Source organism: Bos mutus, chromosome 27, assembly GCF_027580195.1.
Source record: "Bos mutus isolate GX-2022 chromosome 27, NWIPB_WYAK_1.1, whole genome shotgun sequence".
Taxonomy (NCBI): domain Eukaryota; kingdom Metazoa; phylum Chordata; class Mammalia; order Artiodactyla; family Bovidae; genus Bos; species Bos mutus.
The window spans coordinates 22554580-23131295 of record NC_091643.1 but is presented as its reverse complement, the minus strand read 5'-3'; the positions used below and the strand labels follow the sequence as shown (position 1 = coordinate 23131295).

The 576716-nt window shown below is 36.7% G+C and overlaps 1 protein-coding gene across 2 annotated transcripts; it reads left to right on the top strand.

Moving 5' to 3' along the window:
• Positions 1-155621: 155621 nt before the first annotated feature.
• Positions 155622-559036, top strand: SGCZ (sarcoglycan zeta). Of its 2 annotated transcripts, XM_005890955.2 has the most exons (7): positions 155622-155816; positions 381772-381873; positions 448160-448247; positions 502483-502605; positions 535055-535127; positions 550382-550505; positions 558688-559036. In XM_005890955.2, exons 1-7 carry the CDS (start codon positions 155622-155624, stop codon positions 558883-558885), a joined length of 903 nt encoding a protein of 300 aa, XP_005891017.1. In that variant the 3' UTR covers positions 558886-559036. The 2 variants fall into 2 exon arrangements, with proteins under 2 accessions (XP_005891017.1, XP_070220222.1); XM_070364121.1 differs by lacking the exon at positions 502483-502605.
• Positions 559037-576716: the final 17680 nt, after the last annotated feature.

Genomic DNA, 576716 nt, shown 5'->3' with positions numbered 1-576716 from the left:
GTGTAGATTCAAAGGTTCATGGCAGCAGTTGCTATGGAGCTTGGTCAGTTCCAGAGATTTTTATCCTGTGACCTTTGTATCAGTTCAGTCACTAAGTCGTGTCTGACTCCTTGCGACCCCATGAATCGCAGTAAGCCAGGCCTCCCTGTCCATCGCCAACTCCTGGAGTTCACTCAAACTCATGTCCATCGAATCGATGATGCCATCCAGCCATCTCATCCTCTGTCGTGCCCTTCTCCTCCTGCCCGCAATCCCTCCCAGCATCAGAGTCTTTTCCAGTGAGTCAACTCTTCGCATGAGGTGGCCAAAGGATTGGAGTTTCAGCTTCAGCATCAGTCCTTCCAATGAATATTCAGGACTGATTTCCTTTAGGATGGACTGGTTGGACCTCCTTGCAGTCCAAGGGACTCTCAAGACTCTTCTCCAACACCATAGTTCAAAAGCATCAATTCTTTGGTGCTCAGCTTTCTTTATAGTCCAACTCTCACATCCATACGTGACTACTGGTAAAACCATAGCTTTAACTAGACGGACCTTTGTTGGCAAAGTAATGTCTCTGCTTTTTAATATGCTGTCTAGGTTGGTCATAACTTTTCTTCCAAGGAGTAAGTGTCTTTTAATTTCATGGCTGCAATCACCATCTGCAGTGATTTTGGAGCCCCCCAAAATAAAGTCAGCCACTGTTTCCACTGTTTCCCCGTCTATTTGTCATGAAATGATGGGACTGGATGCTATGATCTTAGTTTTCTGAATGTTGAGTTTTAAGCCAACTTTTTCACTCTCCTCTTTCATCAAGAGGCTCTTTAGTTCTTCACTTTCTGCCATAAGGGTGGTATCATCTGTATTGATATTTCTCCCAGGAATCTTGATTCCAGATTTTACTTCATCCAGCCCAGCTTTTCTCATGATGTATTCTGCATATATTCAATAAACAGGGTGACAATATACAGCATTGACATACTCCTTTTCCTATTTGGAGTCAGTTTGTTGTTCCATGTCCAGTTCTAACTGTTGCTTCCTTACCTGCATACAGATTTCTCAAGAGGCAGGTCAGGTGGTCTGATATTCCCATCTCTTTAAGAATTTTCTAGAGTTTGTTGTGATCCACGCAGAGGCTTTGGCATAATCAGTAAAGCAGAAAGAGATGTTTTCTGCAACTCTCTTGCTTTTTCAATAATCCAGTGGATGTTGTCAATTTGATCTCTGGTTCCTCTGCATTTCTTAATCCAGCTTGCACATCTGTAAGTTTACATTTCACGTACTGTTGAAGCTGGCTTGGAGAATGTTGAGCATTACTTTGCTAGCGTATGAGATGAATGCAGTTGTGTGGTAGTTTGAGCATTCTTTGGCATTGCCATTCTTAGGAATTGAAATGAAAACTGACCATTTCCAGTCCTGTGGCCACTGCTGAGTTTTCCAAATTTGCTGGCATATTGAGTGCAGCACTTTCACAGCATCATCTTTTAGGATTTAGAATAGCTCAACTGGAATTCCATCACCTTTGCTAGCTTTGTTTGTAGCGATGCTTGTTCCTAAGGCCCACTTAACTTTGCATTCCAGCATGTCTGGCTTTAGGTGAGTGATCATACCACTGTGATTATCTGGGTCATGAAGATGTTTTTTATATAGTTCTTCTGTGTATTCTTGCCACCTCTTCTTAATATCTTCTGCTTCTGTTAGGTCCAATACCAAAAAGATTGTCATGTAAATTATCTGGAATAAGACCAGCCTTGCAAAGAAAGGAGCAAATGCAAATGCCCTAAGGTGACATTGTGCCTGCTGTTTTCAAGGACAATAGGAGGCTATGTGGCCAAGGAGAGTGAACAAAGGGATGAATGGTAGCAGGTTAGATAGAGCCAGATTCACACAGTGCCTTGGAGATCAAAGTAGGTATCTTGAATTCCTTTCTGATTGTGATGAGAAACTGGAATGTTCTGATTAGAATATAACATAATCAGATTTATTGTTAAAGAGATACATTGGTTGTCCTGAAAATAGTTACTGAAGTCAGGTTATAAGGCTATTGCATCAGCCCAGGGAAAAATGACAGGAGCTTACTCCAAGGTGGGAAAAGGATTGAACAGTAAGGGCATAAATAAAGTCTTCAGCCAGCAAAATTTACTGATATATATGAAGTGGTGTTTGCAAGAAAGTCATTAGTGATTCCAAGGTGTTAATACTGCTGTCCTTTATTAAGATACATAACACTGAAGGGAGATTTGTTGAGGTGGGGTGATCAGTAATTCTGTATTTAGACAGATGTCTGAGTTGCCTTTTAGTTATTCACGTGGAAATGTCATGTAGGAATCTGGATATAGCAATTTGGAGAGCAGAAGTGGTGCAGAGCTGAGACTTGAGAGGTATGTTTTGTAAATATCAGTATAAAGAATCTATAAACTATACTGTAGCAGACATTTAGAAAGGCTAGATTGAATCATTTAAGGCAGATATATTGATAGGAGGCTGAACCCTTGAGTATTCTGACATCAAATGCCAGGAAAACGAAGAAGTAGTGGCAAAGGAAAGATACAAAGAGAAGAAGCAGACATTAATGTGGGAGGAAAATCAAGAGATATTTCCAAGTGGAACCATGAAAACCAAGTCAGGATATTAATTCAGCAGAGAGGAAGTGATCAATTATGTCCTTGCTTCCAAGTGATTGAGTATTATGAAGGCTGAGAATTCATCACTGTATTTGACAAAGTGAAAGTGATTGGTGAACTTGTCAAGAACAGTTTGGTTGAGTGGGGAGAGCCTGATGGGAGAACCTTAAAAGGGACTACAGACGGTACAAGACAGTGACTCTAAGAACTTTAAAGAACTGTAGCCAGTAATAGGAGCACACAATTAGGACACAGCTAGAGGCAAATGTTGGAGAAGGCAATGGCACCCCACTCCAGTACTCTTGCCTGGAAAATTCCATGGATGGAGGAGCCTGGAAGGCTGCAGTCCATGGAGTCACTAAGAGTCGGACATGACTGAACGACTTCACTTTCACTTTTCACTTTCATGCATTGGAGAAGGAAATGGTAACTCCAGTGTTCTTGCCTGGAGAATTCCAGGGACAGGGGAGCCTGATGGGCTGCTGTCTATGGGGTCGCGCAGATTTGGACACGACTGAAGTGACTTAGCAGCAGCAGCAGAGGCGAATGTAGATCACGAAAATTTGTCAGTTTTAAACAGGAGAGATATTTTTGAGACAAGAAGCAGATGACACTCCACCCACACCTGCCGCCCAGAGTAAAGCAATTGGCGATTAATTCTCTATTGCCTGAAACTCCAAGGCAATAGCAGGGCAATTAAGGCAGGAGGCTGGACCCTGCAAAGACCACATATTTCTCATTCCCAAAGTCAGGAGACCTCCTTGACCACATATGCACAGAAGAGGCTCCTTGGAGGCCAATGAGAAATCATGTCAAGGAATGTTCTACCCAGATGCCTTTTTGGTTGGATCCATCTTGGCTAAGAGATGCGCATACAAACATGGAAGGATCCTGAGATATACCACATGTGGACTATGAACCAGGCAAATCAGAATGACTGGCCAAAGGAAACCCAGAAGAATTACCCCATAAAAGTAATTCAAACTACCATGAAGGTGCAACTCAGAAACTCTCCCTCAGAATCTGCCTGAGTGTATATTCTCATGTACTGTACTCTTTTCCTCCTAGTAAATACTTGCTTCACTACTTTCTGTCTTTGTGGAAATTCTTTGCTGCAACACTGAAGGGCCAGGGCCCTTGTCACTGACCACTGCTCTAGTGGCTAGGATCTGGTGCTTTCACCACTCAACCCAGCCTCAATCTCTGTTTTGGAACCCAAGCTCCATTCCAACCTGTTGCAGGCCGAGGTCACCAGAGATCATATCCACAAATGTGAAGTTACTGAGAATGACCAAGTACAGAGAAATAAAAAGCTGATACTGAAAGAGAGATAGAGATTTATTGAGGAGCTGTGTTGGATGAGCAGATGAGAAGGATGGAATCCAGTGCACCATAGAGGGAGCTCATTTTAGTCAGGGGCAGCAGGAGGACACGCTATCAATGATAATGAGGTGGGATATAGAGCAAGGAGGCCAATAGGGAGGTAAGTCTGGTGGTGGTGAAAGAATTACTCTTAGGGCTGCCTCTGCTTCCTGGAAGGAGCAAGAGAGCAAACTGACCACGAGAAATGAAGAAGTTGTTAAGACTGAGGAGAATGTGTGGGTTAGTTATCTTGGAGAAGGAGAGAGGTCACTAACAAAAGGTCTGTCATGAGGCAGCATGGAAAACCCTAGAATTTGTGATACTAAGTTTAATGTGATGAAACCAGGAAGCCTCACTTGTTTTCTTCTATAATTGTTTGTGGCAGAGTAGGTGCTGTGGAGAACAGAACTGGGTTGAAACAGATCTGTGGCTTTATTATAGATGAATACAGAAAGGGAAAAGAAAGTTGTGAGGGGAGTGTGTTGTATTTGGTGGCCATAATATTTTCACCATCTAAAGGAGAATTACTCTTGTCAAGAGAAGTATTGTTTATTTCTACAATACTTGGGAAAGTTCTCCCCATATAGTTTGCATGACAGAAAAAAAAAAGAGTTTAAAGTCTGACAGGGTCCTGCATAAGAAGAACATTTAAGCAATTGTGTGTTGTAGTTACCTTTAATGAAATATATTTGTTCTAACTTTTAACTCAGTGTGATTTTTTCTTTGCAACAAGACCCATATAAGGAATTTTTTTGCATATTGTGTGCCTCTGTCTTGTCCTTTTACATAATTTCAGTTCTTTTCTGTCACTAAAATTTAATAACCCAATTAAGTTAAAATATTTAAGTAAATGAATTGACTTCATGCTTGTGTGAACCTCTTCACATGTCTTCCTTTTATATACTCTTCCCCCATTCCTTTTTCTTGCTAATTATTTTAAAAGTTTACCCATATTCCTCCTGTTACTGATAAGCCTTTTCTTTCACGACCTTCCTTTTGTGGTAGGAATTAGCCTTTTATTAAAAAGAAGTACTAGTTGTTTAAGAATTAGCTTTTTCTCATGCACTTTATCATATTCTCAAAATATTGGAATTCAAAATGTGCTAAGTATTCTGTGGTAGCTTGAAGAAGAGATTTCCTTAACATTATTCATGTTCCTAATCCTATATAAATATTCTAAAACTGAGAGGTTGATAATTCTCATCATGTTTCTTTTCAAGGAATGGAATTTCATTTATGAAATGACATTGCCAAATTCAGTAACAACTTCTGCTTATTTGATCACCAGGCTTCCCTAATGGCTCAGATGGTGAAGAATCCACCTGTAATGCAGGAGTCTTGGGTTTAATCCCTGAGTTGGGAAGATCCCCTGGAGAAGGAAATGGTAACACACTCCAGTAACTTGCCTGGAGAATTCCATGGACAGAGGAGTCTGGCAGGCTACAGTCCAGGGGATTGTGAAAAATTGGACACGACTGAGGGACTAACACTCACTCAAGCACTCACTATCTATAAGGCATCATATATTTAATTTACATATATATATTCTATGCATAATATAGTACTTATGTTATACTATATATAATGATATATTTATGTATTATGTAAATAACATTTGTATTATACACATGCATATACACACACTTTCTTGACTTTGAGAGAGTATACTGTAAGATCTGGATTCTAAACCATCAACGTACTTCTTTCATGTCATACTGGTCTGTGCCAGTATCAATTCAATTCAGTGGCTCAGTCGTGTCTGACTCTTTGCAACCCCATGAATCAGAGCATGCCAGGCCTCCCTGTCCATCTCCAACTCCTGGAGTTCGCCCAGACTAACGTCCATCGAGTCAGTGATGCCATCCAGCCATCTCGTCCTCTGTCATCCCCTTCTCCTCCTGTCTCCAATCCCTCCCAGCATCAGAGTCTTTTCCAATGAGTCAACTCTTCACATGAGGTGGCCAAAGTACTGGAGTTTCAGGTTTAGCATCATTCCTTCCAAAGAAATCCCAGGGCTGATCTCCTTCAGAATGGACTGGTTGGATCTCCTTGCAGTCCAGGGGACTCTCAAGAGTCTTCAACACCACAGTTCAAAAGCATCAATTCTTCGGCTCTCAGCCTTCTTCACAGTCCAACTCTCACATCCATACATGACCACAGGAAAAACCATAGCCTTGACTAAATGGACCTTTGTTGGCAAAGTAATGTCTCTGCTTTTGAATATGCTATCTAGGTATGGTCTCTGATATATAATTATGCAAAAATGTGAATGATACATTTATATTTGAAATGAGGAAATGTAAAACATAGTTGAGAAATTTACAAATATCTAATTGCCGGAGTCTAGCTCTAGCAGCCAGGGAATCAGCCTGAAGGGGTGAGCGGTGTCGGCGGATGATGATGTAACCTCTGACTCAAAGTACGAAACTACATGTTTATTTCAAGCTTCAGGTTTTCTTTTATACTTTGACAAAAGCATTAGGTCAGAGGTTTGACATTTTTAGTTTTCCCCACCCAGATTTATGGTCTCCAGAAATCACTGTTGTCCTACAGAGTTCCTGCTTCAGCGATTCTCTCAGAATCGGCTTTACTATCTATTATCTACTTTTTCTTAGGTGTCCTATACTTAACTTGTGATTACATTGTAACTCATCCCACATTCCTCAGTTTATTTTCTTATCTTTCTAAATCCTGTTTGCTCCTAGCATCTTAAGATCACTATCTCCTAAAAAGGCTTCTAGCTATTCTTAATTATTCCTAAACCCTAAACTCAGCAAACTTCTTTTGCCATAAACATTCCCCTCAGAAACAGGTTTCAGATAATAATCCTTCCCATGGCCTCAAGCTGTGGCCTACATACTCATCCTGAAACATTCTTTGTAAAGATCCTTGAACAAATGTCAATGGTTATTTTATAGATTATTTTCTGGGCACAACTGCAGAAGGCTTTGTGCTTTCTCATGCTTCTCTCAAACACCTTAACATTCTTTCCAGCCAACTCAACCAAAGAAAGGAAAGAACATGTCAGAATCACAAGGCCTAACTCCTTCATCCCGAGACTGTGCCTGCGAGATGAGGAGAGGGGGTTGGGGCTGTGCCTCCATTTTGTCAGTAATGCCTAATGTGGCTCCCAACATCTAGTAGTATTAATTCCTAGTCAAAATAATAAAAAGTAATAAAAATAGATATTTCTTATATTTATTTTGTTGCTTTTAACAATCTTTTAGGGTCATGTATTCAAAGCTGAGAGGGAAATTGTCACCTCTATTTGTATTTGTACAAATTAAAGCTCAAAGTGCTTGAGTGATTATCATAACATTGGTTCATTATTCTTAATTTAATTTCCTAGTTTTTGTCATATTTGTTTTCCATATTTTATTTCATTTCCTTTTATGTACTTATGACTACAGGCTCTGTTCTGATTGAGAATCCCCACACCTTCAAGGTTTTCAGGGTTACCTTGATATCTGATCTGCCCTGGTTTACCTTTCTAGCCAATAATGGGTAAGGATGAGAACACATGTGTTTGTGTTAGTCACACTCTTCTCATTTCTGGAAGCCTAAGTCACTCTGTACCTCATTGTATGTTATTTGCTTCTCTGGGTGACCTAGTGAGTGTCCACTGGCTCAGCCTTAATGCAGAACACTCTGCCCTAACTGGGAAAAGCAGGTTTCTGCAGCTGAGGGTCATTCGCCTTGATTTAGAGATTAGAATGTAAAATGTCACGTAGTAAACAATTATCTATATATGCACATATATGTGTGTACATATGTATATGATTTATATAGATAAATATGTATATATACTGAATGCAGAAAATATGCAATTTGTTAGTAACAAGTTAGCTCAGTATTTAGCTGCTTTTCTAAAAAATATGTCTAGTGCAAAATTTCTATAATTATAGGGTTTGGGTTATAATTAGAAATTATGCTTCTAAATTTTATGGTTTTAATGAAATGAAATAACCCTTAATAAAATTCATAACCTATATTTTACCATTATTCCTTCACTCTTGATATAATATTATAATTAGTAAAATTCATAAATTTAATTTAAACTACAGCAACACTAGGTACCAGAAAATTCTTTGTCCAACAATATGCAGTGTATATTTCAAATTCCTAAGACTGGTGGTTAATGAGATCAGTATGTTAGGGACTATGGCGTACTTTTTGAAGGTATATAATTTCACTTAGGAACACATTTTATTAGGTTATTGATGCTAAAACAGGTCGTATAATATCTCATTTTTGTAGGAAAAAAGCATGTCTATATTTCATTTGATATCTGGAAACATGATTATTGGAATGATGCATGTGTATTAAGTCACTTCAGTTGTGTTCGACTCTTTGTGACCCTATGGACGTAGCCCACCAGGCTCCTCTGTCCATGGAATTCTCCAGGCAAGAATACTGGAGTGGGTTGTCTTTTCCTCCTTTAGGGGATCTTCCCAACCCAGGAATCAAACCCATGTTTCTTTCTATCTCGCATTGGTAGGAGGGTTCTTTACCACTAGCATCACCTGGTTAAGTAGTTATTAAATAAGAAGGGATACTGTTAGTCTTTAAAACTTTAAATGGCTAAATCTGAAATGTTGTCCTTTTAAAGTGAAGATAATACTCAGAAGCTGACTATGGGCTCTAATATACAGGTAGGGAAGATCGGCACTGAAGGAAGAGAGAAAACAAGCAATAAAGAATTTCTAAGGCAGTGATGAAAAGAGATTTTGAGAAGTAAAGGAATAAGATGGCTGGAGGACTGTTGTTTTTAATAGGAAATAAGATTTTAGAGTTGTGGTATTGAAGGTAGAACTATTGAAAATTTATAAGATCCAATGGATTTTTAGTGAATGTCTGTGGAAGATGGAGATAATTGGCACTGAGGAGGCAATGAGATTCTCAAGCACATTTTAGAAGAGTTAATTGGTGGATTTATTAAATTTATTAAATGTTATACATTGGGCTTCCTTGGTGGCTCAAATGGTAAAGAGTTTGCCTGCAGTGCGGGAGACCCAGGTTGGATTCCTGGGTTGGGAAGATCCCCTGGAGAAAGAAATGACAACCCACTCCAGTATCCTTGACAGGAAATTCCTATGGATGGAGGTGCCTGGCAGGCTATAGTCCATGGGGTCGCAAAGAGTCAGAGCAACTTCACTTTCACTTCACTTTCATGCATAGGAAAACATGAAAAGAAAAACATGAGCTAATTGTTGAATTCATTGATTATATAACCAGCAGGACAGGATACAGATGTCTTACCTGCAAGAATTGCACCTACGTATGTCAGAATTTAGCTTGGAGAATAATATTCAAAAAAGTTTTGTGAATTGAAGAATTAACATATTTTTAAGATAAGTAAGAGGGCTTCCCTGGTGGCTCAACGGTAAAGAATCCACCTGCAATGCAGGAGATGCAGAAGACGCAGGTTCAGTCCCTGGATGAGGAAGATCCCCTGCAGAAGGAAATGACAATCCACTTCAGTATTCTTGCAGGGAAAATCTCATGGGCAGAGGAGTCTGCTGGGCTACAGTCCATGGGGTCACAAAATGAGTTGGAAATGACTAAGTGACCAAGCATGAGCACAAAGATAAGTCATATATTTAAAGAGTATTATTATGTGCCTGATCACTGGAGATGGTGACTGCTGCCATGAATTAAAAGATGCTTGCTCCTTGGAAGAAAAGCTATGACAAACCTAGACAGCATATTAAAAAGCCGAGACATTACTGACAAAGGTCTGTATAGTCAAAACTATGGTATTTCCAGTAGTCATGTATGGATATAAGAGTTGGACCATAAAGAAAGCTGAGTGCTGAAGAATTGATGCTTTTGAACTGTGTTGTTGGAGAAGACTCTTGAGAGTCCCTTGAACAGCAAGAAGATCAAACCAGTCCATCATAAAGGAAATCAGTTCTGAATATTCTTTGGAAGAATCGATACTGAAACTGAACCTCCAATACTTTGGCCACCAGATGCAAAGAACTGACTCATTGGAAAAGACCCTGATATGGAGAAGATTGAAGGCATGAAGAGAAGGGGACAACAGAAGATGAGATGATTGGATGGTATCAGCAAACTGATGGACATAAGTTTGAGCAATCTCCAGGAGTTGGTGACGGACAGGGAAGCCTGGTGTGCTGCAGTTCATGGGGTTACAAAGAGTCGGACATGACTCAGTGACTGAACAGAACTGTTTATGTACCTGGCACCATGCTGACTGCTTTACCAAAATAGTCTCGGTCCTCTCAACAACCCAATGAGTTAGGTGTGATTATTTTTGCCACTGTGCAGATAGGGAAACTGAGGCTTAGAAAGATTTTTCAACAGTCATTTCTAGTGGTTAGTAAAGACAGAATTTGAATCCAAGTGATCTGAATCCAGGTCTTTTCTCCTAAGCAATATTCTGGCCACTTTAAAAGCTGAATGAAATGAATCCATATCTATTATTTTACCCTCAGTATATAGTACTTTGTTATACCACAGAAATGGAGTGGGTGATGTTGTTCTGGATTTTAGTCTCTAGTACTGGTTATAGGGGGCTTCCCAGGTGGCACTAGTGGTAAAGCACCTGTCTGCCAATTCAGGAGACAGAAGAGACACAGGATCGATCCCTGGGTCAGGAAGATCCCCTAGAGGCGAGCATGGCAACCCATTCTAGTATTCTTGCAGAAGAATCCCATGGAGAAACCTGGCAAGCTATGGCCCATAGGGTCACAAAGAGTTGGACACAACTGAAGTGACTTACTACACACTGGTTATAGAACACTGGACAATTCTCTTAAATTCTGTAGGTTGATTTCCTCGTGTCTAATGTGTCAACTTAAAAAAAAAATACACAATGTGAGAGTTGCAAGTTAAGTTTTATTTGGGGCAAAATGAAGGCTATAGCCCTGGAGACAGCATTTCAGCTAGCTCTGAGAAACTGCTCCAAAGAGGCAGGAGGGAAAGTCAGTATATATGTGATATTAGTGAAGGGGGAGTACATGCAATCAGGCACATATTTTTTGCAAAAGGTTTCTGCTAGTTATGAGGAACAGTTGTCACCATGAAGGATTTTAGTGCTTTTCTAGATATGAGGAGATATAAGAATTGGGCTCATAAAATCGGGTCCTGAAAGTATCTAACTATCTGAAGACCTTTCCTGCCAGTTTTCCTGGAACACAGAGTTCCTCATTTCTTCTTTCCGCCCTGAACTCCCTTTAGCGGGTATTGAAAATTAGCAGCTGTAGCAGCATATGATCTAATCCTTGACGGCAAGTGCCAATGTGTAGTAAACAAATGTAAGACTACCGAAACTCAATTCTAGCTAATGTTCTAAGATTTTGTTTTTTCCACTGTGTTAATACTAAATTTCCAAATTATTATCTATTATAACAATCTGCGGAAAGCATATCTTTTTGATCTTCTGGACTTTAACATTGTGTTCTAGGATTATGTCCAAAATATATCAATGAATTCCATGTATCACTTGTGTTAGTCCCACTATGTAATATGCAAGATAAGATGGGACAATTCGACAACTCAAAAAAGCAAATTCACAATGCAGAAAAGTTAAGGCAAATGAGTCGGAGAGAGATTGAATAAAGAGAGTGTCATAGTAATACATCTGAAAAATAAAACCATCAAAAAAGAAACCTGGAAATGAGTATTTTTAGAACTAATTTTGAATGTAACATGTAATTTTTTTCCTCTTATTACAAATGCGAAGCAGCATTCTTTTTGCTCTGTAATTATTTTTCCATGCATGTGTGAGAAGAGGCTTTGACATTCTTTAAGCTCAGGGAGGCTAATGCTTTAATGAACAGCTTGTTATCAGCTGGCTCTCGCTTTGCCTTGCTTGCAATTCCCAGCCTCGTTCAGTCTGGGGAGAGTCTGCGTTAAGTGTAAACATCTTTCATTCTGATACAGCCTCAATGTGTTAGTCCCTATAGTTCTCATATTTGGTATTTAATTATCTGTTAATTAAATCACACAGTTAAGAGGGGTTTTAGATTAAAGGAATATTAAATGTCTGATTCACTTTTACAAATGTGATACAGTGTCAACACTTATACAATGAAGGCACTAATGGAAAATACATTTTAGAAAAATACAATATCCTATAACCTGAGAAAAGCAACCAGAATACAACTGCTTTTATCAACTATTTCTATCAAACTGCTATTAATTGTCACATTAATTCTCTGGAGACATAAGGTGAAACAAGTAAGGAAACTGATCCCTTAAAAATCTCCTCTGCTATAGTATTGCTGTAGCAGACAAACTGGGTTTAGCTTTTAATATTTATGTTTTCATCTTGGCTGCACAGATTTGAAGTACTCACGCTTCTCAGTTTATTAACTATTTTCTTTATTGGTAATGCTTTCGTCTCATTCTATTATATGTCCCCATCATTTCTAGGACTCCTCCCATTCCCATCATCTTTGTAGGTAACCATATCTATATGAATCTATGTCCTTAGATATGCCTCCATCTTTGAAAACTATATAGTATTGGTTGTGTATGTATGTGTCTGATGTGCATAAATTATATTGCATTATGTAGATTTCAGGCTATTTCTTATTTTTATCCTTAAAATCAAAATATCTACCCATGATGTTGTATGTAAGTTAAGATCATTAAATCTGCTTGGTACAGAGGATGCCATCTAACCATGTATCATATTCTACTTACTTAATCTTTGGGTTGGAGAAGGAAATGGCAATCCACTCCAGTATTCTTGCCTGGAGAATCCAATGGACAGGGGACCTGGTGGGCTACAGTCTATGGGGTCACAAAGAGCTGGACATGACTAAGTGACTAACACACAGTCTTTGGGTGATGAGACCCAAGCTGTATCCTATTCCATGCAGCCCCGGGAAATGTCATGGTATGCGTCATCTTACGTCCTGTTTTTAACATGAGGTAAATTCTCTGACTCAATGGACGTGAGTCTGAGTGAACTCCGGGAGTTGGTGATGGACAGGGAGGCCTGGTGTGCTGCGATTCATGGGGTTGCAAAGAGTTGGACACAACTGAGCGACTGAACTGAACTGAACTGAAATTCTCTGTAATATTGCTGGTGATGCTTGTTTCATGTATATTTACTCATTTTTTTCTACTGTTTTACATAGTCGTGATAAATTGTGTATTCCTTTAAGAGTTCATTTTCTAGCTTTCTTTATTGCTGTTGGTATTGCTTTGTGAAAAAAAGCTCTTCACAAGGTAGTTGTACATACTCTGTAATGGCAACATATCATTAATATCATCACTACCACCATAAAAAAAAATCTGTGACATTTGCTAACACCTTATTTTTATGCCAAAATCAGCTCTGATTGACAGTTGTCTTTCTTGAAACATCTCTGGACATCAATTTTCCTTGGCTATTAGCAACTTTGGTTTTTTTAGGCAAGACAAGTCATTTATTTTCCAAAGCACTTAAAGTTGCTTCTTTTTAAATCCTTGCCCCGGTTCATGTTGTGTTTGCTAAGTCCCTCCTGTAAGGTAACATTTTTGAAATATTCTTTGTTTCTTTTCTCTTTACAGTAAATATTACATTTTGAATCTAAATTTGGAATGAATTTTGGAAAGGCAAACTAATTTTTTTTTTTTCTGGAAGATGTGAACAAATACTCAGCTAACCTAGCGATCTTCTTAAATGTGACTTATAGATGCAAAAATAATAATTTATAAGAATCACCTTAGATTTTTAATTTAGGTAAGCATACCTCTGTAAGAAATTCTATATTAAAATGGCAGTGAAGTTTATTCAACTAAAATGTATTGACTTGACACTCTGCTAAATGCTGGGGTGTGTATTGAACAGGTCAATCGCAGTCCTGTCCCCATGGAAATTAGAACCTATCAGGGCAGACTGGAGGTAGCAAGTCTTCAACTAGTTCATTGAGTTCTAGAACCAGATTTTTCATTCTGAAGACACAAATATCTATACTTATTAGGATTAAAAAGTGATCAAGTCCTAAGGGACTGATTCATGACAATCATAATAAACAAAGACTGAAGTAAACTCTAGAATGCTAATTAATTAATTTGTTTTTTACATTAATTGTAAGGAGAATATGGATTTGTGAGATACCAAGATCAATAGATTTTCTCCATGTATTAAAGGACAGCCAACATTTTAAAGAGTATTTTTGGAATTATAAAGAAAAGAAAGCTTATACAGTTTTTTAAGTTTCTTGGTTAAAATATGTCTATTAAGATAGCCTTGCCCTTGGAATCAAAGTAATCAGTATTGGCCAAAGTTCTCATTTTCCCTCACTGTGCTGAATATGTACTAAGGGTTATATCTACCATTTGCCTGTTGTCTTTTTTTTTTTTTCTGTGTATCATATTTCCTCAGTTTTATGACACTTTTCCCAAATATTAGTATCTGTGGCTTTTTGTCATAATCTTATAATTGCTGTCAGCCAGGCAGCAGTCACAATATAGTCATCATTGCCTACAAAAGTGCAAATTTGGTCATAACTGTTCAATTGCATGATGTGTGCTAATGGTACAATGTGATTAGAAATTAATTGCTATTTAACATACGAAGACTCAAAAAGATGAATACTGTGATTTTACATTAAAGCAAACAGAATATTGTGTACACAAAAAGGGGGAAAAAATAGAGCTGCATTATAAGATAAAAATCCATCTAAATTTTCCTTAAATAGCCTTTTTAACAAGTAGAAGATAAAGATTCAAAGCAGTAAGAATACACTGTGTCAGAGATCAACTGACTGCATTTTTGCTTTCTTGAGGAGACATAATGTCATGTGTTGCAATCAATACTGGCTGAGATTGGATGTAAACCTCAGAGCTTAACATGTTGTGCAATCAGGATTTTTGCTTACAATAGGTATTTGAACTGATTCATTAGGGAAGGATTTCTTGTAACTTCTGAAAGTGAGAGTAAAACTTTGCATATACATATGCGCATACATCCTGTGAGGAGATAGGTGGGTCAGAGGTTTCATAAGATGCTCAAAGTTAAGAACTTCAGACTTAACCACATGCTGACTACTGTCATGGACAACTTTCTTAAGTCTGTTGTTTACAGGTTATTATTAGGGTGGTGTTTAGTGTTTCGGCTCATCTCCTCAGTTGATAATCACGTCTCACCTCCTACAAGCGTTTAGTCTGAAACATACTTTGTATACCCCTATATGCTGGTGGTATATATCTTCAAAATACTAAGATATTGAATTAATCTTTGTTCTTGTGATGAAAGTGTAAGTTTTACAGAATAAAATTATTGTAGACATTGTAACATGTTAGAATATTCAGTCATTAGCTGTTTCAATTGTTTTGCCAGTTAGCATTCAAAGAATATTTTACATAGAAAATATGGAAATCACAATTGTCCCAGGTTAGGTAACCTTTACCACAATACCTGTATCTGTTTAATTGTTTATAATCCATTTGACTGTGCTTGAATTGTATAAATAGAAAAAATCAGTTTTTGAACCACAATTGCAACTTAAGTGCCCTGTTTTAAAGTTTTATAGATAGTTCTGGGGATATTTTAAATATCACTCCACAGTCACTCCTGGGTGAAAACTAATCATAGCAAATTTTCTTTCCATCAGGGTTGGGAATTTTTATTTGTTTCTCTATCTGAGACCTCACATCCAGTGAGATCAGAAAATTGAAGACTTCCTGTACCAGGTGATATTCCTTTAGGGAATGAAACATTTGCCACAATTTATCAACTTTAAACTCTGAAAGAAGGAATTTAGGTAATTTTTTTTCAAGAGAAGTATAAAATGATAATTTAGGCATAGTTTTAAAATAGTTTTAAAACAAGCTTTGTTCAGTTTGTCTTAAGTGATAATAAATCAAAGTTCAAATTCTCTGTATTAGATAGTAATGTATATTTTTCCAAAGGCAATTAGTTTATTCATATGTGCTATAAAGATACTTGGTAAAGATAAGATGAAAATATGCCTGAAAAATGATTTAATATTAAAAAATAAGTTAAAATGATCTTTCCATATAGCTACTGTTGATGTGTATGTGAAGTGTGTACATAAAATACATTTCCCTGACAATAGCTGTAGTCATATCAAAGGGACTATCTTAGCAAATATGTTAATTATAAATGCCAATTTTTCATAGATGCTTCATAAGTAATACCTATAATTCTGCTTTCCTCCCAGCTTATTTGATCATTTCCCATCCATGGTTTTATTTGAAGGTATGTCATTAATCTTAATGATTTAAGTTTTTGAAATTCATAAAAATTAATCATTCTGCTATGACATCAACTTAAGTATATAATTTAAGTATCATAAAAAAATCATTAGAGGCAGGCAGGATTCATTGTTCTTAATTGTACATTTTTATAAGAAATTCCTAAGTAAGAATTATAAGATGCATTGCTGATATTCTTAGGATATTTATAAATAAGATTGGAAATTAAGTTTTCAGCAAATTGGTAAAATAATGAGTAAACATCTTTTTATTATTTTATATATATTTTATGGAAATGTAATTAACAAAATATTTGACAAAACACAAGAGCATATGTGTAGAAACTAAATTAATGGTTTATTTTCTCACAAAATAATTTTAAAGGCCTATCTTTGGATAACATTTTTATTTTGTTTTCTTATGTTAATTTGAACTTCTAGTTTTACTTCCTTTATAATTATAATTGCAATAAAAACTATTCACAGCCACATTTCGATTTGTCCACTATTACTATTTAGTTCTATCTGTAGGCATGATTTTTAAGAATGCTGTTTCATTTGACCAACATAAACCGTATGCTCTTTTATAGATTAAATTTTATTGGAGTATAGTTGATTTACAATGTTGTGTTAGTATCTGCTGTATAGCAAAGCGAATCAGTTATACATATGTCTACTCTTTTCTAAATTCTTTTACCGTATGTGCTAGTCGCTCAGGTGTGTCCGACTCTTTGCGGCCCCATGGACTGTAGTCTGCCAGCCTCCTCTGTCCATGGGATTTCCCAGGCAAGAATACAGGAGGTGGTTGCCATCTCCTTCTCCAATGCATATATCTACTCTTTTTAAAATTCTTTTACCATTTACATCATTACAGAGTATTGAGTAGAGTTTCCTGTGCTACACAGTAGGTCCTTGATAGTTATCGATTTTATATATAGTATTGTGTATGTATAAATCCTAAGCTCCCAAATGATAGAACTGTTTTCCCTGTGGGAGTCAAGTATTCCCCTTTTAAGTGATATTATTCATACCTGTGATATTTACATTTAGCTCACCCTTTCCAAGAGGCACTTGTGCTTATCAATGTATAAATATTTTGGTTCTGTTTGGAATTGCTACCTTCTGCAATCATGCAAATTGGATCACTAAGCATAGGAATTAAGCAACTCTCCCAGTTTTCCAAATGGAATCATGTTCCTGTGTTTACTTTCTGTTTTGTGTTATTTGCAACTCATTTGGCCATTTATTAACTGACATATTTTATAGATTCTCTGCCACGTACATATATTCATGAAAACTTTTAGCTGTTTTTAAACTAAGATAAATATTGCAACATTCTATTTAAAATACACACAACCACGTGAGTGTTTGTTTTTTCTGTATTTTTCAGATGAAGATCATTCAGTCAGTCAGCAAATACCGAGTATCTCAACCAGTATCGTATATTCATTTACATAGGGTTTAGGCATCACTGAAGAAAAAGACATTCTATTAGGCAGGAGCTTAAGTTTCGGTGATGAGATAGACAATAAAAATAATGGATAGGTAAATGTATAGTATATTGAAAGTGATACATATAACATTATCTTCTTGATTCTTTTGCATATTTCTCATAAAATGTAGGAATTCCAAGCTTGTGTTTGCCTGACCATATTGTCCATAATGCCTTCATAATCTGAAATACTTTGAGTTTAGAGTTTATATCATGTACATGACTGTAAACCTTGCAAAACAAAGTCTGGACTGTAAAATGCATATGATCATAAATGCACAGATCCATATTCCGTGAATAATTGCCTGAAGGGACTTTTGAAATCATAGAACTATTCAAACATGGAGGAGAAATTACTTCAAGATAAGATGCATGAATACTTTTCAGACCACAACATAATCCTTCCTCTTATAACATTTAAGACACTCACTACAGTATCTTCCACACACATTAGGTGGTCAAAAATAACCTTTGTGGAAACTCATAGACTTAGAAATGTGTGGGGGGTGTTTCCAGACTGCTTTTCTATTCTAAAATCTTCCTTTAAAAGTAAGTGAGTTCACGACTGCTGGTTTATGAAACTTTTTCTCTAACTTCATTCTTTGATCACTGAGCCTTCTTGGGTAACTACTTCGGTTTCCTGTGTAGGAGGTAGGTGATCCTGCCATAAACATCCAGTCTGCTCCCGTTCTTCTCTTTGGTGCCTTCTGCACCCACGTCACTCACTGTTTAACAAAGCTAGAATAATACAGCAGGTGGGGGTTCTCTTTAATTGTGCTTCTGTTGTATTAATGGTTATCTTCTGCCTAGATCTGAAAAAAACTGACAGTGATGACACAGTTTCATGCTACAAATATGAGCAGGTGCAGCTGTAAATAGTCCCTGATTAATAATTTCATTTAAATATTATAATAGATTTCAGTAGGGCAGATTACTCCCAGTGGTAAGGAGGTGTACTTTTGTATATAATTTACTAAATCTAGAGTTTAATTATGTTAGCAATAACAAAGCCCTGAGTGTGCTAAAAAATTTCCAAATGTGTTGGCTCTTCTATCAAAATAACTACCACAGAACAAATGAATTATCATTTGAAATGTTCCTTATGGAGTAAAATTATAAATCATCTTCATAATCCTGTTTCTTGGGGGCCATGTGTATTGGTTAGTGTTAATATTGTAAGAATAAAAATAATTCTTTTAATCTGAGTATGTAATTTGTATTTTTAATATTACCTTTAATTAAACATACTAAAGCTTCTAAATGAACTAAACATTTGAAGATTTTGAGAAATGTCACATTTAAGAGCTTTCAGTATCTGTTAGCAGAATATGTTAAGATCTAAAAAAGCAGTATTCATGTTCTAAATTTGTTGGATTGTAGATTAAAAATAAATTTGTAATTAAGTAAAAATGGTTTTCACTTTACAAGATATGATTACTAACTTTGCAGATTCACAATTTATTCTTAGAATTGCAGACTATAGAAAAAAAGATTTGATTTTTCTTTTCTTTCTTTAGTTATCTTGTTTGTTTGTATATTGTGGCCTCTTTACTACTGCTGCAAATTTAAGTTTTCAAAAAATTTTCATCCTTTTAGAAACAGCCTTGTGAATTGTTTTTTTTTTTTTTGGCATGCCACATTGCTTATAGGACCTTAGTACCCCGACCCATCAAACCATTGTCCCTTGCAGTGGAAGTTCAGAGTCCTAACCACTGGCTAGCCAGGAAATTCCCTGTGGATATTTAAATAAAACAAGCTAGTAGCAGAACGAATAGATAACAATTTTCTTTTTTAGTATTAATTTCAAAATTGCTCTTAAAAATTACCAATTATCTCCCTAGCAGTAATCAAATGTCATTTTATTATGTTAGCATTAAAATAAACTATTGCAATAGCTTCAACAAATGCAACAAAGAAATGGACTCTGCTTGCTTTTTTTAAAAAAAATTGATAAAATAGATTTTTCTATTTAAATAGAAAAAAGTCTTAGGAAAAAATGCTCAGTATTTCAACTCTTAGTCTTATAATCAAAGTTTGGTTAAGATTTTAAAATTATATTCATAACCATTTCCAAATAAAGTAAAATGTACAAATCTTGGAAGTAGACCTATTTTTTAAAAGTAGAGAATGCTGGGTGTGGAGTTACTATGTTTGTAATTGTGACTATATAAAGTATCATATATATAATTGTGACTGTATCAAAAGTAATGACTGAATATCTTGTGAGGTACATTATGAAACAACTGCAATTCATGGACTTGGTTTGAAATGTTAATAATGGTATGCTGCCTTCTCCTTTCTGTTAGTGGTGCAACCGCACGGCAGTATCGTCTCATTCTCTTTTGCTCAGTCTTCTTGTTGGGCATCAGACACTGTTCATCTGTTTGCATTCAGCAGTGTTTATAATAACCAAACCCATGCATTAAAACATATATTGCTATTCCAGACTTCTTTCTTGTTCTAGTCTACACTACCATACACATGATCTCAGGCACCACAACATACCTAAATCTCAACTTTCTATAGCAGCCCAGATCTTCTTTGTCTTCCAGGGGTATCTTCTCCGAGTTAATAGTCCAGGACTTTCAGAAACTGAAAATCTGATGCCATCTCATCTCCCTGCACCTGACTCCTCCCGTAATATGACTTACTGACTACATCTATTCATGACCAGATTTTCTCAATTCTACTTCAATAACACCTTTCCTATCAGGTCTCTTTTCTCTCACCCTAATGCTCCTGGTTTAGTTTTGGATTTTATTTTGGTTTATTTATCTTGTGTGTGTATGTGTATTTAAAAATACATTTTATTCTTGAAGCAGGGAGCAAATGACCTCTGAAGAAAAATGAAATCACACTTAATAAGAAATGGGTACTTAACTAGATTTGTAAAATTTATTGATAATCACTAGTTATCCTTCTAGTAATATACAGGATTCACTTCTACAGAACCAAAACTGCCTTGGTGAAAGTGTCATCTGGGACTTTAGGTTGTAGTAAAAGTTTATGATTTTGTATCAGGGCTTATGAGATGCATTTGAGATCGATTCAGTATTGATTCAGAATAACTGGCCTCTATAGCTGGATACAAATGGAATGTGTCTTACCTGGATTACAGCAGTACTCTCCGAGTTTCTGATTTATTATCTCTCAACTGAATTTTTGATATAACCGTCTAATTGTTCTCTTTGTTTTTAGAGCCCTATAGCTTCTGCCTGTTCCTTGTAAACATTTCTTTACTGCTCCAAGCAGAGTTGATTTTCCTTTTATTTGTTGATCTGTTATATGTTGTATATATCTCTATCATAGTGCTTGTAACCTAATACAGTAAATATTTATTACTTTATCCTTCCTATAGCCTTAAAGCAGGAGTGAATTTGAAACTGCTTAATCAGTTCTAAATATATAATATAAAATAATACTCAATAAAATATCTGGAGGATAAGAATTATTTTCTGTATCAATTGCCCAGGTGAGTTTTTGTACAGAGCTGCTAGGTCAGAGAAATGAAAGAATGAAAGTTCAGCATCACAGTTAAAGTTTTGGTTGAGAAGAAATATCTAGTTTACAAGAAGTAATTCATAGAATTAGTAATATAGGCTTCCGTAATTTCTCTTTTAGACTACCATAGTGAGATTGAACATCTACGAGATTAACTAGTGTAACAGCTAAACCCAAGGCATGCTGCCATAAATTCTAGCACAGTGATTTTGGGAGGTTAACTAGGTAAATGCTTTTTGCTTTAATGAATGCTCTGATAATGAATATTTTAATTCATTTATTTATAATTATATATAATTAATTCATTCATATAATTATTTATAATTATATATAATTAATTCATTCATTTAATTCATAATATTTGTTAGTATCACTTTGTTAACTCGCCAGCTTCTTTTACTATTTTTATTGAAGGAGAGTTGATTTACAGTGTTGTGTTAATTTCTGCCATACAGCAAAAAGACTTACACACACATGTATGCATTCTTTTTTTATATGCTTTTCCCTTATGATTTATTCCAGGATGTTGACTAGCGTTCCCTGTGCTCTACAGTAGGAGCTTGTTGTCTACCCATTCTCTATGTAATAGTATCTACTAATCCCAAACACCCAGTCGCTCCCTCCCCCTCCCCCTGGCAACCACAAGTCTGTTCTCTGTGCTCTGATGTGAGTCTGTTTCTGTATTGCAGAGACGTTCATTTGTGCCATATTTTAGATTCTACGTATAAATGACATCATATGGTATTTGTCTTTCTCTTTCTGACTTACGTCACTTAATATGATAATCTCTAGTTGCATCCATGTTGCTGAAAACGGCATTATTTCTTTCTTTGTTTTATGGCTAAAAAATATTCCATTGTATATAGATACCACATCTATTTTACCCATTCATCTGTCAATGGATGTTTTAAGTTGTTTCCATGTCTTGGCAATTGTGAATAATGCTGCTGTGAACATAAGAACGCGTGTATCTTTTAGAATTATAGTTTTCACCGGATAAATGCCCAGGAGTGGCATTGCTGGATCACATGTCAACTCTTATTTTTAGCTTTCTGAGGAACCCGGATACTGTTTTGCACAGTAGCTACACCAACTTACATTCCCAGAAACAATCTAAGAGGGTTCCCATTTCTCCACATCCTCTCCAGGATTTGTTATCTGTAGACTTTTCAATGATGGATGATGGCCATTCTTACTGGTGTGAGGTAGTACCTTATTGGAGCTTTCATATGCGTTTCTCTGGTAATTGGCGATGTTGAGCATCTTTTCATGTGCCTGTTGTCTGTCTGTGTCTTCTTTGGAGAAATGTCTGTTTAGGTCTTCTGCCCATTGTATTAGTGGGTTGTTTCTTTTGTTTGTTTGTCTTTGTTGTTATTGAGTTCTTTGACCTGATTACATCTTTTGGAAATGAAGCCTTTGTCAGGTGCATAGTTTACAAATATTTTCTCTCATTCCATAGATTGTCTTTTAGTTTTGTTTATAGTTTCCTGTGCTGTGCAAAAGCTTCTGAGTTTGATTAGGTCCCATTTGTTTATTTTTGTTTTTATTTCTCTTGATTTGGGAGATTGACCTAAGAAAACATTGGTATGATTTATGTCAGAGAAGGTTTTGTCTTTTCTAGGAGTTTTACACCGTCATATCTTATGTTTAAGTCTTTAATCTATTTTGAGTATTTTTGTGCATAGTGTGAGGGTGTGTTCTAACTTCATTGATTTACATGCCACTGTCCAACTTTCCCAGCACCACTTGCTGAACAGTTGCCAGTCTTTAGAAAATACCTGTCTGCTAATCTGTAATATTCAAATAGATTTGGTAAACTAATTAGTCTTAATGTATATAATACACTCATACATGTAATAGATACCCATATTGACATAAATATAAATATAGATAGAAGTGATATTCAAAATATTCAACAACTCATTTGATGCAGGAAGTGATTAATTGAAATAATGCCTTTTTCCATTAGATAATGTCATTATGGGTGGTGGCCTGACTGAAGCATTACAGTGATTAGCATTTCTGTTCAATACAGGTATCAGTTCAGTCACTCAAGCATGTCCAACTCTTTCTGACCCCATGAATTGCAGCACTCCAGGCCTCCCTGTCCATCACCAGCTCCCGGAGTTCACTCAAACTCACGTCCATCGAGTCAGTGATGCCATCCAGCCATCTCATCCTCTGTCGTCCCCTTTTCCTCCTGCCCCCAATCCCTCCCAGCATCAGAGTCTTTTCCAATGAGTCAACTCTTTGCATCAGGTGGCCAAAGTACTGGAGTTTCAGCTTTAGCATCATTCCTTCCAAAAAACACCCAGGACTGATCTCCTTTAGAATGGACTGGTTGGATCTCCTTGCAGTCCAAGGGACTCTCAAGAGTCTTCTCCATCCAACACCACAGTTCAAAAGCATCAACTCTTCGGCACTCAGCTTTCTTCACAGTCCAACTCTCACATCCATACATGACTACTGGAAAAACCATAGCCTTAACTAGACGGACCTTTGTTGGCAAAGTAAAGTCTCTGCTTTTGAATATGCTATCTAGGTTGGTCATAACTTTCCTTCTAAGGAGTAAGTATATTTTAATTTCATGGCTGCAGTCACCATCTGCAGTGATTTTGGAGCCCCCAAAAATAAAGTCTGACACTGTTTCCCCCTCTATTTCTCATGAAGTGATGGGACCGGATGCCATGATCTTTGTTTTCTGAATGTTGAGCTTTAAGCCAACGTTTTCACTCTCCTCTTTCACTTTCATCAAGAGACTTTTTAGTTCCTCTTCACTTTCTGCCATAAGGGTGGTGTCATCTGCATATCTGAGGTTATTGATATTTCTCCCGGCAATCTGGATTCCAGCTTGTGCTCCTTCCAGCCCAGCGTTGCTCATGATGTTCTCTGCACATAAGTTAAATAAGCAGGGTGACAATATACAGCCTTGACGTACTCCTTTTCCAATTTGGAACGAGTCTGTTGTTCCATGTCCAGTTCTAACTTGCTTCCTGACCTGCATATAGGTTTCTCAAGAGGCAGGTCAGGTGGTCTGATATTCCCATCTCTTTCAGAATTTTCCACAGTTTATTGTGATCCACACAGTCAAAGGCTTTGGCATAGTCAATAAAACAGAAATAGATGTTGGGTTTACCCAAAGTATGTTCTAAGTTCAGGGTTTCCCTGATAGCTCTGTTAATTAGTAAAGAATCCACCTGCAATGCAGGAGACCCTGGGTTGATTTCTGGGTTGGGAAGATCTGCTGAAGAAGGGATAGGCTACCCACTCCAGTATTCTTGGGCTTCCCTTGTGATTCAGCTCATAAAGAATCCACCTGCAATGCAGGAGAGAGACCTGGGTTTGATCCCTCAGTTGGGAAGACCCAATACAAGAATAAAAAGTCTACTCACTCCAGTCTTCTGGCCTGGAGAATTCCATGGGCTCTATATGTCACAAAGAGTGACACAAAGAGTCAGGCACGACTGAGTGACTTTCACTGTCACTCACTTTTTATATAGCAGAGTTCTGCCCATAAGCTGTGAAACTGAAAAGATGAAAAGTTGTTAAAAAATTAACTGTCTTTTCATTTTTAGTTGTACTTTAAACATGCCTTAATAGCACAAGCTGAACTTTCAACTGTGTCTAATTCTCAATAGTATTTAAGTAATATTTTATTATCCTTCTTACTATATCATCAGAAATGTCCTCCCCAAACACCAGATAACAATTAGAAACTTTCCTTTATTTCATATACATTTATGAATTTTTCTAGGTACAAATAACTGTTTTTTCAGAGAATATCAATATAGCCCAGTATATTTCAAGCTTTAACTTTTCTTCTCTCACAGTAGCAATTTTATAATATTTAAACTTAATTTCAATTAACACAATTCAAACAGTTTCTAAAATAAATGAATCTCATGGTACAGTCAGGATGCTAAAGACTTGCCCCACAGATTTCAAATTAATGACTTTTAACAATTATAAATCATAATTCATTATGCATGCCAATACTTAGACAAAGTTTGGATGTACAATTAGAAATTTAATTACATTGGAAATGCCACTGCATGTTTAAACAGATGACCAGCCATTATAGCCTGCACAGATGACAGAATACTTTCCTCCACACACATGTTTCATTGAACACTGCTGTCTGTTGAAATGACAAGGACCACCTGCCAACAGAGTATGAAGAGTTATTGGATTATGTTTAAAGAGAATACTTCTTTACATAGCTTCATACATGATGTCATTTGTTAGCTTGATTTTTTTAAAAAACACAGTGCGAGAAAAAATTGCAACCCGGACCCCATTGTCAATCAATTGATTAAGCCCATGAAGACAATGGGTTAATTTTGATATCAACCGCATTTTTGTTGCTTAGGAACTGTATCTGTAGATTCCACATTTACAGTGATAACCATGAAAATTCATTATAACCTAAAATTAGATTTCATTAAAGAGGAAATTTTTACAATTGTGATTGACCACCAAAATAAAGTTAAAGACTCATCACATGGGTTTTGCAAGCAGTTTAACAGCAACAGCAAATAAATTGCCTCATGTATTTCTTGGAAGACTTAACCAAGTTACCACAGAAATATCCCCATGCTTGCAGAATGTATGCTCTGAGAATCTTGGGTAGTAAACCTCCAGCAGTGCCAAGAGCATCAGCCGGTTACCAGGTCCCAAAGCTCATTTAGCCATCATCAGTGAGGGATACTGCCAAAATGTTTGTTAAATTATTTTAAGTTGATGATATGTGATTTAACAAACCTGAATCTCTCTGTATGTAACTGTGTTACGCTGACTTATTTAAAGACTTTATTTTTCAGAGCAGTTTTAAGTTTAAAAAAAAAAAAAGGAGTTACAGAGATTTCCCATAAAGCATTTGCCTCCTCAATGTGTTGCTTTCCCTATCCTCAACATTAGTCACTAGAATGGAACATTTTTATGAAGAGTGAACCTACACTGGCATATAATTATCACTCAAAGGCAATAATTTTCCTTGTTTAATTCTTGGTGTTGTTCATTCTATGAGTTTGATAAACATTTAATGATATATATCCATCATTATAATATCATATAATAATATCAAAGTATTTTCACTGCCCTAAAAACCCCCTCTGCCTGTTCATCTCTCCCCCACTGCCATTCCTGGCAACAATTGGTATTTTTAGTGAATCTGTCAGTTCAGTTCAGTTGCTCAGTCCTGTCTGACTCTTTGAGACGCCATGAACAACAGCACGCCAGGCTTCCCTGTCCATCACCAACTCCCGGAGCTGGCTCAACTCAAATCCATCAAGTCGGTGATGCCATCCAACCATCTCATCCTCTGTCATCCCTTTCTCCTCCTGTCTCCAATCTTTCCCAGCATCAAGGTTTTTTCCAGTAAGTCAATTCTTCACATCAAGTGCCCAAAGTATTGGAGTTTCAGCTTCAGCATCAGTCCGACTAATGAATATTCAGGACTGATTTCCTTTAGGATAGACTGGTTGTCTCCTTGCAGTCCAAAGGACCCTGAAGAATCTTTTCCAACACCACAGTTGAAAAGCATCAGTTCTTTGGTGCTCGGCTTTCTTTATGGCTCAACTTTCACACCTATACATGACTACTGGAGAAACCATAGCTTTGACTAGATGGACTTGCCATGAAGTGATGGGACTAAATGCCATGATCTTCGTTTTTTGAATGTTGAGTTTTAAGCCAGCTTTTTCACTCTCTTCTTTTACTTTCATCAAGAGGCTCTTTAGTTTTTCTTTGCTTTTGCCATAAGGATGGTGTCATCTGCATATCTGAGGTTATTGATATTTCTTCCAGCAATCTTGATTCCAGCTTGTGCTTCACCCAGCCCAGCATTTCACATATGTACTCTGCATATAAGTTAAGTAAGTATATAAGTATCCCTATAATTTTGCCTTTTTTAGAATGCTGTACATTTGGAATTATACAGCCTCTTCATGTCATCTTATTTCACTTGGAAATACACACTTAGGTTTCCCCCCTGTCTTTTCATGACTTTGTAGCTTATTTCATTTTAAGGCTGAACAATATTTCGTTGTCTGGATATAGCAGGATTAATTCATTCACCTACTGAAGGACATCCTGGTAGCTTTCAGGTTTTGACAATTATGAATACAGGTGTTTTCTGTGGGTTTTTGTGTGAACGTAAGTTTTCAGCTTCTTTAAGTTAATACCAAGGACCATGAGTATGTGCTAAGTTGCTTCAGTTGTGTCTGACTCTGCAGCCCTATGGACCAGCCTTGCCAGGCTCCTCTCTCTGTTCATGGGATTCTCCAGGCAAGAATACTGGAGTGCATTGCCATTCCCTTCACCACAAGGACCATGATCTCTTAGTAACATGGAAAGAATAGGTTTAGTTTTGTAAGTAACTGCCAAACTATCTTCTAAAGTGGCTGCACCATTTTGCCTTCCCACCAGCAGTGTATGAGAGTTCCTGCCTCTCCTCTTCATCTCCACAGTGTGAGGTCAGTGTTCCAGACTTTGGTCATTCTAATAGATGTGGAATGTTATCTCCTTGTTTTTAATTTGCATTTCCCCGATGACATGTGATGTGGAACGTTTCTTCATTTGTCATGTGTATATCTTCTTTGGTGAGGTTTTTGGTAATATCTTTAACCTATGTTTTAATCAGGTTGATTTCTTGATGTTAAGTTTTAAGAGTTCTTTGTATGTTTGGCATGACTGTTCTTTATCAGATGTATCTTTGCAAATATTTACTGCCAGTGGCTTGTCTTCTAATTCCTTTGATGATGTCTTTCACAGAACAGAGTTTTTTAAATTTTAATGAAGTCCAGGATGTCAACTATTTATATTTTTGCATTTTACATTTAGGTCTATAATGCATTTTGTGTTACTTTTTGTGAGAGATGTAAGGTCTGTGTTTAGATTCCTTTTTGTTCTATGCAGATGTACAGTTGTTTCAGCACCATTTATTGAAGGGATTATTTTTCCTCCATTGTATTGCTCTTCTTTGTCAAATGCCAGTTGACTTATGTTAGAGAAGAGTAAGATGAGTTAAATTTTAACATTACAGTAAGGACAGAGACTGACAGTTTTCCAACCCTACCACCATTTCTCTTGGAAGCAGAGATATGTCAGCTATGTAAAATTATGTTCAAACAGCTAAAATGAAAAATCCTTAAGGGGAGATAAAATAGTTGCTTGTATTCCCACATCCCAGTACAGAGCCTACAATGGTGCAGATGCTCAGAAAATGGGTGCTAAGTTGTTGACAACAAGATGACTGTAGAACTCAACCAGTCATTTATATTGCACAACATCTTTTCTTTTCTGTGGAAAACAACACGTGGAGGAACCCCTGGAGCATTCCTTAAATTGAAGTACAGTTGATGTATATAATAATGTGTTCATTTCAGATGTACAGCAAAGTGATTCAAATATACATATTTTTTCTTTTTCAGATTCTCTTCCAATATAGGTGATCATGAGATAGTTGATTGTATTAATGAGCCTGTCTCTGGGCTCTCTATTTTACTCCATTGACCTATTTTTTCTATTCTTTAGCCAATAACACAGTGTCTTGATTACTGTCGCTTTATATGAGTCTTGACGTCCTCCAACTTTGCTCTTCAGTATTGTGTTGGATATTCTGGGATTTCTGCTTCTCCATGAAAGCTTTCAAATCACTTTGCAAATAGCCATAAAGTAACTTACTAGGCTTTTTATTGGAATTGAATTGACTCTAAAGATCAAGTTTTAAAGAACTGACATCTTCACAATACTGAATCTTCCTCTCCATGAACTATCTCTCCATTTATTTAGATTTTTTTTTCATTCATCAGGATTTTATAGTTTTTCTAATTAGATCTCGTAAATATTTTGTTAGATTTACACCTCAGTATTTCATTTTGTTGTTAAATTACTAAGTCATGTCTGACTCTGCGACCCAATGAACTGCAGCATGCCAGGCTTCCCTGTCCTTCACTGTCTCTCAGAGTTTGCTCAAACTCATGTCCATGGAGTCAGTGATGCCATCCAACCATCTCATCCTCTGCCACCCCCTTCTTTTGCCCTCAATCTTTCCCAACATCAGGGTCTTTTCCCATGAGTCAGTGCTCTGCATCAGGTGGCAAAACTATTGAAGCTTCAGCACCAGACCATCCAAAGAATATTCAGGGTTAATTTCCTTTAGGATTGACTGGTTGGATCTCCTTGCTGTCCAAGGGACTCTCAAGAGTCTTCTCTAGCAGACAGTTCAAAGACATCAATTCTTCAGGGTCCAGCCTTCTTTATGGTCCAACTCTCACGTCCATACATGACTTCTGGAAAAACCATAGCTTTGACTCTATGGACCTTTGTCAGCAAAATGATATCTCTGCTTTTTAATACACTGTCTAGGTTTGGCATAGCTATTCTTCCATGGAGCGTCTTTTAATTTTATGGCTACATGTTTTAATTTCAAATTTATCTTGTTTGTTGTTGATATAAAAAGAAACATTTGATTCCACATATTAATTTTGTATCCTGCAAACTTGCTCTAATTATTTCTGTGAGATTTTTTGCTGAACTTTTTGAATTTTCTCCATGGACAATCATGATATCTGAGAACAAAGACAACTTCATTTTTTCCTTTCCAATCTGTATAACTTTTGTTTCCTTTCTTTTCCTCATTGCATTGACAAGAGCTTCCAGTACAGTGTTGAAAAGGACTGTTGAGAGGACTGTCCTTTGTGTTTTATCTTAATGGGTAAAATTTTAATTTCTTCTGATTAAGTATGATGGTATCAATAGAATTTTTTGTGGATTCTTTATCAAGTTGAAGAAGTTCTCCCCTATTCCTAGTTTACTGAGGTTTTAATCATAGATGGATATTGGATTTAGGCAAAAACTTTTTTCTGCGTCTATTAATATTATGTGATAGATCTTATTTAAGTGGTGGATATGATAGTTTAGGGCTTCCCAAGCGGCACTAGTGGTAAAGAACCTGCCTGCCAGTGCAGGAGATGTAAGAGACCTGGGTTTGAGCCATGGGTCAGGAAAATCCCCTGGAGGAGGGCATGGAAACCCACTCCAGTACTCTTGCCTTAAGAATCCCATGGACACAGGAGCCTGGTGGGCTACAGCCTATAGGGTCACAAAGAGTCGGACACAACTGAAGTGACTTAGCACACACACATGCATAGTAGATTACATTATTATTATTAACATTTCTAATGTTGAACAAGCCTTGAATAGCTGGGAGAAATCCCACTTGGTTGTGGTATAAATTTTTTTCTACATTTTTGGTTTTATTTTCTAATATTTTGTTGAGAATTTTTGCATTATGAGAAATATCGGTTGGTACTTTTCATTTCTTATAGTATTTTTGTCTGTTTTGGTTGTTAGTATGGTTGTTGTTGTTGTTCAGACACCCAGTTGTGTCCGACACTTTGTTAGTCCATGGGCTGCAGCGTGCCAGGCCTCCCTGTCCCTCACCAGCTCCCGGAGTTTGCCCAAGTTGATGTTCATTGGTGATGCTGTCCAGCCAGCTCATCCTCTGACGCCCTCTTCTCCTTCTGTCCTTCATCTTTCCCAGCATCAGGGACTTTTCCAATGAGTTGTCTGTGCACATCAGATTATCAAAATACTGGGGCTTCAGCTTCAGCATCAGTCCTTCCAGTGAGTATTCAGTTAATATGGTAACTGGCCTCATAAATTGAATTTGGAAGTATTCCTTCTGCTGCTGTATACTGAAAGAGACTCTAGAAAAAATCAGTATTATTTCTTCTTTAAATGTTTGGTAGAAATGACCAGTGAACCCTCTGGGCCAGGGGCTTTCTGTTTGGGAAGTTTAATAATTGTCATTTAATTTCCTTAATAGACAAAAACCTGTTCAGGTTGACTATTTCTCCATGTGTGAGTTTTGGCACCTAGTTTTTTTAAAAGGAATTTGTCCATTTCATCTAAGTTATCAAATTCATGAGAATTGTTCTTACCATGTCTTGACTATTTGTTTAAAGTCCATAGAATCTGAAGTGATGATGCCTGTTTCACTTCTGGTATTAGTAATTTGTGTCTTCTCTCTTTTTTCCTAATTAGTCTGGCTACAGTCTTATCAGTTTTATTGATTTTTTTGAAAAAAACAGCTTTTAGTTATCTTGATGTTCTCTGTTAATTCCTGCTTTCAGCTTCACTGATTTCTGCCTTATTATTTTTTTTTCTTCTGCTTACTTTGGGTTTAATTTTCTTTTTCTACATTCCTAAGGTAAAAGCTTATCTTATTATTTTAGATATATCATTTTTTCCAATATATGCATCACTTCTATAAATTTCCATCTAATCATTACTTTCTCTACCTTTCATAAATTTTGATGAATTGTTTTATCATTCATTTAGTTATAAACACTTAAAATTTTTCTTGTCTATTAGGTCTGCTTGGTCTAAAGTATAGTTCAAGTCTAATATTTTCTTTGTGGTTTCCGGTCTGGGTGATCTTTCCATTGTAGAAAGTAGGGTATTGAATTTTTCTTCTATTTCTTCATTTTTATTATTATTTTACTAATATACTAGTATATTCATATACTAGTATACATTAGTATATGTACCCAAAGTTGGGTACATATATACTTACAGCTATTATTTCTAATTGCAGGTTTGACTTCTCTGTCATTATATAAGGATTTTCTTTGTCTTTATTTAAGTTCTATTTACTGTGATATTATTATAGCTGCATGCTGCTGTACTCAGTTGCTTTAGTCGTGTCTGACTCTTTGAGAACGTACTGACCATAGCTTGCCAGGCTCTTCTGTTCATGGGATTCTCCAGGCAAGAATACTGGAGGGGTTTGCCTTGCCCTCTTCCAGGGAATCTTCCTGACCCAGGGATTGAACCCACATCTCTTATGTCTCCTAGCTACCTCTTCTCTTTTTTGGTTTCCATTTGCATGGAATATCTTTTTCCAGCTCTTAATTTGGAGCCTTTATGTATCCTAAAAGCTGAAATTAATCTTCTGTAGGCAGCATGCAGTTGACTCTTCTTTTTAAATTCATTCATCCCTTCTATACTTTCTGATTAGAGAGTTTAATTCATTTATGTTAACATAATTATTGCTAGGGCTTCCCTAGTAGTTCAGATGGTAAACAATCTGCCTGCAATGCAGGAGACCTGGGTTTGATCCCTGGGTCAGGAAGATCCCCTAGAGAAGGAAATGGCAACCCACTCCAGTACTCTTGCCTGGAGAATTCCATGGACGGAGGAGCCTGGTGGGCTGCAGTCCATGGGATCGCAAAGAGTCGGACATGACTAGAGAAGTACTAACTATCAAGTACTAAGTATTGACAGAAGTACTAATGCCATCTCACTGTTTTCTTGTTGTTTTAGAGTTTTCTTCTTTCTTCCTTTTTTCCCTTTCTTTATTTGTGAATTGATGATTTTATTTAGGTATATGCTTTGATTCTCTTTATCTTTTATGAATCTACTACAGGTTTTTGCTTTGTCTTACCATGAGGCTTACATAAAATATCTTAAAAATATAACAGTCTGGTTACAACGTAACTTTGACTACATACAAATATCCTACCCTTGTACACCTCACATATTTTATGTTTTTGATGTCACAATTTATCTCTTTTTATTTTATATTATATATTCTGGAGAAGTCAATGGCACCCCACTCCAGTACTCTTGCCTGGAAACTCCCACAGACAGAGGAGCCTGGTAGGCTGCAGTCCATGGGGTCGCTAAGAGTGGGACATGACTGAGCGACTTCTCTTTCACTTTTCACTTTCATGCACTGGAGAAGGAAGTGGCAACCCACTCCGGTGTTCTTGCCTGGAGGATCCTGGATGGGGGAGCCTAGTGGGCTGCTGTCTATGGGGTCGCACAGAGTCAAACACGACTGAATTGAGTTAGCAGCAGCTGCAGCATATTATATATTCAGTAACAAAACATTGTAGCTGTAGTTATTTTTAATACATTGGCCCTTTAACTTTTATACTCGAGTTTTGATTAATATACCACCATATTACAGGCAGCAAGAGTCAGCCTGGTGCTGGGCAGGCTAGCACTGGGGTCTGCAATAAATTTGGGTATTCATTTCACTCACCTTCTCCAAGAGGGAAGGTGTCTCTTTCAATGCTGGGCTGCCTATGGTTTGAGGAGTGATCATGCAGGTAATGTGAATCTATCTTTCCTACTCTCATCATTGCATTCTTATTTATGTGCTTCACTGAGGTACTGAAATTCCTCATCTGGAATCTTTAGCTCTTGTGAAAGTACTTTTGTATATGAATATTTCTTCAAATTTCTGGGAGGGGACAGGTGCTAGAAATTCCTGTACTACCATTTTACTGACATTACACTATATGGTTTCTATTCTTTTAAATTTGTTATGGTTTTTTACATGGCCCAGGAATCATTCTTTAATAGAGTAGCTCTTCACTGATAATGGTTGAATACATACATGGATGAATTAAAAAAAAAAATTAGCCACCAGCTTGTGATTCAATGCCTTATGAAGATTCTTGCAAGTTTATTCTTTAAATAATGCAGCTGAACAATCAACAGTTTGAAGCCAGTTGATCAAGTATAGGGTATAGAGTGTTGGATGTTTAGAAGTTGCACATTGCTAATAACCTACCCCCTAAAAAGTTTAACTGTCTCATATGTTAAGTAGTTTAATGAAATAGCTTATAAAATGAGTTTATAATTAATGATAAATAAATGGTATAGTTAGCGCAATACTTGTTCATGGAATTTAGAACACACAGAAAACTCCTGGGGCCTTCTAAAATTCCTACAACATTTCCTGTTTTCAGAGCTATTCTATTTTCAAAAGAAAAAGAGTCAAAGTAACTTCTGGGTCTGTATGTAAACTTTGTAATATTGATACCCAAACTGGAAAAGAGTCTTTGTTTTCAATGCAACCATAGTTGCAGCTTTTAGAAATATTGTCTTATGAAATTACTAAGAACAACTGGCAAAAGATTCTAAGATAATTAACTATTCATTACATTAGTATATTTATACTGGGGAAAAACCTCTTCTAGGATTTGGTTGTATGGGATAAATGGCTTCCATTGTAATTAAGAGAAAAATAAAGCATTTATTTTAAGAAATTTATTTTTTCTCTCATCTGTTGTTTTTGAAATTATTCATTTTATTATCCCTATCATCTCATGTGAAGAGTGGACTCATTGGAAAAGACCCTGATGCTGGGAGGGATTGGGGGCAGGAGGAGAAGGGGACAACAGAGGATGAGATGGCTGGATGGCATCACCGACTCGATGTACTTGAGTTTGAGTGAACTCCGGGAGTTGGTGATGGACAGGGAGGCCTGGTGTGCTGCGATTCATGGGGTCGCAAAGAGTCGGGCACGACTGAGTGACTGAACTGAATTGAACTGTTACCTACAAATATTTATCAGTAGTAATGTGGCTTAGACGTGAAAATGAAGGGTCTGCGTATTAAGATATAAACTACTCATGCTTAATTTATGAGTTTTCTTTTTTTACTTTCTTAATCATATTCTTTCTAATCCTTGCCCTTATCTCAGCTGGACACTCTGACGTGAATTTTGTAATGGAAAGTTACACAATAAGTCCTTCTTGAGGAAATTTAATTGTGTTTGTGCTAGTCTATAATTATGCCTTTACAAAGAATTGCAAGACTATCAGTAAAAATAGGTGGCACCGAATGTATAAAACCTTCAAAGTTGGCTTTTTCCCTTCCTGAGTAAAAATTAAAATCAAGTGATGTCATCCCTTCTGTTAAGAAAAGGAATTTTTTTTTTAACACATGATAAGGAGCTTTTATTAAGTCAGTTAGGTCCCCAAAGTTGAAGTCCAATTACGCAAAGCCAGAGCAGAGAACATGCAAGATACCATGTCATGATACACCATTGTCAGATACCCTCACCTACACATTTTCAAATATTTTGAGAAGTCACAGAAAAAAGTTAGCTCTGTAGATGGATGACTCAGTCCTTCATGTCTCTGAATCTGCAGTGCAGAGGACCTATCACTTGTATAAACCCAAGGGAATTAAGAAGAGATAAAGGAATGCACACTGAACTCCTGCCAGGCATTGAGGAAACCTAAGGGCTAGAAAAAGGGCTTCTTTACACACATACAGACCAGCCAGTTGTTTCTCTTCAGCAGGTCTCTTTGCCTGTAACCTGTGCACTATTATTAGCTCTTTAGTGAAGCAGATTAAGAGCAGGAACTCTGCAATCAGGTTGCTTGGATTTGAATATCAGCTTTGCCACTTACTAGTTGTGTAAATGAGCAAGTTCCCTCTTCTTTAAAATGAGGGACAAGAAGATCACCCTGTGCATGGCTATTTAAGGAGTAAATACCTCAAAATATGCAAAAAAATTAGAATTGGGCTTGGAACCTTCATAATTTTTTTGTTATTGTTGCTCTTATTATAGTGTATGTCCCAATTCATATATTTGTTGGATCATTTTCCTCAGGTATGAACAATTTTAGTAGTTTATATCCATTGATATTTTGTTAATGTCAAATTCATCTAATTGATCATTTGTATCCTCATTGGAGATACTTGGCACATTAAAAGACTAAAAGATAGATGAAAATTAACTCTGTTATTGCACATTATCATTTACTTTACCAGGCTCACTGAAAGATACCAATTTGAGGAACTAGTGATAAGCTGATGATAATAGCATGCATACAACAAAGGAAGTTTAGATACAAATTGAAGTACAGATTATTTGTTCTGATTGGGGGGATTATCAATAATTATATATTCTACAAATTAATATATTCAAATCACCAAACACAATGGGTGCCCTCTAACTGCTATAGAAAACTTCACATTTGCAGTATATTTGGCAACACAGCCTCTCATATATCCTAGTCTCAAACTTGGATTATGGGTAGGCTGGAGCAATTCTAATGGAATTCCAGTTGAGCTATTTCAACTCCTGAAAGATGATGCTGTGAAAGTGCTGCACTCAGTATGCCAGCAAATTTGGAAAACTCAGCAGTGGCCACAGGACTGGAAATGGTCAGTTTTCATTCCAATCCCAAAGAAAGGCAATGCCAAAGAATGCTCAAACTACCACACAATTGCACTCATCTCACACGCTAGTAAAGTAATGCTCAAAATTCTCCAAGCCAGGTTTCAGCAGTACAGGAACTGTGAACGTCGAGGTGTTCAAGCTGGTTTTAGAAAAGGCAGAGGAACCAGAGATCAAATTGACAACATCCGCTGGATCATAGAAAAAGCAAGAGAGTTCCAGAAAAACATCTATTTCTGCTTTATTGACTACGCCAAAGCCTTTGCCTCTGTGGATCACAATAAACTGTGGGAAATTCTGCAAGAGATGGGAATACCAGACCACCTGACCTGCCTCTTGAGAAACCTATATGCAGGTCAGGAAGCAACTGTTAGAACTGGACAAGGAACAATGGACTGCTTCCAAATAGGAAAAGGAATACGTCAAGGCTGTATATATGGTCACCCCGCTTATTTGACTTCTATGCAGAGTACCTCATGAGAAATGCTGGGCTGGAAGAAGCACAAGCTGAAATCCAGACTGCAGGGAGAAATATCAATAAACTCAGATATGCAGATGACACCACCCTTATGGCAGAAAGTGAAGAGGAACTAAAAAGCCTCTTGATGAAGGTGAAAGAGGAGAGTGAAAAAGTTGGCTTAATGCTCAACATTCAGAAAACTAATATCATTCTTTGCAGCCAAAGATGGAGAAGCTCTGTACAGTCAGCAAAAACAACTCCAGGAGCTGACTGTGGTTCAAATCATGAGCTCCTTATTGCCAATTTCAGACTTAAATTGAAGAAAGTAGGGAAAACCACTAGACCATTCAGGTATGACCTAAATCAAATCCCTTATGATTATACAGTGGAAGTGAGAAATAGATTTAAGGGACTAGATCTTATTGATAGAGTGCATGATGAACTATGGACTGAGGTTCGTGACATTGTACGGGAGACAGGGATCAAGATCATCCCCATGGAAAAGAAATGCAAAAAAGCAAAACGGCTGTCTGGGGAGGCCTTAAACAGCTGTGAAAAGAAGAGAAGCAAAAAGCAAAGGAGAAAAGGAAATATATAAGCATCTGAATGCAGAGTTCCAAAGAATAGCAAGGAGAGATAAGAAAGCCTTCCTCAGCAATCAATGCAAAGAAATAGAGGAAAACAACAGAATGGGAAAGACTAGAGATCTCTTCAAGAAAATTCAAGATACCAAGGGGACATTTCATGCAAAGATGAGCTCGATAAAGGACAGAAATGGTATGGACCTAACAGAAGCAGAAGATATTAAGAGGTGGCAAGAATACACAGAAGAACTGTATGAAAAAAGATTTTCAGGACCCAGATAATCACGATGGTATGATCACTCACCTAGAGCCAGACATCCTGGAATGTGAAGTAAAATGGGCCTTAGAAAGCATCACTACGAACAAAGCTAGTGGAGGTGATGGAATTCCAGTATTTCAAATCCTGAAAGATGATGCTGTGAAAGTGCTGCACTCAGTATGCCAGCAAATTTGGAAAACTCAGCAGTGGCCACAGGACTGGAAAAGGTCAGTTTTCATTCCAATCCCAAAGAAAGGCAATGCCAAAGAATGCTCAAACTACCACACAATTGCATTCATCTCACACGCTAGTAAAGTAATGCTCAAAATTCTCCAAGCCAGGCTTCAGCAGTATGGGAACTTTGACTTCAAGGTGTTCAAGCTGGTTTTAGAAAAGGCAGAGAAACCAGAGATCAAATTGCCAACATCTGCTGGATCATGGAAAAAGCAAGAGAGTTCCAGAAAAATATCTATTTCTGCTTTATTGACTATGCCAAAGCCTTTGACTGTGTGGATCACGATAAACTGTGGGAAATTCTGAAAGAGATGGGAATACCAGACCACCTGACCTGCCTCTTGAGAAACCTATATGCAGGTCAGGAAGCAACAGTTAGAACTGGACATGGAACAACAGACTGGTTCCAAATAGGAAAAGGAGTACATCAAGGCTGTATATTGTCACCCTGCTTATTTAACTTATATGCAGAGTACCTCATGAGAAATGCTGGGCTGGAGGAAGCACAAGCTGGAATCAAGATTGCCGGAAGAAGTATCAATAACCTCAGATATGCAGATGACACCACCCTTATGGCAGAAAGTGAAGAGGAACTAAAAAGCCTCTTGATGAAGGTGAACGTGGAGAGTGAAAAAGTTGGCTTAAAGCTCAACATTCAGAAAATGAAGATCATAGCATCTGGTCCCATCATTTCATGGGAAATAGATGGGGAAACAGTGGAAAGAAACAGTGTCAGACTTTATTTTTTGGGGCTCCAGAATCACTGCAGATGGTGACTGCAGCCATGAAATTAAAAGACGCTTACTCCTTGGAAGGAAAGTTATGACCAACCTAGATAGCATATTCAAAAGCAGAGACATTACTTTGCCAACAAAGGTCCGTCTAGTCAAGGCTGTGGTTTTTCCAGTGGTCATGTATGGATGTAAGAGTTGGACTGTGACAAAAGCTGAGCGCCGAAGAATTGATGCTTTTGATTTGTGGTGTTTGAGAAGACTCTTGCGAATCCCTTGGACTGCAAGGAGATCCAACCAGTCTATTCTGAAGGAGATAAGCCCTGGTATTCCTTTGGAAGGAATGATGCTAAAGCTGAAACTCCAGTATTTGGCCACCTCATGTGAAGAGTTGACTCATTGGAAAAGACTCATATGCTGGGAGAGATTGGGGGCAGGAGGAAAAGGGGATGACAGAGGATGAGATGGCTCGATGGCATCACCGACTCGATCGACGCGAGTTTGAGTGAACTCCAGGAGATGGTGATGGACAGGGAGGTCTGGTGTGCTGTGATTCATGGGGTCACAAAGAGTCGGACACACCTGAACGACTGAACTGAACTGAAGATCATGGCATTTGGTCCCATCACTTTATGGGAAATAGATGGGGAAACAGTGTCAGAATTTATTTTGCTGGGCTCCAAAATCACTGCAGATGGTGATTGCAGCCATGAAATTAAAAGACACTTACTCCTTGGAAGGAAAGTTATGGCCAACCTAGATAGCATATTGAAAAGCAGAGACTTTACTTTGCCAACAAAGGTTCGTCTAGTTAAGGCTATGATTTTTCCAGTAGTCATGTATGGATGTGAGAGTTGGACTGTGAAGAAAGCTGAGGGCTGAAGAATTGATGCTTTTGAACTGTGGTGTTGGAGATGACTCTTGAGAGTCCCTTGGATTGCAAGGAGATCCAACCAGTCCATTCTGAAGGAGATTAGTCCTGGGTGTTCTTTGGAAGGAATGATGCTAAAGCTGAAACTCCAGTACTTTGGCCACCTCATGCGAAGAGTTGACTCATTGGAGAAGACTGTGATGCTGGGAAGGATTGGGGTCAGGAGGAAAAGGGGACAACGGAGGATGAGATGGCTGGATGGCATCACAGACTTGATGGACATGAGTTTGAGTGAATTCCGGGAGTTGGTGATGCACAGGGAGGCCTGGCATGCTGCAATTCATGGGTCACAAAGAGTCGGACATGACTGAGCTACTGAACTGAACTGGAGCAGTCTTACAGGTGTAAGAATATATTTTTATTACTTTAACACAACAGCGGAAGGCAAATGACTTTTACAATTCCTTCTTGAGTGGATGAACTAATAATTTGTTTTGACAAACTATTTTAGCTAAGAAAACCTAAACTTTGTTATTGCTTCAAAATATCGTAGGAAACTAATATGTGTTCTTTAATGAATAACAAGGGGAAGAATCTATCCCCATACCTGGATCTTCTAGTCTTTATTGACTTGGTTTCTATGTGGGTTGGAAAGAATGCAATGATAATGAGGCTACATAATGCTGGCATTTTCACTCACGTCATTATATAAATCCCTCTACACTAGCTTCTTTGCTGTTCTGTGACAAAATAGTGCATCTGTATTTCCTTACAATTTCAGCTTTGGGTCATATCAGAATTTATTGCTTTTGGACAAAGACTATTTTTGAGGAAAGAGTAGTCAGAATTTAGATTTTAAAATAACTTATGCAGTTTAAAATAGAGCTAAGAGTAAATTCCTGATTATAAATGTGTGTAGAATTTGGGGTTTTAAATTTTATCTAGGCAGTCCATAACTCAGTTTATCATGTCCTCCCCCCCGCCTTTTTTTAATGCCAGAGACTGAAACAACCTGAGGTCTTATTTTTAAAGTAACTAAACCAAGTACAGTTTAAGGTCAGGGGTGTGAATAAGCATTAAAAAATTTTTATGTTTAAGTGCTGGATATGATCATAACAAAGATTTCTGCCTCTGAGCATGAACTGAATTTATCTGAAAATGAATCCATGCTGTTTAGTGGATCACAGTTCAGATTTCCATGAAGAGGTATATGCAGACTCTGTTTTTAGGTACCCTATGAGAATTGAGCTCCTTATATGTAGGAAAACATTTTAACAATAATTTCTTCACTATTTTTAAAATCTTTTTTTATGACCTGTCTCAGTTACTAGTGCTTTGATTCAAGAGGCTATGTTTTATTTATTCTGAAATAACAATAAAATACTCCAAGCATAATGAAAATCAACAAATGTTCAATAATAGCATTAATTCAAAATGCTGAATTAGCTGAAACTCCAATACTTTGGCCACCTGATGTGAAGAACTGACTCATTGGGAGAGACCCTGATACTGGGAAAGATCAAAGGCGGGAGGAGAAGGAGACAACAGAGGATGAGATAGTTGGATGGCATCACCAACTCAATGGACATGAGTTTGAACAAGCTCTGGGAGTTGGTGATGAACACGGAAGCCTGGCATGCTGCAGTTCATGGGGTCGCAAAGAGTCAGACATGACTTAACAACTGAACTGAATTCAAAATATTATGATTTTACAATTCTGTCATAGATTTCTGTATATTTGTGTTGTTCTGAACTGCATGTAAATGCACAGTATGCAATGCAGTGTCAGTAAAAGGAGAGTTACTAAATTCTGCTAGTGTTCAATACCAAACAAGGTGTGTTGTTACTGCTTAGTCACTAAGTCATGTCCATTTCTTTTGCAACCCCATGGACTGCAGCCCATCAGGCTCCTCTGTCCGTGGGATTACCCAGGCAAAAATATTGGAGTGGACTGCTATTTCCTTCTCCGGGGGATCTTCCCTACCCAGGGATTGAATCTGCATTTCCTGTGGCTCCTGCATTGGTGCACAGATACTTTACCACATAAGCCACTAATACTTCCAACCCCTTCATGGATCACAGACTTGTCTTGGCAAAGGGGCTTCTGTAACTCAGGGAAGCCATGCCATGCATGGCCACCCAGGACACCCAGGTCATACTGAAGATTTCTGACAAAATATGGTCCACTGAAGGAGGGAACGGCAAACCACTCCAATTCTTGCCATGAGACCCCATGAATGTATTAAAAGGTAAAACGATATGACACCGGAAGGGTAAGCCTTCCAGGTCAGAAGGTGTTCAGTATGCTACCGGGGAAGAGTGGAGGGCAATTACCAAGACCTCTAGAATGAATGAAGTGGCTGAGCCAAAATGGAAAGGATGCTCAGCTGTGGATGTGTCTGGTGGTGAAAGTAAAGTTTGATGCTATAAAGAATAAAATCGCATAAGAACATGAAATGTTAGGTCCATGAATCAAGGTAAATTGGGCATGGTCAAGCAGGAGATGGCAAGAGTGAGCATCGACATCTTAGGAATCAGTGAACTAAAATGGACAGAAATGGGTGCATTTAACTCAGATGACCATTATGTCTACTACTGTGAATAGGAATTATTTATAAGAAATGGAGTAGTCCTCAGAGTTAAGAAAAGAGACTGAAATGCAGTACTTTGGTGCAAACTCAAAAATGACAGAATGATTTTGATTCATTTCCAAGGCAAACCGTTTAACATCACAGTGATACAAGTCTATGTCCCAACCACTAATATCCGGGAAGTTGAAGGTGAATGGTTTTATGAAGACCTACAAGATATTCTTGAATATACACCAGAAAAGGATATCCTTTTCATCAGAGGGGATTGGAATGCAAAAGTAGGAAGTCAAGAGATACCTGGAGTAACAGGCAGGTTTGGCCTTGGAGTACAGAATGAAGCAGGGCAAAGTTCTGCATTGAGTTCTGTCAAAAGAACACACTGATCAAAGCAAACAGCCTCTTCCAACAACACAAGAGATGACTCTACACATTGACATCACCAAATGGTCAAAACCAAAATTACATTGATTATGTTCTTTGCAGTCGAAGATGGAGAAGCTCTATAGAGTCAGGATAAACAAGACCTGGAGCTGACTGTGGCTCAAAATCATCAGCTCCTTATTGCAAAATTCAGACTTAACTGAAGAAAGTAGAGAAAACCACTAGGTCATTCAGGTATGACCTAAATCAAATCCCTTATGATTATTATTCAGTGGAGATGATGAATAGATTCAAAGGATTAGATCTGGTAGACAGAGTAGCTGAAGAACTATGAATGGAGGTACATAACATTGTACAGGAGAAAGTGACCAAAACCATCCCAAAGAAAAAAGAAATACAGGAAGGCCAAGTAGTTGACTGAGGAGGCTTTAAATCAGCTAAGGAAAGAAGAAAAGCAAAAAGTAAAGGAGGAAGGGGTAGATATACCCAACCAAATTCAGAGAGAATAGCAAGGAGAGATAAGAAAGTCTTCTAAATGAACAATGCAAAGAAATAGAGGAAAACAATAAAATGGGAAAGACTAGAGATCTCTTCAAGAAAATAGAAGATAGCAAGGGAGAATTTCATATACCGATGGGCACAATACAGGACAGAAAAATCTAAGGACCTAAAAGAAGCAGAAGAGATTAAGACACAAGTGGCAAGAATAAACAGAACTGTGCAAAAATTATCTTAATGACTTCAATAACTGCAATGGTGTGTCACTTAGCTAGAGCCGGACATCCTGGAGTATGAAGTCAAGTGGGCCTTATGAAACATTACTACAAACAAAGCTAGTGAATGTGATGGAATTCCAGCTGAGCTATTTAAAATACCAAAATATGATGCTGTTAAAGTGCTGTACTCAATATGTCAGTAAATTTGAAAAACTCAGCAGTGGCTGTATGTTGTTGCCCTGCTTATTTAGCTTCTATGCAGTGTACACCATGCAAAATGCCGGTCTAGATGAATCACAAGCTGAAATCAAGATTTCTGGGGAAAATATCAACAACCTGAGATTGCAGATGATACCACTCTAATGGCATAAAAAGAGAGAAATGAAAAAAGCCTCTTGATGAGGGTGAAAGAGGAGAGTGGAAAAGCTGGTTTCAAACTCACCGTTTAAAAAACTAAGATCATGGCATCTGGTCCCATCACTTTATGGCAAATGAAGGGGAAACAGTGACAGATCTTCTTTTCTTGGTCCCCAAAATCACTGCAGATGGTGAATATAGCCATGAAAGCTTTGGAAGGAAAGCTTTAACAAATCTAGATAGCTTATTAAAAAGCACAGACATCACTTTGCTAACAAAGGTCCGTATAGTCAAATCTATAGTTTTTCCATTAGTCATGTACAGATGTGAGATTTGGCCAAAAAATTGATGCTCTTGAACTGTGGTGTTGTAGAAGACTCTTAAGAGTCCCTTGGACTGTGAGGAGATCAAACCAGTCAATCATAAGGAAATCAACCATTAATATTCATTGCAAGGACTGATGCTAAAGTTGAAGCTCCAATATTTTGGCCACCTAATGTGAAGAGCTGACTCTTTGGAACAGACCATGATGCTGAGAAAGACTGAAGGAAAAGTGAGACGGGGATGAGAGGATGAGATAGATAGCATCACTGACTCAATGCACATGAATTTGAGCAGACTCTGGGAGGTAATGAAGCATAGGGGAGACTGGCGTGCTGCAGTCTGCTGCTGCTGCTGCTGCTAAGTCGCTTCAGTCGTGTCCGACTCTGTGCGACCCCATAGACGGCAGCCCACCAGGCTCCCCTGTCCCTGGGATTCTCCAGGCAAGAACACTGGAGTGGGTTGCCATTTCCTTCAATGCATGAAAGTGAAGTCGCTCAGTCGTGTCCGACTCTTCGAGACCCCATGGACTGCAGCCCACCAGGCTCCTCTGTCCATGGGATTTTCCAGGAAAAAGTATTGGAGTGGGGTGCCATTGCCTTCTCCGGTGCTGCAGTCTATGGGATCACAAAGAGTCGGACACGATTTAGTGCTTGAACAAATACTTCAAAATAGAATAAGACTAGTTTATTAATATCTGTTTTTAAAATAACAACCCAAATATATTTCTCTGAACATTTCTCTGGTCTGGTTGAAAGAACTTTTATGACAAAATAAGCCCAGGTACCATAGGGGCTGTGATCTCTCACATTGTTCACTCTTGGTTCCTAACATGTCACATGATGCATCATGAAATGATGCATTGAAAAGTGTATTCTATAAATACATTACAACTGCAGTTTGTAAATCCACATTTCTACTGTTCAAAATTAAACACACCAGAGGGATCATATGAGGTTGGTTTAGGAACTAGTGTCCTCCATTTAGATTACTCTCAGTTCTTCTTCTACTTTTACCATTTTAAAATGATTTAAAAATAATGTTGGAAACTTTCAAGTTTTCATTTATATCATACTGCTTTTAGGCAAATTGAGTATTAAAGGTAATACTGTAACATCTATTAATATCTGTCTGATTATCCATCCATTTATTGTCTATATTTGTAGAATTTGTTCTTATAAAATATCTTAGTATTTTACTTAGATGGAAATACAAATAGCTCTGTTTTTTTAACTTTTAATTTGTATTGGAGTATATCCAATTAACAATGTTGTGACAGTTTCAAGTGAACACTGAAGGGACTCAGCCATACATTTACATGCATCCATTCTCCCCCAGTCGGAGAAGGCAATGGCACCCCTCTCCAGTACTCCTGCCTGGAAAATCCCATGGACGGAGGAGCCTGGTAGGCTGCAGTCCATGGGGTCGCTAGGAGTCGGTCACGACTGAGCGACTTGACTTTAACTTTTCACTTTCCTGCATTGGAGAAGGAAATGGCAACCCACTCCAGTGTTCTTGCCTGGAGAATCCCAGGGACGGGGAAGCCTGGTGGGCTGCCATCTATGGGGTTGCACAGAGTCGGACACGACTGAAGTGACTTAGCAGCATTCTCCCCTGACTCTCCTTCCATCCAGGTTGTCACATAATATTGAGCATAGTTCCATGTGAAAAGCTCTGTTTTTTAATAAGGCTGAAGAGTTACTATCCCACCATCAACAAACCATAGATGCAGGCGCAGGTGTTATTTCTCTCAATGAGATAAAAAAACAAACAAACAAAAAAACGATTAAATGTACCCAAGTTTTATCTTTTTTCTTAGAAACATATTTCAGTTCTTTTTTGCAGGTCTTAGACAGTAAATATATGTCCTTGTCTCTCTATCAGGATATTGAGAAAATAACTTGTGCTATCTTTCTCAGTTCCAAACTCTGATAAATCTGTTTTGGTTAATCTATGGAAAAAGTCAAGCAAAATACTTGTGCATTTATCTGTGTGCTTATAGGATATAATTGACATATTTCTGATTTGCTTTTATAGCCTTCACCTGCTGTTTGTTAAGCAGACAAAAGATTGTTAGGTTGAAAGGACACTAACATTTTTCTGAATCACTGCAACTGGTTACCAATTATGAGCATAAAATGAAATATATTAATTCACTTGCAAGACCTCTTTTTAAAGACCTTACATGAGAGTTCTGTCATCCTATAAGCCCCTGATGGTGAGTAACTGATGAAAACGTCACTGTGAAAATTACCTACAACAGAGAGGGCATTCAGTACTTCACATGCTGCCAGTATTTCTTTTATGCCCTACAAACATTTCAGTAATGAGATGCTTCATGGGATTTGGATGCAATGGAAGTATTTGTTAGGACATTTCAAAGACAGGTGGATACTTGGCAGAAACATCAGAAGTCATGTGGTTACTGTAGACAAACAGAGATGTTATTTAAAAGCTGAGTGGGAACAAATTGTGCATTAGCCAGAATCTGTTTCTTGTCCAAGCTTATGACCCAGGGACTACTGCTGCAAGTGTCACATGCTGCCCAGGAGGTGGGGCTGCTCTCCACCTCTTCTTCTCAAGGCACTTTGTGCAGAATTATTTACATTTGTGAAGCTTACATTCGCTAAAAATGGAAAGGTTAACTTTTTCAATTCAAATAATCTATACACATGACTTCATAAATGAATTCCTTTCAATTAATTTCAGAATTAACCTAAGATTTTCATCATCTTTCAGTGGCAGTTGGTAAAGATATGTACATTGGGATTAGGACAACGGAAGAAGGAAATACATTATCTTTTCCTTGGTTGATTGCATTAATACGATAAAGATGAGTAATGAGATTTGGAAATTGATTTGATATGATATGAGTAAAACTACAAGGAAAACATTGCTATTTTGAAAACAGTAATACGATAACTTTAATTTTTATCAAATGACAGATAAAGTTCTGTGACTTTGGAGATGTTTTAGGAGGGAGATAAGAGCTTTAAAGGCCAACTCTCCTTTATCTCCCTCCTAAAAACATCAATGGATTTTTACAGATAAGTTGGCTGAGATCACATAATGACAGAGAGTTTGGATGCACAACTAGGTGACCTGGTGCTACGTCCAGCTTCCTTAATCACAATCCATACCTTAGAGCTTTGAAACAATGTAAGATAATGAGCAGCAAATGCTCTTTACTTTTCTTTTAGTAGGTTTCTTAGAAGATGTTTGTATTTTATGTACATAGAATCCAACTTATTAATTGAAATGATACAACAGTTGATATAAAATTTTTAAAGTCAGCAATTTAATAAGGTAAATCATGGGCTTTGCTGGTGGTTCAGATGGTAAAGAATTCGCAGGCAAAGCAGGATACCTGGGTTCGATGCCTGGGTTGAGAAAATCCACTGCAGGAGGGCATGGCAACCCACTCCAGTATTCTTGCCTGGAGAATCCCCATGAAGAGAGGAGCCTGGCATGTTACAGTCCATGGGGTCACGAACTGTACAAAAAAGATCTTCATGACTCAGATAATCATGATGAGGTGATCACTCACCTAGAGCCAGACATCTTGGAATGTGAAGTCAAGAGGGTCTTAGGAAGCATCACTACCAATAAAGCTAGTGGAGGTGATGAAATTCCAGTTGAGCTATTTCAAATCCTAAAAGATGGTGCTGTGAAAGTGCTGCACTCAGTAGGCCAGCAAATTTGGAAAACTCAGCAGTGGCCACAGAACTGGAAATGGTCAGTTTTCATTCTAATCCCAAAGAAAGGTAATGTCAAAAAATGCTCAAACTACTGCAGAATTGCACTCATCTCACACGCTAGTAAAATAATACTCAAAATTCTCCAAGGCAGGCTTCAACAGTACGTGAACCATAAAATTGCAGATGTTCAAGCCAGATTTAGAAAAGACAGAGGATCTAGAGATCACATTGCTAACATCTGCTGGATATTGAAAAAGCAAGAGAATTTCAGAAAAACATCTACTTCTGGTTTATTGACTATGCCAAAGCCTTTGATTGTGTGGATCACAATAAACTGTGGAAAATTCTGAAAGAGATGGGAATCCCAGACCACCTAACCTGCCTCTTGAGAAATCTGCATGCAGGTCAGGAAGCAACAGTTAGAACTGGACATGGAATAATAGGCTGTTTCCAATTAGGGAAAGGAGTATGTCAAGGGTGTATATTGTCACCCTGCTTATTTAACTTGAATGCAGAGTACGTCATGAGAAACGCTGGGCTGGAAGAAGCACCAGCTGGAATCAAGATCACCGGGAGAAATGTCAATAACCTCAGATATGTAGATAACACCACCCTTATGGCAGAGAGCAAAGAACTAAAGAGCCTCTTGATAAAAGTGAAAGAGGAGGGGAAAATTGGCTTAAAACACAACATTCAGAAAACTAAGATGCTGGCATCCAGTCCCATCACTTCATGGCAAACAGATGGGGAAACAGTGGAAACAGTGGCAGACTTTATTTTTGGGGGCTCCAAAGTCACTGCAGATGGTGATTGCAGCCATGAAATTAAAAGAAGCTTACTCCTTGGAATAAAAGTTATGAACAACCTATACAGTATATTAAAAAGCAGAGACATTACTTTTTCAACAAAGGTCCGTCTAGTCAAGGCTATGGTTTTTCCAGTAGTCATGTATGGATGTAAGAGTTGGACTATAAAGAAAGCTGAGTGCCAAAGAACTGATGCTTTTGAACTGTGGTGTTGGAGAAGACTCTTGAGAGTCCCTTGGACTGAAAGGAGGTCCAACCAGTCCATCCTAAAGGAGATAAGTCCTGGGTGGTCATTGGAAAGACTGATAGTAAAGCTGAAACTCCACCTGAAACTCCATCAGGTGGCCAAAATCCTTTGGCCACCTGATGTGAAGACCTGATCCATTTGAAAAGACCCTAATGCTGGGAAAGATTGAGGCAGGTGGAGAAGGGGACGACAGAGGATGAGATGTGTGACTCAATGGACATGAGTTTGCATAGGCTCCAGGAGTTGGTGATATACAGGGAGGCCTGGCGTGCTATAGTTCATGGGGTCGCAAAGAGTCAGACACAATTGTGCAACTGAACTGAACTGAACATAGGGATGCATATATTTCAGAATTAGGGTTTGTGTGTGTGTGTGTGTGTGTGTGTGTATAAATATCCTGAATTGGAATTGCTAAATTGTATGGTAATTTTTTTTTTTTAATTTTAAGGAATACCCATACTGTTTTCTGCAGTAAGTATAACATTACACTAGAGTTCCCTTTTCTTCACATCCTAGCCAATACTTGTTATTTACTTATATATATATATTTGCTAAACCATTTTGACAGGTATGGGGTGATATTTCATTCTCATTTATTTGCATTTCCCTGAGGATTAGAGATGGGGAGAATCTTTTCATGTACCTGTTTGCTGTCTGTATATCTTCTTTGGAGAAATGTCTATTCAGATCATCTGCTCATTTTTAGTCAATTTTTTTCTTTTAATGCTGAGATATATGATTTCTTTGTATATATTGCCTATTAACCCTTTGTTGGATATATCATTTTGTTGTTGTTCAGCCACTCAGTTGTGTCCAACTTTTTGCTACCCAGTGGACTGCAGCACATGGGGCTTCCCTGTCCTTCATCATCTCCCAGAGTTTGCTCAAACTCATGTCCATTGAGTCAACGATGCCATCCAACCATCTCATCCTCTATCATCCTCTTCTCCTCCAGCATCAGGGTCTTTTCAAATGAGCCAGTTCTTCGCATCAGGTGGCCAAAGTTTTGGAGTTTCAGCATCAGTCCTTTCTATGAGTATGCAGAGTTGGTTTCCTTTACGTTTGACTAGTTTGATCTCCTTGCTGCCAAGGGACTCTCAAGAGTATTCTCCAACACCACAGTTCAAAGGCATCAATTCTTCAGGGCTCAGATTTCTTTATGGTCTAACTCTCACATCCATACATGGCTGTGGAAAAATTATAGCTTTGATTGGACAGACCTTTGTCGACAAAGTAATGTCTCTGCTTTTTAATATGCTATTAGGTTTGTCATAGATTTCCTTCCAAAGAGCAAGCGTATTTTAATTTCATGGCTGCAGTCACCATCTGCAGTGATTTTGGAGCCCAAGAAAAGACAAGCTTTCACTGTTTCCACTGTTTCTCCATCTATTTGCCATGAAGTGATGGAACCAGATAACATGATCTTCATTTTTTGAATGTTGAGTTTTAAGTGAGCTTTTTCACTCTCCTTTCAGTTTCACCAAGAGGCTTTTTAATTCCTCTTCAATTTCTGCCACTGAAACTGGGTGGTGTCATCTACATATCTGAGGTTATTGTTCTCCCAGCAATCTTGATTCCAGCTTGTGCTTCATCCAACCCAGCATTTTGCATGATGTACTCTGCATATAATTTATATAAACAGGGTAACAGTATACAGCCTTGACATGCTCCTCTTCCAGTTTTGAACCAGTCTGTTGTCCCGTGTCTGGTTCTAACTGCTGCTTCTTTACGTGCATACAGGTTTCACAGGAGGCAGGTAGGATAGATATATCATTTACAAATATCTTTTCCCATTCATTAGGTTGCCTTGCATTTTGTTAGTGGTTTCCTTCCCTGTGCTTTTTAGTTTGTTTGCTTTGCTTTGGTTGCCTTGTCTAAGGAGATGGATCCAAGAAATATTTCTAATATCACAGAATGTACTGCCTATCATCTTTTTCAAGAAGTTTTATGATTTTAGGTCTTACATTTAAGTCTTTAATCCATTTTGAGTTTATTTTTTCATGTAATGTAAGAAAATGGTTCAATTTCATTATTTTACATGTAGCTAAATTTCACTTATATATGTGAAATCTAAAAACAAAACAAAACAAAATAACAACAGAGAGATATAGAAAGCATACTGGTGTTTGTCAGAGAGGTAGGGAATGGGTGGTTGGGCAAAAGAGATAAAACTGATTAAGAGGTACAAACTTCCAGTTATAAAATAAATGTTACAGGAATATAATATGTATATGAAATGTAGTTAATATAACTTTTAATTTTGTATGATGACACTCGAATTATTGTAGTCACAATATTTAAATGTTGAATCACTGTGTTTTACATCTAAAATTAACATTCTATTATGTAGTACTTGAAGAACTGAGGCTTAAACACTTTAAAGGTTAGTATTTCTCATGTCCAATAATTCTGGAGGCATATCATCCAAAGTTTGGTGCTATTGCTCAAGGATGATATCTTGCATATAAATTCCTTTCATCTACATTTAGCATGTTCCTTTTGTCTTCAGAGTCACACAAGGCTGTTGCAGCTCCAGTCGTTGAGTCTTCATTCCAGACTGGAAGAATTAATAATCAATAAATGGTGTTGGGAAAACTGGATATCCACACGGAGAAAAATGATACCGGACCCTTGTCTTACAACCATACACGAAAATCAATGTAAAATAGTGTAAGTACTTAAATGTAAGACCTGAACCCTTAAAAGTCCTAGAAGAAAACACAGGGGAAGGCTCCTTGACATTGGTCTTGGCAATTATTTTTTGTTATGACACCATATCACAGGCAGCAAAAACATAGTTAAGAAACGAGTTGCCAGTCCAGGTTCGATACACGATACTGGATGCTTGGGGCTAGTGCACTGGGACGACCCAGAGGGATGGTATGGGGAGGGAGGAGGGAGGAGGGTTCAGGATGGGGAACACATGTATACCTGTGGCGGATTCATTTTGATATTTGGCAAAACTAATACAATTATGTAAAGTTTAAAAATAAAATAAAATTAAAAATAAAAATAAAAATAAAAAAAAAAAAAATCTGCACCGCAAAAGAGACAATCAACAAAATAAAAGATAAAAGACAATCTACATATTGGGAGAAAATATTTTCTAAACATATATCTGATAAAATTATCTGAGTTGAATCTATATTTTCTTTATCTGGAGACGTACGTATGTGTGTGTGTGCATATACATATATATGTGTATATGTATATATGCACAGAGAAAGACTGAATTTTCTATACATGCACATCACATAATTACATTTCATATAGGCATAGAGATTGATTGGCAACTGGTCATAGCATTAACCCAGGTCTCTGAATAAAATTAATCCAGGTCTCAATTAAAGCAATAAACTTGTTCATCTTTATATCTCATTTGTACCTTTTTATATTACATGTATGTCCTTTTATGTAGTATAATAGTGCCTATTTCCTTTTTAAAATTTTGATATCAGTAAAACAATGATGAAATTAAAAGATGCTTGCTCATGGGAAGGAAAGTTATGACAAACCTAGATAGCATATTAAAAAGCAGAGATACCACTTTACTGACAAAAGTTCATATAGTCAAAGCTATGGTTTTTCCAGTAGTCTGGACTATAGTCCCCCAGGCTCCTCTGTCCACGGGATTCTCCAAGCAAGAATACTGGAGTGGATTGCCATTCCCTTCTCCAGGGGATCTTCCTGACCCAGGAATCGAACCCACGTATCTTATGTCTCCTTCATTAGCAGTCATGGTCTTTACCACTAGTGCTGCCTGGGAAGCCCAATAAGTGTTTTGGATTGAAGAATGGATGGATATTGGATAAATTAATACTCAATACATGAATGAATAAAATAGTATTTTAATACATGATTTTTAAATATGTAAATTTTGTTTCCAAAGAGTAACTTTTAGACAAAATATGTCTGTTTTTTAACAACAGTTTAGAGAGTTTAGTAAACTATGTATGATATGTCACTTTAATTTGTGCAGGATTCAGAGATTCTGAATTTCCAGTTTTGTTCATTTTTATGTAATAAAATTATGTGTACGAAGATAACAGTTGGAAGAAAGCAAGATAATTGCAAGAAGTACTTTATTGAACATCTCAGTTTAGTTAAGACAAAGCTTCCTTAATGCAGAGAAAATGAAATTTGTTTTAAATGTCTAAATTTTCCTGTATTTTCAATCATTATATCAGTTAATCAACATGTATTATTTGTGGACCTACTGCAGAGAAGTTCACAGTATTGAAATTAAAGAAGATTGTGTATATGTGTGTATGTGTGTGTGTTGAGGAGGGGGGGAAGTAGGACATAAGAAGGTAATTGGAACACCTGGCAAGGCCAGACCCAAAGCAGGGATCGTTTTTGATCTGATACTACTTAGCAAAACTTAGAAAATATCAAGAATGTATTTTTATCTGTTACTCATAACAGATCCAAACATATATAATCAATAATAATTTTGTAAATGATCCTATAGAAATATGCACATAATTTCAATCAAAACTCCATACAAGTATAAATGAAAATTTTGTCTCTAGTTATATTCTAAATTACAAAGAAATTCATTATAATTTCTAAAGCATAGATATTTTTCACAATTAGAAAAATTGTGAAAACTTAAACAACTTATGACTATTTTAGAAACATTTTTCACAGCCAAAAACTTTGTATATAAATTAAAAAATCATTTAGGGTACTTTTTTAAATTTGGTAGTTCATGTGGGAGAAAGCGAGGGTGGGATGATTTGAGAGAATAGCACTGAAACATGTATATTATCATATGTGAAACAGATCACCAGTCCAGTTTCAATGCATGAGACAGGGTGCTCAGGGCTGGTGCACTGGGATGACCCAGAGGGATGGGATGGGGAGGGAGGTGGGAGTGGGGTTCAGGATGGGGAACACATGTACACCCATGGCTGATCCATGTCAATGTATTGCAAAAACCACTACAATATTGTAAAGTAATTAGCCTCCAACTAAAATAAATAAATTTTAAAAAATAAATAAATAAACTGCAATTTCAACAGCATTTAATACCTAAAAAATCAGTGGTTTTAAAACTTTAAGTAGCATAAGAATGCCCTGCGATGCTTGACAAAGGTATAAATTTCTAAGTTCCTCCCACAAGATTTGATTTAGTAAGGTTCAGGTACCAAGGACCTGCCTTTTAATAGACACTTCTGGCAACTCTGATATGGATACTGTGTCTGGGCTGTAGGCCGTGGTCTATGAAATACTGTGTCGATGTTTTCCTTTTACTTATGCAACCATGCAGTGACTTTACACATGTGTCATGATGTTGGCATCTAAATCAACGGGGAAGAGGTGACTGGTCTTGATCATCAGTTATTTGACTAATTTCTTCCTTATATAAATCAAGCAGCTATTCAAATAAATCAGCACATTCACTAAAGAAGTAAAACTAGTCTTGTTATCTACCTAAGAAGCAAATTTTGATCTTGAATTTACCCTAATACCTGAAGATTTGCCTTGATTTTTGACTAATCCACTAGGATTTATGAAGCATAGAGGAATAGACTAAGTGTCCAATTAGGGCATCGTTTGAGGTAAGAGTTCAAGAACCATAGCCTCCCTGAACCAATGCTCCTTGATTTGCTAACTACTGTGGGTCACAATAAACTGTGGAAAATTCTTCAAGAGATGGGAATACCAGACCACCTGATCTGCCTCTTGAGAAATTTGTATGCAGGTCAGGAAGCAACAGTTAGAACTGGACACGAAACAACAGACTGGTTCCAAATAGGAAAGGGAGTACATCAAGGCTGTATATTTTCACCCTTCTTATTTAACTTATATGCAGAGTACATCATGAGAAATGCTGGGCTAGATGAAGCATAAGCTGGAATCAAGATTGCCGGGAGAAATATCAATAACCTCAGATATGCAGATGACACCACCCTTATGGCAGAAAGTGAAGAGGAACTCAAAAGCCTCTTGATGAAAGTGAAAGAGAAGATTGAAAAAGTTGGCTTAAAGCTCAACATGCAGAAAACGAAGATCATGGCATCTGGTCCCATAATTTCATGGGAAATAGATGGGGAAACAGTGGAAACAGTGTCAGACTTTATTTTCTGGGCTCCAAAATCACTGCAGATGGTGATTGCAGCCATGAAATTAAAAGACGCTTACTCCTTGGAAGGAAAGTTATGACCAACCTAGATAGCATATTCAAAAGCAGAGACATTACTTTGCTAACAAAGGTTCGTCTAGTCAAGGCTATGGTTTTTCCAGTGGTCATGTATGGATGTGAGAGTTGGACTGTGAAGAAGGCTGAGCTCCGAAGAATTGATGCCTTTGAACTGTGGTGTTGGAGAAGACTCTTGAGAGTCGCTTGGACTGCAAGGAGATCCAACCAGTCCATTCTGAAGGAGATCAGCCCTGGGATTTCTTTGGAAGGAATGATGCTAAAGCTGAAACTCCAGTACTTTGGCCACCTCATGCGAAGAGTTGACTCATTGGAAAAGACCCTGATGCTGGGAGGGATTGGGGGCAGGAGGGGAAGGGGATGACAGAGGATGAGATGGTTGAATGGCATCACTGACTCGATGGATGTGAGTCTGAGTGAACTCTGGGTGTTGGTGATGGACAGGGAGGCCTGGCGTGCTGTGATTGATGGGGTTGCAAAGAGTCAGACACGACTGAGCGACTGATCTGATCTGATCTGAATATATTATATAAATACACTGGATATAATAAAAGGCTACATGTAGCATGGAATATGGAGAAGGCAATGGCACCCCACTCCAGTACTCTTGCCTGGAAAATCCCATGGATGGAGGAGCCTGGTAGGCTGCAGACCATGGGGTTGCGAAGAGTCAGACATGACTGAGCGACTTCACTTTCACTTTTCCCTTTCATGAATTGGAGAAGGAAATGGCAACCCTCTCCAGTGTTCTTGCCTGGAGAATCCCAGGGACGGGGGAGCCTGGTAGGCCGCCGTCTATGGGGTCGCACAGAGTCGGACACGACTGAAGCGACTTAGCAGCAGCAGCAGCATGGAATATATAATAAACTGTATAATAATAGTAGGATAGAAAGGTAGGGAGACAGAGAGGAGACAGAGAAGTCAGTGAACTGGCTCACATATTTGTGAACATGGCATATCTGGAAACACAGGTAAAAGTTGATGACGCAGTCTGAGACTGAATTCTGCCAGGCAGCAGCTTTTTCTGTTGCAGTCTTGATGCAACATTTCTTTATCTTTGGGAAACTCCAGTCTTTGCTCTTAAGGTTTTCGACTGATTGGATAAGTTGCTTTACTCACAGTCAGCGAATTTAAATGTTAAATCTTATCTAAAACACAAAAGCTTTCACAGCAACATCCAGACTATTATTGTTTGACCAAACAGTTGAGTGCCATAGCCTAGCCAAATTGACAGGTGGCATTAGCCATCCCAGTAACAAAGACAATGATGCTGTGTGTTAGTATTAGTATTAATAATACTAATATACAGTATTAGTAATACTCCTAAAATGGATTTTTAATTTTATTTCAACTTATCTTTGCTAGATCTTATATGTACAAACTACTAGCTATCAGATTTATTTTTAAGGATTGTAAAAGTATTGATTTTGGGGCCATGATGCTGACTTCTAATAATTTTTTGTTAAACTGCTTTTTTAAATTTTAGCTGTCAGTTACTTACAACTGTATCCCAATTTATCTGTTGGGTTCTGCTCTTAATAGCAGATTTCTGAGGCTCATGATAGAGGCAACCTTCAGTTTCAGGATATGACTGGTTTGAAGGAAATCAAATGAAAGCTCAATATATTATGCAAGACAGCCTTATCTTGTCTTTCAGTTATTTCCATGCTTTGATTGTTCAATGTCTTCAAATGATTCTGTCATCAACACATAATAATACTGTTCCTGTTAAATATAATTTATCTATCAGTATTCTTCATGGGCAAAAAAGTTGGGGGCAGAGTCATTTTCACACAATTGCTGTCTTGCAGTGGATTAAGCTGCTCTTTTTTTTTTTTTTTTTTCAAATAATATTTTCATCTATCTCTCTGCTCTTTCCTGTTTCCCATCTGCTCACTTTATATGATTTATATTTATAAATCTCTACTACATCTAATTGTCTCAGCCGCTAAATCTCTTTTACTCAGTCTTAAATTTGCAATAATTTACTGTACTTTGTTGAGATATGCCCTACTTAACATTTGTATTGTAAAATAATTGTGTGTGTGTGTGTGTGTCTGACTCCTTGTGATCCCATGGACTCTATCTAGCCCATCAGGATCCTCCATCCATGGAATTTTCCAGGCAAGAATACTGGAGAGGGTTGCCATTTCATACTTTGGGAGATATTCTCAAGGCAGGGATCAAACCCACATCTCTTGTGTCTCCTGCATTGGCAGATTCTTTATCACTGCTCCATGTTTTATATTACATTGCATTTGACTACTCTTTCAGTGCTTGTATCTGCATCATAAATTCCAGTATTCCTAATGTAACTGTTATTTGTTGAGAAAGTGAGAGTGCATGCTCCTGTAAACAAGAGTAAAAACTATATGACATCATAGAAACTTATTCTAAAGAGAGAATTAGATTTAAAGAGAGACTACTGCAGTAACCATCTATGTGATTGAGGGAACCACAGATCTCTCTACTATTGTTTCCCCGTGTGTGTGTGTGTGTGTGTGTGTGTGTGTGTGTGTAAGAGAGAGAAAAAGGGGAAAGAGATTGCATGAATTTTTATTAAATAGTCCTTCCATTGCATATGTACCCTTTTTTCAACTATGATGTGGTTAAGCCTGTAGTACCTCCTCAAATCATGCACCTTTCAGACCACCTAGTTCTGAGACAGTTCTGCCATTCTTGATGCTCCTTTGAAAGCAGAGAGCCAGTTGTGCTTCAGAGACAAAGCAGGGGTTAAAATGCCTCTCCCCTATGCACAATAATTTTGGAGTATAGAGCTGGTTATAGGGAATTTTTGAATGTTCATGATTCCCTCTCTCCCTTTGCGCTTTTCTATTTCCTGGAGCGCTTCCCACAATCTCAAAATCCAACTTAACTCAGATTGCCTTGTATTCTTCTGACTGACTTTCTAACCAGGGTGTTCTGAAATCACCCATAATTTTCTTGGAAGAAAGCCTTTATCTACTTGGTTGGAATGATTGCAAATAAATTTTAAGTGCCAAGTAATCTAATTAAGCTTCTTTATTAATTATCCCTTAGCCTTCTGAGCTACTTGCATTTATGGTAGACATTCATGAATTGAAATAAATTTCTATTAGACAACATTTCAGGTAGAGTATCACAGTAAAAACTAATTATGTAATTTGATTAAAATTGAGCAAGAATCACCACCTCTGACATCAGACTGCCTAAGCTCTTTTTTTTACTAATAGGGAACAGTTTTCTTACTTTACTTTTTCTCTTAGTATGTTTTGCTACTAATTTTCTGTTTAAATTTATTCTTTTTGAAGAATAATGTAGAAGAAAAAGAGAAGAAAGAGCCCCAAGTAAAAACATATCAATTTAACAAATATTGAGCACCTCCTATGTGCAGGTCACTTTTTCAGGGGCTTGAGATACATCATTGGTGAAACAGAAATCTCTACCTATTTAGGCTTACATTCAGCTGCTGCTACTGCTGTTCAGCAGCTAAGTCACGTCTGACTCTTTGCAATGCCATGGACTATAGCTCACCAGGCTCATCTTGCCATGGGATTCTCTAGGCAGGAATACTGGAGAGGGTTGCCATTTCCTCCTCGAGGGTATCTTCCTGACCCAAGGATCAAACCCCATCTCCTGCGTAGCAGGTAGATTCTTTACCACTGAACCTTCAGGGAAGCCCAAGCTTACATTCTAGTATATATTAAATAATTGTATGCCAAAGAAATTTATTGTTCTAGATTTTACAAGACAGTAGAAATCCTCCTTTGCTTTATTGAAATATGTGGTGTTTTTCTTAGCTACATTGTTTATATTTTCTTATCATTCATAAAGTTTTAAACTTCTTAAATTTTCTGGCTAAGAAATTAACAATCTACATAAAAAATAACCAGTTCTCCAATGTCTAAATTGGTGTTAAATAGTAATAGCATTGGAAATAAGAAAGAAGCTATTGGTGAATATAAACATAGTAAATGGAAGAAAAATATTTGCTGCATAGGGATACAGGTCACAAATAGAACTTTCATCTGGTTGAGATTTATATCAAAGTATTAGATAAAGCACATAGGTGACATAGCTAGTAAATTTCCATGATACTTTCTTACTTTGAAACAGAATCTTCCTAATTATCAAGGAAAGTGCTATGTAATAGATAATAAAAATGAGTATGATTTTACATTTCACATCCCTTGAAAGGTAAGAGGAAGTAAACTTATTCTGATTTATCAAATATACAATATACTTTCTTTATATTTGGATACTAGTTATATAAATACAACTAATAGAAATAAGAGAGATGCTATTGCAATTATTTTATCCACTTTGTAAATGATTTTATCTCTTATAAGTTTTCAATACATTCCCATACAAACAGAGAGCAAGGAAATATTCATATTCACTTTTTCATTGGCCATGACTCAGATGTTTAATTGGCTGAAAGGGCATACTCTGAGACTCCTGGTGCTTTTCCATTATTAAAATACTTCCAAGTGAGTTGGACAAACTATAATGGTGATTATTATTTTTTACTTTGCAAGTACTCATGAACCATTGATAAATGGATTTACAATATGGCAGTAAGATTTTCCAAGGTCCTTTATCCCTGGAGAGATAAATCATTAGGAAGTACGTAGCTTTTGTTTCAGCATAACTCTGCCAGTCATTATCACTTTAGTTCATATAGCTTGCTTATTTTCACTACCAACAATTGCAAACAGTAGAATTATACTAAAACTGTTTCTTATGTGATAACTATTATAGGAATGGGAAAAGAACTCAAGATTTTCCCTAGACCATAGTCCAAAAAGTGCATTTGCAGTTATTTAAAATTTAGCAATAATTTCCACATCCTTCAAGAATGAATAGGAAACAATGTATTTTTTAAAAGAGTTATATTGTATTTTGAACACTGGGATTAAATAATTCCTGGGTACTGTTTAGGTATTACCTCAGGTACAGTGCATTGTTTCTGTCTGTGTCTCTGAACAAAGGACAAAGCAAAATGAAAACCTGCTGACTTGGAAACTCTAATATTGCTTTAAACATAAGGTTAGCCTTTAGGAAACATATAGGTTCTAGAATTGCTTCTAAGGAATTACTGTCAGTTATTTCAAGCTATTTGCTATATTTTGCTATTTCAGATTGTTAGTTTTCTTTACAAGAAAATGTTAAAACACTTTAAAAATGTGATCTATATGAAGGGCAACTTAAATAATAAAGCCATTTAAAAATTTTATTTAGACATTATATGTGGTGTATACACACATTTGTACATATGTTTTGAAGATTTGTTACTGTTAACTGATTTGAAGTAATGCTGTAAAAGTGTAAGCCTGGAGCCAAAACATAATTGACAGCATGGTTGCCACCACAACTAAACCAAATTTGATACAAGTTGGGGAGAGGGACTTGAGAAGTCACCATGGATTCCTACCTATGGTTTTAAAGTTTCAGTCCAGTTTGAACTATGTCAGAAGATAGGGCCAGATTATGCTTGCCTGCTTATAATTTCATAAAGAACTTCTCAGATTTATACTGCCTAGAGCAAGTTTTCATACCAGTATTACCATTTATCAGGAATGAGGATCATATTTTAATGAATATTTGCCACGTCTCCAGATTTTATCCTAGATATGGCATAGGTCCCAGCTGGTTGGTACTCTTTAGTCCACCACACCCACAGGATGCAAAAGTTGCAGAGTCTCTAATTAATAGTAGAGATGAGACATGCCTGCTTCTCTGGGCAGAGGATGAGCTGTTCCAGGACTTTTCGTATTAGAACTGGCTTTGATCTTCAAGAAATGCTATAAGTAAATGTTAAAACTTAAGTGTAAAGCAATTTTCACTGCTTTTACTATTCTGCCCAATTTCCTGTTTCTTAATATCTTGATTTAAATCTAATCTTCCATTCAAGTTAGGTAGCAAATGTAGGCTGCAAGTACTTAAGTTATATCACTATTTAAATAAGAGCTTTTTTAAAGATTTTTGATGTAATACATGAATGTGTGTGGTTTATTCTCAATGTGAATAAAGACTTGAGTAGGCCTAGGGAATTTATCTTTTTCCTCCAAGTTAGGTATCCCCTGTCATTTTTGAGAGTATCTGAATTTCTCATGTTAGAGCTCTAAGGAAAATAGCGTACCTAGTCGAGTCTAATAAAATCACATAAATCATATGAATTCACTTTTCTTAAAATTCCCTATATACTAAGAAGTAAAATAGCCTTTTGCATGAAGATAATTTATCTCATTATAAAATTCTTATCTGTATTAATATGATATATTTCTAGATATTTTGTTAAAAAAATAGTGTTCAGGATAGTTTTCATACTTTTGAATTCAACAGTGGACAAAGAGTAATTAAACATAGTTTACATAATATAATATTAAAACATGTAAAAATAGTGTATAGGTGAATCTATTCATAAGCAGGCCTTCAATATTATCCAATACTACTTTAACTAATAATACTGCTGAGTCATTAGCTTTCTGTGTTACATTTTGAAATCTACTAATTTTCCTGAAAAAAATACAGTAAGAGTGATTTGATTTATCCCCTCATCAAATAAAAGATGAGGTGATTCCTATTATCTTTAGGAAGTCAGCGGTTCCCTTTTTAAAGAATATGGCCCTGAAAAGCTTTTGCTCTTTGTCTTTATGAGCTCATTACTACTGGAAGAAGTTTGAAGAAAAGCCATTTTTAATGACAGTTCTAAGATGAGGAAGGATATATTCAGGGTAAACTGTAATACAAGTGGAACCGCAATACAGGTGGATTGCTGTCTCACTTTACACAGAATTCTGGCTACTGTCGTTTGTTTTCTACAGTGGGAGAATCGGTCCCACTGTTTTGAGGTAAGATTTACAGAGATGCTTTATATGTATTCTATATCATTGTCTTACTTTTGGTGTATTATTGTTGGTGCAAGTGCATTATGAGATTTTTACAGGTGATATATTTATTCTTTCACTAGAGCAAAATATGTGGAGTGCTTCACATGACTTTGTGACTTTTCTAAATGTGGAAGATAAAATAGTTTTTTTAAATATTTGCATAAAATTCACAACATACTTGTGAGTGATCACCATTAACTATCCACTAAAATCCCTAGAAACATGAAAGAGGCAATGCTCACCCCTCTGGGGTAAGTAGAGAGCTGGGATAAGTTTTAGTGGAGATAACAATTTAGTGAGTCTGAGGAGAAATAGGAGTTCAACAGAGTAAGAGGAGAAGAGGTTGTCCAAGCTGGTAATGCTAAAAACACACTTAAAAATTTAAATTTGTATTGCAGGAAGAAAGAAATATTGATTAGCTTTAAGAGCATAATTGAACCCATTAAATATACACTTAAAAATTTAAATTTGTATTGCAGGAAGAAAAAAATATTGATTAGCTTTAAGAATGTAATTGAACCCATTAAATTAAATTTACAAACTTTATACCAAATAACTTTTGGTAAATAAAAATTACTTTGGAATCAATTGAGCTTCCCTGATAGCTCAGTTGGTAAAGAATTCACCTGCAATGCAGGAGACCTGGGTTTGATTCCTTGGTCAGGAACATTTGCAGGAGAAGAGCTAGGCTACCCACTTCAGTATTCTTGGGCTTCCCTTGTGGCTTAGCTGGTAAAGAATCCATCTGCAATGCAGGAGACCTGCGTTCAATCTCTGGGTTGGGAAGATTCCCCTGGAGAAGGGAAAGGCTACTACTACAGTATTCTGGCCTGGAGAATTCGATGGACTGTATAGTCCTTGAGGTCACAAAGAGTTGAACACGACTGATCAAGCTTCACTTTCACTTTGGACTCAATTTAAAGGCTGAGTTGGAGGAAGCAAAATTATTTATATTGGGGATTTATTGAGAATGCATTCCAATATATAAGAAAAAATTAATAAGGAACACAAAATCAAGGGCAGAGGGATGAGAAATCATTCATTAAAAAAATCATCTTTGGACACCTACTGTGGACCCAGCACTGTGATAATTGATGAGACAATGTAGTAGACTTAAAGACATGTGACATAGTAGGATAATCAGGATTTCCTTGCCAACTGAATAAGAGAAGGGGGAGAAAGTGAGGAGTTTAGGCTATGCCTCAGGATTATACTTGATTAACTTGGCTAGGTAAGCAGAAATTATATTAGTGAAAATAAATAGAAAAGAGAGGGCAGTTTGGAGGGAATAATAAACTGAAAAGCTAGTGTTTAGTTGAGAGGTTTAGTAGGCAGTTAGGTAGACAGGTCTACCTCAAAAGAGAGTTTTAGAGTAGAGGATGTGAAATTTAGAATTATCCACATATAGGTGAAACACACATTCAGAGAAGTGAGAAATGCTTCAAGAATAAGAGCAAAACATGGTAAGTGGAGAATATAAAAGAGAGAAGCCTGAGGATATATAGACAAATAAGTAGGAGTCTGCAAGGAAGCCAAGAAAGAAAACTAAAATAAAAATATTGTTTTGGAAGCCAGAAAATGAAACTATCTAAAATGTTAAATTCTACAGTATGTGAGATATATCTGGGTTTAAAAGGATGCAGTGGATTTAGTAATAAATTATTTCCATAGGTCTTTTAATCTTCTGAGTTTTCATTAGGACATTGTTTTTGTTCTAAGGTTTTGCTTTTTTGTTCTTTGATAAGTAAAGCTATTTATACTATATCAGCTGGAGCTATTCTTAGAATTTATAGTCATCCATTCTTTCAATCATTCACTCAGTCTCATGGTTTAAGTTACTTTCCATGGGATAGTGATGCTCACACTTGTTTCCAGGTATGCTTTCTCTTCTGAGCTACTGTTACCTGACCCAGCTGTCAAGTAGACATTCTCAGAGGGGTGTCTAAATCACAACTGAGAGTCACAATACCCAAAATTGACCTGTCATCCACCATCCCCTACATAAAACTCTGCATGCTGAAATTCCATTTGTCAGACAAGAAATCGAGCATCAGTATAAATTGTCCTGTCCCTCTTCCATTCACATCCACTTTATAACATTATCTTGAAATTATTCTCTTCTTTCTCATGATCACTGGTCAATATCATTTGCTCTTAGAGTTCAGTAAACTTCTACCTGGTTTTCCTTTTTCCTGTTTGGAATTTCTTGATTCTGTTACTTATTCTGTAGTTAAAGTAATCTTTCTAAAGTGAAAATTGAATCATATCATTTTCCTACTTAAAACTCTTCACGATACCCTAGTTGTTCTTGAGAAACAGTTCATTCTCTCTTTTTTTTAACTTTTTATTTTATATTGGGTTATAGCCAATTAACTATAGAAAATGTGGTAGTTTCAGGTAAACAGCCAAGTGAGGCGCCCATATATATATATAGTTCATTCTTAAGATCACAAGTGGGTTCTCTGTAATTCAGTTCAGTTCAGTCGCTCAGTCGTGTCCGACTCCTTGCGACCCCATGAATCACAGCATTCCAGGCCTCCCTGTCCATCACCAACTCCCAGAGTTCACTCAGACTCACATCCATCGAGTCAGTGATGCCATCCAGCCATCTCATCCTCTGTCGTCCCCTTCTCCTCCTGCCCCTGATCCCTCCCAGCATCAGAGTCTTTTCCAATGAGTCAACTCTTCACATGAGGTGGCCAAAGTATTGGAATTTCAGCTTTAGCATCATTCCTTCCAAAGAAATCCCAGGGCTGAATGCCTTCAGAATGGACTGTTTGGATCTCCTTGCAGTCCAAGGCACTCTCAAGAGTCTTCTCCAACACCACAGTTCAAAAGCATCTATTCTTCGGCGCTCAGCCTTCTTCACAGTCCAACTCTCACATCCATACATGACCACAGGAAAAACCATAGCCTTGACTAGACGGACCTTTGTTGGCAAAGTAATGTCTCTGCTTTTGAATATGCTATCTAGGTTGGTCATATCTGTAATTAGGTTCTACTAATGTCCCACCTTTGCTGTTGTTCAGTCGCTCAGTCATGTCCAACTCTTTGAGACCCCATGGACTGCAGCATACCAGGCCTCACTGTCATTCAACATTTCCTGTAACTTGTTCAAACTCATGTCCATTGAGTTGGTGATGCCATCCAACCATATCCTCCTCTGCTGTCCCTTCTCCTGCCTTCAATCTTTCCCAGTATCAGGGACTTTTTCAGTGAAACAGGTCTTTGCATCAGGTGCCCAAAATAATGAAGCTTCAGCTTCAGCATCAGTTCTTCCAATGAATATTCAGCATTGATTTCCTTTAAGATTGACTGGATTGAACTCCTTGAGGTCCAAGGGACTCTCAAGAGTCTTCTCCGACACCACAGTTCAAAAGCATCAATACTTCAGTGCTCAGGCTTCATCATTCAGCTTTCACATCCATGAGTGACTACTGGAAAAACCATAGCTTTGGTTAAATGGACCATTGTCAGCAAAGTAATGTCTCTACTTTTTAATACACTGTCCAGGTTTGTCATAGCTTTTCTTCCAAGGAGCAAATGTCTTTTAATTCCATGGCTATAGGCACTGACACAGTGATTTTGGAGCCTAAGAAAATAAAGTCTGTCACTGTTTCTATTGTTTCCCCATCTATTTGCCATGAAGTGGTGGGAATGATTGCCGTGATCTTCTATTTTTAAATGTTGAGTTTTAAGACAGCTTTTTAACTCTCTTCTTTCACCTTCATCAAGAGGCTCTTTAGACCTCCTTGTTTTCTGCCATAAAAGGTGATGTCATCTGCATATCTGAGGTTATTGATGTTTCTCCCAGCAATCTTGTTTCCAGCTTCTATGTCATCCAGCCCAGCATTTTGCATGATGTACTCCGCATATGAGTTAAATAACCAGGTTGACGATATACAGTGTTGACATACTCCTTTCCCAATTTTGAACGAGTCCATTGTTCCATGTCTGGTTCTAATTGTTGTTTCTTGACCTGAATACAGGTTTTTCAGAATGCAGGTAGGCGCTCTGGTATTCCCTTCTCTTTAAGAATTTTCCACAATTTGTTGTGATCTTCACAATCAAAGGCTCTAGCAGAGTCAATGAAGCAGAAGTAGATTTTTTCTGGAATTCTCTTGCTTTTTATGTAATCCAACAGATGTCGGCAATTTGATATCTAGTTCCTCTGGATTTTCTAAATCTGGCTTGTATTTCTGAAAGTATCAGTTCACATACTATTGAAGATTAGCTTGGAGGATTTTGAGCATGACCTTGCTAGCATGTGAAATGAGTATAATTTTGCTATAGTTTGAGCATTCTTTGGCATTGCCCTTCTTTGGGATTGGAATGAAAACTGACCTTTTCTAGTCCTGTGGCTACTGCAGAGTTTTCCAAATTTACTGGCATATTGAGTGCAGCACTTTAACAGCATCACCTTTTAGGATATGAAATAGCTTAGCTGGACTTCCATCACCACCTCTAGCTTTGTTCCTAGTGATGCTTCCTAAAGCCCACTTGACTTTACCCACGAGGATGTCTGGCTCTAGGTGAGTGATCACACCATCGTGGTTATCCAGGTGATTAAGATCATTTTTGGATAGTTCTTTTGTATATCCTTGCTACCTCTTCTTAATATCTTCTGCTTCTATTAGGTAGGTACCATTTCTGTCCTTTTCTGTGCTCATCTTTGTATGAAATGTTCCTTTGGTATCTCTAATTTTCTTGAAAAGATCTCTAGTCTTTCCCATTCTATTGTTTTCCTCTATTTCTTTGCATTGTTCACTTAGGAACTTTTTTTTTCCTCCTTGCTATTCTTCAGAACTCTTCATTCAGATGGGTAAATCTTTCCTTTTTTCCTTTGCCTTTCACTTCTCTTCTTTTCTCAGGTATTTGTAAGCCCTCCTCAGACAACCATTTTACCTTTTTGCTTTTCTTTTTCCTGGGGATAGTTTTGATCACTGCCTCCTGTACAGTGTTACAGACCTCTGTGTATAGTTCTTCAGGCACTCTGTCTATCAGATGTAATCCCTTGAATCTATTTGTCACTTCCACTGTATAATCGTCAGGGTTTTGATTTAGGTCATAGCTGAATGGTCTAGTGGTTTTCCCTACTTCAATTTAAGTCTGAATTTTTAAATAAGGTGTTCACGATCTTAACCACAGTCAGCTCCTGGTCTTGTTTTTCCTGACTCTAAAAAGCCTCTCCACCTTTGGCTGCAAAGAATATAATCAATCTGATTTTGGTATTGACCATCTAGTGATATCCGTGTGTAGAGTCTTCTCTTGTGTTTCTTGAAAAGGGTGTTTGCTATGACCAGTGTGTTCTCTTGGCAAAACTCTGCTAGCCTTTTTCCTTTCTTCATTTTGTACTCCAAGGCCAAACTTGCCTGTTATTCCAGATATCTCTTAACTTACTACTTTTGCATTCCAGTCCCCTGTGATGAAAAGGACATCTTTTTTTGGTGTTAGTTCCAGAAGGTCTTGCAAGCCTTCCTCAACTTCAGCTTCTTCAGCATTAGAGCTTGGGGCTTAGACTTTGATTACTATGATTTTGAATGGTTTGCCTTGGAAATGAACCAAGATCATTCTGTTCTTTATGAGATTGCATCCAAGTACTGCATTTTGGTCTCTTTTGTTGATTATGAGGGCTACTCCATTTCTTCTAAGCAATTCTTGCCCATGGTAGTAGATATAATGGTCATCTGAATTAAATTCTCCCATTCTGGTCCATTTGAGTTCACCGATTCCTAAAATGTCAGTGTTTACTTTTGCCATTTCCTGTTTGACCACTTCCTGTTTACCTTGATTCATGGACCTAATATTCCATGTTCTATGCAATATTGTCCTTTACAGCATCAGAATTTACTTGCACCACCAGACACTTCCACAACTGGGCATTGTTTCCACTTTGGCTCAGCCTTTTCATTCCTTCTGGTGCTATTTCTCCACTCTCTCCAATAGCATATTGGGCACCTACTGACCTGGAGAGTTCATTTTTTAGAATATCTTTTTGCCTTTTCATATTGTTCATGGGGTTCTCAAGGCAAGAAGGCTGAAGTAGTTTGCATTCCCTTCTCCAGTGGACCACTTTTTGTCAGAATTCTCCACCATGACTCATTTGTCTCGGGTGGCCCTACACGGCATGGCTCATATTTTCATAGAGTTAGACAAGGCTGTGATCCATGTGATCAGCTTGATTAGTTTCCTTTGATTGTGGTTTTCATTCTGTCCGCCCTCTAATGGATTAGGATAAGACACTGGGAAGCTTCCTGATGGGAGGTGCTGTCTGTGGGGGAAACTGGGTCTTGCTCTGGTGGGCAAGTCCATGCTCAGTAAATCTTTAATCCAATTTTCTGCTGATGCGTGGGGCTGTGTTTCCTTGCAGTTTTACCTGTCAGGATATTTCCTTTCACATTTACTTTACAACCATGCAGAACTTATTTCCTGTCCTCAAACATCTCGACCTTTTATTCACCTCTTCTTGTTGTTTAAAGGGTAAGTCATATCTGACTCTTTGCAACCCCATGGACTGCAGCATTCCAAGACTCTCTGTCCTTCACTGTCTCCCAGAGTTTGCTCAGACTCATGTCCACTGAGTTGGTATTGGTATCCAAACATTTCATCCTATTCCACCCCCTTCTCTTCCTGTCCTCAATCTTTTCCAGCATCCGGGTCTTTTCCAGTAGTCAGCTCTTTGCAGTATTGGAGTGGCCAAAGTATTGGAGTTTCATAATCCTTCCAATGAATATTCTGAGTTGATTTCCTTTAGGGTTGACTAGTTTGATCTTCTTGCAGTCCAAGAGGCTCTCGAGAGTCTTCTCCAACACAGTTCAAATGCATCAGTTCTTCAATGCTCAGCCTTCTTTATGATCCAACGATCACATCCATACATGACTACTGGAAAAACCATAACTTTGACTATACAGACTTTTGTCAGCAAAGTAATGTCCCTGCTTTTTAATATGCTGTCTAAGTCTGTCATAGTTTTCCTTCCAAGGATCAAGTGTTTTCTTTTTTGTTTGTTTTGTTTTGCTTTTAATTTCTTGGTTGCAGTCACTGTCCACAGTGATTTGGAGCTCCCGAAAATAAAATCTGTCACTGTTTCCACTTTTCCCTTTCTATTTGCCACGAAGTGATGGGACTGGATACCATGATCTAATTTTTTTTTAATGTTGTTGAGTTTTAAGCCAGCTTTTGCATTTTCCTCTTTCACTCTCATCTGTTTAGTTCCTCTTCAATTTCTACCATTAGAGTGGTATAATCTGTAAATCTGAGGTTGTTATTTCTCAAAGCAATCTTGATTCCAGCTTGTGAATTATCCAGCCTGGCATTTTGCATGATGTATTCTGCATAGAATTAAAGTAAGCAGGGTGACCATATACAGCCTTGTCGTACTCCTCTCCCAATTTTGAACCAATCTGTTGTTTCATGTTTGGTTCTAACTGGTGCTTCTTGTCCTGCATACAAGTTTCTCATGTGACAGATAGGATGGTCTGGTGTTCCCATCTCAGAATTTTCCACAGTTTGTTGTGATCCTTACAGTCAAAGGCTTTAGCATAGTCAATGAAGCAGAAATAGAAATTTTTCTGGAATTCCCTTGCTTTCTCCGTGATTTAGCAAATACTGGCCATTTCAGTATTAATTAATATTTATAATTCAAATACTTAATATTCCAGTCTTCTCACTTGATTGCTTATGTCTCAGTCTTCATGCCTAGTTTGGGCATCTTTTCTTCTGCAAGCCTTCATTGCCTAACCAAGTCTTTGTTGGGTGTCATTTATCAGCATTTAATTTATTTCTAAACTATCAAATTTAGCAATTCTTTCTTGATTTTGACATGGGCATTAGTTTCTTATTCTTAATAATGCCAGGAATGGTGTTTAGGATTTTATTTTTTTCAGCATTTATCTGAGAGTCATTCATTCCTGTCAGGTTTCCGTTAATATCCATGGGGTATTTCAGTGAAATTGAAAACCTCGGTGGCTTAATTCCTTCAAGACATCTCTTTTTCACAGACTTTTCTCTTATAAATTACCTGTTTCTGCTCTACTAAGTAAGGGTTCAATCTGACTTATTCAAAAGACTTTCAATAACATCTTAAAAGACGGACTTTTTCTAAGTATTTTTTGCAATAATTGTTCACTATAGATTTATGAAATTTCAAATTTTATTTGTAACTGGCTTAATATTTTAAATGTATGACATTGAGTCTGGGTGGTTTAAAAAATCTAAAACAAATAAACAGAGAAATGAGATAGATATCCCTTTAATATTGACTATCAATTTTTGTTCTCTTAAATAAACAACAGATAATGTATTTCTCCTTCAACTCATAATTTCATTCGGTAAAGACACAAATATATTCATTACAACTCATAAAATATCAGTATGTCAACCTGACAGAAATTAGAGGTGGGGATTAAAAATTTATTTAAGGCTTTCAAAAAACTTGCTGAAATGAAAACAAATCTCAGAATGGCTGTTTTTCTTTATTAAAAAAAAAAGTCAAACTACCTGTCATCTTGATTTACTTAGATTCTGTCCTTTTTGTCAAAATTTCTATAAAATTTATTAGAATTAGTTATGCTGATATTCTTGGATCTCAGTCAAAAGCAAAAGGACTGTTAGCACTCACTTCTGCACTCACTTCTCCACAATTGATCCTTATATCTAAAACCTAAGAGATTTTTTTGTTTAATGTAAAATAAACAGAAAGGAAAGCATTGGCAAATTGTCTGTGGGGCTAAAATAATGTTAATAAAACTGGCTATGTGAATTTAGCTTTCAGATTTAACTTTTAGCTTCAGAATTTTTTGAAAAATACAAAGGTGTATCTTTATGCAATCTCTGCTTTCCCTAGGGCTAAACTTTTTGCTGACGCCAAAAAAGTAAAACAGAGTTAACCAGAAATTAGAAGTAAATGAGCAAGACATAAGATTTGGAATGATTGCCCTAAGTAGATAAAACAGCTGTGTATTGTGGGTAATGCATTTTCCTGAACCCACAAAGATGTACACAACATACTTCCTATAATCATTTGCCAATATTTTTCTAGTTATGAAATTAAAAATAATGATAAATAATACATTTGTTCTTAAGAATGTATTTTGTTGTAATAAATTTTCTTTCATGTTTGATAAATGTTAAGTAGTATTTTATTTTGTCAAAACATCTTGTGAGTTATTATATCTGTCTTAGCTGAGAGAAAACTGTAAAGCCTGGAAGGGTAGCAGGTAACTTGCCTGAGGTCACAGAGCTAATAGAGAGAGAGCCAGAATCTCATCTTCATTGTTTCTCATTCCAAAAGTTATTAATTTCTTATCTAGTAAACAATACATAGAAAAAAGGAGAGCAAGATAAATAGGATGTTGTCAGATGATAAATACAGATCATAAATGTTAAAGGATGTGGTTATTCATGACATTAATGCAATTTGAGTTAAACATTATTGTGTTGTAAATGTTTTGTAAATATTGTTAGGAAGGTTACAAGACAGGTCAGATGAGGGAACCATGCCATCTGACACCTTTTGCCCTTTTTTGGACCTAATTCTTTTAACAAAATTTCTTATTAAATAGTATTATATATAAAGATCTTAATGACAACATAAAGCAAATGCAAGAAAATATTTTCTTATAGTCTCAACAGTTTTGCTTCCTATTGAATTACTGTTTGCTTTCATATTAGTCATTTTTATATAATTTAAAGTACTTTATTGATGTATTTTATTTACCTTTATTCATCATATTTCTATTTCCTCTTTGCAAAGTGCTGTAATTGTTGTAAAGCTTTTCTTCACAACTTACTCCAGTACAACCTCATCCTAACATAACTAACTACATCTACTATGATCCTGTTTTCAAATATGTTCACATTCTAAGGGGGTTAGTACTTCAACTGATGAATTGAGGGGAAGGGGACAAATACAACTCATAATAGCTGGGAACAAATATTAAATCTAAGTCCATAGTTATCTAAAGCTATGGGCAAGAGGAGAATATTTTATGAGGAACTTTGTGAATTTTAGGGGATGTGTGGAAGAGAAAGAGAAAGTAAAGAAGTAATACTCCTGAATTAAGTTAATCATTGACATTTTGGAGACTTACATTTAGCCTTTTAGAATATAAGCCAATATTTTTCAAAAACCTACTATAGCAATAGTGTGCTACTACCCCTTTTTTTTGTTGTAAATGGACTTTAGCCTTAGATAAAATTTTGCTGGTAACTTCATTTCTTGAGGACCTCAGGATCTTTTTCTAAGTAGTTCAGAATGTTGTGAATTCTTATTTGACCTTTCAAGGTGATGATAATTCTGCAGCTTTTAATGTCATGTTCAAATATAATGAACCAACTAGGGTTTCATCTATATCATTGATGTGGAGGCTATATATTATGATCCCCACAACTGAAACTCAGGGGACTATTTGCCTTCCAGTAAAGGTCAGTTATTGATAGTTGAAGTATATTCTGGGAATAAGCCCCAGCTAGACTTGTGCCCCATTGGAGAAGGAAATGGCAACCCACTCCAGTGTTCTTGCCTGGAGAATCCCAGGGAAGGGGGAGACTGGTGGGCTGCCGTCTCTGGCGTCACACAGAGTCGGACACGACTGAAGTGACGCAGCAGCAGCAGCAGACTTGTGCCCACATGTAGTCTGCCTATATCATGCTCAGACGATGAAAAAAAAAAAAAAAAACTATGCGGTAAAAACAAGAATAGCATCATACTACACGTATTCTTCATGCATGATCATGAGTTTCAGAAAAGCAGAGGTTGTCTGCTTTCTTTCTGAGAAGCCTGTCCTCTGCACCAAGTGCCCATGCATCAAGGAGAAGCTGCTCCAGTTAATGTCACTGGATGATCCATGAAGAGAAAACAGTGATCAATTATAAAGCCCTCAAAATATGCAACTTAATCAAGACATATTGTAGTATGTTAAAAACACACTTCAATTCTACTGAAAGAACAATAACTTACCTTTAAATTATGGAGCACTTAACAAAGTGAACAGATTTAAATAGAAATGCATAAAAACTGCAACAACAATATTAGTTTAATGTCAGATAAGGTGACAAAAGGTCCAATTTTCATGTTTCTTAAATGATAGTATAAGGCAAATTGTTTACACATTTAAAAAATTGACTGATAGGTAGAAGACACATGTATGCTAAATGAAAACACCTAAGGAAAAAGTTTACATATAAACGAAGGATGCATTCCCTTTATGGACTCTCATTTTTTGAAGAATTGATGTTAGGAACTTGATTGCTGCTTCCTTACAATTATTTTTCTTTTATCATAGACCTGCATAGGAAACAGTACTGGCTTTATTTTTCTGTTTTCTGTAAACATTATTATTAACTCCTCTATTATTAATATTATTTGCAGTCTACTGCTCTTATTTTCTATACTGCCAAATAATTGTGGCTAATTTGGCACAACAGATACTAGAACCATAAAAAAGTCACTTTTTTGGCTTTAAAAACATTTGTCATTAGGAAATTTCTAAGGCTTCAACAGAAGTGAGCATTCAGTTAACTTTTACTTACTTCCCTAGTGAAATCTGATAATGTGAGCTATTTAAGAAAATATATTTTTATATATTTATATAAAATATATTTTATAGTGTGCACCTTCATTGGCCTTTTTAGAAATTAAATATGCATATGTAAAGTTGTTCACAAGTTTGAGGACTCAGAGAGGCGCACAGTAACCTGCCATGTAGTAAATATTTATTGAATATATAGGGGGAAAAAAAAGAACACAGTATACTTTATGTGCTAGAAACTGTACTAGGGACTTCTCTGAAAATTGGTTAGGGTGCATGCCAAATTACAACAGCAAAAGAACCCCAAATGCAATGGCCAAATATAACATTTATTTTTTACTCATAGTAAAGTCCAGATGTGGGTGTTATATGCTGTCCACGGTGGGGAAATGGTTCTGTTCCTAAGACCATTCGGAACTCAGGTTCTTGTCTTCTTGTATTGCCATTCTTTAAATCATTGACATATTCAGCATGAAATCTGTCTGTGAACAAGATGACCACATCCCAATCCCAGCAGAGAAAGAGCAAAGGGCAGTCCACCTCTTTATGGAAATGGGCTGAAAATTGTAAACATCATTTTCATTCATAACCTCATTGCCACATGAAGGTGCGAAGAAGTTGGCCAAAAGTGGAATCTCTAGCTGAGATTCTATAAAAAGGAAAGAGGAGCATATATTTTGGGTAAAATTTTGAAATCTCTGTCTAAAGACACACATGGTAATTTTTTTTTCCTTCTATGGTCCTCATGAGGTGTAATCATTGTTCCTATTGTCTTGAGAGAGACAGAGGTCAAAGGTATCTGTCACCTTGGCTTGTTACACGCTCCACAGTGGGATGGCCGCCTACTTCTTGGGATGTTTTACCTCATGCAAAGTAAAGATGTTCCTTTTAATTACAACAATATTCAAATACTCATTCTGTACTTTCTCTTTATTAATTGTGGTTGGTGCAGACTAATGTGGTCTGAATGTTGCTTCCCAACAACTTAATTCACTTCTCAAGCTTGATTTGACTTTCTTTTTTCTTTACATCAGTGTTATATTCTTTGTGGTGAGTTCGTTGGTTATTTTGCTTTCTTGTGTCTGCATTTTTTAAATTAAAATAACACTTTATGATAAGACATTGCTAAGTTCAAATCAACTAAATTGAGTTCTAATAAGGAAGGCCCACGGAGGTGGTTTGTGTTTTGGTGTGACCCCAGAGAGAACTTTGTCCTCCGAGGTATCAGAAAATCAGGGCCTTTGCAGCGTAGGAATAATCTTTCCTCCCTGCTACTGGGAAGATCAAGTAGATGCATGGGATTTGCCTGAACACAGGAGAAGGTTGAAGCATTACCTGCTTTTATTTTAGTAATCCACTTAGATAGCCAATGTAAACAATAAAATATTTTATTAATTAACTCTTCAGATTTTTAAAAAATAATTGAAGTCAGTAATAGGATAAGTAAGTGTAAGTGATTCCAGTGTATCACTGGCCCCATTGGTCTTCTGGTATCCTGATGTACATCTTTTACACTCTTTTCACATAACAATGTGCCTTCCTTAGGGTCACCCGAGGAACTTGCCAACTTTGGACAGTCCCTTTAATTATTTCCCCATCACGTTCCCTCTGGCTTTTAGTCTGTTTTTTTTTTTTTTTTTTTAAGACAGAACCATAAACAGAAACACATGTTCATGCAATGCCTGTTTATTGTTTCTAACTCTGTAAAATTTGTGTGGTCTCTATATTAGGATAGCACTTTATGTAGACAATCAGATTTTGTGATGGAAAGAATAAAGCACGTGGGCTTTTCTAAGCTCTCTGCTAGATTATAGGGCAAAGAAATATTAATACATAAGAACATAGTCCGGTCCTCAAGAAACTGATGGGAGAGTGTCATGGTGTGAAGTCCAATGGTCAGTTGTCAGTAGGCATCAGCTGCGTTTGATGGTGATCTCTGCCTTTCCTTGGTACATTTTCTGTTTTTCTTGTCAGGACCACACGTGCAGTGCTTTTTTTTTTCCTCCCAAATTCACCTTTTAATCCATTTCAGTCACTTTTGCTAGTTTGTCTTCTTACAAATCTCTTCTCTTTAATGGGTTGAGAGTCCCCAGGTTTCACTTCTCTTTCTATACAAACTCCTTCAATGACCTCATCTACTCTTAGATCTCTAAACACCATGTGTGTGATGATTTGGTAGCTCAGAATTCGTATCTAGAGACCATATTGTACTGTTGAACTCCAGATTCTTATATCCACATGGACATCTAAGAGACTAATGGGATTTGTATTATTTTCCACAAAATATGTTCTGACCCAATCTTCTCCATTTCCGTTTATCCCTACTCCATTATTTGATATTTCCGGGCCAAATGTTGAAATTATCCTTGACTCGTCTCTTTTCCTCATCATCCCCATTCAATTGGTTAAGACATCCTTTGGGTATATCTTAAAAATACGGTGTATCACAATCTGTCCACTTCTCATGACTTCTATGGTTATTATCCTGGGTGAACCTGCATCATCTTTTGTCTGAATTACTTCCTAAGCTTCTTAACGTAATGGGTCTTCCTGTCAGATCATGCTCCTCCTCCCCTTTCCAAGTTCTGCAATAGTTCCACTTTTTACTGAGTAAAAGATATTTTTAATGACTAGAAATCACTTCACGAGCTGCTTGCCCCATCCCTGCCCTTGTTACCCTTCCTCGTTGTTGTATTTTAGTCACTAAGTTGTGTCCGGCTACGTGCGGCCACATGCACTGTAGACTGTCAGGCTCTTCTGTCCACGGGATTACCCAGCAATGGGCTGCCATTTCCTTCTCCAGAGGACCTTTCTGACCCAGGGGTGGAACTGACATCTCCCGCATTGACAGGCAGATTCTTCACTGCTGAGCCATCAGTGTTAACCTTCGGTCTCCTCCTAATATCATCTATCCTTGCTTCCACCATAGCCACTTTGCCCTTCTTGTTTTCCTTTGAATATGCCAGGAGAATTCATAATTTAGGGCCTCTGCACTGGCCCTTCTCCCTGCTGGAAGTATCTTCCTTCAGATATATGAATGGGCTCCTCTCAGTAAAGAGGTTACTCTGACGAACCTATTTAAAAATGCAGTGACCTATTCAAACTGTCTTTCAAACTGATGCCCTATTCCTGCTCCATTTCTTCCCTCTGAAGAATTTACATAATGCATCATACAATTTACTTTTTATTATACTTTTTATCTGTCTTTCATAATAAAAATGTAGGCTTTGCAAGGATAGATATTTAATCTGCTTTACTATAAAATTATTTGAAGTACCCAGAACAGTGCCTACCATGTAGTAGCTACTCCGTAAATATTTGTTGGGTATATGAAATGATATGAAGTTAAAATTATTCCCATTTTACTGAAAAACCAGTGAAGTCTCAAAGAGGTCTTCTGTTTTTTTATTTGTTACAGAGAAGCTATATTTTTTATTGGAGTATAATTGCTCTACAATGTTGTCTTCATTTCTGCTATGTACATAGTGAATCAGATAGAAGTAAACATCTATCCCCTCCCACTTGAACCTCCTCCCCATCCCACCTCCCCCCATGCCACCCCTCTAGGTCATCAAAGCACACAGGCTGAGCTCCCTGTGCTCTACAGCTGCTTCCCATGAGCTGGTTCACACGTGGTGGTGCATATATGTTAGTGATACTCTCCCAATTCGTCCCCATCCTTCTCCACCTGCCCTTGTGTGTCCACAAGTCTCTTCTTTATGTCTCTATTCCTGTCCTGCAAATAAGTTCATCTGTAGCATTTTTCTGGATTCTGTATAAATATATTAATGTATGATATTTTTTCTCTTTCTGACTTACCTCACTCTGCATGACATACTCAAGGTCATTCAATCACTACAAATGAACCAGTTTCCTTTCTTTTTATGCATGAGTAATATTCCACTGTATATATGTACCACAACTTCTTTATCCATTCATCTGTTGATGGACATTTAGGTTGCTTCCATGTCCTGACATCATTCAAAAGGATGCAGGTAACCTCAAAGGGAAGTTCAGTTCAGTCACTCAGTCATGTCTGACTCTTTGAGACCCCATGTACTGCAGCACGCCAGGCCTCCCTGTCCATCACCAACTCCCGGAGTTCACTCAAACTTATGTCCATCAAGTCAGTGATGCCATCCAGCCATCTCATCCTCTGTTGTTCCCGTCTCCTCCCGATTCAATCTTTCCCCGCATCAGGGTATTTTCAAATGAGTCAGCACTTCACATCAGGTGGCCAAAGTATTGGAGTCTCAGCTTCAACCTCAGTCCTTCCAATGAACACTCAGGACTGATCTTCTTTAGGATGGACTGGTTGGATCTCCTTGCAGTCCAAGGGACTCTCAAGAGTCTTCTCCAATGCCACAGTTCAAAAGCATCAATTCTTTGGCGCTCAGCTTTCTTCATAGTTCAACTCTCACATCCATATATGACTACTGGAAAAACCATAGCTTTGACTAGATGGACCTTTGTTGGCAAAGTAATGTCTCTGCTTTTGAATATGCTATCTAGGTTGGTCATAACTTTCCTTCCAAGGAGTAAGCATCTTTTAATTGCATGGCTACAGTCACCTTCTGCAGTGATTTTGGAGCCCCAAAAAATAAAGTCAGCCACTGTTTCCACTGTTTCCCCATCTATTTCCCATGAAGTGATGGGACCAGATGCCATGATCTTAGTTTTCTGAATGTTGAGCTTTAAGCCAACTTTTTCACTCTCCACTTTCACTTTCATCAAGAGGCTTTGTAGTTCCTCTTCACTTTCTGCCATAAGGGTGGTGTCATCTGCATATCTGAGGTTATTGATATTTCTCCTGGCAATCTTGATTCCAGCTTATGCTTCATCCATCCCCGCATTTCTCATGATGTACTCTGCATATAAGTTAAACAAGCAGGGTGACAATATACAGCCTTGATGTACTCCTTTTCCAATTTGGAACCCGTCTGTTGTTCCATGTCCAGTTCTAACTGTTGCTTCCTGACCTGCATACAGATTTCTCAAGAGGCAGGTCAGGTGGTCTGGTATTCCCATCTCTTTCAGAATTTTCCACAGTTTATTGTGGTCCACACAGCCAAAGGCTTTGGCATAGTCAATAAAGCAGAAATAGATGTTTTTCTGGAACTCTCTTGCTTTTTCGATGATCCAGCAGATGTTGGCAATTTGATCCCTGGTTCCTCTGCCTTTTCTAAATCCAGCTTGAACATCTGGGAGTTCACGATTCATGTACTGTTGAAGCCTGGCTTGGAGAATTTTGAGCATTACTTTACTAGCATGTGAGGTGAGTGCAATTGTGCAGTAGTTTGAGCATTCTTTGGCATTGCCTTTCTTTGGGATTGGAACGAAAACTGACCTTTTCCAGTCCTGTGGCCACTGCTGAGTTTTCCAAATTTGCTGGCATATTGAGTGCAGCACTTTCACAGCATCATCTTTCAGGATTTGAAATAGCTTAACTGGAATTCCATCATCTCTACTAGCTTTGTTCGTAGTGATGCTTTCTAAGGCCCACTTGACTTCACATTCCAGGATGTCTGGCTCTAGGTGAGTGATCACACCATCGTGATTATCTGGGTCATGAAGATATTTTTTGTATAGTTCTTCTGTGTATTCTTACCACCTATTCTTAATATCTTCTGCTTCTGTTAGGGAAGTTATATATATTTTACTTACTATCTAAGGTTTTCTGATGGCAAAGTTTTATATTTTGAAAGTCTCCACACAGGAAAATGAATTACACAAACTTCCTGTCTCACGTTTTCCAACATGAACTCCTTTTTCCAATCAGGAAGAGGCTTACACTATTTTGTTTCTGCTTACATTCTTCTATCTCTGTATCTTCTTTCTTGCCTTTATGGCCCTTTGCTTTTCAGCCTAGCTAAATACTACTTTTTCTTGAAGGCTCAGTGAAAGCCATTTCTCTAACTGGAAGTCTTCCCTGAATAATCTACTTCATATTTATTCTTCTGCTCTCTAAAACTTCAACTACATAATAGGATTGACTGTAAAGCTTAAAAAAGAAGCATCCCTGGCATTTTGCCAAAATACATTTCTGGAAACTACATCATAAAGCTCATAATTTGAAAACTTAACATTCTAAAGATAGAATTCTCAGATCAGGATATGGCTTATATAAGTCAGAGCTATGACTGAGAGACATAATAAAAGTCTAGATAAAAGAGACATGAGAATTTAGAACAGTAAAATGATGCTCTAAATATTATTTGATGGTGAAAAATGTGTCATATTGATTTCCCCAAGATCTCTAATGTTCTTTAGAATTACAAATAACAACTTTATTGAATTATAAATCTGGTAAAAACAAATGTGACCAATATGAACACAACATTTAAAGATATAATTAATACGTTTTACTTTGTATTCAGAAAGGCTTTGGGGAATTAAAAAATGTCTATCAAAGGAAGTTAAAATTGATACCTTCTTTTCTTCCCTATTTTCTACCAACCTAAATTACTCTGTAATTTTTAGAACTGTGCTCCAGTTTTGAATCCTTTCTTTCCATAAATATATGCATTGCTCCTTTCTTCTTGCTAAAAAGCATGAGAGTACATGAGAGTCTATTAAAGGCATGTGAAAAGTGGTGGAAAAAGAGAAAGATTGCTGGTTAAAGTAGAAGAGATATTAAAGGAAAAAAAAACTAAATGTATTGTTCTGTGCCTCTCATTAAATTTGTAAGTTCTTGAGGATGGAGCTGAAGCCATTTCTTTGATTTAATTTATATTATCTCTGCCTACTTCTCAGTGTTCCATGCTTCATATAGTGTGGGGCATGTGGTAATTCTGCTTGTTACTTATTGAATGATTATATAATAACTTTTCATTGTCGGTATAAAAATAAACCGTTTTGATGCTCATTACTTACCAGTAGGAGAAATAATATTTAAAATAATACATTACATTGCAACTTCCCATTGTCACATAGTTTAAGTAAAATTTAAATATCTGCTCAATATTAATACCCAAATCCTAAGGGCTAAGTATAGGGATGCTATTGTTGCAGAACAGCTCCAGCTAAAACCCATGTCAGCAAAGTTAGGTGGAACTCTGAGTGGAAGGAGGCTAGAGGCCTGTGTGTGGTGGGAGTGGAGATGAAGATATCTGCAATGGAATCATAGGAACAAAGGTTACCCAGCTGAGAGAATTAACACATGGGTAGTATTCTTGCCTGGAGAATCCCAGGGACAGAGGAGCCTAGTGGGCTGCCATCTGTGGGGTTCAGTAGAGTCAGACACGACTGAAGTGACATAGCAGCAGCATGGAATAATACAGTGAAGTGAAGTAAAAGTTGGTCAGTCCTGTCCAACTCTTTGTGACCCCATGCACTGTAACCTACCAGGTTCCTCTGTCCATGGGATTTCACAGGCAAGACCACTGGAGTAGGTTGCCATTTCCTTCTCCAGGGGATCTTCCTAACTCAGGGGTCAAACCCAGGTCTCCTGCATTGCAGGCAGATTCTTTACCATGTGAGCCACCAAGGAAGCCCATGGAATAATAAAGACAATGAGTAAAACCATGATCACCCAAACTCTCACCTAATAACTATGGAAAAGGCTTATGTGGTCAAAGGGAGCAGAACAACTTCCTTTTTTGTCAATTATGTAGAATAACAGAATCTGCTGGGGTTTTATTTGATAGAGAGAAAAGAGAGGGCTCAGTTTTTCACCATCTCAAGACCCAACAATATTCCAAGAGCCCAGTCTTCACCCTGAAAGGAAAAGATTAAAATATTTTAATAAGTGTCTGTGAAGGACAATGTGTAAATAAAGAGAATTATAGAGTTGGATGAATGTGAGAATTAATAAAATACCCCTTTCTTATTAAAATCTATCCTACCATGGTCTTTGTAAAATCTTTAAAACTTTTGCATTTTAAACCTGCAGACAATACCATTTGAGTTTTACTCTTGTTGGACTTTAACAGCAGTGTCATTGATCAGTTCTCACCAAAGTTTCTAAATTAAGATATGGTTATATTTAGAGTAAATTGAAGTTATCCTGCAAAACAATCAGTTGCTTTAAGTAGTAGTCGATTACCTGTTACTTAGGTTATTAAGAGGCTGGACCCCATTTTGAAAGAAAGAATATTTTACACATTCTCATAAATTTAAGTTTTGCCTTAGATGATTTCTGTGTCTTGGATAGGGCTTCGCTGTTGGTTCAGTGATAAAGAACCCCCCTGCCTGTGAAGGAGATATGGGTTTGGTCTCTGGGTCAGGTTGATGCCTTGGAGAAGGAAATGACAACCCACTCCAGTATTCTTGCCTGGAAAATCCCATGGACAGAGGAAGCTGACAGGCTGCAATCCATGGAATTGCAAAAGATCCCAACATGATTTAGCAACTAAACAGTAACATCTTGTATAACACTAAGTTTATATGATTTTTCAGACTAAAAATAAATATTAGTTCACTATCCAAACCTACTTGGTAATTTATAATAATAGACTGATGAAGCATGCATATGGTAAGATTAGTTTTTAGAGAACTAGAGCAGAGATAATGTTGTCCTGTGATTTTTTTTTTTAATCTCTATGGTTATTGTGATCAATTTGCTTTCATTTAAGTGTTTTTGACACTGCAGATCAGATCAGATCAGTTGCTCAGTCGTGTCTGACTCTTTGTGACCCCATGAATCGCAGCATGCCAGGCCTCCCTGTCCATCACCAAACTCCCGGAGTTCACTCAGACTCACGTCCATCGAGTCAGTGATGCCATCCAGCCATCTCATCCTCTATCATCCCCTTCTCCTCTTGCCCCCAATCCCTCCCAGCATCAGATTCTTTTCCAATGAGTCAACTCTTCGCATGAGGTGGCCAAAGTACTGGAGTTTCAGCTTTAGCATCATTCCTTCCAAAGAAATCCCAGGGCTGATCTCCTTCAGAATGGACTGGTTGGATCTCCTTGCAGTCCAAGGGACTCTCAAGAGTCTTCTCCAACACCACAGTTCAAAAGCATCAATTCTTCAGCGCTCAGCTTTCTTCACAGTCCAACTCTCACATCCATACATGACCACAGGAAAAACCATAGCCTTGACTAGATGAACCTTTGTTGGCAAAGTAATGTCTCTGCTTTTGAATATGCTATCTAGGTTGGTCATAACTTTCCTTCCAAGGAGTAAGCATCTTTTAATTTCATGGCTGCAGTCACCATCTGCAGTGATTTTGGAGCCCAGGAAAATAAAGTCTTGACATTGTTTCCACTGTTTCCCCATCTATTTCCCATGAAGTGGTGGGACCAGATGCCATGATCTTAGTTTTCTGAATGTTGAGCTTTAAGCCAACTTTTTCACTCTCCACTTTCACTTTCATCAAGAGGCTTTTGAGTTCCTCTTCACTTTCTGCCATAAGGGTGGTATCATCTGCATATCTGAGGTTATTGATATTTCTCTTGGCAGTCTTGATTCCAGCTTGTGTTTCTTCCAGTCCAGCGTTTCTCATGATGTACTCTGCATGTAAGTTAAATAAGCAGGGTGACAATATACAGCCTTGACAAACTCCTTTTCCTATTTGGAAACAGTCTGTTGTTCCATGTCCAGTTCTAACTGTTGCTTCCTGACCTGCATACAGATTTCTCAAGAGGCAGATCAGGTGGTCTGGTATTCCCATCTCTTTCAGAATTTTCCACAGTTTATTGTCATTCACACAGTCAAAGGCTTTCGCATAGTCAATAAAGCAGAAATAGATGTTTTTCTGGAACTCTCTTGCTTTTTCCATAATCCAGCAGATGTTGGCAATTTGATCTCTGTTTCCTCTGCCTTTTCTAAAACAGCTTGAACATCAGGAAGCTCACGGTTCACATATTGCTGAAGCCTGGCTTGGAGAATTTTGAGCATTACTTTACTAGCATGTGAGGTGAGTGCAATTGTGCAGTAGTTTGAGCATTCTTTGGCATTGCCTTTCTTTGGGATTGGAATGAAAACTGACCTTTTCCAGTCCTGTGGCCACTGCTGAGTTTTCCAAATTTGCTGGCATATTGAGTGCAGCACTTTCACAGCATCAGCTTTCAGGATTTGAAATAGCTCAACTGGAATTCCATCATCTCTACTAGCTTTGTTCGTAGTGATGCTTTCTAAGGCCCACTTGACTTCACATTCCAGGATGTCTGGCTCTAGGTGAGTGATCACACCATCTTGATTATCTGGGTAGTGAAGATCTTTTTTGTACAGTTCTTCTGTGTATTCTTGCCTCTCTTCTTAATATCTTCTGCTTCTGTTAGGTCTATACCATTTCTGTCCTTTATCAAGACCATCTTTGCATGAAATGTTCCTTTGGTATCTCTGATTTTCTTGAAGAGATCCTGCACTGCACTGCAGTCCTGATCAATTAGAGTCATGTAATCGTTTTAACGGGTTGTTTCTAGAAATTATTTCAAACAAAATGAAATGAAGTAGAACAGATAAGATAGAATAGAATAAGATAGAATGGGGGGGAGTTGAGTGGAACAGAGAGAAATGTAATGGAGCAGACACTTGCAGAAGCAGTGGTTTTAACTGCATATGTACATGTGTAATACATGTTCACACGTCCCGATGTAAAATGCATTGCTTACTGCAAGTAGTGAAAAAATATTTGAAACTTTCACCTCGGTTGGAGTAATTGTTGTTTTATTTAGGAACAAGTTCCCCAAATCTGATGTATTAAATTTTCTGTTTGGAAAAGATCCAGGTAGCAGAGTTTTTACAGTTCTCTTCAAAAGTGATGTTGAAATCATGTTAGAATCCATTATTTATTAAAGAAAAAAGATTTTCATTGTATTCTTCTTACTATTTTCTTCATTCTATCCTTAGGAAAAAGTGCCCAAATATGTGTATCGGCACAATTCTTGTCCTCTATTGTCATAATGATATATATTTCAAATGACTTTTTATATTATGTTAACTATAATTTTTGCTAAATTTAATTGCTTTATTAAAATTTTATGATAAGCATTCCTTATGCATATGAAATGATAAAACGTTTGATTCAGTCTTGTAACATTGTAATGATGAACAACAGTAGATACAATTAATATGGTTTATATTTCTTCATATATCTTACTTTTCATTTTCTATTCCTTTATTAGATGTTATAGATTTCAAATGTGTCCCAACTCCATATTTTTTCAACTCTCTTGTAAAATACTTAATAGCCTCTTCTTCTTTTATACCTATATGCTGTCTTTCTACAGTAAAGTATTTCTTTTCTTCAAGCATTTTCTAACTACAAACCCCTCAAAAGTGAAATAGAATAAAAAATATTTGAAGTAAGTTTGGAAGCTGAATTTTGTTGAGTCAAGCTGCCATTCAAACACATACACACACACACACAAGATATATCAAATATCCCTTATTAATACATATTGAAAGACAAAAGCCACAGATGTCTTTTTGAATAAATTGACCAGTTCAGTTCAGTCACTCAGTCCGACTCTGTGACCCCACGAACTGCAGCACTCTAGGCTAACACCAACTCTGGGAGTTGGTAATGGACAGGGAGGCCTGGCGTGCTGCAATTCATGGGGTTGCAAAGAGTTGGACATGACTAAGTGACTGAACTGAACTGAATACATGCTATAAAACTTCCCTGATGGCTCAGACGGTAAAGCGTCTGCCTACAATGCAGGAGGCTTGGGTTCGATCCCTGGGTTGGGAAGATTCCTTGGAGAAGGAAATGGCAACCCGCTCCAGTATCCTTGCCTGGAAAGTCCCATGGACAGAGGAGCCTGGTAGGCTACAGTGCATGTGGTCGCAAAGAGTCGGACATGACTGAGCAACTTCACTTTCATACATGTTATAAATTTTAGTTTACATTCTTTGCATGTTTTTCCTTGTGTGTTCATTGAAGAGGGGTGAGAATTATAAATTCTGTGAGAAAGTGAATACAGAGAATATATTATTTTCAATATTCCAATTATACAGAAAAGTATGTGCTTTTCTATTTTCTATTTTTCATCTTTTGCTACCTAAATATGCATTAGTTTTTCAAGGTTGTTTGAGGACATTTAATATTTTAAATTCATTAGGTAGCTATAACTTATATGCTACTTCTCCTTTCACTTGGATATCTGCTGTATAATTGAGGCATTTTCTTGAATTCTTCTGTGTCTGTGTTCTCTTGTTTTCTCCTGAAGAATAACAGGAATCTCCATCTATAGATTCATTCATCACCTATTTGTTCTTTATTTTAACACATGCTTGCTGTATTCCAAGTCTGTGCAAAATCTTTTACAGGGCTTTTGGGAGAGAGGCAAGGAATTGTGGAAGAATTGGGGGATGACCAAAGGTAATATATTTATTATGCCCTAAAAATACTTGAAATATAATTAAAACATTTAATAATTAGCATTGAGAGAGAACTTTATTGAAACAAAGCATAGATATTGAAATTCTTTTTAAAGACTCCATGTATTTCACTGGGTAGTCCACCTTACATTGCATTTTGACATTTACTCTTCTCAGTTAGTTTACCGGACATTGACCACGAAACGTTGGATCTGCTTCAAGGACTTCTTTGTGTAATAGCATGATAGAGTCTGAGTTTGCTAAAGCATATTAAGAAACTTCACTAAAGAGAGAAATTCCACCATAGAAACGCTTGTCTCTAAGCTGATTACCGGTCTCCAAGTGCATCTCGCCGTTTCACACTTTTATATGCCTTTGCTTCACTCTGGATGGTCCTTTTGTCCTTTTGAACTTCTTCAAGACTCACTTTACAGGTGACCTCATTTGTGAAGTCTTCATTCAAGCAAAAGGGCAAGTTCTCGCACGCCCCTCTTTGTTCTTTCTACTTGCCTCTGCTGTGAAACATTTTTGTTTCTGATTATTTGCCTCTCTGTCTTTTCTCATATACAATGAGGTCCTTAAAAGCAGGAATTTTGCCACCATCACCCAGCCTGGCAGAGTGTCAGACATGTGTCCAGTGTTCCAAAAATCTTTGTTCACTAGATGGACAGTCTTTTTCTAGATTGTCCATATCTCTGCCTGATTGCATCACTGACCATCCTCATGAGCCATTTCTCCACCCAAAATAAACAGGTTATTTTTACCAATTTCTCAACATTACATTTAATCTAGATGCAATGTTAGGAAGTTGTACTTGACATAATTTGCTGTACTTTAATTGAAAGATCAAGCCTATTACTAGTAACAGAACTCACTGTATGTTTTCACATGAGGTTCAGTGAAGGACCTGTACTCACTGAAGGCAGTAGGTGAACTGACATAGTTTAAACTATCAATGATTTTAGCTTGAAGATATCAAGCTGTTAATATCGTCAACAAATCAGTTGTTTGGTGGCAAAAGAGCATTGCTTGATTCTGTCTTTTGCTTTCCACTTCTTTTGATAGCATCAATTGTTACCATGGGAATAATGTGAATTGGTTGCCATTTTGATTTAGATTTTTCTCCCTATCTATGGATGGCCAAGTTCACCAGATCCTCATATCTTACCCATGCCCCTTCTAAAGCATAAGCCCCCAAATCTTGGTAAATTGCAAAATGTTTCAAGCAGACTTTATCTTCAATACCTGATACCTAGTCTTTTTCACAGCCAATTGCACAGTAAAAGATTGTACTCTCATCTTCCTAATCTCTCTGTACTTGCCCTTTTTGTAGGATGCTGACTCTTTATATGTATTTGCTAGCTGGTTTAATATTAGGTCTTTTATTCCTTTATGTTAAGGGTAGTGGATACTTTAGTTTTTCCCTAAGCCAAGTTTCATAATTAGAATTAGGTTTTAAATGTGTGATTTAAAAGTTTATTAAAGCTGTTGCTTTCTTACGTGTTTAATTACTGTGACCCATTCAAACTTTATCTTTGCCTTGGAAGGTAATTATTTGAAGTGTGGTGTGCATATTATTTATAAAAACTAATGGAGTATACTGTTGCTAACTCTGCATGCACCGTGATTTATGAGGATATGTTTTAATGATTGGGGTTAGTAAGAAACTACTCACGAGCTCCTGTTACACAAGTGACAAGCCAAATACTGTTTACAGAAGCAAATTCAATACATTTCAGCTTAAACTACCTAAACTTCATGGTCCCAAAAGAGCAGGCTTTATAAACTTTATCCAAAGAGACTCTAACATGCTATTTCAACATTTCTTCTGTCAATGATCCATTTAAATATGGTTCCAATCCAAACTTATAAGCTTATTACTTTTATGCAATTCAGTAAAATAGAAATGACATATTGTTATAAACAAATCTCTAGAGCAGGGGTCCCTGACGTCCGAGCCATGGACCAGCACCTCCTGTGCGATCAGTGGTGGCGTTAGATTAGAAATAAAGTGCACAATAACTGTCACATACTGAATCATCCCCAGTCCGTCCCTACTTACTGGTCTGTGGAAAATTGTCTTGCTTGAAACTAGTCCTGGTGCCAAAAAGGTTGGGGACCACTGCTCTAGAGGCAACTAAATATACATTAAATTCTATATTTACATTGTAGTTAAAGTATATTAAAAACTCCCCTGCTACCTCTCAATAAGTAATCTCTCTGCTGAGAGCATCCACTCAGAGGGCACCGTGGCAGCAGAGTCACTCTGGGTACCAGAAAGGAGAGTGTGTAGACACTTTCTGCTTGACCTGTGAACCTACATCCTATGAACAGATTCCTCTCCCCAGATCAAAAAGCCTTTTAAAAAAGAAAATCTTCCACCTGTCATCACAGAATTGCCGTCATAAAAATACAACAACAACAAATGCTGAACTTTGCCAATTATATGGCCATTGGAAAAAATTTCTAGATTCTGCCTAATCCAAACTTGATGGCTATAAATCACAAATTTCCGTAATCTACCACAGGAAATTGAAAGACTTGCTCTTACATGTGAAAACATAAATTTTCATGACTATTAGTCTCAGAAATCCTAATTTGGAGAAAAAGCTTAACGCTATTTTTTCTTTTTGTTTTAATGACTTATTCATTTTCTCCCTTGAAGAAATGATGATTTGATGTAGAGCAGAATGAATTACCAATTGTTGTATTAAAAAATCCCAATGACTTTGATGTATACATGCTAACACATCATAGTTACATATATCTTACTTAATGTATATACAATTGCTATTTATCACATTGGCTCATGAGTGACATAATTGTGCATCATCTATTGTGTTGAGTTGCCATATTTTATTAAACCATTCACTGAACATTGATTAGGACTTCTTCCAATCTTTTGGTAACACAAGTCATATTAGAGCATTAGTTACATTTGAAATGCTTCTTGTGAATGATATTGCACTAATGAGTTTCACTGCCATTTTTTGGATTGGAGGTTCTACTGAGAAAAAAAAAAAGTGTTCTCATTAACATTTGAAGGAGTTTTATGCTGAAGATATTTTTCAGCAAAGAACAAAATAAATCAACCTGAATCAATGCATGATTATTCATTAATTCCTGAAATTTCATTAATTTATGACATTACAATTTGTATAAATTTTGACATAGAGACCAATGAAAATTCAAAAAATTCAATAAAAACTAATAAAACATTTCTGGAATATTTTATATTTCCAAAAATAATTTTTTAAATGTACTATTTAAAAAAAAAAATTTCCAGATTTTCCCAGTCCATCTTATGCTTGCAAATAAACAGAGATGCATACACATTCCTTTAACCTATTCCCCTGAGGAGGTGAAAATTCCTTCTCAAAGTTAAAAATGATGGGCTTCTTAATGGTAAAGAATCAGCATGTAGATATTTCATAGTAAGTATCACTTTTGAGCCAGAGTCTTAAAAATGAAACATTATTAAAGAAGCCAAATAAACATTTTAGGTGATTTTAATCCCTGGATCACTGTCAAGCTGATGATCATTATTTGACTATTTTGAAACAGAAGATCCCTTCCCTGAATTTGCCTATATTTTTAATTATTAAATATACATTTAAGTCTTATATTGTTGAGAATATCTAACAAATCAGTAAATTTAATTTTAAAAGAAAGAAATAATTTGACTTTTAAGTGTATATTGAAAGAACTACTGGCTTTCACTCCATTAACGTTATCTGAATATTTGATTATGATTATCTTATGTTCTCTTATTGAGCTTGAAGGTTCAGTTTCTGAAGACATTATCTATATGTTCATGTGTATATACTTGTGAGCGCTTAACTCTCCTGTGAATTCCTACACATTTGAGTCTTTACTCCCTTGTAGTAGTGTTTTTATTATGAGATCTCATAACAGATATATCTGATCTTCTTTCTTTATTGAAGCATGTTTTCTGCCTTATATCATGGTCATCTCTTTGCATCCTCTACTTCCACTTAAAAGACTCGCCTCTACCCTGCAGTGAGAAACTTGTCTTATTCCTTTTGGATATCCAATGAGATCTAAGTCAGTGTTTATAACTAGTAGATCTTCAAAATAAATCAATTAAATAAAAAATTGTAGCAATTGAAATCCTCACTAAGAGCAGACTTATAGACACCAATACATCCTCATTTCAATATTTTATTATTTAACTTGAGTTTATTTGCTGACTCATTAAAAAAAAAATCAGGGTAGTAAAAGCTGTCATACTCATTCCTTTTCATATAAAGGAAGAAGAAGGAGAAATTTCTGCCTTCTTAGTTCCTCCTGATTAGTTCTTTTCTTGTACTACTTAGAGGTGAAAAATATATATTAATCAATGGTTTTTGAGAAAGCAGACATTACTTACCCCCCAAAAAAACAAATTTAGCCCAGGCTTCAGTTCTGGGTACCAGATTTGAAACTGATGTATTAAGAATGCTGGTTTCTAAAGTGCTGAATAACATGGCACCTATTTTATTTCTAAACCTTATATAGCCTTTGAATGGATAAAATTTACCTCAGTGTATTCAATTAAACTTTACTTTTTTGTGTGTAGTACTTCAGATTATGCCAGAACACCTAATTAAGAATTTTCAAAGAAAATTATCATATTATTTACCTAACCTCTTCCTTCCAGTGATCTCAAAGTGACTTATAGACATCTGGTGGTAGATATTACCTCTTGGAAGCTTCTGTTCATGGAATTTGGTACTGTTCCAAAGTAATTTTCAACCTAGAAATGAATTCATTGTATTATAATCCCAGCACTGACATTGTATAATATTAAAATAAGAGAATACATAAGTAAATAAATAAAATAAGTATCACTACAGGCAAAAATCCTGTTTACTCTTAAATATTAATGATCTCATTTCCATATCATTATAATCTCAAATAGAATCTATATTTAACTACAAGAAGTCATTGTGCTCTTCAAATTATCTTTCCTAAAAGTAAAACAATACATAATTAATGTAAAGGTTTAAAAATAGTTCATAATAGAAACACACATCTGATCACTTTATTATACAAAAAAAATGAAACAGAATCAGTAAAAAACCCTGCATCTTCATAAAGAAGCTTAAATATGAAATTGTTCATTCTAATGTTTTTCCTCCTATTTAATTACTTGAGTTTATTTTCATTTAAGTTGTCCAAAGAATTCTGTTAGTAACATGGAGTACTAATGATCTTGGGGGAGGTTGGATCTTCATTTTGTCCTATTTTTTTAAAGTCCAAAACTTTAAAATGGTGTGTTTGCATTTAGGATGCCTTCTAAAAGAAGCCTCAGATAAAGCTCTAATTTCAACTCTAAGTTGAAATCAATTTCTAAAAAACTGTATTTGTGGGTTATTGTCATTACAGCTTGAGGGGAATTTTGACACTTCATTTTTAAAAAAGCAGTTCTTTAGAGGGTTTTTTTTTTGTATCGTAATTATCTTTCTCTTGTGCTCACAGTAATCAAGAGATAAAAGAGGAGGACAGGCTTTTCTTTCTGACGACAATCGATCACGCTGCAGTCTTGGTCCTCATTCTTGGGATCATATCCTATCCTATCATCTATTGGAAACTTTCGGAAAGCTTTTGTCTCTTACAGCATGAACATATATGCAAGTAGCCCAATCATATTTTTTACTGCAACTCTAAAGACGTTTTGGAATAATATTCTGAAATCTTTGTGCTAATATTGTGGAAATATACTCTACACGAGGCACACTTGTGTAGTTTCTGTATGTGCTTCTATCTGTCAGTGTTAACAGAAAGATTGAGATAAGCCTAAAAAGCCTATTCTTTTGGACACTTTCCATTTTCCATTTCTCTTTCTTCACTGAGTAGGCCTCACAAGTGGAGATCAATAATCCTTTCTAGCTATTTGATAATTGTCACTTTATTTCTGTGCATTTTTCTGGGACTCACAGTTTGGATAGTTAATTGAAACTGTTGTCAATTTGGGCAGCATTCAAAAGTGCATGTGTCTCATAACTGCTGCCAAATTTTCTTACATAAATGTTATGAAGAATCAATGTACCACAGTGTGAAGAAGATGATGTCTGTTTGAAAATGGATTATTTTAAATCAGGACATAAACTATTATTGAATTATCAAATTGAATGAATTCATAGTATAGCAGGTGAAGTTTATCATAGACTTTGAAAGAAAATGAGATTTCATAAAAGTTACAGTTAAGCAATAATTATCATGTTGCAGAGGTGAAAAATATCAATGCTGGAAATTTGCAGTCTGAAGGACAATTAACACTTTGGCAAACAAAAGACATCAAATGTGTGCTGATGATCATTGGAAAAGAAATGAGACAAATTTTATTCAATTTAGTTATTATATGCTTGTTACTTTATATGTAGATGTATATTTATTATTTTGGTCAATATCCAAAAAAGGTCCATTAGGTTGAGGTTATTATGCCCAATTTACAGACAAGAAACTGAAGAGTAGACAGCCAGAACATAGAGGTTTAGACCAATAATTTTCCCATTTTAGTAAGCTCCCTGAATACACAATGAATATGAAAACAGTATCAGGTACCATTAGAAACAATGATACTGGCATTAGACACTGAATTATATTCTAGTTTCTCTACTTCTTTGGTAATTTGCCTGATAAATAGTCTCAACTGTAAAAAATACAAATAAGCCAACAGCCTATCACTATCAGTAATGATAGTCACATCACCATCAACAACAGTAACCACAAAAATTCCATATTAGATAATTCTTTTTTATTCATTCTTCCCACAAATATGTATCTAGCACTTATATGTGAGGCATTTTGCTAGGTACTGCATCTTTCTTAATGAATAAAATATTCTACACCCTTCCAATCAGAAGTGTAGTGGAGTAAGGAAAATATTAAGCAAAACAACACATTTTAATTGCAGTTGCTGGAAGAACTCTGACCCATTTAACAGACTTCTATGAGAAAGAATGGGGGTTACTTAGTTGATGTGGTCATAAAACACAGCAAAGATAAGTTGATACCTGATGACCTACAAGGATAAGCAGGAACCAGAATGCTGAGAGGTCAGGGCCAGAACATAATAGCTAGTGAATAATACAAACTAAATCCTCCAGGACAAAAGCTTTTTGTGGTGTAGAGGAACTGCAAGACTTCTTTGCAACTAGAACTTGTAGAGAAATGAGGGTGGTATTGGTTAAGAATTTGTAAACCAAATAAGGGATCAATAAGAAGAGCACTGGTAGATATGAGGCAATAACTTGAAATAATCAAATATAAATGTTGAAAGCAAGTTAAATTGGTAGATAAAAAATGGATTGGAGTTGATGAGGCCACATGTACAAATGGCGACTAAGAAACGGGGTATTTTAGTGCTTTCAGTTCAGTCACTCAGTCCTGTGCGACTCTTTGCAACCAATGGACCACAGTACTCCAGGCCTCTCTGTCCATCAGCAATTCCCAGAGTTTACTCAAACTCATGTCCATCGAGTCAGTGATACCATCCAACCATCTCATCCTCTGTCATCCCCTTCTTTTCTCGCCTTCAGTCTTTCGAAGCATCAGGATCTTTTCAAATGAGTCAGCTCTTCGCATCAGGTGGCCAAAGTATTGGAGTTTCAGCTTCAACCTCAGTCCTTCCAATGAACACCCAGGACTGATCTCCTTTAGGATGGACTGGTTGGATCTCCTTGCAGTTCAAGGGACTCTCAAGAGTCTTCCCCAATACCATGGTTCAAAAGCATCAATTCTTTGGTGCTCAGCTTTCTTCATAGTCCAACTCTCACATCCATACATGACCACAGGAAAAACCACAGCGTTTACTAGAGGGACGTTTGTTAGCAAGGTAATGTCTCTGCTTTTTAATAAGCTGTCTAGGTTTGTCATAAATTTTCTTCCAAAGAATAAGCATCTGTTCAAGGCTGCAGTCACCATCTGCAGTAATTTTGGAGCCCCAAAAATAAAGCCTGCCACTGTTTCCACTGTTCTCTATTTGCCATGCAGTGATGGGACCAGAGGTCATGACCTTTGTTTTCTGAATGTTGAGCTTTAAGCCAACTTTTACACTTTCCTTTTTCACTTTCATCCTTAGGCTCTTTAGTTCTTCTTCACTTTCTGCCATAAGGGTGGTATAATCTGCATATCTGAGGTTATTGATACTTCTCCCGCCAATCTTGATTCCAGCTTATGCTTCATCCAGCCCAGCGTTTCTCATGATGTACTCTACATAGAAGTTAAATAAGCAGGGTGACAATACACAGCCTTGATGTAATCCTTTTCCTATTTGGAACCAGTCTGTTGTTCCATGTCCAGTTCTAACTATTGCTTCCTGATCTGCGTACAGGTTTCTCAAGAGGCAGATCAGGTGGTCTGGTATTCCCATCTCTTTCAGAATTTTCCACAAGTTTCTTGTGATCCACACAGTCAAAGGCTTTGGCATAGTCAATAAAGCAGAAATAGACGATTTTCTGAAACTCTCTTGCTTTTCTGATGATCCAGTGGATGTTGGCAATTTGATCTCTGGTTCCTCTGCCTTTTCTAAAACCAGCTTGAACACCTGGAAATTATTGCTGAAACCTGGTTTGGAGAATTTTGAGCATTACTTTACCAGCATGTGAGATGAGTGAAATTGTGTGGTAGTTTGAGCATTCTTTGGCATTTCCTTTCTTTGAGATTGGAATGAAAGCTGAACTTTTCCAGTCCTGTGGCTACTGCTGAGTTTTCCAAATTTGCTGGCATATTGAGTGCAGCACTTTCACAGCATTATCTTTCAGGATTTGAAATACCTCAACTGAACTTCTGTCACCTCCACTAGCTTTGTTCCTAGTGATGCTTCCTAAGGCCTGCTTGACTTCACATTTCAGGATGTCTGGCTCTAGGTGAGTGATTACACCATCGTGGTTAACTGAGTCATGAAGATATTTTTTGTATAGTTCTTCTGTGTATTCTTACCACCTCTTCTTAGTATCTTCTGCTTCTGATAGGTCCTTACCATTTCTGTCCTTTATTGAGCCCATCTTTGCATGAAATGTTCCCTTGGTATCTCTAATTTTCTGGAAGAGATATCTAGACTTTTCCATTCTATTGCTTTCCTCCATTTCTTTGTGCTTATCACTGAGGAAGGCTTTCTTATCTCTCCTTGCTATTCTTTGGAACTCTGCATTCAAATGGGTATATCTTTCCTTTTCTCCTTTGCTTTAGGCTTCTCTTGTTTTCACAGCTATTTGTAAGGCCTCCTCAGACAGCCATTTTGCTTTGTTGCATTTCTTTTTCTTGGGGATGGTCTTGATTCCTGTTTCCTGTACAATGTCACAAATGTCCATCCATAGTTCATCAAGCACTCTGTCTATCAGATCTCGTCCCTTAAATCTATTGCTCACTTCTACTGTATAATCGTAAGTGATGTGATCTAGGTCATACCTGAAAGGTCTAGTGGTTTTTCCCTACTTTCTTCAATATGTCATCTTAAGATATGCAGATGACACCACCCTTAAGGCAGAAAGTGAAGAAAAACTAAAGAGCCTCTTGATGAAAGTGAAAGAGGAGAGTGAAAAAGTTGGCTTAAAGCTCAACATTCAGAAAACTAAGATCATGGCATCTGGTCCCATCACTTTATGTCAAATAGATGGGGAAACAGTGGAAACAGTGTCCAACTTTATCTTTTTGGGCACCAAAATCACTGCAGATCATGACTGCAGCCATGAAATTAAAAGATGCTTGCTCCTTGGAGGGAAAGTTATGACCAACCTAGATAGCGTATTCAAAAGCAGAGACGTTACTTTGCCAACAAAGGTCCGTCCAGTCAAGGCTGTGGTTTTTCCAGTGATCATGTATGGATGTGAGAGTTGAACTATGAAGAAAGCTGAGCGCCGAAGATTTGATGCTTTTGAACTGTGGTGCTGGAGAAGACTCTTGAGAGTCCCTTGGACTTCAAGGAGATCCAACCAGTCCATCTTAAAGGAGATCAGTTCTGAGTGTTCATTGGAAGGACTGAGGTTGAAGCTGAAACTCCAATACTTTGGCCACTTGATGAGAAGAGCTGACTCATTTAAAAAGACCCTGATGCTGGGAAAGATTGAAGGTGGGAGAAGAAGGGGAAGACAGAGGATGAAATGGTTGGATGACATCACCAACTCAATCGACATGAGTTTGGATAAACTCCTGGAGTTGGTGATGGATGGGGATGCCTGACGTGCTGCAGTCCATGGGGTCACAAAGAGTAAGACATGACTGAACAACTGAACTGAACTGAGGGCTTGATGTTATTTTGCATCTTGGCAGAAATAGGAAAGTTAGAGAAAAATAAATTTATTAATGATATATTTTAAATGTGCAGTTGGCCAGAGTTGCTGATAAATTAGATGTGATGCTTATGCAGAGGGAGGTTAAATAATGAATGTGTTTTCTGACATATTATAAGAATTTACATAGAAATTGTAATTATTTCATTATGTATAAGTAAAATAAACCAGAATTAGGAAGGAGCATTTTCTTCATTGCCTCATTTCAGCATACTGTCTCGTTTCATTTATTGATTCTTTTCTAATCCTTACGTGAAATTTCAGTATATTTTTAATTTGAGGGTGTTAGTCTTGCCTTACTCTTCCTCAAAATGATCATATTACAGAATCGCAGAGAAAAATTGCCAATATATTCAAATTAGAAATTAAGCATATTACCTCTATAATTGTTTCTTTTGATACCAAACTTGAATGAGTGAAATTCCAGAAGTTACCTAAATATTTTTGTACCCAATGGAGATACCATTTACTGTTACTTATGGATTGTTGCATTTCAGGGAAGCATTTTTACAGGTAAGGGAATGAGTATTCATCTGAATCCTCTTAGGATGTTATTGTAGCAAGAGTTTGAACCAAAATCAGGAGATTGAAAACAAGCACATGGAAAGACAGAAAAAGGAATAGAAATCAGATAACTGAAATTAGTTTCAAATCACAGATCAAGATTGGGGATAAAAGAGATAGTAAATAGTAATACTCACATTAATTAATATCCTTTTGGGACAAAGAGAGAACTTTGACATTTATTACTGCTTAATTTGATCCCTAAAGTCATTGCTACCAAGTGGTCTGTTTTTGCAGGTCAAAGCCAGATCTTCTTGTTCTGAAATAAAGGGACAGTAGAAGGCTGTGGAGTTAAATAATTACCTCTCTGGATTTCTTTCTTTCTTTTTTTTTCCTTTTTTAGTATCAGTAGACATATCTGAATACATTTAAGTAAAAGTTACAAATATTCTTCCTGCAATTTTAAAAATTTATCTGGAAAAGTAATATAACAGTCTATCCTTAGAAAGGAAGTAATAGTATGAACTGTGACATTCTATTACTCTGACAATAGTACCCTGGAAGAATGATGATCCTTTTAGAGGTCTATTATCACTTCATTGAAACATGTAGTAAACAAGGCTTCTAAAAGTCAGTGTACATTCTTAGAGTTTATTGTTCCTGTCTTGACATTCATCTGGCAAGAATATGCCTATCTCTTAATAATTAAAATGACTACATATTTCAAGCTTTAGTGCACAGATAAGAAAGTTCATGGCTTATATATTGTCATCCACTCTCTCGTATGCCCATGGCAGACATCAATAATTGATCTTGGCATGCTTTCTTGCTGAACCTACACTAGGTTTCACAATTCCTCTCGAAAAAGAACACTCCAGGCAGCCACTGACAATTGATTCAGGTTGGCAAGGGAATGTCGGTGATTTGTCATTCCTCTTTTCTGGGAGTCCATGTGTACCTTGCTTAATATAGAAAGTGAATTTGTAACATTACATTAACATTTTTGATATATGTTTCATAGGTTAAAATAAAAGTAATAGATGAGAGTAGGATATTTTAAATAAATGATAGTAGTTAGACAGTTGCTCACAGAATAAGCAGTGTGATTTCTGAGCTCTAGTTGGGCTGCATTGTTAAAGAAATTGAATCATTTTTAGGAGATATATATACATATATATAACTATGGTTAAATATAATATATTTAACCATAAATATAACCATATTTAACCATAGTAACAATGTGAGATTCATTACTATGCAATCTTACACTGACAAGATCAGCACGTCATGTACAATGAAATCATTTCATCATATAGTTTTTTGAATGCTTAAAATGCAGTCAAAAATTGCTCTGTATTCTGAGAAGCTCTAAATAAAGATAGGTCTGGGGTCCTGACCTCAAGGAACTTAATCACCAAATAGAGTGGAAATTCTCATGAGAAAGCAGCAACTTCACTTTATTTCAAAACCTGAAAACCTGTGACAAACAAAAACCTGCTATCAGGGAAATAAGGTAAATTTGTACCTTACAGGTAACAAAACTCAAGTTTATGTCAGTGGCAATAAAAAATATTCAATCGTATCTAAATTCCATTTGTGGATCTTTCTGTCTCACAATATTAAACTTAAATGAGGATTTAAATTTTACCTGAAAAAAAAAAAACCCTAAAATCTTTATGATGACCTTGTTTAATAAATACAATTAATATTAAAATATTGTTCACTTCAAGCTCTTTGAAATAAGCCATTACTTTTATATTTTTGTTGCATAACCTTCCTTACTAGTATTTTTATTTAAGTTAAAAGTTGTTTTTGAATGGGCATAACTAAAATATTTACATAGATGAAAGACTTTCTTTGTCATTTTAATTTAATGTGTAACCATACTCAAGTAATACAACTTATCACGTGCTCAGTATTTCTGGCTATAAAATGTATGGAGACTATATTCATTGGAAGCACTGATTCTGAAGCTGAAACCCCAATACTTTGGCCACCTGATGTGAAGAACTGGCTCATTGGTAAAGACCCTGATCCTGGGAAAGATTGAAGGCGGGAGGAGAAGGGGACGACAGAAGATGAGATGGTTGGATGGCATCACCGGCTCAATGGACATGAGTTTGAGCAAGCTCTGGGAGTTGGTGATGGATGGGGAAGCCTGGTGTACTGCAGTCCATGGAGTCACAAAGAGTCGGACACGACTGAGCAACTGAACTGACTGACTGACTGACTGCATGAGTAGAAAATGATACTGTAGAAACAGAAGAAGAAAAATCTCAGAGTGTATATGGAGACTATCTTCTAAAAGAATTGGAATTTGTTTGGACACTTAAAACATAGCTATGATTTTAATATGCAAAACCTGCATTAATCATTTGTGTATTATTAATTAAACCAAATTTTTTAAGATGTCATCCATATAAGTCAACTTCATGCCATGTTATGAGATAAATTTGAGTTAGAATCCATTTTTTTTCCCCCATTTGTTAGCTATGTAACTTGGGGACAATTATTTCTTCATGGCAGAAAAATTGGTATATATTAACATTCTGCAGTTTTAATGATTAATTTTAAAAGTATTATATAAATCTTCCAGCATAGGACTTGGAACATAAAGAAAGGCTATTTTCCCCACATTCTTGTCTAATGCAGTACTACAGTTTATCTTTGTAGATTTTTTCAGATGTATCATTTTGAAACAAAATTCTGCAGTCAATGAGAAAAGTTATTCCCAGGAAAGGTCAGAAACAGCTTTCCTAAACAGTCAAATAGCAGGCACCACTCAGTATGTTCCACATATGGGACTGGATTTAGGGAAGAATAATAGCTTTTGCGTTCATGCATAAAAGGCATATGAATTGTCCAAAAAGTCACCTGTACAGACCTTCTTTTAACTATTTATTTTCATCTGTTTGACAAAACAGAGACAAATTCAAGAAACTAAATGCTTAATTCTACATATTTAATTTTAATAATATTTGAAATGATGGTTCTTTAAGTTACACTCTTTACGGAAAAATCTTAGAGAAAACCTCAAACGTGCACAAAGAAGGATGGACTGGAATGTTTAATCGATTATTTTTCATAATAAATAAAAATAATCTACATGCTCATCAAAAGACTATTGAATATATACATTGTGATATAATCATAAATAGGATTCACAATGAAATAAATAAAATATAGCCACACATAAAGCATGAATGAATCTTACACATAATGTTAGCAGATAATTTTTTAGAGAAATACAGTATTTTATACTTATAAAAATATAAGTTAATTTATATAAGTATGCTACTGCTAAGTCACTTCGGTTGTGTCCGACTCTGTGTGACCCCATAGATGGCAGCCCACCAGGCTCCCCCGTCCCTGGGATTCTCCAGGCAAAAACACTGGAGTGGGTTGCCATCTCCTTCTCCAATGCATCAAAGTGAAAAGTTAAAGTGAAGTTGCTCAGTCGTGTCTGACCCTCAGCGACCCCATGGACTGCAGCCTTCCAGGCTCCTCCGTCCATGGGATTTTCCAGGCAAGAGTACTGGAGTGGGGTGCCATTGCCTTCTCCATATATAAGTATAAATACATACATTTTATTTATCCTAAAGACATATGTAGTCAAAGTATGAAGAGTTCATTGAAAAGTTCATATTCAGTTCATAGTCTCAATTACTTTGAAGTTAAACTCATTTGTAAAACGTCACCATAAGGCTTGACTCTATTTTAAAGTTTTGCTTCCTAAGTAAGTTGTTGAGTTATTGTTGTCCAACCCTAAACTGTGTCTGACTCATTGCAACTGTAAGGACTGCAGCATCCCAGGCTCCTCTGTCCTCCATTGTCTTTTGGAGTGTACTCAAGTTCATGTCCATTGAGTCGGAGATGCTACCTAATCACCTCATCTTCTGCTGCCCTCTTCCTTTGCTTTCAATCTTTCCCAGCATCAGAATCTTTTCCAGTGAGTCAGTTCTGTGCATCCAGTGGCCAAAGCATTGGAGCTTCAGCAACAGTCCCTCGAATGAAAATTCAGGGTTTAGGATTGACTGATTTCATCTCCTTGAAGTCTGAGGGACTCTCAAGAGTTTTCTCCAACACCACAGTTCAAAAGCATCAATTTTTCCGTGCTCAGCTTTCTTTATGGTCCAACTCTCACATCCATACATGACTACTGGAGAAGCTGTGGCTTTGACTGTACAGACCTTTGTTGGCAAAGTGATATCTCTGCTTTTTAATATGCTATCTAACTTTGTCATAGCTTTCCTTCCAAAGAGCAAGCGTCTTTTAATTTCATGGCTGCAGTCACCTTCTGTGGGGGTTTTTGAGCCCAAGAAAATAAAATCTGTCATTATTTCTACTTTTTCCCCTTCTATTTGCCATGAAGTGATGGAACCAGATGCCATGATCATAGTTTTTTGAATGATGAGTTTCAGGGCAGCTGTTTCACTCTATTCTTTCACCCTTATCAAGGAGACCCCTGGGAGCTCAACTGGTAAAGAATCCACCTGCAATGCAGGAGACCCCGGTTCAATTCCTGGGTTGGGTAGATCCACTGGAGAAGGGAATGGCTACCCATTCCAGTCTTCTGGACTGGAGAATTCCAAGGGCAAAAAAAACCTGGCAGGCTACACAGTGCATGGGGTTGCAGAGAATTGGAATCCACTGAGCGACTTTCACTTTCAATTAGTTTCTCTTCACTTTTTGCCATTAGAGTGGTATCATCTGTGTATCTGAGGTTGTAGATATTTCTTCCAGCAATCTTGTTTCCATCTTACGATTCATCTAGCCCAGCATTTCACATGATGTACTCTGTATAGAAGCTAAACAATTAGGGTGACAATATACAGCCTTGACATGCTCCTTCCCAATTTGGAACCAGTCTGTTGTTCCATGTTTGGTTCTAACTGTCTCTTTTTGACCCGCATACAAGTTTCTCAGGAGACAAATGATCTGGTATTCCCATTTCTTTCAGAATTTTCCACACTTTGTTGTGATTCACAAAGTCAAATGCTTTAATGTAGTCAACAAAGCAGATGTTTTCTGGAATCCCCTTGCTTTCTGTATAATCCAGTGGATGTTGGCAATTTGATCTCTGGTTCCTCTGCCTTTTCTAAACCCAGCTTGTACATCTAAGTGTTCTTTTTTTTTTTTTTTAGGTTTTTATTTTTTTATTTTTAAACTTTACATAATTGTATTAGTTTTGCCAAATATGGAAATGAATCCACCACAGGTATACATGTGTTCCCCTTCCTGAACCCTCCTCCTCCTCCTCCCCCTCCCCATCCCCTCTGGGTCGTCCCAGTGCACTAGCCCCAAGCATCCAGTATCATGCATCGAACCTGGACTGGCAACTCGTTTCATACATGATATTATACATGTTTCAATGCCATTCTCCCAAATCTTCCCACCCTCTCCCTCTCCCACAGAGTCCATAAGACTGTTCTATACATCAGTGTCTCTTTTGCTGTCTCATACACAGGGTTATTGTTACCATCTTTCTAAATTCCATATATATGCGTTAGTATACTGTATTGGTGTTTTTCTTTCTGGCTTACTTCACTCTGTATAATAGGCTCCAGTTTCATCCACCTCATTAGAACTAATTCAAATGTATTCTTTTTAATGGCTGAGTAATACTCCATTGTGTATATGTACCAAAGCTTTCTTATCCATTCATCTGCTGATGGGCATCTAGGTTGCTTCCATGTCCTGGGTATTATAAACAGTGCTGCGATGAACATTGGGGTACACATGTCTCTTTCCCTTCTGGTTTCCTCAGTGTGTATGCCCAGCAGTGGGATTGCTGGATCATAAGGCAGTTCTATTTCCAGTTTTTTAAGGAATCTCCACACTGTTCTCCATAGTGGCTGTACTAGTTTGCATTCCCACCAACAGTGTAAGAGGGGTTCCCTTTTCTCCACACCCTCTCTACCATTTATTGCTTGTAGACTTTTGGATCGCAGCCATTCTGACTGGCATGAAATGGTACCTCATAGTGGTCTTGATTTGCATTTCTCTGGTAATGAGTGATGTTGAGCATCTTTTCATGTGTTTGTTAGCCATCTGTATGTCTTCTTTGGAGAAATGTCTATTTAGTTCTTTGGCCCATTTTTTTGATTGGGTCATTTATTTTTCTGGAGTTGAGCTGTAGGAGTTGCTTGTATATTTTTGAGATTAGTTGTTTGTCAGTTGCTTCATTTGCTATTATTTTCTCCCATTCTGAAGGCTGCCTTTTCACCTTGCTAATAGTTTCTTTTGATGTGCAGAAGCTTTTAAGCTTAATTAGATCCCATTTGTGTATTTTTGCTTTTATTTCCAATATTCTGGGAGGTGGGTCATAGAGGATCCTGCTGTGATGTATGTCGGACAGTGTTTTGCCTATGTCCTCCTCTAGGAGTTTTATAGTTTCTGGTCTTACATTGAGATCTTTAATCCATTTTGAGTTTATTTTTGTGTATGGTGTTAGAAAGTGTTCTAGTTTCATTCTTTTACAAGTGGTTGACCAGATTTCCCAGCACCACTTGTTAAAGAGATTGTCTTTAATCCATTGTATATTCTTGCCTCCTTTATCAAAGATAAGGTATGTGCATGGATTTATCTCTGGGCTTTCTATTTTGTTCCATTGATCTATATTTCTGTCTTTGTGCCAGTACCATACTGTCTTGATAACTGTGGCTTTGTAGTAGAGCCTGAAGTCAGGTAGGTTGATTCCTCCAGTTCCATTCTTCTTTCTCAAGATAGCTTTGGCTATTCGAGGTTTTTTGTATTTCCATACAAATTGTGAAATTATTTGTTCTAGCTCTGTGAAGAATACCATTGGTAGCTTGATAGGGATTGCGTTGAATCTATAAATTACTTTGGGTAGTATACTCATTTTCACTATATTGATTCTTCCAATCCATGAACATGGTATATTTCTCCATCTATTAGTGTCCTCTTTGATTTCTTTCACCAGTGTTTTATAGTTTTTTATATATATAGGTCTTTGGTTTCTTTAGGTAGATATATTCCAAAGTATTTTATTCTTTCCGTTGCAATGGTGAATGGAATTGTTTCCTTAATTTCTCTTTCTGTTTTCTCATTGTTAGTATATAGGAATGCAAGGGATTTCTGTGTGTTGATTTTATATCCTGCAACTTTACTATAGTCATTGATTAGTTCTAGTAATTTTCCAGTAGAGTCTTTAGGGTTTTCTATGTAGAGGATCATGTCATCTGCAAACAGTGAGAGTTTTACTTCTTCTTTTCCAATTTGGATTCCTTTTATTTCTTTTTCTGCTCTGATTGCTGTGGCCAAAACTTCCAAAACTATGTTGAATAGTAATGGTGAAAGTGGGCACCCTTGTCTTGTTCCTGACTTTAGAGGAAATGCTTTCAATTTTTCATCATTGAGGATAATGTTTGCTGTGGGTTTGTCATATATAGCTTTTATTATGTTGAGGTATGTTCCTTCTATTCCTGCTTTCTGGAGAGTTTTTATCATAAATGGATGTTGAATTTTGTCAAAGGCTTTCTCTACATCTATTGAGATAATCATATGGTTTTTATTTTTCAATTTGTTAATGTGGTGTATTACATTGATTGATTTGTGTATATTGAAGAATCCTTGCATCCCTGGGATAAAGCCCACTTGGTCATGGTGTAAGATCTTTTTAATGTGTTGTTGGATTCTGATTGCTAGAATTTTGTTAAGGATTTTTGCATCTATGTTCATCAGTGATATTGGCCTGTAGTTTTCTTTTTTTGTGGGATCTTTGTCAGGTTTTGGTATTAGGGTGATGGTGGCCTCATAGAATAAGTTTGGAAGTTTACCTTCCTCTGCAATTTTCTGGAAGAGTTTGAGCATGATAGGTGTTAGCTCGTCTCTCAATTTTTGGTAAAATTCAGCTGTGAAGCTGTCTGGACCTGGGCTTTTGTTTGCTGGAAGATTTTTGATTACAGTTTCAATTTCCGTGCTTGTGATGGGTCTGTTAAGATTTTCTATTTCTTCCTGGTCCAGTTTTGGAAAGTTGTACTTTTCTAAGAATTTGTCCATTTCTTCCATGTTGTCCATTTTATTGGCATATAATTGTTGATAGTAGTCTCTTATGATCCTTTGTATTTCTGTGTTGTCTGTTGTGATCTCTCCATTTTCATTTCTAATTTTATTGATTTGATTTTTCTCCCTTTGTTTCTTGATGAGTCTGGCTAACGGTTTGTCAATTTTATTTATCCTTTCAAAGAACCAGCTTTTGGCTTTGTTGATTTTTGCTACAGTCTCTTTTGTTTCTTTTGCATTTATTTCTGCCCTAATTTTTAAGATTTCTTTCTTCTACTAACCCTGGGGTCCTTCATTTCTTCCTTTTCTAGTTGCTTTAGGTGTAGAGTTAGGTTATTTATTTGACTTTTTTCTTGTTTCTTGAGGTATGCCTGTATTGCTATGAACTTTCCCCTTAGGACTGCTTTTACAGTGTCCCACAGGTTTTGGGTTGTTGTGTTTTCATTTTCATTCGTTTCTATGCAAATTTTGATTTCTTTTTTGATTTCTTCTGTGATTTGTTGGTTATTCAGCAGCATGTTGTTCAGCCTCCATATGTTGAAACTTTTAATAGTTTTTCTCCTGTAATTGAGATCTAATCTTACTGCATTGTGGTCAGAAAAGATGCTTTGAATGATTTCTATTTTTTTGAATTTACCAAGGCTAGATTTATGGCCCAGGATGTGATCTATCCTGGAGAAGGTTCCATGTGCGCTTGAGAAAAAGGTGAAATTCATTGTTTGGGGATGAAATGTCCTATAGATATCAATTAGGTCTACCTGGTTTATTGTATCATTTAAAGTTTGTGTTTCCTTGTTAATTTTCTGTTTAGTTGGTCTATCCATAGGTGTGAGTGGGATATTAACATCTCCCACTATTATTGTGTTATTGTTCATTTCTCCTTTCATACTTGTTAGCATTTGTCTTACATATTGCGGTGCTCCTGTGTTGGGTGCATATATATTTATAATTGTTATATCTTCTTCTTGGATTGATCCTTTGATCATTATGTAGTGACCTTCTTTGTCTCTTTTCACAGCCTTTGTTTTAAAGTCTATTTTATCTGATATGAGTATTGCTACTCCTGCTTTCTTTTGGTCCCTATTTGCATGGAAAATCTTTTTCCAGCCCTTCACTTTCAGTCTGTACGTGTTCCCTGTTTTGAGGTGGGTCTCTTGTAGACAACATATGTAGGGGTCTTGTTTTTGTATGCATTCAGCCAGTGTTTGTCTTTTGGTTGGGGCATTCAACCCATTTATGTTTAAGGTAATTACTGATAAGTATGATCCCGTTGCCATTTACTTTATTGTTTTGGGTTCGAATTTATACACCGTTTTTGCATTTCCTGTCTAGAGAATATCCTTTAGTATTTGTTGGAGAGCTGGTTTGGTGGTGCAGAATTCTCTCAGCTTTTGCTTGTCTGAAAAGCTTTTGATTTCTCCTTCATATTTGAATGAGATCCCTGCTGGGTACAATAATCTGGGCTGTAGGTTATTTTCTTTCATCATTTTAGTATGTCTTGCCATTCCCTCCTGGCTTGAAGAGTTTCTATTGAAAGATCAGCTGTTATCCTTATTGGAATTCCCTTGTGTGTTATTTGTTGTTTTTCCCTTGCTGCTTTTAATATTTGTTCTTTGTGTTTGATCTTTGTTAATTTGATTAATATGTGTCTTGGGGTGTTTCGCCTTGGGTTTATCCTGTTTGGGACTCTCTGGGTTTTTTGGACTTGGGTGATTATTTCCTTCCCCATTTTAGGGAAGTTTTCAACTATTATCTCCTCAAATATTTTCTCATGGTCTTTCTTTTTGTCTTCTTCTTCTGGGACCCTATGATTCAATGTTTGTAGCATTTAATATTGTCCTGGAGGTCTCTGAGATTGTCCTCATTTCTTTTAATTCATTTTTCTTTTATCCTCTCTGATTCATTTATTTCTACCATTCTATCTTCTAATTCACTAATCCTATCTTCTGCCTCTGTTATTCTACTATTTGTTGCCTCCAGAGTTTTTTAATTTCATTTATTGCATTATTCATTATATATTGACTCTTTTTTTATTTCTTCTAGGTCCTTGTTAAACCTTTCTTGCATCTTCTCAATCCTTGTCTCCAGGCTATTTATCTGTGATTCCATTTTGATTTCAAGATTTTGGATCAATTTCACTATCATTATTCGAATTCTTTATCAGGTAGATTCCCTATCTCTTCCTCTTTTGTTTGGTTTGGTGGGCATTTATCCTGTTCCTTTACCTGCTGGGTATTCCTCTGTCTCTTCATCTTGTTTAAATTGCTGATTTTGGGGTGTCCTTTCTGTATTCTGGCAGTTTGTGGAGTTCTCTTTATTGTGGCGTTTCCTTGCTGTGTGTGGGTTTGTACAGGTGGCTTGTCAAGGTTTCCTGGTTAGGGAAGCTTGTGTCAGTGTTCTGGTGGGTGGAGCTGTATTTCTTCTCTCTGGAGTGCAATGAAGTGTCCAGTAATGAGTTATGAGATGTCTATGGTTTTGGGGTGACTTTGGGCAGCCTGTATCTTGGAGCTCAGGGCTGTGTTCCGTTGTTGCTGGAGAATTTGCTTGGTATGTCTTGCCCTCGAACTTGTTGGCCCTTGTGTGGTGCTTGGTTTCAGTGTAGGTATGGAGGCATTTGAAGAGCTCCTGTCAATTAATGTTCCTTGGAGTCAGGAGTTCCCTGGAGTCAGGGTTTGGACTTAAGCCTCCTGCTTCCAGTTATTGGTCTTATTTTTACAGTAGTTTCAAAACTTCTCCTTCTATACAGCACCATTGATAAAACATCTACGTTAAAGATGAAAAGTTTCTCTACCGTGAGGGTCACCCAGAGAGGTTCACAGCGTTACATGGAGAAGAGGGAGGAGGGAGTTAGAGGTGACCCAAATAAGATGAGGTGGAATCAATAGAGGAGAGAGTGGGCTAGCCAGTAATCACTTCCTTATGTGCACTCCACAACTGGACCGCTCAGGGATGTTCACGGAATTATACAGAGAAGAGAAAAAGGAGGAAGGAGACAGAGGTGACCAGGAGGATAAAAGGGGGGAATGAAAAGGAGGGAGATAGATCCAGCCAGTAATCAGTTCCCTAAGTGTTCTCCACCATCTGGAACACACAGAAATTCACAGAGTTGGGTAGAGTCAAGAGGGGATAGGGAGGAGACACAGGCGACCTGGTGGAGAAAAAGGAGAGTCCAAAGGGAGAGAGAGCAGTCAAGCCAGTAATCTCGCTCCCTAGTGAAAAATGGGTACTGAAGATTGGGTTCTTAAAGGTACAAAATTGGTAACAAATGCATAGAAGCAAAAATTAAAAATCTAGAGTAGAGTTTGGAATTTCAAAAATACGATGTTAAAGAAAAGAAGAAGGAAAAGAAAGAGAGAAAAAATGAACAACCAAAAATAAACAAGGTCGCAAAAATTATAAAGAAAATATAGGTACAAAATTCATAACTAATACCAAAAAGCAAAAGTTAAAAATCTAGAGTTTGGAATTTCAAAATACAATGTTAAGAAAAGAAGAGGAAAAAAAAAAGAGAAAAAACAAACAAACAAAAACAAAGTTGCAAAATTATAAAGAAAATACAGGTTCAAAATTGATATTAAATACCAAAAAGCATAAATAAAAATCTAGAGTAGAGTTTGGAATTTCAGATATACAATGTTATATAAAAGAAGAAGAGAAAGAAACAGAAAAAAAAAAAAAGTCACAGAATTTATAAAAAAACTATAGGTACAGAATTGATAACAAATACCAAAAAGCTAAAATTAAAAATCTAGAGTAGAGTTTGGAATTTCAAAAATACAATGTTAAAGAAAAGAAGAAGAAAAAAAAAAAAAAACAAGGTCAAAAAATTATTAAAAAATATATATGACGTTTGCTGTAAAAAAAAAAATGGGTCTTTTTTTTTTTTTTGCAAAATAGGTTATAAAAGTGAAAATTAAAGGAATAACAGAGGACTTAAATTTTTTAAAAAAAAAAAAAAAAAAAGATCGTAAAAATAGTAAAAATATATCTAGGACTTTCTCTGGTTTTGTTGTGAGTATTGTGGGTTCAGTTCATTTTTGGCTAGTTCCTTGGTCCGACTTATATTTCTCAAGATCTATAGGCCCCTTCCTATGTAGTCGGTAGTAACCACAGGGTTTTAATCTATTGCCTGTAGCTTCCAAGGCGGTTCCCTCTGTTATAGCTTCTTCTGTTTGCTGGACTCTTCAGTGTCTGGTTTCTACCCTGACACAAAGGGGACGGTGGAGGACACTTTTTTTTTTTTTTTAGGCTCACTTGTTCAGTTGCGCTGTGGGGAGGGAGGGAGGGATGCTGCAAATAACACTGGTGTGTGCTCGCAGTGCCTCAGCCACACTGGGTCTGCCCCCGTTCATGGCGCGTGTAGCCTCCCTGCCCACACTGCTCAGGCTCTAGGTTGCTCCACTGGGAACCATCCGTGGCTGGCCCTGGGCTGCCTGCACCTCCCAGGTCCAAGCCGCTCAGGTTCAGGCACTCGGGTAGTCCTCAGAGGCTCTGTTGGGCCTGCATTTTGTGCCCTTCCCAGGTCCAAGCAGCTCAGGTGATGAGGTGTTTGGTGAGCGTGATTGCTGCGACTTATCGCCTCCCCGCCGCTCGGTTATCTAGGTGTACAACCAGCGCACCTTCTCAGGCAGATGTTGACCGTCCAGACCCCCAAGAAGTTTTAGTTAGCAAAGAAGCCTGCTTACAGTTTTATAGATAATGTCTCTCTGGGCTGTGATTGCCCTCTTCCGGTTCTGGCTGCCTGTCACCAGAGGGGGAAGGTCTGCAGCCGGCTATCTCTGTTCAGTTCTTTGTTCCCTGCGCGGGCCTGGCGGTGTCTTAGGTTAGGGCTGGCTCTTCACATGGTAGATATCCCACAGTCTGGTTTGCTAGCCCAAATTATTTCGCTCAGATAGTGCTCAGGCTTTTCAGGCCAGGTCCTTACTCTAAGCGATGCAGCCCGTGTCTCGCCTCCCTGCCCAGCCCCCGCTTGCTAATGGCCTGTGCAGGAGTCTGCGCTGCTTCTCTGCTGGGGGAGTTACCATAGGGCTCGCAATCTGCGGGTTTTAATTGTTTATTTATTTTTCCTCCCTGTTATGTTGCCCTCTGTGCTTCCAAAGCTCGGCACAGATTCGGCAGTGAGAAGGTTTCCTGGTGTTTGGAAACCTCTCTTTTTAAGACTCCCTTCCTGGAATGGAACTCCGTCCCTCCCTCTTTTGTCTCTTTTTTTGTCTTTTATATTTTTTCCTACCTCCTTTCGAAGAGTTGGGTTGCTTTTCTGGGTGCCTGATGTCCTCTGCCAGCATTCAGAAGTTGTTTTGTGGAATTTACTCAGTTCTCAGTTAAATGTTCTTTTGATGAATTTGTGGGGGAGAAAGTGTTCTCCCCGTCCTACTTCTCCGCCATCTTGGCTCCTCCCCCCTAAGTGTTCTTGATTCATATACTGCTGAAGGCTAGCTTGAAGGATATTGAGCATAACCTAGCATGTGAAATGAGCATGATTGTGTGGTAGTTTGAACATTCTTTGGCATTGCCCTTCTTTGGGACGGGAATGAAAACTCAACTTTTTCAGTCCTGTGACCACTGCTGAGTTTTCCAAATTTGCTGACATATTGAATGCAGCACTTTAACAGCATCAGCTTTAAGGATTTTTAAATAGCACAGCTGTAATTCCATCACTTCAAATTTCTATGCAATACTGTTCTTTATAGCGTCAGACTTTACTTTCACCACCAGATACATTCACAACTGAGCTTTGTTTCTGCTTTGGCCCCGCTGAATCATTCTTTCTAGAGCTATTAGTAACTACCCTCTGCTCTTCCCTGGTAGCATATTGGACATCTTCCAACCTGGAGGACTCATATCTTTTTGCCTTTTCATACTGTTTATGAGGTTTTCTTGGCAGGAATACTGGAGTGGGTTGCCATTTTCCCCTCTAGTGGGTCACATTTTATCAGAGCTCTTCAATATGACCTGTCTGTCTTAGGTTGCCCTATGAGACATGGCCCATAGCTTCATTGAGTTATGCAAGCCCCTTCGCCACAACAAGACTGTGATCAGTGAAGGGGTGCTGAGTTATATTACTCTCTTATTTTGTACATGTTTGATCTAATTTATACTTAAATAAAATTATGGAATTAATTTGACTCTTAAAAAGACTTTATACTTAATATAGTGTAAAACTGTCTATAAAAAGATATATACACATATGTTGTTGCTGTTGTTATTTAGTGGCTAAGTCGTGTCTACCTCTTTGCAACCCAAGAACTGTAGCTTGTCAGGCTCTTCTGTCTGTGGGATTTCCCAGGCAAGTTGTTGCCTGTGAAAGTATGGATGGCTGTTTCCTTCTCCATGTGATTTCCCAATCCAAGGATCAAACCCATGTCTACTGCACTGGCAGTTGGATTCTTTACCCTGAGCACCTGAAAAGTCCTTACTAAAAAAAACTTTTCAAATAGAAATACATTTATGTAGTTAAATTCATGACATAGTTATCGCATCTTTATTCCAGAGTGGAGTAGGTGCTATGGTTGCCTTGCCGTGATACTTTTTACTAACTGATTTACCATCTGCCAGGTGTAGATGTTGACTGCTACTGAATTATACTTGCACCTTCCTTTGGAAACGTGCACTTGGCTGACTTGCACCTGCCTATCAGGAAATGCCTGAGAACTTTGAGTACCTCACGTTGGGAAGGCCGCCATAATGACTGACAGTCATCATAGGCTATACGATTCCAACCTTTCTCATTTCCAGACAGAACAATCTCTGTGGGGATAGATCCCGATGAAGATATTAAGTAGGCAATTTATCCCAGTGAAGATTATAGATTCCAGATTCCAAAGGAATATATGGAGATTTCTATTTCTGAGTCACTAGTACATATAGATGTGATTAGCAAATAGATGGAGAAACAAACGAGCCTGACTCCTCAGGCACTCAACAAATTGTCGGCGGGGTGAATTCAGAAAATCCAACAACAAATACTGACAAGATGAAGCAGGGAGCAGAGTGAGAACCAACAAAGAATAGTGCTCATGCTACCACTATAGGTGTAGGGTGAAAAGGCAATCTTGCAATCAATCACTGGTGACTGAATAGCATTTTTCCACTAGTGAGGAAAATCCTCTATGGATGAGGTTTTGAAGAAAATGTGAAGATGACATCATTAAAAATATCAAGAATTACTACGGAGTAGGGGTGGAGACAGACAGAGAATGTGAGCATGATGCTTAAATCTTTGTCATAGTTGGGTGTGAGGTAGGAGGTGTAGCCTGGAATTCCCTGGGTGATTGCAACAAGGGGAATCAGAGACCTACCAAATCTCTTTCAAGATACATAAATGAAGTGATAATAGATTGGAAAAGACACAAGCAATTAGGAAAATGCTTGAAACAACTGTGACAAAACCTTGATATACTTTGTGTATAGATGGCATATACAAAATAGCAAGAAAACTTTCAATTCAGTTAGTAAGATTGCCAGATTTAAACAAGTCATTCAAAGAAGGAATACAAATTGCTAATAAACATATGAGAAAAATACTTCATCTGAAATCACATACAATAAACTATATTATAAAACTAAACACTTAAAACGATAATTATCATTTCCAAGTCCAATGAAATGGTCGTCATTATCTGAGACGGGCCATTTTTGAAAGTCAATTTCATAGCAAAATCTTGAATCTCTTCTTAACTTTTCTCCTTTCTCCAATAATATCTCTTTAAAAATCAGTGATTCAGACAAAAAACTATGTACATACATATTTTTCAAAAGATTACTTGAAATAGGAATAATTAAAAATAATGTAAATACTCAGAGATGGTTTTGCCAGAAGGAATTCTTGTTCTGCGTATATGCTCTTTAGGCCACTTAAGTTAGAGAAAGCAAAATGTGATTCTGTACAGTTTTACTGTTATGCACCACACTGCTCCTAGTTGAATCAACCCTGGAGGGAAAAAAATGAAATGATAAAAAATGTAAATCACATTTTCCTAGTCCATTTTCCTGTGAAGAGATTGTATCTTTGTAATCTATTGATTCAGTTATTCATATCTGTCATACTGTAGAAAGCACTGAATATTAGCTTAATGATCTTCCTCTCCCAAACTCACTTTAAAATCCTTGAACTTCTTTTATGTCATCCATGGGCCTATAGGACCCTGTACCAAAGGTTCCTTAAGCAATGCTTACTGAATGCCTTGCGTGGAGAAATCAAGCAGCAACCCTCTCATAAAGCCTGATATTGTTAGGGGAGTTCAATTTAAAATCTTTTAACACATTCTAAAAATAGTTGAAACTGTCTAAGAATATGTGTAAGCAGTTCATAGCTGCTTACAGTTTAACTTTTGAAAATGCTGTAATATTGGAAAATACGATGCTACCTCAAGTATTTAAAGGCAACCATGAGTTGTTTTGAATTCTCTAATCTATTGCTGTGACTTAGGTTTCAGCATTTCCAAAAGGTTGATGACAGTTTTTTTTTGAGGCTGTTAATTTTTAACTGAAGTGTATAAAGATATTCTAGACCTATCACTTAATGTTACTGAAGTTGTTGCTGTTACTGCAGTCTCATGAAATTTTGGTTCAATTTTCAAAGAAAAAAAAAAGGAGGTATTTTTATTATCAAGCACTTTCCATAACCGTTATTATTTAAGCCATATAGAAATATCTACTTATTAATAATTAAAATTAAATGTACATTTGTATATCACATGCAAATGACCCTAGTTAAAAGTTTGAATTATTTGTTTATTATACAATTATCTTTCACCAGATATGCTTAGATGCAGGTGAATTTATCCCTTCTTTCACATTCATTCTGAAACATTCTCTATGGTAGTGTTATACCACATGCCAGGTAAAAGGTGGTTAATGCAAAACTTTCCCCTTCTGCCAAAAGTTCATGGTCTAATTGGAGAGGTTCTGAAAAATATTCTGCTGGAAGCTAGTCATAACGGGTCGCATCTGGGGCTATCAATCCATTAAGATGAAAGGCTTCCAAACACTGTAGAGTATATTTTCACCTATCATTATGACAGATACTAAATGAGATAAAGACCACAGCCTGTCTCGAGGATTCAAAGTCCATCTGTCTGAAGGTGACAGGTTTTATCTCTCTCATTATTTAACACTGTAAACTGATTAGCTGGAGGGCCCAGAGCTGCCTGTTTCTATGGTGTCTTCTTGAACATGCATTTGCCATTCATTTTGAGGAGATTTGTTATTTTTCCTACCTACTAGACAACCTAAAATGTTTTCTCCCATCAAATTGTTACAGAGTTCAGGACATCTGCTACCTCAACATGGCAGAGTTGCATTTTTGAAAATGGGAACATTATAAGAACAATTTAATTTTCTGCTCATTGAGGCTTCACTTCTGCTTTCTCCATAAGGTATTATAGAAAGGATTTTTTGCTTTATTAATTTTCTCCTGAAGGCATTCTACCAAGGCCAAATCACTGAGTATTCAAGGTAGAAGCGTTTTAGAAGTCGAGAGTTGGGATACCCTCGTTGTTATGGAAAAGAAATGAAGCTGCAAACAGACTGAGATTTCCTCGAGGCCAGCCAGCTACTTACTGATGGAGCTCTGTAGGACCCTAGAGCAGCCACCAGACTTCCAGCCCACAGTTCTGTGTGTCAGACATGCTGTGTCCTTATAGTTCTACCTGTGCATCAATTCCTTTTCCCTTTCTAGCTGCCTATCAGTTGATGGTGTGTGTGTGTGTGTGTGTGTGTGCACACATGATATATATTTATATTTATAAATTTATATTTATATTTACAAATATAAATGTGTGTATGAGTACACACATACATACACATTTTCACAGATACTTCTGTACTTGTTTTGATAGCTTCCAGGTATAGATGTACCTTGACTTTGAGAAAATATTTAGTATATTTTCCAAAAAAAAAAAAAAATCACTGTTATTTTGACATGACTTGTATTTAATCTTGCCTGAAGGGCTTTAAATAAAGGGTAATGAATGACAGAGGTTCTCCAGGAGAGAATGGCCTAGTGGGACACAAGAAAGCATGGAAAGAATCCCAGTTTCATTCATCATAATTATCAATGTTAATACAATTTCCAGGTGATAATAAATTAAGAAGCAAAGCATACATAAAGCCACTTATATGATGTGAAACACTAACATTAGATTAGGTATTATATTATAATTTAGTACAGAAAAATTCTAAAATAAGAAAACAAATGTTTTACTAACTAGATACATGAATATCTCCTTTTCTCCATGCCAAGTATCTACTGAGTTTTCAATAATGAACTGTAACAATACAGATATAATGATGGTTCTATAATAGTAGGCACAAAAATAATTTTAAGAACGTGAAAGAAAGTGAAGTCGTGTCCGACTCTTTGTGACCCCATAGACTGTAGCCTACCAGGCTCCTCCGTCCATGGGATTTTCCAGGCAAGAGTACTGGAATGGATTGCCATTTCCTTCTCCAGAGGATCTTCCCAACCCAGGGATAGAACCCGGGTCTCCCACATTGTAGGCAGACACTTTACTGTCTGACCCACCAGGGAAGCCTTTTAAAATAATTTTTAAAAAGGCTTAAATCAGAAATTTAAGTGTCTGATTCTCAAATTAGGAAACAATGAATTATAGAGTTCACATAATCATTGTTCTGGCATGGAGAATATAGAACCTATAGTCCATGGGGTTGCCAAGAGTTGGACATGACTGAGCAAATTTCACTTCACAATCATTGTAATACCCCTTACCCACATCCATATGCACAATATACATTCATACATATTTTCTTTTTAATCTGAAAAGTAACCAAATTACATACAGAGAGTATGGAAGATAGCAAGTAAATACTTACTATGCCCTTTCACAGAAAGTTATGAAGAATATTAAATAATATTACCATTGGCATAAACTCCTGCCTTTTATTAATTACAGGCATTGTGTTTTTATAACTTTAAATTTTTGTTAATTTTATAAATAATCATTGTTTGATCATCCTAGCAGAACTGTAAGATTGTTTGAGCAGAAAGGATGCTGAAAGTCACTGGAGTTAAGGGATTAGATAGCTGAAAAGTGGCAAATACATGAACCCAGGTTTCTGTTTCATGTTTTTTCCACCATATTAATGGTTCTTAAGGTCTGGTCTTAGACCAGCAGAATCAATATCCTCAAAAACCATTAAAATGCAAATTCTTAGACTCTCACCACAAACTCTGAGGTTGGGATCCAACCATCTGTGTCTTAGCAAGCTCTCCAGTTGATCCTGGCAAACTCAAGTCTGAAAACTGCTGTCTCATCAAATAATTAACCCTGGATCCAAATTCAGCCTATTCCCTTGAAGGAGCAGGTGTGATTCTGGGCATGAAATCCAACCCAGTATAAGATGTTCCAGTGTGCAGTAAGTTTCAATATATGATCATTTTTCAGAAACAGTATGACTAATTTTTCATCATTTGTCTTTCGTCGGTTTTCTTAAGTTTATGTAAATGTCTTCTTAATACTTGAAAACACTTATCCTTTCACTGCTGTGTCCATGCTTTCCTTAGAAATAAATTCATATAAATGTGAGATAAAAGAAAGCACTTCATTTGGCAGTTTCTTGAAAAGTGAGTGTATTAGTTTCCAATTGCTACTGCAACAAATTAATACAACTTTAGTGGCTTAAACAACTCAGCTTTATTCTCTTCCCATCCTGGGAGTTCAATGTCTAAAATCAAGATGCTCATAATACTGTATTCCTACTGGATGGATGAGGAGGGAATCCCTTTCCTTGTCTTTTTCAGCTTCTAAATTCTGTGTATATTTCTTGGCTAGCATGTATTTTTCCCCTGTGTATATTTCTTTCCCTGAAATCACTTCAATCACTCATTTCTGTTATCGTATAACAGCATACATCCTACTGCTAACCGATCCCTCTGCTTCCCTTTTTGAATATAAAGAGTTTTGTGATAATCCAGAATAATCTCCCCATCTCAGGACCCCTACTTTAATCCCCTCTGCTAAGTCTCTTTACCACATAAGGTGATAAATTCGTAGATTTGAGGGACTGGGATATGGACATCTTTGGGAAGAAGGGTCATTATTCAATCTGACTTACCCAGGGCAGATGTAGTTGCTATTATTTATTTGACAAAGATCATTCAGTACTTATCTGAAGGCACTATGCCAAAGGCAACAGAAACAAACAAGCAAAAAAATGCAGTGAATTTGCACATTATAGAATTCATGCTTGAGTTAAATATATCATTGGAATGCTTAATGATAAACGGTTTTGTATCACTGGGCAAGGGAGCCCAGAAAGACACTTACTACACTATACTGTCATTATTTTTCTACTGGACTATCTGTCTTGCTAAACTTGAAGCACATTTAAGAAAAAACTCCATTTCCCAAGGAGATCAGTCCTGGGTGTTCGTTGGAAGGACTGATGTTGAAGCTGAAACTCCAATACTTTGGCCACCTGATGCGAAGAGCTAACTCATTTGAAAAGACCCTGATGCTGGGAAAGATTGAGGGCAGGAGGACAAGGAGATGACAGAGGATGAGATGGTTGGATGGCATCACTGACTCGATGGACATGAGTTTGGGTAAACTCCAGGAGTTGGTGATGGACAGGGATGCCTGGTGTGCTGCAGTTCATGGAGTCACAGAATCAGACACGACTGAGCGACTGAACTGAACTGAACTGAGCCCATGTCAGTGCCTGTCATATGGTAAGCACTCAGTAAAATTTAGTTGAATACCATCGTAACATAAAATAAAATTTTTCCAGTAAATAGTCTTGAAATTTTGGGGTAAGAGAAATTTCATAACTATTCATCTTTATTTGTTTGAAAGCAATATTTATTTTTTTAAACTTTGTTGCTTTTATAATAAGGAAACTAGTGATATATTCCAGGTTTTTAAGACTCAATAATGTTCATGAATAAGTTCCCTGTTGGCTCAGACAGTAAAACATCCACCTGCAATGCAGCAGATCTGAGTATGATCCTTGGTTCGGGAAGATCCCCTGGAGAAGGAAATGGCAATTCACTCCAGTACTGTTGCCTGGAGAATTCCATGGACAGAGGAGCCTAGCAGGCAACAGTCCATGGGGTCACAAAGAATCAAACACAACTGAGCAACTATCACACACAATGTGCATGAGATATGTTGTACCAAGGCAGATGGCAGAAAATAGAGCATAAAACTCAGAAGAGATAGACCTTGTATAATTAAGAAAGGCATCAATTAGTATGCCACTTAGAAGCAGAATTCTGAATATGAATCCTAGCATATACAGTTTAAAGCTATGGTGGTAACAAAGAATACTGGACTGTATCAGGATAAGATGTAAACTTCAGTTATGAAATTGGTATTGTTATGAGCAAATAGCAGTCTAAGGCAGAGGACTATTTCATTACTCTTTATTTTTACACATTTACCTGAAGGCATTTCAGACATCCATAAACCTCAGATTTCACACTCGGAATCTAAGGCCTTGGAGATAATATGCGATCTGAATTATGTCTAAGTGAATAAATGAGAAACTACTGATTTGTAGTAACCTTTACAAATCAACTAATGGTGAAAGCAAAATTTCTGTCGTGTTAACATTTTTAAGCTCGGTGATCTTTTGTCAGATGATATAATGACATAACAATATTTAAGACAGCAGCTTTTATTGTCCCTTTGCAGACCATTGCTCCAGTAACTGTTTAGTAGTGCCGGTATCATAGGAAGAAAATTGTATACCTCAGCTGCTGTCCTCCCTGTGGCTGTAATGAAGTCCCTGTAGTAATCTAATTGTATCGACTTAGCAGGAAAGTGGAATTATAATTGACAATATAAAGCCAGGCAAATTGCACTATCAGAACAGACATGCTGACTTAAGCCCCACTGACATGAATGTCAAAAGTACTTTTTTTAATGGCTAAATTTTCCTTTTTCTAAATTATTCAGTTTTCAAACATTAAAATTATGCTGGAAACTTAATGCTTTGAGTTAAAACTTCGAATTTTATTCCTCACTGCTGTACTCCCAGAGTGAAATGATTTAGAAACAATGTTGATGGATGTTATCAACATTCATTTATGCTAACATCTTATAATATATGAATTGCAAGATATGAATTCAAGGATAAACAATAATTGTTGAAATACTTGCATTGCAGATTCTGATCCTTTTTGTGTATCATTTATCTTTGAAGGATAACAAATTTTTCTATACTCTAAATCATCAATATATTTTCTATATATGTGTATTCATTGCATTTTTGAGTTCATGCTTCTGTGTGCAGTCACTTCAGTCGTGCTGACTCTTCATAATTCCATGGACTGTAGCCCACCAGGCTCCTCTGTCCACGGGATTCTCCAGGCAAGAATACTGGGGTGGGTTGTCATGGCTTCATCCAGGGGATCTTCCCAATCCAGGGATCAAACCTGCATCTCCTGCACTGCAGGTAAATTCTTTACAGCTGAGACACTGTGGAAGTTCTTTTAAGATTATATACCTCAATTAATAGCTAGGCTGGAATACACAAAAGCATTGTGAATCAGCATTATGATATTAAACATGAGAATAATAATAAATCAAGTGGTCTACTTAAAGGGGATCTGGATTACTAAATTGAGTAATCTTAGTAAAACAAAGTTTAATTTGTAAAGAAACTTGGTTTGATGAATTAGAGAAACAGTCGAGCTCTTAAAAAAAAAAAAAGCATAGAGCTCCAATTTGGTTGGGAATTTATTTTATATTATTAAAATAATTATACTATTTTGAATTATTTGGCCATTATTTATGATGGGAGATAATCTAATGCATTGAATACTGAGTGAGATTTATCAGGTGATTGGGCCTGTGGTTTCTTTCTCACATATACTATAGCACAAATTTGAACAAATCTCTTGGAATTTCACTTGGTTCAGAAATAATGATATCAAAATATTTGTGAAAAGTAAAGTAATGTTAAATAAAGCACTCTGTGTGTGTGTACTTATCTATAAAGACAGAGAACACACAACTCAGTAGAAGGGGTCGGTAGTTTTGCCATGTGTTCCATTTTTATAAAATAAGCTTTAAACCAAAATCTGAGCCACTAATTAAATTATGAAAATAATATAAAATAAAGAGTAAAATATAAATAATTAGGATCTAATATTAATATGATGTATCTGATTGAAATAATTTATTGTTATTAATCATTCTTCATAATGTACAGTACAATGTTCATATAATGGGACACAGAAAATAAAAATTTTGACCAATTAAAATTTATTCTCTACATATTTTAGGAAATACTTGCTGATTTTCCAAAATAGTAGTGACTTCTCCCTCTCTTTAACACCTTTATCATTTTTTAAAATCGCCTATTTATATTTTAAGTGAAGTAGAAGTCCCTAGTTTGTGTCTGACTCTTTGGACTCCCTGGAGTATAGCCCAACAGGCTCCTCTGTCCATTGGGATTTTCCAGGCAAGAACACTGAAGTGGGTTGCCATGCCCTTCTCCAGGGCACCTTCCCAATCCAGGAATCGAATGGGGGTCTCCTGCTTTGGAGGCGGATTCTTTACCATCTGAACCACCAGGGAAGCCAAAGAATACCGGCGTGGGTAGCCTATCCCTTCTCCAGGGGATCTTCCCAACCCAGGAATCAAGCGGAGTCTCCCACATTGCCCGCAGATTCTTTACCAGTTGAGATACCAGGGAAGCCCCTTATATTTTAAGGACATTGTTAATCCGCACTCTTTATTATTCTTTTTACTTATTAATCTTCTTGGTCATACTAGATAGTAATTTAATACTAGTTCTTGTATTCAAGGTATGATAAAATTCATATTGAATAAAATAAAAACACACAACTCCTCGATTTTTGTTGAGTGGCAGTGCATTTTTACCAAAGTACTTGCTTCATATACTTGGGAAGACAGTTCTTCCTACAGTACACACAAGATTTAGTGAGGCAAGGGTGAATCAGTTGAATAACTTCAATGATGAATACTCACCACTGTACCCACCAGACTGGTCTTACATTTGGGTGAACGCAATTCCATGCTTCAGGAAAGACTATCAGAGTAGAACATTGGTGTCAAATTCTAACAGAACCAAATCCGATTGGGCAAACTGTGGAAGATTTCTTCTTGGCCTCAGTTTCCATATATGTAAAAAGAAATTGGATAATATAGTTCAAAATTTTATCCATTCATATTTCTAGTTGAGTGGACTGTGCTATGAAGTTTGTCTTTCCCTCTAATCTTACTAATATTTAGTTATACTGTATTAAGTATACTTTATTGGTTTCTCTTGTGGCTCAGACAGTAAAGAATCTGCCCATAATGCAGGAGACCCAGGTTCGATCCCTGGGTCAGGAAATCCCCTGGAGAAGGGAATGGCAATCCACTCCAGCATTCTTGCCATGGACAGAGGAGTCTAGCAGGCTACAGTTCATAGGGACACAGAGTCAGACACACCTGAAGCAGCTGAGCACACACGCATATAGGTAACCTAAATCCTATATATAAATACACAGTATTATCACCCACTTTTCTAAAAATCTCTGTTTAAAATCAGAAGCCACTAAGAAAGATGTGGTCCATGAACTAGTCTACAAAATTGACAAGGGAACAGTGGATACCATTTTGAGTCTCTTACAAACTTAGTCAATAAATCTATTTGTAAGAGAGCTCCTTTATTAAATCCAAAACAGCAAATCTACTCGCTGGATTATTTTTAATATTTGTTATTTGGGGCAGGTAAAAAATAATTTTTTTTCTTGATTCAATTTTTTTTAATTTATGTACTACATTTATAATTCAGCAGCATTTAAAAATCAGTGACATAAGACATAACCAAATTGATAAATAGAGATGAAGTATAAGAACTGCTTCCCATTGGATTGGGTGCATCTATTATATTGATGTCTGCAAAATCTAAGATACACTGTTATAAGATTTTTACTCTGTTAAAAATTTAGTGGAAATTTTTGAACACGTTGCAGGCTTATCTTAAGATGGAGTTGTCACAATGCCAAGTAACTAATAGACCTACTCTTATGGTGATTGTCAAAGTGTAACTGATGGATTGCCTGTTTGATGGTTTGAAGGTTTTACCTTGAAGGATTTATAAACAGAACATGGATCACTTTGGCTCCCTCCTTACTGTTTGTTTTTGCTTTTTTAACTCCAATGCAAGTATGTGAAAGTCACTCAGTGTTGTCAGAAACTACAACCCCATGGACTGTTCTCCAAGCAAGAATACTGGAGTGGGTAACCGTTCCATTCTCCAGGGGATCTTCCCAAACCAGGGATCGAATCCAGGTCTCCCACATTGCAGGTGGATTCTTTACCATCTGAGCCACTAGGGAAGCAAATATAGGTATTTTATCATATCCAGTCATGTATTTTTTAATGTTTTCTGTTGTTTTTCTTATGGTGAAGTTTTACTTTTTAAAGGCCATGAGATTTCAAAGAAAATCTTGCTATACTCTCTGCCAAAAATTTTTGTGAACTCAATTATCATTTAGAAATTTTGTGAATCTCATTATGAAATGAGAAAATTTTAAATGACACAAAATGAAATGTTTATTACAGATTGTATATATTGTCTTTAATGCTTATGCCTAACTTTAAAAATTATTTTCTCAAATTTAACATAAAATGAGTAATAAAAATCAAAGTTTATCTCATTTCATTTAAGAACTAGGTAGGAATAATTTGCAAATATTTGATATTCTAAATTATGTATTTTAATTTGTTCTACAGGGTATAAAAACATGACTTTGTATAATCTGTACTTTAAGCAGATGATTATCATCCTCAAACAACATTTTTCTGTCTCATCTAAATTTTGCCTTTTCTGTTATCTTCTACCTTGATAGCATTTGAAGGAATTAGATTTCCAAGGAAATTTGAAAATAAATAATTTAGAAGTAATATTATGCACAATATTTAAAATGTAGATATTCAAAAAGAGCTTTCAATGATAAACTGTTTTTCTAATACAACTGTAGTCATCCCTGGATATGCTTTATTGATCACAATAATTAGACTTTCTGAGATATTTCAGAGTCACTTTGGTTTGCTTAATGACATCTTACTTTGCATTTATGAGGACTTATTTGGATTTTGTTCTTTGTCTAAGCAATTTGAAATGAAAGTAATCATGTGGTTAGTTTCACTATCGCATGGTTAGCCAAGGGTGATTCTTATAATACTCATGGTTTGCCAGTATACAGAATTGACAATCACATGAAACCCTTGCTTTATTTTTAATTAATCCTCTTATCCATTTCTGACAGTAAGCATTTAATTAATCTCTGTGTATCAAATATATCAAGAATGTGTAAGCATTTCTTTGTTAAGTATTGAACTAGTCTTGTATCACTAATTTCAGTGGTAATTATATTTTCAAGGAATGCACCATATATTTTTTTTATAAATGAATGATCTTTGTAGGGTGAGAGTAACATTTACAGGTTACTAAAAGACTCTGAAAAGTTTCTTTTTTTTTTTTTCTCTGAAAGGTTTCTTTTGGCCCTGGATTCGTGTCAACTCTCTTAACAATTACAGATATTAAAAGCTTTGGGAGAATACAATCTGCATAATATGAAAGTCATAATTATTACAATAGTTGAGTCAGTTCAGTCACTCAGTCATGTCGGACTCTTTGTGACCCCATGGACTGCAGCACACCAGGCTTCTCTGTCTATAACCAACTCCTGGGGCTTACTTAAACTCATGACCATAGAGTTGGTGAATCTGGTATATTGAATGCAGCACTTGCACAGCATCATCTTTTAGGATTTGAAATAGCTCAACTGGAATTCTATGGCCTCCACTAATTTTGTTCGTAGTGATACTTCCTAAGTAAGGCTCACCTGACTTCGCATTCCAGGATGTCTGGCTCTAGGTGAGTGATCACACCATCGTGGTTATCTAGGTCATGAAAATCTTTTTTGTATAGTTCTTCTGTGGATTCTTGCCACCTCTTCTTAATATCTTCTGCTTCTCTTAGGTCCATACCATTTCTGTCCTTTATTGAGCCCATCTTTGCCTGAAATGTTCCCTTGGTATCTCTGATTTTCTTGAAGAGATCTCTAGTCTTTCCCATTCTATTGTTTTCCTCTATTTTTTGCATTGATCACTGAGGAAGGCTTTCTTATCTCTCCTTGCTGTTCTTTGGAACTCTACACTCAAATGGGTATATCTTTCCTTTTCTCCTTTGCCTTTTGCTTCTCTTCCTTTCTCAGCTATTTGTAAGGCCTCCTCAGAAAACCATTTTGCCTTTTTGCATTTCTTTTTCTTGGGGATGGTCTTGATCATTGCCTCCTGTACAATGTCACAAATCTCTGTCCATAGTTCTTCAGGCAACCTGTCTATCAGATCTAATCCCTTGAATCTGTTTGTCACTTAAACTGTATAATCATAAGGGATATTTGATTTACGTCATACCTGAATGGTCTAGTGGTTTTCCCTACTTTTCTTCAATTTAAGTCTGACTTTTGCAATAAGGAGTTCATGATCTGAGCCACAGTCAGCTCCCGGTCTTGTTTTTACTGACTATAAACAGCTTCTCCATCTTTGGCTGCAAAGAACATAATCAATCTGACTTCTGAATTGACCATATGGTGATGTCCATGTGTAGTCTTCTCTTGTGTTGTTGGAAGAGGGTGTTTGCTATGGCCAGTGCATTCTCTTGGGAAAACTCTATTAGACTTTGCCTGCTTCATTCTGAACTTTAAGGCCAAATTTGCTTGTTACTCCTGGTATCTCTTGACTTCCCACTTTTGCATTATAGTCCCTGATGATGACAAGGACATCTTATTTTGGTGTTAGTTCCAGAAGATCTTGTAGGTATTCATAGAACTGTTCAACTTCAGCTTCTTCAGCATTACTGGTTGGGGCATTGACTTGGATTATTGTGATATTGAATGATTTGTCTTGGAAACTAACAGAGATCATTCTGAGATTGTATCCAAGTACTGCATTTTGGACTGTTTTGTTGACTATGATGACTACTCCATTTCTTCTAAAGGATTCTTGCCCACAGTAATAGATATAATGGTCATCTGAGTTAAATTCACCCTTTTCGGTCCATTTTAGTTCACTGATTCCTAAAATGTTGAAGTTCACACTTGCCATTTCCTGTTTGACCACTTCTAATTTACCTTGATTCGGGGATCTAACATTTCAGATTCCTATGCAATATTTTTCTTTATAGCATTGGACTTTACTTCCATCACCAGTCACATTCACAACTGGGTGCTGTTATTGCTCTGGCTCCATCCCTTCATTCTTTCTGGAGTTATCTCTCCACTGTTCTCCAGGAGCATATTGGGCACCTACCGACCTGGGGAGTTCATCTTTCACTGTCCTATTTTTGCCTTTTCATACTGTTCATGGGGTTCTCAAGGGAAGAATACTGAAGTGGTTGGCCATTGCCTTCTCCAGTGAACCATAGTTTGTCAGAACTCTCCACCCCCGTCTGTCTTCAGTGGCCCTACACAGCATGGCTCATAGTTCCATTGAGTTAGACAAGACTGTGGTCCATGTTATCAGTTTGATTAGTTTTCTGTGGTTGTGGTTTTCATTCTGTCTGTCCTCTGAGGGATAAGGATGAGAGGCTTATGGAAGCTTCCTGATGGGAGAGACTGACTGAAGGGGAAACTGGGTCTTGTTCTGATGGGTAGGGCCAAGCTCAGATCAGATCAGATCAGATCAGTCGTTCAGTCCATCACCAACTCCCGGAGTTTACTCAGACTCAAGTCCATCGAGTCAGTGATGCCATCCAGCCATCTCATCCTCTGCTGTCCCCTTCTCCTCCTGCCCCCAATCCCTCCCAGCATCAGTCTTTTCCAATGAGTCAACTCTTCGCATGAGGTGGCCAAAGTACTGGACTTTCAGCTTCAGCATCATTCCTTCCAAAGAAATCCCAGGGCTCATCTCCTTCAGAATGAACTGGTTGGATCTCCTTGCAGTCCAAGCGACTCTCAAGAGTCTTCTCCAACACCACAGTTCAAAAGCATCAATTCTTCAGCGCTCAGCCTTCTTCACAGTCCAACTCTCACATCCATACATGACCACAGGAAAAACCATAGCCTTGACTAGATGAACCTTTGTTGGCAAAGTAATGTCTCTACTTTTGAATATGCTATCTAGGTTGGTCATAACTTTCCTTCCAAGGAGTAAGCGTCTTTTAATTTCATGGCTGCAGTCACCATCTGCAGTGATTTTGGAGCCCCCAAAAATAAAGTCTGACACTGTTTCCACTGTTTCCCCATCTATTTCCCATGAAGTGGTGGGATCAGATGCCATGATCTTTGTTTTCTGAATGTTGAGCTTTAAGCCAACTTTTTCACTCTCCACTTTCACTTTCATCAAGAGGCTTTTGAGTTCCTCTTCACTTTCTGCCATAAGGGTGGTGTCATCTGCATATCTGAGGTTATTGATATTTCTCCAGGCAATCTTGATTCCAGCTTGTGTTTCTTCCAGTCCAGCGTTTCTCATGATGTACTCTGCATATAAGTTAAATAAGCAGGGTGACAATATACAGCCTTGACGAACTCCTTTTCCTATTTGGAACCAGTCTGTTGTTCCATGTCCAGTTCTAACTGTTGCTTCCTAACCTGCATACAAATTTCTCAAGAGACAGATCAGGTGGTCAGGTATTCCCATCTCTTTCAGAATTTTCCACAGTTTATTGTAATCCACACAGTCAAAGGCTTTGGCATAGTCAATAAAGCAGAAATAGATGTTTTTCTGGGACTCTCTTGCTTTTTCCATGATCCAGCAGATGTTAGCAATTTGATCTCTGGTTCCTCTGCCTTTTCTAAAACCAGTTTGAACATCAGGAAGCTCACGGTTCACATATTGCTGAAGCCTGGCTTGGAGAATTTTGAGCATTACTTTACTAGTGTGTGAGATGAATGAATGGGGCTGTGTTCCCTCTCTGTTGTTTGACCTGAGGCCAAACTGTGGTGGAGGTAATGGAGATAATGGTGACCTCCTTCAAAAGGTCCAGTGCAAGCACTGCTGCACTCAGTGTCCCAGACCCCATAGCAGGCCACTGCTGACACACGCCTCTGCCAGAAACTCCTGGACACCCATGCACGAGTCTGGGTCAGTCTCTTGAGGGGTCACTGCTCCTTTTTCCTGCATCCTGATGCACACAAAGTTTTGTTTGTGCCCTCCAAGAGTCTGTTTCCCCAGTCCTGTGTAAGTTCTGGCAGCTCTATGGTGGGGTTAATGGTGACCTCCTCCAAGAAGGCTATGCCATACCCAGGTCTACTGCATCCAGAGTCCATGCCCCTGCAGCAAGCCATGGCTGACCTGTACCTCCACAGGAGACACTCAGACACTCAACAGCAGGTCTGGCTCAGTCTCTGTGTTATCCTGGTGTGCACAGGGTTTTGTTTGAGCTTTCTGAGCATCTCTGGCCACTATGGAGTTTAATTGTAAATGCAGTTTTGCCCCCTCTTCCATCGTGGTGGGACTTCTTCTTTATCCTTGGACGTGGGATATCTTTTTTTGTGTGTGGAATCCAACATTTCATGTTGATGGTTGTTCAGCAGCAAGTTATAATTTTGGAGCTCTTGCAGGAGAAGATAAGCACATGTCCTACTACTCTGCCATTATGACCTCATCATAAACTCAAATAGTTGAGTAGCTCTAATAATAACATGAAAACATACCAAAGAGTCTAGGAATATTAACTCATCATTGTCAGGACTAAAAAGATAGAAAAACAGATATTATAAAATGTCATTCATTCAAAGTTTTTGTTAAATATTTGTGTAGCTACAGTTGAGGCTTCAAGATAAATAACACAAACATGCAAACACTCCTTGAGATTTTTGTATTTGAGTGGGGAAACTTAAAAACTAATGCTTATTAGCAGAGATTATTTAAATTCAAGAGGATGCTTAAATATTGACCTTTTCAGGATACTTTCATATTTATTTCATGACCTTTAAGCATCCTTACCTTATAACTCAAGTAATTTAGAATTTTTCTTAGTTTCCTATAGCTCAATGAAGAGTATCTGGGCTCAAGATTTATGCAACCTTTTCAGTTTTTAATTTAAGACATAATTTACCTGTTAAGTGATTCTGAATATGCTTTCTAATAACCTCATTTAGTCTGTCCTTTTAAGTGAAAATGGGCATCATAGAAATTATCTTCTAGGTTATTATAACCATATAGTGAATATTGAATGTGAAATTACCTAGCCCAGTGGTTACACAGAACATGTATTTAATAACTGTTTTTCTTTCTGCCATTTTCTTGTCCTTTTTTATATATTGGAATTCTGCTACATTCTAGACATTGTTCTCAGTATTGTGAATAAAATTGAATTTAGCCTGTCTTTGGCCCTAAACAAACCATAACTCTTCTGATTTCACTTTTAATCTTCTTTGCTTGAAATCAGTGTACAAAATAACCTGATATTTTATAATAATCTTGTTTTCCTATATGGCCATTTCTCACCAATCTTTCATTTCCTTTCCTTTTGTTAATATCCACAACACACTAATTACATCTATCTATTCACTAGCCCAAATTCTTCCAGTGTTCTTCACTACATATATTATTTATTTTTATCATAAAATTTAATTTTTTTGCCTAAAAATATAAGCCTTCCATGATCTAACCCAAGTCCATATTGTAAAGATGATTGTCAACCTGCTTCCCTTACAACTGTTACCTGCATGGTCCAGCTTGCATCACTTTCTCATGTTGTCTGGGCTTTTGCCCTCTGGTGAATCACACCTTTTCTCCTGACAATCTATTCAGATTCCACTTATTTTTCAGTGCCCATTTTAAATCATCCCTTTCTCCTAGTCTAACACCTAATAATCATTCTTATTTCTGCCTCGTAAATACATGCATCATGTAGGCCTCATTGTGTGCTTAAATCTACACCTATATTAACATTTGAATGTACAAGTAGATTCTAAATGAGAAAAAGGATAAGATCTTAGAGTCTTGCATCCCTATTGGCTTCAGAAAAAACAAGTAAGTTATTTAATACCCTATCTTGTTACAGAAATAATATAGAAAATCTTACATAGATATATACCTCAAAAAGGGAACATAAAAGATTTTAAAAGAATTAAAATGTGGGGTGGGAAGGGGACGGAGGCTCAAGAGAGATGAGATATATGTCTAATTATGGCTTGTATTGTTGTACATCAGAAACCAACACGACATTGTAAACCAGTTTTCCTCCAATTAAAAAATAAATTTAAAAATAAATATTTTAAAAAGAAAGAAAATGCCTATGTAAATTAAGAGCTAAATCATTTATTAAGATAAATTATGATTCATATTTTATAAGTATTTTAATATAAATTACATAATCATTTTGCATATATATTATTTTAGAAAGAAAGCTAGAGAAATTGGGAAATGATAATTGAATATAGATGATATGCATGGTTATTGATGAATAATTGAAATTTTCTTCTCTGAAAAATATTAAAGACAAATTAATTGCAGAAGATTTCTCATCTTTCTGGAATTATTAAAGATTATGGAGATTTCAGGAGAGTTTAATCTGAATAATGGACTCCAAAATATATGATTATATTATTATACATGTATATGTGTCTATGTGCATATTTGCATATATATGCACACTTTTATAAAAATATTTATGAAAAGCATTCAGACTAATTAAAGGTTCTTCAGTAGCATACTCTCACTTTGCTTTTGTTCACTAGTTTCTCTTAATTTGTTACCTTTATCTTAATATTCTCAACTCTTTTCACAGAGTTGAGTTATCTTGGCATAACTGATAGTTTAGAAAGTTGTAGGAAGTGCTTTGTTTTTTGTCTTAATGAAGAATAGCAACTCTTGGGGATGCTGTCCAGACTCTGAAGCTACATTATACAAAACATGAGTGATGCTGTTTTGTCTCTGGAAAAGCTAGTGTAGTTCACTCTCTCTCTTCCCCTGAATCTGTTGCCTCATTCTGTGAGCTTTGGAAGTTCATTATGGACTTGAACTCTAATATATTCCATCAATAACATACACTGAGCACTGTGAAAACTATAGTAACAAATGTATGAGACAACTCATTTCCTAGCCTTGGAATCTTATTATTTTAGGAAAACATCTCATGGTTATGTGTGTCTATGTGATACAGTGGATATAAATCTCAAAAAATGCATTTACTTTTGAAATTCCTTCTTCTTTGAAGAAAAGAAAGGATAGTATATATGAGCAAATGTGCTGCACCAAGCTAGCGTACCATTGTAAATCAATCATTGCACTGCTTTCCCCAGAGTCTGGGAGAAACACTCTCCATCCATCTCTCCAAGCAGCTACTATAGATAAATCAGAATGGGCATACATGCTATAACCAATTTGCCATCCCTATGTTAAATATCTCCTACAGATTGTTTAAACCATTTTTTTTTGGTTGTGTGAACCATAAAGATAATTATTTACTAAGAATTTTTTTCAAATTTTTTAAACTTCTATTTTTTTCTAATCTGTGTGTGTGTGCTTAGTCACTCAGTCGTGGCCAACTGTTTGCAACCCCATGGACTGTCGCCTGCCAGGCACCTCTGTCCACATAATTTTCCAGGCATGAGTATTGGAGTGAGTTGCCATTTCCTAGTCCAGGGGATCTTCCCAACCCAGGGATCAAACCTCTGTCTCCTGTGTCTCTTGCATTGGCAGGAAGATTGTTTACCACTGCGCCACCTGGAAATTCCATTTATTGATAAAATGAAGCTTTGATTTCTAAGAAATCAGTTTGTGCCATTTAATTTCTCAATATGTTCTCTGTAACAATACACTTCATTTCTATTACTATTTACTGCTTTGTCTGTTTAATTATTTGCACTACCATTATCCTCCATATATGCTTATTAAATTTTTCTTCAGATAAGTATTATAATAATAATTATAATACACTGAATAGGCTTATAATCCCTTATTTATAGATTAACTTTTAGTGTTTTTGAAGGTTTCTGTTATATTGGCTAAAGTGGCTTAGTCGTGTCTGACTCTGTGACCCCATGAACTACACAGTCTGTGGAATTCTCCAGGCCAGAATACTGGAGAAAGTAGACTTTCCCTTCTCCAAGAACCCAGGGATCAAACCCAGGTCTCCCAAAGGGATTCTGTCATATTAGAGTATTAATATTTTTTTAAACTTCCAAAACTGTTTTCTTTATATTTGTTCCTATGAGTAAAAATCATAATTGAAATTAGCCCTTAATTATATGACACATTTTAGTACTGATATTCTGAAGTATTTTGATGGATGGGATGATAGTTTTATTTTTGAAAACTTATTTTTAATGTTGTGGCCCTGGGCATTCTTCTTCTAATACTTGCCCACTTTGGAGTTTGGCTGCTCTTGCCTTTCCCTTCCACAGCTTATGGAGTGTTCTGTATTTGTGATTTTTTTTTTTTTTTGGCTGTATCCTGCTCCAGGACTTTTTCTTCACACTGTCTTTGTGTTGGGTAGCAGTAAAACGGGCTATGCATGAGTAAGTCATCAGCCCAACAGACCTGCAGTACTTTAGAGCTACTCATGTTTAACTGCACCTTAAATCACTGCAGTAGACAAGCACTGTGTCAGTGGAACAAAAGCACTCATCTTAAACCATATCACTCTCTGACATATATAGCATCTGCTTAGACTCAGGGGAACTTTCGTGGGTTTTTTAGTCTATTTGTCTACTAGATGCAGAATTGTATTTAAACTAGATATACAAAAGAAAATCAAGAGAAAAAAATAAGCATGCATATACACAGAAAGGGCTTCCCAGGTGGCGTTAGTGGCAAAGAATCCATCTGCCAATGCAGGAGACTCAAGAGACGCAGGTTCAATATCTGGGTCCAGAAGATCCCCTGGAGTAGCAAATGGCAACCTGCTCCAATTGTCTTGCCTGGAAAATTCCATGGACAAAAGAGTCTGGTGGGCTACAGTTCATGGGGCTGCAAAGAGTGAGACACGACTGAGCACTTAAGCATAAAAATCTATATATTTTTTTATTTTTCCATGTGCCACTCCCTAACTCCACTGATTTCCTTTGTTCAGAATCCTCGTTAATTATGTGTTTGTGTGTATGCTAAGTTGCCCAGTTGTGTCTGACTCTGCGGACTCCATGGATTGTAGCCCACCAGGCTCCTCTGTTAAATGGAAATCTTTACCACTGCACCACCTGCAGATTCTTTACCACATCACCAACCTGAGAAGCCCCTCATCAATTACACTGCCTCCAAAACAGAGCAGATTGGGACAGTTTAACACAACTGAATATATAGGATATAAAGGTTGCAAATAAGTGATTGCTAGAAATCCAGAGTTCTGAAGAAATTGGGTCTTCTCGTCTTGCCATACTTGATACAAGATCTCAAATGTTTAACTAATCTTAATGATGTAAAGAATCAGTGGATTAATTCAGTATATACTCAGTGCAGGATCTTTATACTACATCATTTGATTAAAAAAAAAAAAAATTGCAAGGCCTAGCATAGTGCCTGATAGAAAGTGTTAAGGGCAGAGAGACTGTATGATTGGCTCACAATGGGGTAGGGAGGGAAGACTGAGAACTCATACTTCTTATTAGGGTCTCTGTTTATACATTTGTTCATTTACAGTACCATTTTAGTTTTTATTTTCTAAAAGCTTAACCATACTTAACACATTCCCTCCTTCACACTTGAGATACTTTGGTAACATTGGTTGTTGACATTTTAGCTAATAGTGTATAAATAAAAAATGACGAGTTGGCCTAAGTTTGAAATACTTTCCTTGCTCTTTCTGTTGCTGGAGAGCAAACAGAAATTAATTATTTAAACATTTTCTGTGTGCTTGCTATGTGCAAATAATGATATTGCTAGAGGTAGAGATGATGGCAAAATGTGTGTAATTGTGAATATTAAAAACCTAGATAACTTTTTCAAAATATGGAGTATGTATCTTTTTTAGACCCTAAAATAAACAATAAGGTTAAAAATGATCCATTAAAAAACACAAATTTTCAACAATAAAATTAATTATTAAACTGATAAATTCACAAGTGAGATATTATTTAGTAAGAATTAAGTTTTGCATATTTTATTTGCATTCACAGAGAGAAAATCTTAATAAATATGCCAAACCCTTTTAGAATAGGATTTTTCTTTTACTGGCTAATGAATCCAAATTTTATTCCTTTATTCATGAATCATTTTGAAGAAATTTGCTAAAATTGGAAGTTACTTGTCTCTTCATTCATTGCTGAATTTACTAAAGTGGGCCTCACTGTGTCTCCTAGAATTTATCAAACATTTAAACACTTATGCTTATTGATTTTAACTCTTAATTCAATTCTATTCACTTTTTCTAAATCTCCCAGAGAGGAGTGATGATACTGATATATCATCTTTGTTGCAGTGAAATTCTGCAAAAGTACTTCTGATTCCTTATTTAGTAACATAGGCAGAAAAAATGTGATTACCTTTAGCCAGTGACCAAACGGCACCCCACTCCAGTACTCTTGCCTGGAAAATCCCGTGGATGGAGGAGCCTGGTAGGCTGTAGTCCATGGGGTCGCTAAGAGTCGGACACGACTGAGCGACTTCCCTTTCACTTTTCGCTTTCATGCATTGGAGAAGGAAATGGCAACCCACTCCAGTGTTCTTGCCTGGAGAATCCCAGGGACCGGGGAGCCTGGTGGGCTTCCGTCTATGGGGTCGCACAGAGTCGGACACGACTGAAGCAACTTAGCAGCAGCAGCAAACCCAAGAGGTCACTGGAAAAAGGTGAGGCAGAGGAGAGACCATCTCTGGAGCTGCCTGGTCTGCTAAAAATGTGTGTGTGTGAAATACCCTCTTCCTTCCTGGGAGAGGCTGTGGAGGCAAAGTTGTGAGCTGGGAAAGGGTGCACACAGGTAGGGTCGAGGGAAAACTTGACACCCGTGTGAGTCACCTGAACGTGAAAAAGTGAGTCACTGAGTCGTGTCTGACTCTGTGTGACCCCATGGACTGTAGCCCACCAGGCTCCTCTTTCCATGGAATTCTCCAGGCAAGAATACTGGAGTGGGTAGCCGTTCCCTTCTCCAGGGGATATTGCCTGCCCAGAGATCGAACCCAGGTCTCCTACATTTCATGCGGGTTCTTAAGCATCTTAGACACCAGGGAAGCCCGTGAGTCATCTGGTAATAATAAGTGAGTTCTATGTGTCATCAGCCCTTTGTCTTCTGTCACCAAAACTGCATGTATATTTCCAAAATTCCCCAAATTCCACACAAATGTAACTAAATAGATTTCAGAATTCAAAGTGGAGTATAGGTAAGGAAAGGTGTACAAGGACTGTGAAAGTCTCTTGTAATTTCCCAGGCCCTTTGAATACTGTACAGTGTACTGCATTGCACTGCATATCAAGCTCATTATGCTTAAAATAGAAACAGAAGAGTAAAAATTACTCAATTTTAAAAGCAGAAAGGGCAAAAGCTGTTGCCAGGAACTGAAGGTAGGAGAAATACAGAGTGGCTGGTTAAAGTCTCGGAAATTTTCAGCTGTAAGATGAATTAACTCTGAGGAGCTCATGCAAAGATGGTGGGTATCAATTGATCCCATTATATTGTATAGTGAAATGTACAAGAGAAAAGTCTTAAATATTATCACACACAAAAGACAATTATATGAAGTGACAGATATGTTAATTAACTAGACAGTAGGCAATTGTTTCACAATGTGCAGATAGATCACTAGGACAAACACTAAATATCTTACAATTTTGCATCAGTTACATATCAGTAAAATGGAAATTTTAAAAAATCACCATTCTTTTCCACAATTTTTTAGTGACTATTTATTGTTTTAATGGGTCAGGCGTGGCTCAGTCTGGTAATAAATAAGTAAAGAGCATATGTTCAATTCATATAACATGGCCTATTAACTACAAAGGACACATAACATTTTACCCAATTTATGAAATTCAGATAAAATGTGGACATACTTTATTATTGTGAGCAAATCAAAAGGTTGAATGTTGAAAATCATTCTAATTTAGTATTCAGAATGTTTTATTTCATTTCTTTCTTGTTCAAAAGTACACAAAATAATTAGTTGTAAAGTATATTTGATGACATTGAAGATAAGTAGAATCGATTAAAATTGTAATATCTAAGATATTTCTATAGAATATGAAAAAATAGTGATAAGTTGTTTTAGTGTATTTTTATTGTGCTCATATATCGTTCAATAGATTTATTTGTTCAATTAATGACTATTTCTCAAATGCACTTAGCATAGTTTATAGGCTTTTAGTATTAATTTAGTAATCCAGCCCTCATTTAAATATCTCTGGGAAATTAGAAATCGTATTCAATAAATAAATGCACCATTTAGATTTGAAACTATTTTTTGCAGCATTAAAGATTTTTAATATACAAAATCTAAAGTTTGTTAGGTTAGAGCTCTTGATGACAGTGAAAGAGGAGAGTGAAAAAGTTGGCTTAAAATTCAACATTCAGAAACAAGGATCATGGCATCCTGTCCCATCATTTCATGGCAAATAGATGGGGAAACAATGGAAACAGTGATAGACTTTATTTTCTTGGGCTCCAAAGTCACTGCAGATAGTGATGGCAACCATGAAATTAAAAGACATTTGCTCCTCGGAAGTAAAGCTATGACCAACCTAGACAGCATATTAAAAAACAGAGGCATTACTTTGCTGACAAAGGTCCATCTAGTCAAAGCTATGGTTTTTCCAGTGGTCATGTATGGATGGGAGAGTTGGACCTTAAAGAAAGCTGAGTGCCAAAGAATTGATGCTTTTGAACTATGGTGTTGGAGAAGACTCTTGAGAGTCCCTTGAGCTGCAAGGAGTTCCAACCAGTCCATAAGGAGATCAGTCCTGGGTGTTCACTGGAAGGACTGATGCTAAAGCTGAAACTCCAGTACTTTGGCCACCTGATGCAAAGAAGTGACTCATTTGAAAAGACCTTAATGCTGGGAAAGACTGAAGGCAGGAAGAGAAGGGGATGACAGAGGATGAGATGGTTGGAAGACATTACCAACTCAATGGACATGAGTTTGAGCAGGCGCTGGGAGCTGGTGATGGACAGGGAAGCCTGGGGTGCTGCAGTCCATGGGGTCACAGAGAGTTGGACACTACTGAGTGACTGAACTGATCTCAAAGTATGTTAAACCTTATTGGTGTCATGGAGTGCTTCTGGGTGATGACATTTAAAAAAAAATTTAATTGAAGGATAATTGCTTTACAGAATTTTGTATTTTTCTGTCATACATCAGAATCAGCCATAGGTACACCCATGTCCCCTCCCTCCCAGGCCTCCCTCCCATCTCCATCTCAACCCTATCCTTCAGTCTGCCGCAGAGCCCATTTGAGTTCCCTGAGTCACACAGCAAATTCCCCTTGGCTCTCTATTTTACACATGGTATGGTAAATTTCTGTTACTGTCTCCATGCTGCTGCTGCTGCTGCTAAGTCGCTTCAGTCATGTCCGACTCTGTGCAACCCCGTAGACGGCAGCCATCAGGCTCCCCCGTCCCTGGGATTCTCCAGGCAAGAACACTGGAGTGGGTTGCCATTTCCTTCTCCAGTGCATGAAAGAGAAAAGTGAAAGTGAAGTCGCTCAGTCGTGTACGGACTCTTAGTGACCCCATGGACTGCAGCCCACCAGGCTCCTCTGTCCATGGATTTTCCAGGCAAGAGTACTGGAGTGGGGTGCCGTTGCCTTCTGCTTACTGTCTCCATACATCTCCCCTTCTCCCCACTCTCCTCAACAGTGTCCACATGTCTGTTCTGTATGTCTCTTCTTCCACTGTTGCCCTGAAAAGAAGTTCATTAGTGCTATCTCTTCAGATTCCATATATATGTGTCAGTATACGACATTTATATTTCTCTTGCTGACTGACTTCACTCTGTATAATAGGCTCTAGTTTCATCCACCTCATTACAACAGATTCAAATGCATTCCTTTTTATGACTGAGTAGTATTCCATTGTATATATGTACCACAGCCTCTTTATCCATTCATCTGTCAGTGGACATTCCTTTCTATGACTGAGTAGTATTCCATTGTATATATGTACCACAGCCTCTTTATCCATTCATCTGTCACGGACATAGCTTCCGTGTTCTAGCTATTATAAATAGTGCTGTAGTGACCATTGGGGTACATGTGTCTTTTTCAGTTTTGATTTCCTCAGGGTATATGCCTAGGAGTGGGATTGCTGGGTCATATGATGGTTTTATTCCTAGCTTTTTATTAACACTCTGGTGGGCAATCAAATGAATATGAATGACGCATCATTTTCCACCTTTCACATCCGACTTTACATTAAGAGAGTTGCAATGCTCTTTCATTTGTATCATTAAAGTGAAATTTGGGGAATGATGGATTAACTAGAGTACTACCATACTCTTGATGTGTCTTTGCCCATATTGTGTTTAGAGCAGGAAACTTCTTCCACTGAAGTTGGATTCTATCCTGGTAATGCACTAATCTGTAGCCTATTGCTTTCTAATCTGTTACATACAAAAAATTGTAAGGAACAGCTGCATGAGAGAATGCCTGTGGCTTTCAACAAGTCACCTCAGGTCACTGCTTCCAGGAGACTATCTGATGGAATCCATCTCAGAGGCACAAAATAAGCTCTTAGAATTTGATTTGAGCTCAGTGTGGCCATTTTTCTTATGTATGGATGAATAATAAATGTTCCCTTCCTAAGAATTACCTTAACCACCTTATAGTTAACTCTCAAACAAGGCAATAGCTACCTACTCCAGTATTCTTGCCTGGAGAATGCCATGGGCAGAAGCCTGGCCAGCTACAGTCCATGGAGTTGCAAAGAGTAGGACATGACTGAGCGACTAACATCTCTACTATATATTCCCTCTTTCCAGTACACTATACAGCTCCACTTGTTAGGCAGTAGATAGGTCCTCTCTTGCCTTGATTACAAAATTCAGGGTTTGTTTTTGTTTTTTTTTTCCCCTTTAGGAAGCTCAGCCCAGGACAGACTTTCTTCTTGGAGCAATAGTAAACACATTTGAGCCCTAACCATTTTTTTTTCCTCATCCTGTTCCATTTTAGATTTGTCTATATATTTTCAGTATATACTTAAACACTAGACAGATTTATCACTCTCATTTTGCAGGAAATTTACATAGAGCACAAATATGTACAAGTTCACATGTGGAGAGAAGGGAGCTAGTAATTGTCCTGAAACATCTATGTTTATGGATTATGCATATGGGCATAACTGTATGTGTAAACACATATGTGATTATATTGATATTGTTTGTTTTTGTCATTGAACATTGTATTAGTTGCCATCTATGAATGTTAGTACATATAGAACTAGTTCAGTTGATTTTTGAAATCATAGCTTGGTCAGTTAAGAATCTGTCTACAATGGAGACCCGGGTTTGATTCCTGGGTTGGGAAGATACCCTGGAGATGGGAATGGCAACCCATTCCAGTATTCTTTCCTGGAGAATCCAATGGACAGAGGAGCCTGGCAAGGTACAGTCCATGGGGTTGCAAGAGTCGGACAATACTTAGTGACTAAACCACCACCATCATAATTCGTTTTAACTCACTGGTGTTTTTCCACTCTTTATATCATATATATATATATATATTTCTCTTTTCAGTTCAGTTCAGTCACTCAGTCGTTTCCGACTCTTTGTGACCCAATGAATTGCAGCACGCCAGGCCTCCCTGTCCATCACCAACTCCCGAGGTTCACTCAAACTCACGTCCATCGAGTCGGTGATGCCATCCAGCCATCTCATCCTCTGTCATCCCCTTTTCCTCCTGCCCCCAATCCCTCCCAGCATCAGAGTCTTTTCGAATGGGTCAACTCTTTGCATGAGGTGGCCAAAGTACTGGAGTTTCAGCTTTAGCATCATTCCTTCCAAAGAACACCCAGGACTGATCTATTTAGAGTGGACTGGTTGGATCTCTTTGCAGTCCATGGGACTCTCAAGTCTTCTCCAACACCACAGTTCAAAAGCATCAATATTTCCGCACTCAGCTTTCATCACAGTCCAACTCTCACATCCATACATGACATTTAAATATGTTATATGCTTAGTCGCTCAGTCATGTCTGACTCTGCAACCCCGTGGACTGTAGCCTGCCAGGCTCCTTTGTCCAAGGGGATTCTCCAGGCAAGAAGACTGGAGTGGGTTTTCATGTCTTCCTCCAGGGGATTTTGCCAAACCCAGGTCTCTTGCATTGCAAGCATATTCTTTACTGTCTAAGCCACCAGGGAGGCTTCTGTTTAAATATGTTATTTAGTCAGTCAGTTGTATCCCACTCTGTGACCACATGAATAGTAGCCCACCAGGCCTCCTCTGTCCCTGGGATTCTCCAGGCAAGAATACTGGAGTGGGTTGCCATTTCTTTCTCCAGGAGTATATATGTGTGTGTATACACACACACACACACACGTATATTAATGAACATTTATATGATTTTTCCCCAATATTCCAGCATTGCAAAACATCTTTTGCACATGTTTTAAAAGTTTGGGACTTTCTATTGTATATATAAGGAAATTCTGGGGTATAGGGCATGCACAATTGCAACTTAACGGTTCAGTTCAGTTCAGGTCAGTTCGCTCAGTCATCTCCGACTCTTTGCAACCCCATGGACTGCAGCACGCCAGGCCTCCCTGTCCATTGCCAACTCCTGGAGTTTACTCAAACTCATGTCCATTGAGTCGGTGATGCCATCCAGCCATCTTATCCCCTGTCATCTCCTTCTCCTCCTGCCTTCAATCTTAGCTTAACAGGTATTTTCTTAATCTCTTTCCAAAATAAATTTCCAGGGCTTTTTCCCACTAGCAGTTTTTAAGAATTCCTGTTTCTTCATATTTTTCCAACATTTGATATTCCCCAAAACTTCATATTAACCATTTATGTATGTCTATTTCTGAAACTTCTGTTATGTTCCAGCAATACACTTTTCCATCCTTGAATCAGCTCCACCTGGTTGAATATAGCTTTATAATAATTGTTTTGATATCTGGTAAGGTAAACACTGTGCTTACTCTTTCAAAAATTTTATTCTTTACCCTTCACTCATTAATATGAATTAATTTCCATTTAGAAGCAGAAATCATTTATCATCATTCAATATTTTAGGGTGCAATAGTATTCTGATGAAACAAAATTAATTTCTATAAATATGACTGCAAACCATCCTCTTGTTTTTAAATAATCATATCTATTTCCATTTCTTTTCATGTTTTTGATAGGTTGATTCTCAAGAAGTTACTTTTATATTTTCTACACAGTCTGAGTTTCTTCAAATATAATTTAACAGTTTTGCATCCCTATTCTCTTGCTTTTTCTTTGCCCAAAATGCCACCACCCTGGCTTATTCTTAATTTATTTAAATCTTTAAAGGTTATATGGGGCTTCTTTGGTGGCTCAGATGTTCAAGCATCTGCCTGCAATTTGGGAGACTGGGTTCGATTCCTGGGTTGGGAAGATCTTCTGGAGAAGGGAATGGCTACCCACTCCAGTATTCTTGTCTGGAGAATTCCATAGACAGAGGAGCCTGGCAGGTTATAGTCCATGGGGCCTCAGAGTCAGACATTACAGAGCGACTAGCATTTTCACTTTACTTTCTAAAAGTTATATGAAACCTACTTCTCCAAAGCCACCTTGTATCCTATCCAGAGAGTGATTCTTCCACCCATCAAATTCCTAGGCACTTACTACTCTCATGGAGCTTATCAGAAGTGCTTGGACTGCTGCTGTAGGAACCATAGCTCCCTGGAGCTTCGAGACCAAAGCACCTTTCTAGTCCTCCCGCGGTGTAGCCTGGGGAGCACTGTGTAAATGTCCTTACAGGCATCCAGTGTCTACCCAGTTTCTGCATTTCTGGGGAGCCACCTTCTCACAGTTAGTCCATTCAATTTTCAGCCTGGTGAGAAAACCTTTTTCTTATTTGTGATGTTTTCCAAACATTAGTCACTTTCTACAAATGTCATGGCTTTCCACATATTTATATAACACATATACTTCTATGTAAATAAAGCTATTTTAAAGGAAATTTCAGACCAATATAGTAAATTGGAAACCCATCGCACCTGCCAAAAGACAGTATACTAAAAGATAAATACAACAAAAACAAAGCAAGGTTATTATATCTTACCTACAGACATATTGTTTGACTTAAAACTCCTCTAAAGCTCTTTCTCTGAGGGGAAAGGCTAGAAATTAGTTAATGTGCTTACTAGCATAAGAAGGACTTGCCACGTGATATGTTGAGAAAGTTTGGAAGCAAAGGTAAAAGAGAATAGATTTCTCTTTATGTGAATCAAAGATGTTTAACGTTATACTTATTAAAAAGGTGATATAACAGCTAGCTTCTCGTTCTGAGTGGTGGTTAGAATTAAATGAGTAACACTTGGATCTTAGTGTCTAGTGTATGATCATTTGCTATTATTTTGGTTAGTTCCCTTTCTTTCCCTTGAATGAAGAATCAATAGTGTTAAACTGTGCAGTTCTTTTTTCACTGAAAAGGATTGTTTTTCATTTTTAATAGAAAATATTTTGGGCAAGTACTAGGAAAATAAGCTAATTCATTTAGCTTTATTTTCAGATTAAGTAGAAACAGTTAGCTTTCTAGTTTAGGAATATGATCAAACACAAGCTGGGCATAAATACATCTAATAGGGAGCACTGAAGTACTGTTAAAATGCAAATTCTGCAGATGGCCCTGGACCACACATTAGTGTAATTTCACCTTAATACTGTTGTTATTGTTGTCAGTCACCAAGTCAGTCATGTCTGACTCTTCGTGACCCCATGGACTGCAGCAAGCCAGGTCTCCCTATCACTCAACATCTCCTGGAGTTTGCCCAGCATGTCCATTGAATTGGTGATGCCATCCAACCATCTCATCCTCTGTTGCCCTCTTCTCCTTCTACTTCAGTCTTTCCCAGCATCAAGGTCTTTTCCAATGAGTCAGTGCTTCACATCAGGTGGCCAAAGTATTGAAGCTTCATCTTCAGCATCAGTCCTTCCAAAGAGTTTTCAGGGTCAGTTTCCTTAAGGATTGATTTGTTTGATCTTCTTGCTGTCCATTTAATACCATATCATGGAAATAATGTGGTGAATGAGTACTTTGTAATTCATCCTTAAACTCATATAATGATTCAAATGAATTAAAATATGTGAATTTTTGATCTTTTAAATTTAAATTTTTGAGTATTTTAAACAGGTGACTTTATTACTGTTTCTTTTCCTATTCATTCCAACCTACTTTTTCCAAATTACTATGTGCAATAAGTAAGTAATACAAATGTATTATAAATGTAAGTGTATTTATATAGAGATGTAAATTATATATACATGTACATGAATGTATATTTATATGTATCAGTGTTCACCCTGGATACTGATATTTTCAGTCATTCCTAGAACCAGCAGTTGACATGCTTCTAAACATTTCTTTTTATTCTTCTAGTCAAACTTTCAATCTGTGCAGTTTCTTGATGGTAAGATGGGTACTTTTAAACTAGTTAAAAGCAATTTACAAAGGTCACCAATTTATAATACAGCCATGGCCTTTTCAGATCATCAGGTTAGAAGCCTAAATTAAGTTTTGTGGCCTAAAATACAGCTCTCCACATCTCTGGAGAAAATACAATTATAAAATTTGAAAAAAATAACATATAAAATGCAATCAGAAAACAAGTGGGAGAATATGGAGGTCAGTCTCTATGCAAGCTTTGGAGAAAGCACTTTGGTCACCACACAGAGAAAGCACAGAGGAGGTCAGATGGGAATACAAACCACCAGCTGTGTGCAACCAGCTGGTGTCCTGTCCTGTGGCCAAGTTTTCATAGTGTAAGGGAGTAAAAATAGTTTTCTGTCTACACGTCTGAGTTCTTGGCTGGGACCCTAGTAATGAAGGACCGATTAGCAAGAGAAAACCAAGCAGATTATTAACATGTATCCCTCATGCATGGGACTTCCCTGGTGACTCAGTGGTAAAGAATCCACCAGGCAAGCAGGATTTGATCCCTGGGTTGGGAAGATCACCCGGAGAAGGAAATGGCAGCTCACTCCAGATACATATAAATATAACACTGATACATATACGCTTATGTACATGTATATATAATTTACATCTCTATATAAATACACCTATATTTATAATACATTTGTATTATTTGCCTGGAGAATCCAGTGGACAGAGGAGCCTGGTGGGCTACCATGTGGTCAGGAAGAGTTGGATACGATTTAGCAAGTAAACAACAACATTCCCAAGCATAGCTGGGAGATATCAGAGAAAAACAAATAACCCAAAGACGTGGCTTAGAATTTAGGCTTAAATACCATCTTAATAGGGAAAGGGCAGTGGGTTGTAGACCTTTTAGGGGCGAGTAAATGTTTTAGGGAAGATGAGTGAGCCTTAGAAGAATGAATGGAAAGTGTGATGGTTTTGACAGTGTGTCTCGGTGTGGTGTATACTTCTAGTCTCCTCTCCAGTAACAAGCATCAATCTTCCCAGGTTGATGAAATTCCTGGGGAGGGGATATGTGACAAAAGAGTTGTTGCTTGTCCTCTTCATTGCTGCATCTCTAGCCTTCCTGAAAGATGCCTTGTGAGTAGAATGTGCTAGACTCACTTTTACTTAATATATGAATAAACATGATGACATTTATGCCCTGGGAATACATCTTGAGACTGAGCAATAGGGGCAAGAAATAAGTCAGAAGTTGAAAACCTTTAACATAATCTTGCTATGATAAATCCTAAAATAGAATGCTGACGATGTGGACTGATACAGATATATGTGGAAAATATGAAAAATAAAGAGACATAGACCTGCATGCTCCCCATTCCAAAAAAGAAATATAAAATCTAAGTATCAATAAAATTCTTCATTTTTTAAGTACAATGACTTGAAATATTGTATTATCAATAGAATCAACTGAATAACTCAATTTTATCTAATATATTAATTTGATTCAGAAGATTCCTAATTTAGAGTGCTATGGATTCAGAACCAGTGCTTACATTTGAAGTTCAAATATGAGATGCATTTTTTTAGGATCATTGTCACAAGAAGCCCCCACTACCATCCCTGACATATCATCTGATCCATTAAAGACATGAAAAAGCTGCATACAGCTTTTCCAGTTTACAAATGGAAAAATATGTCCATAATTGTATTATTTTGAATCACATACATTCCATTCACTCTCACTATGCTCCCTAAATATGTTTTCAATTGTGTGAATTATATGCTTTCTAAATATATTTATCTATCCGTAGAGTAAACAAATATTTATTGAGTTATATAATGATGCTGGTGAATGTAACAGTAATATACTAAATGGCACTATTATGATTCCTAAAGTGCCCCCTTTTCTGAGTTAATATAAAAATCAATTCGATTTCAGCTGAATCAACAATAAAGCTACCAGCAGAATGCCTAGCATGGAGCAGGTATTGAGTAAAAGTGGGTATTAATCTCAATTTATCATTTATAGCATATCTGATTCTGTTTGGTGCTTGGATGAATATAAAAGAATTCTAAGCTAAGGGATTTATTATCTTATTGTGAGTGTAAAGGAGGAAAAATAATTTCTCCTCTACCCTTATGCATTCTTGGCTGAGAATCTTATAATAAAAAAACAGATTAACAAGAGAAAAAAACAAACAGAATTTTATTAAAATGTATCCCTCATATACCTAAGAGATGCCTAGGGAAAAGTGAGTAATTCAAAGAGGTGGCTTAAAATTCAAGTTTAAACATCATCTTAATAGAGAAATAAGAGGGGATTGTAGGTTTCTTAGAGGAGAGTAAATGACATTTAGGAAAGACAAATGGGTCCTTAGAAGAATAGATGGGAGGTGTGAATAGTTTGTGACAAAGTGGGTCTGGGTGTAATGTCATTTCTAGTCTCCTCTCCTGTGACATGAGTCAGTTTTCCCTGGTTGATGCAACTCCTGGGGAGGGGATTTATGACAACTGAGTTCCTTTTGCTAAATCCATCTATAGGCAGAGACTGGGAGTTCAGAGAAGTTATCTCCATGTATTTGCTCTTTTTCACGTGCCGACAGCTCAAAATAATCAGCGTGCCAAAGTGGCATGTTTCATTGTGGCATATTCTGCTACTCTTCATCAGCTAAGACAAGAAACAACCATAAAACAAAGGACTGGCAAAGGACTACAACACATACACCTTCACCTAAGCTCCTCAGCTGAGAAGAATAACCAGTTAATCTTATTTAGATTTCTAATACCAGCACTGAAAAAGCCTGATTTCTGGAATAAAAACCAAAATTAAAGTGTCACCAGTCCTTTTATCTTCCCATTTTTCACCTCTGGGGGAAAGACAGGTTATACTCATGATCTAGGCATGCCTGGCCAAGGTTAGTATGAGTAATGATGGATGAAGTATTTGTCTCTTCTCCTGGTCCATGTTCTCCTGTGTGGCCCCTCCTGAGGCACAACAGAGAGACAGCCAGAGGAGCGGGTCCAGGCCTCCAGGGGCATCTTTCTAGCACTGATGGAGAGATCTGTCCACACTGGCCTCACTTCATGATGGCTAATCAGGCTTCTTTCTGTACCTTCCTTCATGCCATCAAGTGCTGAACTGGCATGCATTTCCTTTCTGCCACTAACTTGTTACATGAAAAGGGGACCTTACCGTTTCCCCCACTTATAACAAACCAAGAGATCTGAAATCTAATTATTGGCCCAGTGGCTTTACCTTCATCCAGATTGTTGTTCAGTTGCTCAGTCATGTCCACCTCTTTGAAACCCTATGGAGAGGAGCATGCCAGGCTTCCTTGTCCTTCACCATCTCCCAGAGTTTGCTCAAACTCATGTCCTTTGAGTAGGTGATGCCATCCAACCATCTCATCTTCTGTCAACCCTTTCTCCTCCTGCCCTCAGTCTTTCACATCAGGGTCTTTATCAAGGAGTCACCTCTTTGCATCAGATGAACAAAATTTTGGAGTTTCAGCTTCAGCACCAGTCCTTCCAATGAATATCCAGGGTGATTTCCTTTAGGATTGACAAGTGTGATCTCCTTGCCGTCCAAGGGACTCTCAAGAGTCTTCTCCAGCACCTTGAAATGTGTTTGCAAGGTTTTTCCTAAACAGCGGTGCTTTCCAATTAATCATCAGGGCTATGGAAGCCATGTTCTATCTTTCTTGTTCTTCGGAATTTTTTCTGCTTGCTGTTAGAACAGAAGCCCATGAGACTTACTTTTCCCCCTATTCTTTTTCTTACATGTTTTCCTGTTGATCCTTATTGCTTTAAGTAGTATGGGCTTTCCACTTTCCCAGTTAAGCTCTCCAGCTGTGTTTCTGGCAAATTTGTTTTCCCTTAAAGATTTTTTCGCTTTTCTCCTGCTGTGTGTGTGTAACAGTACTTGCCAACCAGCTTCTCATGCTTGCAATCTTAGGGTAAATGCTGCTCACAGCCACCCATGTTGTTTCATCTCTCAATGACGACACAAGTATGAGTAGGCAAAAGACTTTCAGCTCCTTCAAAATCGCTTTCATGGCTAAGTTTTTCTGTTAATAGCACATGAGGGGGTCTGAGAATTGAGTGACTTCAATATTAGGAGCCTAAATCCACATCTGTGACTAAATAAATGCCAAAAACTGTGATGGGAAGTTTTCATCCAATTAACTACTGAAAAAGTATTTTCTACATAAAAGTTCTTCCTTTTAGAGTGCATGAAGTATGTAAAATAAGCTCAGAACAACGACTGGGTCATTCTCTGTAAATGTCCACATTTTTCTAAAATTTTTATCCATCTGAGAATATGTTGCTCTTTTAATGTCTATTTGGGTTTCTTTTTCACTGTCAGCCTTGGCTAGAGTCCTCTTCTATTTCCTATCTCAAGAGGCAGCACCATTTGACTGAGATATCTTTCATCATTCATGAAATTCAGTTGCTAGGCTGCTTCTTTTCCAGGCTATAAAACCTGACTACAGCATTTTCCATAAACTAACTGGAAAAAAAGGACATTTTCTTAAATACAAATTTTGACTGTCATTGTGTTGAAATGTGCCTTTGAGAATTAAGTATCACAGATAGGGAGAATTTCTGATTGCCATGGCAAGTGGACTTTACGGTATTGTTTTCACTCTCTCTCAACATCAGTAGCTGTTTAGAGACTCATTCTCTGGGAACAGAATACAAAACGCCTTTCTACTGTGTAAAGTTTACACCATACATTTGGACACTTCAAGCATCTTGTTTTATTAATGATATTTCCAGCATGTCTTTTAAAATGAATTCAATATAAATACTTAATACAGCACTGAAGGAGGGGATCGTTAGCTATGAGGTAGAATATCAGTTTTTTTTTAAACGAGTCTTTTTACCATTTAAAAGGAAAGGAGAACTTTAGCATCCTACTTTTCTACTCCCACATTGTTCTTATGTAAGTCAATGTAATATTCATTTGAGAGCTGAGGAAACTGGGGCAGAGGAAGGCTGAGTGACTTGCCCTAGGATGCACAGAATAGAATGGCCAGACTGGGATTACAACCTGGCACAGAACTCTGAGACTGCGCTTGACTTGCTGTGCCCATTCCTCATCTGAACAAGTAACAGACAATTGTAGTGTTAAATCTAGCATGATCAACAGTTAATGAGCAGTGACATCAACATGATTTACCATTTCTCCTGGAATCTAAGCTACTCCCAGTGAGGAAGTAAAGGGGTTTTGGAACTGAGATTCAATTTTTATGGTCACAAAGATGTTGCATATTGCTTCGTGAATGTGCCAAGTGCTAGCTCTGTAATCAGAAATTAAAAGCAATTTCCCAAATTATCTAGCTTATTTTCTGGAAGACACATGCTTGTCTTTTATATTCATATTTCCCATAACAGAAACACAGGGAGCAAGTCTGAGCAAAAAAGAGATTCTTAATTTATATTTTAATTTTAAGGAATGAAATAGTGAGTTAAAAAAATAATTTGCTCTTTCTTTCCAGTCTTTGTGCTTTTTCTTTCTAGATGTGCTATATACATCTCTGTGTTATAGCCAGTACTGATGTGTGTAGTATTATAAAAGTGTTTTATTAATAATATTATAAAGCATTATATTAGTAGTATTATAAAATGTGGTATTTTAAAAACAATTAACAATTATATGACTTGAAATATAAAATTAGGTTCTCTTTACAACTTTATCATCCGATTGACAATTTAGTGATATAATCTAGACTGGAGAAAATAGGTTCTCAATACTTGGACTTGAACTAATTTTCTACTGACTTCAAGCTTTTGGGTAAAATCTTAGAGTGCCTTTTCTTGATGAAATTCAAATTTTAAAAAGTGATGATTTACAATCCACTTTCATACTTCTCAGTTCTTACTGCCATTTTCAACTTGTTCAAACCCTCTCAATATTAGGGTCATGAGGATACAAACATATGGCAGGGTCACTCGATCATCCTTTCAGACAATATTTCTTCCCTAAAACAGACCATTTCATTTATAGCTTTTATTTTTACCCTTAATTTAGTCAATCACAATTTCAAACATTTATCTCAGGCATTGTAATCTCCCTCAGTCTCTTCTCTTCTTTCTCTCTTTTAACAAATATTAAGACATGTCAAATAATTTTTAGCTTTTCCTGTATATTCAGGGAGATGCCATATCTAATTTTATTCAAAAATGCCCTCGTTTCTCCACTCCCAATTTTAGAAAGTAAATAATAAAACCTTACTGAAAGTGAGGAAAGACTATGGGGTTGGGAAGGAGAAGATGGTACTTACACCTATACGCTGAAATTCAAGTAAAGCAAGTCTGTGGTGACAGAGGCTCAGAGCAAGAGGGAATCTCAAAGCAAACTTTAACCACAGCATAGCTAATTTCAGATTTCTATACGCCGATGTGAGTCAGAATACTAGTACATAACTAAGACGAAGAATTATTCTTGTTGAATTATGATCATTATAACCTGTCTATGTTTCACACACACACACAGCCTTTATGGATCACAGTCTTGTCTTATTGTGAAAAAGATGTTTGCCTTAATCAATCTGTGAGCCATGCCATGCAGGGCCACCCAAAACAGACAGACCATACAGATATTTCCAACAGAACACGGTCTACTGGAGAAGAGAATGGCAACCTACTAGATATTCTTGCATAGAGAACCCCATGGACAGTATGAAAAGGCAAAAAGATACGACATGGGAATATGAGCCCCCCTGTTCAGAAGCTGTCCAATATGTCCTGGGCAAGAGTGAAGGGCAATGACTAATAGCTCAAGAAAGAATGATGTGACTGGGTCAAAGCAGAGACAGTGCTTAGCTGTGGATGTGTCTGGTGGTGAAAGTAAAATTTGATGCTGGAAAGATTAATATTGCATAGGAACCTGGAATGTTAGGTCCATGAATCAAGGTAAATTGGACATGGTCAAGCAGGAGATGGCAAGATTAAACCATAGATATCTTAGGAATAAGTGAACTAAAAGGGATGGGAATGGGCAAATTTAATTCAGGTAACCATCATATCTAGTACTGTGGGCAAGAATCCCTTAGAAGAAATGGAGTTGCCCTCATAGTCAACAAAAGAGTCTGAAATAGAGTACCAGGGTATAATCTCAAAACTGAGATGCCTTGGTTCCTTTCCAAGGCAAGCCATTCAACATCACAGTAATCCAAGTCTATGCACCATTCACTGATGCTAAAGAAGCTGACAAGTTTTATGAAGACCTACGACACCATCTAGAACTATCACCAAAAAAGATACCCTTTTCATCATAAGGGATTGGAATGCAAAAGTAGAAGTCAAGGGATATCTGGAGTAATAGGAAGGTTTGGCCTTGGAGTATAGAATGAAACAGGGCAAAGGCTAACAGAGTTTTGTCTAGAAAACACACCGGTCTTAGAAAATGCCCTCTTCCAACAACACAAGAGATGATTCTACACATGGACATCACCAAGTGGTCAATACGGAAATCAAATTGACTCTGTTCTTAGCAGCCAAAGATGGAGAAGCCCTATACAATCAGCAGAAAAAGACCTGGAGCTGACCGTGGTTTCAGTCATGAGCTCCTTCTGCAAAATTCAGGCTCAAATTGAAGAAAGTAGGGAAAAGCACTAGGCCATTCAGGTATGCCCTAAATCAAAGCCCTTATGGATATACACTGGAGGTGATGGATAAATTCAAGGGATTACATCTGGTAGACAGAGTGCCTGAAGAGCTAAGGACAGAAATTAGTAACAATGTACAGGAGGCAGTGACCAAAACCATCCCAAAGAAAAAGAAATGCAAGAAGGCAAAGTGGTTATCTGAGGAGGCTTTACAAATAGCTGAGGAAAGAAGAAAAGTGAAAGGCAAGAGAGAAAGGGAAATATATACCCAACTGAATGCAGAGTTCCAGGAATAGCAGAGATAAAGACTTCCTTAAATGAACAATACAAAGACAGAGGATAACAACAGAATGGAGAGAGTCGAGATCTCATCAAGAAAATTGGAGATCTCAAGGGAGTATTTCATGCAAGGATGGGTGCAGTAAAGGACAGCAACTGTAAGGACCTAGCAGAAGCAGAAGAGATTAAGAAGAGGTGGCAAGAGTATACAAAAGAGCTACACGAAAAAGGTCTAATGACTCAGACAACCAAGATGGTGTGGTCGTTGACCAAGAGCAGACATCCTAGAGTGTAAAGTCAAGTAGATCTTAGGAAGCATTACTACAAATAAAGCTAGTGGGTGTAATGGAATTCTAGCTGAGCTATTTAAGATCCTTAAAGATGATGTTGTTAAAGTGCTGCACTCAATATGTCAGCAAATTTGGAAAACTCAGCAGTGGCCACAGAACTGGAAAATGCTAGTTTTCATTGCAACCTCAAAGAAGGACAATGCCAAAAAGAATGTTAAAACTACCTTCTAGTTACACTCATTTCACATGCTAGTAAGGTTTTGCCCTAAAACCTTCAAGCTAGGCTTCAGCAGTATGTGAAAACCAAGAACTTCCAGATGTACAAGCTGGGTTTCAAAGAGGCAGAGGAACCAGAGATCAAATTGCCAACTTTCACTGGATCATGGAGAAAGCAAGAGAGTTCCAGAAAAACATCTCTTTCTCCTTCATTGACTGTGCTTAAGTCCTTGACTATGTGGATCACGACGAACTGTGGGAAATTCTATGAGATGGGAGTTCCAGTCCACCTTATCTGTCTCCTTAGAAATCTATATGCAGATCAAGAAGCAACATTTAGAACTGAACATGGAAAAACTGACTGCTTCAAAATTGGGAAAAGAGTGTGACAAGGTTGTATATTGTCATTCTGCTTATTTAATTGCATGCAGAGTACATCTCTACATAGAAATGCTGGGCTGGAATCAAGATTGCCGGGAGAAATATCACAACCTCAGATATGCAGATGATACCATTCTAAATGGCAGAAAGTGAAGATGAACTAAAGAGCCTCTTAATGAGGGTGAAAGAGGAGAGTGAAAAAGTTGGCTTGAAACCCAACATAAAAAAATCTAAGATCATGGTATCTAGTCCCATCACTTCATGGCACATAGAAGGGGAGAACGTGGAAGCAGTGACAGTTTTTCTTCTCTTGGGCTCCCAAATCACTAAGGACAGTGACTGAAGCCATGAAATTAAAAGAGACTTGCAAAGCAGTGATGTACAGATGTGAGAGTTGGACCGTAGAGAAAGCTGAGCACCAAAGAAGTGAAGATTTCAAACTGTGGTGATGGAGAAAACTCTTGAGAGTCCCTTGGACAGCAAGAGTATCAAACCAGTCAGTCTTAAAGGAAATCAACCCTGAATATTCATTGGAAGGACTAATGTTGAAGCTGAAGCTCCAATACTTTGGCCATCTGATGTGAGGAGCTCACTCATTGGAAAAGACCCTGATGCTGGGAAAGATTGAGGGCAAGAAGAGAAGGGACAGACAGAGGGTGAGATGTTTGGATGGTATCATCAACTCGATGGACATGAGTTTGAGCAAACTCCAAGAGATAGTAAAGGACAGAAAAGCCTGGCGTGCTTCTGTGAGTGGGGTCACAGAGTCAGACATGACTTAGCAACTAAACAACAACAAATATATCCCCACCTTGTTGCTCCCAGTTGCCTGAAAGTGAAAATGAAAGTCGCTCAGTCATGTCCAACTATTTTCGACCCCATGGACTATACGGTCCATGGAATTTTCCAGGCCAGAATATTGGAGTGGGTAGCCTTTCCCTTCTCCAGGGGATCTTTCTGGTCCCTGATTTAATACTCTGACAACAGACTTCATATTCTCATCTGAAATCCCATTCTTTTGTTCTTCTCTACTCCTCAAAAAATGTCTGTACTCTCCACTTCTTCATTTTTTTCTTTTTATTTTCTATTTAGCCCATTCTAGTTAGGGCTTCAAATAGATCATCAAAGATCTTTTGAAATTTTCTTCATAGAAGATATCCATCATTTTAATTTCATCTTACTGTTACATCCTTTGTGAGGCATTCTCCTGCTACTACTTTTAAACTAATTCCTCTCCTGTCCATTATAACACCATGCATATTATCTTCATAGCATCTATCACTAACTAATATTTCATTACTTGTATAATGAATCCATTATACTGTTGTATTTTTCATCTTCAGAGAACATTGATACTTGATGTGCTATTTTATATATTTATATGTTATTTGTTTATTGTATTTTCCCTAACTATCTGAAATTCATGAGTGCTGCAAACTTGAACTCTACCTGCACATATTTGTCACTAAAAAAGTATTTTATCAAATAAAGGCCCACTTCTGCCTGGAGTCTCAAATTCTGTGCCCTGATCTGAGTATATACAAAACAACTAAATAATGAGTCATGTAGATTAGAATATTTATAACATTCCCTTGGACTTAGTATTTTGGACGGTTGTCCCCTTCTGTGAGGCAGGGGAATAATAGCTAATGGACTCTGATACTCTGATTTCTCTCCCATTCCATCCAGCTTAAGAAGATTTTTACCAGAATTCTCAAGAGGTCAGTTATTAGTGATGAACTATGTTTAAGTAATTAGTGATTAATGATTAATTCATTCTCTTCTAGTCTTTATACATTAAGTTATTAAAAATTCTAAACAAAATAACCCTTTCTGAAAACCATATTTTCCATGCCTTTGGAGAAAAAGCATGGAATTGAAAAATTCACAAGGTCTAGTTCTATTGCGGAGAAGGAAATGGCAACCCACTCCAGTATTCTTGCCTAGAGAATCCCATGGACAGAGGAGCCTGGTGGGGTGCTGTCGATGGGGTCGCAGAGTCAGCCACGGCTGAAGCTCCTAAGCAGCAGCAGCAACTGATTCTATTGACCCATGTGTCTTTCATCTAACCTCATAACATCTTGCTGGAAATTGTACTCACGTTTTGAAAACATATTTCTTTGTAAAAGCGAGTGCAAAGTCCAGATTTAAATTATCCCTTCCCTGACCTGAGCTTTCCTGGTGGCTCAGATGGTAAAGAATCTGCCTGCAGTGCAGGAGACCCAGGTTGATCCTGGGTTGGGAAGATTCCCTGGAGAAGGCAATGGCAACCCATTCCAGTATTCTTACCTGGAGAATCCCTGTGGACAGATGAGCCTGACGGGCTATAGTCCATGGGGTCGCAAGAGTCAGACACAACTAAGCGACTAACACTTTCACTTTCTTTCCCTGGAATTAAAGGAAGGTGAAAATCGCTCAGTCAAGTTGGACTCTTTGCAAACCCGTGGACTATACAGTCCATGGAATTCACCAGGCCAGAATACTGGAGTGGTTAACCTTGCCCTCCTCCAGGAGATCTTCCCAACCCAGGGATTGAACCCAGGTATCCTGCATTGCAGGAGGATTCTTTACCATCTGAGCCACAAAGGAAGCCCTAAATTAAAGGCGACAGAAGTAAATGCATTTATCCTAATGTGAACACTGATAAACATCTAAATCCAAGAACGCTGAAGACTTCCTTGATATTAACTAAGACCTGGTTATTTGATTCTAATGAATGCTATTAGACATAAAATCTGGTATGAAATGTAAAACTGTGATACTTTCTTAAGTTAGAATTTCTTGAATTGATAAAAGTGTTAATTAACACATTTTTCATTTTCTTGACAACCTTTACTCTTGGCCTTTTGTATGCTATTTGCTTTTTCAAATTGTTAGAGACTTTTGATATATTTACTGAATTTCTGTTGTTTTGCCAAAAAATCAATTTTGTTACTGAAGGACTGTTTTCTTTGTAATGTGTATTTGTTTTATTTCAGAGATTTATCAAGTTCTCATTTCTTTTATAAGGAATGGTATTCTCACCTTCATGTCTAAATGGAATTTGTAGGAATAGAATATTCTAAAAAGGCAGTCTGCTGCATTGTGAGATTAAAGGCAATGGCTGGTCTGAATAGTCATATCATTTTACTGTGACTTCAGAGACCAGCTTCACGGGGGACGGTCTCTTCCTTGTCAGCTGGACACGATCAGGCTTCTGGACTCTTCTGCTCCCCTCTCATGTCCATACTCCCTCTTTCCAACAACAAGGCTCTTCCTTGTTCTTCCCTTTAACTGTGGCTGTCCCTAGTGTTCCCTTTATCCTCTTCCTATTAATACGTTTTCTACTCTGTAATCATAACCATTATCAGAACTATCAAAGCTCCACCGAAATCTTTAGGCAAAGTGGATTCCTGTGGTATGCTGTCACCTGTTATGTCACTTCACATTTCATAGCATTCCGTAAGTTAGACTCACCCCTCTAACTGCAATTAGGGACTAAAGCTTTTTGGTACTTTCAAGGAAATGTTAAAGATTAACTCAAATAATAATAATGACAGTAAAAAGGGTAATTTTTTATATTATGAAAGAGTGTTCTTAATCATTTAGTCATATTAGGTCTTCTAATACACTTAAAATGATAATTTAATATAAGAAGCCATTTTTATTATATTACTCAGGAGTGGAACAGTGGTAAAGAATCTGCCTGCAATCCAGGAGGGCTGGGTTTGATCCCTGGGTTGGGAAAATCCCCTGGAGGAGGAAATGGCAACCCACTCCAGTATTCTTGCCTGAAGAATCCCATGGATGGAGGAGCCTGGCAGGCTACAGTCCATGGGGTCACAAAGAGTTGGACATGACCAAAGTGATTTAGCAGCACCAGCCTAATATATATCACTCATAAAAAATTGGAAAGATAATACGTAACAGTGCATTAATGCAATTTGAAATTATAGCTCTAAAATAAAAAGAAAATGGGAAAAAGCCATATAACTTGAGGTTTTTGCATTTCTCAATATACAGTTCAACATTTTATTTAGTATAAGATTGGTTCAATAAATATCATAAATTAATAATTTCACATTATATTTTGGGACTAAACCAATAATTTTGATTATTAATGTGGTTTTTAATTGTTGTATGATTTATTCAGCAGTATTTCTGTTGATGTAGTCATTATTTATTGCATGCACAAGAAATCTGAGAAAAACCTAAAAAAGAAAAAAAAAAAAGCTGAACAACTATTGTCCTATAGAAAATCACATTTTATAAAAATTAAAGTTTCCATCCTCCAGGTGATGAACACATTATTATGAAAACTGTATACCCAGTACATATGCATTAACATTTCTTATCCATTTCTTTATGTTGTATCAGACAGTAAATAATGTATTTGCTCTTTGAAAAAATTCATTTAACACCTAAATTTGTATACCACCAAAGAATACATATCCCATTTTCCAGAACGGACTTTTCCTGATATCAGCGTGTTATGTTACAGGATAATGAATATGCAGTTTGTTCTTTCAGAGATCAATTTTATACTGATAACTCATCAAAATGCAACCAAAATAAATAATCAACAAAGTTCTAAAAATATGTTTTAATTACATAGTTGCTTTCCAAATGGCATTATTGGTAAAGAATCCACCTGCCAATGCAGGAGATATAAGAGAGGTGGGTTTGATCTTCCCAGGGAAGATCTCCTGGAGGAAGAGTTGGCATTCCATTCCAATATTCTTGCCTGGAGAATCCCATGGACAAATGAGCCTGGTGGGCTACAGACCATAGGTTAACAAAGAGTTAGACACAACTGAGCATCTGAGCACTGAGCACATCTATATAATTCTAAATAATAGTGATTTTCTCTCCATAGGTTTTTCCAAACACACTGACTTTTTATTAAAGCACATACACTGAGCTAATTATATCCTGTGTTTTTAGATAAAGTCCAAAAAATGCATTGTGATACAGTTGGCCTCCGTCTACTCTAGAAATGGTGAAACTTATTCCAAGAGTAGCACAGCTGAACATAAAGTTGCTGGGTTTTAGGCAAATGGAAGTAGAGCTGAGAATCTCCACAGACTCCTGAGAGACAAGCTAGTGTTAAGATTGGGCAAATCCCACTGAAAATACTGTATCTTAGAGATATAGTATCTAAGAATGTTAAAAATCTTAGAATTTTGTATTTTAGAGATATAACAGGTAGTTAAATAACTCCAAAAATCAAAACTGATGATAAGAATTTGAAGGGTTTGCAACCTTGTAGTGTTAACCAAATTAATTAATTTTCATTACTCACAGAGGACCCACTGCCCATTATTCTTAGATATCTTGTGCCTTTTGATTAAAAAGTCATTGACTTTATCTTGGAATGCTTCTTTTCTTTTTTTCTCAGATGACACGAGAACAATACATACTAGCAACACAACACAATAACCTGCCAAGGGCTGAGAATGCACAACTTTACCCGGTGGGAATTTATGGATGGCGAAAGAGGTGCTTGTACTTCTTTGTCCTTCTGCTGTTGGTTACCATGATAGTTAACTTAGCCATGACCATTTGGATTTTGAAAGTGATGAACTTCACTGTGGTAAGTACCGCCATGATTTAATACCCATTGCTTTGGTTCAAGGAAGATACAGCTTTATTAGTTGTTAATTGAAAGTTATTCATCTTAATCTTTACAAGTTTGTCTTGGAATTTTGAAGACTGTCATATATTTGATGACTGCATTCAATATGTAATTATAATACACATATATTACTACCTGCCATTTGAGTGTGGAGGGTGTAGAGCATGAGACAGCATAGTATATTGATTTATTAGGACATTAGAAAACTTTTAATTGACCAGCATGAATTGCTTGCTAAACCTGGGAATCTAAGAAATCAGTCTGCTTTTAGAAAAAATATTTCACATTAAAACTAATATTGTAAATCATAAGTTCCTTGGAAATACTTTATATACCACTCTGTATTTGCTTTTTAGATAAGATACTGCATGGTCAAATCTAAATCTTGGAATTTTCCTCGGCTTCATGGAACAATGTCTATAATTATCATCAGATGGGAATCTTACCTTATCAGATAGCATGGTATCTTATTTTATCAGATACCATCTTTTATGGTAAATAAAAGATAAACTAGGAATTAAATTGCTATCTTATGAAAATTAATAATTAGCCAAACCATTGTATAATCCACAGATGAATTTTGCCTGAGTCTTGACTGTGAACAGTAAACCTCTGAGGATGTCTTATCTGTTTCGCAGATAAGGCAAAATTAGCTGTTTCTACAAAGTCTAGTTTAGCCCATTTCATGTTTACTGGCTAAATTCTTAAATTTCTCTACTCTGCCTTTAAACCATTCTGCCTTTGCTTAGAGACTTCAGATATCTTCACATCCAAGCAGGTATCTTTCTTTGCTGACCAAATTGCTATTATTCTTTAGAACTCTGCATCCTCAGGGGTGCAGGTAAAGCTGGCTATTTAACTTCACTGATCTTCCTATGTGGGGCTGCCTTAAAAAAAATAAAAACTCTGCTGTGTATTGATTTAGCAAGAGTAGTTTCTTTCTGACTTCACTAATACCTAATTCTAACTAGAAATAGAATCTCAAAAGAGAAAATGAGTTCAGCATCTGTCCACAGTGTAGGGCACTGCGGCTGTGTGCAGTAGGAGCCTGGGGGCAGGTGGCCTAAGCTTCCAAAGAGGAAATAGTAGAACTGTGCAAATCATGATAAAACAGCATATGCTCATGAAGTAAAAAGAGCTGAGCAAAGGTTTCCATTTTTTTCCAATACAGTGCACATTTTGAAAGGTGTGCCTCCAAGAAAAGAAATGAAAGACAAAGAGATGGGCAGGATTCAATGTGTTTTAGCACTGGAGAAAATAACTGCTTATTAGACGTGGATGCAAGTTCAATGTTGCTGATCAAGGCCTGTGAGCCTGTGGGTGGGCTAGAAGTGGAGTTGGAGGCTACTAGCAGAATGACAGCTTTATGAGGCTCTGGTAACACATTTGAACTATTATTTTGCCTCAGGAGCTGGCTCATCTCCATACCCACCCTCCTCCTCCAGGAAAAAAAAAACCTTATGAGTATTTGACACTCACCAGCTCTACCTGTAGTCTTTTTGTTCTTCTGAGCTCTTCTCCTACATTTACTTAATCATGTCTGGGCTTCATTTACAATTCATATATCACACAGTAGGGACAATGTATACACCCTGCAGATTTTTTTATGCTCTCTCTCTTTTTTTTTTTTTAGTTTATTTTTTTATTGAAGGATGATTGCTTTACAGAATTTTGTTGTTTTCTGTCAAACCTCAACATGAATCAGCCATAGGTATACATATATCTCCTCCCTTTTGAAACTCCCTCCCATCTCCCTCCATCCCACCCCTCTAGATTGACACAGAGCCCTTGTTTGAGTTTCCTGGGCCATACGGCAAATTCCCCATTGGCTATCTATTTTACATATGGTAATGTAAGTTTCAATATTACTCTTTCCATACATCTCACTCTCTCCTCCCAGTTGCTGATGGCAACTTCAACATCATTATTCTTTAAAAACTGTTTATTTTTCTTAAAGAGAGGAAGAGTAGAATTTTCTTCAAGTCTTACAGTTTTAAGCATTCTTTTTCTCCATTAAAAGACATCTTTTAAAAGTTCATGAAAAATAGGATCAACTTTCTCACCTTAGGGAGTGTTGATTCTATGCAGTGACCAAGCTACAGGAATTTTGAGATGTACATTCCTGAAGCATGTTTAAATTAATTAAGGAAATAGGCTTAAATGAGTAATTACATGGCTTCATGCATCAGCCTCCTAATACCTTGCCACATGCTGAGGCCAAGGCTGGTAAGCCATTCAAGGAAAATAATTGAAACAGTCATCTCTATCCTCAGGATCCACACAGGCCGTCTCTGTTACCTATGGAGCTATTTAATTTGAACCCCAGCTGGCCAAAATGTAAATGTCAACATATTCCTTAGGATAATGAAAAGGAGTTTATTTCTATAGGAGTCTTGGCTTTTATTTTATACATGTCTTTCTCTTCTTGTTTCTTAAATCATATTTTATTTTTAATAATCTAAACAGAAGGCCATCCTTCCTTTAGCTATGTAAGCTATTTATGTATATCTGAAATAAATGGAAATATAAGGTTGTAATTCTTGTATCAAGATAATTTTTGTAAAGTAACATACTCTATCCATACAGTGACTCATAATGGTTTAGAAAAAATCCAAATTACTAAAGTAATTGCAGATTTTAGCAGTCCTGAATACTATACATTAGATTAAGTTATATGTACTTGAAAAGTGAAATAATTTATAATCATCTTGCATTAGATCGGTAAAACAAAATCAATTTAATGTTTTCACTAATACATTAGGACTATATCTATTTCTAGCATGAATACCAAAAACCACTTGCCTTACTATAGTAAGAAGTAGTAAATGGTGAGTAAGTTGTTTGGGGAGTGTTATTGATCTGCACAAAATGTATTTCACTTTCATTTTAACTGTTGCCATCCAATACATGAAAATATGTGGCTGTTAACATCTTTTATTTGAGCAAACTGGGCATGCTATTGCTATCAAAATATTGTGTTTTCAGCACAGCAAGTGTAGCTGCCAACCTGTTTTATGATGCATCTTGGAGTCCATCATTATGGCCAGTGTTACACATGATCTCTATGGTTGATATGACCTTATTCTGTTTCTCATTTTGTGGAAAATAATATCACTTTGCTATTGAGATACCCAGCTGCAGAGAATCAAGACAAAGGAAATGACTTTATACTACAGGGTGAGAAACTGAGGAGAGATATAAACCATAATTTCCTGGCTATGAGAGTTGATAAGTGTAGGCATGAGTTGAAGGGAGAGATTTTAAAACATCATTTTCTGAAGATCAGTATTAACCCAATTATATGCTTTTGTTGTTGCTGTTTGGTTGCTTTTTATTGTCTTTGTGATTCAATATAATGGACTAATCCAGCAGACCTATCAAACCAGGCATTCTGCCCAGGCAATAGTCTTTTCTTGGTTTAAGTGTTCACAGTAAGTGAATTAGCTCTATATTTGAAAGTTGAAAATGAATATAATAATGAAGTATCCTTTTTAGTCATGAGAGTACTGAGTAAAAGTTGGTGGCATCCAACTGCAACTTAATTTGATTAGACACATTAACTAGCCAGCAAAAGGAAGCATGGAAACGTTAAGTGCCATTTACGGGGTGAAGATGAAGAGGAAAGTCATGAATGTTGTGACTGAAAAGTCAAGAGTACCCAGATGTGGAGAATAATGGAAACAATCAGTTAGTTGAATAAATTAGGAAAAAAAAATTCTTAGGGACTTGTATGATGAGTGGGATGAATGTTGGATGAAAGAAAATCCCAGAAAAGGACCTGGAACATTTTTAGTTCAACCACCCATATGTTTCTAGCGTTCTCTCTACACCATTCCCTCCATCTGGTCACTCAGTATCTGCTCAAACCCTCCTTTGGATGATAAGCAAACCATCCCATTAAATGACTGGATAGTTTTGTTGTTATTTGATATCTTGATATCTTGTTGTAATCTCCCTGTCTATAACTCTAATCACAGGATCCTAATTCCTTTTTTTGGATCTGACACTAATTTATCAATTAATTTATCAAGACCACAGTAAGTTCTAGTACACACACACACGCATAAATACACAAATAGACACACGCACACATATATACATGAATACATGTATACTTACACATATATACACTTATTCACATAGAGAGGGAAATGTCAACCCACTCCAGTATTCTTGCCTGGGAAATCCCATGGACAGAGGAGCCTGATGGCTACAGTCCATGGGGTTGCAGTGAGTCAAACATGACTGAGCATGTAGTCACATACACATATAAACATCAAGGATAGATAGATCCTGGATCATATTGTATTTTAATGTCTAAAAATGCAAATATGTGAGAGACATTCTTATGCAATCCCTTTGGTTTCTTCAGTTGCCACATACTTTTTTTTCATTTTAAATATTTTATTTATTATCTATTTAAAAGTATATATTTAGAAGATGATCGACCTTTTTATATCTTTCTGTTTATGGCTGTTGGCTGTGGAGTCACTATCTTTTATCATACATTCTTTTCTTTTATTGTACCTTTCTATAGTTGATATTGCATACAATGCTATATTTAAATTTCCACTTACTGACTTTTTAAAGCTAAATTTCTTTAAGGTCAATTTTGGGGAAATATGAAATACTGTATTTTTTCTGAGTCTTAAATCCTGTGCTCCTTCTAATATTTTAGTAAATGACACAGCACATAACCCCATCTCACCCTTGTGACTATTCATACTTTATCTTCCTCATTAACCAAGTGATATTTTATCCACAGCCATTTGCCGTCTACCTGAGATGGCTAAAGTATGTTGCAACATGCCATCATTTGTTAGTGTGTCCATCTAAAAACTTGCTCCTCCCACAGTTTTCTTCATTTCACTTTCTAACAGAACCGTTACTTTGGGATGAACTTTTTCATCTCCATGTATCCAGCCAGTTCTTAAGTTGTGTCCTCATCCTAAATGCATTTTGTTTCCTAGCCAGAACCTATGGATAGACTTACATGAAGCCTGGGCTTCCCAGGTGGCACTAGTGGTAAAGATTCTACCTGCCAGTGTAGGAGGCGTAAGAGACATGGGTTCCATAGCTGGGCTGGGAAGATCCCCTGAAGGAGGGCATGGCAACCCAGTGGGTTGCTGCAGTCCACAGAGTCTCAAAGAATCAAACACGACTGAAGTGACTTAGCACACATGCACATGTGAAACTTCAATGTGAAATAGCCACATTTCATTCATTCTTAACTGCTTGTTTATCCTCACACTGGTGTGTTTATTACAAAATGGTTTCTTTTTATATGACCTTGTTTATTGTCTGTTACCCTCTCCACGGATGGAATGTAAGTTCCATGAGGCCTAGGGTTTTGATGCTTTTTTCCACTACTGTATTCCCAAGGCAGAGGATGATGCCTTCCAGATGATTAGCCCTTCATAAGTGTTTGTGGGTAAATATCCATCTTTAATGTTACCTGCACTGAAAGGCTACTAGCTCTTCATTTCACTAAGGTTTGTGCCTTTCCATAGGCCCACCTTGACATGGGAAAGATTGAGATAAAACCACCAATTACCCCTGTTGCTTCAGGTCTCATAAGCACAGGGAACGCTTCATAGTCTATGCAGTGGTTTTTATTTACTTCTACATTGAAAAAGCAGTTTTGTATTCCGAATACCAAGTTTAACGATGCCCGGTAGCACCTGCACTTAAGATCTAACATATTCCAGGAAAGCAGGCCCAAACTTGATTACCTACATCAGTAGTACAGACAGCTGCCATTATTAACACTTTTATTTATTTAATGTAAAATATATTCTTACCCCCAAAATATATACACTGTGTATATAAGGCACAAATGGTAATATTGATAACAATAATAAATGTTGAAATGAACACCTGTGCCACATCCCTTAGCTGGAAAAATAAACTTTACCAATATCTCCTAACTCTATCTATATAGGACCACAAGTTTTTTTTTCTTACTTTATTTAGTTCATGTGAGTGCATGTATGTGTGTAAACCTCCAACACTATTGTTTTTAAGTCAACAATCTATTTGTGAGGTTTATTCCTGTTAATGTTTATTCCTACAATTTATTTATTATTTATTTCATTATTAATAGAACTGACTTATTTACCAATTTTCCTTCTGAGTTGTTTCCTAAGTATTTTTGTTGTTTAATTTGCTCTCACAAACAGTGATGCTCAGAACATTTTTGTATATTTATAAGTGTGATTGCACGTGTACAAGAGTTTCTCTAGGTTCTAGAGTTTCGAGTGGATGTCTAGAAATATTGGCTTTTAATGTCAAATTTTATCCCTAAAGTTATGGGATCAGTTGATACCACCACTGGAAACCTATAAGGGTTTCTTTTGTTCTCCTTTTTTAAATTTTTTAACACCAATTTTGTATTGGGGTATAGCCGATTAACAATGTCGTGGTTCTCTTGTTCTCCTTAACAATAACAGAGAGCTGCCAGCTAAGCTAAACTGCTGCCTCGTAAGCCAGAAATCTGACAGCCAGCTGTCTTATGTAGATCCTGTTTATTAGTTGGTTTGTTTATTAATTTAGGTATCCCTTTCTGGCAGATTTATCCATACGTGTGTTTTTAGTCATATATCTTATCTCTGTAGTGTTGTTTTCATTATATAATTATGGTTCATCTAAATAGGTACTGTCTCCTCCACTGGCTTTCCCAAAGTCCCATAATGTGGGAATCCCTCAAGGAGCAGAATCAGGTCTTACTATCTCATTTATCCTCTTATCTTCTCCAGGCACACAGTAGGTAATACATTTTGGTTGACCACTTATAATTTTTAAAGGTCTAGATTCACTTTCAGTAGAGGGAGCCTCAAATTTAACATCTTGATTTTTCCACTAGTTCTTTCTGTAAAACTGCATCAGATGCTGCTGAATGTCGATTTTCATGTGCGGGTCTTTTTTGTTTTCCGCTGAAATTTCACCCTCACTTAGTACCAGAATGGCATTGCTCAAGTCCTTTCACGTCATTCAGTCAAGCTGATCAGCCTCTCCTGATAAGAAGACAAGCAGAGCACATTTTCTCCCAGAGTCCCAAAGCACTTAGGTAAGATAGTTTTTCAGTGAAACGATAGTCCTTTGAAGTTCCAATTACTAGCTCTTACTGACTCCATCAGTAATAACTACAGTAAAATCTCAGTCTTTTTTTTCTTTTCATGAAGAAGAAAAAAAAAAAGCTTGGATTTTTTTATGTAAAATGCTCAGTTCTGCCCTATCCTACTTCATCTTTCTTGAGGCCAGGTCTATTGGTAATTAAGGCTGGCAAGTACTTGTAATTTACCACCAAACCGCAGACCCTCTGTGCCATCACTTATTACAATCCCTCTAGAAAAAGTAATTGGAACCTCATGTGTGAGAAAAAGAGAACTGTGTTTCCTGACTTCCAGCCTCTCTTGGGAAGGTACCTCCTACTATGAAGCCTCAGCCTGCCCACCACAATCAACACACCTTCCTTAAAAGTCTCTTCATTTAACAGTTGAAATCAAGGGCATATGGAGATTTTTCTAGAGAAATCTGTTGACCCAACGTGGTCTCATATTTAGGATATTAGTGATTTCCTGAATTTACTTTTATTTAAAAAATACAAGATACAGCACACAAAATAAGCCCCCAGTGATTATAAACTAGTCTCCAGTTACTGAAAAAAGATGAAAGGGATGAATAACAGGAGAAAGTAGAAAAGGGGAGGAATTTTATTCAAATGGTCCACAGGGCAAAAGCAGGGATGTGGGTTTTTATTTGCATTTCTCACAGAGTAGTTATAAAAAATAGACTCAGAATCAGACTTTAAAAACTTCTGAAGCTCATGCTCTTTATAGCCAAGCTTTATTCCTTTCAAAACCTACAGATATATCACCATCTGCTTTGTGTATGCAACAATTTAAGAACATAACATGAGTTCATTTCTATAATCACAATTATTATATAACCAGGGAAATAGCTTGAGTCTCTACCACACGTTGGTAAGATATTTTCCCATAGAAAACTGGTGTCAATAGCAAAGTACCTCAGATTGCTGGTATTTCCAAAAACACCTCTCATCATCCATCAAGCAATGAACTTGGGACCAGACCTTTGCATCCAAATTCTGATTTTGCTGCTGATTAGCTATATTAGAGTCAATAAATTATTTAAATGCTATTTTTATTAGATTGTTGTAAACATCAAAACAATGAAAATAATGGAAGTTCTTCAGAAGTGCCTGTCATATCGTAACAGCTAAGACTTCACCATTATTATAATTATTACTCATATTTCTGCTATGCTTACTTCAGTTATCCCATACATTATCTGAGTTAATGATTCTATTAACATTGAGCATAACACAGTACTAGAAGCATAAAAGGATCCAAAAACACAGGTATTAAAAATAAATAGTGTTTATAATCTTCTTTTTACTAATGATATGCATAAAGGTTAAGAGCATGAGCTTTGAGACAGCCTGATTCCCATTCTAACTCCAGTACTACTGCTTAGAAGGGTGGTCTTGTGTGAGTCACTTAACTTCTCTAACTCGTTTCTTCATCTGCAAAATGGTCAATTAGTGTTAACCCACAGAGATATTAGAAGTAGTGAGTGAACTCATACAAAACTGTTTACCATAGAGCCTCAGAGTAACTACTCAGTGCCAGCTATGTGCAATGACAAACATTATTTCCATGCCTTATTAGTTATTCATAATGAGCTATTTTATAGTATACATTTTGTCAGAGAAATGTTTTATTTCCTTGGCATGATGGAAGGATAATAAAGACTTCTTTTGAAATTCTAATTTCATGCTGTTATATAAAAACTTTACCCAAAACTTTTAAGAGAAACAGTTCAGCTGTTAACCATTATCATGATTTGGATGACACCAAGATGTTTAGTTTGAAAACTAGCATTACCTGAAAGAAACCCTACTGTCCTGTCTGAATGAAGTGTTAGTCTCTCAGTCATGTCCAACTCTTTGTGACCCCATGAACTATAGCCCACCAGGCTCGTTTCTCCATGGAATTTTCCAGCCAAGAATACTGGAGTGGGTAGCCATTCCCTTCTCCAGGGGATCTTCTTGACCCAGGGACAGAATCTGGGTCTCCTGCATTGCAGGCAGATTCTTTACTGTCTGGGCCACCAGGGAAGCCATGTCTGAATGAGGGAGCTCATTTTCCAGAGTGAGCTAATTTCATTTTGAACTATTTGGACAAATATAACACTTAAAAACTGACTGGATGATAGAGTGAGATTTCTGTTCTTTATCCTAAATGCTCTGAGTTTCTTTAATGTTCAGAGTTTTAAATGATTACCTGATTGATACTGCATTCTGAATTATTTTTGTAACACCCTTAATTATAACCCTTAGGCTATAATCTTTAGATCTGAGAGTGATGTTGGAGATGCCCTGCAGCTTGTATTTATTTAGCATCTGATTTGTATTCACCCAGATTATATGCTTTATAGACCAGACCTTACTGAATTTCACAACACTGCAAAGTAAATATTATATCCCCTTTGGCAGTTGAAGACCCATAGGTAAGGGAAATTAGATAAATTTCCCAAGGCCACACTGATGAGCAAGGTTAGAAGCTGGGTTCTACAGTTTTAAAGTTCATGCTCTTTCTGCCACTGTTCATTGCATTAATGTTAACAAAATTCAGTTAAAATTAAATTAATTCCAAATTATTCATTTAATAATTTACTTTCCTGTCTACTTTAGTGCATTCACACAATACCAATAGATGTATAAGTAAGACATCATTGCTTTTTAAGTACATTTGAAATTTGTTAGGCAAAAGATACTCAATCACCAGAACTATTTTAATTTAAGGGGGAAATGTACCTAATCTCTTATAGTCAGTAATAAGAACAGTGAAAACCCCTCTGTAAGTTCCAGACATGACTATACTTTTGAGTTTGGCAAAGGAAGTGTTTGTTTTAATTTCTGGATAGAGTGATGATGCTTATTAATGGCACTTTTATAAAAGGGACAATGATATTCATAAAGGTTATTTTATCCCTGTGACTCCAACCTAGTCTTTGCTCTCATTAAACTATATTTTGCTGAGTAACTAATTGCTCATGATGAAAGACCATTCTGAAGGTGATTTAGGATCATAGCTTTGGTCCACTTTTCTGAGCTGCCATTTCCATTTTCCCAATTAATTCCTCCATATGTGAATCAAGGCGCCCACTCCAAGCCAAGGAGAAGGGGGGTGCATAATTTCTGTGGCATGACGACCACTCCATGGGGGAGTGCCAGCAGTGGGAGCCTGCCTGCTGGAAGACCATCCGGTCTGTTCCACCCCTCAATGTGGTGTGTGTGGATTTATTACAGAATTTATGAGAGTGAATGGTACAGTTAATGTTGCAGGACTGCTTCCATTATAACCCTCTGTTTGTACCTCCTCATAATTTTCTGACAAATTGTCCCTCTCAGATGAAGTCTTTCATGCTTAGTCTTATCCTAGTGGTACATTTTCTTTCCTTGCCTTTATAAAGAAAAATGTAGCCTTTTTTTTTTTTTTTTTTTCAATCCAAGTTCAAACAAGTACCAAGCAGCCATTCCTTTTAGTGAATTAAAGTACAAAAACAGAGACATAAGGCAAACCATGAGCTTTGCATAGCATGTGCTAACTTAAATACAGTTACATTAGAACGCCAGGCACTGTGCAGGAGAAAAGAAAGAATTGAGAAAACGAGTCATTGAATAAAAAGTTATAGAAAGTATGGACTTGTTAGTTCATATGTTTATTAGAGTGTATGTGAAGTGAAGTGAATTGAAGTCACTCAGTCGTGTCCGACTCTTTGAGATCCCATGGACTGTAGTCTACCAGGCTTCTCTGTCCACGGGATTTTCCAGGCAAGAGTATGGGAGTGGGGTGCCATTTCCTTCTCCAGGGGATCTTCCTGACCCAGGGATTGAACCCGGGTCTCCTGCATTGGAGGCGGACGCTTTACCGTCTGAGCCACCAGGGAAGCTCACTAGAGTGTATAACAGCATATAAAGATGGAAAGAACTTTCATTCACTGCCTCTTTTACACTGAGAAGCTGGAAGTTCAGAAAGATAAAAGCACTTGCCCATGTGGGTCACTTGCAGCCAGACTCTGAAATATGTTAGACCACACTGAACTTGAGGTAATAAGTGCATGTGTGCTTGTTTTCACAAACAGTAGCATATAGTATGATCTACGTAAGTTGACTAATTTAGTAGGAGATTCAGGGGGAAATTTAAGTTTTAAAATGAAACAGTGCTAATTATCTTAAGGGTTAATATTTTTCTATTTTGTAAGAAGAAAAGCAACCATTTGATTTTCAAAAGCATAATTGTAATGTCATATTTCTTATTTCCAAGCAAACATATTGTTTAAATAAAAGTCATCTTTTGGGCAGGAATTCATATGAATTTATTAATAATTTCACTATTGACCTTCTTGTTAGTTTGTAAACTCATTCTCAGATCAAAAAATGTTACCACTGTGTAATAAATTAATACTACTGATACAATATACTAGTACAATTTATTATAAGCAACTTAGTTTGCTAAGTAATTTGATATTTAGTTTTAAATATTTCCAGATATTCACCATTAAAGCACCTTTGCAAATAATTACACTGTTTCAGAAGCTGTTTGTATCTGCTGATGGCTGTCATCTTTGGGCTAGCTGACTTCTTCCTTCACAAAGTATACATGATGGTTCATAAGTACAGCTTCAACAGTGTTCAACTCTATTTCAACTTGTCTTATAAGTTCTACTGAATAATGTCATTGGAGAATTACTGTATATATCTGTTCTCTTGCAAATCACATATTTCTGCTATTTTAAATTTTGTGTATTTCTGAGTTTAAGAAACTTTAAAACAGGCTAAGCCTCTGTTATTTCTCATATCCCCTTTTTTCGTCTTGATCTAGGGGTTAACTTAAACTAATCTAAAAAAGCACTGGACATGTGTTAAAAGTCTTCATATAAACTGACCAAGATTATCTCTTGATAATATTTTTAGGTTTAGTTGGAGGAGGGAAGTGTAAAACCTAAATATCAGCGTGACCCACATATTGTATGTGTATGTGCACTCATTATAAAGAAGTGTTTATTTTCAATGTTCATTAATGTCCAAAATGTGTGATTACTAGGAGCAATGCAAATTGCTTAAATGATGTCTGAAACCTCTGTATATCTCCACTATAATATGCATTTTAATCTCACTTCTGGCGAGTTGCATTTATATGAATTGAATTCTGTTTTTCTGTTTTTTCTGATATGCCTCAGTCCTGATTGATGACTTAAAAGTGATATTAACACTTTATATTTCTCTAAGAGATCTGGTTAGTGAGCTGCAAAAACCTCAAAATATTCATATTTGCACCAGAAAAACTTATAAATTTATTCAAAATATGTAAATACATAGGTACTTCAGTTCAGTGGCTCATCAGGTTCAACTCTTTGCAACCCCATGCACTGCAGCAACTAGGCTTTCCTGTCCATCTCCAGCTTCCAAAGCTTGCTCAAACTTATGTCCATCAATTCAGTGATGCCATCCAACCATCTCACGCTCTGTCGTCCCCTTCTCCTCCTGCCTTCAATCTTTCCCAGCATCGGAGTCTTTTCTAATGAGTCAGTTCTTCGCATCAATGGCCAAAGTATTGGAGTTTCAGCTTCAGCATCAGTCCTTCCAATGAATATTCAGGACTGATTTCTTTTAGGATCGACTGGTTTGATCTCCTTGCAGTCCAAGGAACTCTCAAGAGTCTTCTCCAACACCACAGTTCAAAAGCATCAATTATTTGGCATTCAGCTTTCTTTATAGTCCAACACTCACATCCATACATGACTACTGAAAAGGCATAGCTTTGACTAGATGGACCTTTGTTGACAAAGTAATGTCTCCGCTTTTCAATATGCTGTCTAGGTACTTAAAGAAACAGAAATTGGTGTTACTAAAGAAGGAAAGTATTCATGCCACAGTTTGTTAGGGTGCTTTGGTTTATCTTACATAATATGACACTCCTATGAGATTCGTATTATTATCTCTACTTTAAAATAAAAAACTTTCCCCAAATTCACATAATTAAAAAGTGACAGAGTAATATTTTAATGTTTGCTTATCTAACTCAGCAAGCCAAATTTGCTCTACCTACTTATGAATCATTCTACTGTCAATGTTATTGACACATCAGTTTCAGTTCAGTTGCTCAGTCGTGTCTGACTCTTTGTGACCCCGTGCACTGCAGCACACCAGGCCTACCTGTCCATCACCAACTCCCTGAGCTCACTCAAACTCATGTCCATTGAGTCAGTGATGCGATCCAACCATCTCATCCTCTGTTGTCTCCATCTCCTCCCTCCTTCAATCTTTCCCAGCATCTGGGTCTTTTCAAATGAGTCAGCTCTTTGCATCAGGTGGCCAAAGTATTGGAGTTTCAGCTTCAGCATCAGTCCTTCCAGTGAATATTCAGGACTGATTTCCTTTAGGACTGACTGGTTGGATCTCCTTGCAGTCTAAGGGACTATCAAGAGTCTTTTCCAACATCACAGTTCAAAAGCATCAATTCTTCAGCCCTCAGCTTTCTTTATAGTCCAACTCTCACATCCATACATGACTACAGGAAAAATCATAGCCTTGACTAGATGGACCTTTGTTGGCAAAGTAATGTCTCTGCTTTTTAACATGCTGTCTAGGCTGGTCATAACTTTTCTTCCAAGGAGTAAATGTCTTTTAATTTCATGTCTGCAGTTCATCATCTGCAGTGATTTTGGAGCCCCAAAAAATAAAGTCAGCCACGGTTTCCACTGTTTCCCCATCTATTTGCCATGAAGTGATGGGACCAGATGCCATGATCTTAGTTTTCTGAATGTTGAGCTTTAAGCAAAAATTTTCACTCTCCTCTTTCACTTTCATCAAGAGGCTCTTTAGTTCTTCACTTTCTGCCATAAGGGTGTTGTCATCTGCATATCTGAGGTTATTGATATTTCTCCCGGCAATCTTGATTCCAGCTTGTGCGTCATCCAGCCCAGCACTTCTCATGATGTATTCTGCATATATGTTAAATAAGTATGGTGACAATATACAGCCTTGATGTACTCCTTTTCCTATTTGGAACCAATCTGTTGTTCCATGTCCAGTTCTAACTGTTGTCAGTGTAACCAAAATACAATTTTTCTATGTAAGCAATATTCTATTATTTGACAATAATTTTATAAGTTCATATCTTCCCAACCTAGCAATCGAATCTGCATCTCCTGTGTTTTCTGAATTGGTAGACAGATTTTTTTACCTGCTGAGCCACCTGGGAAGCCCCTGTATCTATATATATCCTTATGGGGCAAGAAATTGAATATTTTCTACTTAATTTGGAATGGGTGAGGTTTCTATTTAATATCTGATAATATTGGTTTATCTTTCATTGCTACATTTTTAATTCACTATCATATTCATAACATTTAATAGTAGTGAACTATAGAGTAATGATACTTGCTGTAACTTTTCTGTTCCATTTGTACAAATAAAAAATGTGAGCACTGTTTGAATTATAAGCGTGCTCACCTCTTTATATACTAATAGGCATTTTAAACAGTCAATGCATTAGTGATCTATTGCCACAAGAATGTTATGTAGTGACACAAATCCCAGAAGTTTGAAATAATCAATATTAATTTAACTCAGAAATCTGTGGATTAACCAGACAATTCCATCATCTAATGTTGGTATGGCTTCCTCATGGGTCTGCAGTCAACTATCCTAGTCAGCTTGTAGTTTGGATGGTTTAGGTTAACTCATCCCCTACTTGACAGTCATTTTACTTGGATCACATATCTTTTTTTCTCCGATAAACTAGCCATTTTTAGATAGGTTAGAAGTTTTGAGGAAGAGCGTAGACATAATCAAGACCTCTAGATGTCTAAGACCCAAACTCATTGACCATCATCACTCTGGTCTGAGCCTTCTATTAGAAAGTCACATGTGCATCAAGATTCATATGATGCATGGGCTCCACTTCACTGCTATATTAAGAAATGCAATTAAAACAACAGCTAAACATCTGTTTTTAGAATTTCAAATAGGCTTGGTTTTTTAGACTACTTTTAGGTTCATAGCAAGTACAGAGTTACCACATGCCCTCTGACCCCACACATATACACCATCAACATCACCACAGAGAGGCACATGTGTTAAAATTAGTGAACCTACCTTGACACACTGTGCGTGCATTCTAAGTTGCTTATCATGTCTGACTCTTTGCGACACTATGGACTGTAGCCCACCAATCTCTTCTATCCATGGGATTCTCCAGGCCAGAATACTGGAGTTGGTTGCAGTGCCCTTCTCCAGGGGATCTTCCCGGCCCAGGGATCAAACCCTCATCTTTTACATCTCCTGCATTGATAGGTGAGTTCTTTACCACTAGTGCCACCTGATACATCATTATCACCCAAAATCCATCGTTTATAGTAGGGTTCACTCTTGATGTTATACATTCTGGGGGTCTGGATAATTATATAATGACATTTATTCAACATTATTGTATCATACAGAGCAGTTTCACTGCTATAAAAATCCTCTGTGCTCCACCTATTCACTCATCTCCCCTCCACCACAAGGCCCATAGTCTCCAAACCTGGCAACCCTCCATAGTGTTATCTTCTCTAGAATGTCATGTAGTTGAAATTATACAACACGTAGCCTTTTCAGCTTCTTTAACTTGGTTAAATGCATGTAAGTTTTCTCCATGTGTGTCATAGCTTGATAACTTATTTATTTTTAGTGCTAAATAACTAACTTGTACCACAGTTTATTTATACATTCACCTACTGAAGGACAACTGGCTTGCTTCAAGATTTTGGCAATCATGAATAAAGCTCCTGTAAACATCCACATGCAGATTTTGGTGTGAACATAAGCTTTCAACACTTTAGGTTAAATATCAAAAGGCATGATTGCATTATCACATGGAAAGAATGTTTCATTTGTGAGAAATGCCAAATAGTTATATGAAGTGGATGTACCATTTTGCATTTCCTCCAGCAATGAATGGGCTTTTCTGTTGCTCCATGACTTCAAAAGCATTTGGTGTTGTCAGTGTTTTAACTACCAGTTTCAAACTTGTCAAATTAGCATATGTTTATATTTTCTGTTAGTACTAGTGTAATTATAGAAATATTACATATTCAGCATATATATATTAAATATGTGTGTGTGTATATATATAATATGCATGTGCATATGTATATTTAGATACAAATACACGACACACTTGGGCTTCCCTGATGGCTTGGATGGTAAAGAATCTGCCTGCAAATGCAGGACACCCAAGATTGATCCCTGGGTCAGGAAGATCCCCTGAAAAAGGTAATGGCAACCCACTCTAGTACTCTTGCCTGGAGAATTCCATCAACAGGAAAGCCTGGTGGGCTACAGTTCATGGGATCACAAAGAGTTGGACATGACTGAGTAACTAACACATTCACTTTCACTTTCATTAAAGTAATGACAATATAAAATTATTGAATAACCATACTTGACAAGAAAAATAGATTTTTTCTTTCCTTTATAAAAAAATAATAATTTGAAATTTATATCATTTTTTTTTTTAGAATTCCAGGTCTTTAGAGTTATATAACATCAGGTATGTAAGAGGGTGCCCTCTTACACTGTTGGTGGGAATGCAAACTAGTTCAGCCACTATGGAGAACAGTGTGGAGATTCCTTAAAAAAATGGAAATAAAACTGCCATACAACCCAGCAATCCCACTGCTGGGCATACACACGGAGGAAACCAGAATTGAAAGAGACACGTGTACCCCAATGTTCATCGCAGCACTGTTTATAATAGCCAGGACATGGAAGCAACCTAGATGTCCATCAGCAGATGAATGGATAAGAAAGCTGTGGTACATATACACAATGGAGTATTACTCAGCCATTAAAAAGAATACATTTGATCAGTTCTAATGAGGTGGATGAAACTGGAGCCTATTATACAGAGTGAAGTAAGCCATAAAAAAGTGAAGTAAGTAAGAAAAACACCAATACAGTATACTAACACATATATATGGAATTTAGAAAGATGGTAATGATAACCCTGTATGAGAGACAGCAAAAGAGACACAGATGTATAGAACAGTCTTTGGACTCTGTGGGAGAGGGAGAGGGTGGGATGATTTGGGAGAATGGCATTGAAACATGTATAATATCATATAAGAAACAAATCGCCAGTCCAGGTTCGATGCATAATACAGTGTGCTTGGGGCTGGTGCACTGGGATGACCCAGAGGGATGGTACGGGGAGGGAGGTAGGAGGGGGGTTCAGGATGGGGAACATGTGTACACTCGTGGTGGATTCATGTTGATGTATGGCAAAACCAATACAATATTGTAAAGTAATTAGCCTCCAATTAAAATAAATAATTTTAAATTAAAGAAAAACTATAAATTAATTTGCATTTTAAAATGTATTTAAAAAATCAGGTACGTAGACTAAAAAAATAAAAGTGTAGAGAAAAATTTATGTCCAAATAGGAGCTCCTTCTGTATGTAAAAATGCAGAATAAAGATTTAAACAAGAGAGAAAGTTAAGGTTATAGTAATGAATTTATATGTGCAAAGTTGTTGTTCAATCACTAAGTGTTGTCCAACACTTTGTAACTGCATGGACTGTAGCCCGCCAGGCTCCTCTGTCTTCCACTATCTGCTCAAATTCATGTCCATTGAGTCGGTGGTGCTCTCTAACCACATCAAATCATATCAGTGATTTTGAAAAAAATTGTATGCTACAGCATCAAGTGAAAAAGACATTTAAACTAACAAATGCAACACTGGTTCTGCCTTAGTTGCTCAGTTGTGTCCAACTCTTGCAACCCCATGGACTGCAGCCCTCAGGCTCCTCCGTGCATAGGACTTCCCAGGCAAGAATACTAGAGTGGATTGTCATTTCCTTCTCCAGGGTATCTTCTTGACCCAGGGATTGAACCTGGATCTCATGCATTGCAGGCAGATTCTTTACCAAATGAGCCAATATGCAATATCATATCATATCTAAAAAGAACTGCAAAGAAGCATATATTAAGTAAAAAACAAAGTATTAGATGTCAGTTATCTTTTAGTGGTGCTCTTGTAAGTTTCTTTTACCAGTTTTCTTTTTGCACTTTTCAGTAAACATTATTTAGTGCCTATATATCTTATGATCAGAAGAAATTTATGTGAATCATAGTGAATTTACTATTCTCAATATTGAATGGCTTATTTTCTTTTCTGAAATAAAATCCATCAATATGGGTTATTAATGAAAATCTAAATATTTTAAGACCTTGTGAAATAATTCTTAATGGGAACTTAAAAATAGTACTACATCAATTGTCTTCTTTTACTTAAGCAAATACAGAAATAAGTATTCAATTTTCAGAGACAACAAGCTATTTTTTAGGATGAAATTAGACTTTCAAACCTGCCAAGATGGACCCAATCCATATTTTACCAGATACACCTGATCCCAGATCAGTAAATTGTTTTGATGTCTGTCTTCTAAAAATAATATCAAGTGCATCAGAAAAATCTTATTGACCTGGAAACCTATTTAGAAATCTAATCTTTAGTTATGAGCCATTGAATATTAGATCAAGAAATATTTTAATTTTCCTCATCAATGGTTTTTCATGAAAGTGAATTTAGTCCCTAGGAAACCAGGTTAAGCTGTGTAACTAACCTTTTGACCTCATTTTTCCTACCTGAGGGGAAGAAGACTAACCTGACTGCCCCAGTTATGTTTCCTTAATGATGAAAGTACTTGAATCTTCCTATCACTGCCCAGGTCTGATTTCTATACCTACAGTGTAAAATGTGCATATTTTAAAACAAGACATTGCTTTCTCAATTGGTAGCTTCACTCAGTTGACTTAATAATTTTGCTATATTCTTTTTTTTTTTATTTTTATTTTATTTTTAAACTTTACAGTATTGTATTGGTTTTGCCAAATATCAAAATGAATCCGCCACAGGTATACCTGTGTTCCCCATCCTGAACCCTCCTCCCTCCTCCCTCCCCATATCCTCCCTCTGGGTCGTCCCAGTGCACCAGCCCCAAGCATCCAGTATCGTGCATCAAACCTGGACTGGCGACTCATTTCATACATGATATTATACATGTTTCAATGCCATTCTCCCAAATCTCCCCACCCTCTCCCTCTCCCACAGAGTCCATAAGACTGATCTATACATCAGTGTCTCTTTTGCTGTCTCATACAGGGTTATTGTAACATTATCCTCAATGGTGAAAAATTGAAAGCATTTCCTCTAAAGTCAGGAACAAGACAAGGGTGCCCACTTTCACCATTACTATTCAACATAGTTTTGGAAGTTTTGGCCACAGCAATCAGAGCAGAAAAAGAAATAAAAGGAATCCAAATTGGAAAAGAAGTAAAACTCTCACTGTTTGCAGATGACTTGATCCTCTACATAGAAAACCCTAAAGACTCCACCAGAAAATTACCAGAACTAATCAATGATTATAGTAAAGTTGCAGGATATAAAATCAACACACAGAAATCCCTTGCATTCCTATACACTAATAATGAGAAAACAGAAAGAGAAATTAAGGAAACAATTCCATTCACCATTGCAATGGAAAGAATAAAATACTTAGGAATATATCTACCTAAAGAAACTAAAGACCTATATATAAAAAACTATAAAACACTGGTGAAAGAAATCAAAGAGGACACTAATAGATGGAGAAATATACCATGTTCATGGATTGGAAGAATCAATATAGTGAAAATGAGTATACTACCCAAAGCAATTTATAGATTCAATGCAATCCCTATCAAGCTACCAACGGTATTCTTCACAGAGCTAGAACAAATAATTTCACAATTTGTATGGAAATACAAAAAACCTCGAATAGCCAAAGCTATCTTGAGAAAGAAGAATGGAACTGGAGGAATCAACCTACCTGACTTCAGGCTCTATTACAAAGCCACAGTTATCAAGACAGTATGGTACTGGCACAAAGACAGAAATATTGATCAATGGAACAAAATAGAAAGCCCAGAGATAAATCCACGCATATATGGACACCTTATCTTTGACAAAGGAGGCAAGGATATAAATATTCTTTACTTTTGTTTAAATGCAAAGTGGCTTCCCTTGTGACTCAGCTGGTAAAAAATCTGCCTGCAATGCAGGAGACCTGGGTTTAATCCCTGGGTTGGAAAGATTCCTCTGGAGATGGGAACAGCTACACAGTCCAGTATTCTGGCCTGGGGAAGTCTGTGGACTGTATGGTTGATGGGGTGCAAAGAGTCGAACATGATAGCGACTTTCACTTTCATTTTCAAATTCAAAAAACTTGTAAGTCTTCTAAAATAGCAAATTTCATGTAGTTCTACCACAAACACTGTGTGCACTACCTCCTTCATTTATTTTTCTGATATATTCTATCCAATCCAAGCTGGAATCAAGATTGCCAGGAGAAATATCAATAACCTCATATATACAGAAGACACCACCCTTATGGCAGAAAGTGAAGAACTAAAGAGCTTCTTGATGAAAGTGAAAGTGGAGACTGAAAAAGTTGGCTTAAAAATCAGCATTCAGAAAACTAAGATCATGGCATCTGGTCCCATCACTTCATGGCAAATAGATGGGGAAACAATGGAAACAGTGAGAGACTAGTTTTGGGGGTTCCAAAATCACTGCAGATGGTGACTGCAGCCATGAAATTAAAAGATGCTTGCTCTTTGGAAGAAAAGCTATGGCCAACCTAGACAGCATATTAAAAAGCAGAGACATTAATTTGCCAAAAAGGTCCGCCTAGTCAAAGCTATCATTTTCCAGTAGTCATGTATGGATATGAGAGTTGGACCTTAAAGAAAGCTGGGGGCCAAAGAATTGATGCTTTTGAACTGTGTTGTTGGAGAAAACTCTTGAAGGTCCCTTGGACTGCAAGGAGATCCAACCAGTCCATCCTAAAGGAAATCAGTCCTGAATAATCATTGGAAGGACTGATGCTGAAGCTGAAACTCCAATATTTTGGCCACTTGATAGGAAGAACTGACTCATTGGAAAAGACCCTGATTGAAGGCACAGGAGAAGGGGATGACAAAGGATGAGATGGTTGGGTGACATCGCTGACTCAATGGACATGAGTTTGAGTAAACTCTGGGAGTTGGTGATGGACAGGGAAGCCTGGTGTGCTGCAGTCCATGGGGTTGCAGAGAGTCAAACATGACTGAGTGACTGAACTAAACTGATCCAATCCAAACTCCTATTTAGAATTCAATCTATATTGTGTATGAAAAGCTGTCTTCATGAGGCCAATAAACAATATATATTAATCAATGAATATATATATTCATTAAAAACACATTTTAAATTAAAAATATAGAAATATGTATTCATCAATTCATCAATCTGACCTTCCTAAAAATCATGTTTAAAGTACAATGCAATGTGCTAGTACTCTGAAGTAATTTTCCAATAGTAATCTTATTTTATATAAATTGGTTTAAGATAACAAATTATTAAGTAAACACTTTTATTTGTACTTTATCCCTTCCAAAAAGTAAATAGCAGTGGTCTGTTTTATTAAGATTGTGGATATGAATTCTCTTTGGGAATCATTTCTCTCTAGCTCTATGCAATTTCCTATTATTAATTTTCCTAATACTTCAGTAATTTTATAACTCATTTGGCCTAAGTATTTTAACTATCTCCCAAATGGAGGAATACTGAGATTAGAGACAGACAAAAATTGCCAATGCCTTATATAATTTCACCAATCAAAGAAATCAAGCAACTATAGAGTTTGGTTAATAATGTGTTAACAGAGGCTCATCGGTTGTGATAAATGTACCACTCTGGTTGGAAAGTTGATAATAGGGGCAGTGGTATATGAAAATCTCTGTACCTTTCATTACATTTTACTGTGAACCTAAAATTGCCATAAAAAAGAAAATAGATTTATGTTCTATATACAATATAAATGTGTATACATTTAAAAAATCAAACAAAACCATATTCTTTTTCTTATGAGAGCTCTGGTGTTCTAGTGCAGAATGCCTTGTGTAGTCATATCTAGAGTAAAGAATAAATATATTCCCTTGATTTCTTCACTAAATTATGAATTTTGAGTTCTTCCAGGAGCATTATACTGTTCAGGTCGATTCAATACAACTATTTGTATTATTCCTTGTAGACAACATAGACTGTAATTGGCTGATTTCTATATTTTTAATTTAAAATGTGTTTTTAATGTTTTCAGTGACCTGTTGATACTTTGTATTTTGGTATGTAGATTATGGAAAAGTTAGAAATGTCTTTGTTCCCATTCTCCATATTGAATGTTGTCCCTGAAATTCTTCTCTAGTCCTTTAATCCAAGTCTTTGTGATTCAAGTCTATAACTGTACAGATTTATTTTGAGATATGATAAGCTATAATTATACAACCCTAATTTTTCAAATTGTATGACTGTTGAAAGAAATTAACCTGTGATTCATATTAGTTCTCATCTTTTCCTCCTGTAACAAGTATGGAGATGCTCAATTTGCTTTTTTATTTTGGAAAAATATAACTGCTATCATAGCATCTTTCTACCAAAGACGACTGACACTCTCAGTGTCAGCTGTAGTTCCTTACTTGCACAAGGCTTTGACATTTCTGATCAATTGTGTACCTACATTCTCAAAGAAATCCTGTAATTCAGTTAGCTGTCCAAGAAAAACTTTGATGAAAGTCATTTTACCATAATAGTTTGTTTCATAAACTTGTGTTTATGAATTTTGTTTCATAAAGCTTCTGTTTTAGAAAATGTTATTTATAAGAAAATATAGAAATTATCAGTATAAAATTTAATCCATGGCTCTGCATCACTTTGGTAGGGTATTGGTGATTAATTACTAAACATTACTTTCCATAGTGCTTATAATTTGATATTTGTTTAGCAAGATTGTAATTGCAAATCACCTGTCCTTGAAGTCCAACATAATTCTGGCAGCCTCTTTTTAAAAAAATGTTATTGGACCATAGTTGCTTTACAATGTTCTGTTACTTTCTGCTGTACAGCAAAGTGAATCAGCTATACGTGTACATATATCTCCTCTTTCTTGGATTTCCCTCCCATTTAGATCACCATAGAGCACTGAGTAGTGCTATACAGTAGGTTCTTATTAGTTATCTATTTTATACACAGTATGAGCAGTGTATAGTAGTGGGCACACTGGGCAAACTCCAGGAGATAGTGAGGGGCAGTGAGGCCTGCTGTGCTACAGTCCATGGGCTACATGGTCACAGAGCTGGACATGACTTGGCACCTGACCGACGACTTTCCTTAGTATGTGTATGATGGACAGCCTCTTGGCAGTACACAATCAGTGCACGCTCACAGTCACATTTTTGTACATAAACCAACACAAAAAGCAGAAAATAAAAACCTTCATTTTGAATCATTACAAAATTAAGTATTTCAAGCAACCCCACTATATTCCAAATAATAAGCTGACTCTAAATTACTGAAACTCCACGCTGAATGTAACAGTGTCAATGGTACAAACCTCTCCTGACCTTTTGTTCTTTGGCTTCTCAAATAAAGCCCAGGAACTAATTGGCCAGTGTTTGTGCCTGAGAGGAAGGAAGGAAAAGAGCAGCATATAATGTGGATATTCTAAACTCCAGGTGCCTTAAGTCTTCCTTGAGTTTTATTGCTTTTTCTGCTTATTCTTTGTAGATCAGAACCAGAATAGAAATTAGCCTTCAGATAAAGCTGAGTGTGTTAATAAAATTAGGTCAGGTAAGTTTTTAATGTAAATTCAATAATTTACATTCCAGTAATTAGCAGAATTGGGAATGGGAATTAGAGATGGTTGTTTTGGATTTATGTTTAATACTTTAAGGTGTTTACTTTCTCTGGCCTCTAGCTAGTATAACATGCACTACTTACAAATACAAAGAATTAGACTTTTATAATCCTGATTGTTGAAGGATTAATTTCTCAGTCATGTCCTACTCTTTGCCATCCCATGGACTGTACAGTCCATGGAATTCTCCAGGCCAGAATACTGGAGTGGGTAACCTTTCCCTTCTCCAGGGGATATTCCCAACCCACCCAGAGATTGAACCGAGGTCTCCTGCATTGCAGGCAGATTCTTTACCGTCAGAACCACCAGGGAAGCCTAATTGTTGAAAGATTTATTTCTCCAGAAGTCTAAGAGATATGTCTTGTTTGAGTTTTTTAGTAAAGTTAATAATGACTATAGCAAATTTGGAATTAAATATATGTAAAAATGGACCGTTGCCATTAGCCATGAAAAGAAATCGTTTGCCAACTAAGCATAGACTGAAACATTCCCTGTTAATATGAATATATCCTTTAAAAAGAACAGTGAGCATTAATAGTTAAATCCGTTTGCTTTCAAGGAAACTTTTACTTTTTATAATGGTAGTTTTAGTTACTCTGTTTTTATTTAATCACATAGTATCATAGATGGTCAAGATCATAGAATCCCAACCTTAGTAAGTGATAGGGATTATGTTTTTCTTTGTTTTTTTTCAAGTGCTCAGTATAGTCTTCAATTTGGTGAATAACTATAATGAATAAATTAGCTCATTTCAGTTATTGAGGAAACTATATTAAATAACAAAATGGGTAAAAATAAAATTATAAACAATAATTGTGCTAAGTCACTTCAGTCATGTCTGACTCTTTGAGACACTATGGACTGTAGCTCACATGGCTCCTCTGTCCATGAAATTCTCCAGGCAAGAATACTGGAGTGAGTTGCCATGCTCTCCTCCAGGGAATCTTCCTGACCCAAGGATCAAACCACTACCCATATGTGTCCTGTATTTGCAGTAGGATTCTTTACCACTAGCACCACCTGGGAAGCTTCTCTGGTGACTCAGCTCGTAAAGAATCTGCCTGCAATGTGGGGGACCCAGGTTCAATCCCTGGGTTGGGAAGATCCCCTGCAGAAGGGAATGGCAACCCACTACATATTCTTGCCTGGAGAATCCCATAGACAGATGAGTCTGGTGGGCTACAGTCCATGGGTTCCCAAAGAGCTGGACACAACTGAGCAAATAAATCATAATAGCTATGTATTATTCACATATTAACTCATTTCTCTATAGCAGAAGATACTATTTTTATCCTCACAGGTTAAATTAACTTGTCCAAAACATGTGGCTAGTAAGCAGTGGAGCCAGAATTTTAACTCATTTCTAAAATGTTGTACTAAGGTTATAGTTGTTCTTCAGTCACTCAGTGCTGTCTAACAGTCTGACCGCAGGAACTGTAGCACGCCAAGCTCCTCTGTCCTTGACTATCTCCTGGAGTTTGCTGAAATACATGCCCATTGAGTCAGTGAAGTCATTTAACCATCTCATCCTCTGCCACCCCCTTCTTGTGCCTTCAGTCTTTCTAGCATCAAGGTCTCTTCTAATGAGTCAGCTCTTTGCATCAGGTTGCCAAAGTATTGGAGCCTCAGCATCAGTCCTTCCAATAATCTTCAGGGCTGATTTCTTTTAGAACGGAGTGGTTTGGTCTTCTTGTTGTCCAAGGGATTCTCAAGAGTCTTCTCCAGCACCACAGTTCAAAAGCATCAATTCTTCAGTGCTCAACTTTCTTTGTGGTATGGCTTTCACATCTGTATTTGACTAATGGAAAAACAATAGCTTTGATTATATAGGCCTTTGGTGGCAAAGTGATGTCTCTGCTTTTGAATAAGCTGTCTAGGTTCATCATAGCTTTCCTTCTGAGGAGCAAGCCTGTTTTAATTTCATGCCTGCAATCATGGTTTACAGTGATTTTGGAGCCCCCCCAAAAAATATCTGTCACTGCTTCCACTTTTCCCCCTTATTTGCCATGAAGTGATGGAACTGGGTGCCATGCTCTTAGTTTACTGAATATTGCGTTTCAAGCCAGCTGTTTCACTCTTCTCTTTCACTCTCATCAAGAGACTCTTTAGTTCCTCTTCACTCTCTGCCATTAGATATCATCTGCATATCTGAAGTCATTCATATTTCTCCCCACAGTTTTCATTCCAGCTTGTGATTCATCCAGACTGCTTTCTACATGATGAAAGCTGCATGTAAGCTAGGTAAGCATGGTGACAATATGTAGCCTTGACATAGTCCTTTCCCAGTTTGGAACCAGTCTGTTGTTCTATGTCCGGTTCTAACTGTTGCTTCTTGACCTGCATACAGGTTTCTCAGGAGACAGGTAAAGTGGTCTTATACTCTCATCTCTTTAAGAATTTTCCACAATTTGTTGTGATCCACACAGTCAAAGACTTTAGCTTAGTGAATAAAGCAGAAGTAGATGATTTCTAGAATTCCCTTGTATTCTCTATGATTCAATTGATGTTGGCAATTTGATCTCTGGTTCCTCTGCCTTTTCTAAATCTAGCTTGTACAACTGGAAATTCTTAGTTCAGGTACTCCTGAGGCCTAGCTTGAGGATTTTGAGCATTATCTTTCTAGCATGTGAAATGAGCACTGTGGTACAGTAGTTTCAGAGAAGGCAATGGCACCCCACTCCAGTACTCTTGCCTGGAAAATCCCATGGAAGGAGGAGCCTGGTAGGCTGCAGTCCATGAGGTCGCTAAGAGTCGGACACGACTGAGCGACTTCACTTTCACTTTTCACTTTCATGCATTGGAGAAGGAAATGGCAACACACTCCAGTATTCTTGCCTGGAGAATCCCAGGGATGGGGGAGCCTGGTGGGTTGCAGTCTATGGGGTCACACAGAGTCGGACACGACTGAAGCGACATAGCAGCAGTAGCAGCAGCAGTCCAGTAGTTTGAACATTCTTTGATATTGTTTTTCTATGATGAAAATTGACCTTTTTCAGTTGTGTGGACTTTGTTGAGTTTTCCAAATTTGCTGACATATTGAGTACAGCAATTTAACAGCATCATCTTTTAGGATTAAAAAAAAAAAAAAAAACAACTTCTGGAATTCCACACCTCAATTAGCTTTGTTCATAGTAATGCTTTCTAAGGCCCACTTGACTTCACACTCCAGGATATCTGGCTCTAGGTCAGAGACCACACCATCATTGTCCTCTGGTTCATTAAAACCTTTCTGTATAGTTATTCTGTATATTCATACCACCTCTTCTTTATCCCTTCTGATTCTGTTAGGTCCTTACCATTTCTGTCCTTTGTTATTACCTTCCTGGCATGGCATGTTCCATTGATATCTCGAATTTTCTTGATGTGATCTCTATTCTTTCCAATTCTATTGTTTTCCTCTATTTCTTTGCATTGTTTATTTAAAAAGGCCTTCTTACTTCTTATCTCTCCTTGCTATTCTCTGAAACTCTGCATTCAGTTGGATATATCATTCCCTTGCTCCCTTGCTTTTCAACTCTCTTCTTTCCTCAGTTATTTGTAAAGCCTCATCAGACAACCACTTTGCCTTTTTACATTTCTTTTTCTTCAAGATGGTTTTGGCCACTGCCTCCTCTACCATGTTATTTTTTTTTTTTTTTGACATGAAATTTTTGACTTGGTCTATTTTAACCACAACATTGCAATTTCACAACTTTGAAAGAAAAACTTTTAATTTAGTAGAAATTCTTTTTTTTTTTTATAGTTTATCTCTGTCTTCATTTTTTTTTTTTTTTTTTTTACCATGAGGTACTTTAGTTATTTTCAGTATTCATCCCACTTGCATAATATCTAAGACAGAACTATGTCATACCATATTCTTTTTTTTTCTTTTCTGAAAATTTCACAATATAATGTTGATAGTTTACCATGAAGAAATTAAGAAAAGAGAATAGTTTCTAATGTTTATCCATGTATTGACTGTTCGTAGTGCTCTTTACTCCTTCCTGTATTTCCCAGTTTTGTTTTGATATTATCATCATTCATAAAGGACTTTATCATTTTTTATAGCTCGTGCATGCTTCCTTAGCTTTCATTTCTCTGAAGGTGTTTTCACTCCCATTTCAAAAGATACTTTCAATGAATATCTATTACAGAATTGACAGCTTTAATTTTTCAGCACTTTATTTATTTTTTATTTGATAAATTTAATGCCTTTTATTGCCATACCTCATTTTACTGTGCTTTGCTTTAGTGAGCTTTATAGATACATGTTTTTGTTTTTTTTTTTTTTCCTTGTTAATTTTCTGTTTAGTTGATCTATCCATAAGTGTGAGTGGGGTATTAAAGTCTCCCACTATTATTGTGTTATTGTTAATTTCTCCTTTCATACTTGTTAGGATTTGTCTTACATACTGCGGTGCTCCCATGTTGGGTGGATATATATTTATAATTGTTATATCTTCTTCTTGGATTGATCCTTTGATCATTATGTAGTGACCTTCTTTGTCTCTTTTCACAGCCTTTGTTTTAAAGTCTAATTTATCTGATACGAGTATTGTGACTCCTGCTTTCTTTTGGTCCCAATGTGCATGGAAAATCTTTTTCCAGCCCTTCACTTTCAGTCTGTATGTGTCCCCTGATTTGAGGTGGGTCTCTTGTAGACAACATATGTAAGGGTCTTGTTTTTGTATCCATTCAGCCAGTCTTTGTCTTTTGGTTGGGGCATTCAACCCATTTACGTTTAAGGTAATTACTAATAAGTATGATCCCGTTGCCATTTACTTTATTGTTTTGGGTTCGAGTTTATACACCATTTTTGTGTTTCCTGTCTAGAGAATATCCTTTAGTATTTGTTGGAGAGCTGGTTTGGTGGTGCAGAATTCTCTCAGCTTTTGCTTGTCTGAAAAGCTTTTGATTTCTCCTTCATACTTGAATGAGATCCTTGCTGGGTACAATAATCTGGGCTGTAGGTTATTTTCTTTCATCATTTTAAGTATGTCTTGCCATTCCCTCCTGGCTTGAAGAGTTTCTATTGAAAGATCAGCTGTTATCCTTATGGGAATCCCCTTGTGTGTTATTTGTTGTTTTTCCCTTGCTGCTTTTAATATTTGTTCTTTGTGTTTGATCTTTGTTAATTTGATTAATATGTGTCTTGGGGTGTTTCTCCTTGGGTGTATCCTGTTTGGGACTCTCTGGGTTTCTTGGACTTGGGGTGATTATTTCCTTCCCCATTTTAGGGAAGTTTTCAACTATTATCTCCTCAAGTATTTTCTCATGGTCTTTCTTTTTGTCTTCTTCTTCTGGAACCCCTATGATTCGAATGTTGTAGCGTTTAATATTGTCCTGGAGGTCTCTGAGATTGTCCTCATTTCTTTTAATTCGTTTTTCTTTTTTATCCTCTCTGATTCATTTATTTCTACCATTCTATCTTCTAATTCACTAATCCTATCTTCTGCCTCTGTTATTCTACTATTTGTTGGCTCCAGAGTGTTTTTAATTTCATTTATTGCATTATTCATTGTATATTGACTCTTTTTTATTTCTTCTAGGTCCTTGTTAAACCTTTCTTGCATCTTCTCAATCCTTGTCTCCAGGCTATTTATCTGTGATTCCATTTTAATTTCAAGATTTTGGATCAATTTCACTATCATTATTTGGAATTCTTTATCAGGTAGATTCCCTATCTCTTCCTCTTTTGTTTGGTTTGGTGGGCATTTATCCTGTTCCTTTATCTGCTGGGTATTCCTCTGTCTCTTCATCTTGTTTAAATTGCTGAGTTTGGGAGTCCTTTCTGTATTCTGGCAGTTTGTGGAGTTCTCTTTACTGTATGCGTTTCCTCGCTGTGTGTGGGTATGTAGAGGTGGCTTGTCAAGGTTTCCTGGTTAGGGAAGCTTGTGTCGGTGTTCTGGTGGGTGGAGCTGTATTTCTTCTCTTTGTTCAGTCGCTATGGGAGGGAGGGAGGGATGCTACAAACAAATGACACTGGCGTCGGCGCCAGTGCCTCAGCCACACTGGGTCTGCCCCCGCTCACGGCGCGTGTAGCCTCCCTGCCCACACTGCTCAGGCTCTAGGTTGTTCCGCCGGGAACAATCCGAGGCTGGCCCTGGGTTGCATGCACCTCCCAGGTCCGAGCCGCTCAGGTTCAGGCACTCAGGTAGTCCTCAGAGGCGCAGACTCAGTTGGGGCTGCGTTTTGTGCTCTTCCCAGGTCCGAGCAGCTCAGGTGATGAGGTGTTTGGCGAGCGCCAATGCTGCGACTTATCGCCTCCCCGCCACTTGGTTATCTGGGTGTAAAACCGGCGCACCTTCTCAGGCAGATGTTGACCGTCCAGACCCCCAATAAGTTTTAGTTAGCAAAGAAGCCAGTTTTATAGATAATGTCTCTCTGGGGCTGAGATTGCCCCCTTCTGGCTCTGGCTGCCTGTCACCGGAGGGGGAAGGTTTGCAGCCGGCTACCTCTGTTTAGTCCTTTGTTCCGTGCGCGGGCTGGCGGTGTCTTAGGTTAGGGCTGGCTTTTCGCATGGTAGATATCCCACAGTCTGGTTTGCTAGCCCAAATTATTTCGCTCAGATAGCGCTCAGGGTATTCGGGCCAGATTCTTACTCTCAGTGATGCAGCCCACGCCGCGCCTCCCTGCCCAGCCCCCGCTTGCTAATGGCGGATGCAGGCGTCTGCGCTGCTTCTCCGCTGGAGGAGTTACCGTAGGGCTCGCAATCTGCGAGTTTTAATTGTTTATTTATTTTTTCTCCCTGTTATGTTGTCCTCTGTGCTTCCAAAGCTCGGCACGGATTCAGCAGTGAGAAGGTTTCCTGGTGTTTGGAAACTTCTCTCTTTTTAAGACTCCCTTCCCGGGACGGAACTCCGTCCCTCCCTCTTTTGTCTCTTTTATTGTCTTTAATATTTTTTCCTACCTCCTTTCGAGGAGTTGGGTTGCTTTTCTGGGTGCCTGATGTCCTCTGCCGGCATTCAGAAGTTGTTTTGTGGAATTTACTCGACGTTTAAATGCTCTTTTGATGAATTTGTGGGGGAGAAAGTGTTTTCCCCGTCCTACTCCTCCGCCATCTTGGCGCCTTCCCCTCTACCATGTTATTAACCTCTGTCCTTAGTTCTTCAGGCACTCTGTCTACCAGATCTAATCCCTTGAATCTACTTATCAACTCCACTGTATAATAATAAGGGATTTGATTTAAGTCATACCTGAATGGTCTAGTGGTTTTCTCTACTTGCTTCAATTTAAGCCTGAGTTTTGCAATACGGAGCTCATGATCTGAGCCACAGTCAGCTTCAGGTCTTGTTTTTGCTGACTGTATAGATTTTATCTAGTTTTGGCTACAAAGAAAGTAATCAATCTCATTTCCATATTGACCATCTGGTGATGTCCATGTGTAGAGCCTTCTCTTGTGTTGTTGGAAAAGCGTGTTTGCTATGACTAGCATGTTCTCTCAACAAAACTCTGTTAGCCTTTGCCCTTGGAGCCCTTCTACTCCAAAGTCAAACTTGTGTCTTCCCAGATACCTCTTGACTTCCAACTTTTGCATTCCAGTCTGCTATGATGAAAAGGACATCTGTTTTTGGTGTTAGTTCTAGAAGTTGTTGAAGATCTTCATAGAACCAGTTCACCTCAACTTCTTCGGCATCAGTTGTTGGGGCATTGACTTGGATTACTGTGATGTTGAATGGTTTGCTTTGGAAATAAACCGAGATCATTCTGTTATTTTTGAGGGTGCACCCAGGTACTGCATCTCAGACTCTTTTGTTGGATTTTGATGGCTACTCCATTGCTTTTAAGGGATCTTGCCCACAGCAGTAGATATATGGATAAACCATTTTAGTTCACTGATTCCTTAGATGTTGATGTTCAATCTTGCCATCTCCTATTTGACCAAAAACAATTTACCTTGATTCATGGACCTTAAATTCCAGATTTCTAAGCAATATTGTTCTTTATAGCATCAGACTTAATTTTCACCACGAGACATGTCCACAAATGAGCATAATTTCCATTTTGGCCCAGCTGCTTCACTTTCTGAAGCTAATAGTAATCGCCCTTTGCTCTTCATCAGTAGCATGAAGACACTTTCTGACCCAGGAAGATCATCTTCTGGTGTCAAATCTTTTTGTCTTCTCATACTGTCCCCAGGGTTCTCACAGCAAGAATACTGGAGTAGGTTGCCGTTTCCTCCTCCACTGGACCATGTTTTGTCAGAAGTTTCCACTGTGACCTGTCCATCTTGGGTGGCCCCACACACCATGAATCTGGCTTCATTGAGTTATGTAAGCCCCTTCTCCTTGACAAGGCTGTGCTCCATGAAGAGGTGTACTGTTGTAACCCTCAAGAATACTGGGGTCTGCCATTTCCTTCTCCAGGGGATCCTCCCAACCCAGTGATTGAAACCTCGTCTCCTGGTTGACAGGAGATTCTTTTCCACTGAGCCACCAGGGAAGCCCTGTACTACTGAGGTTTTTGTTTGTTATTTACTAGATATATCCAAGATTATGTATTTATTTTTATATGGGTAATAATTTTAAAAGGGCTGCCCCACCGGTGCTATATCTCCAGTATAGTAATGGTTCAGAGTTCTTAAAGAAAATAATCTTAATTTTTTTCCCAAAAAGTTACCTTTTATAATGTATCAGGGTTTCCCTGATAGTTCAGCTGGTAAAGAATCAGTCTGCAATGCAGGAGACCCTAGTTTGATTCCTCGGTCAGGAAGATCCACTGGAAAACGGATAGGCTACTTAGCCACTCCAGTATTCTTGGGCTTCCCTTGTGGCTCAACTGGTAAAGAATCTGTCTGCAATGTGGGAGACCTTGGTTTAATCCCTAGGTTGGAAAGATTCCCTGGAGAAGGGAAAGGCTACCCACTCCAGTATTCTGGCCTGGAGAATTCCATGGACTGTATAGTCTATGGGATTCCAAAGAGTCAGACAGGACTGAACAACTTTCACTTTCACTTTCATAATGTATCTGGATTAAGATCATGTAGGGAACTGATTTTAAGAAATGTTTATAGGTTCTCAATGGACATTTGAAACCAGTTAAAATTAACAGTTGAAAAGACTAAGTGTACCTAGTGACAAATGAACAACAATCAGACCACCAATGACAACAGAATTCTGACCCACAACCTCTGTAGTGATTATCCTAGAGGGGACAGGACTTAATCAATGACTGCCTGCTTCCTTATCTTTTCTTTTCTATTTTATTTTTCAGTTTCCTTAAGTTTGAACTCGAAACTTGAAAATCAAAGAGAAAATCAAAACAATAACATAAAATTTCTCATCTAGTTAATCCACATTCAGTTTCCCGAAGTCAACAGCATTAATTGAGAGCATATTGAAGCCTTTTCTGTTTTCACTCCTAATACTTCTCACTTTGCTGTATGACTTTGAGAAGGTGAAAGTGTTAGTTGCTCAGTCGTGTCCAACTCTTTGAGACCCCGTGGACTGTAGCCCACCAGGCTCTCTGCCCATTTTTGAGGCAAGAATGATGGAGTTGGTAGTCATTCTCTTCTCTAGGGGATCTTCCTGAGCCAGGAATTGAACTAGGGTCTCCCACATTGCAGGCAGATTCTCTACTGTTTGAGCCACCAGGAAAGCCCCTGTATGACTTTGAGGCTCCACCACACATACGTGATAGTGACTGATTCCTTTTTTATTGCAAAATCTAAATGAATAACCTCTATTTGCTCTCAGGGAAGTGACCTTCCTTTATTTCTGCATAGTGCTCATGGTTTTGATTTTCTGCTTTTTGTATACTTCCTACACTTTCCCCATCACCTTTAAATTTTTCGAATTCAATTTTTAAAGTAAAATCAGTCTTAGCTGATTTTTTAAAAAACATATAATATAAAAGAACTCAAAGCTTATGCAATCAATCATATCTATAAATCCTCTTTCCTTAAATTTAAGTGCTGGCAGCTTTGTGATTAGATGTACAGTGGTTGCTATGTGTATTTAAGTCATACTTCCCTTAAGCTATATCAACCCTGAAAGTTTATAGCTTTAACTGATTGATTACTATGGCACGTTGCAGCCTTTATTTATTTATTTTTAACAGGGAAATGATTTTTTGTTCAATGCTTCATCTACACCAACCTAAGATTTTGGTGTTTGTTTTTGTTTTGTTTTTGTTTTAAACATATGGGATTCTTGGCCAAGGATGCAACCCACATTTCCTCCAGTGGAAGTGTGGAGTCTTAATCGCTGGACTGCCAAGAAAATACACATCATCCTAACTTTAAATGGACAGCCCTTGCTTTGACAATTCTGCATTTCCCTATGGTCCCTGGTTTAACAAAATGTGTATAACAAGAAGCTTTGCAGAATAAGCAAAGCCACTTCTCAGACATGGGCTAAAAAGGAGGGAATTGAAATACACAACAACATAAAAACAGGACAGACTTTTTGGCCAGTGGTTTTGGAAAAGATCATATATTACTCAAAAAGGTGTGTTGGGAGGAGAGAACAAGATGGCGGAGGAGTAGGTGGCCATGGAGTACATCTGTCTCCATGGATACATCAGGAATACACCTTCAGACACAGAAGTGCATACAGAACACCAGCTGAGAGCAGAAAGGAGTATCTGACCAATGGAAAAGAATATATAGAACCATACAAAACTTGGTAGGACATAAGAATGAGGGGGAAAAACAGGAGTGTCAGTAGGACTGGACCTGCCCTCGGCAAGTGGGGGAACTGAAGTAGGGGTCCAATCCCCACATTGGGGCAGTTGTCTGAGTCTGAGGAGAAACATTTAAGGCTGAGAGTGAAACAGCTGATCTGTGGCAGCCTAAATGGAATGAGAATCATACAGTCCTTGCTGCAACCATATATACCCTGGACAGGGACTCAGGTCCTTTAGAAGGTGCAGCAGCTGTGAGCTGGAGTTTAAGGATTGTGGAATAATACCAGAGTAAGAACTGCTGTTGACTGTGGAGAGATGGATCAAAGGGATGTGAGGGAGGAGATTATGGTGGGAAATGCCTGTGGAGGAAAGCCAGGCAGCCATGGAAGCAAGATGAAACTGCTGAGTCATGCTCTCTCCCCACATGCCAGCATTGACAGCTGAAAATAGAGAGTCTGGCCCATCAAACACCTGATGCACTGAACTACAGAGTAGGACCCCACCCAGGGTGACCCTCTAAGTGACTGATGCACCTATCTACAGAGAAGGACCCCAGGCAAAGGAGCCTTCTAAGTGCCTGAATGGGCAGAGCTATGGAGAAAGACTGGCCAAAGAGGCCTTCTGATCGCCAGCTACCAGAAGCTCAAAAAAAGACTCTGATAGGGCCATAACTCCTGCAGCAGCAGAGGCAGTTCATGTCCCTGCACACTTGGCACCGCCAGGGTCCCTGCAAGCCAAGCAACTGCACCAACTTCATGCTCAACCATCACTGGAACAGAGCTGCCACAGGTTAAAAAAAAAAAAAAAAAAAAAAAGTCTTGCATCTACTCACACAGGGTTGCTTTGGTCATGTCCAACACTTTGTGACCCTGTGGACTGTGGCCTGCCAGGCTTTTCTGTCAGGGAGTTTCTCCAGGCAAGAATACTGGAGCGTATTGGCCAATACTGGTTGCCGTACCCTTCTAGAGCACTATATTTCCTACTGCCCTAGCCACCAAGTCCTCTGACTACCTGCTGCTGCCAGAACCTCTGTGTCCAAAGCAGCTGCACCACCCCCACACCTGGCCCTCACTGGGACAGACCCAAGTCTCCCAGGGCAACCTCAGGAGCAAACCCCAGTGGATGACTCACATGTGGAAATAAAACCACAATTATGATCCAGGGACAGTGTGGCTAAGGAAGAAGACCCAAATCCTTCCCACCAGCTATACAAGCTGCAGATTAAATCTACACCATCAACTAGGCAGGCTCTGTGTCTATGGAATATATAAAAGGACAGCGAGAGCTCTCACAAAAGAAAGTGCACTAGTTCTGATAGCTGTGGACATTGGAGGCAAGAACACACAGAAGTAGGACAAGATTAGTATCCCTGGTGGCTCAGACAGTAAAGTATCTGTCTACAATGTGGGAGACCCAGGTTCGACCCTGGGTTGGGAAGATCCCCTGGAGAAGGAAATGGCAATCCACTCCAGTACTATTGCCTGGAAAATCCCATGGACAGAGGAGCCTGGTAGACTACAGTCCACGGGGTCACAAAGAGTCAGACACGACTGAGCGACTTCACTTTCACTTTGCCCCCGCATCACGTCCAGAGACCAGTACAGTGTTGGAGGGCATGCTAGGGAGCTGAGGTGGACTATGACTCCCAGCGAGGGAAAGGACTCTGACAGCAGTGACTCAAGAAAAGCATTTATTATTCTTATATTTTGACTTGTTCTGTAGATTCTTTTGGATTTTTTTTTCTTTTCTTCTTTTCTCCCCCCATCTGTTGTAGTTGTCAATTTTATTGGCACTATGAAATCTAATTAGTGTTTGCTCTTTTTTTTTTTTTTTTTTCAGTCACGTTTTTATTGTTGTCATAAATCTGTGGCTCTACATTGGGCTTTTGCAGTTCTGTGGAGTTTTCTTTTCTCTCTCTCTTTTTAATTTTAATTTTTTAAACCTATTATTTTTTCTACATTTATTCCTTTGCTTTTCCTACTGCTTTTTTCCCCGTGCAGTTAATCTTTCATGTATATAAATCTTCTTTATCTACCTCTATTTAACTTTGCATATCTATTCTTTCTTTCTTTCCTTTCCTCTCAACATATTTGTTAGTTTTATTTTCATTGCTTTATTCCCCACTTGGCACCTTGCTTTAGTTTTGTTTTCCATTTTGTGCTTTAGTTAGTTTTGTTCTTAAATAGTAAATCTAATTTTTGATTTCCTTTGTTAGCTGGGTCACTTTACTGTACTTTATTTTTCTTGGACTGTTTAGATTTTGCTTATGGGTGTCTATATGCATATCCCATTATTTTAATTACTATTTGCCTGATTGTGTAACTCCTGTTTGTCTGGGGTTCATCTTTGGTTTCTCGTTTTTGAGTATTTGTTTTAATCTCACTTAATGCCGTAACAAACCACTTTATTCCAGGAATCTTTATTCCTGACCAGAGATCAAGCAGAACTAACCCTAAAGTGAAGTGAAGTGAAGTGAAGTCTCTCAGTTGTGTCCGACTCTTTGCGACCCCATGGACTGTAGCCCTCCAGGCTCCTCTATCTATGGAATTTTCTAGGCAAGAGTACTGGAGTGGGTTGCCATTTCCTTCTCCAGGGGATCTTCCCAACCCAGGGATCAAACCCAGGTCTCCCACATTGAGGGCAGACACTTTACCATCTGAGCCACCAGGGAATCCCTACACTAACTAACCCTGCTGCTGCTGCTGCTGCTAAGTTGTTTCAGTCGTGTCCAACTCTGTGCGACCCCATAGACAGCAGACCACTAGGCTCCCCCGTCCCTGGGATTCTCCAGCCAAGAACACTGGAGTGGGTTGCCATTGCCTTCTCCAATGCATGGAAGTGAAAAGTGAAAGGGAAGTCGCTCAGTCGTGTCCGACTCTTCATGATCCCATGGACTGCAGCCTACCAGGCTCCTCCACCCATGGGATTTTCCAGGCAAGAGTACTGGAGTGGCGTGCCATTGCCTTCTCCCTAGGGAGTATCAAAAAGTGAGAATTCACACAAAGGAAACCACTTGAATGCAAGACCTGGCATCCCCCAACCACCAGTAGCACCCTGTGCAGGATGCCTCATCTAAACAACAAACAAAACAAAAATGCAAACCCAATTATCAGCAGACAGGATGACCACCTCACTCAGCCTTGCCTATCAGAAGCAAAACAAATCAACAAACAAAATCTAGCACAAATCTCACTCTATAAGAAGCTTACACAAACCACTGGACCAACCTTAGGAGGGCAGCAACCAGAAGGAAGAAAGAATTCAACCTTGAAGCCTGGGAAAAGGAGACCTCAAACACAATAAGTTAAAAAAATAATAAATAAAAGTCAGAAAAATACTGCACAAATGAAGGAACAGACTAGAAACACTAGAAGTTCAAATAAATGAAGAGGAAAAGGGCAAACTACCTGAAAAAAAATTCAGAGTAATGACAGTAAAGATGATCAAAAACCTTGAAAACAAAATGGAGAAAATGCAAGAATCAATCAACAAAGACCTAGAAGAATTAAAAAATAAACATTCAGAGACAAGCAACACAATTACTGAAATTAAAAATACTCTAGAAGGAATCAATAGCAAAATATCTGAAGCAGAAGAATGAATCAGTGAGCTGGAAGATAAAATGGTGGAAATAACTTCTGAAGAGCAGAATAAAGTAAAAGAAATGAAAAGAACTGAGGATAGTATCAGACACTTCTGGGACAATATTAAACACCCCCTATTTGAATTATAGGGGTCCCAGAAGAAGAAGAGAAAAAGAAAGGGTATGAGAAAAATTTTGAAGAGATTATAGTTGAAAGTTTCCCCAACATGGAAAAGGAAATAATCAGTCAAGTTCAAGAGGTGCAAAGAGTCCCATACAGGATAAACCCAAGGAGAATCATGCCAAGACACGTACTAATCAAACTAACAAAGACTAAACACAAAGAAATAATATTAAAAGCAGCAAGGGAAAAGCAACAAGTAACATACAAGGGAAACCCCATATGTTTAACAGCTGACCTTTCAACAGAAACTCTGCAGGCCAGAAGGGTATGACAAGATATATTTAAAGAACTGAAATGGAAAAATCTACAACCAAGATTACTGTACCCGGCAAGGATCTCATTCAAAATGGGTGGAGAAATAAAAAGCTTTTCAGACAAGCAAAAGTTGAGAGAATTCAATACCACCAAACCAGCTTTACAATAAATGTTAAAGGGACTTATATAGTCAAGAAATATAAGAGAAGAAAAATAGCTACAAAATCAACCCCAAACAATTAAGAAAATGGCAATAGGAACATATATGTCAATAATTACTTTAAATGTAAACAGATTAAATGCTCCAACCAAAAGACACAGACTGGCTGAATGGATACAAAAACAAGACCCATATATATGCTGTCTACAAGAAACCCACCTCAGACCTAAAGACACATATAGAGTGAAAGTGAGAGGATGAAAAAACATATTCCATGCAAATGGGAAGCAAAATAAAGCTGGAATAGCAATCCTCATATCAGACTAAATAGACCTCTAATATAAAGAAGATTGAAAGAGATAAGGAAGGACACTACATAATGATCAAGGGATCAATCCAAGAGGAAGACATAACAATTGTAAATATCTATGCACCCAACATAGGAGCACCTCAATACATAAGACAAACACTAACAGACATAAAAGGAGAAATTGACAGTAACATAATAATAGTAGGAGACTTTAACAACCCTACTCACACCAATGGACAGATCGTCAAAACAGAAAATTAGCAAGGGAATACAAGTCTTAAAGGATACATTAGATAAGATGAATCTCATTGATATCTTCAGGACATTCCATCCAAATGCAAAATACACCTTTTTCTCAAGTGCAGATGGAACAATTTCCAGGATAGACTACATCTTGTGTCACAAATCAAACTTCAGTAAATTTAAGAAAGTTGAAATTGTATCAAGCATCTTCTCCAACCACAATGCTATGAGACTAAATATCAGTTATACGAAAAAAAAAAAAAAAAACTATAAAACACAAACATATGGGATTAAACAATACATTTCTAAATAACCAACAGGTTACTGAAGAAATCAAAAGGGAAATCAAAAAATTTCGAGAAACAAATGATGATGAAAACACAACAACTCAAAACCTATGGGATACAGCAAAAGCAGTTCTAAGAGGGAAGTTTATAGCAATGCAATCCTACCTCAAGAAACAAGAAAAACATCGAATAGATAACCTCACTTTACACCTAAAGCAACTGGGAAAAAAAAAAAGAACAAAAAAAATTACAAAATTAGTAGAAGGAAAGAAATCATGAAGATTTGAGCAGCATAAAGATCAACCTAGAGGGGTGGAATGGGAAGGGAGATGGGAGGGAGGTTCAAAAGGGAGGGGATATATGTATACCTATGGCTGATTCAGGTTGAGGTTTGACAGAAAACAACAAAATTCTGTAAAGCAATTATCCTTCAATTAAAAATAAATTTATTTTAAAAAGTGTGTCAGGAAATATTATGAAATGAAGAATTTGAAGAAACATTAAGAATATGAACAAGGATCAATCACAGGAAAGATAAATTGATATGTAGTTTTTAAGTAGTATTTTCTAGGATAAATTGGAAAAATTACTTATTAGAGGGATATTTGCCATATTTGTATTTTTATCTGAATTATTATAGACTTTGCATGATAGCTGTATATATTTTTAGCTAAAATGGTTAAGTATGTGTTGTGATTTCTCACTTTTGGGCAATGACTATCTGCTGTTATCAAACCTAGTACCATCAAGGTCAAGAAGATAAGTCAATTTTGTCTCATTACACAATACTTTTCATGCTACTGTGACTTGTATGTAAACTGTATATTTTAAATTATGTATCCAGGGTAATAACCTACACTCTATTTTTTACAGCTGTCTTTGAGTAATTCTTTTAATGAAGGGCAAAGTAGGTGTTAAGAATTCAGCAGAGACACAGAGAATACTAAGAATGTCCAAAGTGCAATTATTCTGTATCACAATTTTCATAGTCAAAAAATAATAGAATAGTTGAACAAGTTTCTTGGAATTTTAATATAACAAGTCTTAACATAAATCTATCTAACCAAAGTGAGTATAGGATTGGGAGCAAGAAATTAAGGCTTTCTGAAATACTAATATAATTTTAGTTTTGATTATATATAGAATGATTATGGTATGTTTATACATATGAGAACTTCCCTGGTAGCTCAGCTCTTAAAGAATCTGCCTGTAAAGCGGGAGACCCCAATTTGATTCCCAGGTCAGGAAGATCCCTAGAAGAAGGGATAGGCTACCTTTTACAGTATTCTTGGGCCTCCCTGGTGGCTCAAATGGCAAAGAATCTGCCTGAAATGAGGGAGACCTGGGTTTGATTCCTGAGTTGGGAAGGTCCCCTGGAAAAGAGCATGGCAACCCACTCCAGTATTCTTGCCTGGAAAATCCCCATGGACAGAGGAGTCTGGCAGGCTATACTCCATGTGTATACTCCACAAAGAGTCATATACTTCTGAGCGACAAAGCACACATATACATATGAAATGCAAATATTTTAATATAAAATCTACAAGCAAAATGAACATGTTAAAGGAAAATCATTCAATATAATAAAATGTGTAAGACCTCAGCGTTTGGACTTAAATCTGTATTCAATCTCTGGCTTTTCCTCTTTCTAGTTAAATGAATTTGAACAAGTATATGGGTCAGTCTCATTATTTTTGTTTTTAAAATAATGGTATTAATAGCTAGTTTATTGGACATTTTGATGATTAAATTAGAAAATATAGCTTTAACAGAGATTTAAGAATGACTGCTGTTCAAATTTTCAAAAAATTACTCATAAAACATACCAAAGAAATAATCCATAATATTGCAAATGAAAACATGTAAACCAAATACTTCAGATATTTATTTAATTGTCCTAATTAATGGAGAGATATGATGAAATAGCTTTTATAATTGTATGCTAGGAACACCAACTAGATTTAATAGAATCTGCAATCTGCTTCCTAAATTGCCCTAACTCAGAAACGTGAAAAAGAACTTGTCCATAAAGAGACACAGTGCTCTCAGTGACAATCTAGACAACTCTCCTTTGTACTTTGAAGGCCAAATATTAGTGCAGGGTATAGAATTTTGGCTAAAGTATCTCTATAAAATTTTCATTGGTTTCTATGACATTATATCCTAAAAATACATCAGTGCATAAAAGGGTTTTCATCTTTTTCCTTGTTGAAGACTACTGAATTTTCCAAAAGTGTGCTATACCCTTCCATGAGGACCAAATGAAAGAGACAAATCTATCCCTGCATTACATGAGATGTATACATGGGGGTTATAGAACTGGATAGCATCTCTTAAGTATCTAGCAGAGAACACTATTATTTACTTTTTGATATTACTGTGGACAGATGGAGTTAATAGCACCTAAACAATCCCTTATAGATTCTCAGTTGGTAAAGAATCCGCCAGGAGACCCTGGTTCAATTCCTGGGTCAGGAAGATCCCCTGGAGAAGAGATAGTCTACCCACTCCAGTGTTATTGGGCTTCCCTTGTGGCTCAGCTGGTAAAGAATCCGCCGGCAATGTGGGAGACCTGGGTTTGATCCCTGGGTTGGGAAGATCCCCTGGAGAAGGGAAAGGCTACCCACTCCAGTATTCTGGCCTGGAGAATTCCAGGGACTAGATAGTCCATGGGGTCACAAAGAGTCGGACATGACTGAGAAACTTTCACTTTCAAACAATCATAAATGGCAGCCAAGACTAGCCCAGGCATCTATGTAGATACCTCTATTCATGGATGAGAAAAATCCCAAAGCACAACATACGGAAGATAAAAACTTTATTTTAAAAGAGAAGAGCATTTTCCTACCTATTTGGATAGAATGTTTTTTCAAGAGATAATACAATTAGGAAACAGAAGAATGTCTCACTATTGCTATTATTAATTTAAAAAAATGAAAAGTAATTTTCTAGTAAATGAATGATCACCAAGATCAGAATGTTGTAAAATTAAACAATATAACTAATTAAACAGAAACTGAAAATGTAGTCTTATTGAACATGACAAAAATTGCATATTCTTATAGAAAAATACAGTCAGTGAGACAGAGGACAAATCATGGAAACAATCCCCCAGATACGGGGAAAAAATAGAAGAGGTATATAAAGATAGTAAAGAGAAATGTAATATAGACATAATAAAATAGACACTTGGTGCATAAATAATGAATTTTTCAAGTTAGAAATAAAGAGATCAAAGACAGATGAAAGTGTGTAGTAGGAAGATAATATTCAGCCACAAACAAAAAGTTCTCATAAAAGACACTAATGCTCATGTAATGAAAAGAGATTCAACTCAAGATAGAAAATTTTAAAGAGAAAGATAGTAAATTGTGAAAACATAAGCAGAGAGAAAATCAGGAATTTTTTCCTAGAATAAAAAAGCATATCAGTCACACAAAATTCTCCTACTTGTGAATAAATCACAGGAGTGATTTCCCGGCTGAAGAGTCCCACTGATCTGCCTGCAGAATCGTCTCTCAGTCTCAGAGTCGTCTGGTTTCCTTGAAGACCTTTACAATTGTCTGTCCTGTCCCACCTTTTGTTGGAGTCTCCAGAGAAACAGAATTTATTGGAGGTTTATAGAGGTAAAGAGAAAGAGGGAGAAGTTTAGTTTAAGGAATTGGCTCACACAATGTGGAGGCTGGGCAAATACAAAATCTGCAGGACAGCCCAGCAGTTTGCAGACCCTGGGAAGAGTTGATGTTGTGATTCATGTCCAAAGACTGTTGGCTGGCAGATCCTCTTTCCCAGGAGAGGTCAATCTACTTTTCTTTGAAGACTTTTAAATGATTTGATGAGGCCTTGGAGAAGGAAACAGCAACTATTACAGTATTTTTGCCTGGAAAATCCCAAGGACAAAGGAGCTGACTAAGACTTGGTGCAGCCAAATAAATAAATTTTTAGAAATCACCTCAATTAAACATGGAAATCAGATAGAAGAAACATGGCTTTAAACAAGTAAAGATACCAAAAACAAATGTGGAATGGAGGAAAAGCTGATATATTTAAATAATTAAACTTTGTAACAAAAGAAAATGCTTATTTAAAAAGATATAGAAGATGGACCATCTTGACATACTTTTTAATTATATTCTGTCAGAGTGAAAGACATCTAGTTGGTCTAACCACTTTTTAGGAGTATCTCTCATGAACCATTTATAATGGAGAGGAGTACAGGAGTCAGATTGATGACTCACCTCATAACCTCTATGATAAAAAAATAAAAACAATTGTGCTTGTTAATAGAGGTCTTTCTCTATTTTAATCTGCTCAATTTTATACTCCCTTTTTATCCTGATAAGGAAATATAGCTTAGCCGCCCATATTATCCTCCTCCATAGCAACTATAACAGCTTTTTAGAGTTCACAAACACTTTTTCTGGTGTTATTATTTTCAGTCTGCAAGTCCCAGATGAATGAGGACATTCAATGACACAACTGAATATTTAGGTTCATATCAACATGTTTATTTTCTCATATTTTGAAGTAACTGCTCTATATTGTCCCCAGTTTGCTGGTTCTTTCAATAATAAGGCATAGTAAGAGAGAGGAGCATAGTGAGGGACAGGAAGAAGAAGATTAAAAAGTTTTACCGGTTCGTGAACTATTGAAAAAGTGAAAGAAGTTACCTGGAGGAAGTCAGATGCTAGGGCTCTTAAGCTTTTTATTTTTAAAATATATCTTTCTTTCTCAAACTCTGAGCTTTATTTTGTCAAGTTCTGACCATCTTTGTACTGAGGAGTGATTTCATCTGCATCACGTAACAAGGTCAGTGACCATTAGGCCACTGTCCATCACAGGGGCAGTGTTACCTCCTCTCACCATGCCTTATTACCCAAAGGACCAGTAACCTGGGGACAACATGCAGCAGTTACTTCAAAGAGGAAACCGCACACATCCTAAGAATCACTAAGAAATTACTATTTCAAAGGCTGTGCAAGTACAGAATAATGAAAACCTTCCAATTTAGTCTAAAGGATATCTGTCTATATTAAATTGGAAGTTAATAGGTAAAAATCATTGGTCTACCTCAAGCAGCTACTTTTAATCCATTAAAATAATAGACAATATGACTTAAAGTTTAAAACCCCCAGAAGTCCATATTCTTTTAAGGTCTTCCTCTTCATTAGATGGTCTTCTCACCTTCCTATGCAAACATACATGACAATTTGCACCAACTCTTACTAGCCCAGGAAAATCCCCTTGCATTTTCTTTCACTTACACTTAAACTATTAAGCAGTAAGTAGGTAAGATTTAGAACTTACACTCACAAAAGAAAAGTGTTTTCTTTCCAGATCCTCACTTGGAGGAAGAAAAAGGACAGACTATTGAAGCACCATCTAAATTAACAAAATAGTTGACCACCAATTATATCTTGCCACTTCTTTGAGTTGGTGGGAGCCTTACAGAGAGCCCTCACATTAATATGTGTTGTTAAAGCATCATGGAAATGTATTTGACATGTTTAGGCAGATAGATAGATAGATACCGTCTTAAATCCCACTCAACAACCATGTGATGCTGAAGAAATCTAGGAGTTATTGTAGGCTTCCAAGGGAATGGATATTAGTATGTTAAGAGAACATATGACTTCCATTAGAATTCTGATGCCCTGAATGAGGTAATTCTAATATAGGGTAGACATTTTTAGCCAGGAGGTAGATCATGAATATGTATGGGGAGTCAAAAAGTCTGTGAGAGCCATTATAGGCTTATGCCAACAGCAAAAGTAATTGCACTGCCTTAATTTTGCCAAAATCATGACTCACACAATTCACCAAGAGTGAAATATGGTCTGATGGCAGTAGAATGTCCAGAAACAAGGCAAGGCAATGGCCATAATTGTTATGAGCCAGAAAGGATTCTAAAACATAAGAAAAAGATCCACATGTGCGTGACAAGCCCCCATACCCAACTTGATATAACCACTTAAGCTTCCTTTAAGCTCACCGATCATCACAAGAAATGACTCTGATATAAAGCTGGACTATGAATTGGTTGACTATTGTCCTGATCACTTATGAAACTATTGACACTGAAAACTGAAGTAACTTTAATTGAAAAGTATAGATTACCCTTCCTCACTCTTCTACCCTCAACCTCACCGACAGAAATTGACACACATAAAGAAGTTTGTTATGTAAAGTACAGAAAACCAGAATATTTATTTTTCATACTTTGTTTTGTCCTTACTGTACTATTTTTTTTTATCCTCACACTTTTAAAAAATGCTTTGGAATGTGATTCAGGTAAGTTAAAGTTGAAATTTTGAGTTAAGTACTCCCTCTCTTATTGCATATCCAGAATATTTGAACCACTAAACTTCAAATGAGATTATAATCTACAAACTTTCAAATTCTTTCTTTTCTTTTATTGTGTAATGCTTGGCTTTTTATCTAATATCCTATTCTTTAACAAAGCATCTTTTTCAAACCGTCTTTTTTTCCTTTGTTTTTTAAACACATTCCATTTACCATTTATCCATTGTTTTCATTCCATTCAATCATCTTAATGCTTACTTAAATACATGTTCATAATTTGCATTTGCAGAAATGTATTTGTATAAGCTGGTCTGTGTCTACCACTTCAGATAGCTGTTTGTTGTAAAGGTAATTTTTAGAAAACAAAGGAATGGGCCAATCCCCAGACCCTGCTGTGCTCCTTTTCATTTTTTCCAACTTACACACTAATGCTCACAGCACATACTTTGTGTGGAATGCCAGTGTAGAAAAATGGCTGTTTCTGAAATTCAAAGACCAAAGAAAAAAAAACAAAAGAGCAAGAAAAGTTTAGAGTTTTGTGATAGTTCTTCACATAAAGTTGCATTTAATGAACCACTTACATTTCACTTAACAAACTGGCATGTGAAATTCTGACTAATTAATCAACTAAGTTGGAAAAGTTTGAGTGAAGTGTGATTACATTGTTGTGAGAAAAAGAGGTACTAGTACATTTTTCTGAATCATTATTAAGAAATAAAAAGACACAAAATGGACTCTTTGGAAGCACAGGAAGAGTACCACCATGCCTACATATCCATGTCTGTAGAAAAGGTTGGTGACTGTAGAACAGTTCTGCTTAGCCACTGTACACTCAGAACTATTCCGTGTCTAAGGTTTTTGACGTTATTTACCACTAGGACCCAGGCTTCTCAGGTGGTGCTAGTGGTAAAGAACCCGCCAGCCAATGCAAGAGACATAAGAGAGGTGGATTCAATCCCTGGGTTGGGAAGATCCCGTGCAGGAGGGCACAGTAATCCACTCCAGTATTCTTGCCTGGAGAATCCCGTGAGCAGAAGAGCCTGGTGGGCTACAGTCTATGGGGTCGAAGAGTCAAACATGACCGAGTGACTAAGCACACAGGGCCTCGTGTGCATAGGAGGGAAAAGATATTCATTTCAAAATGTTGATGGAAAACATATACAGCTTCAAATTAGATAATTGGAAAAGTTACTCAGTGTTTAACACTGCAGATTCTACAATTCTTTTTTAGATATATCCCCTTTCATAAACTGAACTTTCAATATCTTCATATTCAAAAACATTTTGCTAGGTTTATAAGCTTTACAGGTATAAAAAGCCACAGAGTTTATTCAGAAACATAAATCTAAGAAATATCAAATATGCAAATGGTCCGAATTTGATGCACGACCAATAAAATTAATGAAGTGCCACACAATCAAAACCTCTCAATGTGGAAAACAGGAGCTGAACGTCTGAAGAAGAACAGAGTAGCAGAGTAGGGAGGTAATTGGGAAGTAATTAGTAACGATTATATTTAACTGGATAGGCAATTTATATGTATAACTTTTCTCATTATAACATACTTTAGTGCTTAATAGTAAATGGAATTAGAAATAGAAAGATTCACAAAAAATGCTCTAAAATTATGAAGATGACTGCTAAATGTTTCTGCTTTTTAAGGTAATTTAAATGGATCATATTAAACTTGAATTGAGAGAATTCTTTATTCTTTCTTTGGTAGGAAAATCAATTCTACAGACCCTAAATATAATGCTCAGTGATTAATAACTTCTAAATAATCAGCTGAGAGTGATAATCTTTCAGCTGCTTAGTGATAATAGTAATAATAAATTATTGTAATTGCTTTCTTGTGTGCCTTATTGTCAAATTGTATGGACATATAAACACAATAGCATTATATTTAAATCACTTTTAACCAAGTAATATGATTTTTTCAGATAAGATTAGAAGCTATTCATATATATTTATATTTAATGTTAAGATCATGAATTTAGAGGATTTGAAAAAGCATTTATATCATTAGTAGCAACAGTATGCCTTTTGTTATCTGGACATTGCTTACAAAATACATGTTTGATTATTAGCATTGATTATAAACCTAGATATTGAGACAGTATGCTTTGTGGATTACTACTGTGGAAAAGTTACATGAAAAATATAGCCAGGATTTCTTATATCCTTTGTAACATTGATACTGTAGAGTGTGTGTATGTATATACAGCTTGTGCGTGTGCTGCATTTGCCTAGGGTGAATAAATGATATGAAATAGTATTTATTATTTCACGAATTTATCTCAGTTTACATTATAGCATTCAGGTTCACAAGCTTGGAAAACTGACTATATTATCACACCTAGAGGTTGTCCATTACTCAATATTAAACTCACATTCACTATCTTATAACCCTGATGCTTATACTCAGAAGGCAAACTTATCAATAAAAATATAACTGTCTTGGATACCAGAAGACTCAGTGTTTACTGCTATTTCTCCTAGTGGGCAGATATGGAAATCATACTCCAAAATTTCTATTATAGCCATAAGAACAGAAGTAGAGTAAAATGAATTCACTCCGTAGGGTCAACAGAATGAAAATGCCAGAAATAGTCACTGACCAAGGCTAATGCTCCTCTGTATGAGATGGTCCTGTCAGTTTACTTCTGGGCTTTCTTTTCTCTGAGTTTCCATACATAACAGGGCATGATACTTTCTGACTGATCCAGTCGTTTAGATGAGTTAATTTGTTCAGTCTCTAAATCCTGGAAATTTCTGTCATCTGGTTAACAGAATGAGCCCTGAAGTCAGATGTTCTGAATTCATTACTGGCCTTGACATTTTTAAGATATTTGGCATGATACTAAAACTTTCTGAACCTTGGTTTCCTTTCATATAAGCTGGCTGCAGTATTAAGTGGCTAGAGGCAAATATATACTGAAGCAGTAAAAGAAGGAATTTATCAAAGGACTTAAATGCAATAAGAGAATTTGGGGTCAGTAAATTGCTATCCACTTCTTTACCCAAAGAAAATAAAGTACCACTAATATTCTATGATTCTAAAGCAGAACTGCAAGAAAAATAGAACTTTGTTAATAAGCCTGTTCTGAAAAACTGTTACTCCTTTCAAAAGCCACTTAACTATTATTACATATAGGGTTTAGCAATTGAACATGTTTCAAATATAGAGCTCTTTGATAATAAACTCAACTATTTTGCCTTTAAAAAAATCTGAGTTTTTGTGAACCTGTGCAGCCACTTTATTGATATTTCTTCTTGAAGGGTATGGAAAATAAATTTTCTTGCTGAAAACTAATTATTTAAAATTTATGCATGTCTGCTATTTTTCCTTTTGGTATAGGTTATATCAATACCACCATAGCCAGAAAAGAAATGACATTTCCTGAGGATTGCTTTTATGCTTCCCAAGAATGAACATAAACACTGATGTTCATATATATGTATAAAATGAATATCTAGACACTATTACATATTATATGGAGGATCAATACTTATTTATAACTATAATTTTTAAATAATGCTGCATCTTGGATTAAAATTTTCATAATTCACAAAAGATAGAGATATTTTGACATTTATATCAGTAAACATTTCTACCCACTATCTAATTCTCAGTAATTACAGAAGTCATAATTTATAAATGTGATATTGCTCGTATACATCACTACAGGGGAAAATATCCATAAAGACCAATAAAGTATTGATATATAATATAATATTAAATATGTACCTTAAAATATATAAAACTTTATAGATTGATACATTTGGCATAAAGTTTTTCATTAAATATCCTTGGTTTTTGCATATTAAGCTAGGTTAAAATTCACACAAATGCACCAGTCTCAAAACAGCCCATCAATAGATGTCATTTTTAAAAGTCTGAGGTACAGGCTCAATAGCAATAACTTCTGAAATATATCTAATCCTCCAGTGTGTAATGAATTAGATCTCACATGTTCTGTGATGAGATTTTTCTTTTTCTTAAATATCCAATGCAAGTTCAGTCAAGGTGAGGTCAAAAGATTATCAAAGTGAATATGACTAGTTCTGACACCAAGGAGGTTTTGAGAGCACATCGATGATCAGAAGTAATTTCAGGACTTGGTGAGACCAAAACTAAAGTCACCCAAGACTGCTAAAGATTTTTGTGATATTTTCTGTCTGCCTAGTTTATCTGGTACTTGTGTGCTAAGTCGCTCCAGTCATGGCCAACTCTTTGCAACCCTACTGACCATGGCCTGCCAGGCTCCTCTGTCCAAGAGATTCTGCAAGAAAGAATACTAGAGTGGGTTGCCATGCCCTCCTCTAGGGAATCTTCCCAACCCAGGGATCGAACCCAAGTCTCTTATATCTCCTGCACTAGCAAGCAGATTCTTTACCACTAGCACCACCTGGGAAGCCAAGTTTTTTGCATTACACTGCGCTATGTCTTATAGACCGAAGCTAATGTTAGCTTCGGTCTATAAGACACAATGCAGCCTAACGCTGCTGCTGCTGCTAAGTCACTTCATTCGTGTCTGACTCTGTGCGACCCCATAGACGGCAGCCCACCAGGTTCCCTGTCCCTGGGATTCTCCAGGCAAGAACACTGGAGTGGGTTGCCATTTCCTTCTCCAATGCATGAAAGTGAAAAGTGAAAGTGAAGTCACTCAGTCGTGCCCGACTCTTAGCGACCCCATGGACTGCAGCCCATCAGGCTCCTCCATCCATGGGATTTTCCAGGCAAGAGTACTGGAGTGGGGTGCCATTGCCTTCTCCGAGCATAATGCAATGCCTGGCAAAAAGTCATTACTCCATTAAAAGATAACATCCTTAGTGCAGGATATGAGTTCAGATTCAACAAACAGTGGTTTAGCTCTGTGTTAATATTTTCTAATTCTTATGTAAATTTTATTCCAGATCTTGGAACTAGCACTCCTGAAATATACAATTGGGCCAATTACTTAGTATTTTGGCCTAGAGAATTTCATGGATTGTATAGTCCATGGGGTCACGAAGAGTAGGACACGACTGAGCAACTTTCACTTAGTTAATATTTGTCAGGGTTGTCAGATACTCCAGGTTTTTATTGTTCTTGCTGTTTTTTGAATGCTGCACCTACATGTTCTGGGCATAATCTGGGACATTGGAAAATACTTTAATATACTTTTTAAAATGTATGTCTATTTTTTCCTACTACCTTATGAAGGGATTTTACAATTAAATCTTTCTTGGCCACTGAAACTTTTCCTAGGATTATGACATTGGGCAAATATGTATGGGCTGTGCCCCATTTCTTATGAGTTACTATATAATTGTAATAGATTTGGTTTCTTTGGGGCTTCTCTGATGGCTCAACTGGTGAAGAATCCACCTGCAATGTGGGAGACACGGGTTCGATTCCTGGGTTTGGAAGATCTCCTGGAGAAGGGAATGGCTACCCACTCCAGTATTCTGGTCTGGAGAATTCCATGGACTGTATAGTCCATGGGGTTGCGAAGAGTCAGACACGACTGAATGACTTTCACTTTCACTTGGTTTCTTTGACCACTCAGTTTCACTGTGCATTTGGAATAAAATAAATTTTCATCATTATGTCTATTAATTGACAAGCTATTATCAGCTATACTGCCCGAGTTACCAATAATACCCCTAAAAGTGATTTATCCAAATATATGTATTCATTATATTCTTATAATTATCTCATTCATAATTTCAGAAAATAGCAACACAATAAAATTATATTTACTGACATTCAGTTCAGTTAGTCACTCAGTCGTTTCCGACTCTTTGCGACCCCATGAACTGCAGCACACCAGGCCTCCCTGTCCATTACCAACTCCCGGAGTTCACCCACACCCATGTCCACTGAGTCGATGATGCTATCCAACCATCTCATCCTCTGTCGTCCCCTTCTCCTAACGCCCTCAATCTTTCCCAGCATCAGGTCTTTTCAATTGAGTCAGCTCTTCGCATCAGGTGGCCAAAGTATTGGAGTTTCAGCTTCAGCATCAGTCCTTCCAATGAATATTCAGGATGATTTCCTTTAGGATGGACTGGTTGGATATCCTTTCAGGCCAAGGGACTCTCAAGAGTCTTCTCCAACACCACAGTTCAAAAGCATCAATTCTTTGGCGCTCAGCTTTCTTTATAGTCCACTCTCATAGCCATACATGACCACTGGAAAAACCATAGCCTTGACTAGATGGACCTTTGTTGGCAAAGTAATATCTCTGCTTTTCAATATGCTATCTAGGTTGGTCATAACTTTTCTTCCAAGGAGTAAGCGTCTTTTAATTTCATGGCTGCAATCAACATCTGCAGTGATTTTGCAGCCCAGAAAAATAAACTCAGCCACTGTTTCCACTGTTTCCCCATCTATTTGCCATGAAGTGATGGGACCAGATGCCATGATCTTTGTTTTCTGAATGTTGAGTTTTAAGCCAACTTTTTCACACTGTCTTCTTTCACTTTCATCAAGAGGCTCTTTAGTTCTTCTTCACTTTCTGCCATAAGGGTGGTGTCATCTGCATATCTGAGGTTATTGATATTTCTCTCAGCAATCTTGATTCCAGCTTGTGCTTCTTCCAGCCCAGGTTTTCTCATGATGTTCTGCATATAAGTTAAATAAGCAGGGTGACAATATACAACCTTGACACACTCCTTTACCTATTTGGATCCAGTCTGTTGTCCCATGTCCAGTTCTAACTGTTGCTTCCTGACCTGCATACAGGTTTCTCAAGAGGCAGATCAGGTGGTCTGGTATTCCCATCTCTTTCAGAATTTCCCACAGTTTGTTGTGATCCACACAGTTAAAGGCTTTGGCATAGTCAATAAAGCAGAAATAGATGTTTTTCTGGAACTCTCTTGCTTTTTCCATGATCCAACAGATGTTAGCAATGTGATCTCTGGTTCCTCTGCCTTTTCTAAAACCAGCCTGAACATCAGGAAGTTCATGGTTTATGTATTGCTGAAGCCAGGCTTGGAGAATTTTAAACATTACTTTACTAGCGTGTGAGATAAATGCAATTGTGAGGCAGTTTGAGCATTCTTTGGCATTGCCTTTCTTTGGTATTGGAATGAAATCCCAAAGAGTGCTGAGTTTTCCAAATTTGCTGGCATATTGAGTACAGCACTTTCACAGCATCATCTTTTAGGATTTGAAATAGCTCAACTGGAATTCCATCACCTCCACTAGCTTGGTTTGTAGTGATGCTTCCTAAAGCCCATTTGACTTCACATTCCAGGATGTCTGGCTCAAGGTGAGTGATAACACCATCATGATTATCCAGGTTGTGAAGTTCTTTTTTGTACAGTTCTGTGTATTCTTGCCACCTCTTCTTAGTATCTTCTGCTTCTGATAGGTTCCTACCATTTATGTCCTTTATTGAGCCCATATTTGCATAAAATGTTCCCTTGGTATCTCTAATTTTCTTTCAGAGATCTCTAGTCTTTCCCGTTCTATTGTTTTCCTCTATTTCTTTGCTTTGGTAGCTGAGGAAAGCTTTCTTATCTCTCCTTGCTGTTCTTTGGAACTCTGCATTCAAATGGATATATCTTTCCTTTTCTCCTTTGCTTTTTGCTTCTTTCTTTTTCACAGCTATTTGTAAGGCCTCCTCAGACAGCCATTTTGCTTTTTTGCATTTCCTTTTCTCGGGGATGGTCTTAATCCCTGTCTCCTGTACAATGTTACGTACCTCCATCTATAGTTCATCAGGCACTCTGTCTATCAGATCTAGTCCCTTAAATCTATTTCTCATTTCCGCTGTATAGTCATAAGGGATTTGATTTAGGTCATACCTGAATGGTCTAGTGGTTTTCTCCACTTTCTTCAATTTAAGTCTGAATTTGGCAATAAGGACTTCATGACCAGAGCCACAGTCCGTTCCCAGTCTTGTTTTTGCTGACTGTATAGAGCTTCTCCATCTTTGGCTGCAAAGAATATAATCAATCTGATTTTGGTGTTGACCATCTGGTGATGTCATGTGTAGAGTCTTCTCTTGTGTTGTTGGAAGAGGGTGTTTGCTATGACCAGTGCGTTCTCTTGGCAGAACTCTATTAGCCTTTGCCCTGCTTCATTCTATACTCCAAAGCCAAATTTGCCTGTTACTACAGGTGTTTCTTGACTTCCTACTTTTGCATTCCAGTCCCCTATCATGAAAAGGACATCTTTTTTGGGTGTTAGTTCTAGAAGGTCTTGTAGGTCTTCATAGAACCATTCAACTTCAGATTCTTCAGCATCACTGGTCAGGGCATAGACTTGGATTGCTGTGATATTGAATGGTTTGCCTTGGAAATGAACAGAGATCATTCTGTCATTTCTGAGATTATATCCAAGTACTGCATTTCAGGCTCTTTTGTTGACCATGATGGCTTCACCATTTCTTCTAAGGGATTCCTGCCCAGAGTAGTAGATATAATGGTCATCTGAGTTAAATTCACCCATTCTGGTCCATTTTAGTTTGTTGATTCCCAGAATGTCGATGTTCACTCTTGCCATCTCCTGTTTGACCACTTCCAATTTGCCTTGATTCATGGACCTAACATTCCAGGTTCCTATACAATATTGCTCTTTATAAAATTAAACCTTTCTTCTATCACCATTCCATCCACAACTGGGTTTTGTTTTTACTTTGGCTTCATTGCCGTATATTTACAGAACATTTACTGGCATAATGTTCTTAAATTTAGAGTCTTATGGAAATCTATAATCAAGCTAGAGTTACTATGAGGGTGAAAAGTCAAAATGAAAGTGGTTCAGTCGTGTCTGATTCTTTGCGACCCCATGGGCTGTCTATGGAATTCTCCAGGCCAGAATACTGGAGTGGGTAGCTTTTCCCTTCTCCAAGGGATCTTCCCAATGCAGGGATCAAACCCAAGTCTCCCACATTGCAGGTGGATTCTTTACCTGCTGCTGCTGCTGCTGCTAAGTCACTTCAGTCGCTCCAACTCTTGGTGACCCCATGTACAGCAGCTCACCAGGCTCTCCCGTCCCTGGGATTCTCCAGGCAAGAACACTGGAGTGGGTTGCCATTTCCTTCTCCAATGCATGAAAGTGAAAAGTGAAAGGGAAGTCGCTCAGTCATGTCCAACTTTGCAACCCCATGGACTGTAGCCTACCAGGCTCCTCCGTCCATGGGATTTTCCAGGCAAGAGTACTGGAGTGGGGTGCCATTGCCTTCTCCACTTTACCAGCTGAGCCACAAGGAAAGAGTTATTATATTTTTAATTTAATCAACATTAACACATTCTGGTTTTAAACTGACTACTGATTAAATCAGATACTTAGCGATTCACAAATCAAATAAAGACTATATAAAATGAATATTAAAGTCTTATGATATATTCATTACTTGTTACTTTGGAATCAAGAATATTGATAAAGTTTATATTGATTTTCATACTTCTTTTTTTTTTTACAGTTTTTTTTTTTTTAAACTTTACATAATTGTATTAGTTTTGCCAAATATCAAAATGAATCCACCACAAAATACTTCTTATAATTTGATTGGACCATCCAAGGGCATATCAGGGAGGGAAAATCTTGATGGCAAATTATCAACATTACTCTGAAAAAATAGCCTAAAAGTCAATTAAAACAATATATATAGTATTGATACTACATATAAAATAGATAACTAATGAGAACCTTCGGTATAGCACAGGGATCTCTACTCAGTGCTCTGTGGTGAGTTCAGTGGGAAGGAAATCCAAAAAAGAGGGATTATATGTATAGCCAACTCACTTTACTGTACAGAAACTAATACAACATTGTAAAGCAAGTGTACTCCAATAAAAGTTAAGAAAGACAATCAGCAAAAAGATACATATTATTATCTTAGTAAACTAATTTACAATTAGTAAAAAACAGCTAGGAGTTTTCAGCCCTTGAATTATATACAGATCATTTCAAAAATATTTTATATGCCATCATACATATTTATGGAGATAGGAGTGTTCTTTTGTGGGTGTTGCATATCATTTTATTCCATAATTATATAGGTTTTGTTCCTTGTTAAGTATAAATAAATATTCTGTTCTTGGCAGAATGTATGAAATGAAGGATACTTGTGTTTAATAATCAGTGAGAGTGGATTCCAGTTTCTGTGGCCTAAATTTAATTTAGACTGATGGTAGTAGAATCTTGAACAGTCTCCTGCTCATATTCTCTTAGTTATTCATTCACTTATTTGCTTTCTTTAGATGAGTGTCTTTTATCCAATTCTAATGAGCATGTAAGCAATGATTAAAGCCTCCGGGTACAGTTTTTTGTTGCAAAATGGGATATTGAAAAAGAAAGCCAGTAACCAAAGCCCAAAGAAGACAGAGCCTTAAAGTTAACGACTGGCAGACAAAGAGTCTTCCTTACAACCTTTGAGCTGAAATTGTTCATGCTCATCACCATATAAATTCTCATCATGTTTAGAGGATAAAAATGAGTACTTATAGTTCTTCTGATGTAATAGTTTGGCCTGGATATCTTTTTGAAGACAGTCTTTACTTCAAAATGCTTTGGCAGGTAGTTACTTTAGAGTCTGGGCCTAGAAGAAACAGACCTGATTTCAAATTTTGTTTTGACAACAAATGACAAGTGCGACCATAAGCAGATTAGTTCACCTCTGTAAGTCTCAGTTGTCTCTTTTGTTAAATGTTAGTGATAATAACTAATAGAATTGTTGTGAATATTGCATGAATGCTAAATAAAATATTGCTCGAAAGAGTTTCTTCCAGTGCTTGGCAAACAGCAGATACAGAGTAAGTTTAATTAAGGTTCAGTTAGTGATACTTAAGGAAATGTAGTATTCTTGCCTGGAGAATTCCATGGACAGAGGAGCCTGATGAGTTATAATGCATGGGGTCACAAAGAGTCAGACATGATTGAGGGACTAACTCTTTCACTTCTTACCTTCACCTAAGGAACTGATATGCATTATAACTAATAATTTCCCCCGCAAAAAATGCTTCTATTGTTTAGGAAGGTTACTGTCTATTTTTACAGTTCAAAAGTGTTGTTCTGAATTTCCTTTTATTGAATTTTGGCTTATGACCTACATAATAATTTTTATAGCTTCCTATATTATAAGTGAAATGCTGTGTAAGTGTCAGTCCTCTGCTGGGCAGTGAAAACCAAGGGACAGTAAAAAGCATTGCTCCTGTTTTCTTGCAGCACTTGTATCTTGTCATTAACTGATGAGTTTGAGCCTGAATGGGAGAAGTATTGAAAGTCCTTGATTTGTTAAAATGTGCATTATGATCTTCTGTACACACACACACACACACACACAATATTTTGGGCATAGACAAAGATCAAAGACATGTTATTTAAATGCTTCCATTTCGTATAATAATGATTTACTCAAATAAAAAAATCAATTCAAATTCTTCAGAAAGCTTCCACATCTGATATTATGGAAATGATTTTTCTAAAATTCCATTCACTTTTAAATTGAAACACTTTATTGATGCCTACACGCCAGGGAACCAGTTGTGTTCAGTAGAAGCCATGAAGAATTAGATGTAGATCTTGTCTTCAAATACCAGATCCTTACTTTGAGATCATGTTAATGCTTTATTATGCTGTATGCTTACATTATGAACTAAAACTCTTCATAAAATCAATATTTTCAGGTCACTTTTTCTGATTTTATAGCAATTTCAAGCATAACAGCAATTGTTTTACACTTAGTGCATGGGCATATTCATTAATACAGATGATGGAGTGGTGCTTATTTCTATGATTGACTTGATGCTGGGTCTTTGGGTAGAAATGTACCTTTCAATTAAAGTACAGTTTTAAAAAGAGAAATATGATCTACTCATACATACTATACTTTTCAGAAAAATACTATAGATGAAATACAGAACTAGTAGAATATTTTGATGATTTGTTATTTTATGACATTGAAAGTCAACACTGAGATTTAACATATTTCACCAGTTTTAGGGTTTTTTTAACTGATATTTATCAAAATTATTCCCTGCCTTGTAACTTCACTGTATAATTATTTTATTTTTTTGTGATAATTTAAGACTATAAAAATATGTAAAAGAAGTACAGAATCCCCATGTACCCTTCACACAGATTCACCCCGTGATAATATTTTACATAAATACTACTGCTTAATCTCAGTTCATGAATTTTTCTCTCCCTTAGATTATTATCTAATTCATTTCTAATTCATTACTTTAAAATTCTTAATATCCCTCGAGCCAATCTAATGCATTATTTTAAGATTATTAAGATCCCTAGACCATTCCCTAAAATGTCTCCAGAGGTATCTTGACATTTCAATGTCACTGTAAACTCATCTTAAAAAAATCTGGAGCAATCCTGAATGCATTGAACAACCTGATAATAGTTATAAATGAAAAAAAAAGTAATAAATGAAGTGAGTTATATAATTCTAATAGATTACATTTTTCTTTTCAGAAAATTTGATCATTAAGTAGTATTACAAAACAAATTTATTCAGGATGTCTGTGCCTCCTGAACCAGAAGGGTGAACACCTCAAAAATAAAATAGCTTCTTATTTATCTTCCCATGCCTACAAAGTGACTCTCATTATTAGATGATCAATAAGTACTTCGTTACTGGATGAATGACGGAAGAAAAGCAAATAATGCAAATGACAATTTTAAAAATTAAAGTGTGGTTGTCTCCCCTTGAAACCTTTAAGTATGAGGGGAAAATAATCACTTGTCTCATTTCAAATATTGAAAAACCAGGAGTGCTTAGGCAGTCAGGAATGAAGTGACTCCACTGTCTTTTTCATGAACCTCTAGTTATCCCAGCTTCTCTCTGTGTACCAGCTCCACTCTCTCTACCAACAGACTTAGCTGCTCCCTCGTAGTGTCTCCTGCATCCAACCTCCACTTCATCTGACACGTCCAGATTTCTCTGGTCTCAACATTCCAACCACAGTTCCCTCCACTCAGTCGTCAGGTTCTCTTGGCTTACACGTAGGTCTGTTGAGCTTAGCTCCCGTGTCTTCCCATGTTATTCAGTGTGCTGTGGTGCCCTTAGACTAACTGCCTGCTCGTGCTGAACACCTGCCTCTGGCCGCCAGCCTTGTTCACATGGCCCAGGGCCTCTTACTTCTTAGCAGCCTTCTCCCCTTTGTACTTGCTCTCATTTTTGTTTTCAAGAGCTCTGCTAACACATTGTTCTTTTGGTGGCATTCAGTCACCTGGAGAACTTGAAAATCTAGGTTCAGGTAGCCATATCTCACACAGAAAGACTTCTGGAACATTTCTGAATGCTATTCAAATTAATTCAATAATGATTCTTATTCATAAAGAAGATGCATTTTTTATTAATGTGGTTAAAACTAATCAGTGGCTATGAATTCAAAGCTATAATGTAAGAAGAGAAAAAATATATTGATCAATAAAACAGTACACTTAGATTCCTAAAATGAATCAGACTGATACCTTGATTGGGGTCTTCTCCACACACTGCATTCCTTTAATTTTTGCGTTTAGAGATTCAAAATTATATCATCATGAATTTCTTTGAAGCAATCACTTATTTCATATTTCTAAATTACTTCACATTACTTAGTAGCATAAAATTAAAAAAAAAACTTTATTGGTCAGCTTGATTCAGTAATAAACAGTAAGCTTCTGTATTATTAAAAAATTCTTTTAAAATATAAATTAATTAAATTATGCATTTAAATATTTTAATTAATCCAGAATAGGTGTGATTTATTTTTTAGTGTGGTTATTATAAATATATGGGCTTCCCTTGTGGCTCAGCAGTAAAGAATCCATGGATTTAATGCAGGAAGTTTCAATTCCTGGGTTGGGAAGATCCCCTGGAGAAGGAAATGGTAATCCAGTCCAGTATTCTTGCCTGGGAAATTCCATGGACAGAGGAGCCTGACAGGCTATATAGTCCATGGGGTTACAGAGTTAGACAAACTAAGTGACTAACTCTTCATTTTCCACTTAAATTTCTACTGAAGAGCTCTAATACTCCATTTAGATTTAACTGAAGGTTTCAAGCTTCTGCTCCTTGAGAGTAGATATACTCTTGCAATGGAAATTTATTTTTTTCAGATTCTGGCACACACATAATTTTATTCTCCATGATCTAAATACCTCTGTGATTTTTAGTGCTTTGCCTTGGATACACAGAAATATCTGGGCCTCCAAGGTCCTTTTATAATATTATCCAGGTATTTCACAATATTTTCTTTTTTTTGTCTTTTAACCAAAACAATTACCTGGCAAGATTTGTAACATATACTGTTTGCTAAAAGGAAAAGATTTTCTATTGAAATCATTGAAATAATTGCTTCTATATATTTTTATGTGATAAAAATCTGCTCTTTTAAATCAAGTTTTGTACTTGGGATTTTAATTAAGACATTTATTCAGTTAAAGCTGATTTCACAGAGTCTGTTAAGTTCTTCCTTAGAGATCAAAATATCTTTTAATATTATTTAACTTTTAGTTTCTTCTAATATGATGTTAGCTGCATTAATGAAACTACAATCTAGTAGCTATAAGTTATGCTGCTTAGAAGTTTGGATATGATTAGAGTTTAAGTTGGTAAGGAAATAAATTAGTAGGAAAAGAGACAAAATTCGGGATCGGAAAGCAAAAGAAGGGAGGATCTATTAACTGACATGTAGCCAACTACATGTTTGCCAGTTAGACTGCCAGCTACCACGAACACTTAGGTCTCATCTATATACATATAGTAGAAGCTCACTTATCCTTTATGGTCAAGATTATTCATTTTCCACGTAAGTTAATTTTCTTCATATTGTTGTCACTACTCAGTACTATTAAAATCATGCTTTATAAAAATATTTAAACTATATATAGTTTCAAAGTAGTTTAACTACTTCTGATGACTAATTTTCATTGCTAAATATTCCATAGTGACCCCTACATTATTACAGGGGTATGCCGACCTCATTGCCCCTTCAAGAAATCACAAGAGTACTTCTGTACTTCATACATTTAAATGTTATCTGCTAAATGCCAGACATTCAAGAATGATCTCAAACGTGAATGTGAAAACAAACGCTATCTACAATAGCCAGGACATGGAGGAAACCAGATATCCATCGGAAGATGAATGGCTAAAGAAGTGTGGTACATATATATGATGAAATATTTTGTTGTTGTACAATTACTGAGTTGTGTCTGACTCTTTGCAAGCCCTTGGAATGCAACACTCCAGGCTTCCCTGTCATTCACTATCTCCCAGAGTTTGCTCAAAACCATGCCCACTGTGTCAGTGATGCTACTGTACCATCTTATCCTCTGCCGCCCTCTTCTCCTTTTGCCTTCTGTCTTTCATAGCATCAGGGTCTTTTCAAATGAGTCGCTCTTCGCATCAGATGATCAAAGTATTGGAGCTTCAGCTCAGCATCAGTCCTTCCATGAATATTCAGAGTTGATTTCCTTTAGGATTGACTGATTTGATCTCCTTGCAGTCCAAGGGACTCACAAGAGTCTTCTCCAACACCACAGCACCAATTCTTCAGGGCTCAGCTTTCTTTATGGTTCAACTGTCACATCTGTCCATGACTTCTGGAAAAACCGTAGTTTTGACTATATGGACCTTTGTTGGCAAGGTGATGTCTTTGCTTCTTAATATGCTGTCTAAGTTTGTCACAGCTTTCCTTCCAAGGAAAGCTTGGAACTTCATGGCAGCAGTCACTGTTTGCAGTGATTTTGGAGACCAACAAAAGAAAATCTTTCACTGCTTCCACTTTTTCCCCTTCTATTTGCCATGAAGTGATATGACTGAATGCTATGATCTTAGTTTTTTGAAAGTTAGGTTTTAAGCCAGATTTTTCACTCTTCTCTTTCACCCTCATCGAGAGGCTCTTTAGTTCCTCTACCACTTTCTGCCATTTGAGTGCTTTCATCCACATATCTGAAGTTGTTGATATTTCTACCAGCAATCTTGATTTCAGCTTGTGATTCAGCCTGGCATTTCTCACGATGTACTCTGCATATAGGTTAAGTAAACAGGTGACAATATACAGCCTTGTCATACTTCTTTTCCAATTTTGAACCAGTCCATTTCTTATAAGGTTATAACTGTTGCTCTTGCCCTGTATACAGGTTTCTCAGGAGACACAGGTCTCTCAGGAGACAGGTAAGGTGGTCTGATATTCCCATCTCTTTAAAATTTTCCAGTTTGTTTTTATCCATACAATCAAAGGCTTTAGTGTAGTCAATGAAGCAGAAGTAGATGTTTTTCTGGAATTTTCTTTCTCTATGATTCAACAAATGTTGGCAATTTTATCTCTGGTTTCTCTGACTTTTCTAAACCCAGCTTATACATCTGGAAGTTATTATTCATATACTGCTGAAGCCTATCTTAAAGAATTTTGAGCATAACCTTGCTAGCATGTGAAATGAGTACAGTTGTCTGGTAGTTTGACCATTTTTTGGCACTGCCTTTCTTTGGGACTGGAACTTGGCTTTTCCAGTCCTGTGGCCACTGCTGAGTTCCAAATTTGCTGACATATCAAGTGCAGCAAGATTCCCTGGTAGCTCAGCTGGTAAAGAATCTTCTTGCAATTCAGGAGACCCTGGTTCAACTCCTGGGTTGGGAAGATCTGCTGAAGAAAGGATAGGCTACCCATTCCAGTATTCTTGTGCTTCCCTAGTGGCTCAGCTGATAAAGAATCTGCCTGCAGTACAGGAGACCTGGGTTTGATCCCTGGGTTGGGAAGATCCTCTGGAGAAGGGAAGGGCTACCCACTCCAGTATTCTGACCTGGAAAATCTCATGCCACTGTATGTCCATGGGGTCACAAAGAGTCAAACACATTGAGCAACTTTCTCTTTCTTTCACTGAGTGTAGCACTTTAACAGCATCATCTTTTAGGATTTTATATAGCTCAGCTGGAATTCCACCACCTACACTAGCTTTGTTTACCGTGATGCTTCCTAAGGCCCACTTGACTTCACACTCCAGGATGTCAGGCTCTAGGTGAGTGGCTACACCATCATGGTTATCCTGGTCATTAAGACCTTTTTTTTTAATATATAATTCTTCTGTGTATTCTTACCACCCTCATTAATCTCTTTTGCCTCCATTAGGTCCTTCCTGTTTCTGTCCTTTATTGTGCCCATTCTTATATGAAATGTTCCATTGCTTTCTCCAATTTTCTTCAGGAAATCTCTAGTCTTTCTCACTCTAGTTCTTTGCATTGTTCATTGGAGAAGGCCTTCTTATCTCTCCTTGCTGTTCTCTGAATCTCTATATTCAGTTGGGTATATCTTTCCCTTTCTCCTTTGCTTTTCACTTCTCTTCTTTCCTCAGCTATATGTAAAGACTCCTCAGACAAACACTTTGCCTTCTTGCATTTCCTTTTCTTTGGGATGATTTTGGTCACAGCCTCCTGTACAGTGTTACCAACCTCTGTCCATAGTTGTTCAGACATTTTGTCTACCACATCAAATCCCTTGAATTATTTGTCACTTCCATTGTAAAATCATAAGGGATTTGATTTAGGTCATACCATAAAGACGCTTACTCCTTGGAAGGAAAGTTATGACCAACCTAGATAGCATATTGAAAAGCAGAGACATTACTTTGCCAACAAAGGTCCATCTAGTCAAGGCTACGGTTTTTCCTGTGGTCATGTATGGATGTGAGAGTTGGTCTGTGAAGAAAGGTGAGCGCCAAAGAATTGATGCTTTTGAACTGTGGTGTTGGACAAGACTCTTGAGAGTCCCTTGGACTGCAAGGAGATCCAACCAGTCCATTCTGAAGGAGATCAGCCCTGGGATTTCTTTGGAAGGAATGATGCTAAAGCTGAAACTCCAGTACTTTGGCCACCTCATGCGAAGAGTTGACTCATTGGAAAAGACTCTGATGCTGGGAGGGATTGGGGGCAGGAGGAGAAGGGGATGACAGAGGATGAGATGGATGAATGGCATCACTGACTTGATGGATGTGAGTCTGGGTGAACTCCGGGAGTTGGTGGTGGACAGGGAGGCCTGGTGTGCTGCAATTCATGGGGTCACAAAGAGTCGGACACAATTGAGCAACTGAACTGAACTGAACTAAATGGCCTAGATTGTTTTCCCTACTTTCTTCAATTTAAGCCTGAGTTTTGCAATGAGGAATGAAATATTACTCAGTCATTAAAGGAACATATTTGAGTCAGTTCTATTGAGGTGGATGAACCTAGAGCCAGTTATACAGAGTGAAGTAAGTCAAAAAGAGAAAAACAAATATCACATATTAACACATATATATGAAATCTAGAAAAATCGTACTGATGAACCTATTTGCAGGGCAGGAATAGAGACTGAGGCATAGAGAACAGACTTGTGGACATAGCAAGGGAAGGAGAGGATGAGACAAATTGAGAAAGTAGCATTGAAATATGTCTATTACAATGTGTAAAATAGATAGCTAATGTGAAGTTGCCGTATAGAGCAGGGACCTCAGCCTGCTGCCCTGTGATAACCTGCCGAGGTGGGGTAGAGAGGAAGGTGAGCGGGAGGTTCAAGAGGGAAGGGATGTATGTATCCCTGTGGCTCATTCATGTTGATGTATGGCAGAAGCCAACACAACATTGTGAAGCAATTATCCTCCAATTAAAATAAATTTAAAAAATAAAATGCTTAGAAAATATTTGGTCAATTTTACATAAGTTGTTAATAAATAAAAACATGATCAGAGTCAGATGATTTTCTTATCAAAAAAAGAAAAAAATACCTTTGAATTGAAAATAATAGTGTTCATTGATTGAATCATCTGTGAGAAGATAATAAATTATAAACAAAAAATACATTTTATATTACTGTATTTTGGGCCAGATTGTAAGAAGAAAAGACATTACCATGTTTTAGGTTAATAAAATACATTTTCCTTTATCTCCACAATGTTTTTCCTTAGATATCTTAAGAACAGGCATATAATTTTTATGAGCATTCAAATGATTATCTATAATAGTGTAATATGCAAATAAGTGTTTTGTATACTGGGAAAAGTGGAGATATTTATCTTTTGGATTAACTATTTGACAGATTAAGAATGTTTAAACTTTAATATATTTATGTGTGAAAACCCTAAAATTAGCCAATGCCTATTATGAAGCTCTTGTGCATTCCTAATTTATGAAATAATTTTCCTTTATTTACTATTCCTGATAGGAATCTCAAATAAAACCAATTTCACAATGCATTACAAATCTCAGAAATGTGTTTCTGCAAAGGGGCACTAATACATTTTAATTTTACTTTTGTTTACAATGAAGAGGAGATTAAGGGAATGCTTGAGGCATTAAAGTCAAAAGTGTTTATCAAAGCCTTCAGTGAAGCAGTTCAAGAAAGACAAACATACAATAGTTGCAAAAAAGTGTGCTGTTTGTCCCAGGACAAATACTTAACATTAAGATCTCATTAAACACATAACAATATTTGCAGCATTTAAGGGATTTCTCTTTTGGTAATATAGACACATTAGCATTAAACCTCTCTGTTTCCTTCATAGGCGAAGGTATGTCATGTAAAGAGCAATTCTGGATGAAGGCTAACGCTTCTTAGTAGAGTTCGCTATGGAGCTGATTGAAGCTGACAGCCCTGCGCTGTTTGCAAAGAAAACTTCATGGGGAGTTAGGAACAGATGCTAAACAATATGGCACATTTGATTTCATGCTGCTCACGCATGCCAGCCCCTGGCAGTCTTTATGAGGTCAGAGGATTAGTAAAATTGCAGTCAGCAGGAACACAGGGCATATAGGTAGAAAGAACCAAGCAGGTGTGCTGAAATGAGTTAGAAGTGGGCTTTCCCCAGGTGTGTCTTACTTGCCCTTCAGCATATGGCTGCAGGATCATAAGGGAAAAAACTAATGCTCCAATAATTCGATCCAAATAATGCAAACAGTTAGAACATTATAGATATTAAATATAAAATACACATATATGCTGGACTAAACATCTGCTGAACTGACTGTTGTTTCTCTAAAAATCTAAATGATAATGATCATTCATAAAAAGTACATCAGTATAAAACAGAAATATGTTGATGGCAAAGAATTCAATTAAGATTATAAGCCATTTTTGGTTTAGATGGTTCTGACTTTCTTGGTTTTAATTTATTCATCCATAAAATTAGGATATTAGGCTGGGTGGTATCTGAGTCCCTTTCCATGTGTGAAAACCCAATGTCCATTTATATATATCAGAATTTCAGAGTTTTATCTTTGTTATTTTTGTTTGTTTGTTTGTTGTTGCTCTTTTGGTTTTGTTACATAAGACTGGGAGCCATTAATCCAGTGTTTATCAACTTGGGGGAAGAAGGGAACAGAAAATGAATACAGGCCAGGAAAGGAGGTCATTCTCAGCTTCTTTCCAGTACAAATATCTGTTTTCTCATCTAAGTTCTTAATGGAAGTCTAGTCTGAAGTTTTTTGTTTGTGTTGAAGCAAGGGGTCAGTGGCATAAAGCTGATAATCACTGAGAGAGTTTGTTTGAAAGGAAATTAAGGCCCTGAGTGACTAATAGTCCCAAAGCTGGATAAAGACAAAGTTAGCATGTATGATGTTTATTTGATATGTGTGGCTCTATACCACCCTACCTCATAATCTATATGAGATCCTGAACTAAGAGAAAGAAGTGGCTTGAAGAGGAGTCCACACACACATACACACGCGCATATTAACTATAATCCTACGTAATATTGTTACTAAAATCCTGTACTGTCTGCTTTCTCTGACTCTAAGACAGCAACCTCTGAGAATAAAGGCAATAAGTGCAGATGGTGTAGTTCATTTACAAATTCATTGTCAAAAATCATTACTTTTGTCTAAGACTTGAGAAAGTCATGGGTCTACAGTGATTCATTTGGTATGTGTTCACAAGTGTGGTATCAATCAATCTCCTCTTACTATTCTCCATAAAACATTCAAAAATATGTCCACAGAGTGGGCTTGGAAGATGAATATCATGTATATGAACAACATAAGCTCTAGGTTTGGATCTGTTTTGTCAAACTGAGAAATTCGATTTATTTATAAGATAAGAGCTTCCCTGGTAGCTCCACTGGTAAAGAATCTGCAAAGAATGCAGGAGACACAGGTTCGATTCCTGGGTGGGGAAGATTCCCTGAAGAAGGGATAACTTACCCACTCCAGTATTTTGGGGCTTCCCTGGTGGCTCAGATGGTAAAGAATCTGCCTGCAATGCCGGAGACCTGGGTTCAATCCCTGGGTTGGGAAGATTCCCCTGCAGGTGGGCATGGCAACCCACTCTAGTATTCTTCCCTGGAGAATCCCCATGGACAGAGGAGCCTGGCTGGCTACAGTCCATGGGGTCACAAAGAGATGGACATGACTGTGTGACTAAGCACACATGAGATAAGTGAGGAGTCACCTCTCAGCTACATTTATAGTTATTTTTGAAACATTTAAGTTGACATGTGATAAATAGTCATACAAGTACTGCTGCTTTCAGTGTATTGTGAATGTTATCTCTCTTTTATTTTTTGCTATTTTATTAATTTGTAGAATTTTTATGAATTTCAACAACGATCTTTTCAGCAGCATAAATGTAGCATGTTAATAACCTAAAAATGCTGTAGATACAGGCTGTCCAAAAGAACTTGGTAAAATGAAGGAAATGCTCCATTGTGCTCTGTTCACTAGTATGCATGTCTATTGAGCACTTGAAATACAGCCAACATGATGGAGATACTGAATTTTAATTTTTTTCATTTTAACTTTAATTAAGCTTTTAAGATAAAGTAACCATGGCCTCCCAGATGTGCTAGAATCCACCTGCCAATGCAAGAGACATAAGAGACACTGGTTCAATCCCTGGGTTGGGAAGATTCCCTGGAGGAGGGCATGGCAACCCACTCCAGTATTCTTGCCTGGAGAATCCCATGGATAAAGGAGCCTGGTGGGCTACAATCCATAGAGTCACAAAGAGTCAGACACAACTGAAGTGACTTAGCACATGCACACAACCTTGAATAAATTGTGGTTACTATTTTCAATAGCTCAGTGATAGATAGTGACATATCATTATCAAGAATTATTGAAATTAAAGTAGATGTGTAAACACTCACAACTGAAATTATTCATCATACACCCAAAAATATCTATAAACAATTCCATATTTACCAAATTCCTGCTTCATACTTACACTGACTTTTCTAATCCAGCATTACATAGTCTATGAAAAGAAGAGCTCATTGATTATATTGGAAAAGTCTGCTGAGAATTTTCATAACGTTTTGTTTTACATGAAATTTATGCACATGGTACTGACTACAAATGAATCCTTTCATTTTAGGAAGGTGCAATGGCACCCCACTCCAGTACTCTTGCCTGGAAAATCCCATGGATGGAGGAGCCTGTTAGGCTGCAGTCCATGAGGTCACTAAGAGTCAGACAGGACTGAGCAACTTCACTTTCACTTTTCACTTTCATGCATTGGAGAAGGAAATGGCAACCCACTCCAGTATTCTTTCCTGGAGAATCCCAGGGACAGGGGAGCCTGGTGGGCTGCCGTCTATGGGGTCGCACAGAGTCAGACATGACTAAAGTGACTTAGCAGCAGCAGCAATGATGAAATACCTTAGAATTTTGAAAATAATAAGACAGAGTTCAGAAATATTCATGAGTGCAAGTGGGCTCTGTCTCATACATAATTGGCCAATGATCTTTACAAAAGTTTCTGCAACCACAAACTTCTTTCAAGATGAGCACAGAGTAGAAGTTGCTGGAAGCTCAGTTTTTGTGTATGTGGTATACATCTGTCGGAGAAGTTTTCCTGTTTCAGTGTGGGAGAGAGGATAGAAACCTCTTGAAAAGAAAGAGTTTACATATGAGGAACTGGTGCAATATGCCTTTCACACCCTCAGAACAATGAAACTGCTGGGAACAGTTAGCAGCTGTACTGAATATCCCGTGGGAAACCAAAGGACCCCAGGAGATCAAGAAATGCACTAACCAGTTTGAGAATTAGATATGCATGTTTTTCTCAAAAGAAAATAATTTCTTATCAACTATGTGGAACTATAATCAGAGAAAAATCACGCAAATACTGTAATTCAAAGATAACACACTGGAGTAAATGGTATTTTTAAATGTAGGTTTATAGTTTTTCTATGTAGTTGAACTCTTTGTGCAGAAGTTTCTTTATTAGTTTCTTTAATCTAGTTCTGAAAATGAGACACCTTTCCTCAAAGAGAAAACAATTATAGCTATTCTTACCTCAACTACTAAAATTATTTTGCCACGTAGTAACATATCTAGTTGCTCAGTCATGTCCTGCTCTTTGTGACCCCATGGACTGTAGCCCACCAGGCTCCTCTGTCCATGATTTCCCAGGAAAGAACACTGGAGTGGGGAGTCATTCACTTCTCAAGAGGATCGTCCCAACTCAGTGATTGGACCTGAGTCTTCTGCATTGGAGACAGATTCTTTACCATCTGAACCACCTGGGAAGCCCCATTTTAGCAACTTAACAACAACAGCAGCTCTAGAAATAAAGAAGAGGCAGAACACATCAAGTTTATGTGAAAAAAATTAAGATTTCTGTAAAGTCACTGCTCAATATTAATGGTATGCATTTATGTGAGATTAATTGCAGGCATGAGAAATTAGGCTAGGCAGGTGACAAAACAACAAATGAACGTAAGCTAGACAGCATAAAACGCACTGTTGTGTTGTACACTCCTGTCAAAGTTTCTCTGTCAAATATCAAGATACTAGTTCAAATATGGTCAGAAAGAACATCTTAAAATCTTCAAATGAAACATTACAAAAACTTAATATCAATGCTTTATGATTTGTTTTGGTAACCGTACACTTTTTTGTGGCCTTCTCTAACTTAGGCATATTTCTGTTAAAGGTATTAATAGTTAGAGTTTGTCAAAAACACTCCGCACCCTATTTTCCTCCAATGCAAAATAATATCTTAAAACTAGATGTATACGATTTCTGGAGTCTCACATATTGTTTCACATTTTGTAAATGGCACCCCACTCCAGTACTCTTGCCTAGAGAATCCCAGGGACCGGGGAGCCTGGTAGGCTGCAGTCCATGGGGTCGCACAGAGTCGGACACGACTGAAGCGACTTAACAGCAGCAGCAGCAACTGTGTGTACAACTTACTACCTCTCTTAGAGTTAATCGTTATTCAACAGTGATTGAGCTATTTAACATTAACACTTAGCTAGATATTTTTTCTTACAAAGGTCCAATTATTGGTGTTAAATTTTCTTTTTAATTTGTTGGTGTTTTTTTCTTTATGTTGCGACCAGTTAACCATATACAGAAACATATAAATGGAGGTATTTGCAAATCAAATTACAAGTAAGGGATCTGAAACAATTTAAAGACATACATAATCTTTTTCATAAGATACAGTAATTGCTTTTACATGTAAATGGTATTACTTTTATACTACTCAATTAGTAGTTATATATTAAGAGTGTGCTAGGAAGATGAAAGCTAAGTACAAAACAGGAAATACAATTTTTTAAGAAAACATTTTGATTTATCTCAGAAATTTTAGAATCAGTTACAAGCAAGACAGAATAAGACATTATTATTATTTTTTTAATGTATCTCATGAACACAAAATAACCCTAATATCTGCCTCAAGAAGCACAGGGCAAAGACAAGCATAGGACTGAATTTGCAGGTTTCACCTGGCAAAAAATGAAGTTATTCTGTCATTTGCTAATAGGAAGTTATGTTGTGCTACTATCTACCTATCCATATAATTGAGAAAAAATGATAAAAATAAATAAATTTTTTAAAAAAGCTATAGGAAAACATTACTATGAAAGTATTAATGCTTTCTTCCAGAGATCAGACACAAGACAATGGTGTTCCCACTCATCACTCATTTAGACTAGTGCTGGAACTCCAGCCAGTGCAGTAAGGCAAGAAAGACATTCAGATAGCAAAGCAAGAGAGAAAACAGTCCTCGTTTTCAGATGACGTGAATTTTCTATGAAGCAAATCCTAAGGAATTTTGAAAAGAATTCCTATATCTGATGAATCCAGTAAAATTGCTGGATACAAGATAAACATTACAGATTGTTAGTGTTTCTATATTAGTGGTGAACTTGCTTCTAATAATATAATGGCTTTTTTTAAATTGAGTAAAATAATTATATTGACTCAAAAACCAGACACTTAGGTGAAAATGTTTTTTTTTTAAATGTACAGCATTTTCTATTGAAAAAGAGTGCTGCTGAAAAAATAAAATAAGATATCAGATCAGTTCAATCGATCAGTCATGTCCGACTCTTTGCGACCCCATGAATCGAAGCACGCCAAGCCTCCCTGTCCATCACCAACTCCTGGAGTTCACCCAGACTCACGTCCATCGAGTCAGTGATGCCATCCAGCCATCTCATCCTCTGTCGTCCCCTTCTCCTCTTGCCCCCAATCCCTCCCAGCATCAGAGTCTTTTCCAATGAATCAACTCTTTGCATGAGGTGGCCAAAGTACTGGAGTTTCAGCTTTAGCATCATTCCTTCCAAAGAAATCCCAGGGCTGATCGCCTTCAGAATGGACTGGTTGGATCTCCTTGCAGTCCAAGCAACTCTCAAGAGTCTTCTCCAACACCACGGTTTAAAAGCGTCAATTCTTCGGCGCTCAGCCTTCTTCATAGTCCAACTCTCACATCCATTCATGGCCACAGGAAAAACCATAGCCTTGACTAGACGGACCTTTGTTGGCAAAGTAATGTCTCTGCTTTTGAATATGCTATCTAGGTTGGTCATAACTTCCCTTCCAAGGAGTAAGCATCTTTTAATTTCATGGCTGCAGTCACCATCTGCAGTGATTTTGGAGCCCAGAAAAATAAAGTCTGACACTGTTTCCACTGTTTCCCCATCTATTTCCCATGAAGTGATGGGACCGGATGCCATGATCTTTGTTTTCTGAATGTTGAGCTTTAAGCCAACTTTTTCAGTCTCCACTTACACTTTCATCAAGAGGCTTTTTACTTCCTCTTCACTTTCTGCCATAAGGGTGGTGTCATCCGCATGTCTGAGGTTTTTGATATTTCTCCCGGCAATCTTGATTCCAGCTTGTGTTTCTTCCAGTCCAGCATTTCTCATGATGTACTCTGCATATAGGGTAAATAAACAGTGTGACAATATACAGCCTTGACGAACTCCTTTTCCTATTTGGAACCAGTCTGTTATTCCCTGTCCAGCTCTAACCGTTGCTTCCTGACCTGCATACAAATTTCTCAAGAGGCAGATCAGGTGGTCTGGTATTCCCATCTCTTTCAGAATTTTCCACAGTTTCTTGTGATCCACACAGTCAAAGGCTTTGGCATAGTCAATAAAACAGAAATAGATGCTTTTCTGGAACTGTCTTGCTTTTTCGATAATCCAGTGGATGTTGGCAATTTGATCTCTGGTTCCTCTGCTCTTCCTAAAACCAGCTTGAACATCAGGAAGTTCACGGTTCACATATTGCTGAAGCCTGGCGTGGAGAATTTTGAGCATTACTTTACTAGCATGTGAGATGAGTGCAATTGTGCAGTAGTTTGAACATTCTTTGGTGTTGCCTTTCTTTGGGATTGGAATGAAAACTGACCTTTTCCGGTCCTGTGGCCACTGCTGAGTTTTCCAAATTTGCTGGCATATTGAGTGCAGCACTTTCACAGCATCATCTTTCAGGATATGGAATAGCTCAACTGGAATTCCATCACCTCCACTAGCTTTGTTCGTAGTGATGCTTTCTCAGGCCCACTTGACTTCACATTCCAGGATCTGGCTCTAGGTGAGTGATCACACCATCTTGATTATCTGGGTCGTGAAGATCTTTTTTGTACAGTTCTTCTGTGTATTCTTGCCATCTCTTCTTAATATCTTCTGCTAGTCAATAGAGGATAGATACCATTTTCAACAAATAGCACTGGAGTAATTGAGCATTCATACACATAAACAAACAAAAAACCAACCTTGACTTAGGCTTCAAGCACTCAAAAATGAACTAAAATTGATCACAGTCTAAGGATAAGATTTAGCCATGTAAAACTTTTAGAAAAATACAGGGAAAAACGTTTAGGAATTGCTGCTGCTGCTAAGTCGCTTCAGTCGTGTCCGACTCTGTGCGACCCCATAGACGGCAGCCCACCAGGCTCCCCCGTCCCTGGGATTCTCCAGGCAAGAACACTGGAGTGGGTTGCCATTTCCTTCTCCAGTGCATGAAAGTGTAAAGTGAAAGTGAAGTCGCTCAGTCGTGTCCAATTCTTAGCGATCTCATGGACTGCAGCCTACCAGGCTCCTCCGTCCATGGGATTTTCCAGGCGAGAGTACTGGAGTGGGTTGCTATTGCCTTAGGGCTAGGCAATTTTTGGCTTGCCATCAAATCATGATCTTTAAAAGGAAATATTATAAGCTGAATTCATCAAAATGAAAAACTTTTGCTCTGCAAAAGAACATTAAATGAATCAAAAGAGAAGCTACTGACAGAAGGAAGATGTTTCACAACACTTACCTGAGAAAAGTGTAGTATTTGAAATATACAGATTTTTGTCAAAACTGACCACTAAACACGCACACACACACACACACACACACACACACAGTAGAAAATGGACAAAAGACATGAAAAAACATTTTGATGGAGGAAATATATGGAGGGAAAATTGGCACATGGAAAGAAGTTAAATGTTATTAGATGTAGAGAAATGCAAGTTAAAAACCACAAGTATATCATTGCATACCTTCCAGAATGGCTAATATTAAAAAAAATAATAATGTCATTAGCAAATGCTGGCAAGAATATAGAGAAACTGGATTACTCATACATTGTTGGTTGAAATGTAAAATAGTAAGAAATATCTGGAAATTCATTTGCCAGGTTTTTTTAAATAAATGTGCAAAACTAAGCATTTAATTACCAAAGTAATTGCACTCATGGGCACTTATCCTAGAGAAATGAAGATTTATGTTCATAGAAAACCTGTACATAAATGTTTATAGTAGTTTTGTTTGCAGCAGTCGGCATTTAGAAATGGCCCAAGTGTTTTTCAGTAGATTGATGGTAAACAAACTTGGACACACCCACACTATCGAATACTACTCCATGATAAAAAGAAATTATTGATACATACAAAATCCTGGATGAATCTCCAGAAAATAATGCTCAGTGTAAAAACCATCCCCCCTAAGTCGAAGTTTGTGTGATTCCATCTGTGTAACATTCTTAAAATGACAGTTATAGTAATGGAAAATAAATTAGTGTTTGCAGGGATTAGGAAGGAATGGAGTCAGGAGAGAAGCACGTGGTCATAACAGACAATATGAGGGATCCTTCTGGGAATGGAAACGTTCTGTATCTTTTCTGCTCAATATCAATATCCTGGTTGTGACTTTTTAGTAGTTTTATAAGGTGGATGTTATTGATGGGGAAGTTGAATAGAGAATAGAGTGTTCACAGGAACTTTCGGTATTATTTTTTACAAGCTGCTTGTAAATCTATAATTACTTCAAGATAAAATTTAATTAAATTGCCTGTATACTAGAGAAAATATCTTCTTGAATTTATGTTTTGCTATTGCTAAAGTTAGTTGTTACGTTTATAGCAAATGCAAACATGCTTAATCTACAATAATAATTTTTAGAAAAGTAGAACCTGAAAATGTATGCTATTATTACAGGGAAAGAAATAGAGTTTTCCAAATTAACATTTTCAAACACAATAATAAAAGGTCAAAATTGGCACAAAATTCCTTTTGAGTGCTAGACTGAGAATAGTTCATTTTAATATATATTTTGCTTGCTTTCAGTTTTTTAGCACTTGTCTTTCATTGTCACCTAGGAACATAATATGTCTTCATTCCTGCTTCATTCATTTTGTTAAGTGACTGTTATATTACCCGTTTTGGTTCAGTACTATTGCATCTAGGGAGAAAATTGATGTGTTTTATATTGTTTTCCTTGTTTGATTGTTCTTCCTGATTAAGCATTCACTTATTAACATACTTGGATGTTTCATATGTGCCAGCAGTGTGCCAAGAGATCTATCTAAAACACTTGTGTCTGGTACCTGTGTCCAAATTAAATTTTAATGTTATTAGCAATTTCAATTGCCATTGATTACAACATTCTCAAGTTTCACTGGGCTGACATGAGCTACAACAACTGTGACTAGTAATAGCTACTTTCATGAACAGAAGATCCCTGTAGGGAAGCTGTCATTAGAAACCATATGACTGCCAGAGAGCACTTCAATATGTCAATTCCCCAATGTTCTGTAGTCATCAAGACAAAAATCAAACTTTGTTTTCATAGTTTAAATGCACTATTAAATAACAAGAACCAAATTCCAACTTACTAATATCCTTTGAAGGATTTCACAGGTTGTGCTACAAACTACTTTGTGTACAACGTCATTGTGGAATGATTGTTATTCAAATATTTGTTGTGACAAATTCTTTCTCATAATGAATTTATCATCGTGGTTTTATTCTAAAGTTGCTTAAAGAAGAACTCACTCAGTGTTTTCACAACCAGTACTTCTTGAGGAAATGCAATATTTTAAACACTGTGATTTATGTTGGTAAGACATGACTGCTTTACAAAAAGCTAAAGTTGAAGAGTGTAATAAAGCATATTCATATGCAGACATAAGTATATATATAACATAGTACATATAAGCACAATGGTGAATATACATATACACACACATGTATGTGGTATTATTTTAAGGCATTTGTAAACATAGATAATGAAATAACTGATTATTTCAATGATATAAGAGTCAACAATAAAAGAGAGTCAACAATAAAATCAATGTATTCTAAGTCAAGACTAATGAGTAGAAGACCCCAAAGGAGAGATGCTTGCAAACACAGGGACAGCAAATACTGAATTTTCAAGACATGACAGTGTGTGAGGAAAAGTAGAGGAAGCTATGAGGTGTTCTGTTTTTTATGGATTCCTAACATCTAACGTTCTTTAATATCACAGATAATTTGTAATAGAATATTAATATATTTTAAAATATAATATGTTTCCCAACATGAAAATTGAAATACATTGAAAACTAATAAATAATGTAATAAAATATTCTCAAAATCATCCATCTTCAAAGCAAATCTTACCAAAGCACTTATTTAACTGCAAAAGAACAACATTTTTTAATAAGTGATAGTGGCTAAGGTGCTGGAAAACTGTCTAGCTCATATACCATTATTGGAAATTTAAATTAATGTGTCCACCTTTAATTTCAATGGACAATACCTCTCACTATTTGAAAGCAAGATGCATACCAAAAAATTTGCTTCTCACGTATAAACTCACTAATAGATGCAAAGACATTTATATAGCAATGTGTATTGCATAATGGTTTATAATACAATTAATTAGAGATACACTAAATGTGCATTACCAAGGCTAGAGACATCTCTTTTGATAAATCCTTAAAATGAATATTTATATAGAAATGAGGCGCCTTTACATTTGGAAATATGTATAGGTTTATTGAATATTTGTTCATGACAAATTGCTAATTGAAAACAAATATACAAAACGAGGGCACAAAATCTTATGCAGGAAATATAATACTCTTGATATCCTTTTTGCTATTGAAACTTCCTAATAATGCTAAATATTTTAAAATAGTTTTACTAAAACTTTTATAACATAGGAAGTTGTTTGAAAACCTCTGAGGCCGGAATACAGAAGCACAAACTTAACAAAGCCAGTGAGTGCTGAAACCATCAGTTTGTCCTGAATACATCTATCATTCCCAGTGGCCTAGAAATTCAGGTTTCATGGGGGAGGAATAAGGATGCATGAAGCAGTCTCAGGCTATTGGCATATAGAACCCAGCAGAGAGTTGGGACCAATAATTGGATGGAGGCTTATTTACCCTAGAGATAAGCTGACCTTTTCACATTTGTCATGTTTATGGTTGTGTGACACATAAAAACACATTTCTTGTAGTCTAGTTTCTGTTTTCGGGAAACAAGGAAATTTTAATACCTGAGTCGTGTGCTGTTTATTTGAAATATTCCATAAGTCATTTCCCTAGGGTATAATATAATAGAGAAAACAAATCGAACAGAAGTTATATTTTGGTAATTTCTGTCTGTGAGCATGTATATAGCAAAAGTACTATTTTTAATAAATGTTAGATCAACATATTTTCTCTATCTCTCTATATATGTAAACATATATGTAAATATTAATATATGTGTGTATATATTTACTCACATAGATAAATCTACCTAAATTTTATGCATATACTTATAAAATAAAGAAATATAAATTTATTATATAAATATATGTTTCATTTATATATTTTAAATAATATATATGTGTGTGTGTGTATATATATAGAAAGATACATAAATATACACACCAGTATAGAAACTGTATATGAAACTCCAGTATTTTGATCATCTAATGTGAACAGCTGACTCATTGGAAAAGTCCCTGATGCTAGGAAAGATTGAGGGCAGGAGGAGAAGAGAGTGTCAGAGGATGATATGGCTGGATGGTATCACCGATGCAACGGGCATGAACTTGGGCAAACCTCGGTAGATGGTGAGGGTCTGAGAGGCCTGACGTGCTGCAGTCCACAGGATCACAAAGAGTCGGACACAGCTGGCTGACTGAACAACAACAACATATATATATATATATGCTTACAAGCCTTGGCAAAATCCTACACTGATGATAAAAGTAAAGCAGAAAATTGACTTCATACCAGCTCCTAGTTATCAAATTTTTACCATAGTCTTGAAAGTATACATATTCTTTTCATTTTAGCTTTTATAAGGCTAGGTATCATTGCTATCCTACAGGTGAAGAATTGAAAGAGAAATTAAGTAATTTTTCATCTAAGGAATAGGTAGCAGAAACAGACTTCAAAAATAGGTCCTTTTACATCTCAAGTCTTTTTCACAGCGCCAGCTTGGCTCTTTATTTGATGACATCTCTGATACTATTGTGGCTTCCCTGGTGGCTCAGACGATAAAGCGTCTGCCTGCAATGCAGGAGACCTGGGTTCGATCCCTGGGTCGGGAAGATCCTCTGTAGAAGGAAATGGTGACCCACTCCAGCACTCTTTCCTGGAAAATCCCGTGGACAGAAGAGCCTGGTAGGCTACAGTCCATGGGGTCGCAAAGAGTAGGACACGACTGAGTGACTTCTCTCTCTCTCTCTGATACTGTTAGCATCAGGTGATCGCCTATAATGGTGTATTTCTAAAGGAAGCTAATTTGTACTATAATTGAGTACTAGTGGCGCCATTATAATATTTTCAGTTCAGCATATCATTGTTATTAAGTAAAACATCACTCTTAGCCATCTGGATTTTCTGACTAAAAATAACCCTCTGAGAGAAATGCATGGGCTTCTCTCACATCAGCACCACTCCTAAAATGCTGTTATCATTGTCCATCAAATCCAAAACACTTGAGCTGTAAACTCCTAAAATATTGAAAATATGTCCCAGGTGGCACCTTGTCAACAGCTTCTCAACAAACAATTTTGTTTCTTGAGAGACCACTAAGAGAATAATGAATCTTATCCATTTCTCTACTCCCTAAAAATACATTGGGAGGGTGTGAAAATCGTTTAGGCCATTGACTTTTTCTCAGGGGAAGATTATTTATAATATAGCAAAGTTACTGCATATTTTAATTGAAGTGTTCTGGCAGACCACCTATATCCAAGGGCATCTTTCTAAGGCATTTTTGAAGGAGACTGGTTTTATTTGTTTTCTGTTAAATCACTGACACAATCTTAATTGGACAGGTCTTTAAATGGCATGCATCAAGTATACATCTAAAAGACTAGATTCTATTCCTGGCTATCACCTAGATTGAAAAAAAAGAAAACTGTAGACCAACTTTCAGATTTATAGAGCTGTTTTATGATGTGTATTATAGATTATCTTAAAGAGGGCCATATTTAGGAATTAATTAGTCTAAAATAAACTGTAGTATAATGGTTTAAAACCAAACACTATGGACTTATGAGGTTTCATATTTTTGCTTTAGTCTTTGAAAATGAATTTCCTCCAACACAACTGCTTGTTGAAATAATTTTTCATGTTGGAATTGCTAGTAGTGCTCATGTTCTTTAAGGTTATTATTACTATTTGGATTTTGATTATACAAGCAGATTTGTGTATCAGTGAGAAAACTTAAGAGTGTGGGAATGTGAAAATCTCACCAGATCTCAACTCAGGAGATCTGGGTTCTACTCTTTACTATGAAACTTACTATGTACCCTTGGGTAGGCCACTGTGTACAAAGGGAAATTTGAACTCAATAAACTTTCCCTTATATGCCCCTGATGGTAAGACTTACCGAGGATACTTATTAACAATATAAATACCCAGGACTCATTCCTCACTCACAGAAACATAATCTTCAAGGAAGGGAGCATTTGAAGATCTGTGTTTGACAAGCACATAGAGGAGTCGTTAATGAAATTTGAGAAGCATGAGGTTAGACAATCTCTAAAGTTTCTTAAAGTTCTTAATTTCTTACATTGTAAATATTATATTTTGAGAATCAGCTATGATTTACATATTTACAAGAAGCTATAAAAAAGCAGGGAACACACCAAAAGAAAAAATAGATAGATAGATAGATAGATAGGTAGATGTATTGGCAGGCGAAAAGGAATTTTTGATTTAGTTAGACAGTTTTACATAGGTAACTAACTGATTAACCTGCTTGATGTAGAAACCACTTTTTTATATTTGAACAATTAATCATTCAACTTCTTTCTGTTTCCAGTGTCTCCTATTCAAGGCCAGCTCTCTGCTTCCTGAGAATCTATTTACTCAAATAATTAGGGATCCAGCCTATTTCCAAACAGTGTGGGAAATACCTAAATATCTTGAAAAATTCATTAACATGCCTAAATTTTAGTTGTAATTATTAATGACAACTGAATTAATATGTCAATTTATTAATATGTCAATGAATGCATATAGCCTAAAATGTATCACATGCCAGGAGTGTTTCTGACTGAAATCTGAGGTTCACAACTTATTTTATTCATCCTCAAGAGTTCAGCTATTGTTTTCAACTTTTATCATACAAAATTTAAAAGGCCTTTCAAAATTTTTAGATTATTATTAATAATCTATATACTATGCTGATATTCTAAGATATAATCAAGGAGTACCCTGTCCTTTGAGAGTGAAAGGAAATGGACCTATTTGAGCATTTCTCCTAAAATCCCATTACTATTGGTGGGGAATTATGTTATCTTTGACTCCAACATCTTTTTTAAGAACTTGGATTAAGTTAAATATAGTATTTTTAATGTCCTTTTCATCTGTGAGTTTTTCATATTACATTGTAGCTCAATTTTTTTCACTCCCAACATAGAATTGTGCAGGCCTGTTTTTATTCCAATATATAAGATTTAGCACAAAATCTGAAGAGTTTGAAGATTTAGGGCAAAATAATAAGCAACTTAAAATTTAATTAGAATATTCCTATTTTATTTTATGGGTATCCCAGGTGGTGCTATTGGTGAAAAATCCACCTGCAATGCAGGAGATGCAAGGGATGCGGGTTCAGTCCCTGGGTAGGAAGATCCCCTGGAGAAGGAAATGGCAACCCACTCCAGTATTCTTGCCTGGAGAAACCCATGGACAAAGGAGCCTGGCGGGCTACAGTCCATGGGGTCGCAAGAGTCAGACACAACTGAGTGACTAACACTTTCTCTAAAAAACTTGCTCTCAGCTTTTCTTTGGCTCTTAGGAAGGACTGAGTCTATTCCTCTTTGTTATGCAGTCTCTTTAGAATGTGACCTTTGGGCCTATTGTGGAAATACAGTTGACAACAAAATAAGCAAACAAGCAAAAACCTCTCCACAAAGTAGAAGAGAAATTTAACAGTTTTATTGCTGAATAAACATTACATTAGAATGTGATGTGTATCATCGGGAATCCACTAAAAGAATCGCAAGGACAGAGGAACATCACATCCTCTTACATAATCAAGCAGGTAGAACCCATCCCTATATTTTCTCAAGGTAAGCAATAACTAGTCCTCAAGGAAGAAGACAGCATCATTCATTATACATAGGTCCTTCTAAATTCACCTGGTAATTTGGGCAGCCATCTGTGTTTGTTAATTGTCTTTATCCAAAAGAAAAATAAATTTTTCATATATTTGTAACAGGAAGTAGTTTGCAGTTTAGTGTTAAGAACTAGCTGACTCCCACCTTCCCACAGAAACTGAATCATAAGGTACTGTCTTCCTTTTTGTTTACAAGAGGTGGTTCCAGAAATGTTTCAGAGTTCCAAGAGATGGTTTCAGGTCCCTAAGAAAGACATTCCTGGCTAGTAAAGCTGGAGAAAATTTCATTTAGGTTTTGCAAAGATTTACATACATCTTAAGAAAGCAGAGAAGAATTCATAACTTGTGTTCACTTTTTTATTTATAGTTTTCTAAAGTTAAATTCTAAATTTCCTAAATACTCTAAGAAAAAAGAACGAGAATTGCTTTCCCTTTTTTGAACCTGAGAAGATTGAATATTTGTTTTTCTTATTTTAAATATATATTTGCTCCACAGGCTTCACCCGTCAAAGTGGTTTGTCATTGTGTTTTAATAACCAAAAGAACATCATGGCATAACAATAGGAGGTAAAAGTGACTAGCTGCTAAGTCACTTCAGTCTTGTCTGACTCTGTGTGACCCCATAGAGGGCAGCCCACCCGGCTCCCCCGTCCCCGGGATTCTCCAGGCAAGAACACCAGAGTGGGTTGCCATTTCCTTCTCCAGTGCATGAAAGTGAAAGTGAAGTCGCTCAGTTGTGTCCAACTCTTAGCGACCCCATGGACTACAGCCCACCAGGCTCCTCCGTCCATGGGATTTTCCAGGCAAGAGTATTGGAGTGGGGTGCCATTGCCTAGAGACAGTAGTAATTTAAGTTTAATTTTTTTTCTGTTAGTAGATTACAAGCCAATTATTTAGGTTAAATATGCAAAACATCTGCTGTTATAAAGTAGAAAGTTTTTTTAGTGTATTGTCCAAGTGCAAAGATCAGTTTTATATTAATATTTTTTGAAATTAGAAAATCTTCACATATCAACAAAGCCAATAGCTTTCATTTTTCTAGTGTGAAATAGTCATTAACAGAACTTTAACTACAACTTAACTGTTTTAATTAGAATTTTTTATTACTACACCATTGTCCCTCTTATTTTACTTTTGTAAAAATATGGTTTTATGTAAGGGAGAATATATATAATGGTAAGCCCAAAACTTATTAGGTATTTGTAAGTATAAAATTATATTTTCTAAATGATCCAAAAGGAATTTCTACATCTTAAGGTCTTTGCTTTGTATTCTTATCTGCATTGGAAACTATTTTACTAGGTAAATGAAGTAGAAATAGTAAATTACTTACAGTTATTAAAATGTCCTCTGATATCTTAAAAAGTTGCAAAGATTTTCTAATTATTAAGAAAAATGTGTCATTTTTCAGTACTAGTGGCTGGAAGTACAGATTGCACCTAGTTAATATGTCTTACATCTTCTAAGCAAGTAAATACCATTTTAAATTTAAAGTTATTATCCATAATTATCCCTTAGTTTTATTTTTTAGTTGTTAATTTGGCTGATCTTACATTGTCTAAATTTTGGTAAAACATGGAAAGCATCAGTTTTGAGAATTAGATAATATTGACATGCCTCTTTTATTTTGGCACTGTCCTTACGTTAAACTCTGTGCAGTTGTTGCGTTTTACCTTTATGATATAATACATATAAAATTCTAATCCTGTATCACTCCATGTTTTAATCTCTCTCCACTAGATTAAAGTTGCCCCATTCATCATCTTCTGAATGCAACAAAATTTCACTTACCTAAAAACGAATCATTGATTTCACCAACCTGTAGAGCATTTAAACACTCTTGAAGCCAACTGTCCTTTTTGGGTATAATTTTCTTTCTCTGTATTTAATTTTGATTGCCAACAAAAGGGAAGGGATTAGAATTTTATTTTGCATATTGATATTTGTCTCTTTTTTTTGGAATACAGTTGTTTTGGGTTTCCCTGGTTGGTCAGCAGTAAAGAATCCACCTGCCATGCAGGAGCAATGCAGGAACAATGCAGTGATAGTGTACAAAGGTTTTGAATGTGCTCTATTGACAATAGAAAACCTAGTATTTGGATTTAAGTGTGTTTCTTTTGTTTTCAATTAATAATACACATTTTATTTGAAGTTTATGCAATAATAAGACAAATTAAAATATCTAATTGTCTCTTTACTCTGTGGGTCAGCCCTAATTCTGTTTAAGCATACAAAAATGCATTTATTCAAATAGTGTAGTGAACCCATTTTCATTTTATCTTAAATCAGAGTATATGAAGAATATTGTTCAAATAAATACTTCTAGAAGAGTAAAATCTACTAAAATAATTTAGTCTGAAACTTCACAATCAACTTGGCAGGCATTGCAATGTAATCTGTTTTAACTAGAAAGGTGCTTTCCTTGAAGTCATGCTCCTCGAACAGATATTGGATAGAATTCCACTGAGGAGATAAGTTATAAGCCCACAATGGCATATCCCTGGAATTTAAATTTTCCCAAAAGATTTGGAGAAATTAATTCATAGCTCTTGTAAAAATGAATATTCATAGTTCAAGTGGTGGAATGGAAAATAAGATTAACGTGCTGAAGACTCCATGAGTTTCATCTCTAGGGTTTTAGTTGTAGCAAGCAGAAGTTTCTTCTTCTCTGTCTTTAAATATACTTCTGTTAAAAACACAGTGTTCAATGCCTTTAGTCACTCATTACTTGTTTTAAGTTTCTGGTAAGTTTTCTGTTTCATTCATTCACTCACTTAACAGATATCTTTTGGGGTCCTAGTGTATGCCAAGCAATGTTCTACATGATGGAAATAAAGCAGTGAGTAAAAGAGCTGGATATCCTTGGTCTCAAGGAACTTATGTTCTAGTGATGGAGAGAAATAATAAAAAATAAATACATTCTATAGTATGCTAGATAGTGATATGTTCTTAGGAAAATTAAGATGAGAATGGGTTGCATTTTGAAGGACAGGTATCACTGAGAAAGCAAAGTATAAATTAAGACCTAAAAGAGTTGAGAGAGTGAGCCATGTGAAAAAATTAGGGAATTGCATTCCGTCAGAAGGAGCATTAGCAAAGGACCAGAGACAGCAATATCTCTACTAAATTATAAGTACAAGGGAACGAATGTGAACTTAAAAATACAACAGAGTAGCCATGAGCTCATTTTATTCAGAGTCTTACTGAAGACTATAGCCTGGGAGAAAGCCTTTAAGTAAGGTCTAAGGAACTCCTCTAAAGAGGTAGGGGAGGAGCCAGTTTGTATGTGATTGTTTTGACTAGAAAATCCATATATTCAACATACAATAGTGGAGTACACCTTTTTTGAATTGCAAATTCAACAAGATAGGCCATATTTTTATCATAAAGAGCAAAGATTTTTAAAGTATAACAAGAAACTAACAGAGAGGTTGGAAGGAAAAGGATGAAAAAAAGCACACTACATAAACATCAATCAAGAAAATCCATACATTTACAATAAAATTGAAATGTTAACTTCAGAGATTAGATACAGTAGCACAAATAGTCAGAATTCATTACAGTAAAGGGGTCTGTCCACCAAAAGTATATTCTAAGTCTAAATGAATGCCCCAAGACATAAATTTTGTATGTATGCTATATTTACATCCAAATATTTATTAAATTAAAAAGTAAACAAAAAAGAAAATTAAATTCCAAAAGGAACACAACATGAGAATCCATTTCAGCAAATGATAGCAATATGAAGTTATCAGACATATGATAGATTTATAGGAGACGCCCACCAGGCTCCTCTGTCCATGAGATTTTCTAGCCAAGGATACTGGAGTGGGTTGCCATTTCCTTCTCCAGGGGATCTTCCCAACCCAGGGATCGAACCCAGGTCTCCTGCACTGCAGGCAGATTCTTTACTGACTGAGCTACAAGGGAAGCCCAGACAAAATAAATATAGTTGTAATTCAAGTCACCAACACCAAAAACTAATAGTAAAATCATTAGAAAAATGAGGCCCCAAATCCCAAAATACTGTCAGCAATCTGACATATTCCAGTGTCTACAAATAAAATGAGATATATATTTATACTACATGCTTAGAAAATAAGAGTCATAGGTGATATTATTGGATGGGGATATGAGGATAAACCACAGTTATGTACAGTGGATGAGAAATTAAATGGTTATAGACATTTGGAGAATTATTTAGGACTGTTTTAAAAATATGTATAGGTATCTTGTGACCTAAATATTGCATTCTCAGTATACATTCAAATTGTGACACTTGGTCAAAAAGATGTTTTTATAGGGATACCATTCTTGTACCATTGATCTTTTGGTAACAGGGTATTGGTATCAGTTCTCCAGGGTTGGATAAGTGAAATGTAGTGGATTCATTTCATTTGAAACTGTGTAGCAATTAGAGACGGAGAAGGCAATGGCACCCCACTCCAGTACTCTTGCCTGGAAAATCCCATGGATGGAGGAGCCTGGTGGGCTGCAGTCCATGGGGTCGCTAAGAGTCGGACACGACTGAGCGACTTCCCTTTTACTTTTCACTTTCATGCATTGGAGAAGGAAATGGCAACCCACTCCAGTGTTCTTGCCTGGAGAATCCCAGGGACGGGGGAGCCTGGTGGGCTGCCATCTATGGAGTCGCACAGAGTCGGACACGACTGAAGCGACTTAGCAGCAGCAGCAGCAATTAGAGAGCAAGGAAAAATGAACCCAAAAGAATCTAAAGCAATGTGGTAACATATTAAGAACACTATGCTGTGTGAAAAAATAAAGTTAGAAATGGAATTAGGTTTATGTTATTGTTGTATAGTCACCCAGTCATTTATAACTTTGTGACCCCATGGACTGTAACCCACCAGGTTCCTCTGTCCATGATATTTCCCAGTAAGAATACTGGAGTGGGTTGCCATTTCTTTCCCCAGGGGATCTTCATGACCCAGGGATCGAACCTGCTTTTTCTGCATTGGCAGGCAGATTCTTTACCACAGAGTCACAAGGGAAGCCCCCAATTAGGTTTATAGCACAATACTATTTATGAAAGGATATGTACATTCAGGCTTATACACATGACATGCTGGGAAAACAGCTTTTCATATTTTGCAAGAATTCTTACAGGTTCATGGGCTGATATCAATAATATTAGGATATAAGCAATACTAATGTCCCTGCCTATAGCACAGGAATACAGAATAAATGGAAAGAAATAAATAAGTAAAACTAGAAAGAAACTTGCAGAAAACTATGATCATATCACCTGAACTAAGGAGTATGATTAATTCAGTTCTTTGCAACTGTGATAGAAAAGAGTTATACTTACATTTCAAGTAAATCCTTCTGGATATAGCACAAAAACTGATTTAGCTAAAGAACAGAATAAATGCAGAGAGAGCAGTTGAGAAGTTATCACAGTAGCCCAGGTGAGAGATGGTGGACTTGAATCCAATAATGATGATGAAGATAGAAAGAGAAAAACAGAATCAAGAAGTACAGGTGACATCTGACAAAACTTGATAATCAAAAACTAGAATGTGAGGGAGAAAGAAATGTTAGTGATGGTTTCTTGATGATTGATGTAGCTAGAAGTTGGTTTCATTCCCTGAAAAAAAAAAAAAAAATAAGGAACATGGGAAGAATATCAGCTTTTTAGAGATAGAGGCATCTGGGATCTGGCTGGTTAAAATATCATGCAATCAAATTTTTCCAAATCCATTCAAGAGAACCAGGAGAGTTGAACCTTGAGACAGAACAGATGTGATGGTGGCAATGTGGCTCGGAAGTGTGCTTGTCTCTGGGAAGGTTAGTTTTATTTGATGCAAAGGGTGGAACACTTGAATGGAAAGAGCTTTCTTTCCTTCCCATCATCTTATTCTATTTGAAGGATTAAATGTGTGAGCTTTATTCATGGCTGCAAACTTGGATAAGCTATAACATAGATGTTGTTATTGTTGCTTAGTCACTAAGTCACGTCCTCTTTTGTGACACCATGGACTGTAGCCTGCCAGGCTCCACTGTCCGTGGAATTTCCTTCTCTAGGGATTCTTCCTGACCCAGGGATTGAACCCACATGTCATGAACTGGCAGGCAGATTCATTACCACTGAGCCACCAGGGAAGCCCATAAAATAGGTAGAAACAGTTCAAAATGAATGCAACTCACTTAAGTTACCTCCACACAACTGAATTCACTAAAGAGTTGTTGAATTCCTTTTAAGTTTGAGTAATATGATACTCATTTTCTAGTAATCACTTTATGGAACTTCTTCTCAAAAAGTATTTGCATTAGTAAAAAGGAAGTATAATTTTGTAATGTGTTATTGTTCAGCTAATGACAATCCTTATTCATTGACCCAATGTATTACCTCAGATTGTTTCAGTGATATTACATTTTGAAATTAGCAACATTTTTTAAAAGTTATGATAATATAACTGTTTATGTAGCACATAAAACTTATTTAATTCATGTTGTTCAGCCCAGTTTTATCTGAATAGATAAAACTTTATTTGCATCTATAGAACAAACATTTTACACATATCTTGTTATTAATTTATTTTAAGAAAAATGTATTTACCTCTAGCTAGCTCTATCAAATTAAGATCATGTCTAGATTTTATTCTCAACCAAAAATGATTGTACTAATTTTTACAAACATCAATGATGAATTGTACTGATCATTTATGCCCAAACTGTCTTAGATTTATTGGACAATTCCTAAGCAACTAATGGCAAGAGTTTTATTATTCTACAATGAAAAAGGATTTATAGTGTCTAGGCTTCTGACATATTTTTGAAAATTCATTTCTATATGGGTCAAAATTTAAATGTCAGTGATACACGATCCAAATATATTCTCTAAGATGAGCTATTAAAATGAAATACCAATGAAGTTCCCCAAGACACCAATTTATAAGCTGTATGTACAGCAGCAGGTTAGTAGACCGAAAGCTCAGGGTAAAGATGAATGCTTTATATCTTGACTTCTTTTCCTTAAGATGTTTCTCATTTCCAGTAACCTCAAAAATGTGTATTTCAAGAAAAGGAAAATGTACAAAAATATATATAAATTTAGAATATATTGATATCAGTTTTACTTTATTATTAAAGCATATAATAAAATTACATTTTCAAGATTTTATAACTCCTTTTTCATTGGAAACTGCACAAATTCTTGAAAGACCCAAGGGCACTGTTTAGTGTATTACTAAAATATTGTCCTGCTGCTAGTAAGAAAGCTTAGCTCTCAAATAACCTCAGAAATCTCTGTATACTCACCTCAGATGAATACTACAAACAGTTCACAGGAGCATGTAATGCACTGAGATCATTTATGTATGATGTTGCTAAGTCGCTTCAGTCATATCCGACTCTGTGCGACCCCATAGGCGGCAGCCCACCAGGCTCCCCCGTCCCTGGGATTCTCCAGGCAAGAACACTGGAGTGGGTTGCCATTTCCTTCTCCAATGCATGAAAGTGAAAAGTGAAAGTGAATTCGCTCAGTCGTGTCCGACTCTTAGCGACCCCATGGACTGCAGCCTACCAGGCTCCTCTGTCCATAGGATTTTCCAGGCAAGAGTACTGGGGTGGGGTGCCGTTGCCTTCTCCAATATATGATGTATTGTCCCTTAAATGATTTTATCTTTCCATCCAGTGGTGTGTACATGTATGCAGGTGTCTACGTGTCTCCACGTGGCTGTGTGTATGTGCTTGTGTTGTGCTGTGTGTTCATCAAAGAGTGGCCATTAGGGATTTGGAGGAGAAAGGATCATGACCTTGTAAACCTACCTACATGATCACTGTAGGAAGTGTACCAAAAGTGGTCAAAAGTAGTTCAACGAAGTCAACACACTAGACATTAAATGATTTTCCTCCTGAATCAGAAAGAAGTCTTCAGGATCAAGAAAGATGAAGAAATATAACCAAAGGCATGAGTTAGATCTTAAAAATTGATGAGTGGAGTGAATCAGAAATTCTTTTAAAGTTTTTTAATATCTGATGAATGTGAGCATATTAAACTAGCAATAATAAGGTTGTCAATTAATTAAGAACAGTACTTAAGTTCTCAGCTAATAGAACAGACTTATATAATTTTCTACTTTCATTATTCTGTCTCAGAAATGACTTGCTAAAATTAGGGTTTTTTCTTTCTTTTTTTATTCTCTTTTCAAATAATCTTAACAGAGCTTTATTTAAAACAATGAAATATGTTATGTACATGAATGTAAAAAAAAACATTGCTTTCCTGAGTTATTTGAAACACAGCCTGGTCTATAATAGTCATTCAATAAATGGTTGATGAATGATCAAATCAACAGATTGATTCCATGAATTTTATCTTCATATGAAAACTACTGAGTTCTTATGCTCATCAGAGAGGGATGCGGGAGAAGAGGTGGGAAGAGGAAGAGATGAAGAGGAAGGAAGAAGTGGAGAGGAGGGGACTGACTGAGACTAAGAGAAGAGAATCAGCAGCTTCACTTTGCAGCATATTTCCTACTCTGTCATTGAGGCCACTCCTGGACCAAGTGAAACCTGTACTCTGAAGCACTTAGCATCGTGCTCAAACAATATTTTTATTTCCAACACAGAATATGGAAGGTCAAAGATATTCTATATTTTCATGCTACAGTGAATAGTGATACGATACACAGAAGGCATATGGACTGGAAAGCTGTTTCATTTATGTAAAATATGGGTGAATTCATGTAAGCAAGATGTTAGACAGGGTCAATAATCAATCTGTGAAATGTAATCAAATGTATTCTGTGTACACTAAAGCCTCATAAAATGCCAATTACAAGTATTTTCAATAGTTTTTACATCATTGTTTCTTAGTATGTATGCTTTGTGTATAATAAAAATGCAACTAATTTAAGCCTTCTTCTTACCTTCCATTTCTACACGTCACTGCCATTTATACACACACATCCACACACTGACCAAAATTCATTCAGATGGAAAAACAGAGTCTTTAGGGCAAACAGTTTATTTAGATTAGTAAAAGTGTCATGCAAGTTAGATTATATTTGTAATTCTTTTAATAAGAAAGATCTTGATTAATTTTTATTTATATTTTGGGCTCCACTGGGACTTTGTTGCTGCATGTGGGCTTTCTCTAGCTGCGGCAAGCAGGGGCTACACTTCATTGTGGTGCATGGGTCTCTCTTGTTGCAGAGCATGGGCCCTAGGCAAGCAGGTTTTAGTAGTTGTGGTGTGGGCTTAGTTGCTCCAAGGCACGTGTGATCTTCCTGGACCAGGGATGGAACCTGTGTCCCCTGCATTTGCAGGTAGATTCTTAAACACTGGACTACCAGGGAAGTCCTTGCTTAATTCTTTGAGGAGATTATTCTGTATCCATTTCATAAGTTTTGTGGCCTCTGAAACAGATTGTCCAGCCATAGGCACAGTGATGAAGCTAAGTAATAATTTAAAATGAAATTTTTCAGATCATTGTTCTCATTTCAATTTTTAATACAACCATAGCCTCTTACAAAATGGCATTGTTAACCCTAATTTACTGATAATGAACTTTTAAATAAAATGAGAATTCTCCAAGTAGTTCTACTAATTTTTCATATTTAATAAAATTAAGAGCCTGAAATAATGGACATGTTCTATACAATTGAATTCTATCAGTATTTGAATTGAATTTACTATATTATGGACCAAATTCCCTCTCTCTATATATATTCTCCATGACTTATTTTATAGCTGATAGTATGGACAGCTTAACCCCCTTCACCTGTTTTGTTGCTTCTATCTGGCTTCCCTGGTAGCTCAGCAGGTAAAGAATCCACCTGCAGTGCAGGAGACCCCAGTTCAATTCCTGGGTCAGGAAGATCCCACTAGAGAAGGGATAGGCTACCCACTCCAATATTATTGGACTTCCCTGGTGGCTCAGTTGGTAAAGAATCTGCCTGAAATGCAGAAGATCCACTGGAGAAGGGAACAGTTACCCACTCCAATATTCTGGCCTGGCGAATTCCATGGACAATATAGTCCATGGGATCCCAAAGGGTCGGACATGACTGAGCGACTTTCACTCACTCACTCATCCTTCTCCTCTCTGGCAGCAAAACAAAACAGAAACAGACTCAAAGATAGAGGAAAAAAGTCTTATACTCATGTTTCCTGGTGGTGTTAGTGATAAAGAATCCCACTGCCAATGCAGAAGATACAAGAGATGCGGGTTCAATCCCTAGATTAGGAAGATACCCTGGAGTAGGGAATGGCAACCCACTCCAGTGTTCTTGCCTGGAAGACTCCATGGGCAGAGGAGCCTGATGAGCTATAGTCTATGGAGTTGCAAAGAGTCAGATGCGACTGAGTGTCTGAGCACTTCTACTTAACTGAGGTAGTAGGGACTATGATCTTAGAAAAGACCAGAGGAAGTCAGGTGAGTCTAGCATTCATACATCTTTTCAAGTTGAGGTGTTCAACCTTCTGGACAAAGCAGCTGAAAAACTAAGCTGTGAATTCAGGAGACTTGGGAATTAAGGGGGAGAAAAAGTGTTTTTTTATGAGATGTCAAGAGTGGGGACCCAACCAGATGGTCTTGGAATCCAAAGGACTGTGTCCTAGGAAAAAGCTTTGCCTTTTCCAGATGTTGTAATAGGTGAAATCATGTACTATTTTCAGATTGGCCTTTTTTTTTCCCCACCATACAAGTTCCTCCAAGTTTTTTTCCATAACTTGATAGCTCATTGATTTTCAGTGCTGAATAAAATTCCATTGTCTGGATGTACCACTGTTCGTTCACCTACCGAAGGGCATCTTGTTTGCTTTCAAGTGTTGCCAATTATAAATAAAGCTGGTAGAAGCATCTGTCTACAGATTATTTTGTGAACACACTGTTTCAACTCTGTGAGTACATACCAAGGAGCACAGTTGTTAGATCCTATGATAAGAGTATATTTAGTTTTGTAAGACAACTGCTAAACTGTCTTCCAGAGCAGCTGGACCATTTTCCATTCCCACTGGCAATGGATTAGTTTCTGTTGTTCCACATTCTCACTAGCATCTGATGTTGTCTGCCTTTCATTTTCAAGGTTTCATCTACATTGTTTTCTTAATACATTCAATTTCTAAAATAAATGTTTTCAACTCATCCCCTACCTCCTTTTATGGACAGTATTGAGTTCCTTGAAATCTTCAAAAAACAAAAACAGCTCCAGGAAAAACAATACATAAAGCAAAAAAAAAAAAAAAAATCGTTACGTCGCTCAGTCATGTCCGACTCTTTGCAACACCTTTGGAATTCTCCAGGCCAATATTCTGGAGCGGTAGCCTTACCGTTCTCCAGGGGATCTTCCCAACCCAGGATTGAACCCAGGTCTCCCGCATTGCAGGGGGACTCTTTACCAGCTGAGCCGCAAGGAAAGCCCTAACCACATACAGAGAGCAAGAGACTGCAGAATAAAGCAGTGAAACTGAATTTATGATTATGGAAACCTCATTAGCTGAATATATTCCAATAGCTGCAGAGGAGGTATGGCATTTTATCATGTTTCCTTCTTTTTTACATTTTTGAAAATAAGATAGTCTGGAGTGTTGTGTGTTGTGCTGAAAAATCAGAACTCTTCAAAAAGTTGTTTATCATGTTTAGAAATGTAGGAAATTCAGACCTAATATTTTCATGATTATGAAACCACAGTATATTCAGGCAAGTAGAACCATTCATTAGTCTGTTGTACATATTGTCTTAGGTTTAGTAGTTGATGAACTATGGGAAGAAAACAAAACAGTGTAAAACTACTATGAGGAAGTATCTAATAAAAATAAGATAATTGTGTCATTTCTACAACCAAACTCAATTTAGAATACTAATAGGATATAAAAATTACTAGCATGTAAAACAACTCACAGTGCTAAGAGGCACAAAAATACAGGTAGTAAATTTCAATGAAGAATATTAACATTCATTAATGAACTCATAAAATCAAATGCTTGAAACCAAAGTAGTTCAGTATCCCAAAGTTTATTTTCAAGATTTTTGCCAGCAGGTTGGACATTTTCTTATTAATGAAATAGTAGCATGCCAGTGGGAATTCACACAAGTTATTTTATGGAGAGATACTTTTAGAGTTAAAAATTAATCATTATTTACAGAAGCAAAAAGAAACAAAGAATTTAAAAGGTAAGAAATATTATATAAAGTAGAATAAATTGAATATACCCAAATTATAAATTAGAGAAAGAAGCACTTGCCACCAGAGCAGTTCTTCAGAAATTTCCCAAAGATGACCAAGTATTGTTTTCTGTATTCTTGCTGCTGCTGCTGCTAAGTCACTTCAGTCATGTCCGACTCTGTGCGACCCCATAGACGGCAGCCCACCAGGCTTCCCCGTCCCTGGGATTCTCCAGGCAAGAACACTGGAGTTGGTTGCCATTTCCTTCTCCAATGCAGGAAAGTGAAAAGTGAAAGCGAAGTCCCTCAGTCAAGTCTGATTCCTAGCGACACCATGCAGGGTATTTAGGAAAGGACACTTAGGGAAATGTATCAGTTTGTTAACCAATAGATGAGTTTCTGCCTCTTCTTGGAAATGCATGGATAAGTTTGGGAACTGTTTCTCCAAGACAGGGTGACACAGGTAAAAATGCATGAAGGTAGAAATCAAACAGGACTGGGTTTTAGTTCTTGTTTGACTATTTAACTGTGTAAGACTGGCAAATAGCTTAACTTGTAACAGCTCCATCAGGTCATCTGAAAGTAGGGATAATAATAACTACTTGACCAAGTTATTATAGAAATCTGCATTAACATTTAAAATGGTACTTGTTAAAGGTTTGCAATGTAGAAAGTACTTGATAATTGGAAGTATATTATTCTTATTAAATTTTGATTAGCTATAGAGTTTGGTATCAAGTGGGTTTTGCTTTAATTATTACTCTAAGAGAATAAGTTTTTTAAATTGTGTATCATTTTCATAAGTTAGACATATACACGTATATCCAATATTGAACCATTTAAACTAATGTATTTGTTGTGTGTATGTCACCCATATGGAATTATCCATATTCTTCCTTAAATTTGAATTATTTCTGATGATTTTATCCTCTCGATTTAAGCCTGATTATAAGATCATGGAAAATTGAAATAGGAATTTTGGTTTTAGTGTAATTCCAACAAATTCTAGAATGTAACTTACTTATAAATGGAAACCAACAAATGAAAATTTAATTTTAGTACATTTCAACCCAGTGTATTTTCTTCTGTTTTAGTACCAATCGCTGTTATTAAAATGGACCATTCACAAATATATCAGTTGTTTAAATGACAACAGAAGGAAATTTCTATTTAGAATTCTCAAGTTAATGATCTTGCTGCTTTATCTTTTACTTTATTTTTTAGTTTTATTACACTTGAAATAATTGTATTCTGGCACTAATTCCACAATTCTTTTATTATGAGTTAGAAACTATGCCATCTATATATGAGGACAACTCTTAGAAAATTGATATATACATGAAATAAAAAAAAAAACTATATATATATATATATATATTTGTTAATAGTATAGTAAAATCTTTTTCTTTTGTTATTTAATACTACAAAATTAAATATAAATCTGTTCAGTTTGTAATGTAAGATTCAGAGCTTTACCACAATGTCTTTATATGATTTCAAATAGTTTATTTTATAAGATAGCAATATAATAACACATTGAACAAGTCTACATTATGATGTCAGATTGCTGAAGAAAGACTATAAACCTGAATATTTAAACTTCTTGGTATTCAGCCTAGATTTTTGGTGACTTCAATTGTGAAGAAGTCCAAAGAATGGCTTGCATTATAGCATTATAGCAAATTTGACCTTTCAAATTTATCTCACATATTTTGGAATGATGCACTTGCAGATTAAAGCTGTCTCTGGCTTAATTTTTTTTTCAATTTCTTTTCAGTGGCTAAAATCATTTGGAAATAATAAAAGGCTTTGTCAAGGGCAAGTAATTGATTTTTCAGTGTGAATCAAAATCTAATAGTAAATTTTAGTATTTTAGCTTCTGAATAGTTTCAAAGTTCTTTGGAGCAGAATGTCTACAATATATCATTTACAAAAGTATTTTTTTCTTTCTAATGGACAGATATATTTTAATTTTGTGTGAAGGGCTACCTTGTATGATTTATCTTTTCCATTCTTGAAATTAATTCCAAGAGCTCTGTATAGAGTAAAAATCTGCCTAAAAATTGAGAAAGAATTATGATGACTCTTACTGCAAAATGTATTTCGAATATTAATCAAACAGGCTTAAGAACTAATGTTTAGCATTTCATTCTACATGAACACATGAGCTTACATGTGTATTCATGTATATATGTGCCTGTGTGTTTAGTCACTTAGTCGTGTCCAATTCTTTGCGACCCCATGGACTGTAGCCCTCCAGTTTCCTCTGTCCATGGTGTTCTCCAGATTGGAATACTGGAGTGGGTATTCCCTTCTCCAGAGAATCTTCCCAACCCAGGGACTGAACCTGCGTCTCCTATGTCTTCTGCATTGGCAGACACGTTCTTTACGGTCTAAGCTACCAAGGAAGCCTATAAACTGAGATGCACAGAGGCAAAAAAAGCATCTGAACCACACACCCTAAATATGCAAGACTTGAAAAATAATTTAGAAGTGTGAGTATTTGCATGCTTAGGAAACAGATTAGATTTTATAATAATCCAAATTGAAAAGGATATGATTATCTAATTCATGTTTTATTGGGATTTTTTAGATGTATTTATTTATTTTTGTCTGTGCTGGGTCTTTGTTGCTGTGTGAGGGCTTTGTTTAGTTGTAGCACATGGGCTTCTCATTGCACTGGCATCTCTTGTGACTCCCTGGCTCCAGAGTGCAGGCTTAGCTGCTGTGGCTCACGGGCTTAGTCTCCACTGAGACCACGGATCCAATCTCTTTCCCCTGCATTGGCAAGCAGATTCTTAACCACTAGACCACCAGGGAAGCCCTAATTAATGTATTGTTACACAAATTGCATAAATTTTTAATGCTTCAGTTTGGGGTACAGAATAAGCTTTTTGGAGAATGTTAAATGAGGTTGTTATAAATCACTCTTCCCAGTGGTGAACGCCCTTCATCAATGGAAAGTTTCCTATCCCTTTCAATTAGGAATTTATTTCCTCTGTACATTTTCTCCCCACACAATGACTTACTCAAATTTGTCAATGAATACTACTACAAATGAGGAAATTGTTTAAAGTTGTTATTTTTCATAGAAGCTATTTTTACTTTTGTTGAAAAATAGTAATAAAAGTTAATTCTATTTATTTATGAATTTTCATCAAATGTTTTCACTAACTCCTGTAGAATTAAAATTATTGATGGAAATTAACATTATTTTGGTAGAAATATTTACTTTCATGCGTGCACGCTCAGTCACTTAGTTGTGTCCGACTCTTTGCAACCTCATGGACTATAGCCCACCAGGCTCCTCTGTCTGTGGAATTTTCCAGGGAAGAATGTTGAAGTGGGTTGCCATTTCCTTCTTCAGGGGGGTCTTCCCAACCCAGGTATCGAGTCTGTGTCTCCTGTGTTTCCTACACTGGCAGGTGATTCTTTACCACTGAGTCACCTGGGAAGACCCTAGAAATAGTGGCTTATTTGGCCACCTCATGTGAAGAGCTGACTCATTGGAAAAGACTCTGATGCTAAGAGGGATTGGGGGCAGGAGGAGAAGGGGACGACAGAGGATGAGATGGCTGGATGGCATCACCGACTCGATGGACATGAGTCTGAGTGAACTCCAGGAGTTGGTGATGGACAGGGAGGCCTGGCCTGCTGCAGTTCATGGGGTTGCAAAGAGTCGGACCAGACTGAGCAACTGAACTGACTGAACTGAATGAAATTATGTTCATGTAGTATATACTTTCTTGCCTAATATGTATTCCAGGGTTGAGGATAAGAAATCAGCAATGTTTTTAATGAGATTATCCCATATGCATATGGTGATAATGAAATTAAAGAGTTTTGATGTATAGCAATAGCAGATGTAGAAGAAAGTTTTTTCATTCTTAATTATATTATACATAAAAATGTAATTGGAAAATAGTTATAATTTTAAGCTATTATCTCATAGAAATCGAGCTTTATTTCTGTAATAAGACATAAAGAGAGTACTTCACAAACCATTGTAATACATTTTAATATATATGGGAGCAGGTGTGAATTTTATTACACATTTCAGTTCATTCTAAAATTGTCATTTAATGTTCAGTGACCCATTTAGTTATTTACTTTAATTTCTCTTAGATATCATTCAGACTTAGCAAAACCTATGAAATGTAAATGCTATTTATTTTTTATAAAGACATTGATTATCCTCTTCGCCAACAGTAAACACAAACTGGGCCTTGTGGTTCTTGAAAAACCATAAAAAGGTGGGTTACTTTTGTGGTTTAGAGAGAGAGAATTTGGCTGAATTTACATTAGAGATTGTTGCTATCGTATTTTTTTTTGTATTTACACTGAAAACCAGAAATTGTTAGTGTTAAATTATTTATAGAAACAATGTTAGTTTTTAACTGACAAAATACACACATGCACACATACATATTTATCTAAGGAGAATATTTTTACTTGTATAGAAGAACATTTACATATCGATATATTCCTTCTCCTCCTCCTAGTTCAATAGGAATTATACTGTGCCTTGTGAGATCAACATAAGAGAGGAGAATCCTTTTAATATGGAGAAATATGTATTGCCATGTTCTGATACATCATCACTGAGTTTCTTATAATTTAAGATAGCCCAGCAGGTGGAAGAAATACGTATCATGGAACGGTTTGGGTTATACTATGTGCCACTTAAAACTTTGACAGTGTGATCATACAGTGGATATGCGAAAGTCACATCTTGAGTTCATCAACTCATCAACAAGAGTAATTCTGCAGGTTGAAGACAGTGATACTGTAGGAATGATGATTGAGCAAATATCTTGATTTGGCTTTTAATCCAATTAAAATCATGAACAAGCAGATTTATTAAATTAAGACATTAATGGAGATTCATCATTTTTCCTAGTATATCAAAAAGTTTAATTGAAATTGTATCCACAATAAAGCTGCACAAACCAACTTGTACCCACAATAAAGCTGTACAACAACCAAATTGTACACATAATAAAGCTTCACAAACCAACACAAATACTTAAAAGACAATATCTTTGCTTGTAGTTGGACCCATTTAAAATTACTTATGATCACACACTAAAAAAATGAATACTGAAAACTGAGAAAGCAAATTTCTTATGATTTGAGAAATGTAGTTTGATGGGAAAAGCCTTTCAAAAACAGGAGAAAATAATAAAGTGGACCTTCAGTTCAGTTGCTCAGTATTGTCCAACTCCTTGCAAGCTCATGGACTGCAGCACCCCAAGCTTCCCTGTCCATCACTAACTCCTGGAGCTTGCTCAAACTCATGTCCATCAAGTTGGTGATGCCATCCAACCACCGCCTTCAATCTTTCTCAGCATCAGGGTGTTTTCCAATGAGTCAGTTCTTCGTATCAGGTGGCCAAAGTATTGGAGTTTCAGCTTCAGCATCAGCCCTTCCAGTGAATATTCAGAGTTGATATCCTTTAGGTTTGACTAATTTGATCTCTTTGCTGTCCCAGGGACTCTCAAGAGGAAGAGATCACGACCACTTTTTAATGTTTGGGTTTTTTTATTTATTTTTTTTTTTGCCACACCACATGGCATGTGGGCTCTTAGCTCCCTGACCAGGGATCAAACCTGCCCCCTGCTCCCTTGCATTAGATGCACAGAGTTTTAACCACTGGACCACCAAAAAACTCCCCAACTCTTTTTATAAAACTGGTTATATTAGCTTACTTTTAGGTGGTATGAAAACGGTAGTGATTTTGTGACCCAAACTGTTACATACAAATCACAAAAGCGTCATCATGAACACTGATTGGTGTTTTCCACCCAGAGTGTAATTTTTTAAAATTTGTTTATTAATTACTTTATTTTTGTCTGTGCTGGGTGTTTGCTGCTGCCCAGGCTTTTCTCTTGTTGCTGTGAGTGGGGGCTACTTCCTAGTTGCAGTGTACGGGCTTCTCATTGCAGCGGCTTCTCTTGTTCCTGAGCACGGGCTCTAGGGTGCTCCATCTTCAGTAGCTGCCACACGTGGGCTCAGTAGGTTGTGGCTCCTGGGCTCCAGAGCACAAACTCGTGGCAAGGGGCTTAGTTTCTCTGCGGCATGTGGGATCTTCCTGGATCAAGGATCGAATTCAGTGTTCCTTGCATTGCAAGGTGGATTATTTATGACTGAGTCACCAGGGAAGCCTTCCAGAGTGCAATTTTAAATTAATATTACAGAGAAGGCATAGTATTATTTTAACACTGACACAGTGATCTGATATATATTTTGAATTTTTAAGTATATTTTTATTTGTGTTTATATTAATAAAACCAAAATATTTTAATTCAAATTGTGTTAACATAAATAACTGTTCATCAGGAAAGTATTCTTCAGAGTAAATTCCAATAAGGAAATAATTTTGGTATTATTTTTTACAATGCCCAGTCATTTAAAATGGTTATTATTAGCATTTTTTTTATTCTTTTTTTTTTTTAACATTACAATATTGTATTGGTTTTGCCATATATCAACATGAATCCGCCACAGGTTACACATGTTCCCCATCCTGAACCCTGGATTAATGCCTGTATATGAATATTTTGCAATGACATTTTCTCATTGATGTTTTTGTTCTCATCAAAATTTCTTGTTACTATTATGAATTATTATTTCTGTCTTTTTCTGCTATAGTCATCACTTATATCAAAACTTGATATAAGTCATCTGCTAAAAAACAATATGTTAATATTGTACATTTATATTTTATCATTTTTTATAACAATTTTCAGGTAACAAGAAATCTTACATTTACTGTGCAGTTTTTACTCTCACCTTGATAATATTCATCAGTGTTTATGATTAAAAACTTGTAATATATGTGTATTTGTGAGATAATACATGAGAAATTTGTAAATACTTCTGTAATGAAGATGTAGATGTTATAGTTTTGATTCTCAGATCCTATAGAATCAACACATCCTTATTATCTTATTATGATATATAATTATTAAATGCTTAACATGGGTCTTTTTTACTACTTTTACTTCAAATTTGTTATAGTAAATACTTTTTAGTCATAAGAATTTATTTTTTTAGTTTGGGGCTAAACAGAGCTTTAATGAACATATATTTTTCAAGAAGCTTATCAATATTTTCTTTAAATCTTATACAAGAATAAATCATTTTAATGTTTTTAATCTGGTGGAGTTAAAGGAACACAATTGTAGTTACTCATAAACAATAAGGTCAAGCATATAATGGGAAGCAGAAGATACTTAGAATTATAGATTGAGTGATGTAAAATATTCAACATATAATACATGTAAAACCAAACATAAACTATCATACTGTATTTTTGTTATGACACATGTATGTACAGCACTAGCCTTTCCAGGTGGCTCAGTGGTAATGAATCCACCTGCCAACGCAGGAGATGTGGATTCCATCCCCAGATTAGGAAGAGCCCCTGGCAGCGGAAATGGCAACCCACTCCAGTATTCTCTGAAAAATCCCATGGACAGAGGAGTTTGGTGAGCTGCAGTCCATGGAGTCTTAGACACAACTGAGCGACTGAGCATACACACACATACAGAGTACTCCCAAAGCTATTAATTTGGTTTGTTAAGAGATGTGATAATTCTTCTCAAAAAGCTTACGTTTAGAAATTTGATTTTTAAGTATTTTAAATTAAAATCATTATTTTTGGTAAAAATTATTACTTGAAATATGTGAATTTAAGGTTTGTCCAGTATCCAGGGGACCCTCCTTCCATCTTGTTTCTGTACTGCTATAAAAGATAATTGGAGAAGGAAATGACAGCCCACTCCAGTACCCTTGTCTGGAAAATCCCATGGACAGAAGAGCCTGGTAGGCTACAGTCCATGGGGTTGCAAAGAGTAGACATGACTGAGCGACTTCAGTCACTCAAATAATTGATCATAAATAATCTCTTTCCTTAGTTCACCCTGAATATTTCAGGCCCCAAATTGCACATTTTAAATAATAAACAATTGATCTGTATTATTGGCAGTTTTGTGAATTTGCCTGCAAAAATTGTGTGTAACTTCGAGATCAATATTCCCAGTACTTTGGGAATTCAGGAACATTTAAATCACCTGAGGTGCACATTCCTAGCTGAGGAGGAACTTGGGGACTGTGCTTTGGTGTGGAAACTCTCATACTCTACCATCAGTGTTCCTAAGCTTACAAGAAAATGCATGTGTCTTACGTAAGTTTCCTTCCAGAATGAGTTACAGTGCTGCTGCTCACAAGTTGAATGTCAGTGAATCAAAAATACATATTAGATATGATGTGTTAAATTGAGAAACAAGCATAAAACAGTTATGCATTGAAAGATTGACAAAAATGTTGTAAACAGAAGCTTGCAGAAACTTAACCCTGAGGTTACCCCAGGAGCAATGGATCTGTATATACATAAATTGTGTTCACAGTGTTTTTATTACATAACTACTGTGAGATGTGAAAGCTATAATCAAATTCAGGATAAGATTCTGTAAAGACTGTATACATTTAACTTACTGTGACTAATCCATTCTTGATACAAATAAGTCCCTGATATATTAGAAGAAATAAGAATATTGATATTTTGTAATAGTATCATAGATAAATAAATCACCACATTTGGAGATTTTGTTTACATTTGGAAAAGCTAATGGGCATTTCTAGTTATTTTAGACACTGATGTACTTATTTAGAAAGATTTCTTTGATGTGGATATGATATTTATTGAACCTTTTATAAATCTACTTACCAATAAATTAAAATTATTCATTATTTTGAATCATTATAATAGAATTTCTTGATAGGTCTTTATTTTATATTTAAATTATATGCGAAAAATATATTCAATTCAACACTGTTAAACAGGAACTAATAAAGTTATTTATATTAATTTAATAGCTAATTTATATTATTTTATAAATATTGAATTGGCTTTAAAATTTAGGTTACTAATGTGACATATGTGATAAATTACTTTTCAACTGAGTTGGTAATAATTAGAGGATATACTGAATAATTTATTAGCCAAAGGGAGCTTTATTTGAGACAATTTTTATGGGAAGAATAACCTCCATTGAGATACTCAATTGAGAGATTAAGTCCTCGTTGAATATGCCATCAAAATAACTGAAGATTGTATCATATGTTTAGTATTAGATTGGGCTGATATATATAGTTACTGACAGAAAATAGTATACATCTCATGAGTTTTAATCAGCATCTTTAATAATATAGTCCCTTTATAAAAAGTACCATTAGTGAACTTATGCTAATTACTGTATTTATCAGCACTGTAAATCATTGACTCTTCTGTCATACCAAGTACACTACATGAGTAGAGGATAATGACTTCTACATGACATAGATAGTCTACATTTCAAAGTATTTAAGCATTTTGGGAAACACTAATTTGCTATGCTTTACATTTTGAAGAAAACACAAGTTCTAAAAGCCTTTTAGAGTTATTAAGGGTAATAAATATTCCATTAAAATAGGATGTAGGTTTTGCTTACAGCAGGTTTAGAAAAAACTTAAAATCTATATACATCTGTATGGCTGAGATGATAGCATTTTTTTTTCCAAAGCATTAAAAAATATAAAAGCAGGTTTTTTGAAGGTTCTGCATCAGACAAGGTAGAAAATCTAATCCTCATACTAGAACGGTGAAGTAATCATTGTACCCATGGCTAGATCATTAAAGATCTAATCAGTTCAGTTCAGTACAGTCGCTCGGTTGTGTCCAACTCTTTGTGACCCATGAATCACAGCACGCCAGGCCTCCCTGTCCATCACCAACTCCCGGATTCCACTCAAACTCACATCCATCAAGTCACTGATGCCTGCAGCCATCTCATCCCCTGTAGTCCCCTTCTCCTCCTGCCCCCAATCCCTCCCAGCATCAGAGTCTTTTCCAATGAGTCAACTCTTTGCATGAGGTGGCCAAAGTACTGGAGTTTCAGCTTCAGCATCAGTCCTTCCAATGAACACCCAGGACCAATCTCCTTTAGGATGGACTGGTTGGATCTCCTTGCAGTCCAAGGGACTTGCAAGAGTCTTCTACAACACCACGGTTCAAAAGCATCAATTCTTCGGCACTGGGCTTTCTTCACAGTCCAACTTTCACATCCATACATTACTACAGGAAAAACCACAGCCTTGACTAGAGGGAGTTTTGTTGGCAAAGTAGTATCTCTGCTTTTCAATATGCTATCAGGTTTGGTCATAACTTTTCTTCCAAGGAGTAAGCGTCTTTTAATTTCATGGCTGCAGTCACCATCTGCAGTGAATTTGGAGCCCCCCAAAAATAGTCAGTCACTCTTTCCACTGTTTCCCCATCTATTTGCCATGAAGTGATGGGACCAGAGGCCATGATCTTCGTTTTCTGAATGTTGAGCTTTAAGCCAACTTTTTCACTCTCCACTTTCATTTTCATCAAGAGGCTCTTTAGTTCCTCTTCACTTTCTGCCATAAGGGCGGTGTCATCTGCATATCTGAGGTTATTGTTATTTCTCCCGGCAATCTTGATTCCAGCTTGTGCTTCCTCCAGCCCAGCATTTCTCACGATGTACTCTGCATAGAAGTTAAATAAGCAGGGTGACAATATACAGCCTTGACGAACTCCTTTTCCTATTTGGAACCAGTCTGTTTTTCCATGTCCAGTTCTAACTGTTGCTTCCTCACGTGCATACAGGTTATTCAAGAGGCAGGTCAAGTGGTCAGGTATTCCCATCTCTTTCAGAATTTTCTACAGTTTATTGTGTGTGATCCACACAGTCAAAGGCTTTGACATAGTCAATAAAGCAGAAATAGATGTTTTTCTGGAACTCTCTTGCTTTTTCGATGATCCATCAGATGTTGGCAATTTGATCTCTGATTCCTCTGCCTTTTCTAAAACCAGCTTGAACATCTGGAAGTTCACGGTTCATGTACTGCTGAAGCCTGGCTTGGAAAATTTTGAGCATTACTTTACTAGCGTGTGAGATGAGTGCAATTGTGCTGTAGTTTGAGCATTCTTTAGGATTTCCTTTCTTTGGGATTGGAATGAAACCTGACCTTTTCCAGTCCTGTGCCCACTGCTGAGTTTTCCAAATTTGCTGGGCATATTGAGTGCAGCACTTTCACAGCATCATCTTTCAGGATTTGAAATAGCTCACCTGGGATTCCATCACCTCCACTAGCTTTGTTCATAGTGATGCTTTCTAAGGCCCACTTGACTTCACATTCCAGGATGTCTAGCTCTAGGTGAGTGATCACACCATCGTGATTATCTGGGTCGTGAAGCTCTTTTTTGTACATTTCTTCTGTGTATTCTTGCCACTTATTCTTAATATCTTCTGCTTCTGTTAGGTCCATACCATTTCTGTCCTTTATTGAACCCATCTTTGCATGAAATATGTCCTTGATATCTCTAATTGTCTTGAAGAGATCTCTAGTCTTTCCTATTCTGTTGCTTTCCTCTGTTTCTTTGAACTGATCGCTGAGGAAGGCTTTATTATCTCTCCTTGCTATTCTTTGGAACTCTGCATCAGATGCTTATATCTTTCCTTTTCTCTTTTGCTTTTCACTTCTATTCTTTTCAACTATTTGTAAGGCCTCCTCAGACAGCCATTTTGCTTTTTTAAGCAAGTGGAATTCTTAAAAAACACTTTTTAAGGCAGCTGTCTAAATACACCAGAGGACCTGCTTTGTTGGTATCAATGAGTGCTTTGGCAAACCAGTCTTTTCTTAGCATTTTGCCCCAAATGATTTTCTCTTGCACTCTTTCAAGGAGGAATATTGTATCCCTGGAACTTGTCATCCGCACCTTTCTGTGCTCCTCTCTTCAGTATCAGAATGGTGTAGTTTGATTATTTATTTTCTCCAACCATCATATATTTGCTCCTCATTATATGCTCAGAAATACACTGAGAAAGAAAATAATGAGAATAAGTAGATGAGAAGTGATTTTCTAGAAGTGATTTTCTAAAAGTGATTTTCCAAGAATACTGAGACAAAGATTAGTGTTGGTGCTGGAATTAAATGACTATTGCTTGCTCTGGAATTTTTTAGATGTGACTCTTGACAAGTTTTCATAACTTATAAAAAGTCTATTCACAAAATATCCTTAAAAAGAAAAATCTTACAGGATGTATTTCAGCTATGTTTATTAGAACTTTACATTGAATATTTTGCAGGTCTAAAGCCTATATGTATTAGGTCATGGGAGAGTTCTGAAGCAAGCTGTCACTCAAAAATTCCTCAGGGACTGGCGTGAACTGGCCTTTAACATGGCACTGAAACTGCCCCACTGACCGCTTATATCAGGGCATCTTTAATGACAAATGAATCACCTGTGAATCTTGTTAAAGTATGGTTCCTGATTCAGTAGTTCTAGGTAGGGCCCAAGATTCTGCATTTCTAAAAGGCTCTGCAGACTACAGTGTGAGTAGCAAGACCTGGCTATGCAAGGAATTAGACAAATGTAAGCTGGTAAGATTTATTGAGGATATCACAAATGCTGCTGAGAATGAGAGCTGGAGAAAGCTATATTCTTTCTAGAAAGGGCAAAATGCTAAAACTCAGAATGGCTCTGAATGGAAGTCATTAGAATTGAAGAAGATACATCCTATGGGTCTAGCTGTTGACAGTACTGCCAGCAGACAAGTTATCAGCATGAGAGAATCATCTACAAGAAATACAAGAGGTGCTGTGAATGGGAGTTGGCAGTGAATCTCACAGTCGGCGTGCCTATTGAAAGGACCTTATTGTGTAAAAATAACATTCTGATCCACCAACCAGTATGAGTCCCTTTTCACACCTGTGTTAATGTTTCCATATGCTAAGTAATGAATACAGAGAGTAACATTTTTGTATTAGGAAATTGAGATGAATCGAAGGTTAGGGTGGATATCTGATTTTAACAAAACGATATGGACCAAGTAAAAGTGTTGATTATCACTTTGCTAATATATTTAATGACCTTTAAATTAATTGACAGTGCTATTTTGAAACCATTATCTAAATTGAATAAGAATCTGGCAATCTGAACTTTAACTAGCCTCCAGGGTTAAGCAAGATATCAACACTCAGTTCTATACCTTTTCACAGTTTTATCTTTCCTAATGTAATAAACAAGGCTGAGGGTGACAAAATCTACTTCTTCATACTTAGAAGGCCTTTCTGGTTTCCTTTCAGTGTTTCTCAATGAGTGAATATCCTCTTGCTCTTTGGAAATGTCAGCTGTTATTGTGCAAAACTTTGATACAAACTGCAGAGCTTTAAGTACAACCTCCTCCACTAAGGACATCCTCCACCACATGGTACCTTTATTACTACAGGTGAACCTACACTGACTCATATTATCCCCCAAAGTCCAGGGTTTACATTTGGGGCTACTTTTGCTGTACATTTTCTAGTTTTTGACAAATGTGTAATGGTACACAGCTACTGTTGTAGTATCACACAGGGTAGTGCCACTGCCCGGAAAATGCCCTGTGTTCCACCTGTTCATCCTCCCTTCCCTCGTCGCTTGGAAACCAATGTTTCTCTATTTATTGTCTCCATAGTTTCGCCTTTTCCAGAATGTCATATAGTTAGCATCATAGTAAGTAGCATTTTCAGATTGGCTTCTTTCACTTAGTGTTTCCTCCATGTCTTTCCATGAATTTATAGTTCATTTTCTTTTTAACACTGATTATATTCCACTGTCTGGACATACTCCAGTTTATTTATCCATTCACCTACTGAAGGACATCGTGGTTGCTTCCAAGTTTGGGTAATTATGAATAAAGTTGCTGTAGACTGCTGTTTGCAGGTTTCTCTGTAGGCATTAGTTTTCATTTCATTTGGGTAAATAACAGGGAACATGAAAGCTGGATTGTATTGCTAGAATATGTTTCATTTTGTAAGGCACTGCCAAACTACCTTCAATGCAATGAATGAAACTTCCTGCTATCCCACATCCTTCCCAGCATATCAAGTGGTCAGTGTTTTGGATTTTGGTTATTTTAATAGGTGTGTAGTAGTATCTCATCATTGTTTTAATTTGTAATTCTCTAGTGATATAATGCTGAGTATCTTTTCTATGCTTACTTGTTATCTGCATGTCTTCTTTGGTGAGGTACCCGCTTCTTTTCCAAATTCTGTGTAGATTCTTCATGTACTTATTGTCGAAAATTGAGTTCTTTGTATATTTTAGATAACAGTCCTATATGAGATATGTCTTTTACATCTACTCCCAGTCTGTGCTTGCCTTCTCATTCTGTTAAACCTGTGTCTTTTTAACTAAACTTTAAGTCATTATTTTTTACATCATAATCAGTTCAGTTCAGTCGCTCAGTCATGTCCAACTCTTGGCGACCCGATGAACTGCAGAACACGAGGCCTCCCTGTCCAATACCAAATCCTGTACCCCACCCAAACTCATGTCCATTAAGTCGGTGATGCCATCCAACCATATCATTCTCTGTCGTCCCCTTCACCTCCAGCCCTCAATCTTTCCCAGCATCAGGGTCTTTTCAAATGAGTCAGCTCTTCGCGTTAGGTGGCCAAAGTATTGGAGTTTCAGCTTTAGCATCATTCCTTCCAAAGAAATCACAGGGCTGATCTCCTTCAGAATGGACTGGTTGGATCTTCTTGCAGTCCAAGGGACTCTCAAGTCTTCTCCAGCACCACAGTTCAAAAGCACCAATTCTTCGGTGCTCAGATTTCTTCACAGTCCAACTCTCACATCCATACATGACCACTGCAAAAACCATAGCCTTGACTAGATGGACCTTTGTTGGCAAAGTAATGTCTCTGTTTTTCAATATGCTGTCTAGGTTGATCATAACTTTCCATCCAAGGAGTAAGCGTCTTTTAATTTCATGGCTGCAATCACCATCTGCAGTGACTTTGGAGCCCCCCAAAAATAAAGTCACTCTTTCCACTGTTTCCCCATCTATTTGCCATGAGGTGACGGGACCAGAGGCCATGATCTTTGTTTTCTGAATGTTGAGCTTTAAGCCAACTTTTTCACTCTCCTCCTTCACTTTCATCAAGAGGCTCTTTAGTTCCTCTTCACTTTCTGCACTAAGGGTGGTATCATCTGCATATCTGAGGTTATTGATATTTCTCCCAGGAATCTTGATTCCAGCTTGTGCTTCCTCTAGCCCAGCGTTTCTCATGATGTACTCTGCATAGAAGTTAAATAAGCAGGGTTATTTATACAATATACAGCCTTGACGTACTCCTTTTCCTATTTGGAACCAGTCTGTTGTTCCATGTTTAGTTCTAACTGTTGCTTCCTGACCTGCATACAGGTTTTTCAAGAGGCAGGTCAGGTGGTCAAGTATTCCCATATCTTTCAGAATTTTCCACAGTTTATTGTGATCCACACAGTCAAAGGCTTTGGCATAGTCAATAAAGCAGAAATAGATGTTTTTCTGGAACTCTCTTGCTTTTTCGATGATCCATCAGATGTTGGCAATTTGATCTCTGATTCCTCTGCCTTTTCTAAAACCAGCTTGAACATCTAGAAGTTCACGATTCATGTATTGCTGAAGCCTGGCTTGGAGAATTTTGAGCATTACTTTACTAGCGTGTGAGATGAGTACAATTGTGCTGTAGTTTGAGCATTCTTTGGCATTTCCTTTCTTTGGTATTGGAATGAAAACTGACCTTTTCCAGTCCTGTGGCCACTGCTGAGTTTTCCAAATTTGCTGGCATATTGAGTGCAGCACTTTCATAGCATCATCTTTTAGGATTTGAAGTAGCTCAACTGGGATTCCATCACCTCCACTAGCTTTGTTCGTAGTGATGCTTCCTAAGGCCCACTTGACTTCACGTTCCAGGATGTCTGGCTCTAGGTGAATGATCACACCATTGTGATTATCTGGGTCGTGAAGCCCTTTTTTGTACAATTCTTCTGTGTATTCTTGCCACCTCTTCTTAGTATCTTCTGCTTCTGTTAGGTCTATACCATTTCGGTCCTTTATTGAACCCATCTTTGCATGAAATGTTCCCTCTGTATCTCTAATTTTCTTGAAGATATCTCTAGTCTTTCCCATTCTATTTTTTTCCTCTTTCTTTTCATTGATTGCTGAGAAAGGCTTTCTTATCTCTCCTTGCTATTCTTTGGAACTTTACATTCAAATGGATGTAACTTTCCTTTTCTCCTTTGCTTTTTGCTTCTCTTCTTTTCACAGCTATTTGTAGGGCCTCCTCAGACAGCCATTTTGCCTTTTTGCATTTCTTTTTCCTGGGGTTGGTTTTGATCCCTGTCTCCTGTACAATGTTACAAACCTCTTTCCATAGTTCATCAGGCACTCTATCTATCAGATCTAGTCCCTTAAGTCTATTTGTCACTTCCACTGTATAATTATAAGGGGTTTGATTTAGGTCATACCTGAATGGTCTAGTGGTTTTCCCTACTTTCTTCAATTTTAGTCTGAATTTGGCAATAAGGAGTTCATGATCTGAGCCACAATCTGCTCCCCGTCTTGTTTTTGCTGACTGTATAGAGCTTCTCCATCTTTGGCTGCAAAATATAATCAATCTGATTTCTGTGTTGGCCATTTGGTGATGTCCATGTGTAGAGTCTTCTCTTGTTCTGTTGAAAGAGGGTGTTTGCTATGACCAGTGCCTTCCTTTGGCAAAACTCTATTAGCCTTTGCCCTGGTTCATTCTGTACTTCAAGGCCGAATTTGCCTGTTACTCCAGGTGTTTCCTGACTTCCTACTTTTGCATTCCAGTCCCCTATAATAAAGGTGAAAAAGTAACTTTCTCAAATATAAGCAGAAGTTTAAACTATAATATAAGGGAAAGCATCCGTTTCTTTGTTTAATGATATATATCTGCTTGGTTATGCTGTGTCCTGACATAATTGGATTTCTGTTAACAATGGACTCCTAACAGATTACATATTTTCTAGTTTAAAATCATTGAACCTGTCATCATATAAATATTCCTCAAAAATAAATATAGGACAGAAAAAAAAGTGAAGACATGAAAGGAGCTAAATTTCCTATGGAGTCTATTTTTGTTTTTATCAATCTTCAAAAAGTTCATTTTTAGTAGCAAAGAGAGAAGTCAGTTTATAGATCCCTGAATGCTTTAGAAGAGACTCTGCTTTTAACGTGAATAGTGAGACAGATAATTTTCTAACTATGAAATTGCTAACTAGTTTTTGACCTTGGGGACCACTTAAAACAAGTACCCTCTGCTCTCCTGGTGGGCTTGGAGCAAAGGCAGCTGTATTTTGCACAGCACACTGAATCGTAATGGGCCATGTGCTGCTATGAATATTCATAAAGCTACCATATTCTGCCTGCCCCAAGATGATTCCAGTGGATGCTGCTGGAGGGATTTGAAATATCACTTTTGTAGTATCCTTGAAAAGAATACGCACACCAGGAAAAATAGAACTGGAGCCCAGGTAATTCTGTCCTTAGTGTGCACTTCAGAGCTCTCCTCCGAACGATTTTGCCCTGTAGCAATGGCACAGAAATCTATTGTAATGACAGAGATGAGAGGTTTAAACTTTCTGAGAATCTTAAAACAGGTTAAATTAAAATCTAAGTGGTCACCGTGGCATGCTACTGACTGACGCACTTCCTCATATGTGAAAAGAACTGGTCTGATTCTGTATGACAGCAGCGGTCACTGGAGGTTGTGATTTCCTGATGATACATTTAACTAAAATTATAGCTGCTTTCAAATTACAACCAAAGATACCAGGACACTCTTGATAAGGCAGATGATTATGTTTCAACACAGACATTTTCACCTATGCTTTCAAGTTAATTCAGTACTTCTCATTACACTCCCGACCCTTTACGTTAGGCTATGCTGACTATAAAGCTTATTTCTATACCTCTTCCTACACTTCATTTTTTATTCCACAGTGGAAATTGAAATCAAACAAGCATAGCCCACATCGGTTCAGTTCAGTTCAGTCCGCTCAGTCATGTCACATACTTACATGCTGGAGCATCCTCGAGATGCCTTTGTAGAGAGGATCTTGGTGCTTGTGCATTCATCTGCTGTTGTTGATGGAGCATTAGGTTGTTGGTGTAGAACCTTGTCCCGGGTCGAGCTCTGTATCTCTGCTTCAGCACATAACCGTAGTCTCGCCACACATTCACAGCCGCACCTTTGTCCACAATGATTGGCAGATTCTCATTTCCTTTCTGCTTCAGTGGTGCACATTTTGAATAGTTTATTTTTCACATTTTCCTTTGATTTTCTCTTTGCTCTAAAGGAGTTCTGGATTATATTGTTACTATTTTATTATATGTGTTGTATATATGCTATTGTATAATATGTGACATTACTCCCATTATGTTGTTCACATTATTATGTTCCCTTTGTACACAATATTGTTGAGTGTTGCTCTGTTTACTATGGTAAGGGAGAGGACTTTGGGGTGAATTTAGTAATATTCCACCTCAAATTCAGAATCTTACTCGAATTGTTAAATGCACATCAAAATTACTTTCTGAGTCTCTGCAGGAGGAATTGAGTTCTGGGGAATTTCCCTAGCTGTTCAAACTCATAAGAGTCGGATACACTAAGGATAATAGAAGTTTCTTAATTTAATATTTGAGAGTCTGTCTGGCATTCAGTAAATTATTCATGGAATCATTTTTTCTACATGGCACATATTTTGTTAGTTTTCTAATGAAGGTGCTCTAACAAAAACCCACAAAGCGATTGAAACAACAGAGATGTGTTGTCTCCCAGTAGCTTTGGAGGTTAGAAGTCTGAATCAGGTTGTCAGCAGGGTTGGTTCTTTCTGAGGCAGAATCTGTTCCATGCCTCTTCCTAGCTTCCAGAGTTTTCTTTGTCTTCATGCCATCTTCCATCTCCATGTATCTATCTCTGTGTCCAGATTCTCCCTTTTCTAAGTATTCCTGTCGTATTGGATTAGAGACAACTCTAATGATCTCATCAGACTTGATCATGTGCAAAGACCCTATTTTCAAATAAGGTCACAGTTACAGGTACTGGTGGTTAGGACTTCAACGTCTGTTTTGGAAGGTTACAATGTAACCTGTAACAATTAGTCTATCATCTGATGATGAAAACTGCTGTAATTCTATAACCCCCTTGGGTCATTATAAGACTGATTTTTTATATCCCTTTGGAAGCTGATATTTGGATGAGGGCCTCTAACTTATTTTACCCTTAGCTAGAAATAACACCAAATAATAGTAAAGTCTTTCTAGTGTAAAAATATTATTTCACTCATGTAATAGAAGTGTTAGAATATTAAAAGTTGAATTAGTTATAGAAATAACAGTGACTCTGGCAGCAACAAATAATTCTTGAATATATAGAAGAGGCCAGATGTTGTGCCAAGTATTTCATTGACATTGACATTGACATTGTGCCAAGTATTTCATTGACATTGATAAAATTATTTAACAAAATAAAGCCTGTGAGATATTAATAGCTACTGTCTCCCTTTTAGAAATTTGAAAAATAAGACTCCAAAATGAAACAAACAAACAAAAAAAAGTATTCAAGGTAACAGCCTTCGTAATTGGCAAACCTGAAATGCAAATTAAACTTTTCCTAGCTTGGCATTTCTTTTTTTTTTAATAGATTGCATTTTATTTTCCTTAGGGTAATGAACAGACTTGTGATATAATGAAAAAAATTTGGTTTTGCAGTTGAACTCTGTTTTAATACAAATCACTGGAAAAACCAAATTCAGAACATTTTAACTTTTTTTTTTAATTTAAATGTATTTATTTTAATTGGAGTCTAATTACTTTACAATATTGTATTGGTTTTGCCATACATCAACATGAATCCGCCACGGGTGTACACATGTTCCCCATCCTGAACCCCCTCCCTCATCTCTCCCCATACCATCCCTCTGGGTCATCCCAGTGCACCAGCCTCAAGCATCCTATATCCTGCATCGAACCTGGACTGGCGATTCATTTCTTATATGATATTATACATGTTTCAATGCCATTCTCCCAAATCATCCCACCCTCTCCCTCTCTCACAGAGTCCAAAAGACTGTTCTATACATCTGTATTTCTTGAACCTCACACTACATCAGCACCTTCTTTCCAAAGCTATCTGAGTTTAAGCCCAGTCTTAAACTCACTTACTTTCATGCTGGTTGATTTTTCATCTGGTCAACTGCCAAAAAGGGAGAACAAATCTTTCATGAGTGAGAAGTAGCTTCCTCTGAAAACTGAAGCTGGTTCTATTTGTAGGGCTATTGACAAGCTTTATATGACGATGCTTCCTATGGTGGAGGGTGAGGGAGGTGGAGAGACACGAGCACAAGATCTGACCTAGAGGGAGAGCCTTAGTATGTCATCTAGGAAGCGTGGTTCTGAGGCCCAGGTGGTCACATGAATACGTAACTGACTATGCAGTGGTGGGGAGTAGTAGCAGTAAGAATTAAAAAATGTTTCTTCACACACACACAAAAATAGCTACAAAATATTGGGACACAAACCTTTTGAATTTAGAAAAGATATGTTTCAGGGCCACTGTGTCTATTGTACAACACTATCGAGATAGAAGTCTATGGCCATACTATCCTGCACTCTCCCAATCTTGTCTGATCTTGGGAGCTAAGCAGAGTCAGTCCTGGTTAATACTTGGCTGGGAGACCATTCAGATAGTATTCTCTGAGAATAAAGTGGGTAAGAAAATAGTACTGAAGTGGAAAACCTTGTTCAGGGCTGCATGTGGATCCAATGTACTGTTTAGAAAGAGAACAAGGAAGTTCATGACTGTGGCCTAACTTGGAATTTGCTTAAAGGTCTTAAGCAGACCCTTGAGGGCTGCTTAACATGTACAGTTGCTCAGACCATTGTGTAACACTCTTCCTCCCCTGCAGCCTCCTTGCTCTGATGGATTGCAGGGACCAGCTAGCAGGAACTTATTTTCCACCCTATGGAAAGCTAACAAGACATCAGGAAATATGTCCACTCACTGTATCTATTAATCTGGGATATGATATACTTGTTTGCATTGCACATATAATCAACTGTGAATGAAAGCCAAGTGGTCATTGGCATTAATCTTTGAACTCAGATTAACCTTTTTATTCCCACCTAGTGTAAAGGGGAAGATCAATACATATCAGGCTTAGCTTTGTCAAATTAGATCTCAAGTGCATATATAGAGATATAGGGAAGAAGCAAAGGCCAAACACACACGTAGGGCGGTGATAGAATAATAGAGGAGACTGTGGTGTCTGCCATCGCCTCAGCCAGGATCATGGAGTCATATCCAAGGCTGTGTGTGATAAGTCCCTTCAGTAGTGTCCAACTCTTTGCAACCCTATGGACTGTAGCCCACCAGTCTCCTCTGTCCACGGGGATTCTCCAGGCAAGAATACTGCAGTGGGTTGCCATGCCCTCCTCCAGGGGATTTTCCTGACCCAGGGATCAAACCCAGGTCTCCTGTGTCTAACGTGCTTTGGCAGACCAGTTCTTTACCACTAGCATCACCTGGGAAGCCCATATCCGAGGCTGCTGCTGCTGCTGCTGCTAAGTCTCTGCAGTCGTGTCCGACTCTGTGCAACCCCTGCAGCCCACCAGGCTCCCCCATCCCTGGGATTCTCCATCCGAGGCTAGAGGAAACCAAAATCCTTACCTGGCCAATGCAGAGGCTGATGGCAAGGCAGTAAGAGCAGTGGTAGTGGATAAGCAAAGCAGCATCCAAAAAGGTCCTAAGAAAGATACTAAAAATCTGTGATGCTGTTTCTGACCCCCAAAGACACAAAGAAGAAAATTCTAAGAACACTGATGAGCTGAGAAAATTCAAATCACTGTTGTCCTTATTATTATTTCATTCACATAAATAGCCTCTGTGCCTGGACCCAATCATGGACTTAGGTTTTCAAAAAAAAAACATTTTGGTCCTTTTTAGTTATTGTACTCAACAATCGCCATAAGCCAAAGTAATATCACTATTTTATGAATATTTGTAGTGTTTCTCCTCTCAGTTCTGCAATGCCTAGAGTCTTGGTTCAGTCTTTTTAGGTAGATTATATGCAGGAATTAAAAGATGGCTCAAATTCACTGACTGATGTATGAGGCCCAGTGTTACAGTTTTACATCAGAGGAAGTTGGCATCATGTAGAGAATTAGAGTTAAATTGGTCTCCTGGTATCAGGGAAGTATCTGCCATGTGGTCCTTTTTGATGTTTTCTTAATCTGGATCTTCACTGTAGCCAGTGCCAGTGGCCATATACAAAATGTACTTGGCAGCACAGTACTGCAGATGGTGATCCCTGAATCTGCTTTTTAGTAACAAGAGCATCTGGAGTCTTAGGCTTTCCTTACTGACATCTTCTTAGCATTTGTATACCATCTTTGGCCAATCTACCGTTTAACTGTTACTAGTTCCTTGGAAATTCTTTTATTTGTGATGTAGTTTATTGTTATTTGTGGGCTCTCCCCTTCTTTTTAATTTTTTTCACCCCATTTGCAACTATTCTAATATCAAAAAGAAAATTCACTTCTATGACCATATGTGTACTTTGGAGCTGAAGATGATACAAAGAGGTACATTTTCTATATATATCAAGTAAGCTGACTTATCTTTTCTAACATGAGCTTTTATGATGGGCCTTGTCAATTATGATTCCCAAAGAGATGATTGTCAGTGATTAAGAAATAGTAAAAAGGCTTTCTTTACATATGCTTCAGAATGTTGCCAAGATAAACCGTGATGAGGTTTTTAACTCCACTGGCTATCTTTTTTTCTTGTTGATGCAGTATCAAGGATAGTCTTTCTTTAATTAATCCCTCTGGTTATTCTAACTCATCTTTCATTATGGGTTATGTGAGAGAATAAAAGAATGAATGAATGCATTTAGGTTATGATACATTTAATAGCATATATCAATTACTCACACTTGTTGCTATCAGAAAAATCGACTCATTTCATTAGGAATTTTATCTTTCTGAAAATAATGAAAAAATATATCATTTTCTCTTAAATATTTAACTGTATATTTTAATAAACTACTATATACTGGATTTTAGTAGATGTTTAAAAATATTAAATTCCACTTTACCCAAGAGACATGTTAAAATGATTCAAAATTTATGTTTCATTGAATCCTGTCAGGCTCCTCTGTCCATGTGATTCTCCAGGGAAGAATACTGGAGTGGGTTGCCATTTCCTCTTCCAGGGGATCTTCCTGACCCAGGGATCAAAGCTGTGTCTCTTGTGTCTCCCGCATTGGCAGGGGGATTCTTTACAAATAGTGCCACCTGGGAAGCTGGTTTTACCTAATAAACCCCAAACAAATATTCATTAAGCCTCATAGAAAGCCCAATAATTTTAGTAACAGAATCTTGGCTTGACTGATGGCTTCTTCAACTATTAGCTGATAAACTAATAGAGGTGGAGATGATGGAATTCCAACTGAGCTACTTCAAGTCCTAAAAAATGATGCTGCTAAAGTCCTTTACTCCATGTGCCAGCAAATCAGGAAAACTCAGCAGTGGCCATTGGACTGGAAAAGGTCAGTTTTCATTCCAATTCCAAAGAAGGTCAATGCCAAAGAATGTTCAAACTACCACACAATTGCACTCATTTTACATGCTATAAAGGTTATGCTCAAAATCCTCCAAGCTAGGCTTCAACTGTATTTGAAAAAAGAACTTCCAGATGTTCAAGCTGGTTTTAGAAAAGGCAGAGGAACCAGAGATCAAATTGCCAACATCCGTTGGGTCATAGAAAAAGCAGGAGAGTTCCAGAAAAACATCTACTTCTGCTTCACTGACTACACTAAAGCCTTTGACTGTAGGATCACAACAAACTGTGGAAAATTCTTAAAGAGATAGGAATACCAGACCACCTTACCTGCCTCCTGTGAAACCTGTATGCAGGTCAAGAAGCAACAGTTAAAACTGGACATGGAACAACAGACTGGTTCCAAATAGGAAAAGGATTACATCAAGGCTGTATATTGTCACCCTCCTTATTTAACTTATATGCAGAGTACATCATGCAAAATGCTGTGCTGGATTAAGCACAAGCTGGAATCAAGATTGCTCAAGAAATATCAACAACCTCACTTCATGGCAAATAGATGGAGAAACAATGGAAACAGTGACAGACTTTATTTTCTTGGGCTCCAAAATTGCTTCAGGGGGTGACTGCCACCATGAAATTAAAAGATGCTTGCTCCTTGGAAGAAAAATTATGACAAACCTAGGCAGTGTATTCAAAAGCAGAGACTTACTTTCCCAACAAATGTCCATCTAGTCAAAACTATGGTTTTTCTAGTAGTCATGTACAGATGTGAGTTGGACCATAAGAAAGCTGAGTGCCAAAAAATTGATGCTTCTTAACTGTGTGTTGGAGAAGACTCTTGAGAAGACTACCTTGGACTGCAAGGAGATCAAACTAGTCAATCTTAAAGGAAATCAACCCTGAATATTCATTGTCAGGACTCATGTTGAAACTGAAGGTCCAATAGTTTGGCCACTTGATGTGAAGAGCCAACTCGTTAGAAAAGACCCTGATACTGGGAAAGTTTGACGGCGAAAGGAGAAGGGGACAACAGAGGATGAGATGGTTGGATGGCATCACTGACTCGATGGACACAAATTTGAGCAAGCCCTAGGAGATGAGAAAGGAAAGGAAAGCCTGGCATGCTGCTGCATGGGGTTGCAAAGAGTCGTACACAACTGAATGATTGAACAACAACAACAAAACTAAGTCACTTAAATATCTTCATCTCAAGTTTTGCTTTCACGAGGCTTCATAGGTCTAAGGCCTTTCATCATGTTTGACCTATTGTGTAAGATTAAATTCTAATATCCTAAAGAGAGTTCATTTTTTGTAAGTATATATTTTCTAGAAAATGTAGACTATTTCTTGGAAAACTGCTGCAATGAATTATGTATCTTTCCTATTATTATCTTCAATTCCATTACTTTGAAAGGTCTAAAACTTTTGCATAAAAATTACTTTATATTTTGGCTACAAACTGCTTTGAAACTAATATTAAACTGTATTTCACTTAGGGTAATAAATATGAATATTGATTTGTTCTAATCTTCTTGTTATATTTTCAAATATATTTCTTTTTTGCTTTTGGGAAAATAATAGCATCATGTCCATATTTGTGTTCGTTTTCACAGTAAATTTGTCTGAGCCCTTAATTTATACGAATGTGTAGGCTGACTCAAAGACAGCCTCATCAGCAAAATGCAAGTGAAAAAACAAAAATAGAGCCTTTCATTTCTTCATACACTCATGCTGTGCTGTGCTGTGCTAAGTTGCTCAGTAGTGTCTGACTCTTTGTGACCCCATAGACTATAGCCCGCTGGGCTCCTCTGCCTATGGGATTCTCCAGGCAAGAATACTGGAGTCAGTTTCCATGCCCTCCTCCAGGGGATCTTCCCAACTCAGGGATGGATCCAAGTCTCCTGCATTGTAGGAGGATTATTTACCAACTGAGACATACTATCATATCTAATATAAATTTTATACAAAATAAAGGATCCTTAAATTTTTATAAATTAATAATAGATTCATATATAAAGTGGGCAGAGAAGAAAAATTGAACACTTTTTAGCACATTGAAATGCATTTCTGAATTGGTTTTGTATTGTTATGGAAAACATAGTTCCTGAAAATTGTATCAGAATTTATCAATGCTAAGAGTGCACAAGAGTTCCCTTTTCTTCATATTCTTGTGAACACCTTTTTTGTTGTCTTTTTGATGATAGCCATTCTGATAGGTCTGAGATGATGACTCATTGTGGTTTTGATTTGCATTTCTCTCATGAATAGTTGTATTAAGCATTTTTTTCATGTACCTGTTCACCATTTGGATATGAATTTGGGTGAGCTCCGGGAGTTGGTGATAGACAGTGAGGCCTGGCGTGCTGTAATTCATGGGGTTGCAAAGAGTCGGACACGACTGAGCGACTGAACTGAACTGAACTGATACCATTTTTATTTCAGATTTCACATATATGCATTAATATACAATATTTGCTTTCCTCTTTCTGACTTATTTCACTCCATATGACCATCTCTATGTCCACCCACCTCTCTACAAATGACCCAGGTTCATTCCTTTTTATGCCTGAGTAATATTCCATTACGTGTATGTACCACATCTTCTTCATCCATCCCTCTATTGACAGGCATTTAGGTTGTCTAGTGTCCTACCTGTTGTAAATACTGTTGCTGTGAACACTGGGGTGCATATGTCTCTTTGAATTGTGGTTTTCTCAGGGTATATGCCCAGGAATGTGATTGCTGGGTCATAGGTAGTTCTAGATTTAGCTTTTAAGGAACTTCCATACTATTCTCCATAGCGGCTGTATCAATTCACATTCCCCTCAACAGTGTAAGAGGGGTCCCTTTTCTCCACACAAGGTCTCCAGCATTTATTGTTTCATAAATTTTTGATGATGGCCATTCTGACAGGAGTTTGGTGATACCTCATTGTACTTTCGATCTGCATTTCTCTAATAATTAGTAAGGCAGAGCATATTTTCATGAGTTTGTTGGCCTTCTGTATATATTCTTTGGAGAGATGTCTATTTAGGTTTTCTGTCCATTTTTTGATTGAGTTGCTTATATATTTTTTTTGTTTTTTTAATTTTATTTTATTTTTAAACTTTACAATATTGTATGTTTTGCCAAATATCAAAATGAATCTGCCACAGGTATACCCGTGAGTTGCTTATATTTTTGATTGAGTTGTTTGTGTTTTTGATAATGAGCACCATGAGCTATTTGTATGTTTTGGAGATTAATCCTTTGTCAGTTGCTTCATTTGCAAATATTTTCTCCCATTCTGAAGGTTGTCTTTTGTCTTATGTATGGTTTCCTTTGCTGTGCAGAAGCTTTTAAGTTTAATTAGGTCCCAGTTGCTTATTTTTGTTTTTATTCTCACTACTATAGGAGGTGGGTCAAAAAAGATCTTGATGTGATTTATGTCAAAGAGTATTCTGCCTATATTTTCCTCTAAGAGTTTTATACTGTCTGGCCTTACATTTAAGTTTTTAGTCTATTCTGAGTATTTTATGGTCTATAGTGTTTAATTCTTTCATGTGTAGCTGTCCTGTTTTTCCAGCACTATTATTGAAGAGGCTGTCTTTGCTTCATCGTATATTCTACCCTCCTTTGTCATAGATTAGGTGACTGTAGGTGCATGGGTTTATCTCTGTACATTCTATGTTATATAAATCAAGCTTCAAAATTTTTTATAATGGAAGACTGTAACAAATGATGAATTACTTTGGTAGTTTTGTTGGGGTAAATATGTTGCTTATTAGAATCATTTAGCGTTAATACAATGAAATTAGTGCTGAAGCTTTTTAAACTTAAAATTCTATTTTAAAATAATTGTACATTCTTGTGCAGTTTTAAGAAATAATCTTAGAGACAATCCTTGTATCCTCTACCCATTCCTTCCAAAGGCAGCATTTTTCAAATCTGTAAAATCTCAGCAGGATATTAATGTTGACACAATCATGATGCAAATGTTTTCATTAAAAAAGGCATTAGTCATACTGCACTTTTATAGCTGCACCTGTTTCTATTATTCACACACCCCCTCCTTGATGCATGAGCTTTTCTGTATTTCAATAATTTTATCACCTCAAAAATGTTATATAAATAGAAGCATATAATAGGTAATCTTTGGAATTGACATTTTTTTATTCAACATTATCCTCTGGAGCTTCATCCAGGTTTTTGTGTGTATTGATAATTTTTTCTTTCTTAATGATGAATGACATTTGGTGGCATAAATACATCATATCACAGCTTGTTTAACTAGTTAGCAGCTGATGGTTATCTGAGATGTTTCCAGTTTTCACTATTATAACCATAGATGTCATAAAGCATTACTGTTCAGATTTGTATGTGAAGGTAAATTTTCATTTCTCTGGAATAAATACTTGCAATTACTTAATTATATGACAATTGCATACTGAGTTTTATAAGAAACTGCCAAACTGTTTTGCAGCGTGCTTTACCATTTTATATTCCCAACTTTAATGTATGAGAACTTATTTCTTCCCTATTCTTACCAGCATTTCCTTTCACTATTCTGTATATGGACTTTCTAAATAGGTATAATGTGGTATTTCATTGCTGTTTTATCTTGCATTATAGGCAATGATGTTGACCATCTTTCATGTATTCACATGCTATGGGCATATCCTAGTCAATGAAATGTCTTTTCGTATGTTTTGCACATATTCTAACTGGATTGTTTATTTCTATATTGGATATAATTGAATTGGTTATTTCTATATAGGACATTTGCATAGAAGGCGATGGCACCTTACTCCAGTACTCTTGCCTGGAAAACCCCATGGACGGAGGAGCCTCGTAGGCTGCAGTCCATGGCGTCGCGAAGAGTCGGACACGACTGAGCGACTTCACTTTCACTTTTCACGCATTGGAGAAGGAAATGGCAACCCACTCCAGTGTTCTTGCCTGGAGAATCCCAGGGACAGGAGAGCATCGTGGGCTGCAGTCTATGGGGTCGCATAGAGTCGGACACAACTGAAGCGACTTAGTAGCAGCAGCAGCATATTGGACATTTGGGGGTATTATGTTATGAGACTATGGATATTATTTAAACTTTCTCTTTAGCTAGCTTCCTTTCACACTATCCAGTCAAAGGGCAGGGAATCCTCACCCTGTTGGATGAGACGGAGGTCAAGGATCCCCACGTAGTCTCTCCAGAATCTCTGTGTAGCGGGAGAAAGAACGGGGAGGCAGGGACTCCTTCATGCCTGGGGTGAGCCCTGGCTAGTTTTGTCCTTCTCCAGTAACCCCCAGCCCAGAGTGGAGGATCAGTATTTGTCATTGCAGTCTGGTTAGAGTGAAGGTCTGGGCTCCTGCCTTTGTCTTTGCTGCCCTGGCTGACAGTACCACCACAATGCTTTATTTTATTTTTCTTGAGATTTTGAGTGGAGTAGAGAAATGGATGCCTAAATCCTTCTCTCTTGCTAGGCTGTTCCTTTCTCAGTCCTTTTGGTATAGAAAGAAAGCTTTTGTGGGAGCTTTTTTTGTCTGCAGCAGTTACATATATATATATATATATATATATATATATATATGAACGGAGAAGGCAATGGCACCCCACTCCAGTACTCTTGCCTGGAGAATCCCACGGACAGAGGAGCTTGGTAGGCTGCAGTCCATGGGGTCGCACAGAGTCGGACATGACTGAAGCGACTTAGCAGCAGCAGCAGCATATATATATGAAACATAAAGTAATATTGAAATACTATTCTTTAAGGAAGTAGAAATTAAAGGAACACTGAGGTAAGATAGTGTTCATGGCAGTGATATTTGAAAGTATTGCATTTTATATTAAAGTAATGTCTTAGATTTTAAAATGAAGAGCTTTGAAAGAACAGATCAGTGAGAGAGTACAGTGGTCACCTTGCAGTGTTAAAGGTCAGCTTCATCTCTTTGAGTGTTGCTCTTACAAAATGTTATTATAAGATTTGAAGCAGCATTTACAGTTTTCAGCAATTTTTCCTGAGAGCTGGTTCTAACAATTTGCCTTGAATAATCCTGAACAGCACTGAGCAGATGTCAACACCATGTATTGCATGACTGTTTTTCAGTACCTAATCAATACTCCATATTTAGAGGGCTTTTCCTTTTTAAAATCTTTGAATTCAGAATACTTCTTGATTTGCATTGCAATTTTGATCATACTAATGAGACTTAAAACTCCTAAACCTAATCTCTTAAACAAAAGTAAATCAATTTTTCTAAAAATTATAATGTAACACAAATTGACTATATCCTTATATATTTAAGTATATATAATACTTAAACCAGGGGTTTAAGCAATCATATCGGCAATTGATTAAGCAATCATATCAGGCTGGGAAATTCCTATAAAATTTATTTAAAACCTTAAATAAGTATTTTTAAAACACAATTTCTCAATAAATAAAATATCATTCATTCCTTATAACAAATGTATAATGGTTAGAGATAGAACCCATGGTGGGGGATGGGGGTGGGGATTTGAATCCCTTCAATCTTGGTGTGATGAAATACCTCACCGTGCCACTAGGCAGGGTTAATCCTTGGCATCTATAAAACTCTGCAGAGGACCTCTTGTAAAAGGTCCTCCATCTTAATTATCTCTGGTCCTCTGAGTTACAAAAATTCTTTTTGGATTATAAAGGTATTATAAAAAGGAAATAAAATATCTCTTCTCAAAGTCACTGTATTCACTGTAATACCACTGTAGTCATAAAAAATGGATTTTTTCTAACAAATAATAGACTGAGAGTTTTGTGATAGAGCATGTATGTTGATATAATTACAATAATGATTTTCTAATTATGAGAAACACTGGGCTGGAAGAAGCACAAGCTGGAATCAAGATTGCCGGGAGAAATATCAATAACCTCAGATATGCAGATGACACCAACCTTATGGCAGGAAGTGAAGAGGAACTAAAAAGCCTCTTGATGAAAGTGAAAGAGGAGAGTGAAAAAGTTGGCTTAAAGCTCAACATTCAGAAAACTAAGATCATGGCATCTGGTCCCATCACTTCATGGGAAATAGATGGGGAAACAGTGGAAACAGTGTCAGACTTTATTTTGGGGGCCTCCAAAATCACTGTAGATGGTGACTGCAGCCATGAAATTAAAAGACGCTTACTCCTGCAAGAAAAGTTATGACCAACCTAGATAGCATATTCAAAAGCAGAGACACTACTTTGCCAACAAAGGTCCATCTAGTCAAGGCTATGGTTTTTGCAGTGGTCATGTATGGAGGTGAGAGTTGGACTGTGAAGAAGGCTGAGCGCCGAAGAATTGATGCTTTTGAACTGTGGTGCTGGAGAAGACTCTTGAGAGTCCCTTGGACTGCAAGGAGATCCAACCAGTCCATTCTGAAGGAGACCAGCCCTGGGATTTCTTTGGAAGGAATGATGCTGAAGCTGAAACTCCAGTACTTTGGCCACCTCATGTGAAGAGTTGACTCATTGGAAAAGACTCTGATGCTGGGAGGGATTGGGGTCAGGAGGAGAAGGGGACGACAGAGGATGAGATGGCTGGATGGCATCACCAACTCGATGGACATGAGTTTGAGTGAACTCCGGGAGTTGGTGATGGCCAGGGAGGCCTGGCGTGCTGCAGTTCACGAGCTCGCAAAGAGTCGGACATGACTGAGCGACTAAACAGAACTGAACTGAACTGAATCATTAATTATTTTAGTATTATAGTAACCATGTTATACATTGTACCCAGAAATGTATATCATATTTTCTTCCTCTGATTTATTTCACCTAGTATATTGCTTCCTCCCTTGTATGTATCAAAAGTATTACAAATGGAAGGATTTCCTTCTTTTTATTGCTGAATAGCATTCCATTATATATAATGGAATTATATATATGTATATATATATGTATATATATATGGCTTATTCTCAATTTTTTTGTATTTTTGATTTTTTGGGGTCTTTCCCAATGCATGGGCTTCCCTTGTGGCTTCAATCCCTGGGTTGGGAAGATCCCCTGGAGAAGGGAAAGGCTACCCACTCCAGTATTCTGGCCTGGAGAATGCCATGGACTGTGTAGTCAATGGGGTCGCAAAGAGTCAGATACAACTGAGTGACTTTCACTTTCACTTTCCCAGTGCATAAAAAATTATGTTTACACTGTAGTATATTAAATGTGTCATAGCATTATGTCTCTAAAACTATGTATATACCTTATTTTAAAAATACTTTATTGCTAAAAACAAATGCTAACCATCATCTGAGCCTTCAGAGAGTTGTACTGGTAACATCAAAGATCACTGATCACAGATCACCAGAACTAATATATTGCAAATGTAATATTGTGTTTTTGTGATTGTTCAGTGACTCAGACATGTCCGACTCTTTGCAGCTTCATGGACTGCAGCAACTCCTGTCCATCACCAACTCCCAGAGCTTGCTCAAATGCATGTCCATTCAGTTGCTGATGCCATCCAACCATCTCATTCCCTGTTGTCCCCTTCTCTCCTGCCCTCAATCTTTCCCAGCATCAGGGTCTTTTCCAGTGAGTCAGCTCTTTGCATCAGGTTTCCAAAGTACTGTGAGAATTATGAAAATACGACACAAGCATGAAGTGAGCAAATGTTATTGGAAAAATGGCACCAATACAGTTGTTCAATGAAAGGTTGCCACAAACCTTCAATGTGCAATATCCACAAAGCATTAGAAAAAGAAGCACAATAAAATGAAGCATTCCTCTATTTGGGCTTCCCAGGTGGCACTAGCGGTAAAGAACCCATCTGCCAGCACGGGAGACAGAGAGACGTGTGTTCGATCCCTGAGTCAGGAAGATCCTCTGGAGGAGGGCATGGCAACTCACTCTAGTATTCTTGCCTGGAGAATCCCAGGGATGGTGGAGCCTGGGGGGCTACAGTCCATAAGGTTGCAAAGAGTCAGACAACTGAAGTGACTTAGGATGCATGAACAAACACACATGCCTATATTTACAACACATACCTGTAAATTCATGTATGTTTACTTCTGTGACTTTTGAGATATAACTTTATACAACTGCTGCTGCTAAGTCCAAAAGGTACAAATCTTATGTTGAAATTGTGTTTTCATTTTCATATAATGTACAAAGTGTAGAATCATCCTGTTGTTTTTAACCAAATGACAGTAAACGTTTTAATACCATCTTATACACAGACATAACATTTGTTTAGCAATTCTAAACATGGTCTCAAGCTTCTTTTTATATTTTAACATGTTATTGAGAAAACTGAAGAGCTTTTGTTTATGGGATGTTAACACATCTTGATACTGATTAGAAATTAAAACTGAGGAAAATGTATTAATTTATTAGTACATTTAAAAGTAACCATAAAAAAACAGTAACTCAAACAACCTTTTTATGTAAAAATAAGTTGAATTTTCAAAAACATTGACTGAAAAGAGAGTCATTGCTTTTCAGTTTGCAAATCTTAATGTTTGGTTTAATAGATGATACGTCTGCTTTTGTTATAATATGTTTTTGTTGAAGTAAATGAAGAAATTTTGAAGGAGTAGTTTTCAGATAATTGGGAGTATACTTAGAGACTACAGCAAAATATGACAAGTGGTAATTTTTTAAAAGTTGTTTTCAGCCTTCAGAATGGGAGAAAATAATAGCAAATGAAGCAACTGACAAACAACTAATCTCAAAAATATACAAGCAACTCCTACAGCTCAACTCCAGAAAAATAAATGACCCAATCAAAAAATGGGCCAAAGAACTAAATAGACATTTCTCCAAAGAAGACATACAGAGGCTAACAAACACATGAAAAGATGCTCAACATCACTCATTATTAGAGAAATGCAAATCAAAACCACTATGAGGTACCATTTCACGCCAGTCAGAATGGCTGCGATCCAAAAGTCTACAAGCAATAAATGCTGGAGAGGGTGTGGAGAAAAGGGAACCCTCTTACACTGTTGGTGGGAATGCAAACTAGTACAGCCACTATGGAGAACAGTGTGGAGATTCCTTAAAAAACTGGAAATAGAACTGCCTTATGATCCAGCAATCCCACTGCTGGGCATACACACTGAGGAAACCAGAGGGAAAGAGACACGTGTACCTAATGTTCATTGCAGCACTGTTTATAATAGCCAGGACATGGAAGCAACCTAGATGCCCATGAGCAGATGAATGGATAAGAAAGCAGTGGTACATATACACAATGGAGTATTACTCAGCCATTAAAAAGAATACATTTGAATCAGTTCTAATGAGGTGGATGAAACTGGAACCTATTATACAGGGTGAAGTAAGCCAGAAAGAAAAACACCAATACAGTATACTAACACATATATATGGAATTTAGAAAGATGGTAACAATAACCCGGTTATACGAGACAGCAAAAGAGACACTGATGTATAGATCAGTCTTATGGACTCTGTGGGAGAGGGAGAGTGTGGGGAGATTTGGGAGAATAGCATTGAAACATGTATAATAACATGTATGAAACGAGTCGCCAGTCCAGGTTCGATGTACGGTACTGGATGCTTGGGGCTGGTGCACTGGGACGACCCAGAGGGAGGTATGGGGGAGGGAGGAGGAGGAGGGTTCAGGATGGGGAACTCAGGGTATACCTGTGGCGGATTCATTTCGATATTTGGCAAAACTAATACAATATTGTAAAGTTTAAAAATAAAATAAAATTTTTAAAAAAAGTTGCTTTCAATGTGGTATACGAAAATCATATCAATAAAATTTTGTAATCAGTTTCATTAACATCCATTCTTCTATCTTGTTCTTCAGACAGACCTTTTGCGCACAATTGATTATGTAACTTCATATATTTTCATTTTGAAAATATCAGCTTATTAAGTTAAACACAACTTTCAAATGTTGACAGTTTCCATCATGTGATGGCAAAAACATCACATGCTAATATCACCTCCAAATCTCAGTAAAAATGTCTTTATTGCTGCTGCTGCTGCTAAGTCACCTCAGTCGTGTCCAACTCTGTGCGACCCAATAGACGGCAGCCCACCAGGCTCCCCCGTCCCTGGGATTCTCCAGGCAAGAACACTGGAGTGGGTTGCCATTTCCTTCTCCAATGCATGAAAGTGAAAAGTGAAAGTGAAGTTGCTCAGTCGTGTCCGACTCTTAGCGACCCCATGGAATGTCTTTACTAGGTGGCTGTTAAGGTCCTGTACATAAGGACCTGTGTCTGTTGCTCAGTCCTGTCAGACTCTTTACAACCCCATGGGCTGTAACCTGTCAGGCTCCTCTGTCCCTGGGGATTCTCCAGGCAAGAAAACTGGAGTGGGTTGCGATGCTGTCTTCCAAGGGATCTCCCCAACTGAGGGATCGAACCCAGGTGTCTTGCATTGTGGGCAGATCCTTTACCATCTGAGACACCAGGAAAGCCTGATTAAGGTCCTAGTAATGGATAAATAATTTTCAAAATTCTCATTTTTTGCTTGAAATCTTGAATGTTCATAGATAATCACTGTCAGTTGTTTTCTTTGAAATAACAGGCTAACTTCATTCTTTTCATGAGAAAATATCTCATTAGTTCCCAAGTCTGAATAACTATTTGATCAGATTTTCTTTAAAATAAGTTTTTTCCCCATCAAAGAATGACAAGTTGAACTCACAGCTCAGTCAAACAAGTGCTTTTCCCTTAGACAGCCAGTACACCTTAACTGCAGCAGAAGTTCTCATTATAGACTTCCTATGTCATTGAAAACATATGAATAAGAGAGAACGAAATTTAAAGAAATTAATAAATTCACTGGTTCATGAAGGACATTCTAAAGGGAATTCCCTCTTTAGATGCAAGATGATAATAGTGAAAAAGTCAGTTGCTACTGGTACAGTTTGATACCTCTGCCTTGATTCACTGAAAGCATTACCACCACTGAGTTTGTACTATTAGTGCAAATATCCACACAATTAAAACGCACATAGGATCTTACTGTCTTTATACAACTAGTTTTGACTTCATAGAACCCTGGAATGTGTGTTAGATCCCAGGAATCCATGCACAGGCTCTGAGTACCACTGGGTAGGTTATCCTAAACGTGTGATCATTTGCAGAAGACTTCCCTGGGGGCTCAGACGGTAAAGCATATGCCTATAATGCAGGGAAGCCAGGTTCAATCCCGGGGTCAGGAAGATCTCCTGGAGATTGAAATGGCAACCCACTCAAGTATTCTTGCCTGGAAAATTCCATGGACGGAGGAACCTGGTAAGCTATAGTCCATGGGGTTGCAAAGAAACCATGTCCATGGACACGACTGAGTGACTTCATTTTCACTTTGACTTTGCAGAAGACTGGTGATTCAAAAACAGTGTATAGGAAGAAGAAAGAAATTCTTGTATATTTGAAGAAAACTAGGCTTATAAAAGTTAATTAAAGTGGACACGTTCACATTGTTATATGGTAGAACAAAGTCTTTTCTTAAAAAGACACTATTGATTGGATTTAAAGCTTATTTTTATACCTAATAGTTTGTACGTCTTACTCCCCTATCCCTAAATTGCTCCTCTCCCCACTGGTAACTACTAGTTTATTCTCCATCTCTGTGAATCTGCATCATTTTTATTATATTCACGAGTTTGTTTTATTTTTTAGGTTCCACATGTAAGTGATATCATACAGTATTTGTCTTTGACTTATTTCTTTTAGCATTAGCATAATGTCCTCCAAGTACATCCATGTTGTTGCAATGGCAAAAAATGGTATTTTATGGCTAAGTAATATTCCATCGTATGTATATATGTATATGTGTGTGTATACTATTTTATCATTATACACTATAGGTTTTCTGTTTTGCATTTACTACAGTTTAATAATTCAGGAATTACCTCAATATGAATATATCTGGTGTTTAGCAGGGAGGGAGGGAGAAAGGAGAGAAAAGAAGAAGGAAAGGAGGAGGGCAGTAGGCAGGGAAGAAGAGGAAGAAAATCAAAATAGAATATTAATTGTAGCAGTGTTTTAGTTGAAAATGTTATTTTTTAATTAACGGCATCTTTTGAAAATTTAGGATAGAATTTGTAGTCAGAAAAATTGCGGAACACATGATACTGCCAAGAAAGTGTTTAAATATGGGCACTGGTGATTACTAAATCAAAGTTAGCAGTGTTAATAACTAGGAAAGATCTAGAGTAACAAAAGCAATTGTTGGGTGCTTCTGAGTTTCTCTAGTCTGGTCCTGAAAACTACACTAGCTCATCTGCGTTTCCCCACAGGCCGTCCTTATTCAGCAAATCTAGTAAGTCTATACTCTCTTTTTTTAAAGAAAAAAAAATTCTTTTTTATATATAAGATATCTTTTACATTATGCAAAAAATAACTCAAGATAAATGTGAGTTTTCTTTATAGTTTCCAATTACAGTATTTCACTTTGCTTTGCACCAATCAGTGCCTAAGGCATCTGTGACATACTTGAAACTGGAATTCAAAATGAGATTTTCATTGTTTAAATTAAGTAGTCTGAAATTGCCTGCAAGACAATTTCCATCAGGGAAAGTAACATAGTGTAGTGAAGTCTTGCCTATTAAATCAACTGAATATAAATTTTATGTAATATATATATGTATATGTATTATATATATATGTAATATATATATATAGCATGTGCTTAGTTGCTCAGTCATGTCTGATTCTTTGCGACCCCGTGGACTGTAGCCTACTAGGCTCCTCTGTCCATGGAATTCTCCAGGCAAGAGTACTAGAGTGTGTTTCCATGCCCTCCTCCAGACAATCTTCCCAATCCAGGGTTTTAACCCAGGTTCCCCTCTTTGCAGGCAGATTCTTTACCATCTGAGCCACTAGGGGGCTATATATTTATATATCAGTTCAGGTCAGTTCAGTTCAGTCGCTCAGTCATGTCCAACTCTTTGCGACCCCATGAATGGCAGCATGCCAGGCCTCCCTGCCCATCACCAGCTCCCGGAGTTCACTCAAACTCATGTCCATCAAGTCAGTGATGCCTTCCAGCCATCTCATCCTCTGTCATCCCCTTTTCCTCCTGCCCCCAATCCCTCCCAGCATCAGAGTCTCTTCCAGTAAGTCAACTCTTCACATGAGGTGGCCAAAGTACTGGAGTTTCAGCTTCAGCATCATTCCTTCCAAAGAATACCCAGGGCTGATCTCCTTCAGAATAGACTGGTTGGATCTCCTTGCAGTCCAAGGGACTCTCAAGAGTCTTTTCCAACACCGCAGTTCAAAAGCATCAGTTCTTCGGTGCTCAGCTTTCTTCACAGTCCAACTCTCACATCCATACATGACCACTGGAAAAACCATAGCCTTGACTATGTGGACCTTTGTTGGCAAAGTTATATCTCTGCTTTTGAATATGCTATCTAGGTTGGTCATAACTTTCCTTCCAAGGAGTAAGCGTCTTTTAATTTCATGGCTGCAGTCACCATCTGCAGTGATTTTGGAGCCCAAACAAATAAAGTCTGACACTGTTTCCACTGTTTCCCCATCTATTTCACATGAAGTGATGGGACCAGATGCCATGATCTTAGTTTTCTGAATGTTGAGCTTTAAGCCAACTTTTTCACTCTCCTCTTTCACTTTCATACACACAGTTATATATAGGTACCTTTTGATTCAGCACATAAAATCATCATAAAAATAGTCTAACAGATCCAAATTATCAAAAACAAAAACGGATCTTTATACTAGAGATTAAACACTGATTCCATGAACATTTTATTTAATTTAGTATCTCTGGATGAAGCATAAATCTCATACAGTTTCCTCTGTTTTGGAAAATGTTCTAATTTTGTTCAGTGACTGTTTTGTCCAACTCTTTGCAGCCCTATGGACTGCAGCATGCCAGGCTTTCCTGTCCTTCACTATCTTTCGGAGTTTGCTCAAACTCTTGTCCATTAAGTCGGTGATGCCATCCAACCATCTCAGACTCCATCACCCCCTTCTCCTCCTGCCTTCAGTCTTTCTCAGCATCAAGCTCTTTTCCAATGAGTCAGCTCTTCACATCAGCTTGCTAAAGTATTGAAGCTTCAGCTTCAGCATCAGTCCTTCCAGTAAATATTCAGGGTTGATTTCCTTTAGGATTGCCTGTTTTGATCTCTTTGCAGTCCAAGGGACTCTCAACAGTTTTCTCCAGCCACAGTTCAAAAGCATCAATTCTTCGGCAATTAGCCATCTTTATTGTCCAACTCTCACATCCATATGTGACTACTGGAAAAACTATATGTTTGACTATGTGGATCTTTGTCAGCAGTCAAGTCTGCTTTTTAAAATGCTATCTAGTTTTGTCACTGATTTTCTTCTAAGGAGCAAGCATCTTTTAATTTCGTGGCTGCAGTCACCATCCACAGTGATTTTGGAGCTCAGATCTTCCTAATGGTAGACTTCAAATGGAATTGTGTTTTCTCATTTTTGAAATTTTGAATTAACTAATTATTAAGGGCATGTAGCTTTTAAGCCTTTGCAATTGAATGCATATCCAGCAAGTATGAGTAATTAAAAATATGTATGGTTTGCATAATTAGGAGACCTTATTAAAACAAGGCTGAAGTCCTCTTGGTTATAAAAAGTCTTAGTTTATACATTTCCAAACAAAATTCTTAAAATATTTCATTAAAGAAGTATAAGTTCTAAATAAACTTTCTGCTTTGTGTAACCTACATTTCCATTAGCTTTTTAAATTTAAGAGACATTTTGTTAACTGCTTTTTATGTATCAAGCTCTACTCTGGGCTCCTGGATATGTGATGGCAAAAGATAGACAATAATCCCTATCCTTAGGGTTTATTCTTACATTCTAATTTCTATGAGTCTCTATATTTAAAAAAATTATTTTACATTTATTGAAGCATGATAGACATGAAATTTTGAGATATAAACGTGTGTGTAATGGTGATTTGATATATGTCTACATTCTGAAAGCATTTCCCATCTAGTTAATTAGCACATCTATTGTCTCACATATTTTTGTTTTTCTTTCTTTTTTTTTCTAATTTTATTTTTAAACTTTACATAATTGTATTAGTTTTGCCAAATATCAAAATGAATCCGCCGCAGGTATACATGTGTTCCCCATCCTGAACCCTCCTCCCTCCTCCCTCCCCATACCATCCCTCTGGGTTGTCCCAGTGCACTAGCCCCAAGCATCCAGTATCGTGCATCGAACCTGGACTGGAAACTCGTTTCTTACATGATATTTTACATGTTTCAATGCCAGTCTCCCAAATCTTCCCACCCTCTCCCTCTCCCACAGAGTCCATAAGACTGTTCTATACATCAGTGTCTCTTTTGCTGTCTCGCATACACGGGTTATTGTTACCATCTTTCTAAATTCCATATATATGCATTAGTATACTGTATTTATGTTTTTCCTTCTGGCTTACTTCACTCTGTATAATAGGCTCCAGTTTCATCCACCTCATTAGAACTGATTCAAATGTATTCTTTTTTAATGGCTGAGTAATACTCCATTGTGTATATGTACCACAGCTTTCTTATACATTCATCTGCTGATGGACATCTAGGTTGCTTCCATGTCCTGGCTATTATAAACAGTGCTGCAATGAACATTGGGGTACACGTGTCTCTTTCCCTTCTGGTTTCCTCAGTGTGTATGCCCAGCAGTGGGATTGCTGGATCATAAGGCAGTTCTATTTCCAGTTTTTTAAGGAATCTTCACACTGTTCTCCATAGTGGCTGTACTAGTTTGCATTCCCACCAACAGTGTAAGAGGGTTCCCTTTTCTCCACACCCTCTCCAGCATTTATTATTTGTAGACTTTTGGATCGCAGCCATTCTGACTGGTGTGAAATGGTACCTCATAGTGGTTTTGATTTGCATTTCTCTGATAATGAGTGATGTTGAGCATCTTTTCATGTGTTTGTTAGCCATCTGTATGTCTTCTTTGGAGAAATGTCTATTTAGTTCTTTGTTTTTCTTTCTATTTTATTTTAATGAGAGCGTGTAAGCCTACTCTCTTAACAAAGTTCAATTATACCATACACTGCTATCAACCGTAGTCACCATGTTGTTGTTTACTCACTATGTCCAACTCTTTGCAACCCCATGGACTGTAGCCCACCAGGCTCCTCTGTCCATGGGATTTCCTGGGCAAGAATACTGGAGTGGGTTGCCATTGCCTTCTCCAAGCAATCTTCCCAACCCAGGAATTGAACTCGTGTCTCCTGCATTGGCAGGCAGATTGTTTACCACTGAGCCACAAAAGAAGACTTGTTTAACGTTCAGTCTTCAGATTTTACTACTTTTACAGCTGGAAGCTTGCACATTTTACCAAACTCTCCCTATTTCCCCTACCCATAGCCCCTGCAACAAATTCTGTAGTCTGTTTCAACTTAAGTTTTCTTTTTTTTTCTTTTTTAGGCTCACCTAAAATGACTCCATGTAGTATTTTTCATTTTCTGTCTCTGCCTGGCTTATCTCATTTAGTATAATGCCCTCAAGTTCCACTCACGTCATTGCAAATAGCCTGACTACCTTCCTTCTCATCGCTGAATGATATTCACATAAATATATGTATGGGCTTCCCTGGTGGTTCAGCAGTAAGAATCCACCTGCAGTGCAGGAGATGCAGATTCCATCCCTGAGTTCGGAAGATCCCCTGGAAGAGGAAATGGCAACCCACTCCAGTGTTCTTGCCAGGAAATTTCCATGGACAGAGGAGCTCAGTGGATACAGTCCATAGGGTTGCAAAACCACTGGGCAACTGAACACACACACAAATATATTTTGTCTATTATAATAATGATGCAATACACATGGAAGTCATATCTTTTTGATATCCTGATTTCATTTTCTTTGGACCTATACTCAGAAGTGGGATTGGAGGATTATATGGTATTTTTTTTTTAATTCTTGAGAAACCTCCATACTGTTTTCCATAGTGACTACTCCAACTTGTACTCCCACCAAGAGTGCACAAGAGTTCCCTTTTCTTCATATTCTTGTGAACACCTTTTTTGTTGTCTTTTTGATGATAGCCATTCTGATAGGTCTGAGATGATGACTCATTGTGGTTTTGATTTGCATTTCTCTCATGAATAGTTGTATTAAGCATTTTTTTCATGTACCTGTTCACCATTTGTATGCCTTCATTAGAAAAATGTCTATTCTGTTCTTCTGCCAATTTTTAAATAGAACGTTTTGATTTTCCATTATTGAGTTCTTTACTCTTTATTGAGTTCTTGACATTAACACCTTATCAGCCATGTAGTGTACAAATATATTCTCCCATTCTGTACATTGTCTTTTCACTTTGTTTATGGTTTCCTTTGCTGTGCAAAAGGTTTTTACTTTGGTACATGTATCACTTTTGTTTTGTTTTGTTTTGTTTCATTGCCTTTGCTTTTTGTGTCAAATCCAAAACAAAGAATCCTCACCAAGAGCAATGTCAAGTAGCTTACCACCTACCTTTTCATCTAAAAGTTTTATGGTTTCATGTCTTATTTTCAAGTCTAATCTCTTTTGACTTGGTTTTTCAGTTTATGGTGTAAGATAGGAGTTCAATTTCATTCTTTTGCACATGGCCATTTGGTATTACCAACTTCATTTATTGAAGAGATTATTCTTCCTTGAACTGAGTGGCAGCTGCTGCAAAAGCCAGGGCTCCAAATGTCTTCTTCCAGGGAGACACTGGAAACCTGAAGCAGGGCACAGGGAGAGTGTGAATACAATGCCCACTCACCTCTCCATTCTTAGGCGACAGGCACAGGCATCCACACAGGTGTGCAAAATTAGAAGCCTAACCTCCGGGTATTAGTTTTTGGAGTATATTCTTTCAAGGAAAAACATGGAGCTATGCATTTCTATTTGCACCCTTTTTGCTGAGCCATGGGGTACTAGCCAGAGCTGATCCTTGTGAGCCCATTAAAAACTCTTTCTTTGTTTGCTATAGTCACATGGATTTCATGGGCATAAACCCTGGTGGCTTTCAGAGCTAGGTGTTCATTCTTAAGATAGAAGTCTTAAAAGTTAGGATAGTAAATGTTGGACTCAAACCCTTCTCTCCTCAGGGAGGAACTGGAAGTTTCCTCTCAACTGAGAGTTTCCTCTCCACTGAGAGTTTCCTCTCCACTGTGTATTTCTGTGCCACGGGTGAAATGTGTGGTGAGAGTTTATCTCAGCCTTTCCTATTTCATTGTGAGTATTTTCTTGTCTACCTGACATATAAGCATTGCTCAGGTAGTTTCTGGATTTTTTTCAAAGGCATTTGGCCCTTGTTGGTTGTAGATTCAATGTGTCTATTAAAGGAGCTGAATTTAGGTGCCTCCTGTGTTGCCTCTGAACCTGCAGAAAGGTATCTCGAGGGACTCTGAGGAACTCCAGTTCTTTATGTCTCAGTGCAGAAAGAATTCTGTAAGAGGCAAAATGACACTGATAGTAAGAAGTGATTTATCAGATTAGAATGCCTGTGAGGCTTACAGGAAGGTGGGCAAGAGGGTGACCTGCCCCAAGAATTTAGTGGGCTACAGTTTTATAATCAAGGAAAAGTGGGGAGAGGAAGAATATCACCTTCTTCCTCATTCTTATGTAGACATCAAGCTTCCATCATCAGCTGCTCCACATCAGACGAGGGAGATTTCTTGTCCCTGCATGGTCAAGCTGGACTATCATGGTGCTACCTAAATGGGCAGAAGTGTGGTAACATATGCTAAACATGGAAAACCATCTCAGGTTTTAGTATAAAATAATAAAAGTTTTATATAATATCACCTGTTTCTTATATTTTTGTTTTTAGTGCACACAGAGGAGCATGTCCTAACTTACTGAGCAGGATGTGGGTCTCATGCCAACATTGGTTTATTGTTTGGGGGCATGTGTCATGCTTCTGTTACATGGTTTTGTTGCTAAGCAAGCCTGCTTGGTTTTGTGGTTAAGCAGACCTACTTTCTTTAGTTATCATCAACTTACAGGAACTCTCAAACTTTGTCTTTACTTAACAATGCCTTGTCCCTATCACCATCCTGACCTAGAACACTGGAAAAAAAAACAGGAAAACTGAAACTGAAAAAAATACACAAACTAAAAGTTGAGAGAGATGTTTTATTAAATTGACATTGTGAGAACTTCAAGCCTGGGACACAGCATTTCAAATAACGCTGACAAACTCTTCTAAGGGAGGCAGGGGAACCAGGATATGCTGGAGTGTTTGCAACAAAGGCCAGGTAGTCAGAACATCAAAAGACCATTTTTAACTAAAGAAATCCAGATAGCTCAAGTTAGTGAAATTAGCATTTTGTTTGTTTGTTTTAATGTATGCTGCTGCTGCTGCTGCTAAGTCACTTCAGTCGTGTCTGACTCTGTGTGACCCCATAGACGGCAGCCCACCAGGCTCCCCCGTCCCTGAAATTCTCCAGGCAAGAACACAGGAGTGGGTTGGCTTTTCCTTCTCCAACGCATGAAAGTGAAAAGTGAAAGGGAAGTCACTCAGTCGTGTCCAATGTATGGGAAGATACAAAGTCTGGGCTCATTGAAATCATTCCTTTGACATGCCTTTCAGCTATCTGGGGCCAGTATCCTCAAGATGAGTGGATTTCTCATCTTGAATCCACTTATTGTGCATTGTCAGGGGTGGCTGCAGCAGTTCCTAGATGGTAGGCAGAATTTGTTTCCATCCTGAGCTACCTCAGGGCTCACCTTCAGAGTGCCTGCAATGTGGTGGCTTGATGACTGCAATATCCTTTCTTTACTGATACGGCAGATGACATTCTTAGTTCACACCCTGTTCAGTTCAGTTCAGTCTCTCAGTCATGTCCAACTCTTTGTGACCCCACGGACTGCAGCACGCCAGGCTTCCCTGTCCATCACCAACTCCCGGAGCTTACTCAGACTCATGTCCATTGAGTCGGTGATGCCATCCAACCATCTCATCCTGTGTTTTCCCCTTCTTCTGCCTTCAATCTTTTCCAGCATCAGGGTCTCTTACAATGAGTCAGTTCTTCGGATCAGGTGGCCAAAATATTGGAGTTTCAGCTTCAGCATCAATCCTTCCAGTGAAGATTCAGGACAATGAATATTCTGTCCTGAATATTCACACCCTGTAGGAGTCTTACTTTGAAGGTTGAAAAGATTAGAACAAATCTGTGGTCCTGCCTAACTAAACTTCATATTTCTCTGGGCATTCCACCATAGGTTTTTATGTCCTTGTCTGATATCATGTGTACAACTTAGGTTGTTGTTGTTGTTCAGTCTCTAAGTCACGTCCAGTTCTTTATGACCGCATGGACTGCAGCATGCCAGGCTTCCCTGTCCTTCACTACATCCCAGAGTTTGCTTAAATTCATGTCCATTGAGTCAGTGATGCCATCCAACTGTCTTTCTCTCTGTCATTCCCTTCTCTTCCTGGACTAAATCTTTCCCAGCATCAGGATCTTTTCTAATGAGTCAGCTCTTCGCATCAGATGGCCAAAGTATTGGCACTTCAGCTTCAGCATCAGTCCTTCCAAAAAATACTCAGGTTGATTTCCTTTAGGATTACCTGGTTTTGATCTCCTTAGGGACCCTCAAGCACCACAGTTCAAAAGCATCAATTATTTGGCAGTCACTCTTCTTTATGGTCCAACTCTCACATCCGTACATGACTACTAGAGAAACCATAGCTTCGACTATATGGAACTTTGTCATCAAAGTGATCTCTCTGCTTTTTAATATGCTGTCTAGGTTTCTCATAGCTTTTCTTCCCAGAAGCAAGCACCTTTTGATTTCATGGCTGCAATCACCATCTGCAGTGATTTTGGAGCCAAAGAAAATTAAATCTCCCACAGTTTCCACTTTGTTCCCCCGTCTATTTGTATGAGAAGGGAAGAAAAGGAAGAGTGAGAACTGTGTATCTCAGACTTTTTTTTTTTGAGATTTCATTTTATTTTATTTTTTAATTAAATTTATTTATTTTAATTACAGACTAATTACTTTACAATATACTTTTGGTGCATGTAATCCATTTCAACTGTGAGAATGTTACACTCTTCACATGAATGAGTTCTAACAAAATTCTCTCACATTTTAAAATGTATTTTTTGATTAACGTAATGAAGGAAAATGGAAAAGAAAATCACAATTCAGAATAACCTAAAGTTATTGTATTAATTTTAAAGCATCTTTAAAGTTCTAACCAAATGTCAATTGAAACAGTGCAATCGATAAATGTCTTGTTAAGTGAAATAAATATATCAGGAATATCTGCTGGCCATTTGCTTAAATCTAGAAGGAATTGCCTATAAATATAAAGCAACTAGCCCTTTCTTCTAATACACTTAAAATACTCAAAATATTTTAATAAAGAAAGGAAGAACAAATGTATTCACTGGGGAAGGGATGGTACTGGCCTTGCACAAACATACTCCGACCGGGGCCTTGGGAGGAAGTCTGCACCTGTTGCTGTTGGTGCGTCAATCACATGTGTTTTCTACAATTCTTCTGCTAAGTGGGGTCTGACCTCTCTATGTTGGGCAAATAGATTTGCAGGGTCAGAGCTTCAGGGCTGTCGATCTTTTGGTATCTGTCAGGGAGTTGAAGAAGTAAAGAGGAATACATACAAGGAGGTAAAATGTTAAAGAAAATATTAGAGCTCCTGAAGAATAGTGAATACTGAAAGCAGAGCTAAAAAACATTAAGGCTAAAATAAATTTAAAAATGAATAAACACCAACACACAAAGCTAAGATTAAAAAAATGTTAGAATAAAGCAGTGACTTTGCTGTAAATAACAATTTGAGGCTGTTGTGAATAGCAGCAAACAGTAATAGTTAGCTGTGGTTACTAGTCCTTTTTGTGCTAAGATATACTATATGATTTATCTGTATTTTCTTTTGTAATATTTCAGCTATCTTTGAGGGAACCAAAAACAAACAAACAACATTAATAGATTGAGAAATTAAAGTCAAAACTGGATAACATACTCTAGAAAAAAGGTAGAATTATTACATTTTCAAAATCATAAGTCATTCAATACAGTTTTACAGGCTGGATTATAACATAGCAAGTGAATGTACTAAATACAGTAAGATTAATATGACCTGTACAGTGGTGATAGTGGAAAGAACTTTTAGCAGCAATTAAAGAAAACATCCTTTAAACAAATCGCATTTGTTGCTCAGTCATATAAATCGTGAAGCAGAAAAGAGACTATTGTTCTAGAGTAATATTGAGGATGAGAAAGGTGCGTGCTTTCTATCACTATGGAAACAAGTGCTAGTCATTTCAGCCTGACAGTTGGACTTTGATATCCGTAAAATCAATATCTAGCAGTTTTAATTCCAATATATTTGTAATACCATGTACTAAATACACATCAGTTCACTTCAATTCAGTTGCTCAGTCGTGTCTGACTCTTGGTGACCCCATGGACTGCAACACACCAGGCTTCCCTATCCATCACCAGCTCCCAGAGCTTGCTCAAATTCATGGCCATTGAGTTGGTGATGCCGTCCAACCATCTCTGTCATCCCCTTCTCCTCATGCCTTCAATCTTTTCCAGAATCAGGGTCTTTTCTAATGAGTCAGCTCTTCACATTAGGTGCCAAAGTATCAGAGCTTTATCTTCAGCATCAGTCCTGCCAATGAATATTCAGAGTTGATTTCATTTAGGATTGACTGGTTTTATCTCCTTGCAGTCCAAGGGACTCTCAAGTGTCAACACCATAGTTCAAAAGCATCAATTCATCAGCTTTCAGCCTTCTTTTTGGTTCAACAGTCCATGACTACTGGAAAACCATAGCTTTGACTAGATGGACCTTTGTCAGCAAAGTAATGTCTCTGCTTTTTTTTTTTTTTTTTTCCTTCCCCCCGCCCTGCGCGTCTGTCGTACCTCGCCCAGGAGCAAAAGTCTTTTAATTTCATGGATGCAGGCACCCCCTGCAGTGATTTTAGAGCCCAAGAATATTCAGTCTGTCACTATTTCCATTGTTTCCCCATCTAATTACCATGAAGTGATGGGACCGATGCCCTGATATTTGAATGTTAAGTTTTAAGCCAGTTTCTTCACCCTCCTCTTTCACTTTCATCAGGAGGCTCTTAGTTCCTCTTCACTCTCTGCCATAAGGGTGGTATGATCTGCATATCTGAGGTTGTTGATATTTCTCCCAGCAATCTTGACTCCAGCTTGTACTTCATGCAGCCTGGCATTTCTCATGATATACTCTGCATATAAGTAGGGTGACAATATACTGCCATGACATACTCCTTTCCCAATTTGGAACCAGTCCATTGTTCCATGGCAGGTTCTAACTGTAGCTTCTTGACCAGCATACAGGTTTCTCAGGAGGCAGATAAGGTGGTCTGGTCTTCCCATTTATTGAATTTTTCCACACTGTTTGAGATCCACACAGTCAAAGGCTTTGGTGCACTCAATGAAGCTGAAGTAGATGTTTTTCTGGAATTCTCTTGCTTTTTCTATGATCCAATGGACATTTGCAATTTGACCTCTGGGTTCCTCTGCCTTTTCTCAGTCCAGCTTGAACATCTGGAAGTTTAACAGAAATGGAAATCAAGCCCCTATTACCCAAAAGTGTGTCCGCCTTGTTTGTTAAATTGGGGTAATAGAGCGAGGGATGGTTGAGATTTTGTTTTCATCAAGTACTATATTTGCCATTATATTAAGAAATAATTAAAAGTATGCAATTTATGTGTCACTTGAGCAAGTAAAGGAATAAATAATTGAAAGTATGTTTTTATGTTCCCTTGATTCATGAAGGAGACAAAATAACTTAGACTAACAGCTAAATGGGCTTGCCAGTTGGCACTAGGGTAAAGAACCCACTTGCTAATGCAGGTAGATATAAGAGACCTGGGTTCAACCCCTGAGTTGAAGATCCCCTGGAGAAGGGCATGGTAACCCACTCAGTACTCTTGCCTGCGAATCCCATGGACAGAGGAGCCTGGCCAGCCACAGTCCATAGAGTCGCCAAGAGTCTGACACAATTGAAGAGACTCGCACGAATGAACACACGGACAGCTAAGTACAATGAGAAACAAACACACGCACACTCAGATGGGATAAAAATTTAAAAGAAAATTGACAAAATTTGGGGGGAAAAGTGAATGAGAAAATACTTACCAAAAGTTATTTCTTATTTCTTAGAATTCAAATCAATGAGTGGAATCAAATGAGTTACATAGCTCACATTATCCAGCTATTACGGTATTTTTCTGTGTCTAAGAACTGAGATGAATGTTTTTTTTTTTTCCACTTTAGCTCACTCACTAAACTTTCTGGCTTTCCATTTCCTTTTAGCTTCCAAATTAATGTGTGTAGATGGTATTATTAGGTTGCTCTTTCTACTTTTTCATTCTGTTCATGGTTCCCAAAGCAAGAATACTAAAGTGGTTTGTCGTTCTCTCCTTCAGTGGACCATGTTTTGTCAGAACTCTCCACCAGGACCCATCCGTCTTGGGTGGCCCTGCACGGAATGATTCATATATTTTAGCTATTGTTTTTATTCTTTTCTCAGACTCTATAATTTTTGCTCTTGGTCTGTTTCCAGATTTCTCAAGCTGTCATGTGACTGAAAGCAAACACCCTGGTAAATACTTAATATTAACCTATAGATGACAATAACATGGAGTTGAATCAAAAGAGCCAGCAGATAGTTAACAATGAGATGTAGTGCCTCTAATCCAAAGCTGCATTTATGAAATGTACATTTGAGGCATCCAATGGATAGCTTCCTGAGAGGTTTCCGATTAAAATGCTTTAAACCCACAAAACTTCTGATTAAATCATGTCTTATTTCAGTATGTTCTTGATTATATACAGTAGCACTGGCCTGCTTCCTAAACTATCTGTGGAGAAGGATGCTTTTCACTGTTCTTCTTTATTTTATTTCTAGTTCCTTATAGACAAATAGTTTTATTTAAAAAAATGAATTTGAGTGGCAAAGTCAAACTTCCATAAAAGTTTCAAGCTACTATTCAGTCTGAATTTCTCTATCTTATTGTTGGTCATTAATTAATAGTTCTCAGACTTTGAAAACCAACGCCATTCTCTGAACTGTGTGTGAATAGTATTAGGTAATACATTAAGACAAACCATTTCATACGCAGAAAGTGATAAAAATGACTTCCTTTCCTCAAAAGCAGTTTTTGGAGGAAGGTCTCCTAAACTGTAAACATACTACAGGAGTGTGACTTGACTGTTTTCTGTATACCTCTAAGGAGTCCCTTTTCTTGTAGAGCTTGGCTTTCTTAAGACTAATGCTTCCACAAGCAGTTCTTTAGATCCATCCAGTTTTCAATTCTACATGCTTGTTAAATATTAACTCTCAATTCTCCAAACTTTGAGAAGAATGTCTTATAGACCAAATCATGTTTGAACACTTACAATGTGATGGAAAATGTCTTCATGATATACAAAATGCTTTTATTTTTTAAAATTAATTTTTATTGGAGTATAGTTGATTTACAATGTTGTGTTTGTCTCTGCTATAGAGCAAAGTGAATCAGTTATACACGTATCCATTCTCTTTTTGAGATTCCTTTCTAGTATAGGGCATTAGAGTGCTGAGTAGAGCTGCCTGTGTTATACAGTAGGTCCTTATTAGTTATCTATTTTATATATAGCAGTGTGTATATGTCAGTTCCAGTCTCCCAATTTATTCCTCCCACACTCCTTTCCCAGTTGGTAACCATAAGTTTTTTTCTACACCTGCGACTCTACCTCTGTTTTGTAAATAAGTTCTTTTTTTTTTAGATGCCACATATAAGTGATATTACATGATGTTTGTCTTTTTCTGTCTGACCTACTTCACTCAATATGACAATCTTTAGATTCTTCCATGTCATTGTAAATGGCATTACATCATTCTTTTTTTATGGCTGAGTAATATCCCACCACATCTTTAACCATTCATCCATTGATGGACATTTAGGCTGCTCTTCTTAACACGTTAATTCCTTCCTCTCTTGAAGTAGGAGTCCAATGAAGGCAGGACATGCATGTGTTCCTAACGTACCCTTGTATCTACAGCCACTAGCAAAGAATCTAGCACAAGGCACTCATAGCCTACAAAACAGCTGGTACCAAAAGATGCAGCTCAGGGAGGACATTGAAGAAATAGGAGGAGAAAATATGTTTCTTCAAAAAATGATAGCAAATCATTGTGGGAAATTTGAATATGTGGTAAAAATCTCAAAACCTAAAAAGCCCAATTCAGAAACTAAAACTTAGAGCAGAAATCTGAACATTTAGAAAAAGGGACATAATTTTAAACAAACTATTTAAAAAGAAGTCATTGGCCTCTAAGGCTAGAAACATTTTCCTTTAAGTGGACCAGGAAAAATGACATTGAAATAATAAATAAGAATTTATCTAGCACATTTGACTTAACATTAAGCAAAATTTATGTATTTTTAATAATGTAATTTATCTTCATTGTTTTTCAACTTTTCCTCCCAACTTGTAGAAGAAGAACACATAGCTTTGTATTTTGTTCAAAGAATGTATATATTAATGATAGTGACAATGTAGTAAAAATGTAGCTGCCAGAATATATAAGTGAAATTGAGGGAAGGGAAAAAAGATAATGATTACAGTTGATGGAACAACTGATATGTGTGTGTGTGTATATATATATATCTTCACAAAGTTGGAAAATAATAAACAGATCAACAAAAATAATGATCACTGAAATCATTATTTTCTCCTCAAGTAGTAATTGAGGAGAAAAAGAGTGGTGTTAAGAGTGAGGAATCTAAACTTGATGAATAAAAAACTGAGTCATAAGTCTACTATCATAACCACCAGAGGAGTATGAAGTTGAAGCATTTAAAATTTGTATAAAGAAAACAATATATTCCTCAATGCATGGAATTACTGAAGGAAGAAATGGATTACATGTTTCATTTGGGGCCTTACTTGCTATTTGCATTAACAGCGGAATCAAATAGGCTTAAGTCAATATTCAAACATCTTACACATTCAATTCAGTTCAGTGCAGTCGCACAGTCGTGTCTGACTCTTTGCAACCCCATGGGCTGCAGCACGCCAGGCCTCCCTGTCCATCACTAGCTACCAGAGTTTCAAACTCTCGTCCATTAAGTGGGTGATTCCATCCAACCATCTCATCCTCTGTTGTCCCCTTCTCCTCCTGCCTTCAATCTTTTCCAGCATTAGGGTCTTTTCCAGTGAGTCACTTCTTCCCATCAGGTGGCCAAAGTATTGGAGTTTCAGCTTCAGCATCAGTCCTTCCAATGAATATTCAAGACTGATTTCCTTTAGGATGGATTGGCTGGATCTCCTTGCAGTCCAAGCGACTCTCAGGAGTCTTCTCCAACACCACAGTTTAAAAGCATCAATTCTTCAGCATTCAGCTTTCTTTATAGTCCAACTCTCACATGCATATGTGACTACTGGAAAAACCCTAGCTTTAACTAGACAGACCTTTGTTGGTGAAGTAATGTCTCTGCTTTTAATATGCTGTCTAGGTTGCTCATAACTTTTCTTCCAAGGAGTAAGCGTCTTTTAATTTCATGGCTGCAATCACCATCTGCAGTGATTTTGGAGCCCCGCAAAATAAAGTCTGTCACTGTTTCCCCATCTATTTCCCCATGAAGTAATGGGACCAGATGCCATGATCTTAGTTTTCTGAAAGTTGAGTTTTAAGCTAACTTTTTCACTCTCCTCTTTCACTTTCATCAAGAGGCTCTTTAATTCTTCGCTTTCTGCCATAAGGGTGGTGTCATCTGCATATCTGAGGTTATTGATATTTCTCCTGGCTCTTGATTCCAGCTTGTGCTTCCTCCAGCCCAGCATTTCTCATGATGTACTCTGCATAGAAGTTAAATAAGCAGGGTGACAATATACAGCCCTGATGTACTTCTTTCCCTATTTGGAACCAGTCTTACACATTAGAACTACTTTTCTAGCTACTTTCATTTTCATGTCTTAGAAATCTCAGACAGGGTCTTAAAATGTGAGCTCAGAAACAGACTGAGCCTGGAGTAAGATTTCTTTCTTAGCTTCATTATTTTCTTGAGGAATTTCAATTGGCCAGTATGATTCTGAGAACAAATATTAAAAAATAAATAAACAAAAAAGCATGACATCACCTGACTCCTTCCATAATCCTCACCTATGTTGACCTCACTGGTGACATGAAAATAGTATTATCTACATGCTATTTTTTCTCGTAATAATACTTTACACATAGGATATAAACACCTTTGAATTTATTTTTTTTTTATTTTCAATAAGCTATGAGATATTTATTGCTGTCTCCAATTTCCAAAAGAGAAAATCAAGACCCAGACAGAACTAAATTACTATCTTCATGCCACTGAGCTAGTAAATTGCTGGAAGTCCTGCTACATTTTGCCCACAGTAACACTTTCCTTATTTAAAATCAGCATGCTTCTTTCAATAATGATGGGGAAAATTACCTACTGTAAAAATAGCAAAAGTTTATTAGGCATAATTTTGATACATTAAAAACACAGAGTTTTATTTTTGAGTCTAAGTAAGAGAGTCGTTAACATCCATTTAAAATTTTACTACTTTTGGCAAATTTGGGCAAAAATTTAAATGAGTCAACATTTGTTTCTCAGCCCAACCTCTCTCTGAGTCATCTAGGATCTCAGCTTGCTTCCAGGCTACTCAGACTCAAGGGTGCCACGGTGGTCTCTAAATAATTTCAAGTACTTTCCCATTCTCCAGAGCATGACTTTATTAAGTTTTTCTTTATTTTCCTAATACAATAAGATTATTCAGAGTATAGAAATTCTACATTGAAATTAAACACTAAATGGAAGCCAAATATAAATTTTTTATATAAGACAACAGCTGCTCAATCTTATAAATACTTTCATTTCTAATTCATTGTCTAGATGTGTTACTTCCCATAGGAAATATCCATCTTTAAAAAGACCTTCTGGAAATAACTTGTTTCCTCATTTAGTATAAAGTGTGTGTGTGTGTGTGTGTGTGTGTTTTAATTATGAGAACAGGTCTAAAGCTGGATTCTCTGTTTGCTCTATCAACATACTATATAATCTCAAGTAGTATCAGAATATTAACAGAAATTGGCTTTTCCAACTCACAGGATTTTTCCGGTGATAAAATTAAATAGCTTATTGGAAAGTTCTTTGCAAACTGTAAAATAAATAAGCATGTTTCCATTATTCCAAAGAAGTGATTAAAATGATTAGGTTTTCTAGCTGCTGCTACTGCTGCTAAGTCGCTTCAGTCATGTCCGACTCTGTGCGACCCCATAGACGGCAGCCCACCAGTCTCCTCCGTCCCTGGGATTCTCCAGGCAAGAACACTGGAGTGGGTTGCCATTTCCTTCTCCAATGCATGAAAGTGAAAAGTGAAAGTGAAGTCGCTCAGTTGTGTCTGACTCCTAGCAACCCCATGGACGGCAGCCCCCAGGGCCCCTCCGTCCATGGGATTTTCCAGGCAAGAGTACTGGAGTCGGTTGCCATTGCCTTTTGAAAGCAAATCAGGGAAGGATATAGTTTTTGGCAGTATGGGCAGTTCTAGGTCCTAATGAGTCATACTGGCCAGCTTATATTCATTCAATCCACTGACTATATGTGCAATGCAATGTGACCAAATTCATGAACTGTTTTTTTTTTTTTTTTTGTCAAAGATTGGAAGTGGTTTATCTGTACCTTCTCTTAAATTTTAAGGTATTTTCTCACTTGCTACCCCAAAGCCAAATCTAAACAAGCAAAGTATATCTTGAATAAAACCACTTTATTCTTGAGGAGCTATTCAAAAGTGCTAAGCCTGGATCTCAGTCAAAGGAACTAAAACTCCGTGGAAAATGTCAGCTAATTTACTTACACACATTTTCTTGTTAAGTAGAGCGATACACTTTCTTTGACAACATGCATATTTTCCTAACTCAACAATGCTTTATTTATTTCATCTTTGCTTTTCTCAGGAGCTATGAGATGATAAAATTTTTACTCAAGTATGCATTAATCATTCAAAAATATTCAGTTTTGAAGTAGAGTTACCTGATTGTCTGATTCATATTTTTAAGTAATTTTCTTGTGTATTTTTACAGTTAGAAAATATAATGTATTCATGCTATTTCTGAAAATATTCATATTGTGTTATGATAAACTGATTTTTAATTAAAGACATGCCTTATAATGTAATTTTGGTACTTCTATGTCTGGAAACTTGTATTTATATTTAAATGAATTATGAACACTTGTGAAGCATTATTTAATGTTCTCCTTTTCATTAATATCAGAGGATCCAATGAATCAATTGTTATTTCTTTGAAATTTGCTGGAATTATAGAAAATTCCTACTTCAGGGGATTGTAAAAACACTCTTCTATTAACACAAAAGATAGAAGTAGTAGGGTAATTTTGTAATATCTTCAAGCACCCCATTAAGCATAATTTTCTAAAATACTATTAAACGAGATCAGAAGTGAATAACAGTGATTTTCTTGTAGTGCTTTTCCAATCAGCATTTCTAGAAACAGTAATTTAAAGTAGATTGTCAATTATATTAAATCTTCCAGTTTCAATTTTATGATCACAATTTCATATGTATTTTATTGTAACAATTGTTATGAAATGTTTCAAATACTAACATATATATTTATTTATCCACCTCCTTTATTTATGCTGACTCCTGGAGGAGAAGGAAATGGCAACCCACTCCAGTATTCTTGCCTGGAGAATCCCATGGACAGAGGAGCCTGGCAGACTACAGTCCCTGGGGACATAAAGAGTTGGACACAACTGAACAAATAGCACACAGAGATACTGACTGGGGGCGTTCCAGGGGGCTCAAACAGTAAAGAATCTGCCTGCAGTGCAGGAGACCTGGGTTCCATCATTGGGTTGGGAAGATCCCCTGCAGAAGGAAATAACCACCCACCGCAGGGATGGGGGGGCCTGGTGGGCTGCCGTCTATGGGGTCACACAGAGTCGGACACGACTGAAGCGACTTAGCGGCAGCAGCAGCAGCCAGTATGCTTGCCTGGAGAATTCCATAGACAGAGGAGCCTGGTAGGCTATAGTCCATGGGCTCACAAAGATTCAGGCACGACTGAGCAAATGTACACATAACACACACATACTGACTAGAAGGTTCTCCCTCCATTTCTAAGATGTGACTTTTTTTCAACACGTGTGAGCAAGATCGGTCTTTTGTTATCCTATTCTAGTGGGCTGATTATGAGCCATGCTTATTCATTGGTTTGAGGTGGCAAACCACACATTTTTTTCCCCTGCTCTTATACCTGTTTTGAATTCCACGACTTGTGAATACTCTTGAGGTGGCATATAAGTTTATCAAGTAGTGGAGGAAATGATGATGTGTATTTATTTGCTTAAGTTTATCTCATACAGGTTTCACCCCTGCATGCACGCTAAGTCCCTTCAGTCATGGCTGACTCTTTACAACCCTAAGGACTATAGCCCTCCAGGCTCCTCTGTTCATGAGATTCTCCACTGGAGTGGATCCTGCACCCTCCTCCAGGGGATCTTTCCAGTCCAGGGTACGAACCTACATCTCTTGAGTTCTTTACCACCAGCACCACCTGGGAAGCCCACCCTAGGCCTACACAATCAAGATGGGTCCTGAGAATGGGACCCCAGAACCCAACTTGAATTCTCTAGGGAATTTTTATGTGCACTCATATATATGAGAAGGGCATTAGAACCAGAGAGTCATAAATATATGATCTATTTAAACTAAAGAACAACAAAATAAAAAATTGATACATTAGGAATACAAACTCATTTTTTTTATTTAAAAGATTTTGTGTGTGTGATATTTTTGTTTTCTTTCTTTTTTTTTTGGTCTCTTAAAATTCATATGCAAGTTCCACTGAAAATCTAAGATTGCAAACTTTTATCTGATTTTGAAACTAACAATCTTAGGGGCCCAACTGTTGTGAAACACCTACATTCAAACCATGTTCATTTATTTTCATGAGCTATAAATTGGGAAAAACATCTAGATTAAATATCTAGATAAGAGTAGGGGCAGAAACCACTCATTGGAGAAGAGTAGATGATGTTTTTACTGATTTAATACACTTTCATTGTGAATTTATAAAGTTCTTGGAGTCTAGATATACCAGAGGACAAAATCGACCAAAGAAAAGACTCTTGTGCCTAGGGCTTATGGTCTATCTAAAAGATAAATTCATGAATGGATTTATAAGACAGATTCTGTTTTTAGTATATAGGTGTGTTCTTATAAGTTTACAAAGGGCACGTAAGCAGGTAGATACAAAGGAAATGTGATTTTCATATTCCAGAATAAAGGAGATTGCAGAGAGAGGTGTTGTGGGTGTTTTCAGAACATTTAGCCACTTAAAGAGAGTGAAACCTAAGGAATCAACATCTCCAGCATGAATTAGAAAGATACATAACCTAGCATTATAAAATAATGACACAGAGAGACCTAACACATTTTACTATGTACTTCTGAAACATACAGGCTTCCCAGGCTGCACTCGTGGTAAAGAACCTGCCTGCCAATGCAGGAGACGTAAGAAGCAACAGGTTCAATCCCTGGGTCTGAAAGATCCCTTGTAGGAGAAAATGACAACCCACTCCAGTATTCTTGCTTGAAGAATCCCATGGACAGAGGAAGCTAGTGGACAATAGTCCATAGAGTCAGAAAGAGTTGGATACAACTGAAATGACTTAGCACACACACAATGAGATCTAAGAGCCTGTCAATGCAATATTATAGAAACAGATTTTCATATGGTTTTGTTGCTCTCATCTATGTACTTTCTCATGCTTCCTTATCAACTGGTGGAAAGTTGTTGATAAAAATATGTTAAAGTAGTAATTAATAGTAAGAATTTATCATTAAGAATAAAAATTTGATCTATTTTTAATATCTTAATTTGACTTAAAGCATAATAATTCTAAAATTATCTTAAAATTCAAAGTAAATTTCCAACTCATACGTAAGAGCTTGACATCTAGACTGTAAATGTTATGATTTTACTTTTGTAATCCATTATACTTTTACTGTTTACGTATAATGCATCTGATAAAATGCTACTCAACTAATAATTCAGTGATAAAAAAATTTTTTTTCTTTTCTTGTACTTTATATCCATCAAGTTTTCAAATGGAAAACATTTGATAAATTCAACTGATTTAATTAAAATTATGTCATCCTGTAGTTGCAGCTGAATATTTTGCTGTCTTGTCATGTGTGCATCCTTAGTGAGCTTTTTAATATGCAGCATAGGTGTTTATTGAATACATTAGCCTCTGTGAGAAATTTCCACGATGGTTGGCTGTAATATTTGATTAAAATAAATAGCTCAAGAAAATGAAGCTGAGTAAAAGGTTAGCTTACTTATTAAGATGCTCACTGTCAGGCACTTCTTTGAAGTTAATGCAGAGTATGTGTTTTTACCTGACTACTAGGTGAATTATTTGCACAGAACAGCTGCAAAAGGTAAGGTCTGGCAGCACTTATGCTGAGATTATCTATTTAAATTGGAAATGCAGTTCATTTGAATATTTCACCACATTTTTGCATTCATATAAATGAGACATTCATATGTACACATATCCATTGATCCAAAGGGAAACACATGATTCTAATAGCTGTTGTTTATTAGGTACAATCGATGTGCCAGACGATCTAGTAGATGCTTTACATACATTATCTTGAATCACTTCCCCAAATATTAGGGGATCTGAACTATCGTGTGAATTTTATGGTTCAAAGCTCATAGAAAAACTGAGTAAACCCAAGAGGGTGGGTTTTTCACTGTTAAGAGTCAGGATTTGAGTGGGGTCTGTGAAAACACATGTCATGCTTTTCTGCAAGTCAGTTTTGAATGTTAGTTCTAAGCTGGGCACTGGTTTTGTAGTGAGGATGTGCATACAGTTATGAACAAAAGATGCATGTCCTGGCTTTGAGGAGAATGTAGTATATTTTTACTCATCACCTCCCTCCCATCAAGGTCTTTCTGCTTTCCTTCAGAGGTGCTATGTGATTGAAATATTTGCTGGCTCTCTTCTCCTTAGAGCACCTGAGTATGTTTGGGAGTGTTCTTATTGGAAAGAGAATATATTTCTAAGACTTTGCTGAAAAATTTTATTTCATTGATGACTAATATTGAATATCTTTATATATAATCAGGGAGTTCTAGATGCTATTGTAAAAAAATTGTGAGGCAGATGTTTAGTGTACTAGATTCTTTATTAGATGGTGGGTTTCAATGGTCTGGAGAATTCCACGGGCTGTATAGACCATGGGGTCACAGAGTCGGACATGACTGAGCAACTTTCACTTTCACACTTTACAATGGTCTACAATAGTAGATATGGCCCATACACTCAGGAACTTTTTAGTCTGGGGAAGTAAGAGATGTATAATTACTCTTATGCAATCTTGGACTTTATATACTGTACACAGCAAAGTGAAATTTTGTATTCTCCATCTTCCCTTGTTTATGTCATTGGAGACTTGATCTTGGTTTCAGCATAACTAGGCTATAAGTAGAATGAATCAAAAGTTTTCTAAATTGAAGGAGACATAAACTTAAGTTTACTAAATAACACAATGCTAATGTATTTTTTATGTCTTATAGCTAAAAATAATGGTTTCTATGACGATGTTTATTCAAAAAAATTTTTTTTCAGAAGAAATATGTCTTCTTTTGAAAAAAAGATGACTCCATTATTACAACATAAAAATCAACTATACATTAATAAAAAAGAAAAAAAGAATTGCAGAGTTGTTTCTAAGGGAAAAGTGCATATGTTCTTCTAGTAAATATTATTAAGTAAAATATTTCTAATTTGAAAAGTAATTCTGAAGAATAACAACAACAAAAAAGCAACCTATTGACTAGATCAGTTATCACATTATTTTAATTGCTTAATAGAGTGTATTTTAAATGCTCTTTAGCTTTTTAAAAAATATTTTCAAGAATTATAGTTGTTGTGAAGAACATAGGAACTTCTTAACACTATCTTTAAAACTGCTCTTGGAGAAAAATAAATAGGAGAAAAAACATTGAAGAAAAAGTCATCACCATCATTTGATGTAAAGTGACAGATTCAAGGTTTCTGTTTAACTTTTCTATTAGAATCAGAGTTCAGTTGGAAAAGAAGTGTTTGAAATGAAAGCTTCATTGAAACTCTTACAATTCCTGTTTATTTAAATTTTTATTGTGTGAAAGTATAATAGCATAAATTTTATAATTTTAAGCAGCTTATAGTTCAGTGGTATTAAGTACATTCATTATTGTACAACCATCATCACTCTCTCTAGAACTTTTTCGTATATCCAGTATGAAATTCTGTAACTATTCCCTCCCCTCAATCCCTAGCAGTTTCTTTTCTCCTTTCTGTATCTATGAATTTGACTTCTCTAAGCACCGCATGTAAAGGTATTATACAGTATTTTTTCCTTTTGTGACTATTTGATTTTACTTAGCATATTTTTCTCAGGAGAAGGCAATGGCACCCCACTCCAGTACTCTTGCCTGGAAAATCCCATGGAAGGAGGAGGCTAGAAGGCTGCACTCCATGGGGTCGCTGACCATCGGACATGACTGAGCGAGTTCACTTTCACTTTTCACTTCCATGCATTGGAGAAGGAAATGGTAACCCACTCCAGTGTTATTGCCTGGAGAATCCCAGGGACGGGGGAGCCTGGTGGGCTGCTGTCTATGGGGTCGCACAGAGTCGGACACGACTGAAGCGACGCAGCAGCAGCAGCATATTTTTCTCAAGGTTCATCCATACTGAAGCCTGTGTCAGCATTCACTTCCTTTTTCAGGTTTATCCTGTTTGTTTTTTATATTAAATTAGAATTATACAGAATACCCATGTTGCAATCCCCAAATATAGTTTTGTCCTTTTTTTTTTTAACAGATTTTGATATAGAGTCAGTTATACTTAGAGATCCATTTGAGTCATTAAAATCAACACATTTTTATCTTTCCTTATATTGTTGCACATTTAAAAGTTAATTTTGCCTTTTGAGTTATCAACCCTCTGTATTTCAAGCCTGTGTATCGAAGCAAGTATCTTCTAGTTAATTCATTGATTTTTACTCTGTCTCTCATGAGAACTCTAAGCACATAGTCTAAATAAGTGATTTTTTTTTCTTTACTATATATTATCACAGTTTTTACTTCTATAGTAATTGTTCATATTTTGAAATTGCATAGTAATATTTTCACACTGGTAATCTATTTTGCAAATCAGTGTGTATGTACATCTGTTTCACAATATATGCACATCAATATACTTCACATATGTAAGACAAAAGAGGGATTGAATCAAAGTTCTCAACAAGTGATCATTAGTATTTTCAGAAACATACTGGTTAGCTTTAAATATTTTTACTTATAGGTAATAGCATGAGTGTTTTACCAAGTACATTACTGATATAATTAATGTGAATTTTGTATCTGGCATCTCTGTACAGAGTAAAAGTTTGACAATGCTCCTTGTCTCTGATACTGATAAGTTTGATGAGTTAGTATGTAGAACATTTTTATGAAAGTTAATCCCCTTTTGATTATCTCAGGTGCTGAGTCAGACTTCCTCAATGACCAAAGGTTGATACCTAATCAAAATAGAAGGTATACAAATGGTCACTTACTTGATGATATTCATTTCTAAACCACATATTTTTTTAAATTTATCTTTTAAAGAGATCCCCTCCTAAAGCCACATGTCAGAATATTTAATATGAAAATGTAATTTGAGTCATTATTTTAAAGTCTTGCTTTGTAAATGTGCATGTAAATTTCTGGTATAGATAAATGCTGAATAAATGCATGTTGGTGGTTTGAATGAATTACTACTGTATCTCTGTAATAGCTGATTCAAAAACAAATCACTTTTCACTATTGAGAACTCATTTCATGCTAAATGGTATGCTCTGTGTTGTATAAAAGACAGAAAATAAGCCTGAAGCTGAAAATCTGCTTAATGAGGCAGACGTTGACCTAATAAATGCATGCATAATTAAAAGTTTTGTTATGTTTTATGAAAGAATATAAAAATATGTTTAGAAAAGGGTAGAATAATAAGGATAATTCTGAATAGGGTAGGAGTCAGGGAAAGTTTCAATCAAACAATAATATTTAATCTAAATCCTGAAATTGGTAGCCAGCTAAAGACTGAAAGGAAGAACAAAGACCCTAAGCAGACAAAAACATGGAAAAGTCAGGAAAACGAAAGACTTTGGAGCCTGGCAAGCAAGGTACCTTGTATGACTAGCTGAGGTTACAGTGGTAGATCTGATAACGTTAGGTCCATGTCACCATCTAATTCCAATGGGATGTTGTTGAGGGGCTTTAAATAGGGGAGAGCTATAAACTGGTTTAGATAGTAAACGTCAGTCTGGCTGGAAAAAAAAAAAAAAAAAAAAAATGAGTCTGAGAGAAGTAAATTTGGAAATACAGAACCAGGAGATATATCCAGAAATTCAAGGAAGAGGTGGTGGTAACATGGAAGATGTGGTGGCAGAGAAGATGGAGAGAATTAGATGAACTGAAGATCTCTTTAGTAACAGTTGGATTTTGGGAATGAGAGGAGTGGAGGAAAGAGATGTATACAACTCCCAGGGGTCTAGAAGGAGCTACTTATGACATTAAGGCACATCTGTGAATAGTTGCTTTTGTTTCAATAGACGTTGTGGTCACAGAGTTTACAGCTGATGCTTCCAATCAAAAAGAGCAAGTTTAGTCATTCTCTCTGGGTCCTTGAATTGCGATAATTTACTTACATTGTCTCTCTAATTATATGGTGTCTGGTTAGCACCTCCATTTTTTCTCAATTTCTACTTCTTTTAATGTATAATATATCTATGTTCCATAGTTGGTTATAAAGGTAGAAAAGATAGGTGAAGAATGTGAAAAGGAAGTAAATTTTCAGTACATAAAATCAATCTCTAAAATGCAGTCTCCATTTCTTTCCCTCTTATTTAGACATACTACCCTTCTGCCCTTAAATAACTATTCTTCTACCTCCTGTCTACTTCAATGACTTAATTTAAGACAATGCAATTAAGAGAAAAACAAACAGATGAGATTCAAGAGCTTTCTTCTTTCCCCACAATCAGAATTCAAAGACTGCCTGCTGCTGCTGCCGCCAAGTTGCTTCAGTCATGTCCTACTCTGAGGACCCCATAGATGGCAGCCCACCAGGCTTCCCCGTCCCTGGGATTCTCCAGGCAAGAACACTAGAGTGGGTTGCCATTTCCTTCTCCAATACATGAAAGTGAAAAGTGAAAGTGAAGTCGCTCAGTCGTGTCCAACTCTAGCAACCCCATGGACTTCAGCCTACCAGGCTCCTCCGCCCATGGGATTTTCTAGGCAAAAGTACTGGGGTGGGGTGCCATTGCCTTCTCCGCAAAGACTGCCTATAAGCATATTTAGGCTCTTTGGAAACAACTTTGCAAAGAATAACAAAGTTACCATTTCAAAAATCTCTTGTGGATACAGGGAAATATATGCGGAAAAAAAAAAAAAAATGCCTGAACTGTAAGTTTTGGAATGATCTCTTAATGACAAATAGACATATTTTCATTTTTGATGAGAACTTGTTTGTTTTTGACATTGAAACTATATATCGTAGGAATAGCATATAAAACATGTGAATCATATGTTTATATATTGTATGCTTATGTTGTGATGCTTTAGTACCTCTTTGATTATTATTTATGATCTAATTTTAATTAGCATTTTATGATACTTAAGGAAGACATTATATAATAGGTCAAAACATGAAACTAGTTTTATAGATATCTTTGTCCTAATCCTGAATTCACCACTGCTTGGATAATATCTGGCTACCATGATAAACTTTCTGAATCTCAATGTTCTTATCTATAAAACATGACAGACAATAGCTGTAAAACAGCTATGACAGCTGATTAAGAAATTTTAGCTTTAAAACTAGCAATGGCAAGTGATTAAGAACCCTGTCACAACACATGGACTTGGTCTGTATCTATGTTTACATGGTGCTAAGTCATAGGTCAGATTTACTCAACAAACTTTTTTACTCTAGGTCAAGTTTCATTTGAGGAAATAGCCTTAGAGCAGTGAACAAGACTATCGAGGTCCTTCTTCTCATGCAATTTATATCCTAAAATCAGAAAATAATTCAGAATATTTTAAAAATCTGGAAAATAGTTTCAGTTATCTGTACTATGGAAAACAAACAAAATATAATAAGAGAATGACCAGCACAGGGTATGTCAGGGTCTCATCCAGATGGTTTATTCCAGGAGATTCTTTGAGACCAAGATCTGAGCCCTGTGTTGGAAGAAGGAAGAAGTCTTGCAAAGACACATGGGCAGAGGGATGTACAGGGACTGAGGCAAAGCTTTCTCTGTGGAAGACACAAGCTTGCTATGTTCAAGGACCAAAAAGAAGATGGTCAACTGTAGCTTTGACAGCAAGGGTCAGTGTTGGGAGGAGATACAGATGTCTGACAAGTTATTTGCATGACTTAACAAACAGCTGTTAAAATGAATGTAAATGACTATCCTGAGGGTGTGCTGACTAGACTGTTCCCAATGCAAACTTACCTCCACCATCATTCAAAATTATCTGCTTAGCTCTTTTTTTTTTTTTTTTGCTTAGCTCTTATTGAAAATAAAAATCTTAGTGAAATGCTAGGGATTGAGATATTGTTCTAAAAAATAATACTGAAATGTTCTAATGTCTTAAAAAGTAATTTATTTGCAGATATTAATACTTAACCATTGTAAGTAGCAAATAACATGATGAAAGTCATAACTCTGCCATACAATATGGTTGGAAATCACAAGCTTGAAAACCAATAATTTTAAGGCTTTGATATGGTCACATCCACAGAATTTTAAAGCAGAATTACTTTAGTATTTCCATCACATTTAATTCTATACTTAATCTGTTTTTTAAATGTGCAAAACAGCCATAAAGTAGGCAAGTGTGATTCTCGACATAAGGATATATTAAAAGCAAATTAGTCTCCCTGCCATACTTGATATTCTATGGAAGATAGTGTATTATTTAAATAACCAACGAAGTGCACATTGAGGTAGATAAAAACAATTCACAAAGACATTGTTTTATCCAATGGTAGTCTGATAGAAGTTATGTGTTCATTTTGGTATAAATTTTAATAGAATATGTGTGAGAAAAAAATAATATTTCATGGAGAGGATATGTCAAGTAGTAATAACTCACATCATGGACTTCAATAATGATATAAGTTTCAAAGCTTGTATATTCAATGAAACAATATTTTATCTGTCCACCTCCGGTTAAAGAAAACAGAATCCGCATTGTCTGTTTCAACAGAGGGGATTTAACACGAGGAGCGAATTCAGAGAAGTTAGGAGGGAGATATGTCCACACTTACCGGTAGCCCATATCCAATCTTGGTCTGGGGAGAAGGAAAGGATTTGGTAATTACAGAATTCAGGGGCCAATGCAACCCAGAAGGGAATAAGGGGAAAGTGGACACAGGAGGGGTTTAGACAACTGGGCCCACCTGATTGGACCTTAAATCATGGAGGAAAGATCACCTGGTCAGATCTGAAGTCCAAGGATTTAAAGCTACCACCTGTATTGCCACAGGGAATCATGGAGAAGGAAGCAAATTCACCCCTCTTAATTGCCCTCTGGTTTCCCATCATTACTTTCTGTTAATCAAAATTAACTTGAAACGTTGTAGGCAAAGGAAACTTAGGTGATGTCATTTTCTGGTTTCAGCCCCTTGACCTCTGAGCAGCTGCTGCTGCTGCTGCTGCTAAGTCGCTTCAATCGTGTCCGACTCTGTGTGACCCCATAGATGGCAGCCCAACAGGCTCCCCCGTCCCTGGGATTCTCCAGGCAAGAACACTAGAGTGGGTTGCCATTTCCTTCTCCAATGCATGAAAGTGAAAAGTGAAAGTGAAGTCGCTCAGTCGTGTCCAACTCTTAGCGACCCCATGGACTGCAGCCTCCCAGGCTCCTCCATCCATGGGATTTTCCAGGCAAGAGTACTGGAGTGGGGTGCCATTGGGTAAAAAAATGAATAAAATAAGGCATGGATCTGAGAGTCAAAAGGGAAAGGACTGGCATACATGTCAGTTATAAGACTTAAATGCAGGATTAGAGAACGAATGTGCCAGAAAATGTGTACTTCCTTTCAGAATCAGAGTCAAAAGATCCTCCTGAATTCTCAGTGGTGCCAAATCAGAAAGACCTTTTCTAATGATTTAAGAAAAACAGTACAACATCTAATTTGAAATGACAACCTGAGGCCTGACTTTCCTCATCTAATTTGAAAATCTAAATGTCACTTTAATCATTTATCATTATTCCTGAGTGTGAAAAGAACTCCTAAGATTATTTGATTCCCCTTTGAACTTTCTCCCACCTCCACCTCTTCCTGTGCTCATAAATGCAGCCTCCTTTCGAAAGGACATGCTAGTACTGATTTGATGCTCATACTTCACAAAAATAGATAATTTTTTCTAGCATTTACAGTAGGAAGTCAAAGATTTTTCTAGCAGTTTGACACTGTGCACTGGAAAAGTTTTATGTAATTAGAAAAAGAAAATTGCACTAGACAAATGTAGATAGATGGGGTATTTATAGCTTGGTCTAAGTATATAATGGTTATACATAGAGTGAAATTTAAAGTTGAACGACAGGTAATACATCTCCACCTCTGGTGCCATGCCTCCCCTGATCTCATATTGTCCATTCATCTATTCTCTCTCCTTCATGATAGTCAGGTCCATCATTTATTAGTCTCCCATCCATCTTCTCTGTCTCCTTCTGGGTCTTCCTCTCTGAGATTTATGCATGGCGCATATCCAGTTGCCAGAACACTCATTTCTCTTCCTTCACTTTCCCATCAGAATACTTTTCCCAACTGAGACCTAGACTCGCCTGCTATGCCTGGTGATTTTTAAATCTCTGAGGAATAAAATGTGTATAATTGACAGATTTACCAGATTTTTTAACTACAGGTAAAATGGTCTTCAGACATATAGTTTACATCACTATTGTATGCATATTTTTTCCTAAACTTGAGCAATGAACAGACTTCTTTTAGGGAAAAAAGCATGTCAGTTTGAGAAATATTGACTCGTTAAGCTAAATTTTCCAATGGAAATATAAATAAATAAATCCTAATTATGCTTTGTTATTACAAAGACAGTTGTTAATAACTATAAATGTATGGCGTTTTATATTTTAAGATGACAGGCTAGTAGAATTATTTTAAACAGTGGTTTTGTAGAAATTCTCAGACCTCCCAAAGAACAAGAAAAGCTTTTTGTAAGACTTTCATTCTGAAAACCTGTTGTGTCCAACCTGATGAAGAAATAGAATGGCAATATGAAAAGAAAAAAATCAATGTGCTTTTCATAAGGGTCATTATCTACTATGAGCTAGTTGCTTTATTGATTTTATGGATAATGCAAAGAAGGTTAAATAGTATATGCACTTCCATTGTTATGGACAAAACCAACCTAGGAAAGTTACTAACTATAGATATAAAATGAGCTGTAACTTGAAGGATTTGGATTGGTAGAATAGAAGCAAGGCTACGTCAGGACCATTAACAACAGAGAAAAATTAATGTATAGGATGGGATCGGTCTGCTTGCAGTGAACCATTGATTTTTCAAGTTATGTCCCACTGACTGCCAGGGTTTCATATACTATGCAATTGTGTGGTTAGGCTTCCATTTTTAGAAACATTTAACATAACAAAACAGAAATATAATTGCCATACATATTCAATTACATAAATTAATTTGAAGTCTTAGAAGATCAACAAATGAATTTGCTTGTGCTGCCAAGCTAACTCATTGTTGAGTGTGAACGGTTGCAGTCCCTTTTCATCTCCATCTATATATTTCGCTCTTCTGTAATTAAGCTATTGATTAAGAAGTTGTAGCTTCTGCATTTTTAAAAATACAGAGGTGAGAATGGGGGCACCCATTAAAAAGCACAAAATAGCATAAGCATGCCATGTTTAATTAAGACAAGCAAGATTCATATATTTAGTACGTGTTCTGGTCACATAATAATATAATAGCCATGGTGTAAAACAAGTGAATATGATCATTCAGATGATGTTTCTGTTGCATTGTATTTAGATTTTTTTCTTGGAAAGGGAAACCCAGCATGTTCCAACAATTTCACTTGGAGGGAACTACCAAAAATAAATGTAAACATGTAACCACACAAACATTTGCACGTGCTTGTTCATAGGAGCATTATTCATAATGGTTGAAAAATGTGAATAGTTGAAATATTCAGCAACTGATAAATGGATAAACAAAATGTTGTATATCCATACAGTGGAATATTATTTTATAATAATATTCTAAAATATTTTTAAAAAATAGGAATGAAGTGCTGTTACATGCATTGCATGAATATAGTACCTGTAAAACAGTATGCTAAGAAAGAAGCTAGTCATAAAAGACTACATCATGTATTATACCATTTATAGGAAATGTCCAGAAAAGACATATATGTGTGCACTAAGTTGCTTCGGTCATGTACAACTCTGTGCGACCCTGTGGACTGCAGCCTGCCAGGCTCCTCTGTCCACAGGATTTCCCAAGCAAGAATACTGGAGTGAGTTGCCATCTCTCCTCCAGGGGATCTTCCCGACCCAGGGTTTGAACCCAGGTCTCTTATGTCTCCTGCATTGGCACACTTGAAGTAGAGTAATTATTGTCTAGGGCTGGTTGGTGGCAGGAAGGATGGAGGGGGAGAAGAGAGAGAAAAGGGGAACTGACAGCTAGTGGGCATGGAGTTTCTGTGTGATAATCGAAAACTAGATTATGCTGATGGTTGCCTAACTCTGTATATATACTAAAAACGGTTGAATTGCAAACTTTAAATAGGTGAATGTTATAGCATATTAATTTTAGCTCAGCAAAGCTATTAGAATTAAATTTTAGATGTATATTGTCAGGTATTAGGTTGTTAGTACCTGAAAGAGTTGTATTAAGAAATGTAAGTGTTGGTCAGTCATGTCTGACTCTTTGTGACCCTATGAACTGTACCCTGCCAGTCTCCTCTGTTCATGGAGTTCTCCAGGCAAGAATACTCGAGTGGGTTGTCATTCTCTTCTCCACGGGATCTTACCAACCCAGGGATGGAACCTGGGTCTTCCACATTGCAGACAGATTCTTTACCGTCTGAACCACCAGGGAAGCCCAAGAAATGTAAAATGTATCATCAATTAATTGAAAAGTATTGATTAATTTCAAAGAATGCCAGATGAGTTCTGAAGAGACTAAAAACAATGAGTAAGATTTGCTCTTGAATTCAACTAACACCTTCTACAGTTGAAATAAATACATATTATTGTGAATTTGCAAAGTACTCAAAAATGTTGCAAAATGTCTCTTAGAAAAAGGTCATTTTAACTTCTAGCTAGTAAGACTATGAAAAAATTTCTTAAAATTAATGAATTATCTAAGTAGGAAAGAAACTATACATCCAGAACTTAAATAAGAAACCTATGAGAAAGTTCTTAAAATTTTTTGATGTTTCAGGTTTGATAGAGCATGATTGGATAAAGGCATTATAGACACTATCAAAAAGCTGATGGCTCCCAGTCCTATGGGATTCTACCAGTGATGTAAAATATGGGTTGAGAAGTGAATCCTGATTTACCAACTATCTAAGCAATTATAATCACAGGCTATTCTATAATAAGCAATGGCTATTATATAGAAATCTCTACAAAAATGCATCTAAAGAAGTGTGATATATAACTGAAAAATAATATAACACCTATAGTCAACAAAATTTAAATTTTGAAATATTTTGCTGCTCACCCAAAGCAATGATAGAATCATTCTCTACTCATATCTCAAAAGAATCAAGGTCCAGTTTCTAAACCCAACAGATTTGGGAGATGAAAGCTTAGGAAAAGTATTTCTTTTAGAAGTAAATAATAATCGCAAGTAAACATCTCAGTTTTATAGAAATGAATATTCAAATTTATTATTTAAATTTGTTATTTATTTCAGTAGGCATTTGTACTTGTTGAAGTGGAATTTCATAATTGATGGTCAAAGGCTTGCATATACTAAATGGTCCTAAACTAGATATTTGATGGTAAATGTATAGAGATGAAGACAGAGTTTGCAACTAGGAGGAAAAGATACAGCGATGAGAGACAACTATCATAATAGTATTCTTTAAAGATATTATTAAAGCAATTCTAAAGAGTAGGTAAGGTTATTCTCATTAAAGATGAGAATGTTGAGTTTTAGAACATTCAAACAACTTGCACACCTGTACACAGCTAAGAGAAGCCAATTTGTCTGACTTCGCTTTCTTGTTCTTTAACTTTACTCTGATTTTTCCAGTCAGGAAAAATCCAGATGACTTGATGTCAATTGAGGGTCACAAAAAGCTCTCAGTTGAGCTGATGGCCTGAATCATTAACTTACATAGACATTCTTAGAGGAAAACAATTTCTTAGATCAAGGAAATTTTATCCGGTGTTTTGCCAGTAGTCAGAGTACAGGGCTCAGGGGAATTGCATACAAGGAAAGGATGTTTTGATGAAGAGAAGTGATCTAAGTGTCCCAAGACTCTTCTTAGGGTTGACAACACTAAATATGTTGAAATGCCCTTGTGAAACACCTTATATGTTCTGGAACTTCTGTAAAAGATACTAGTGACAGATGGTGAATGGGGTCACTGATAAACTTCTGTGATGTTTGAAGGATTTATTTGGATAGCAAATGGTTTTGTGTGTCCTCTATATTTAATCAGTAGGAGAAAATATGAACATTTTTAGTAAAATGTGATTATGCTCATATCTGACTGCTTGAATTGGAGATATTGATTTTTTGTTTTATATGATAGAATAAAACATGTTACTGTCATATTTATTAAGTACAATAATATTGCAGGCTGTTGAATATCTTTAAATGGGGAGTTATTCCTATTCTTTATGTAGAATTTAAAGTAGGTAATACCGTAGCTTGATTAGAAGTATTATGTGTCACTTCTACTTGATTATGAGTAGAAGTGTCAATGCAACAGAAAAAGGAAAAAAAAAATTCCTGTGGAACATATACTTCCATCATTCACAGTGTTGAATGCCTATTCAAAACAGAATTTTAACGGTTATTTTAATTGCAAATAAAAGCACAATGAATGCAAAATGATTTATGCAGTTTGACCTAACTGTAAATTGTATAATTTTAGTTCTCATGTTTTCTGTTGCACCAGAAATGCTATTATAGTTGAATATTACTATTTTATATTATCAACTTTAAAAAATATTTAAAGCCTTCCATGTATATAATATTTATCAATATGGAGTAAAGAACAAACATCTCTTAAGGAAAAATGAGAAGTCAATCGAAATTTTGTACCTCTCGTTAGTAGAAAACATCAAAGCCCAAAGATTTAACATAAAAAGGGATAGATACTATTATTTTTATTTTAAATATAAGAAAATTGAGTCTTTGAAAGCTGTTAACTTTGCTAACACCCAAAAAAGATGTCCTTTTCATTATAGGGGACTGGAATGCAAAAGTAGGAAGTCAAGAAACACCTGGTATAACAGGCAAATTTGGCCTTGGAATACAGAATGAAGCAGGGCAAAGGCTAATAGCATTTTGCCAAGAGAACACACTGGTCATAGCAAACACCCTATCCTAACAACACAAGAGAAGACTCTACACATGGAAATCACCAGATGGTCAACACGGAAGTCAGACTGATTACATTCTTTGCAACCAAAGATGGAGAAGCTCTATGCAGTCAGCAAAAACAAGACCAGGAGCTGACTGTGGCTCAGATCATGAATGCCTTATTGCCAAATTCAGACTGAAATTGAAGAAAGTAGACCACTAGACCATTCAGGTATGACCTAAACCAAATCCCTTATGATTATACAGTGGAAGTGAGAATAGATTTAAGGCACTAGATCTGATAGACAGAGTGCCTGATGAACTATGGATGGAGGTTCGTGACATTGTACAGGAGACAGGGATCAAGACCATCCCCATGGAAAAGAAATGTAAAAAAGAAAAATGGCTGCCTGGGGAGGCCTTACAAATAGCTATGAAAAGAAGAGAAACAAAAAGCAAAGGAGAAAAGGAAAGATATAAGCATCTGAATGCAGAGTTCCAAAGAATAGCAAGAAGAGATAAAAAAGCCTTCCTGAGTGATCAATGCAAAGAAATAGAGGAAAACAACAGAATGGGAAAGACTAGAGATCTCTTCAAGAAAATTAGAGATACCAAGGGAACATTTCATGCAAAGATGGGCTCAATAAAGGACAGAAATGGAGGGATCTAACAGAAGCAGAAGATATTAAGAGGTGGCAAGAATACACAGAAGAACTATACAAAAAAGGTCTTCATGACCCAGACAATCATGATGGTGTGATCACTCACATAGAGCCAGACATCCTGGAATGTGAAGTCAAGGGGGCCTCAGAAAGCATCCCTACAAACAAAGCTAGTGGAGGTGATGAAATTCCAGTTGAGCTATCTCAAATCTGGAAAGATGATGGTGTGAAAGTGCTGTACTCAATCTGCCAGCAAATTTCGAAAACTCAGCAGTGGCCACAGGACTGGAAAAGGTCAGTTTTCATTCCAATACCAAAGAAAAGAAATGCCAAAGAATGCTCAAACTACCACACAGTTGCACACATCTCACACACTAGTAAAGTAATGCTCCAAATTCTCCAAGCCAGACTTCAGCAGTATGTGAACCATGAACTTCCAGATGTTCAAGCTGGTTTTAGGAGAGCCAGAGGAACCAGAGATCAAATTGCCAACATCCTCTGGATCATGGGAAAAGCAAGAGAGTTCCAGAAAACCATCTATTTCTGCTTTATTGACTATGCCAAAGCCTTTGACTGTGTGGATCACAATAAACTGTGGAAAATTCTGAAAGAGATGGAAATACCAGACCACCCGACCTGCCTCTTGAGAAACCTATATGCAGGTCAGGAAGCAACCGTTAGAACTGGACATGGAACAACAGACTGGTTCCAAATAGCAAAAGGAGTACGTCAAGGCTGTATATTGTCACCCTGCTTATTTAACTTGTATGCAGAGTACCTCATGAGAAACGCTGGGCTGGAGGAAGCACAAGCTGGAATCAAGATTGCCGGGAGAAATATCAGTAACCTCAGATATGCAGATGACACCACCCTTAGAGCAGAAAGGAAGAGGAACTTAAAGAAGAGGAACTAAAAAGCCTTCTCATGAAACTGAAAGAGGAGAGTGAAAAAGTTGGCTTAAAGCTCAACATTCAGAAAACTAAGATCCTGGCCTCTGGTCCCATCACTTCATGGGAAATAGGTGGGGAAACAGTGGAAACAGTGTCAGACTTTATTTTTCGGGGCTCCAAAATCACTGCAGATGGTGATTGCAGCCAAGACATTAAAAGACACTTGCTCCTTGGAAGGAAAGTTATGACCTACCTAGATAGCATATTGAAAAGCAGAGACATTACTTTGCCAACAAAGGTCCATCTAGTCAAGGCTATGGTTTTTCCAGTGGTCATGTGTGGATGTGAGAGTTGGACTGTGAAGAAAGCTGAGTGCTGAAGAATGATGCTTTTGAACTGTAGTGTTGGAGAAGACTCTTGCAAGTCCCGTGGACTTCAAGGAGATCCAACCAGTCCATCCTAAAGGAGATCAGTCCTGGGTGTTCATTGGAAGGACTGATGCTGTAGCTGAAGCTCCAATACTTTTGTTACCTTATGGGATGAGTTGACTCATTGGAAAAGACCCTGATGCTGGGAGGGATTGGGGGTAGGAGGAGAAGGAGACGACAGAGGATGAGATGGCTGGATGGCATCACCGACTCAATGGACATGAGTTTGGTTGAACTCCGGGAGTTGGTGATGGACAGGGAGGCCTGGAGTGCTGCGATTCATGGGGTCGCAAAGAGTTGGACACGACTGAGAAACTGAACTGAACTGAACTGAAGTTTGCTACTATTTACTGGCATCTAGTGTTAAGACCCAAAACTCAGCAGTGGCCACAGGACTGGAAAAGGTCAGTTTTCATTTGAATCCCAAAGAAAGGCAATGCCAAAGAATGCTCAAACTACCTCACAATTGCGCTCATCTCACATGCTAGTAAAGTAATGCTCAAAATTCTCCAAGCCAGGCTTCAGCAATATGTGAACCGTGAACTTCCAGATGTTCAAGCTGGCTTTAGAAAAGGCAGAGGAACCAGAGATCAAATTGCCAACATCTGCTGGATCATAGAAAAAGCAAGAGAGTTCCAGAAAACCCTCTATTTCTGCTTTATTGACTATGCCAAAGCCTTTGACTGTGTGGATCACAATAAACTGTGGAAAATTCTGAAAGAGATGGGAATACCAGACCACCTGATCTGCCTCTTGAGAAATTTGTATGCAGGTCAGGAAGCAACAGTTTGAACTGGACATGGAACAACAGACTGGTTCCAAATAGGAAAAGGAGTACGTCAAGGCTATATTTTGTCACCCTGCTTATTTAACTTCTATGCAGAGTACATCATGAGAAACGCTGGGCTGGAAGAAACACAAGCTGGAATCAAGATTGCTGGGAGAAATATAAATCACCTCAGATATGTGGGTAACACCGCCCTTATGGCAGAAAGTGAAGAGGAACTCAAAAGCCTCTTGATGAAAGTGAAAGTGGAGAGTGAAAAAGTTGGCTTAAAGCTCAACATTCAGAAAACAAAGATCATGGCATCCGGTCCCATCATTTCAGGGGAAACAGATGGGGAAACAGTGGAAACAGTGTCAGACTTTATTTTGGGGGGCTCCAAAATCACTGCAGATGGTGACTGCAGCCATGAAATTAAAAGACGCTTACTCCTTGGAAGGAAAGTTATGACCAACCTAAATAGCATATTCAAAAGCAGAGACATTACTTTGCCAACAAAGGTTCATCTAGTCAAGGCTATGGTTTTTCCAGTGGTCATGTATGGATGTGAGAGTTGGACTGTGAAGAAGGCTGAGCGCTGAAGAACTGATGCTTTTGAACTGCGATGTTGGAGAAGACTCTTGAGAGTCCCTTGGACTGCAAGGAGATCCAACCAGTCCATTCTGAAGGAGATCAGTCCTGGGTGTTCATTGGAAGGACTGATGTTAAAGCTGAAACTCCAGTACTGTGGCCACCTCATGCGAAGAGTTGACTCACTGGAAAAGACTCTGATGCTGGGAGGGATTGGGGTCAGGAGGAGAAGGGGATGACAGAGGATGAGATGGATGGATGGTATCATTGACTCGATGGACGTGAGTTTGAGTGAACTCCGGGAGTTGGTGATGGACAGGGAGGCCTGGCATGCTTCGATTCATGGGGTCACAAAGAGTCGGACACGACTGAGTGACTGATCTGATCTGATCTGATATATTGTTATCAACTCTTAACTGCCTTATAAGGGAGCATGCCTATGACCATTTTACCAATGAAAGAACTACTTCTTAAAGTGAATAAGCAAATTTCTCTTGGTTAAAGAATGAACTCTCTGCAAAAGACCAGTCTGTTCATCTGACTTCCTGCAAATAGTCCAATTTTTTTTTAATTCCCTTCCACGTGTTCTTTTGGAGTTTGATTTATCTTGAACATAAGGGATGACACAGGATGACCAGAGTCAGAATAAGCCTCTGCATACACTTATCATAAAAATGCTCATAGAAAAACCCTGTGGAATTGAAGAGACGATAACTCTGTCTGTCATTATCTTAGCTATTAGTAAGTCTCAATGCAGCATCCAGTGAGAATAGGGACCTTGTTTGTCCGTCTTGTCTGAGCTTTCCAGGTGGCACTACTAGTAAAGAACCCTCCTGCCAATGCCGAAGACATAAGAGATGTGTTTGATTCCTGGGTCGGGAACGTCCCCTGGAGTAGGGAATGCCAACCCACTCCAGTATTCTTGCCTGGAGAATCCACATGGACAGAGGAGCCTGGCAGGCTACAGTCTGTAGGGTCACATAGAGTCAGACATGACTGAAGTGACTTATCATGCTATCCTGTCTACTTCAATATATCTAGCACTTAGAAAAGAGCCTGGTAAATAGAAAGTTCTTGATAGGTTTGTATTGAATATTGAATGAATGAATATATGTGACTATAATAGGCAGAGGGAAGAAGCTGGATATTATTTCTAAGTTCTTCAAGCTTAACTTGTCTATTTTTCATCATTGTCCGTGAAAATCTGCTATCAGATAGGGATTTCAGTGAACCAATTGCCGACCCATCACAGGTGACAGAGTTGGTAAAGAATCTGCCTGCCAATGCAGGAGAAACAAGAAATGCAGGTTTGATCCTTGAGTTGGGTAGATCCCCTGGAGGAGGGAGTGGCAACCCACTCTAGTATTCTTACCTGGGAAATTCCATGGACAGAGGAGCCTGGTGGATGCAATCCATGGGGTTGCAAAGAGCCAGACATGACTGAGCATGAATAAAGACAGGATTTCAGCGAACGAATTGTCCACCTACCACTCCTATTTACTTAGTTGCTCTCAAAGGTTAGAAACATCAATAAGAGTCAGAACAATAAAAGGAAATCTTACAATAACATCTATTTTTCCTGTTCACAATGTATGATTATTTGACATCCTCACCTTCAGTTCAGTTCAGTCGCTCAGTCGTGTCCGACTCTTTGTGACCCCGTGAATCACAGCACGCCAGGCCTCACTGTCCATCACCAACTCCCAGAGTTCACCCAAATTCATATCCATCGAGTCGTTGATGCCATCCAGCCATCTCATCCTCTGTCGTCCCCTTCTCCTCCTGCCTCCAATCCCTCCCAGCATCAGATACTTTTCCAATGAGTCAACTCTTCACACAAGGTGGCCAAAATATTGGAGTTTCAGCTTTAGCATCAGTTCTTCCAAAGAATACCCAGGACTGATCTCCTTTAGAATGGACTGGTTGGATCTCCTTGCAGTCCAAGGGACTCACAAGAGTCTTCTCCAACACCACAGTTCAAAAGCATCAATTCTTCAGTGCTCAGCTTTCTTCACAGTCCAACTGTCATATCCATACATGACCACTGGAAAAACCACAGCCTTGACTAGAAGGACCTTTGTTGGCAAAGTAATATCTTTGTTTTTCAATATGCTATCTAGGTTGGTCATAACTTTCCTTCCAATGAGCAAGTGTCTTTTAAATTAATGGCTGCAATTACCATCTGCAGTGATTTTGGAGCCCCCAGAAATAAAGTCTGACACTGTTTCCACTGTTTCTCCATCTATTTCCCATGAAGTGATGGGACCAGAGGCCATGATCATAGTTTTCTGAATGTTGGGCATTAAGCCAACTTTTTCACTCTCCTCTTTCACTTTCATCAAGAGAATTTTGAGTTCCTCTTCACTTTCTGCCGTAAGGGTGATGTCATCTGCATATCTGAGATTATTGACATTTCTCCCGGAAATCTTTAATCCAGCTTGTGCTTCCTCCAGCCCAGCGTTTCTCATGATGTACTCTGCATAAAAGTTAAATAAGCAGGGTGACAATATACAGCCTTGACGTACTCCTTTTGCTATTTGGAACCAGTCTGTTGTTCCATGTCCAGTTCTAACTGTTGCTTCCTGACCTGCATATAGGTTTCTCAAGAGGCAGGTCGGGTGGTCTGGTATTCCCATGTCTTTCAGAATTTTCCACAGTTTCTTGTGATCCACACAGTCAAAGGCTTTGGCATAGTCAATAAAGCAGAAATAGATGGTTTTCTGGAACTCTCTTGCTTTTCCCATGATCCAGCGGATGTTGTCAATTTGATCTCTGGTTCCTCTGCCTTTTCTAAAACCAGCTTGAACATCTGGAAGTTCACGGTTCACATATTGCTGAAGCCTGGCTTGGAGAATTTTGAGCATTACTTTACTAGCGTGTGAGATGAGTGCAACTGTGCAGTAGTTTGAGCATTCTTTGGCATTGCCTTTCTTTGGGATTGGAATGAAAACTGACCTTTCCCAGTCCTGTGGCCACTGCTGAGTTTTCGAAATTTGCTGGCAGATTGAGTGCAGCACTTTCACAACATCATCTTTCAGGATTTGGAATAGCTCAACTGGAATTCCATCACCTCCACTAGCTTTGTTCATAGTGATGCTTTCTGAGGCCCCCTTGACTTCACATTCCAGGATGTCTGGCTCTAGGTGAGTGTTCACAACATCATGATTATCTGGGTCTTGAAGATCTTTTTTGTACAGTCTTTGTGTATTTTTGCCACCTCTTCTTAATATCTTCTGCTTCTGTTAGGTCCATACCATTTCTGTCCTTTATTGAGCCCATCTTTGCATGAAATGTTCCCTTGGTATCTCTAATTTTCTTGAAGAGATCCCTAGTGTTTCCCAGTCTGTTGTTTTCCTCTATTTCTTTGCATTGATTGCTGAGGAAGGCTTTCTTATCTCTCCTTGCTATTCTTTGGAACTCTGCATTCAGATGCTTATATCTTTCCTTTTCTCCTTTGCTTTTTGCTTCTCTTCTTTTCACAGCTATTTGTAAGGCCTCCTCAGACAGCCATTTTTCTTTTTTGCATTCTTTTCCATGGGGATGGTCTTGATCCCTGTCTCCTGTACAATGTCTCAAACCTCTGTCCATAGTTCATCAGGCATTCTATCAGATCTAGTCCCTTAAATATATTTCTCACTTCCACTGTATAATCATAAGGAATTTGATTTAGGTCATATTTGAATGGTCTAGTGCTTTTCCCTACTTTCTTCAACTTAAGTCTGAATTTGGCAATAAGGCATTCATGATCTGAGCCACAGTCAGCTCCTGGTCTTGTTTTTGCTGACTGTATAGAGCTTCTCCATCTTTGGCTGCAAAGGATATAATCAATCTGATTTCGGTTGACCATCTGGTGATGTCAATGTATAGAGTCTTCTCATCTTACCCAAATTAAAAACATATTGCCCAAGATATGTTAATAAAAGAGGAAACAGAAAGTCAAGTTGTTCATCGATGACATTGGTAATCTTTCCAGCCAGATCAAGAGAAGTGAAGGAAGTATCGGCAAGGTATAGATGCCTACAATCATGGTGGGAAGAATTGCCAGGAAGAGGAAGAAATTAACACCTATATCCTGGTCTTGCTTTTTTAAAAAATATTTTTCTCTTGTACTTATCCTCTCCCTTATCTTCAATATACATAAAATGAAAATTCATTAAATGTGGGTAATTTTACTTTGATTCCTATCCTGATCCTTCTGCAACTAGAAATATCCTCCAGTACAAATCAGAATTTATGGATAAGCTAATGCTTATTTTTGCATTTATCTTATTTGATGTTTCTACTTGTTTTGATAGTCCCTCAGTTAAACACTATGTACCAGATAGCATAAGTTTGCCCCTGCAAATATATTTTCCACCCTTCTCTCTGATACTTGCTTTGGGCTCCTTGCCCTCTGTTTTGTGGTGGGTTCATCCAATGGGTGGCCCTGTTGGGACAGCAGAGGAAGTAGGGGAAGTGATGTCAAGATATTTTGAATAGTTATTCCCTTGGCATCCTTCTTGTGGGGTCACTTCTGACTGACTGTGTCCTGTGCTGCCCTTTCCATTAAGTGTTCACCTTCTGAGTTAGGGAAACCTTGACCTCCTGCTCTGGGAATGTGTCTAGGGACTTGAGGGCTCCACCATTACTAGCACTACAGTGAGTGCTACATATGAATGAGTTCCACGCTGAGAGCACATTCTTAAGTCCAACAGAGCTGGCCTAGTTACCCAACTAACACCACCTGCTACATAGTACTTTACTGTAATAGGTTTATAATACTTTTCACACAAGTATATTGTGTCTCTGAAATAAATATAGGTACTAGGAATCCAAAGAAATCATAAAGACCCCACATACTATTGAATTTAGTTTTAATAAATGTGATCATGGTGAAGGGGCGCATATGTGTTCAGTCTTGTCCAGCCCTTTCATAACCCCATGGACTGTAGGCCACTTTGATCCTCTGTTCATGGAATTCTCCAGGCGAGAATACTGGAGTGGGTTGCCATTTCCTTCTCCACACAGAGATGTGATTGGGGATTCATTTTGATATTTGGCAAAACTAATACAATTATGTAAAGTTTAAAAATAAAATAAAATAAAAAAGGATATATGCATTGCAATGTTTATTGCAACACTGTTTACAATGTCATGGAAGCAACCTAAATGTCTATGGATAGATGAGTGGATAAAGAAGATGCGGTACACAAACAACACATGCTGGAGAGGGTGTGGAGAGAAAAAAAAAAAAGATGATGTCTGATTTTTATCCATCAATTTGATACATGTAATATCTACTGTACATTCCTATTCAAAATTCTTCAGACACGTGTACCCCAATGTTAATCACAGCACTGTTTACAATAGCTAGGACATAGAAGCAACCTAGATGTCCATTGGCAGATGGAAGGATAGGAAAGCAATGGTACATATACACAATGGAATATTACCCAGCTATTAAAAAGAATGCATTTGAATCAGTCCTAATGAGGTGGATGAAGCTGGAACCTATTATACAGAGCAAAGTAAGTCAGAAAGGAAAACACCAATACAGTATATTAACGCATATATATGGAATTTAGAAAGATGGTAACGATGACCCTATATGCGAGACAGCAAAAGAGACAGATGTAAAGAACAGATTTTTAGATGCTGTGGGAGAAGGCGAGGGTGGGATGATTTGAGAGAATAGCATTGAAACATGTATATTATCATATGTGAAATAGATCACCAGTCCAGGTTCGATGCATGAGACAGGGCGCTCAGGACTGGTGTACTGGGATGACCCTGAGGAATGCGATGGGGAGGGAGGTGGGAGGGAGGGTCAGGATGGGGAACACATGTACACCCATGGCTGATTCATGTGAATGTATGGCAAAAACCACCACAACATTGTAAAGTAATTAGCCTCCAATTAAAATAAAGGAAAAAAAAAAAAAACAATGAGCAAGGGAAAACAATTCTTCAGAATGAAATTATTTTACGGACATGAAATATAATTTTTAAAGAAATAGTTTATTCTAAAGCTGCATATTCTAAGAAGCTCTGCACTGGTACTGAAAAAATAAATACTTCTATTTGTCACGGGTACTGTACTGCTGTGCTCTGTATAGTGCTGTACAGTAAAGCACACAAAAACACAACTACCTGTAGAGGATGCACGTACGTGACAATTTATGCCAGACACGTACACTAATTACATGATTAGATGTGCAAATGCACTTTTGCATCTTTCAAAGTTCGCAACTTGAAGGTTTATATGTAGGGGACTTTCTGTAGTAGAAAGTAGAACATGTGTAGAAACTGTGTGTTTCACTATTTCTTGTCATGTGGGAAACACCTCTATGTAAAAAGTCCCCCCTTTTCAATATTTCTTGTTTTAAAATTTTCTCAAGCATCCTAATTTGAGTGTCTTCTGTTTCCTTCCACTAACTTGACTGATAAACACTGCTTCCTCTTCTCTTTCAGAATCCTAACTCTTCTCTTTCTCTGCTATTCCTTGGACAGTAACTTCTAGTTGAATTACATGAGTTTGAACTTCAAGGGAAAAACCTGTGTGTGTACAGAAATTGTAGAATCGTCAAATGATGGTGGAAACCATTACAGTAAATAAAATGACCTAGAGAGATTATACAGACTGTTAAAAAAAGACTGCTGCTGCTGCTAAGTCGCTTCAGTCGTGTCCAACTCTGTGCGACCCCGTAGATGGCAGCTCACTAGGCTCCTAATGGCAGAATAATTTTAGGTAGACTTTTTTGAGTACATTCATCCTCTCTTATATTCTCAAAGTACTTTTCCTATTCAATTTCATTTAAGGCTCAGAATTCTCTGAGGTGATAATTATTATGATGGCAATTTTACAACTTAGAAAATGAAGGTCCTGAGTGATAAAACAAACTGCCCATGTCACCATCTAGCAAATGATGAAACCAGGATAAAAAACCAAGTAATCTGACAATGTTGTTTTTGATACCTGCACAATAACATCCATACATTTGATAGAATCCTTGGAAACATGAATGGCTCCAACATACCCAAAGAGAAACTTAGACTCCATTTGTTCATTATTTATCATTTTCTCTCTTAATCTTCTTTATTCTCTATTTAAATTAATCTCTCTAGCAAATCACCAAACTAAGATCCTGGCCCCTTCTATATCCCCAAGTATCACTGCTTGAATGAGAGGATCAGAAATTCACATTAATCAACGGATGAGAATCTGAGAGCAGGCACTTAAGCCAGGTATGACCTCAAGTATTTGAGTTTGACTCAGGTGGTGTATATGTCATCATAAAAAGTAATAATATAAGTATGTGTTTTGAGGATATTGGCAATAAGGAAGTGCACAAAGTAGCTAAGGATCTCAGGATATAGAAGTGTGCTTTTATATTTCACTTCTGTTTCTGTACTAAACATAAAATATTTTAAAATAAAACTCAGCAATTTTAGATTTAATATCTGCCTTAAAGAAAAAGTGTTTCTAGTTAAATCCCACACATTAATTAAAGGAAAAGTCCAGGAAATTAATGCATATAAAAAATAACCAGATTTGAAAGTTAATTTACACAAAGATGACAACATAAAATTTCCTTCTAAGATTTTATGCTTTGTAGAATGCTCAGAGTTCATTAGAATCTATAAATCAGAAGGCTTATTGGAATAATTCTGGGAGCCTCTAAAGGCACAAGATATATCTGCTCTTGTTTATAAATAAAAAACAAAAGCACTACTTTATTTCTTATATACAGGGAACAATTATATTAAACTATAGAAAGCGAAGATGTTAAAATGTAGAAAGGCAACCAAATAAAGATAATGCAGAAGTATTTTTCTACTCCTCCTCTCCATTGGGCCCAGACAGAAATCAATACAAAGGATAATTTTCTGTTAGAAGTAGAGTTTGAGTTTTGCTCTCTGCTGTATATCTCCTAATAAAAAGCAAAGTATAAGCTATAATAAAATTAAATTAATATAACAAATTTTCTAACTTAAAGGACAGATAAAGTAACTTTTTACTTTTATTATTAAAGCATAAAATTATTAATATTTACAAAAGTAGAGCCCATATGTAAATCTGAAATATTTTTATATAGTAAAGTTTAATCGTTTTAGGCTAAAGGTATTAAATATGTATACGAGACACTGATGTACAGGACAGTCTTTTGGACTCTGTGGGAGAGGGAGAGGGTGGGATGCTTTGGGATAATGGCATTGAAACACGTATAATTTCATATATGAAACGAGTCGCCAGTCCAGGTTCGATGCACGATACTGGATGCTTGGGGCTGGTGCACTGGGATGACCCAGAGGGATGGTATGGGGAGGGAGGAGGGAGGAGGGTTCAGGATGGGGAACACAGGTATACCTGTGGCGGATTCATGTTGATATATGGCAAAACCAATACAATATTGTAAAGTTATAAAATAAAATAAAATAAAAATCATGATTATTATACACAATATTAACTTCCACATATTTTTAATATCATTTCCTAAATTCAGAACAATTATGCATGCATATATATGTGTGATTAGAGAACTTATAACTGTGCATTAATGTATAGGTATTATAACAATGCATTAATGTTAACAATTATTGCATTAAAATAACTGATAATTGTGTTATTTATCTAAAATATTAAATTTAGGAGATTAAACCAGAAGGCTGAGAATCATTTAAAATTTCTCCCTCTCCCTCATTCTTTACCATAGTCCTATATGCAACGAACCACAAATACTGTTCATGCTACGTTTTACTGCACTAATGCATACTTGTCTCTCTGCAGTACTCAAAGGGTCTCCTAACTGGTGCCCTCCAGTAGACTGGCCTTTTTAGTATCTGTCCTCTTCAGTACTGCCACTGAGCAAAGACCTCCCTGCTTGAAGTATATCAGTAGCTTCCTATGGCTGCAATACAAGTCAATACATACACTATTAATCTTCCTCAGGTACCTATGGAATCTCTTAAGAATGCATGCATAAAATATAGACTGAAACCCTAACAAGGACTATTCTACATTGCAGGGTTATGCATGCATTGTTTTTTTGTTGTTGTTCCTAATTCTCCTTGTTATTTTTTTAATATCTACAATAATTATATGCTGGTTTTTATAAGAAAAAAGAAAAAGTTTAAATTACAAAATGAAAAAGAAAACACTTTAAAAATCTTCTTTCAGGAGACTGATCATATTGGGGGAGAAATGTTTCCAATAAGGACATAAGATCATTTTGCTAGGTCAATCTTACTGTTTCCAGTCGTGATCCAGTCATTATACCAATCCTTACCCAGATCACCTGTGGAGCCCCAGTTAGGGCATATATACTTGGGCTTCTGTAGTCCTAGAGAGACTTGTTACTGATTGTGTCAGAGATAGGAGACATGAGTTTTTTTAGTTCTATGCATCTTGAAGTAGGGCAGAAGTTTATTTGCGATCATTTTCATTGCATATTTCCCCCATCTTTTATTCCTTCTGGGTTGAATGTATTTGCTCTATTCCTCTGATTTCTTGCTAGTAGTATGGAGGTTATATTCTACAGTATTGTTATTTTAATAACTATCCTTAACAAGATTGAAGATAATGAGTAGCTCTATATTCTTCTAGAGAAATAGAGACTCTTTAGAAATATTCTTTTGCTAATGTACTGCTAAGAAATATTAAAAAAATATGTATCTGCAGCATATATAGTCAGCATCTAAAATTTTTTTTGTAATTTTAAATAGCTTCAAATGAAGCAACTTATATAAACATAGAATGACTGCAAACCTATTTTTAATATAGATAGTGGAATCTACACACCATACCAATTCAATCCTTACCATAATTTATTTAAATAATACAGATTTTTTAAATGTCAGATTTTTAATCTTTCATAGTCTTTTTGAACTTGCATTTTAATTTTATTTTCCCATAGGATTTTATCCTAACATGTATGCTTAAGTTTCATAGAGCCCTGCAAAATATATAAATTTAATTTTAAATCTTTTCATATTTTTCACCCTAAAGCTGTAAACATGTTTTCTTATCAAGTTATTTGTTACAATTAGAATAGCTGGAAAACTTTACAAGTAATATATATTTTTAAATAATAAAGAAGATAATAATTCATTAGAAACATATTTTAGGGATAATTTATTATTGCCTTTCCAGTGTCTCATATGTGCAAGAATATACGCTAGAATAGAATAGATTTCAGCTATATTCTCATTATTTGTTTTTAATACAAATTCTGCATAAATCCTAAATAGGTAGAAGGGAATGGAATTTTTATCTAGCAATCACAATTTGTTATAACAATAATGACATTCATAGTGATCTACCTATTATTAAAGTTATTTTTAATGTTATACAAACAGACATCTCAATTTAGTCTTCCTTTAATTTTGTAGAAAGAAAAGAATTGAGATTATCTGTAAAAATTGTTAGTCTTTCAGCATGTCAGTCACCCAGATCAGCTTTTCTTTACTTGATGCTTTGTAGGTTCTTATGCTTTTGACAATGCTTCACGATTACTTTCAGTATGTGTGGGCAAATACATTTGGGGGAAAATAAGACACTAAATAATAATTTAAAACATTTTCAGATATGAGTCATACTTTTAATTATTATATTCAATACTTGTTCAATGTTCCATGTTAATTGTTTACCAGTGTCTTTGATTTCCATTCCCTCTCACACCCTAGCCCTTCTTGGGGGCATATTTTTCTTCTTACTTAAGTGTATCTTTTTATGTTTCTATAAGGATCTACAGAAACAAATTATCTTAGCCTTTGTCTAAAAATGTTTTTGTTTTCTACTCTCATTACAGAGTTTCAAGGTTGATAGAATTAGAACTCCAAATTGATAGTCACTTTGTTTCAGCTCTTTGAAATTTGCATCCCACTGTACCTCTCTTGTCACAGAAGTCTCTCATTCTGTGTGACTGTCACCGCTTTTGTTAATACATTTTTCCCCTGTCACTTTAATTTAACAATTTTCTTTTTGTCTTTGATGTTCAACAGTTTCATCAAGATGTCTACTCTGAATTTGCTTCTGTTACATCTACTCTAACATGATTTGCTATTTTAACCTAAGCATTTATATTTTTTTCTTTAATTCTGAAAAATTCTAAGCTATTTTTAAATTATTACTTTTCTGTCATTTTCTGTTTTATTCTATGCCCTTCTTGGGACCGTTTCTATCATATTCTCCATTGATTTAGCAAAACCTTACATCAATTTTCTTCAAAATTAGAGCTTTTTACTTTTGACATTGTAACTATTTACATTAATTGGTTTTATGAAACAAATTTTGAAATGGCTTATACATAATAGAGATGTAAGCTTGGTTTATAGCTTTCTGCTATCTACTCCAAGGTTTATATTTTGTGGGTGATTGGGACAGAACCAATAGACATCTTTCTTCACAAGGTTAGAAAAATTTCTGGAAAGTGAAGAGAAGTCGTATCACTGCTGGGTTGATTCAGGTGCATGAAATTGTTGGGTGATTCCTTGTAAGTTTCTTCTCAGGGGATGGGAGAGAAGTGATCCTGAGAGAAGGAAAAGTCAGGCATGATGAGTTATAGCCAGTGTCAAAACCTTAGTTACTGGTGGACAGTAATGCATCTTAATACAGCATTCTGGCTATTCAATTTGAATTTGGTCTCTGGAAAAAACCACTGGAGACTCATGTATGTTCTAAGAAATGAGAGGGCCATAAGTAAACATTATAAACCTGGTTCTTTCAACTCAGTAATGTGTTCAACACTCAGTCTACTGGTGAATAATCATATAGGGATTCTTAGGTAGCTTAATGGTGAAGAATCCGCCTGTCAATGCAGGAGACACAGGTTTGATCCCTGGGTCTGGAAGATCCCCTGGGGTATGAAATGGCAACCCGCTCCAGTATTCTTCCTGGGAAAATCACATGGACAGAGGAGCCTGGCAAGCTATACTCCATGGGATCACAAACAGTCAGACATGATGAGTGACTCAGCACACATGCACAAGTACTCATATGTCATGTTTATAAATCTTAATTAGAAATCTTGATGCACTTTTCTACTAGCAAAAAGTTGATTTTTTTTCCTTGTAGACTTCCTCAAATATTCTTAAACATTACTAATGATAACTGCTTGTGATGCTTATCTATCCTCACTCTAAGAGTCTGTGTGGGCTGATGTGTGTACCAAGGAAGGAACAGTTGACTCACATATACAATCATCTCACAGTCACCTTGTACCTTGTTACACCAAACAACAGCCTATGTGTTATGATAATACAATATTTCGATTTAGTTGGCGACTGTCTGATAAGTCTATGTATTTCTGGGCCCTTCTTGGATCTAAGTGTTTTCTCAGATGTCTTGGTTCTCATGAAAAACAATTGATATCAGTACAGAAAGAAAATCTCATATATAGAGAAGTTCTGTACATATTCTTAGGTTGAGATACTCTTCTGGTCTAACTACAAGGCCTCAAGGGGGTAAAGATCCTAATTCCATCATCAGTTTGGCAGGAGTTTAGCTCTGATTCAGCAGAAAGGTTCTGTTACACAAACAACATATCCCTAGGGTCCATTTTATCATTGTGTAGTAAGAAAGACTGGGGGGACTATTCATTTCTCTTGTCAATTTCACACAATAACCTTTTTCCAAAAGTTAGCACAATAAGGCTCAGGAAATGGCACAGCTGTACAGGTGTGACCAATAAAGAACAATTCTCCCCAGGTGCTGAGAACTAGTGAGGTGTCAATAGACCTGGAATGCTTAGCATGAAGCCAGGAGCAACTTTCAGAGAATGACTGACAACTGAACCATTTATGTGGATAAACTCTGGGGCTTCAATACATTTATAGAACAACGGTGTTGGACACAGAGTCATTTGGGAACAGTAGAGCAAGGCCTGGTAAAATAGGGATTATTGTTCATAGTGTGACCCACATCAATGCTATCAGAATGCCTATAAAATGTCTGATTTTAGAATATTACATATTTGCATACTCATAACTTCTTTCTAACTCTGCTCCCTGAACCTTTATAGCTTTTTCTGAGGATCAAATTACATTCTTGCTTCTTTGTCAAAGTTTTGTAATTGCCTCTGACCAAAACTTTAGTGTCCAAATTCGACCATTAATACACCTAACACAAATCCTAAGTTAATCAGTAAACATTATGAATTCTCAGGGAAACAAGTTCAAATTTTTATCAAATATTACAAAATGTGTTTTTCTCAGGGTATATGCCACAATTGTAAAAGATACATATACCCCAGTGTTCACTGAAGCACTCTTTACAATGGCCAGGATATGGAAGGAACCTAAATGTCCATTGGCAGATAAATGGATAAAGATGTGGTACAAATACACATTAGTCATATGGAATATTAGTCATAAAAGGAAACAAATTTGTGTCAGCTCTAGGGAGGTGGATGAACCTAGAGCCTGTTATACAGAGTAAAGAAAGTAAAAAAGAAAAAAAAATCATATATTAACGCATATATATGGAGTCTGGAAAAATGGTGCTGATGAACCTATTTACAGAGAAAGAATGGAGACGCAGTTGTAGTGAATGGACTTTTGGACAAGCAGGGTTAGGAAATGGTGGGACAAATTGGGAATGTAACATTGATATATGTACACTATCATGTATAAAATACATAGCTAGGGGAAAGTTGCTATATAACACAGGGAGCCCAGCCTGGCATTCTGTAATAATTTACAGAGGTGGAATTAGGGTAGAGAGAGAGGATCAAGAGGGAGGCTAATTATGAATAATTTGCATTGCTGTATGGCAGAAACCAACTTAACATTGTAAAGCAATTTTCCTCCAATTAAAAAAAAAAATTCTTTTTTACCACTTTTGCCCATCACTAGGTCTGATGACAAAATAACCTGCATCAGAAGCTTATTCTAGTTTGAAAAGAAATAAATTTATGTACAGTAAAGGAAATGTCAAGAATCATTATAAATACACACTAAAATGTTTAAAATGGTTACGCCTGGGGATTAGAATTTAGAGCATTCTTTAGAATTTAGAGAATAGTAGTTTTACATTTTACATTATATAATTCCTTATTGAGTTTTGGTGGCTGTAAGTCTTCAACTAAAGTACAATGCAAACAAAACCAATAAAGAATTAATACATTATTTAATGCATTCAATTGGAAAATTTTTGTAGGTTCTTGGAAATATATATTTTGGTAACAGTTCATTATGTTATTACTTCAAGACAAATTCTAGATGGATTAGAGTTACAGCTAGAACTATGACATTCAAATGTCATAGAAAAATATAGATGATTATCAATTGAAGAAAGCCTTTCAACAAAACAACAAAGCATTGGAGAAAGCAAAAGTTAATTTATTTGACAATGTCAATAACATAATACCTGCAAACCATAGACTGAAAAATAGTCACAATCAATTGACCTGTACAGTGTTAATGTAACATACAAAAATCAATAAGCAAAAAAATTCGCATGCCCTGATTAAAGAACTTGACAGACTTACAGAAAAGAAGATGCAAATGGATAATAAGATTAGGAATATTCAGCTTTATTAGAAGTGACGATTAGAACATTCTAATTCTAATGTTTTAACATCTGTTGGGGCAAAACACCTCTCCCCTTAGAGCTTTTTTCCTGCGGAGTTTGCCAAGATAGTATCACATACTTATTTGCACATATAAACATAGCATCTAATTGATTAGGTCCAAAAATAGTGTATTCATATTTTATTGGATTTTATAAATTATCATAAGAAAATTCAACAATTTTATGATATTCAGTTTTCCTGTCTGAGAGCAGGGAATGTCTTTCCATTTGCTCAAGATTACACTCGTGACTTAGAGGAAGACATTAAAATTTTTCCTCTGATAAGTTTTGTACAATTTTTAAGCATGTCCCCATGTATTTGATCTGTGTTATGTTATTACAGATGGGGTTTCCTCTACCATTATATCATCTGTATGGTTATTGTTTGTGTAATCTTTGAAGATACCTTATTTTTGTGAGTTAATTTTATGTCTTATTACCTTATTAGATTCTTCTATCATTATCTTAAAATGGTGGGGGTTTTCCGTTGATTCTTCAGGGTTTTCTTGCTATATGGCATATCTTTAACAAATAGAAATAGGTTCAGTATTTCCTTCCCTGTTCTTTAAGATTCTAACTGATTTTTCTGTTTGCATTTGCGGATACTTTTAGGAGAATTATAAATGGCAGTGAAAATAGTGTGCAGACTTGCTTTTTCCTCAATATTAGTGGAAAGTCTTTAGTTATTCTACATTTAACTAAGATACCAAGGTAAAAATATCATTAAAGAAAGCATTCATCCAAAACAAAAAACAAACAAAAAAGGAAAACATCCTTCAAATCCTGTTTTTAAGTGTCTTTAAAGAAATAAGTAGATATATCAAAGGCTTTGAAGGTCTACAAAAATAAGGGTATGTTTTTATATCTATTAGTATGATATGTTATGTCAATGGATTTTCCAATATTTAAACAACATTGCATTCCTTAATAAACCCTACCTGGTTTTACATTCGGTTCAGTTCAGTTCAGTCACTCAGTTGTGTCCGACCCCTTGCAACCCCATGGACTGCAGCACACCAGGCTTCCTTGTCCATCACCAACTCCCGAAGCTTACTCAAACTCCCTCCTGCCCTCAACCTTTCCCAGCATCAGGGTCTGTTCCAATGAGCCAGTCCTTCGCATCAGATGGCCAGAGTATTGGAGTTTCAGCTTCAACATCAATCCTTCCAATGCATATTGAGGACTGATTTCCTTTAGGATGGACTGGTTGAATCTCCTTGCAGTCCAAGGGACTCTCAAGAGTCTTCTCCAACACCACAGTTCAAAAGCATCGATTCTTTGGTGCTCAGCTTTCTTTATAGTCTAACTCTCACATCCATACATAACTAGTGGAAAAACCATTATTATGTTCTTAACGTGATACTGAAAAAAAGTCTTTATTTAGGCTATTTACCTTGATATTCACAGGTAATTTTGTTGTGCACATTTTTGTGGAAACTATCAGAATTAGATATTCATATTATATTTTTTGATAATAATAATCAGAACTCTTTTTTTAGTTTCCATGCTCTGAAAAAATATATGTAGTGTTAGAATCTGATCTGTTTCTGAAGACTGAGTGAATTCCCTTGTAAAACAATCTAAGTCTGGTACATACATTTCTCTATTTATTTAATGATAATTGATCTAAATTTTCTATCTCTAGAGGAATTAATTTTCATAAACTATGCTTTCTTATGGTAATATACATTTCAGCTAACTTTTTAAATTGATTTCCATGGAAGGCTTCAAAATAAGCTCATTTTAATAGATTTGTTTGTGTCTTAATTATTTTCTCTCATTATATATTTCATCTTTGTGATTGCTGTGTGCTTAGTCACTCAGTCGTGTCCGTCTCTTTGCAACCCCATGGACTGAAGCCCTCCAGCCTCCTCTGTTCATGGGGATTCTCCAGGCAAGAACACTGGAGTGATTTGCCATGCCCTCTTCCAGGGGAATCTTCCCAACCCAGGGATTGAACCCAGGTCTTCTGCATTGCCAGGTGGATTCTTTACTGTCTGAGCCACCAGGGAAGCCCATCTTTGTGATCATTTGTGCTTTTTTCTACTTGATTAAATTAGGTAGTGGTTTGTATATAGTCTTAGCTATTCCAAGGACCAGGATTTAGACATGACAATTGAAGCTCTTGTTTTTCTTTCTCTATCTTATTCATTGCTGCTTTTATCTTTATTTTTGCATCTCTTATGATTTCCTTTAGCTTATTTTTCTATTTATGGCTTTTAGTTGGAAATTTACTCATTTTTATTCTTTCTTTCTAATTAGTACACATATTTAATGCTATGTGTCTTCCTCTAGTCGCTGCCTTAAATATTTTCCATATGTTTGGGTATTAAATGTTTTTATTGTTATTATTTTACACCAGTGTATAATTTTGGTTTATATATCCCCTCTCATCTAGATGCCCAGGTGTTGTTTAATAGGCAGATACTTTTATTTCCATGGTGAAGGCCTTTTAACTTTTGATTACCAATTTTGAACTTTATTACATAGTGATCAGAGTTTTATTTTATTTTAATAATTCTACTTTATGGCATTTACTCATGCCTTTTAAAGACATAAAATATTGTAAAGATTCCCTTAAAGATAGATAGATAGTTGCTAGCTAGGCAATCTCATTAGTGATTATGTTACTGATTATTATACTTGAGTCTTCTTTATCTGAACTTATATTTTTGGCCACTTTCTAAAATGAGAAAATGGTATAACTTTGCTGAACTGACTTGCTTACAAAAAGACTTTTCAATGTTTCTAATGATACTTGTTTCTGATCTCTTATTCAAGGGATTTAGTCACTAACTGTTTCATGAATTTGTTATAGAAAATTATATTCTTTTGTGGGCATCTGGAATCTTTGAAAGATTTGATAAATGCCAGAGATTTCCTAAAGGTGCCTACCATCTGGGAGGAATCTTATTTTTTCTTTGAACATTTTAAGCTTTTTCATATACTTGAAACAAAAGAGCAAAAAGAGTAATTTTATCAGCTTCCATAATATAAAAGTTAAGCATTTCCTTTACAATGCTAACTTATTCACTTGTGTGTTTCATTTATAACCTCCATGAAATGATATATTCATGATTGTGAGTAGCAAAAATGCTTAGACATGCACTCTAAAGTTCCTTATTCTGTGAGGCGTCCATATTACATTTGTACTAATGTCTAGTAAGAAAAATGCAAGCCAAATTTGTATTAACTAATTTCAAATTTTATATTTTTACCTATAAATGAGTTTTATTGTCTAATGTAGTTATATATATGTGTGTGTACATGTATATATATATATACACACACACACACTATTCAGCATATACTGTAGACTAATCTTTGAGCTTGGTGTTTGGTACTTAATAAGTAGAAAAAAATCAAGACGTCAACTTGTATTGTTCTCGTTTAGTCACTAAGTCATGTCTGACTCTTTGCAACACTGTGGACCTGCCAGGCTCCTCTTTTCTATAAAATTTCCCAGGCAAGAATACTGGAGAGGGTTGCCATTTCCTTCTCCAGGGAATCTTCCTGACCCAGGGATTGAACCTGCATCTCCTGCATTGACAGGCGGATTCTTTACGCTGAGCCACCAGGGAAGCCCCTACTCTATTACCAGTATGCCTAGTAGAGTTTCCAAAATGCTCTTTATTAATTATTTGTATAAGTATTAATAAACAGTTACTTTTCAATATAAATATAAATAGATATTTTGGATTAATAATAAAAGAAAACTTGAGTCAATATATTTATAAAAAATCAATGAAGCCAATTAGAGCAATATACAACAGGCTATTCAATTGAGGAATTTCAGATGATCGAGCTGACAGTTTCATGCATTTAATAACCAATTGATAAAACATGTCTTTGTCTATTATGCTCTAGAATCCTTTTGATTTACAGGGGACTGAGAAATTTGTGTTCCAATGTCAGTTTACTCTTTGCCATTTAAAGCTCTCCATTCTTCTCCTTTGTGCTATTTCTTGTGTGAAACTTATCACCTCATCAGAGTTAAAGGTTTTCTCATCTCCTTAGTGGAGCTCTGAAATGCGTTGCCCACAACTTTAATAGCTGAACTCCCTCTGAATCACTCAGTAATGTTCCTTAATTGTGTACAGAGACAAAGATACATCAGATTAGATTTGAAACCTAACCTACATCTAAAAAAATATTTCCTAGAGATTCCCCTGGCAGTCCAGTGGCTAAGACTCTGGGCTTCTGCTGTGGGTGGCATGGATGCAACCCCTGCTGGGGAACAAAGACCCCCACGTGCCCCTTTCCATGGAGATGCAGCCTGAACCACTAGACCGCCAGGGAAGCCCAACTGGCAATTATAAATAATGCTCCTATGAACATTAAAGGGCATGCATCTTTTCAAACTAGTGCTTTTGTTTTCTAAGGATTCTAAGATTGAAATTGCTGGGCCATATGGTAGTTCTATTTTTAGTTTTTTGAGGAACCTATATAACATCTGCACCAGTTTACATTCCTATCAACAGTGTAGGGGGATTCCCTTTCATCACATCCTTGCCAACATTTGTTATTTGCAGACTTTTTGATGATAGCCATTTTGACAGGTGTAAGGTTATATCTCGTGGTTTTGATTTGCATTTCACTAATAATTAGTGATGTTGAGTATCTTTTTATGTGCCTTTTGGCCATCTGTATATATTGTTTGGAAAAATGTCTATTCGGGTCTACTGCACATTTTTAAAAATTTTCTTTGTTTGTTTATTTTTGGCTGTACTTAGTCTTCATTGCTGTGCGGGCTTTGCTCTAGTTGTGGTGAGCTGGGGCTGCTCTCTGGCTGTGCACTGGCTTCTCACTGTGGTGGCTCCTCTTGTTGTGGAGCAGGGGCTCTGGGGCGCTCAGTCTTTGGTAGTTGCAGCGTATCGGCTCAGTAGTTGCAGCTCCTGGGCTCTAGAGCACAGGCTCAATAGCTGTGGTGTAGGGGCTTAGTTGGAGAAGGCAATGGCACCCCACTCCAGTCCTCTTGCCTGGAAAATCCCATGGATGGAGGAGCCTGGTAGGCTGCAGTCCATGGGGTCGCTGACGGTCGGACACGACTGAGCGACTTCACTTTCACTTTTCACTTTCATGCATTGGAGAAGGAAATGGTAACCCACTCCAGTGTTCTTGCCTGGAGAATCCCAGGGATGGGGGAGCCTGATGGGCTGCCTGGGAGCTATGGGGTCACACAGAGTCGGACACGACTGAAGTGACTTAGCAGCAGCAGCAGCACCAGCACCAGCAGCAGGGGCTTAGTTAGTCCGCACATGTAGGATCTTCCTGAAACAGGGATCAAACCTGTGTCTCCTGAATGAATTCTTTACCACTGAGCCACCAGAGAAGCCCCTACTGCACATCATTGAATCAAGCTGTTTGGATATTTCTTGATATTGAATTTTTGACCTATTTATTAATTTATGATACTAACTCCTTATTGGTCATTCCATTTGCAAATATATTCTCCCTTTCAGTAGGTTGTCTATTCATTTTATAGATAATTTCCTTTACTATGAAAAATCTTTTATGCTTCATTAGGTCCCATTCACATATTTTTGCTTTTGTTTCTTTTGCCTTAGGAGACAGATTAAAAAAAACATTGCTACATATTACATCAAAGATTGTTCAACTTACATTCTTTCAGAGGAGTTACATGGAATTGTATGGTTTCGGGTGTTACATTAAGGTCTTTAATTCATTTTTAGTATACACCCAGGAGTCCTATATGTAGGTCACAATATTTGCTTTCTTTTTTTTCTTTCTGTAATTCTCTCACTCTCTCTGTATGTTATATATATATATATGTGTGTGTGTGTGTGTGTGTGTGTGGACATATATATGAATATATATATATATGTATATTTACATGCACTTTTCATGATGCTCCTTTACTTGTAAATAGTTCCACATGATTTCTGATGAGCAGCATAGTAATTTACATAAAGTTACTAAATCAGTAAATCAGCATTAATACTAAACTGTTTTCTGATCTATAGACTTTCATTTAGATTTTGCCACTTATCCTGATGTTTTTTTGACAACACCTCTTCCTTCCCAAATTTAAAATAATTAATTATAATCAGTTGCTCTTTATCATTAATATATTTTCATTGGGACTATTTCTAAAGTCTGTTTTATGTTTCATGGCATTGATATTTTTGAAGAGTGCAAGATAATTATTTCATAATCTGTCCCTCAATGTGGGTCTGTCTGCTTCCCTCATGATTAGAATTAGATTAAATACAGCTTACCATCCCATCTGTTGGTCCCTTTGCTGGGAATGCTAACTTTGACTTTCAGATTTTACATTGTCAGTTTTTGCCACTGTATTGTTATTATTTTATTACCTACATGACTCAGATGGTGAAGAATCTGCCTGCCATGAAGGAGACCCGGGTTCAATCCCTGGGTCAGGAAGATCCCCTGGAGAAGGGAATGGCAACCCACTCCAGTAATCTTGGCTGGAGCATTCCATGGTCAGAGAAGCCTGACGGGCTACAGTCTATGGGGTCGCAAAGAGTTGGGCATGACTGAGCGACTAACAGCACGACAACATGGCAATTAATAACTACCGTGCAGGGAGATGTTTGAAGACTATGTAAATATTTTCTAAGCTCTCACACTTTTACCAGTGAATTTTCGTACCCATTGATAATTTTTGTTTAATCGCCAGATTGTGGGCTTAATTCCATTATTATTCTGTATTCCTGAGTTGGCATTTAACAGTATGGGAGTATTTCCTTCCCTTGGGTGTATTTATTTATGTGAGTGCAAATTCATATATTCTTACTTTAATAAATCAGTTACAACTTTCATATCACTATTCTGGTGTTCAACTTGTGCCAGATTAGACCCTTGTAATTAGATTCTGTGTCTCTTTGACAGGTCCCAATCATTCTGTGGGGTAGCTCCTCCTGCCTGCCTCCCCTGGCCTCGGGTATGGGGCGTGGGGTATCGCCTCCCAGTCGCCGCCCCTAACCTCGGACGCTGGGTATCTCCTCTCTGCCGTTCCTGTGCCATTGCAGTCTGGTACTCAGCGGCTGCCCCTGACCTCGGACGTGGGGTAGCTCCTCTTGGCAGGGAGGAGCCACTCCACACCCCCACGCCCAAGGCCAAGGGTGGCATCTGGGAGGAGCAACCCCACGCCCAAGGCCAGGGGCAGTGGCCATGAGGACCAACCCCAGGTCCAAGGAGCCGTGGCTGCGCGGGCGCAGGAAGGCCTAGAGGAGCTATCCCACGTTGAAGGTCAGGAAGGGTGGCAGTGAGGAGATACCCCTTGTCCAAGGTAAGGAGCAATGGCTGCGCTTTGCTGGAGCAGCCATGAAGAGATACCCCACGCCCAAGGTAAGAGAAACCCAAGTAAGATGGTAGGTGTTGCAAGAGGGCATCAGAGGGCAAACACACTGAAACCATACTCACAGAAACTAGTCAATCAAATCACACTAGGACCACAGCCTTGTCTAACTCAATGTAACTAAGCCATGCCCGTGGGGCAACCCAAGACGGGCAGGTCATGATGGAGAGATCTGACAGAATGTGGTCCACTGGAGAAGGGAATGGCAAACCACTTCAGTATTCTTGCTTTGAGAACCCCATGAACAGTATGAAAAGGCAAAATGATAGGATACTGAGAGAGAAACTCCCCAGGTCAGTACGTGCCCAATATGCCACTGGAGATCAGTGGAGAAATAACTCCAGAAAGAATGAAGGTATGGAGCCAAAGCAAAAAGAATACCCAGCTGTGGATGTGACTGGTGATAGAAGCAAGGACCAATGCTGTAAAGAGCAATATTGCTTAGGAACCTGGAATGTCAGGTCCATGAATCAAGACAAATTGGAAGTGATCAAACAAGAGATGGCAAGAGTGAGTGTTGACATTCTAGGAATCAGCGAACTAAAATGGACTGGAATGAGTGAATTTAACTCAGATGACCATTATATCTACTACTGCAGGCAGGAATCCCTCAGAAGAAATGGAGTGGCCATCATTGTCAACAAAAGAGTCCAAAATGCAGTACTTGGATGCAATCTCAAAAACGACAGAATGATCTCTGTTCGTTTCCAAGGCAAACCATTCAATATCACAGTAATCCAAGTCTATGCCCCAACCAGTAACGCTGAAGAAGCTGAAGTTGAACGGTTCTATGGAGACCTACAAAACCTTTTAGAACTAACACCCAAAAAAGATGTCCTTTTCATTATAGGGGACTGGAATGCAAAAGTAGGAAGTCAAGAAACACCTGGAGTAACAGGCAAATTTGGCCTTGGAATACAGAATGAAGTAGGGCAAAGGCTAATAGAGTTTTGCCAAGAAAATGCACTGGTCATAACAAACACCCTCTTCCAACAACACAAGAGAAGACTCTACACATGGACATCACCAGATGGTCAACACCGAAATCAGATTGATTATATTCTTTGCAGCCAAAGATGGAGAAGCTCTATACAATCCACAAAAACAAGACCAGGAATTGACTGTGGCTCAGACCATGAACTCTTTATTGCCAAATTCAGACTTAAATTGAAGAAAGTAGGGAAAACCACTAGACCATTCAGGTATGACCTAAATCAAATCCCTTATGATTATACATTGGAAGTGAGAAATAGATTTAAGGGCCTAGATCTGATAGATAGAGTGCCTGATGAACTATGGAATGAGGTTCGTGACATTGTACAGGAGACAGGGATCAAGACCATCCCCATGGAAAAGAAATGCAAAAAAGCAAAATGGCTGTCTGTGGAGGCCTTACAAATAGCTGTGAAAAGAAGAGAAGTGAAAAGCAAAGGAGAAAGGGAAAGATATAAACATCTGAATGCAAAGTTCCAAAGAATAGCAAGAAGAGATAAGAAAGCCTTCTTCAGCGATCAATGCAAAGAAATAGAGGAAAACAACAGAATGGGAAAGACTAGGGATCTCTTCAAGAAAATCAGAGATACCAAAGGAACATTTCATGCAGAGATGGGCTCAATAAAGGACAGAAATGGTATGGACCTAACAGAAGCAGAAGATATTAAGAAGAGATGGCAAGAATACACAGAAGAACTGTACAAAAAAGATCTTCACGACCCAGATAATCACGATGGTGTGATCACTGACCTAGAGCCAGACATCCTGGAATGTGAAGTAAAGTGGACCTCAGAAAGCATCACTACAAACCAAGCTAGTGGAGGTGATGGAATTCCAGTTGAGCTATTCCAAATCCTGAAAGATGATGCTGTGAAAGTGCTGCACTCAATATGCCAGCACATTTGGAAAACTCAGCAGTGGCCACAGGACTGGAAAAGGTCGGTCTTCATTCCAATCCCAAAAAAAGCATGCCAAAAATGCTCAAACTACCACACAATTGCACTCATCTCACACGCTAGTAAAGTAATGATCAAAATTCTCCAAGCCAGGCTTCAGCAATATATGAACCGTGAACTTCCTGATGTTCAAGCTGGTTTTAGAAAAGGCAGAGGAACCAGAGATCAAATCGCCAACATCCTCTGGATCATGGAAAAAGCAAGAGAGTTCCAGAAAAGCATCTATTTCTGCTTTATTGACTATGTCAAAGCCTTTGACTGTGTGGATCACAATAAACTGTGGAAAATTCTGAAAGAGATGGGAATACCAGACCGCCTGATCTGCCTCTTGAGAAATTTGTATGCAGGTCAGGAAGCAACAGTTAGACCTGGACATGGAACAACAGACTGGTTCCAAATAGGAAAAGGAGTTTGTCAAGGCTGTGTATTGTCACCCTGTTTATTTAACTTATACGCAGAGTACATCATGAGAACGCTGGGCTGGAAGAAACACAAGCTGGAATCAAGATTGCCGGGAGAAATATCAATAACCTCAGATATGCAGATGACACCACCCTTATGGCAGAAAGTGAAGAGGAACTCAAAATCCTCTTGATGAAAGTGAAAGTAGAGAGTGAAAAAGTTGGCTAAAAGTTCAACATTCAGAAAATGAAGATCCTGGCATCCGGTCCCATCACTTCATGGGAAATAGATGGGCAAACAGTGGAAACAGTGTCAGACTTTATTTTTCTGGGCTCCAAAATCACTACAGATGGTGACTGCAGCCATGAAATTAAAAGACGCTTACTCATTGGAAGGAAAGTTATGACCAACCTAGATAGCATATTCAAAAGCAGAGACATTACTTTGCCAGCAAAGTTCTGTCTAGTCAATGCTATGGTTTTTCCGGTGGTCATGTATGGATGTGAGAGTTGGACTATGAAGAAGACTGAGTGCTGAAGAATTGATGCTTTGGAACTGTGGTGTTGGAGAAGACTCTTGAGAGTCCCTTGGGCTGCAAGGAGATCCAACCAGTCCATTCTGAAGGAGATCAGCCCTGGGATTTCTTTGGAAGGAATGATGCTAAAGCTAAAACTCCAGTACTTTGGCCACCTCATGCGAAGAGTTGACTCATTGGAAAAGACTCTGATGCTGGGAGGGATTGGGGGCAGGAGGAGAAGGGGACGACAGAGGATGAGATGGCTGGATGGCATCACTGACTCGATGGACGTGAGTCTGGGTGAACTCCGGGAGTTGGTGATGGACAGGGAGGCCTGGCATGCTGCGATTCATGGGGTCGCAAAGAGTCGGACACGACTGAGCGACTGATCTGATCTGATCTGAATCATTCTGTATTTGTCTGTTTTTAGGCACAAGAAGATATTTTGTACTTATCTTGTACTTTCCCTGCCCCAGCTGTGAAAACAGCTATGTTTCCCAGTTTCTTTCAGTTGAAAACGGTACTAAGACAATGTGTGGGCACTGGATAAACTCATTGCTCATTGCAGCTAGCCTGTGCAACAACAGAACTGGGAAATAGGTGATTGTATAGGCATGAACACATTCAGTGTGTGTGTGTGTTGTGTGTGTGAGTGTGAAAAGAGGCAGAAAGGCATATAACAGAAAAATAGGCACAGATAGTGGAAAGAAATCATTAAGGCCAGTAGGTCTTTGAAAAGATTCATAAAGTTGACAGCACACTTTCAATATTAGTCAAGAAACACAGGAAAATACAATACTATAGTTAATACCATGTATCAAAATGAAGAAAATCAATATGATCAGACAGAGGCAATATGATAATAGGATAATTTTAAGTACCTTATGCCAATAAATTTGACAGTTTAGATAAAGTAAACAAATTCCTTGAAAAACAGCCTCTACCAAAAATGTGAAAATATTAAAATGTAAGTTAAATGTTATTAGAAAGAAAAACATATTACCTAGTTTTAAATGTCTTTGTTATTTCTAATCTTGTCAGATAGATTTCCTGATGTTTCTCCAAGTCTTTAAGTGAGAAATAACACTAATGTTGATAAAGTCTTCCAGAGAATATCAGCTGTAGAAAGACTTCCTAATTCATTTCATGAGACCAGTATGACCTTGCTTCCAAAATCTTCAGCAAACATTATAATAAATGAAATTACAGGCAAATTTACATCATGGACATAAAAGCAAAAAAAATTCTACCTTATATACTAGCAAATTAAATCAATTAGTATATAAAAATGATGATATATCAAAACTTTGTCAATTGACTTAGAGGGCTTAGAGGTATTGAAAGAATTATTCAATGGATATGGCAAAGTACAGAAAATGTTGTATATATGATTCAAAGATTATTTGAAAAAAAATAATTATTGGTTAGTGAAATGGCCAAAATGAAACAGAAGGGTATGGGAGAATGTGTGTTTTTGAGAAACTCAGTGCAAGTCTAGAATGCATCTTAAAGTATAAAAACTATGTGTGAGTGACCCATCAATAGCTCTTTTGTTATATGAACCAGAAGAAAATTGGGGATACAGAAGGGGATGTACAAAAATGTCCAGCATCATTTATGTCAGCAGGCAGCGAGAAACAATCTCAGTCCATCATGGGAAGATGTAAATAAATAAGCTATATACTTTTCATAGTATCTATATAACATTAAAAGTGCAGAATTATTTGTGCACAAAACAAAATGAAGTGATTGTAAAAGCAAGTATGGAAAATAGGATGTATATAAATGTAAAATACATTTACATAAATGTTGAAACAACATGTAGAAAAAGTTTATAAACTAAATTATAGTGTTTATGGGATAGAGAGGAAAAGAACTGGAAATTATAGCTGAAAGGGGAGAGAGGCATTGCTGATGATAATATACCATGACTGTAGGGATGGGGTTATCTCAATTCTGCACTGAATTCCACAAATATAATAAGGCAGACAAGGAAATAGTAGTATGTCAACCGGACAAGCATTTTCTAAATACACAAAAATTGAGGAGGAAATATATTTGTCAAGTGGGAATGACATCAGAGAAATGTAGATCATGAAATTAAAATACCAGACACATGTCAATGTCTTCAGTCAGGAGATGTTGAAAATAAGTAGTGCCATTTCTGAATAAGGTTTGTGCAGCCTCAATACTTGGTCCAGTTTCTGTCACAAAATTGTCATGCAATAACTGTTAGCTAAATAAAAATGAAGGAAGGATTGAATATTTCCTATTTTTTGTTAGCCAGTTGATGAGGTGAAGTTTGGTAAAAGCACCACATTTTCAGATCTTCTTTACTGTTAAAAGTAAACTGTTGCTTGAGGGAAAAAATGGGAAAAGTAAAGGAAGATGCCATCTGGCTACAAACACCCTTCTGTTCTAACTGCAGGTCTTGTGCTTATTACCTATGGGTATAAAACAAAATGCCAAAGTGCTGCTTGAAACCAATCCAAAATTAAATAGCGCTGTATCGTAGCTTCTGGATGTGAAAGATATCATCTCTAGATTGTAACTGTAGGAGTTCAGTCTCAGGCTGAAAGTTAATATTTTTCCTTTATTACCTGACTCTGGACATAAGACTATCAGTGAATAAAGACTGAGAGGAAACCAGCATGGTATGAAAAGTCTCATATATTTTAAATTGTCTTTATAGAACCTGTCTACACTCAGGGTACAGAATGTCACCTATCAATCACACTGCTGTTTTCAGATGTCTTTAGTCCTATGGAAGTAGCAAGGTAATAAAGAATGTTTTTGCATTTAGACTCCCAATTAGGAACACTCTATCACAGTCTCTCCTTTATCCAGAGTGTCACCTTGAAAGTAGCCTTAAAAATAACATGCAAAATTATTATCCACATGTTCAGTAGTTTCCAAACATCTTTGATTTGCTACACTGTTTCAATCTTTTAAGCAAATCTGTCAAGCAGACTGGACATACATGACTATTAAATTGTAAATTAATTAAGTTAAATCTCAGATTAAGTGGCTTTACCAAGATCTTTAAATAGTGGACCTAGAGAGTCAGAAAACATGGATTTAAGTTGAATAAATATGGCAATTTTCACTGAAGAATAAAATAAGTGGTTCCATCTGGTTTGTGAAATTTACCTCGCAAATAAAAAGAATCAGTCTAGCTACTTAACTGGCAAAATTAGCAATCAAATTACGAGTTTATTTGGAATCAAGAATAAAGAGAATAATAGGCTGAGTTTTTTAGTGCAAATAAAAATTTTGTCCTTTTTTTTACTGCTGATCAAATAAATAAATCATCTTGAATTCCTGACATGGTTATAGTAAAACATCTGCTTGTAGCTTATAAACCAACAAAGCACAAAATTAATGAGTAAAATATGCAATAAAGGTTTTAAAAATTGACATCAGAAGTTAGATCTAATAATAACATATTAGGATTCAAGAACAGTGTTGGGACAAATGCCTTATTTGTAGCACTGGAATGTAAGCCTGCCAAATTAAATATGAAATACACTTATAATTTTTGAAAATATTCAGCAAATACATTTGTTATCACAGCTTTACTGCAGAAAATTGCTTGGGAATAAATCCAGAGGTTTGCATTTCAATTATGTCAACTATTGAGAGAATTAAATTTTTCCATTTGAATATGACTTTGTATACATTTAGTTGTTTCAATAACAAAATATTCAAACATATAAGTGTTAAGAATTGCTCAGGAAATAAAAGTTATATGAGAACTTAATGTTTTACCTTCAGAAGTTCACGTCAAATGTTTTATAGGAAATTTTAAAATCAATCAAAGTAATATTTTATATTCTATATATATTGTTTTGGATACATAAATTATGTGTATATGTGTGTACAGATTTATTTAACAATGATGCTTAGGAATTCAATACTGCACAGACACTATACTATCATGTTTTACTCATTCAGTTTATGTTTTGTCTTCTCTGATTGATTCCTATAGTATATTTATGTCTTTTAAGTGTATATGATAGCATACTATATGTATTTGAATACTAGTGTGTCAGAAGATCATTTTCCTAAAAGTAAGATCTTATTATTCTTAATTTGCAAGACTCACTAATTTTTGTTATATTTTACCCCATTTTCCTTAGAAAATAATCTTACTGTGTTTACATGTGAATGGCAGCATTATGGGGATTATTTTCTTTTTTTTCCCCTCAGTTTTATTTATTTATTTTTACTTTACAATATTGTATTGGTTTTGCCATACATTGACATGAATCTGCCATGGGTGTACATGTGTTCCCCATCCTGAAGCCCCTTCCACCTCCCTCCCCATCCCATCCCCCTGGGTCATCCCAGTGCACCAGCCCCAAGCACCCTGTATCATGCCTCGAACCTGGACTGGCGAGTCGTTTCACATGTGATAATTTACATGTTTCAATGCCATTCTCCCATATCATCCCACCCTTGCCCTCTCCCACAGAGTCCAAAAGACTGTTCTATACATCTGTGTCTCTTTTGCTGTCTTGCATACAGGGAATTATTTTCTTTTTAATACTTTTCTACCTTTTCCCATATTTTGTGCAATAAAATATATTACTTTCCTAATAAAAATGTAAGATTATCATTTAATAACATTAATTCCAGATTATTTTCTTAAAATCAACACTGTCTAGTGAATCATTCAACAAACATTTATTGTCTTCCTTTTCCTAGGAGCTATGTGAGCCACTAATATTACAGGCTTGATTTATTCTTTATTGTGGGAACAAATATATAGAAGGTCATTAAATTACAGTGAGAAAGATGCACTTTTGTAAGCAAATATAAAATGCTGTTCTGCCTAAAATTAAAGAAAAGACTTAGGGTCTAAGCCTGAAAGCAGGTATTTAGGCTGGTGAAAAATTAATTGCAGTTTCAGACCATGAATTTTAAATCACTATAATTAGGCTCAAATATATCTTTATTAATCAGAATAGGAACCATTATAATCAACACTTTTTTTGCCAACAAAAAATGGGTTTATTTATTTCTGTAACATAAAAATCCGTGCTTCAGGATTCCATGAACACTTGGAAAGCATTTTATGTCTCCTGCTGCTTGGGGAAGCATTTTCCCTGCAAAAAGTTGTCCTCGAGATGCTTGAGGAAATGGTAGTTGGTTGGTTAGAGGTCAGGTGGTTATGGTGGATGAGGCAAACCTTCACACCCCAATTTGTTCAACTTTTGAAGCACTGGTTGTGCACTTAGGACCGGTTGTGCAGTCAGGACTATCATGGAGAAGAATTGGGCCTTTTCTGTTGACCAATGCCATCGAAAGAATTAGGGTTGGGGTAGGGGTAGGGATCGGGTTAGGGTTAGTTTTTGCAGTTTTTGGTGCAGCTCATCAATTTGCTGAGCATACTTCTCAGATGTAATGTTTTCTCTGGGGTTCAGTATACTGTAGTGGATTAGACTGGCAGCAGACTACCAGTGACCATGATCTTTTTTTCATGCAAGTTTGGCTTTGGTAAGTGTTTTAGAGCTTCTTCTCTGTCCAGCCCCTGAGCTAGTCATTACTGGTTGTCATATAAAATCCACTTTCCATCACACGTCACAATACAATCGAGAAATCGTGCATAGAATAAGAGAAGACAACGTTTCAAAACAATGATGTTTTTGATTTGCAGTCAGCTCATGCTGGTGCTGCTGCTGCTAAGTCGCTTCAGTTGTGTCCGACTCCGTGTGAGCCCCATAGACAGCAGCCCACTAGGCTCCCCCATCCCTGGGATTCTCCAGGCAAGAACACTGGAGTGGGTTGCCATTTCCTTCTCCAGTGCAGGAAAGGGAAAAGTGAAAGTGAGGTCACTCAGTCGTGTCTGACTCTTAGCGATCCCACGGACTGCAGTCTACCAGGCTCCTCCATCCATGGGATTTTCCAGGCAAGAGTACTGGAGTGGGGTGCCATTGCCTTCTCCCAGTCAGCTCATGAGGCACTCACATATCGAGCTTTCTCACCTTCCCAGTTTGCTTCAAATGCCTAACAACCTAGAATGGTCCACATTGAGTTCGTTCGGCAACTTCTTGTGTTGTAAGAGGATCAGCTTCTTTGATCCTTTCAGTTGTTCATTATCAACTTCTGATGGCTGGCCACTGCCTTCCTCATCTTCAAGGCTCTTGTATCCTTTGCATAACTTCTTGAACCAACACTACAATGCACATTCGTTAGCAGTTCCTGGGCCAAAGGTGTTGTTGATGTTGTGAGTTGTCTCTGCTGCTTTATGAACCATTTTGAACTTGAAGAAGAACATCATTTTGTATAACATCATTTCCCTAGTCTAAAATAAATATATAATGAACAGCAAGTAATGTCATTAGCAAAAAAACAAAAACAAAAGTGTGCATTAAAATCATGTAAATGATTAAAGTGACTCATCATAAATGATTAAAATGATAACATAGCCACATTTGTTTAAGGATGTATTCCAGTGCCAAACAACAAAGTTCAGCAATGCACGACTGCAATTACTTTTGCACCAACGTAATAGAACCTGAGCCACGAAATTCTTAAGAAATAGACTCTTCAGGTTCCAGGTGTATTTATGAGAACTTAATTCATATTATGTCTGCTAGTCCAGAATGGAATGGAAGTAGTTGAGGGAGAAATATATAAAAATAAAAATAAAAACAAAGTCAAAATGAGTTGATTATTTTTTCATCTTATAAATTTTATTATTATTAGATTACTGAAGAACATCTAAAAATTTTTTAAAGTTTAGTAATTTGAACAGAATTTCACTAATCCTTAAGTTCACTATTGTACTTCAGAACAAAACCCATTGATAGTAGTTCAAGATGACACAATATTATTGACTCCAGAACCAAAGAATTTCAAAGTTAAAGAAACTTTATATATATTCATATATGTCAATAAATAAATAAATTCCTAGATGTATTTTTATTTTTGGCTTCCTTCTGGAATCTACACCAGAGTAAATTATTTTCCAACCAAATTTTCTGAAGTTTTGTTTTAACTGTCAGCTACTCTAGAGGATAATGATTTATTTCATTGATGTTCTCTCATATGACTCCTGAAGTTAATTTCATATATGACATATAGAATATATTTAAAATATACTCTACTTAGTTGATAAAAAGGACTTTATTTAATCTTGACATTTGTATATGTGTATACATATTATTTTTCTATTTTATACATTTATTTTATAAAGCATTTGTAATTGGATTAGTAAGAAAGTAAAATGTGAAGGATTAAAATTTAAATATAGAGACTGATCATTTTTATGACTAAACCTAAAGTCTAAATATGATAAACTAAAAAATGAAGAAAATGTGATGTCAAATATGAGAAAAGAAGCATACCATTTCCTAAGAAACACATTAGTTTTTCCTGTTACTATATTCTTAAGGAAGTTCTTTCGTGTGAAGAGCAATGAGTGATGTAAAGAAAAGTACTCCAAATAAAAGTTGTATGGCAATTTTGAAAAGTGGAATTCATGTGGCTCTTTATTTTAGAAATCTGCAATAAAATTCAATACACTGGCATTGAGGTTCACGTCAGTCCAGGATTTGGAGTCCTTCGGCTGCCAGACTCTATCAAATGCTAGAATGTAGACGTCTAAGAAAAATGAGTAGTTCTTCTTTTATAGTATATTCTTTAAAGCAATGTAATCTCTCTCAGCTGGAATTTTGACAAGAAATTACAACTTCTGGTAGGTAACTAGGGCTAATAATCAGCAGGGCTGATTAAGGGCAGATGCATTAGTCTTTAGCAGGTGCTAGAATAAGCATTTTTATAAGGATTAAGAAAACAAACTAATGATTTATCTACAAAAATATTGTCAAAAACTTCTGCCATGGACAATTTCTTTTGATTGGAATGTTTACAAAATGTAAAAAATAAATTAAACAGCTAGTATTTTCTTCTTAGTTTTTTTTTTTTTTTTAATGCACGTAGGTATACACACTCATATATGTATGTATCATAGAGAAAGATAAAAGATCATTTATTCTCTAGCTCACTACCCATACTGCTACTACTAAGTCACTTCAGTCGTGTCCGACTCTGTGCGACCCCATGGACTGCAGCCCACCAGGCTCCTCTGTCCATGGGATTTTCCAGGCAAGAATATAGAGCTCATTACCCATAAAAATTACAAAACATACTAAAGTGTGCTTAGCTTCTTACCTTTTGTATACTCTTAATTTATCTTCTAATTCAAATAGCTTATTTTATTTCCCTTTAGCTGTATAACTCCCATGTTCCATAATGCTTAGTGCTGAGATAATTTGACATATACATATTTTTTAAAAATTTTATGCAAAATAAATGATATAACTCTATGACTTAAAATAGTCAATATATTCATTTGACCAGTTTTCTTAATCATCTAATCAAAAATACTTATTTTGATACTTATTTTGTTTTAATGGACTTTACGTTTTAGAGCACTTTTAGTTTCACAGCAAAATTGAGCAGGAAGTCCAGAGACTTACCATGTATCCTGGGTCCATGCATGCTCCCCCGTTTTCAACATCCCTCACCAGAGTGGTACATTTGTTACAATCGATGAAATTGCACTGACACATCATTATCACCCAAAGCCCATCTTTGCATTTATTATTGTTCAGTCACAAAATCATGTCCCACTCTTTGCAACCCCATAGGCTATAGGACACCAGGCTCCTCTGTCTTCTACTGTCTCCCAGACCTTGCTCAAATTCATGTTCACCAAGTCGGTGATGCTATCCAACCATCTTGTCCTCTGCCACCCTCTTCTTTGCCTCCAGTCTTTCCCAGCATCAGGGTCTTTTCCAGTGAGTCAACTCTTTGCATCAGGTGGCCAAGACATTGGAGCTTTAGCTTTAGCAACAGTCCTTTCAATGAATATTCAGGGTTGATTTCCTTTAGGATTGATTGGTTTGATCTCCTTGCAGTCCAAGGGAGTCTTCTCAAGAGTCTTCTCCAATACCAAATTCCAATGCATCATTTCTTTGACATTCAATCTTCTTTATGGATATTTTATATTAGGGTTCACTTTCAATGTTGTACAAACTATAGATTTGGAAAAAATTGTGGTGACATACATCCAACATTATGGGGCTTCCCTGTTGGCTCAGACATTAAATAATATGCCTGCAATGCAGGAGACCCAGGTTCAATCCCTGGGTTGGGAAGATCTCTTGAAGAAGGAAACTGCATCCCACTCCAGTATTCTTGCCTGGAGAATTCCATGGACAGAGAAGCCTGGCAGGCTACAGTCCATGGAGTCGCAAAGAGTTGGACACGACTGAGTGACTAACACCAGTGGCTCAGTAGTAAAGAATCTGCCTGCCAACACAGGAGATGCGAGTTCAATCCCTGGGCCGATAAGGTCCCTGGACAAGGAATTGACAACCCACTCCAGTATTCCTCCATGGGAAATTACATGGACAGATGTTCCTGGTGGGCTTCAGTCCATGATATCACAAAAGAGACAAGACTTAGTGACTAAACAACAGCAACAACCATCACTATAGTATCATTCAAAGTAGTTTCATAGCCCTAAAATGTCTCTGTGCTTTTCCTATTCATTTTCTCCCCCGCCCAACCCTTTGCAAACACAACTTAACTGCCTCTTTAATTTTGTCTTTCCCAGAATGCCATGTAACCTGAATTATATAGTATGTAGCTTTTTCAGATAGGTTTCTTACGCTTAGTAACATACATTTCAGCTCCCCTCATGCCTTTTCAGAGAGGGCCATGGCACCCCACTCCAGTACTCTTGCCTGGAAAATCCCATGGACAGAGGAGCCTGGTGGGCTGCAGTCCATGGGGTCCTGAGAGTCGGACACGACTGAGTGACTTCACTTTCACTTTTCCTTTTCATGCATTGGAGAAGGAAATGGCAACCCACTCCAGTGTTCTTGCCTGGAGAATCCCAGGGACGGGGGAGCCTGGTGGGCTGCCATCTATGGGGTCGCACAGAGTCGGACATGAATGAAGCAACTTAGCAGCAGCAGCATGCCTTTTGATGGCTTAATAGTTCACTTCTTTTTATTGCTGAATAATATTCCATTGGATGTACCACAGTTTTTAAAAATCATTCACCTATTGGAGGACATCTCGGTTGCTTCCAAGGTTTCAGTTTAATTTTTCAGGAGTTTTAGGTGTACAGAAGAGTAAGCACTAACTACAGTTTCCATGTATCCCCTCTCTGCCTACCCTTGTATCCTTTATTATTAAAATTTTATATTAGTGATACATTTGAAACAATTGGTGAGTCAGTAATGTTCCATTGTTAACTAAAGTTCATAGTTTACATTGTTTCACTCTTTGTGCTGTGTGTTCTGTGAGTACTGACAAATTTATAAAATGTATCCACCATTTATGGTATCAAACAGAATAGTCTGTTGTTGTTTATTTAGTAACTTAGTGGCTAAGTCGAGTCACTCTTATACAACCCCATGGACTGTAGCCCCCCAGGCTCCTCCGACCATGGGATTCCCCAGGCAAGAATATTAGAGTGGGTTGCCATTTCCTTCTTCAAGGGATCTCCCCAACCCAGGATCAAACCCTGAATTTTGTCTCCTCCATTGGCAGGCAGGTTTTTACTGCTGAGCCCCCTGGGAAGCCACAGAATAGTTTCCTACCCTAAAAATCTCCTGTTCCATCTATTCAGTCATTCCTCTCTTCCCTGAACTCCTGGAAACTATTGATCTTTTCCCTGTCTCCATAATTTTACCTTTTACCTGATTCATAGTTGGAATCATACAGCGTGTAATCTTTTCAGGTTCACTTATTGCTCTAATGGAATTTTTGTGTTATTATTCAATAATATTTAAGATAAAAGATACTTAAAAAGTATATTTTAAAAAGTTTCCCAGATACTTTAATATACATGAGAAAAATATACCTAGACTGTATACTCATACATATATTTATTTTAAATGGTTAAGCATATTTTTGAAGTGTTTTCAAAAAGCAAATAAGAAACCTTGCTAGATAATACCAGTGAAACCAAATAAAAGCCAAATGAAAACAATATAAGTCAAATGAAGCCATAATATTGATAGTAAAAGATAAAGATGAGCGAGGAATAAAATTATCATTTGAAGAATAGCAGTACTGTTCTGCCCAACCCTAAAATCAGATCCTGGCAACTTAAAGTAAGAAAGGACCTAGGAGCCTGTCTACCTCTAGTTGCTAATAAGTCAAAGAACTTGAGATGCAGAAAGATTTGATAAAGTCATACCATCAGACCGTAGTAGTTTGGTGTCAAATTCAGGTTCCTGAGGTTGCAATATTTTGTTTCTACTGAAGCCAGTATTATTAAACTTTGGAATACTACTAGGTTAGCCTAGGCTGCTCTGGTATCTTTTTCTCTGATATAAGCTGTAAGTCTTAATGTTCTTACTTTGTATCTTAATATCTATCTACTTAATATCTTCTTTTTCTATTACTGATTTGAAGATTTATTTTATTTTTTATTTTTAGAAGAGTTACTACACTGTGCCAAGTATGACTTTATTTGTATTTTTCCTTGATTGAATTTTATAGACTTTCTTAGATATTTGATATCTAAGAAAAATTAGATATTTGCTTGGTAAATTCATTATCCATATTCTCAGTTAAAATATATTTGATATTTGCCTCATGGTCCACTTTTTTGTTTTGCTCTTTTCTGTACCTCTCATTCCTTTTTTTTCTTTTTTTTTCACTTCAATCTCCATATTTGCTAATGACCTCTTCTCACTTCATTGGTTCTCTCTCCAGCTATTTCCAATGCCCTGCTCATCACCAAGTTTTTAATATAAATTATTGAATTGTTCAGTTCTGAAATTTCCACTTGGTGTTTTTGTTGGTTTCTCTGATAGCATTTTTATCAGTTCATATATTTTCTTAATGTATGAGTCATAATTATTTTTGATCTGTATCTGCAGTCTAGAACCATTGAGTCACTTCTTGCCTGTTTTTCTTTTCTGTTTTTTTTTTTTTTCATTTGGTACTAATTATTGGTATAATTGGTAATTTGAGGTCAATTTCAGACGTGGTGTCTGAAAGTTATAGAGGCTGTAGACAATGTTGTCTTTGTCTAGAAAAGATATACCCTAAGCCCCTTCACTCAATAAAATCGAGGTAGAAGATTACTTGATAATAAAATTTGTGTGGTCTGAGTCTCCTCTGACTATGGTTTATGACCTCCGTAAGGTAAAACCCTCCATGGCTCCCAAATGAACTTTTCAGTGTTTTTCTAGTCCCCTTCGTGCTTTTGTTCTCCAACATTATTCAGCTGCTAAAAGTTTCCATTAAATTCTCAAATGTTTTTAGTTTAGCCTTTCATCCTCATCCTGCGTGGCCTAATAGCAAATGACTTGAAGAAAACCCTGCACAGAGTCCAAGTTTCACTGTTTTTCACCTACCCTTTCTCTGTTAGTGCATTAGTCCCTCAAGATCTAGCTGCTTTGACAAGCCTGGAATTTCATTTTTGTCTCCTCAGGACAGTGAGATTGCAGACAGCGATGCTGTCCTCTCTATAACTTGTTGATTCTCTTCTAGCTTTTTAACCTCAGCCTCTTGAGCTGTTTAAGTTGGCAAGTGCGTCAGAAGGAAAATAAGTAAACAAGAAGCTAAGCTACAAGTACCTTTTCTTTCAGCATCTTGGCCCTGCAAGTCTATCTTGAAATATGTTACCTCTCTTCACAGTGAATAGGATTGCTGTGATATTGAAACACAAAGAAAAACAAAACAAGAGCTGGTGAGGATGTAGAGAAATTGGAACACATGTGCACTACTGATAGGGATGTAAAATGGAGCTATCATTCTGAAAAATAGTATAAGGTAACAGGAAATTAAATATAGAATTTTAAAAGTAAAATAATCTATTATTGGTCCCAGTAAATCCACTTCCGCATATTTATGCCACAAAATTGAAAGCTTAATCTCACAAAGATATTTGTACATGCATGTTTATATTCATAATTGCCAAACTATGGAAGCAACCTAAGTGTACATCCAAGGATGAATGGATTAAAGAAAAGATGTGGCATATACATACAATGAAATATTATTTAGACTGAAAAAAGGAAGAAATTCTGAGGTTAATTCTAACAGCAATAGTTAATATCACTTGATCTTAGCCAAAAGGCCAAGAAGCAATAACAAAGGTTCATTTCAAAGACATTATTCTAAGTGAAATAAGAGAGAGGCAGAATGACAAATTTTGTATGATTATACACACATTTAGCACTTAGAGCTGTAAAGTTTAAAGATGTAAAGCCCTGAGAGAAATAAGTAGAATAGTGGCTTCCAGAAACTGGGGGAGTGCTTATTGGGAAATTAATAGGTACAGAGTTGACGTTCAGTTCAGTTCAGTTGCTCAGTCGTGTCTGACTCTTTGCAACCCCATGAACCACAGCACACCAGGCCTCCCTGTCCATCACCAATCCCAGAGTCCACCCAAACCCATATCCATTGAGTTGGTGATGCAATTCCAACCACAGTTCAAAAGCATCAATTCTTTAGCGCTCAGCCCTCTCTATAGTCCAACTCTCATATCCATACATGACCACTGGAAAAACCATAGCCTTGACTAGACAAACCTTTGTTGACATTAATTATAATATTAAATTAAATATTTTCTAATAATTAATAAAATCATTTCTGATAATAAAATAATTTTATTAAATAAAAGATAATTATAGTTATAATCTATAGTAGGAGAGCTTGGATTTGAAATGTGACTACTATTTACTAACTGTTGACTTTGGCATATTCTTTATCTAAACCTAAATCATTTTCTATAAGAATCAGAAAACAATAGTTTTCCTTACATGGATGTCATAGTAATTTAACAAGATAATATGTAAATGCCTAGTTCCTGGATCTAGCATATTCTTGATAGTTATTCTCTGTAGTTTCATGGTCATATAGTAGTTGCCATGTTGTATAAGTAGTTATACAACACTATATGACCATGTTATACAATACTATATGACCATGAAACGACAACATGGCAATTAATAACTACCATGCAGGGAGATATTTTGAGACTATGTAAATATTTTCTAATAATTAATAAAATAATTTTTATTAAATAAAATAAAATAATTATAGTTATAATCTATAGTAGGAGAGCTTGGATTTGAAATGTGACTACTATTTACTAACTGTTGAACACCACAGTTTGTTATAATTTATTATTATATTATAATTTATTATAATTAATTAAAAATAAAAATGAAAATATTTTCTAATAATAAAATATTTTCTAATAATTAATAAAATGATTAAGTATAAAAATAATTTTATAATTATTTTATAAATTATAAATTTTATAATTTATTGTATTATAATTTTATATTTTATAAATTTTATAATTTATTTTATAAATTTTATAATTTTATAATTTATTATAAAATAAATTATAACCAACCACAGTTGGTTATAATTAAATTATTCTTGAGACAGACTTGCCTGTGAGTGTCCAGGAGTTTCCAGAGGAGCTTGGGTTGACAGTGGCCTTCAATGGGATCAGAGGCAATCAGTACAACAGTCCTGGGAACCATGGGATGCTGGCATAAGTCCTTTTCAAGGAGGTTCCCATTACTGACATTACCCCTACCAAAGTTTGGCCTCAGGCCAAACTACAGGGAGGGAACACAGTCCCACCCATCAATAGAAAATTGGACTAAAGATTTACTATTCCCAATGAAAATGTATTAATGATAAATAGCAACTGATTATAATTAATTATTTTAAATTTGGGAAGGAAGAAGTGTTGTCAAAAAAACATTAGGATAAGTGGCAAAATCTAAATGAAAGTCTATAGATCAGAAAACAGTTTAGTATTAATGCTGATTTACTGATTTAGTAACTTTATGTAAATTACTATGCTGCTCATCAGAAATCATGTGGAACTATTTACAAGTAAAGGAGCATCATGAAACGTGCATGTAAATATACATATATATATATATTCATATATATGTCCACACACACACACACACACACACATATATATATAACATACAGAGAGAGTGAGAGAATTACAGAAAGGAAAAAAAGAAAGCAAATATTGTGACCTACATATAGGACTCCTGGGTGTATACTAAAAATTAATTAAAGGCCTTAATGTAACACCCAAAACCATACAATTCCATGCAACTCCTCTGAAAGAATGAAAGTGGAACAATCTTTGATGTGATATGTAGCAATATTTTTTTAAATCTATCTCCTAAGGCAAAGGAAACGAAAGCAAAAATAAGCAAATGGGACCTAATGAAGCATAAAAGATTTTTCATAGTGAAGGAAATTATCAACAAAATGAATAGACAGCCTACTGAAAGGGAGAATATATTTGCAAATGGAATGACCAATATGGAGTCAATATAAGGGGTTGCAAAGAGTTGGGCATGACTGAGCGACTAACAACACGACAACATGGCAATTAATAACTACCATGCAGGGAGATGTTTTGAGACTATGTAAATACTTTCTAAGCTCTCACACTCATTTCTCTTCCTTCACTTTCCCATCAAAATACTTTTCCCAACCGAGAGCTAGACTTGCCTGCTATGCCTGGTGATTTTTAAATCTCTGAGGAATAAAAAGTGTATAAGTAGTATAACTACTCTGGTATAAGTAGTTCATGGTCATATAGTATTGCCATGTTGTAGTTTCATTTACTATATCTCACAGTTGGAAAGCATCAATTCTTTGGCTTTCAGCAATAACCTCAGATATGCAGATGACACCACCCTTATGGTAGAAAGTGAAGAGGAACTCAAAAGCCTCTTGATGAAAGTGAAAGTGGAGAGTGAAAAAGTTGGCTTAAAGCTCAACATTCAGAAAACGAAGATCATGGCATCCGGTCCCATCACTTCATGGCAAATAGATGGGGAAACAGTGGAAACAGTGTCAGACTTTATTTTTCTGGGCTCCAAAATCACTACAGATGGTGACTGCAGCCATGAAATTAAAAGACGTTTACTCCTTGGAAGGAAAGTTATGACCAACCTAGATAGCATATTCAAAAGCAGAGACATTACTCTGCCAACAAAGGTTCGTCTAGTCAAGGCTATGGTTTTTCCTATGGTCACGTATGGATGTGAGAGTTGGACTGTGAAGAAGGCTGAGCACTGAAGAATTGATGCTTTTGAAGTGTGGTGTTGGAGAAGACTCTTGAGAGTCCCTTGGACTGCAAGGAGATCCAACCAGTCTATTCTGAAAGAGATCAGCCCTGGGATTTCTTTAGAAGGAATGATGCTAAAGCTGAAACTCCAGTACTGTGGCCACCTCATGCGAAGAGTTGACTCATTGGAAAAGACTCTGATGCTGGGAGGGATTGGGGGCAGGAGGAAAAGGGGATGACAAAGGATGAGATGGCTGGATGGCATCACTGACTCGATGGACGTGAGTCTGGGTGAACTCTGGGAGTTGGTGATGGACAGGGAGGCCTGGCATGCTGCGATTCATGGGGTTGCAAAGAGTCGGACATGACTGAGCGACTGATCTGATCTGATCTGATCTGATAGTCCAACTCTCACATCCGTACATGACCACTGGAAAAACCATAGCCTTGACTAGACGGACTTTGTTGACAAAATAATGTCTCTGCTTTTGAATATGCTGTCTAGGTTGGTCATAACTTTTCTTCCAAGGAGTAAGCATCTTTTAATTTCATGGCTGCAGTCACCATCTGCAGTGATTTTGGAGCCCAGAAAAATAAAGTCAGCCACTGTTTCCACTGTTTCCCATCTATTTCCCATGAAGTGATGGGACCAGATGCCATGATCTTCGTTTTCTGAATGTTGAGCTTTAAGCCAACTTTTTCACTCTCCTCTTTTACTTTCATCTAGAGGCTCTTCAGTTCCTCTTCACTTTTTGCCATAAGGGTGGTGTCATCTGCATATCTGAGGTTATTGATATTTCTCCCAGCAATCTTGATTCCAGCTTGTGCTTCCTCCAACCCAGCGTTTGTCATGAGGTACTCTGCATATAAGTTAAATAAGCAGGGTGACAATAATCAGCCTTGACGTACTCCTTTTCCTATTTGGAACCAATCTGTTGTTCCATGTCCAGTTCTAACTGTTGCTTCCTGACCTGCATACAGATTTCTCAAGAGGCAGGTCAGGTGGTCTGGTATTCCCATCTCTTTTAGAATTTTCCACAGTATTGTGATCCACACAGTCAAAGGCTTTGGCATAGTCAAGAAAGCAAAAGTAGATGTTTTTCTGGAACTCTCTTGCTTTTTCGGTGATCCATTGGATGTTTGCAATTTGATCTCTGGTTCCTCTGCCTTTTCTAAAACCAGCTTGAACATCTGGAAGTTCATGGTTCACGTATTGCTGGAGCCTTGCTTGGAGAATTTTGAGCATTACCTTACTAGTGTGTGAGATGAATGCAATTGTGCAGTAGTTTGAGCATTCTTTGTCATTGCCTTTCTTTTGGATTGGAATGAAAACTGACCTTTTCCAGTTGCCATTGGAGATGGTCAAAATTTCTGATGATGTATAGTGATGATTGAATAATAATGCAAAGGTACTTAAAGTCACTGAACTATGTACTTAGAAATGGTAAACATAGCAAATATAATGTGATGTATATTTCACCACAACAGCAATGTATGTTTACCTTCAAAGACAATGTGTTTGCACTTTATTATTTTGTTAAACATTTTTTGGATATTTTCAGATAGTGTTTTACTATGCTATGAGCTACTCTGCCTTATGAGGCACTGTGATTAGTCTTAGACATTATAAAAATGCATTTAACCTCAATTGATGTTTATCAAGTACTTATTAGTACTTGTGCTTATCTATACTGGCATTATGATAAATTCTAAAGATAAAAATAGAAGTGAAATAATAGAAAATACACAATTGACTTGAAAAACGTCTATTTGAAGTGTTCCACTTATATGTGGATATTTTTCTGAAAATCTGTATTATAGTACTAACTAATCTGATGTTGGCTGAATCTGCAAATGTGGAAATGTGGATATGGAAGGTCGATTTTTGACCAAAAGGGGTTCTGTGCCCCTAGCCCTCATGCTTGCTGTTTGAGGTCAACTGTGTATATTGATCTCTGCTCCTGGTTCCCGGATCAGAGCTCCTAAAACCCTTATAATTTTATGAGAAGAACAGTAGGGACATCTTTCTTTTGTTCTGCTATTTGCTCTTTAATCCTGTTTTTTGGGTAAATTTCCTGGTGAATGTCTTGGATGAAAGAAGTATCTTTTGTTCTATTGAGGAGGCTCTTCCTGGACTCCTAGGTAGATTTAGGATGGGGACAGTCATCAGAAAGACCAACCTATGATTAGAAGCTTGGAATATTCAGCCCAGCCTCTCTCCAAAGAATGATAGAGGAGCTAGAGGTTGTTAATGATTCATCATGCTTACATGATGAAGCCTCTGTAAAAATTCCAAAATTACAAAGGTTGGTGAGCTCCTCTGTTGGTGAACCCATGGAGGTACTGGGACTCTGGTGACTGGAGAGTGCATGGAAGCTCCACAGCCTCTCCTACACCTGACCCTGTGCATCGCTTCCATCTGGCTCTTCCTGAGTTTTACCTTTCATAATAGACCAGTAATCTAGTAAAATAATGCTCCCCTGAGTTCTGTGAGCGCCTCTGCCAAATTAATTAAACCTGAAGAGGGGCTCCTGGGACCCTCTGATTTATAGGCAGTTGTTCAGAAGCACAGGTAACAACCTGACCTTACAAGGTGCGTGTGAAGTGGGGCGGGGGAGGGGGGGGGAGCGGGAAATCTCCTGGGATTGAAACCTTAACTCGAGGGGTCTGTGTCCAGGTACATAGTGTGAGAACTGGGTTAAATTGTAGGATACCTGGTGTCTGAGAGGATGCTTGACTGTGTGGAAAAGCCACACATCTAGTATCAGAAATATTGTGACTAAAGGAAAAATACAAGAGAATTTTTTCCAACTCAGAGGTATAATATCTTCTCTTAGTAAAGTCAGAACACATGGATAGAGTTTCTAGTAAACAAGGATTTATAAGGCATTGCAAAAAAACAGTGGAATAAAATAAGAGAAGCTTTTAAGGACACGAAGAAAATGATACATTATGGGAATGTTTGTGAAACAATAAACTGCTGTTGTGATTAGATCATAGTTTACCAGAATATAGTTTGGAATATGAAAGATATTTTAGGTTAAATTTATCTTTGGATGCTGATAAAATAAAATTTGCATTATAAGAGGATAAGGCCATCAAAAATATGAAAAAGAATTTTAATTAGATACATTAATGATAATAAGAATTTTAAATGCAGGTGCAGAAGATTGAGATAATTATGTCCATCAATTTATTAAAGTGTCATTATTACATCGTTTGTCCATAAAAATTCTCACTTAATGTTTACTATTTTTTATTCATTTATTTATTCTTTCATTCCTTTTATTTATGTATCTGTTTTCACTCCCATTATCAGCACTTGCCCCTTCTTCGTAGTCAACTGTTGTATTCCTTTTAGTGATTCTATGTGTTTTGACACAAATATCATCTGTTATGCAGGTATTTTTAATTTACATAAATATTATTCTGTTTTTTACATTTTCTAGGTATTGTTTGTAGGCGTACATTTAACACACCCCTCCAAAGCATGTGCACACCCCCCTGCCCCTGCCACACACTCACAAAAGGCAGTACACAAGGCTATCCCCAGATTTTCATAGCACATTGACAACTAACTCATTGTGTGGAAGGAAAAGAAAATATTTACCCATGACTCTAAATTGTGTATGAAAAGCTAGAAACAAGATCGATAATAAAGTTATTATTTACAATAATTTCTACCAATATCCCAACAAAAAATCATATTTTACCTCTTAAAAGTTTCCAAATGTACACATGTTTAAAAATTTGAAAAAACCGCAAGTCTAAGTGGTCATCTTCAAAATTTTAATTTAACATTCAGATGAAGAGATATTCTTTTCCGTCATCCAGGTAGGTTGAAACTAACCCAGATCTACATTATTTGTCTGGATCTGGGTTGTTATGAAAATTACCATTGATTGAAAACAAATATTTTAAGAAATTCTGTGATAAATGAATAACCATAGAGAAAGATTGCAGCATAGGCATTGAAGATGAAAGAGCTTTCCTGGTGTGATAATATATTAATAAAGTGCTCTCTGGAAGAAAAAAATCATATATTTGAGTTGTCAATATGAATACCATATTATCCTGCTTTTCTTCTCACCTGCCAGAAATATTAATATCTCTCTAACATAGATTATAATTTACTGACATTTTTAGCATCAGTCTTATCCTTGTGCTGTTTTAATTTAATTTTAATCTAAAACATATCATGGAGTTAGATGCATTTTGATTAAAAGATTTCTCAATAAACTAGATAATAACATCGCATCAGGAGAGTAGGGTTGAGATGAGAGAAGAGAGAAGTCAAAATGTGGTGCAGAGGAATAGCACCCTTGACTGATCCTGCAGTGAGCTTGGCAGCTAAAACAATCCCAAGATTATCCAGAGGGGCATATGGTGGCTGGATATTGATATCGCCACATTGAAAGCCATGAAAGCCATCCCAGGTGGGGCTTGGGGGGCATGATTTTGGACAAGACAGCTCTTTACAACTAAGATATTTCCTGGTAAGACTGAAAGTTAAGAGTCTTCTGCTATTGGTTTTCCCAGTAGGTGGGGCAAGTCATTCATTGAAGTGAGATCCGACTTTTGCTGGACTTAGTGCGCTTACCTAATGGCAATAACCAACATCCTCATTTCTGAGGAATCTCAGGCTAAGGCAGCTGCACTTGTCCAATGACTGTAAAAATTTGTCAAGAGAGGTCAATGAATTCTGGGTCAAAAAATTGTTTCATGACAAAAATTTGGCAAAGAATCATGGCTTGTTCATTGGGGCAACTGCCTTCAGTCTGATCTTCATCCAGTCTTCACATTCACCTAATATCCTCTTAGTCTCAAGCTAGTAAGATGACTACAATTTGGGGTTCAATAAGTTAACTTTACCTACCCTTCCTATGCAACACATCTCTTCTAAATACACACACACACACACACACACATGCATGTATACACACAACTGTTTTATAGGATGAGAGTAATTACAAAGCAGTTAATAGGAAGAATGTGAAACAGTGATTTTATTTACCAAAACTATTTTTCTGAGGCTCTTTTAAAATGTCTGTGACTATACAAATATCAATAATTTGTTCTGGGTGGCTTTGTTTTTAAGATGAACTTTATAATCACTTGGAAGTAGACTTTTATCAGAAATAATTTGTTTTCAGAATACCATGATACAGATCTGAGTCAAATGAGAAATATGTGCTGGTAAATGAAGTCAGTGAGAGAAGGAACTATTTTAAAATTTAAAAGGCAAGCAATCTAAGAAAAAGAAGTACACATTAGTTCATAAATAATAATGAAAAATATTAACATGACTGAGTGACTGAACTGAACTGAACTGAATGGGGTTACATAGTAAAATAAATTCAGCTTACATTCTCTATCCCTATAGTTGTTAGACTGAATAAGAATGAGAGAAATAAACTTTGGGCTAACTTACTAGCTGCATACAATTCACTTACTTTATTTGTATGTTGTGTGTGTGTATGTGTTTTAAATAAAATGAGGGCAATAATGTGTCTGTTTTACAGAGTTGTTGTGACAATGCTAATTTGCTATTTGCTAAATTTCTCTGTACTAAGCTCTTAGGGTTAATTCCATAGTTAGGGTAGAAACCAAAAATGTTGTCTTGGACATTTAGAAGGTATTTTTTTTTTTTTTTTTTTTTTTTTATTTTATTTTTATTTTTAAACTTTACATAATTGTATTAGTTTTGCCAAATATCAAAATGAATCTGCCACAGGTATACATGTGTTTTTATACAAGACCTTGCCTTGGGGCCTGCCTATGTAGAGTTACCATACTCTAAGGTCTTATTCTTAATTTACAATTGATTAACAAGTGATCTTGTTCAAAGAAGTGATTCTTGTTTTAGAAAGTAAATTAGCCTTACAGTAACAGACATATGTGTGCACAAACCAGAGGTGTCTTCAGCACTGCCTATTTATGGACAAGAAGTTATATCTCAGAAGCAGCCTGGATTCTTAGCCATGCTCATTCTGGCCTCTTCAGTTTTTCAATATATCTGGGAAGCTGAATTATCAACAGAATTCAGTGGCACTCTACATAGGCTTTCAGTGAGTGTCTGTGGAGACATGGTAGCTTTTAATTCTTTAATCACATCTTTTCAAGCTTTCATGCTAAACAGTGCACCTCCTCTTTGAGTAGGTCTTCCTTCAGAGTTTATAAAATGTAAGTGAAGACAATGTGTTCAAAGGGACAGCACTGCACCTATTTCAAAAGGTAAATGAGTGAGTGGCGGCAGGGGGAGGGGGCGGGTCCCTCTGGACAATTGCTTGGAAAAGTTTGTATTAGACAAAGTAAAGTATTTCTCTCTTCTAGACTTCTCAGAATGTTGAGAATGCTAATATGCATTATGAATCTCTGAGTGGGAACATATCTTGCAGTGGTTTTCTAAATTTATTTGAAAACTGAGCTCTTTTTCCACTGAGTTTACTATAATTCTGATATCCTATTAAACATGTTTGGGAAAGACAGACACACTAATAGTGAAGCTTGAGGCTTTTTACTTTTGTTACACAGACGAAAATATGGATTTCTTTTTCAGTCACCCATTTACAGATGGCAGTCTTCAAGGTACACATTGTTATTATTAATTTTTTATTTATTATTTTTCATGAGTCAAATGCCTGAGGTTCTTTGCCATTGTCTCTACACCAAGAAATATGATTTGTTTTTGATAGCATGCTTGGCTTTCCTACAGCGCTCTTCAGAACAAGTCTCTGTCTCTTGCACATCCTCAGTGTTATTAATCATTCAGTCGTGTCCGACTCTTTGCCACCCATGGACTGTACCCCTCCAGGCTCCGCTTTCCATGGGATTCTCCAGGCAAGAATATTGGAGTGAGTCGCCATTTCCTTCTCCAGCATCCTCAGAATGTAACCTTAACTTCATGTTAAAGTGGCACAATGCCACTGCTTCCGTGAACGTTTAAGGTTGTATCATATGGTTACATTTAGATCATTAGACCAAACCACACCAATTATTTTTTTTCCTGATTGTGATTCCAAAAGATGTCCTGTAAGAAAACATTTTTCAAGAATATTAAAAATAAAATAACTTAATGTTCTAACATTCTTATTGGATTGAATAACTATGATCTATTTCTCCTTTATTTTAATTAGCTGTTTATATGTATTTGTGTGCATGTATATGTGTATATACATATATATAATATATATTGCTGGTCCCCTTATATATAGGCTCATTGAATTTATCAAACATAAAATGGCACCCCACTTCAGTACTCTTGCCTGGAAAATCCCATGGACAGAGGAGCCTGGTAGGCTGCCATCCATGGGGTCGCTAAGAGTTGGACATGACTGAGCGACTTCACTTTCACTTTTCCCTTTCATGCATTGGAGAAGGAAATGGCAACCCACTCCAGTGTTCTTGCCTGGGGAATCCCAGGGACAGGGGAGCCTGGTGGGCTGCCGTCTAATGGGGTTGTACAGAGTCGGACACAACTGAAGTGACTTAGCAGCAGCAGCATCCATTCTTTCTCCATTAACTGTATAGCTGTGATCATATATGCCACATTTGTTTGGGATTTTATTTTTATCCAGTATATATTAGCTCTGATGATTTTGTTGTTATTGACATATGTTCAATGAGACTAGTGATATGTGGATTGTTAGAAAAAGAAGGACTTACTTGTCAAGGAATTGTATTATAAGTAGAAAAAAACTGGGAAGACAAATTGCATTTTATTTTATTATGCTTTTTAAAAAACCACTCACATAGTTAAAAGAACACCAAATAAGAGATACAAAGTACAGTATTTATTTTATTTAATATATCATATATTTAAAACTTTTTTACAGCTCTGACAATTGGTAAAGTATAAATTATGAAACAATAAGTGGCTAAGAACTAAAGGAATAAATAGTGCTCCAGATAACAAAAGTTGTATTATTAAAAATAATCTCTAAAGATGTTTCTATATAAGCTGAATGAGAAATCAGTTTTCTAAGTCTATCAATCTTTATTATGTAGAGTTTATTTTCTAATAATAGGCAGGAATAAGGAAGTCCAATTATAATGAAAATAAAATACAGGACTATAGCAAACAGCATAGTAAAAACACATATATAAAGCAACCTACAAACTTATGTTTTATTTCTTCTGCCTCTTATGCTTGGGAAAAATAGTTCATTATAAATTATAAATAATATCATAAAACAGGTAAGAAAAAGAAAATCCTTAGATACTTTAAAGAGAATTTTCTCACCTTTAAATAACAGTTGGAAGTTAAATAGATATTTTTTATTCCTTTAGTGTGCAAGAAAGAATAAATAACAAAAAGACCTTTAAAAGTAATTTGTAATTATATTTTAGCAATATAATACCTCCATTTCTCCATATATTTCTTTATTTAAGATATTTAATTCCCAAAGTCTCACAAATACCCACCATACTGAGCTCCAATTTGTCTCTAATTTGCCTTAAAGGTTATTTCCTAGTGCAAGTTGAAATACAGAAGGAATATCATTAGATACTCAAATCCATATAAATATGTATTTATCTTCCTTCCTAATCACATTTTTGAAATGTATGATGCTAGTAATTTGCAAGATATTTATTTTTTAACTTATCCAAAAAAATGTATAAAATCTATATGTAATTGTCTCTTGGATTCTTTCACCTTTCTTTGAAAAGATTTTTAATATAAATAATTAATCATATACCAGATTTTCTGTGTTATTTAATGATCATATCATTTTTAAAAACTTTTCTCCGTTCCATGTAAACACACTCATTTCTTTGACAATTACATGCCTGTTAAGAGTAATTCAGATTCTGAGAATGGCAACCATCTAAGGACACCTTCTAATACCAGACAGTCAAGGGTCTTAAAAACTCTGTGTGAGATAGGACAGAGTGAATTATTGTCAGACAATTGCAAAGTTATGATTGTGGATTTTAAATTCAACATAACATGGCTATTAATATTCTCTTTGTTAACATTCATATCTATGATTTATTTCACAGACAGTCTCTTATAATAAACTCCAAAAAAAATACTTCTGAATAAAGCATCCTTTACCTTTTCCAAAAAATCAAGTGTGTGAAAATTGTAATAAATATGGCTTTGCAGTCTCTAAACGCAAATAGTACTAGCCTTGAATGATGGGTAAGAGTATTAAGAAGATCGGTTCAAACAAAATATTTGATTCAGGAAATTTAAATGGCTGAGTAATATTTCAGTGTGTGTGTGGTGGGGAAGAGAGCAAGAGAGAGAGAGATACAATTTCCTTATCCATTCATCTCACAGTGAGCACTTAGGTGTTTCCATATCTTGAATAGCATAAATAATGCTGCAACTGTAGACTTTCAGATATAAAATAAGTTACTGAGCTGTGACATAAGGAAGATAGTCAATAATATTATAACAACTTTGCATGGTGACCGGATGGCAACAGGTCTTATCATGGTGATCATTTTATAATGCATAAAAATATTGAAACATTATGTTGCACACATGAAGCTAATATCAGTATAATATGTTATGTTCTTTGTAACCCAGTTTTTAAAAAAGAAATTTAATGACAAAACAGAACTTTTTGAAAAATATTAGCTTTATAGTTTAGTGGAGGTAATGAGTGGATGATGATGAGAAAAGAATAATCTGAAAAACAAAGAATTACATGAGACACTCCAAGGGTCTTGAAAATCACTCAAAAGAAGAAGCTTAAGATATAGCAGGAGAAATGAGGTATCGCCTTATACCAGTCTGCATGGCCATCATCAAAAAGTCTACAAACAATAAATGCTGGAGAAAGTGTGGAGAAAATGGAACCTTCCTGCACCATTGAAAACTGGGAGCTGATAACTGATACAGCCACTGTGGAAAACAATATGAAGAGTCCTTAAAAAAAAAAACAACTAGGAATAAATCTACCATATGACCCAGCAACCCCACTACTGGGCATATACGTTGAGAACACCACACCTTTAAAAGACACATGCACCAGTGTTCATTGCAGCAATATTTATAATAGTCAGGACGTGGAAACAACTTAGATGTCATTGACAGGTAAATGGATAAAGACGTTGTGGTGTAACTATACAGTGAAATGTTACTCAGCTGTAAAGAGGAACTAATTTGAGTCAGTTGTAGTGAGGTGAATGAATCTAGAGCCACTTAAAAGAGAGTGAAGTCAGAAAGGGAAAAACAAGTATCGTACATAAATGCATCAATATGGAATCTAGAAAAGTGGTCCTGATTAACCTAGTAGAGAACTGACTTGTGGACACATCAGGGAAAGGTGGGGGTGGGGCAAACTGAGAAAGTTGAGCATTGACGTATATACACTATCATTGTAAAACAGACAGTTACTAGGAACAAAGCTAGTGGAGGTGATGGATTTCCAGTTGAGCTATTCCAAATCCTGAAAGATGATGTTGTGAAAGTGCTGCACTCAATATGCCAGCACATTTGGAAAACTCAGCAGTGGCCACAGGACTGGAAAAGGTCTGTTTTCATTCCAATCCCAAAGAAAGGCAATGCCAAAGAATGCTCAAACTACCGCACAATTGCACTCATCTCACATGTCAGGAAACTAATGCTCAAAATTCTCCAAGCCAGGCTTCAGCAATATGTGAACCGTGAACTTCCAGATGTTCAAGCTGGTTTTAGAAAAGGCAGAGGAACCAGAGATCAAATTGCCAACATATGCTGGATCATGGAAAAAGCAAGAGAGTTCCAGAAAAACATCTATTTCTGCTTTATTGACTATGCCAAAGCCATTGACTGTGTGGATCACAATAAACTGTGGAAAATTCTGAAAGAGATGGGAATACCAGATCACCTGACCTGCCTCTTGAGAAATTTGTATGCAGGTCAGGAAGCAACAGTTAGAACTGGACATGGAACAACAGACTGGTTCCAAATAGGAAAAGGAGTAGGTCAAGGCTGTATATTGTCACCCTGTTTATTTAACTTATATGCAGAGTACATCATGAGAAATGCTGGACTGGAAGAAACACAAGCTGGAATCAAGATTGCCGGGAGAAATATTAATAACCTCAGATATGCAGATGACACCACCCTTATGGCAGAAAGTGAAGAGGAACTAAAAAGCCTCTTGATGAAAGTGAAAGTTGGCTTAAAGCTCAACATTCAGAAAACGAAGATCATGGCATCTGGTCCCATCACTTCATGGGAAATAGATGGGGAAACAGTGGAAACAGTGTCAGACTTTATTTTTCTGGGCTCCAAAATCACTGCAGATGGTGACTGCAGCCATGAAATTAAAAGACGCTTACTCCTTGTAAGGAAAGTTATGACCAACCTAGATAGCATATTCAAAAGCAGAGACATTACTTTGCCAACAAAGGTTCGTCTAGTCAAGGCTATGGTTTTTCCTGTGGTCATGTATGGATGTGAGAGTTGGACTGTGAAGAAGGCTGAGCGCCGAAGAATTGATGCTTTTGAAGTGTGGTGTTGGAGAAGACTCTTGAGAGTCCCTTCGACTGCAAGGAGATCCAACCAGTCCATTTTGAAGGAGATGAGCTCTGGGATTTCTTTGGAAGGAATGATGCTAAAGCTGAAACTCCAGTACTTTGGCCACCTCATGCGAAGAGTTGACTCATTGGAAAAGACTCTGATGCTGGGAGGGATTGAGGGCAGGAGGAGAAGGGGACGACAGAGGATGAGATGGCTGGATGGCATCACTGACTCGATGGACATGAGTCTCAGTGAACTCCGGGAGTTGGTGTTGGACAGGGAGGCCTGGCATGCTGCGATTCATGGGGTCACAAAGAGTCAGACACGACTGAGCGACTGATCTGATCTGATCTGAGTGGGAAGTTGCTAAATAAAACAGGGAGCCAGCCTGGTACCCTGTCATCACCTACAGGGGTGGGATGGGGTAAGGAGAGGGAGAAGAGGAAGGGAAGGAATATATATATATATATATATATATAAAATTATGACTGAATTGTATTGTTGTACATCAGAAACCAATAAAAATTGTAAAGCAATTTTCTACCAATTAAAAAAATAAAAAAGATTCAGTAGGAGAGAAGATTTATTTATATTATTCCTTAACACAAAAGTGATAATATTTATAATGGTTTATTTAGAAAGCACCTTAAATATTTAAAAGGAATGGCATAAATCTATAATCCAAGGGTTTAGATAATGTAAGGAGTAATTCAATAAAATAACAGTGTAAACAATGTTAAGTTTACACTCCAAACAGTGTAAGTATGAAGGCAATTACCAGGTTGAAGATGATTGCCCTTGGGAATAGAAAGGAAGAAATGGGAGAGGTAGACAAAAGAGGGTGGGAAGATTTGGGAGAATGACATTGAAACATGTAAAATATCATGTAAGAAACGAGTTGCCAGTCCAGGTTCGATGCACGATACTGGATGCTTGGGGCTAGTGCACTGGGATGACCCAGAGGGATGGTATGGGGAGGGAGGAGGGAGGAGGGTTCAGAATGGGGAACACATGTATACCTGTGGCGGATTCATTTTGATATTTGGCAAAACTAATACAATTATGTAAAGTTTAAAAATAAAATAAAATTAAAAAAAGAGATTATATTTATTATCAGAGTATTAATTTAAATAAACTATAGAGAATAACTATCAAGAATATGCTAGATCCAGGAACAATGCATTTGCATATTATCTTGTTAAATTACTATGACATCCATGTAAGTAAAACTATTGTTTTCTGATTCTTACAGAAAATGATTTAGGTTTAGATAAAGAATATGCCAAAGTCAACAGTTAGTAAATAGTAGTCACGTTTCAAATCCAAGCTCTCCTACTATAGATTATAACTATAATGATGATAATTAATGTATTTAATGTATGCTGAAGTTCAAACATAATCCCTTGAAAGTAAATGATATGAATTTTTATAATAATGTGAGATAAAATTTCAAATAAAATGTAATAATGGTTAAGACTTTTGAGTACTTTTACATATATACAGAAGAACTCAAAAGATAAGCATGAGTTTAATCAGTTTACATCCTCATGTCATCCTTGGCTATAAACTCATAGCTAAATATTATTCCTTTTACATATAACAAAAATTAACATGCAAAATGGTGAGCTAAATTGCTCAAGCTTGCACAGGATGAAGGTAGCACAGCCAAGGTTGGGGCCTGTACTATAGGTGCATTAGATTCTGTTATTTTCTTGTGTTTTGGCAATGTCAATCTTAATAGCAAATCCAGAAATTATTTTCTCCCTTTAGATTGGAAGGGACCAGGAATACAGTGAATCAAGAAGCTATACTGACAGTAGGAAGAAATTCACTTTTACAACTCTCTTAAATAAGAGAAACCAGATTATTTCATCATCTCATAATTTATTGGCAGACATGGTGTGTGAATGTGAACATCAGGTTAATTATACAGTGAATATATATTATACAGTTCCATGTATTTTATAGCTACATGTAAATAATATAGAGAAACTTACAGAAAAAGGACTCATGAACATAAAGGAGCAAGGTTAGATTCACAACACTAAACTATGGTAACAGTTCTACATTTACCCAGGGAAGTTCCATGTCATCTAATTTAAATGAAATATATCTATGTTCCCCCAAATTGTGTGTTATATAGAAAGATAACACTGATCTTAAGATTCAAAACTTCCCCAAATTAAATATGTATATAATATACATAATATCACCCTTAATATGGATATCCAGTTCTTTTCTTTTTAAACATCTTATGAAAACATTTTTTATTTCTATTGAACTGTGAATTATATTCATGATAGAATTTGTTTCTATTGCCCTGAGATAGTCTCAGTTCAGTTCAGTCACTCAGTTGTGTCCGACTCTTTGCAACCCCATGGACTGCAGCACACCAGGCTTCCCTGTCCATCACCAACTCCCAGCACTTACTCAAACTCATGTCCATTGAGTCGGTGATGCCATCCAGCCATCTCATCCTCTGTCGTCCCCGTCTCCTCCTACCTTCAATCTTTCCCAGCATCAGGGTCTTTTTAAATGAGTCATTTCTTTGCATCAGTGGCCAAAGTACTGGAGTTTCAGCTTCAGCATCAATCCTTCCAATGAATATTCAGGGTTGATTTCCTTTAGGATGGACTGGTTGGATCTCCTTGCAGTCCAAGGGACTCTCAAGAGTCTTCTCCAACACAACAGTTCAAAAGCATCGATCCTTCTGGCCTCAGCTTTCATTATAGTCCAACTCTTACATCCATCCACAACTACTGGAAAAACCATAGCTTTGACCAGATGGACCTTTTTGGCAAAGTAATCTCTCTGCTTTTGAATATGCTATCTAGGTTCATCATAACTTTTCTTCCAAGGAGCAAGCGTCTTTTAATCTCATGGCTGTAGTCACCATCTGCAGTGATTTGGGAGCCCAAAAAAGTCTGTCACTGTTTCCACCGTTTCCATATCTATTTGCCATGATCTCAGTCTTTTGAATTTTGCACTTTAAGCCAACTTTTTCACTCTCCTCTTTCACTTTCATCAAGAGGCTCTTCAGTTCTTCGCTTTCTGCCATAAGGGTGGTGTCATCTGCATATCTGAGGTTATTGATATTTCTCCCGGCAATCTTGATTCCAGCTTGTGCTTCATCCATCCCAGCATTTCTCACGATGTACTCTGTATATATGTCAAATAAGCAGGGTAACAATATACAGCCTTGATGTACTCCTTTCCCTATTTGGAACCAGTCTGTTCTTCCATGTCCAGTTCTAACTGTTGCTTCCTGACCTTCATACAGATTTCTCAAAGGGAGGTCAAGTGGTCAGGTATTCCCATCTCTTTAAGAATTTTCCAGAGTTTGTTGTGGTCCACACAGTCAAAGGCTTTGGCATAGTCAATAAAGCAGAGGTAAATATTTTTCTGGAACTCTCTTCCTTTTGCAATGATCCAGTGGATGTTGGCAATTTGATCTCTGGTTCCTCTGCCTTTTCTAAATCCAGCTTGAGCATCTGGAAGTTCACAGTTCACGTACTCTTGAAGCCTGGCTTGGAGTTTTTGAGCATTATTTTGCTAGCGTGTGAAATGAGTGCAATTGTGGGGTAGTTTGAGCATTCTTTGGCATTGCCTTTCTTTTGGATGGGGATGAAAACTGACCTTTTCCAGTCCTGTGCCCATGGCTGAGCTTTCTAAATTTGCTGGCGTATTGAAATACTCTAGCAGTTGCCTTAAACATTTGCAAAGCGACTTTGTAGAAGCACTTCAGAACACTTCTTTCAAGTAGGCGTTTGAGAACATACCTGGACAGCCACTGTGTGCGATTAACTCAAGAAAACCCCTCTGAAACAAAACAATGTTTGAAGGCCACTTGTCACTTTATAAGTACTACTATTTTAGTACCGAAAGAGTTCTGTCTCTAGTCTACTTCTGTAGCTCCCGTGTCCTCCAGACCTTATCATGACTGGAAATGTTCTCACCTTCAAGATTTCAAAACCTGAGTGTCTAATCTGATGACAAACCTGTCTTAGCATTTCTTGTATTTTTTATCCCCTATTGAACTTGATCATTAATTTGTCACCTGTTGATATCCTTTATTCTGTGCTATTTTTGCAACCTAATACTATTTTTCTGGCTTTTACGTGTCTCTACTTAATAAGAAAAATAATAGCCACTTGAGGGACATTATTCTGTTACTTTAGGACACTACATTCCTATGACTTTTTGCCATTCCTGTTAATAAATCCTCAGTTTTGAAACTCTATCACTGTTAATCCCGCCTGTTTCTGTCGCATACTATTGCAAAGCTCTTAAGAGTCAGTGAATGAATGACCTGTAACTAATATCTATATCAGACACTTCAGTTTCAAAAGGGAAAGAGGATGTTATAAAACTGGTATAAATTAGTTCTGTCTCAGAGTAAAAAAGTATGCCTGTTTTCTCATCAGAATTTGTCTTCAGTGATGCTTGAAATTTTCATGTTAAAAAAAATTAGTTCATTTCCCTATAAGGCATTTTCAGTGTCAGCTTGAAGTTCAAGCTGATAAAAAGTTCAAGCTCAAGAAGTGAATTCCTCTGATCCAAAGTTCAGTTCAACCAGAATCAATTATTTTCTCCTTCCGTGAGAAGACTGACATCTCTCCACCTCAGAATATTTCCATTGCTCTTCTTAATGTTTTTCTTTGTCTGAGTTAAAGAAAAAGGGCCTTCAGTTCTTATTCAAAATTCTATGCATTGTTCTACTAATTCACTGGCTTTCTTTTGAGGTCAAAGCAGAGGGTAGAGGCTAGGACTATCTGAATCTCTTGCCTTTCCTCTTCTGCTAATCCCAGCCTCCCAGAATGTATAGAATACGTCTTTCCAACCTACAGACCTACTCATTATCTAGGAGTTTCTCCTTTGTTTTTATATACTTTTTTTCCCACATAGAACTTGTTCTCCCATCATGATAAAGTCAAGCAAGACCAAAGCAACTGTCGCTTCCCAGCCTGCTTTCTACAGATGTGTTGGTTGATGAATAAAATTCTGAAATTTTTGTGATACTTCTGGAAGTATAGTTAGAAAGTTCAAAGCTGAACTTATTTGACCATTGAGCTTACAGATTTCCCTATTCCAATTGTAAAACTCACTATTCGTCCTTATATAGTCATAGTTGTGAATCCTTGGGTCAGTGGTAAATGGCCCCCTTTTCAGTATCTCAAGAAAAAACTAGTCACCAGCTCTTGAAAGTTGCTCTTCCAGCACACTCCTCTCTCTTATTACAGAGTTGTGCATTATCGCTGACCCTCCGTCAGATAGCTCCACATAGTACTTCTACCGGATTTTCCTTAACGTGTAACTCTGATCATTTCAAACCATTGAGCTATTCAAGAACTTTTTATGTTCCTTCTCTTGGAGGCTGTTGTGTCAATACATACAGATTCCTTAGCTCTACGCTCATGGCTTTCCTTTCTCTGACCTCAAAACATGCTCCTAATTGTTTTCACTCATGATATTCCATTAGCCAGGTTGGGTGGAATACTATTTCCTGATTGTGCCCAGAATGGTCAGTTCGTTCCTCTCTCTAGGGACATCTCTTGTTGAAACTCCATATTCTTTTTTTTTAACTTTACAATATTGTATTGGTTTTGCCATATATAAGGTCTTTTATCACAGTCAGTCTCCTCCACGAGAAGTGGTGTACTCTCCAACCAGACGTGAAATCTCCTTTCTTTGATTCCTATCACTACTCTGTTCTTACTATTTTTATTTTTTGTCTCATAAATATTATCTGTGCCCTGTTTTATAATACTCGTGGAGTATTATTTTCTAAAGAAAAGGACATAAGCGTTACCCATGATTAAAATACTGGGACACCATGCTTACATACACTAGTCCATCATTAACTGCTTGTACAAATGTGAGCATTTATAGTAGAAATATGTGTATAACTGTCGTGTAAAATATCATTAGATCTCTCTGCAAACAAAGAGTTGTTTTTAATAATCAGGAAGCAAGTATAATTATGCCTAATAAATAATTAAAAGTGTTGGTGCATGAAGAAAGTATAGGATTTATTCACAGATGAGTCCTAGTCTCTGTTAGACTGGAAAGAAGCTACCAGGTCCTTTATCCTCCTCTTTTCCTGTTCATTTTACACAGAGCCCACTATATGCATGCCAACTGCTGCAATCATTCATTAAGCAGATTCAGCCTCTAATTTTCCTTAAATCATCACAGATTTGAGCTTACTGTTTTCTCAATTTAGGCCTAAGAAAATTATGGCCAGTTATTCATTCTCCAGTTAACCTAAAAGTGAACTATATTTCATTGCTTGTAGGATGGTATGGGAAATCTGAGAGTCACCAAGAAGGGAATCCGACTTGAAGGTATATCTGAGTTTCTACTTCCATTGTATGTGAAAGAAATTCATTCCCGAAAGGTATGTGATACTGGCTTTGGCTTACTGTAAAAGATAATTTACAGGTTATGTTTTAGCTTGAAAATAGGAAGACAAAAACCCCTTATCTCTTTAGTATGCATTAGTTACTCTATGCTAAGACTTATGTGAAGAAATCAAAACAATGAAACAATTGAAAAACCCGTGGAGAAGGTTAGTTTCAAACTGACAAATTAGAGAGCCTTTTTGAATTAAACTGCAGTGTTGCTTTTGTTAGTCTATAAAATATGCCCCTCTGACATTAAAAATCCAGTTATATTCATTCCAAAAGGGGCATTTAACATATTTTGAGTAATTTTTGCAAGAACCTTGGCTTGAATAAATGGTTCTAATTCAATATATTATACATCTTTTCAGCTTTAATGGCCATGCATTTTTTTAAAAGAGGTGACAAAAAGTCTTAGTACAGAAATTGAATTTATTTCTGGATCTACATTATTTAAAACCAGTAAGAATATTTACTCTTTCAAATGTGAATGTATGTGTGTGTGCTATGTGTATTTTATCACCTGGCAGCATGGTACAAATCAAAACATTATAGCTTAATGTTGCTTATTTTGGCTGAAGTGTGTTATTTCTCAGAAGGTAGTATCTTTGGTACATCAAAATCTCACTAGACTCTTTCAAGTGTAACAGGCACTCCCCTAGGACAAGTGTGTATGTGTGGAAATTAATTTAATAAAACATAATAATTAGAAAGATTGTTAAATATGGAAAGATTATTAACATTATTTCATAAATATCAAAGTCTATTTTAGACTAGAATAATGTTTGAATATTTTTAATATAATATATTAGCAAATGAGTTGCACAGTAAGCCAAAATTTTATAATTTGCTTCAAGGCTATTTTTTCCCTTAAATATCAAAGTGAACACAGAACAAAGGATTCTTTTCTATAAAAACTCTAAATAGGATAATTATATTACATTTAACATTTATTTTGTTATGTGTGAGCCGCAATGCTTCCTAATGTATTATATATACTATAGTGACTGCTACTCTGGGTATTGGAAATTTTTTATTAAAATTATTTTCTAGATTTTGGTCAGAGAATAAATAACACAGTAGATCCGTATGCACACCTGACCTTACAGGAATAAACAAGCAAAACCAACTAGATTTAAAAGTTTGGTATTGTTCTTTTTTATTTTTATGAAAACTGAAAAAATAGCATGCTAACACATATTAGCATCTTCCCTTTGATTGGAAGTCATCACCACTCAGTTATTTTCTGATTCCTTCTTGTGTTTGGCACTATTAAATAATTTCATATTTGAAGAAATGCAAACTCATACATGAAAATAAAAATAGTACTTAACATAGGACAAAGGTGAGAGTCATCATAGGCAGGAACTTCTTTGAAAATATATCCTACTGATAAATCCAGGGATGACCGCCCTCCTCGCCACAAAAAAAAAAAAAAAAAGATTTATTTTCAAAGCCGTTTTAGATCATTTTGGAGTATCTTCTTTAGAGTACAGTTTAGAGAAGGATTGTCAAGGTCCCTGTCGGCAGGAGGATCATAAAATTTACCTTCTTAGTAGGAACATTTTTGAGAGTATAGCAACAGGTGTAAACAAGGATTCTCCTAAGAACCTGAGAGGTATGTTCACTCCATCTGTGGACCAAATAAGAAGGAATTTACTGTGATAGTATTTAAATGTGAGGTAGTGACAGATGGGCTTTCAAACCTTTATCCCTGGGAAAGTTCACAAGCATTTCTAAAACCCACCATATTGATTGGAATCTGTATGCTCCCTTTCCCATCCCCAGTCCTGGCGCTTCTCTTCTCATTATCCTTTGCCTCTCAGTACCTGTGAAGTGTGGTACCGCCCAGGCAGGAGGGAGCATGTTCCATTAGCAGGCAGACTGGAGGTCTGGTTTGAGAACAAAAAAGAGACTCATTTACTCCTTGAAAATGTCTCTACCCATATGCCACAAAAATAAATATTTAAACTAAGGAGAAAAATGTATCTTTTATAAGCAAGCTCCACATTAAGACTCTCTTACCCTGAACACATGCAGTTGTTTTTTCTCTGCCGTCAAGTTATTGCACTGTTTTAAAAAGTTGGCCACAAAGTTCCCGAGCCTTCATTTTTCTCATGAATAATATGAGTTTGGTAGAAACTGATCAAAATGCCTAAATCTTAGGTTAAAAAAGAACACAAAATACTCAGTAATAATTGTAGAGATGAGATTTTACATCATTTTTTAAATTCCACTGTACATTTCAATCTTTCTACACATTTTTATATATTCAAATGTTTTTGTGATAAAGTGTAGGTAGGTAAGATAAGTTCCTGTAGGTAAGATAAGAAAATCTAATCAATTCAAAATGTAATTATGAAAATTCAATTAAGAGAAAAATAGAAGTATATTACAATTTTGATTTGTGCAAGTTTTTTTCCTGCAATTTTGATTTGTGTGTGTGTGTGTTTTGATTGTGTGTGTGCTTTCCTGCGCTAATGCCAATGGCTTGCCTTCTTTATATTTAGCCAGTATTGCACTCTGAAATTTATTTTCTAGTTATGTAGTTATTTAATCCTGTAGAAAGATAGTACATTTCTATTGGTCAGAAAGTGCAGTTGCCCGTAGACATAAGCACCTAACCTCCTAACTTAATAAATCATGGGCTGTTTCTACCCTACAAGCTCACAGGCCCTGTGCTCACCACCAAAATTCTATAGACGTTTGAAGTTCTGTTATTACCCAATGAAGTTTACTCTTTTCTTCATGCTTTTAAGAAAACAACCTTTTAAAGTGGTTGATCATATCAGCACACACAGAAAAGCATGTTGTATGTTTAAAATATCTTAGAATTCAATGCATCTTCAAAATTAACATTATTTTCATAGAGTAGGTACTCAACATTTGTGAAGTTAAGTGTATAGTTATCTTTGGGTACAAAATATTCAAAGAATATGGAATTTGACCTTATATATAATATTCTGAATGGGACTTTAATGCATGCAGTCTAACATTAGGTTAAATATTTAAATTATCAGGAATTTAAAACTTGTATCACCAGCTTTTTAATGTAATTTAAATGTTTCTCAAGATTTCAGAAATTCAGAGTACTGAGATGGTTAAACTATCTACATTTCACTAGTTCCTACTGTAAAAACATTGCATCATGAGTTCTCTAGGGCAATTTTAAATATTGTCCAACTTCACTGTTTGAACAAACTTGGGGAGATAGTGATGGACAGAGAAGCCTGGCGTGCTGCAATTCATGGAGTTAGACACGACTTAATGACTGAACAACAGCAACAATAACTTCATTTGATTATAGCTGAACACCTCTCTTAGTTTTTTGGGGTTGTTGTTGTTGTTTTGTTTTGTTTTGTTTTCCTATTTAAGGATCCTCACTTAAGCTGGTACCTCACCACTGCCCCCCACCCCAGCATCGTGCATGACAGGCTGATAATTGTGTCGGGGACAACTACCAGTTAATTCCAATTCCAGTAACTCCATAGCACAGCAAACAAATTTGCATTTTTCAGGATTCCTGCAATAGCAGATCTATGAGCAAGGTTCTACCTTCCCTTTACTTCCAGTCATTTCATTTGGCTTCGAAGCTCTGATGCTAACTGGGTTCTTGGTTGCAATCAGGTTTTCACCTCCTGTGTTCAGTTCTTTAGAGAGTTCAGACACAAAGCCATGGGGCCAGGCAAGTTCAACAAACCTCTCTCCTGCTTACACAGCATGATAATCTCTTGACCCTGTATTCCTCAGCTGCCCTGGAAAATCTCTATTCAGGTTCCTTTCTCCCTTGCAAAACCAATCCATACAAATAGATACCTGTAAGCTTCTATAATCTTTTTGTTATTAGCATTTTTATCACTGTTATTTCACATTCAGATGTTTAATGCAGATGGGATTTATTTTACTCTAGTGTCTTTATTCAAGTTAAAACACATACACAAATTGTCCCAAAGTCTTTACACTCAAGAAAAAAAAAAACAATTAACATTTGGTGAATATCACGACAGTTATGTAGAGATTTGCACAAATGAAAAGATCAATATATTGAGAGACATATACTTGCTATTTATTATTAGTATATTATACATAACTAAACAGAAACAATGGAGAAGGCGATGGCACCCCACTCCAGTACTCTTGCCTGGAAAATCCCATGGACAGAGGAGCCTGGTAGGCTGCAGACTATGGGGTCGCGAAGAGTCAGACACGACTGAGCGACTTCACTTTCACTTTTCCCTTTCATGCATTGGAGAAGGAAATGGCAACCCACTCCAGTGTTCTTGCTTGGAGAATCCCAGGGACGGGGGAGCCTGGTGGGCTGCCGTCTATGGGGTTGCACAGAGTCGGACCCGACTGAAGCGACTTAGCAGCAGCAGCAGCAAACAGAAACAAATTGGAAAGAACTGCTGACCTTAAATATTTTTTCACCGTGAGAAAGGTTTTTTTCTAAACTTACCTTTATAGTTAAGAATAAAAGATGAATACCATTAAGAAGCTGGATGCATTAGCCCCATGTTTTAATTTCAGACCGTGTTCATTAACTCCCTGCCATGCATTTTGAGGTGATTAGCTTTCCTCCAATTTGTCTTCACCCCTATTCATTTTCAGGTTTTTTTTTTAATAATTACATACTTAACTTTGTCAGAGTTCATAATATTTACATTCTGTTCTGCTAGTTTAATTGCCTTGGCACTTTGGTCTTAATTTTACATACAGATGGCTGTCAGTCTCACCACCAGTCCTTCTTTTATTATGGATTATCCAGGACTGATTTTACTATTCAAATCATTCTTCCTTACTTGTATTTCATTGTTAATTAGTTTTGTTTGTTTGTTTGCTATTCCTTGAAATATTTCCCGTGAAAGGTTTCTGTTGTCTTTATTCTTTTCTGGAACATTATTAATGGTTCCTCTCTTCTTTTCCTGTTACTTCATTGCTCTATAAAATTCTAGCACCGGATATTGCTATTAAAAGTCTCAGGAAAGCCTGGTATTTTTCTCCTGTTGATGCCAGGCTTGTTCTGCCTGGATGCCTGATACATTTTTGCCATTTCACTTCTTTCATTTCAGGGACCTTTTCTATATTATATCACTCAATATCATTCAGTTCCATTTGTTGAGGTCTTCAGAGAAAGCAATAATTCTTATGATCTTTTTAATCCTCTGCAGCTATCATAATTTCTCTATTTTAAACTTTGTATGTTTTCTCTGATAGAAGGAAGTTATTATCTAGAGTCTTTCTTCTATGCCATTAGTTTATTTTTCTCCATATTAATGTTGCCTTTGCTCTATATAATTCGTGTATTTTATTTACAAGGGTGTTGTCAGAATTTGCCTTAGGTCCATATAGTCTTTTAAATATTTTATTGTCTTTGAGCTCTGGTTTTATTAAAATCAAAAGTTTTAAATACTAGAACTGACAGCACTTTCCTTACCTAGTTCACATTATCCCTAATGAGCCTCTACCATATATGAGGTAGAGAATTACTGTCTAGCAGCTTTGTTTCCCTGGAGACATTGCTGATGGGAAGGGGCAGCCAAACTGAGTACATGCTTGTATCAACCAGACTTGGACTATACTAGTTCCATGGGACTTGGTGGCCCTTTCTGCCTCTGTGGATGTCTTCCAATGACATATTCAGTCTGGTTTTTTTTTTTTTTTTCCCCAGTACTGTCTACTCTACCACCTTCTTTCCTGTATCCAAATTAGTTGATTTGGATTAAACTTTTCTTTATATTTTCAGAATATATCACCATTCCTTCATTTCTTCTGGGATATGGGTGAAAATAGCTCAAGGAGGCATACTATATGCTGCTGTGAAGTAATCTTTCTTTCCTTGGTTTTCACTTTTTCATGTTTGTAGCATACATTTGTATGAATAAATTATTGGCTGTTCCAATACAATTTTATTTTTAAAAGAAATAATTATCATTCTATTTGTTTGGTAGTGAGAGTGTTTTTGAGACTTTTCTATTTTGATGTATCCTATTAGGTAGGATCCTTCCTCCATCACTCTTTCCTTCCTTTCCTTTTATTTTCTCTTTTCCTTTCTCTCTCTGTTCTCCTTTCTCTCTCTCTCTCTCTCCCTCCCTGCCTTCTTTCCTTCCTATGCTCATATCCTTCATGACCAATAGTCCCCAATACCATAATTTGAATACTCCATTTTTTAACATCACTGATTAAATACACCTTTCCTGATATACTACATTACTAAATGTGCATAGATTTACTTCTGGTCCCTCTACCTGTTCTATCGATATATTTCAATTAAAAGTAAACTGTAACTTTAAGGAATTGTTACAGCAAGTTCTGCATTATTGCTCTTTTTCAAAACCTTTTGACTAGTGTGCATTTTCTCTTCCAAAAGAATTTATTAATCAGCTGTCAAGTTTCATAAAAATTCCAGTTGGAAACTTAATTATGGCTACATTGAATTTGATAAAATTGACGTCTTTATAGTTCTGAGATTTTTCTGTCTAAGAATATGGCTTCTCTCCTGAATTTTTTTTTTTTGAGAACTTACTTTGTGTTGCTCAGAAACATTCTTTAACATTCTTTTTCATATAAGCATTACAAGTTTCTTATCAATCACTTTATGGTTCATATTGCATATGGGGATGAATTTTCCATTACTTCTTCCCTGTGCCTTTGTGCTTGTGGAGAAAAGCTGTGCCTTTTGGTGTTGTGAATGTCAGTTGGCCATTTTCTTGATTTTTTTTTCATTTCTATTATATTTCAAATCATTTTTGTGGCTGTTCAGACAGATAATGGATTTTAATACAGCTAACATTCAGCATAGAGTAGATTTCTGAAGTCCAGTTCCTGGCTTCAAATTCTGTCTCTGTTACTTAGTAGTTGAGACTAGTTACCTTATTTAACCTCTTTGGGTCTTTCTTTTGTCATCTGCAAAATAAAGTTTATAATAGCCCCTAATATTTTTAGAGACTAGATATTGTGGTTATTGTTAGGAGAGATAAGAGGTAAAGCGTTTACCACAGAATCTAATATGAGGAATGCTGCTGCTGCTGCTTAAGTCGCTTCAGTTGTGTCCGACTCTGTGCGACCTGATAGAACAGCATCCCACCAGCCTTCCCCATCCCTGGGATTCTCCAGGCAAGAACACTGGAGTGGGTTGCCATTTCCTTCTCCAATGCATGAGAGTGAAAAGTGAAAGTGAAGTCACTCAGTCGTGTCTGACTCTTCGAGACCCCATGAACTATATGTAGCCTACCAGGCTCCTCCGTCCATGGGACTCCAGGCAAGAGTACTGGAGTGGGTTGCCATTTCCTTCTCCAGGGATTTGCTAACGCATTGCAAATGGGATGTGAGAATAAGAGAGATCCTAGTATAATATCAAGGTTTTTTGTTCTGAGTAGTCACTATTAGCCAGTGTGGGGCAAAGCAGGCAGTGGGTGAAGATTTTGAGCACAATTTTGGAGCTATTAATTTTGCCTACTAGAAGAGCAGGTAATTCAAGTTAGCAAGATATCTGAGTGTGTATTTCATGTTGAGGTATAACTTAGAGACTCAAATTAGAGACATTTTAATATCAATATTAATATCCATAGCTATTATTATCTAATTTAAATACATGAGATCAAACAAGAGTATCAGTGAGTGTGGATAGAATATTGGATATTCTGTCTATGTTCACTATAATCCTTTACCCCAATATTGAAGAGCTTAGAAAGAAGTGTAAGAACCAATCACAGACTAAGAAGGGGAGACTGGTGAGGTAGGAAGAAAACCCAAAGAGTATGGTATCCTGAAAGGAAAGAGGTTGATAGAATGCAGAACCTTTTCTGATGGGTCAATTAACATGAAGTCTGAAAATCCATCCTGTTATTAGCTTGTTCGGAAATCAATGTTTTTTTCCCCCATATTTTAAGATATTTATCAATGTAATATTTATTATTTCTCTTAATTAATATGTTCAGTGAATTCCATGTAAAGATATATAAATGTCAAAGCAACAACCTTGTGAAGTTATCAGAGCAGATAACTTGATTCCCATTTTGCAGATACTTTACCTCAAGACTTAGAGAATTTAAATGAGATGTTCAAGGTCTGAGGACTCAAAAGTGAGCCAGAATTCACATCTCAAGTCACTGTTTCTTGTTCTAGCCACCTAGTTTTTGTAAAAGTTTCTTCTACAGATGTTTCAGGACATTGTAGACCTGCTATTCTAAATAAATAATTGCTGTAAATATTTACAGTCTGACAACACTAGAAATAATAGGACTTTAAGTTCCTCAGTTTTTTTTTTTCAATTGAAGTATAGTTGATTTACAAAGTTGTGTTAGTTTCAAGTGAACAGCAAAGTGAGTTAGTTATGCATAGACATATATCCACTCTTTTTTTGGATTTTAATCCCACACAGGTCATTACAGGGTATGAACAGAACTTCCTGTGCTGTACAGTAGGTTCTTATTAGTTATCTATTTTATATATAATAGTGTGTATATGTCAGTCCCTATCTCCCAAATTATCCCTCTCCCCATTTCCCCCTTGGTACCCTTAAGCTTGTTTTTTATGTCTGTGACTCAATCTCTGTTTTGTAAATAGATTCCTCAGTACCATTTTTTAAAATTCCACATATAAGCAATATCGTGTGATATTTGGCTTTCTCTGTCTGACTTCCTTCCTTCAGTATGACAACCTCTAAGTTAATCCATGTTGCTCCAAATGACACTCTTTCATTCTTTTTATGACTAAGTAATATTCCATTATACATGTGTGTGTATGTGCGTGTGCGCATGTACAACTTCTTCTTGATCCATTCCTCTGTTGATGGCCATTTAGTTTGCTTCCATGTCCTGGCTATTTTTAATAGTGCTGCAATGAACATTGGGGTGTATATATCCTTTCAAATTATGATTTCCTCCAGATACATGCCCAGGAGTAGGATTGCTGGATCATATGGTAGCTCTATTTTTAGTTTTTTAAAGAATCTCCAAACTATTCCCCACAGTGGTTGTACCAATTTACTTTCCTCAGTTTTGATAAACTTAAACCTTTTCTGTTATATTTACCAAATATCTACAAATAATTCATCTGAGCCTCTTTATCAAGATTACATTACATGCTTGTTAAGGAACACTAGTAGTGAATACAGAAAAGGTAACGCATTTGTGCAACTAAGTGCTTTTTAATGTTTGTAAATTCAGACATCTTTGTAAAATCCAAAAAAAACCTGAGGAAAATATCTGAATATAAGGATAAAAATAAATATATACATTCTTAAGTGGTTCATACATGTCCCTCAGTTCAATTCAGTTCAGTTCAGTCACTCAGTCGTGTCCGACTCTTTGTGACCCCATGAACGGCAGCACGACAGGCCTCCTTGTCCATCAACAACTCCTGGAGTCCACCCAAACCCATGGCCATTGAGTCGGTGATCCCATCCAACCATCTCATCCTCTGTCGTCCTCTTCTCCTCCTGCCCTCAATCTTTCCCAGCATCAGGGTCTTTTCAAATGAGTCAGCTCTTTGCATCAGGTGGCCAAAGTATTGGAGTTTCAGCTTCAACATCAGTCTTTCCAATGAATATTCAGGACTGATTTCCTTTAGGATTGACTGGTTGGATCTCCTTGCAGTCCAAAGGACTCTCAGGAGTCTTCTCCAACACCACAGTTCAAAAGCATCAATTCTTTGTGCTCAGCTTTCTTTATAGTCCAACTTTCACATCCATACATGACCGCTGGAAAAACCATAGCCTTGACTAGACAGACGTTTGTTGGGAAAGTAATATCTCTGCTTTTTAATATGCTGTCTAGGTTGGTCATAACTTTCCTTCCAAGGAGCAAGCGCCTTTTAAATTCATGGCTGCAATCACCATCTGCAGTGATTTTGGAGCCCAGAAAAATAAAGTCAGCCACTGTTTCCACTGTTTCCCCATCTATTTGCCATGAAGTGATGGGACCAGATGCCATAATCTTAGTTTTCTGAATGTTGAGCTTTAAGCCAACTTTTTCACTCTCCTCTTTCACTTTCATCAAGAGGCTCTATAGTTGTTCTTTACTTTCTGCCATAAGGGAGCGTCATCTGCATATCTGAGGTTATTGATATGTCTGCCAGCAATCTTGATTCCAGATTGTGCTTCTTCCAGCCCAGCATTTCTCATTTTGTACTCTGCATATAAGTTAAATAAGCAGGGTGACAATATACAGCCTTGACGTACTCCTTTTCCTATCTAAAACCAGTCTGTTGTTCCATGTCCAGTTCTAACTCTTGCTTCCTGAACTGCATACAGGTTTCTCAAGAGACAGGTCAGGTGGTCTGATATTCCCATCTCTTTCAGAATTTTTCACAGTTTATTGTGATCCACACAGTCAAAGGCTTTGGCATAGTCAATAAAGCAGAAATAGATGTTTTTCTGGAACTCTCTTGCTTTTTCTATGATCCAGCAGATGTTGGCAATTTGATCTCTGGTTCCTCTGCCTTTTCTAAAACCAGCTTGAACATCTGGAAGTTCACGGTTCACGTATTGCTGAAGCCTGGCTTGGAGAATTTTAGGCATTACTCTACTAGCATGTGAGATGAGTGCAATTGTGCTGTAGTTTGAGCATTCTTTGGCATTGCCTTTCTTTGGGATTGGAATGAAAACTGACCTTTTCCAGTCCTGTGGCCACTGCTGAGTTTTCCAAATTTGCTGGCATAGAGTACAGCACTTTCACAGCATCATCATCCAGGATTTGAAACAGCTCAACTGGAATTCCATCACCTCCATTAGCTTTGTTCATAGTGATGCTTCCTAAGGCCCACTTGACTTCACATTCTAGGATGTCTGGCTCTAGGTGAGTGATCACACCGTCGTGATTATCTGGGTCATGAAGATCTTTTTTGTATAGTTCTTCTGTGTATTCTTGCCATCTCTTCTTAATATCTTCTGCTTCTGTTAGGTCCCTACCATTTCTGTCCTTTATTGAGCCCATCTTTGCATGAAATGTTCCCTTGGTATCATTAATTTTCTTGAAGAGATCTCTAGTCTTTCCCATTCTGTTGTTTTCCTCTATTTCTTTGCATTGATCACTGAGGAATGCTTTCGTATCTCTCCTTGCTATTTTTTTGATCTCTGTATTCAAATGGGTGTATCTTTCCTTTTCTCTGTATTCAAATGGGTGTATCTTTCCTTTTCTCCTTTGCTTTTCACTTCCCTTCTTTTCACAGCTATTTGTAAGTCCTCCTTTTCACAGCTATTTGTAAGTCCTCCTCAGACAGCCATTTTGCTTTTTTGCATTTCTTTTTCTTGGGGATGGTCTTGATTCCTATCTCCTGTACAATGTCAGGAACCTCCATCCATAGTTTACATGTCCCTCAACCATTTGTCCACTAATGAAAACACTGAAACTGCCCATCCATGTACTGAATAATGTTTAATAATCCTGAGCATTAAATTTTGCAGTTCACAAAACATATTTATACATATTAACTTACTTAGTTCATAGTGCTAAATAGGAGGAGATATTGTCTTCATTTGCAAATGGCAATTTAGCTGTCTCAAATTGTGCAAAGAAAAATCTTAATACTATGACTCAAACCTAAATTCTCCATTCTGATTCATTGCTTTTAAACAACTCATAAATGTAAAAGTTATTCCAGATTTAAAGAAAGAATATTTATTAGGTAGCTCTATAGACAGTCTGATTTGACCACTGAAAATTTTTATTTGAAAGGAAAAGTAAAACATTTGAGCTATCAGAAGATACATTAAACTGATTAAAATGTGTCTTATAGTCCAAATAAGAAAAAAAGTATCTTTCATTACCAAGATAAAATATTTTTAAAAACAATTCATAATATTCTTCAAAATAAGTTGTTATGTATTATTCAGGAAATCTATATTTCTATTTCTGTGTTTGGCATGCTGATCTAGATCCACAGAAGAAAGCATATGGATAATCTGAACACAATTAACCTTGTTAAAAATAAGACAAAAAATGCCACAGTAGGAAATCCTCATTAAGCTAGGACACAGTTTGATGTTGTTAAATACATAAGTGTAGGTGAGCTTGGTTCTAGAAATGCAGTAGTTTGGGATTTTAAAAAAAAAGTGTGGAAAGGCTCTAAAAGGAGTACTACTTACCATATATTGTTTCCAAAAATGATGCTATTGTCTTCTCACTGGTGTTCTCTCTCACACGCTGCAGAAGCTTTCCAAGGGCATGAAGATTCTTTCATTACTTCAAATTCAGTTGTTTTTATGAACAAACAAACCAGTTACCTACAGTGTCCCGTTTTGTTCTCCACCAAAACACACGCACATAGAGGAACACTTGCCCTACGCTTACTTCTTCCCCTGGAAAAGATGTGAAGTCATGAGACAGCAAACCTTGAAAAAAAAAGGGAAGCACAATACTTTTTATTTTGTAGTTCGTTGTCCTTAGAGGTCAGGCCTAGGAACTATGTATGGGAACAATCTTAGTGATGATATTTTTACTTTAAATTGGGTCCTCCACACTAAATCACTATCCATGTATCAAGCTAGTATGCTTCCATATGAAAGCAGGAGAGCTGGACTTTGAAGAATGATTGAAATTTGGATTCCGAATTAGATAACTTTAGAAGCAAGAAAATAGTTTATAGAAGACAAAGGTTTTTCAGGAAACATTGAGCGGAACAATTTGGTTGAGGAATTCTATTCTCAACCGTCTCAGACGCAGGCAGGCATACCACTGTGGGTGTTCCAGAACCTTGCGTGGGGTACAAATCCATGCAGATTTGTGTCCAGACTCTCAGGTTTAAATGGCCTTGATCCTAAATTTCATCAGCCCAAGAATGACCCTGTAGCTACTATTTCCCATTTTCCAACTTCGCTTACCACTGTGCTGTGTGAGTTCAGGCGCTCAGTCATGTTGGAGTCTTTGCGGCTGCTGCTAAGTCACTTCAGTCGTGTCCGACTCTTGGCGACCCCATGGACTGCAACCTACCAGCCTCCTCCGTTCATGGGATTTTCCAGGCAAGAGTACTAGAATGGGTTGCCATTGCCTTCGTCGAGTCTTTGAGACCCGTGTAATATAGCTTGTGAGGCTCCTCTGTCCTTGGGATTCTTCCAGCAAGAATACTGGAGTGGGTTGCTGTTTCCTCCCCCAGGGGGTCTTCCCGACCCAGGCACTAAACCCAAGTCTCCTGCATTGGCAGGCAGATTCATTACCAGCAACTGAGCCTAGCAGGCAGTGGTCCATGGCGTCACAATGAGAAGCCTGCGCACAGCAGCTAGAAAGTAGCCCCCACTTGCCACAATTAGAAAAAAGCCCATGAAGCAACAGAGACCCAGCAGAGCCTAAAAGTAATAATAAGTAAATAAAAACAAATATTCAGTATCACTACTGAACTTCATTACTCTTAATTATTACAAATTATATATTGTTATTAGCTGGATTGATGGTTTATAAATGATTTGTGATATGAGATTGTTCCATCAAATAAAATACTACCAAAAAAAAAAGCAATATAAAGCAAACAGGCATAGAGTCTGCTGATTTGTAATAGGAATCTGTGAAACCTCAGTACTCTTGCCTTATAGCACAAAAAACCCTTGTTTTGACCAATATCATGTTAAGTCTCATCCTGAAGTCTCTGTAGAGCTATCAAAATAAAATCCAATCACAAATACTATAACTACTTTGCTGTCTATATTTTATGTAGTAAGCTTCCTCTTCACTGTAAAAACTTATTATTGTCACGATTTTGCATATTCACATGCTTCTACCACACTTCTCTGATTTTTCTTTGATTTACATTAATAAGAAAAATTGAAAGACTTATGGTATAATCTCTTCTCGTTAATTTTCCGTCTCCATAACATTTGAAATCTCTTTTTTGAAGTAATAAGCAGTCTCCTATAGATTGGAACTTGCTTTAAATAAGTGTATCTGTGACAAAATATATAATCTTTGTCACAAACTACAAAGATATATCAAGATCCTGAAATTCCCAGGGATTAAGAAAAGAAAAATTACATTCAGTGTAATTTTGATTTCACTGATTTAATCTTTGCTAAGCAACATTTTCATTACAATGAATGCATATGTTGCCTTTGATCACCTTGATATTTAGAAACTTAAGAAATTTATATCCTGCAACTTTATTGAATTGGTTGATTAGCTCCAACAGTTTTTCAGTGTAGTCTTCAACACTTGTTCCATATCCTATGGATGATCCAATTATAGTCATACAATTTTTGATTTCCAGGGAACTTAGGTGCTCTAGTTTCCAGTTTCTGTCACCATTTATTTCGGCTTCCCTCACAGCTCAGTTGGTAAAGGATCCACCTGCAATGTAGGAGACCCCAGTTTGATTCCTGGGTTGGGAGCATCCCCTGGAGAAGGGAAAGGCTACCCACTCCAGTATTCTGGTCTGGAGAATTTCATGGACTGTATAGTCCATGGCGTCACAAAGAGTTGGACATGATGGAGCGACTTTCACTTTCATGTTATATGACAGTTCTTTTCCTTTATGTGACCTCTACCCATATATGGATCTCAGTCATTTCCTAGATTTTCCCACTTTCTTAACTCTCCATAACTTGCACATATATTCACATATCATTTTTTTCTTCCATAAAGATTTCACTAATGTCTTAAGGAGACTGAATGTATACATTGTGGTATGCAAACCATTTTAAATGAAATATTTGTTGTCGTTTGGTCACTAAAAGTTTGGTCCAACTTTTTTATGACTCTATAGACTGTAGCACACCAGGCTCCTCTATCCATGGCATTTCCCAGACAAGAATGCTGGAGGGGATTGCCATTTCCTTCTCCAGGGCATCTTCCCAACCCAAGGATCCAACCTGTGTCTCCTACATTGACAGGCAGATTCTTTACCACTGAACCACCCGGGAAACCTAAATGAAATATTAGACGTTCTGTTATTTAGATTTATGTTATTATATCGCTGAGTCCTTCTTGATCTCCTGTCCATCCTCCTTTTCTCTTTCCCACCCTCTCAAAAGTAACCACCAAAAAAATTCTTTCATCTATGAGAAAATTTTTCTATAAGAAACAAAGTAGATGGAAAAATGCCCATCATTTTGTTAAGAGTATTTCCATCAGATAATGGAGTTAAACATAAGGACAGGAGACAATTCAAACTTAGTCACCTTTGTGTTTTTAAGTCATTACAACATGCACATGTCATAGGATAACAATTTTAATTCAGTTCAGGGTTCTAGTTTTAACACTGCTCCTCATTGTCAAAGAGAATCTTGTGATTTTGTCTTTTACCCTTTGTTACAAACCTAAAGTGAAAAGAGTATTTTTTTTCTAAATAAAGTTTAGGTCAACCTCTGTAGTTTAGGAAAGGATAAGAAAAAGAGAGAGAAAATGAAGTTGTAGGAAAGACTAGAGATGTTTTTCAGATTCTGTAAAAAGGATGGGACAGAAAAAAATTCAGATTTTTTTCATAGATTTTAAGATATACAAATAAATTGAGCTTCTAAAATTTACTTTGTTCTGCTGGACAGTTTTTTTTTTTTTTTTTACAATGACACCAGTCTGGTGCTGAATTGCATGTCTCTGGTTGTTGCTGCTGCTGCTGGCTGCTAAGCCACTTCAGTCGTGTCCGGATCTTTGCAACCCCATGGACTGTAGCCTACCAGGGTCCTCCATCCATGGAATTCTCCAGGCAAGAATACTGGAGTGGATTGCCATTTCCTCCTCCAGGGGATCTTCCCAACCCAGGAATCAAAGCCACGTCTCTTACGTCTCCTTCATTGGCAGGTGGTTTCTTTACCACTACCACTACCTGTTAGACTTCTGGTAATTAACCAGGTTACAAAAATACTCATCATGAAATTTGATAGAATAGCCAGGACGGGCAAACAACCTAAATGTCCACGTGTAGAGGGATGGATAAAGAACATCTACATATACATGAGGGGATTTTTTAAACTCAGCCCTAAAACAGAACAAAACAATGCCATTTGCAGCGGCATAGTTGGACCTAGAAGGTCCATACTGAGTAAGTCAGACAGAAAAAGACAAACACTGGGTGATATCACTTATACATGGAACCAAAAAAAAAAAAAAATGTACCAATGAACTTTTTTGCAAAACAGCAGTAGCGTCACAAATGTAGAAAAAAAAAACTTATGGCTACCAGGGAATGGGAGGGAGGGATAAATCAGGAGACTGAGATTGACATATACACACTACCACATAAGACAGATAAATAATAAGGACCTACTATAAAACACAGGGAGCTCTGGTCAATACTCTGTAGTGGCCTATATGAGAAAAAGAATCTAAAAAAAATAAAAAAGAGTGGATATATGTATATCCACAGCTAATATACAGGTAATTTACTTTGTTGTACACCGGAAACTAACACAACATTATAAAACAAATCAACTCCACTAAAAATTAAAAAATATAATAAAAAATAGAATATTCCTATCATTTGAAAATAAAATAAAATTTGAATGAATAGAAAATAAGGTAAGAGACAATAAGAATAGCAAATTAAATGCCATATTTTTGAGTTCCATAGTCACTATTTCATTCCTACTTATATTCTAGTTGTAAGTAGTAAACGTGAAGTGATTTTAGCACTGTTATTTTTTTGCCCTGATAAAATATTTGTTCAATTCATAAATTTTCTCTCTTAACTTTTACTTATTTTATTAAATGCAAGGTAGTGAAAACATTCCTGTTCAATTTATTTTACATGTAATTAGTGACTATCTGCCATTTCATTTCTTTCTAAAGAATATTTGGGACGTGAATTATTAAAACATGCTACTATAAAGCTGTGTCATCTTTTCATCTTTTATCCTCTGTACTTGTGAAGATTAAAAAAGTGATTTAATACCTGCTTGTTTCCGTTTCTTCTATTCTTTTTCTAAGTTTCATGTCGATCTTACAGTGTAAATTACCATATTATTATTGTATCCTGAAGTAGGAAAAGATGAATTTAACATAATTTATCTGAATGCCTTCACTTACTGCTTTTTTGAAGAAATCAGCACTGATGTAACCACACTGTTCTTGTTCCCTTCATCTGTCTATGATTTGCAATAAACATTGTATGTTGCATTTCACTCAACTTATCATGCTTCTGCCTTATTGACCACAGAGTAAATCAGGAATTTAGAATCAAAATATTCCTGACCATGCGGGATAAAAGAGATTATCAAAGACAGAACTTGAGAGATCATCCAACATAGTAAAAGACTTTTGCAGAAAATTTGATCTTAATAGTTAAAATGTTTTCTATTTTATTTGGAATATGGTTTAGTTAGCTAGTTAATCAAACACCTAACCGTGTATATTATTTCAAAACTCATGTGATGAATGGATAGGTGCAGAGTTGCTATGGGAAAGCATAGAAATTATTAGTTTCGATTAAGAATTTTATGTAATTCTATGATGTTATCACATCTAACTTAACTGTTTTGCTTTAATATTTTATGGACTATGGGGTTTTGTTGTTATGATAGATATGGAAAATAAGTATGTAAAAGCAATAATGAAGACTCCTCTAGCTAGCTTTTGCTACAAATAATAGAACAGAACCATGTGTGCGTGCTAAGTCATTTCAGTCGTGTCCAACTCTTTACGACCCTATGGTAACCCACCAGGCTCCTCTGTCCATGGAATTCTCTAGGCACAGATACTGTAGTGGGTTGCCATGCCCTCCTCTGGGGGATCTTCCTGACCCAGGGATCGAACCCGGGTCTCTTATGTCTCCTTCATTGGCATGACAGGTGGGTTCTTTACCACTAGCACCACCTGGGAAACCCTGTGTTTTTATTATTTCCCTCAAAATTGTGCTTACAAAACACTAGACAGTTTTTCTAGTTTGTACTAACTGGCCGGCCTGGGACTGGATAATCTCGAATGTCCTTACAGGAGTGTCTTGGGTGGCTTTGAGAGCTGAGGATGGTATACCGTGGGAGGTTAGTCCCTGCTTGACCTCCTGATGCCAAATGGTTCCCAGCAGCAAGAGAGAGCAGCCCAGACATGTGCAGATGCTTCCTAAACTTCTGCCTGTGGTGAGTTTGTTAATGTCCCTTAGCCAGTACCAGTTACAAATACCAGTCATATCTGAGCCCAGATTCTAGGGATGGAAAGTTGACTGGCTACTGGTTGAATGGTAAAGACACTTAACAAAGCAGCATACAGCAACGGGAGAAATTGGTGACCACTGTAGGGGCTTCCTAGGTGGTGCCAGTGATAAAGAAGATGCCTGACAATGCAGGAGATGTAAGACACTTGGGTTTGATCCCTGGGTTAGGAAGATCTCTGGAGGGGGGCAACCATCGGTATTTGTGCTTGGAGAATCCCACGGACAGAGGAGCCTGGTGGGCTACAGTCCACAGGATCACAAATAGTCTGACTAAGCATTCATACATGTTGCAAACAAATGCAAGGCTATCATTATTTCTTGTCTGAATAACTTTATTGTTGTTATTGTTCAGGCGCTAAGTGATCCCATGAATTGCAGCAGGCCAGGCCTTCCTGCCCTTCACTATCTCCTGGTGTTTGCTGGAGTTCATGTCAATGATGCTATCCAACCATTTCATCCTCTACCACCCTCTTCTCCTTCTGCCTTCAACCTTTCCCAGCATCAGGGTCTTTTCCAATGAGTTGGCTCTTTGCATCTGGTGGCCAAACTATTAGAACTTCAGCTTCAGTTCCAGTCCTTCCAATGAATATTCAGAGTTGATTTTTCTTTAGGATTAATTGCTTTGATCTCCTTGCTGTCCAAGGGACTCTCAACAGTCTTCTCCAGTAACACAGTTCCAGGTCTTCTGCATTGTAGGAAGATTCTTTACCTTCCGAGCCACCAGGAAAGTCCTAATAACTTTAGTATGTTTTTATTTTGAAGTTTATCAGGAGCACTTTCTCTGAATAATTAAATTGTATACTCATGCTCTTGTTTAAAAGGTCAAATTTGTTAATCAGTCCTAAGGAGGTGGATTTTTTTTTCACTTAAAGTCAGGTAAAATTCCTAGATTTTTGTTATATTTTCTTTATGGCAGAACTTTGAGTAGCATTTGAAGATACGGACAACCTGTTTATTTGAGCTAATTAGAAAGCCTTGGTTTTAGGGAACTGAATCTTTCCTGAAATTTTAAAATAAGCAATATAAATATTTTAAATGTTGGCTCCTATGATCAAATCAACAAATGTAATTTTATGTGACATTACTATGATTTATAAGGCATCTATCTGCTAATCATTACTCATCTCTTTGAATTTATGTGATTATGTTGCCCTTATGATAGTAATATTGGTGGATTATTTGTTGATGTTGATTTCCCTCTGAAGATTTATAGCTTGGGTTTATATTATATTAAGCACCAGCAGATAAGATATATGTCCAATCTATTTTATCTAGACTCTTAATACAACAAAGCACCCTAAGCTGGGATAGATTATTATAATGTCTTGTATGTGCTGTTTGTCTCAGCACTTGATTTAATGAATATTATAGATTTTGATGTAACCACCACAGTTTAACTTCCCTAAATTGCCATTAATTGATCATTTCACTAAGGCTACAAATCTCTGAAATTTGATTGTCTTTTATTTTTTTAATCAGACAATGTCTTACTGCTCTAATATAACCAAATTATGTCTATAATTAATGTGAGAATAGGTGTGCTATTTCCAGAATTATAACTGATGGCTACAATTTTCATTTAACCCAGTTAAAATAACCCTAATGTTTGAAATTGTAGCCATAGAGAACATTTATTAAATACTTTAGCCACTTTTTCAGGAAGGAAAATGAATCCCAAGAAGGATGATACATTACCATAGCAATGGGATGCAGAGCCACATAATTATGAGATACATGTATTTTAGGCTTTTTTTTTTCTGATATAAAAATGCACCTATTATTTTCATTTGAAAATGATTTGCAGTATCATTTACAGGGGACCTTATGATTTTCTATTTCTTTCTTCACAAATGTGAAACCATGTTAGAAGTATACCAGACTATACGAATTTTCATTTTCATTATAGTGTTTCAGAAAAATACTAAGAATACATTTGTAAAATAATAAATGATAATTAGAGTAGAAATGGGATTTTTACTGCCTTATAAATATCTTTATTTATTTAAAAAACAACTATAACTATTTGGCCCAACTAAGGGAATAATTTCTATCACCAATGTAGCTATAATGCAACTCCATTTATTATTCTAGTGATAAAAATAACAGTGTAATATTTTTATAATTACTAAAAATTATTGAGTCAATATTGAATTGAGTATGAGTCTATACTTTTTTATTTTAGAATGAAATATTCATTGATATTTTGCTACTGAATGTGATTGGTTATCCTATTATTTTTACTGGTAAGAGAACTCTAATGTTTCAGGATGTCACTGTTGATGTGTTCTGCTTTACTGGAATGTTTTTAGAGGGATTTAGTTTTAACAAAAACACATATATCTTTGGAATTTAGTTTAGCACTTCTATAAATCTACTGGCCCATTATTCATTGAAGCAATGCTTGGTTTTCCATATGAGTATTTAGAGTTTATTATAGAGGACTTCTAGCATGTTGAGTATCCAGGATCTTGTAAGTGTGTATGTTACTGGTTTTTTAAAAAACTCATGTCCTTCTTAATATTTTGAATTTCTAATCTTGATATTTTATTTTTGTGTGAGATAAGCAAAGATTCCATTTTGTTTTTAAAATATGTCTATCTTCTGTATTTAAGTTATTTTTCTCATATATGTTTTTAGCAAGTTTGGTTCACCTTGGGCTTCCCATGTAGCACTAGTGGTAAAGAACCCACCTGCCAATGCAGGAGACAGAAGAGACACAGGTTCAGTCCCTAGGTCGGGAAGATCCCCTGGAAGAGCGCATGGCCACCCATGCCCTCCAGTATCCTTGCCTGGAGAGTCCCATGGACAGAGGAGCCTAGCATGCTACAGTCCATAGGGTCTCAAAGAGTCATTGGTTCTTCATTTTAGAAGAACCAAAATTGAAATACTGAGAAGTAACTTTACTATTCTAGATTCTATGTTAAGCCAATTGAGAAGGCCTACATTTTATTCTTTTCGTAAAGGGCTTCCATGAGATTTGATATCATGTTCTCTATAAAATATTAAAAATCAGACAAAAGCAAATCTAAGTGTAGACAGGTAACAATTTATAGTTAATTCCAGAAAAGGAGTTATTAGGCTTTTCAAAGTTGTCTTTGTGAGACTTGAGTCCCTATCTAGGTAGAAATTGTATTATAAACTTTGATCAGAAAGCATGAATTAGCTCCACCGAAGAGGGGAGAAACTAAAGAAAATGTGTACAGACTCTTTTTTTGGTTTAAGTAATATGTACAGTTGAGGAATTTTATACATAGATCTCAACAAGGTAGCTGTAAGTGGTAAAACTAGATAAACCAGATACAGTGTGTGAACATGTAAGTTCTCCATGTTGTTCAGTCACTAAGTCATGTTCGAATCTTTAGACCCCATGGACTGCACCAGGCCAGGCTTCCCTGTCCTTCACTATCTCCTGGAGTTTTGTAAACTCATATCCACTGAGTTGGTGATGTCATCCAAATATCTCATCACAGTGGCTCATCTTCTCATAGTGTCTGTACCAAGTTACATTTCCATCAGCAGTGTCAGAGGGTCCCCTTTTCTCCACAGCGTCTCTAGCATTTGTTATTATATATATTTTTAATGGTGGCCTTCTGGCCATTGTGAGGTTGTATCTCATTATAGTTTTATTTAAATAAAAAATCAGATAAGCTTACCCATATGGCTAATGTCATACTACAGTAAAAGTACCAGATTTGGGGGATGAAATGTATTTATAAATCTCAGAGTCCAGGAGTACTCCCCTCTCTTTCTCCTGTGCATCTTCCTTCCTTCCTGTATTTGGCTGTAAAACTTTCTTATTAATTAAAACATTTTATATGTGTGTGTGTGTGTGTGTTTTATGTAGTTAATGTTTTAAATAACAATATATATACACACACATATATATAATAACATATATATATAATGTTTTAATTAACACTATATATATATCAGATCAGATCAGATCAGTCGCTCAGTCGTGTCCGACTCTTTGCGACCCCATGAATTGCAGCACGCCAGGCCTCCCTGTCCATCACCAACTCCCGGAGTTCACTCAGACTCACATCCATCGAGTCAGTGATGCCATCCATCCATCTCATCCTCTGTCATCCCCTTCTTCTCCTGCCCCCAATCCCTCCCAGCATCAGGGTCTTTTCCAATGAGTCAACTCTTCGCATGAGGTGGCCAAAGTACTGGAGTTTCAGCTTTAGCATCATTCCTTCCAAAGAAATCCCAGGGCTGATCTCCTTCAGAATGGACTGGTTGGATCTCCTTGCAGTCCAAGGGACTCTCAAGAGTCTTCTCCAACACCACACTTCAAAAGCATCAATTTTTCGGTGCTCAGCCTTCTTCACAGTCCAACTCTCACATCCATACATGACCACAGGAAAAACCATAGCCTTGACTAGATGAACCTTTGTTGGCAAAGTAATGTCTCTGCTTTTGAATATGCTATCTAGGTTGGTCATAACTTTCCTTCCAAGGAGTAAGCGTCTTTTAATTTTATGGCTGCAGTCACCATCTGTAGTGATTTTGGAGCCCAGAAAAATAAAGTCTGACACTGTTTCCACTGTTTCCCCATCTATTTCCCATGAAGTGGTGGGACTGGATGCTATACACACAGAGAAATACATAGCTTTGAAATGTAATTCAAATTTATATACCCTTGCCACCCACTCCAATGTCATGATAGAAACATTTCTATCTCTCTAGAGAGTTCTCTAATGCCCAATGCACCCAAATCTTGCTGTCTCACCCAGAGCAAGCACTCTTCTGATGCCACAGATCTATAGAAAGTCATGGATCCATTTTGCCAATCATAGTGTGTACCATTTTGTCTTTTATCTCTCAGCCTACTATTGTTGAGATTTATCCATGTGGCTTCATCATTTAGTAGTTCATACCTTTTAATTGCTGAGTAGTATTTTATTGGATGACCATATCAACCTTTGTCTCTGAATAAAGGTCGTGTGAACATTTCCAGAGATAGGCTGTCAGATCACACAAATTATATGGCTTTGTTTTCCTACCTCTGTCTTTCTGGCTTTTTCCTCCTCTGTCTACCATGGGCGAGATCATGTGACCTATCCCTCCTCCTAGTTTTCCTGAAGAGAACTCTCTTACTTGGAACTCTATAGGCTGTTGCATCAAACCTGATTTTCAAGTCTGTTTTTCCTTTTTGTTTCCCAGAGAAGTCAAGGGCCCACCCTATGCAACCCTGCAGGAATCAGTGCCAGTGCCACAGAAGAGGCATAAAGAGGCATTTAGAAAAGTCACTATCCTGGTGTCTCATGTATAGCTTCTGGGTTTTGCACTTAACGCAGACCTTACCTGCTGTGGCAGGAATAGATTATTTGGTTCACTCTTCCAAGGAGCAGTAGAAGCAACAAGGTAGGAAGAAGAACAGAGACTATTTTAAGCTGCTGTCTCCAATGATTTTGATATAAATGCCAGTAAGATTTTACTAGAAAGAATGTAGTAAACATTGCAAGGAACATTCAGAACATACATTAAAATAAAATATTTTAGGTCATTTTTCTTGGTCTTAAGCTTGAATAAAACGAGCTGTAATAAAATAAGTTCTAATAAACTGAACTCTCATTCATACCAGAGTCTTGAGAGGCAAGGACATTGTGAACCACGACCGAGGATGATTATAAAAGTGAGGAGACCTAGGCTGGGTTCTGCTTGTTATAGCGTTGTTACCAGTGTGGGCTAGTGATGAAGCAGCACAGCATTTTAATTAATGACCTGGCTTAGTTAGGTGTTCAAATCCATTTATAATTCTCTCAAATGGGTAGAGTTACATAGAAAGTTAGAGAATGCTTAATTATAATTCTCTTTAAAGAGTTTTCTCCATCTCAGATCAATAATTGTCTATAATTCCACCATACTTTCAGAGATCCATGAAATTCAATAGATAATTGATGTTCTTCAGATAGCATTTACAAGCTTAAAGATTTTTATGTAGACTGGAGAATTGTTTAAATACATTATTTTGTATTTTAAGAATGAAGCTCTTCCTTACACTATTTAGGAATCTTTGGAGTATTTATATCAAAACTGACTCATTTTGAGAGGGCTAAAAGTTGAAGTTACTGAAGAAGATTCTGTGTAATGTGAAATCATTGTCTATATGTAGATATCAGATGTTTAATTTTGACCCTATGCATTTTATTATCCTAAAGTTTTGTCTTTTTGAAAATTTAAAATGCCACTGTTTTCTAGAATCCTTTTCTCTTTGTCTATGGAGATTAGAAAAACAAAGTAAAGAACTTTTGAGCACTTATGTATGGCAGGCATAGAGTTTGGATAAAATTTGCATGCATTCACTCTTACAGGTCTCACACTCATTCTCCACAGGGATTTTCCTTCATTTGCATTAGATATGTATAGCTAAATTATGCTTTCTCCCATATTCTTTTGATTGTCTTTTTTTTCAGAGTGTCCTTCTTTAAATCTAAGTTGAAAAGGCCATTTTTGGCTGTATATTTTAGATTACTTCTGAAAAGTTCAATTGGTAAATATATCTTTTATAAATTATTAAGTTTACTTTTCCGCAGGGATATGAAGCTGACCATTTTTTTCTCTGTGTCCTGAAACCTAAAGATTCATGAAAAGGCTTTTTAAGTTGTGTTTTGATATTATGAATTAATACATTCTAGTATATTTGTGATTTGTATACTAATGCTGGAAAATAATAGAAATATTAATACCCTTATAATGATGCCTGATGTTTATTATTGTATATAACATTATATGTTAATGTATTTATAACTACTTGATACAATCTTGAAGCTTGAAACTGTTAAGTAACTAGATAAGGTCATATACCACGTAAGTAGTAAAGCTGAGATTTGACCCAGATAGAGAGAAGTCTAATCGTCTTTAGTGACATATGCTGAATTACCAGGCTACGTTGCTGAGTATATAATATATGAACATAGAATACTTAGGAGCTAACACACGTAAAGCAGCCTTTTAATTCACCACCAATAGAAAGCCTTCTCACTTGCTACCTTGTTTTTCTATCTTCAGGGTAAGATGAATTCCTTGTTGATCCTGGTTTACTGTGGTCCCTTGAATCAATGCCTTTGCATGTATTGCTTCTTCTTCCCTTAATGTTTTCTTAAATTTCACCTGCCTCATCATTATTATCATGTTACTAATTAATTCAAGAGTTGTATTTTTCATTAGTTCTTCCGTATCTGCTTTTGCATCTGTAATTGGGTGGTTGCCATCATGTCTGCTCCATGTTGGTTTATGCAAACCTCCCTGACCCTTGTGTATGTACTGGAATTCTCTGTTCATGTTTCCATTTCCTGAGAAGAAACATTAAAGAAAAACACACGATCTCTTTTATTTACCTTTTGCACTTGAAAATATGTTTGTAAATTTATCAAGTTATTTTATGATGTTTTATAAAATTAAACATGAAATTGGGAAATCTATTTATCATTGTCTTAAGCCTCAAAGCTTGAAATCCTTCTTCTATTTATTGATTTGCCCAGAAAAATAATACATTTTCTCTTGAGGTAATGGACAGGATATCTATTATCTTTCTTCTGCCTGAATGTATTAAAGTAGTTAGGGCTTTTACATAGAAAATGAGGGCCTAAATTACACAGTAAAATTCCTACTCTTTGTATGTGGGAAAAGCCCAGGAAAGACAAGACTGACTCTTTTCTTTTTTTTTTTCCTAAAGAAAATATCTGTGTTAAGGAATTCTCATATAGAGAAGTTGTCTTTGAATTTTATAACATAGAGAGAATTGGGGAAACTTGTACATTGAGTCATCTTTTAACTTCACAGAAGGGAGATATCACAAGGTTAAACTATATAAATTGAAAGAGAGACAGCTATTACTATAAATAGCATGTTAAATAGAGAAAACTATTTTCCTGAAACCAGAAAAAAGCTGTTTTTATTTGTTTATTTTTTCACATCCTACAGTTTAAGAGGTATTTTAAACCTAATTTATTAATGGAACAGCTAATACTTCAAATCGTGGAAACTATATTGAAGATAGGAAGATATTTTGAAATAAGTTTCTTGACTTAGAAACCAAACTCATTCATATCTTAGAGAGTAATAAAACTGTAACCTTTGGGGCTATTTTATTCTACTGGGCAGAGATCTATAATTTAATACATTTCTCACAAGGTCTAAGCCATTAATTTACTGGTAAATATCAAAGTCAAATAGAGGTACATTCTCCTGAATAATTAAATAATGTTAGATAAAGCTTGTAATAAATGCCCTAAAATGACATTGAAAGAACCTGAAGACTACCTTCTACCTTATTTTCCAGTTTAAACATTTCAACATTATATTACACACACACACACACACACATATATATATATAGAGAGAGAGATGGATGATATTAAAACATAAAGAACTGGCGAGTGGGAAATAATTCACAACAGCTAATAAGTTTTATGTACCTTCCAAAAAGTTTGTGTGCCTTTTGGCCAAAAATGTTTATATGCTTCATATATAATAATTACTTATGTATTTATAAGAAAACATAAGTACTGTATTAGAGAAATTGAAAAATGTGTGATGAAAAATCTGGAGGAAAAGCATTGTGAAGACCAAACCCTACTGGTCAGAGGAGGGAATATGTCAGTGGGAGAGAGGAGCCTGAGATTTCTGTGCAAATCACTTGGTCTCCTAGGGCTTCAGTTCCTCCATATTTTTAAAATCAGGAGCTTCTTGGTGGTTCTTGGGGCTGCCAGGGAAAGAGAGAAGCCCATATCTCTTTCTAGCTCTTTCACTTCATTTTCCTCCTAAGTCTTTGAGCAAAGAGTTCTTTAATGTCCTTTCAACTTTGATTTTGAAGACTTGGTTCTTCATAGTGGGGAGACTTAGAAGATGCATGGAGAGTGAGATAGGTAGGCTTCCTCTGTGGGGGCAGTTGTCAGAGGCTCAAGGAGTGGACAGTGTTCTTGGAGCCAGTCCTTATGCAAGGCCCTTCTAAGCTCTACTGGGAAATTCCGCCACTCTTATAGATGCCTCCTACAACTCATTTGACTGAGTTTTCCTCTTAAGAGTTGAACAGAATATATCAAATTTATATTCTAAAACCGATGATCTTAAGCTAAATTTACCCAAGTTATTCAGTTATTCTCCATTTGACAAATTTATTTGTTTTGACATAACTTGGCTTAATCTCCCCTGGGCTAACTTCAATCTCTGGGAGAAATGTAACTGGATCTGCAGCTACACTTGGTATTTCAGATTTTTCAATATTGATATAGCCACAGGTAAAACAATGCCTTTTTTTCTCAACAGTATGTTTCTACTAATGTGACTATGATTTTTCTAGTTTTTGACAGCCAAAACACCCTTGTTTCCTGTTTACTTGCAGGCAATTACTCACATGGGTCTTTTCACATGTACTGATAAGCCTATTCTTGCCCTTTTGCTATATATATTTTGCCTTTTTGTCACTGTGATGTAGCACTTTAAATATAACTACTTTTATTTAGTTTTATAAATACAGCACTTTTGTTTTGAGGTATATTACTCGTTCTGTACTGTGAGATGTAAAGAATTTGATTAAAATGTCTTATGTGCTCTATCCATATATATGTATTTTTAATTTGAACAGGATAAACCAGAGTACCCTCTAGCATACCTTGAGAAATGTTTCTTCATGTTAACATTAATCTTGCCATATTAGTATTGTATTTTTTTGGGGGGATAGTGCTTTCCTCATAAGAACCCACCTGCAATACAGGAGACCCAAGTCCAGTCCCTGGATCAGGAAGACTCCCTAGAGAAGGAAATGGCAATCTACTCCAGTATTCTTGCTTGAGAATTCCCATGGACAGAGTAGTCTGGCGGGCGACAGTCCATAGAGTAACAAGAGTCAATACAGTGAACACACTTTACTGCAACCTATTCAGATCTCACTGTCTCATACAAAAATTCTCATGTTACTCAGTTAAAGATTTGGCAAATACTAGCATCTATTTCTTAAAGAGATGGGTATACCAGACCACCTGACCTGCCTCTTGAGAAATCTGTATGCAGGTCAGGAAGCAACAGTTAGGGGTGGACATGGAACAACAGACTGGTTCCAAATAGGGAATGGAGTACGTCAAAGCTATATACTGTCACCCTGCTTATTTAACTTATATGCAGAGTACATCATGAGAAACACTGGGCTGGATGAAGCACAAACTGGAATCAAGATTGTCAGGTGAAATATCAATAACCTCAGAGATGCAGATGACACCACCCTTATGGCAGAAAGTGAGGAAGAACTAAAGAGCTTCTTGATGAAAGTGAAAGAGGAGAGTGAAAAAGTTGGCTTAAAGGTCAACATTCAGAAAACTAAGATCATGGCATCTGGTCTCATCACTTCATGGCAAATAGATGGAGAAACAGTGGAAACAGTGACAGACATTATTTTTGGGGGCTCCAAAATCACTGAAGATGGTGACTGCAGCCACAAAATTAAAAGACACTTGCTCTTTGGAAGGAAAGTTATGACCAAACTAGCCAACATATTAAAAAGCAGAGACATTATTTTGCCAACAAATGTCCATCTAGTCAAGGCTATGGATTTTCCAGTAGTCATGTATGGATGTGAGAGATGGACTATAAAGAAAGCTGAGCACCAAAGAATTGATGCTTTTGAACTGTGGTGTTGGAGAAGACTCTTGAGAGTTCCTTGGACTGCAAGGAGATCCAACCAGTCAATCTTAAAGGAAATCAGTCCTGAATATTCATTGGCAGGACTGATGCTAAAGCTGAAACTCCAGTACTTTGGCCACCTGATGCGAAGAACTGACTGGTTTGAAAAGACCCTGATGCTGGAAAAGATTGAATCAGGAGGAGAAGGGGATGACAGAGGATCAAATGGTTGGATGGCATTACCAAGTCAATGGACACGAGTTTGAGTAAGCTCCAGGAGTTGGTGATGAACAGGGAGGCCTGGCATGTTGCAGTCCATGGGGTCGCAAAGAGTTGTACATGACTGAGTGACTGAACTGAACTGAGCATCTATTTACAACATTTCTTTATTCTAGTAATTTATTAATTGAATAATAAGATAAAAATGACTTTAACATCTACTCTTAAAGAGGACATAGACCAGTCAACTGAAATTCTCACTGCTACAAATAGAATAAAGTGGATAAGTTAAACTAATCTGAAAAAGTTTTTTAAAGGTATGAAAGATCTTTGTAATCAGTTAAAAACTAAATGAACTGGAAATATGCAGGGAGGATTTATGAAGAAGACTGATGGTCCCAAACTTTTTTTTCCTTGGAGTTATTGAAAATTTCCTGTGTGAACTATGGATTTGCCTTATTCCACATGATGGACATTTCCTGGTGAATAAGAATCCATTGGCATTTTGTTATTCTTACTGGCCTGATATGGTTGGATGGGAGTATATTGATTCTAAGTATAAAGCTATATCTCCGAAAGGGGAGCTAAAGATTTCTGGAACTAGAAAGCTAGACTGAAAAGGTTCAGATGTCAGAATGATTGCATCTTAAACTCTCCAGTAATTTCTGGATTCTTAGAGTACAAAGTGCTAATAAAGAGAGGAGGTGACTCTCAAGTAGACAGGTTGTTCCTTCATTAAAACCTTTGGCAGAATTTCCATCCAGGAAGGTGCTTTTCTAAAACCAAGCTCAAAAGTCCCCTTAAACAAGAAAGGAATTCCAAATATCTTTTATGTGGAAGAGCAAGAGATTTTTTCCAGCCCTCAATAAAAGCCTAAAAAAGATCATAATCAAGGAACTAACAAAACCCAGAAAACACTGAGATTTAAAAGCCCAAAGCCCAGCCTTGACCAAAATCAGACTCTCACGGGATTGATGTAATAAGTCCCTCACCTTAGCTGAGGCTTCCCTGGTAGCTCAGCTGGTAAAGAATCTGCCTGCAATGCAGGAGACCCTGATTCAATTCTTGGGTACGGAAGATCCCCTGGAGAAGGGATAGGCTACCCACTCGAGTATTCTTGGACTTCCCTGGTGGCTCAAACAGTAAAGAATCCACCTGCAATGAAGGAGATGTAATAAATACTTCACCTTAACTACCTAGTGTGAAAAGGGGAATTTCTTTTCTGGTGTAAGATATCACCTGGAGACATCTTTCATACACCTTATATATTGATACAATGCTTAGCATAGAATTTAATATTACTTGACATGCAAAAAGGCAGGAATAACCAAAAATCAAGAGAAAAACAGACAGCAGGATAAGACATACAGATGATCTCAGTGTTGGAGTAAGCAGAAAAGGTTATTAGCATAATTATGAATCTTATATTAATATCAATGAAAAATAATGGAGAAGATGCATACAAAACTTTCTGTTGAAAGTTGGCAGTACATACAAATTCTATAATGAAAAACTTGTCATTATTTTAAATTATGAAAAAGCATTGTTTGGTTTAATTAGTAGGAATGATGCAGATACTGACAGGCTCAATCCCAGATGGGATAAAATGAAATCAAATAATGATGGGCTTAAATTCAGCCATATCAACACCATATTACATTTAAATGGCATGAAATCCAAGTAGAAGACAAAGATTGTTAGAATGAATAGAGAGAAAAAAAAACAATTGTTTACAGGAGAAGCACCTTAAATTTAAAGAGATGGGTAATTTGTAAACAAAAAGAGAAAAAAACATACACGAGGCACATAATAACTAAAATGAGATCATATAGCTATATTCATTCAAATCAAATAAAGTCTACTTTGAAAAGTAGTGTTTGTCGCTTAGTCATGTCCAACTCTTTGCAACCCCTTGGACTATAGCTGGTCAGGATCCTCTGTCCATGGCGTTTCCTCTGTCTGTGGAATTGAGTTGCCATTTCCTTCTCCAGGGGATCTTCTTGATCCAGGATCAAACCAGGCATCTCCTGCAGGCAGATACTTTACTGTCTGAGCCACCTACTTTAGTATAAGAATATCGTCACAAGAAATAGAGAGGGACATCTGTTAATGATAAAATGGTCAATTCAAGAGGAAGATAGAACAATCCTTAATTTCAAAATATATAAAGCAAAAGTTGAAAGAAATAAAAGGAAAAATCAAACAAGCAACAAAATAGGTTCTAAACCCTAGAAAAATTCTATCACAGTTTTTACTTGACAAGTTTGGAATAAAAACTGTAGTTTAATTCAGGACCTCCAACTATTTTTGTAGATGAAGTTGTAGTAGACACAGCCATAGTCAAGTTATGTTGCCTATGGCTGCATTTGTGCTACTACAGGAAAGTTGATTGGTTGTGACAGAGACCATATGGCCTACAAATCTTAAAATATTTACTATCTGGCCTTCTGCAAAAGAAAGAAAAAAAGAGTTTGCCAATTCTTGTGTTAAATAATTATACCTCAGCAATGTTGAAAATCAGGATTGAGAATTATACCATGATTATATAAGAGAATGTTGTTCTTATTTTATAATATGCACTTAAGTATTTAGCATAAAGAAATGTGATGTATTCAAAATATTCTCAACTTGTTCAGGAAAAGTAATTTTTATTTACATGTGGAAAAAGTACTGGGAAGATAAGAAGGTAAGTATTCAAAGCATATGTAGATTACTTGGCACTTTTCAAAGTAGGTAGGCTATCTGCTGAATATGAAAAATTCTAGTACTCTCTAATTCTCTTAAAGAGAACTTGAAGTAATAAGCTGAGAGAGTTAAGACAGAGGGAAAGAGATGGACAGTTTCTGAAAAGTGAAAAAAAAAAAAAAAACAATTTAATCGAACGTACAGTAAACTGTGGAATATTCTGAAAGAGATGGGAATACCAGACTACCTAACCTGCCTGTTGAGAAATCTGTATGCAGGTCAGGAAGCAACAGTTAGAACTGGACACGGAACAACAGACTGGTTCCAAATAGGAAAAGGAGTATGTCAAGGCTGTACATTGTCACCCTGCTTATTTAACTTCTATGCAGAGTACATCATGAGAAACGCTGGGCTGGAAGAAGCACAAGCTGGAATCAAGATTGCCGGGAGAAATATCAATCACCTCAGATATGCAGATGACACCACCCTTATGGAAAAAAGTGAAGAGGAACTCAAAAGCCTCTTGATGAAAGTGAAAGTGGAGAGTGGAAAAGTTGGCTTTAAGCTCAACATTCAGAAAACGAAGATCATGGCATCCGGTCCCATCACTTCATGGGAAATAGATGGGGAAACAGTGGAAACAGTGTCAGACTTTATTTTTGGGGGCTCCAAAATCACTGTAGATGGTGACTGAAGCCATGAAATTAAAAGACACTTACTCCTTAGAAGGAAAGTTATGACCAACCTAGATAGCATATTCAAAAGCAGAGACGTTACTTTGCCAACAAAGGTCCGTCTAGTCAAGGCTATGGTTTTTCCTGTGGTCATGTATGGATGTGAGAGTTGGACTGTGAAGAAGGCTGAGCGCCGAAGAATTGATGCTTTTGAACTGTGGTGTTGGAGAAGACTCTTGAGAGTCCCTTGGACTGCAAGGAGATCCAACCAGTCCATTCTGAAGGAGATCAGCCCTGGGATTTCTTTGGAAGGAATGATGCTAAAGCTGAAACTCCAGTACTTTGGCCAACTCATGCGAAGAGTTGACTCATTGGAAAAGACTCTGATGCTGGGAGGGATTGGGGGCAGGAGGAGAAGGGGACGACAGAGGATGAGATGGCTGGATGGCATCACTGACTCGATGGACGTGAGTCTGAGTGAACTCCGGGAGTTGGTGATGGACAGGGAGGCCTGGCGTGTTGCGATTCATGGGGTCGCAAAGAGTCGGACACGACTGAGAGAGTGAACTGAACTGAACTGAATGTGAAAAATGGATTTGTGAGGATACCTAGTAGGATTACTGAGTAATATTAAGGTTCTACTTGAGTTTTCAATTGTGAACCCATTATGATATCACCTCCCTTATTTGTGTGATTATTTACAGCAGTTCTATTTTGTGGGAAAATGCATAGAGCATTATCACCTAGATATTCACTCAAAGTTTCCATTTCTCAGTCTATATGAACAAAATGGAGAAGGAGTAAGTACGTGGAAAGTATTTGAAAGAGAACGATTATAATGATGAACTAGATAAATGGTATTTGAAAAGAAAGAAAGCACAGTTATTAAGGAATAAGGGATAGGGAGAAGCATGTCATTCAAAGGATCAGAGGTCTTTCTAAACTGAAACCAGACATTGTAACTGGGGCAAATCAAAGGATGAAGGTGGCAGAGGACACAGTGGAAAGCTTTATTTGTGATTTTGAAGATCTATTTTCTGATTTCAGTAAGCAGCCATAGAGGTCAGTGGCGGAGGAAGAGTTGAGGAAAAGGGGTTGTACATGGAGAGGTAAAATAAATGAGACCCTCGGTACTTAAAATACCAAGAATGATCATAGGACCACAGAGTAAGAGAATGAGCTGGTTTATAATATTCATGAATGTGTGTGTGTGTGTGTGTGCGTGCGTATGTAAAAGTCACAGTGGGAATGACCAGGAGACGGTTAATGTTGTAAATGAGTACAGGAACAGAAATGAATTAAATTGATAACAGGATTCTCAAAAAATATTTGGTATTTAGGAGAAAGAGGAATGATGATGCAGATGTGGAACAAAGATATATAATATACCTCTGACTCTGAGCTACAGTGGTATTTGAGAATTAATAGCTTTTAGGGAGTTTTGTAGGTAGATCAGTATCCATGAGGCTAATCAGAATTCAATTAAAACAAAGAAGGAGAAAATTTTTCTGAATACTGTTTGGGACATACGAAAATTTTCTTCAAGTAGTCAATGTACAATCAACATTTATTGAATTCCTTGTTTTTATAGCATGTAAGAAATAAATGGGGTTTCCCAGGTGGCGCTAGTGGTAAAGAACCCACCTGCCAATCCAGGTAGACAAGAGACATGAGTTCGATCCCTGGGTTGGGAAGGTTCCTTGGAGGAGGGTATGGCAACGCACTCCAGTATTCTTTCTTGGAGAATCTCGTGGACAGAGGAGCCTGGTGGGCTGCAGTCCATAGGGTCACACAGAGTCATACACAACTGAGCACACACACACACAAGGAATATAAAGAAGACTAGGTTCATTGCCTTTAGTGACAGCCAATATGGCTTGAAGACTTTTTTGATATAGACTAAGATGAATACATTTAGTAATGTCAATGTTGGTAGGAGATTGATGACATTGAAAAACATTAGAATACAGTGCAAAGAAAATATGTATTTATTTGGGCACACTGAATTTGAGATGCAAAAGAATTTTATGTTTCAAGAATAATGTCATTTTTTGTCTCAAGACTCACAAATAGAGGTCCACATATATCTTGAAAGCATATTTTTTGTATTATAGTAAGATGTCATATCCCAATCTCCTCTATATGTTCTAGATTGACCCCAAGATCCTTTGTTGTTCTCTCACATTAAATATTTTTAATTCAAAAAGAGTATTTTTAGTGTATTTTTAGTAAGAGTTGACCATGATCATCCTGCTTCTGTTTACCTAGTGTTTAGATTTTATGGATCTCTACATAGTCTATGGCTTCCCTGGTGGCTCAGAGGATAAAGCGTTTGCCTGCAATGCAGGAGACCCAGGTTCGATCCCTGGGTTGGGAAGATCCCCTGGAGAAGGAAGTGGCAATCCACTCCAGTATTCTTGCCTGGAGAATCCCATGGAGAGAGGATCCTGGCAGGCTACAGTCCACGGGGTCGCAAAGAATCGGAGACGACTGAGCGACTTCACACACACACACACACACACACACACACATAGTCTATACATTTGAGTCTCCACTTTTTAAAATTCAATTTGATTGGGTAGTGAAAGGATACTTTGTGTCTGATTCTCAAAGATTTGTAATATATAAAAGTTAAAAATCTACTTGTTGGATAAAAATGTTGCATAAATTAAGAATAACATAGAAAACTCACAGTAGCCAAAGACAGTAGAATTCATGGTGGTAGAGTGCACATCAGATATTTTAAATAATATACATAAAGAATTCTGACATACTGCCTGGCACATAAGCACTCATGAAAAAGTTCTTATCAATATTATATAAACTTATCATTTCGTTTAATTATAGTTAGTAATGACAGAGAAGGCAATGGCACCCCACTCCAGTACTCTTGCCTGGAAAATCCCATGGATGGAGAAGCCTGGTAGGCTGCAGTCCATGGGGTCGGGAAGAGTCGGACACGACTGAGCGACTTCACTTTTACTTTTCACTTTCATGCATTGGAGAAGGAAATGGCAACCCACTCCAGTGTTCTTGCCTGGAGAATCCCAGGGATGGGGGAGCCTGGTGGGCTGCTGTCTATGGGGTTGCACAGAGTCCGACATGACTGAAGCAACTTAGCAGCAGCAGCAGCAGCAGTAATGAGGTATTCATGCTTATGTTGATTATACTAAGTAGAAAACTAAAGTCTCGTGGCTTCTCTATTTTAAATTATGTCTTGAATATACCCATTTTATGAAGCAATAAAGCTAGGGCTCTATCCCAAGAATATGAATATAAACCCTTTATACCATTTTAGTAATGAAAATCATATAAGGTCTCAAAACTTATAGCTGTGATAAAATATATACCATAGCAAAGGAAAACTTTGTCTTATCTGTAATAATGTCAACCTCATTTGAGGGGTTTAATTATCAAAATAAAAGTACCACTTTTATTCTCTATGTTATGCCATTTTCTTTTCTTATACTTTCTCTCTCTCTTGCGTTACCAATCTTGCCACTGTATGTATGATAATTGGCCAAGCAATTCATCTTTTTATAAGCTTGGCAAAAAAAACAAAACATATGAACTAAGTGCAATGAAGAAAGAGTCAAATTAATAGTAACGAAAGCCTTAAAAACCTGATTTCTTTGGTGGAAAGAGGTTCAAAGTCAATTGCACAAAAATTTTCTTTACAACCTCAAAACAATCAGCAGGAATGATCATTATTGGTTGTGGTGTTTTCCAGTGTTGAGTATGACAGTATATAAAATCTAAGTGCTGTTAAGAAACCATCAGAAATTTGAAGCCTTAGGTTCAGGAGCTCAAAGCATTATTCTCCTTAGAGTCACACTTTTTATGAACATAATATTAATGATGACATTGCATTTATTCTAGTCCCTCTGAAAATTTAGTGATAACAATATTTCTATTTTTTAAAGGGAAGAATTTAGTAGTGTTAGGCAGAGGAAAAAAATCTTACCTTGAGGTTATAGAAATATTTAATCATCTTGATTTTCTCCTACTTTGCTATAATGTATATTACATTAACTAGATTTATATTCCTACCTATTTTTGAAAATGAGATTGTTAAGACATTTTCCACGTTCTGACATATCAGAACATACAGACCATTCATTCATATGGATTCGGAATAGGATAATCCTAGTTATCATCTATAGCATTATGTTATTATAATTGACAGTGATGGGAGACTGTGTATGTAGTCTGCCTGTACCTGTAATAAAAGTATATTAGATTAATTTGTTCCTTATTCATATCTGATTCCATTTGAACAAAATTCCAAATCATATGGCTCTGAACAAAGTCTTTATTTGCCTTCCACAATTAAAAAAGGCATTGACAAAATGCAAAGGGGTTGAGCAAATCCCCAAAACTGATTAATGTTTATATTTAGAGCTAGTTCATTTGACTAAGATCAAATGTTATTTAACAGACTGAGTTAAAGAAGGAGTTTCACCAGGGGCTAGTTAATATTTATTTTCTCTAAGGACTAAACAAGAAAAGTTGGAATCCAATTTGCGATGATTCAGATTAGAAAAATAGAGAATATTTTATTCAGAGTTAGTAACTATCAGAGCAAATGTTATTGAATTTCTTTTGCATATGTTAAGACTGGCCTCCTTCTATCATCTGTGTGGAATAATACATGCAGCTTTAGCTGCCAAAAGTTGTGCACCGAAACCATATTTAATATTGTGGTGTGATAATATGAGCCACAGTTAAGGATCCTTCATGTATCTTTGCACTTTCATTAATAAACTAGATTCAAAATTTATTTTTATTGTGAAATAATTAGATTTATGGACTCATCTATTTCAGTTGGCTTGTTCTCTTTATTATAGAATGAGTTTTAAAAAGTTTAATCTTAAATAAGATTTAGTATTTTTAAAAATGTAATCTTTAATTTTTTTTAAAAATTCTCTATAGAATTTAAGATTTGTATCCATCTCATTGCAGTAGTTTATAGCTTTTATGATCCTGGCTATCTATGGTTGTAGTTTTGTTTGTTTTAGCAAGTATACAGATGAACCTGAACTGTAAGTTATTTAGCATATCATAAAGTTTGCTAATGTATGTTTTAGGAATGTTCTATATTCCTAAAGTCTCTCTCTATATTCCTAAAGTTCTATATTCTTAAAGGCTCAAGGAAAATACAAGGTGAACTCAGTTAACTAGCTTTTGTACATTTCCACAAAAAAAAGAGCATATTACACATTGCAGTTTTCCCTTGTCTGCCCCTGTATTCAGTGTGTTCCTGCATATTTCATTGCACTGGTTGTACATATAGTTACGGTTATTTTTACAATAACTATGCAGTACCCCAGAGGTTGAATTCAGGAAATGAAATTGAAAGTTATTGAAATTTGAGGAACAATTGTCCAGTGATATATAGAAACAAGAGACTAACTTGATTTTGCCCCTTATAAATGAACAAAATTGATTAGCAAGTGAATCAAGTTGCCCTTCAATTCTGTATCAAATGGCCAGTGAAAGCTTTGATTACTAAAATCTATACAATTAAAATATGATAAATTCCTAGTTATGTGGGTCTACTATCAAAAGCTTCACCCCAGTGTTATTTCAACAATAAGCATAATTGACAGTGTTATAGCTCTGAAGTTTTGTATAGACATTATAAAGTCCTATGAAGAAAATTAAACAGAAACAAGAACTTCTGTACCAATAATTAACCATTTTTAGCAATTAAAAATGTATAATTTTACATTAAATGGTCAGCTAATATGGCTACTGATTCTGTTCCTTAAAACTTAACCTGAGAGAGGTTCCAGAAGCAAGAGTTTTATGAATCTTGTAAACCAGTATACAAACTTCAATAATATACAGTTATAAAATGAGTGTTACTGTGTTCCAATAAAGTTTCAGATCAATATATCTCAAAATTAACCATAGTCAGAAATTGTTTGGGCAAGAGTGTTCATCTGTGATGGATTTTGCAAAGATAAGACATACTTACATCTGTATTCTTTGTTTTAACCTCTAAAGGTACCTCTGCAAACACTCAACTAGGTCTTTGATTTTTCATTTTCAAAAATAAACTAGATAGCTACAGTTTGAGGATCAGGAGCTAAAATAACACCTTGAGGTATTATTTAGTTCATAGACTAGATTAATAATACTTCTTTAGATTAAAAGCTTAAAGTACTGTACATTTTTCTACAGGAGATTCAGTTCTATTAGTGACCCATGAAGTGATCTCTTCAACGTCACCACCCTTTTCCATAAAACATCACTGTGTGTGATTCATTACAAGTACTGGCACTGATTCTTTTTCCAGAAGCGACTAATCATAGCGACTGATTGACACTTAAAGAAGAAAAATTCATCATTTTGACTAAAAAGATACTTGTGACTGATGAATAACATAAACAGTAGAAAATATGATCTCCTTTTGAAATGGTTCATCAGATTGTCACCACTCCTTTTGCCGTTACTACCACCCGCTGTTGGCAGTCTGTAATTAGCCCTGCCTGGAGTCAGGAAGGAAAAAACTGCAGGCCAATGTTCTGATGGTGAGAAGACGTGTGTGCGTATAATCTCAAGACCCACTGACTTATTTTGCTTGTTTCTTTATTTGTTGCAATATTGGAAGTGGATCACCTATTCATTCTGGGCCGGTCAACTCAGGAATTGTGTACAGTTACCTCCTCTGATGCAAGCAAACCAAGAAAAAAGTAAATAACCCCACCATCTAACATAGACAGATCTTGGGTACCACCAGCTTTTACATACTGTTGTCTTGAAAAGCCATGAGATAGAAGTAGGGTAATGGGTTCTGTTTTTGCTTCTCTTGGGCTCCATCCACTCACTTAGCTTGCTGGCTGAAGTCCTGGAGACTGCTTACTTTGGTCTCCAGTTATGAAATTACTCTACTGTTGCAACTGTTCCTATAAGAATTCGTGAAACCCCATGCTTGACACTGACAAACAAAAGATGCCTGTGAGGTTGACTGACCAGTTCCACGAAGCTCTGAATTCCTTAAATGCAAGCCAGGAGCTTGTGGGAGTTAAGGCCCTGTGGCACAGCCTTTGATCAGTAGGGGTTAGGGAACCAGATCATTATTGACTCTGACAGATGAGTTTTCTCAGATGTCACTGTTCCTAAGGCTTCTCTGATGATGAATGGCAATCAGCGGCTATCTGGGTAACCCTTCTCATTGTATGTGTTCTTCCTTCTTCCCAGTCTCACTGCCTCCACCCCTCATCACTGCTCCTCAGGAACAACTGGCACTCCTTAATAAAATGTTAGCACATAAACTTTTGTCTCAGGCTCTGATTTCTAGGGAATTAAACTTAGGATAGGTAATTAAGATTAAATTAGGTAGGAAAACAAAAGTGGAGCAATGTCTTTTTATTTCATTTTTAAGAGACATCTCATTAAATGCCTAGACTGAGAACTAGGGCCATTTCTTTAAAACATCCATTTATCAGGGGGGAGATGTGGTCTTCTAGGAATCTGTGACAGCAACTGACATATTTTTGTATGCTGAGAATTTAAAAGCACCTTGAAGATTCTTAGAGTTAATTCTCATGGGCATTTGTGTATATCATGAGCCCATCAAAAATGTGAAGTCCAACATAGAGGTCAATCATAGCAGAACATCAGCTTCTTTATTATGATAATTTAATGAGATACTACTGCTGTTAGTGAGCCAAATATTTGGCCTGATGATTGCAAGGAGATTTAGCTTTTAGCTTGAATATTATACCTAGAAGAATATATGCTGCTTGGAAAGAAGCATCTAGAGAATATATGCTGCTTGGAAAGCAGCATCTAGAGAATATGGAAACCTCTGAGACCCTGCTATCACTATCTCACAATCTTTGATCCTCCTTTAAGACCTTTTCAACTTGACATGAGTTGCCTGAATCTTAATGCAATCACTAATCTCACAATATTGCTTCTAGGCATAGTTTTACCCTTGAGGTCATTTTGTTCCCTGTAGTCTTAATTTAACTATTTGGAGGTCTGAGCAGGGAGAAGTAGATCATTTAGATGTTGTTATAGTCTGTGTGTGTGTTAGTCGCTCAGTCATGTCTGACTCTATGTGACCCCATGGACTGTAGCCCACCTGGCTTCTCTGTCTGTGGAATTCTCCAAGCAAGAATATTGGAGTGGATTGCCATGCCCTCCCCCAGGGGACCTTCCTGACCCAGGGATCGAACCCAAGTCTCCAGCCTTGCAAGCAGACTCTTTACCATCTGAGCCACAAGGGAAGCCTCCTGTTATATTCTAGTGACTATTAAACTGTTTGAAAATAAGTAGAATTAATGAATATTGTACATTTTATGCAATCAGTCTTTTAACTTTGTCCCTCCCACATATGTTCCAGATGATGTGCTTGTGACACTTTTTTCCGTACAGTCAACATACTATTAATAGCAATTTAGAAATTCTTAATTCATCAATCATTTATTTCTTGATTGATTTTAATGAGACTGCCTTCAGTCAAGTTGAAAAGGCAGATAGATATGTGAACAAATCATATAGAACCACATATTCGTTAAAAGCTGGAGTTAGAAGAAGAGGAAATGACTATTTGTGATTGGAGTAATGAAATATTATTTGTGCTAGCATTTGAATTTCAGTGGATAACGAAGAGAGAAAGGTACTTCATGCAAAGGAAGCAGGTTTCTCAGCTCAGTTCAGCTCAGTCGCTCAGTCTCAGTCATGTCCAACTCTGCAACCCCATGGACTACAGCACGCCAGGCCTCACTGTTCATCACCAACTCCCAGAGTTTACTCAAACTCATGTCCATCAAGTCGGTGATGCCATCCAATCATCTCACCCTCTGTTGCCCCCTTCTCCTCCCTCCTTCAATCTTTCCTGGCATCAGGGTCTTTTCAAATGAGTCAGCTCTTCGCATCAGGTGGCCAAAGTATTGGAATTTCAGCTTCAACATCAGCCCTTCCAATGAAGTTGAAAATTATGAAAAAACATAGCCCATTCCACAATCTCTTTGCAGTCAAATGTTTTTGAACTTTCAGAAATAAGAAGTGGGGAACCTTGGGAGTCAGTAATGAGGACTTAGGCAGATGCCCCACTGAAAATGTTGGCTGTATCATTCTGGAGAAATTGGACTCTATTTGATATGTGAAACAAAACCTGGAATGATTTAAACCATGAGCAGGATGGGAAGATAGAATAAAATGATCAGAAAAATTTTAGACTCATTCTCTTGAAGACAGCATAGGATACTGATTAGAAGAAGAAGAAAGCATTGTAGGGAAATAGGAATGTTTTAGAACCTTCCAAGTAAAGGATAAGCCCCTAAATTAAGTTAGTAGATACAGAATATGTGTAGAGGGGGCAAATATTCTAGAAAGATTCTAGTAATAGAAAATATATAAAATTATTCAGACCTGATGAAAATTTGTCAATGATCTCATGAGAGATAAGTCAAGAAGCACTTACATGTTTCTTTATGAGAGCACATGGTAAAGTATCTAAATTCAAAATCACTTCAATCATTTAAAAAAAAGCAGACTTGTCAAATACCTGCTACATTTCAATCATTGTGATAAGCAATGGGAATACAAAAATGAATTCTACATGTTATCTTAGAATCTATGACAAGATTAAATGGAATTGTTTTAATCACAGTTTCAGTTGAGATCCAAGAACATACACACTACATTTCAAAGTAAAGTCCAAGACCACCATACAGGACTTGCAGCTCAGAAGATAATTTGTACTATTCATAATATCCACCAAACTGAGGATGCACCACTACAGTGTTTTGTATAATAGAAGAGACTTTTAGTTTATTTATATTAAATTGAAGGATAATTTCTTTACAGTATTATGTCTGGGTAGAAGAGAATTTTTAAAGACCTTTTCATGTATCAGTGTTCTGCTGTTCCCCAAAGAAGTACGTTTACCTCTAGCACAGGGAGTGGCTCCAAGTGAAGGTGTCATGTATGTCCCTGAGAACTCAATAGACAAAGTGGACCAATATTTGGCTCAAGCCTGACAGATTTAAAAGGTGAGAGGCTGGCACATCGGGGTGACTGTCACTGCTCAAATTTGGCAAACTAAGAATCCTGAGTGTTTCCCCTGAACACACTGTTAGTCCTACGTGGATGTGAGCTGCCCTGGGCTGTCTTAGAGCTAAATGGGCTGTCAGCAGGGAGAAAGTGGCTTGTATACGGGTGTGGCCCAGGATTCCCAGGAGTAAGAAACCAGTCTCAGACTACCAGCTTGGGGAGAAGCAGTCCATTGTATAAAGAATCCTGCAGGTGATGAATCTCCTACAGTTGGGAGTTGTCCCCAGTGAATCAAAGAAACAAGTTTTCCAAAAAGATGAAAGCCTCTAAGCACCTTCAGTGGATGTAAAGTGCTAACTCCAGCCCAGAGCGGTGTTAGTGAAATAACATTTCCGGTTCCTTTACTTTCCCCCCACCCCCGACATGGTCTGATACAGAGTAGAAGAAAAAGGGGGTGTGAAGTGCTGAGAGGTCAAAGAGAGGAAGGAAATATATGCATCTTCTCTTTAAGTATGAAGAAAGCTAGAGTCAGGAGGCCCGAGATGAGGGAGAGGGGCCGAAGTCTGACGCTCTTGAGTAGTACACCAGATTAGGCACATGGATTATTAAAAAAAGGACTTCCCATTTTCTCAGAATATTCAGAAAATTCACTGGTCTTTGACTATAAATTTCATCCAAAGGGATAGGGAAGAAGTGGTTCTACTAAGCAGGTTAGAATAAGCCACAAAGGAAAACCATAATTCCCTCTATGGGTTGACATTTGGTTTCCATAATGATTAGAAAGCTTGCAGTTTTCAAATGCTTGAATATTTGGCCATGGTTAGTTAACTGAAATTTGCCTATATAACTGTGGGCACGTGGTCAGTCCACCCCACATTCTCTGCATTCTCCTATGTCCATGACAGAGTTAAAGTAGGTGATCTCTGTGAAGTCTCATATCCAAATCTAAAATTCTGAGTTCAGTTGAAGAATATTGCTCTGATATATTTAACTTGTTTAAGAGACGTTAATGACTGGGAAAATATGAATGTCTGTCTCATTTGAATGTCTGGGAATCATGAATACAAAAGTATAAGCATTAAATTTTTGTTTTTAATAAAGTATAGAGAAAAGACGTATTTGAAGTTGTTCAAATAAATGTTTATGAAGTCTCCAAATGAATATCATGTAAGAGAAAGCTAAATTTGGAATACATTTTGAAGGAGATTGTCATATAATATAGCATGGAAGGAAAGTAAGAGAAGGCTATATTAAATTTTGGTAACACTAAAAATGGATAAGGCAATGACAACCCACTCCAGTACTCTTGCTTGGGAATTCCCATGGACGGAGGAGCCTGGTAGGCTGCAATCCGTGGGGTCTCGAAGAGTTGGACACGACTGAATGACTTCACTTCCACTTTTCACTTTCATGCATTGGAGAAGGCAATGGCAACCCACTCCAGTGTTCTTGCCTGGAGAATCCCAGGGATGGGGGAGCCCAGTGGGCTGCCATCTATGGGGTCGCACAGAGTCGGACATGACTGAAGTGAGTTAGCAGCAGCGGCAGCAGCAACACTAAAAAAAGTACAATGTACAGATTTTAAATTGCTTATAACTTAAACCTGTGGTCTAAAATCAAGCTCAATTTGATTTCCTCAAACGTTTCTAGTTAAAGTCCATCATAATTTAGTAAGTTGAATATTTATAAAAATCAACTGTTTCCTTTATTGGGAAAAACTAGTTATAATCTTTAACTTCTCTGATGGCTCAATGGTAAAGAATCTGCCTGCAACATGGGAGACCCAGGTTCAATCCCTGGGTTGGGAAGATCCCCTGAAGAAGAGAATGGCAACCCACTCCAGTATTCTTACCTGGAGAGTTCCATGGACAGAGGAACCTGGTGCCCAGCAGGCTACAATCCATGAGTTTCAAAGAGTCAAACACAACTGAGTCACTAACACAAATGCACACACGGTCATAATCTTTTTTTTTTTCATTGTTAAGTTTTTTTATTTTATTTTATTTTTAAACTTTACAATATTGTATTAGTTTTGCCAAATATCGAAATGAATCTGCCACAGGTATACCTGTGTTCCCCATCCTGAACCCTCCTCCCTCCTCCCTGCGCATACCCTCCCTCTGGGTCGTCCCAGTGCACCAGCCCCAAGCATCCAGTATCCTGCATTGAACCTGGACTGGTGACTCGTTTCATACATGATATTATACATGTTTCAATGCCATTCTCCCAAATCTCCCCACCCTCTCCCTCTCCCACAGAGTCCATAAGACTGATCTATACATCAGTGTCTCTTTTGCTGTCTCACACACAGGGTTATTGTTACCATCTTTCTAAATTCCATATATATGTGTTAGTATACTGTATTGGTGTTTTTCTTTCTGGCTTACTTCACTCTGTATAATAGGTTCCAGTTTCATCCATCTCATTAGAACTGATTCAAATGTATTCTTTTTAATGGCTGAGTAGTACTCCATTGTGTATATGTACCACAGCTTTCTTATCCATTCATCTGCTGATGGGCATCTAGGTTGCTTCCATGTCCTGGCTATTATAAACAGTGCTGCAATGAACATTGGGGTACATGTGTCTCTTTCCCTTCTGGTTTCTTTAAAAATGCTGGAAGTCAAGTATTGAATTCACTTGAAAATTCTATTGAACTTCTCCTATGGTTTTTAATACTTTATTTTTGCTATGAAATGTTTTTTTTTTGTTGTTCAGTCACTAAATTTTCTCTGACTCTTTGTGACCCCATGAACTGCAGCATGCCAGGCTTTCATATCCTTCACTACCTCCCAGAGCCTGCTCAAACTCATGTCCATTGAATCAGTGATGCAATCCAACCATCTGGTCCTCTGTCGTCCCCTTCTCTTGCCTTCGATCTTAACCAGCATCAGGGTCTTTTCTAATGAGTTGGTGCTTTGCATCAGGTGACTAAAGTATTGGACCTTCAGCTTCAGCATCAGTCCTTCCAATGTATGTTCAGGATTGATCTCCTTTTGGATTGACTGGTTGGATCTCCTTGCAGTCCAAGGGACTCTCAAGAGTCTTCTTCAACACCACAGTTCAAAAGCATCAATTTTTCAGTGCTCAGCTTTCCTTACAGTCCAACTCTCACATCCATACATGACTACTGGAAAAACCATAGCTTTGACTAGAGGGACCTTTGTTGGCAAAGTGCTGTCTCTGCTTTTTAATATGCTGACTAGGTTTGTCACAGCTTTTCTTCCAAGGAGCAACTGTCTTGTAATTTTGCAGATACAGTCACTGTCTGCATTGATTTTGGAGCCCAAGAAAATGAAAATGAAATCTGACACTGTTCCTCCTATGAAGTAATAGGAATTCCCTGGTTACTCAGGTGGTAACCAATCTGCCTGCAATGTTGGAAACCTGGGTTTGATCCCTGGGTTGGGAAGTTTCCCAGGAGAAGGTATCTTCCATTATTAGAAGAATACCCCCTAGAATGCTAGAATACCCACTCTAGTATTCTTGCCTGGAGAATTCCATGGAGAGAGGAGCCTGGGGCCTGGCAGGCTACAGTCTATGGATTGCAAAGAGTAGAGCACGCACATGTAATAGGACTGGGTGCCATGATCTTTGGTTTTTGAATGTTGTGTTTTAAGCCAGCTTTTTCACTCTCCTCTTTTACCTTCATCAAGAGATTCTTCAGTTCCTCTTTGTTTTCTGCCACTAGGGTGGTGTCATCTGCATATTTAAGGTTGTTGATATTTCTCCCAGCAATCTTGATTCCAGCTTGTGCTTCATCCAGCCCAGCATTTCGTGTGTTGTACTCTGCAGATAAGTCACATAAGCAGGGTCACAATATACAGTACAGTACTTGACGTACTCCTTTCCCAATTTAAAACCAGTCCATTGTCCCATGTCCAGTTCTAACTGTGGCTTCTTGTCCTGCATACAGGTTTCTCGGGAGGCAGGTAATGTGGTCTCAAATGTTTAGAATAAAATTTACTTCACTATAATTTAAAACAGCAACAATAGTTTAAGAAATTGTATTCTTAAGATTAGTTTCCATGGGGACTGGAGATGGGACTGCAAGGTGAGATTACGGAGGTAAACAGTTGTCCTCCACTCCGATGGAAATTCTGTTCTTTCTGAATGGGTGGTATTATGCTACCTATTTCCTGCTGGAATTCTTCATATTCCTGTATAAAGGTCTCCTGCTCCCATACCCAACAGCCAATCTAGTACTGGATGTGGTGATGCTCTTCCTGTATCTCGGAATTGAAATAATTCTACTACTTTTTGAAACAACCTAAACATCTATCACCGCTGGAGCGTTACTTTGCCAACAGAGGTCCATCTAGTCAAAGTTATGGTTTTGCCAGTAGTCATGAATGGATGTGAGAGTCGGACTATAAAGAAAACTGAGGGCCAAAGAATCGGTGCTTTTGAACTGTGATGTTGGAGAAGACTCTTGAGAGTCCCTTGAACAGCAAGGAGATCCAACCAGTCCATCCTAAAGGAAATCAGTCCTGAATATTCATTGGAAGGACTGATGCTGAAGCTGAAACTCCAATACTTTGGCCACCTGATGTGAAGAACTGATTCATTTGAAAAGACCCTGATGCTGGGAAAGATTGAAGGCAGGAGGAGAAGAAGAGACAAAGGATGAGATGGTTGGATGGCATCAACTGACTAAATGGACATGAGTTTGAGTATACTCCGGGTGTTGGTGATGGACAGGGAGGCCTGGCGTGCTGCAGTCCATGGGGTCGCAAAGAGTTGGATACGACTGAGCAACTGAACAGAACTGAACTGATTCTTAAGATTATGTATCAATATATACAAATATATCTATATTAATATATACAAATAAACTATCAATAAAACAAGCAAATATGTTTCTAAAATATATTTAGAAAAAGATTTAATAAAAGGAAGATAACCTGAAGACTTCTTTCCTAAAGCCTGTTTCTAATAAATAACATCAGGAGAGAAGGCCATCTGTCTGAGTGTTTGCTTGTTAGAAATTTGCAGGTGTGTTTGCTAAAATAATCACATCTTTCTTGTAAAACAACAAAAAGAATTGAACAACTTTAAAATCTCTGAGGTATATACTTAGTATTCAGCTTGCATTTGATACTCCCTGTGTTTCTTTTCTTTGTTAAGGACAAGCACTGAAATACTTGTCCTTATATATATATATATATATATATACCATATATACCACATTGCAGGCAGATTCTCTACCATTTGAGCCACCAGGGAAGCCCTTACCCAACCAGTCATGTCCGACTCTTTGTGACCCCATGGACTATACAGTCCGTGGAATTCTCTAGGTCAGAATACTGGAGTGGGCAACCTTTCCCTTCTCCAGAAAATCTTCCCAACCCAGGGGTCAAACCCAGATCTCCCTCATTGTAGGTGGATTCTTTACCAGCTGAGCCACAATGGAAATCCAAGAATACTGTAGTTGGTAGCCTATCCCTTCTCCAGTGGATCTTCCCAACCCAGCAATTGAACTGGGGTCTCCTGAATTGCAGATGTATTCTTTACCACCTGAGTTATCAGGGAAGTCCCTTCTTACCCAACACATATAAGTTAAAATGTATGCTATCACATATTTTTGGATTTTTCTTGGTTGAAGATTCAGAATAGAATATTTAAACATTCTAAACACAGGGATTTGGAGCAGTTTGGTAATATAAACATTTTAATTGATAGTATTAGAAATATACATTTAAATGCCATTATAATTATTGAGAAAGCTCACCAGGAGATTTGATGAGAACTAGATTCTGGGAATGTCCTGGGAGAGTGGGAGGACTTGAGTTGGTACTCAAAAAGAGTCAGATGAAGTAGCTCTGGACAAGGTTTAAATAGACAAATAGTGACCAAGCATAATTCCAGCAGATTCTTGTAGGCCAGGGCTGACTTAAAGGTGCCGCATGGAATCAACACTAGTACAGGTTACATTTTTTTGAATGACAATTTTGATGATTTTGGTTAGGATGAAATGTTTGGTCTTATTGTAAATTCCTAGAGCTTGAAAACTGATCCCCTGCAGAATCATTTTCTTGTCTTGCTGGACACTATCAGCAATAGCACAGAGACCTCAAAATACAAAACTTTACAATAGTGTTCTTAATGATCTTTCAATTTTTTCATAGACTTGTACTGTGCCCTTCTGTATTTTTCTCTCATAAACTACTATAGTTTTATTTGAAATCTACAGTTGGCTTAAGCAAAATTTAAAATGTTATTGTTTACTATGTAGTGTTAAAGAAAGCCTGATTTTCATTAAACACAAACATAACAGTGAAAACAAAACTAAAACAAAAAATATTTGTTTTATTTTTTTAATTTAATTTTATTTTTAAACTTTACATAATTGTATTAGTTTTGCCAAATATCAAAATGAATCCACCACAGGTATACATGTGTTCCCCATCCTGAACCCTCCTCACTCCTCCCTCCCCATACCCTCCCTCTGGGTCGTCCCAGTGCACTAGCCCCAAGCATCCAGTATCACGCATCAAACCTGGACTGGCATCTCATTTCATACATGATATTTTACATGTTTCAATGCTATTCTCCCAAATCTTCCCACCCTCTCCCTCTCCCTCAGAGTCCATAAGACTGTTCTATACATCACTGTCTCTTTTGCTGTCTCGTACACAGGGTTATTGTTACCATCTTTCTAAATTCTATATATACATGTTAGTATACTGTATTGGTGTTTTTCCTTCTGGCTTACTTCACTCTGTATAATAGGCTCCAGTTTCATCCACCTCATTAGAACTGATTCAAATGTATTCTTTTTAATGGCTGAGTAATACTCCATTGTGTATATGTACCACTGCTTTCTTATCCATTCATCTGCTGATGGACATCTAGGTTGCTTCCATGTCCTGGCTATTATAAACAGTGCTGCAATGAACATTGGGGTACACGTGTCTCTTTCCCTTTGTGAAGCAATTCCAAGAGATTTTTTTTTTACTTTTCAGAAAATGCTTGATTTAAAATTTCAGAAAAAAATTGTGTAAAAAACACAAATGCAGATAAGTGTTAGCATAAAAAAGTTGATAAAGGATTTCTCAATTTTGTTTGATTTTGTTCTTGTGACACAGTGGGTCCTTAGGGTACAGGATTATGCTTCTTTTATCAGACATATTTTCTTAATTTAGATAGCTATGTGTATGTCTGTGTATGCATGTTTTTAGCATTGTTTAAAATACCTTTTGATTGGGCCCTGCATCCTTTTTCCTAGATTTTATTGTTATGTGTCATGATACATATTTGATGATAATAAATTATAGTGAAAGTGAAAGTTGTTCAGTCATGTCCAACTCTTTGCAACCCCATGAACTATGCAGTCCATGGAATTCTCCAGGTCAGAATACTGGAGTGGGTAGCCTTTCCCTTCTCCAGGGGATCTTCCCAACCCAGGGATTGAACCCAGGTTTCCAGCATTGCAAGTGGATTCTTTACTATCTGAGCTATCAGGGAAGCCCCATGGGTTATTAATCCAAGGCCCTGATGTTTTAAAATTTGAATACAGTAAAAAGGAAAACATTAATCTAAATTATTCTAAGAAATTTAAAAAAGATAATAGATGTCTTTTTCAAATTGAATATAGCAGTTAGAGGGAACAAATTCTCTCTAGACTATATTTTGATGGGACTAGATAGTTCTAATTATTCTTGTACTTTCCAATACTACTAGCCAAGTGGAATATTGGATTTTAAATTAACTAGTATTAAAACTTTGAATTAGTTCTTCATTTGGTCAATATTTTGATGAGTAAATCTATGGAAAAGTATAAGCCATCTAGTTAGCTCAGTAAACTTATATTTGACCTTTATTCAAATGAGCAGATTAACCATGCATTTTTCTACAGAGGCTGGTAAATACAATGTTCAGTCAAACTTTTTAAGGAAGTAAATTCATTATAGAACTTCAGTTAAAAAAATTTTTTTGAAAAAATTGGTGATTTATATGACCTCAGTTTCCAAAGAAATATTTATAGTAAAATTATACTTTAATACAAAGAGCATGAACAATCTAAATGTTTGCTTGATGGCTTGAGTTGATGAAGCCATCCAATCATTTCATCCTCTGTTGACCCCTTCTCCTCTCGCCTTCGGTCTTTCCCAGCATCAGGGTCTTTTCCAGTGAGTCAGCTCTTTGTATCAAGTGGCCAAAGTATTGGACCTTCAGCTTCAATACTTCAGCAAAGTATTGAACATTCAGCATCAGTCCTTCCAATGAACATTCAGGATTGATTTCCTTTAGGATTGACTGCTTTGATCTCTTTGCTGTCCAAGGAACTCTCAAGAGTCTTCTCCAACACCACAGTTAACAAGTATAAATTCTTTGGTGCTCAGCCTTCTTTATGGTCCAACTCTCATATCTGTACATGACTAATGGAAAAGCCATCAGATCAGATCAGTCGCTCAGTCCTGTCTGACTCTTTGCCACCCCATGAATTGCAGCACGCCAGGCCTCCCTGTCCATTACCAACTCCCGGAGTACACTCAGACTCACATCCATCGAGTCAGTGATGCCATCCAGCCATCTCATCCTCTGTCGTCCCCTTCTCCTCCTGCTCCCAATCCCTCCCAGCATCAGAGTCTTTTCCAATGAGTCAACCCTTCGCATGAGGTGGCCACAGTACTGGAGTTTCAGCTTCAGCATCATTCCTTCCAAAGAAGTCCCAGGGCTGATCTCCTTCAGAATGGACTGGTTGGATCTCCTTGCAGTCCAAGGGACTCTCAAGAGTCTTCTCCAACACCACAGTTCAAAAGCATCAATTCTTCGGCACTCAGCCTTCTTCACAGTCCAACTCTCACATCCATACATGACCACAGGAAAAACCATAGCCTTGACTAGACGAACCTTTGTTGGCAAAGTAATGTCTCTGCTTTTGAATATGCTATCTAGGTTGGTCATAACTTTCCTTCCAAGGAGCAAGAGTCTTTTAATTTCATGGCTGCAGTCACCATCTGCAGTGATTTTGGAGCCCAGAAAAATAAAGTCTGACACTGTTTCCACTGTTTCCCCATCTATTTCCCATGAAGTGATGGGACCGGATGCCATGATCTTCGTTTTCTGAATGTTGAGCTTTAAGCCAACTTTTTCACTCTCCACTTTCACTTTCATCAAGAGGTTTTTGAGTTCCTCTTCACTTTCTGCCATAAGGGTGGTGTCATCTGCATATCTGAGGTTATTGAAATTTCTCCCGGCAATCTTGATTCCAGCTTGTGTTTCTTCCAGTCCAGCGTTTCTCAGGATGTACTCTGCATATAGGTTAAATAAACAGGGTGACAATATACAGCCTTGACGAACTCCTTTTCCTATTTGGAACCAGTCTGTTGTTCCATGTCCAGTTCTAACTGTTGCTTCCTGACCTGCATACAGATTTCTCAAGAGGCAGATCAGGTGTTCTGGTATTCCCATCTCTTGAAGAATTTTCCACAGTTTGTTGTGATTCACTTAGTCAAAGGCTTTGGCATAGTCAATAAAGCAGAAATAGATGTTTTTCTGAAATTCTTTTGCTTTTTGTATGATCCAACTGATGTTGGCAATTTGATCTCTGGTTCCTCTGCCTTTTCTAAATACAGCTTGAACATCTGGAAGTTCTCCATTCACATTCTGTTGGAGCCTTGCTTGGAGAATTTTAAGCATTACTTTGCTAGCATGTGAAATGAGTGCAGTTGTGCAGTAGTTTGAACATTCTTAGGCATTGCTTTTCTTTGGGATTGGAATGAAAACTGACCTTTTCCAATTCTGTGGCCACTGCTGAGTTTTCCAAATTACAATGTAAATGCAATTTTCAGTTTGTCACAGGGTGTTCCAATTATATCGTATATGGTATATATTTCTGCTTTATTAAAAGGATACATGAATAGAAGCAGTTCCACAAAAATGTTCACGAAAAAAGCAATTTATATTCCTTTAGAAAACAAAATGACTGTTTTCCAATATGAAATTTGACTAAATTCTTGAGCCATCAGATCTTGCCCAAGCAGAATCATATTCCTTTACTTCTGTTTAACACAGGAAAAACTGAGCTGATACCTGAAACTAGTAGAATGAGAGTCAGTAAAATATTTAAAGAAGAGGGATCCTCTCTAAACAACTGTATTTAACTTATTTAATGCAACCAACACATCCATAATGGAAGGTTACATAAAACTAAAAATGTTTCTTCATAACCTAAGTAGGATTTTAGCACTCTCTGGAATCAGACACAAAGATGCAGCCAAGTATGTGTCATGATGATGGTTAAGCTGCTTATTGAACATTCTGTAAGGTTAAAAACCTGCTCTCTGCGTTTGCATTATGCTGCACGAGTTAGAATGTCTAATGATTTTTAGAAATTAGGTTGCCAGCTTGAAAATGGCGGGGACACATCATTGCAATAATTTCTATATTTCATTTATTTCTATCATGATGCACATAATTCTCACACATGAAGATTATAAATGTTCATTTAAAATGCTCTAAGATGTAGAAATTAATTTAATGTCTGTTCCGTGCTTGCAAGAAATCACAAGCATGCTATATTAATTCAGTGAAATTTTTATATTATGTTTTATGGAAGGCATTCAATAAGAGCTCACTATCACAATATTTTTATATGAATGTTATTTTTTATCAGCTGACATAAATCTGAGCACTCATTTTATCTGAAGAGTTAGTAATTCTTCTGTTATATTTCTATCTATCCTGTCCATTAACTTACTGTACCTACAACCTACGAACCTAATGTTAACTTGTAACTTGTTAACCTTGGTCATTCAGAATGTCAATTGGATTTCTTGGGCTAGTCTAAGATTCTAAACTATCTTTTTCAGTGTGAGTATGACAGCAAATTTGGAAAACTCAGCAGTGGCCACAGGACTGGAAAAGGTCAGTTTTCATTCCAATCCCAAAGAAAGGCAATGCCAAAGAATGCTCAAACTACCGCACAATTGCACTCATCTCACACGCTAGTAAAGTAATGCTCAAAATTCTCCAAGCCAGGCTTCAGCAATATGTGAACCGTGAACTTCCTGATGTTCAAGCTGGTTTTAGAAAAGGCAAAGGAACCAGAGATCAAATTGCCAACATCTGCTGAATCATGGAAAAAGCAAGAGAGTTCCAGAAAAACATCTATTTCTGCTTTATTGACTATGCCAAAGCCTTTGACTGTGTGGATCACAATAAACTGTGGAAAATTCTGAAAGAGATGGGAATACCAGACCACCTGATCTGCCTCTTGAGAAATCTGTATGCAGGTCAAGAAGCAACAGTTAGAACTGGACATGGAACAACAGACTGGTTCCAAATAGGAAAAGGAGTTCATCAAGGCTATATATTGTCACCCTGTTTATTTAACTTATATGCAGAGTACATCCTGAGAAACGCTGGACTGGAAGAAACACAAGCTGGAATCAAGATTGCCGGGAGAAATTTCAATAACCTCAGATATGCAGATGACACCACCCTTATGGCAGAAAGTGAAAAGGAACTCAAAAGCCTCTTGATGAAAGTGAAAGTGGAGAGTGAAAAAGTTGGCTTAAAGCTCAACATTCAGAAAACGAAGATCATGGCATCCGGTCCCACCACTTCATGGGAAATAGATGGGGAAACAGTGGAAACAGTGTCAGACTTTATTTTCCTGGGCTCCAAAATCACTGCAGATGGTGACTGCAGCCATGAAATTAAAAGACACTTGCTCCTTGGAAGGAAAGTTATGACCAACCTAGATAGCATATTCAAAAGCAGAGACATTACTTTGCCAACAAAGGTTCGTCTAGTCAAGGCTATGGTTTTTCCTGTGGTCATGTATGGATGTGAGAGTTGGACTGTGAAGAAGGTTGAGTGCGGAAAAATTGATGCTTTTGAAGTGTGGTGTTGGAGAAGACTCTTGAGAGTCCCTTGGACTGCAAGGAGATCCAACCAGTCCATTCTGAAGGAGATCAGCCCTGGGATTTCTTTGGAAGGAATGATGCTGAAGCTGAAACTCCAGTACTGTGGCCACCTCATGCGAAGAGTTAACTCATTGGAAAAGACTTTGATGCTGGGAGGGATTGGGGGCAGGAGGAGAAAGGGACAACAGAGGATGAGATGGCTGGATGGCATCACTGACTCGATGGATGTGAGTCTGAGTGAACTCTGGGAGTTGGTAATGGACAGGGAGGCCTGGTGTGCTGCAATTCATGGGGTGGCAAAGAGTCAGACATGACTGAGTGACTGATCTGATCTGATCTGATGACTATCCTAATGCATAACTAGAAGAGTCCCAGAAGATTAGGGATATTTAGGTCATGTGTCATTTTTGGCATGCAGAGGATTAATGCACTGCTCCATAGATTTCAATGAAACATCCCAGACTACTGATTAATGGTATAAATTTGGTGTCCAGAGAAATTCTGAATTGAAAGAAAAAAGTTTCCTTTGATTCCTCAAAAGGACACATCTATCTTTTAGTTATTTCCATTTTAATCTTCATATGTGGAGAAAACTAATATTTTGCTCAAGTATCTTAAGACGTGCAAGTGATCACCTAATATCCATGTTCTCCGCTAGGATATAAGGTGATCTTTCTTAAAATATGAAGCTATCTAGTTAATTAATAGTATTTCTTTTACATAATACTACCACACTGCTTTGATTGTTTTGTAATTAAAACCTAGCATCACCCAAAATGCCTGCAAGGTTCTTACTTCAACCAATTCCCAAATTCCCCTGCCATTTCATCATTTAAAGGTACATTGAAGCAAATTATCCATTTGTTGATATTGAATTGTTAGGTAATACAGCTATTTATCTGTATTTATATCTAGACTTTCAGCTTTGCTTAGTATCAATTTAAATGTCATAATATTTATTACTTCATGCTAAATATGGTTATATGCATAGTAACGTAAAATTATACATTACTTTTCTATTTATAATTGCTCATTCCAAAAACTTTCAGGCTTCCCTGATAACTCAGGTGGTAAAGAATCTGCCTGCAGTGCAAGAAACTCCAGTTCAACTCCTGGGTCGGGAAGATCTGCTGGAGAAGTGATAGGCTACCCACTCCAGTATTCTTGGGCTTCCCCTGTGGCTCAGCTTGTAAAGAATCTGCCTGCAATGCAGGAGACCTGGATTTGATCCCTATGTTGGGAAGATCCCCTGGAGAAGGGAAAGGCTACCCACTCCAGTATTCTGGCCTGAAGAGTTCCATGGACTATACAGTCCATGGGGTCGCAGAGTCAGACACAACTGAGCGACTTTCACTTTCATTCCAAAAACTGTAATAAAATCACAAAAACACACAAATCTTTTTCTCAGCTCAGATTGCAATAAGAATAAATATCAGAGAGTTTGATAGCATAGCTTCTGATGAAAGCCCAGATCTTTCTCATGTGAAAATATGGACTTTATCTAAGATTCATTGTCTTTGGATGTAATAACCTTCAGAGGGTCAAAAAGAACAAAGAGAGAGAAAGAAAGAAATTTGCAAACTAGGTATATCAAAAACTCATGGTAGGTTTATCAATATAAGTTATCTTAAACTAAGGCAAGTTTTTTTTTATTCCTTTTTTTAAACTTTTTCTTTTATATTGGGGTATAGCTGATTAACAATATTGTGATGGTTTCAGGTGAACAGCAAAGGGACTCAGCCATACATATACACGTATCCATTCTCCCCCAACTCCCCTCCCACCCAAGCTGCCACATAACATTGAGCAGAGTTCCATGTGCCACATGGTAAATTCTCAGTTATTTTGAGATCTGAGATATTCTGAGTTCATTTATCTTATATAATGATGTAGTGGGCATGCTAGCAAGTTCCATTAGGGATCTCACATTTTCCCACCCTTGACTAGTGTTACAAAGGGCATCTTTTCTGAGGGGTGTCCTATAATAGAAAAGTTTAAAGAATGCCACAAAAGGAGACATTTATGGTACCTTATTTAATGTAGCCAACAATTACATGGCAAAATTCATGTCTCATCTGTATATCCTCTTATATCTTTCTTAGACTTAAGTTATATAGCATATTTTTCATGAATAGAATAAAGCAGATCTTCAGCTCCAAAGTTAGAGTAAAATGTGGGTGAAGCGTGTGATTAAAAAAAAAAGTATTTTATATATCACAGGCTTCAATTACTCGGAACTTACCCAACATATTCCAAAGAATATCTGGTTAAACAAAGTACCTCTTGGAGAGAGAATAAGAGATAAAATAAGCAATCATTTAATTCACTTTAGTAAAGCCTTTTAGGCATGCTGCCTAAAAAATGAGAAAGATAAGAACTCTAATGACTGAGAAACAGAATATTTTGCAAGTTACTTGCTTTCCAATCACCTCCTTATTGCAAAATTGAAGATGTAACTCTTTGAGTTATTGTCAGTTACAATATTGATGGTAAATCAGTGTGATATGATTTTTTTTAATGTACTTCAAAAGTTTTCAAAAATTAAGTAACATTTATATAGTGAATCTATTTTTTTCTAGCTACTTAATTATGAGGACAGGTTTCTCAATCTATACACTATACAGTAAAGGTATTCAGGAAAAGTAGAATATATCTCATGCTGAATCGTTTATGTTTTTGGCCACTCACTTCATGTGGGATCTTAGTTCTCTGACCAAGGAGCAAACCCACACCGCCTGCTACCCGATCCCTGGATCCCTGCATTGGAAGCATGGAGTCTTAACCACTGGACCACTGGGGAAGTCCCTGAATGATTTTTAATTCCAACAAGTTACATTCATTCACAGTTATGTCAACTATTGGAGGGGGGGTGGAATTACCTAAATCATTTAAAAAAACAATTTGTATGCATTTCTCATAAGCTTTGGGGGATGCAGTTGGTTAAATTTTTAAAAAAATTTTAACTGTGGTAACCATTTCTGATAAATCTATTTTGTATTATTATAAGCAAATGTGTCACAAGTTATTTTTTCATTAACTATTAATTTTACTTTTACCTCAGTCCAGAAGAATTTTTGAAAAATCTAGTGTCAGTTTCTACAAAGAACAAGTTGAAAGGATAGCCATATTGTTGGCCGTAAAAAAAAAAAAAAGTGCACAGTCTCAAAGCTGCAGATTATTCAGAATTGTTACTGAGGACTAGGCTGGGAAGGCAGCCTCTCAGATATCTCTAAGGAACTATTCCAAAGAAGAAAAGGAAGATTTGGGATATATAAGAGTATTTGCTTAAAAAAAAATCAAAACATGTAGTCAAACATCAAAAGATTACTGCTAATTCAAATTACTGACATCTCAAGTGAGTGATTTTAGCATATTCCTATGTATGAGAAGATTCAAGAGTCTGGGTTCACTGAAATTATTCTTCACACGACTGAGTGACTAACACAGCACAATGCATCTTAGCTATCCAGGGCTCCTATCCTGTTTTCCTGCACCCTGAATTCCCCTCAGCGAGTACCACCAGGGCAGCTGCAGTGGCTGACAGTTTGATGCAGACAACATTCCTTGTTTACTGAAATGACAGTCATCATTTCTTGTCTATAGCTTCAACTGGAGCCAGTGCAAGAATTGTGGTTATTATTAATGTCATAATCTTGGTATAATTACCAGGGAGGCTAATGCAGGGTGTGTGATAAAGTCATGGGAGGAGAGACCAAGAATTCAACAATTTAGAGCATCAGAAAATTGTGTAGTAAATAAAACAACTAAGAGCTATGACTGTGATGATGCTGGAATGACAATGAATGAGTTAAGAGAGAAAATCCTCTAGGAATGAGGGCAACCGGAGAGAGTGGAATATGTAGTAGGATGATATGAGATTCAGAGGTCAGGGAAGAGGAAAGAGGAAGGAAGAATTCTCTGGAACAAGCTCCGAGTGCAGACAGGGTGCACCTCCCTTCTCTCTGCCCTTTAAAAAAAAGAAGCAAAAGCAGCTAGAGTTGGAGAGAGAGTAGCAAATCAACATATGATTGTTTTGAATCTAGTTCCCTCTTCACATCATAGATGAGGAAGTTATTTTTAACGTTTTGCAAATTCATAGTTACTTAATTGTGAAGAATTTTACAGTGCAGAATGTGAATATATATGAATACAAATTAGTCCCTTACACTCTCTACAGCTTTATTAAATTGATCACTCATATTTAGAATAATGAATCTCAGGCATTACAAATTCCTCCTGCAGATAACAAAGTAAATTATATCTTTCATTTTCTAAAATGGTAAAGTACACACATTCATTCTACTTCTAAATATGTTCAGCAGAAGAATTAAATAGGAAAAGGTTTTTATCTTGTATGTTATTAATGTAAGTTATTAATGGGTACATAATTAATATATTACTCTTACATACACATAATGGGAGATGAAACGCAATGTAATAGCTGGAATCTTTTAAAATATGTTTTTAAACATTGTTTATTCATTCATTCATTTTTACCATTTCACTGATTTTCTGACAGAAGTAGAAATTCTGACTTCTTCCTTAGTATTCAACATCTGGTTGCCAATAGCAATAAGTCAGGCAAGCCTCAGGGCAGAGAATGCAGTACAACATTTGATTTGCCTGAATTTGAAAACAAATGCTTTAAATGAGAGTATTTAAACTTCTTATCGAGAAGATTAAATGCTAGTATTGGGGGAAAATACTTTTCCTATAAATTCCTAGGGTTGTTTTTTATCGGGCAATGAAAATTTTATAACATAGCATTTTTATTTTGCCTTAACTGCCTGGAAAGTCAAAGTAAAATTTGGGGTTCAACTCTAGCAACAAGCTATGTGTTTGAACACAATTATTTCTCCTGGTTTGAAAGGTCTTTAGTTCTGTTTATAGATTTTAGTGCCCAATTAAATATTGTGTTAAGTTTGTAACACAATATCTTTTGGGAAGAAGTACTGTTTTAATAAAAGCGTAAATATTTTACATTTTTCTCCTCTTTCTGTTTGCTCTTCATATGGCATCTGTCTTCTGTTTTTCATGAAGAAAGAATAATTAAGGGAAACTATAATACTTTTCACACTTAAAAGTATTTCAAAGGCTGTGGTAATTTTTCAACCAAAAAAAGAGTTCACTTATTTCTCAATATATAACTAATTCTGGGTTTTAACACAAAAATGCCTTTAAATACAACATTTACTAATATTAAACTGGTGAAATTATTGCATTAAGAAATTCCTAACAGTTTCTTCTATTTTAATATAGATTGTATCAAAGATCAGAAATAACAGAAGTAAAACCAGTGAATCACTGCAGGAGTATTTAGTAAACCTTCATTATTCACACACTAAAATGATAGATGGAGAACTGTGAGCATTCAAGCCAAAATATGGAGTGAGGCTCAGAGGAATATTGTTATACAGCAGCTTATAAGGTAAATAGACAGTAACTGTTCTTTCCAGAGATTTTTGTCTTAAATGATAGGGAATCGGTTAGTGGTTACCTCATATCAACCCTGGAAAACAATGTAAATTTTGCTTATGACTTCTAGAGGCATAAGCAAGAAATGACCCAGTTTAAGCTAGTCTTGCAAAGTAAGCTATAGTAAGCTTTCCTTGTATGACTAAACTGGTTTTGTCTGCTTAGGGGATTTTCAAGGCTGGTCTCCATTTGTTTTTAATTTTAACTGTAACTTGTTTTGTAAAGCACCTTGTTTTTTCTCTGTGCTTTTAAAATATTTTGAAAAAAATGGGTCAGCTTTGACACACATATAAAGATTATTTTTTTCATATATGAACTCCTATAACCCTTCTAGAAAATGTAATTGAATCTATTTTTAAGGATGAAACTAGGAACCAAAGAGAACAGGTAACTGCTATGCTATTATCATCCACTACTGTGTCATCATTCTTTATGACTTCACCTGTGGTCTGGCAACTCAGAATAGAAATACAGAAAAGTGCATTGAGGAAATGCTCTTTCTCTGCTGTACCACTTCACATTCAAGTTAAAATGTGAACTCAGAGGACTGGGGAAAGCAGTTTAACACCTCTAGATATTTTCATGATTAATTCTTGTACCTTAAAATACAAATTTTGGCAATTAAATGATTTGCATTCAGCAATTAAATGAAATTTCAAGTGTTTTATTAGCCAAAGAATTAAAAACTACCTGGTTTTCATCTTCTTAAGTGGGTCAAATTCTTAGAGAAGAAGTGGCTGCCTTGGGCAGAGAGAGATGATGAATATAAATCAAATCGAAATGTAATATAACTCGTTCCACTTAAATGGCTTTTTAGAAAACTTGTTCTGGGTCCAAAAAAAAAAAAAAAATGGTGCAAGAGATTGATAAGTTTTGTGTGACCTGAACTCAAATCAAGTAAACACGTAGAGCCTGAGTGCACTAAGAAGTAAATATGCCCAGTTCGGTTCATTCACTTAGCAGACATTTAATGTAGAGGAACGAGGTGCCAAACATGGCACAAAATATACTTTCAAAAATCTGTACGTGTAAAAGAAAGTGACGGCATGCTGTGCTTTTAGGACAAAATGATCAAAACAAGGCAAACCAAAGATCCTGTGACAACTACTGTGTAGACGTGAACACAGAGAAACTGGAGGGTGGGAGGCAAATTTTGACTCTGGAGGAGCAGGAAAGCATTACAGAGGACATAACTAAATTGGGACTAGAAACATATCTATAGTTTTGCCAGTTATGGGACAATGGATAGGAATTTCACATGTAGGGAACAGAAGATGAGAATGCACAGAAGTGGCATATTTTCAGAAACATGAAAATTTGGGCAATTCTTGCATGGTGAAGTGATGTGAAATAGAGCTAAAAAAGTAGAACTGGATCATTTGAAAAAGCACCTTATGTGTAATAAATGTGAATTTTGTTCCCAGCAGAGATCGAGGAGTCAATAAGCGTTTTATTTTGCTTTAATTCAAGCGTATCAATATTTTTAATTTTAAAATATCTTATGAAAATAACACTGGATATGAAGAATTAATGCAAGGAGGAAACGGTTATTGTGATGTGAGCTGCAAGTCTATTATAAGAAAGATCACAGAAAAATGTATATTTAAGAAACATATCTGATGTCACTGATTTGATATTGAGGAAGAAGAAGATAGAGAATTGGGGGTAAGATAGGTTTATTATAAAAATTTCTATCAGAGAAGATAAGAAAACTTACCTGGTAAAACTGTATAAACTCAAGAAATGAGATATCAATTTTGTGCCATCTACATTGAACAATATGGACAGTTAGTTATGTTCTCTTTTAGGATTGAAAGTAGGGAAATTCTCATAAGTGATATATTTTAAAATGCGTGTGCAGAGGGCAGTTCAAGAACTATTGCTCTTCCTCTGAAACCTGAGAAAACAAGATTTTAAAACGAACCAGACAATGTGAAGTTGTATCTTACAATTTATGACTATATATGTTCCAGATATTTACAGAAGAGACTGAAATGTTTAAAGGAATTTTAAAACATATTTTGTTCCATTAATTTTAACATTTATTTTCAGATACAGATTTGCGTTTTAGAAAGGCTAGACTGTTATTACCCACCAGAGACATAGCATCATGATAGTTAACACGTGAGATTCTATACCCAGATAACTGGCTTCAAATACTTTGTTATTTATTAGTTGCATGATTTAAAGCAAGTGACTTGTACTCTCCTTGCTGAAGTTTCTTCATCCGTAAAACAAGATTGATAACAAATAATACCATTATTAGTTGAGTACTATAATTACCATGTGGAATAAATAATAAAAGTAAACACCCGAGTGCCCTTAGCAAAGGCTAGTATCCCTGATTTAATCATTTTTGTATATCATCTCATTAATTCTTTATGAGAAGCCCACAGATTAAGGATTATTCCCCTGTTTACTGATGAGGAAGTCGTGATACAGAGATGCTGAATGGCTTGCCTAGTCAAGAAGCCAGAGTTTGGCCGTCTCACTATTTGAATTTAAACAGTCAGGGTTCACTGTCTTACAAGCACTTTATTTCTTGACTCTTTCCTGGGTGAATTTTATTTTAAGTTTCATAAGTAGGTAAGCTCATACATGTAAAGTATTTAGACGTTTACATGCATGTCCAGCATTGACTAAGTGCCAGTACATGTTAATTGCTTTTCCTAGTACTGCTATTTTCTGCTACAATTTAATAGTTCAAACCTTGAGAGAATGAATATCAGAAGCTGAAGTGCCTGGTGTACACACGACCTCTTACATGTACATTTTCTCACTAGTAGAACTGGTGCTTTTTATTAGAGAAGTCTCTATCGCAACAGCTTGTTGTTAGTAACATTCTCTCTGTTTTTTATATACTGGGTTTATTGTTTGTCTGACTTCCTAGATAATGAACTCCATAAGAGAAGACAGTTTGTCTCCTCTGTTTCTGTTTTATACACAGCAAAGAGCTGGACACATCATAGGCCCTTAGAAAATATTTATGATAAACAAAGGTGAACACAATAGAAATAAGAATAGAATCATTTTTCCCTTAGTCACTTGCATAAATTATAACAAAAGCATTGAAATGAGAACATAGTGCTTTATTTCTCTATGACCATTAACAAGGTGACAAGCAGGCCCTTGTCATAAAAAATGTGGATGTAAAAGAATCGTAAGAGAGGGTTCTCAGGCCTCTTAATGGGACCATTGCCTTTCCCCTGGATCTCCTACCTGCTTTGTCTGAAGAGGAGCATAAGAAGGAAAGTATTTGGCAAAACTAATACAATTATGTAAAGTTTAAAAATAAAATAAAATTGGAAAAAAAAAAAAAAAAAAAAGTATAAAAAATAATAATAAAATAAATAAATTTTTAAAAAAGAAGGAAAGTATATTTCTTAGCATCAAAGTAAAGATGCAGGTGGTAGAAAATAGTTGACTTCAATGAAGAAATTGTTCTTTCTCCAAAAGAGATATTTATATTAATGTACCATGCAGAATAATATAGCACCAATGGAACTTTTTACCCTTATAGACTTGTCGGTCTTATGCCTATTTGAGAGTTAATACCACCATATGATTTTCCCCCCTTCATGTTCTCAGCAAGAATAAACTCCAAGGAAAATTGCTATATATATTTTAATATCTGAAACTAGACACTAGCTTTCAAAGATTTGGAGCACAGAATTATAAAGGATCATGAAGAGGGACTATTTTAAAAGAGTGAAAAACAATGATTTATTAGTGGAAGTTATTTTCTTATACGGAGATCTTTGGGAAAATGAGCACAATAAATGTTAAATTTGGTAAAAAGTAACTTCTTGATACTAATTTTCATCTAAGAATGTGTTTGTAATCAGATTTATAAATTAAGATTTCTTGAAATAGTTACTATTAGTTTTATCATATATGTTTTTAATCACATGTGTATATTTTAATTAATTGTGTTGTGATTAATGTAGAGAGTGTATATTGTGTAAAAGGTCATAGTGTGGACCTAAGAGGCATAAACCATGGTTCTAATCCCTAAAGTTGTCATTGGGGTGATATAAAGCACAGAAATGATAGTGTGACTTGTCAATGAAAACAATGCTCTTACATGCATTGCATTTTGTCTGTGAAAAATGTTACTCAATTTTGATTAATTTCACCTGATCACATTTTAATAAATCTGTATAACATATTATACTGATATCCACCTGAATACCTGTGGAGAATTGTTCATGACCTCTGATAGCTATATGTTTACAGTATAGTCAGTAAAAAGATGGCTGTTTTTATTATAGTAAAACTTTAATCTAGATATAAAATTTTAATTCAGAGGGGAAGTTTGGTGGAATCGTGTAATGAAAAGGAAAGAATGCCAGGGATAGAACCTCAATTGGATCTCAGTGGTTAGAGTAAGAGAAGATTGATATGTTGTAAACAAAGAGATGCAATGATTAAACTTTCAATCCTAACCCAAATCTCTTTCTCTGTTAGATCAACTTAAATGCTTATTGCCTTTTTAAAATGAACTTTTCTTTCATCTTAAAATATTTAATAAAACATATCTATTTTAATATACTTACATAATCCTTGTATATTCTAATGATTATGCTCTTATGCTATAGATCGCAGAATTTATGTTTAGTAATTCAAATAAGAGTACATAGTGTGTCATCAATTTTTAAAAATCCTAATAGTCATATGTATTATATAATAAAAATATTAAAATATATGAATGAAAAATGCAGCTAATATATTTTTACAATGTTTTGAACTGCAAGGTGCTTTATAGGCTTCTGCTTTTTCTGACATTCAAATTAATTTCATTTTTTAAAAACATAGGCAACACATATTTAATTCTGCCAATTTAAAATAAAATATTTTTGTGCTTTAGTGAGCCATCCTCTTTGTGCAGTTTCCTTACTGGGCATAATTATTTGCAAACAGTCCTTACTCCACAACCATATTGTTAACAGAATTTGAACATATCACTTGAAAGGAATGATGGAATTAATTAAATATACTCCATATATTTTCAAAAATGAATGTCTGCAGCATAGAAACACCTATGCAAAAAGGACTAGATTTATTTTTAACTACAGATAACACACTTTTGATTTGTGCCAAAAATAAATGAGTTGTGATGAGACAGGATGAAATTGGCATTGTTTTGTACAACTATGTCTCACTTTTGAGAACACATCTGTTCTTGAAACTAGAAATTTACTTTTAAAAATTAAGCCTTAGTTTAGACATACTAACAAAGTCCACTTTTAAAGGAAAATTTGTGTGTGTGAGTGTGTGTTTGTATATCTTTGCTTAGTGCTTTGCATCTAGTCAGAACGGGCAAAAATAGCTTTAGAAAAAAATATATAAAATCTTATGTATATTCAAGTCACAAATTTCAAATTCTGTTCTCAAAAGAGTTTTTATATGATACATGTATGAAAGCATTTTATTTACGTTAACATAGAGATGACAAACCACTTTCATGTTAAGGATGACATTGGGAGAGATTTTCATAGTTTCAATATCTTGGGTACAGGCTCCATGAGGACAGGTATTGTTTTATATTTTGATCCCTGAAATGTCCCAAGCCTGTACTTAATATATTCTCATTATTATCAAAATATTTTTGTTCAATGAATAAATGAATGAACTATTTGTGAATGATCACCGTGCTTGTTTTAGACCATAAAAATATGAGAGTAGCCAGTTGTTAGTTACTTGTCTGAGGCAGTGGCAATAGCCTAGTACATAGATTTCTAAAACAGTGATACTGTCCTTCAAATAAATTATTTTACTGTTGAGTGCTCAATTGTGATAAAAGTAAACATCTAAGCAAGATTATTTATGCTGAAAGATAAGCTATCTTACATTCTCTTATTCTATATACCTCCTTTCTTAAATCATCTTATGATTTAGAAATCATTCCTACTTGAGCTAGATACATAAGGTAATATCAATTTTATTATGATGATTTATTTGTCCATTCAATAAACATTTAGTAAATGCTTTCCTTCAGTAGTGTGCCAGGTAGTGGGAATAAAATTTGTCAACATGACTCCAATGGTTCTTGTCCCATGGACATTTCCTCCTGTGACAGAAACAAATTAAAAACAAGTAAACACATACATTAGCAAAATAAATATGTCTTGGGATAAGTTCTCTGAACAAAATAAATGGAGATCAGGAGTTTGAGGATTGAATGAATCTGTAGTTACAGTGATCAGGGGAGGCACTTTCAAGGAGGAAACATTTAAGCTTAGACCTGAAAGTTGGAAGTTCAGCTTAAAAAGGGACTTCCCCATTTCTATGGAGTTTAACATATCTCCAAAGGCAGGCCTCTATGCCAAGGGAAGGGCGAGAAAAAGAGAAGTTACTTGCAGCAGTGATGTACGATAATCAGTAGTGTTGGAAATGTTTGCACCCCGTAGTTAATTCCTGTTTATCCAAATGGAAACATCCCTATTATGTCAAATAGTTATTAGGAAGCACCCTTATTATTTTGTATTTTTCAAACAGTGTTTGGGGTGTTAAAAGATCTGCTTAATATAAAACAAAGAAATAGAATTTTGATAATACCCAAACAAGTGCAATATACTTTTATATATAAAATCTTGACTATATTTCTATTTTTTATTTGATTTCTTTATTTTATACATGTTTCCCAGGATAGTCCACTGGTCTTACAGTCTGACAGGAATGTAACAGTGAATGCAAGAAATCACATGGGGCAGTTAACTGGACAGCTGACAGTAGGTGAGTGCTTCGGGGTAAAGATTGCTCACACCATCTTACTCCATTTAAAGCTCTGTGGTTGTTTAAATCGGGGAAAGCAAAATATATTCTTTCTCTAATATATTATTTCTCTCTATATACAGACATTCCTGTACAGCCCTATTAGCTTTCACAGGATTTGATTTCTCATAGGCTAGCTAAGGTCGTTGTTACTCTTGTCAATGTGTTAATGTGAGACTGAATTACATATATTTTGCTCTTATTACTCTTGAATTACGAAATGCACCATTTTCTAACAAATATCTCCCTAGTATATTAAATTATAGTAAATAGGCTTAAATAAACATGAAATGCAACATCATTTATCTTTTTTCTAAATAAATAATTTACTAAATATTATCTGCTTGTATAAATAAGAAATGGCATAATAATTGAATATAAACTTAACATTGACCAATTATAAATTTGATGTTTAAATTATACATAGTTAAGGTTTATAGGCTTTAGAAGTTGTAAATATGTTTTTGATAAAGTATTACTAATGTTTTCTCATTGTCAAAAATTTAGAGATTCATATTATATGGCATTGTTATTTAACTTAATTTCTATAAGAGGAATGGGAAATTAAGAGTCAGATATAATTATGTAAAACAAAGACTTGATTTTGGTTTAATTGCTAATATATTTTTGAAATACTGTATTTTTCTGTGGGAAAATTACCTAATACTTATTGATATTGTGTGTATGTGATAGTATATTATAAAGACTAAACTGCAATTTGGGGAGCTAAGTTATCTTTACTTTGATGAGAAATTAATTATAATTTAATGCAGATGTATATTTCCAGTATTTCTGATTAAATTACCCAAGAATATGACAATGAAATGTGAGATTTATAAATGTGAGCTTAATTCTGTCCACTTATTTCTAGGTATATGAAATATTTTTTGTTATGTATTCACTTCAATGAAGCCAAAAGTAAAATTTACATTGTGAAATTTTTGTATTCCAAAAAATATATAATTAAATTTTATTTATAATTGTTTAATTTATTTTGCTTTTTCTTTGCACTATAAAATATGGTCAATAGATATCCATCAATTGCTGTAATTTGATAGTATTTTGTGGTATGATATCAATTAAAAGGGGCTTCCCAGGTGGCACTAGTGGTAAAGAATCCAGCTGACAAAGCAGTAGACACAAGAGACATGGGTTTGATTTCTGAGTCAGATAGATTCCTGAAAGAGGAAATGGCAACCCCAGTATTCTTGCTTGGGAAATCCCATGAACAGAGGAGCTTAGCTGGCTGGAGTCCACGGGGTCACAGAGTCAGACAGACTGAGTGCTCGAACGCACGAACACACACACACACACACACACACACATCTATTACAAAGGGGAACTATAGGCTAAAGGACTAAAAATTAGAGAGAAGAACTATATCTATGGACACAAAAGTGAATCAAAATCACCAGGTACTTAATTTAAATGTTCATGTCAATTAACTATTGCTATGTTAGAACTACAGAAACAGGCCTAAAGTGGGCAGATTTTCCATCTCATTTTTTTCTTTTTAATGTAGAGAACTCTTAACGTAGAATAGAACTTTATTTTGCATTCTTTTCTAGATTTAAAAAAAGAAAAAGGTCCTTAGTGGAAATGCCAACCTGTAAATTAAACACACAAAGACTACATACCAAGGTCGACTGTCAAATACGATCACTACATAACTAGTGTACTGCCTGTGGAGCAAAGTGGCTGTTTGATTATACGAAAGATAATCAAATATCATTTACATTTCACTGCCTGCTTTCCTGCAGGAAACATAAAGAATTGTAGCATTGGACTTATGTTTTCAACCACTGTTCTAAGTTAATTTTAATATAGAATCAATACTTGCCAGTTATGTATGGGAAAAGAGAGAAGAATGAAGAGAGAGAGGAGTGGTGGGTTGGGGAGAAAGATTAAGCTTAGTTTCAGCTGAAGCAAATCAATAAGTTAATGATGCTCCAGCATATTTCTGTGGGAGCACAGAAGCACACTCATTCCAGTGAGGCTTAAACTGAAAACTGTTAATATCCTGCTCCTCTGGGTGTACTGTTGATGACCTCCATCTTTCCACCACTTGGTATTTCTCATTAACCATACCGAAAACAAAGGAAGAGTAGATAAAGGGGAGTTGGAGAGGGATAATGCATTCACATCCGGAGTCAAACCACATAGCACTCCAGAAAAAACTTCTCTCTTGGAGACTCTGTTTTCTCATCTCTAAAATAGAAATAAGGACATTTATTTAGACCTATACATAAGAATTGGGGAAATTTCAGTGTCTGCAAATCTTAGGGAATTATGTTGCTAATCTGTTATTATTTGGATGATGGTGTTTGTAAGTTTTGGTGTCACTTGAGTTACAAATACATCGTTAGAGTGTGAAAGATCTCATGATGCTTTTCTGTCCATTATGTCTGGAATTTTACTTGGGGAATACACGTTGTATTGTAATACTGTTGCAAAGATATACCACAAAACACATCACAGAAAGTGTGCCTGATGTGTGGATAATGCTTTAATCATGTCAGGATAAAATTATCTTTAGGTATAATTTGAAGAGATATTCAGACAAATTTAAGTAAGCTATTCAATCACTGTTCATTTTTAATCATATTGACATAAAGTAACCACTTTAAGCCTCTTTTCTTATTTCCTTTTTTTTCTTAATTTTTCAGTTTTTATTTAGGGACATGGTCCTGGGCATGGTCATATATATATATATATATATATATATATATATATATATATATACATGAAGTAAAGGTGTTAAGTCGCTCACTTGTGTCCAAGTCTTTGAGAACAAATAAACTGTAGCCTTCCAGGCTCACCAGTCCATGGAATTCTCCAGGCCAAGATACTGGAGTGGGTTGCCATTGCCTTCTCCAGGGGATCTTCCTAACCCAGAGACAGAACCCAGGTCTCTGGCATTGCAGGCAGATTCTGAGCCTAAAGAAGCCCATATAACTATCTATCTATCTATATATAGATAGAGAGAGAGAGAGAACTTGCCTGTCAGTGCAGGAGACATGAGTTCAATCCCTGGGTCAGGAAATTCCCTGAAGAAGGAAATGGAAACCCACTCCAGTAGTCTTGCTTGGGAAATCGCTTGGACATAGAAGCCTGGCAAGCTACAGTCCATGTGGTCACAAAAAAGTCAAACACGGATATCGACTGAACAACAATATATGCCAATCCAGGCATGATAAAAGCTAAAGCTAAGTATTTTACCCTTGGATAAATTTTTAAAAAGACAAAATTTGTGTGTGCTTGAAGTTCCAGGCTTTACGTAAATTTCTGATATCAGAATCTCCCCACAAAGTTTGACTCTAATATTTTATGACCTTCATAACATAGTTGAAGATCAATGAACTCAAGATTTATTCCTACAGATTTCTCTTCATAGAATAAAGCTGAAAGAAAGGTATAAGATTATTAGCGGAAAGTGGGTAGAGAAAGTACAGGATCCCAGAAGTTCAGACTCCTTGAAGAAAAAAAAGAACTTAATTCTCAGAATCATTCTCCAAGTCAAATTTCCTGTTTTTTCAATCTGTAATTCCTATGTTATCAGGTCATTCCTTTTTTATACGAGAGATGAAAACTGTCTGATTTTAGGTGTTACATATTCATATATGTTGATAGTATGATACTTTATATTTTTCAGAACATTTCAAACAATGTAGATAAAATATGTAAATCATGGCAACCCACTCCAGTACTCTTGCCTGGAAAATCCCATGGACGGAGGAGCCTGGTAGGCTGCAGTCCATGGGGTTGCGAAGAGTCGGACACGACTGAGCGACTTCACTTTCCCTTTTCACTTTCATGCATTGGAGAAGGAAATGGCAACCCACTCCAGTGTTCTTGCCTGGAGAATCCCAGGGACAGCGGAGCCTGGTGGGCTGCCATCTATGGGGTCGCACAGAGTTGGACACGACTGAAGTGACTTGGCAGCAGCAGCAGTATTGTGAAACTTATCATAGTCACTCAGGAAAATTCTACAATGTGATCTATAAAGTAAAAACCATTTCCATAGGGCAGTGCAGATGAAATATTGTCATGCAGTTTTTATATAAACATTGTTCATAATACTGATAACAGTGATAATTAATGCTATAGTAATTAGATTTCCTAAAAATGTAATAATCTTTAGCACAGTATAATGGGGATAATTTGTTATCTTTTATTTACCAATAACATTATATTGATCTATAATGGAAAATATTTAAACTACTCTCGTAAGTAGTTTAAACAATATAAATGTTAATTTCAGCAAAACAATTCAGTTTTTTTTTTTTTTTTGTAGCTCTTAGCCAATTTTGATCAAGGTATGGAATTCTATATTGCTTTTTCTTACATTCCCTTACAGGAATTGCTTATCTTTGATAAAGTAATAGCTAAAAGTAATAAGATATTTTTTCCATCTCTTACACCTTTTGTCATCAGTCTATAGTTGGAGGATACAAATAAAAGGATAAACTGAAAAGTTGAACAAGGAATGATAGTAGTGGATAGAACTAGTTTTTGTTCTTAATTATTTTTCTTCTATAGCCCCCTTATTTAAATCTCAGTCACAAGCAATGATGTTTGAGAAACCTAGAATGGCTGTTAATGGGGTCCTGTGTCATAAACAAGTTCCATGATGCCATGTCTACCATTATCCCAGTAAAGCATTAAGACTAATTGTGTATTAAATAATTATAATATCATTGTTCTAAAATTTACTTTTCAAATGTGCTAAAAATCACAACTGTATGCTTCAAATGGAATCTCATATGTCATCATAATTTTACTTGTTTAGCACTCAATACATTTAGAGAATCAATTAACTCCTAGGAACTGCTAGCTATTACCATCGGATCATTTACTCATCTTTGATATTCTTAAATCCATTTATCAAAAATCAGTGACATAACCAAATTATATAAAAACCTTAATTATAATCTACCAATATAACATCTCATTTTTTTCTTTATTCTATACTTCTTCAATGCTCAGAGTCATGGTTGTCTTAAGTCTGACTCTATGGTAATAAGAGAGAATATAATTTATAAGAAGTTAAACAAAATATTTACATTTAGTGCTAGTTTTCTTTTAACATTTCAAATTTTGAGGCTTAAACACCATATAATAATGAAAATGGTTATTAGTAGCTTCTGCAGCAGGGTTGATTCTGTGATTTCTTCTGAAAAAGCTTGCCTTCATTGCTTAAGGGGATTTATGAGGGGGCCCATCAGGGAGTAGGACATATAAGCAGTCTCTCTACCCAAATAAAGGTGTTTGTACTATCCTTTGCCTTTTCCAGGGGCTGTCAATCAGCTATGCACTTAGAAATCAAATATGTTTTACTCATGTCTAGAGAAGATACACTGAAGAAGAGACCGGCTACCCACTCCAGTATTCATAGGATTCCCTGGTAGCTCAGACAGTAAAAAAATCTGTCTGCAATGCAGGAGACCTGGGTTGAGAAGATCCCCTGCAGGAAGGCATAGCAACCCACTCCAGTATGGAGAATCCCATGAACAGGGGAGCCTGACAGGCTAAAGTCCATGGGTTGCAAAGAGCCGGACACGATTGAGCAACTAGGCACAGCACACCTCAGACAAGATAACCTTGATAAACAAACTTACAAATTAATTATGGTTCTGTAAGGAAAACATTTTTATTTGATTTGTTTTCTTAACATTTTGAGTAAATATACACAAATGAATGCAGTCTATAGGACAAAACAAATATTTTTGAAATATATTAAGTGTGTAAGAATACAAGTAAAAATGTACTAATGTACAAAATTACATTTACTACATTATTTGTCCATAGGAAAGCCATTTATAGCCTATTGATTACTTAAACTATATCGACCTTCCCTGTAATAAAGATGTAAAGGGAAATGTGACTGATGGCATGATCCCACTATATTTAAGGAGAAACATATAAGCTTCTTATAGGAAACCGGATATTCTTCTTTACATACACTGAATTACAAAGTATGCATTGTTTAGTTGAAAGAAAACAAGATGATATAGTGTAGACTATTTTTAGCATCTATGTCAAAAGAAGCATTGGGTGTGCTAATACTCTGGCAAAATGCTTTAAAGAAGGTTGAGCTCACAATAGCAAAATGCTGTTATATAAAAGCATTATAGGGAGCAAGAAACATAACATGTTTACCAGTTCAACTTAATTCAGTTCTAAGAATATAGCTTTATCTGCAAGAGATCATGTGTGTGTCTTTTAAATATTCCTTAAATGACATGCACTTACACCTGGGTTTGTTATTGATCAGAGAAAGTAAGAACCCAAATCCTCAGTGATTGTTACTGGATCTTTTCATTTAAGAAATAAAGTGAATCAGTGATAAAGCTGACATCCTTCGGTAAAAACTGAAAACACTAAGTTTCAACTATGTTGATGTCTCTGCTCACCTCAGTACATCCAAGACAGACAGACAGACAGAGACACACCCATACCCACAGCCACAGCAACAGGCCTCCCACAGAACTGGTACGTGGAGAGTACTGGGAATCATTCCTGAGTCTACTATTGCATACAGCAGGCTTGGTTGACACAGTAGCATTTTATTTCATGCAATTAATTAATTATGCCGCAGGTTAATTTGTCTTGAAGCTTTTCCAAAAATCATGGCAAAATAAAAATGCAGTAACACAGGCAGTGAGTAAAATAACATATTTTTTGCAGTAGCAAATTCAAATACAAATTTATTGTGCATATGTTATATAGAACAATAGCTTAAATATGTTTATAACGAGTTTTAAATAACATAATTTTAAGGAAAATGCTACTATTAAGAATTTAATATACACTAATGCAAGGAGATCCAACCAGTCCATTCTGAGGGAGATCAGCCCTGGGATTTCTTTGGAAGGTATGGTGCTAAAGCTGAAACTCCAGTACTTTGGCCACCTCATGCGAAGAATTGACTCATTGGAAAAGACTCTGATGCTGGGAGGGATTGGGGGCAGGAGGAGAAGGGGACGACAGAGGATGAGATGGCTGGATGGCATCACTGACTCGATGGACGTGAGTCTGAGTGAAATCCGGGAGTTGATGATGGACAAGGAGGTCTGGCGTGCTGCGATTCATAGGGTCGCAAAGAGTCGGACACAACTGAGCGACTGAACTGAACTGAACTGAATGCATATTAGATTGTCAAAACCACTGAGCATGTTTCTAATGTTCCACAAACTTATGCTATACATCTGAAGGTCTCACAATATCAGACACAAAATATGCTTGCTAAAAAGGCATTCTAATGTGACTAATTATTAAGATGTTTTAGAAAACCAAAAAAATCAGCCCATAAATTTAAAATTATCTTTCAGATCAAATTATCTTTAAATTATAGGAATATATGGAATTTATATATCACATTATTGTAGAAGAGTATGTTGACCTAGAAAAACCATAATTTTCTCATAAACTAGTTTTAGAAAGAAATTATGCTTTGATAGTTAATAACATAGATTCAGGGGCCAACCTAATCCAAGACGTGTCATTTCCAACTCTGTGACCATATACAAATTACTCTGGGCAGTCTCTCCAGGCATCTGTGAGAATCACACAAGTACTAATACAGTAGATGTGAGAATGAAATCAGTGAATATATGTGAAGTGCTTGGAACATTTCCTGGAGCAGGGTATGCATTATGTATATGTTAGTAACTATAAATTTTATTTCATATACCTGTAAATAATTCTGTGTAATTGACCAAGCCTCTCAATTTTATTTTCCTTATCTATAAAAGGAATATTATTTAAGATTGTCTCCATGGTTCTTTCCTGTTCCAAGTCTTAAAGTGAAAAATTATTTTTTTATGTTTAGAGAAATTAGTTGATAAATCCTTTGGTCAATTAACTTCCCCACACTCCTGACAAAAAATGACATCTAATTTGATTATTGACATCTTAGCCCCAAATTATATGCACATATTTTTCATTGAAATGGAGAATGTAAATAAGCGCAATTAAATCAGCATGTTGTAATTCTTTCATCAGATTATGGCTTATAAAAGTTTGTTTCTTATTGAAAGTTAATCCACAAAATAATTCAGTAAGTGCCATCAGCTTATTTTTGTCTATACTAAACATCAGCATGTTTTGTCCCTAAATGAATAGAGAAAAATGTAGATGAGGGTTTTATAATAAATATTTAAAGACCCCTAAAGTGACATGTAATCTTGCGTTAAAGCAATTACTGTGAACACCTGGGAATCGCTTAACTGACTGCAGATGGTGTAGGACATGTAAAAAGTAGAAGGTTACAGATTATTCTCACGTACCAAATTTATGTTTTCTGTCATTGACTCATTTTTTTAACTTAGAGAATACTGTAATAGTCTGGGACAACTTAATAAGGATGAGTATTTTATGTAAAATAAGTTGTGCAAACCTTGAAGAGTGGATCTACAAAACATTTAGGATTAACTTTGAATGTACATTTTAAATGATTAAATACATTGTTGAATTTTTTGTTCATTATTAAAATTCATTCATTCATTTACATTAATTAAACTAACATTAATTTATCAGTTTAGGAAATAAATGCCTCTGATATGAGGGAAAAGATGGCATTCCTGGAAATTAGGACCCCAAATCAGTATAACTCAGGTATAGAGTTATAATGCCTGAAGGAAAGACAAAAATGTACATTTTTGAAACATTTTATTACAGTATTTTATATCATGTGTTAACATTCTAAAGCATTATACTACCTTTTAAAGTTAGTGTTTGTATTTAATTTAATAATTTCTCAAGCATCTGTATATTTAGGAGCGCAGCATCAAGTCATACCAAGAATATTTCTTCCTGGAGGACCTAGACCAAGTTCTGAAAGAATGGTCTGGCTAGTCTTGTCCAGCATGTGCCTGCCTCTGTCCTTCTCTTCCAGGGTTTTGATGCCTTAGTCTGAGATCAGTCACTGCGTTTCCACCAGGCCATCTCCACTCAGCAGTGCTCTGTGCTATGGTACTAAGGCCAGCCCTCCAAGGTGTTGGCCTAGACTTCTCAGAACCAAAGGTTGCCCATCAGCTAGGATTGTCACTGGATCCCAAGGTTTTGTTTGACAGGAAAATGGCTTTGAACTTGCTCTCCTTCTGGCAAAACATATGTTTTTCAACATATAGTCTTTGGTAATAATGCTGTTAGTTGTCAAAGAAATAAATCTAGTCTTGAGTATGTAGACATGAGAATGAGAGGTGAAATATGGTAATTATAATCATATTAATAGTATAAAAGTGGCAGACACCTGCATCATAGCGCTCTCAGGCCAATCCATCTCTTTATATAATGATAAACAGAGATAATACAGATATTTTTCAACAAATATAATGCACATATTTGTGAACAGTTTCTAACTTCGTAATACTGAGGAAAGCACTGAAGCGATGGATAAACATTTTATTCATTCTATAATTATGTAAAACTATTCAGAATATGCTATGACTATAGCTCAGTATTTCAACTTTAATATTAAGCAGTTGCAATACTTTTTAAAAAATGATACATTACAGAGCTCATCAAAGGATCTGTGTGCATGGTACATCCTGTCTGACTCTATGGACTGTAGGATAAAAGTAGAATAAACAAAATATTGGGCTTCCCAGGTGGTGCTAGTGGTAAAGAACCTGCGTGCCAATGCAGCAGACACAAGATTCATGGCTTCAATCCCTGGGTCGTGAAGATCCCCTGGAGGAGGGCATAGAAACCCACTCCAGTATTTTTCCTGGAGAATCCCATGGACAGAGGCTATAGTCCATGAGATTGCAAAGAGTTGGACACGACTAAGTGGCTGAAAATGCACACAAAACAGTAAAATAGCGGTTTCCATTTTCATATTTTAGGCATTTAATTAGCATTATGGCTATATGACTTACCTGGAATTAATGAGTCTACAGCCTATACGCTGAGCCCAACTTTGTTTTTAATGAGGCTCCATTTGTGGGACCTCAGAACTGCAGGTGTACTTGAGTTTCATGTATAATTGACTTACAGAACATGCAGTTTTGTGCTGGCATTAAAAAGAAACTTGTCTTTGGAAATTTGGTTAATGGGGCCTACAGTTCACAAATGTAAGGTTATGAGACTAATTATCAGCAGACATCTGGTGGTAGGGAGCTAAATAAAATGTAGGGGTCCATGTGTACACAGATTATTTACTTCAGTATCAGGGGCCTTACATGACATCTCAGCCAAACCTAGTCTACAAAAGAACAGTACTAATTGCCAGGTCATGGAATAGAGGGAGATAAGCCATCAGAGGCCATTATTTATGATGGTCCAGATCTGAAAACTACATTAGCTCTTTTTGCTTAAGATTCATTTCATATTATGTATCTATTTTTATATATAATTTTGGAGATATTCCAAGTAAGATAATGCATCATCAGAAAAATATAGCATGGGAAGAGAAAATTGAGTATAAGCATAGGGGAAAAATAGGCCATAGCAATTCTTTTTTCCAAGTTTTTAGTGGATTTTTGACAATACACTTGTAATGAGGAGACAACATTTCCAAAATCTCTTAAAAGTACCATAAGATTAATGTCAATCTTTAATCTGCATTTGTTGGTTAATGTATCTAATCAGCTTTGCAATATTTTTTCACAATATTATCTTTGGATATTTTGTCTTGTATTCTCCTGAAATCAATAATACCACTCCTATACACTCCTTTTATGTAATGATTTTGGCATGGCTTTTTTGAATCTTCCATTCTGAGGTCACATGCCTGCTGCTTTGCTTTCTAAATGCTCACAAACACTACAGTCTAATGTATAATACTCCATCTTCCTTTAACCCCCGCCCCCAAGGAATAAAAGCATGCTGACGACTCAGACTGCTTGGACCTCACATTCTCTCATGTCACAATATTTAGAACAAAACCTCTCATTTTCATCTTACATTATTTTGCCATTCTTTATCATTCTATGAATATAACAGGCCAGTCATGCAGTTTTTTGGGGAGGGTAGGGATTTGTGGGGCAGGTGATTCTAAAGGAATAAACTTCCTTTCCCCAGGTCTCTGTGTTCTTGAGTCTTCGTGACTGTCTCCTTCCTCTCCTCCCCTGCTGGCTCATTTCTCACCCAGTTTGTGAACTATTTTAATGGAATCAGTAAATTTATCCACAACTCTTTACAAGGAGACTAGTCAAACAAAGTTCCCATTTAATCATAGGTATTTTCACATTCAAAGCTCTGAGAAATCAAAAATTACAGTTTAAAAAATTATAAATTTACAAAAATTACAATTACTGAAATAAAAGATATGGATGGTATCAAGTGCCAGAATGGATGCAGAGCTCCTGGAATACCTACACTGTGCTACTGGAAATGCAAAATGATCCAGACACTCAGGCAAAGATTGCCTGTGTCCTATCAAATTAACAAGGTCACATGGGTCTTGTTAAATCACTTTTAATAAGATCTGTGGTACAAACAGCCTCTTACAACAACAGAAGAGAAGATTCTACACATGGACATCACCAGATGGTCATTACCAAAATCAGATTGATTATATTCTTTGCAGCCAAAGATGGAGAAGCTCTATATAATCAGCAAAACCAAGACCAGGATCAGGCTGTGGCTCAGACCATGAATTCCTTATTGCCAAATTCAGACTTAAATTGAAGAAAGTAGGGAAAACCACTAGACCATCCAGGTATGACCTAAATCAAATCTCTTACAATTATACAGTGTAAATCACAAATAGATTCAAGGGATTAGATCTGATAGACGGAGTGCCTGAAGAACTGTGAACGGAGGTTCGTGACATTGTACAGGAGACAGTGGTCAAGACCATTCCCAAGAAAAATAAATTCAAAAGGGCAAAAGGGCTGTCTGGCGAGACCTTACAAACAGCTGAGAAAAGTAGAGAAGCTAAAGGTAAAGAGAAAAGGAAAGACATACCCATTTGAATGCAGAGTTCCAAAGAAGAGCAAGGACGGATAGGAAAGCTTTCCTCAGTGATTGATGCAAATAAATAGAGGAAAACAATAGACTGGGAAAGGCTAGAGATCACTTCAAGAAAATTAGAGATACCAAGGGAGCATTTCATGCAAAGATGGGCTCAATAAACGACAGAAATGGTATGGACCTAACAGAAGCAGAAGATATTAAGAAGAGGTGTCCAGAACACAAGGAACTATACAAAAAAGATCTTCATGACCCACATAACCACAATGGTGTGATCATTCACATACAGTCAGACATCTTGGAATGCAAAGTCAAGTGGGCCTTAGGAAGCATCACTACAAAGCTAGTGGAGCTGATGAAATTCCAGTTGAGCTATTTCAAATCCTAAAAGATGATGCTGTGAAAGTGCTGTACTCAATAGGCCAGCAAATCTGGAAAATGCAGCAGTGGCCACAGGACTGGAAAAGGTCGGTTTTCATTCCTATCCCAAAGAAAGGCAATGCCAAAGGATGCTCAAACTACCACACAATTGCACTCATCTCACGTGCTAGCAAAGTAATGCTAAAAATTCTCCTCACCAGGCTTCAACAGTATGTGAACCATGAAATTCCAGATGTTCAAGCTGGTTTTAGAAAAGGCAGAGGAACCACAGATCAAATTACCAACATCTGCTGGATCATCGAAAAAGCAAGACAATTCCAGAAAAACATCTGTTTTGCTTTATTGACTATGCCAAAGCCTTTGACTGTGTGTATCACAACAAATTGTGGAAAATTCAAGAAATGGGAATACCAGAGCACCTTATCTGCCTCCTGAGAAATCTGTATGCAGGTCAAGAAGCAACAGTTAGAACTGGACATGGAACAACAGACTGGTTCCAAATCGGGAAAGGATTGTCACCCTGCTTATTTAACTTATATTCAGAGTACATCATGCAAAATGCCAGGCTGGATGAAGCACAAGCTGGAATCGAGGTTGCTGGGAGAAATACCAATAATCTCAGATATGCAAGTGACACCACCGTTATGGCAGACAGCAAAGAACTAAAGAGCCTCTAGATGAAGGTGAAAAAGGAGAGTGAAAAAGCCGGCTTAAAACTCAGCATTCAAAAAACTAAGGTCATGGCATCTGGTCCCATCACTTCATGGCAGATAAATCGGGAAACAGTGGAAACAGTGAGAGATTTTATTTTGGTGGGTTCCAAAATCACTCAGATGGTGACTGCAGCCACGAAATTAAAAGGCACTTGCACCTTGGAATTAAAACTATGACCAACCTGCTGCTACTGCTAAGTCACTTCAGTTGTGTCGGACTCTGTGCGACCCCATAGACAGCAGCCCACCAGGCTCCCCCGTCCCTGGGATTCTCCAGGCAAGAACACTGGAGTGGGTTGCCATTTCCTTCTCCAATGCATGAAAGTGAAAAGTGAAAGTGAAGTCGCTCAGTCGTGTCCAACTCCTAGTGACCCCATGGACTGTAGCCTACCAGGCTCCTCCGTCCATGGGATTTTCCAGACAAGAGTACTTGAGTGGGTTGGCATTGCTTTCTCTGATAACCAACCTAAAGAGCATATTAAAAAGCAGAGACATTACTTTACCAACAAAGGTCCATCTAATCAAAGCTATGGTTTTTCCAGTAGTCATGTTTGGATGTGAGAGTTGGACCGTAAAGAAAGCTGGGCACCGAAAAATTGGTGCTTTTGAACTGTGGTGTTGGAGAAGACTCTTGAGAGTCCCTTAGACTGCAAGGAGATCCAACCAGTCCATCCTAAAGGAAATCAGTCCTGAATATTCATTAGAAAGACTAATGCTGAAGCTGAAACTCCAATACTTTGGCCACTTGATGTGAAAAACCAACTCATTGGAAAAGACCCTGATGCTGGGAAAGATTGAGGGCAGGAGGAGAAGGGGACGATAGAGGATGAGATGGCTGGATGGCATCACCGACGTGATGGACATGACTTTGACTAAGCTCTGGGAGTTGGTGATGGACAGGGAAGCCTGGCATGCTATTGTTCATGGGGTCACAAGAAGTTGGACATGACTGAACAAATAAACTGAACTGTAGTACAAATCTAACCATAGTTCTTTCTCAGGCATCGAAAGTGTATAATTTAGTGTCATTTGCTGCCAAGATCCTTGTTGTGTTTGGCCTGGATCCTTATTAACTATTGAAATCACTGAGTCCTCATTATTGATTGAAAGTTAGCTTAGCATCATTTCAAGTTCAGGCTTGGTTACTAAAATTATTTGCAAATAATTTCCAGCAAGCATTACCATTACTAAAGCTTCTTCTACCTGTTTTTTGTTCTACCTGGTTTTATGTTTATGCTTCTAATTGTTGGAGAAGGCAATGGCACCCCACTCCAGTACTCTTGCCTGGAAAATCTTATGGATGGAGGAGCCTGGAAGGCTGCAGTCCATGGGGTCGCTGAGGGTCAGACATGACTGAGTGAGGACATGACTGAGCGACTTCACTTTCACTTTTTACTTTCATGCATTGGAGAAGGAAGTGGCAACCCACTCCAGTGTTCTTGCCTGGAGAATCCCAGGGATGGGGGTGCCTGGTGGGCTGCCGTCTATGGGGTCACACAGAGTCGGACACGACTGAAGTGACTTAGTAATAGCAATGCTGCTTTATCACACATAGGTGGGTAGCTACCAAATATACCTCTAAATTTTCTTCTATTTTTCTTTAATCACAAGATTTAATCACCAAAAAGCCAACCATTCTTGGGTGTGTCCACCTGATGGTCATGCTTATCTCAAATTCAACAGAAAACTAACTACTGGGTATTTTCAAGAAGCTAACAAATAATCTATATCTGCCTATGTATTTAGTTTTAAAAGACAGTGGAGGCTAATTATCCTTTCAACACTAATATGCCATATATAGAAAAAATTTTAATGAAATTAATACTGGAGTGGGTTGCCATTTCCTTCTCCAGGGGATCTTCCCAACCCAGGGCTCGAACTCAGGTCTCCCGCATTGTGGGCAGACGCTTTACCATCTGAGCCACCAGGGAAGCCCCTCAGAAAAAAATTTAATTAATGAAATCAATTAGCTTTCCTGAAAATGTCAAATTTCTCACCCATAATCAACTGACCATTTAGAATAGCCATAACTTTTTTGAGTGGACACTAAATAAGATACCTCAACTTCTTGATAACCTTAAAGCTCAATGAAAATAGAAAGTATCTATGAGTACTATAGAGATTGTTGAAATGATATTAATAGCAATGCAAACAATGTTAACTACTGAAAATTACGCGTACTATGTTGAATAGTTCATGGTTCTTAGGAATAAGTATTTTCAAAGGAGAATACACTTATAATATAAAAGAAAGAAATACTGCAAAGCTGCTTTTGTGTCAGAAAATAGCTCATGAGGTCACTGGCTGAGGATAAAAAATAACGAACACCAAAAATACTTTCTCAAAATACACCAAAGAATTTTCTTTATGTGCAGAATGTTTAACATATTGAGGAAAATATTGGTTGGGTCAGTATAAGTATCAAGAATAAATAGTTTTGATAGAGAATCTGGTAAGTGTTTCAAGGAAAGAATATCATGTTGCATTAGAAATAATTTAATAATGATCATGATCTCTAATGGACTTTCTGGCCTCCTTCCACTTTTTCTTTTATTGTGCCTCTTCCCCCCTAGTCATTTTATTATTTTTATGATACCATAATAAAAGCTTTTCTATGGCAGAACATCAATAGATCTGAAATTATACTTTTCTTTCTTTCTGTGTAGCAGACATAAGCAAAGTAATCAAAATAAAGAAACATTATTTTAGCATAATTGAGCTTTTACCTATGGACTTAATTCAAGAAGCACAAAGTTACGTAACATGTAGTAAGTTGTGCTGGTGATTTTTGGTTCAAAGTCATGGAAGGCACAATTAGAAAGTTTGAATACTTCTCTGACCACCAATTCTGCATGCTTCTAGCCTTCAGAGCTAGAAATATCTTCTGGGCACTTGCCACTGCTTATACCCCCTCCGTTTTTTACACCATCCCTCCCATACCCAGTGCTATCTTATCTGCCAACAAGGAGAATACTAAACGTATTGCAGTATGACCATTGGTTCTGTTCTATGCTTGGCACTCCCATACCCTAGTAAATGTATTCTAAATGTATTGATGTAACAAATAATTATCTAGTTTGTCCAGAGAAGTAGTTTGCATATGGTAAAACTAGGCTTAAACTTGAAAAATTGGGTTAGAATTGTATCATTTTCAAGGTAAAAAAAAAAAAAACTGAGCATTATTTGTTACAAAGAATCATTTTACAAGTTTGAGCTCAGAATGGCACATTAATATTAAGGATATGTTTTGTGATGTAAATTAAAAATAAGCCAATTATTTGGGTACAAGTAGCATGTGCCCAGAAAATGCAGGTATATTTAATGTGTCTTTGTTTGGTTTCCTGAAAACAGAGATAGTCAGCTGGGTGCAGACATCATACTGGGGAGTGGTTTTTAGAGGCGAGATGGTTGGATGGCATCACTGATTCAATGGACATGAACTTGGGCAAGCTTCAAGAGATAGTGAGGGACAGCGAGACCTAGTGTGCTGTAGTCCATGGGGTCACAAAGAGTCAGACACGACTTGGCGAGTGAACAGCAGCAAATGTAATGTGGAAAGCAGGAACACAGGACTGGGCAAGAGAAGAAGCTAGTCCTTAACACCCTACAATTGGGGCTTCAGCTGATCCTGCAAGGAGGATCTCAGGGACCAACTGCTGCTGGGAGTTCAGCATCAGTTCAGTTTTCTGGAAGTGAAGGAAGTGGACTCTGGAACCAGACTATAAGAGTTTTAATCTCATGCATCCTATTAATAGTAAGCTGTGTGATTTGATCAAGTTAGTCAACCTCTCTGTGCCTGAGTTTTCTGTGAAATGGGTTTAATGATAATACTTGTGGACTTACTTTGATAATTGAGTTGATGTAAGTGAAGATCTTAGAAAATTTTAAGCACTATAGGAGTCTGCCTGCTATCATTAGCCATAGTGAAAAGAAATAAAGTGTAAGTTGCTCAGTTGTGTCTGACTCCTTTTGACCTCAGGGACTGTAGCCATGGGATTCTCCTGGCAAGAACACTGGAGTGGGTAGCCATTCCCTTCTCCAGGGGAACCCAGGAAAGGAACCTGTGTTTCCTGCATTGCAGGCAGATTCTTTGCCGTCTGAGCCATGTACAGTAGTAGGAGTAGCATTAGTTTTGTAAGGGGAGATCAAGTAGAAGAAACTCTTTACTGAGATTATTCTAATTTATATTGGGTGGTATAGATGATCAGTCAAGGTAACATTTCATTCTAGCATCTTAATTTTAATAAGCGTTATCACTTGATTTATCGGTATAGGCAGGTGCTTCCACATGTCATGACATTCATGAAGCTGCTGCTGGGCGATAAGCACAATTAAATTACCCGCAGCATCTGGCCCTTTAACCAGTCACTGACAGGACATTAAGGTTTTATATTGGTTTCCTCTTAGCTTTCTGACATTCCAACAGCTCATTAACTCTGGTCAAAAAAGTACTATTCTAGATATGAATATTTTAGATGAACATAAAAATAAATAGTGAATTTAATGTCTTCTATTAATTACATCATTTTACATTGATATTTATTGAATATATACATTAATAAGTAATCTGAACTCTACAATATACATCTTTATTCATTAAAATGATCCACTGTCTCCAAAATTAACTTACAAATGTAAAGCAATTCTAATAAAAATACTAATGGATATTTTACAACTGGATGAAATGTTTCCAAAATAATATTATTTAAGTGAAAAGCCTAGAGAATTTTAATAAGTGTACATCAAGCATTGTAAGCACAATAACTAGTCTGGGATTAGAAATACCAAGAACAGTAGAACATGATATAAACCTGAGGATGATACGTATAATAGTTCAATATGAGATAAAGATAGCCTTTCAAATCAGCAAAGAAGTGAGAGGAGGAATTACTTATTTAAAAAGTTAGATTCATATAATTGGTTAACAGCTTAGAGGAAAAAGTTAAATCTCTATGTCTTTAAACAATAAAATAAATTGACCGTACAGTAAAAGTGTTAATTTAAATTTTAAACAAATAATGGGAAAATATAATAGAAAAACTATATGAGAAGAGCCAGCAGATTTTGTGTAGAGAAAATGTTCTAGAGTATACTCCACATCAGAAGCTGCAGGAAAACCAGTTGATTGAAAGCTAAAATTCTTCTGAAAGTCAATAATCCATAAACAAAACTGAATTAAATCACAGCAAAAGCACATCTCAGGTGAGGCTTTATGAAGGCTTCTGGTAGGTGGTGCCATTCCTCTTGGTCTCTTGGAGAATTCCTGCTCCGGCTGTGTTTTTCCCACTCTCTTTTGGTTTTGAGTCCCCACACCCACTTCTGATTGGAGTCCACTCTGTGATAGACTAGTTGGGATTACATCTCTGTTGTTGTCATGATAATTTATCTAATGTGTATAATGTGCTAGCTATTATAATGTGGATTTGTTGAATATTCTTAATTTTTAACAAATGTTTATTGAGTCCCACCATGTATCAGGCACTATGCCAGGACTGAAGATACAGTGATGAGCAAAAGCAAAAATGGTTGACTCTAGTGGGAATCACAGTTGTTAATCTGTCAATCATAAAATCACATCTGAATGTACATACATGGTAAGTGCCTTGGAGCTAGTGGTAAAGAACTTGCCTGCCAATACGAGAGACTTAAGAGACCCGGGTTTGATCCCTGGGTTGGGAAGATTCCCTGGAGAAGGGTATGGCAACCCACTCCAGTATTCTTGCCTAGAGAATTCCCATGGACAGAGGAGCCTGGCAGGCTAAAGTCCATGAGGTTGCAAAGAGCTGCTCATGACTGAAGCAACTTACCACCCAAGAAAGTATTTAATAATTTGTCAATTGTCTTCTGACATAAATTTTCCCAGTTCAGAACTACCATTTTTCTAGAAGTTGATCCAATCTTCTTTTCCAAGTTTTGCGCACACATGTGCACACACAATGACACATGTACATAAGAGGCTGCTGATAGTTACACTGTCTACATTTTGAACCTGTAGAAGTGATTTGCATTTTCATTTGTTGGCCTTCCTCCCCGAAAGCTCCTGGCCTCTCTATTTTATGCCCCTTTCCTTAGTTTCTGCTTGAAATTTAATTCTTTTCCAATTTTTGCAGACCAAATGAATTCTTCACTTCAATTTGTTTTTTAACCTCTGTGTTCCTGGCCAAATACCCGTGAATATGCTGTCTCAACAATTAACATAAGATAACTTGTGCAGATTTTGAAAGTTTTCTTTCCTTTTGTGCTTCTCACAATTTTAGATATCGGAAGTGGCTATAATCTTTTTTTTTTTAATCATATTAAGGTAGCTCCCTTTATTTATTTTTTTTACTGTTTTGCACCTTTAAAAATCATTAGTATATTGTAAATGTTCTGAAATACTTTTTCTTCATCTATTAAAATAATCATGACTTTCTTTCTGTTTTATTCAGCCAATTGAGTGAGTTACATTATTCATTTATACTTTTATTTTGAAATAATCATAGAACTGGAAGTTGCATAAACGTGTGCAAGGAGATTCTGAACATCTTTCCTCCCTACTCCTGAAATGCCTTATCTTGTGTAACTGTGATATATATAATATCAAAGCCAGGAAATGGACCTCAGTACAATACATAGTTTATTCAGACTTCACCCGTTCTACATGCACTCTTAATTTGTGTGTGTGTGTGTGTGTGTGTGTGTGTGTAGACTTCTATGCAGTTGTACCACTTATGTATTCAATACCTTCATTTAATTACCTCCACATCAAGATACGTAACTCTTCCACTCTAAAGTTCTCTTGTGTTCTTACAGGTCCAGCTTTTTTAATGTCTTATTTTGTTGACTAGAAAATTTAGAACTACAGGGAATGAGTGGAAAAAAACCAGCATCCTTGCCTGCTTACTGATCTTGGGGAAAAAATACAGTTGCCCCTTGAACAACATGGGTTTGAACTGTGAGGGTCCACTCATAAGCATATTTTTTTCAATAGTAATTACTATAGATAATCAATAGTAATTACTATGACCCAAGATTAGTTGAATTAGTGGATGAAGAAGAACAGATATATAAGGACCTCAGTTAGGAAGGAACCTTTGCAATGTGGAGGGCAGACTGTAAATTATAGCTGAATTTCTTATTGCAGGGAGAGTTGTCGCCCCTAACTCCCAGCTGATCAAGGGTCAACTGTATTCAGCCTTTCTAATGTTAGATATAGGTTTGATCTTATTTTATTTTTAGGGGCATAGATGATTTGTTTTTATTATAAAACAACTCCTTTTGTTATTAAAAAATATAACTCTCTCAGGAATCTTAACAAAGGAAAAGAATATTTCACACTCAGAGAATAGACACTGGGATGCAAAATAGGTCTAAATTGAAGAAGTTCTCTACTTCTAGTTTGCTGAGAATTCTTTACATGTATAGATGTTAGACTTTGACAGATACTTTTCTGCATCAATTTATATTATTACATGGTTTGTCTTTTTATAACTTTTCATTTTTAAATTGAATTGTAGTTGACACACTATACTATATTAGTTTCAGGTGTGCAACATTGTGATTCAACATTTTATATACATTGTTGAATTTGATCACTACAGTAAGTCTGCTGCTAAGTCGCTTCAGTCATGTCTGACTCTATGCGACCCCATAGACAGCAGTCCACCAGGCTCCCCTGTCCCTGGGATTCTCCAGGCAAGAACACTGGAGTGGGTTGCCATTTCCTTCTCCAATACATGAAAGTGAAGAGTGAAAGTGAAGTCGTGTCTGACTCTTAGCGACCCCATGGACTGCGGCCCACCAGGCTCCTCCTTCCATGGGATTTTCCAGGCAAGAGTGCTGGAGTGGGGTGCCATTGCCTTCTCCGACAGTAAGTCTAGTAACCATCTATCACCACACAAAATTACTGTGATAGTATTGAATGTATTCATTACACTGTACATTACATCTCAGTGACTTTATTTTATATCTGGACATTTATACCTTTAAATCCCTTTAACCTATTTTTCCTAGCATCCTACTCTGCCTCCTGTTTGGTGAACCCTTGTTTGTTCTCTGTATCTATAAATCTGTTTCTGTTTTGTTTATTCATTTTTTTAGATTACACATATAAGCGAAATCATACAGCATTTGTCTTTGTCTGACATTTCAACCGGGGCTTCCCTGGTGGCTGAGACAGTAAAGAATCTGCCTGTAATGCAGTAGACTGAAGTACAACTGCTGGGTATTTCATTTATCTTAATACCCTCCAAGTCCATCCATGTTGACCCAAATGGTAAAATTTCATTTCAAAATTTTCAGTGTCTGAGTAACACTCATCTATAGATGAACACTTAGATTGTTTCCATATCTTGTCTATTGTAAATAAAGCTACAGTGAATATAAGGGTGCACGTATCTTTTCAAATTAGTGTTTTTGTTTCTTTGGATAAACACCCAGAAGTGGAAATTCTGGATGATTTGGTATATCTATTACTAGTAATTTTTGAGGACTCTCCATACTGTTTTCCATAGTGGTTTAACCAATTTACATTCCCACCAACAGTGTACCAGGGTTCCCTTTCCTCCACATCCTCTTCAACACTTTCTTTCGTGGTCTTTTTGATAATAGTAATTCTGAAAGATGTGACGTGAAATTTACATAATAAACTAAAGTTCAGTTAAAGAATTTGAAGTTAACAGTTCTTTCGTTTCACCTCTCGGACAATACTGTGCCGCCTATTCTGGTCTCCGTGGTTTTAAAGGAGAAATAATTCAAAAGAATTGATGTTTTCCTAAAGGTTGTTATTGTTCAGTCACTAAGTCACATCTGACTCTTTGCAACCCCATGGACTGCAGCACGCCAGCCTTCCTTGTCCTTCACTGTCTCCTGGAGTTTGCTGAAGCTCATGTCCATTGTGTCAGTGATGCCATCCAACCATCTCATCCTCTGTCACCCACTTCTCCTTCTGTCCTCAATCTTCCCCAGCATGAGGGTATTTTCCAATGAGTCAGCTCTTCGCATCAGGTGGCCAAAGTATTGCAGCTACACCTTCAGCATCAGTCCTTCCAGTGAATATTCAGGGTTGCTTTCTTTTAGGATTGACTGGTTTGATCTCCTTGTGGTCCAAGGGACTCTCAGGAGTCTTCTCCACAGTTTAGAATCATCAGTTGTTCGGCACTCCGTCCGACTCTGACATCCATACATGACTACTGAAAACACCATAGCTTTGACTATATGGACCTTTGACCACAAGTGATGTCTCTGCTTTGTAATATGCTGTCTAGGTTGGTCATAGATGTTCTTCCCAGGAGCAAGCGTTTTTTAATTTCATGGGTACCATTGCCATCCACAGTGATTTTGGAGCCTAGGAAAGTAAAATTTGTCACTGTTTCCACATTTTCCCCATCTATTTGCCATTAAGTGATGGAACTGGATGCTATGATCTTATTTTTTTGAATGCTGAGTTTTAAGCCAGCTTTTTCACTCTCCTTTTTAACCTTCATCAAGAGGTTCTTTTTTTTTAATCTTTATTTTATTTTTAAACTTTACATAATTGTATTAGTTTTGCCAAATATCAAAATGAATCCACCACAGGTATACATGTGATCAAGAGGTTCTTTAGTTCCTCTTCCCTTTCTGTCATTAGAGTGCCATTTCTAAAGGTAATGCATCTTTTCTCTCTGGTTGCTTTCTAGACTTTTTTCTTCGTTTTTAGTTTTCAGAAGGTTAATTATGTGTGTTTTGTGTTTCTTTGTTTCTATCCCATTTTAACTCCTTAACTTTGTAGTTTTTTTGCCTAGATTTGGGGAGAATTCATCCATTGTTTCTTTGAATAATTTTTCAGCCCTTCATTCTACCTTCTTTCTTTCTGGCACTCTAATGATACACATGTTAGATCTGTTGTTACTGTCCCACAGTCCCTGATGATCTGTTTACCATTTCTGGTCTTTTATTTTTCTGTTGTTCTAATTAAGTAATGTTATTGATCCATCCTGAAGTTCACTGATTCTACCTTCTGTCATTTCCACTTTACTCTTAGTCTCTCCAGCAGGTTTTTATTTTATTTTCATTATACTAGTATTCAGTTCTACAGTTTCCACTTGACTGTTTTTCATAACTGATTTCTTTTCTTCTATTTTGTGTTTTTAATTAGTTTCAGGAGAATGTGTACTTACTTGTAGAAGTGATTTTATTATCACTGTTTTAAAATCCTGTCTGTTGATTCCAACATCCAATTTATCTCATAATTGGCTTCAGTTGACTGTCTTGTCCCATTAAAATTGTGATTTCCCTGCTTCTTAGTAGAATGCATAATTTCTGATTGAATCCTGATCATTATGGATATTATCTTAAGACATGCTGCTGCTAAGTCACTTCAGTCGTGTTCGACTCTGTGTGACCCTATAGACGGCAGCCCACCAGGCTCCCCGGTCCCTGGGATTCTCCAGGCAAGAACGCTGGAGTGGGTTGCCATTGCCTTCTCCAATGGAAAGTGAAAAGTGAAAGTGAAGTCGATGAGTCTTGTCCGACTCTTAGCGACCCCATGGACTGCGGCCCACCAGGCTCCGCTATCCATGGGATTTTCCAGGCAAGAGTACTGGAGCAGGGTGCCATTGCCTTCTCCGATCTTAAGACATAGTCAGTCCTATTTAAAGTTTCTATTTTAACAAGCAGTCACCCACTTTAAGTTTAGTGTAGGTTCTGGACTACTTAGAGGGACAGAGTTCCAATGACAGTCTGGTTTTCTAAGCTCTTGCAATGTTTTTGTGGCCAACAATTTTTTGTTGTTGTTGAGGGTTGGGGGGAAGGAGAGGATTTTGGCTCTTGCTGAGGATTAAGCAAAGGCCAAGAGTATTAAGAGGATCAAGAGGATTAAGCTCCTGCTTGACCCATAAGGGTGCCTCCCTGAGGGCAGAAGCATTTTTCTGGGTCACTCAGTGTTCATAGGTAAGAGGTTGAAGATGTCAGGCACTCAGGACACCTCGTGATTTCCCTGGCCTCTTGTCCAGCTGCCTGTTTCTCTCAGACTTTTCATGCAATCCTGCTGGTACTTCCAGGGAAAGGAAGGGCCAATGTAAGCCATCTTCTACTTCCAGAGGGAAGATCAAGAAACACCAGTTCTGGGTTGCTTTTGCCATTAAGTGAACAGCTGGGAGATGCTGGGCCAGGAGTGCCCTTTGCTGCAAGGTGGAACGAGAGATTTGACTGTTGATTAAAGAGAGCTCTACATCAACATGAATCTGCCACGGGTATACACTTCATCCTCATCCTGAACCGCCCCCCCACCTCCCTCCCTGTACCATCCCTCTGGGTCATCCCAGTGCACCAGCCCCAAGCATCTTGTATCATGCATCAAACCTGGACTGGCGATTCATTTCATATATGATATTATACATGTTTCAATGCCATTTTCCCAAATCATCCCACCCTCTCCCTCTCCCACAGAGTCCAAAAGACTGTTCTATATATCTGTGTCTCTTAAAATAAATAAATTTATATTAAAAAAATAAATTAAATATATATAATTAAGAAAAACATAAAGAGAGCTCTAAACAATGCAGAGATAGGAGATATAATGAGCAGCGGCTAAACTACAATTGAGATAGAATCCAAAGAAGAGCTATGGCTCCCTCCCAGCTAAACTGAGATCAAGAACTTGTGGAAGAGGCATAGCTGTGACTCACTGGATGACTACCTTAAAATTGGATCTGAGCTACCTGCCACTTAGATTAAAAACAAAACAAGGCCACAAGCAAACAATGCTTATATTGGATTACATAATTCTCTTGGTCACATTAAACTAACAGCCATTAGCTCTTCTAGGAGAAGGACCTTCTCCTCAGGCCCTGAGCTATAGGTTTATTCTTATATAAGTAACATCAGATGACATAATGGACAATGTTTTGGACTATGGTTTGTTGAGGAAAAATCTGAAGCATTCATCAATTGAACATTTCTTATGTAACCTTTGCATAAAATTCAAGAAATAGTATTAAATTTTAACTCTCCAGAAAGCATTTTATCAGGTTGCTAAGAAAATATGATCCAGGTACATTGCTTTCTGAACATCTGACAATATAAAAAAAAAAAAAAAAAGCCTGGAGAACATTGCCTAATGACTAGTTAGCATGTTGAGGGGGAGTTTATTTCAATTGATGTCTTAAGTGAATCCTTGACAAGTGTCATTTTGTAGTCTGCTTATAGACTCATTCTCTTTTTTAAAAAATTACTAAGATGCTACTTTGGTATGTAATTGATTAAAGGCTGATACACACGATTTTAAAAATGGATTTATCAGATTTTAGAGCCCTGATAGCAAATGGGTAAAGATAGCAATACCAGATCCAGAGATGGGATTATTTTCCATCAAAATAAAAATGACTGTGGTTCCACAGTGTACTAGACTCTCTCTGCCCTCCATGTATTTCAACTCTTTTTCTTCCTTAGAACAGTCTTCTTCCAACCCTTTTCCTAGGTAACTCTTACAACAACCTGTACTCTTCGCTTCCATGTAATACCTGCCTAATTTATTTGCCCAGCCAAGTGCACCTAGAGTAGCCTCTAATTCACCCTTTCACAGTGTTAATTGCCTTCTGCTGTAAGTACCCAGTTCTTCATCATAACTCTTACTTGGCCATAAGGTCTTTAAGGACGAGAAAAATGTTCCATTTGTCTTCCTGGTGCTTACCTCCAGTGACCTCTAGTGACCTCTATTCCTCTTCATCCAAACTTTTCATGGTAGCAACTCAGACCTTGCCCTAACTGAAAATAAAGTCAGGTATATAATTTTCTGATCAAAATGTATTATCCCACAATAGTTGCCAAAAATATGCAAAAGATAAAATTTAGGAAATCAGATTGATAGAAGGGGGACTTTTCTGGTGATCCAGTGGTTAAGACTCTGAACTTCCACTGCAGGGGGCGTGAGTTTGATCCCTGGTCAGAGACCTAATATCCCACAAGCTTCAGGTATGGCCAAATTTTTTTAAAAGTTGATACTTGAAAAACAAAAATTTGTGCGTATGAATGGGAGAGATTTTTGTAAAGTGATGCAACTCTTATAAATTATTTGTATGAAAATCAAGAGGAATAGATATAATAAGTATTTTAAATTGTAAAAGTTCGAAGTTAACCAAAGCAAGTGACTAGTTCATCCTTTGCTCCAGTAAAATTTAGGAACCTAGATAAGAAAAGCTCCTCAATTATCTTTTGGTCTTACAGCATCTACCAATTTGTTTTGTGTAGAATAGTATCTATGTAATACATCTTTGCTGATTAAACTTTATTTAAAAGCCAAATAGACATAAATATATCTTTGGAAATATTACAATTCAGCAAAATGCATGTTTATTTTATTTTAAAATGTTCCAAGGAACATGACTAAATTACCAAGTAGTGCACTGAACAAATTTATATTCTAGGGAAAAGGAAGATGAGTTTTATATACACAGAGAAGGAACTCAGTATAACTTCCATACTAGATTAATTCTACAAAATCACCAAGGGATCTTAAAGTCTTTCATGAAACATCTTAGAAGGAAGTAAAATAGAAAATCCTTAATCAAATATTGCATATATTCTCACATTAACATGGTTTTAAAATAAAACTTATTATGTCAATCTGCCTTTCATCAATGTAGGGTATTAAAAGATTTTCCTACTATGGATTTCTTTTTCTTTTTTTCTTTGTGAAACTCAGTAAGAAAGTGAATAGAGATGATAATTATATTGAGAAAGAATTTTAAGTATAAAACTAGCTTTATTCACTGGAAAAAAATTTAAAGAGCATTATATAACACCTTCTTCTAGATAAGATTTTAAATAGGGAAACCTTTAGCTAATAAATGGGGATGATAAAATTATGGTAAGTTGTAGGCCCAGTTGTCAAAGTTATATTCAATCTTATATCTACTAATTTACTTACAAATAGATGGTCCTTAACCCCAATTTCCACTCTGAAAATTTAGTAAGTGACATTGCTTTTAAATTTTCTTAGTTAGATCTTCTAGCTGGTGAATTTAAAAGAGTTGACCATTCCTTAATTTTTGCAAATTTAGAAGCAGAAAAATAAATGAGAGGGAAAGTCTCAGAAAGTAACAGTAGGGGGAAAAATGTATTGATAGCAACCACCATATACTGAGAATCTACTAGGCATAGAAAGTGTGCTAGAAAATATAGTTTTGAATTCGTAAACAAAATAAAACCAGAAACCAAACCTAAACTTCCAGTGTTCAAGCACAGAGAGCTCTATTCAATGTGATGTGCCAGCCTGGATGGGAAAGGAGTCTGGGGGAGAATGGATATATGTATATGTATGGCTGAGTCCCTTTGCTATTCACCTGACCCAGATAATCACGATGGTGTGATCACTCATCTAGAGCCAGACATCCTGGAATGTGAAGTCAAACGGGCCTTAGAAAGCATCACTACGAACAAAGCCAGTGGAGGTGTTGGAATTCCAGTTGAGCTATTTCAAATCCTAAAAGATGATGCTGTGAAAGCGCTGCACTCAATATGCCAGCAAATTTGGAAAACTCAGCAGTGTTTTCCAGTCCTGAAAACTGACCTGGATTGGAAAAGGTCAGTTTTCATTCTAATCCAAAAGGCAATGCCAAAGAATGCTCAAACTACTGCACAATTGCACTCATCTCACACACTAGTAAAGTAATGTTCAAAATTCTACAAGCCAGGCTTGAGAAATACATGAACCGTGAACTTCCAGATGTTCAAGCTGGTTTTAGAAAAGGCAGAGGAACCAGAGATCAAATTGCCAACATCTGCTGGATCATCGAAAAAGCAAGACAGTTCCAGAAAAACATCTATTCCTGCTTTATTGACTATGCCAAAGCCTTTGACTGTGTAGATCACAACAAACTGTGGAAAATTCTTCAAGAGATGGGCATACCAGACCATCTGACCTGCCTCTTGAGAAACCTGTATGCAGGTCAGGAAGCAACAGTTAGAACTGGACGTGGAACAACAGACTGGTGCCAAATAGGAAAAGGAGTACATCAAGGCTGTATATTGTCACCCTGCTTATTTCACTTATATGCAGAGTACCTCATGAGAAATTCTGGGCTGGATGAAGTACAAGCTGAAATCAAGATTGCCGGGAGAAATATCAATAACCTCAGATACGCAGTTGACACCACCCTTATGGCAAAAAGCAAAGAAGAACTAAAGAGCCTCTTGATGAAAGTGAAAGAGGAGAGTGAAGTTGCCTTTAACTCAACATTCAGAAAACTAAGATCATGGCCTCCAGTCCCATGACTTCTTGGCAAATAGATGGGGAAACAGTGGCTGACTTTATTTTTTGGGGCTCCAAAATCACAGCAGATGGTGACTGCAGCCATGAAATTAAAAGATGCTTGCTCCTAGGAAGAAAGTTATGACCAACCTAGACAGCATATTAAAAAGCAGAGACATTACTTTGCCAACAAAGGTCTGTCTAGCCAAGGCTATGGTTTTTCCAATAGTCATGTATGGATGTGAGTGTTGGACTATAAAAAAATCTGAGCACTGAAGAATTGATGCTTTTGAACTGTGGTACTGGGAAAGACTCTTGAGAGTCCCTTGGACTGCAAGGAGATCCAACCAGTCCATCCTAAAGGAGATCAGTCCTGGGTGTTCATTGGAAGGACTGATGCTTAAACTAAAACCAATACTCTGGCCACCAGATGAGAAGAGCTAACTCATTTGAAAAGACCTTGATGCTGGGAAAGACAGAGGGCAGGAGGAGAAGGGGACGACAGAGGATGAGATGGTTGGATGGCATCACCGACTCAATGGACATGAGTTTGGGTAATCTCCAGGAGTTGGTGATGGACAGGGAGGCCTGGCATGCTGCAGACCATGGGGTCTCAAAGAGTCAAACACAACTGAGTGACTGAACTGAACTGATCACGTTGTTAACAGGCTATACTCTAATACAAAATAAAGTTTAAAAAAAAAAAAAAGTAAAATAAACAGTCAATACAGAGAATCACAACTTGATGGAATTTCCCTGTGAAACCTCTGGTTCTGGGGAAAGTTCGGCCATAAGTAGGAAAACCTGAACTGTAAGTGATGAACTGAGGGAGGCTAGCGTACACAACTCCTTTTATCTCTGACAGTATTCCATTGCACACATGTAACACAGGCTGTTTATCTTCCGGGCATTGAAAGGACATTTTGATCTTTTTTGAGTTTTGGTGAATGTGAATATAAAGCCGCTATATGCATATACATATAGGTTTTTATGTAAACATTAATTTTCATTTGATGTGGTAAATACCTAGGAAAGGGATTACAAAGCCATGTGGTTAGAGTAGGTTTAATTTATAAGAACATTTCAAGCTGTTGTCCAAAGTGGCAGTACCATTTTGCTTTTCTACCAATAACACAACCGTTTCTACTTGCTCTGTATCCAGGCCAGAACTTGTTCTGTTCTGTTTTGTTTTAATTCTAGCCATCCTAATGTGTATGTGATGGTTTTGATTTATATTTCTATAATGAATAATGATACTGAGTTTCTTTTTGTGTGCTTATCTTCTATTTGCATTTCTTCTCTGATGAAATATCTGTTTAAATATTTTGTACATTGTCTGTATGAGTTGTCTCCCAAGTATTGAATCTTGAGGGTCCTTTACACATGTTGAACAGAAGTTCAGATGTGTATTTCATAAATAATTTATTCTAGCCTGTGGCTGGCTTCTCTTTTCATTTCTTAACTGTATTTTGAAGAGCAGATATTTTTAATTTTGATGAACTTGAATACATTAATTTTATAAAATGGATCATATTTTGAATGACACCTCTAAAAATATATTGATTAATCCAAGGTCACAAAAATTTTCTTCTATGTTCTACTTACAATGTTTATAGTTTACAATCCATTTTGTCTTTCTGACTTAGTTTTCATATATGTTTGAGATAGGGACCAATTTTCTTTCCTTTTTTTAATGAAGGTACGAATGTTTCAGCACCATTTGTTGAAAAGACTATCTCCCAGGACTCTTTAAAATCGCTTTGGAATTTGAGCCAAAAAATCACTGATTTTATATATGCAGCTGTATTCCTGGGCTCTCTATTTTGTTACATTGATCTATGGATCTGTCCTTTCAGAGATACCACAGGGTCATGATTCTTGCCGTTTTCTACATGATTCTTTATAGTAGGCTATTAAATTAGTTACTGTTGAGTTGTCCAATATTGTTCTTCATAAAAATTGTTTTAACTATTTAGGATTACTTGCTTTTCCATAAAAATGTAAGTTCTCACCATTTGTTTAGGTCCTTGATTGTCTTTCCTAATGATTCAAAATTTTAAGCACACAGAACTTGTAGGTATATTCAGTTACCTAGCAAGTAACATATTTGGGGCTATTATAATAGTGTTACATTTAACTTGAATTTCCACTAATTCATTGCTATTGTAAATATGTACATTTAATTTTTTGTATGTTGACCTTTATTTCCTACAAACTAGCAAAAATCACATTACTTTTAGTAACTTTTTGCTAGATTTTTAGAATCATGCCATCTACAAATAGAAATCCCTTCATTCCTTCCTTTCCCAACTATATGCTATTTATTAATTTTTCTTGTTTTCATAGTTTTATCTGGCCCTCTAGTACAAGGTTCATTAGGAGTAGTGAAAGGAGACATTCTTTGTCAGAAAATGTCTTGAGTAGAATTTATATCTTCCTGTTGTGTGAAAATTGTATAAATTGTAATTGTGTTGAATTGGTTCACAGTGCTTTTCAGGTCTACTATGTCCTTCTACTTCTCTGTATATTCATTGTATTAATTTTTCTATTAGGTTGATATTGAAACTCCAACTAAAAATATTTATTTAAAAATAATTGTAATATATAGTGGAACTATATGAAACCTTATTTTTGTATTTTCCAAGTCTCCTGTAAATGTGCTATCATACTTTTATAATTTAAAAGTTAAAGAATATAAAGAACACTTTAGGAGTAGTGAAAGGAGGCACTCTTTGTTCAGTCTCTAAACGTATTGTTAGCTTTAGGATGTTTATAGATTCCCTTCATCAGTGGGAGGAAGTTCCCTTCCATTGCCAGGTTTACTAAGAGTTTTTATAATAAATGAAATTTGAATTTTGCAAATGCCTTTTTTCCTAGCTAATGAGATGTCATATGATTTTTCTTATTTAGTCTGGCATAATATAGTGAATTGTACTGATTAATTTTTAAAAGCTGAACATTGATTTTTATGTTTATCCTGAGATAAACATTGTGATGTATTATCCTTTTTATAAATACAGATTGATTTGATTTGCTCATATATATGATTATATTGAAGATTTAAGATGTTCTCTATTCAAGAGGGATATTGGCCTGTAGATTTCTCTTCTTGTAGTACCTGTCACATTTTAGTATCAGAATAATACTTTCCTTGTAATAAGTTAAGAGGTGTTCCTTCCATTTCTATTTTCAGAAACAGTAAGTCTAGGAAGAGTATTCAGTATTTCCTTTCTTGTTTAAACGTATTTTTTTTTTGCTAAAATTATACAAGTGAAGTCATCTGGACCTGATAGTTTCTATAGGGAAAATTTACTCAAAGTTTAGTTGGTGATAATTTACATAATTTTAAATACATTCATTTTAAATGTACATTGCAATGATTTTTAGTAAATTTTCAGAAGAGTGCAACTATTGTCACAATCCAATTTTAAATCATTTTTATTGCCTCCAAAATGTACCTATTCCCTATTTACAGTCATCTCCACTTTTTATATGCCTTCCCAGTCAACCAATAATTTATTTCCTCTGTAGGATATATGTTTGCCTTTCATGGATATTTTTGTTTTGTTTTGTTTTACTTTATTTTCTATCATTTTTCAAATTCCTTTCCCATTTAGGTTATGACAGAATATTAAGCAGAGTTCCCTGTGTTATACAGTAGGACCTTATTGGTTATCAGTTTTAAATATATCAGTATGTCCATGTCCATCCGAAGCTCCCTTACTATCTCTTTCCCCTACTCTTTCCCCCTGGCAACCACGAGTTCATTCTTTAGTTCAATGAATCTGTGTCTATTTTGTAGAAAAGTTCATTTGTATCATTTTTTAAAGATTACACATGTAAGTGATAGCATATGGTATTTGTCTTTCTCTGTCTGACTTATTTCACCTAGTAGGATAATCTCCAGCTCCATCCATGTTGCTACAAATGGCATTATTTCATTCTTTTTCTGGCTGAATGATATTCCATTGCATATATGTACCACATCTTCTCTAACACAAGTCTTGGATATATTTATATGATGGAATCACATACTATGTGATTTTTGCTGGTTATCTATGTGTAGCGCATTACTTTTATTTCTGGATACATTCCACTGTATAACTTTACCACGTTATGTTCTTTTCATTCACCAGTTAACAAATCCAGTGATTATTTTAAGTTTGGGGCTATCAAGAATAACACTGTTGTGAAGATCCATGTACAGATCTCTGTGTGTGCTCAGGTTTTCATTTCTCTTAGGTAGATAACTGAGTTATGTGGTAAATTTGTATTAATTTAAAATCCTACCAAATTGTTTTCTAAAGAGGTTGAAAATTTTTCAAGTTTCTCCATAAATGTGCCAACATTTATTGTCTCTCTTTAGGAATAGTCCCTCTAGTGGATGTGAAGTGGTACCTCCTGTGGCTAATTTGCATTTTCTTGCTGACTAATATTGTTGAGCCTCTTTTCATAGGCTCATAAGACATTCCCTTTGTTTGGTGAAATGTCTATTCAAAAACGTTGTCCAGGTCTAAACTGACTCACTTGTCTTCTAATTGACTTGTTAGAATTCTACAGAAAAATTTTAAACATAAATTCATATCTTTTCTAAATAAAGAGCCATACAATTTATATATTTCTCTTTGAGTGAGCTTTTGTACTTTGCGTCCTTCAAGAAATATGTCCATTTCATCCACATTTTCAAATTTCTAGGCATAAGTCATTTATAATATATGTATTCATTAACTTTTTAAATATCCTTTGAGTCTACTGTGATGCCACTTTGCTCATTATTGATATTGGTAATTTCTGTCTTCTCATTTTTTCCTAACTAAAGGTTTGTCGCTTTTACTAATCTTTTCTCAAACAGTAATATTTCAGTTCAGTTCAGTTCAGTTCAGTTGTTCAGTCATGTCTGACTCTGTGCAACCCCATGGACTGAAGCACACCAGGCTTCCTGTTCATCACCAACTCCAGGAGCTTGCTCAAACTCATGTCCATTGAGTCGGTGATGCCATCCAACCATCTCATCCTCTGTTGTCCCCTTCTCCTCCTGCCTTCAGTTCTTCCCAGCATCAGGGTCTTTTCCAATGATTCAGTTCTCTGCATCAGGTGGCCAAAGTATTGGAGTTCCAGCCTCAGCACTCCACTGTTTCTCACATTTTTCTTAACCAAAGGTTTATTGCTTTCATTGATCTTTTCGCAAACAGTAATATTTAGTTTTATGGATATTCTCTACTGTGTTTCTTTTTCCATTTCACTGATTTCTACTTTGATCTCTGCTTTACTTTTTGCTACTTTAGATTTAATTTGCTCTCTTTCTAGTTTTTGAGATGAAAACTGAGGTCATGGATATTAGATTTTTCCACTTTTCTTGTACATATTCTCAGTGTTATAAATTTACACTTAAACTCAACTTTAGGCTTAATCCAGCACATATAATTTGTTTTCATTTTCATTCATTTCTAAATACTTTCTGTATTCTGCTTTGATTTCCTCTTTGACTGATGGTTCATATAGTTGTATTATTTTAAAATATTTGGGGGTTTTCAGTTTTTTTTTTCATAATTCATATTTCTTATTTAATTACATTTCTATCATAACATAATTTGGAAGACATCAAACTTTTTCAGTTACTGAGACTGTCTTCATGGCAAAGAGATGGGGAAGCAATGGAAACAGTGACAGACTTTATTTTGGGGGACTCCAACATCACTGCAGATGGTGACTGCAGCCATGAAATTAAGATGCTTGCTCCTTGAAAGAAAAGTTATGGCCAATCTAGGCAGCATATTAAAAAGCAGAGACATTACTTTGCCAACAAACGTCCATTTAGTCAAAGCTATGGTTTTTCCAGTAGTCATGTATGGATGTGAAAGTTGGACCATAAAGAAAGCTGAGCGCCAAAGAATTGATGCTTTTGAACTGTAATGCTGGAGAAGACTCTGGAGAGTCCCTTGGACTGCAAGGAGATCCAACCAGTCCAACCTAAAGGAGATCAGTCCTGAATATTCTTTGTCAGGACTGATGCTGAACCTGAAACTCTAGTACTTTGGCCACCTGATGCTAAGAACCTACTTGTTGGAATAGACCCTGATGCTGGGAAAGATTGAAGGCGGGAGGAGAAGGGGAGGACAGAGGATGAGATGGTTGGATGGCATCACTGACTCAAGGATGTTACATGAGTTTGAATAAACTCTGGGAGTTGGTGATGGACAAGGAGGCCTGGTGTGCTGCAGTCTATGGGTTCTCAAAGAGTCAGACATGACTTAGTGACTGAACTGAGCTGAACTGAGGCTGTGTTAAGGCCTAAAATATTTTCTATCTTGAAAAATACTGCATGAACACTTGGGGAACTATCAATAGTTTATTCTGTTTGTTTTTTTTTTTTTTTTAAGTTTTGCTTTCTGTTAATGACAATTAGGTTCAGTAGTTTGATTTTGTTGCTTAACTCTGCTATATCCTTGCTGATTTTTTGGACTGCGTATCATATTTATTGTTTGATATGGGGCTTGAAATCTCTGACTATAATTTTGATTTCGCTTCAGTTTTATAAATTTTTCCTTTATGTATTTTATAGCTCTGTCATTAATGTATAAACCCTTAGTTTTCTTTTTGCCACCTTGGTGAACTGACCTCTTTATCATTGTAAAATGACCTTCTTCATCCTTGGTAATATACTTTACCTTAAAATTTATTTTACTGGATATTGAAACAACTGTTTTCATTTGACTAGAGTTAGCATGGCATATCTTTTCCCGTTTTTTTAGTTTTAAATTCTTTATATCTTTTTATCTAAAGTGGATTCCTTACAGGTAAGGTCTTACTTTTTATTCAATCTGCCAGTCTTTACCTTTGACTGGTGCTTAAATTATTTCTATTCAGTTGACATAATTAACATTGTCTATCATTGCACTGTTTTCCACTTGTTGCCTTATTTGTTTTCTTTTTATTGCTTTTTTGTGTTCTGTCGGATTAGTTACGTATTTTGTCTGATCCTATTGGTCTCCTTATTGTGTTATTTGTTTTGTTATTTTTCTGGTTGCTTTAGTGCTTATAATACATATCTTTAACTTAAAACAGCTGCCTTCAAGTGATAACATACCTCTTCAATAGGACCTTAGAATAGTTTACCTTCATTTCTCCCCTCCCAAATTTTAGGATACTGTAGTCATAGATTTTAGGTATCTAACTTATAAATTCCTCAAGGTACTGTCATTATTTTTCTTTATTTAATTATCTTTTAAGCAGTCTAAATAATTAGAGAAGTATACTTACTGAGCCAGTATAGTTATCATTACCCCCTTTCCTTCTGCATATATCCTTATTTCCATCTGATATTATTTTCCTTCCCTCTAAGAATTTCCTATAACATTTCCTATAATACTGATGGGATTTCCCTGGTGGATCATTGGTGAAGAGTTCATGGGCAATGCAGGAGACATGGGTCAGGAATCCCTGGATCAGAAAGATCCCCTGGAAAAGGAAGTAAAGCAACCAACTGCAATATTCTTGCCTGGGAAATCTCAGCTAATCCTAGAGGAAATCAACTCTGAATATTCATTGGAAGGACTGATGGTGAAGCTCCAATGTTTTGGCCACCCGGTGTGAAGAACTGACTCATTGGAAAAGACCCTGATGCTGGGAAAGATTGAGGGCAGGAGGAGAAGGGGGTAACAGAGGCTGAGATAGTTAGATAGCATCACTGACTCCATGCACATGAGGTTGAGCAAACTCCAGGAGAGAGTGGAGGACAGAGGAGACTGGAGTGCTGCAGTTCATGGGGTAACAAAGGGTTGGGCATGATGGACATGACTTAGCAACTGAACCGCAACACAGGACGTATTTCTGGTAATAAAGTCTTCAGTTTTTTACCTCTTTTTTCCCTTTATTTGAAAAATACTTTCACTAGACAAGAATTTTAAGTTGTTCTTTTTTTGGCGGGGACATGAAACAAAGACTCCTTAAAGATGTCCATTTTCATCTTATCCCTTGAATTATTCCTAGTAAGAATCTGCTGCCCTTCTGATCTTTGACACTCTGGGTATAAAAAGTGTCTTCCATGATGACTTTTATAATTTTCACCCCATCACTTGTTTTGAGCAATTTGACTATGGTTTTCTTTGCAGTATTTTCTCAGTATTTTTGTGCTTAGGGTTTGTTGAGATATGGGTTTATAGTTTCCATCAAATTGAGAGGTGTTCTATCTATTATATCTTCAAATACTTTTCTGTCCTCTGCACACCTTCTCTTCTTCCTCAGGGGCTCCAGTTAGAAGTATATAAACTCACAGGAAGTTGTTTCAAATAGTACTGATGGTATTTTCATTTTTTTAAAGAATTCCATTTTCTCTATTTAATTATGGATCAGGTTCACTTTTCTTTTAGAATATCTAATCTGCTGCTAATCCCATTTAGTGTATTTTTCAATTCGTTTTAGCCTTCATCACCAGAAGTTTGATTTGGGTCTTTTTTAATCTGTGTCTCTAACAATTGAGCATACAATCATAATAGTTGTTTTATTGTCCCTTTCTGATAATTTAAATATCTTTCTTCAGTTCTCAGTCACATTTGATTAACTATTATCCTCATTATGGGCTGTGTTTTTCTGCTTCTTTTCATGCCTAGTAATCTTTCAGTGTTTGATGTGAGGCACAGTGCATTTTTTTTTTTTGGTACTGGGTATTTTCTGATTCATATAAATAGTCTCAAACCCCTTAACCTGGATGTAGTAAAGTTAATTGAAAACAGATTCTCCCTTCAGGGTCCTGCATTTGATGTTTCTTTAAAAGATCTCTGACTTTGCTAGCTGTAGGGCTAATCATTTCCCATCATGACTCAAGACCCATGCCCCATGTATTACGGTTTTTGTTTTGTGTGTTTTTGATTTTGTTATTTTCAAATCTGGCAGCTACTATTCCCAGCCCTCTGTGAATGCCAGACTCTGTACCCTCTATCTTTCCCTGGCCGGGGTAATTGTCTCACATACTTGCACTAATATGTAATCTGCTGACTATTGGAGAGGGATCCTCTGCAGATCTCTGAAGTTCCTTTCTCTTTGCATCTCTTTTCTCCTTGGTGCTCTGTCCTAAAAAACTACCTGTCATAGTCTCTGTTCCATCTCCACAGCTCAGGAAGTCTACTGGATTCTGCCTGGGTTCCCCTTCTCTGCCCACAGTTCAGGAACTGCCGGAAGCAGTAACATGCAGTCATTGTGTGATTCATCTCCTTTGTTTCTGTCTCTTAGGTATCACTGTTTATCATTTTTGTAGGTCCAGTGTCTTGAAAATTATAATTTCATGAACTTTGTCCTTTTGTTGTCATTTCGCATGAGAGGGTAAATGTAATCCCAGATATTCCATCTTGGTCTGAAGCATGAAAAAAAATATATATATATATATACACATAGCATTTTGATTATTTCTTATCATGCCAACCTATGTTAACATCCTTTTGAAAGCTTAGAGCTCAAAATATGAATGAATACTCTAGGAATGTATAACCAAAATGTGTGGCACATTTATCCTCTCTTTATATGACACTCTTATTCAGTTAGACTAAGATTCCACTAGACCTCTGATAGTAATTTCATTATATTGACTGAATTTTATATCTCTTCACTAGCAGGGGTGCTCTTACTCTGGTCACATTTTTAATTCACATCAACAGTCATCCATCATAGAAAGCCTATAGTAAAATGCAATAATCCAGACAAATATGATTCAGTCAATCCAGAGTTTAGCTTGATCATTTTCTTGTTCATCAACATTGCATTTCCACTTATACAGTCTTTGATGATAGCTACTCCTTAAATGCATTGGGCATAGTTGTCTAACAGATAAAACACTTTTATCCCATATGTGTTGATAATTCTCCTTCCTCATATTCTGTTTTTGTGTTACTTTTCAAAGGATGTCTCTTTGTACCCAAGAAAATATATTATCTCAAAATTTATTGAAAAAACTATTATCCAATCCCATCATGACAACTTGTCAAAATCTTTTGGTATTCTGATTTGTTATGTAGTTATTTCTCTAGTTTCTGTGTCATGTGAAAATTTAATTAATATGGCATCAATGTATTCAACAAAATGATAAATATGTTGTTGATGAATAAGAGTTAAGCAGTCACAACTTATCAGTATAACCCCATGCAAATGTAAAATAAACATTTGTCAAAAACGACAAAACTAGAGAAGTTTGAGTGTTTGAATTATTATATCCCCTCATTCATTTTAATTGTCATGAGTTGAAAAAATATTTTTTAATGGACTACAATTGTTATAGGCAAAGGAATACACAAATGTTATGAAAAGTGTGTTTTGTTTAAGAAAAAGGGATTTAAGAAAGAGGGATATAATTATCTGTGTTTCTATTTGTTAAAAATTAGAAGAAAGTTTCAAAAGGAGTCACAGAAATTTTCCACTTAGGGGAAATAGTAAAAAAGGATTTCTAGGGGAGGAGTAGAAATGAGACTTCTTTTGTGTACCTTATGCTTCTAACTATTGTATCATGTAAATACACTACCTTGTCAAAAAATAAAATTTGATTTATGGCAATAATGTAGGAGAAAAGTTTTTGATTGCCTATAAAATACAGTTTTCCATGAGGAGATTAGGTATTTAAAAAGCTATCTCATCATATATTTAACTGTGGCAATTTAAAAATATTATCATTTCTTTCAGTACATGCAAACATACACACATATGTAAAAATGTATTTATAATTTTTATCTAGGTAGGGAATATAGTCTTTTACAGAATGCACCTTAATTCCTTCATGTTGTATTACATTTTTTCAGGTTGCTTGACATGCTAATTTAATTTTGAAACTGAAAGTTGTATTCCAAATTCAAATGTGTACTCCATGAAGTCTGTCTACCTTTCTCCTTTATAGTGGTTTATGACTTACATAGCTAAACATAATGCTAGAATGATATTAAGGTAATATTGAGAAACTACTAACATCAGTTCATTCTGATCTAGTTAGTAAAGATGAAAAAGAAATAATGAACCAAGTAAAATAAATAAAATATTAAAATATGCTTAGTATTCTGGAATAAAGTTCAAATATCATATTGAATTTATTCATAGTAGTTTGCTGATAATTTTCATTAAAGAATGCTTGGACGTAGCAAAGCATTTCACATCTGAATGTGATATTACTTTTTTAAATGTGCATATTTTGAAAAGAAATATTAGATATTTAGTTATAAAAAGTGAAGAGTGTTTAACAATATGTAAATTATGTGTTATTAAGAAAGAAATTCAGATTGGATGAGGGTATTTGATGGTTATTATCAAAGAGGACGCTATTAGCAAGACACAGCAGTGTTCTTTTACTTATCATTTATTTTCCTTTAAATGAAAAAATTTACTGAAAAACATAGTATTACTAATTTGCTAAAGAAAAATACTATTATCTATGTTCTGTTTGACTATAAAGCTCCACCCAGTTAGAATTTTCAGAAGAAATATAGCAAGTACCTTCTTGCATATGTGGTTTGCTTTTAGGGGTAATTGATTGATGGCATTTCTTCAGCAGGTCATACATATTTTGTATTAACAAAATACTGTGTTTGCAAAATACATATGACTCAAATCTAAGTGGTTTTGCTTCTGTTAGCCTTCCTCTTTTTTGTTTATAGGCAAGTGGTTCAGTATTCTTTTAGATAAAGTACAACTACAATTAGGATGAGAAATCCTACTAGATACAGAATCCAGACATTCATAGCAAAAGAATAGTAAGAAAAAGATATATAAATGTTGACTGTAGAGTTTTCCAAAGTCTGAGAAATTATCAAGATTAATTTCTGAAGAAAAGCACTTGAATGATGTTATAAATAATGTTAGTTGCTTCTTGCCCATAACTATTCTTTCATTCTCTTTTGGTAATACAATCTCAAGTCTCAGCTGGGCATATGACTATTCAGTTCAAGACTATTTGTCTCCCTTACAACCAAATGTGTCTTATTTCTAGCCAATGAGATATAAATAAGGAGATTTGTACAATTTTAGATGCTGTCTTTTTAAAAATTGGATCTACCCTCTATTCTCTCTAGCTGCTCACTAGAATGAGACTCATTATATGTTGGTTGAAATGAAGTTTGAATTGCAAAAATCAAGTAATTTTAATAATTAAAAAAATACCACTTGCATCAAGGTTCTATTCAGAAAGCTGCTTCTTTACAGAATTTATAACATTAATTCAATCATTCATGATCTAGAATTGTACCACACAGTGAAGGAATTGATAGAAAATGGTCCTTAAATTCTATACGATTTACTGTGTCAAGGAGGAGACATACAAACACAACTTTCCTGAATAAAATGTAGCTGACATTCTTGTAGGAAAAAAGAAAATGACCAGCAGGACCTATGTTGGTTTCCAAGATGAAAGTGTAGTTTGAGAGTGGCAGAGAGAAAAGTAGAAGAAGCCTGTATCCCCAAGACCGTCATATCTCCATTATAACTGTGGACCACATATCAAACATGTATCAGAAAAATAAACACCCTAACAAGCATTCTGATACATGGGAATATCCAGAGTGAACATTTTGGAAATGTACTTTCAACTCTTTAATATGCCTGTAATAAATGATGCCAAAAGAATTTGTCATACCAGTTTTTCAGATATTCTAATAACGTTCTGTTTAATTTCATCATCAGATTATTTACATTCTCTGAAAACCAAAAAGCTATTTCCAGGGAAAGACACATTGGGGGTATATACTGGAGAGGGAAATTCAGACTAGTATTTAAAATATGCTGCGCATGTGGCTATAAGACTTTTTTTTCATGTTTAGCTGGATAATCTGATAACAAAGAATGCTTTGAATTGGCAAATTTCCTTGGAGTTTTTTTAAAAATACATTAAAATGAATGACAATATGTTGAAAAGAATTAGAAGCTTCATTTGGATGATAACAATGTAGGAAGATACTTTCGGTGACTCTGAAACACATACTGTTTTAAATACCTATTTTGAAAGGGAGACACTGGGCATGAAAAAAGAATACATACTGAGTAATAGATCAGGAAATCATAAACTTAGAAATCCATTTTGCAAATTATTTTTAACAAATTCAAGTGATCTTTACTGAAACACAGTTAACTACCTAAAGTATCAGAAATAACACAAATATTTAATTAAGTAAATGATTTTGTCATATCCTCATCCCTAAACATTACTAGTATATCCAAAAACTTAGCTTGAGCATAGGGGAGTTTTAGTTATTAACAATTGTTCTTGAATATTTTAAAACATCTAGGATACCAAGAAAACTTTCTAGAGACTAAGTAAGAATGTTATGAGAAAGATGGATGTAGGGGAAAGTAGATCTTAGTGAAATATTATTTCTTTTTTTTTTTAATCTGAAAATCCTGTTACCTTTTTCAAACAATTCATTAGACTGCCATTTTATTAAGCTGGAAGAAAGCAATGGGTTAGAGAAGTGCTATTTCTGAGTTAACTGAACTTTTTGTGTTAACGAAACAATTCAGTCTTTATTCACTAACTGTGCTTTTGTCATTCCTTTATGAAAATAAATATTTCGGTGTATTTACCTCTTTCTTTGGGGTTCTGTATCAGTTAGGGGCTTAGAAGGAAAAATGGCACAGTGGAAAAAAGTTAAGTGGGACTGAGATAAACCTTAAAGGTAGAGGGCTAAACTATTGGGATAAATTGTGGTCCTAGTCACTGAAAAGGAGAGTATTGAGGAAAAAAATCATTTGGCAAGTGTGTAAAAATCAGTTCTTATTAAGATGCACTGTATTTCAATGCCCCCATCTATAAACAGTTGTTTATGTAAACTTAGATTTCCAGGTAAATATTAGAGCATATGTTAGAAATTTTGGATTCAACACATGCATGTTACTTAAAGCCATGATCCTGGATGAGAAACCCAAGATGAATGCAGAAACGAATTTGGCAAAACTAATACAATTATGTAAAGTTTAAAAATAAAAGAAAATTAAAAAAAAGAAAAGAAATAAGAGGAGTACATAGAGAGGATTTCCTTGATTCTTTTTTCTTTTTCTTTTTCTCTGTACACTTTCCACCCAGAATACAGTTCAAGAGTGATCAGTCTGACCTCTGAAGCATGTAAATGTTTAGAGAATAGGAAGGAAAGAAGAAAGCAAGGATGCAGGCTGGAAAAGTATGACTGTGAGCCAGTAACAATACCAAGAGTGTGGTTTATCAAGTCTAGTGAGAAAAGCTCTTAAGGAAAAAGATATTGAATGCATCAGCTGCTACTGAGAGATCCTGTAAGATGAGGTTCCGGGCTATTAAATTTTGAAAAATAATGTTTATTCCAAATCTTGATAAGATCAATTAGAGTGAGTAGTGAGAACCTGAATTGATTGATCATTTGAAGTGTAAAAATTTTGTAGTCCAGATATACAACTAAGCTATTGATTAGATATTATAGATTGAGAAGATACTTAAATGTTATAAAGCCTAATTAAAAAGAAAATTACTTCCTCTTAGTCAATATCAGTTCATGCATGCAGTGATAGACTCTTGTTGCCATAGCAACCATTAGGGTGGGGTACTCCATTTTAGAAAGTACTGAATCTCATTGTGCTCTAATGAATTTTCCTGTAGGTTCAAGTTATAAAAATACTTTTATCAAGCCCATGTTGCTCTGGTGGAACAAGGGCTTCCCTGTGGATCATATGGTAAAAAAATCTGCCTGCAATGCAGGAGAACCAGGTTCAGTCATCAAGTAAACGGAACTAAAATCTAACAGAGTAAGCATACACAGGGACTATGAAGTCTATGTTACATTACGTTTTTAAAGAAAAAATATTTTCTTTTTAAAATATTTGTCTTTTCTTTACAAACTATGCTATTTAAAGCTACTATTTAAAACTGTACCTGTGAGTATCTATAGATTGATTGTGTTGCCTCTAGTAAGGAAGTAGCACTGATAAGCCTAATCAGACAATCAATATAGATTTTGGTTTATCAGCCTTGTATAATTGTTTAGTAATTCAAATATACTATCATATCCTTGGATACAAAACACTTCTGTTCTTTATTTTCATATACTCAGCATTTAACCTAATATCTGAAATATAATGAATATTTAACGATACTTTTAAGTTGTTGATAATTAATACTGTGAATCATATAAGACTAAAGAAACATGGTTTAAATACCACTTCTTAGTGTGTAACTTGTGTCCAGGACAAGGGTGTATAATATATAAGATTATAGAAGTGTTATTGGAAGAAACCATTATCATCTAGGTGGCACTGGGTAAAGAATCTGCCTGCAATGCAGGAGACACAAGAGACATGTGTTTGATCCAAGTGTCTTGAAGATCCCCTGAGGGAGGGCATGGCAGTACACTCCACTATTCTTGCCTGAAGAATCCCGTGGACAGAGGAGCCTGGGCAGGCTACAGTCCATGCGGTGGCAAAGAGTCAGACACTGAAGCAACTGAGCATGCATGCATACACAACAATACCATTGTACTGTATTGTGCACAAGGTCACAATTGTAGACTTTTGACTATACAAAACTACACTTGGATTGAAAATCTGGAATCAAGAGTCATTCTTGACTATCTAAGCAGTTTGTTAAATTCTTAATCATTTAATTATTTTTCCGTAGATTCTTTGTTAGTCTTTGAATAAATTCTTATATGAAAATGATGACAGTTTTTCTCTAATTCTGCTAATACATAATACCATTTAGCTTTTGTTTTCTAAAGTAGAATTGATATTTGTATATTGACCTTGAATTCAGAGACCTTGATACATTGATTTCCGGATTGTAAGGATTTCTTTGTGGATTCTTTGGATTTTCTATAGATGAAAACATGTCACCAATGAACAATCTCATTTTGTTTCTATCTTTGCAATTCTAAAAAATTACCAAATCATTTTCTAGTTATATTTCACTGATTATGATCTCTAGAACAATGATGAATATAATTGTTAATAGTAAGTATCATTTCTGCTTCCTTATGTTGTAAGGAAAGCTTTCAGAACTTCATTAACTGTCAGGTGTTTAATAGTTTTTTGTGGATCCCTTTATCAGATAAAGGAAACGAAGTTTAGTTGATGGTTTTCTTATGAAGGGGCTTCCCTGGTGGCGCAAAGGTTAAAGAATCTGCCTGCAACGCAGGAGACCCAGATTTGATCCCTGGGTCAGAAAGATCCCCTGGAGAGGGAGTAGGAATCCAGTATTCTTGCCTGGAGAATTCCATGCTCAGAGGAGCCCGGCAGGCTACAGTCCATGGGGTCACAGAGTCAGACATGATTGAGTGACTACACTTTTCTTATGAAGAGTATTGAATTTTGTCAAACAATTTTTAAACCTATATGAACCAATCCTGTCTTTTCTGTTTAAAACTTCAAAGATAGTTAAATACATTTACTGAATGTACAATATAAATCACTCTTACATGCCTGGAGTAAACATAGTCTGCTAATGTTTTACTTAGGCTTTTTGATTATAAGTAAAATTATACTGTAGTATTTCATGTGATATCTCTATAAAGTTTTTGTGTCAGAATTATACTAGCTTAATGAAATTGGTTGAGGAGTATTTCCTATTGTGCTGCTGCTGCTGCTAAGTCGCTTCAGTCATGTCCGACTCTGTGCGACCCCATAGACAGCAGCCCATCAGGCTCCCCCGTCCCTGGGATTCTCCAGGCAAGAACACTGGAGTGGGTTGCCATTTCCTCCTCCAATGCATGAAAGTGAAGAGTGAAAGTGAAGTCACTCAGTCGTGTCCAACTCTTAGCGACCCCATGGACTGCAGCCTACCAGGCTCCTCCGTCCATGGGATTTCCCAGGCAAGAGTACTGGAGTGGGGTGCCATTGCCTTCTCTGATTTCCTATTATACTGTTCTTATTAAAAGATGCATTATTCAAATTAATTCTTTCCTGAATAGTACAGACCAGAATCTGTGTGTGTGTGTGTGTGTGTTGTGCATGTCTTTATGTGTGTATGTGTGTATGTATAAAGGTTTAAAATTATTTTGTAACTTCTGTATTATTTTATGCTATACTTTATTATACTAGAAGTGCTCAGGTTTTCTGTTTATTCTTAAGTCAATATGGTAAGTAATATTTTGCAGGCATGTTTTCAAGTCAAACAAATTTGCAAATTTATGGGTATAATGTTGCTATAAAATATTTGTACCATTTGAACATTTATAATATCTGTATTAATGTCCCTTTTATTACTGATATATATGGTTACATTTAAGTCTTTTATTAATTAATTTCACCATTAATTAGTCAGTTATTAGTTGTATTAAACCTGCTTTTGACCTCATTGACCTGGTATATTTTAGGTTTGTATTCTATTTCATTAATATCTACTCATTATTTTTTCCATTTACATTTTGAGGATTTATCTTTTGTTTTCTAACTTCTCAACATAGATGTCTGATCATTAATTTTTAGACTTCTCTTCCAATATAGCCATTTGAGGCTAGACATTTTGTTATAAGTATTGACTTACCACATTTTACAAGTGTTAGTAATAATAATAATATTATAATCATAGTTTAGTTTGAAACACTTTCTACTTTAAATTAGATTTGCATCTTGCTCATTTTAATGTGAATTTCTTAATTTCTAAACATATGGGAATTGTCAATTAGCATTTGCTATTTAAAACAGATTGTACTGTGGGCAGATAAAAATCTCTATAATTTTCATGCTGTAATCTGTTAAGATTTGCATTAAGTAAGAGTAATGATATACTTTTTAAAGTATTTGACAGAGTAGATTGAAATAAAATCATCAATTAAATATTCAATTATTCCCCAATGTATGTAAGTCAAGATGTTATGCTAAAAGCTTTATAGCTATGTAATATAGTATGACAATTATATTTCAATAAAACTGGAAAAATTATTCAATTGCAGTGGGGCAAAATATTTAAAGATTCAATGCATGACTAATATGTCAAATTTGGTAAAAAAATATTAATTTTCTCATTACTATTATTACTTTTTTTTCTACATTATTGAGAAAAATATCTTCTAATCTCCCATCAATAATCTGCATTTGGTTATTTTTTCTTCTAGTGTTGTCAAATGTTGCTTTGTTTTGACATCCTGTTTCTATATCTATAATAATTTCAATTGTTAAGTATTCACGATGAATCAATTGAAATAACTTTTGATATGTTATTAATGCTTTTTAATTTAGAGATACAGGGCATAGTTTTTCCTTTTAATTATACACTGATGAATTTTTGTGAAGAAATGCAGCAATGCTTAATGGTGGAAAATTCTTAAATTTCTGTTGAATAAAGATGAATATGACAGAGAGAGAATGCATAGAAACTTAAAGAAGAAAATAAAAAGTAAAAGGGAAAACCCAATACAAAATTTGTTAACCTTTCAACATGGATGTGGTGGATGAGTAATTTATTGATTTATATAAATGGAAAGTTTAGAGCTTGATCCATATATCTCTGGATCCCGCTAGTTAAGCAATAATTTCAGAAGTATCATTCTGCCCTTTTATTCTCTTTCTGCCATGTTTCTCCTTTCCACTGACTGGCTGAATTCTCAGGCAGATGTTCTCCATGTTGAGAATATTGCTAGCCTTAAAAGCTTCAAGTTTACATCATGCTAAGTGTCTGATCTCAAAAGAAGAATGTGCCTCTTTTTCAAAACCTAGACCAAAAGTCAGGAGAGCATTTAAGTTACATGCATGTGTATGAATTAATTGCTTTGGTCAGAGAGGATAATACCCTATGAGAACTGAACCACTTCTAGAGAGAGAGTTGGCCCCCACATGCACCCATTGACTCACTATGGGGAATATATTGTCAGTAAAGAAGATTGAGGAGCAGTGGCACAAAAAAAGATGTTTACTTCAACAGTAATCAGAGAGTTGTAAATTGAAACCACATTGGTATACCTTTTAACACTTAGATTGGTAAAAATTAGAGTCTTTTAACATTGAGTGCTTGCAATGTTGTGGAACTACTGGAACATTCATACTTTCTCTGTAGGGAATGTAAATCAGTACAACAGTTTGGGAAAAAATTACTATCTAGTAAAATTTGAAGTACACTCTACTGTCCAGCCATCCCACACCCAAATATAAAACCTGGAAAACTCATGCCCACATGTAAAAGGAGATATGTACAAAATGTTTATAGAGTCACTGTTACTGATTCTGATATTCTAGAAACAACCTAAAAGACTGTCAGTGGAAAATGGATCACCAGTTTGTGATATATCCATATGATAAGCTATAGCGGTGAAGATGAATAAACCAGGGCTACATGTGTGGAAATAATGAATTTCACTAATCTAAATTGACAAAAAATAACCTAGTCGGTGAGAAAATATAAAATAATATAGCAGAGTGCGTGTGTGTGTTGTGCAAAACATGCAAAACTAAGAAAAAATGTTTGAAGGACACAAAAGGTTAAAAAACAGGAGTGATAAAAACCCTTTTCCAGACAGTGTTGACATCTGGTGCTCACTGAGGATGAAAGGACAGGTGATGAAGGAAAAGTTACAGCGAAAGCTTCCCCTATTTTGGAAATAGTAGATAGTTCTTCAACAGGGTGATGAGTAACATTATTTATATAATTATTATATGTGTATGTTTTTCATAACTTCTTAGAAAAGGAAGATGGTGAGCAACAGTACATGACCATAGGGATAGTATCGATTAGCAAGGAAATGATAAAAAAAAAAAAGAAAAAAAACTCAGAAGTACAAAGGGTGAAGAGCCATGGGATTTATTTCAACCTAGAAACACACTTCAATTGAAGCATTGTTGTCAAAAGGCATCAGTCTAGTCAATGGATGGTAGGGAGTTCCAGGGAGAGACACAAAGGTGAATATAACTTTGATCATATACCTACCTAGTTGCTAGTGGAAGAATGGCTGCTCCTCCAATTACAAAGCAGAGGCAATTCCTGGAGGCCAGCAGAAAGAAACAAAGACTGATGTCTGACAAGATGACATGAGAATTGCCGGTGTCCTGGGCTCAGTAGCCCTTCTGAGACAAGCTTCCCAGCTGGGCCGTGAGGACTTTTCCTTTTTGCTGCTGCTTCCCCTCTTTTCCCCCCAACACACTCAGAGTGCATTTTTCCATGTGCAAGATTTTAATGACAAACATATAAAATAAACAACAGGCTTATCATTTTTTTATATTCCATGAAAGCAGCTTATTTTGTTTCAAACTTGATTTTGTTATTTTCCTGACCCATGATAATTCTAAATCAGCGATTTTAGAACAATGAATGTAGTTGACTATATTGAATCTTGTTTTAGTTTTTCTTGTGGGAATTTTGAATTTTTTAATAATGTTCTTCATCAAGGCCTTGAAAATATTGACAGACATATAAAATTAGAGTTATATAGGGAGAAAGAATTCATCCTGCTGTGCTTGAAGAAAACACACCAGAGATAATCAGACATATCCATTTTGATTTTTGCCTTGTTTTCTCTAAATCAGTACTAAATAGTACCAAGAGGCCCCATGGAAATATATTATTTGAGCCCCATTAGAGATTTCTATTGAACATTTTCCAATTCATGTCTTTGACTGATTTAACATAGAAAATGCCAAGTCAGTAGGTAAATTAATGGAGCCGCTCTACTTGTCAGCAAAACATGCCTTTTACTACTGAATATGACTGTCAGAAATATGAATATTTCAAAAAGGGCAGTGGAGCCATCTCTGAGGGAAATAAGATATTAACACTGTTGTTGCTTTGTTTGTTTGCTTTTAAAGAAACTATACAGAATATTAATTGGACTAGAGAAAATATTAGGATATATATTGAACACTTCAATCCTTTAAAGACACCTATTGTTTTTCTTATGTATTTCCTCTTTTTTTCCTGCCAATTTTCTTTTCTTGTGCTTTTTAAAATTGAAGTGTAGCTAATTTACAATATTATGTTAGTTTCAGGCGCACAGCATAGTGTTTCAGTATTTTTGCAAGTTCTATTTCATTAAAGGTTATTACTAGGTAGCGGTATGATTCTCTGTGCTGTGCAGTGTATCCTTGTTGCTTATCTACTTCATGCATAATAGTTTGTATCTCTTAATCCCATACCTCCATCTTGCCTTCATATCTCTCTTCCCTCTGGTAACCACTAATTTGCTTTCTATATCTATGAGTCTGTTTCTATTTTCTGACATGCATTCCTTTGTTTTATTTTTTAGATTCCACATGTAAATGATATCATACAGTATTTGTCTTTTTCTGTCTTATTTCACTATGCATAATAATTTATAGGTCCATGAGTACCCAGTCCCTTCTCCAGGGGATTCTTCCCACCTAGGTATCAAACCCAGGTCTCCTGCACTGTAGGCAGATTCTTTGCCATCTGAGCCACCAGGGAAGCTCATCTAGGTCCATTCATGTTGTTGCAAATGGCAGAATTTCATTATTTTATGGCTGAGTAATATTCCATATCTTCTTCATCCGATCATTCACTGGTGTACACTTAGGTTGTTCTGTATCTTGACAATTGTAAACAACGTTGCTATGAATATTGGTGTGAACATATCTTTTCAAATTAGTATTTTGGGGATTTGGGGATATGTACCCAGGAACAACCTAAAAGACTTTCAGTGGAAAATGGAAATGCTTAGTCATGTGGCAGTTCGATTTCTTAGTTTTTTGAGAAACTTCTGTACTGTTTTCCACAGTGGCTACACCAATTTACATTTTCACCAACAGTGTGCAGATTACATGCATGCTGCTTTGCTTCAGTTGTGTTCGACTCTTTGTGACCCTATGGACGTAGCCCAACAGGCTCCTCTGTCCATGGGATTCTCCAGGCAAGAATACTGGAGGGAGTTGCCATGCCCTCCTCCAAGGGATCTCCCAACCCAGGGATAGAACTTGGGTCTCTCACGTTTCCTACAATGGCAGGCAGGTTCTTTACCTCCAGAACCACTTGGGAAGCAACACAGATTACCAACAGGCACATGAGAAGATGCTCAGAAGATGCCAGAGCCTTTTCTTGGCTCAGTCTGTGTCACAAGCCAAGGCTGTCACAAGAAACCTGGAGGCTCTAGAGCAGTCCTCTCTGCCCTTTCAGACTTTTCCTTGAGGGCAAACCAGTGAGCACACCCCTTGCCCTCAGCGTCCAGGCCTGCCAAAGCCCTCTTCTCTCCCTCAGTGGTCCTCTAACCAGCTGGTCTTCCCCACAGCAGGTCCCAGGACCCAGGCGCCCAATCAGAGGCTCTTGCCTCTCGCTCCCCAGTGTGTCCACCCCTGTATTCTTCCTTTCCTCTAAGTCATCCCCAGGGAGCACAGGTCCAAATCACATGACCCTTCTTCCCTTGCTTCCTGGTTACCTGTAAATTGTCTTGGAGCTTGGTTGTACAGCAGCCCTCCTGCCAGTTTCCAGTTAGTTTTCAGTGAGCAGTTTTCCACATGGAGACACGTTTTTGATGTGTTGGTGGGGGGAGAGGGGCTCCACCTCCTCTCACTCTGCCATCTTGACCAACCCCCATCCTTTCTTATTCTGTGCCTCATTGTTCCTTGTTTGATTTTGAAGTTGCTGACATGAACTTCTCAGAAAAGCCTGGATGTTTTAGTGAGCAAGTTGTTGTTTTGAGATGACTAATAAAATGTAGAATTGCCTGGATAACTCATCTCCCATGATCTACCTACTAAGGAACCAGAGCTCTTTACCCAGAGACATTCAAATATGTTGCTCTCCTGCATCTTTAAAAGCGTCTTTGATTGAGATAAGATGAAAATGGGTATCACTGCCTCTCTGAACAACTGGATCCTAAGGTGACATAGCTTAGAGAATATGAGATGTAGACTTTTGAATTATCTGAATAAGACAACACAAAGCATGTAAGGATATAATAAATTCAGTTTCATATAGCCTAATATATTAACTTTAAACATAAACATTCACAACGATGCAGTATGTGTCCAATTACATATATTAACTGCTTTCTATTTGCAGAGAATAAAAGCAATGTATAGAAGCACCCTATATTCAAAGTTATTTTCGGACTTAAAATATTTACTTACTGTCAACGCATTGCTAATTGCTTGTAATTTTGCCTTATGTAATTATACTAATATGCTGAATAAAGTGTAGTCTGATGTATTAATTTGTATATCTATTAGTCAATTGGATGAGTCTGCCTCCATTTATTTATGGCCTAGATGCCTCTCTTCTATTCCAGGTGCACGAATGTTTGCTCATCTCCTTATTTTCTTGTGCTTATTTAAATGTAATGAATTAAGATATCAACTCATTTCACCATATCCAGACACTCAATTCATAAAATATCTCCAATATAACAATATTAAGTATTATGCCAAGAAAAGTCTTCCCGGTGTGTGTGTGTGTATGTGTGTGTGTCTGTAGTATATGTGGATATATGTATACATAAGCACAGTGAACTTACATTTCGATGTCATTAAGGTCAGTGATATATTTTGTGGATCAATTTACCCAGTAATTAAATATATTTGCAGGAAGCAAGGTTTTATGTGTACAGTATCTGTAATATCTTTAGGCAGTTCATATTTAATGCATGCTTCAGTGCCCAGAAGATAGATTGAAACACAGAAGCCTCAAAACCCAGAAATCACTTTTATCAGCACTTCTGGCCTCGAGCATGACTTTTTGAACATCATCCATTTGAGTTATTATGGTTCAAAGATTAAAAGCTCAATACAGGGAAGTTAGACCATGATTAGGAAAAAAAAAAAAAAAAAAACAATCAACTGAATACAGGATGCTGAAATAATGTTTACAAGATCAAATGCAAAGACTTTGAACATGAACAAAAGGTGTTCCACGGTTTCTCCAATATTACCATTAAATCCTGTAAGGAAAGTTATTTGCTTAAAAAAAAATAAAAAACAGACTTTAAAATACTGTTCATGCTGTTTTGAACTTGATAGCTTGCATGGTTAGCACAGTTTTTAAGTACTTAGCATTGTTCTGCTTGGAGTTTGTCACACTTTCTTCGTAGACCTGAAAACATGTAAGTAGTTTCGGAATATGAGAAAAGTTTTCTGTTTTCAGAGAAATTATCCCACATGTTATCAGGGTATGTAAATTAATGCCTTCGTTTAATTAAGGGCTCCTAAGAAGCTGTGATGGTGGGAGGTGTAAGTTACTAAAGCCCCCAGACAGGTATTGAGAGTAGTTCTGAGGTGGGATTGAGGACAAGGAAAGGGGAAGAAAGTTCTAAATGCCTACTAGAAGCTAGAGATAATTTTAAATTTGGAGGGTATTTTGAAGTACAAATATAACCTCATGTTTTGAATTCCTGGGGGTCATATAGCTAACAAAACACGATAGTTGATCGTCTTAGTCCATTCAGACTGCTGTAACAAAACACCATACAGTGGGTGGCTTGAACAACAGAATTTTATTTCTCACCGTTCTGGAGGGAAGTCCAAGATTAAAGTGACAACAAACCCAGTGTCTGGTGAGGGGCTGCTTCCTGACTTGCAGACAGCCCACTTCTCCTCGTGTCTTCACGTAGTCGATTACATGCAGGGAGAAAGCAAGCTCACTTGTGTCTTTTGATAAGGGCACCAGCCCTCACACATGAGGGCTCCATTCACATGACCTAATTACCTTCCAAAGATCCCATGTCCTAACACCATCACATTATGAGTTAGGATATCCAGATATGAATTTGGAGAATCCACATTCAGCCCATAGCATAGGTACAGAGAAATGAAAATAGGCACAAAGTGTGCTATGCCCGGGGCCCTGAGTGGACCACATTGTATCTGACAAGAGTTTCTGCTGTAGACAGCAGAGGAGGGATGGTCCAGTTCTTAACAAAAGACGAAGATATAGATGCATATGCCAAATGCATATGCCAAAAGAAATAAATTACTGTTGTGGAAATAGCAATTGCCTACTCCCTGACCAATTTGATTGTCTTGCTGAAGCCATGCTCTCAAATTAATTATGTGTTGTTTTTTTTTTAAATATGGGAGCTGGCTTTGTGGATTGTGGGTGGATTAATATGCCAAATGGTCCAATAAATTGAAAACAGATTTTCCATTACATGATACAATTATATTTATTTAATATTAAATTTTAATAATGAAAATTATTGATTAGACGATACATTGGAGAACATTAAATATATATATGCTATATATATGTGTGTGTATGTATGTGATACACACATACATTTACAATATTGAATCTAAAATGGATTCATATTCAGTTTAGTTCAGTCGCTCAGTCCTGTCTGACTCTTTGCAACCCCATGAATCGCAGCATGCCAGGCCTCCCTATCCATCACCAACTCCCGGAGTTCACTCTGACTCATGTCCATCGAGTCAGTGATGCCATCCAGCCATCTCATCCTCTGTCGTCCCCTTCTCCTCCTGCCCCCAATCCCTCCCAGCATCAGAGTCTTTTCCAATGAGTCAACTCTTCACATGAGGTGGCCAAAGTACTGGAGTTTCAGCTTTAACATCATTCCTTCCAAAGAAATCCCAGGGCTGATCTCCTCAGATTAGGTAGTAATAAAGAGTGAACAAATATCAATATTAGCATCTATGAAATGTTGAATAACTAAAGGTTCACAATTTCCCTGCACTATAGCAAGTATAGACACTATTGTCTACTTGCAAAGAGAAAAATGAGAGTCCTTCTGTCCACAAGTGCCTATGAAGCATCTAGCACATGCCAAGTAAAATGCCAAGTCTGCAGGCAGCCACAAAGAACAGAGCAAACATCGTCTCTCCTTGTGTACATGCAAAGATTTCCCAGCTGGCTAAACCCACAGACGTTGTCAGGCCTATGTCAGGGATGTAGATGTCAAATATGTACCCGACCATCCTGGCCCAGCAATATTCTACCAAATTAGAATCCTGAAAGGATGGTAATTTTAAAATACTAATTTAGGTATAAAACATACTGTAGAGATTAAATAATGTATGTATTTCTCTTCTTTTTCTAAAAAAAAAAATACATGTTTATGGTTTCTTGGATACAAGATTCATTTTTAAACCTTTCCTCTGACCATAGGAGCTGATGCTGTGGAAGCTCAGTGTAAAAGATTTGAAGTGAGAGCGAGTGAAGATGGCAGGGTGCTGTTTTCTGCAGATGAAGATGAGATTACCATTGGGGCTGAAAAGCTGAAAGTTACAGGTACTGTAGATGGAGGTCTTGGAACATTGTTTACTTCCTGAAAGAATATGCAACTGAACAGGAAATGACTTTTTAATATCTGTGGTTCATATGCCAGAAATTGAGTCTCACATAATATCATGGGATAACATCATTTGATTTTCCAATAGTAATCAAACAGAAAGCCCTAGGTTGAGGTTGCAGAAAAGACTATAAATATATTAGCCTTAGTGATATAAAAGCAAAGCTGCATGTCTCAGGCAGGGTTAGAGGGAGGAAATTGAGTATGGATGGTGGAAGATAAGGTGGGGTGCAAAGACTCAAGGTGATAGATAACTATAATCTAGAGGTATTATTTAAAAGTAAAAGATATGCAAAAGAAGATCTAAAATGTAAATATCAACTGAAGTAGAGGGAAAGGTTATAAATAAACTAAATTCTTGTTCTTTAGAGCTCATAATTGTCTTCCAAAGCATATAAATCAAGAAATAGTGCTAATCACCTATTATGGAGACATAATTAAAGTCATTATTCTAATATTAGGGCCATTAGTGTCAACCACCAGCTGAAATGAAAAAGTAAAAGCAAAAAACAAGAAAGCAGAAATTGAAATGCAGGATTGGGAATAGGGGAGAATTTTATTAAGACTATTTTAAGCAGTTTAAGAACAATATCTTTTGAATTATCTGAGTTATAACCACAATACATGTTATTTTGCTAAAATATTTTTAAAATACTCAAGGAGGCCTGTATTTAAAAAATGAAATATGTGTAGCTTAGCATTTCCCAAATTTGAGTTTGGGGACAGTTCACGGGATACCTGTAATATCTATTTAGGTAAATGGAGACTGTAGGCCATTGAGAGCAGTTTACATGGTAAATAAATGACCTCAGCTCTTGGGCTGTTTGGGTTTAATCCTGCTTCTACCACTCAGTATTTTGAGTAAATTCTATGCTGTCTATTTTTCTTAAATCTAAATGATTGAAATGATAATGCCATTAGTGCTCAAATTATGTGTGTGTGTGTGTGTGTGTGTGTGTGCACGTGCCTATGTATGCATGTGTGTGTTTAGAATGTCTTGGACACATAATGAAGACACTTGTGAAGGTTAGCCTTCTATTTTTATTAATAATGATAATATTGCCAATATCCCAGATAGGAGGGCTTGTGTGGATTTCAAGAAAGATACACAAGTAGATGGCAATTAAATTCAGCAAGGATCGCAAAATGGGGATCCTCACTGGGCATCTCTGGTCTGGCTCACAATCTACTACCACCAGACTCACTGTCCCCCAGGGCCTCCTTTCTTTCTTCTGTGAGTTTATTGAGTAGCTGGAGTGTGCACGACTGGGCTGGTGTTTGGACTGGTCTTCATGACTGCCTGTCAGCCTCATTCTCTTTCTAAAAACTCCTTGGAAGGTCAGAGAAGAAATCATGCATATGAGGTAAACACTGGCTTTCCTAAGTCCTGAGTTGACAGGGAACCCAAAACCTTTTTTATTAAGTTAAAAAGCATGAGGATTTGGGTTGACAAAGGGCATAGACGAATCAGAAAGGTCATTGACTATAGGGCCCTTGGTGATAATATTTGAGCTGCTAGTTGACGGGCAAGTCAGGAACCAGGGTAGAAATGCACTTAGGAGGATTAGGCATTTGTGATTTAAATATTTAACAATTTTTGCATGTTGGTAGTACCTGCCAGTTATCAGCTTTGATATCAATGTAATCCTCATAGCTCTTAGGATATTACACTTATCCAAAGATTATTTCATCCATGTTCAAGAATTCACATTGAGTACTTTGTATTCATAAGTAAAGGGAAATTCTAGAGCACTTAGCAGTGTTTATGAGCTCACAGAATTCTTTTTCTGATCTTTATATTACCTTGATTTTCCTCATAACTGTTGCAGTGAAATACTTTCTTCACAAAATTAGACCCATGACCTGGTTTTGTTTTAATTTTTCTTTGAGGTAAGTAAGTACTCACCATATTTCCTCTTTTTCTTGGTAGCCTGGCAGCCACCCTTGAACTGTGAATTGGGCTCTTAAGTCAGAAGAGAGTGTTCTCTGAACTCCTTTTCTCTGCTTTTTACGTAACTGTGTTTGGCGGCATCTCTGCTGACCTAGTCACTTTCTCTCTTTCCTCTCCGTGTGCATGTGTGTGAATGTGTGTGTGATGGAGGCGTGGTACACTCTGTCATGTCTACATGGTTAGATACATGTAGCTCACTCTAGCTTTCTTTTTCCATTTTTCCCTGTCTCAAATGTATACACACAGCTTTGAGTTTTTTCTTTGATAACTCTCTTGATCTATATTATCACAAAAATTGATTAATCAGTTTTATAATATATTGATGTATCATATAACTCCAGAAGATGTTAAAAAAGTAATTTGATTTTGAGGTCATAATTATAGAATCCAGGCAGACTTTTGTAAAGGATGGCGGTTTAACGCAGGAGGGAAGAATGAAAGCATTTGTAATAAGTAACCCTGGCTTTTCAACCATTGTAGATATTCAAGGGACTCCACATCATTCAAAACTCAGTGCTAAGTTGGGGAGTACTTTAACATGATTAGAATCTCTCCCAGAACCTAGCCACATTCCTGTTCCTTACGGAAGAGCCCAGATACATCCACAGACACAGATACAAACATACACATACCTGGGTGCATTCTCAAATTCCTGCAGAGTCCTTTACTCCATTACCAGAATACCGCAGATGAACTTTATAATGGCTTTCTTTCTTCCTGTGATACTTCTAAAATAAAGGAAGATAAAGTTATCAAAGGCAAATATGACTGAGAATTTCCCGTGCTTAGAGGAGAAGACTGTGCATAGCATAGCATGCAGTTTAAGGGCACCGGGATTGATTAGTAGCCTCATATGTACTTTAAAGCAGTGCTTGAATATTTAACAAATAATACTACAAAGAATCAGTGACTCCAGGGTATTTCATATAAATTAGGTAGTGGTGCTGACAAGACTTCAAAGTTGTGTGTGGCAAGAGATCTGTGTGAGGTTGATTCGAGAATTTTAAATTTGAGACAAGAAATTTTTCTATTTAAGCGATATCCGTGGGGATTAAAATGGATCCTTTCTAGTTTACATTTTAAGAAAAATGGTGTTTCATACATGGACTTCTCTTTCAGGGCAACAGAAGTAGATGAATTTATTTAGACAATAAGTGTGTCTATACTCCTGAGACAAAATCAGTTGTGACTATATATATTTGCAAATCTAGTGTAGTTCAGGATATTTAAATTTCCTCTATTGAAACATAGCAGGGATGTCCTCGAGGCATTTAAATACTTGTAGTGTGCAGGAGAGTAGAACTGAAGTGGCAAAACAGCTCCCTGAACACCACCACCCCTCATTACCCCATCAGCTTGATCAGTAATCAATCACATGCTTTCAACTTGTAATTTTTTTACTCTTGATATAGCTTCGCTTGCTCAATAATACTTTGCTTAAATTTTAATTTGAATATACTTATGTGACCTTAACATGCCACCTCTATATCATTGAATATATGGGCGTTTCACACATTTGGCTCATATACGCATACTTGAACAATTTTATTTTCCTTTGTATTTGTATTCCCTAATATTGATCAAAGATATTACTTAATGCAATTATCTTTTGAGGCCAGGTCAGTAAATAAAAGATATAAACTTTTACACTCAGAAGACTCTTAAATTTAGGGCTTTCAGGCAGAACCAGTCGACTGTAATTTGTTCTTTCACTTGAATTCCAAGTAGCACATTAACTTAGAAAACAAAGTGCAACTCATTTGACTTTATAAAGTGAAAGACTTTAGCCCTATGGGATACTTTCATGTTAAATTAAAAGCCATTAGGTGGAGTTAGATCTCTCCATTTTGCCTTTGAGAGAAAAGTGAAAAATAGCTCAATGTATGAGAAGAAAGGATCTCTTTTTTTAATCAGAAATTAAAACTGGCAATCTGAAAGAATAGTGCATCCAAATCCTGTATTCACCCTGTGCCCTCAGGCTTGCTTGAAAGCCAAGAGTGTCATTCTCTTGTCTCCACTCTAATTGAATGATTGGAAAGATAGAAAGGTCCCAATGCTTGTTTGACAACAGAAGAAAGGATTTTCCAAAGAGCTGTCTTTTATTAATAAATTAAACACTATGTTTCTGGGCTGGAATCAATATTCTCTGGTTTGTTTTTATTAGTTGGTCTTCACATCCTTGCTCTTGTCTGTTAACTCAGGACAGGTTGTGATGAGGTCAGCTTTGGAATCAACCTTTCTCTTACATAGGGCCATTGTTCCTCTGGGCTGTCCAAATGCCAAGAGCCTGGTGGCATGCAGCCTGCAGTATAGAGCTGCTAGGTCTGAACAGCACCTGAAAAAAATATGATCAGATCAGCTGCTGAGGATTCTAAGGTGCAGTCATTTCATTTTCTTTAGTGTAATATTTTAAGTCTGTAGTTAGTTTAGTCGCTAAGTCGTGTCCAACTCTTGCAACCCCATGGACTGTAGCCCACCAGGCTCCTCTGTCCATGGGATTTTCCAGGCAAGAATACTGGAGTGGATTGCCATTTCCTTCTCCAGAGGATTTTCCCGACCCAGGAAGTGAACCCAGGTCTCCTGCATTGCAGGCAAATTCTTTACCGACTGAGCTATGAGGGAGGAAAATCACTCAATTTTCTAGCTGTTTTTTTTTTTTTTATTAGCCTCCTCCTCCACCACCTCCTCTTCTTCTTGCTCTTCTCCCCACCAGCCCCCAACCAACCACTCCATCCTCCCCCACGCCCCGTGAGCTGAGGAAATGCTTCAGCAGCAAGTCTGCATGGTTATGGCCTCTAGTTGTTTTTTAAACGTAGTGAGGATAAAGCTTTTGGAGATGCTAAAGAGGAGTACCACTCTGACTCCCAGATTTCCAGGTGAAAACGGATTGGTTTTGAAAGGTATAAATAATGAACTATGTTGTTATTCAGTCACTTAGTCATGTCCAACTCTCTGCGACCCCACACAAAGCCTGCACCACACCAGGTTCCCTGTTCTTCACTACCTCCCGGAGCTTGACTCATGTCCATTGAGTCAGTGATGCCATCTAATCATCTCATCCTGTCACCCTTTTCTCCTCCTGCCTTCAGTCTTTCCCAGCATCAGGTTTTTTCCCATGAGTTGGCTTTTCCTATCAGATGGTGAAAGTATTGGAGCTTCAGCATCAGTCCTTCCAATGAATATTCAGGCCTTTCAAGAACTGAATATTCAAATGAATTATGCCATCTTCAAGAAAATAGCTGCTTCCTCTGAGCACCTTACTAACAATCTTCTCCATGATTTATTTCTCCGAGCCCTGACTCAAATGTTTCCTATTTTTGTTAAAGTAAAACTTCCTACACTTGGTATAATAGAAATATGAGGAAATTCATGAAAGTTTCCAAACTTGCTGGCATATTGAGTGCAGCACTTTCACAGAATCATCTTAGGATTTGAAATAGCTCAACTGAAATTCCATCACCTCCAATAGCTTTGTTCATAGTGAGGCTTCCTAAGGTCACTTGACTTCACATTCCAGGATGTCTGGCTCTAGGTGGGTGATCACACCATTGTGGTTATCTGGGTCATGAAGATCTTTTTTGTATAGTTCTTCTGCATATTCTTGCCACCTCTTCTTAACATCTTCTGCATCTATTAGGTCCGTACCATTTCTGTCCTTTATTGTGCCTGTCTGAACATGAAATATTCCCTTAGTAGCTCTAATTTTCTTGATGAGATCTCTAGTCTTTCCCATTCTATTGTTTTCCTCTATTTCTTTCCATTAATCACTGAAGAAGGCTTATTTCTCCTTACTATTCTTTGGAAAGCTGCATTCAGATGGGTGTATCTTTCCTTTTCTCCTTTGCCTTTCACTTATTTTCTCAGCTATTTGCAAGGCCTTCTCAGAAAACCATTTTGCCTTTTTGCATTTCTTTTTCTTGGGGATGGTCTTGATCACTGCCTCCTGTATAATGTCACTAAACTCCATCCAAAGTTCTTCAGGGACTCTGTCTATCAGATCTAATCCCTTGAATCTATTTGTCATTTCCACTGTATAATCATAAGGGATTTGATTTAGGTCATATCTGAATGATCTAGTGATCTTCCATACTTTCTTCAATTTAAGTCTGAATTTGGCAATAAGGAGTTCATGATCTGAGCCACAGTCAGCTCCTGGTCTTGTTTTTCCTGACTGCATATAGCTTCTCCATCTTGGGCTGCAAAGAATATAATCAATCTGATTTCAGTTTTGACCATCTGGTGGTGTCCATGTGTAGAGTCTTCTCTTATGTTGTTGGAAGAGGGTGTTTGCTAGACCAATGTGTTCTCTTGGCAAAACTGTTAGCATTTGCCCTGCTTCTATTTGTACTTCAAAGCCAAATTTGCCTGTTACTCCTGGTAGCTCTTAACTTCATACTTTTGCATTCCAGTCTCCTATAATGAAAAGGACATCTTTTGGGGGTGTTAATTCTAGAAGATCTTGTAGGTCTTCATAGAATCGTTCAGCTTCTTCAGCTTTACTGGTTGGATATGGCTTTAGTATAATGGTAAATCTTGGAGAGTCTAGACATATCAATGACTATGTGGTCCCTTAGACTATTCCTCTTAAATATCAATTGCTGAATTGATAAAACATGAAGTAAGGTTTTAGAGTAGTTGGATTGCTAACAGTGGAAGACTGTAGCCCCTGCTGAGTGAGAGAAGCACAGGCCTTCTGTATTATTGATTGAAAAGAATCCTGCAGTTTGAGTCCATTCCATTTATCCTTTTGTTTTCTTTATCAGTGGATGTGTCAAACTTCTGGTTACTTTACTCTGTATGATACATCATTTCATCACTGAAATAGGGTCTCAACCCTGATTTCACTGACCTGATTAGATAACTCCAGTTATTTTAACCCTTCCATTCATGCTCTGAGTTAATCACTTTTTTTGACAAAATCAAAATGTGCTCAAGAACACCTTTTGAATAGGCTTAAGTGTCAAGGTAGTAGTGCTCAGGTAGAAACCCCAAAATTCTGACTATAGGAGGAAAATTCCCAACTGAACACTAACTGTAAACTTTTGTTTTGAAAAAAAAAAAAATTAAAAAGTTTACATGTGTTTGTAAGAAATGATACAGTGAGATTCCATGCAACATTAACCCAGTTTCTCACCATGGTGACATATTCCAAACTATAGTATAACATCCCAAAAAGGATATTGAGATTGATACAGTTAAGACACAGGCATTTCCACCACCGCAGGGATCCCATGTTGCCCTATGGGGACCACAACTACCCTCATCTTAACTCCTGTCGATTGTATATCTGTTCTTCACTTCTATAATTTTCTCAGGTTAAGAATGGTTTACATATAAAATCATGCTATAGTGGCCTTTGAGGATTTTTTATTTTCAATCAGTACAATTCCCTGGAGATTCTTTTGTTTTATTGTATATATCAATAGTTTCTTCTTTTTATTATTGGAGAAGGAAATGCAACCCACTCCAGTGTTGTTGCCTGGAGAATCCCAAGGACAGGGGAGCCTGGTGGGCTGCTGTCTATGGGGTCACACAGAGTCGGACACGACTGAAGCGACTTAGCAGCAGCAGCAGCAGCAGCAGCAGTATCCCATGGCGGAGAAGGCAATGGCACCCCACTCCAGTACTCTTGCCTGGAAAATCCCATGGACGGAGGAGCCTGGTGGGGTGCAATCCATGGGGTCACTAAGAGTCAGACACGACTTCACTTTCACTTTTCACTTTCATGCATTGGAGAAGGAAATGGCAACCCACTCCAGTGTTCTTGCCTGGAGAATCCCAGGGACGGGGGAGTCTGGTGGGCTGCCGTCTATGGGGTCGCACAGAGTCGGACACGACTGAAGCGACTTAGCAGCAGCAGTATCCCATGGTATGAATATGAAAGTGAAAGTGTCAATCACTCAGTCAAGTCCAACTGTTTGTGACTGCATGGACTGTACCCCGCCAGGCTCCTCTGTCCGTGGGATTCTCCAGGCAAGAATACTGGAGTGGATTGCCATTCCCTTCTCCAGGCGATCTTCCCAACCCAGGGATTGAACCTGGGTCTCCCATATTGTAGGCAGATTATTTACCATCTGAGCCACAGGGAAGCCCCTAGTATGAATATACTACAATGCATTTAACCATATATCTGAGTTGTTTAGGTGTTAGAACTACTATGAACATTTGTGTACATGTTTTGTTATAAACATAAGTTTCATTCATCTAGGATAAATATTCTGAAATATATATATGTAAAGGCAGAGGCCCTAGAAGATAGAGAATTTAGAAACAAACATTTTAGAATATTTATTTCTATGCCTTAAAAAAAGAAAAACTTCCTTAGATTTTGATAGGAATAAACCAACACATGAATTTTAGAGTTGACATCTTTGCTATATCAATTATTCTGGCTCATGAAATAATGTATCTTCATTTATTTAGCCTTTCTTTGACATTTTTCATGAACATTTTGTCACTTCCAGCATACATATCCTGTCTATGTTTTCATGTTTTAATTTTCTTTGAAGCAATTATAATTGGTACAGAATTCATCACTTTTGATTCTATACATTTATTTTAATATATAAAATTTAATTGATTTTTTCATGTATTATCTTGTATCTTTTTATCCTGTGACTTTAGTGAACTTAGTAGAGTGAACTTAGTAGTTATAGCAATTTTTTGCAGACTTCAGAGACTTTTCTATGTAGATAATCATCTCTTATGCAAATAAAGACAATTTTATCTTTTCCTTTTTAATCCATATGTCATTTATTTTTTTTTCTTTTCTCATTATAGTTACTACAAATTTAAGTTCTATTTGGATAAGAATTATGCAAGGGAGGAAGATGTTTGCCAAACAAGTGTGTTGAAAAAAATGTTAAGATGCTCAGATTCATGAGGTTCTGGCCAGTCTGTTTCAAGAACAGCGATTATGTGTATTGTTTTCTTGTAATTAATTTTAACATTACTTAGATCATATGTGTTTTCTGATTTAATAGGCATATTGAAAATGCTCAAAAGTCATAAGCATTCCACAGAACATAACTAGTCTATAGTTACTTATATTCCTCGTGAATCAAAATTTCAGATAAGAAAAGCACTAATTATTGTTTCAAAGTGGTAGCACGTGTGTGCATTCCAGAGGTCATGATGAAAAGTAGCACTCTTTAAATAAAGAAAATATCATTAGCCAAATCTGTTTTTTAAAAAAATAGAGAAATAGGGGGAAATGTGCAAATGAAGTTCTAAGCCAAATAAATATATCATATCCAATCCTCTTTCATTGCTATAGATTTTATCCCCAGTTTGACAAAAAATTGGCTATTTATATATGATTTTTGAGTTACTGTTATGATGGAAAACACTAAGAGAAAAATTCTAACTTCAGCCCACTAAAAGCTAGCCATCAGAAATGTATTCAACAAAATAAGATCTGGACAATGATAACTTGTCACTGAATACAAATGTTAAGTTTCATGTCAGTGTATCTGTTTTAAAGTGTCAGGTGGGGAACATGGGGAAAAAGGCTCTCAGAGAAACAGGCTGGGCTGTAATTGCTGGAAAGATTTCATGTACAGTGATGAAGGATGCTGCCTCTGGCATTACAGCTCCACTGCTTTCTGGAAGAGTAATCATAATCAATTTATACCTCATTGGATTTTCATTGAATTAATGTGAGCTGATCCATGTAAAGCATATGTCTGACTCATTGAAAGTGGTCAATAAATGTTAGATATTATTATTATTATAACACATAAAGGCACTACTTTAGTTAATTAAATGACATTCTTCCTACTGTAGCACCCACTGTAAAGACCTAAATTTTATTATTTATCATTTATCTTTCTCACACACACATAACTATATGCAAGATAGTATTGAACATTTTATGTAATACTGAATAATGTTTAATCCAGTGTAATAAAACTAATTTAGTAGGTCTTTCAGAAGCATTTAAGTGAAAATTATGTATGATCCCAATAAGGAGTAAAATGAAAAATAAATGTAGGAAATGAATTCTATATTAAATTTTGGAACATAAAAAAATAAAGCAGCACAACAAATCAAAAAAATGTAATTAGTAACATGTTGGCATAAACTTTACCATTGACAGGATATAATCATTTACATTGAATTCATTTGCTCCTTAGTACTTAGGAAAATATGTATTACTATCTTCACTTTGCAAACTGAGTCTCAAGTTAAGTGACTTTCACAAAATACATACAGCTATCAATAGCAGACAAGGAAGTATATCTATTTTTCCTCACTAACGTCCAGTCTCATTTCCACTTCATTTTATCTGTGTCAATATATGCATGTGTATACAATACATTCAGATCCGGAATTAGGATTTCTGTAACAAGAAGGAGAGCTTCTAGGATCTGATTTATTTAGTACCCAGGTCATTATTTCAAGCAGATTTATTTAGTAGTCTAGAAAAAGTTAGCGGTAAAGAGGAATGAGCATACTTAAATACTACATATCTGACTTTCTCAACTAAATCATAGAGCATTCCTGGGATAAACTCTCTATCTTCATGTAGCTATGTAAATTGAAAGCTTAGAATAAGCCAAACAATGTCATGAGAAGAGATGGAGATAAATGATTGATGTTAGAATTACCTTGGAAAAACAGTAACATAATCTTGGTCTGTGATTTAAAAGGTCTATTGCAATTTGAGAAAGAACTAATTTTACTTTTAACTCAACTGTATAGTCATTAATCAGGCTGACCTTTGTCTTCAAAAGGAACGTGCTAGAGTGTGTCAAAATGAATTTTATTCCTAATTTCACCTGTGGAGTTTTGTGTCAGTATGCTTTGCATAAGTAGATAAAGTTTCCATGTTCCTATAAATCCTAACAAGGGCAATGTTTCATTTCACTATAAAGATTAGAAGGGAAAGAGGAAAGGAGAAAGGAAAAAATATTATAAGCTTGAATGGGTTCCTGTCATTTTCCAATTACTAACCAGATGCATTAATTTTCTGTTGCTGCTGTAATAATTACACAAACAGTGGCTTAGGAGGCACATATTTATTATTTACAGTTCTGGGGGCTAGAAGTCTGCACCGTTTCTCACTAGGCTAAAATCGTGCTCCTTTCGGGAAAGCCATTTTCTTGCCTTTTGCAGCTTCTAGAGGCCTTTGATAGTCCTCTGCCCCTGGCCCCTCCCTTTATTTTTAAAGCCAGCAATAGCAAACCAAGCTGTTCTCACATTGCCACCTCTCTGATTCTCCATATTCTGACTCCTTCATTCATTTCTAATGATCCTTGTGATTATTTTAGACCCTCCTAGATAACCCAGTATAATTTTCCTATCTTGAAGTAGTCAGATCAGCAATTTTAGGTCCACTTGCCATCTATTAAATAAAATCCCCTTTGCTTTTAAGGCAGCATATTCACAGGTTTCAGAGATTAGGATTTGGATCCTTGGGGGGATGGTGAGGAAGACAATTATTCTGCCACCACACTAAATGATAATTGACATGTTTCATCAAACAATAAATTTTTTTTTAACAAACTGAGATTTCTTGGAAGGAGGAATAACTATAGGTTTCCTACTGTCTTGAATTCAGGCCCTAGTGGCTCAGTGGTAAAGAACCTGCCTGCAAGGCAGGAGATGAAAGAGAGATGTGAGTTTGATGCCTGGGTAGGGAAGGTCCCCTGGAGAAGGAAATGGCAACCCATTCCAGTATTTTTGCTTGAATATGTACAGAGGAGTCTGACAGGCTACAGTTCCATGGGGTCACAGAGTCAGATATGACTGAGCGACTAAATAATCGGGATGGGGAACACATGTATACCTGTGGCGGATTCATTTTGATATTTGGCAAAACTAATACAATTATGTAAAGTTTAAAAATAAAATAAAATTAGAGGGAAAAAAAAAAAACAAAAATAAACACACCAAACTAGGACTAGTGTATTTGTGCCTAGGCCATAATTAGCTTTTCTAACTTTGGGTCCTCTAAATGCTTTATGCCTTTGGGTCAGTTATTTAGCCTGTCTGTGCCTTGGGTTCTTCAGCTGTAAAATGGGGGTGTTATCTGACTTAATATTGGTTTAGTAGTAGTAATAGTCATCATTATATTGTTACCAGCTGATTCATTTATTAGTTTCTGATTTCCTATAGGGTAAATCTAAGGATCAATAATATTTTGTGTGAGGAAACACTATACAAATGACTTGAAATTAGGGCAAAGTAATTTCCTCTTTGCAATGTGGCCAAACTGAAAAAGAAGTTCCAAACTGCCTCCGGCAATTGGCTAACTCAAAGATCAAGGCTGTTGCATAATTCAATAGCTCTTTCCTCCCTGGGTTGAAAGGTAACTGGCGAGGCACTTGGGGATGACTCTCCTGTGCTGTTTGTGCTAAACCTTCTTCCTGGGGCTCTGAGAAGCAGAGAGACAGGAAGCACGTGCAGAAAGTAGGATGTAGTGCTCGTGAATCTGAGATGCCCTGGAGCTCTTCACTCACATCTGTGGGTGAAGTCACATGTAAGGCGAGTTGCCCATTTCCATCAGAAATTAAAACATAATAGGTTTTAGGAGCTATTAATCTCATGTGATATGAATAAAAATTGAAAAGGGTGATGTTTAAGGACAATTTAATCACAACCATAAATGCTACTAGTTTTTCTGTATCAAGTAAAATACTCATTTATAGACTCAGCTTCTTATTTACGCACAGGTGTTAAAATATCACTTCTTTCCTCAAATATAAGCACAAAACGCATACAGTATTGGTGAATAACTTGTTTCATTGCTTGCTTCTTTTAAGTTTATGACTGATAAATCAAATGAATTATTTGTTGTTAATTATTGATAATTATCCTGGTTATTCTGGACTTTAAGAGAAGTGTATTGGAATAAGATTTCAGCAACCAATCTATTTACACATCATTTTTCTTTTGCGTGGTGGGTGAAAAAAGCATCATGGAATCTCACCTTCAAAATTATCTGAATTTTTAATTATTTCAAACTTCCAGCCAAGTTTGAATCTTTTCTCTTATATCTCTGTAAAGTGGTCACTCTGTTTCAACACTTAATGACAGGAATAGCAAAACATCTCAAAGACAGTCTGATTTATCTTTACACTTCAGATGAAAAGTCATTTTATCTCTAAAGTAGATAACAAAATACTTCTACTTAAGATAACATCTAATTGAGATACAGCTGCCATTTAAGAATTGTATACATCTTGGTGAGGTAACTAGCTCAGTTTTTAGAAAAATACTTTTGCACAACCCTTTATGTGTTAAAGTAGAAAACTTTAAGACAAGTGACATTTCCTGAATTTCTTTGCGTATTAAGCAGTAAGTTTGAGTTTTTAACTGGGGCAAAGGAGAAATAAAAAGGCTTCCAGGCGGTGCTAGTGGTAAAGAATCCACCTGCCAATGCAGGAGACATAAGAAACATGGGTTCAATCCCTGGGTGGGAAAGATCTCCTGGAGGAGGAAATGGCAACCTATTCCAGTATCCTTGCCTTGAGAATCCCGCGGACAAAGGAGCCTGATGGGCAACAGTCCATAGAGTCGCAAAGAGTGGGACAGGACTGAAGTAACTTAGCACTCAAGCACCCAAGAGTAAGAGGAGGAAGTAAAGGCGAGTACAACTTGAAAATAAAGCTGCCATATGGAATTTTGACTAGTAAAAATTGTATTGGCCATTTTAAGAAATCAGATATTTATGCATATCGTATGGATATCTAATACTGTTGCTACTGCTACTGCTACTGCTAAGTCGCTTCAGTCGTGTCCGACTCTGTGCGACCCCATAGACGGCAGCCCACCAGGCTCCCCCATCACTGGGATTCTCCAGGCAAGAACACTGGAGTGGGTTGCCATTTCCTTCTCCAATGGATATCTAATACTCACTTTTAATTCATGCTATTCAGTAATGTCCTATAATATTTTAAATGACTAAAATAGTCCATTTATTAAACTACATAGTTTATCAATTAGTTCCCTACTTTTGGACATTTAGGTTGTATACAGTGAACCTAAACAGAGTCGTTATCAACTTTCTTGTACCTGCAGCTTTGTGCACATGATATCTCTTGAGGATAAATTCTTTGAAACTGAATTGTTTGTTCAGTGTTTAAGGACGAATAAAGATTTTAATCATTTTGCCCTCATACGAGCAGTGCCTGATAATTCTCATATGCCTGAACCACTATGGATTACTAAGTCTTTTAAACTGACTACACACACGAATAATGCTAAGTAATGGTGAAGTGCACATTATACTGTAATATATAATACATATGTATATGTATATAATATATAATAGTATATATATGTTATACATAAGATATATATATATCATAGTTATATTTTATAGGTGCATTTGTGTTTGTTTTTATATATATAATAATGTATATATTATATATAATACATAATATGTATGTATGTAATATATATTTTATATATATATATATATAAATCTCCTCCTTTGAGGAGGAGAAGAAAATCTTTTTAATTTTTGCAAGTGAGAAAATTAAGGTTTCAAATAATTAAATGATTTATTCTATTTCTAATGAGACAACAAATTGACCTAGCATGCAAGCTATTATATCATGTGTTCTCTCTAATGTTACTCTAAGTAGCAAAACTATATACTTTCTGATACTTTTTCTAGTGAACTGACATAATGAATATTGTCATACAATAATTTAATTGGATACAAAACTTTGGATTGTATAATTTTGAGTCCGATTTCTATTTTTTATGACATATAGGACTTTAGTCACTATAATAACAATACAAACAAAACCTTTATAATATGAAACAAGCATAGAAATTTGGTAATAGGTAACATTATTTTATTTTAATTGAAGTATAGTTGATTTACAGTGTTGTGTGTTTTCTGGCATACAGCAAAATGATTCAGATGTGTGTATATATATATTTTATATATATAATTATTCAGTTATATATGTATATTCTTTTCCAGATTATTTTCCATTACAAGTTATTACAAGATATTGAATATAGGTCCCAATGCTATACAGTAGTCCTTGTTGGTTATCTATTTTATATATAGATGTTGTCCAGACAACTGTATATAGTTTAAGTCATGTCTGATTCTTTGTAACACCATGGACTGCAGCCTGCCAGGCTTCCCTGTCTTTCACTATTCTAGTGTATATCTGCACCATGCTATTTTAAAATAGCTGTCTAAAACAGTTGACTGCTTTTTCTTAAAAGGGTTGTTTTTTTTTTTTCCAGTGTAAAAATGCTCTTTTTACAGGTTCCACAAATACTTTAAAATAGTCAGTTTCCAAACAACCACATGTTGGCATCCATTTGCTATGAATCTAAAGTGGAAAGCAGTGAGATAAAGGGGCACTCTATTCAGCTTTGAAAACACTACAAACCTAAATCATGAATTGAGTTTTCTAATCTTTTGGTTGCTAGAATAGATTCAAATAAAATTTCATCTCATCTTAGTTTTCATTTGTAAGGTTCTGATTAACAGCAATGTGGAGCTGCTTTGGATTTTTTTTTCCTAGTGTATTGACTAATTCATTCAGGTTAATTTTTTGTGTGTGACTTACCCATATTTTAGTCTTTTTTAATGAGCTAGGTTTTTTTTTCTTATTGATTTGTAGAAGATCTTTATATTTTCTGGATGTCAATTATTTATCAGTAACATATTTTATAGACTGTGTGTGTGTGTGTTATATCTTTTGTGTGAATTACCCATATTTTCGTATTTTATATTCAGTCCCTGGGTCAGGAAGATCCCCTGGAGGAGAGCATAGCAACCCACTCCAGTATTCTTGCCTGGAGAACCCCATGGATAGAGGAGCCTGGTGGGCTCTACAGCCGTTTGGTTGGCAAAGAGTCAGACACAACTGAAGCAACTTAGCACACGCACACACAGTGTCTTTTATTAAGAAAAACGTTATGTTAAAATAGTCAAATTTATCAACTACTTTAAAGCTTCATATATTTTTTGTCTTAAGAATTTATTCTCACCTTCCCATAAGAAGTATATTCTTTGACTTTAAAGTTTCTGTAAGACCAGGGGGTTTACATTGGTACCAGAATGCAGTTTTAATTTGCTTTATTTTGATCACTAATGAATATTTTTTTAGTTGGTTATAGGCTATTCATGATACTTCTTTTGTAAGGTTTCTCTTCAAGTTCTTAGTTATTTTCTATTGGTTTATCTTTTTCTTATTACTTTTAAGAGTATTTTTGTGTATTTGGAAATCACTCTTTTTTTAATTATATGTGTTGTAATTATCTCCTTTAGGGTCAAAGTCTGCCTTTCCGTTGCTTACGGTGTCCTTTGTTGAGAGAAATTCTTGATTTGAATGTATCTAACATCATTTTTTCCTTTACTATATGGCAAATGTGAATTCTCTGATCTGAATTAGAGTTCTCTAATCTGAAGTAAAAGATATGCTCCAGTATTGTCTTCTACACATTTTATAATTTTACCCACATTTTTAATACAGCTGAAATTGATCTTTGCATGTGGCAATAAATATGGTTTGATTTCCCTGTATGGTTAAACAATTATTCTGGCATCATTTATAGCATAGTTACTTGTTTCCACACTTATGTTCAATAGTAACTATCATAAATCAAGTTTCCATATAGATGGAAATTTGTTGGTCTGTTTCTGAAACCTCTTCTACCCCATTGGTCTATTTCTCTGTCTCTACCACAGTCAAAGTGACTTAGGAGCTAGAACTTTATAATAAATGTTTCTATCTGTTAGGGAAAAATCGCCATGGATTTGGGAAGGAGAGGTTCAGAATTTTCCTATTATTCTTGGCCCAAGACTCTTATATATTTTGGTTTTAGACTTAGCTTGTCAAGTCCTAAGAAAATAGTGTTGATGATCTGAGATTGCATTAAGTCTATTCAAGATTTGGGGGAAAATTAACAACTTTAAGTTAAGCTCTTATTTATGTTCACATTATCCTCTCTTTATACTTAAAATTGCTTTAAAGCCTTTTGATTAAATTTAATAATTCATTCTCTAAAGTGAGCACAGACATTTATTACATTTTAAGTCAAAGCAATTCTCTTATTAATCTTATTAAATTTTCTGCAGGTTCTTTTAGATTTTCTATGTAGACAACCGTAGTATATATATGAAGATGATATTTTTTTTTCTTTTTGCCCTCAAACAGCCTCTATTTCATATAACTGTGTTTTTTCTCCTCTTACTACCATGTGGTGAGAGAAGAACTATACCAGAATTGAATTGAAGTGGTGAATCTAGTCAAAAGGTTAAACCATATTGTACCTTTGTAAAGTTGCTGCCTTGAGCAAAATGTTTTAACATGTCACCAATAAATTTGAGGATGCTATAGGTTTTATGGAAAATGTTTCTAACTGATGGTCATACATTCACTTACATTCCTATTATTCTTAAAAGTAGTAATTACTACTGTTGTTATTAATCATAAAAGAATGCTAAAGTTTTAGAATGATTTATCTATATCTTTTGATATGGGTACATGTTGTTCATAAAAAAATTATTATGGAGAATTTTATCAATTTCCTGCTGTTAAACCAAGTTTATATCCTATGATAAGTTTAAAAGAAATTGTCCTGGTATTTCTTAATTTTTGGTTTTAGCATGATAATATTGTCTTTAGGATGTTGGTATCTGTAGTTTCGAATAAATATGAACCATTAAATTTCCTATCTTATTTTGCTCTTGTCCAGATTTTCCCTGAAAATTCTTAATATATTTGGACTTCATCCATCAGTTTTTTCCCAAATCTCTAGAGAAGTTTCTATTAGATAAAAACTCTATTTAGAGGTACTGTCCGGACTCACAAACAACGTCTGAGTCTGGTACTCTCTGCTACTGCTAAGTCACCTCAGTTGCGTCCAACTCTTTGTGACCCCATGGACTGCAGCCTGCCAGGGTCCTCCGTCCGTGGCATTTTCCAGGCAAGAGTACTGGAGTAGGGTGCCATCGCCTTCTCCACTGATACTCTCTAGCAAGATGTTATAAACTACTTATGCACACACGCTCAGGCACTCTTACAGATATGTATGTTTATATCTCAACTTTGGAAAAAGCAAGAGAATTCCAGAAAAACATCTATTTCTGCTTTATTGACTATGCCAAAGCCTTTGACTATGTGGATCACAATAAACTATGGAAAATTCTGAAAGAGATGGAAATACCAGACCACCTGATCTGCCTCTTGAGAAATTTGTATGCAGGTTAGGAAGCAACAGTTAGAACTGGACATGGAACAACAGACTGATTCCAAATAGGAAAAGGAGTACGTCAAGGCTGTATATTGTCACCCTGTTTATTTAACTTCTATGCAGAGTACATCATGAGAAATGCTGGACTGGAAGAAACACAAGCTGGAATCAAGATTGCTGGGAGAAATATCAATAACCTCAGATATGCAGATGACACCACCCTTATGGCAGAAAGTGAAGAGGAACTAAAAAGCCTCTTGATGAAGGTGAAAGAAGAGAGTGAAAAAGTTGGCTTAAAGCTCAACATGCAGAAAACAAAGATCATGGTATCCGGTCCCATCACTTCATGGGAAATAGATGGGGAAACAGTGGAAACAGTGTCAGACTTTATTTTTCTGGGCTCCAAAATCACTGCAGATGGTGACTGCAGCCATGAAATTAAAAGACACTTACTCCTTGTAAGGAAAGTTATGACCAACCTAGATAGCATATTCAAAAGCAGAGACATTACTTTGCCAACAAATGTTCGTCTAGTCAAGGCTATGGATTTTCCTGTGGTCATGTATGGATGTGAGAGTTGGACTGTGAAGAAGGCTGAGCACCGAAGAATTGATGCTTTTGAAGTGTGGTGTTGGAGAAGACTCTCGAGAGTCCCTTGGACTGCAAGGACATCCAACCAGTCCATTCTGAAGGAGATCAGCCCTGGGATTTCTTTGGAAGGAATGATGCTAAAGCTGAACCTCCAGTACTTTGGCCACCTCATGCGAAGAGTTGACTCATTGGAAAAGACTCTGATGCTGGGAGGGATTGGGGGCAAGAGGAGAAGGGGACGACAGAGGATGAGATGGCTGGATGGCATCACTGACTCGATGGACGTGAGTCTGAGTGAACTCCAGGAGTTGGTGATGGACAGGGAGGCCTGGCGTGCTGCGATTCATGGGGTCGCAAAGAGTCGGACACGACTGAGAGAGTGATCAGATCAGTCTTTCTACAATATAAATCTTTCTACAATCAGATGCTTTCTACAATATAAATCAACATTTTGTATTGAAAATATTGCATCTCTCTGCTGAGAGACTGATCAGATCAGTCTTTCTACAATATAAATCTTTCTACAATCAGATGCTTTCTACAATATAAATCAACATTTTGTATTGAAAATATTGCATCTCTGCTTAGCCAAAGGTGAGATATCTGCTGAGTATATCAGTTGATTTCAGAAATATAAAATCACAGATAAGGATTTTATTTTTCTGTTGTACCTTAACCTGGATTTGCCAGGACTGACTTCTTCATATCAAAAGATCTAATGCTAAAATCTGAAGCATAATTTTTGTGGCTCAGAGGGCCACCATCTTTAAAGATACTTGGTATGGCGCATAAACAGCCCACCCACATAAAACACAGGGTTCCAGAATAGCTTTAGCATTCTGAAGATCCCCAGATTTGCTTGTGGATACTTAGGCTGGTTATGATTTGAGTACAGTTTTAATGGCTTGCTCTGCTTGGGATTGTTCTAAAGGTACTTGTAAAGGGGTTCATGGCAATCATGTCAGGGATTGTGATGGGTTTTCTTGGCTGAAGAACCATCATTATAGAGGATAACGACGTTAGTTCTGGTGAAAACCTGCCACTTCTTTATATTAATTAAAAGCGGTGCTATCAAACCTCTTGTGAGAAGAAAACAAACACAAATAAATGGAGCTCTCTTTGTTTCCCTTTTGGCACACAATGAATTACATGGCACATGATAACATAAAATTCACAGGAGCAATCTGGAACAACAAGAGGTAAAAAGAAAAAAAAAAGAAAAAACAACCTCACAGGAACAGCAGGATGAAGGGTATTTGTTTTGGCGTTAGCATGTGCTTTCTTTCTGACTGTTCCCCAGCTGGCCTCAATCTATGAATGCCATACTATCCTGTTATTGAAGGATAGACTTTTGAGAGTTGCATTTTTCACCTCAATTTTTATAAAATTTGGTTATTCCTAAAAGCGTGAAAACATATGTATTAAGTCAGGTTGCCTATATAAAGATTCCAAATTATAATTTTGTCCACAACTGCACAGACACTCAGAAAATGACTGGTGATGCTCTGATGTTTTGGAATAATTTAGATATCTTGAGATAAGCAAAGTCTAAGTAAATTATGTTTAATAAGATACCATTTTAAAAGTCCTAGTTGCATTCAGATGCTGATTTGTATATATGTTAACTGTGTAACTCAGGTCCATAAAGCCGTTTATAGAATTAGCATCTTTTGAACACTTTTTTTTTAATTGAAGTAAATGATTGTAAGACGTTTCAAATACAGGCATACCTTATTTTTGTGTGTGTTTTGCTTTATTGCACTTTGCAGATACAGTGTTTTATACAAACTGAAGGTGTGGGACTACCTTGTATTAAGCAGTTCTATGAGCACCATTTTTCCAACAGTATTTGCTCACTTCATAGCTCTGCGTCACATTTTGATAATTCTTGCAATATTCTGATCCCCTCACCAAAAAAAAAAAAAATGACCCTCTGGAGGCTCAGATGATGGTTAGCAATTTTTAGCAAGGAAATATTTCTAATTAAGGTATGTACATTTTTTTAAGTCACTTAATACACTATAGTATAAACACAACTTTAATGTACTCTGGGAAACCAAGACGTTTGTGTAACTTGCTTTATTCCTTTTATTTGATTTCTTACCCTGGTTTGGAACCAAACCCACAATATCTCCAAGGTATATCTGTAAATACATAAACACGTGTCATATCTGAAGCCACTAAAGAGAGTTGGGTACAGTCTCTTCTGGATAACTTTTCTATGGATTTCTATTTTCCATAGAATGTGCTTTAATGGCAATATGTCAAAAGTTATCAGGGAAACACCATTAGGAAGTGAAAGTGCTGCTGAGATGAGTCCCTATTCTTGTGTATTTCACTGCAATGATCAGCATGGTATGCCAGTCGGAAGCACAGTCTTCCTGCTCATGACTAACGGTGGTAGAAAGACCATCTTACTTTTCTCCAGGAAATAGTTTAAACAGGGATAAAGAGCCTGAAGAATAAGATGAAAAGGCAGGCTTAAAGTATTCACTTTCTTTTCCCAAAGAACCTGAGTTTATGGTATAATTAACTGTACATTTTGAGATAAATGATTTTCCCATGGATCAGAAAGCTTTAATTGCGTGTGGATTAATTAATGAAAGTTTATAAAGAAAACGCTATACAGAAAAATGTACCTGAATGAAAATGAATGTGACCTTCAAGAAGCAAACCTAGCATTAGCTATGCTATCTGAGATTTGGACATTTACGCAAAATGTCCAAACCTCAAAACAAAATGTTCTACTAGATTAAGTGTCTAAAAGCCTGCAAAGATTATTTAAATGTAGTAAAATAAATAATTCACATAGAGGGCTCGTCTTATTAATTTTCCAAATCTCATCATTAATTAATTTTCATGAACTGTTTTGCAAAAAAATAACAAAAAATATAAGATAGTTTCTAATCAAGTAATTTCATATTTTGATGTTTCAGCCTCTGAGTGTGTACATTGAATTGATTTGTCACATGCAGCTGCCCTTTGATAAATCCGTAATAAAAGAATCTTATGATTGTGTTTGCTCAAGATGTGCTTCTGGTGACACTTGTTCATTTATGACTTTTAAAGATGTCAGGCATATATTGCATCTTATTCCTTTTAGTGATTATTAAGGAAAAGGGCAAAATGACAATGTTAGTAATTAGAGACCTTGGAATTACTTATTATTTTCAGAAAATATATATCCTAAGAGTGAATAATGAAAACTCTGCTTGACCTTCTAATATTCTTTTCTGAAGGTGAAAATTTGAAAGAGGTATTATTTATATATCTTTTTCCTAGATGTAATTTCCGTCAAGTGTCATTCAATTTGAAAATACTGATTTTTCTTTTCTGTTTTCTCCACACATGCTTTTAAATTTCAGTTATTTTTTGCCTCATTAAAAAGAATAGAAGGAAATAACATAGAGTTGTTTCTCTCTAAAAATCAGAGATAAGTGCTAGAAAAATACAAGCTACTTGAAGGTTATAAAATATTAATGAGAAGGGTCTCTGTATTATTTCAAGTCTTGATATATTTAAGTTTAATTTTCTTTGTTAATGACAAAGCATTTTATTTTTTAATACATTTCATCTTGAGGGAAATAGTTTTTTTCTAATGTATTTTCCATCTGATCATCAAGTATCTTTTCCATGGTCTCTTCCAAACCTTCAGAAGTAGAAAAAAGGACATAATTTGCCATCTGAGATAAAATGCCTTAAGATACTTTTTAATTATGAAAAATGCTGACTGAAAAGTAAAAACAGATTTTGAAATAATATATATTCAGAAATATTGGCAGCTTATTCTCTACTCTCAAATGAACAACACGGTAGGGGTTTGTTTGTGTTTCAAAGAGACAATTTAACAATATTGTTTCCCTGTTTTACTAGAAAAATTAACACTGGGTAGGCTCATAATAACAGTGTTAATAAATTCAGACCATCACCTAAGGATATTAATAACCTGATTTGTATTGAAATATGAAACAAAGAAATATAATGAGAAGCAGGAACAGCAAGTTTTATATATCATAAAATACCACAGAATAATTTTTGTTACTCATACTTTTATCAATTTTTTCATTCCCATTCTTTCTTTCATTTACTGATCCTTAATTATATATCAGAATCTAAGATCAGTACTAAGCATACAAAATATATTAGGACAAAGTCCTTGAGCTCAAGGAATTCATAAGTTCCTGGGGAGGAGTTTAAAATGAATTCAATGCAATATGATAACTGCTATGTACAGTAGGTACAGTAATTTTCATAAGGAGTTGGGGGAGCTGAGTAGAAAGAGAAAGAGGAAGTGCATGAAGGGTACAGAAAATGTTTCATGGAGAAAATCATCTAGAATCAGATCCTGAAGAATGAGTAGATTACCATCAAAGGGATGAGAAACTCTTTGGAAAAGCCCCCAATGCTGGGAAAGATAGAGGGCAAGAGGAGAAGGGGTCGACACAGGATGAGATGGTTGGATGGCCTCACTGACTCAATGGACATGAGTTTGAGCAAGCTCCAGGAGATAGTGAAGGACAGGGAAGCCTGGTGTGCTGCAGTCCATGGGGTCACAAAGAGTTGGCCATGACTAAGTGACTGAAAACAATAACAACAGAAAGAAGTGATACTCTTGACAGTTATAGACATTTCAAAATCTGCAAAGGTTTTATTGTCACTGGAGTATAAAGTACAGAGAACTGCTGAGAGGTGAGCCCTACTCAGGAATTTGGGTTTGACTTCCATAGACAATTGGATTCCAGAAGCATCTTAAGTAAGCATTATAGTCAGCTTAGCGTTTCCAAATGTTAGTTAGTGGTGGCATCAAGGAATAATTGAGAGAAAATTTAGGTGATACTCAATTTGTAGAAAGAAGTAAACTAATCTGGATGTTGAACAAAAAAGGGCATCTCAGGATAGTTCCCCAGTTTCTGACTATTAGGGCATGATGGTACCATTAGTCAAACTAGAAGGGTTAAAAAGAGGAAAAAAGCTTTGAAGAAGAAAGTCGTGAATTATTAATCAGTATTTGCCAATTACCTTTTATGTGTAAGATACCATGTTGTACACAAGAATACAGTGGGATATAAGGAATGTCTGATTTTTTTTTTCAGTCTAGAAGGGGAGTAGCATATAATTTAGCATGTAAAATTTCAGAATAGATATCCATGTTTCTTAAGTTCTACAGTCGTGTCCAACTCTGTGTGACCCTGGGGACTGTAGCCCACCAGGCTCCTCTGTCCATGGGGATTCTCCAGGCATGAATCCCAGAGTGAGTTGCCATTTCCTACTCCAGGGGGTCTTCCTGACCCAGGGATCAACCCTTGTCTTTTATGTCTTCTGCATTGGCAGGCAGGTTCTTTGCCACTAGCGTCACCTGGGAAGCCCCCAGAATAGATATGATAGCTTCCAAACTGGTGGTAAATCCCAAATTTATTCGGAGAATGAACAGATGTTATTTACCTTAAAAGGTGGGAAAATAAGTAAACGATTTTATAAATGAGTAGAGGAAAATAAGTCTGAATGAATGGATTTTAAATTCAAGCAGAAGGTTTTTTTTTTAATATATCAATTTTTAATCAGGGGATAATTGCTTTTCAATGTCATGTTAGTTTCTGCCATGCATCAGCATGAATCAGCAGTAGGTGTACATATGTCCCCTCCCTCTCGGCCTCCTTCCCGCCTCCCAGCCCATCCCACCCTTCTTGGTTGTCACACAGCACTGGGATGAGCACCTTGCATCATATAGCAAATTCCCACCAGCAATCTAGTTTATGTATGGTAGGGTATATGTTTCAATACGACTCTCTCAATTCATTCCACACTGTCTTTCCCCAAATGTGTTCACAAATCTGTTCTCTATGTCTGCATCTCCATTGTTGACCTGTAAATAGTTTCATCAGTTATTAATGTAATTAATACATGATCTTTGTTTTTTTTAATCAGGCAGAAGTCTTGAATGGTGGGCAAAAATGGTATCCGAGAAAATTATTATGCATTTTCTTATAGGTTAGGTGTTATAGGTGGTATTTTATGCAGTTAGTTGGAAGGAGGAATAACATTTAGACTATTAAAGTAACACAAGTAAGAGACATAGTGTATCTTAAAATGAGTTGACATTTCTCTTTTTAAAGGGTAATGATGCTTTCAGAATTCCAAGAAACTCATTTTAATGGAGTAAAAGAAATGGTAGTTAATAATTTACTTTTGCCAATGTTATTACTCTGCCCCTTCCCCCAAATAACTTTTCTGTCAATTTGTAGGGGCAAATTTATTTCCACTTGTATTAAGGAGAAATGAAAAGAGGTATAGTGTACAGGTTTCAACATGTCTGAGAAAAAATTATGTAACTGTGACAGTTAAAAATTGAAGGTACCTGAGGATCATTATATTTGGAGCTTCATTTTACAAATAGTAACTGGGGAGCAGAGTTTAAATACTTGTCAGAAATCAAAGAATGACTTAGGAGCAGATTTGGGAATAAAATGAAACTGTGTTCCCTATCCAGTCTTTTACTTTACCAATTTAGATCCGAGGTGGGTGAGGTGGCAAGAGATACAAATAAAGGGAAAAGAAACTAAGGTGTGAAGACTGCCAAAGATTCGAAATATTCAGTATGTGTGTGTGTTAGTCACTCAGTCATATCTGACTCTGTGATGCGAAGGACTGTAGCCTGCCAGGCTCCTCTGTCCATGGAATTCTTCAGGCAGGAATACTGGAGTGGATTGCCATTTCCTTCTTCAAGGGATCTTCCCAACCCAGGGATCAAACCCCAGTCTCCTGCATTGCAGGCAAGTTCTTTATTATCTGAGCAATCAGGGAAGCCCAGTAAGCATAGGTTTAAATTTGAAGATAATGAATAAGAGCGATCCTTCTGGCCCTTGAGGTCTATATAAACTTGCCCTGAACCTCACCCCCGTTCTACTGCAGGAATTTAAAATGCTGCCTAAGTTCCCATTAATTGTCATGGAAAGGGGGTAGGGGAACAGATACTCCATTCTCTTAAACTTTTTCACCTCGTGTCTCGTATTATCTCTTCTGTCCCATATTGATCTGGTAGTGATATTCATACTCTTCTTTGTCCCTTTCAAAAAAAAAAATATATGTATATATATATATATATATATATATATATATATATATAATGGTCATGGTACATTTTATTGAAAAAGTGAAGGCAGTTAAGAGAGCTTGTCGGCAACTGTCTAGACAAATAACAATAGAATTTACACGTTTCTACTCCTGAGTCTGAGTGAACTCCGGGAGTTGGTGATGGACAGGGAGGCCTGGCGCGCTGCAATTCATGGGGTCGCAAAGAATCAGACATGACTGAGCAACTGAACTGAACTGAACTGAACTCCTTCTTAGCTTCCTTTCACAGAGTGCTTCAGTCTTTCTTGGTTCCTTTGTTCACGATCCTTCTGGGTTTTCTCTTTTCTCCTCTTCTTTCTAGTTCTCCAGAACAGCAAGCACTCTGTGCCAGACCCTAGCCCCCTCCTTTGAAGCCTTTCTGGCAGCATATAGAGACCCTCATGAACATCTCTCTTCGTAGGCAGCTTTCTGCTGCTGTGTTCTTCATCTTACTTCCAAGCCAAAGAAAACATTTATTTATTCTACAACTTCAGATAGACATACCAATGAATGTCTGTATTATACAGATAAAGTGTTAGGAAATGGAACCACAGAATTGAAAAAGGCCCCTGATCTCAAATAGAATAATAATAATAAAGATTTATAAAGTGTCTTTCAATTTAATTAACAAAAAATGTATATGCATTTAATAGCATACAGGATCAAACTTGAAGATAATGAATAAATAGGAATATTTTTGGCACTGAAATCTAAATGAACTTGCCCTGAACTTCAGCCCTATTTTGGTATAGCAGTTTAAAATGCTGCCTAATGTTAATGACTATTTTGATTATTTAAGTCTCCTAATAATCCCAGGGATTAGATACAAGAGGTGGTTGATATTACTCAGATTCATTCACCTTAAGATTTTAGGTTGGAATTGTTACCAATACAAAACTAAGATTTCACTTTGAGAAGAGAAATATTCTAAGGAACAATGCCTTGTACTGCTCTTTTTTTTTAACCTTTCCTTTGATTTTTAAATGGAAACTAAAATCCTGATAGAGTTAATGACTGTTTTACCTATTCCAGTTATTCATATGATGCATTTCTATTATATCCTGCACAAAGAACTTATAAGTATAAAATACACAAAAAGATCATAGCAATCCATCCATTTTAGTTACTAAAGGATCTACTATGCATTTTTGTTTTGTTTCCAATAATTTCAAAATTATGATGAACTCCAATTAAAAGTAAGATCATGCTGGACATTTTTTAAGAAGAAACTTCTTTCTCAAAGCTTATTTATCCATCAATTGATCTTAACTGGTACAAGCAGCTGCATTAAGGAATTCCTTGACTTAGAGTTTTGATTAATAAAATGCACCTACTATTTAAATTCAAGCATATCTTTTCAGTGTCTAAATTTCAGATTTTAAAATTCAACATGAGACTATGTTACTTGAAGCTCTGACATTTGGGAATAGAGACTTCACTTAATAATGAGTGGACTTATGTTGGGATATTAACTCTGTAGACACAATGTGTATGTCTTCTGTGTCTGACTTTCATAAAGAAAATTGATAGAGGGAATTAAGGAATATTGAATTCTTACATAAAAACTGGCACATTTTATCCTATTTAAAACTTAACCTGACCTGTAAGGTTGGCATTGCCATATATGTATTTGTATCTATGGAAATTGGAGTTTGGAGAGATTAAATAGCTTGCTTGAGGTCATTTAGATGGGAAAAAGGAGCTGGGATTGCTTCCCAAACTGACTAATTTCAAAGTATATAGTGTATCCATAAGAAAACCTGAACTCCAAGATTCTAACCTTATCATAAGATATTTAAAATCTCTGATTAGAGCTTTTCATTTTTAAATGTAGATAATCTGTTATCAAGTGTCAGTGAGAAAAATTAAATAAATAAAACTAACGTTTCAAGGCATAGAGGTATCTTTGCCTTGTATTATATCAGATCAGATCAGTCGCTCACTCGTGTCCGACTCTTTGCAACCCCATGAATCGCAGCATGCCAGGCCTCCCTGTCCATCACCAACTCCCAGAGTTCACTCAGACTCACGTCCATAGAGTCAGTGATTCCATCCAGCCATCTCATCCTCTGTCGTCCCCTTCTCCTCTTGCCCCCAATCCCTCCCAGCATCAGAGTCTTTTCCAATGAGTCAACTCTTCACATGAGGTGGCCAAAGTACTGGAGGTTCAGCTTTAGCATCATTCCTTCCAAAGAAATTCCAGGGCTGATCTCCTTCAGAATGGACTGGTTGGATCTCCTTGCAGTCCAAGGGACTCTCAGGAGTCTTCTCCAACACCACACTTCAAAAGCATCAATTCTTCGGTGCTCAGCCTTCTTCACAGTCCAACTGTCACATCCATACATGACCACAGGAAAAACCATAGCCTTGACTAGACGAACCTTTGTTGGCAAAGTAATGTCTCTGCTTTTGAATATGCTATCTAGGTTGGTCATAACTTTCCTTCCAAGGAGTAAGCACCTTTTAATTTCATGGCTGCAATCACCATCTGTAGTGATTTTGGAGCCCAGAAAAATAAAGTCTGACACTGTTTCCACCGTTTCCCCATCTATTTCCCATGAAGTAATGGGACCAGATGCCATGATCTTTGTTTTCTGAATGTTGAGTTTTAAGACAACTTTTTCACTCTCCACTTTCACCTTCATCAAGAGGCTTTTTAGTTCCTCTTCACTTTCTGCCATAATATATAACTGATCACAGATTCTTCTACACAAAGCCAAAACCCTCAGTAAAATATTATCTGAAATTAACCACAATCAAATTCATGGAGCTGGTCAGTGGCTGGAGAGTCACTACATCACACAGAACTTTTTTTCACTTACTATCAAGTTGAGGAGCTGGGAGTGCCAGGTGTTTGGAGTTTCCTTTTCTTGTCCTGTGTTGGCCTTCCCAAAGGATATAGGGAGGCCAATAGTTGATAATGAATAGCTTGAGTATTGCATTATGGACAGCCATATTTGGAAGGATATATAAATTTATTTTTGTTGATTTTTTAATGGTGGGGGGGGTTATTTTATGTTAGGCATTTGTAAAGAATAGCATCCTACCATAGTAGCTTATATCTAAAATTGTTTTTATATATAAAGTAGGACCACAATTCATATAGTCTGTCTTCGTTTTACCAAAAAATATGACATTGTTATTATTTTGTTTTGAGGCTAGAAATTATCATATGAATGAGAGCCAGTATTTTTTGACCATGAGGTTTGCCTGCCTCATTTTTCCTGTCCATTACAAAAACTAAGTCTTTATTTTCTCTACATCTTATAATATTCACATTAAATTATCTGAGATATCCTTTAGCACCTATAGAGTGAAGCAAAACTGACACTCTGCCCTTTTGAACAATCCTTCCCAAAAGCAATAAACAAAAAATATTTATTTAGTCAATAAGTTGAAATGTATGTATTAATAAATGTCTAAGTTATGTTCCTTTTTCTCTCTTATTTTGTCTCTCTTCCTTTTTGATTTCCATGGTTTCTGTAACTTAAGATGTGAGAATTCATCACACATTTTTGTTTTCCTGAAGTGAGGGTAAAGCAGATCTGTACTTTTTGTCCGAAATAAATGTCGACTAATGGTTATATTACTGGTGGTTCAGACGGTAAAGAGTCTGCTTGCAATGCAGTAAATGCAGGTTCGATCCCTGTGTTGGGAAAATCCCCTGGTGAAGAGAATGGCAACCCACTCCAATATTCTTGCTTGGAGTAATCCATGGCCAGAAGAGCCTGGGGGGTTACAGTCCATGGGATCACAGAGTCAGACATGACTAAGAGACTAACACACACACACACAATGGTGAGATTTACCAGGTAAAATATATGGTGCCAAGTAAATTTTGAATTTCAAACACACAACAAATGATTTTTTGAATAAGTATGTCCCCTGCAAGTTTGCATACTTATACTATGATTTTATGTTTAACCAAACTTCAAAATTAATTCAGTGTCGAGTATGTTAAATTGCTAAGTCTGGCAACCCCACCAATAATCTGGTATTTGTGGAACTTTCCTGTTCATGGGAAATCTATATTTATACATTTTTAAATTTTTTATACTATGAGAGTTTGTTTCTGGCTCAGATGGTTTTTATTCTTCCTTACTGATTTCCTTTTAAGATCATCCTTATTGTCTATTTACTGATGCTCTTTTGACTCCTTTTGGGACACAAAGTGAAAGGATGAGATTAATTTTCTCATTATCTGGAAGTCTGAAGCTAGTTAATTATGTTATGCAGTTTTCAATTTAGCCCCTTAGATGGTATGATTATACATTTTTTATTCAAGAATATTTTCTTAATAAAATCACCAATATTTTTCTGTTGATACTTAGAACTGAGACCTTTATCAGGTTTTCATCCTCACTGTAAAATTAAACGTTTGATAACATTCTACTTTCACTAATATATTCTGTAGTAAGTTACTATATGTGGCATGCTGTTTCAAAGTAAATTTTGCTACTATTCATTAATTATGTTTCTGGCATCTTATCTGGGAAGTTTTCAAAATTATAAAATAATAGAAATTAATTTTTGAACCCTGCACATGGATATCTATCCCATCTGTAAAATACATATTATGTTAAAATGCCAAAGGAATCTCTCCTTGAGAAATGGAGCTATGTAAAATATGTATTCAAATGCCACCCTCCACAACCACAAAATCAGAGTTTTATCTAAAACCGTTATCTTTCTTCCAAAGACTTATTTCTGAGAATTGTTCACTAACATAAATAAAATATTTTACAAAATATCAAAAGAGAAAACTCCTTAGAGAAATAATTGCTCTAAATGTGTGAAAACGGTTAAATAAATAAACAGTATGCCCTACATAGCCTCTCTAGGAAAAAACAGAACAAAACAAAAAAACCCAACAACAACTACTAAAATCCAGTAAGAGGTTAACAATGGTGGATGGTTTTTAGTTTACAAACTAAAATCTGTAATTTTAGGAATTTACAGGAACAGAAGGCAATGGCATCCCACTCCAGTACTCTTGCCTGGAAAATCCTATGGACAGAGGAGCCTCGTAGGCTGCAGTCCATGGGGTCGCTAAGAGTCAGGCACTACTGAGCGACTTCACTTTCACTTTTCACTTTCATGCATTGGAGAAAGAAATGGCAACCCACTCCAGTGTTCTTGCCTGGAGAATCCCAGGGACTGGGGAGCCTGGTGGGCTGCGGTCTATGGGTTGCACAGAGTCAGACACGACTGAAGTAGCAGCAGTAGCAGCAGCAGAACCTTATACACTTATACTTCGAACCATAATATAGATGGAACCATGTAACAAATTTTGAAAACAATTTCTTCCTCCATGATTCAAGGTAGAAGATCTGCATTACTGTTTTATGTAGAGTCCTCTGGTGATTCTAGTATATCTCCCCATGTATACACTTACTTTTAAGGAATTTAAATTCTTTCTGTAATTTCTTAATGGCACTTTCTTCATTCCTTATGGAATCAATTTACTTTACACTGTTCTTCATGATAAGTAGAAGCAGCTTCACATTGAAGGTATAAAATCTGTATTTGTATTTGCACTGTATTATCAAGCTGCTCTTGGAGCCATTGATGGAGAAGGTATGACATTCTACACCAAGATGTTTGAATAAGATTAAACCAAAAGATAATAGAGTTTATTTCCAAGGGAATGATTTCATTTATGTAAAATTACAAAATAAAAAAAGGAGGCTGTGTCTTTTCATCATCTTTAACAAACGTCTTTGCATTTAATTTTTGGAAAAGAAGATCATTTTATTTTTCTCAGTTAAATTAGAACTCTTGTCATCCTGGAAAATTGAATGGCAATAATAAACAAAAGTTTAGATAGAATATCATTCAACTGCCTGAGCACGTGACCACTTGAGACAACTATGATCCCGCATAAAGTCCACTCTAATGAGTTCTAGCCATTTATGGTTTTAGAGTGAGCCTTGATTTCACAAAAGTAAAAGTAAGGTGCCCTGTTCTCTGCAGTTCGATGATCACTGTAACTAAAGGTGGGAGCTGCTTGTGGGTGAATTGCTAAATGCCCTATGAAACCCATGCCTTTAAACAGTTAATACTATACTACATCAGAGCTCACTGCCCACATTTTCATTTCAACTTTGCTGCTTGTAGAAAGAACTGAATATTGGAACATATCCCTACTTCAAATTCACTTACCTGAGAATAAAGGAACAGGAAAGAGAGAGAAATTTGTTCTGTGATCAGAGGGTTACAATTTTCACTCAGTCTGAACTTTTGCGAATGAGATCATCTTAAAAGGGGTCAACACGGTGGGACTGCAAAGAGTCAGACACGACTTAGCAACTGAACAGCAGCTAATGGTGGGACTTAGATTTGCCCTTTTTGGTCCTTCACGACCTTGAACTCTTTTTCCAGGTTTTCTCTTCTTATTTGTTGTACAGAGTCGGACGCAACTGAAGCGACTTAGCAGCAGCAGCAGTCCTATTTTAAGTTTTCCCATTCTTAGAAGAATATTTAATGCATAAAAATAGAAATGAAAACTACTGTGTCTGTGCATTTGCTTATACTGACTCTTGCATTCTGATTGCCCTCAGGCACTGAAGGAGCAGTGTTCGGGCACTCTGTTGAGACACCGCACATCAGAGCGGAACCTTCCCAAGACCTCAGGTAAGTCCTGGCCTCTACACTACTTTCTATCACTGAGGATGGCCCTTGATATATAAAGAACCGAAGTAGAAAATATGCTACAAAACTGTATAAGGACTTGACACTCCCTGTCTACATGGTAAATAGATAATCAGCTATTTGATAGAGGGCAAGAACATGTGAGTTACTATTCTATCCTTCTGTATATTTTTCCTCTACAAATGTACAATGGATATAAAATAAATATATCAGACAGGAGAAGTGTGGAAAAAGAAAAGAAAAGGCAGTTATGGAGGATGTTGACAGGAGGACTGATGCAAATAGGGATTTCAGAAAATCTGAGGTAGATAATGAAATATATGGCATGCATAGGCATAAAAAAAGGGGAGGCAGACAATGAAAGAAAGCTATAAACAGTCAGAGAAGGTTAAGTAGAGGGAAATACAGAAACCAAAGGAAACAATCATCAGTAAAAGGCAGAACTTAACTGCCCTATGATGGACTCTTTAATCTTATATATTTGGTGAAATAAGCTCTGTCTGTCAGTTTGAGAGGACAATTTTATAGTGTATTCTCCCCAGGATAATCATGGCAATCACTGATAAAAGTTAAAATACTAAAATCTAGTCTATTGTTTAGATAACAACTTATCTATTGTTCTTAATTCAAGAAATGTTATATTCAATATATATTATATAAACTGTATATAAAATTATATACAACTTGCAGTGGTATATATTGTATATTATATATACTTGCAATATGTACATATATTAAAATTATCATGCCTTAAACCAATACAATATTATATTCCATCATTAATTTCAAATAGGTAAATAGCATACTGGACTTCCCTATAGCCCAGATGGTAAAGAATCTGCCTGTGATGCAGGAGACCTGGGTTCGATGCCTGGGTCAGGAAGATCCCCTGGAGAAGGAAATGGCAACCCACTCCAGTATTCTTGCCTGGAGAATCACATGGACAGAGGGGCCTGATGGGCTACAGCCCATGGGGTCACAAAGAGTCAGACACGACTAAGTGACTAACACAGATAGCATACTAAAATGCATTTCCTATGATATGAAAAAAAGACAACCTTTTACTGATATTAAAAAATAAATTACATATTTAAAATCATTTTTAAAGCTAAATTAAAATATTAACCTGAGAGAGAGTATTTGTCTTGAAAACACAATAAAATATTGAGCAAAATACTCATTTTATTTCATGAAGAGCAGGCTCAGCCCTTCCTATGTGGATGAGTAGAAAAAATACTCAAATAAAATTAGAAAAATCAAGTTGAAAAATGTTAATGAAAAAAGTCACACTTTTACAACAGTAAATTTTGCAGCCCTTATATTTCTGTGATAAAAGTCCTTTAAAAATGCGGTTTCTCACTAGGTGAGTAGCGCAGATTTAAACAGCTAGTTAATAACAGAGAAAGTGGCCCTCTTCATGTGATCAAAATATTTTTAATAAGACAAATATGAAAATTACCTACTTTATACTGAACCCCAAGGATTTAGGAGTTTGAAGAATATGTGAAAACAGTGTCTTATAGTGTGTTATAGTCTTGATTTATGATTCTATTCTCAGTTGGCAACTCAACATTTTTGTATAAATTATTTTTTCCTTTTCTACTTAACAAGGTTGTGTTCCCACTAGAACAGGAACTGTATCTTCCTTGTTTATCTTTAGTTCAGTAATAGCCAGGCACTCTATCTCACACAGAGTAGTGTGGTTATACTTTGTTAATTATTAAAACTGAATAATGAGGATACTAAATATCTACATACAAGGAATGTAGTATCATTTGTTATTATATTACTAAGATACATGTGACTAACATTCACTTCAGTTCAGTTCAGATGCTCAGTCCAGTCCAACTCTTTGTGACCCCATGGACTGCAGCATGCCAGGCCTCCCTGTCCATCACCAACTCCCGGAGCTTGCTCAAACTTATGTCCATCAAGTCAGTGATGCCATCCAACCATCTCATCCTCAGTCATCCCCTTCTCCTCTTGCCTTCAATCTTTCCCAGCATCAGGGTCTTTTCCAATGAGTCAGTTCTTCCCATTAGGTGGCCAAAATATTGGAGTTTCAGCTTCAGCATCAGTCCTTCCAATGAATATTCAGGACTGATTTCCTTTAGGATTGACTGGTTGGATCTCCTTGCAGTTCAGGGACTCTCAAGAGTCTTTTCCAACACCACAGTTCAAAAGCATCAATTCTTTGGCACTCAGCCTGCTTTATAGTCCAGTTCTCACATCCATACATGACTACTTGAAATTCCTACTTTTTTAAGCTGTGTTTTACCAGAGATACCAGAGTTTCATTCAATAAAAATTTTAATTACTAAGTTCTAAAAGGAACATTTCTTTTTTGCCTCTAACATTTTAGTAATTATGTACTCATTTCACAAATTTCATTATGAAAAGCCTATTGCCAAAAAAGGAGTAAGAACCAATTGCTATTTTAATTACCTTGCTGACATGTCTCAACTTTCATAAGTATGGATGTGAATTAAATTATAATTAGTACATCATGTTTCTGGCTTTTATTTTCTAATTATTCATAAAACACTGAGCTAAGCTAGACTTATCTGTTAGTGCTAAAAGCAGATTGGCAGCCCTCAAGATGAGTGGTGCTGATCTAAATTCCAAAACTGAAACAGAAGCAAAGCACAGTAATGATGGCAGTATTCAATTATTCATTTGTGTACTGAAGATTAAAAGCAGCGTCTGAGAAGATCCTTACAAGCCCTACTGACAATTTTCCTTTCAGGGCAATAAGAAGTACCCTTAGTTGACACCTGACTGAGTCTAATCAACAAGGTGACACTGGTTGACCAAGTAAATGTGTAATTTAGGGGGTAAGAAGTTATGCTGTCCTTGATTTTGTTTCTGTCAAGAATAAAAGACTTGAGAAAGAAACATTTCAAAAAGTTTATTATAGAGTTTAGGTAATATTTTGGTGTGGATATGTAGTAGGTTGCTATAATTTATTTACTCAACAGCTGTTTGATGAATGCTTAATATGTGCCAAAGTCTGCACTAGTCTTCATGTGACTTTTAAACATACATACGTAGAATTTCTTTATTTTTTTAACATCAAGTGATCCTGGTTTTTGGCAGAGACATATTTGTTAACTAAACAACAAATAGTCATTAACACATCATAGCCTATTTGCCTGAAATTGTCCAAGTATAAATGTTCTTTTTTCTTTAATTAATATGTAGCTAAATTATTGCAGTTCAGTAGAATTTCTGCAGTCTTTGGTCAGAAGTGATAAAATGTATAATGTAATGCCCGTTGTCCAAGGATTGTTTGGATCTGCATTCTATTAACTTATCACTGTTACTGTTTTACCACTTTAGGCTACCCTGGAGAAGGCAATGGCATCCACTCCAGTACCCTTGCCTGGCAAATCTCATGGATGGAGGAGCCTGGTCGGCTACAGTCCATGGGTTCGCTAAGAGTCAAACACGACTGAGCGACTTCACTTTTCACTTCCATGCATTGGAGAAGGCAATGGCACCCCACTCCAGTACTCTTGCCTGCAAAATCCCATGGACAGAGGAGCCTGGTAGGCTGCAGTCCATGGGGTCGCTAAGAGTCAGACACGACTGAGCGACTTCACTTTCACTTTTCACTTTCATGCATTGGAGAAGGAAATGGCAACCCACTCCAGTGTTCTTGCCTGAGAATCCCAGGGACAGGGGAGCCTGGTGGGCTGCCGTCTATGGGGTCGCGCAGAGTTGGACACGACTGAAGCGACTTGGCAGCAGCAGCAGAGCTTTCTCTAGCTGCAAAGCACATGGTTTCTGTTTTCACATTTGTATTATTTCCTGCCCATTTGCACACCCTTTATGGCCTCTTCCTGCAAATTAGATCAAACAAACCCCTCGGTCATCAATTCTCCCAGTTCAAGAATAAGGCAAGAATCTAGACTTTGAATCAGTAAAATGAGTTAATATTTAATGATAGAATTGGGATCTTTTCATCATTTCCATTCTCATATGTTTAAAACAAATTTAAAACAAAAATGTGAGGTTGACAGGCTCCTAATTAATCTCTGGAAACATGGAGCTTTAATTTGCATCATTCTTGTGTTCAAGGAAAAGCCACCAGTTATTAGATGGTATGGGTTTTTTCCCTGAGAGAATTTGTCAGTAAAGAGGTAAAATACTTTGCTGGTATTTTTTATACCTATGAGAAAAAAAAAAAAGTGATAATGAAGTGGTGTTTTTCTCCTCTCCCCTTCCCTTCCCCATACCTCTCCTCTCTTCCCTTTTCTCTTCTTCCCTCCCTCTCTTTCCTCCTTCCTTCCTTTTGTTCTTTCATTCTCTGTATGTTAGAGTTAGTAGCAAATGTGCATGAGATGCTTCCCTTTACTTGAGAACTGGGAGTAATGATTGACAGAGGGATCTGTTTGATCTAATTCTCAGAAAGAGACTATGAAGGGTGTGCAAATGGGCAGGCAATAATACAAATGTGGTAACAGAAACCATGTCCTTTGCAGCTAAAGAAAGCTCAGGGTAGCCTAAAGTGATAAGACAGTAACAGTGACGAGATAGTATAAGAACATATGTTCAGGTCACAGTTTGCATTGTATTATTTCTTCTTAAAACACTTCTCTGTTCAGTTCTCCATTTATTTCATCCTTGAAATGGCAAATAATGAGTGCCAACTCTATCTCTGGTCCTGTCTTAAACATTTAGCAAGAAAAAGATACATCATACTCAAGTTCTGCGTAAGTCTGCATTTAGTAATTGCATCTTGCAACTTAAGAGTAAGAGAAGTCTGAATCATTTTCTCAGAATGTTGAGAATTCTAGAGATCTTGACCACTCATTTTCAAATTTGAGAATTGCAGAACACCTTAAAAACAAAATCTTGTTACATTTTTGGTATCTAAACACCAAAACTGAATTGCTTGGAAAACATAGGCAGAGGAATGACCAGTTCAACATTAATCCTTCTCTCTACTATAATCTCTGAGTACCCACTATGAAAACTCCTCTGCAATCCATTACTGTGATTACCATAATGCTATGAAAATGAACACAATTTTTCTTCACTAATTCCAGAGACTAATGACATAGAAATCCACAAGTTCTTCCAATACACGTGGGCTTCATTTTTCAACAGGCCTTTTAGAAATTATTTTTTAGTAAAATTGAATAAGTGTATGTTGTAAACTTTCCTCAGTGAAAGCTTGAAAATTTCAATAGAGAAGAAACTCAGGGCATCATTTAACTGTTGATACTCTTGTCAAAAGTCTACTTATATCCAGGTTTAGTCTGATTCGAGTCTCCTAATCTGAGCCCAGGGCATTCTAAAGGGATTCTAGGCTAGTTTGAGAAGTGGAGGGCAACTGGAGAAAATCAGTCCAACCAAAGACTGAAATTGTAAATGATCTAAATTCTTTTTCCTTAGGATTTCTGGGCTTTAGTTTTGTTTCAAAGTTTTGTTTCCCTTTTCTAAATTTGGATTTCTTCTAATTTTATTGTTTATTTTGTACACTAGCTTATTTCTTTTTTTTTTTTTTTAACTTTACAATATTGTATTGGTTTTGCCATACATCAACATGAATACGCCATGGATGTACACATATTATATTTTGAGTAAATAAAATGGGAACTTATGTTCTGAATTTTCTTCCAATTTTCTATTGGAAAATAGTCTCTAATTTATTCATATTTTTAATAGATAAATCTAGAAATTATTCTTACAGAGTTTGTTAAGTATCTAATGTTATTTCTTCAGTATGGAAGTCAATTTATTAAGCATCATTTATTAAATAACCTCATATTTTCCACCCCAAAATGATTGTTACAGCTTGTCAAATATTAACTTCTCATATATACTTGCCATTTGTTTTAGATTGTATTGTGTTTCATTGACCAAATTCTCTATTTATAATTTTGATATTTTAATTAAAATACCTTTATATTAGGTTCTAATTTTAAAAGGAGAATCTCCTACTTTACCTTCATTTAACAAATCTGATAACTGTCATACATATTTTTCCTCTAAAAATATTTTGACATAAAGTTTTAAGTTTCAAGAGACTCTACTGAGATTCTTGTTGGAATTTTGTTACATATGTTTATTATTTTGACATATTCAAATTTTCATAATATGGTAGTAAATATGAGTTTATTTTTATCCAGAAATACCTAAAACTCTTGAATTTCCAGGTAAACTATTAATATCAGATGTATTTTCTAGATACTTCTTTCCTGGAAATATTGTAAAATACAGACTTTGAATAATATAACATTTATATTAATATTGTGATTTAGCAATAGGAATTATATTTTTTCAGTATTCCTGTATGTCATTAATATCTGTATTATAGTCAATAATCATCAAACATTAGCATCAATTAACTTTTTTTATTTAGATTTTCATTGCACACAGTTTGACAAACTTTACCCCCCAAAACTGGATAATCCTGTAAGATCTGTGACCACACTTTCTTTCCCCACAACTTATTACAGACATTCTCAAGCATTCTACATGTTGTGCTTAGTCACTCAGTCATGTCAGATTCTTTGCAACCCATGGACTGTAGCCTGCCAGGCTCCTCTGTCCATGGGGATTTTCTGGGTAAAAATACTGGAGGGTGTTGCCATGCCCTTCTCCAGGGGATCTTCCCAACCCAGGGATTGAACCCATGTCTCCTGCATTACAGGTGGATTCTTTACCACTGAGCCACCAGGGAAGTCCATACTACATGTTAAGAGTATTTTACAGAAAGCACCTATACCCCCAGCTAGATTCTTCTAGTATCATTTTTCTCTATGTCTTTAATTATGTATACATTTCAACTATCCACCCACCGATATATCTTATTTTTATTCATTTGAGCTTGAGTTGTATAAATCTGTACACTTTTCCTTATCACTTCAGCATGTACATCATTAACTAGCTTTCAAGATCACTTACAGTTTCTTTCCTTTCATTGTAAAATAATTATGCAATGATATTCACAAAGCCTAAATGCATATTTGCTGGGTTTTGAAAAATGCATACACTTGTGTAACCCCAAATTTTGTCAGATAAAAACATCATCACTCAAGAAAGTTCCCTCATTTCTTTCCTGGTAAATCCCTACCATGACCCACCAGAAGCAAACTCTACTCTCCTTTTATTTTTAACCCTATATTAGGTTTGGAGAAGGAAATGGCAATCCACTCCAGCACTCTTGCCTGGAAAATCCCATGGACGGAGGAACCTGATAGGCTACAGTCCATGGGGTCGCAAAGAGTCGGACACGACTGAGTGACTTCACTTTTTTTAGTACTAACATAAATTGATCATAGAAGATGCACTATTTTTTGTAAAATTTATTTCATTCCACACAGTGTTTTTGAGATCTATCCATGATGTTGTCTGTATCCCTTCTGCTTTATTGCTGATTGGCTGTATGAACATACAATATTTTATTTATGCATTTTCCTAATTGAAAGATGCATGGGCTGTATCTAGCCATGTTCAGTTATATATAAAAATGCCAGAACTTTCCAAAGTGGTTGTATCATTTAACTCTTTGTCAATGAAATTTCAGTTAACAGTCAAGCTAAGAAGAATTAATGAAAGGAAATCTTATTCAAGCCACACTAAAGATTATAATCCAGGAGACAAACTCTCAGAAGCCCTGAGAGCTGTTCTGTCTGTTGGAAGGGGATGGCACAGTCATGTACATTTTAAAGACACAGGATATACTGGTATTTTACATAAAGTTCACCAAAGACTAACAGGCCAAATAAGTATAGTACAAGGGCCTTCCTTGGTGGCTCAAATGGTAAAGAACCTGCCTGCAGTGCAGCAGACCCAGGTTCAATCCCTGTATCGGGAAGGTCCCTTGGAGAAGGGAATGGCAACCCACTCCTGATATCTCAGTTGGTAAAGAATCCGCCTACAATGCAGGAGACCCCGGTTTGATTTCCTGGGTTGGGAAGTTCCACTGGAGAAGGGATAGGCTACCCACTCCAGTACTCTCGGGCCTCCCTTGTGGCTAAGCTAGTAAAGAATGCACCTGCAGTGTGGAGACCTGGGTTTAATCCCTGGGTTGGGAAGATCCACTGGAAAAGGGAAAGGCTATCCAATCCAGTATTCTGGTCTGGAGAATTCCATGGACTATGTAGCCCGTGGGGTTGCAAAGAGTCAGACACGACTGAGTGACTTGCACTCACTCACTCACCAGTATTTCTCGTCTGGAGAATTCCATAGACATAGAAGACTGGCTAGCTATAGTCCATGGGGTTGCAAAGAGTTGGACACGACTAAGTAACTAACACTTTCACTTTTCACAAGCATAGTACATGGGGAGCAGCAAGTCATTATGACCCCCTACAGATATGGGAAAAAATGGTATTCTTTTAAGAGGTTACATAGCTAATGTCAGAAGAAGTAAAGACAAAGATCTTCCTATGGAGCAGGCACTCCCACCTTTGAGGTGCTCTGGTTAACATGAGGCACAGATGTACACTCCACTTTAGGAACAGAGGGAGGAGGCCCAAGCTAAGAGAGAGAATTTTACTTTTAAACTTTCTTGTCCTTCTTTAAAATACAAATTTTATTTCATCATCTTCCATCAAATATGAAAGATAATTTCATGTTTCACATGTTCACTAACATTTAGTATTAGCAATTTTATTAATTCAAGCCATTCTGGTGGCTGTTCTGTGGAATTTCACATTATTAATTTGCTATTACTTGATAATTAATATTAATCACTTTTTCATATAATATGGAACAACCATGTATATCCTTTAATGAAGCATTTATTCAAATTTTTGTCTGTATTTTAATTTTGTTTTTGTATTTTTATCTCTGAGCTGGACGATTATTTATATATCTAAGAACTAGTCCTCTGAAGTTACCCCTCAATATAGGGATCATATATGCATTTTATTGATGGTAATTTTGAAAGGCAGATTTTCATCTTGAAGATATCTAATGTATCATTTTAAATATTTACTAGTTAATGCTTTTTGTGGCCTAAAAATGTTTTGCCTACTCCCAAGTCACAAAGATGCTTTTCTTTAAAAGCCTTCTTTTTTAGCTTTTAATTTTGATAACTGTGTGGCATAAATTGAGGTTTATTTTGTCTATATAGAGATCAATTATTCCAGCACCATTTGTTGAAAAGATTTTGCTTTTTCTCATTGAATCACTTTACTGACTTTGTTAAAACTCAGAAGCTCATACATGTAACTATTTCTGGGTGTCTATTTGATTCTGACTTTCTATTTGTTATCCTTATGTCAGGTCAGCACTATCTTGTTTACTGTAGCTTTGCAATAGTTTTTAAGTTCTCCAACATTGTTGTTCTTTTTTAAAGATTGCTATGAATATTCTAAAGTATCTGCAGTAGCTAAATAATTCTGATAAAATGACTTGATCACACTAAAATTCAAAGACTTTCTAGGTAAAATATAGATTATAAGAGTGCTGATATTGAGTGCAATGGAGACCGAACATGTAAATTAAAGTTTTTCAGAAATATTTCCATTTCTTATTAGAGTGCATTTCACAGTGCTGGTGGGATGATTAAAAGATAATCCATGTAAAGTTTTAAGTATAGAATAAGTTCCCATACTAGCTTTTAGTATATTACTATAAATAGATGGCTAACAAACTAATAAAGAACAGATTTAATGATGTTTTGCCATGAATAAAATCTTTTATATTTCAGGTGCTCTGTAATTTTATTTATTAGGTAACTGAGCCTCAGTGAGGTTAACTGGATTTAAAATTTCTAGTACAATCTGTGAGATTTTTTTTTCGAAGTCCTATGTTTAATTTTTTCATTAGAGTGATGCAACTCTTGCATGTAATAATTGTGTCCGTGAGTTTATACCTGAATTTCCTATACTGCTTCTGGGAAATAACTTATATTACTTTTAAATAACTTATAATACTGCATCCTTTAAATAACTTATATTACTGCATACTATAGTATGTAGCCACACTTTCAATAAAAGAAATTCTTTTCTATATACTGCACTTTATAATACAGCCTCTAGAAGTACCCAACTTTCTAGTAAAGACCTGTGAAAATATTATTTATAAAATAGTCAATGAAATATGTTGTTACACAATCATTAAATCCTTTTTTATAAAGAGGGATAACTGGTAATATCATAATTACATTTTATTTACTTTAAATTTTGTATCTACATCTACTTGTTCTATAATGTTCTTTGGATAGTTAATATTACGATCATATGCTTGCTTGAATTCAGAACGTTTTAAAAATGCCTCATGCTTAAATGCAAAGATCATTTTCTGTTGTTAGAATTCATGAAGTTTAACACTTGCATTCTAGATGGCAATATGGAGAAGGCAATGGCACCCCACTCCAGTACTCTTGCCTGCAAAATCCCATGGACAGAGGAGCCTGGTAGGCTGCAGTCCATGGGGTCGCGAAGAGTCAGACACGACTGAGCGACTTCACTTTCACTTTTCACTTTCATGCACTGGAGAAGGAAATGGCAACCCACTCCAGTGTTCTTGCCTGGAGAATCCCAGGTACGGGGGAGCCTGGTGGGCTGCCGTCTATGGGGTCACACAGAGTCAGACACTACTGAAGCGACTTAGCAGTAGCAGTTATACACCACTCGTGAAAAATGTGTTTTTTTCCCCATTCAACAAGTGAAAGACCTAGAGATGATGTGCAGGTTTAGTTAGGTAATGGGTCTAAATGTAAATGTAAGTAGACATGTAATTATTAACACTGGATGATTCAGATTAATACATACATCTGTAAATGCTCACAGTGAATCTATGCCACTCACAATGCTGTTAATTTGAAGATTTTAGTTCTCCATATACATTGTGGCTGGAGAAGGAAATGGCAACCCACTCCAGTATTCTTGCCTGGAAAATCCCACGGACAGAGGAGCCTGACAGGCTATAGTCCTTGGGGTCACAAAGTGTCAGACAAAACTGAGAGACTAACATACCTATACATTGTGGTTGCGCTATGAAATTTTTCTCCCCCAAATTTAACTTATTTGCTTATGCTAAACAGTCAGGCAAGCTCATAAAAAATAGTTTGCAGCTTACTTTTATTTTCATGTTCATAAGAAATATTTGACTACCACAATGTATTCCTTTGAAAATAGAATTATGAAATCCTCCAAATAGTCTAATAAAATTTTAATATATACTCTACCTACATATTCTCCATAATTAAAGTTCCTAATGTATATTACTCATCTGAATGATGGATACTATATAAAACAGTGCTTTTTTAATAAAAATTTATATCATTCCTTAGTGATCACTAGTTTTAATTTTATCAAGCTTAGCAAAGCATACAGTAGAAATCTATTTAATTCAAAATCTTAATCACTTTCAGAACCTGAAGGATTTATCCATACTGTAAAATTGTCATTTTTTTTTATGTTTTATGTACCACTTGGTAAGATATTGGAGAAGGAAATGGCAACGCAATACGTATGACATATATCATATAGCAGGCATATTGGCTTCCCTGGTGGCTCAGTCAGTAAAGATTCTGCTTGCAATGCAGGAGACCTGGGTTTGAGCAGGTATATATGTAGTCCTTGATAAGTTTTTTTTAATGCATTTTTATATTATATATATATATATCACATAGCATGTTTTCTGTATCCCTTGACCCCTTGATAAGTTTTTAATATATATGGCAGGTCAACCCATTCCAGTATTCTTGCCTGGAAAATTCCATGGAAGAAGAGCCTGGTGGGCTATAGTCCATGAGTCACAAAGTGTTGGGCATGACTGAGCACACGCACACACATATTGTCTTAGGGTACAAAATTAGCTTCATAAGAAATGAAAATATTCCCCCAAAACTTTAATTTCCATGTTTGGTCTCCATTGCACTCAATATCAGACACTAAGTCCTAGTCTATTCAGCTCTGTGGCGGTTGCATCATTGCACCAAGACGCCTGCACTGCCAAAGCGCTTATCTGGGCTGACATTTGGTCGTTGGTTGCCTCATGATCCAACTGCCAATTCCCAAGATGTTCTCCTTAGCATCACCAAGTCCTCAGTCACTGCAGGTCACTAGTCCTTTCTCTTTTGAGGATCCATGGTCTCTTCTCAGTTATCCCAAATATCCTTCTCTCCTGAGATCTCTAACACCTAAAGAAGGTCCCACAACCTAGAAAATGACCTCAGGTAGCAGAATACAGAGAGCCATTCAAGACCAATTCTGTTCATTTCTCTTCAAATCTTCTCTAGCCTGTGAAACAAGAAAACAGTTCTCCAACTAGTAAAATAAACAAGGTCTCATGGGTATTGGCTTTCTCCTCTGTTTTTATTTATGTGCTGTATCATTTTCAACACAATACATAGCTGTTTTTTTTTTTCAACTCAAAATGTTTATAACATTAGGAAATTCAAGATTTTTAACAGTTTATCTGCTCTGTTATCCACAATGTATTGCAAAGGATGATGCTTAATGAATGGGGGAATGGTTTAGGGTGCAAGGAAATGGGACAAGGGAGGAAATCCCCTTATATTTCAGAATACTATCCCATTACATTCTTATTTCCCTGAATCAATTTAAGAAATTTCTTACAATCCTATAAGGAAGCAGGCATATTTAGAGAAGATAAAATTGAAGGTTATTGCTGCTGGCTTACTTTCCTGAACCCAGGTCTGGCCAGCTCTCTGTCTTTACTGCTTCTTTGAATTGTTGTTGTTGCTGAATCACTAAGTCCTGTCTGAGTCTTTGCTTCTTTGAATAGGGTTCCCCTAAGTCAAGGCTAGCAAAACACTCTAAGGCAACACTGTAAATGAGTTCCTAGGTCTAAAATGAAGATGAAGATAATAAACATTTTTTAATTAAATAATTTGAAATTCTAATTACATTAATTAAAAATTAGAAATTCTAATTAAATAATTAGACATTAAAGAAAGCTGAGCGCCGAAGAATTGATGCTTTTGAACTGTGGTGTTGGAGAAGACTCTTGAGAGTCCCTTGGACTGCAAGGAGATCCAACCAGTCCATCCTAAAGGAGATCAGTCCTGAATATTCATTGGAGGGACTGATGCTGAAGCTGAAACTCCAATACTTTGGCCACCTGATGCGAAGAACTGACTCATTGGAAAAGACCCTGATGCTGGGAAAGATTGAAGGCAGGAGAAGGGGATGACAGAGGATGAGATGGTTGAATGGCATCACCGACTCGATGGACATGAGACTGAGCAAGTTCCGAAAGTTGGTAATGGACAGGGAAGCCTGGCGTGCTGCAGCCCACCGCGTGACGAAGAGTCCAACACAACTGAGCGACTGAACTGAACTGAATTAGTAAGGATGAGAATGGAAAAACTCAAAAGCCCAGAAGGACTTAATATATTTTAATGTGCTAGTAGAAATATGGTACAAAAAATGTTCACACTTAACAGAGATATTTTACTGTCAAATATCAGTATCCTACTCCCTTATCCTTATAAACTAAACCGTATCAATTATTTGATAAAATAACCCCAAGTTCATTGAGTTGTGTTTCCTTAGTTGTCAGATTTATAATCTGTTTCAGAACATTAATCCATGTTAGTTAAATTCTTACCTGACTTCTGTTTGAGTGGTTCAGTCATGTCTAAACATATGTAATTACACTTAATGTTATAGGTAATTACCAAATAGAAATAGTAATGGTCTCAGATGCACCATTTAAGATGGAGTATATTTGGGGGTGTATTATAGGACATCACATAAATATACATTTAAATATTGAGATTTTGAAATTTAGATGCTATGTACAAAGTACAAGGATTATGAATCAAAAAACTTATGAGTAATTCTTTTTGAAGTTTGCAAATATTCTATGAAAACATGTGATTTGTGTTTAAAGAAAAACCAAACAGACATTTCTTTTATATATATATATAAAATCAAGGACTTTCCTGGTGGCTCAGATGGTAAAGAATCTGCCTGCAGTCCTGGAGACCCAGGTTTGATCTGGGGTCAGGAAGATCCCCTGGAGAAGGAAATGGTAACCCACTGCGGTGTCCTTGCCTGGGAAATCCCATGGATAGAGGAGCCTGGTGGGCTATATTCCATGGGGTTGCCAAGGGTCGGACATGACTGAGTGACTAATACTTTCATATAATCAAAACCTGCCCCCTCCAGGGATTTTGTGAAGATATCCCAAAGACCCAGAAATCAAAGTTTCAAAGTTTCTCTGGTGAGTGGAAAAATGTTTAAAGCATCAAAATCACTTCTAAGTGCCGGCTCTAGTCCTTCAATATCACTTTCAAGTCTTTAAGTTCAACTTTATTACTGAGAGAGATAGCAAGCTGATCTTCAGTGCTCAAACTATTCCATGAGGTTGTCTCTGCAAATCTGTTCTCAGTCTGTAACCTCCAAGGAGACCAGTTACTCTGGATGATGGTGAAGGTGAATCTGAAGGAACTTTTGTTCTGAAGTCCCGTGGTCAACAGAATGCAGGCAATCGCAGCCCCAGAGCAGAGCTATTATCCAAAATGACCCACTCCAGGATAAGATCTCTTATCACACCGAGTGCTTTCTATGACTGTTTTCTTGCTTCTGTATTTTACCTCCATTTGCTCTTTCTCTAGGTTTATATTTGAAGATAATTTTGAAATGCCTTCCAACTATCCTTTTTGCAGCCTATCTAAAACACTTGTGTCTCACCCCTCGTTTAATTTTTCTTTCTCAGACTAATGTCTTTCATTCTGAGGACATTTTCTCGGGCTAATAGAGGTCAGTTGATGTAGGAAATATCTTATCTTCATTTTAATTAATTTCTAGAAGTGTAAAGAGCCCTTTGAGAATTTTTTAGTTTACAGAACTTTGGGCACACTTGAAAGTTCACAATAGTAAAGATTTTCATTAAAACTCATCTTAGCAAGGCAATTGGGGGATACTTACATGCTAACTTGCTACAAATTTACTTCTTAAAACTCCATCATTAATATCAAAAATGTATAAAAGATTTAAACTGGTAAACTTATCACGACCTACTTTTTATGGGCATTGTGAAGGGAAACAACACAGGAAACTGTTACTAAATCGTTATACAAATGAGACTAAAGAATTGATGCGAACAACTGAAGAATTTCATAAAGAGCCAAAAAATAGAGAATACAATAAAAAAATCTTTGTAAAACCCATTTTAGATTTTTTTTTTTTTAATGGCAAGCATTGGTATTTATGCCTGCCTGTTGGTTTTAGTTGACTAGCATTATATTTTCAATATTAAGGTTTTTGGGATTTTGTTTTCTGTTCATTTTTTTTTAGGCTCGAATCACCAACCAGGTCCTTGATAATGGAAGCTCCTCGGGGGGTCCAGGTGAGTGCTGCAGCTGGAGACTTCAAGGCCACCTGCAGGAAGGAGCTGCATTTGCAGTCCACAGAGGGGGAGGTAAGTTCTGAGGAGCAGACACTGGCCCTTTAATCTGGGGGCGGGGGTGGGGGTGCATGTGCTTCTTATCATATTACAAGCTTATGGTTCCCAGGGAAGCATAAGGAACTACTTCATAAGATCATAAGAGGGCTCAAATTATGAAAATATGAATACTTCTTGAATATGAGACTGGGTAAACCAAATATTATTTTCATAAGTCAAAGTTTTTCGGTTTTTTTTTTCTACCGAAAAAAATACTCATTCATAAGTTGATTGCAAGTTGGGCACTAAGTTCCTGCAATTTCAAAATCAACAGATGAACAGAACGAACACCAAGATAATACCCAGAATGAAGGCGATCTTTGCTATCTTTGTTCTGTGTTGGTCTTCAACAAGTTTTTCCACAAAGTGCTTTGAAAGTTCGTGTGTTTGTTTCGGTAGAAAGAGTACCTATGTTTTTCTAAAAGAGAAACAAAAGTCACAAGTTTATTTTGCTATTTCGCAGTTATTTCCCAGATAAAGAGATACGTGATGGTTTTCTTTCGTGTCACTTTATTTCACCCAAGAGTCTGTTTAAAGTTGGTTGTCCTCATTCCTTTAAAGAACCTTGCTTTCTCTCACTGCGAGATTCACCCCTTTGTCTTCGGCTTTCCACTGGAATGTGATAGGCACATACTTGTTTTGTCTACTTTACTTTCTGTATACATTGTGACCATAATGTCTGCAGAATCACATTTTTGTCCATTTTGGAAATTCCTCAGCATTATGTCTTCAGATATTCCCTCTCCCCTGTTTCTCTAGCTCTCTAGGCCTTTTTCAGAAGCTCTGAAGATATGTCTTTTCATTCTCTTAACCTTCCACATCCCTTAGCCTCACCTCTTCATTTCTATTTCTTTATTACCCTGTGCCTCACTCTGTGTGTTTATTCAGATCTACATGCCCCAGTTCCTACTCAGTGTCTAATCTCTCTTTCAATCCCTCCATCAAGCTTTTAATTTTAGTAATTTTGTCATTCATTTCTAAGATTCTCATCTCTTGTTTTTGTTGTTGTTCAAATCTGCTTGGACATCTTGGTAGTTGCTCTCATTTGCTTTTAATTCTACCTTAATTATTTCAAAACCTGATACATAATGCATATAGATTCTGTATATTTTTGTCATAATTCCCAAAGTCCTTGAAGGCCTAAATCTGTTGTGATGCTATTTCTACCAGTTACTTCCCTTAATAGTTTATTTCTTCATATGCTTTTTTTTTTTTTTAATTGAGTTTATAAAGGCCAAGCTGAGAAAAGCATGGAAGGGTGATTTGAGAGAGATGCTCTAGAGCATTTCGGACCTTCTTACATGTAAAGATGAGGGCAGACATGAATAGAGTCTACCACAGCAAGAGAGAAATCTTTCTTAAATATCTCACATCTTTTTTAAAGCATTGTTTTTGTCATGTTAATTATTTCATTCAAATCTGCTTTATTGACTATGCCAAAGCCTTTGACTGTGTGGATCACAATAAACTGGAAAATTCTTCAAGAGATGGGAATACCAGAACACCTGATCTGCCTCTTGAGAAATTTGTATGCAGGTCAGGAAGCAATAGTTAGAACTGGACATGGAACAACAGACTGGTTCCAAATAGGAAAAGGACTTCGTCAAGGCTGTATATTGTCATCCTGTTTATTTAACTTATATGCAGAGTACATCATGAGAAATGCTGGACTGGAAGAAACACAAACTGGAATCAAGATTGCCGGGAGAAATATTAATAACCTCAGATATGCAGATGACACCACCCTTAGGGCAGAAAGTGAAGAGGAACTCAAAAGCCTCTTGATGAAAGTGAAAGTAGAAAGTGAAAAAGTTGGCTTAAAGCTCAACATTCAGAAAACGAAGATCATGGCATCCAGTCCCACCACTTCATGGGAAATAGATGGGGAAACAGTGGAAACAGTGTCAGACTTTATTTTTGGGGGCTCCAAAATCACTACAGATGGTGACTGCAGCCATGAAGTTAAAAGACGCTTGCTCCTTGGAAGGAAAGTTATGACCAACCTAGATAGCATATTCAAAAGCAGAGACATTACTTTGCCAACAAAGGTTCGTCTAGTCAAGGCTAAGGTTTTTCCTGTGGTCATGTATGGATGTGAAAGTTGGACTGTGAAGAAGGCTGAGTGCCGAAAAATTGATGCTTTTGAAGTGTGGTGTTGGAGAAAACTCTTGAGAGTCCCTTGGACTGCAAGGAGATCCAACCAGTCCATTGTGAAGGAGATCAGCCCTGGGATTTCTTTGGAAGGAATGATGCTGAAGCTGAAACTCCAGTACTTGGCCACCTCATGCGAAGAGTTGACTCATTGGAAAAGACTCTGATGCTGGGAGGGATTTGGGGCAAGAGGAGAAGGGGACGACAGAGGATGAGATGGCTGGATGGCATCACTGACTCGATGGACGTGAGTCTGAGTGAACTCCAGGAGTTGGTGATGGACAGGGAGGCCTGGCGTGCTGCGATTCATGGGGTCGCAAAGAGTCAGACACGACTGAGTGACTGATCTGATGATCTGATCTGGTTCATAATGAATCATCTCATAATAAGTATTGATGGTTATTAATCTCCATTCCACTCCTATTTATGCTCACTTTACTTATGTTCTCATATTCAAAGTATCAGCAGGATCCTTGAATTTAATTACATTTTAAGATTTAATTGTGAATTGAGTATTATGCTATACATAAGTTATAGCCAAAGGTTTTCAGCTGTGGCCATTTTTTATATTGATAAAATAAAGATACAGAAAAGTACATCATTTTCTATTAGAATAAAATAGCATGTAATTTTTCTAAGAAGAGGTAGAAATTATGTAAAATCTTTCTCTTTGCTTTATTGACTATGTCACAAAAAAGCAGACCAACCAATTAACAATATAGAAAAATATGAAGTCCTTACCCTTCAGTCAGTTCAGTTCAGTTGCTCAGTCGTGTCTGACTCTCTGCGACCCCATGAATCACAGCACGCCAGGCCTCCCTGTCCATCACCAACTCCCGGAGTTCACTCAAACTCACGTCCATCGAGTCGGTGATGCCATCCAGCCATCTCATCCTCTGTTGTCCCCTTTTCCTCCTACCCCCACTCCCTCCCAGCATCAGAGTCTTTTCCAATGAGTCAACTCTTTGCATGAGGTAGCCAAAGTACTGGAGTTTCAGCTTCAGCATCATTCCTTCCAAAGAACACCCAGGGCTGATCTCCTTTAGAATTGACTGGTTGGATCTCCTTGCAGTCCAAGGGACTCTCGAGAGTCTTCTCCAACACCACAGTTCAAAAGCATCAGTTCTTTGGTGCTCAGCTTTCTTCACAGTCCAACTCTCACATCCATACATGACCACAGGAAAAACCATAGCCTTGACTAGACGGACCTTTGTTGGCAAATTAATGTCTCTGCTTTTGAATATGCTATCTAGGTTGGTCGTAACTTTCCTTCCAAGGAGTAAACGTCTTTTAATTTCATGGCTGCAGTCACCATCTGCAGTGATTTTGGAGCCCCAAAAAATAAAGTCTGACACTGTTTCCACTGTTTCCCCATCTATTTCCCATGAAGTGATGGGACCGGATGCCATGATCTTCGTTTTCTGAATGTTGAGCTTTAAGCCAACTTTTTCACTCTTCTCTTTCACTTTCATCAAGAGGCTTTGAGTTCCTCTTCACTTTCTGCCATAAGGATGGTGTCATCTGCATATCTGAGGTTATTGATATTTCTCCCCTATCCTTAGATAGTACTTAAATTCACTAAGATCAGAACAAAAATTGTATTGAGGTAGCCCAAATAAGTAAGAAGAAAACTCAACACACACTTGTACACTGCAAAAGTTTTGACCATCTCAGACATAGTTTTGCAAGGAATTTCAAAGTCAGCTCTGAAAACATGAATGACAATTGTATGTGAAATACTGAAAGTGTAGTAAAACATATGCGATGCAGTAACTTAATAACATATATGTTACAAGATGACAGAGGAAGGAGAAATCAATTTTTACTTTCCAAACTAATTAAATATTCTGCTATAGCAATAGGTCTGATTTCAACAGGTAAGAAAGGAATAAATAAATGTCTTCTCTCATTCTTGTTGAGAGAAGACAGTGAGCCTTAACTGAAAAGCTCAGGGATGTTAGTCTGACTGCCTGGAAGAGTTTCAGAGTGAATGGAATATATAGTTTATAGGGCAATATGGAATAAAAATATCAGTTTTAGAAGCTGGGAAGTGAGCAGTGTCACAGTAGCTGCCTTACGCAGAACAGACAGAGGTGTGAGCGGGTCCGTCCTAGTTGCTGAAGCCTGGAGAAGATGGAAGGTTTGCAAAGAATATACAACACTCCATTTTACTTCATAACTTGCTTTTCTGTCTCAAATCCAGAAAACATTATTTTCCCTCTCCTTTCTTTCTTTTTCTATTTTTTATGTGGAAATCCATTGTTTATTCAATCATATACCCTTTTGTGGAAGGATGTTATATCTGTAAGGCTAACTCAAAATTCAGGATTTTATTATAAAAATTCACTAGAATTAGACTGTTTATAAGCATTTTCTTCTTTTTCTCTTTTTTCTTTGTTCCTTTTCTTATGTAATTTTACATTATTATTGAGGTAAAAGTTGTATATAACATTGTATACATTTCAGGTGTACACCATCATAATTTGACATCTGTATACACTACAAGGCTACCCACTCCAGTATTCTGGCCTGGAGAATTCCATGGACTATAGTCCATGGGGTCACAATGTGTCAGACATGACTGAGCAACTTTCACTTCACTTCATACACTACAAAATAATCACCACCAAAGGGCCAGTTATCATCCATACCCATATAATTAGTTCGGTTGAGTTGCTTAGTCATGTCCGATCCTTTGCGACCCCATGGACTGCAGCACACCAGGCTTCCCTGTCCATCACCAACTCCCGGAGCTTGCCCATGTCCATCGAGTCGGTCATGCTATCCAACCATCTCATCCTTTGTTGTCCCCTTCTCCTCCTGCCTTCAGTCTTTCCTGTTGGCTGAAAAGTGCATTCAGGTTTTTCTGTAAGATGTTATGGAACAAACACGAACAAATTTTTAAGCAACCAGTAAACCACTCTTTTTTCTCTTTCAAATATCCTATTAATTTTAATTTATCTATTAATAAAAGCTACTTCCCATAAGTGGGTGAGGCTACAGTGTGGATCTCAGAAGTTTATGGAATTAAGTATTCTCATGTAGCTAAATATTGTCTAGTGCACGCATGCTAAGCTGTTTCCGTCATGTCTGACTCTGTGCAACCCTAGGGACTATAGCACTCCAGGCTTCTCTACCCGTGGGATTCTCCAGGCAAGAACACCGGAGTAGGTTGCCATGTTCTCCTCCAGGGTATCTTCCCAACCCAGGGATCGAACTTGCATCTCTTACATCTCCTGCACTGGCAGGCAGGTTCTTTACCACTAGCACCAACTGGGAAGCCCAAGAACTGGAGGGCATTGCTGGAGCTAAACTGAAGCAGGCCACACAGGAGGTTCCAGGCTAACTCCATTAATGAGGCCACCATAGGTAGGCTTGCTTTCTGAGCTGCTACCTGAATGCCCTGCTTGTGTAAAAATAGCTACTCTCCACATTTATTCAGTCAGGCTACACCAAGGGAAACACAATCAGTTTCAAACTATAAAACTCAGCGATGTGGCCTGGTGTCAGCAAGCCTCTGAAAGCCACTGGGATTGGCAGTAGCACCTGTTTCTATGCTTACTAAGGAAATGAGGCCCGACATTTATCCCCCAAAATGTGTTGTCATTTTCTTTTGCTTATTTTTGTACACTTTTAACTTTTGCATCAGGGGAAAAGAAAATCTCCTTAAAAAAATAGAAGTCCTTTCTTTCTGTTTGCTTTCTGGTCACTTAACCTGGAAAAAAATTATGATGTAATAAAATGTCAGCATTTGATACCTACAAACAAAACCTTTAATTATGCTTTCTTAACTTTGAATGCTGTTGGTAAAGGCAATCATTTTTACTTCATAATTTATCCATTTATTAAAAAACTATTTGTATTTATGGAAGCTATATGTGCAAGGTCAAACACTGTGAAGTTATAAAAAAAATCAGACTTCATGAAGGTCATGGTTTCTTAGGGAAAGTAATATATCAATATGACTATAAAACATCAAGCGATGAACCAAAAAGATATTAATAAAATGCCACGTGAGAACCAAATAAGAAGTCTTTCCATCTTGGGGCACTAGGGGAAGGTCCATGGAGGATGAAACATGAACTGGGTTTTGTTGGAGGCTGAGGATTTTAGCCTAGAGGAGAGACACATGTACAAGTGCAGGAAAGCATTCTATCCTGCAACTGGCACCGACATGATTCTATTCACTGTTCTCTAATCTTGAACCAATGACAGGCCCTGCCCTAACAGATATTTCTTGCAAATAAGAGAAGGAAACAATGAATGAATGCACACTTAGTATAGTGTTAGAAAGGGACTGTTACTATAGAGCTAAGTACAGCTGGTAAGGAGAGATGACTGGATTTGTGTCACTTTAATAGGAAGGTTAGGAAAGTCCTCTTTTAGCAGCTGACCTTTTTTAGTAGAGACCTGAACAAATATGCTCACATCTAAAGTTTATCTGAAATATACACGTCTATGGTATAGGAATTATTTTTCTGGCTTATTCTAAATGTGCCATAGATTTCTATATTTCAAAAAAAAATTTTTTAATATATAAAAAACAGGGGAAATCTCCCTCCTATCCCTGTTCTCTGTTTAGTCACTAAGTCGTGACCAACTCTTTTGAAACCCCATGGACTATAGCCCACCAGGCTCCTCTGTCCATGGGATTCTCCAGGCAAGAATACTAAAGTGAGTTGCCATTTCCTCCTCCAGGGGATCTTCCCAACCCAGGGATCAAACTCATGTCTCCTGTGTTAGCAGGCAGATTCTTTACCACTGAGCCACCAGGGAAGCCCTCACCCCTGTTTTCTAACCACCCCATTACTATCTATCCTCACTCATAAATATCTGGAGAAAAATTTTTCAGGCTAGGAACAGAAGGAATTAAAAATCCCTGAGGCCAGAGTTGTTCTGGTATGTTTGAGAAAATGTGAGAGCTCCAGTAAGAAGAATTAAAGGAAATGATATTAGAAAGATAGGCCAGATCTTATAGGACTTGTGGACCGTGAAAAGTAATCAAGATTCATTTTAAGTGTGGTGGAGGCCATTAAAGAATTGTGAGCATGATATGACATGATTTGATTTGTGTTTCTTCAAAGTTCACTCCAGCCTTTTGTATAATAGACTACAGGAGGACAAGAGTGGCCCCTGGGAGGCCAATTAGGGGGCTAGTGCAAGAGTCCTAGTAAGAAATGATTAGGACTCAGGATGAAGGCAAAAGGTGTAGAAAATGGAGTATTCCTTTATTTTTCTGTCAATTTAGAGATGCCTGTAGGCAATAATTAGCTACATAACAATAGAATCAAGACATAGCTAGAAAGAGTCCAGTTTCTTTGCTCATTCAAATTCATGATCTAACGTTCCTTTCTTTGGATGGTTCCTCATGCATGTCAGAACGATATGATCGCTGGCCCGGAAAGTGTTGAGTCCATGATTTGAAATAAGTGAAGTAATTTTGCAAGTTAGAAGATTTAGCAGCATAGGTGTTAAGTACAGGTAATATATTTTTTCATGGAGATGTCAAACCTGATTATATTTAATTACCTCTTGTTTATTGTGCACTTTATCTACTTGATGTCTACTGTGAGTCAACATGATTTTATGAGTACTTTTTAAAAAATTAAACCAGAGAGTCAAAATTTTTTTAATTAATTGTCCATCACTTCACTAATGGCATGTCCTTAACCATCCTTATTTCTCTGTATATTCTTTAGACTGGCAAGATTAAGTGAAATTAAGAGACAGTCAAAATCATTCATTTTCTGGGTCGTTTGAATAACTGGATTGGCCCCCTAAGCAGATGGTACCATCTTGTTTTTCCGATTGAAGACTCTCTGAACGCACCACGTGTCAAAGGCTGGGGTGGCGGGTTGTACCGCAGGAATACAATTTGTTGGTTTCACAAAGCTTGGCAGCTAAACCTGCAGAATTGTTTGTCCTGTGGTCTTATTAGACCATGTTGTAGAGTTCTTAAGAATATAGAATGCTAAAAGGAAGTAAAATGTGGTTTCTTTCCCCCTAGATATTTTTGAACGCGGATACGATCCGGCTGGGAAACCTGCCGACCGGCTCCTTTTCCCCTTCTTCACCGAGTTCCTCCTCCCACTCTCGGCAGACAGTGTATGAACTGTGTGTCTGCCCCAACGGCAAACTGTACCTGTCTCCAGCCGGGGTCGGGTCCACGTGTCAGTCCAGTAGCAACGTCTGCTTGTGGAGCTGAAGTGACTGATCTCTCCTCACACCAGAATAGCCTTTTGTTCCCGTCCGTCTGCTTCACAGTTCTGCTCCGTTTCCCTCGTGATCAGTCCAGAGCTTCTCCAAATGGTCCACAGAGCACCTCCTTCCGGGGTAAGCAGGGAGTCTGGCCACCTTCCCCCTCGATTTTCTGTGCTGCTCGACCCGGCGAGCGTGAGTGACAGAACAGTGCAAGAACCATCTTCAGCAGGAAAACTGGATCATAATCTTTGCTCAGAAGGGAGAATAACACAGGTGCCTTTGCTACATGAAGTGAAGCACACAGTTTTAGATTTTTGCAGGACCTGGATATGGACTGCACATATATACATTTACATAGATGAAATTCCCAGTATCCAATGGCAAGATGACATGGTTAACCCTGTAAGAAAACTAATTCTACAGTCTGAAAGCACAATTTTCCATTCATCTTTTTGGATGTAAACTTTTATCCCCGAATTTTAAAATTTTAAAGCATTATGTAATGCTTGCTTTACTAAAAATTCAATTCAATACATGGTTTTTAACAATACAAGACAGAATCCCACCCTGAATTTTATTCGTTTCTTTAAATTCAATGTGTTGTTACTCTTTGTCTACTAAGTCTAGAATTTTGTACATTAGGTAATTTTGAAAGCTCTCAGCAATAGAATCTTTACAGAATTAACAAAATACCATCATACCATCATTTGTCAGATCTGAATGGCCTGATGTAGTATTTACTTGGCTATTGCATGTGACGCATTTGCTTTTAACAAAACATCTAATTTATTGCAATATAAGATAGGATTAAGAGGGACATACTGATGGTATAGAATCCATCTTTTTTTTTTTAATTGACATAATATCCACTAGGTTCTAATAGTACAATTTTTGTTTGCTTCATTCACTTTATACTTAACTCAGACTGCTAAAATTCAAACATCCTAAATAAAAACTACTGTGATGCCTAATGCTGAGAATGAATTCACTTTCCATTGGAATATCATCTACAGAATTATATCTATGTATTTTTTATTGGAGATTAAGACTTAAGGATGGTAGAAATTAAAAATCCCTGCTTAAACAGTAAAACATACAACTGTTAGAAAACATGTTGAAAATGTGTTTACTCCATCAGATTCTTATTTTAAGGAATTTAGTCACATTCCCTTGCAGCTGTTAATATTTAATTATTTATATTAGACTGTTAAGCTACCCTGACATCAGAACATAGTTTCTTCCATCCTCCAGTGCTTATTTTTGTAAATTCACTCCTAATAAATAACTCCAAAATACTGTAGGTTCACTTTCCACAACACTCCTTAATTCAAATTCTTGCAATTTACAGAATCCAAGAATAGAAAATTGTATTAAATAGTTCCTACTATGGGAAGGTGACTTGATTACTATAAGGTAAGTCTTTGATTTTCACATGTCAATCCATCTTTCTCCCCAATACACACTATATTACAGGTGTGTGGAAGTTTAATTGTGGGGGTCCATGACTGTAGAAACTTTGGAGTTCAGGGCTCTGTGGCACAGCGTGAAGTTGGAGATTGGAACTTGCAGAAATAATTTGATTAGTTGAAGTAAGATATTCAAGTAATGCAAGCAACAAAGTGAACCCTTTGACCAGAATTATATTCTTTGGACAATGTAACATATCAAATATCTGAAAAGGCTCCATTTCACTAATTGTATTCTGTACTAGGCAAAGTCAGAAAGCTAGTACAATTTTATTGCTTTTAAAATAGAACTTGTGTCGGGTGTTATTATATAAAACATTAAGTCAATATTGGAGTAAAAATAAGAAGTGAAATTGCTTAAAAAGTCATATCCTAACATATGAGTTTATTTAAGGTAAAACATTAGAATTTACTGTGATAAACTTTCACATTGGTTTTTGCATAATACTCAAATTCTAACATGAAAATTTTTGAGAAATTATGGGTGCTAATCACTGTATTATGGACCTTTTAGGAAAATACTATTTATTAATTTGAGGCATATTCAAATTATAAACATCCCTAAATTAAAACAGAAGGTTTTTTAGTCAAATGGGAACAATTATTTTGTTTAGTGATTAACCCTGTTTCTAATCTCAGCTCTGTCTCCTAATCAATCAACTGATTTGGGCAGTCTGGGAATATATCCAGGCTTTAGTTTACTCAACTTTACAACTTTTACACAGTGTTGAATCAAATGATCTCTTGAGATTCCTTCCAGCTCTAACATGTCCTAGTTCCAATAGCAAATATTATAGAAGGTGAAAGGGGCCATCAAAATTTTAAATTATATGTGATGAGAGGAGAAAAGATAAAAAATGTAAAAAAACCAATTCCAGTGAAGGGCGGTCAAATTTTGAATTCACATGTAGTTTAAATGCTATAAACACATTCAAAAGAAATGTATGAGAGATTTAAACTATGTATGAAAGTGAAAGTGAAGTCGTGTCCCACTCTTTGCGACCCCGTGGACAGCAGCCCACCAGGCTCCTCCATCCATGGGATTCTCCGCAAGAATACTGGAGTGGGTTGCCATTTCCTTCTCCAGGGGATTTTCCCTACCCAGGGATTGAACCCAGGTCTCCTGCATCACTGGCAGATGCTTTAATCTGCTCAATGTAGTTAAAAAAAAAAAAAAGTGATACAGGTGGATTTCCTATCCAACTAACTCTAAGTGGTTGGTTTAAATTAGTTGACTGGCTGTTTTAGATTCTTAGAATCTAAGTATACACTCAGCCTCAGAGTTTGGGCTTTTATTAAAGACATAGAAGCTTGCTCTGAAAAGTCCTTAATTTCCTCATAAAAGAAGACTGGCTTGTTTTTTGATACAGAGTTTCCTTAATTGCAGACTACCCCAACAGATACGTTATCTGTTTTTCCAGTACTGTTTTGTGTTACAAGGTCTATAAATATAGTGCACTTTACTTAGATGCAAATTTCGTCTTTCCCAAATTAAACTCAGAAAAGTGATTTCTGTAAAGTGTACTATATGGGCCCTAAGCTTGGAACTGGTTTAACTGGAGAAGTCAGTAAGGGCAGAAAGGAGGAAGGCAGGTAAGCAGACAGGAAAGAAGGAAAGAGAAGAAAGAGAACTGACAGCATTCCTAGCATTTAAATTCTTAGCTGAGAACTGATACCCAAAGAAGTATCTGCCTTCAGGTTCTGAGGTCAAAATGAGAGAAGCCAAGAGAACAATCTATTTTTTTCTTTCAGAATATTTCAGTAAGACACTTGCCCTTCTCTCACCCGAAAAACACACTTCCAAATTTCTTCCAAAATTTCTATTCTGTACTTCTTAGTCCATTTTTCTTTCTCTTATTTTACTGTGAACCATAAACTGAATAATCTGGTATAAAACTACTTTTCAGCTACTTAACCAATTATTGAAAAATTGTATGCTTTGTATTTTACATTAATCTGGAAATCCTGGATTTCATTATCTCAGATCTCTGAAAATGGAGCCAGGAGTTACAACTGTGTTTCTCCCCCCACTTATTCATATGATCTTAAGAAATATATTTCATTATCATGATCACCATTTACTTCTCTTTGGAACAGCTACACCAAACTGAAAGTTACGGTTGGTTACCTTCATCTCTAAATTTCAGTGATTCCCTTAGGAAAAGACTCAGCAATCTTGAGTTCAGTAGCCTCTTCTGAACTTATCTCCTTCTATACCTAAACATCTTGTTTATAACCCAGAAGCCAATCCCTATTCCTTTTTTAACACTCCCTTTCTTACTCTAATTATTTCAGAAAACCACACTTTGTTGACAGGCTTCAGTAATATGGTTAACATTAAAGAGAAAGCAAATGTATTTAGGTCTTATTACATATGATCATTTAGGAAACTATTAGAAGTATTTACCAAATATTTATTTTCTTTTAATCATTCTATGAATACTTATCTCCATCAAACTAAAAGGCTTTGGTCTTTGAAGAAACGGTAATTTGATCACAAAGGTCAGTTGCTGGATTCCTTGTAACATGTTATGCCATTCCTATATATTCTGCCATCTGAATTACTTAGTTGGACAGTGCCTCATTTTGTAAAACTGGCATCTGATACAGTAAAACTCCTCATGAACTATACCCTTGCAAGCTTGGTATCTCTGTGTGAGGCAGCAATAGGTAGAGATATGGAGAGGGTTTAAGGCATTTAAGTGCTGCTTTTTATGGCAGGTAATATCAATATCATAATACTAAATTATTAAAATAGTTGAAGATATCTAATGGCCAAATTCTCCACATAGCCATAAAAACTAAACTCATCTTTGAGTCTTTTATGAGTGAGGTCTTGTCACCTTATTCTTCCAGTAGCTTTGGTCTAATTAGAATTGCTCATGTGACCATATTTAAAAATACTTGGAGACATTATTTTCCTCTGCGTGCTAGTGTATATTATAATAATGAATATTTCCAAATGTTATGATCACAAAGAAGACTAATATTGAATTTTTATTCATTTAAAACAATCATAAACTAATGAATGACCTCATCAAACACTGTTATTCATATTGTTTTATACCATGGTTCATTAGTTGTTTAAATGTCAAAGACCAAAGACTGGGATTTCTATTGTATTTAACTCTAAACACTGCTGCTTCTACTAATTTATTCAAATTAATAGGAGGGCTTATAATTACAACATAAAGTAGTGCACATCCTCCTTGCAGGATTCTGAGCTATAGATCATTGATTAATGCTTTTGTTTTAGAAGGAAAACTGTGTTAGTATAGTCCATGTACCTTTTATACATGCATAGTAAACACCTTGATATTCATAAAATCAGTATATAAAGACTGTATCATAAAATGGGCCCAGGATGGATTTACTCAGCTGAGTTTAAACTTTCATTGCTTGCTAAAAATTCCTTGGAAAATATAATCAATTTGAAATTCTTTTAGAACCAGAGGGCTATTTTTTTAAGTGGGGATTGAAGCAGTTTCATTCTTTGAGAAAGTCAATGGAAAAAACATGAAAGGAAATGAGGTATAATGAACTGTGATTCATTTGGTTTTTGCAGTCTTAATATCTCATTTGTTTGAATACATATAAATAAAAGCCAAACAGGGTTAAAGATGTGCAAGGACATTTATTAACAATGGAAATATGTAATTTCAAGTTTGAGTGTCTCGTTATTTATACAATTCTTTAAACCAGGTCCACGACTCATTTATTTTGTTTTGTAATTTTCATGTAAATGTTTTCTTGTATATAGAGAAATATGAAAAATGGAACTATTTTCTTACACATACTATGCAATATGTTTGTAAAATTGCAATATTACCAAAATTACAAAAGCTGTGCTTTTGTACTCTATCCTTGCTTTATGTAAAATCAATCTTTTTCTATTTAAATGGACTATCTGTCCCATAAATTGTAGATAACATATCTATTCAGAACTCAGTCTATTGTATCTTTTGTTTAGTTTGGGGTGGATTGGGTTATATTTCTTTTGGAAGAAAATGCAGCAAAGTTTGGCAGTTGGAAACTTCTTTTTCTCAGAAAATGAGACCTTTGAAGCATGCAATGAGCTCACATAATTTAAGATCTCTCCTGTAATTCTTGTATTTTGTCCTAATTTTGGTGCTACTGTGTAACCATGATTAAATATGATAGTCAAACAAAGAGGATCAGAACTCATATGCTATCATTTCATTTATTTTATTAAGAAAAAAGTTAAAGAGAAAGAATGTGAGTATTGCATAGAGACCTTTTTTGATTATGAGTTTTAAATATCAACTCTATTAAGATATATGTTTTTAAAATTTTAGTTTTACCTATATTTATATTTGCTAAAGATGCTTCTCTTATGAAAAGCTGAATGTATCTTGCCTCTTAAACACACGACCAATGAAACTAAAGAATTAAAGATCATGGTCACTACATTTTATGAAATGGTTAGCTAATAGTTTAGCCATTCTGAAACAGCTGTGATTTGATTTTGAGGATAATGCTAGACAAATTGCTATTTGCTCAAACACACCCCCCCACACAGACAAAAATCATCACCCACAAATACACATACATGTGCAGCATTGAATATATACAGCATACTAATTGTCATTTATTTACTTGATGCTGAACTTCTTCACTTCCTTGTTACACTCAGAATATCAAAAATAAGCATGTTCAAGACAATAACATGGACATTATTACCTTTTAGAGATGCAATTCCCAATGCAGTATCTTATAGGCTTTGAGAGTGACATTATTCCTCTTAAGTTCCAAAAAAGGAACAGGAACCCTTGAAAAATTGTATTTTCATTCACAATTACTTTTTTTTCCTTTGCCGTTCAAATATCTACAGTAGTCCAAATATTAGAAATAAACAAAACAAAACCAGAATCATTTACACTCCTTACAAAAGCTTTCAAATGTTAAATCTAAACAGAAACTAAATGAGTTCTGTTACTTTGGGGAATCATATATATATCATAATTTTATTTAATTTATAACAAAGTTTTGCGTGGTTCCAGTAAGCAACCAGACACAAACTTCTTTCTAGCAGATTCTCACACCATTTACCAACCGTAATAGTGCCAAGTGGAGATTGGACATTAAGCCAGATAATTCCAAAGCAATATTATACTAGTGTTTACAGAACGTAGGCATATTGCTAAAAGAATATGCTAAAGGCTACTGAAGATGGAACTTATATAAACTGAAAGTGTTGCTGTTGCTTCTTGTTAGTTACCAAGCAGAAGCTTACTTCTGCATCACAGGACAAACTTCAGAGAGGAGTTATCAACATGCTATGTGTTACTGAGAATGTTTCTAGAACTCAATTCAAGCTGTCTAGGGAGGAGTGGCATTATGGTCTGTCATGTCAAAGGTTCCGGTGTGACTGATTAATGGCAGTACTTCTGCTCTGTTTTAGCAGTGAGATGGTCTCATGGTCTTTCAACTCAGTTCAGGGCCTTACTTTCCCAAAATGTACACTAAGGATGTTAAATTCAAAATAATTTTTAAATACATCAATGTTACTTTAACATCCTTTAAAGTATTAATGTTTAAGTCTGTGCTATATAGACTTTTACTTTTTACACTAATGTGGAAGTTTAACAAATAGAGCAATGTACTGAAATGAAATAAACAAGGAACAGAGGTGAGGAGTTGTCAAGCCCTTGATAAATTACAGTCTATTACATAATTCAGAGCATACAATAGAATTACCTGGGTTATAAGAGTTATCTGAACTCTACATAACTATTTTATTTGATAATCAACTGTTCAAAGAGAGAAGTACATGAACTAACATTGGTTAAGCATATATTCTTTATTCTACACTTAAGACAATTTATGTTACTTGTTTAATTATAATCTCAAATATTTGGGGATTAAATTTAATTAATCCCAGTTTTATAAACATAAAAGCTCTGTTTAGGAGTGGTCAAGTAAATCACTTGTTATACCTTTTTGTGCTTTAGATTTAATGCATGCATTTGCTTATTTATTTGCTAAATGGTAGCTACTATCGCCATGTTCTCAACACTGATGAACAAACAGTGGTTAACCAAACTGACGGAGAAGGCCATGACTCTTGTGGAGTTTTGGGGCTGGTAAGAGAAGCAGACCACAAATAATGTAAAAATTAATAAACCAGATAATGTGCTAATCTGAGAAGTTCTATGCGTAAACCCTTCAATATTGCTTATGTTGAGTGACTTAATAATTGCTTTTCCTTTTAATGTGTCTGTTAGAATAACTTAGTAAAACTGATCTGAATATTATCACAAAATATACCCCAAACAAGGCAGTTTGTCTCTCTCTGGGACAATGCTGTTGAGTCAGGTATTTCTACATCATTCTGGAATATTTTAGGGGTAATTCTAACATGGGATTGCAAGAGTCTCTTTATAGTTTGACAAGATTCTTTCTATCCCTGCAATTCTATAATGACTGAACAGTAAATTATCAATATTAGTTTCTTGAATTTTGCTCTGAAGGCATTTTTAAAATAGTCATCATGGAAGATAATAAATTATAAACTCACACCATGGCCAAATGTCCCTAAGGGAAAGTGGAATCATATTAATGGGGCAGAGTTTGGGATACATTATTATTTTAAAGTTGGGCATCCTAAAGTTTTGTATTGTTAAGGTGACCCAGAATATAGTCTAATGAATCTTTCTGGCCAACCATATTGACTGATCTAAAAATGGCATGATATTTGAAAGTTCTGATATTTAACTTGCAATATATTTAATAAATTGTATAAAGCTATTTAGACCAGATAGTTTTCCAAATCAGAAACTTTAAATTTTTTAATTTTTCTAAAGAGTGCACAGACCAGTTCATTTCCTTGCATACAGCTTGTTATGATTTTGGATGGTTATCTTAGCATGGTTACTAGGGGGAAATGCATGGTGATAAATACTTGTTAATTAGAACAATTAAAACAGAAAAACAATTGAATCAGAGGACCAGTATCTAATATTACTGATTTAGTAGTTAACCACCATTTTCATTGCAATAACTCTGGCCTTCAAGGATGAATTATTTTCAGTTTGACATGAAAAATGTATTTCCAACACATTGCTTTAAAGAAAATTGATCTACCATATTTTCACCACCCCCTGAATGTGTACAACCAAATAAATGCAAATATCCTCTAGATATCTGCAAAACATAATTATTTCTTCTAAGAAGTGGTAAGTGTTACGAGTACCCCAGAATAATCTTCTGTCCATATTCAGATCATGATTATGAAGGTCAAAAGCTCATTTACCTTATTAAAGATATAGAAGTGGGAATAAAACTAATTGAAATCATTCTGCCTCAACTTGCTCTATTTGTTTTGTTCTATGTAATTTATAATCAGTTTTATTCTGCAGTTTACAAATGCTTGTATAGTTCTCTACATACTTGCAAGAGTTGAAGTAAGATCGATGTAGTTGGATCAATGTGATAATGTGATAAATGCAAAAAAGAAAACTGCTAAAATTTTCCTAGCATAAACTCTTAATGACTAAATGCAAGACAAATTAGAGGGATATTTTAACATGGTGGCTACTTTGTCTAAAATGTATAGTTTTTTTAAAGTAGTGTAGTTTCAAATTTAAGATATGCTAAAAATGTCACAGAAAACCCCACATCATATCTGCAACATTGTGCTAAATTGTTCTGCTTTGGTAGGGAAATATATTTTAATCCATTTTGTGTAACAGCAAGACTTAATCTGAATTGTCAAGAAATGACTTTAGCTTTTGACAAACGGACATGTCTCTGCTTTCTGTGGGAATGGTTAGCTGAAGGGAATTCAAATGCCAATTTGCTGAATAACAGTGATCAGTCATTGCCAATAAAACACAGTGTTCAAGAATGAGAATGAATTCTAGTAACCATGTTATATTTTGAAAATTGAAGGCGAACAAGTAACCAAAAAGTAGTCAAAGATTGAAGGCAATTAACTCTCACTAAAATTAACAATTTGCTTTGAGCTCAAAGCAATTATTTATAAATATGATCATCTATATGGTGGCTTCAACATATTCAATAATATATATTGAGAAAATAAAAGACAAAGTATATCCTTCAAGTATTGCAGTTTCTACAGGCTTAGCTTCTCAGTCCAATGTGTCTGGATTAGCCTGGTTTTTAATGACCTCAGAAAAGATGAATCATTTCAAAAATCAGTAAACAGAAGGGAAAGTACATGACTGAAAGCATTAATTGTTCATTGTTTGAATGAGTTGCATTTTTCTGATCCTTATCATGTTCTGAAGATATATCTAAGTAATAATCATCTGGTACCTAAAAGCTTTCATTTAATCCTCTGTACTTCTCCCCAGTTATATTTATCTAATAGATTAAAATCCCTGGAGAAGGAAATGACAACCCACTCCAGTATTCTTGCCTGGAAAATCCCATGGACAGAGGAGCCTGGTGGTCTCTAGTCCATAGGGTTGCAAAGAGTTGGACATGACTGAAGAACTGAGCACAACAGATTTAAATATAATTGGGATACTTTTCTCTTCCCAGAGAATCCAGCAAAATGGTCTTAACTGCAAACACCCAAATTTCCTATTGGAAAGAAAAACCAAGGACTGCAACAAAATAAAGCTGCTTTCCAAAGGAAAAGATTGAATTTCCCTACCATAAAATAGTTGTTGGAATAACACTTAAATAGATTCCCTTAATTGCTTATGTAAAGAAAATTCGATTCATTATATCTCATATTCATCCTCTACTAATAGAAACATGCTCTGCTTTTATCTGAAAAATGGGCTACTTGAACTCAATTATACACTTTTCAACAGAAATGACTTTGTGATTATTCACAATGTATAGGGAAACTAGAATATAATTATTGTTACCCAATATTTTTATTATCTAACACATACACCCTTATTTCCTTTGAGAAACGTAGAATCAGAGTGCTAACTCTTCACAAAGACTTTCATTGGTAGTCTATGCTTATTCACCATTAGAAATTCTGTTTGGAGAAAAACAGTGCCTATTTTAAGAGTGTGCTGCAAGCATACTGCTTTTTTTCTCTTGGTATTTTTTTCTTAAACCTCTTGTTTCAAAACCTTACATACTTTTAAAGCATGATTAATTTTAAAATTTTCCATATGTAGAGTGCAATTTACGCTTTTTGAGAGACTGACAATTTTATGTCTATAATAAATACATATACATTTTATATCTATAATAAATACATAAAAACAATACCGTGCATTTTTATAAAAAGAAAAAAATTTTAGCCTCAAAACTCTACTTTCTGTGACAATATAATTTATAGCTGTAGAGCTAATGTCTCTATATAATATGGAGGAGTATAAGCACTTCCTTCAAAAGTAGTATAGAGTTTAATTTTCAAATGTCACTATAGCCAAATTATTATAATTAAATATTTAAATTCAAATAAAAACTATAAATAATATACTACATCCTTTTTAGAAATATGTTTTTATTGGGATTATTAGAAGAATATAGATATTAATATACTATAAAAATTTTAAATGTATATTGCATTGGATTTTTAGAAGTAAATATAAATAAAAACATTTAGTAAAACCTATAGTTAGAGGTGATAACTTTGTCTCTCATATTACATGTAAGGCTTTTGCCATTGTAATAACATCATTTATTTTAAGAAGAAAAAACTCCCTGGGAAAATAGCAGTAAGCAAATAATATTATAAAGCATTAAAACATCTACTTAGGTGAACACGGAGAAGGCGATGGCACCCCACTCCAGTACTCTTGCCTGGAAAATCCTATGGACGGAGGAGCCTGGTAGGCTGCAGTCCATGGGGTCGCGAAGTCTGACGCGACTGAGCGACTTCACTTTCCACTTTCATGCATTGGAGAAGGAAATGGCAACCCACTCCAGTGTTCTTGCCTGGAGAATCCCAGGGATGGCAGAGCCTGCTGAGCTGCCGTCTATGGGGTCGCACAGAGTCGGACACGACTGAAGAGACGCAGCAGCAGCAGCAGCAGCAGGTGAACACCAGATTGAAATAGTCACTCAAAATAGAGGCTGAGCCTTATTTCATTTTTTATAATATGACTTTTATTTTTCATAAGTGAGAATGTTCTGCAAATAAGTACTTTCCTCAGTCTTTTTTTTTTTTTAAACCACAGCCTATGAAAGAAGGCAATATTTACCTTTAAGTGGAGCTGGCTATGGGCTTCCCTGATAGCTCAGTTGGTAAAGAATCCACCTGCAATGCAGGATAAGCCTCTTTATGTGGACCTACACATATTATATTGAATCAGTGTTTCCAAACATGTTTCATTGAATTCTAGTTCCACAAAATATAAACAAGAATGTGAAAAAAAAGTCATGTGGACAAAAAACAAAGAAAACCAAATTCACAGTGCCAACAACAAAAATCACTGGAAAGAGTGGACAATTCAAACATCTCTCTTGTTAAAGCCTTTAATATGTATATTTAAATATTAATATTTCATAACCTCAAGATGGAGATACATTTTGCAGTGCCTCTCAGTTATTTAACGACAGAAATCTGTTTTTACAGAAAAATCATACTAAAACATATCTTGGGAAAAGCTGCTCTAGGTTTTTCAGCAGTGAACCTTGCTGTTAATTGAGATTTCACTTATGTAAGTCACCACATTATTATGCAAAGAAATGCTCTCCAGCCACATGTCTGTAGCACATGCAGGTAATTTAATACTTTTTAAATTAAAAAATCCTAATTTACTGTAAGAATTTTCCATGTGTTGTATTTATTCTGCCAGTTTGAATTCTGATCCTCTCCTGTCTCTCGCTTTTTTGATAGTCACGAAATCTTCAATGCCTGCCTATTGATGGCAAGCATATAAAATTACATATTTCACAAAACTTGTCTTAGACCTGGATCATCATTTCCTCTTTTACCAGAAGTTAGACTGCATCTTGGCTAAAGTCAAGATTTTGTGAATTTGGAGAAATGTGACATGTTTATATTTAGTAATGACATATAGAGCTTGCAATGCTATAATTCCTCAGTTATTTTGTAATACTCTCTTTATATAGTATATTTAAAAATTATTTGTTCCCAGAGCACCTTTTATTTTATTTATATTTTAAATTTAGATCTTAAAATGCTTTTGTTAAAGATTTATGAGAATAAAAATATATAGTGTTCAGTAAAAATATTCTCTCCTGAAGAGGTTCAGTTCACTCACTCAGTCATGTCTGACTCTTTGTGACCCCATGGACTGCAGCACACCAGGCTTCCCTGTCAATCACCAACTCCTGGAGCTTGCTCAAACTCATGTCCATCAAGTCAGTGATGCCATCCAACCATCTCATCCTCTGTTGTCCCCTTCTCCTGCCTTCAATCTTTCCAAGCATCAGGGTCTTTTCTAATGAGTCAGTTCTTCACATCAGGTGGCCAAAGCATTAGAGCTTCAGCTTCAGCAGCAGTCCTTCCAATGAATATTCAGGACTGATTTCCTTTAAGATTGACTGGTTTGATATCCTTGCAGTCCAAGTAGTCCAGTAGTCAGATAATCTCCTATTTACTGATTCAAATCTCTGTCTTCTTTTTACATTATTTATAAGCATTAATCGGAGAAGGCAATGGCAACCCACTCCAGTACTCTTGCCTATAAAATTCCATTGGACGGAGGGGCCTGGTGGGCTGCAGTCCATGGGATCGCTACCTCTGCTGCTGCTGCTAAGTCACTTCAGTCGTGTCTGACTCTGTGCGACCCCATAGACGGCAGCCCACCAGGCTCCCCCGTCCCTGGGATTCTCCAGGCAAGAATACTGGAGTGGGTTGCCATTTCCTTCTCCAATACATGAAAGTGAAAAGTGAAAGTGAAGTCACTTAGTCGTATCCGACCCTCAGCAACCCCATGAACTGCAGCCTTCCAGGCTCCTCTGTCCATGGGATTTTCCAGGCAAGAGTACTGGAGTGGGGTGCCATTGCCTTCTCTGTTATTACCTCTAGACTGCAGCCATGAAATTAAAAGACGCTTACTCCTTGGAAGGAAAGTTGTGACCAACCTATATAGCATGTTCAAAAGCAGAGACGTTACTTTGCCAACAAAGGTTCATCTAGTCAAGGCTAAGGTTTTTCCTGTGGTCATGTATAGATGTGAGAGTTGGACTGTGAAGAAGGCTGAGCGCCAAAGAATTGATGCTTTTAAACTGTGGTGCTGGAGAAGACTCTTGAGAGTCCCTTGCAAGGAGATCCAACCAGTCCATTCTGAAGGAGATCAGCCCTGGGATTTCTTTGGAAGGAATGATGCTAAAGCTGAAACGCCAGTACTTTGGCCACCTCATGCAAAGAGTTGACTCATTCGAAAAGACTTTGATGCTAGGAGGGATTGGGGGCAGGAGGAGAAGGGGACGACAGAGGATGAGATGGCTGGATGGCATCACTGACTCGATGGATGTGAGTCTGAGTGAACTCCAGGAGTTGGTGATGGACAGGGAGGCCTGGCGTGCTGCGATTCATGGGGTCGCAAAGAGTCGGACACGACTGAATGACTGATCTAATCTGATCTGATACTTATTAATTTGGGCTTCCCAGGTGGCTCAATGGTTAAAAAAAAAAAAAAAATTCTGCCTGCCAATGCAGGAGACACAGGAGACACAGGTTCGATACCCAAGTCAGGAAGATCCCCAGGAGGAGGAAATGCAACCCATCCAGTATTCCTGCCTTCGATGTCCCATGGACAGAGGACCTTGGTGGGCTATAGTTCATGGGGTTGCAAGGAGTTGGACATGACTGAGCGACTGAGAGCAAGTGAATAAATTGGAATACCTGATGTCCTTGCAAAAGGATACCAATAACAGTTTTATTTTTTTTTAAAAAACTCCCCAATAGTTTAAAAAACAATTCATTTACATTATTATGATGACATCCAAGAAGTACTATTTCTAGCAAAAGATGCAGAAATAAAAAGCACTTTCCAGACTATGAAAAGCCCAGCACTCTCATAAAATACACACGTATTAAATAACTTTCTCATTCCTTCCTTTTGGAATCATAAATTGTTATAAATATGTACTACCTCAAATTACATTTAAAAAAGAGGAAATGTCAATCCAATAATATAGGAAAGAGCTAAGAAACATATTCAATATATGTGAAGGTATTAGCATATATATTGGCAGGAAAATAGAGCAATACATATACTATGCTATGCTATGCTAAGTCGCTTCAGTCGTGTCCAACTCTGTGTGACCCCATAGACGGTAGCCCACCAGGCTCCCCCGTCCCTGGGATTCTCCAGGCAAGAACACTGGAGTGGGTTGCCATTTCCTTCTCCAATGCAGGAAAGGGAAAAGTGAAACTGAAGTCGCTCAGTCGTGTCTGACTCTTAGGGACCCCATGGACTGTAGCCTACCAGGCTCCTCCGTCCATGGGATTTTCCAAGCAAGAGTACTGGAGTGGGGTGCCATTGCCTTCTCCGAATACATATGAGAAAGAGTTAAAAATAGTGCTAAGTACAAATAGTACTAAGACAGAAATATATTGTGGATTAATTTAAAGCTAGAGATATCAATGTCCTTCAACATGGCTAGAGTCAGATTATTTTCATATTACTACAGGAAATATTTTAATAGGACAAAACCAGACTCTCTCTGATACCATTTTTGCTAGAGTCAAAGATACACAAAAGTCGCCTATCTTTTTAAAAAAGACTATCCATAAATTGTAGAATCTTTAATTGTAACTTAGTTTGATTTGCAGATATTGTTAAGGGAAAAGAATGCAGGCAGTTATTGCAAGGATAACTACATGAACAGGAAGCAGAATATCCAGTGATGGGAAAATGGGTACATTTGACAGAGTTCTCAAGAAGCTGAAGAACAAAGTGCCTCATGCAAACAGAAGTATATACTATATGTGCACAGGGTCTGAAGGATAAGAAAACCTACTTAGTTATCTATAGGAAAAAAGTCAACACTCTGCATTAAACAGGTGGCATAATTACCCACACTCTTAGGAGAGAGAAGTAACCTGAAAGTTTGTCATGCCTGTGTTACTCTTATGAATAGAGCAGTGACAGTAATGGCAAGGTAATGTTTATGTACTCAATTACTTCTTATCGAGTGATTACTATGAGTCAGCCATTCCATAACCATTTTTCAGAATACAAACAACACTTCAGAATGGATATTATTGCTCCCATTTAACAAAAAAGGAAAAATGAAGCTTGGACCAAGAAGCAGACCTGTAAACACAAGCTGGATTTATTAGTTAATCATATTTCAAAGAAAGAAAGTGAAAGTCGTTCAGTCGTGTCCAACTCTTTACGACCCCATGGACTATAGAGTCCATGGAATTCTCTAGGCCAGAATACTGGAGTGGGTAGCCTTTCCCTTCTCCGGGGGATCTTCCCAACCCAGGGATGGCACCCAGGTCTCCCGCATTGCAGGCAGATTCTTTACCATCTGAGCCACAAGGGAAGCCCAAGAATACTGGAGTGGGTAGCCTATCCCTGGGGTCTCCTGCTATGCAGGCAGATTCTTTACCAACTGAACTATGAGGGAATCCCATCATATTTCAAAATTGTATAGAAAACCATTTTGGAAACACAAGAAACGGGTTTGTGAGAAGGAGGTTAGAAGTCTAGAAATGAGCATTAATAAATTTTATCTTTTCTAATTAAAGATTATTACTTAATTTTTTTCTAATTATATGAGAATATATATATATGGTAATGGTCATTCATTAACATTTTCTGGCTACTAAGCACCTTTTAAATACTCTCTATCTGGGGGACTTGTGTACCTTATAAATCCTGCTTATGGACAGTGGAGATGTAAAAACTAGAGTGTGAGCATGTGACATAGATATCATGGGTAAAACACACCCATGCAAATTGCTTTCCAAGTTTGCTTCCATGTGGCATCCACATTCAGGCCAACGCATTACCAAAGGCACCCATTCTCTTAGAGAAGTCATGACATCTTGTGCCCAGTGTCAGCAATGCAATTTTCTTGTGCCTTTTCTGGAAGCAGTGGTGGTCAAGTCTTCACTCTGAAGCTGAGTGAATAAATTGAGTACTGAGTATCCTTTAGTAATTCCCTTATGGCCTAAAGTAGACTCTGTTTATTTGTCTAAATGACTGTATTGTCATGGATGTGGTAGGTTAGCTAGATTTTCTTGACCTTGGAGTAGTGGCTTCCTACTGTAGGAGGCATCCTCTGTGTCCTGTGCCTCCTGGCAGTGCACTGCCCTCTTGTCACCCAAGCTGTATGCTCTAGGGGTTCCCCCAAGAGGGCTGCGGGGTCCTTCTGTTGTGGCAGGCTGACTGTGTGGGTGGAAAGGCTTGGTTGGCCGCTACTCTGGCTGACTGCCAGGCCCTGCCTGTGAGGATGCTGCTGGCTGCTGTTGAGCGAGGCCTGGTCCCTAGGTGGCTGGTGGTGGAATCCTAGGGGCCCCTCGCGATTAGTGCTGGTTCAGTGGTGGGTGGAACCAGGGTCCTGAAGACTGGGGCAGTTGCCTACCCACTGGCAGATGAAGCCAGATCCTGGGGCTAGGTCTGGACTACTGGCAGGCAGAACTGATTCCTGGAGTCTGGCTGCAGGGCCAGGGATCCCAGAGCTTGCTTCAGATTGTTGAAGGGAAGGCCAAGTCATAACATAATTGAGTACGGGGTCCAGGGTGTCAGAAAGGTGGTGCTGGCCCGCTAGTGGGCTGGGCTGGGGTCAGCTGGTCCCAGGCTGCAGCCTGGCCTGCACCGGGGATCATAACTTCCTTGTTTCTGGTGTCTGTCTGCTTGCGGGTGAGGCTTCCTGGTGGGAGGGCGGGGCCTGCTCACTGGTGGGTGGAGCTAGGTTCTGGCCCTCCAGTGGGTTGAGTTGCAATTCAGGACCCTGTCTGGGCACAGCTGTGGGCCCTTTAGTCTTTTATTAGCCTGATTGCTTATGGGGTTGTTTGGCTTGAGGAGTCCCAGATTCAGCTGGACGGAGGCTTCTGACGCATGCGTCAGTGCCAGCGTCCTCGGCTTTCTCGCGAGAAGGCACTCCCGGGTATGGCTATGCCAGAGTCTGTGTTCCTGAGGGAGCTGCAGGCGACCACCACGCACAACCAGCTCTCCAGGAGACTCTCCGAGACCAGCAGGTAGGTCTGGCCCAAGCGCTTTTCAAATCAATGCCTTTGCGTGAGATTTTGTGTGTGTCCTTGAAGAGTGAAGCCTCTGTTTTACTCAGTCCTAGGGGGCTCCTGCAGTAAAGGCCTGCTAGGCCCCAAAGCCAGATGTTCTGGGGCCTGTCTTCCTAGTGCCGGACCCCTGGGCTGGGGAGCCTGACGTAGGGGTTCAGAATTCTCACTCCTGTGGGAGAACCTCTGGAGGGTGTAATTACCCCCAGTTTGTGGGTCACCCATGCCTTGGTGTAGGATTTGAGT

Bases quoted from the DNA above. Each gene is read 5' to 3' on its own strand.
- SGCZ (XM_005890955.2), top strand. From the start codon at position 155,622: ATGACACGAGAACAATACATACTAGCAACACAACACAATAACCTGCCA. The intron at 381,874-448,159 runs GTATGTGATACT...CATGTTTCCCAG, and splicing joins AAGAAATTCATTCCCGAAAG to GATAGTCCACTGGTCTTACA. The intron at 448,248-502,482 runs GTGAGTGCTTCG...CTCTGACCATAG, and splicing joins AACTGGACAGCTGACAGTAG to GAGCTGATGCTGTGGAAGCT.